Here is a 564,361-nt window from a genome sequence, read left to right as displayed (position 1 = left end):
CGGCTGGCACGTCCCTGCGTCTGCGGCAGGGGGGAGCAGGGGGTCTTCGTGCACTGCCGCTGCCTCGACACCAACTCCCCAGCTCCCATTGGTGGGGGTGCAGGCTCTGGGAGGGGGCGGGGGGGTGGCACTTATCTGGGGCTCCTAGGCAGGGCGGGCCAGGGGGCCTCTGTGCACTGCTAACCCCAGGCACTGCCCCCCACAGCTTCCTATTGGCTCCAGGGGTGCTTGGGGCAGGAGCAGCGTGGGTAGACACAGACCCCCCGCCCCAGGGCCGCAGGGAAGGGCCGGCAGCCACATGGAGCGAGCAGGCAGGAAGCCGCTCAGCTGCACCGCGCTGCTGGTTGTGGGTGGGGGTCCCGGGCCGTTTTAAATCGCCCGGGGGCAGAAGACGGGGCCGAGGGAGAGACCCGGCCTCAAACATTGCGGGAGCCGGGCCCCTCCCAGGAATATTCCTGGTGCCCAGGTACCGCGGGCCCATAGAACGCGCCGCCCATGGCTAGGGGGGCTGCCGGTCCATGGCTAGGGGGGCTGCCGGTCCACCAGCTCGCTCCAACAGCCTGCTCTTCCTGCAAGCCGTGGACAAAGCAAGCGGCTGCCAAACAACCTTATAAGGGAGCATTGTGCAACTTTAAACGAGCATGTTTCCTAATTGATCAGCAACGTAACAATGAAACAACGTTAACTGGGACGCCGTTAAGTGAGGAGTTACTGTATATACAGATCTATAACGTATAGTACAAGGGTGATACAAACATATCAACAAGATGATCATCTATGGCAAATTATCACATTTTTGCAGTTATCTTACATGGCTGTGACCAGCGTCCCAGTGGGGATAGCTATGGTCACTCAGTTAGGGGGAATTGCAAAGAATGGGGCAGACAATCCCCATAAAGCTGGTGGATATTCTGATACTTATAACGTCACATACAAAAATGGTATGTGCATACAGATAGCATAATCATAACCAGCAAAACATAACCTTTTCATAGATGCCTCACTCGACAACCTGTGTACGAGGTTTGCTGCAAATCTATAACAGTGGTTGCAACAATACTCTACATGGTCATACTGTAATCAGATAATGTCACAGAGCTTGCACCCCGCACCCTCTCCTGCCCACGAACCCCCTGTCCCAGGCTCAGCCCGGAGCCCCCTCCCACATTGCGAATTCCTCGGCCCCAACCCAGAGCCCGCACCCCCTCCCGCACCCTAACCCCCTGCCCCAACCTGGTGAAAGTGAGTGAGGGTGGGGGAGAGCGAGCGATGGAGGGAGGGGGGATGGAGTGAACGGGGCGGGACCTCAGAGAAGGGATGGGCCAGGGGCCAGAGCAAGGGTGTTTGGGTTTGTGTGATTAGACAGTTGGCAACCCTAGCTGTCAGGGAGGGGGCTGGATACCAGGCTAGCTGGGCCTGTGGGTTTGAGCCACAGCAATGAAAGGATCCCTAGCTCAGAGATGCAGTGAGTTTTCTGGCCTCAGGGCAGCCAGCCCTGAGAAAGCCAAGGTGCAAAGAGACACCCCCTCTCCTGCCCCCCTCTTTTTCTTTGCAGGCGTTCCCCTGGGCTGACGGGAACCACAGCCTCTTCCACAACCCCCACACCAACCCCCTGCCCACAGGCTACGAAGAAGCAAGGGGTCATCACTGAGCCACCCTCCCTCCCTGACCAAGAGGCCCCGGGCCTAGTGACAATAAACCTGAGTGGATCTGTCTCCCAGTGGATTTATTTACAGTCTGGCCCATTCAACAGCTTGGAAAGGGACACGGAGCGGGAAACCCTGGATCCGGGATCCCCTCTGTGCCCCCAAGGCTGGGACATGCATGTGACTGTACTTTGCCACCCTGATTGCTACCCCTGAGATGGGGGCGCCAGGGGCAGAGGCTGGGAGGGAAAACAGGTTTATCCTCCAGGGGGCGACCCTGATTCCCCCCAGCTGGGCACTAGAGAGTCCCCATGGCGAGCGGGGTCCGGGCGCCCGCTATGAACCAAGAGCCTGGGGTGGGACCGGCCAACAGCCTGGGAACCTGTCTGGCTGCTGTGGGCTTAGGAGGGGACGGATGGCCAAATCCCAGCTCCAGCAATCCCATTCTGTCTCCTGAAATCCCCCACTACGGTTTCAATTGCATGCAGAGCTCCTCTTCACTTGCTGTCCTCAACTCTTTTGCAGTGTTGCTGTTAGACACCAGTTTGCCCTACCCCAGATACGGCTGCATCTCTGTGCCGGGCAAGGAATCCCTGCATAAAGACTCCCCCTGCCCCACCCCAGGGGTGGCTGTATCTAAGTGCCCTTGGAAGTATCCCTGTGTAAACAGCCGGTAGCTCAATTTATTCCCTCAACCAGCTCATGGCCACATCAGGTGGAAAGTGGGGGAGGTTCCGGCTGAGTTAGGGGTACCCTGCTGAGCCCAGCTGCACAGATCCTCCCTCCCATGCTACCCTAGAGCTGGTTAGGAGGTGGGCGGGGGGGTCCCAGGTGTGGTTCTGGCTCTGATCCCGGAAAGGGGCCGAGGGGAGGGGTGGGAACAGGAAACTCCTTGTGCTGTTACAGCTTTTGCTCCCAGCACAGAAGAGCAGGGGGGACTTAATCCTTCATTCCCCTACTAGGAGGAATTATCATCCTGCCGGACTTTCAGATTCACCGCACAGCTCTGAGCACAAAGATCGAATATCCAATAGAAAGGGTTAACCCCCCATTTCTGATCCCCGTGCCGGCGTTCCGGTGATTCTTTTTAAAAAAAAAAAAACCCATTTTAATAAGACTAAAATGAGAGTGAAGAAGCCAGGTACAAACGGAACAGGGCTCAGATCACTTTACAGCAGCGACTGAAAAAAACAGTGTCCAAAGTGGAGCTGTCAAGGCAAGAGGCAGTTAAGATTTGGGGTCTGTGCTGTGTCCCCAGTGAGCTAAGAGAGGTGTCTTGCAGCGAGGGAGGGCTTGTTACTCCACAGACAGAAATGGAGGCACAGAGACTGGAAGAGAGAATGTGGACAAGGTCACGTGACAAGATAATGTCAGGGCTGGGCATGGAGTCCTGACGCCCAGCCCTATCCACCCCCCTGCTCTAACCCACTAGACTCCATTCCCCTCCCAGAGCTGTGCATGGAACCCAGGAGTCCTGACGCCCAGCCCTATCCACCCCCCTGCTCTAACCCACTAGACCCCACTCCCCTCCCAGAGCTGGGCATCCTGATTTTGGATCCTGCTACAGGAGCAGTCATCCCCACGTCCGCCCACCCCTCTGCTGAGCAATTAATTCTGGCCCCAGCCCCCCATAACTTCTGTTTCCTCAGCCCCCCACAGGGCTCCGCTGCACAGACACACAGCCCCCATTGTCGCCTCAGCGCTGGCTTGGGGGCGGCGGAGGGTTTCTCCTATCCCAGATTTGGGTCAGCTCCGATCCCCTCATCGTCTTCTTCCGCAGCGTGGGGCACGGAGCACTTGCAGGTTTAAACGGGTGCAAAAGGGGGATTCTCTGTCACTTGACGATTTGAGGGCTTCGGTGACTCAGCCAGAGGTTCTGGGTCTAGTGCAGGAGCGAGCAAGGTCCTGTGGCCTGCAATGTGCAGGAGGCCAGACTAGATGATCATGATGGTCCCTTCTGGCCTCCAAGCCTGAGGGTTACAAGTCCCTGCGGCCGCTTCCTCTTGGCACCGATTTCCTGTTTCTCTCCCTCCCGGGGGCCGCATCTGGCTGCTTCTCCCCTGTGCCGGGCACCCTGCTCACGGCCGGCCAGTGATCCCCGGGGCTTACAGACATGGGGCCGGGGGACCCAGGTGTGCAGGCCACTGGGACAGGAAAGCCCCTGTGCTGTGACAGCCCCCTTACCAAACCGCTCTGGAAAATAGCCAGGCTCAGAGCTCATTGGTTTTAACCCTCTAATTCTCCAGCGCGTAGGGAAGTTCCAAACAGGGAAAGAACCTCGGAAATCCACAGCCTCCTCCCTCTGCTCTCAGACCCCTGGCCCCTGCCCCATCAAGCCGAACCTCCCTGTCTTGCTGGATCAGACCTAGCGGCCCACCCTGCCTCTGACACTGCCCGCCCTCAGGAAGGCGCGAGAACCCTGCGGTGGACACTTTGGGGATCAGCCACCCCGGGGGTAAATTTCTGCAGAGAATTGTTTTCATCGCTTCGTAGCTGTTCCGGCTGGACAACGGGCTCTAGTCTGACCTGCTGTAGAGAACAGGCTGGAGGATTTCACCCGGCCCCCCTGTATGGATCAAAGCATTTGGCTAAAGCACGCTCCAGTCTGGATTTGAAACCAGTGAGAGACGGAGAATCTATCGCTTCTTTTGGCAATTTGTCCGAAGGGTTAATCACCCTCACTGTGAAAAGGGGGGGCCTTATTTCTGGTAGGCGCTTGCCAGGCTTCAGCTTCCAGCCGTCCGTTCTTGTTCTGCATTTCTCTGCGAGAGTAAAGAGCCCTGTGGTACCTGAACCTGTCTCCCTGGGGAGAGAATAATTGTCACAGACCCACACGACTCGGTGCTCTCACACGGCTCTGGAACAGTCCCTGGGAGGAGCCCCTTAGTGCGTCAGCCTTCGGGTCACGCTCTCTCACTGGGGTGAGCCCGTTGGCTTCCCCGCCTCCGGGGACCAAACTTTGGAGCCTGCAGCAGCCCTGCTTCAAACCGTGAGCTCTCTGGAGCGAGTTGGCCTGAGCTGGACACCGGAGGGAGACTTGTACCCCCAAAGGGAGCAAGGCCTCCCCACCTTCAGCATCCGCAGTGACTTTCAGCCAGCACTGTAAAAGCAGGCGGGTTCTTAGATGTCTGGAAAACAGCATAGAAACCCCGTGGTTAGCACAGAGAGCAGAAAGTTACAGCACGGTCCATCTGGGTCGGTCCAGACTCGCCCTCTGAACCCTCTTTTGTCCCAAGCCAGAAGCGTCTCCTTCTTCCTCCAGCAGCCCACACTTAACAACCTCACCTGGCCCCTCCCTAGCTCTTTGTCCTCCAGCTGGTCACACCCGGCTGGCTTCCTGCGGAGGGTTTGGCCATCCCTGGTCGTTAGTTGCTAGGTATGAAATATTCGGGCAATTGGAGTGACCATTGCCTTCTCAGGCTCCACATGGGCAAGGGGGCCAGGTCACCTATCAGTCACACCTGCAAAGAGTCTCTGCAAAGAGTAAAAACCGTTCCCCCCCACACCTAGTTAACCGTGCGCCACATAGGTGAAACTGAGGCACACACAATAGTCATCCAAAATATTATGAAAAATTCCCGCTTGGTCACAATAATACACGGCAATCACACCTCAATCTTCGTTTAATAAACTGAACACACTGAGCTCCTTAGCATCCATCGCTTTGCAAGAGGGTTCACGTCCCCTATTATTCTGATCTCGCATACCAGAGACCTCTCATCTGCTAGGGATAGAACCTAGGAGTCCTGTCTCCCAGCTTCCCCTGCCCGTTCTCACCACTAGACCCCACTCCCCTCCCAGAGCTGGGGAGAGAATTCATGAGTCCAGACTCCCAGCCCCACATGGTTGTTATAGGGATATGTTCTGAGTGCAAGTAGGTCATCAGAATGCAGATCCAGAGCAGTCCATGGGGGGCGGATGTGCGGGAAGGCAGAAGCAGAGCATTCTGGGGCGGGGCAGGGCGGGGGGGGCTATTATTTGGGGAGGTTGGGGCTGAGGCAGACATTGGCAGAGTTGCTCTGGTCCAGCCTGGCCCCAGCACCATCCCTCGCATCCTCCATCATCTTCTTGTACTGGCGCTTGAAGAAGTTGAGCTGGTAGGAGACAGAGGGGAGAGATAGTGAGAAGCAGACGGACAGACTCACGTTGTGGGTCAGGGGGATGGGGTGTGGGACCCTCTCCCTGCCCCCACCCAGCTGGGAGAGCCACAGGCCCCGACCCCAGGGTGGTGGGGGAGGGGTCCAAGCCCTGCCCCACTCACCTTGTAGAGGGCTGCGGTGATGAGAGCCAGCAGGACCAGGCCCCCCACGCTGCTGCCCATGATGATGGGCAGGTAGTTATAGACCTCGGAGCACTCCACCAACGTCTGCACCTGGAGGAGAGGAGCTGTGAGATGGGGACCCAGGAGTCGGGGCACCATCACCCGCCCCTGCTCTAAATCCCCAGACCCCACTTCCTCCCAGAGCAGGGACAGGACTCAGGAGTCCTGGCTCCCAGCTCTAACCACTACCCAATGCTCTCTCTATCCTGGGCACAGTCACTCTGGTACCTGGCGCTGGACGAATCCCTCCTTCTGGGTGTATTTCTTCTCCTCGTATTCAATCCGGGCCTCGCTCACCAGACTCACTTTCTGCTGCTGAGTCTGGAACAGAGAAATTCACCGTCCCTGACCAGAAATGACACAAACCAGCCCGGAGCATCACCCCAGAGGGACCCAGAGCAATTTACAGGCCATTCACATAGGAGCAATCCCTTGCCCAGCACTGAGATGCAGCCACCTCTGGGGAGGGGCTCAGGGGCTGTTCACATGGGGGGATCTCTTGCCTGGGGCCAGGAGGCAGAGGCAGCTCTCGTACCTGGGAGACCCACTGGAAGCTGACGTTCCCTTTGATCATAAACTCCAGCGGCTGCTGCATTTCCAGGGAGGCGATTCTGCACCGGATCTTCTTACAGGTGGCCACAGAGCAGTCCTGGGTGCAGAAGGATATCGCCGGGTGAGGCAGGGGGCATGCAGGGGCTCAGCATGGCCATGAGGGTCTGGGTCTGTTTATAGCAGGGGTCCCTCCCCCAGCTCAGCCCCCCACTCGCTGTCTGTGTTAGTGCGGAGGGGAAGGGGCTGCTGGGATCCGTGCCAGCCTGTACTCACCAGCAGGGGGCGCTCGCTCATCTGCTTCACAAAGTCCTTCGAACCGGGCGTTTCAGCCTCACTGGTGCACTGAGCCAGCTGGGGCTGGGGAGGGAGAGAGACACGGTGTTAACGGGGGCGGGAAGGGGACCCAGGGCCTTTCCCCTCTATGGGGCACTGGCTCTAATCCGGCCCTAGGACAGGGGACTGGCTGGTTTAGGGGGTGGGGACAGGGTGTGTTTCCCCCGTAAGCAGCCTGTCCCAGCAGGGGGCGCTGTAGGGCCGAGCCGGCGTCACTGGGCCCATCTCACACACACAAGGGCAGGGAGAGGCAGGTACCTTGGAGGGGACGACCTCAGAGGCGTCCCACACCCGGACCCCGCTCAGCTCCACGGGGAACTGGAACGTGACCGAGATGGGGACGCTTCGCTGCCGCAGGTTCTTGACCTGAAAGAAACAGACTCGCTACAGGGCACTGCAGGAAGAGAACCCAGGAGCTCTGATCCCCAGCCCCCGCTCTGACCCTCAGACCCCACTCCCCTGCCAGAGCTGGGGATAGAACCCAGGAGTCCTGGCTCCCTGCCCACCCCCACCCCTCCATGCTCTAACCCACTAGATCCCATTAAATCGCTTCCACTCCCTCCCTCTTGCCCCGTCTCCCCCCTCGCGCTCTGTGCCGCCGGCCTCACCTCGTACCCATGTGTCACTTGCACACTTGTCCCTGCCTCCTCGGCGGAGAAGTTGACGTACTTGGTGGACTCCTCGAGGCTGGGGGAGGAAAAGGACAGAAGGGACGAGGGATAGGAGTGGGTGAGAGTAATGAAGAGTGACAGGGGGGTGTCATGTCCAGAAGGGGGCGCTGTGCTGCAGGGAGCAGGGGGCTCAGTAGGGGGTGCTCTCCAACCTGTCCCCTCTGTCTCCACACGGACCAACCTGGTGAGGATGAGGAAGATGCCGTACTTGACCGGCAGCTCCGCCCGGTGAATCATGCGCTCGGTGATGGGGCCGCCATTGTCACTGGGGGGAGGGGAGGGAAAAGGGGAGAGATGTGAAGAGAAACAGCCAAGTAACTTTGCAGGGAGAATGCACCAGAGTTCACTGCCCTGCACAATACTGCCCTGCACGAACTACCCGTGCCCTGCACCCTAAGTCACTGTATCGCGCCATACATCACAACTCTGGGTTACACACCACTGTCCTGCACTGCAATATATGTCACTGCAGAACGCCATATTCCATTGCACTGCACCAGACACCAGTGGTTCTCAAACCAGGGCCGCCGCTTATCCAGGGAAAGCCCCTGGCGGGCCGGGCCCGTTTGTTTACCCGCCGCGTCCGCAGGTTCAGCCGATCGTGGCTCCCACCGGCAGGGCCGCCCAGAGGATTCAGGGGGGCTGGGGTCTTCGGCGGCGGGGGCCCTTCCGCTCCGGGTCTTCCGGGCACTTCGCCGAAGACATGGAGCGGAAGGACCCCTTGCTGCCGAAGACCCGGAGCGGAAGAAGCGCCGGCGGGTCCTTCACTCCCCGTGTGTTCGGCGGCACCGAAGGACCCGCCGAATTGCCCCACTTGCCCCTCCTTCTGGGCAGCCCTGCCCACTGGCCGCGGTTCACCGCTCCAGGCCAATGGGGGCTGCAGGAAGGGCACCCAGCACATCCCTCGGCCCGTGCCGCTTCCCGCAGCCCCCATTGGCCTGGAGCGGCGAACTGCGGTCACTGGGAGCCGTGATCGGCTGAACCTGCAGACACGGCAAGTAAACAAACCGGCCCGACCCGCCGGGGCTTTCCCTGAACAAGCGGCGGCCCTAGTTTGAGAACCACTGCCATACACCATTGCCCTGACCTCCCGCATACATCACTGCACTGCACCATACTCCACTGGTCTGGGTTATGCATCACTGCACCACAGTGCAGCCTAGGTTGCAGCACTGCGCCATATGCCGCTGCCCTGCACCATACTCTGCTGCAGTGCACCAAATGCCACTGCTCTGGTTTATACCCCACTGCACCACCTTGCAGTCTACGTCAGTGAGCTGCACCATAATCCACTGCGCTGCACTGCACCATATGCCAGTGCTGTGGATTATACAGCACTGCATCACCCTGCAGTTTCCATCACTGTACTGCAACATACTCCACTGCTTTGAGTATAGATCACTGCACCACCCTGAAGTACTGGTAATTGTACTGTGCCACCCAGCCTTTCCCTGAGCGTACAGCATTGCACAATGCCTCTCAGCATGCGTCACTGCCCTGCACCACTGCACCCTGGCTGTCTGCCGTGGGGCAGTGTACTAGCCGGCATCATCAGCCCGCACGGTGCCTCATGCATTGGGCTGCATCACACTGCTCTGCCTGGCTTTATGGCTTCTGCCACTCAGCAGTGCCACGCATCACCGTGCTGCACTGCCTCCTAGGCCATTGAGCGGCTGTGCCCTCCATTCAATGGCACTGTGACTGGCATCACTGCCCTGCACGGCACTGCCCCCCACACCATTGCATTTCACTGCACAGGCATTGTGGAACTGCCGTCGCACCATCCATCACTGCAATGCGCATGTATCACTGTATTGCACTGCAGCACACAGCACTGCCCTATACCTGACTGCATTTCACTGGACCATGCATCACTGCACTAACCTGCAGTCTGCACCAGGCACCACATACCATTGCCCTCCCCTACACATCAATAGACTGAACCAGGCACCACACCCCACTGCACTGCCCTACACACCTAGCCCTCTGCACTGCCTCCCACACTGCCCTCTGTGGCCTGCATGCCCCCCTCACCTGCTGGTTTTGGCTGTGATCTGCAGACTGTCCCCCAGATCGGCTTTGGGGGAGACGTCAAAGGTGGCGATGAAAATGGCCTGGAAAACACATGTGGGGTGAGAGAGAGCCAGGCTCAGGGCCTGGCAAACTGGCAGAGAAAGCAGGGGATGGGCAGTGACAGGCTACTGGGCTGAGGGGGGTGGGCAATCCTACCTTGGCCCCACTCCAGAAGATGGGGTGGTTGATGTGGCAGGTGCTGTTCCTCTGAGTCTGCTCCTCGGAGCCCACGGCCGAGCTGCACTTAATGACCATGGCCCTCCTGTTAGACTGAGCACAGGAAACCATCCAGTGAAAGACAGGGCCCACAGCACCCCCTGCTGAGCCCATGCCCGCCCTCTGCACCATCCCCTGTGTCCTGCCCTCCTTGTCGGCAGTGCTTGGAGGGTTTGGATGGTACCTGGAGCAGCAGGACCCGGCGGTAGGACAGCGCGGCCGGGTAGAAGAACCGCACTGTGGTGCTGTAGGAATTCTCCCCGCGGTTCTGGATGGAGACGGTGGTGCTGAGTTCGGGGGTGACCCCCACCACCAGGGTGCTCAAGCTAAGGGGGAGAGAAAGGGGTGAGCTTCCTCAGGGAGGGCAGTGCCCCAGCATCACTGCAAGCTTCCTCAAGACAGTGCCCAGCAGGGGAAACCAGTGCTGTGAGCGCCCTATAACAGTGCCCAGATGGGAACCCCATGCAGCCCCTAATGCCGCGCTGGGGCAGTGGTGCGAGCTTCTTATAAAAGGGCTGCCAGCTTCCTATATCGGTGCCCAGTGAGATGCCACGAGGAAATATGGGGAGATCCCCCACTGGGTGTTGCAGATCTGAGGCCTGATTGAGCCGGACGGGTCCCACTGTGGAAGTTATCTGGGGGGAGGAGGGGGGAGGCAGGGGGAGGACTTACCCAGAGAAACTGAAGGAAATTTGTAGCTCATCAGTGCAGATGCTGTCAGTGCCACAGTCCTTCTCAAACGGGAGCTAGGGCGAGATCCCAGGGGAGGCGGGGAAGGGAGCAGGGGTCAGGGTGGTTAGGAGGGGACAGGAGCAAAACTCAGCCAGCGTCGTCACCCATCAGATAATCTCAGTCGTCACCACCGCCCGCAATACAGTCTGAAACAGCCTCACGAAGAACGCAACGGCTGCATTTGCCCCCCTACACTGTTACCTGCACCTTCGCATTCCCAACCCACCACCAGCACCCGAACAGTCGGAACAGACAGCGTCACCAGCACCCAAACAGTCGGAACGGACAGCATCACCAGCACCGTCAACAGGTGCCCCACAGTCTCAACTGCAACCGGCATCAGCATCATCACAGTCTGAACTAACGCCACCGCCAGCATTATAGAGGAAACAACCTCTGCCAGCGTACCCCCCACTACAGTCTCCACTGTCACTTCCACCACCACCGCCTGTGATAAAGGAAAGGGGGGGGTGGGGGGCAGCTCCCTTTTATGGACACCCAGCCAGCCAGTGGCGATAAACTCCCTCTTAGTAGCTGTTCTCTAATTGCTCTGCCTGTAAAGGGTTAGAAAGTCTCACTGTTATGCATAGGGAAAAGGAAGTGAGTGGCCACCTGGCCAAAAGAGCCAATGGGAAGGCTCGAACTTTTTAAAATGGAAATGACTCCCCTTTGGTCTGTCTGTTGTTGTTCTCCCAGGGAGAGGCAGACAGGACAGCAGTCAAGCTGTGAATAGCTTAGGCCAGGTATTAAAAACCATCAGTATCATACCTAGAAACTACTCATTTAAAACCCCAGATATGTAAGTGGATCAGGAATGTCTAGGAAGACGCGATCAGATTGATCCCTTTTATTTCTTTATGGCTTGTGGATTCCTCTGTGCTAACCCCAGGTGCTTTTGTTTTGCTGGTAACTTTTAAGCTGAACCTCAAGGAAGCGATTCTTGATGCTTAATTCTTGTAATTGCTCTTGTAAAAACTTGCAGTCACCTGAGTTCCCAGATGTGTTTTCTTTCTTTTTTTTATTAATAAAATTTACCTTTTTTAAGAGCAGAATTGGAATTTTGTATCTTAAGAGGTTAGTGCAGATGTTTAATTAGCCGGTGGCAACAGCTGATTTCCTTTTTTTCTTTCTCAGCGCTTCCCCGGAGATGGGGTGAAAGGGCTTGAGGGTACCCCACAAGGAGGAATTTCCCAAGTGCACCTTCCTGGGCTCTCAAAGGGGTTCTGCACTTGGGTGGGGGCAGCCTCTACCCAGCCAAGGTCAGAGAGAAGCAGTAACCTTGGAGTTTAATACCAGCCTGGAGTGGCCAGTATCCATTTTTAGAATCCTTGCGGGCCCCCACCTTCTGCACTCAAAGTGCCAGAGTGGGGAATCAGCCTTGACACCTCCCATACAGTGTCAACCAACACTGTCACGATGACATAACCACTACAACCTCAGCCAACAGTGTAACCAACACCATTACAATCTCACCAACCACCGCTACCAATAGAGTCTGAAACAACAGTTACCAACACAGCCACTGCAACTACAACTAACCCGGTAACTAATACAATTACAATCTCGACCATAATAGAGAGTCAATAGAGTCTGAAACAACAGTCACCAACCACTCACCCACAGCAACCACAAACTACACTGTCGCCAACACCACTATAACCACCGCCACCCATCAGTATCTTCTGTACCAACACCGTAACTAACAACACAACCATTACGACCTTAGCCAACACTGTCACCGGTACAATCTCAACACAATCTGCACCCCTACAAGCAACAAAGCCACAACAACCTGAACTAATACTGCCACCAAGACCATTACAGTCTGAGCCAACATCACCCATACCATAATGACTACAAACTCAAACCATACTGTCACCGAGATCACTACAATCTGAACCAACCCCTCACAAACACAGCTACTTCAACCTCAGCGAACACTGTCACCGAAACCACTGCAGTCCTAACCAACAACATCACCAATAACACAACCAATGCAACCTCACCCAATGCTGTCACCCACATCACAATTTTACCCATCACCACAGAACATCCATTCAGGCTTCTCCAGCACTGCAACCACACCCAGATCCACTACAACCAACGTTGGCGCTGTCACAAACACCATTGCCCGGCTCTGGCAGCCTTACCACACCTGAAGTCATCACGGTGGAGTCCTCGCTCAGGATGGGTCTGAGGTGATGGACAACGGCAATGGGCTCCCCCGTCAGGGTGTAGTTGAGGCGCAGGGTGATGGGGGTCAGGGTGTCCTCTGGGCAGAGCTGGGGAGACAGAGAGACATGACGGGCCCCTGAAGGGTAATGGGAGGCTGGGTGCTGGGTGGGACCCGGAGAGAGGTTTGTTCTCTGGGTGATTTGGGAGCGAGGGGCAGAGTGGGAGAGGCAGACACAGTAGGAGGGGAAGGGGTTAGGACCCCCCACACTCACAGGTAATGTTATCTGGTATGTCTCACATCTCGTCTCGATGCCGAGCTGCAGCTCCCCGCTCAGGACGGGGCCATTGGAGACGAAGGTGGCTCGGATCTTTGTCCGCCCGGGGTCCAGGGCCAGGCTGTACTGGATGGTGCTGGAGATCCTGTTGCCTACAGGGGAGGGGAAACGACGGACAGAGAGAGACTGAGAGCGGGACCATCAAGGGGAAATGGGACATGGGGGCCTTTCCCTCCGATCCAGCCCCAGGAGACTGGCTGTCTTAGGGGGGAGGGGTTTGGTCAGACCTAGGCTGTCCATGGTGCCCTTAGTGACGGTGAAGCAGATATTTGCCCTGCTGGCCTCCGTGTTGAGCTGCTCCTGCCCCTGGCAGTGGAAGACTGAGGTTGGAATCCTGGGGGGCTGGAAACTGATGGAGACCCCGACTCTGAGCACTGGCCGAGACCTGCCATGGGAGGAATAGAACCGTCACCCAGCTGCTCCCTGCAAAGGGGCCAGGCCCCTTCCCTCCCCTGAGCCTCCCACCCAGCACCCCAGGGAGATGGGATATGGACATGCAGCTCTGCTAGAGGAGATGCTGGGGGGCAGAGAAGGGAGCAGCAGAGCTGTCCTTGTGCCATTCTCCAGCAGGGGGCAGCAGTCACACACACACACACACATGCACTGGTGCTGTCTGTGACTGCCATGTGGAGCAGCGCAACGACACAGAGTAACTCACCTCAGCAGCAGGACCTGCCCTTGTGCCCCCACCGCGATGTCTGGCAGTCCGTCCCCCGTCAGGTCTGTCCCGCCACTGACGGCCTGGCCAAAGTAGTGCAGCCTGCTGGGAAACAGCGACCCCTCGATGCGCTGTGGGGCAGAGAGAGCAGTAAGGGGTAGGAAAGGGGCGGCTGTTCTGTACAATGGGCACTAGGGGGCAGCAGAGGGTGAGGGATGGGAAAGGGGCGGCTGTTCTGTATAATGGGCACTAGGGGGCAGCGGAGGGTGAGGGATGGGAAAGGGGCGGCTGTTCTGTATAATGGGCACTAGGGGGCAGCGGAGGGTGAGGGATGGGAAAGGGGCGGCTGTTCTGTATAATGGGCACTGGGGGGCAGCGGAGGGTGAAAGGTGGGAAAGGGGCGGCTGTACTGTATAATGGGCACTAGGGGGCAGCAGAGGGTGAGGGATGGGGAAGGGGCGGCTGTTCTGTATTTTTTCTATTAATTTTGTATTGATTTTTTAAATATATATATAGAAATACTAACTGAAATATACACAAATTATTCATAATACATAAATGTCTCAATATATTAACCATTTGACGTCTATCATCAGCTATACTTTTAACATATAACTATATATTTTATTACTGGTTAAACTATTAATCAATTTCTTGCAATACATAATTTAGAAACAAACAAATTTGGCTTATAAAATGCAGCTGGTTAAAGAAAAATTGTTAATATAAGATTAAAGAATAATTCAAAACAAGCAAAATTCAGAGGAGGGGGGATGGACATGGAAAGAGATGGAACTGGGGAGGAAGGGGCGGGGGAAGAATGGTTTTAATAGGATCATTCAGAGGAAAGCATCCCATATCTCGGAGAAGTTTTCTTGGATATTGCTATTACATAGATAATTCTTTCCAGGGTGGCCAAGCTTACAAGATCTATGATCCAACTTTTAATTGTTGGTCGCTTTTCGGATTGCCATTTGTGTATGACTAGTCTTTTAGCCACTGTTACTGCTCTGCTCAGACAAAGCAGATCGAGGGACGTGATCGTTCCCCTCTATTCAACATTGGTGAGGCCTCATCTGGAGTACTGTGTCCAGTTTTGGGCCCCACACTACAAGAAGGATGTGGATAAATTGGAAAGAGTCCAGCGAAGGGCAACAAAAATGATTAGGGGACTGGAACACACGACTTATGAGGAGAGGCTGAGGGAACTGGGATTGTTTAGTCTGCAGAAGAGAAGAATGAAGGGGGATTTGATAGCTGCTTTCAACTACCAGAAAGGTGGATCCAAGGAGGATGGATCTAGACTATTCTCAGTGATAGCAGATGACAGGACAAGGAGTAATGGTCTCAAGTTGCAGTGGGGGAGGTTTAGGTTGGATATTAGGAAAAACGTTTTCACTAGGAGGGTGGTGAAGCACTGGAATGCGTTACCTAGGGAGGTGGTGGAATCTCCTTCCTTAGAAGTTTTTAAGGTCAGGCTTGACAAAGCCCTGGCTGGGATGATTTAGTTGGGGATTGGTTCTGCTTTGAGCAGGGGGGTGGACTTGATGATCTCCTGAGGTCCCTTCCAACTCTGATATTCTATGATTCTATGAAAGTTTTTTCAGATTTATTCAACACAACTGGTAATACAATTTAATTTTTTTAGGAAAAATTAACTCTGCAATTCAGTTCTGCCCTAAACTTATGAGCATAGGAACATTCCCACAGCAAGGGCAGCTGTACTGTATAATGGGCGCTAGGGGGCAGCGGAGGGTGAGAGGTGGGAAAGGGGCTAATGGCCACAAGGGGCCCCTGGGGCCCCTGTAACAACCCTTCAGGACTGTGTGTTGACCCCACCTCACAGGGGCTGGGCTCACCTGTCTGTACTGGGGACTGAGGCCTCTCTTTTCCCCATGGAAAATGTACAAGGCCCCGCGATTGTCATTCTCCGTGGGAGCCCCAATGGCCACATCTCTCCATCCGTCCCCGCTGATGTCCCCGATTTCCGACATGCTGGCCCCGAAGCGCCCGAACGCCTGCCCCGTCTGCCCCTGCAGTGTTCTCCTACACCTCAGCGTCACCCCCTGCAGGCGAGATCCAAAGAAGCACATGGAAAATGGATCAGCATTCACTGTGAGGGTCGGTGTCCCCTACTGAGCCTCCCCATGCCTCTCCCAGCAACAGAGCATCCTCTAGTGCTGAACTGGGGACAGCATGCACTGCTAGGTGAGCGCACCCTCTACTGAGCCCCCCACCCTGCTCCCTGGAGCACAGTCTCAGGTATCACGGTGTTTATTTTCAAAATATCCCAGCCCCACAGCAGCCCAGGTAAAACGTGACTCCCAGGCTATCCATCTTTCCCGTGGCCCCGCTTGTCTCTCCTACCTGCTGGCTAAACGAGCAGATATAGACGCGCCCTCCATTCAGAGGTGTATAGTACGTGGGGGCTCCGATCAGAACCAGGTCCGTGTTCCCATCTCTGTTTAGGTCCACAGCACACAGCGTACCCCCGAAATACGAGCCGACCTGGAGGGACAGAGAAGTCACTCCTCCATTTTAGTCACTTCCTCCTTCTTCTCCCACTGGGTCCCTCACTCCCCACCCTGCTGGGAGCAGGATTCAATCCCCATGTTCCTTCCATCCTCACCCTCACCCACCCTTTACACCCAGCAGGTGCTGCTCCCGCCGTCAGTTTTCTTTCTAAGTGGACGCACAGGCCGAGGTCGGCAGCCTCTTTCAAAGCTGCTGAATGCTCGTTGTGATGCATTTCGTTTTCGAGGCCATGCTTGCACAAGTAGCCTTGATTCACTGAGCCACTCTGACTAAGTCACTGTTATAAATTCTGTTCAGCTGGAATGTACCGGCAGTTAGACCTTCGAGAAACGTGTGGCGTTAGTTGAGGGGCAAACAATCCTTTTCAGACACCGTGCATGTGATCAGCCATGTTTTAACCCTGTCTGAGTCTCTTCATAGTAGTCTTATGTGTTCTGTCTAAGGCCTGGTCTACACTAAACATTATAGCTACGTTTCTCGGGGGTGTGAAAATCCACCCCCCTGAACAACGTAATTAAAACTACCTAACCCCCAGTGTAGTCAGTGCTAGACAGAGGTGGGTTACCTATGCCAATGGGAGAAGCACTCCTGTTGGTGTAGGTAGCATCCTCACTGCCTCAGGGTTTTCAGTGGAGACAAACCGTAACTGAATGTAAGAGCAGTGGGATACTGGAGAGATGCTGACTGTCAGCTGTGGTGCAGTTCTCTAAACCAGTCAAATTTATCCCCTGCCTGAGTCTTTCTGATTGAATCGTTCCTGAAGGTGAAGCCAAACACATGGTGTCAAAACCTTACAGGCTTCCTCCAGTCCTGCACGAGTCCCCCACAACCACACCCACACATGGTCCACATTGTCTGTAATGCTCCCCACACCTGCTCCCCCTGCAGCTCCCATCTGGGTGTCCATTCCCCACCATTGGTATCCCGGCTGAACAGGACGACTTTGCCGGCGTGTTGATAGCGAGGGGCCCCGACCATGTAGCTGCTCTGCCCATTGGCTGTGATGATCTGAGACGAATAACCTCAAAGGAAGAGAGGGACGTGGGGAGGTGAGATGGGAAACAGCCCTACAACAGTGCTGCACAGAACTTTCTCAGAACTGAGATGCAGCCACCTCTGGGGTGGGGCGCGGGGGCTGTTTAAATAGGTAAGGGAAGCTCGGTGGGTTTGTTCTTACCGAGGTAAGCATCATTCATGTCAGTGGAGGTTCTGGATACGTTGATGAAGCTCGGCTGCCCGCTGCTCCCGTACAGGAATATCCCGCCGGACCAGTCATAGGCTCCCACCGCTCCCAGCACAGGCCCGTCCTAAACCGACAGGCACGGCAAAGGGGACTGATTACAGGGAACGGACAGGACAGGGAATATTTAGGAGACCTCCTCACCATCTGCAAAACAGTGTGGCTTAGCATGGCACTGGGGACTGCCAGGGGAGACAGCGCCCCCGACTGAGGCCCCGGCTGGCAGGACAGCGCCACTCTCAGGCACCGTGGGAAAAGCACCGCCCACGCTGCTCCTCCAGCTCTCTGGGCTAATAAAGGGCCATCTGCCTTTCAGGGACTAACCCAGCCTGACGCTACTTAGGCTGGAAGATCCATCAGGGCCCCAGGGCATGTCAGCGTGGGACACACCCCGGGGCCAGGCGTCACTCACAGGGGACAGCAAGGAGCTGAATCCTTCCTGGGACATCTCCAGCTGGAAGGAGCTGCCGCTCTGGGACTGGGTGCCTGGGGGTAGAGACAGACAGACAGATATAGGAAAGACCATCATAGATGATAAAGGCCCGATGTCCCATTTCCTGAGCCAGCCCTTCTCCCCACCTCGAGGCTGGATTGGACCCAGCACCCCCTTGAGAAAAGGACCCATGTCCCATTCCTCAACCCCTTGCACCAGCCAGTCTCCTGTCCGGGGGCCCCCGGATGAGAAAGGCATCAGGGGCATTTCTGGAGATAAATCAGTAGATATATGTTGGATGGGAAAAGAGAGGATATTTGGGGCCTATTTGAGCTCTGGATTCCCAGCAGCTCCCTGTCCCATTTCCTGTCCTGAAAACCCACTTCTAGTGCCCCAGACCAGTGCGGCCCCTCCCCCATCTCTGGTACCTTCGATGGCAAAGATCTTCTCCTGCAGCTGATTCTGGATGCCCTGGAGGGCGTCAAAATTGTCCACCCGGAAGACATGCTCGTCAGTGGGCTCAGAGGCGATCTCCTGGAGCTCCCATTGGGCAGCAGCCCTGGAGAAGGCCTCGCCGACCTTCAAGGGATGGAGCAGAGTGCAGGGGAGACCAGGGCATCGGCATCAGTCACAGGCCAAGAGCCTGGGCGAATACCCTCCCGCCCCAAGCCCTGCTGGGGCCTCGAGAGACACGGTCAGCCAGCACCATGTGCCGCTCCGGGGCGTGGGCATGGGGTGCACTGGAGCTGTGCTGTGACAATCCACACTCTAAGGCCAATCATTGGTCCAATACTTCTTCCCCAATGGGATAGTAGATGCCGTGCACTAGCTGACATAAGGGTTGAGTGACAGGTCAGCTTGGGGAGGACCAGAGCCATTGTTTGAGCCCCAAGTGTGTGCAGAAAATGAAATAACAGTATTGAGAACAGGGTGATTTTGTCAAATCCGGGATCTGTGGGAGAATGTGTCCCAGCAACCCTTGGGTCAAGTCACCCCACATGTGGATCACTAACACTACCCTGCATCCCCTGGAAGCACACGAAACTTCAAGACCATTGGAGTGGGCATGTGGATTGGAGGGCAGTGAGAATATCCCACCTTTGACTAGGCAACGTTTCGCAACCTGACCAATAGTGGACACAGGGAACAGCCTTTAACGAGATACAATCGGCTGCCGCTTGGTCTGGCAAGTGAAACTCCAGCTCTGCTATAGCACCATACCCTGGCTCAGTTACAACCTGGCTTCCGTTTGCCTCCCCGGCCTCTGTGCCGGTGCTCTCCCATGCTTGATTGTACTGCCCACTGCCCCTGCCTCCCACACCACCACCATGTCCCTGGACATGGGCTCAGATCCCTACTAGTTCTCCACACAGCCACGGCTCACCCCGATGGCGTAGCGGATGATCCCAGCTCTCTCAGCCTCGGGGATGGCGTCTGAATAAGAAAGCGGGTCTTTGTATTTCTGCCCATCTGTGATCACAATGAGAATCTTGGTGGCCTTATCCCGAGCGCCTCTCCCAGAGGTGAACAGCTCCCGCCTGGAAAAGGGGGGGTGGGGAACGCCTGGGAGGATTATTGATATGTAATAACACGTAGCGCTCGTCCACTGCTTTGGCATTGCAGATCTCAAAGTCCTTCACAAAGGAGGTCAGTGTCATGTCCCCATTTTACTGATGGGGAAACTGAGACACCGGGAGGGGCTGTGACTTGCTTAAAGTCACAACACAACAGAGGCTCAGAGCTGGCAATCGAACCCCGGAGTCCTGGCTCCCAGCATCCCCACCCCACTCTAACCTACTAGTGCCCACTCGCCTCTCACAGCTGGGGTAGAACCCAGGAGTCCTGAGTCCCTATCCCTTAGCTTGCAGGTCCTTGCTGCCCATTCCCTGTGGAGTCAGCACGGGGAGCAGGGCAATACCTACACCACTTTCTGGATGGCAGTGGCAGTGTGCGTTGCTCCCGTGAGCTGTGTGACTGCCCTGACAAGGTCATCGGGGTCGCGACTCCTACTGTACTGGAAGAAGTCGAAGTGCTCTCTAAATCTGTGCGAGTACTGCATGAGGGCGAACTGCAGGAGGAGGCAGGGAAGAAGAGAGAAAAACAACCCCAGGGTGAAGGGTAAGAAAAGCAGGAGTCGGACTCAGTTAACGGCTGGGGCAGGCAGTCGGGATGTCGCTGGTTCTGCCGGAATTTTTTCCTGGTTTTGGATGCAAAATCCATTGCTGCTCCCTGCAGCACAGCGCCCCCTAGCGCCTCACTGGGGCATTGGGGTCAGCACTGACTGCGAGAGGAGTGCGCCCCTTACTGAGCCCCCAGCCCTGCTCCCTGCAGCACAGCGCCCCCTAGTGCCGCACTGGGGCACTGAGGTCAGCCGTGACTGGGAGTTCGCCCTCAGGCAGTACTCAGGGTAAGTAGGGTTCAGCTTCTGCCCGTTACCTGGGTATCGGTGCTGCGGAAACGCTTCATGATCTCAGAGATGAAAGTCTGCATCTTTCTGAAGTTTTCTGGTTTGATGCTGCCCGAGCCGTCGACGAGGAGCGCTATGTCTGTGGCACGCCTGGGGCACTCTGAGAGGGACGGGAAAGAAATACGTCCTAACTCAACTCCACCAACATGGAGAAAACTCAGTGGAAAGAGCTAGACCAGATCAAAGGGCCCATTTTGCCCGGTCCCCCCACTCAATCGGTGGCCCCTTGGGGCTGCCCCTGGGGCTGCCCCATACCTGCCAGGGTGTCCGGGATGCGCTGGAGCTGCTGGAGGCTCTGGTCCAGGAGGAAGCAGTAGCCGTTGATGTACATGTTCTCCCCACAGGCCCGGTGCACCGTGGGGCCGCAAACCTGGGGCACGAGAGAGGGATGGGGTCACTGGGCACTCCCTGAGGAGAGCACTGGGGGTGAGGGGAGTCTGCTTCCCCCATGGATATGCAGGGAAAGTCCCCACCAGGGGAAGGATCCCCATGGGGCAAACAGGACTCCAGGACCCAGCACCTGCCTCCCAGAGAGGGGAAGGGGGACATCACCTAGTTACCACGCTCCCTGCTACGGCCGTGCCCAGTCACTGTCCCCAGAGTGACATCGCCCAGTTACCCCCATCCTTCACAATGTCATCGCACAGCCACTGTCCCCATGGCGATGTCACCCGGTCACCCCCCTCCCTCACAACATGACATCTCAGTCACTATCTTCATGGCGATGGTCTCCTCCTCCCTGCTGTTCCAGTGCACCGTTCTGGGTCCCACCATCCCCCAGACAAACATCACACCCTGGCTGTATTCACCCCGTTGTTATCTTGTTACCATCTTCTGCACAAGGCCATGGCCCACCTATGCTAGTGGTTAGCACCTGCCTACACACGCATTGTCATTCATCCCTCACCATGGTAACAATGCCATGTTCCGGTGACGGTGACGTCATCCGGTGACCACTGTCACATCAGCTCTTGTTGTGGTAAGATCACCCGCTCCTGTGATATCAGCCCATCCCCTCCTGGTGACAGCAGCACACAGGCCCTCAAGTCCTGTGGTAACATGACCCATCTGGAGCGTGGTGGGTGCGCAGTCATCCCGCTCCCATTGCTGGGGGGAGGAGAATCCCGTGGAATTCTGGGGGACAGGGGCAGAGACTGACCCAGCCCCTGGGCACAACCCACAGACCGAGCCGCTTCCCCACCCCAAGGGGCGGTACCCACCAGAAGATTGGAGCCCTGGGCAGCCAGAGACAATCCGAGGGACATGTTCACGGCATCGGGGGGCCCTGAGAGGAGAAACACGCCAACACCAGGGTGAGAAACCTTGTCATTGGATATGTTTAGTCCTGCATATCTCTGAGTCATTTCGTACCCCCTCTCCTTTGTGCATCGCCCCCTACACACACTGGGGGGAAGTGATGGCAAAGTGTTGCATAGAAATTAGAACCCAGGAGTCCTGATTCCCAGCCTCCCCTGCTCTAACCAGCTAGACCCTACTCCCCTCCCTGACCTGGGGACGGAACCCAGGTGTCCTAGCTCCCAGACCCCCTATGCTAGCCCACTGGACCCCACAGCACAGGGTGCCCCTACTCTGGATGGGGATCTCCTGGCAGCGTCTGGAGCCTGGGTCGCACTTGTAGACTTTGCCGATTTCATTCACGTCTCCCATCTGCAGCGGGGCCCCGACAAGCAGGCTGTGGGGGAGAGAGCAGAGGGGGGCTCAGGGGATGCCCCGTCACCCCTGGATGGTGAGGCCCAGGCAGGGCAGCCCAGCCAGATGGACCTCTCGTGGGTGTATATGAGGCATGTTACTGGAGGGCTCTGAGCCTGTGTTCAGCCCTTACCCCCCAGCTCCGGCACTCCCGAACTGCACCACGCTCTGCCCGAACCCCCTGGCTGCCTCCTGGAAGGTGATGGGTCCCGCCACGTCCACGCTGAATCCACAGCTCGGTGCCAGCACTGCAGGGGTTAAACAGCCACATATTAGCTTTCCCCATTGAGAAGGGGCCGCTGGTGGGGGCTGAGGGGCCAGCCCCTCCTGGCTGTGGGACTGATTCCGAGCCCCCCGCTGTAACTCCCCTCCCCTCCCAGAGCTGGGGACAGAACCCAGGAGGCCTGAGAGCCCAGATGCTCCCATGCCCCTTCCCGAAGTTTAGGCAATGAGCTGGTGCACGCAGGGCCCCAGCTTTTCCCCACCACACCGGCTGGCAACTCACCTGTGCCCAGGTAAATGAGCAGCCGCAAGGGGTGCATCCTGGGAAGCTGGAGGTGGGCTGACTGCTGGGAGCAGTGTCTTGGGAGGTTTGAGGGCACTGTTGAGGAAGCAGCTGAGTGCCGAGGAAAGAGAATTGATATCAGTGCCTTGCAAAGGGAGAAAGAGACCCGCCCTGGGGAGGGGACAGGACTCAGCTAAACTGAGTGAGACAGACACGCCACCGGCGACACTGACAGACACGGCCACGTACAAACTGCACTGAGCCAGACAGTCGCAGGGAGAGAAAGACAGACCCACACCTACACCAAGCGCTCGGCTGCAGGAGAAAGTCATTCATGACCAGGAATACATGTACACTGAGCGACAGCTAGAAGGTTACCCCTTTGATGCTGACGTAGGCAAAGTTTTTCCACCCAGCCGGCCCCTCACCTGATCCAGCCGGGCCCCTGGCCCCCCACACGCTGGGTGAGTTGAGTGCAGGGTCTCACCTCACTTGGCCCATATGCCGCTCCTAAACCAAGTGTAATCACTTGTAAACCACTGTTGTCCCCTTATGAAAGCTCGGGGGGGGGGGAGTGGGAGGTTGGTTGGCTAGCTCCCAGTACCAAGAGAAAGGGGAGGGGTGGATGGGAAATCAGGACCCTGAGACTGACAGTCCCCAGGAACAACGGGCAGAGGCCAATGCTCCAGGTCAGCCTTATTGACGGGGGGCCAGGTTAATCAGGGAGTCAGGAGGCTCCCGTCCTCTGTGTGAGCTGGAATTGCCTGGGTCAGACAGAGTGGGGCTGAGCCAAAGCGAGAGCAGGGGCCCAAGTTGATCTGGGGAGCAGAGCTGGGCCAGAGCCGAGGGGCCAGAGACGCAGCCCAGGGAGCTGGAGGCAGAGCAGCAGCATCAGGGCTGAGGCAGAGCGGTGGGGCTGGGGCTGGAGCAGTTCGGAGCCAGGTGCAGGGAGCAGCTGGGGAGAGAGAACCTGGGCAGCCGGTCCAGCGCAGGGAAATGCCCCCCAGGCAAGGTGCCCTGCAGGCCAGACTTGGAGGGGGATCATAACCGCGATGGGGCAGGGGCGACGCTGGGCAGAAGGGTCCTGCCACCTAGAGCCTGAGGGCGTGTGGCCACTGACAGCACAAGTGTCCGACCCACGGCATCCCTGTAGCACAGCCAGGGCCTGGGCAGGAGGCCTGGGACTTGTGAGGAACAGACTGTGAACTTCCCCTACCTTCCAGAGACGCTGGTTGTGGTGTCCCCATGCCCCGGAGCGGGGTGACAGGTTTTCCTTTAACTTTTCCCATTTTCTCCTTATTTTTTTTAATTGGTTGCTGTTTAATTGATTGCTGTTTAATAAACTGTACTTGCTTTGAACTGTATGTAATGATCAGGGGGTCAGGGAAGCACCCAGTGCAGAGAGCATCCCGGAGTGGGGACACCCTTACAGGATACAGGCCCGTAGGCCTCTTGCTCTTGCATATAGTGCATAGATTGTGCCGCAGAATGGGAAGGGGTCAGGTCAACAGTAATTTCCCCCACAAGACTAAGCAAAGTTTGAATCAGACTCTCACCTCACTGAATGTTACAGGCAGCTCTCAGTATTCAGACTGAACTCCCTTCCAGCCTGGGACCAATCTCCCTAGTTCAAAGTCTTTATCTGCCAGACGGTCTTCCAGGTGTTGAGATGTCAGAGGAGCATGATCCCTTAATAAAGTGATTTTTTTTTTTTGTTACACAAATAGAGTTTAAGTCACTTGACAGCCCAGACAATGACATAGAACTTTTTCAATGACAGCATAATTTTGGTCAGTGGGAGTGTGAGGATAACTATAGTAGACATTGTGAGGTGTTCGGACATGATGATCATAGGGCCACGGATGCAACTTTTGTGAGTTTTGCAAAACTATGTCCCCTCTCCGCTCTAGTCATCAATCGCTGGAGCTAGGCTAATGCATGCCTCCACTTGCTCTCGCAACCCTCTGACCTTTCTCTAGCTCAAATGCATTTTGCAGAGCTCTTTGCACATCTGGCTCAGCTGCCCTTTGTGTGAGACGGGGAGCTGCTTATGTTTTCTTTTATCACCACAAACAGCTTTGGTCGGAGAGCACAAAGAGGAGGGAAGTGTCATGACCACAAACGCGATGCTGCGGATGTGCGGCATCCTGGGTTTGGAACTGGCCTCATGCATGCAGCAGATCTGCCTTCCTCAAGGGCAGAGGAAAGAGAAGTTTAAATATAGAGACCAGTTCTTGGTGTTTGTAAGAAACGAGCAAGAGCTGGTGCGAGATAGAGACTGATGGGGAGAGAAAATGAGGCTGCTACAAAAGGGGTACCAGATATAAACTCTGTTTATACTAGATCCAGCATCCGCTCCTGCCATGCCTCACCTCAGAGGTAGCTGCATTTCAGTACCAGGCATGGAATCCCTATGAACAGCTGGAGATCTCAGTTCTGGGTGATACATCCCTGTATGAACAGCCCCCACACCCCACACCAGAGAAGGCTGCATCTCATTGCCAGGCAAGGATCCCTGTATAAACAGTCCTCATGCCGCACCCCAGAGGTGGTAGCAACAGGTGGAAATTTTAAGGCAAAAGGTGGAGTTCAGACAAGGCCAGAGAGAGAGAGAGATGTAGAAATAGGAAAACGCAGAGTTCAGAAATTAGTGAGTCATCCTGGTTTAAAACTTCCCCTATTATAATCTGGAACCCAGCCCGGGGGCCATGCACCCCACTGCCCCCAGAGCCAAGTCAGCACAGCATGGAAGAAAGGGAAGTGGTAAAACCACAGATTGAGTTTTTTTGGAAGAGGATTAGGCTCTGTGGGCCCATCTTTCATATCCTCATGCCTGTCAACCTGCACAAGAACAAAGCACTTTCCAGGCTGTGCATTTATCCAGGGATCCCCCAGCCAGCACTGAAATGCAGCTGCCCCTGGGGTGGGGCACAGGGGCTTTTTATACAGGGATCCCTCGCCCAGTGCTGAGATGCAACTGGCTCAATTCAATAATTCTTTGTTGATACGCTAAGCTATACAATGGCTAGACTTGGCTTAAGCTAAAAGCATTTACGTATGCTAGGCTGTGGCATTTGACCCAGATAATGGGTCAATTTTCTAACTAGAAATTGAACCAAAGGGGCCTCCGGAAAAGTCCCGAGCTGTCCATTATATGAACCCTACCCTGCAAAAGTCCGTAGTCAAAATGCTGCCACAGCAAACTACAGATCTTGATAATAACAAGGTGTGTCAGCACTGTGCTAATTATGAAGCTGTCTTTCAATTATTCCTTATAAGGCTTTATTAATAATGCTTGAGTGGTGAAAAAAAAACTAATAAGGAAAGGCATCGTGTGGCTTGGATTTGGACCTATATAAGACTGGTGTTATAGGGGCAGGGGTGAGAGAGACTAGGGTGGCACCTGCGTGTGACCATCTCTGTCTCCCTCTCCCTGCATGCTTGTATTCAATAAAAGGCCTCAGACTGTTTGAACCAAACAGATGGTGTGACTCATTTTCCACAACAATTTGGGGGGCTCGTCCGGGATCAACCCTATATCATCCATGACTAGAGGACTGCAGGCCGTTTCCCTCCAAACCCAAGGAGCCATGTGAAAGGTAAGGGACCTTTTAAATCTCTATACTGGGTTTTCGTTGGAGAACTGACTGTAGGCTCTGGAATTGGGTAAGTTGCATGCTGGATCTGAACTTTATTGTCAAACAGCTCTGACACCTTCAGGTAGGCCGGAAAAGTCACAAAGGTGGCCGCCTAGGACTTAGTTTCTCTGTGTGTGTGCCAGTGGGAAAGCAAGGGTCACAGAAAGATGCCCAGAGTCCTCTGAGAAGCTGCGGCTCGTGACCAGAGGTGACTCTAAAGCAAGCTCTGTGGCCCCAATGGAGAAGGGTGGTAAAAGCCCTGGCCAAGATGGGCCGTTTCTGCATGGCTTGACCAGCAAGATGGGCCCCGTCTGAGGCAAGGAATGCTTGTCTCTATTTTTACGTCCTTGGACATCCTATGACCCTAATTCTTTTGGCCATTGCCTACATCTCGCCTGACGTAATATGAGGCACTAGCTGATGTTCTTTGCTGAAGGGGGTTGTGAGAGGGTCGTTGACATCCTCTGTGAATCTTCCTTGTATGAGTGTGTTTTCCTCAACTTCTTTCCTCTGTTTCCCCCTTTACCGCCTAAGGGTGGTCTGATGGACCGTTGACTGGTCTGACCTCCTGAAAGAGAGTTGTGAACACCCTGAGCATAAACCTTTCCTGTAAGTCCACCCTGTGTGAAAGACCCGAAAGAGGAAGGAATGGGAGGCGGTGGGTCAAAAACGATCCCCATCCCGCCAAAAGGCATGCCTGCATTTTATATGTACAAGAATTACGGTCCTAGCACTTGCAAGTGTCTGGAGAAATGGAATTGATATATCAGGGATAATCTGGACTTACAATTTCCCTTAGAGGGGAATTTTGACCTTGATAAAGTAGTACATCTTAGGCGCATGCTGTTGACTTATAAGGTGGGCCAAGGTCAATTTAATGCATATTTTAGTTGGTATGGGGAAATGGAAAAACGGCACCGAGAATCTCAGGTAAGGAGTCTTAAGGACTCAATGAGAAACTTAAAAATTCCCAAGAACACCTTAAGACCCAATTGCAAAAGGCAAATGAAAAATTAACAGTATCCCAAACCCTATCCCAGACACCTGCTGGCCAGCAAATCCCTCTCTATATCTCCCTCCCGAGAACCTCCCCATCTGCCCCTACCCTGTCGGGTCCATCGGATGATCTTATCGATCTGTTTCTGGAAACAAGACAACCTCCTGTTGCCCCACTGCCATATATGTCAGGAAATCCTGGTCTGGGGTAACAAAGTAAAGGATCAGTGACACCCTCCTTTAACCCCAACTCCCCTGCAAATAGCTCCCAGCACACGCCAGAGTACTCCTTTGACAGCCCATCCCCAGAGGCTTCCCCTTCATCACTTATTGATTCCCCGAACAACCAACGGTCCCCAGAGACTTTGACGGCCTCCCTCCTAAACACAGTTTGTCAACTAATTACTGAGGTGTCTCACATAGGAGGTGTTCTTGGTGACCTTATTGAACCAGGTGGTCGAAGGATTCTACGTAGCCAAACCCACCCATCTACATCGAATCTTAACATGCCCTTACGCCAACTCCCCGGTATAGGTGAAGAAGGTGGGGCCTTGGTGACTGTGCATGCACCTTGGTCTCCCTCGGATTTGTATACCATCACCAGTAATTTTCCAAAAATTAGGGAAGACCCTATAAATTTTCAGGAAGAGCTAAAAACTATTATAAATTGTTATAACCCCACTTGGGCAGATCTAAATCAACTCCTCCGGGGTGTCCGGCCCAAGGAGACATTAATTCGCTTCACGCGGCGGCCAGCTGGCCTAGCACTGACCCTGGCCACCAAAACCCGGAACAAATGGCCTCCTTGAGAGAACATAGGCTAAAACTGGTGGAGGCAGTCCTCTCGGGCTGCCCCCAAAGGGCGGACTGGACAAAAATTAACATTTGTAAACAAACTAAAGGAGAAGACCCTGCTGACTATTTGCAGCGCCTTCAGCAGGTCTTTGAAAGACATTCCGGCAAAAATAATGTGGACCAAGGCGTTAACCAAGCCATAGTGGCAGCCTTTGTTCAGGGACTCTTTCCCAAATTAGAAGCCCAATTAAAATTAGGCATTATAGGATGGGAAACAAAACCTCTCGATGACATCTTGGTGGCTGCCCACCATTTTTATCGCCAATCAGAAAAGAAAAAGGATGAAACCCAGCATAAATTGTTGACCCTCCAAATTCAGAACTTTCAGGGGCCTCAGAAGAATCGTCCATTCAGCAGAAAAGGGGGAAAGTCTAACCAAGGGCACCACCATTCACCTTCCCGGAGCCCACCCAATGGTGCTTGTTATTATTGCAAGCATAGGGGGCACTGGAAAAGTGAATGTCCCTTCTGCCCTGGTCAACCAGCTTGCCCTCAGGTCCCAATCTAGAGTATCCATCCCCTACCTCCCGTGACTCCCCGGTAATATTAGTATTGCCAGGAGATTAGTGGCATCATTGCTTCGCTCGTCCCCTTGGACCAGTCTGGCCCATATGTGACTTGTATTATCAATGGTATGCCTACTTCTTGGTTGGTAGACACTGGCGCATCGTGATCCACCCTTTGCGCCGGTGATTTTCCCTCTGCCCCATTACTTCTCAAATAGTGAGTGTTGTAAGTATGAGTAATACTCCCTATTCCTCATCCCATAGCTGCACCCCTCACTATCTCCATTGATCCTCTGTCTGATCAACACGCCTTCCTCCTCATCCCGTGTTCACCTGTTAATCTTCTGGGAATGGATTTGCTGTGTAAATTAGGCTGTAAAATCTATTGTACCCCTGATGGAGTATACTTAGACATTCCCAATCCCAACCACAATGAGGTTCTGGCAGTCTTACAAACCAATGTTCCAGAGGAGGTACTTGACCCCGGACCTTCCTTACTGCAGCAGGAACTGCTGGCTAATGTTCCTCCCTCCTTGTGGCCGGATCATGCCAAGGAGGTTGGGTGCATTGCTACTGCCCAACCTGTTAAAATTCATTTAAACCCAGCAAAGCCACTTCCCAGGGTTCAGCAATATCCTCTTTCTAGACAGGCTGAAGTAGGGATCCGACCAGTAATTGCATCCTTGATCCAACAGGGCGTTGTTGTCCATACATTCAGCCAGTGCAATACCCCCATCCTGCGCGTCAAGAAACCTGGCAAACAAACCTGGCATTTTGTCCAGGATCTCCACGCCATTAACGCCACTGTCCTCCCTACCTCCCCTGTCGTGCCAAATCCTGCTACTATCCTATCTCATATTCCCTCGTCTGCCACCTATTTCACTGTGGTCAACTTGTGTTCGGCTTTTTTCTCCATCCCCATCCACATCCACACCGATAGCCAATTTTTGTTTGCTTTTACCTATCAAGGCCTTCAATACACCTGGACTACACTGCCCCAAGGTTACACCGAGTCTCCCACTCTGTTCTCCCAGCTCCTTAAAAAGGACCTGGACAATATCGAATTCCCTATCAGCTCCACCCTGGTCCAGTATGTGGATGACCTGCTTCTGGCATGATCTTCTTTAGATGCTTCCCTGACCGATTCCCTTGTTCTGTTACAGGCTTTAGCCTACAAGGGCCACAAAGCATCTAAATCCAAACTTCAGCTCTATCTACCAAGGGTCCACTATCTAGGACATGGTATTTCAGCTGGAGAATGACATCTATCCTCTCCAAGGATACAGGCCTTTCTCCAGGTCTCCACACTGACTACCAGGAAGCAAATGCATGGCTTCCTGGGCATGGCCAGCTAATGTCGCCAGTGGATCCTTAGGTATGCAGCTATTGTCAAGCCCCTGCAGCAGTTAACCCTTGATAAAGTTCTCAAACCACTTCCATGGTCCCCGGAGGCAACAGAGGCTTTCCCACAGATTAAACAGGCCCTTACCAGGGCCCTGCATTGGGCTTGCCAGACAACCAGAAACCCTTTACACTTTTTGTCATGAGCGGGACGGCATTGCTTTGGGAGTCCTTACCCAGACGCATGGTGATAAGCTGTGGCGCATTGCATACTATAGTTCACCTCTCGACCCCGTGGCAGCTGGACTCCCTCCCTGCCTCCGTGCTGTGGCAGCTGCGGCTTCCCTTGTAGAAACTTCTGTCACTCTCGTCCTGGGATCCCCCTTGTGTGTTGCTGTCCCCCATGCTGTAACTGCATTACTCACAAAAAGCAAAACCCAACAACTTTACAACTCAAGACTAACAAAATATGAAATGCTGCTGTTAAATGCCTCAAATGTAATTCTCACCCGTTGTTCTGTCCTCAACCTGGCTTCTCTTCTCCCTACTTCAACAGATGGCGAACCCCATGATTGCTTCACTGTGACCACCCAACTTACTTGTCCTAGGGTTGACCTAAAGGATACCCTGCTCCAGAATCCAAATCTGCTGTTCTATGTAGACAAGTGCTGCCTCAGGAATCCTTCCGGCCAGCTTGTGGCCAGCTATGCTGTACATTCTCAATATAAAACAGTTGAAACCCACTCCCTCCCCGAAGCATGCTCGGCTCAGGTTGCAGAACCTGTCACCCTTATTCGGGCCTGCACCCTGGCCAAGGGAAAATCTGTTACCGGATACGATTCCCAATATGCTTTTGGAGTGGTCCATGACTATGGACAGCTCTGGAAATATGGGGGGTTCCTCACATCGGGAGGAAACAAAATCAGTAATGGGCCTTTTGTTGATGCTCTTCTCTCTGCCCTCCAACGTCCTTCCGCTGTGGCAATCGTAAAATGTGTTGCGCACCAGAAACCCTACAATGATGTTACCAAAGGAAATGCCTTGGCAGACCCTGCTGCCAAGCAGGCAGCCATTTCCGGGTCTCCAGCTCCCCTTTGACTTTATTTTCCTCAGTGCTCCAGCCCCCCTTGTACCTGACTCCCTCCGGGACTTAGCTCTCGTGCAAAATTCTGCCCCAGACCAGGAGAGGGACGGGCAGGGGTGGGCCGGATGCTCATTGCATCCAGATGCCTTGTGGCACTCCCCAGATGGCTGCTTGGTGGTGCCCAAGGCTCTGCTCCCCTACCTTGCCCGCGTGTCCCATGGCCAGGCACACTGGGCAAAGGGGGGATGACTGGGGGATGACTACAACCTGGGTTTGCCCCCAATTTTTCCAGTACAGCATGGCAATACTGTAATACCTGCCTCATCTGCCTAGCCCACAACAGTGGCAGGCTGATAAAAACAAAACCAGCTGCACACCCTACACCGTGGAGTCCTTTTGTCAATATCCAGATTGATTTCATCCATATGCTGAAATGTTGTTCTTATGAATATGTCCTTGTTTGCGTTTGCATGTATTCCAGATGGATTGAGGCCTAGCCGTGTGCCAAGGCTGATGCCATCACTGTGGCCAAAAGACTGTTAAAAAGACTTTATCCCTCGGTTTGGTTTACCTGTCTTTACTAATAGTGATCGGGGCATTCACTTTACAGGCCAAGTTATGCAAAACATTTGTAAGGCCCTGAACATTACCCAGTGTTTTCATTGTGCCCATCACCCCCAAAGTGCGGGGGCAGTCGAGCACAAAAACGGTGACCTGAAAAACAAAATCTCCAAGATCTATGCTGAAATCAACCTGAAATGGCCCGATGCCTTACCCCTTGCCCTCATGCACATGAGGAGCACACCCATGCGTAAACATGGCCTGTCCCCACATTAAATCCTCATGGCCCGACCCATGAGAATGCCAGTAACCCCTCCCGCATTCTCTCATCAGCTGGACCTGCAGCTAAACGACGATACTGTACTGGCATACTGTAGGAAGCTAATTCATTGTGTCAGGTCTATTCACTCACAGGCACACAGGCCCTACCAGAACCGGCTGACATTCCGTGCCACCCAGGGCCGTCCCTAGCCATTTGGGTGCCCTAGGCAGCCCCCCCACAGGCGGTCTGTTTGGGGCCCCAGGCTTCCCCCACCCCAGGGTCTTGGAGGCAGGAGCTGGGGGGCACTTTTGGGGGCCCCACAGGCCCAGAGTGGCCCAGGGGATTAGCGGGGGGCCGGGAGCAGCCCACTCTGCTTCCCTTGCCCTGGCCCCAGCTATGTCGCTTGGGGGAGGGGGGCTTGGAGGAAGGGATCCCCCCACACACACACACACACCAGCAGCAGCGGGAAGCGGAAGCCTCAGCCAGCTCCACTCTGCCAGCTCCCAGCCACGGCGCTCCGCTTCCTGCCGCTGGTGAGTGCGGCGGGCGTCCATTCCCCAACCTCCCCACACTCACGGGTGGCGGGAAGTGGAGCGCTGCGGCTGGGAGCTGGTGGAGTGGAGCAGGCTGGGGCCAGGTTGCTCCGCTTCCTGCCGCTGTCGGTGAGTGCGGGGTTGCTGGGGGAAGAGGTGGAATGGGTGCGGGCCGGGGTGGAGCAGGGGGAAAGGTAAGAGGTGGGTCGGAGGGAGTTGTGCGGGGCCCCACACCCCTCTAGGGACGGCCCTTCCCCTTGCAGTGAGCGCAGCCTGGGTCGTGGGACTGACCGAGGGATAGGGCTGGTCGCCGGGGCTGGTGCTGCTGCCTATGCAGCACGCAGCTGTCTACGGCACCATGAAATTTGGGGCAATTTGGTGCCCCAAATTTCATGGTGCGCTATGCAGCTGCGTATGCTGAAGGACGGTCCTGGTGCCACCCATTACAGCCTGGAGACTGGGTCCACGTTAAGGTGCACCAAAGAAAAACTTCCCTGGATCCTCACCGGAAGGGTCCCTACCAGGTCCTGCTGACCACCCATACTGCGGTCAAATGCCAGGGACTCACCAGTTGGATCCACACCTCCGACTGCAAGAAAACTTCCCCTCCTTTGGGCCCAGACACTGCAAACCCTCGGCCGGCAACCGAGAGCCCAACCTCAGAACACTGCCCAGAGGAGCCTCGGCATTGCCTATGGAGGAAGAAATAGCACCTCGCTTCCAACAGCAAGGTCCTCGGTTCTCAAACAATTAACCTCTAACCTCCCGTGAACTGCCTTCACAGCCAGTTGAAAATCTGGCCCGCTGGTAAAGGAGCACAGGGAACATAAGGCCATAATAATGCCTTCCAAGCCCAGTGGTCAACTTAGCACCCACTGGCTCCTTTCGACCATGACTGAGCCAGCTGCCAGAATGAAAGAATGGGCCATAGTGCACAAGTGGCTTATGCCTTCTATCTGGTTCATGTGTGTAACCATCTTATTGCTGTGATTGCTAAACTTGCGTGACACCATTATGTTCTTTTGGGCACACGACATCGCTAACACCCCTGCCACCCCTCCCCTAAGACCCCCAGGTAAGAATAGAAGTTGCCCTATCTGTCCGGGGAGGAACAAAAGGTTTACAAGGAGGCTGGGATAAAAACCTCTACCTCAATCTCAGCCAACAAGTGGCTCGGGCTGCCAATCTAACAAATTGCTGGATCTGTTCACATATGCCAGAACACCAGGCACAGGGAATCCCAGTGGTAGGGCTGCCTGCAGATATATCTGAATGGGGAATGACCGAACAAGCTGGTTACATGTCTATACAAGAAAAGGATCAGGGAAAAAGGGCCCCCGGGTCCCTACTATTCATTAAACGCATAAGTTATTGCCCCTGGCTTTTTGCCCCACTCTGCTCTAATTTTATCTATGCAGATACTTCAAAGGGACATTATGTAGAATCATACCCACACTGTCAACATACGCTTACCTATTTCCCTAACAGCAATCACAGCCAACTACTAGGGAACAATGTTACGGCCTCCAACTGCTCTGCACATAATAACAGTAAGTGGAGGCTGGATTATGTTTCCCGGGAAAGTGGACTATGCAAGACTTGGGAGTATTCTTTCCCCAAAATACCCCAGCTTGCACCCCAAACTCCACCCTGGCTTTGACCTCTGCCCCCTCCTATCTTTTATTTTTATCCAAATGGTGTAGGCATAACAAAACAGGTCAGAACATGACCGATTCCTTCCGTTCTAAGTGTAATGAAGGGACCAAGCTCATTCATGGTCTGTTTTGGCTCTGCGGGAAGTGGGCATACAAAACTCTGCCCTGGGACTGGAAAGGGATGTACACCCTCAGGTACCTTTTTCCAGGGTTTGAAAAAGGGACCACCTTTACCACACTCAAACCCACAACCTGGGCCTACACCGGGTAAGGCGCAGTTCCCCTAACCCCTTGATCCTACACCCTACTAAATTCCACCAAGATATCAGGGTGCTAATCCCTTGGCTGGGAGTCAGTGAATTGGAAAAGGCCGTTGTCAACATTTCTGCCACTATGGAACTAATGGGGAATATGACAGTGGATGCTATTACCAATTTGCAGACTGAAATCCGTAGCATTTCCTGAATTTCCCTGCAGAATCCCATGGCCTTAGATCTACTCCTGGCCAGTCAGGGAGGTGTCTGTGTCTTGGTGAACTCCACCTGCTGTACCTACATGGATAAAAGCCAACAGGTAGTAAGTGATATACATACCATCCAACAGAAGGTAAAACTGTTCCATGGCATAGCAGAGGAGAAGACAATTTCAGATTGGGATTTGTGGTCCTGGCTTACAAGACGCTTGGGCTCGCTCGGACATCAAATCCTAAAAGGCCTCCTACTAATCATGACCCTCCTCACTGCTGTCTATATTATCTTTTCTTGCAGCAAGTGCCGTTGCCCCTGTGCAAATTATGAAGCTGTCTTTCCATTATTCCTCCCCCAAACCTGAAGGTGCTCTTCAGGTTTTGACCACATAGCTCCCAAGTGTTGCTAAACATTGTTTCCCACAGGTGCTTTTGCAAAGTTCGGTGTACATTTTAACACTTTGTGGATCTGTCTCGTGATCTAGCAAGCAGGCCTCCTCTGAGTTTCTAGAAAACATCTTTTTGTATCTGTGCACCATGGTTAACCTTTCGGCTTCTCCAATTAATGGGGTTATCTTCAACTACCCCCACCTTCAATTAATTTTCTAAACCCTCCGTTTCTATGTGTAATTTGGCCAAAGGAAAAAGAGAAACCTGAAACCTCCTGCTAATAAAAGCTCTTCCATCCGTCCTGGCAATATGTCACCTTCTTGAATTATACTCTGCTTAACCACAGAAATCGCTGTACCTGTATCTTCCCACACAAGGTATTTCCTGGCCATCAGCATGTTTGGCTACTCTGGTTGTGGGTGTTCCCAACCTCACAATATATTTTAGCAACACATGCGTAGTCAAAACTTCATAACTTTCCATACAATAATAGCACATACAATCCAACAGGATATTAATGTTCAACAGATCAAAACTTTTAAAATGATACCTGACAAGGCATCCTTTGTAGGAAACATATCCTAATTATATGACACTGATGAATGTGCAGGGGGGTGCTGCTATGAGGTACAAAGTGTCACAGGATCTCACTAAACTGTGTGATTGGACAACAAAATGGCAGATGAAATTTAATGTAGATAAGTGCAAAGTAATGCACAATAGAAAACATAATCCCAGCTGTGCATACAAAATGATGAGATCTAAATTAGCTATCACCACCCAAGAAAGATCTTGATGTCATCGTGGAAAATTTTCTGAGAACATCCGCTCAATGTGCAGTGGTAGTCAAAAAGGCTAACAGAATGTTAGGAACCATTCAGAAAGAGAGCGATAATAAGAAAGAAAATATCATAATATCATGATATAAATACATGGTAAACCGGCACCTTGAACATTGCATGCAGTTCTGGTCACCTCATTTCAAAAAAGATACGTTAGAATTGGAAAAGATATAGAGAAGGGCAACAAAAATTATTAGGGGGATGGAACAGCTTCCATCTGAGGAGAGTTTTAAAAGACTGGGACTATTCAGCTTAGAAAAGAAACAATGAAGGGGGGATATGATCAAGGTCTATAAAATCATGAATGGTGTAGAGAAAGTGAATGGGGAAGTGTTATTTACTCCTTCACATAACACAAGAGCCAGGGGTCAGCTGATGAAATGAAAAGGCAGCAGGTTTAAAATAAACATAAGGAAGTATTTCTTCGCAAAACACACAGTCAAACTATGGAACTCCTTGCCAGGGGATGTTGTGAAGCTCAAAAGTATAACTGGATTCAGAAAATAATTAGATAAGTTCATGGACTGGAAAAGGGCAAATGTAGTGCCAATCTATAAAAAAGGGAAATAAGCACAACCCTGGGAATTACAGACCAGTCATCTTAACTTCAGTACCCAGAAAGATAATGGAGCAAATAATTAAAAAATCAATTTGCAGACACCTAGAAGATAATAAGGTGATAAGTAACAGTCAGCATGGATTTGTCAAGAACAGATCATGTCAAACAAACCTGATAGCTTCCTTTGACAGGGTAACAAGCCTTGTGGATAGTGGGGAAGAAGTAGATGTGGTATATCTTGACTTTAGTAAGGCTTTTGATATTGTCTCACATTACCTTCTCATAAACAAACTAGGGATATACAGCCTAGATGGAACAACTATAAGGTGGGTGAAAAACTGGTTGGAAAACAGTTCCCAGAGTGTAGTTATCAGTGGTTCACAGTCATGCTGGAAGGGAATAATGAGTGGGGTCCCGCAGGGATCAGTTCTGGGTCTGGTTCTGTTCAATATCTTCATCAGTGATTTAGATAATGGCATACAGAGTACATTTATAAAGCTTGCGGATGATACCAAGCTGGGAGGGGTTGCAAGTGCTTTGGAGGATAGGATTAAAATTCAAAATTATCTCCACAAATGGAAGAAATGGTCTAAAGTAAATAGGACGAAATTCAGTAAGGACTTATGCAAATTACTCCACTTAAGAAGGAACAATCAGTTGTACGCATACAAATTGGGAAATTACTGCCTTGGAAGGAGTACTACAGAAAGGGATCTGGGGGTCATAGTGGATCACAAGATAAATATAAGTCAATTGCGTAATACTTTTGCAAAAAATATGAACATCATTCTTGGTTATATTAGCAGGAGTGTTGTAAGCAAGACACAAGAAGTAATTCTTCCACTGTACTCTGTGCAGATTGGGCCTCAGATGGAGTATTGTGTTCAGTTCTGGGCACCACATTTCAGAAAAGATGTGGACAAATTGGAGAAAGTCCAGAGAAGAGCAACAAAAATTATTAAAGGTCTAGAGAACATGACCTATCAGGGAAGATTGAAAAAAAATGGGTTTGTTTAGTCTGGAAAAGAGAAGACAGAGGGGACATGATAACAGTTTTCAAGTACATAAACGGTTGTTACAAGGAGGAGGGAGAAAAACTGTTCTTCTTAACCTCTGAGGACAGGACAAGAAGCAATGGGCTTAAATTGCAGCAAGGGCTGTTTTGGTTGGACATTAGGAAAAACTTCCTGTCAGGATAGTTAAGCACTGGAATAAATTGCCTAGGGAGGTTGTGGAATCTCCATCCCTGGGGATTTTTAAGAGCAGGTTGGACAAACACCTGTCAGGGATGGTCTAGGTAATACTTAATCCTGCCTTGAGTGCAGGGGCCTAGACTAGATGAACTCTCGAGGTCCCTTCCAGTCCTATGATTCCATGATGTGTAAGAGTCCATGGCTGTTTCTCCCTGCCAGTCTTGGAGAAAGGCCCCCCTCACTGTCCCGTTGCTAGAAAGGCAGTGTGAAAAAGGAGAAATTAGCTTTCTCTGGCACTCAAGCCCTCTGAGCTGGGCTGGGCAGTAATCAGTCTCTGGGACTCAATCCCTCAGGCAGGGGGAGCCCCAAACAGTCTAGGGCTCTGGCCCTCAAGCAGGACAGAGCAGTCAATAATCTGGGAGCCCAGGCCCCCGGGCAAGGCAGGGCACCAAAATGTCTAAGGTCTCTGGCCCTCAGGCAGGGCAGAGCAGTAATCAGTCTAGGAGTTTTGACGTCTTGACTCTGGCAGGCAGCAGATAAATGCAGGCCTCCTGGCTTAAGGTGGGCAGGCAGCCACCCCAGGGGTAGGATTGCCAGCAGGGGGTTACGGGGACTTGGGCCCACCCTACTCCACCGGGTCCCAGCCCTGGGCCCTGACAGTGGGGGAGTGTTCCACTATGGGGTCAGTAGGGAATCCAGCCACAATACGCTGACCTGGGATCAGGCAGCAACGCAGCTGGACTACAGTCAGCTGTTGCTGGGCTACTTCCTCCCTTCCCCTTGGGGTGTACTTGGATCCCGGGGCCATCCTCCATTTCACTGGGATATCCAGCCAACAGTAGTCCCAGCAGCTCCTTGGTGTCTGGAGTGGCTGGCAGCTCTGGAAGCTCGGGCGAGTCCTCAGTGCAACAGAGATCCTCCTCAGTGACCTCCGACAGCCGCGGGGGAGAAGTATCTGTCTCCCTCAGGAGCTCCAGCCCAAATGAGCTGCAGGGCCTGACTTTTGTACTTCTTGCCCCACCCCCATGCTTCCGGCAGGGCGGGGGTGGCCTTCCTGGCTCTGCTCACTCAGGAGAAGATGGTGGTTCCTCCCTGTCAGTCTTGGAGGGAAGCCATGCCCCCTTGCTACATTATGATTCTATGGAGGATAAGTCCATCCATGGCTATTAGCCAAGATGGTCAAGGATGCAGCCCCATGCTCTGGGTGTCCCTTAGCCTCTGACTGCCCGACGCTGGGACTGGACGACGGGGGATGGATCACTTGATAATTGCCCTGTTCTGTTCATTCCCTCTGAAGAATCTGGCATTGGCCACTGCTGGAAGACAGGACACTGGGCGAGAGGCACCATGGGTCTGACCCAGTCTGGCGGTTCTTCTGTTCTTACGCTGTTTAGTCCATGTCAAAAAATAATAAACATACAGCTGGTTGATTGAAAAGCGCTAACGCCCCCACGCTTTGGAGCAGGGGCTTGGAGAAAGGGAGGTGAGGTGGCCCTTGTGGCTTTTGCCATTCCCGTGAAAATCCACCTAAATTCGGCCCAGTTATAAGCATCGACTGCATTTATGTCTGTTCAGGCTCTGTGCTGCCCATCTGCAGTTCTAATCTGTCTGGGGTCTTTGTCCCAGCCCCTCTAGCCGCATGTGGACCAACGGACTGGGATTCCCAAGACCTGCATTCTATTTCGGGTTCCTGCTGCATGACCTTGGGAAAATCACGCCCACGCTCTGTGCCTCAGTTTCCCCTTTCGCTGTCTTGTGCCCGGCAATGTCTCTCACGCTGTGTGCGTGCAGCACCCAGCACAGGAGGGAAGCCAGACCTTACAGTCAGATGAATGGGGGGAATCTTGGTTGATCAGCACTAAACATTCTCCCAGCTGAGCTGAATTTTCGACAGACCCATGTGGGAGCGAGGCTGAGGACCACCCTCAGACACCCAAGACACACAAGCCTCTCCCAGCTGAGCTAAACTGTGTGCCTACCCGGGGGAACCAGGAGTGGGAGTGTGGGCTTTCACGCAGCCTCCTGCTTGCTGAGCTAACGGAAAAGCTCTTTTCAGCTGCCTTTTAGCCTCTCTCAGGGAACCACAGCCACTAGAGGGCGACACGGTGGAAAACGGATGGATCCGTCCGTCAATATCACTGGTTAAAAAGATGGGGCACAGGCCCCGAGGGGAGTGGCATGGATCCAAGGGAGGCACCCCAGCTCATTCTGGTTAGAGCCACAGTTACTCGGTCAGTGGGCTCGGTGTGGGGAGAGGGGAACACCGGGCTCCAGCCAGCTGGGACCTGTTATGATGCCTCTTCCCAGCCTGGAAATGGCTGCCCCCCACCCCAATCTCTGTAGCTCTCCTTACTCCCCATCCTATGCCCCCCACCCTTATTCACAGGGACCTTCTGCCCCCCGAATCACAGGAAGGGGTCTCACTAAACTGCCTGTGCTCTGCAGAAGGTCTCGCTGGATGGTCTGCATGGCCCCTTCTGGCCTCAGCTGTCGTGAAATGTATTTTATTTGTTTTAGCTGCCTGGGAAAAAAACCTGTCACTGTCCACATCAAAGGGTCTGCTTTTTACAGAAACATAAGGTCGTTCTTGTTAAAAGCTAGGATCTGTACCCCACAAATCACCAGATTTAAACACCGAACATGTGGAGATTTGTTTTCATTGAAAAGAATATCATGAAGGTTGCATGTTTCGCATGTGCCAGTAGGTAGCGCAGGGAATTAATCTCTCTGTGTGTGCCCAGCTCTGGCAACGCCAAGGAGAGCTGCCCCCAGTCACACCCACCCAACCCTTTGCCAATCAGCCCTGCCTCCGTGTCCCCTCAAGGAGATCTGCCTGGCCTACACTTGGCATCCAGCCAATGTGCCCACCCGGCCCTGTGGGGAGAGAGCACAACAGTCTCCAGGGTCTTTTTGTGCTGGGCGCTGGGGCGCAGACTCACTGCAGAAGGAGGGGGCAGCCGGCTCTGGAGACTGAGGGCTAAACAAAGGATTGAGGAGAGACCCGGCGGGGAGTTGTTAAGTGTGGGCTGCCGGAAGCAGGAGGGTCTCCTGAACTGGGACAAAAGAGGGGTCAGAGAGCTCTGTGCTCATCAAGATGGACCGTGCTGTAACTTTCTGCTCCCTGTGCTAACCACGGAGCTTCTATGCTGTGCTCCAGGCATCTAATAAACCCTGCTGCTTTTACAGTGTTGGCTGCAAGTCACTGCAGCTGCTGACGGTGGGGGTCACTGCATTGCTCCATTTGGGGGTTCAAGTCTCTCTCAGCTGTCCAACTCAGGCAGACTTGCTGCAGGGAGCTCACGGTGTGTTGCAGGGGGGCTCACCCTAGTGAGAGAGCGTGACCCGAAGGGGGCTGACACGTGAAGGGCTCCTCCCAGGGACTGTTCCAGAGCCGTGCGAGAGCACCGGGCCCGTGGATCAGTGACACCACAGGTGCCGGCTTCCTCCGGGCCCCAGGGGTGCTCGACCTCCCGCTCCACCCCAGGTCCTGTCCCCACCCCCAGCCGACCCCTTCCCCCCAAGTCCCTGCCCCGCCTCTTCCCACTCCTGCCCTGCCCCATGCCCCGCCCTAGCCCTTCTCCCAAGCCCCCACCTCGCCTCTTCCTACCCAGTTCCGCCCCCTCCCCTGAGCATGCCCCAGCCCCGCTTCTCCCCCTCCCACCTAGCACCTCCTGCACACTGCGAAACAGCTGATCACAGCGGCTGGGAAGCGCTGGGAGGGAGCGGGAGGAGTTGATCGGTGGGGCCACTGGCGGACAGGAGGTGCTGGGGGGAAGGGAGGGAGCTGGCTGCTGGTGGGCACTAAGCACCTGCTAATTTTTTTCCGTGGCGCACCCACGGAGTCGGCGCCTATGCGTCACACCTGTGTTCTGACAAGGCTGTTTGATGTCACTGGTTTCAGACACAGGGCCCAGCCCTTGAAGGCAACAATGGCAGGGCATGATGGATAAACAGGGGAATCGTGAGTTGGAGCAGAGAGGTTATTGTTCCTCTGTATTTGGCCTTGGTGTAACCATCGCTGGAATCCCGTGTGACAGCCTCAAGTTGCTCAATGGATTTAGTTTGTAAGCAGAGTCAGGATGAGCTCTACCCCGACATCTGGTGGCGAGTCATGGTGGGTTGTGGAAAAGAACTTCAGGGGCTGATCTCATTTGCATAGGCACACCCACCCTGCCTAGATGGTCACTCTGGCTGCTGTAGGAGCCCCAGTTTCTCTGTTATTGGGGCAGGAATAAACTGTTATTATCCTGATTATGTGAATCAAGGACAGTGGAACTTTACTTGGCCTTTTGTTATGATGGGGGGACTCGCCATCAACTAAGCAGCACTCACTAGGCAAGGGTCATGGGTTCCAAGTCCCAATGAATAGAGAGGGGTCCTTCTAGTAAGGGCCTTCCTCCTCTTGCCACTGTGGAATATCAGAGCTAATTTAGATTCCATTAGGAATCTAGTTACAGGCTGCTGAGCTGAATTCACTTTAGACCAATGGTGCACCAGCACTGAGGCTCCCCTACTACAGGCTGAAATCACAAAAGAGCTCAACTTACAAAGAACTGAAATTACCGAGTGTTGTGTTAAGTAGTCGTAGAGCCTGAAGATGTATTGTGGAGTAGTTTGTGGGACGGCTGGAGCGGCTCATGGGATGGCTGGCCAAGCAGAGTGGCTGGTGGACCAGAGCAGTTTGTGGGACGCCTAGAGCAGCTCATGGGGGTGGCTGGCAGAGTGAGTGATTCATGGGATGGCTGGTGGAGCAGAGCGGAGCCCCATGGAGAGGTGTGGCAATCAGCTTTGGACCATGTAAGGTGCCCCTTAACCTCCACCCCCCATCTCCACCCAGGTTGGGAGGTAAAACTCTGCAGATAAACTTTCAAACCCTGGGGCTGCCCTGACCAGGGGGCTCTTCAGTCTAGCAGAGAAAGTTCTAACAAGAGCCAGTGGCTGGAAGTTGAAGCTAGACCAATTCAGACTGGAAATAACTGGAGTGCCCCAGGGGTCTGTCCTCGGGCTGGTTTTATTCAACATCTTCATTAATGATCTGGAGGATGGGATGGATTGCACCCTCAGCAAGTTCACGGATGACACTAAACTGGGGGGAGAGGTAGATACGCTGGAGAGTAGGGATAGGGTCCAGAATAACGTAGACAAATTGGGCCAAAAGAAATCTGATGAGGTTCAACAAGGACAAGTGCAGAGTCCTGCACTTAGGATGGAAGAATCCCACACACCGCCACAGGCTGGGGACCAACTGGCTAAGCAGCCGTTCTCCAGAGAAGGACCTGGGGATTACAGTGGACGAGAAGCTAGATATGAGTCAGCAGTGTGCCCTTGTTGCTAAGAATGCTAACGGTATATTGTGCTGCATTAATAGGAGAATTGCAAGCAGATGGAGGGAAGTGATTATTCCCCTCTACTTGGCACTGGTGAGGCCACATCTGGAGTATTTTATCCAGTTTTGGGGCCCCCACTACAGAAAGGATGTGGACAAATTGGAGAGAGTCCAGCGGAGGGCAATGAAAACGATTAAGGGGCTGGGGCACATGACTTATGAAGAGAGGCTGAGGGAACTGGGCTTGTTTAGTCTGCAGAAGAGAAGAGTGAGGGGGGGATTTGATAGCAGCCTTCAACTACCTGCAGGGGGGTTCCAAAGAGGATGGAGCTCGGCTGTTCTCAGTGATGGCAGATGACAGAACAAGGAGCAATGGTCTCAAGTTGCAGTGGGGGAGGTCTAGGTTGGATATTAGGAAAAACTATTTCACTAGGAGGGTGGTGAAGCACTGGAATGGGTTCCCTCAGGAGGTGGTGGAATCTCCATCCTTAGAGGTTTTTAAGGCCCGGCTTGACAAAGTCCTGGCTGGGATGATTTAGTTGGGGTTACTCCTGCTTTGAGCAGGGGGTTGGACTAGATGACCTCCTGAGGTCTCTTCCAACCCTAATCTTCTATGATTCTATGATAAGGTATAACATTCTTAACAGGAAGAAAAGGAGTACTTGTGGCACCTTAGAGACTAACCAATTTATTTGAGCATAAGCTTTCGTGAGCTACAGCTCACTTCATTGGATAATAACTTTTGGAACAATGTACTAAAGGCCACGGTGAATTCTCTGTCACTGGCGATTTGTAACTCAAGATGGGTTGCTCTTTTCTGAGAGATCCACTGCTCTGCTTCAAACCAGGACGAATTCAGGGCAGTCCTATGGCCCGTGTTAGACAGGAGGTCAGACTAGATCAGGGCTTCTCACAACAAATTTTTTGGTGGCCTCAGCGAGTGGCCATCAACTCTTGCTGGTGGTCGCTCTGACAGTTTTTCCTAAAATATGTAATTAACTTTAGGAAAAACAAATAAATATGCTCGTACCCATGTCCAAATCACTGTAATTTATTTACATAGGGTTATTTTTTGCAGACTCAATAATAAAAATAGTGTACAATTGTCTCTATTCTTTAGACCTAAACAGACAAGAAACACAAATAATGTGCTTTGCATGTTTTGCTTTTTCGGTTGATATTTTTTTCAGACTTGCTAGCTAGTAAGTCTGCTACTGTGAAAACTGATAGTTGTATATTTGTTAATATCACTTTTCACAGCAGACTTACTCAGCCCCAGCAAGCTAGGGGACACATTAAGCCCTAGATGGGGAGGTGGAGGGGGCAGGGAGGATGGGGGCTGGGTAGAGGGCTGAAGGAAGCAGCGGGGGACAGAGCAATGGTGGAGGTTGAGCCCAGGGCTGGAGCCTGGGGTCTGGCTGCGCAGCTGGGGGCTGGAGTGGTGTCAGAGGCAACGTGGGGGGTGAGCCCAGGGCCAGAGCTCTTTAGAACATGGGATTTTCTCCTAACACCGCAACCGAGTGACCTCTTGATCTTCCTTTCGATAAGCCGCTTAGACTGATCGCTAGCTGCCATCACTTTGTGCTAGGGCTTGCAGCTCCTATGAAACGACCTCACACAGCTCAGGGTCTATACCAACCTCTCATTCTCCCTAACCACAGCGCTTGGCCTCCTCACGTCATGTGACAGGGAGTTCCTCAGGGTAAATCTGCTGGGGAGGGAATTTACTGTGTCCTTTTCAATCAGGGTGAAGGGACTTACTCCCCACACCGGCCCTGAGCGGGTTGAATTAGGCCAGGCAGGCCCAATTAAGTGGCAAACAGGGGAGAGATTTAGGCTACGGGGAGGCTGCTAATTGGATGCAGGCTCATTTGTGAGGGACCAGGCAGAGTTTACATCAAGCCAAGAGCCTGATACCAAAGAGAGGGCTGCAGAGTGAGGTGTGGCAGGGAAGGGAGAGGAAAGGAGGGGCAGGAATCCATGAGACCTAGGAGAGAGGGGGCTGACTAGGATGAGGGGAAGCAAGGTAGGAAGTGGTCCAGGGGTGAAAACAGTGAGGTTAGGGAAGATGTGCAGACCTTGACTGTTTGGTAAAGGGCCCTGGGGTGGAACCCAGCGAAGAGGGAAGGTCTGGGTTCCCCTGCTGGGGGGCACTGCCAGGGGCAGCCAGCTAGCAGGCTGTCTGGGTCATGGCAGGAGGGACAGGGTCAGGGCAGTGGGTGGGAGGACAGTTGAGTGTGCTTTCTCTGGAGAGATCTGGAAAGTGTCCTACTCCAGCAAAGGAATCCACTTAGTGAGCTGGCCGGAGGGGCAAGTCATGAAGAGGTAGCAGCCAGCAAGAGCAGGGCCACAGACTGAAAGTGCCAGAGAGTGATGGGATGCAACCACTGGAAGGGGCATCGGCCGGGCAGAGTTAATCCCCAGAGTGGCCACGAGGAGGTACCGTCGAGCTGCGAGCAGAGAGCTCCATGACAATACGTGGTGCGAGTGATTTCGTCCCTTTGCGTGGCCTGGAAGCCTGGCCTGGAGCCACACCACATTCCCCTTTCCCGTCCACAAACGCACCCGTTGGATTTGGGGATAGTTTGAAACGACCTGAGATATCAGGCAAGGCAGGCGAATGACTCCGAGAGCTTGGCTTTATTGGACGTTATCCAATAGCACCTCGAGACCCTGAATGAGATGGGGGCCCCGGTGCTGCAAGGAGTCCAGCTGAGATCAAGGCACCCCATTACTCTGGGAGTGCCATCTTCACAGTGAGAATCAAGCCGTGCGCCAAATAGCTCACAGTATAAATAGAAAATGGCAGGATAATTCTCCCCACGTTACAAGTGGGGAAACTGAGGTGCAGAGAGACTCAGCCCCTCCCGCTCTAATGCACTAGACCCCACTCCCCTCCCACTTCTGGGAGAGAACCCAGGAGTCCTGGCTCCAGCCCCCCTGCTCTAACCCACTAGACCCCACTCCCGTCCCACCATTGGGGATAGAACTCAGGAGTCCTGGCTCCCAGCCCCCCATGGATGCTCTGAAGGTTTGTTCCAAGTCCTGCTTGTCAGTTTGGTGTGTGGATCTGGAGCAGCCCATGGGGGGTGATGTGGGTGGAGCTATTGTTTGGGGGCACCGGGGGGAGGGGAGGCACCGCTCTGGGCCGGCTCGGCCCCATCACCCTCCATCCTCTGCTTGTACTGGCGCTTGAAGAAGCCAAACTGGAAGGAGACAGAGGGGAGAGAAGGTGAGAGCCAGCCAGCCGGAAACAGGTGGACTCATGCCTGGTTGGGGGTTGGGGTGTGGGAGCCCCCAAAGTAAATACCCTTTCCCCTTCCCCACCAGCTGGGAGAGTCACAGGCCCCACCCCCAGGGTGATGAGCTGTGCGGGAGGGGTCCAAGCCCTACCCCCCTCACCTTGTAGAGGGCTGCAGTGATGAGAGCCAGCAGGACCAGGCCCCCCACGCTGCTGCCCACGATGATGGGCAGGTAGTTATAGACCTCAGAGTGCTCCACCACCGTCTGCACCTGCGGGAGAGGAGCTGTGAGATGGGGACCCAGGAGTCCTGGCACCATCACCCGCCCCTGCTCTAAACCCCCAGACCCCACTTCAATCCAGAGCAGGGACAGGACCCAGGAGTCCTGGCTCCCAGCTCTAACCACTACCCGATGCTCTCTCTATCCCGGGCACAGTCACTCTGGTACCTGGCGCTGGATGAATCCGTCCTTCTGGGTGTATTTCCTCTCCTCGTATTCAATCTGGGCCTCGCTCACCAGACTCACTTTCTGCTGCTGAGTCTGGAACAGATAAATTCACCGTCCCTGACCAGAAATGGCACAAACCAGGCCGGAGCAACAACCCAGAGGGACCCAGAGCAATTTACAGGCCATTCACACAGGGGCAATCCCTTGCCCGGCACTGAGATGCAGCCACCTCTGGGGAGGGGAAGAGGAGTTGTTTACACAGGGGGTAGGGGGATCCCTCATCTCGTGCCAGGAGGCAGAGGCAGCTCTCGTACCTGGGAGACCCACTGGAAGCTGACGTTCCCTTTGATCATAAACTCCAGCGGCTGCTGCATTTCCAGGGAGGCGATTCTGCACCGGATCTTCTTACAGGTGGCCACAGAGCAGTCCTGGGTGCAGAAGGGTATCGCCGGGTGAGGCAGGGGGCATGCAGGGGCTCAGCATGGCCATGAGGGTCTGGGTCTGTTTATAGCAGGGGTCGCTCCCCCAGCTCAGCCCCCCACTCGCTGTCTGTGTTAGTGCGGAGGGGAAGGGGCTGCTGGGACCCGCGCCAGCCTGTACTCACCAGCAGGGGGCGCTCGCTCATCTGCTTCACAAAGTCCTTCGAACCGGGCGTTTCAGCCTCACTGGTGCACTGAGCCAGCTGGGGCTGGGGAGGGAGAGAGACACGGTGTTAACGGGGGCGGGAAGGGGACCCAGGGCCTTTCCCCTCTATGGGGCACTGGCTCTAATCCGGCCCTAGGACAGGGGACTGGCTGGTTTAGGGGGTGGGGACAGGGTGTGTTTCCCCCGTAAGCAGCCTGTCCCAGCAGGGGGCGCTGTAGGGCCGAGCAGGTGTCACTGGGCCCATCTCACACACACAAGGGCAGGGAGAGGCAGGTACCTTGGAGGGGACGACCTCAGAGGCGTCCCACACCCGGACCCCGCTCAGCTCCACGGGGAACTGGAACGTGACCGAGATGGGGACGCTTCGCTGCCGCAGGTTCTTGACCTGAAAGAAACAGACTCGCTACAGGGCACTGCAGGAAGAGAACCCAGGAGCTCTGATCCCCAGCCCCCGCTCTGACCCTCAGACCCCAATCCCCTGCCAGAGCTGGGGATAGAACCCAGGAGTCCTGGCTCCCTGCCCACCCCCACCCCTCCGTGCTCTAACCTACTAGATCCCATTAAACCACTTCCACTCCCTCCCTCTTGCCCCATCTCCCCCTCGCACTCTGTGCCGCCGGCCTCACCTCGTACCCATGTGTCACTTGCACACTTGTCCCTGCCTCCTCGGCGGAGAAGTTGACGTACTTGGTCGACTCCTCGAGGCTGGGGGAGGAAAAGGACGGAAGGAAGGAGAGAGACGGGAGTGTGCTGGATGGGGCTGGAGAGTGGCGGTGGGGTGTCATGTCCAGAAGGGGGCGCTGTGCTACAGGGAAGGGCTCAATAGGGGGCGCTCTCCCCTTGCAATCAGCACTGGCGCCTATGACCCCGTGCAGCGCTAGGGGGCGCTGTGTTGCAAGGAACAGGGGGCCCAGCAGGGGGCGCTCTCCCCTCTGTCTCCGCACGGACCTACCTGTTGAGGATGACGAAGATGCCGTACTTGACCGGCAGCTCTGCCCGGTGATTCATGCGCTCGGTGATGGGGCCGCCATTGTCACTGGGGGGAGTGGAGGGCAAAGGGGAGAGACGTGAGGAGATGCAGGCAGATAACTGTGCAGGGAGGCTGCATCACGGATTCATAGATTCATAGATATTTAGGTCAGAAGGGACCATTATGATCATCTAGTCTGACCTCCTGCACAATGCAAGCCACAGAATTTCACCCACCCACTCCTGCAAAAAACCTCACACCTATATCTGAGCTACTGAAGTCCTCAAATCGTAGTTTAAAGACTTCAAGGAGCAGAGAATCCTCCAACAAGTGACCCGTGCCCCATGCTACAGAGGAAGGCGAAAAACCTCCAGGGCCTCTTCAAATCTGCCCTGGAGGAAAATTCCTTCCCGACCCCAAATATGGCGATCAGCTAAACCCTGAGCATATGGGCAAGATTCATCAGCCAGATACTACAGAAAATTCTTTCCTGGGTAACTCGAATCCCACCCCATATAATATCCCATCACAGGCCATTGGGCCTATTTACCATGAATATTTAATTACCAAAACCATGTTATCCCATCATACCATCTCCTCCATAAACTTATTGAGTTTAATCTTAAAGCCAGATAGATCTTTGGCCCCACTGCTTCCCTTGGAAGGCTATTCCAAAACTTCACTCCTCTGATGGTTAGAAACCTTCGTCTAATTTCAAGTCTAAACTTCCTAGTGGCCAGTTTATATCCATTTGTTCTTGTATCCACATTGGTACTGAGCTTAAATAATTCCTCTCCCTCTCCAGTACTTATCCCTCTGATATATTTATAGAGAGCAATCATATCTCCCCTCAACCTTCTTTTAGTTAGGCTAAACAAGCCAAGCTCCCTGAGTCTCCTTTCATAAGACAAGTTTTCCATTCCTCGGATCATCCCAGTAGCCCTTCTCTGTACCTGTTCCAGTTTGAATTCATCCTTCTTAAACATGGGAGACCAGAACTGCACACAGTATTCCAGGTGAGGTCTCACCAGTGCCTTGTATAATGGTACTAAAACCTCCTTATCCCTACTGGAAATACCTCTCCTGATGCATCCCAAGACTGCATTAGCTTTTTTAACAGCCTTATGACATTGGCGGCTCATAGTCATCCTATGATCAACCAATACTCCAAGGTCCTTTTCCTCCTCCGTTACTTCTAATTGATGCGTCCCTAGCTTATAACTAAAATTCTTGTTATTAATCCCTAAATGCATGACCTTACACTTCTCACTATTAAATTTCATCCTATTACTATTACTCCAATTTACAAGGTCATCCAGATCCTCCTGTAGGATATCCCAGTCCTTCTCTAAATTGGCAATACCTCCTAGCTTTGTATCATCCGCAAACTTTATTAGCACACTCCCACTTTTTGTGCTGAGGTCAGTAATAAAAAGATTAAATAAGATTGGTCCCAAAACCGATCCTTGAGGAACTCCACTGGTAACCTCCCTCCAGCCTGACAGTTCACCTTTCAGGAGGACCCGTTGTAGTCTCCTCTTTAACCAATTCCTTATCCACCTTTCAATTTTCCTATTGATCCCCATCTTATCCAATTTAACTAATAATTCCCCCTGTGGCATGATATCAAATGCCTTACTGAAATCGAGGTAAATTAGATCCACTGCGTTTCCTTTGTCTAAAAAATTTATTACTTTCTCAAAGAAGGAGATCGGGTTGGTTTGGCACGATCTACCTTTTGTAAAACCATGTTGTATTTTGTCCCATTTACCATTGACTTCAATGTCCTTAACTACCTTCTCCTTCAAAATTTTTTCCAAGACCTTGCCTACTACAGATGTCAAACTAACAGGCCTATAATTACCCGGATCACTTTTTTCCCTTTCTTAAAAATAGGAACTATGTTAGCAATTCTCCAATCATATAGTACAACCCCTGAGTTTACAGATTCATTAAAAATTCTTGCTAATGGGCTTGCAATTTCATGTGCCAATTCCTTTAATATTCTTGGATGAAGATTATCTGGGCCCCCCAATTTAGTCCCAGTAAGCTGTTTGAGTTTCGCTTCTACCTCAGATATGGTAATATCTACCTCCATATCCTCATTCCCATTTGTCATGCTACCATTATCCCTAAGATCCCCTTTAGTCTTATTAAAGACTGAGGCAAAGTATTTGTTTAGATATTGGGCCATGCCTAGATTATCCTTGACCTCCACTCCATTCTCAGTGTTTAGCAGTCCCACTTCTTCTTTCTTTGTTTTTTTCTTATTTATATGGCGACAGAACCTTTTACTATTGGTTTTAATTCCCTTTGCAAGGTCCAACTCTACTTGACTTTTAGCCTGTCTCACTTTATCCCTACATGTTCTGACCTCAATAAGGTAGCTTTCCTTGCTGATCCCTCCCATCTTCTACTTCCTGTATGCTTTCTGCTTTTTCTTAATCACCTCTCTGAGATGCTTGCTCATCCAGCTTGGTCTACAACTCCTGCCGATGAATTTGTTCCCCTTTCTTGGGATGCAGGCTTCCGATAGCTTCTGCAGCTTTGATTTTAAATAATCCCAGGCCTCCTCTACCTTTAGATCCATAAATTCTTCAGTCCAATCCACTTCCCTAACTAATTTCCTTAATTTTTGAAAGTCAGCCCTTTTGAAATCAAAAACCCTAGTTGCAGATTTATTTTTGTTAATCCTTTCGTTCATTTTGACCTGAATTAGCTCATGATCACTTGAACCAAGATTATCCCCTACAACCATTTCTTCTATGAGGTCCTCACTATTCACCAAAACCAAATCTAAAATGGCATCCCCTCTAGTCGGTTCAGCAACTACTTGATGAAGGAATCCATCAGCTATCGCATCTAGGAAAATCTGAGTCCTATTTTTATTACTAGCACTCGTCCTCCAGTCTATATCTAAGAAGTTAAAGTCTCTCATGATCACACAGTTTCCATTAGTATTTACTTCATTAAAAACATTAAAGAGGGCTCTATCCATATCCAAATTAGATCCCGGCGGTCTCTAGCACACCCCAAGCACTATCCCAGGGGAGGATCTAGTAGTTTTCTTCCCAATGTGATTTTTGCCCAGACAGACTCTGTCTTATCCATTTCATCGCTTCTTATTTCTTTACGTTCTACCTCATCATTGATATACAGTGCTACTCCACCACCTTTGCCTTTATTTCGGTCTTTCCTAAACAGCACCTACCCTTCAACACCTGTAGCCCAGTCATGACTCCTATTCCACCCTGTTTCTGTTATCCCTTTATCTGGTTTCACTTCCTGCACCAGTAACTCTAGTTCCTCCATTTTGTTACCTCGGCTCCTCACATTGGTGTACAAACATCTTAATTTTTGCTGTTTGGCCTCGCTCACATTCTGTACCCGATTAGGCCCGGTCATTCTACAGCCAGTATGACCTATTAGACTGGTATCCACACTGCCCTGCCTCCTTATATCCATTCTCCTACCCATGGCTGTATCCTTTCTTACTTTGTTTTCTTCCTTCTCAATGCTAAAATCCGGCCTCTGCCCTGCCCTGTTGCCTGTATGGCCCTCTCCCATTGCCCCCACCCCGCCCCCTGGCCCTGCACGGCCCCCTCACCTGCTGGCATTGGCCGTGATCTGCAGCCTGTCCCCCAGGTCGGCCTCAGAGGAGACATCGAAGGTGGCCACGAAGACGGCCTGGAAAACACACAGGGGTTGAGAGCTGCTGGGCTCAGGGCCTGGGGAACTGCCAGAGACTGCGGGGTGGGGGAGGCACAGGGGATCAGGGGGTCTGTTGTATCAACTTAGATGGTATAAATGGGCCCAGAGAGGCAAAAGTGTCAACATGACCCTGTCCCTGCCAGACAGCATTAACCCGGTTTGGGATCCAGAGACCTCAGCCGGCTCCGTGCCGTGGCCACACCCCATTCACCGTCCTTGTCTCACAGTCGCAGAAGAAATCAGCTAAGGCCTTGGCACTGTAACGTGTTCAGCAAGACTTTTATCCTCCCCCTGCCCGGCGCCTGGAGAGAGTGTTTTATCCTCCCCCCGTCGTCTGAGCGGCTCTGGACGCAATCCCTGGCCGCTGGGGGAGGAGAGGAGGTTAGTGGAGGGGCTGGAGCAGGCCTGGGCGCGGGGGTTAAAGTCCAGCCCCGGTTCCCGGTGGACAACACCGGGCAGAGGCACAAGTGGGGAGAGCAAAGAGCAGCGCAGGGAGAAAATGCCCCTTCTGCGGCCCCTGCTGCCCCTCGCCGGCAGCCTCCCTGCTGGAGAGACCCCGGAGCAGCCGCTCCGAGAGCTGGCAAGCGGGGCCAGCCTCGGGCTGGTGCGGGCGCTGGATTTCGCCGCCGTCCTGAGCCCCGGCTCCCGGCAGCGAGCACCACACACAGGCGTGGCCGGCTCAGCCAGACGCTCCTGAGACGGAGGGGAGCGAGAAGAGAAGAAAGAAGGCGGGGAAGGGAAGGAGCCCATGGGGCAGGGGTGGGGAGACAAAGTCGCCCATCCCAGGTGGTGTCTGGATCTCGCCGGGGGCAGGGGCAAGTGGGTCCCTCTCCCTGGGCCTGGCCCAGTCGGATCAGGACACCTCTCAGGATCAGGATGACGAAAGGCCCAGTGGTGTCACGCTGGGTCCGAGGGGACGGGTTTGGGGGCAGCCATGACAATGATGCTGGCTCCTTCCCTTTCCCTTGTCTTTTACTGAGCCACGGTCGCCTCCCTCCCCCCCCCACCCCGAGTCGCTTCTTTTAAGGACCCCAAATGTGGGAGGGAACAGCCCCTCCCCTCATTATTTTCTCCCCCAGTGAAGCCTGATTTCCAGCCCCCCAAGTCTGGCCCTTGGTTTGCAGCCCCAGCAGGGCCTGACCCCAGCCCCGGAGTGACCTCAGGGCTCTGTTTGCACTGACTCGCGGGCTCTCCAGGGAGCTTTCCCCAGCACATCGCTTGTCACGGGCTGGGCTGACCCCAGGGAACTGCCCCTCTCTGCTCTCAGCTGGGCTCACCCCTGGCCAGGGCCCATCCCTACCTCAGCCCCGCTCCAGAAGATGGGGTGGTTGATGTGGCAGGTGCTGTTTCTCTGAGTCTGCTCCTCAGAGCCCACGGCCGAGCTGCACTTAACGGCCACGGCTCTCCTGTTAGACTGAGCACGGGAGACCAGCCAGTGAGAGATGTGGCCCACAGAGCCCCCTGCCGAGCCCCCACCTGCCCCCTGCAGCACAGCGCCCCCTGCAGAGCCCCCCGCCCACGCCCTGCAGCACAGCACCCCCTGCTGAGCCCCCTGCCTGCCCCCTGCAGCCCAGCGCCCCCTGCTGAGCCCCCTGCCGAGCCCCCTGCCCCCTGCAGCACAGCGCCCCCTGCAGAGCCCCCCGCCCACGCCCTGCAGCACAGCACCCCCTGCTGAGCCCCCTGCCTGCCCCCTGCAGCCCAGCGCCCCCTGCTGAGCCCCCTGCCCCCTGCAGCACAGCGCCCCCTGCAGAGCCCCCCGCCCATGCCCTGCAGCACAGCGCCCCCTGCTGAGCCCCCTGCCTGCCCCCTGCAGCCCAGCGCCCCCTGCTGAGCCCCCTGCCCCCTGCAGCACAGCGCCCCCTGCAGAGCCCCCCGCCCATGCCCTGCAGCACAGCGCCCCCTACTGAGCCCCCTGCCTGCCCCCTGCAGCACAGCACCCCCTGCTGAGCCCCCTGCCTGCCCCCTGCAGCACAGCGCCCCCTGCTGAGCCCCCTGCCCCCTGCAGCACAGCGCCCCCTGCAGAGCCCCCCGCCCATGCCCTGCAGCATAGCGCCCCCTGCTGAGCCCCCTGCCTGCCCCCTGCAGCACAGCGGCCCCTACTGAGCCCCCTGCCCCCTGCAGCACAGCGCCCCCTGCTGAGCCCCCTGCCTGCTCCCTGCAGCACAGCGGCCCCTACTGAGCCCCCTGCCCCCTGCAGCACAGCGCCCCCTGCTGAGCCCCCCGCCCACACCCTGCAGCACAGCGCCCCCTGCTGAGCCCCCTGCCTGCCCCCTGCAGCACAGCGGCCCCTACTGAGCCCCTGCCTGCTTTCTGCACCAGCTGATCTCTCACATCCATCCCCTGTGTCCTGCCCCCCATGCCTGCAGTGTTTGGGAGGATTGGGTGGTACCTGGAGCAGCAGGACCCGGCGGTAGGACAGCGCGGCCGGGTAGAAGAACCGCACCATGGTGCTGTAGGAATTCTCCCCGCGGTTCTGGATGGAGACGGTGATGTTGAGTTCGGGGATGACCCCCACCACCAGGGTGCTCAAGCTAAGGGGGAGAGAAAGGGGTGAGCTTCCTCAGGGCAGTGCCCTAACAGCTCTGTGAGCTTCCTATAATGGTTCCCACTCAGAAGCCATATGGAAATGTGGTATGGTCTGAGGCCTGATGGAGTAGACAGGCCTCACCATGGAGTGTGGGGGAGGAAGCAGAGTGGGTGAAGAAATTCTCTTACCCTGAGAAATTGAAGGAAATTTGTAGTTCATCAGTGCAGACTTTGTCACTGCCACAGTCCTTCTCAAACGGGAGCTAGAGAGAGATCCAGGAAGGGGTTGCGGGGAGAAAGCAGGGAGCAGGGTGGGTGCGAGGGAATTGGAGTGAAACTCAGTCAACATTGTCACTCATCCTCCAATCTCAATTGTCACCACCACTACCAGTGCAGTGTGAACTAACACCGTCACCACGAACACACCCGCAATAACCTCCCGCAACACTGTCCCCACCACCACTGCATTCTCAGCCTCAACAACCGCCAGCCCCAATACTGATTTGACAGTTTCACCAGCATTGCAGCTGCCGCCACCTCTGCCAACACTATGAACCACACGACCAACTCTGCCATCACCACCACAATCAATAAAGTGTTAACCAACACCGTGACCAGCATCATAATCACTACCATCTCAGCCAACACTGTAACCAACACCGTTACAATCTCATCAGCCACCACGAAAAATGTAATCTGAAACAACACCGTTACCAACAATGCAGACACTGCCATCGCAACCAAAACCTCTATAGTCTCAACCACAACCACAATCAGTATCAATACAATCTGAACCAACACTGTCACAACAACTCACCCACTCTACCTAAGACTACACTTCCGCCAACATCACAGTCTAAACTGCAACCACCTACCAGTACAGTCCCAACATGTAACTTACAACACAGCCACAACATCCTCAACCAACATGGTCACCAACACCACTGATCTCCCCACCACCACCAATATATTCTGTACCAATGTCAGCATCTACAACACAGTCACTCCCACCGTGCCTCAGACAGTCACCAAGGTCAGTATAGTCTGAACCAGCAATGTCAACACCAACAAAACCACTATAACCTCACCTCACACTGCCATCAAGACCAGTACGGTCTAATCTAAACCAATGTCACCAACACAATCGCTCCAACCTCAGACGATAACCTCACCAAGCTCACCGCAGTCTGAATCAACAATGTCACCAACGGCACAACCCCTAAACCCTCAAACACTCGCCCGCACGACAATCGCACACATTAACACCAAGCATTGCTACAGTCTGCACCGGTGCTGTAACCAAAAGCACACCCACTAAAACCTCTGCAGACCATCACAAACCCCTTTGCCTGGCCCCGGCAGCCTTACCGAGCCTGCAGACACCCGCGTGGAGTCCTCACTCAGGATGGGTCTGAGGCGGCTGGCGGCAGTGATGGGTTCCCCCGTCAGGGTGTAGTTGAGGCGTAGGGTGATGGGAGTCAGGGTGTCCTCAGGGCAGAGCTGGAGAGACAGACACGTAGGGACCCATGAGGAAAGGTGGGATCCATAGAGAGGTTTGTTCTCTGGGTGATTTGGGAGCAAGGGACAGGGTTGGAGGGGCAGACACAGTGGGAGGGGAAGGAGCTGGGTCCCCTGTGCTCACAGGTAGCTTTATCTTATACGGATCACATTTCGTCTCAATGCCGAGCCGCAGTTCCCTGCTCAGGACGGGGCCGGTGGAGTCGAAGGCGGCTCGGATCTTCGTCCTCCCGGGGTCCAAGGACAGGCTGTACTGGATGGTGCTGGAGATCCCGTTGCCTATCACAGAGGAGAAATAAGGGTCAGAGAGACGTGAGAGCAGGATCGTTAATGGGACACAGAACAGGGGGCCTTGGCACCAGCTCCAATCTGGCCCCAGGGCAGGGACTGGCTGGCTCAGGAGGTGGGAATGGAATATGGGGCTTTTCCCCTCTAGGGGGCACTGGCTCCAATCCAATTCCAGCATGGGGCACTGGCTGGCTCAGGGGGGTGGGGAATGAGACATCGGGCCTTTCCCCCCTAGAGGGCGCTGTTTCCAATCCAACCCCAGGGCAGGAGACTGTCTCTCTTAGCGGGGAGGGGAGCGGGGGGTGGGTTTGGTCTGACCTAGGCTGTCCCTGGTGCCCTTAGTGACGGTGAAGCAGATATTTGCCCTGCTGGCCTCCGTGTCAAGCTGCTCTTGCTCCTGGCAGGCGAAGGCCGAGGTTGGGATCATGGGGGGCTGGAAGCTGATGGAGACCCCGACTCTGAGCACCGGCCGGGACCTGCCATGGGAGGAACAGAATCATCACCCAGCTGCTCCCTGCAATGGGGCCAGGCTGCCTCCCTCCCCTGATCCTCCCACCCAGCCTGGATGTGCTCACAGCACCCCAGGGAGATGGGATATGGACACGCAGCTCTGCTAGAGGAGATGCTGGGGGGCAGAGAAGGGAGCAGCAGAGCTGTCCTTGTGCCATTCTCCAGCAGGGGGCAGCAGTCACACACACACACACATGCACTGGTGCTGTCTGTGACTGCCATGTGGAGCAGCGCAACGACACAGAGTAACTCACCTCAGCAGCAGGACCTGCCCTTGTGCCCCCACCGCGATGTCTGGCAGTCCGTCCCCCGTCAGGTCTGTCCCGCCACTGGCGGCCTGGCCAAAGTAGTGCAGCCTGCTGGGAAACTGTGACCCCTCTATGCGCTGTGGGGCAGAGAGAGAAGTAAGGGGTGGGGAAGGGGCAGCTGTTCTGTATAATGGGCACTAGGGGGCAGTGGAGGGTGAGGGATGGGAAAGGGGCGGCTGTTCTGTACAATGGGCACTAGGGGGCAGTGGAGGGTGAGGGGTGGGAAAGGGGCGGCTGTTCTGTACAATGGGCACTAGGGGGCAGCGGAGAGTGAGGGGTGGGAAAGGGGCGGCTGTTCTGTACAATGGGCACTAGGGGGCAGCGGAGGGTGAGGGATGGGAAAGGGGCGGCTGTTCTGTACAATGGGCACTAGGGGGCAGCGGAGGGTGAGAGGTAGGAAAGGGGCGGCTGTACTGTACAATGGGCACTAGGAGGCAGCAGAGGGTGAGGGATGGGAAAGGGGTGGCTGTACTGTACAATGGGCACTAGGGGGCAGCGGAGAGTGAGGGGTGGGAAAGGGGCGGCTGTTCTGTATAATGGGCACTCGGGGTTAGCGGAGAGTGAGGGGTGGGAAAGGGGCGGCTGTACTGTACAATGGGCACTAGGGGGCAGCGTAGGGTGAGGGGTGGGAAAGGGGCGGCTGTTCTGTATAATGGGCACTCGGGGTTAGCGGAGAGTGAGGGGTAGGAAAGGGGTGGCTGTACTGTACAATGGGCACTAGGGGGCAGCGGAGGGTGAGGGGTGGGAAAGGGGCGGCTGTACTGTACAATGGGCACTAGGGGGCAGTGGAGGGTGAGGGGTGGGCAAGGGGCGGCTGTACTGTACAATGGGCACTAGGGGGCAGTGGAGGGTGAGGGGTGGGAAAGGGGTGGCTGTACTGTACAATGGGCACTAGGGGGCAGTGGAGGGTGAGGGGTGGGCAAGGGGCGGCTGTACTGTACAATGGGCACTAGGGGGCAGTGGAGGGTGAGGGGTGGGCAAGGGGCGGCTGTACTGTACAATGGGCACTTGGGGGCAGTGGAGGGTGAGGGATGGGAAAGCAGCAGCTACAGGCTAATAGGCACTAGGGGGCTATGGGGCCCCATCATGTCTCTTCGGGGCTTTGTGGTGACCCCTCCCCCCAGGAGCTGGGCTCACCTGTCTATACTGGGGATTGAGGCCTCCCTTTTCCCCATGGAAGATGTACAAGGCCCCGCTATTGTCGCTCTCCATGGGGGCCCCGATGGCCACATCCGTCTGTCCGTCCCCGCTGATGTCCCCGATTTCGGACATGCTGGCCCCAAAGCGTCCGAACGCCTGCCCCATCTGCCCCTGCAGTGTCTTGGTGCAGATCAGTGTCATCCCCTGCAGGCCCCATCGAAGGAAACACATGGGGAAAGGATCAGCACTGACTTCCAGCAGAGAGTACCCCTGCCCCTACTGACCATCTTTCCCTTGCTCTGCAGCAAAGCGCTCCTTGGCACCGCTCTGGGGCATCGTGGCCAGAACTGACTGGCAGGGAAAAGCTTCCCTGAATGATTCCCCCCCATCCTACTTCCTGGAGCACCACACCTGTTACTGCCATGCTAATTGTCCCAGCATCACAACCCCATGGCAGTGCAGGCAAAGAAGAACCCCAGGCCAGCCATCTTCCCCCTGGCTCCATCCTCTTTCTTACCGGCCAGTTAATCAGGCAGTTATAGACCCGTCCTCCATTCAGAGGTGTATGGTACATGGGGGCTCCGATTAGAACCAGGTCCGTGTTCCCATCTCTGTCGAGGTCCACAGCGCACAGTGTACCCCCAAAATATGAGCCAATCTGGAGAGGCAGATAAGTCATCCCTTTCATTTAGTCACCTCCTCCTTCTTCTCCCCCTGGGACCCTTCTCACCCTCTGGGGCTGAGGATTCAGTCCCAATCCTCATTCCATCCCCAGTCGCACCCTCTCGCTGCACAGCGGGTGGTGCTGTTGCTGAAAGGGTTCTTGCACAACGAGGCAGCTAGATCTCGGAGAGACGCTGAATGTTAGTTGTGGTGCAGTTCTTTCTAGCGGCTGTTCTAGCCCGAGTAAAGTTTATTCACTGACTGAGTCACTCTTGTAAGTTCTGTTCCGCTGGAACGTATAGGCAGTTAGATCTTGGAGAAATTCACTTCGTTAGTGTAGTGTGATCCTTTTCGAACACTGCTGCTATCACTAGTAATGTAATTTTCCTTGCCTGAGTCTCTCTAGCCCAGATCCACAAAGGTACTTATGTGCCTAACCCCCAGACTTAGGTGCACTGAGATTCACAAAACCTCTGCATGGCTGCTGCTGACCCCTTTAGGTGCCTAACCTGACTTGGTGCCTATGTTTTTGCAGTAGAAGCTCCTTATGTTGCTGCCTCAAGGGCAGGGCATGTGCACTCCTGTCTTACTCTGGGCAGCCAGTTGCCCATTTCCCACCACACCCCAGCAGGATCCACAAACTGGGGGAAGACAAACACTCCTCCACCTGTAGGGCACCATCTGGTACATGTGGTCAGAGGAGAAGGACTTGAACAGGGGTCTGCTATTTCTTAAGTCAGTGCCCTAACCCCGGAGCTGCGGGCTCCCTCGGTCTTGTCTGTTAAAGTTATTCCATTTTAATTGACTAATTAAATATCAGTTGGGCTGCACAACGTGTACAAATCACAACCACCATAAGGCCCAGTGGTCAGGGCACTCCCTGAGAGGTGGCAGAGCCCTGGTTAAATCCTTCTTCCTCATCAGGCAAAGCGGGGACTTGAACCAGTGGTCGCCTGTGACCTGATGAGGACTCTAAGCCCCAGGCTATAAGTAGGGCCCTACCAAATTCACACTCCATTTTTGTACATTTCACGGTCACAGCATTTTAAAAATCTTGACTTTCACAGTTTCAGATATTTAAATCTTAAATTTCACTGTGTATTAACAAAATATGAATATGTATTTAAAAAGGCAAAATATAAACATGCAAAGCCCTTAAGACTCAGCATTTCTCAAACTGGGGGTCCCAACCCAAAAGGGGGGTGCAAGGCTTTTATGGGGGGGCGGTCCACAGTATTGCCACATTTACTTCTGCGCTGCCTTCAGAGCTGGGTGGCCGGAGAGCAGCGGCTGCTAGCCGGGTGCCTGGCTCTGAAGGCAGCGCTGCAGCCAGCAGCAGCAGAGAATTAAGGGTGGCAATACTGTGACCCCCTTTAGGTAGGGAATCCCAGTTTGAGAAATGTTGTTTACATTTGTATACTTTTACCCTATAGTATAGGATACTTTTATAGTATAGGGTAAAAGTACACAAAAGACCAGATTTCAGAGGAGACCAGATTTCACAGTACAAGACGTGTTTTTCACGGCCATGAATTTGCTGTAAGGGAGGCCCTCCCTCATCTCCTCCGGCTGGTTTGTGAAGATCGTGGGGGCTCTGAGCCTGCCAACTGGATGAGGGCTGATATTTGAGCTAGGTGGAAGAGCGCCTATCTTCCCCCCATTCATGGATCACTGGCAGGGGTAGGTGCCTCCCTGCAGCATCACAACGCCTAAGTCCCTTGGAGGGTCTGGGCCTCCATCGATATCCATCTTATGAGTTCTGTCTAGACTGTAAGTGAAGGTAACAGCAGTGGGATATTGGAGAGAGGCTGAATGTCAGCTGCGGTGCAATTCCCTAAACCAGTCAAGGTTATCCCCTGCCTGAGGCTCTCTGACTGAATCGTTCCTGAAAGTGAATCCAAACACAAATATTACACGATGTCAAAATCTTACAGGCTTCCTCCAGCCCTCTCTCTCTCACACCCACACTCCATATTACCAGTAACGCTCCCCATACCTGCTCTCCCAGCACCTCTGATCTGCGTGTCCATTCCCCACCCTTGGTATCTCGGAAGAACACGACGACTTTGCCGGTGTGTTGGTAGCGAGGGGCCCCGACCACGTAGCTGCTCTGCCCATTGGCTGTGATGACCTGAGACGAATAACCTCAAAGGAAGAGAGGGACGTGGGGAGGTGAAATGGGAAACAGCCCTACAACAGTGCTGCACAGAACTTTCCCAGAACTGAGATGCAGCCACCTCTGGGGCGGGGCGCGGGGGCTGTTTAAATAGGTAAGGGAAGCTCGGTGGGTTTGTTCTTACCGAGGTAAGCATCATTCATGTCAGTGGAGGTTCTGGATACGTTGATGAAGCTCGGCTGCCCGCCGCTCCCGTACAGGAATATCCCACCGGACCAGTCATAGGCTCCCACCGCTCCCAGCACAGGCCCGTCCTAAATCGACAGGGACGGCAAAGGGGATCGATTACAGGGAACAGACAGCACGGCGTGTATTTACTAGACACGGCCACCACCTGCAGCACAGCGCCCCCTAGCATCGTGCTGGGACACTGGGGTCAGTGCTGATGGCCAGGGAAGTGAGCACCCCCTACTGGGCCCCCCACACCACTCGCTGCAGCATAGAGCCCCCTAGTGTCTGCCCTGAGTGGGAGGGGGGGTGCCCCCTGCACTGCTCCCGTAGGACTCTGGGCTCCAGGGACACACCCTGGGGCCAGGCATCACTCACAGGGGACAGCAGGGAGCTGAATCCTTCCTGGGACATCTCCAGCTGGAAGGAGCTGCCGCTCTGAGACTGGGTGCCTGGGGGGAGACACAGACAGACAGACACAGGAGAGATCATCATAGACAGTAAAGGCCCCGTGTCCCATTCCCTGAGACAGCCCGTCTTCCCACCCACGAGGCTGGATTGGATCCAGGGCCTCTAGAGAAAAGGCCCCGTATCCCATTCCTCAGCCCCTTGAGCCAGCCAGTCCCCTGCCCGGGGGCCCCCGTATGAGAAAGACATCAGTGGCATTTCTGCAGATAGATCAGTAGATATATGTTGGATGGGGAAAGAGAGAATATTTGGGGCCTATTTGGGCTCTGGATTCCCAGCAGCTCCCCGTCCCATATCCGCCTTGAAAACCCATTTCTAGAGCCCCAGGGCCAGTGCGGCCCCTCCCCCAGCTCTGGTACCTTCGATGGCAAAGATCTTCTCCTGCAGCTGGTTCTGGATGCCCTGGAGGGCGTCGAAATTGTCCACCCGGAAGACGTGCTCATCAGTGGGCTCAGAGGCGATCTCCTCAAGCTCCTGGTGGGCAGCAGTGCTGGAGAAGGCATCACCGACCTTCACGGCATAGAGGGAGGTACAGGGGAGACCAGGGCATCAGCTTCAGTCATAGCCGAGAGCCCTGGGCCAACACCCACCCGCCCCGAGCCCTGCTGGGCCCCAGAGAGGCACGGCTCAGCCAGCGCCATGTGCTGCTCTGGTGAGTAGGGGGTGGCGGGCCGCTGGAGCCTGGAGTTATGGATCCTATCTCATTTCAGCACCGAGTTGTGTCGGTTGTACCAGCAGCAGGGCACAGGGGTCTCCTTGCCATGGGGATTGTCAGCGCTCTGGGGCCCAGCACTACTCAACCTCCAGGGCGTAGTGAGGGGTGACTGCAGGCAATGTCTCCGGAGGCGCCTCGGGGCAAGGGGTGAAGGGCCAGGACCACTGCACTAGTCTGGGTGGGTTGTGTGCAGTCGGTTCAGAGGTGGGGTCAGGCAGCTCCCGGTCGCTGGGCCCGACGTAAACAGCAGACAAAAGTCAGACAAGATCCAGTGGCTGGAAGCAGAGTTTACACCCATTCAGACTGGAAATAAGGTGTCAGGTTTAACCGTGAGGGGAATTAACCCTTGGAGCAGCTCACCACGGGCCATGGTGGATTCTCCATCCCTGGCCATTTTTATCTCAGGACTGGCTGGTTTTCTAAAAGATCTGCTCTGCTTCCAGCAAGGATTATTTGGGGCTGTTCTCTGGCCTGTACTACATGGGAGCTCAGACTAGACGATTGCAGAAGTCCCTTCTGGCCTGGGAATCTATGACTCTAAACCCGAGTTTTGCCTTGGCAAAGGGAAGGTGATGGGCCTGGCCCCGTAGTTCTCATGTGCTCTGCGCCCAGCGCTCTGTAGCATCTGTAAGGGCCAGTGTGTGTTCCTGGTGTGCTGGGCATGGCTCAAAGAGGGCAGAGTTAAGGTTGTGGGGGTGTTTGCCTTAACTGTGCATTTCATGGATTTCAGAGGCCTAAGTGCAGCCACTTTCCATGTTTGGGAAGGGCAGGAAGCAACACTGGGAAACCTTAACTCTGCATTCAGGAAGTTGATGGTATAACCCAGCTTCTATTGTTCACGCTCAGTTCTATTGTTCAGGAGACACAATTACATTTTCCTTTACTGTCTTTCATCAGCCATCTGTTTAATCAATGTTGATTCCCTTGACCATACCTCTTACACAAATTCAAAGCATTCATGTGGGTTTTAGAGCACTTTTAAATATAGCTCTTCAGCTGGAAATTTTGATCTCAGGGCAAAAAAATCCAAAAATCCACTGCAGAATGCAAGGAACGTTAGCTAATAGTAGGGATCAAACCCACAGGGCCAATTCCGGGTCAATGGCAACCTGCTGTCACCTTGAGCCACATGAATACCCTCTTGCTTCAAAAGAGACCTAGATCTTGATGCTCATTTCAATCTCTTTGGCTCAGCAGTTTGGCATGTGCCATTCTAGGCAGCCAGCGTCTAAGATTAATAATCTTTTGAATACTTCTTCCCCAGAGGGGCAGTGGGTGCCATGCACTAGTGGAGATAAACATCAAGTGACTGAGATCAGTTTGGGGAGGTTCAGAGCCACTTTTTGAGTTTCAGGTGTGTACAAAAAAGAACTGGTGATTTTGCTGGTTAACTGGGGGGCTGTATGTCAGGAACCCTTTGTTCAAGTGACCCCAAATTTGGACCACAAAACCTAACCTTTGTCCCCATGAGAAATTCCAAATTTCATGGCAATCTGAGTCAGCACGTGGACCATAGGGCACTCAGAAAACCCAACCTTTAACTAGAAAGCTCTGCTCAACCTGAACAACAGAGGAGCTCCAGCTCTCCTATAATGTCACACGTTGACCCAATTACAACCCAAGATGAGTTCTTTTCCATTATCTGATGGGAACCACACACCCCATCCCATGTCCCTGGACATGGGCTCAGATCCATACTAGTTCTCCGCACAGCTGCAGCTCACCCCGATGGCATAGCGGATGATCCCAGCACTCTCAGCCTCAGGTATGACATCTGAATAAGAAAGCGGGTCTCCAGATTTCTCCCCATCTGTGATCACAATGAGAATCTTGGTGGCCTCATCCCGAGCTCCTTTCCAAGAGGTGAACAGCTGCTGCCTGGAAAAGGGGGGTGGGGAATGCATGGGAGAGTTATTGATATGTAATAACATGTAGCGCTCGTCCACTGCTTTGGCATTGCAGATCTCAAAGTCCTTTACAAAGGAGGTTCGTGTCATGCTCCCATTTTACTGATGGGGAAACTGAGGCATGGGGCGGGGATGTGACTTGCTTAAAGTCACAACACAACAGAGGCTCAGACCTGGCACTAGAACCCCAAAGTCCTGGCTCCCAGCATCCCCACCCCACTTTAACCTACTAGTCCCCAGTCCCCTCCCACAGCTAGGGATAGAACCCAGGAGTCCTGAGTCCCTATCCCTTAGCTTGCAGGTCCTTGCAGCCCATTCCCTGTGGAGTCAGCACGGGGAGCAGGGCAATACCTACACCACTTTCCGGATGGCTGTGGCTGTGTACGTTGCTCCCGTGAGCTGCATGACCGACCTGAGGAGGCGATCGGGGTCGCGACGCTTCCTGTACTGGAAGAAGTCGAAGTGCTCTCTAAATCTGTGCGAGTACTGCATGAGGGCGAACTGCAGGAGGAGGCAGGGAAGAAGAGAAAAAAACAACCCCGGGGTGGAGGGTCAGAAAAGCAGGAATCAGACAAAGTTAATGGCAGGGGCAGGTGGTCGGGATGTCACTGGTTCTGTGGGAATTTTTTCCTGGTTTTGGATGCAAAATCCATTGCTGCTCCCTGGAGCACAGCGCCCCCTAGCACCGCACTGGGGTATTGGGGTCAGCGCTGACTGCGAGAGGCAGGGTACGTAGCCAGGGTTCAGCTTCTGCCCTTTACCTGCGTGTCGGTGCTGCGGAAACGCTTCATGATCTCAGCGAGAAACGTCTTCATCTTTGTAAAGTCATCAGGTACAATGCTGCCCGAGCCGTCCATGAGGAGCACTATGTCTGTGGCACGTCTGGGGCACTCTGAGTGGGACAGGAAAGAAATATGTCCGACTCCTGACTTAACTCCACAAACATGGAGAAAGCCCAGTAGAAAGAGCTAGACCAGACCAGTGGGTCCATCTAACCTGGTATCCTGCCCCCTCCCTGCAACCCCGGATCAGACCAGTGGGCCCCTCTGTCGCAATATCATCCCGTCCCTGCCATGGAGGGGTCCTGAGCGTAGAGCATAACATGCACTGGGATGAAAAAAATACACCCCTCTCCCTCCCAGAGCTGGGACAGAACCCAGGAGTCCTGGATCCTAGCTCCCACTGACATCCTGAATCAAACGAATGGGCCCACCTAGCCTGCTATCCCAACCCATATCAGACCCATGGGCCCATCTAGACCCATCTTGTCTCCTTCCCCCCGCCCCACCCATGACCCCTGAGTGCTGGTTCCTCCCTATGGAGCTGCCCCGTACCTGCCTGGGTGTCCGGGATGCGCTGGACCTGCCGGAGGCTCTGGTCCAGGAGGAAGCAGTAGCCGTTGACGTACATGTTCTCCCCACAGGCCCGGTGCACCGTGGGGCCGCACACCTGGGCCACGAGAGAGGGACGGGATCAGCAGGTGATGAGAACCCTGGGGGTGAAGCAGAGAGCCCAGGGCCTGCTCCCCCACATGGATATGCAAAGAAAGGCTCTGCCAGGGCAGGGGACCCCCTTGGGGCAGACGGGACCCCAGAACCCAGCACTCGGACTCCCAGAGAAGAGACAGGGGAGAGACATGGGGACATCACTTGGTTCCTATGCTCCTTGCTATGGCAGCATTCAATCACTGTTGCCATGTCAACATCACCCAGCGGGTTGCCACTCTCCCTGGTACGTCTGTGCACCATCATTACCTTCCCTGTGATGTCATTCTGCAGTTACTGTCACCATGGTGATGTCACCACCCTCCCTGCCATTTCGTTGCACTGTCTGGTCTCCCGCATTCCTCCAGAACATCATCACAGTCACGGTAGTCATGGTGATGTCACTTGCTTACCGCTGCCCTCACAACACCATCGCAAGTCATTCAAGTGGCACCTGGCTACCACCACCTTACACAGCGTCCTAGGCCATTCGCCCCTTGCCATGGCAACAACGCCCCGATCATCTCCATTCAGAATGCTGCTGTGACCAGGTCACCCCCCTGTTTGCAGCCCTCCCCTGGCTCCCTCTTCTCTATCACATCAAACACGAGCTGCTGGTCTTCCCTTTCTAGGCCCTTATCGGCCTCTCCCCCCGCCCCCCGACCTAGCATCTCTCAGTCTGTGTCGAGCTGTCGAGACGCGTCTCTGATCGGCTCCTTGTGCCGGCCTCCACCGCCCAGCCGTTACATTTTCCAGCTAGCCCCTTTGTGCTGTCTCTCGTGCCACCCCTCACACTTGGGACGAGCTCCCTGGAAACGGCCACAAAACTACCGCCTTGTCTCCTGCACAACCCTCCTTCAAGCTCTCCTTTGCCGTGAGGCCTACAACGAAACTTAACAACGATCAGGCTGCTGGTGCGCTGAGCCCACTGCCGATCATAGCGACCAATATTGTCTCATTGTTCTCCTCCCATGTCCCTGCTTGTATCTAGCTGTTGCCTCGTCTTAAACTTAATTTGTAAGCCTCCTTGTATCGTGTTGTTGTTCTGTGTTTGTACAGGACCAAGGACCTGGGACTCTTGGGCGCTACCCTAATACACCCAGTAAATAATATTTTGAAAATGCACAGTTCCAGTCAGGGTGACCTCCCGCCCTTACCACCCCACACCATGACATCACCACACAGTTGCTCCAGGGATGGTGACATCATCCATTCCTGCAATAGGAACCCATCCCCCCCCGCCAGGTGTCCCCCAGTTATCAACCGCCCTGGGACAGCGCTCAGGTGTTCACGTCCCGCGGTCACACCTTCCCGTGTGATGGTAGCTCCCCAGGTGCTCATGTCTGTGATGTCACCTGGTTATCACCCACCCTGTGACATCACCGTGCTGACACTCTATCTCACAAACATTGTTGCGGGGAGGACAAGTCTGTGGAATTCTAGGCAAGTGACTGAACTTAATTCTGGGTGATACCCTGGTATAAAAAAGCCGCTCCAGACCCACCCCCAGCCCCTCTGGATGTGGTACCCACCAGGAGATTGGAGCCATGGGCAGCCAGAGACAATCCGAGGGACATGTTCACTGCATCCGGGGGCCCTGAGAGGAGAGACACACCAGCACCAGGTTGAGAAATCTTGTGGCTGGATATGTTTAGTCCATCATTTCTCTGAGTCATTCCCCACCCACACATGGCTCTTCTGACTCAATCTCCTTCCCAGATATGTGGGGGAGGAGGGGAAGTCATTGCACATACCCCTGCAATTGAATGGAAATCGAACCCGGGAGTCCTGATTCCCAGCCCCCATTGTTCTAACCCACTAAACCGCACTTCCTTCCTGGCGCTCGACACAGAACAAGCTCTGATCCCGAGCCTCCCCCCACAACACCTCTCTAACCCACTAGACCCCACTCCACTCCCAGAAACTGGAATAGAGCCCAGGAGTCCTGGCTCCAAGTCCCCTCCCCCCCACAGCCTGCCCCACTAGACCCCATAGCAGAGGGTGGCTCTACTCTGGATGGGGATCGCCTGGCAGCTTCTGGAGCCCGGGTCGCACTTGTAGACTTTGCCGGTTTCATTCACTTCTCCTGTCTGCAGCGGGGCCCCGGCGAGCAGCCTGTGTGGGAGAGAGAAGATAGGGGCTCAGGGGCGCCCCATCATCCCTAGGGGGGGCCAAGCTGGGGCAGCCCAGTCAGACATGTGCGGCCCTGAGCCCACGTTCGGCCCTTACCCCCCGGCGCTGACACTCCCGAACTGCACCACGCTCTGCCCAAACCCCGCGGCAGCCTCCTGGAAGGTGATGGGTACCTCCACGTCCACACTGAATCCACGGCTCGGTACCAGCACTGCAGGGGTTAAAGACCCATCCATTAGCGCTTCCCCTATGCAGAATGGGGCCAGTGGCGGGGCCTTAGGCACCAGCTCTTCCCGGCTGTGGGACTGACTCCCAGCCTCGTCTGCTCCAACCCACCAAAGTCCACTCACCTCCCAGACCAGGGGATGGAACCCAGGAGTCCTGACTCCCAGGCCCTCCCCCGCACCCTCTTTGCTCTGTGTTTGTACAGCCCCTAGCAGAGCGGGGTGGTGGTCCATGGCGGAGCCCTACAGGAATACGTAGAAAAGGAGTCTGGGGATCTGCGCGTCTGTATGCAACATGATGCGCTTTGAACGTCACATCTGATCACATCCAAAATTTCAGGGGATGTTTCAGGTCTCAAGGGGGCAAAGCCCTGTGGGTTTGGGGAAAATCAGAAAACTGGAAGGAAGGAAATGGGACACACACACACACCCCCTGGCATCTGGTTAGCAGAGCCTGCAGCTTCAGCCAGCTCGTTCTAGAACACCTGCCACCATCCCTCATCCCGGCATCGCATGGAGGGTAACCTGTGATGCCCTGAACCACTGATCAACAGAGAATGGTGAGAGAGGAGGAGGCATGTGGGAGAGAGAAGGGGACAATGGGGGTTCACACTTGATCCTGGCATGGGGGTGGAGATGGGGAAATGGAGCACCCAGAACCCTTGGCAGGTGGGGGAGATTGGGGTCCTCTTGTGTAAGCAGAGTCAGGATGAGCTCCACCCTGACATCTGGTGGTGAGGTGTGGCAAGTTGTGGAAAAGAACTTCAGGGGCCGATCTCATTTTCATAGGCACACCCACCCCGCCTTGAATGAGGCCATAGCTGCCCAAATGGTCACTTTGGCTGCTGTGGGATCCCCAGTGTCTCTGTTATTGGGGCAGGAAGAATAAATTGTTATTACCCTGATTATGGGAACTGTGCTGGGAACTGTACTTGGCCTTTTGTTATGATGGAGGGACTCACCATCAACTAAGTAGCACTCGCTAGGCAAGGGACATGGTTCCAAAACTCTGTGAATTGAGAGAGGTTTGAGATAGGTATGGGGTGTAGGTCCCAAACACCAATTGCACTGTTTGCTCTTTCTACTGTGGAATGTCAGAGCTAATTTTGGGTCTATTAAGAGTCTTGCTAGCATACTGTGCTGAATTCACTTTGGCCTTATGGTGCACCAGCCCTAAGGCTCCCACTATTATGAGCTGAAATCCCTGAGCACTGTGTCAAGTAGTGGGGAGCCAGAAGATTTAGAGTGTAGTAGTGCTGTTTGTGGATAGGCTGCTGGAGCCCTGTGGAGCAGTCAGCTTCAGGTCACGTAAGGTGCCCCTTTCCTCTTTCCCCCCACACACAGGCACATTTTTAGCCAGACTGGGGAGCAACACTCTGCAGATGAACTTTCAAACTCTGGGGCTGGACTTTTTGGACTTTGGGTGATTTTTGGATTGCTGGACTTAAGAGACGTTTGGGTTCTGGGACTCAAGAACCCGAGGGAAAGGATGTGGCACAGTTTGCTGGGGTGGGTCTTTGCTCATGGTTTGGTTGATGAACACTAGTTGTGGTGTTTCCCCAATTTAATGCTGATGTCATTTACCTCATGTTATTAAAGATTCTCTGCTACACTCAGACTCTGTGCTTGCGAGAGGGGAAGTATTGCCTCTTTGAGGCACCCAGGGGGTGTGTAAGATTTTCCTAGGTCACTGGGTGGGGGCTCGAGCCAGTTTTGCATTTGCTTTGACGAGAGGGAACCCCTGTGTACTGAACCCGGCCCTTGCTGCTATCAACTTGGCCTGGTAGAAGGGTTACACTTGTATGGAGGAAGGGGAGCGGGAAAGAGATTGTGGGGGATTGGTGAGCACAGGGGAGAAAGGAAGTAATGGGGGGCACACAGAGCCCCTGGCAGGGGATGGGGGTGGGCTTCAGGGGGGTCCCCTGAAGCGAGGGGGCTGGGAGAATGTGAGGAGCCCCCAGAATATTCAATGAGCTTGGCCGAAGTGTGAGGCCTTCTTGTAAGTAACCATGACAACCCACGAAACCCCCCTCCCCTCCCAGCGCTATGGGGAGAACCCAGGAGTTCGGCACCCACCCCACCCCCTCTCCCACTCTCCTTCACTAGCCCCCACTGCTTTCCCATTGCTGGAGGTAGAACCCAGGAGTCCGGGGGTGGGGGGAGGGGTTGGTAAGACTTTCCAGAGGAAGGAAGTATATGGTGAGTGTGTGCTTGCAGGGAGTATCCCAAGCTGTTCTGTCTCCAGGCGGGGCCCTCAGCAGGCATATTCCCTCCCCCCCACACACACACACAAGTGCTAAAAAAGCAAATAGGGGGCCCCCTTGAGCTGCTCGGGGCTCTAAGCAATTGTTTGGTCTTCTTCTGCCTAGTGCTGGCTCTGCTAGTAGCAGACTGGCGCCCCCCACGCCTACAAGGCTCTGCAAAGCAATTGGGAAACAACCCGTCCTCTGGTGCAACCCACTTGGGAGTGGCACCAGTCAGGCGCTGCAGAGGCTGGGGAAGGGGAACCAGGGGAGGTGGTGCTGGGCTCTTGGGTTCTACCCCAGCTCTGGGAGGGGAGAGAGGTCTGCTGGTTAGAGTGGGGGTGGCGCTGGGAATCAGGACTCCTGGGTTCTATCCCCAGGCTACTGCAGGGGGTAAGTTACAATTACTTTCCTCCACCCTAGACAGCACAGCTGTGATGCCACCGGTGCTCTGAGGAAGTGAGTGGCCCAAGAGAGTTGCGTGGGGTGTGTTGGGTTGGGATGGGGTGGGGTGGGGAAGTGACTTGGACAAATGCGTCTCTGACCAAAAGTCTGGAGGGGTGGGGGATGGGAGAGCCAGGACCATCGTCTGTATTAGAGAACTCCAATTGGGAAACTTGGAGAGAGACAGTCCTTTCTATAGGGAGTGTGAGGGTCTAGTGGGTTGGAGCCAGTGGGGTTGGGAGTCAGGACTCCTGGGGTTCTCGCCCCAGCCCTGGGAGGGGATAGGGCTGTGGTGGGTTGGAGCAGATGGGGCTGGGAGACAGGAGTTCAGTGTGAGAGAGAAGCAGAAGGACAGGTCTGTTAAAACATGTCAGTGCCAATCCACCCCCCAACTAACCCCGTTACCCTTTTCCCCACCCAAATCCCCCAACCAGCCCCCTTACAGATCTCTGGTGGGTCCCCCTGCATATCCCCTCCAGCCACTCCTGGAAATTGCTGAGTGAGATCAGCAACTCTGCACAGCCCGCACCATAGCAGACGGGGTCTGTCTGGAAGTGCTCTGACCCCACTGCTGGGGGTCCTGGGCAAAGCTACCCACCCAAACCCGCTGCCAGAGGGGCTGAGGCTCAGTGGGGGAGGAACACCGGCTCTGCACTGCACCCTCTGCACAGTCCTAAGGAAAGAACCCAGGAGTCCTGATTCCCAGCCCCTCCTTGCTCTTACCCACCAGACCCCACTCCTCTCCCAGAGCCAGGGTCAGAACCCAGGGGTCCTGACAGTCCAGCTGCTTCCATCCCCCTGCCAGAGATGTACACACTGGGCATCTTGCATGGGGGACTTCAGCTTTTCCCCATCCTGCTGGCTGGCACTCACCTGTGCACAGGTAGATGAGCAGAGGCAGGGGGCCCATCCTGGGCTGGGTGAAGGAGGGGAGCATAGGGTGCGGGGAGCCGTGTGCCAGGAGGTATGAGATTTGAGGGTGCAGCCTGCAGAATAAGCAGCAGAGTGTCAGAGTAAAGAGAAGTGCAATCAGTGTCGTGTGAAGGGAGGGTGAGACCAGCCCTGGGGAGGGGACTGGACTGGACTCAGGGGAGATGCAGGGAGAAGTGAACAAAAGAAGGGAAGAAAACTAAAGTGAATGAGACAGATGGACAGAGAGACACACCAGCAGCTGCACTGACCTAGATGGACATATGGTAGAACCTCAGCGTTACGAACACCAGAGATACAAACTGACAAGACACCCATACCTCTCCTTTGGCACCGGAAGTATGCAATCAGGCAGCAGAGAACAAAAAACAACAACACGACACTCCAGTGTTAAAGGTAAACTACTCAAAAATAAAGGGAAAGTTTAAAAGAAAATTTGACAGGCTCAGGAACCTGTTTCTGTGCTTGTTTCATTTAATTTAAGAGGGTAAAAAGCAGCATTTTTCTTCTGCATAGTAAAGGTTCAAAGCTGTATGAAGACAGTGTTCAGTTAAAAGAAAGGGAGGACTTGTGGCACCTTAGAGACTAACAAATTTATTTGAGCAGAAGTTTTCGTGAGCTACAGCTCACTTCATCGGATGCATGCAGTGGAAAATACAGTGGGGAGATTTCATATACACAGAGAACATGAAACAATGGGTGTTACCATACACACTGTAAGGAGAGTGATCACTTAAGATGAGCTATTACCAGCAGGGGCTGGGGGGGGAACCTTTTGTAGTGATAATCAAGGTGGGCCATTTCCAGCAGTTGACAAGAACATGTGAGGAACAGTGGGGGGTGGAGGGGGGGAATAATCATGGGGAAATAGTTTTACTTTGTGTAATGACCCATCCACTCCCAGTCTCTATTCAAGCCTAAGTTAATTGTATCCAGTTTGCAAATTAATTCCAATTCAGCAGCCTCTCATTGGAGTCTGTTTTTGAAGATGTTGTTGAAGAATTGCCACTTTTAGGTCTGAGATCGAGTGACCAAAGAGATTGAAGTGTTCTCCGACTGGTTTTTGAATGTTATAATTCTTGACGTCTGATTTGTGTCCATTTATTCTTTTACGTAGAGACTGTCCGGTTTGACCAATGGACATGGCAGAGGGGCATTGCTGGCACATGATGGCATAAATCACATTGGTCGATGTGCAGGAGAACGAGCCTCTGATAGTGTGGCTGATGTGATTAGGCCCTGTAATGGGGTCCCCTGAATAGTGTTCAGTTGTAGATGTCTGAAAGAACCACCATCACATTTTGTTCAGAGTTACAACCAACCCGCGTTCCCGAGGTGTTCAGAACTCTGTGGTTCTACCATACAAAGCAGCATTGAGGCAGATACACTGCTACGCTGAGACAGGCAGAGAAGCACAAAACTACACAAAGCATAGGTGCCGACTCCGTGGGTGCTCCGGGGCTGCAGCACCCATGGGGAAAAATTAGTGGGTGCTCTGCACCTACTGGCAGCCTCACCTCCTCCTCCCCCCACCCCCAGCACACCCCGTCCCCGCTCCTCCGTCTACCTCCCAGGGCTTCTCTCCGGCGGCCGCCAAACAGCTGTTTGGCAGCATGCTTGGAGGGAGGGGGAGGATTGGGAACGTGGCGCGCTCAGGGGAGGAGGTGGGGCCAGGGTGGGGATCTGGGGAAGGGGTTGGAATAGAGGCAGGGAGAAGGTGGAGTTGGGGTGGGGACTTTGGGGAAGGGGTTGGAATGGGAGTAGAGTAGGGGTGGGAAGAGGCAGGACGGGGGGGGGCACATGGAAGGGGTGGAGTGGGGGCGGGGCCAGGGGCGGGGGGGTCAAGCACCCGGGGGAAAGCGAACTACACTGACACACAATATGCCTACGTTCAGGCAGAAAGACAAGCACAGCAACACGGAGACAGTCACACACAGATATACTTGGACAGAAACACCTACAGCTACACTGAGCCAGCCACACACACACACACAACTCCATTCAGACAAAAAGCCACACAAAGCCACACTGAGACAGACACAGGCCCCCAGATACACCGAGACATACAGACAACTACACAAACACACAAACTACACTCAGACAGAGAAACACAAAGCTGAGAGACACACACACACACCCCCCCCCGACACTGAAACAGAGACATGAAAACCTACACAGGCAGAGAAAGACAGACCCACAGCTACCCTGAGGCCCGGTCTGCAGTACAGAGTTAGATTGATGTAAGGCAGCTGACATTGATGTAATTATGTCAGTATCCACACGGCAGCCTTGTCCTGCCGATGTAAATGCCATACTACGCTGACATCATAACTCCACCTCCGCGAGAGGCGAAGGGTTTATGTCGGGGTAGTTAGGGCGACACAGTGTCCGTGTAGACACTGCGAGTTACTTACATGGGCCGGTGGCCGTTCTTTCTGTGCTGGAGCTGTGACATGGATAAGAAAGCGGCTCAAAGTTTGGGCTGTCACCCGGGGCGGGTGGAGGGCTCTCGCTAGAACTCGCCTGCACCCCGGGCTCCCTGATCCCATCTGGGCTGCTGCCTGGGCTCCCCACTCCGAGCTGGGCTGCGCCCACCTGGCTACCCGCCAGAAGCCTGGGCGCTGCCCCGGCTCCTGGATCTCTACTGGGAGCCTGGCTGTGTCGAGGATCCCCAGTCCCCTCTGGGAGCCCAACAGCCGCCCAGAACTCCCAGTGGGGAGCCGAGAGCCTGGGTGGCTGCCGTGCTCCTGGTGGGCAGTAGGGAACTGAGAGCCCGCGGGGCAGGAGCAAGGACCTGAGAGCCCAGAGGGGTGGGCAGCTGGGCTCCTGGCCAGGAGAAACACACGTCACCCTAACTACACCGATAATAAGCCCTATGCCTCTCGTGGAGGTGGAGTTATGATGTCAACGTAGTAGGTGGGAGGGGGAGCTTGGGGCTGGGAGCTGGGCAGGGGCAGCCGGGCTCCCGGTGGGGAGCTGTGCACGGAGCCGAAGCCCCGCCACACTGCTCTTCCTACGTCAGTGGAAGTGCTCCTGGTGAGGCCGTGCACCACCGACAGAAGGACGGCAGCGTGGACATGAACCACCGCAGTAAATTACCGCGGTGGCTGTAAACGGCCCTAACATAGGGCGACTTACATTTGCAGTGTAGCCATGCCCTGAGTGCAGAAGAAAGTTATTCATGACCAGGAATACATTTACGCTCAGCTACAGCATGTGGAGCTAGAAGTCCTAATCTCCAGGTGAAAGCTCGATGGAGTAGTGCCCTGAATAGGCACTCAGATTGTCATATCACCACCGCCACCAAAAAATCACCAAATTGAGCGAACTGTATCTCAGTGCCAGGTGAGGGATCCCTGTATAGATAGCCGTGGCACCCTGGACAAGGGAACAGGGGGACTCCCATCACAATGGGGCCCTGATTTTGATTCTGGTAAGAAAACGTGTTGTTTTTTTTAATAAAAGTTGTCAATGTCTTCTGGTTCTCGATGCTTATTTTTATCCAGAGTGTTTCCAAAATCATTTTGATTGTTTATTTCCCTCCAGCCAGTTTTCTGCTGAGGTTTTTGATCAGCGGAGAACTGTCAGAATTGGATTAAAAATAAATGAAGAAAAAAAGAAAAAGAAAACACAGGCCTGTTTCAAACACCCCTTCCTTAAAAGCTACATAGTGAGAAGGTCTCGATCCTGCCACAAGTAGATTTCCTGCATTAAGTCTCTCTCAGCTCCTCATAATTGATTGAAATGGTTGGAGAGACAGCTCTGCATTATGACATCTCACAAAGCTGCAGGAGAAAGATCTTTGGGTTATGACAATTCATGAAGCTGTGGGAGAAAGACCTCTGGGTTATAATGTCCTGTGAAGTTGTGGGGAAAAGATCTCTCTCTTTCCTGCTAAGATGAGATCTTGCCAAACCCTTTACTTTCCCTCTCTGTGTTTATAAAGATCCCTGAAATTAAAATAGACACGCCCTCCCCTTCAAAAAGAAAAGGATAAAAATATTACTTAAAAAGGGGCGTTTTAACAGCAGTCACTTCTCTAAAGCAATCTGGGTTTCCTTTGGTTTTAGAAAAGGTTTCACCACATGAATCAAAGAAACAAATAACTGACTTAAGGACAGGGTGAGGGGTGGATGGAAGACCTGGCTAAGGAGACAGCAGGAATTCTAGCGAGTTACTTTGAAGATTCAGTGGCCACCACTGTCAAAAGCAGCGAGTGAGTAGGGGTGTCTGAGTTTTTATGGGAGTCAAATTGGGGGAGACCCCCTTACAAGGAAAGTGATTCCCCAGAAAGCGCAGAGTGCTCATCCTCTGAAAGTCAGTCTCAGACTGAGCACCCCAAACAGAGCCTCTACCCCACCCTAGAAGTGGCTGCATCTCAGGGCTGGATGAGGGATCCCTGTGTAAACAGCCCCCACGTCCCACTGCAGAGGTGGTTGCACCTCAGCACTGAGTGATGAGCCATTGTACAAATAGCTGTCACACCCCACCCCAGAGGTGGCTGCAGCTCAGTGCTGGGTGATGCATCCCTATGTGAACAGCCCCCTTACCTGACCCCAGCCATGGCTGCGTCTAGGGTGAGCAGACTGCAAGGGTGAAAAATCAGGACAGGCTGTGGGGGGGGAGGGGGATAATAGGAGCCTATATAAGAAAATGACCCAAAACTTGGGACTGTCCCTATAAAATCGGGATATCTGGTCACCCTAGCTGCATCTCAGTGCCAGACAAAGGATCCAGGTATAAACAGTCCCCTCGCCCCACTCCAGGGGCAGCTGCATTTCAGCACTGGTAGAGATTTTAAGGCAAAATGTCCAATATTAACATGGTCAGAGAGCGAGACATATGGAAATAGGATGGGAAATACAGACAGACAAGAAATCAGTGAATCAGCATGACTTATATCTTCCTCTACTGTAATCTGGGACCCAGCTGGGGACCCACACACACCACTTCTCTGATCCAGCACAGAGAAGGGGAAGAGGCGAAGCTACAGATGGAGTCAGGAGACCCTGTTCCTCTTTGAAAATATGCAGTGAGACCATCTTTCATCTCTTCATGCCTGTAAACCTGCATGAGAGCAGAGCAATTTCCAGGCTGTGCCTTTGGACAGGGACCTCTTATCCGTTGCTGACACGCAACCGCATCTGGGGTGGAGCACAGGGGGCTGTTCATACAGGGTTCCCTCGGCCAGCGCTCAAATGGGGCTGCCTCTGGAGTGGTGCATGGGGCTTGATTACACAGGGCTCCCGCACCGAGTGCTGAGATGCAGCCACCATTAGGATAGGGGGTGGGAGCTGTTTATACTGGTTTCCCTCACCCAACCCTGAGATGCAGCTGCTTCTGGGGTGGGACGTGGCAGTTGTTACTGTACCTTGAAATTGGATGTGCAGGGTGGAGTTAGTCTTGTGATCAAGGGGGGCCTGAGATTTTTTGGGGCCTGTCCCAAAAAAACCGCTTGGCAGAGTCTACACCCCTTTTTTTGAACCGTCCTAAGGGTCAAACCTTTGCCCTGACCATGCACCAAACAGTCTCAGCTGCTCAGCGTTTAGCCTGGCACCCACCTCCCCTTTGGGGGGACCCACACTGCAAATGGCCTTTGAAAAAGTTCGGGCTCTCTAGCGAGGCACATACTTAAGACCTGTGAGTCACACCAGTTACCCAGAGCATGTGCAGGCCGAAAGTCCAAGGGATCTCCCAGCCAGCTATGACTCGTCATGGCTGAGGTTTCTCTCACCAGCCTTGTACACAACGGCACACTCCAAACATTTCACATCATGGCCAGATCCCTATCCCATGATAAAGTGTAAGCGGGGGAATAGTCCCGCTATTGTGGGGAACTTTCCTGGCTTCTACACTACCCCAGTGAAGTGGGCTAGCGAAAGGATCTGAGTCCTCGCTCCCACTTCCTTTACCCAGAGGCCTTCCTGGCCTTGAGGGCTCCCCTTCCACTCTCCTGTCTGGCAGAGTCCTCGTAACCCCAACAAGGCTGGGCCCAGGATTCCTGGCGGCTCGACCCCCCAGTCTTGTTGTGGTCACTTAGGGCAGAGGCTAGGGTGTCCTCACTCTGGGGTGCTCTCTGCACTGGACATTTCCCTGGCCCACTGATCATTACATACAGTTCAAAGCAAATGCGATGTATTAAACAGCAACTAATTAAAAAATAAAAGGAAAAAATGGGAAAGGTTAAAGGAAAACCCGTTACCCCGCTCTGGGGCCCGGGGACATCACAACCAGCATCTCTGGAAGGTAGGGGAAGTTCACAGTCTATTCCTCACACCTCCCAGGCCTCCTGCTCAGCCCTGGCTGTGCGGCAGGGATGCCGCGGGTCGGACACTTACTCTGGCGGTGGCCATACGCCTCCAGGCTTTAGGTGGCAGGACCCTTCTTCCCACCGTCGCCCCCGCCCCCCACGTTGGGGTTATGATCCCCCTCCAAGTCTGGCCTGCAAGGCCTCTTGGCTGGGGGCGTCTCCCTGCACTGGGCCCACTGCCCAGGGTCCCCCTCGCTCTCTCCACACCCGGCTCCAGGGTGCTCCAGCCCCTTCTCCACTCTGCCTCCAGCGTAGCTCCTTGGGCTGCTCCTCTGACTCCCATTGGAGTGGCTCCGCTCCCCAGCTCCGCTCGGGCTCCTGCTCTCTCCTTAGCTTGGCCCCACTCTCGCTCAGGCTGCTCCAGCTCACCTTGAGGATGGGTCACACACACGCACACTCCAGCCTCCTGACTCCTCATTGGCCTGCCCTGTCAACCAGGCTAAGCTGGAGCATTGGTCTCTTCCCATTGCGCCTGGGGACTGTCAGTCTCGGGACTTGATTTCCCATCAATCCTTCCCCCTTTCTTCTGGCACTGGGAGATGGCCAACCAAAAAACCCCAAACCCTCTAAGTTTCAGTAAGGGGCCAACAGTCCCCTTATAAAAGTGAATTGGGGAGGGGCACCTGGTCTCACTTGAGGAGGCAGACGGGATCTCCCAAGGGACACATGCACCTCTTTCCTTTGGTCATCCACCCAGAGGTCAGGGAGAGGGGCTCGCACACAACCTCAGAGGGGCAGGGGCCCCCAGATTGCCTCCTCTCACAATCACCGCTCTGCCAAACCGTGCCCTCTAATGCCTCCACCATTCAAGACAGCTGCACTGAGCACAGTGAATGCAGCTGAAGTGCATGCAGATACTTCCCACTGGCTATTACCAGCTCCAGGGGGCAGAGTTAAGGTTACAGGGGCAGGTGCCTTAACTCTTCATTTCTTGGTTTTTGTTAAGTTTGATTAGCTGAACTCAATGCTCTGGAAGGGCAGGAGACCCCACGGGGCAATCATAACTCTGCATTAACAGGGTTTTTTTGTCTGGGAATCCACATGTGGGTAAAGTTACAAGCTATCTGCATAGCAACAGCACACAGGAATTGCTCACCTCGTGCTGAAATGCAGCTGCTCTTGGGGTGGGATACCATAGCTAGGTATTAGCCATGCAGCAATAACACACAAGGAGCCCTGGCTCGGCCCTGAGGTGCAGCTCTCTCTGGGTGGGGTGCAGAGGCTGTTTATTGGAGGATCCCTTGCCTGGTGCTGAAAGGCAGCTGCCTCTTGGCTGGGGCATGGCAGAGTGGCCTCTGTATGAACAGAGTTTATAACCCTTTTGCAACAGTCTGAACTTCTCACTCCATCGGTGTCGATCTGTCTCACCATCTCCTGCGCATTTCTGACACCTCTCTCGGCCTGATCTCTTTCAATCTGAATTTCCCTTTCCTCTACCCTTGAGCACAAGCCTGCCTGAAGCTGTTTCCAAACTCTGGGTGCTGGACAACTGCAGCTTTGCTTGACTGGTCATGGCACTTCTGCCTTCCAAGTTATTTCCCCAACCCCCGCCCCCAGCTCTTTGTGCTAAAAGAATGTAAACAGCCACCCCATTTGCACAAAAGGAAGCTGTGCCCAGCCCACAAAGAGCTCTGCCAAGGGCAGACAGGCGAAATAAGCGAAGGCATGTGCTTCCCAAGTGGCTGATTGCTGGAGCTGCTTAGAAAGTGGGGGAACAATTCTTCAGCACTCCAAGTTGCATCTGCGGCCCCCGCTACCCCTGTGCCATAGAGGCCACTCACAATCCTTAACGTATTTACCCTCACAAATCCATACCCATTTCACAGATGGGAACTGAGATACAGAGAAACTACCTAAGGTCACACAGGAAATGTGTAGCAGCGTAGGGAACTGAATTTATCTCATCTATATGCCAAGCGGATACCCGAAGCACTCGCCCAGCCATTCCTTGTTGTTTTGCAAGTTTTGAAACAAGCCGCATTTTAAAATGTATTTTTAACCAACTTCTTCAAATGGAATGATGTCGGATTGGAGGGAGGTGTCCAGGGGGGTTCCTTAGGGAGCTGGTCTGGGTCCAGTGCTGTTTAACATAGAATCAGAGACTATCAGGGCTGGAAGGGACCTCAGGAGGTCATCTAGTCCAATCCCCTGCTCAAAGCAGAACCAATCCCCAATTTTTGCCCCAAATGGCCCCCTCCTCAATCCTCAAGGATTCAACTCACAACCCTGGGTTTAGCAGGCCAATGCTCAAACCACTGAGCTATCCCTCCCCCCTTTATTAATGATCTGGATGTAGGAAGAGAGTTTACTGGTCAAGTCTGCAGATGCCTCAAAGCAAGAGGGGTTGCCAACACTTTGGAGGATAGAGTTAAAATTCAGAGGGATCTCAATACATTGGAGAACTGGGCTACGGCCAACACAATGAAATTCAACAAAGACCAACGTAAGGTGCTGTACTTAGGGAAGAAAAACCAAACGCACAAATACAGAATGGGGGGAAACTGGCTTGGCAGCAGCACGGCTGAGAAGGATCTGGGAATTGCGGTGGATCACAACCTCAGCATGAGTCAGCAAAGCGATGCTGTTGCAAAAAAAAAATTAAATTAAATTAAATTAAATTAAGTTGCAATAACAGATGCAGAGCATGCACGTCATGGGAGGTGACAGTACCACTCCATTCGGTGCTGGTTAGGCCTCAGCTGGACTACTGTCTCCAATTTTGGTCACCGCTGAGTAGAAAGGATGCAGAGAAACTGGAAAGGATCCAGAAGCGAGAGACAAAGACGATCAAAGAGGTGGAGCGTAAGCCATGGGAGCAAAGGCTGCAGGAACTGGGTATGTTTAAGCTTGGAAAAGAGGAGACTAAGGGGGGACACGACAGCGATCTTCAAATACTTGAAAGGCTGCCATAAAAAAGGTGGAGAAAAGTTGTTCTCTCTTGCCAGAGGGCAGGCCAAGAGGCCATGGGTTCAAACTACAGCACAGCAAAACAGATTTAGATTAAATTTCAGGAAAATCTTCCTAACTGTCAGAACAGTAGGACAACGGAACAGAGCTGCCAAGAGAGGTTGTGGAAGCTCCTTTGCTGGAGGTTTTCAAAAGGAGGCTGGACAGCCATCTGTCGTGGGTGGTTTAGACACAACAAATCCTGCCTCTTGGCAGAGGGTTAGACTAGATGACCCTTGCGGTCCCTTCTAACTGTGTGGTTCTATGATTACTGACACTTTCACGAACCAAAACCCTCAACCGCGAACTGGCTTTTGATACATAAAAAAAAGTAAACGCTTTTGGAAACGACCTTGATAAAAATAAGTCACAGAAGACAGAAAACATTGACAGCTTTTACCAAAGCTTTCCATTTTTCTTTCCGGAATCAAAATCAGGGCCCAATTGTGCTGCAAAGTCCCTTTACCCACATCCATCTATCCACGGTCTGTTTTAAAAGGCAGCAACAATTGTTAAGGTTTCCTGACAATCCCTATTAAAAATCCCAATCCCTGTTTTCAGTGACTTATAACTTTCCCAAACTTTAATCATTTTGGGGTGAAACTGGATGGCCTCTGGATTCACCCTCAAATTAGTGCTGGCTGAAAAATGGAATTTTCATTTTGTGGAAAAGGTTGTGATTTGTGGAGTTTTGTTTTATCCTGACTTGAGACAAAAAGCTATATTTTTAAAATGTTACACTAGACCAAAATACCCAGAAAATTTTGTGTCCACAACATCGAAAGGGTCAGTTTTAATGATTTGACACATTTTGATTTGAAAAAATGTCCAAATGAAATGTTTTGAGTCAAAAATGTCAAACCTAAAATGCTTTGACCTTTGTCATCTTGGAAGATGAAGGCCACTAGTGGTCATTTTGATTTCTAATTCCACTGCTACACTGCAGAAAAAGGAGGGTAGGAATACGCCGGGGGAGGGGGGGGGGAAAATGACATGGTAAAGTTGAAAAGAAACAGGAAACTCGGAATGAAATCCTAATGTCAGAATGAAGTGAAACAGTAAAGTAAAAAAATGAAATAAAAGAGCCATTTAAAAAATTGTTGATATAAATTTGTTGAAAATTTTGTCAGCATTGACAAAAATTAATTACAATTTTTAGTTTTGACAAATTGGTAATTTTTGACAAAAAAATTCATTGGACAATTCCCTACCAGTTCTGTTTCAGATGTCCTTAATAATTCACTTAAGGTAGGAAGACTCTTTTCATCCAATGAAGTGAGCTGTAGCTCACGAAAGCTTATGCTCAAATTAATTGGTTAGTCTCTAAGGTGCCACAAGTCCTCCTGTTCTTTTTGCAGATACAGACTAACACAGGTGCTACTCTGAAATCTTTTCTTTCTTTGACTTACGGGATAATTTTGCCACTCACTAAAGTACTGAGTTGTCAGTCCTTAGCTTCTGCTTCTAAGAAGAACCTTCAACTTCCAGTCTAGGCTTTCAATCTGAACATTTGTTTGTAGCTACCTACTGTGTAGGGATTTACCCCTGTTATTTTTAACTTCAAACTCTCACTCAAATTCTATTCTCCTGCAGTTTCACTTTCTGTCCCTGTCTTCAAGGAATCTTTCCGTCTTCCTCCAGGCCCCATCTCAAATCTGTCTTCTTGAAACTAGATCTTTTCTCTTCTTCTCTGTCCTGCAAAACAGGACGCTATTCAGAGCCACAAAGAATCTTCTCACAAGACAGCTGTTTCTTCTGGGTAAGGTGCGAAAATGGCCTTGTTTTATCTCACAATATTCCACACAGCACACACCTTATTTTTAACACAGGACAAGCTCATACTCCTTGTTAGTGCAAAGGGGTATACTCTAATTCCCTGACCCATCTGAGCCAGCCAGTCTGGAACTTATAGATTCATAGATATTTAGGTCAGAAGGGACCATTATGATCATCTAGTCCGACCTCCTGCACAACGCAGGCCACAGAATTTCACCCACCACTCCTGCAAAAAACCTCACACCTATATCTGTGCTATTGAAATCCTCAAATCGTAGTTTAAAGACTTCAAGGAGCAGAGAATCCTCCAGCACGTGACCTGTGCCCCATGCTACAGAGGAAGGAGACCCCTGGACCTGGAGGAAAATCTGCCCTGGAGGAAAATTTCTTCCTGACCCCATATATGGCGATCAGCTAAACCCTGAGCATATGGGCAAGATTCATCAGCCAGATACTACTAATATCTGCTTTATACCTTATAAATGAACGACCTCATATCCCGTTCCTTGCCCTCCCCGAGTCAGTCATGGCAAGCTTGTCTTGAAGCTGGTGTTCCCTAGAAAGGCAAGGCCCCATATCCCATTCCCTACTCCCTACGCCAGCCAGTCCATATCTCATTCCCCACCCTCTGAGTCCCCGCACATTGGGTCCAGACCAGAGCTGGCACCCCTAGAAAGGAAGGGCCTCATGTCCCATTCCCCATCTCCTTGAGCCAGCCAGCTCCCCTCCTGTTTCAATATATTTACTGCTGTTTTAGTTACAAACCAGAATAATGACAGACACTGAGAGAAGCAGAAATACGGTGTGTTGCCTCTACAAACAGACAAGCTGAACATGGGGTTGGCAGATTGTCCCTCAATTGGGATCAGGTTGGGTGAATTAGCAATTCTCCTCTGCACTGGTCCCAGAAAGGACAAGATATTGGCCAAACAATGAACCAGGTTTATGACCAGAAACAGTATTCCAGGGCATTACTGCATCAGCTCAGAAAATGGACCCATATGACCCAGTATCCTGCCTCCTTGCTGCCCGAGATCAGACCCATGGGCCCATCTAGCCTGATATTTCACCTGCTCCCTGTCACTCTGGATCAGACCAATGGACTATCTCGCCCAGCATCCTGTCTCCAGCAGCGGCCACCATCAGCTGCTTTCAAGGAAGGTGCAAGAAGCCCTGTCCTGGGCCATTATAAAATAAATTACCCACTGTGAAAGTTTCTTCCTCGCTCTGCTACATTAGTGCCTGGCTTATGCCCAGAGCTATGATGGCTTAGATCTCTTATACATTTTTGTCTCATACAGTGGTTTTCAACCTTTTTTCATTTGTAGATATCTAAAAAAATTTCATATGGAGATATGGACTCCTTTGAAAATCTTAGAAGTAGTCTGCAGACCCCCAGGGGTCCGCAGACCACAGACTGAAAACTACCGTTTTATGGTAACAAGCTTTCACTGACCCCTTAGAAATAGTTTGCGGACTGACCACGGGTTGAAAACCACTGGTCTAGTAGAGATGCTCATGTTCCATATAAATCCTTTTCCCTCAATCCTACCGAAGTCTCAGCCTCCATTATATCATGTGGCAGGGAGTTCCAATGGCTGATTAAACATCATGTTTTTCAAAAAGCATTTAAAGTTGACCAATGGGAAACATGCACAAACAAAAATAGAGCAAAACAAACAACACCCCCCCCCCCTCATTCTTAGACACATGAAAGGCAGTTACGCTGGAAATTTAATACAGACAAATATGACCCGTGTTCGCTGCTTGGGACACAGACAGAGATGTGTGGTTTGTGGGTAATTCTACCACAAGCAGGTGAAATGCCAAGACACAAAAGGCGGGTGGATCGCACAATGTGGGTTTATACCACCCTCTTGTGGCTAGAGCTGAGCAAAGACTTATGAGTCTATTTCCTCTAATATACAGCACAAGCAAGCATTTTGTTCTGAACCGGAAGTCCCCAAATTCAGTTGCCCAAAGATAAGTCAGACAAAGGGCCCCAACATTTCAGGCAAGTCGCAGATGGCCCTAGATAACACAGACACTCCATTGAATCACCCAGTCAGAGCCCATAAGGAAAGTGAGATCAGCTTTTGAAATGGGATTGCTTGGACCTCCCTTCTAAAGCTGGATCTGAAGGGGACTGTGCATTAATGATTCTTGCAGAGCAAGGGGTAAAGGGGGAAATTAACCTGACTTGAGGCACTGCACCTCCCCCTACTCCAAGGAGCATTTAGACATCTCTTTATTAGGGCCCTACCAAATTCACGGTCCATTCTTGCAAATTTCACAGCCACAGGATTTTAAAAATCTTGACTGTCACAGTTTCAGATATTGAAATCTTGAATTTCACGGTGCTGTAACGAAACATGAATACGTATTTGAAAATGGCAAAAGAAACACACGAAGCCCTTAAGACTCAGCATTTCTCAAACTGGGGTCCCAGTCCAAGAGGGGGTTGCAAGGCTATTGTAGGGGGGTCACGGTATTGCCACCTTTACTTCTGTGCTGCCTTCAGAGCTGGCCAGCAGAAGCGCAGAAGGGTGGCAATACTGTGACCCCCCCCCCACACACACACACACAACAGACTTGCGACCCCCTTTTTGGATCAGGACCTGCAGTTTGAGAAATTCTGTGTACTTTTACCATATAGGGTACTTTTATAGTACAAGATAAAAGTAAATAAAATACCAGATTTCAGAGGGGAGACCAGATTTCGTGGTCCATGATGTGGCATGGATGTGGTAGGACCCTACTCTTTATATTCCACCAATTGTCCGTGAAACCATAGATCCCTTTAGGGGTTGCCTCGGCTTCTGGTTCCTTCCTCCCTTCCCCCTGCCCCCACCTACATGTTCCCCGAGAAATAAACAGAACACCTCCTACAGAATACCTGCTGCTTCTGTATTTCCTCCCCTTTTCAATCCTCATTGTCGAATTTCCTAACCCACTTACTTATTCTGCAAGGTAAAAATACCCAGTCATCTATGGACAGGTTTGCAAAAGTCCAGAAACAGCCTCAAGCCTTCCAGGAAACCAGAATTGATGCAGGATTCCTCTCTAGTTAATGGTGGTGTAAAGCTGGAGCGACCATCTTCCCCCATGACCATCTCCCCACACTGAAGTTAAGGCAGTTAGGGCTGGATTCTGATCTCAGAGACCTCAGTGTAAATCCAGAGGGACCTACTGATGTTAATGAAATCAAGGCATGGTCTGATCTCAATGGCCCTCGTATGAATCTGGAATGACCCCGCTGTCATCCATGGAAGATGAGTTACAGCTGGATTCTGATCTCAGTGACCCTGGTGTAAATCTGGAGTGACCTCACTGACGTCAGTCGAATTACACTGATGTAAAATGGCCATGTAAGTGAGAGCAGGATCAGGTTCCTGGCTTCAATGCCCCTAGAAAGAAGAGCTAATGATGGAGACATTGGGGTGAATCCTCACCTGCTGTATCTCACTAGAACTCCATTCACTGCAATGGAACCATGCCAATTCACACCATCTGAGGATCTGACCATTGTATCCCGCCCTCAAGGGGAGTATTGGTCACCCTAGAATCAAACTGCCCTGGGAGAAGAGAGTTGACTCTATTTGAGGCAATGTATCAACTCACCCAAAGTCGTTAGGATGGACCTGAGTGGAGACACTGTATGACACTGACCTTAGTCTAGATACCACCTGGGAAAAACTGGCACTCTTGGATACAGTTGTATCAAATCAACCGGGACAGAAGAATTGACAACAGTGGAAACATTGTACCAAGTTCAGTGACTCTATTGGAGACAACGTATCAATGCACCCAAGGAAAGAGACTGGATCTCAGTGCAGACACTGCATCAAGCGGACCCTGGCCTAGGCACCTCCAGGGAAGAATCGACTCTCTTGGAAACATTGAATCAAATTATTTCGGGAAAGGAGAAATGACCCTGCTGGAAACATTGTATCAAATGTGCCAGGTAAGGGGGGGGGGGGGTGACCCCACTGGAAACACGGAATCAGATGGACCCTGCAGGAGACATTGTTTCAAATCCTCCAGGAGAAGAGCATCAAGGACTCTACTCGCAACACTGTTAATCAGGCTGACCCTGGACAACACACTGTATGAAATCCTCCAAGGGACCAGCCGTGACTAGTGGCACCACCAATCCAAGCTGACCCCGAGGGAGATACTGGGTCAAGTTCCCCAGGAGGCCACGTTGGGATTCCTGGTCCGTGACTGGGGAGCTGAAGGCCCCTCCCTCTGCCCCAGGCTCACAGCGTCTCCCTGGTGTGTGTGCGCCAGTGTTTGACCAGGGTGGAGCTGCGCCCGAAGTCCTTGCCGCACTGGGTGCAGTGGAAGGGTTTCTCACGGCGGTGGCTCCGCTGGTGGTCCGTGTAGTGGGCGTTCTGGGAGAAGCTGCGCCCGCAGTCGGGGCAGACGTAGGGCCGCTCGCCCGTGTGGGTGCGCTGGTGGCGGATGAGGTTGGAGCTGCGGCTGAACTTCTTCCCGCACTCGGGGCACTGGTAGGGCTTCTCGCCGCGCTGGGTGCGCTGGTGCTGGAAGAGGTCGGAGCTGCGGCTGAAGCCCTTCCCGCAGTCGGGGCAGATGTAGGGCCGCTCCCCGGTGTGGACGCGCTGGTGCTTGATGAGGTCCGAGCTGCGGCTGAAGCTCTGACCGCAGTCGGGGCACTGGTAGGGGCGCTCCCCGGTGTGGACGCGCTGGTGCTTCACCAGGTCGGAGCGCTGGCTGAAGCCCTTCCCGCACTCGGGGCACGTGTTGGGCCGCTCCCCGGTGTGGGTCCTCCAGTGCTGGATGAGGGTGGAGCTGCGGCTGAAGCTTTTCCCGCACTCGGTGCACTGGTAGGGGCGCTCCCCCGTGTGCACCCGCTGATGCTGGGCCAGCAGGGAGCTCCGGGTGAAGCTCTTCCCGCACTCGCTGCAGATGGTCGGGGGGGCCTCGCGGCAAGGGGGCTTCCTGGGGGCTCGTCTGGGCTGGGTGGGTGCCAATGGGAGAGGCAGCCCTGGGGGCTTTTCCCACTGAGATTCCAGGGCTGAAGGGGTTGGTGAGCCAGGAGAGCGCTCGGAGGTTCGCCGCAGGGCTGGAACCTGGGATAAAGTCTCATCAGACAACGCCCCATCTGGGTCCTCTTCTACGGACTCATTCCGATCAGACATTACCCCATCTGGGTTTTCTTCTATGGACTCGTTCCCACCAGGCAGCGTCCCATGTGGATCTTCTCCCATGGAAACATCCTCATCAGGTGATGCCCCATCTGGATCTGCTCCCACTGGCCCATGCTGCCGGGGACTCTCCTCATCCATCCTGCCACCTGCAGGGAGAGAGAGAATCTAGCCAGGGCTCATTCCCTGGGGTTGCCAGGTGTCCAGCTTTCAACCAAACACCTGGTCGAAAAGGGACCCTCGCTGGTGTGGTGAAAATGAGCACGTGCGTGAGGGTGGAGGGAGCAGGGTGGGATTTCGGAGAAGGGGCAGGGCCTCCGAAAAGGGGCGGGGCAAGGGTGTTCCTGTTTGTTGGGTCAGAAAGTTGGTCTGCTCAGTTGATAAACTCCCCGGGGGTGGCAAAGGGGTTTGTCACTGAGCAGGGGTTTGTCACCTGAGGAGCGGGAAGTCAATTCCCCTAAACACTTTCCCAGTAAGGAGAGGACAGGCTGGTTCTGCCCCAATAGCCCAGCTGAGCCCTCAGAGAAAGGCTGGGGGAGGGGAGGGCTCCTGCCAGGCTGGGAGCCAGGAATGGCACCTGCCATGAGGACAGGACATCTGCTGGGGATGATACTGAGTGTGACGAGACAGAACTGGGGGGCTCCCGGTGGCTTTGCTGGGACCCCAGCTGTTCTCTTCACTCCTGGCCACTCTTGGAACCAGTGTCACTCATTGCTCACCTTTGTGGACACCTTTCAGGCTCTCCTGTTCCTCAAGCACCCCGGAGATCCGGGACACATGGCTCTTCCTCTCCCTGCATCTCGGTGATCACGGCAGGGATGGGGAATCCTGCTGGCAGGGAAGGAAATGGGTGAGTTTGTTACATCTCCCCTGAGGGCTCAGTAGAAAAGGCTGCTGCCTGATTGTAAACCTGGCCCTGTTCTGTGCACACAGGTGGGGGCAGATCCAAGCGGAGGTGACATTTCACAAGGGCACTTTTGGGCTCTTCCATAGAGAAGCAGTGATCAAGCCATAATGACAGAGGAGTCCTGCTGTACCTACCTCCCAACCCTCCCCCTGCTGTAACCCCCCAGACCCTACTCCCCTCCCAGAGCTGGGGAGAGAACCCAGGAGTCCTGGCTCCCAGCCCACCCTCTCCTGTATTCCCCCAAACCCTACTCTCCTCCCAGAGCTGGGGAGAGAACCCAGGAGTCCTGGCTCCCAGCCCTCCCCCTCCTGTATTCCCCCAAACCCTACTCCCCTCCCAGAGCTGGGCAGAGAACCCAGGAGTCCTGGCTCCCAGCCCTCCCCCTCCTGTATTCCCCCAAACCCTACTCCCCTCCCAGAGCTGGGCAGAGAACCCAGGAGTCCTGGCTCCCAGCCCACCCTCTCCTGTAGCCCCCCCAGACCCTACTCCCCTCCCAGAGCTGGGGAGAGAACCCAGGAGTCCTGGCTCCCAGCCCTCCCCCTCCTGTACCCCCCCGACCCTACTCCCCTCCCAGAGCTGGGGAGAGAACCCAGGAGTCCTGGCTCCCAGCCCTCCCCCTCCTGTACCCCCCCCGACCCTACTCCCCTCCCAGAGCTGGGCAGAGAACCCAGGAGTCCTGGCTCCCAGCCCACCCTCTCTTGTAGCCCCCCCAGACCCTACTCCCCTCCCAGAGCTGGGGAGAGAACCCAGGAGTCCTGGCTCCCAGCCCACCCTCTCCTGTAGCCCCCCCAGACCCTACTCCCCTCCCAGAGCTGGGCAGAGAACCCAGGAGTCCTGGCTCCCAGCCCACCCTCTCCTGTAGCCCCCCCAGACCCTACTCCCCTCCCAGAGCTGGGGAGAGAACCCAGGAGTCCTGGCTCCCAGCCCTCCCCCTCCTGTACCCCCCCCCCCAGACCCTACTCCCCTCCCAGAGCTGGGGAGAGAACCCAGGAGTCCTGGCTCCCAGCCCTCCCCCTCCTGTACCCCCCCGACCCCACCCCCTCCCTTTGGCGGTGCTCGGGGTTATTTAAAAGCCACATCCCTGCAGCTCAGCTGCTCTCTACCCCCCATCCGGGGCACAGGGCTCCGCCTGCGGGACTCCCGACGGAGGCGAACCCCTGCCCGGAGGGGCAGAAGCTCCGTCCGCCGGGGTCCGGGCCGAGGAGCCGCTCACCCGGCTGCCAGCCGCAGCTCAGCGGGGACAGGATGCGGTGCGCCGGCAACCCGGTCCCCAGGAAATCTTCCCGGCCCCACCGTTCCTGCTGCCCGGGAACGAGCCCGGACCCCCGGGTTCTCGCCCCAGCTCTGCGAGGGGAGCCCGGACTCCTGGGTTCTCGCCCCAGCTCTGCGAGGGGAGTGGGGGCTGGGAGCCCGGACTCCTGGGTTCTCGCCCCAGCTCTGCGAGGGGAGTGGGGGCTGGGAGCCCGGACCCCCGGGTTCTCGCCCCAGCTCTGCGAGGGGAGCCCGGACTCCTGGGTTCTCGCCCCAGCTCTGCGAGGGGAGTGGGGGCTGGGAGCCCGGACCCCCGGGTTCTCGCCCCAGCTCTGCGAGGGGAGCCCGGACCCCCGGGTTCTCTCCCCAGCTCTGCGAGGGGAGTGGGGGCTGGGAGCCCGGACTCCTGGGTTCTCGCCCCAGCTCTGCGAGGGGAGCCCGGACCCCCGGGTTCTCGCCCCAGCTCTGCGAGGGGAGTGGGGGCTGGGAGCCCGGACCCCCGGGTTCTCGCCCCAGCTCTGCGAGGGGAGTGGGGGCTGGGAGCCCGGACCCCCGGGTTCTCGCCCCAGCTCTGCGAGGGGAGCCCGGACCCCCGGGTTCTCGCCCCAGCTCTGCGAGGGGAGTGGGGGCTGGGAGCCCGGACCCCCGGGTTCTCGCCCCAGCTCTGCGAGGGGAGTGGGGGCTGGGAGCCCGGACCCCCGGGTTCTCGCCCCAGCTCTGCGAGGGGAGTGGGGGCTGGGAGCCCGGACCCCTGGGTTCTCTCCCCAGCTCTGCGAGGGGAGTGGGGGCTGGGAGCCCGGACCCCTGGGTTCTCTCTTGTAAAAAATGACCTGATTTAATAATGTCTGGGGTTATAGGAACAGGGGCAGGGAATTTTTGTTTAATGCCTTTTTAAAAAAAATAAGAAAATGCACCTTTTATAGTTTTCTCTGCCTCTTGTGGCTGGTCCACATGGAAGATAACAGCCTTCTACAGCTGCATGCTAATACTCCTTTATCTCAAGCAGTAGAGGCCCATGCTGTGGACTTTAAGGGCCTAGCTTCCAATCCTGCTGATAAGTGAGCGGGGGAAGCTTTGTTAAACTTGCATTGTTTGCAACCCAGAGATTGCAGCATTATGTCAGAGCCTGGAAGTGAAATGGATTAGAAACAAAAAGGAAATTGACTGGACCCGATTCATTGCCTCACCTGCATGAAATGCAAAAAGGAAAGCATGCAGCCGGCATGAATCCCTCCTGCCCTGTATGTTGTGTTGCGACTTATTCCTGTTGCAAAGCGAATTTAAAATGCCCCCACGGGGGTGAGTGGTGGATTCTGACCTGTTGTGTTTTTGACTCACTTTGCCCAAATGTGGAAAAAGATATGAGGTCGTGGAGAGTCTCTTCTAATTAGGCCAGTTCAGCCATGTCAGATCCCACACTCAGGTATGTTTACTGTGTGTGGAGTAATAATAGATTAATACATTTTAAGGCAAGAAAGGGCCATTAGGATCATCTTAATCTGACCTGCTAACACAGGCCCGAACATTTCTCTTAGTAGCTCCTGCATCCATCTCATAACTGCTGGTGGAGCTAGATCGTTTGAAGAGAAATGTCCAATCTTGATTTTGAGTGATAAAAGAATCCACCACATTCCCAGATAAATTACGGTTAATCCCCTTGAGTGTTAAAAATCAGACCTTTATTTCCTGTTGGAATTCACCTCCTCTCAGCTCCCAGCCTTTCGATCGTGCTATACAGTTGCCTGCTAATATTTAATGATCTCAACGACTGTGTTTATTTAACAGAAATAATTCCACTGAGCTCGGTTGAAAATGGTCGAAGGAAGGCAAAGGCATTCTTATCCAGAGCCACTCCACCCCAAAGGATTACATCATCAGAACAGGCACTCATTGGTGATCGGATCCCAAAGACAGGGGGAGGTTTCTGTAGGTGCTCAGAGAGGGAGCATTTTCTCCCTTCTCTGGGATGAGATGCCCTGTTGCAATGAATATGCACAAGATAGGGAAGTGCCAATATTTCTCCAGAGACCTGCTGGGGATGACACTGAGTGAGGGGAGACAGAAGTGAGGGGCTCCCGCTGGCTTGGCTGGGACCCCAGCTTCCCCCTTCACTCCGAGCCGGTGTCCCTCATTCCTCTTAACTCTGGATTTCCTGGGATTATTAGTTATTAAAATAATCAGTTTTACCAAGACATCAGTGCCTTGCAAATTTTTAACGGTGAGGGGAATTAACCAGTGGAACAATTTACCAACGGCTGTGGTGGATTCTCGATTCCTGGCAATTTTTAAATCCAGATTGGAAGTTTTTCTAAAAGATCTGCTCTAGTTCAAACAGGGATTAATTCACGAAAATTGTATGGCTTGTGTTATACAGGAGATCAGAGGAGATGATCTAATGGTCCCTTACAGTCTATGAATCCTTACAGTTTATTCCAGTAGTGTCTAGTGATCCCAGTTTCACTCAGGGCCCTTCTTGTGCTGAAAAGAGGGGCCCCAGGTCCAGAAAGGGGGGCTCCAGGTCCAACAAGGGGTAAGATTAAACCCCTCATTCAACACTAAAGAGTTGAAAGTGGTCTGGGCTTTCATGTCAAATTACTGCTGACTTAATCCCATAGTAACAATAACCAAATCTCTTTATCCTAGTGTGGAAGTAGAGAAAAGGATAAAGGGAATTTGAACGCAGATATCTTGACTTCTAGGAATAAAGTTACGAGTCAGGCTAACACTAGCTCTAATAACGTGAGATTTCAGGCAGGCCCTGGGCGAGTGGAACAAGAAAACCGGTAAGAGATGCTGTTTTTCGACCTTGTGTTAGATAAGAATGGAATACACACTGCTAAGAAAAGGAAGACGTCAGAAGGAATATGTATAAACAGGATGCGGTTGTTGATCATTATTGTTGGTAACAAAAGGTACAAATGCTTGTCCTAATTGTTTATCTAACGGAGACCTGCTCAGGGAGAGGAATCCCTGCCCATCTGTATTCTCCTATGCAACTGCTCATAATAAAGCTGCCTCTGGCTTGTTGCTTCCAAGTCAGAGTGAGGACATTGTTTTCTTCCACACTCGCATTAAAGATACACAAAAAGAAGGAAAACCAGTGAAGGCTGTGAAAAGTAAAGTCTTAAGTAAGGCTTTTATTTTTTACAGTCCCCCTTATTCCCTTTCCTTTGCGCTGTAAGGTTTCTCTTTAAGCTTGTCTGACAGTCTTTTGGTGGCCAAGAGGTGGTGGCAGCCCCATCTAATTATCATCAACCAATCACAACACATTTTGCTGCCTGCAGCCAGTGACTTTCCCTGGAGCTTTGCAGAAGCCTCCGCGGGACCCCACTGCAGCAGAGGGCCCGGCCCTGGCGCTCCAGCATCACATTGGAGGCAATACCCAACCCGGGAATGGCAGCGTCCCACCCCCAGCGCATGGTGCAGCCCTGATCTCTACGGCCGGGGCGGCCCCCATGGGGGAGCACTGCAGCAGCCTCCTCCTCGGTGTGTCCCTGGTGGTGCCGGGTCAGCCGGTGCTTGCGGCAGAAGCTCCTCCCGCACCGGGCATGGAGGTAGGGCCGCTCCCCCGCATGGAGCGCCGGGGCTGCGCCAGGTTGGAGCGGAGAGGCAGACGCCTTTCCCGCCGTCGAGGCCGCGGACGGGGGTCTCGCCAGTGCGGGCACGCCGGTGCTCGATCCGGTTGGAGCTCTGGCCGAAGGCAGCGCACAGGTAGGGCCGCTGGCTCGTGCGGGTGCGCAGGTGGGTGGCCAAGTGCGGCTTCTGCCGGAAGCTCTTGTCGCACTCGGTGCAGCCGTCGGGCCTCCCGGAGCCCTTGCTGCGCTCAGGGGCCCTCCCGTGGTCCCTGGGCCGAGGCGGCCTCGCCGCGGCCGAGGGCTCGAAGAGGATGCCCAGTAGCCAGCCGAAGCCTCGCTCCTGGCGGCTGGATGTAGCAGATCTGCCAGGCGGGGGTGCCCCGGGCTGGCTCCCCCAAGCCCTGCCCTGGCTGGGGTTCTGCATGGCCCACTTCCGGGCTATCCCTGGGAAGGTCTGCTGGGGCTGCAGCCTCTTGAGGCTTCCCTGGATGGGATTCTCCTGGCTCTGCCTCCAGCGCCTCTCGCCTCCTGGGAAAGGAAGAGAGATTCAGAGATGAAGGTGTAAATGGGCAGAGCCCCATTACCGACTCCAGGGGAGCACTGCTGATTTACACCCTCCGGGGATCTGGCCCCACGGACTCCAGCAGAGCAACACTGATTTACACCCTCCAGGGATCTGGCCCCACTGACTCCAGGCCAGAAGGGGACCATAACATGATCATGGAGTTTGATGTCCTTCAAGGAACACATTGAGAAAATTTCACGGAGTAATTCCTCAAGAGAATACAGCCGGGACTCGTTCCCTGCGCCAGTGAGAGAGGGGTCAGCAAAAGGGTTTGTCACTGAGCAGAAAACCTGATGGGCAGGAAGCAAATCCCCCCAAAACCCTTCCTCGGGGCTGCCCCAACATCCCAGCTAAGCCCTCAGAGAAAGGCTGGGGGAGGGAAGGGCTCTTGCCAGGGGTGGGATCCAGGAGTGACACCTGCCGTGAGGACACAGACCTGCTGGGGATGACACTGAGTGAGGGGAGACAGAAGTGGGGGGCTCCCGCTGGCTTGGCTGGAACCCCAGCTTCCCCCTTCACTCCAAGCCGGTGTCCCTCATTCCTCACCTGTGAGGGTGATCTCCCTTTCCTCAGAGCCCTGGAAAGCCGGGACCCTCGGCTCTTCCCCTCGCTCCATCCAGGAGATCACAGCCAGGTCGGGGACAGGGAATCCTGCTCGGGGGAAGGAAACAGGCGAGACGGGGCTCGCTGAAATCTCCCCCAAGGGCTCGGTGCAGAGAATTCACCCTGATTTTAATCCCAGCCCCGCTCTCTGTGGGGGGACACGGGATCAGAGTGGAGGGGGAAAGTTCACAGGGACCCTTTGGGGGCAGGGAGATGCCTGTGGGCAGGTGGGCTGTGCCCCCTGTGAGGGAGACAGGGCTCTGCATTATGCTCCATGGGGCACGGATTGTCTCTGCTCTGGGTCTGTGCAGCACCGAGCACAGTGGGGGCCTGGGCCCATGACTGGGTTTCTTAGGCATTACTGTAATACACCTAATAAATAATGTACAGTGCCCAGCAAAATGCGGTCCTGGCCCATGACTGGGGTTCCTAGGGATTACCATAATACACTTAATATATAATATACAGCACCCAGCACAGTGCCGTGGCTGAGGCTCAGAGGTGCTAGAGCCATATAAATACAATACATCCCAGTGGTCAGAGGTGGAGGTCTGGGGGCTTCAGGGGCCACTCCCCCAGAAATCTATAGGGCTCGGGAAGAGTCATGAGCTGAAGCCTCCCTGGGTGCATAAGCCCCCCCAAATCCCCAGGGAGCAGGGGCAGTGCCGGCTCACCCAGTGAGATGAGAGCCTGGTAGTTCTCCTGCATGACGTCCCTGTAGAGCTGCCTCTGCCCTTCGTCCAGGAGCCCCCACTCCTCCCGGGAGAAACACACGGCCACCTCCTCGAACCCCACCGGCACCTGGCGAGTGATTCCAGGGCAGACAGTGAAAACAACGCTGTTCACATTCTCCATTGTGTAACTCCCCAAATGCCACTGCAGCGACCATGGATAGTCCCCAACCGGATCTATCCCGTCCCCCCTGCCCTGAGCCAGCCAGTCCCCCTGCCCTGGGGCTGGACCAGAGCCGGCGCCCCCTAGAGGGGAAAGGCCCCCTTCCCCATCCCCCTTGAGCCAGCCAGTCCCCCTGCCCTGGGGCTGGACCAGAGCCGGCGCCCCCTAGAGGGGAAAGACCCCCTTCCCCATCCCCCTTGAGCCAGCCAGTCCCCCTGCCCTGGGGCTGGACCAGAGTCGGCGCCCCCTAGAGGGGAAAGGCCTTGTGCCCCATTTCCCACTGTCCCCCTGCTCCGAATTAGCCGCCCCCCCCCGCCCGAAGATCGGTTCTGATTCCCCAGTAGGGTTAGGGAACATTTCTAACCCCACTACATACTTCTTATTAACCGGGTTTGTTACAGTAGCGCCCAAGGGCAGAGCTCAGGGACTGTTTCCTACCGGGGCTGCCATCCCCCCCCCCCGGCTGTCTGGGTCTCCTGCTGGGGGTGGGGGGGGTCCTTCTCCCCTCTCCTCCTCACTCTCCCTGCCTCCTGCTCTGCCGATCTTCCTCTCCGCTCCCTTCCTCCGCATCTGCTCCCCGGCCGGGACACACCGGGGGCCCAGCCCGCCTCTGTCCCTGGGGGGCAGCCCTAGGAGCCTGGCTCCTACAGCAGGGCAGGCTAGACGAGCACAGCGCTCCCTCCCGTCTGGCCTCTCCCCTGAGGACCCAGGAGTCCGGGCAATCAGCACCGTTATAAACACCATCCCTGGGGAAACATCCCAGCCGCTGCTGGTTCCTGCCGCAGACTAGCTCCGGCTCCAGCGCCGCCCGGGACAGATCGGCTCCGTGCCCCGGGCCCCCCTGCACCCGGAGCCAGCCGCGGCGTGGGGGCAGGGGGCTGGGGGCGCTGCGCTGCTGGGCTAGCCGGGCTGGAGTCTCCGGAGGCGCCCGGGTGCCCAGAGGAAGGATTTCCCGGGGACACCCAGCCCAGAGGCTCCCACTTTGGATCCCATCATCCCGGGGAATCCTTAGCCCAATGCCCTGCGGGCCCCCCCCCCCCCAGTTAGCAGCCTCCGGGCGGGCGGGGAGCGGGAGGGTGCTAGTTTACCTGGGGGGGGGGGAGCAGGGAATCAGGACTCCTGGGTTCTAACCCCAGCTCTGGGTGAGCGGGGTTGAATGGGTGAGATTCAGGACCAGGGGGATCCAGTGGGTTTGAGCAGGGGGAGTCAGCAGGACTCCTGGGTTCTATCGCTGTGTTGGGGGCTGTCGTGGGTTACCGCAGAGGCTGGGAGTCAGGACGCCGGGGTTCTGCTCCGGGTGGGGAGGGGGTGGGGGTGTAAAGGGTGAGAGCCGAGGCTGGGAGTCAGGACTCCTGGCTTTTATTCCCTGTTTCTATTCCCTTTGTTCCCTGCAAGGGGCACTGCCCCTCCCCCCAGAAATCTCACTGCCTCCAGGGGACCCCTTGAACATTTCCCCCTGCTTAGATCCAACATCCCTCCACTACAGAGAACGGGGCTGGGGTTAAAATCAGGGCACGGTCTCTGTACCGAGCCCTCAGGGGAGATTTCACCAAGCGCCCTCTCCCTCGCCTGTTTCCTTCCCCACCAGCCGGATTCCCTGACGGGCCCATAATCTCCCGCATGGAGCCAGGGGAAGAGCCGAGGGTCCCAGATCTCCAGGGCTCCCAGGAAAGGGAGATCCCCAGAGGTGCCCACACCGGCGAGGAATCAGCGGTCCCAGCAAAGCCATGGGGAGCCCCCCCCCCAATTCTGTCACATCTCATTCAGTCTCATCCCCAGCAGGTGCCCTGTCCTCCTGGCAGGTGTCATCCCTGGATCTCCCAGGTCTACGCTGTTGGGTCTGATGGCCTCTACTCATCTATCTTTGAAATTGTGGCTCAGGGACACTTTCATCGACAGAGGGTCGAGGGTTCTGCTCCCACCCCCGGGATGTGGCTGCAGCCTGAACAAAGTTCTGTAAGATATTGAGTTTTCAGGACCACAGTCTTAGCTGGGGTCAATCCACTGTAACACCAGACGTGGATCACGGGTCACTAATTCTAGGACCTTTGGATCTCACAGCCTGAGACACGAATATCTGAGCAAAAACATTTTCGCTCATAAACCTTTTACTTCACCCAGCCACTAGAGGGTGATAAAGGCCTGCACTGTTTAATCATGGTGGATTACACCCACAGCAGCTGCTCTTCTATCCCTTCATTTCATCTTTAGGCTGCAGTGGGAATCATTTAGGCTGAAGGTGAAATCAATGGGCAGAAGCAAGCTTCCCATGACGGTTGGTTGGGAATTTCTTTTTGACAATTCCACCCCCCCCCCCAAAAAAAAAAAACAACCCACCAAATCCTCAAAACTGAAACTATTTGCGGGCAAGGGTGGGTTTTAATGAACTTCCCCACTAGGGAAGAGCGTAGAACATCTTGAAAAAGTCCCCCTTTGACATTGTTTAGGGTAAAAAGGTTTGGGTATTTTGGGTTCCAAATGACTTCACAGAATTTAAAACTTAAAATAAAAAAAGGAAAAATAAGGTCCAAATTGAAACAAAAGGTTTCAAAATGACTTTGAAACCTGAACAAATTTATTTTTCAGTTTGTCGATTTGCAGACAGCTTTGAGATTTCAATTTTTTGTCCCTATTCAGGACAGGAAAGTTTTTCAAAATCTTGAACATTTTGGCTGGACAGAAAAACCATTTTCTACTCAGCCCGACTTCTGATAGCGCACACCCAGAATGCTTTCTGAGGATTTCTCATCGACAGACATGGCTATTGCATGCACCTGGGTCTTTACTTTCTTTTTGTGTCTGTTTTTGCCAGCATGAATCAGTGTTTTTTATTGACATGATTCCTACTAAAATATAACCGTTGCATTTTTTTTTAAAAGGGGAGAGAGGTCTTTTTTTTCCCGCACTGTGATAAATTTTACTAGGGCTCCATTTCAACCAGGGAAGTCATTAAAGGTTATAATAAAACTTAGTGAAAGCTAGATCTGGGTTCTAGAATCTGTCTATCCATTCGTATACACATCCATCCATCCCTGTACACATCTATCTAATCTAATCTATCTATCAATCCATCCCCATACACCCCCTCTATCTATCTATCTCTCTTCTTCTTTAGATCCTCATTTGCTGATCCAGCTAATTTATCCAATCTGTCTAATACTGATAAATCCTGAATGCTAGGATCTATCTTTCTATCCATCCATCTCCCTTTACACACCCACCGATCTACAGATGAAACGTGCTATATAAGAGTTGGGTATTCTCTCTCTCGTACACATCTCTCTCTCTCTCTAAGACTTTCCTCACTGTGGTCTCTGAACACCTCATTACCCCAGTATTTTGATTTTTAAACACCCCACCTCTCCCCGGCACAGGGAATGAGCCCTGGCTGGATTCTCTCGCTCTCTCACAGCAGGTGCTGGGACGGCAGAGGAGAATCCCCAGCAGGAAGGGCTGGCAGGAGTGGAGCCGCACGAGATGTCCCAGAGCGGGAGACCCCCTGGGGGAGAGACCCACTCAGCAGGGATGAGGCTCCTGGGAAGACAAGCCAGGCGAAAAACCCTACACGTGCTCCTGCTGTGGAAGAGCTTCAGCTGGCTCTCCCACCTGGCCATCCACCAGCACCCTCACCAATGCACCAAGTACGGGAAGAGCTTTGGCCAGAGCACTGCACCGATCCAGCACCAGGGCACCTACACGGGCGAGCGGCTCTACGAGTGCGCAGAGTGTGGGGAAAACTTCATCCAGAGCACCGTGCTGATCCAGCACCAAGGCACCCACATATTCCAGGTGCCATTTGGGATTTAACTGGTAGAGGTGGCAATGTCATCCGGGTCCCCCTCTGTGGCCTGGCCAGGACATCTTTCAGGATCAAGACGACGAAGGTCCAGGGTACGAGGAGACGGTGAGGGTGGCATCTATCATGGCGAAGCACCTCCTTCGCCTTCTCTTGTCTTGCTGTCAGCCAGCATCATGGTGGGCAGCTTTTCCCAAAAATCTTTTCTCTTTAAGGACCCCAGAAGGAGAGTGATGGATGGAGCAGCCCATCTTCTCATTGTTTTGCCCACCAGTTAGGCCTAATTTCTGAGATACCAATTTGGTCCATTGATTTCCGGTCCCTCACACCTCTTTCTTACCAGACATGATCATAACACAGTGCTTGAGTTATAGCAACAGGCCTTTCTGTGTTTGGACTAACTCAGCCTTTCCACCTCTCTTTTGTACCTTTCCCCCTCCGCATTTGTCATTGTGCATCTTTCTGACCTTTTATAAACTGTCACTCGCTTTTTACAGATGAGCTCACAATTAGGGTACATTTACAGGCCCAGTTATCACCACAGGAATTAACCACTGGACCAACTTACCAAGGACCGTGGTGGATTCGCCATCGCTAGCAATTTTTAAATCGAGACTGGATAAGTCATTCTAAAAGGTCGGCTCTGGTTCAAACAGGGATTCACTCAGAGACGTTCTCTGGCCTGTGTTACACAGGAGATCAGACCAGATGATCACAGTGGTCCCTCCTGGCCTTGGACTCAATATTAGCACAGGACTAACCTAGGCTGTAACTCGGTTTGTGCCCCATCCACACACACACACCCTGTCACCTGAGTCTAGTGCTGCTTCCAACCCAGGCTGGATGGCCCAGCTGGGGCTATGGCTTGAAGCTCTGGTGAAGCTTTCACTGAGGCTGGTCACCAGCCCACTTTGCAGTGAGGCCACAGGATACACCCACCAAGTGCTGATAATCCTCCAGTGCCTTCCCACAACTCCCTCGTGTGCGCGGAAGCACGGACAAGTTCTCCCACGGTGCACTGGGAAAGAATCCTAGCGTGGCTCAGCTTAGTGCAGCCCAAAGCACCATGGGACGTGCCCCCCAAAAGTCCGAGTCGCACGCATGGAGGAAGGCAGCACAGGAAAGGATGCAGTAACTTGGGCAGGGCTTTGCAATGTGGGGGGAATCCCTGTGCACCCCAGAGGCGGTTGCATCTCAGTGCTGGGTGAGGGACCTTGGTGCGTACAGTGCTGGGTCTTCCATGGAGCTGGAAGGCAGTAGGGAAGGACCCAGGCTTAGCGGTAGTGCTGAGCTGGCCAGGTGGTTTTGTCTTTTGGAGAAGCATCAAGGGAAGGCGCTGAAGGCAGATGGATGAAATGACACTGCTTTTAAAGCAGGAGGTCTCCACCTGGCTGGAAAGAGCCAGCTGTCCCCATTCAAACTGGTTTTCCCCGTCACAGATCCACAGGATCGGTGCTATGGTCCCTGCTTTAGAACAGTCTCTAGGAGGATCCCTTCAGTGAGCCAGACACCCAGTGGTCTCACTCTTCCTCCAGGCTAAGCCATGTGACTTCACCGCCCCCTTAGGCTGGTCCTCTGGGCCTCAGCTCTCCTGCTTCACACCATCAGCCCACTGAGACAGACCCCTGAAGGAGACTTGTACAGGTACAATCTGAGGGAGCAATGCACCTCCGCCAGCATCTGCAGGGACACTCAGCCAGCATTGTCACACGGCAGGGTTTTAGTCAGCTGGAGCATGGCATAGGAAGTCCGTGGTTAGCAGAGAGAAGTGAAAGTTAAAGCATAGGCCATTCTGGGTAGCCAGAACCCAGCCAAGCTGTACTGACCCCCATCGTTCAAATTGTGTCTGTCCCTGCATCTGATCGTCTTTGTTAGACTTCCAGATGTGCCCCCGACTGCTTCCGGCAGCCCACACTTGACTTCCACCTCACCCCCCCAGTCCTCTGTTCCCAAGCTGGGGAGATGCGGCTCAGACCCCTGCTGAGAGGCAGGGAAGTCCATATCTCTCTGGGTCTTTGGTAGCCAGGTTTCAATGTCCCAGGGATTGGATCTGCCATGGTCTTCTCAAGAGCTGCATTCACGTGGGATCTAATGCCTCAGCCAATGAGGCACCATTCACACCCAGGTCGGAGCCTGTCCCAAGAGCAAACAGTCCCTTTTCACCCACTAGGTAACAATGCAGCAGATAGGGGAAACTGAGGCACACATAGGTGTCATAAAAACATTACAAAAATTCCCACTTTTTCACACATCCCTTTGCCAGTGGAAAACCTGGTATCTGAGAGCCCCCCACAGGCCTTGAAGATGCGGAAGGTGAAAAGAGCCTGGGATTTCATTCAAGTAAAGACCCTGTCCTCTGTTCAGATTAAAGTATGTGGGGGCTGGGAGCCAGGACTCCTAGGTTCTATCCCTACCTCTGGGATCTAGTGGATTAGGGCAGGGAGAAGGGACTGGGAGCCAGGACTCCTGGGTTCTGTCCCCAGCTCTGGGAGGGGAGTGGGATCTAGTAGGTTAGAGCAGGGGGTGGCTGGGTCTCCTGGCCCTAGGGAACTAGAGTCTATAAAGTTTGAATCCTCTCCACATGCCGACAAGCTGCACTGTGTGTTCCCGTCACTGGTGAGGCAAGGTGTCCTGAGGTCATTGCCCTGTGAAAAGCAATTGCTGTCTATCAAAAGAGCTAAGTATTAATATTTGCCTTTCCCCTCCCCCCAGGGGGGCAGTGACCTGTACCTCAGAGGGGGAAGCCCTTAAGTAAATGTATGCTGTCTGTAATCATGCTCCTATGCGGGCTGGTGATGAGGGTTCAACTCAGGGCCTCTGTAGCTAAAAGCATGGGCCCTTGCAGCCTGAGCTTCTTTACAGCTGCAGACTGCTAAAGGAGGAAAGACACTCATCCTCTCGGCCTGCGTTACATGTAAACCTGAATGTCCCTCCCTGCAGGAATGGGGACAGGCCCGGTAAGAAGAGGGACGTAAGACGGGCGCTGTTAATGTAATGACTAGGGGAAAGGGCATAAATGCCCCCCCAGAGGAGAGGCAGGGTTCTTTCCTTTGCCATGTCGAAAGGCACTGGGTCTGCCCTCAGGTGAGTCTTGGGTCCAAAGACCATCCCAGACCTAATGGGCGTGCCAGGCACTCCCAAGCAACAGAAGGAGCCATTCAGCTTCTTTGTGGCATGGAGAGAGTGGCAAACAATGGAAGCTACTGCCCAAGGCGCAATTCAACTTTCTGTTAAATATTTGGAAGCACAAACTTTAATGGCCAATACTGTTTTTGAACATAGCACAAAAGGCAATAATGTCAAAATTGAAGCAAAATGTAGTTGAAAGGCAGTGTGATGGGGTGCACTGCCCACACTGGCCCACAGAGGATAAATTAGGTCCCAGGAACCGATAGGCGGCACCTGGAGGAGGAGCCAGAAAGCCGGGAATTGGTTGGAAAGAGTCTCAGCTGGAGGGGTCTGTACAAGTCAGGAAGCTGGCAAGCAAAATGACGGTGGGGACATAGGCTGCAGTCACTCCCTGGGAGAAGGGAGGTATGTTGGGACTATAGAGGGTAGTCCACAGTCCAGAGGGAGTTGGGAGGCTGGCAAACCCAAAGGGGGGAAGCCAGGAAGGTAGTAGACAGCTCAGGGGAAAAGCAGCAAGGAATAGGAGCACAGACCTTAGCTGCTGATTAGAGGGGCCCTGAGCTGGAGCCCGGAGTAGAGGGTGGGCCTGGGTTCCCCTACCAGCCACAGGGGACGTGGCACAGACCAGGCCAGGGAGAGTGGACTGCCTGAGACTATTTGCATGGAAAGATTTTGTTACATCCTCTGGAAGGGGGAACCATGTAGTGGCTTGGCTGACGGGCCGAGTCAAAAAGAGGAAGCTGGGTTTCCTGGAGAGAGGGTTCGGCAGGGTGAGAGGACTACAGGAGAGAGGGTGCAAAGCCTAGCCAGAGCTAATCCCCAGAGTGACCAGGAGGAGGGGCCACCCGCGGTGAGTGCACCCCCATGACATAGAGGTTGATGTAAACACTCTGAGGGTATTAAACTCTTATGACACTTGGTTGTGCTTGGGAGTCAAAGGTAGAAACCTGTTGAAATTGTTTGGTTACCTTTAACTTTTTGCAACACAACCATTTTTAGACATTTTTGCTATAACATTTTTATAACTATATTTTAAGTTAATAAAGGTGCAAAGAAGTTTATTAAAAACCCCAAAATGAAAATTGCATTTTGTTAATACTTTCGCATTAATGTTGAGGTTTTACCCCCCTGTGGTTTTTTCTTCTTTAAATAAAAAGCCTTTAATTAATAACAATTAAACTTATTGTTTGCAACTGTATTATTTACTGAGACAGAAATATATGTACATATATTTATAACTGAGGCCTTTTTGAACTTTGCAAAAAAATTTAATCGGTATTATGGTTATAACCCAACCATAAAATAGTGTGGTACCACTTCTATAAAAATTATTTTTATATAATTAGGAGTATAAAATTGGCTTTTGTTGCAACAAAATAAAAACAAAAATTAGTTACTTGACACAACAACACAGGACAACATACATGACATATAGGATAAACTTATAGTTAAAGACGAATAGTGCCAGAATTGTATTTATAACTATACAAGATAAGCTATTCAAAGCTTAAAGTCATTAAGGCAATGCATTTTGGAAAACAAGTGAACAAAGGAATTAAACACCAAACTAGGCAAGTTATTATCTTTTTATTTAAAACTTTTATTAAGCATTGATAAAAATCCCTATTAAGTTATTTGCCCACTTTGTTGTTTAACTGAAATCAGTTTTCATTACTTTTAAGAATACTACTCTGTAGAAATAAGGAACACACATGTTCATATATTAGTGGCTAGGATTAGAAGCAAAGTGAGCATTTCTGTTGCTTGGCATGTAATAACTGTAACTTTTAAAACCGAGGGCAGAAGCCAGGAGAAAGCAATCTAGGAAGGGAGGGAGACATGAGCCAAGAGAGAGTAATGAACTCTGTGAAGTCATTTTAAAGTACAGACAGCAGCAAGAAGTTTAGCAAACTGAGAAAGGACATCAAGGAAAAATGTTCCCTGTATGTAAGATTATGTTATTAGCCCTGAGCATGGAGTGGGGTTCTGTGAATTAGAGCAGGGAGTTGAGAACCGGTTTCTATCTCTTCCCGCAAAACCTGAATTTGTTCCCCCGGTACTTGTTGCTTTTTGTCGGCATGCCAGATGGATAACAGGAGTGCCCGCCCCTGCTGCAGTTAACTGTCTCTGGGCAACTCCATGCGTATTTTTAAGATTTTTAGCCTGTGTTTGCCACCCTAATTTTTTTCCCCCTCTTGCTGGCTGCATCTCTCCTGACAATCTCCTAGTCTTCCCTTCATTTCTTGTAAACTGAAGGTCTGAGGAGTCTTGCAGTTGCTGATACCTTCCATGTGCTGTTTTTATTTCCTATTTTGATATGTTCTAGTTCTAAGTTCTTTGTCAGCGCGCTTACTTCATTGTTTAATGCTAAACATGTGAGGAAACCCATTGCGATACCATTTTGCTCCTTACCTTTCCCTTTTGTACGTCCCCCCTCCATTTCCAGTTTAAACAGGTTACACACACGACTCCATGGATTAAGAAATCCAAAAGAAATCTGCTGAGGTTCAACAAGGACAAGTGCAGAGTCCTGCACTTAGGACAGAAGAATCCCATGCACCGCTACAGACTAGGGACCGAATGGCTCGGCAGCAGTTCTGCAGAAAAGGACCTAGGGGTTACAGTGGACTGGATAGGAGTCAACAGTGTGCCCTTGTTGCCAAGAAGGCCAATGGCATTTTGGGATGTATAAGTAGGGGCATTGCCAGCAGATCGAGGGACGTGATTGTTCCCCTCCATTTGACATTGGTGAGGCCTCATCTGGAGTACGGTGTCCAGTTTTGGGCTCCACACTATAAGAAGGATGTGGAAAAATTGGAAAACGTCCAGCGGAGGGCAACAAAAATGATTAGGGGACTAGAACACATGATTTATGAAGAGAGGCTGAGGGAACTAGGATTGTTTAGTCTGCAGAAGAGAAGAATGAGGGGGGATCTGATAGCAGCCTTCAACTACCTGAAAGGGGGTTCCAAAGAGGATGGATCTAGACTGTTCTCAGTGGTAGCTGATGACAGAGCAAGGAGCAATGGTCTCAAGTTGCAGTGTGGGAGGTTTAGATTGGATATTAGGAAAAACTTTTTCACTAGGAGGGTGGTGAAGCACTGCAATGGGTTACCTAGGGAGGTGGTGGAATCTCCTTCCTTAGAAGTTTTTAAGGTCAGGCTTGACAAAGCCCTGGCTGGGATGATTTAATTGAGAATTGGTCCTGCTTTGAGCAGGGGGTTGGACTAGATGGCCTCCTGAGGTCCCTTGCAACCCTGATATTCTATGATTCTAAGATTATTCCCACTATCGAACCCAAACGATGGACCAACATGACAATTTGCAAACCATATAACAAAGGATTCTGTCTCTTGCCTCTCACTTTTATTTGCCATGGCTTTAAGTTTGTTATCTGTACACTTAAAGTGTGGCTTTTTGCCCAGGAATTCCTAACGTATTGGTGTTTTGCCTAGAGTGCGTAACAAAGCGCTCGTCTATAAAACTGGTTGCTTTGAAAAAGGTGTTTTGCCACATTAGCGCTTATTATTAAAAGTCCCAGCAGCCCCTCCTGAGCATACTGGAAAAGTCTGAGAGCTTATGGCCCCCTTTGGCTTGGCCAGCTGCACGGTGTACTGGAGATTCACCCACACTAGTGTCCCACCACTATGGTATTGAACAAAAGTCCCCTCCAAGCAGCAGTCAGGTTGCAATCCCACACTGCATGGTTTGACTGACTATTTTTAGCTAGCTGGTTCCTAGCTCGGCTTGCCAATTGGTTGATACATTGTATAGTCAACTGCTTGGCCACACTTTGGTTCATTATTTTGTTTTGAAATATACTCAAGAGAGCAAATAACCAATGTCAAGCGGGTTTATTAATATGGTACGGGGAACAGGTTCTATATGATAAGAATCTGTCTGCTGCATGCCCTGGTGTTCTTCAGCACCAGGGCACGCAGCAACCAGGGCGGCTACTGGATGACCAGCTGCAAGGAAGGGAAAAGCCTCGGCACCTTCTATGAATTCTTCTCCTTCTAGGAATTCGACGTGGACGAGCCGCCAGGGAAGATCAGCGTCTACCTGGACTGTGAAGCCAGGGCGCTTTCTTTCTATGGAGCTGTCGCCTCTCTGGAGGCACTGCCCTGGTTCACCTTGCACACCAAGATCCACCCTTTTCCTATATCCCTTCTACGGCCCTGCTGGCACAACGACGGGACGAATGAGTCGCCCCCTTACCATCTGCTGATCTGCCTGGCATGGAGGATGGTGGGGGAAGGTGTGAATATGGCCACTGGTGACAAGGGTCACCCCACCCCTGGTGCCTCCCCTGCCCTGAAGGCTGGATCCTTTTGGGTAGCCCCAGAGCATGGACAGTGGCGTCCTCAGACAACCACTCCGCTTAACCTAAGAACGGCCATACTAGGTCAGACCAATGGTCCATCTAGCTCAGTGTCCTCTCTTCTGACAGTGGCCAATGCCAGGTGCTTCCGAGAGAATGAACAGAACAGGACAATTATCGAGTGATCCATCCCCTGTCATCCACACCCAGCTTCTGGCAGTGAGATGCTTAGGGATACCCAGAGTATGTGGTTGCATCCCTGACCATCTTGGCTACTAGTTATTGATGGACCTATCCTTCATGAACTTAGCTAATTCTCTGCGCTGTGTGAAGAAATACTTCTTTTGTTTTTTTTAAAACCTGCTGCTTATTAATTTCATTGGGTGACCCCTGGTTCTTGTTATGTGAAGGGGCAAACAATTCCCTATTCACTTTCTCCACACCAGTCATGATTTTATAGCCCTCTGTCATATCCCCCCTTAGTCACCTCTTTTCTAAGATGAGCAGGCCCAGTCTTTAATCTCTCCTCCCAGGGAAGCTGTCCCTAATCATTTTTGTGGCCCTTCTCTGTACCTTTTCCATTTCTAATATATCTTTTTTGAGATGGGGAGACTAGAACTGCACACAATATTCAAGGTGTGGGTGTACCATGGATATATATAGAGAGGCATTATGATATTTACTGTTCCTTTTCTAATAGTTCCTAAGATTCGTTTAGGATTGTTGAGGGCCGCTGCAAATTGAGTGAATGTTTTCAGACCACTATCCACAATGTCTCATTCTGGTGAGTGTATGACGCAGGTACCCCTCTGTGCTGAGCCACAGAGGGTGTGATTAACAGATTACTAGACCAGAAAGGACCATTGCAAACATCTAACCTGAGCTCATGTGCAACACAAGCCATAGAACTCCCCCAAAATCATTCCTTTGGAACAAGAGCAGACCTTTTGGCGGGGGTTGTGGGGGGGGGGAATATCTTGATTTTAAAACAGCCAGTGATGGAGAATCCACCACAGCCCTTGGTAAGTTGTTCCACTGGTTAATTCTCCCCCTCAGGAGGGAAGCTTGTCTTTTTAGCCCATGAAATAGCAGCTTATGCTTTTAGCCCTGGAGGTCCCCAGTTCAGTCCCCAGGGCGCCAGCCAAGATGGCAGTGTTGGGGCTGTGGCAACGCTGTCAGGGCTGCCAAGCTGGTCGTGGCGCTCCGGTGTTTGCTGCACAAGGAGCGCACGCAGGCTGCTGATTCAGCAAACCACAATGTTCCTCATCAGGAAAGGACACAGGCTCGGTTCGGTGGTGAAGGCGCTCGGCCAGGTTTATTGTCGATGAAGCACAGTCCTAGTAGCCCTGGCTCCGTGCTTACAGGTACACGAACACGTCTATCCCTGCCTCAATGATACCAGCTCAGCCAGCACACCAGGATGCTGCCTCCTGGGCTGGAGAAAGATGCCCCTCCTAGGGCTTCCCCCTTTTTACGTGCATACAAACAAGTTACGTAGGATGCTCCTGATGTCGCTAGTTACCCCCCTTCTCCTTGTACCTGCTGATTCGAACAAAACATCCTCATCCATTGTCCTATCATCCAATCCTTATCTTACGAGGGGTCGGTGTGTTCTTGGGCCATCTCTTAAGAGTGTGTTTACATAGTTACTGGAGAACTCTGGGTGGTCTCCTACCATCCTCTCTGGTCAGGCATGTGCTGACTTGGTTAGCAAATACCTAATGTGGCGTTATTTTGCCAAGGTCAGGCCTACTCTGGTTCACAGCCTTTGGTTCACACTGTTAGTTATGCCTAGGGCTCCAGCAAGGCCGACAGTAGTCACACCTCAGCTCTGGGTTGGGAGTAGAGTGTGATTCTACGAAAATCTAAATCTCACAGAAATGTAGGGCTGGACACGACCTTGAGATGTCATCCAGTTCAGCCCCTTGCACTGAGGCAGGACCAAGTAAACGTAGAGCATCCCTGACAGGAGTTTGTCCAACCTGTTCTTAAAGGCCTCCAATGAAAGGGATTCCACAACCTCCTTTGGGAGCCTGTTCCGGAGCTTAACTATCTTTATAAAGTTTTTCCTACTAGCTAACCTAAATCTCCCTTGTTGCAGATTAAGCCCATTGCTTCTGGTCCTACCTTCAGTGGACACGGCGAACAATTGATCCCTGTCCTCTTTATAACAGCCCTGAACATACCTGAAGACCGTTATCAGGTCCCCACCTCAGTCTTTTCTCAAGAAAGTGGCTATGCATGTGAAATCATTGACCTCTGTGGTCCAGACATGGCAAAACACTAATTGGGTGTGTTCGCTAAAAGGAATACTTATCTGTCCATTAATCTAGAGCAGAGGTGCTCAAACTGTGAGTCGGGACCCCAAAGTGGGTCGCAACCCTGTTTTCATGGGGTCAGGGGTGCTGCTGTTAGCTTGCTAGGGCTTGGGGCCGAAGCCCAAGCTCCACCACCCAGGGCTGAAACCCAAGGGCTACAGCTCTGGCCCGCCTGCCCGCCGTGGCAGGGCTCAGGTTTAGGCTTAAGCTCTGCTCCCCTGCCCGGAGCGGGCTCAGGCTTCGCCCCCCTGCCCCGCTTGAGGTCATGTAGTAATTTTTGTTGTTAGAAGGGAGTTGTGATGCAATGAAGTTTGAGAACCCCTGATACAGAGGTATCTGCTGAGTGAAATAAAGCTTTGGTGCATTGTGAAGAAAAGCCAGGGCAGTTATTTAAGCTCTTTTTTTAAAAAAAATTAAGATAATCTTGGATGTCTCTTCGTCATTGTGAGACCTCTCAAGCTCGACTGACAGGTTCCAGTTCATGGAAAATCTGCCTGGGTAGTGGTTCTCTTTGGTTTAGGTACTTATAGGGCCCTGTGACAGGGTGGGACTCACCCCGCTAGCACCTCCTGCTGGTCATCTTGCAGATCGGCTCCACAGGTCAAGTACACTGGCTCTTGGTGGCGTCTCGCCCGCCAGCACTTCGGCTCCTGGAGCTGCGTCGCTCCAAGGACCGAGTGGTCCTCTTCAGGACCCCCCTTCCCGGAGACAGTACAGTCGCTCCCTGACTTACGCAGTCATTCCGGAACACCTTGCATAACTCGAGTTTTGCATAAGTTGGAAATGTATACCCGATCATTACCCCAAAAAAAAAAAATCCCAAACAAAAAAGCCCACACTCCTATTTCTAGCTTATGGAGCTTTTTCCGTAAGTGCGGATTTGCGTAAGTTGGGTCTTGCGTAACCCAGGGAGGGTCTGTACCCCACTCGGCCGGTCCAGCCACTTCCTCAGTGGCGAGTGGGGGTGGGAGGGACCCGGGCCCACCTGCCATTTGGTGTCCTGGCCCAGGGACCCTGTAGAGGGCAGCCACGTGCTGCATCCCCTCTGACTTCTCAGTCTACTTCCCTGAGCCACTTCCCCGCAGCCCCAGCATCATCCCCACCCTTATCTCAGGGCCTCAGCAATCAGCTGGGAGCTCGCGCTCACTCCCCTGACCCTGCCCTGCCTTCTGATTGGCTGTCTGCCTCAGTGCCCCGCCTCCTCCAGGGTCAGAGCAACCAATCAGAGCTCAATCTCCCTTCCCGCCCCTGAGTGGTCCCTGCAGCTGGGGGAAGAGCTCCAGGTGTGCCATGGCCGAGGAAAGATTGGGACTCACAGCCTTAGGGCCACCCATCCAAGCCTTGAGGCTGCTTAGCTTGCGAGACAGAGTCACCCTCCCAGGTGGTAGAGCAGGAGAGCATCCCAGCCGGGACTGTCCCTGGAGCCCAAGCAAATCAGGTTCCAAATCTCTGACGCACTGTTGAAATTGCCAGCCTAAAAGATCAAGGAAAATGCTGATGGCTGAGTTCTCGGTATTAAAACAAATTGCCCCCTTTTATTGACCAAAAATATGGAATGCAATCTCACGGCCACTTGGTACAACTCTGAGAAGGCTCTGGGTTCCCTGGGCCGTCCGTATCAGGTAGAGCAGCGGGGCACGGTCTTCATGCCAGCGTTAGCCATCTCTTTCGCTGTGTGACGTCAGCTGGGAAGGGTTTAGCTCAGCATTTGATGCGACTCCTGGGGACAGGAAAGCGAGACAGAGTCAGCTGCATAAAGGAACGGGGCTCGGGGTTGCTATTTGCTACTTGCTGGGGCAGTTCTCTGGTGTCTTTCACTGCCAGGATCTCAAAGTGGCTCATTTTTGATCTCTCTAAGGGTCCCCATCTAGCTCGGGGTCTCCATCCCTCGATCTAGCAAGAACACTTCGTTGTTCGACAGCGCTTGCCATCAGCAGACATCACAGAGCTTTGATAGAGGTCTGTGTCTTTCCCCATTTTAAAGGTGGGGTGACTGGCACAACGGGCAGACGTGATTTTCCCAAGGTGATCCTTCAGGCCAGTGGCAGACCTGGGACTACAATCCAGGTCTCCTGAGCCCTCGTCCTCTGTGCTATCCGCTGGGCAGCACTATCCTATTGTACTGCCAGTTGCTAGAGACATAGATCTATTTATCTGGTCTATTTATCTCTGCAGTCCAGCCAAATCTTGCTAATAAGTATGGGTTGTGACAAAGTGGGAATTTGGGGTAATTTCATAAAAAAAATGTATGAACCCTATGTGTGCCTCAGTTTCCCCTACATGCTGCATTGTTACCTAGTTGGGAGGGGAATGTCTTTGCTCTTGGGGCAGGCTAGGACACAGGTGTGAATGGTACCTCACTGTCTGGGACCTTAGGTCCTATATCAGTGGAGCTCTTGAGAAGACAATGACGGATCCAAATGCCCAGACATGGACACCTAGCAATCAATGACCCAGAGAGATATGGACTTCCCTGCCTCTTAGCAGCGGGGAGAGCCTATTTTACAAGCTCGGAAACAGAGGACTGTGGAAGTAAAGTGTGGGCTGTGGGAAGCAGTCGGGGGCACCCCTGGGAGTCTGACAAAGGAGATTAGAGTCAGGGACAGACAGAGCTTGAACAATGAGGGTTCACTACAGCTTGGCTGAGTTCTGGCTACCGGGAATGGCCTATGCTTTGATCTTCATTTCGCGATGCTAACCAAGGACTTCCTAGGCTGTGCTCCTGCTGGCTAATAAACCTTGCTGTCTGCCAACGCTGGCTGAGTGTCCCTGCAGACAGGGCCATCCCTGGGGGGGTGCGGGAAGCGGGACAACCCCCTGCCCCAGGCCTCACCTCTTCCCACTTTCGCCCCACCCTCATTCCGCCCCTTCCCCCAAGCTCCCACCCCAGCCCCCATTCTGCCCTTCCCTCAAGCCCCCGCCCCCTCCTCTCCTGCGTGCTGCGGGAGCCGGAGAGGAGCTGCTGCCGGCCTCTGTGCCACCCAGGTCCTGTGTGCCCTGAAGCAGGGCAGAGAGGAGCAGGGCTGGTCATGCTGCTGCCAGCCCCCCCGCCGCCCAGGCCCTGTGTCACTCCTGAAGCGCAGGGCCCCCCAAAGCATGGGGCCTGGGGTGTCTCTGCCTGCAGATGCTGGCAGAGGTGCCTTGCTCCCTAGGATTGTACACATCTCCCTCAGGGGTGGGACTCGCAGCTGACAGGGGTGCTGAAGGCCCAGAGGTCCAGCCTAAGAAGGAGGTGAAGCTGCGTGACTTACCCTGGAGGAAGAGTGAGAGATACCCCGAGGGGGTCTGGCTCACTGAGGCGTTTCCAAAGCGGGGGCCATCACATCATTCTGTGGCTCCGTGACATTCCTGTTATCTTTTAAAGCTTGTAAGCGACGTAACAAATCTGAATCTGTTGAAAGTCAATAGGATTCCTAACTCACTTTGATATTTTCAAAAGAGCCCATCCATCTATGCACCCATCCATCCCCATACATGCATATCCCTCCTTCTGCCCTCACACATGACTATCCATCCACCCGTCTAGCCCCATACACACCTCTCTGTCTAGCTAGCTGTGTTGGAGTGATACGTGCTTTGGGTATTTATATAAACATTTTCACAATATGTTAGATACACCACGAGTATGATTATAATAAAATAAAATGCAAGTTATTCCTATTATTACAAGACACTCCCAGAAAATAGATGCTGATCTCAGTGTCCCCTGTTGTAAATCCGCAGTGACCCCACTGAGGCCAGTGGCGCAGGGCCGGATTCTGATCACAGTTGTAAAGATAAACCCAATGTAACTGGAGCCAGCTCCAACCCGGTTCCCGTCGCTATGTGGACAGTAGTGTAACCATGCTGGGTAGCCCGGCAGCCCTGGGAGCTGGAGCACTAGCTAACGGGGTTAGCGGGAACCATTCGGCCGTCTACACGGCAAAGGCCAGAGTTAACCCAACTTTGGCCTGACAAGCTGAGTAAGCCCATGATGAGTAAGCAGCTTCAAAACAGCCACCACCTGCCATCTGTGGAAGGCTGGGCTGGGTGGCTGCGGGGCCAATGCGCTGACCATGGTAGGAGTGCGTGTCTGGCCCAGGGCCTGACCTGAGTCTTCGTCACTGGACAAGCCTGGCTGGTGTTTCCCGGGCGTGGGGTCAGCTACACCTGCTGGGAGAAAACAGGGAGTTCATTCAGAAACAGACAGGAGCGGCCTCCGTACCCTCTCCCACCCCTGCTGGGTTCCCGCCTGACACTTCTCCCACAGCCAGGATCCCTCCTGTTAGGGGGCTTATTCCTTCACCCACTTACTTCCCTGGTCCTTCTCGCATGAACAGAGAGCAACAATACCCCAAGTCCAAAGGTGCAAACAATTCAATGTTTATTATTATTCAATGTTTCCCCATCCCCATTCCCATTTCCGCCCCCACACACCCCCACTTCCTGATTGACTGCAGACTATATAATAAAACTTGAGTTCTGCTTAGCTATACCTTAACCAAATCATTTTACTGAAATTTAACTAACCAATCCTAGCATATTGTAACATGATTATTTAACCAATTATATCCCACCACCTTAATTAGTTTACACCCAGCAAAATTAATTATACAGCAGACAGGAACAATCACAGAACCAGACAGAGATTATACAGACAAACAATAGCAAAGTGGGAACTATAATGACAAAATTAAGGCGGTGGGATATAATTGGTTACATAATCATGTTACAATATGTTAGGATTGGTTAGTTAAATTTCAGGAAAATGATTGGTTAAGGTATAGCTAAGCAGAACTCAAGTTTTATTATATAGTCTGCAGTCAATCAGGAAGTGGGGGATGTGGGGAGGTGAAATGGGAACAGGGAATAGGGTGAGGAAATTGGAATCATGTTTGGCTAAGGGCAGGAATGGGAACAGGGACACAGGTGTAAGGCTCTGTGGTGTCAGAGCTGGAAAGGGGGACACTAAGGAAGGAAACTGGAATCATGCTTGCTGGAAGCTCACCCCAACAAACATTGAATTGTTTGCACCTTCGGACTTCGGGTATTGTTGCTCTCTGTTCATGCAAGAAGGACCAGGGAAGGAAGCGGGTGAAGGAATAAGCTCCTAACATCTTGGTGCCGGTGATTGACTCGGATACATCGCATTGGATAGGTGAGTGGCAGCCGGTAAGTCCCCCTCCCCAACAGTCCGCACAGCTGCTTGGAGGGGGTATCGCGAACTCTCGTGATGGTAGTTGCGGGTTCTGGCAAGCCAGGGTAAAGGATTTTTTGGATAAATGGATAAGGAAGAACCAGAGCCCATACCAGGTGCAGGGGTCAACCTGGGATGAGATTAACAAGGAACTGGAGGAAGTGTTAGGGGACCCAGAGGGATGGCGGGTGGCTGAGGAGCCCACCCTCCTTGGTATACGGTAGTGGAAGAAGGTCCCTGCCCATGGGGACTGAATGCCTTCCGGGGAAAGGAGGTACTTCAGTACACTTGTGAGAGGTTTGAAGTAAGGGCAGCATTATGGGAAGCTGCCAGGAATCTTTCAAGTTTGGTGCTGCTTCAGCAAGGGCTGCTAAAGGGTTGTAAATTAGTTAGGGGTGGTTAAAGATGATTTGGCACAACAGGGTTTAAAGTCAAAAGCAGAGCTAACAGACGACCTTTAGAGACTGGAGCTGGGACTTGCTCCTGGGGGAGTGGAGAGAAAGAAGGGGAAGAAAAAAAAAGTTTCAAAGTGCAACCTGCCTTTCCACACTCTTGTTTTTCTGAAGTTTTAATGGAGGGTACTTCGGATACTTATGTGAGATGTCAAGAAGGAAGTTTTTGTTTAATGATAAAACCCAGTTATATAAATGTAACTGTTTGTGCAACTCTGTGCAGTCACATTGGATGAAAGCTTGGTAATTAAATTATCCAAGGGGGTCAGGTAGAGTGGCTACTACCACCACTAGGCTTCTGTCCCCAGAAGCCTTTACAGTTATTCTGAGGGAAAATGGGCCCTTTTCCCACAGAAATGATCTGCAGAGACTGCTGCAGGCAGAGAGAGAATCTGATCAAAATTATTTGACTATTGGGTAATGTAATCAAAATCACTAAAGGATGGAAGGGGTTTCTATTGGAACATAACTTGGCTGCCCCTGGTTGTGTCTAGTTGTACAAGATGGAAGTGTAATCGGGGTACAGTTGTGTAAAAGAGTAATCGCAGTGCAAGGGATGTTGGGCAAAAGAGAATTTTGTGTGTGCGCATAGGTAAAAAGAAAAGGAAAAGGGGAGGAATGATGGGAGCACTGAGCCTTGGGGTGGCTCTGGGGGATTAGATTTTTTGTTTGGTGTGTGTGCATGAAAACTCTGTGGGCATGGGAGGCAGTTATACCTTGTGTAAAATTAATATGGCTAATATAATGTTATGCAGGTTAAACTATATGGAAGGAATGTGCATTTTCCCAGGACGTGTGCAGTGTATATTGGAGAAGGGGTAAAAGAAATGCAAACAAAACATGGTACTTAATTAAAATCCTATTAGGGCTCCAAAAGGGGCCACAATAGGTTGTGCTTTCTTTTTCAGATCTCTGTGTGATTTGGAACAGGAGATGAGAGTGGAAAGTAATCAGAACTCTGGAAGTAAAATGTTTCCCTTTTAAGACAGTCTCTGAGCTGCTAACAGCTTTGGATCCAGAAGCAAGCTAGTAAGCCTCTGTGTAAATGCAAATTACCTAGCTGATGGGCTCAAAGGAGCTGCAAATAATGAATACATCTGGTTAGCAAACAAGCTACTAGAAGACTCAGATTATGGCCCTCCAGGAAAGGGAGGTGAAAAAACAAGTCAAGCCTGAAAATAAGGGGGAACAGGTTAACCTTAAGGGGTATGTGTATGTGTGTGTGTGTTTGTGTGTGTATAGTGCTAAAATCTGAAGCTGTGTCTCAGCTATTACCTGAGAATAAACTTAAAGCTTGATACAGCAGAGAAACTATTGTAAACATGGTCTGTTGTACAAGAGGGGAAACTGAGGTACACCACCTCATGAATTTCATAAATGACCAGTGAGTGCGGTAATTCACTAGCCTGACTATAGAACAAAATAAGGACAGCCTGGAGGTAATTCTTGTGTTTTTCCTGCAATTAGCAAGGAAATTTGTAAAAGAAAGTGGATATTATTATTATTATTAAGCAATAATCTGTCCCCACTAGGGGGGAGGAAATTGTTTCTTTTATTTTTCAGACACTCTACAAGCAAGCTGGCGCCAGCAGGAAAAATAACGCACAATACCATGGATCTGTGTTTTGTGTTTGTCTTGTTGCTAGCAATGTTGTGTTTTAATGAACAGAAAACCTCATGACATGGGTGGGGGATGGCTTCAAAAGGCTGACCCTGTGGGGAGATGTGTATGGGAATGCAAAATGCTCAATTAGGAGGCCAGCACCTGTGTAATAGCTACCATGGTACCCAGAAAGGAAATGGTACCGGCAACTAAAGTGGTTCCCACGAGCCGTATGGAATAATGAGAAGGGGAGGAGCTCACCGGGAATCAATGGAGGGGTGTGTAAAATAGTGTCAATCAACAGATGTTTGGATGTGCCCCTCTCCTATGACTATGGAGGAGCAGGATCAATGGTCTATGCAAGGGGTGAACAATTGGGTGTACTGTGTATAAGGTGTTTTGCTGGGAATGTACATGTTACTAGGGGCACAATTACACCAGGCCATAACCAAACTACACCCATCTGGTGTCTGGACTTTGGTAAAGATGTTTAAAATGAAGAAAACACCTTAAGACATTCATGGACATCTGCAAGGTCCCAGTGATGGGGTGCTCCACTCACTGCTAGGATGGCATCTCCTCCTGGTCATTCTGGGAAATAGCTCACTGGATCCACACCCGTTCCTGCAGTTGCTTGCCATCTCTGCACCTTTCTCTCTGGATTTGAAGCGCCTCTGTTGCTCCACGAGCTGCTGCCTCTTTGCAACTCAGCCCTCCAGCCAGATAGCTAGATGCATCTTCCAAAGACTCCTTCAGCGACCCCAAGCGATATTCCTGTTCACTGCCTTATAGTACCAGTCCTGCAGTGGCTGGCAGGGGAACCTCAGCCCACCTGTACTCTGGCTCACTCTAGCCAGCAGTCAAGGTTTGTTCCTTTCTAGACCTTACTGCCTTTCCCTGAGCTCTGTCCTACTTTCCTGGCTTCTCTCCTCCCAGGCTAAATGCACCTCCCTTCTCCCAGGATGTGACTGTAGACTCTCCCAGCAACCCCCTTCTGCTCCCAATTTCCTGCCTTTATAGTCCCAGCCCAGCATCCTCCTTCTGAGCTGGGCTCCCTTAGCCCCCTGATTCCCCTCAGCTGTGGCTTGTTGGGTTAATTAGCTCCCTACTCACTCTACATTAACCCTGCCCCTCAAGACCCCAACCCTCAGGTGGGCAGGTACCTTCTTCCCTGGAGCAGTCACGGCTAGGCCCACAGGTCATCCCGTTCATTCTCCCCGTCTCCTACCATGAGAAGCAACTTGCTGTTTTCCTCCCTGGCATCCCCTGAATTTCTCTCTCAGGAACTCTGCGTCTTCTCACGATACTCGCAAGGCCAAGTTGGCTTTCACTTTCTTCTGTAGCCCTGGCCCTAGCTCTGTGGGCTCTCTCTGCACCCCTTCTCCCAGGGTCTGAGTTCCTGTCTTGCCCCAGTTAGTCTCCGTATTGGTCCCTATATCCTTCAGCTTGGCCTCTGAGGGACTCTTTCGAGTTTCTCCTCTCCAATTACAAGTTTCTCTTCTCCTTTTCGTGCCCTTCGGCCTTCACCACCACCTCAGTGCACCCTCTCTGGGTATCTGGCACTTCCTTCTGGAAAGCTTACACCCAAATAAATTTGTTAGTCTTTAAGGTGCCACAGTGACTTCTCGTTTTTTAAAAAAATTACTGGGGTTTTTACTCGGCAATATGTGTGTTGTGTGTGTTTTAAAATGGTTTAAAAGGGTGGTTTTAATGTTTAAAATGTTGTTTGTGATTTAGGGGCATATGCAGGAGATAGACATGGGTATAGTGAGAAATATTTGTTCTAATGACTTTGAGTTGTGAGAAAGTATGATCCATAGTGTTCTACAAACTCCTGAGGTTTTATTTAATTTAATATTAACTATAGCTCATCATCCCCACCCACCCCTCTTACTGTGGGTGAATGTCCATCTTGACTGGCTCTTTTCATAGAATCATAGAAGATTAGGGTTGGAAGGGACCTCAGGAGGTCACCTAGTCCAACCCCCTGCTCATAACAGGACCAACACCAGCTAAATCATCCCAGCCAGGGCTTCGTCAAGCCGGGCCTTACAAACCTCTGAGGATGGAGATTCCCCCACCTCCCTAGGGAACCCCCAGAACACACAGATTCACAGACAGATTCTTGAGCTGGAGAAGCAGGTTGTTTATTTGCTTCTTCAGTGACTGATCAGTCCACCCAAACAGGGCACAGAATAGGGTTAAATGCAAGCAAGCCCCTGCCTTCAGGTGTGGGCCTTAAATACCTTGTTACAAAGTTATTCATGATATGTTGTACAAACACTTTTCTGCAGAACACTAAGATTAGTTGGCTGACTTAGTTGTTTACCTGATTGTAGTGCTGACCCAGGTGTTCACCTGATCAGGTTGCTGGCTGAGCTTTTCCCCTGGCTGTTCTCCCACCCTGCCAGACAAGCAAGCATCTTTTCACATGTCCCATCACCTAATGTATACATTCTACATATCGCATATCCTACAGCCCATCACACCTATTTACTGATCATTTTTCTAACCCCAACAGGATCAAATATCTAACCCTGATGGAACGTTAAGAAAACATGGGGGTATGGTTTCATCGGGCCTTAATTTTTTCAGTAGGTTATGGTTATACCATGCAGTGCAACAGGGCTGAGTCCGCTCTCTTGTATTCAAACGTGCCTCAAACATTCATATTTTATGCAGCCTATAGGAGCTTTCTTGTTTATTTTAAACACGGTTTTGTTTTATTTCCCCCGGATTTTACTACACTCATTTCAGCTTTTTGCTGTAAATAGGTCTCTGGTCTCAAAGACACAATAGCTGGGTTTTCACTAACTGTTTTTATCTAAGTGTTTTCCTTTTTCAATATTTTCTCATGAACTGGTTCTGGAGGTTAGCACGTAACACCCATAAGCAGTACACGTAAGTTCTCTACTAGTACAATTTCCCCTTGCCTTTAGGATGTTTACAATAACCGATTTTTACTTGTCTTTGATTAAACAGTTTAGCGACGTCATGCATACTTTTCAGAGTAGCAGCCGTGTTAGGCTGCATCCGCAAAAAGAACAGGAGGACTTGTGGCACCTTAGAGACGAACCAATTTATTTGAGCACAAGCTTTCGTGAGCTACAGCTCACTTCATCATGCATACTGTAAGTGGGACACCGTTTCTCAGTAGCCAGGCCCTCACTGCCATGGTTCAGAGATGGTTTCCGCTGTCTGGTGGTGTAAATGGTTAATGTGCTTTTAATATATGTACTTACCATGCAATAGGAACCAAGTTACTTGTAACACAATCTATGCTTTTGTTCTCATTTTCCCCAATTCTTTAGAACAAATCGACCTGCTTTTGCAAAGACATTTATTTTTACTTCCTTATCTTGTGCATTACTAGTTTTCCATAGTAAAAATAACGCTTCACTGCTAAAACAGACGCTCAACAAAATCTTCTGTGGTGTAATGCTCTCACCCACTGAGCACTCGGTGTTAGCCAAACAGTAACAGCCTTTGTATCCAAGCTTTTCAAAGTTAATTGGTTTGTGGTAGCAAATCAACGTTTGTTCAATATTTGAAAGCACACCGTTAATGGCCATTCCTTTTTTTTTTTTTTAACAGAACACAAAAGAAAGGAATGTACAAAATGAAGTTTAAATGCAGTTTGTTGGGGGTGTGCTCCCACCCTGTCCTTGAGGGGGGAAATTAGGCCCCAGGAACCTATAGGCAGCACCTGGAGGAGGAGCAAGGGAGCAGGGATTGATTAATCAGCCATGAGGGTCAGGTGGACAGGACCGGGGAGGGGCCTGTACAAAGCCAGGTAGCTGACAGCAGAAAGAGGCTGCAGGGAGCTGGTCTGCAGACATTCCCTGGGTGTTGGGACTCTAGAGGGTAGCCCACTGTTACTTCCTGGGAGTGAGCTGGGAAGCTGGTAAACGCAGAGAGAGGAAGCCAGAAAGGTAGGAGATGGCTCAGGGGATAAGCAGCAGTGAACAGGAGTGCAGTCCTTCGCTGCTGATTAGAGGGCCCCTGAGCTGGAACCTGGTGGAGAGGGTGGGCCCAGGTTGCCCTGTCAGCCACTGGGGACATGGTAGAGACCAGGCAAGGGACAGTGGACTGCCTGAGACTATTTGCATGAAAAGACTCTGTTACACTCCCCCCGCCCCCAAAGGGGAACCATGTAGTGACCTGGCCATAGGGCGAAGTCACAAAGAGGAGGGTGCGGTTCCTGGAGCGAGAAAGGTCTGCGGAATGAGAGGGCAACAGGAGAGACACCAGAGCAACCAGAAGGAGGTGCCGGCTGTGGCGAGTGCTCCCTGTGACTTGCAGGCTGATGTAAACACTGTGAGGGTATAAAGAATGAGGAGTCCTTGTGGCACCTTAGAGACTAACACATTTACTTGGGCATAAGCTTTCATGGGCTAGAACCCACTTCGTCAGATGCATGGAGTGGAAAATACAGGAGCAGGTATAGATTCATGAAAGGATGGGGGTTGCCTTACCAAGGGTGAGGTCAGTCTAATGAGAGAAATCGATTAACAGCAGGATACCAAGGGAGGAAAAATAACTTTTGAAGTGGTAATGAGAGTGGCCCATTACAGACAGTTGATAAGAAGGTGTGAGTAACAGTACGGAGAAATTAGTATTGTATAGTTCCCATTGACATCCGTGGTACTACTCAGCGTAAAGGTGATGAAATCAGGCCCTGCTATATCTTCTGCGAAGTGCCTGGCTCATTTGGGGGCACTATAAAAAGAGTAAATTCTCCCCCCCAAAAAACTGTATTAAGGTTAAGAAAACAACCTGCTGGCTGATTGTGCTACGTCCCTCTCTAGACGCAGGGTCAAAGAGAGAGTACCAGCCTGCTCCTGCTGCTAGTTAATGAAGTTGCTCCTTTACCTCACGTGGTAGAGCGCTGTGCTGTGGGTTCAGAGGTCTGGAGTTCAAAAGCTGCTGGATGAGCCATGTTAGCAGTTGTTAAAAAGGATAACCACTGCTGAGCCATCCTCCCTGCAGCACAGCACCCCCTAGGGGCGCACTGGGGTCAGCACTGACTGAGAGGGGAGAAAGAGTAACCCCCTACTGAGCCTCCCACAGCACAGCACCCCCTAGGGACCAGAACTGATTGTGTGGGAGAGCATCCCCTACTGAGCCCTCCCGGCAGCACCCCCTTGTGCACCATTAGGCTCGGCTCCCTGTACTTCTAACAGGATCCAAACGTTCCTTAGGGTCACTCATCCAAGCCTTGCAGCCATTTCGCTCATGAGACAGACCCACCATCCTAGGTGCTGTAAGAGGAGAGCACCACAGCTGGGACTTTCACCGGAGCCCAGCCAAATCTCCGACACACCATTGAACCTGCCGGCTGAAAAGATCAAGGAAAACACCCACACAGCTGATGGACGAGTTCTCTGTATGAAAACCAGGCAATTGTTTTATTGACCGAAAACATGGAATGCAATATCCTGGCCAGTTGGTACGACGCTGAAAAGGCTCCAGGTTTCCTTGGCCATTGGGAGCTGGTAATGCTGCAGGGCAGTCTTCATTCCAGCATTAGCCATCTCTTTCACTGCGTCACATCAATTGTGAAGGCTTGAGCTCAGCACCTGATGTTACCGAAGGTCCATCTCGTCTCCTGGAAACAGGGGAGTGAGTCAGAAACAGCTGCATAAAGGAACGGAGTTCAGGTGGCTTTTATGCTACTTGATCTGGAAGTTCTCTGGTGTCTTTCACCCCAAGGATCTCAAAGTGGCTATTCCATCCATCTTTGGGTCTCCATCCCTTGAGCTTGCCATCAACAGATATCACAATGATTAACAAGGAGGTCGGTGTCTTTATCCCCATCTAAAGATGGGGTGATTCTGGCACAGAGGGCACAAGTGATTTTCCCAAGGTGACCCCTCAGGACAGTGGCAAAGTTGGGAATAGAGCCTGCGCCCTCATCCTCTGCATGATCCACTAAGCCACGCTAGCCTATTGTATTGCTAACCCCTAGAGACCAGGATGCCAGTCTATGTACCTCTCTGCTCTTCAGCCAAATCTTGCCGTTAAGTATGGGTTGTGATGAAGTAGGAAGTTTTGGTAATATTTTTTATGAAGCAGATGTGTGCCTCAGTTTCCCCTCTCTGCTGCATTGTTACCTAGTGGGTGAAAAGGGACTGTTTGCTCTCAGGGCAGGCTCAGATCCAGGTGTGAATGGTGCCTCGCTGGCTGGGGCCTTAGGTCCCACATGAATGCAGCTCTTCAGAAGACAATGGCAGATCCAATCCCAGGGACATTGAAACCTGGCTATCAATGACCCAGAGAGATATGGACTTCCTGCATCTCCACGGCGGGGGGGCTGAGCTGTATCTCCCCAGCTTGGGAACAGAGGACTGGGGGGGGGGGCAAGAGCGAGGAGAAAGTTAAATGTGGGCTGCGGGAAGCAGTCGGGGGCACTGCCTGGAGTCTGACAAAGGAGATTAGAGTCAGGGACAGACAGAGCTTGAACAATGAGGGTTCACTACAGCTTGGCTGGGCTCTGGCTACCCAGAAGGGCCTATGCTTCAACCTTCATTTCTCTGTGCTAACCAAGGACTTCCTAGGCTGTGCCCCAGCTGACTAGTAAACCCTACTGTGACAAGGCTGGCTGAGTGTCACTGCAGGTGGTGGGGTGCACTGCTCCCTAATACTGTACAAGTCTCCCTCAGGGGTCCGTCTCAGTGGGACCGGCTGAATGGAGCTCGCGGTGCTGAACGACCAGAGGTCCAGTCTATGGAGGCGGTGAAGCCACATGGTGGCTCGCCCTGGAGATGGATTTAGACTGTTCTCAGTGGTACCAGATGACAGAACAAGGAGTCATGGTCTCAAGTTGCAAGGGGGAGGGGAGGTTAGGTTGGATATTAGGAAAAACTTTTTCACTAGGAGAGCGATGACGCACCGGAATGCGTTACCTAGGGAGGTGGTGGAATCTCCTTCCTTTGAAGTTTTTAAGGTCAGGCTTGACAAAGCCCTGGCTGGGATGATTGAGTTGGGGATTGGTCCTGCTTTGAGCAGGGGGTTGGACGAGATGACCTCCTGAGGTCCCTTCCAACCCTGATATTCTATGATTCTCTGACCTCTGCGGGGTCTGGCTCACTGAACAGGTCCTCCTAGAGACTGTTCCAAAGTGAGGGCCATAGCACCGACCCTGTGGATCCATGACAGGGGTGCCATTTTTTAAAGCATGAAAAAGACTTCTGAGTAAACATTCTGTTGAAAAATCAGTGGGATTCCTAAATCACGCCAGTATTTTCAAAAGCCCCCATCCACCCACCCATCCATCTCCATACACATCCCTCCCTCTATCCTCCTATACAACTATCCATCCACCTGTCTATCCCCATACGCACCCCTCTCTCTGTCTAGCTGTGCTGGGGTGACACGTTCGTTGGGTATTTATGTAGATATACACACAATCTATTACATGCACAACTGTTATTATTATAAGATAAAATGTAAGTTGTTATTATGAGACACTCCCAGAAAATCGATTGTGATCTCGGTGACCCCAGTGTAAATCCGCGGTGACCCCGCCGAGGCCAGTGGCGTCAGGGCTGGATTCTGATCTCAGTTGTAAAGAGAAACGCAATGCAAGCTGGAACCTGCTCCAACCCAGTTCCAGTCGCTATGTGGACAGTAGCGTAACCATGCTGGGAACTGGAGCGCTAGCGAACGGGGTTAGTAGGAACCATTCGGCCGTCTGCACGGCAGAGGCCAGAGTTAACCCAGCTGTGGCGCGACAAGACCGGGGAGCCTACGATGAGTGAGCTGAATAAGCAGCTTCAAAACAGCCGCCACCCGCCGGCTGTGGAAGGCTGGGCTGGGTGGCAGCACCTCCCCTGACATCAGAAGCTGGAGGGCCAAAGCGCTGAGTGTGGTCGGGGGGCCTGTGTCGGGCCTCAGGCCTGACCTGAGTCAAGGGTTACTGTGTGTCAAGTTTTCAAAAAGGGGAACTGAGGGAGGAAGGTGGAGGGGGGACAGGTTGGGGGTACTGGAGGGGGCACCTGCAGTGAGGGTATTCACTGGAGGGGTGGGCAGTGTTGCTCCCTGTCATGGGGGCAGGACGGCTGGCGCAAGTCCAGCGTGCAGCGAAAGCCACCAGATAGCACCTCCCTGCGGGAACCCGCTCCCCGGGGCTGGGAGCCGGGGCCTGGGTGGGCCCCAGAATCGGTGGTTGCACCGATCAGCTGCAGATGCAGGGGTGGGACCAGTCAGGAAGTGGACCAACTGGGGCTCTTGCTGAGCTCCAGCATCTGCTCTGCAAAACACCTGGACATTTCCTGTTATCTGAAAAATCTGCCCGGACAGAGGAAGGAGCCTCAAAGGCAATGTGCAGGAAAACCCGGACGTCTGGTCACCCTACCTGAGTCTCCAGCCCTGGACGAGTCTGGCCTGTGCTCCCTGGGCATGGGGGCAGCTATACCTGCTTGGAGACAACAGGGAGCTCACTCAGAAAGGAATCGGAGCAGCCTCTGCCCCTCCTTCATCCCTGCTGGGATCCCGCCTGACGCTCTCCACGTCACCCGGCTATCTGTTGGATTCCCCCCCACACCCCCAGCCTGCACGCCCCATGCCACCCGCCTCCCCCGCTGCCCAGATCACTCCCCCATCCTCCCATCCCAGCCTGCCCTCCCCACACTGCCCGCCTCCCTCGCTGCCGGGATCCTTCCCTTCCACAGGAGAAACCCCTCAGTCTTTGGCCAGTTCCCCATAGCACAATCTCAGCTTTCTACGGCAGCTGGGAGCTCGTGGACAGCCAGCCTCTCCGTGCAGTGAACCCAGAGGGATTTTAGGGTGCTCCATAAATGACATAATGCACTGGGGTTGGGGGTGGGGTCTTGAACATGACCAAAACCCCCGTGTTACTGTCCCATCCCCGACACAGCTGGACAAATGTCAGCCCACCTGTGACTCTGGTCCGGATGGTGCTGGTCGGAGCTGGGGTCTGCTGGGCACCGCCAGTAGCTGCAGCAGAGAAGGAGGAGAGAGGTTCGTCTCTCAGGGGTGCACCCCGAGCGAGCCGTTCCCCCACAGGGACGGGGATTTGGGAGCCGGCAGGAGAAGGTTTGGGGTGACCCATAGCTGAGTCGGGGAATGTTGCCATGAGGAATCAGTGGCGGGGAAGGGGAACAGAAAAAAAACCTCCCCCATAGAAAGGAGAATGTTTGGTTCCTTGTTGGACTGATGAAGCAAGAAAAATAACCATTTCTTGGACGCAGGACTCCTCCCTCCAGGTGTGAGCAATTCCACATCCATGTATTTATCCCCCATCCCTCCTTCTCTTCCTTTCCAGCACCCCTATCTTTTCCTACCTCCATATGAACAGATCTTCCCCTCTGTGTCTCTCACCCCCCCCTACACAATTCCCCACTGTGGAGCCGTGATCCCCACTGGGTGTTGGGGGGTTCATTTCCCGTTTGGGAAAGGAGAAGGAAGAGATGGGGGCTGGGCTGGTACAAGCGAACCGTCAACTACTGGCCTGGCCCTGTCTGGATCGAGTTGCCTCCGTGATACAGTGGAAGACCCTAACTCCCTTTGTGGACCTAGAACAGGAAGTTAGGTGTCTAAACCAGGGGTGAAAGTAACTGAAAGGTGTTTCTGGTACGAGGGCCTGGCTCCGGAAGGGCAGGGTCTCGGGCAGAAGGGGCGGGACTGGGGGTCAGCCTCCCCCAACCAGCTCTTCAGTGCTGCCTGGCCAGTGCTGCCCGGGGATTTAAAGGGCCCGGGGCCCTGGCTGCTGACATGATAGCAGCGGTGGTGGCCGGGAGCCCTGGGCCCTATTAAATTGCTGGGCCCCAGGGAAGCTGCCCCGTTTGCCCCCTCCCCCCTCCCACATCGCTGCCCCCTCCCTTGGCGGCCTTGGGCTTTAACATCCGCTGTGTACGGGCCTGTACCGGTGACCATTTTTTACCGGTACACCGTACCAGCTCACTTTCCCCTCTGGTCTCAAGCCCTTTGGATCTGTGATACCCGGTGGCAGCCTGGCCTGAGAAGGGGCTGCACAATTCTGCCCCTGGGGGGGGTTGTGCTAAGGAAGCCAGCAGCATTGCTCATTTTTCTGCTTGGCAGGCCGTTAAGCAGGCAGCTCCTGTACTTGGAGACCCATCAAGACAAGATCCCCCTTAGGGAGGGGGCGATCCCCCCTTAAAAGCCCCTCACTCACCCTGCCCTGTGGCCTGGAACAGGTTGTGTGTCAGGTTCTTCTTGTCCATGTCCTCCAGCACCTTCCCGGCCACTTCCACCGCGTAATCCTCCTCGTAGTAGCTGACGAGCAGGCGAGTGATTTCTACAGTGTCTGCTTTTTCAAGCTCTCCCCATCTGATGGGGTTATAACCTTCCTTGGGCTGGAAATTGTTCAGCTTGTCTTTAAATGTCTTCAAGTCCGACTTGCCCAGTTCTCTAATGGTGTCGAACAGGTGGTCTCTCAGGGTCTTTCCCATGCTGGCTCTTTCCCCCGAGACAGCAGTGTCCCAAAAAGGAAAGTGAAACAAATTTCACCACTTCCACCCTTCATCCAGCCCACCCTCTTCTTTTCTGTGACACTGGGCTGTGCTCAGTTGGAAGATTAACAGTTTTGATCTGGCTCCCGATTTTTGTGACCCTTTTGTGCGGTCAGGGGTTTTGCTCCTCTGGGGGGCACCAGGGGGCTCAGCCTCAGATTCACTCCTGTTGTCTTGTGTTATTCAAACACTCCTGGGCACGGAGATTGGGAGGGCAAAGGGCATCTGTGCCCTGGCTGGGAAGGAAAGCGGAGTTGGGGTGAGGGGCGGAAATTTGGCAGGAAGAGTGGCAAGAACAATGCACACACACACCTCCCTCCAGAGAAAGTTGCACACACAGAATAACACACAGACACACCACACCACACTCAGTTACATACAAACACAACACACAGGGACACGTACACAGTTACACCACAGACATACCACACAGAGACACACATGCATCCTGACGCACACACACTGACAGATACACACACTGTACTCACACTTGCCACAGACACTCACACATGCACACAGACTTGCATGCACAATTCTGCACAGACACACCCAAATACCAACACAGATACACACTGACCGATACACCCCCTCCCCCGAATCCCCATTTACAGATCAGAAGAAAGTGGAACATCCCATTCCTCCAGCAACAGGAAATGGGGTGTGCCAATAAAATCTTGAAGCTAGTCTTAGTCACTTATGTAAGGGTAGATGTGGCCTATTCCCAACAGTTGACAAGAAGGGGTGAATACCAACAGAGGGAAAATTACTTTTTGGAGTGCTAACGAGACTAACAAATTTATCTGGGCATAATCGCATCTTCTTGTCAACTGTTAGGAATAGGCCACATCTACCCTGATTGAATTGGCCTCATTAGCACTGACCCCCACCCCACACACACTTGGTAAGGCAACTCCCATCTTTTCATGTGCTGTATATTTATACCTGCCTATTGTATTTTTCACTCCATGCATCTGATGAAGTGGGTTTTAGCCCATGAAAGCTTATGCCCAAATGAATGTGTTCGTCTCTAAGGTGCCACAAGGACTCCTAATCCTTGATGAAACGTACAAAGCCTCAGCTAAGAAAAGGAGCAAAGAAATTTGTTATACACTGGTGCCATCTACTGGATATTGAAGGAATGAGCGATCCAAAATCTGAGAGCCAACAGCCAAGCAGAAAATACCTCCATTGAACCCCGAAACAGGATCTAAAAACCATCAGAAGTTGCTGACTCCAACAAAGAAGCTGCCGTAACGTGGACACACTCCTCCTATCCAGGGTGACCAGCAGTTTGGGGAAACCATGAGATTTCATTTCAGAGATTGTTCTTTCTTTTTATGGCCCAGGCGAGGTCTACACTAAAAAGTTAGGTCGACCCTGCTACATCACTCAGGGGGTTGAAACATCCATATCCCCGAGTGATGTCGTTAAATTGGCCTAACCGCCAGTGTAGAAAGCACTAGGTAGCGACTACCTCTTGGGAATGTGTGTGTGTGGATTAACCCCTCCCATCTGTGTAGTGAGTGTCTACACTGAAGTGGTAACTGCTAGTTCCCTTTTTGCGGCTGCACTCTCTCTAGTGAGGCCTTGAGGAACTGTATTTTGGCTTCTCCTCCTTGGTACACCCAAGTCAATTGAACTAAGACTCTCACAGAAAATGTTTAAGCATCTGCTTTTGATGCTTTAAACAAGTCCCTTTCAAAGCCAACATGAGAAACAGCAAATGCCAGACTCCTCAAGGTGCAGCCTGTGAGACATAACTTTACTCCTTGGAGAATTACTTTAGGTGCAGAAAGTGTGTTAGAAATACTGGAGAACTGATAACTGTTGATTATAGATCTGGGTCATTCATGGTGAATTAATAAACTGGTTGGCTGGTTAAGAATAACCCAGTGTCCTCATTTGAGACATTCTGACCGAGGTCGAAGTAGATCTGAGAAGGACCCAACTTTAAAATCAGAAAGCCAGTACTCCCAGGATGCAGTAAAAAAAGGGTGAGCCAAACTAAATTCCAGCCCTAAACTGGCAATACTGTTTATCCAGTAGGAAAATCTAGTTTGTTAGATTTTCAGATGAAATCTAACTGGCACTTCGGCAAATTCAAAAAATTGACCCCCATGCCCCATTCACACTTACACATCTCCCTGCTATCCTGGCCCAGACCCATGGCCCATCTAGGCCAGTATCCCACCCCTCCCTGCTTGGCTGTGGGTGATGATCCCTAATAATAATTTTCCCTCCGACCCTTTGTTGTTCAGTCTATAAGCTCTTCAGGGCAGGGACCGACTCTCACTGTGACTCTGTGCAACATCTGACCCACTGGGGGCCCTAATTTCGGTTGGGGTCTGTGCAGCACCAGGAACAACGGGGCCCTGATCTTGGTCGGGGTCTGTACAGCGCCAGGCACAACTGATCTTAGGCTGATCTTAGTTGCAACCTCCAACTGCTACCATAACAACCAATAATAATGAGATTCCTGTAATGCACTCACATGGGTGTGTGCCAGAAGAATAAATTCACTAATGCTGGTACAGTGCCCAGTAAATAAGGTGTCCGGGCCCTTATAAAGATGTAGCTGATCCCTCACAGATTGTTTGGGGGCCATATGGCAGATAGAAGCCCAGACACACACGTGCACACAGGAGGCAGAGGGGACACAACCATGTTTTATTGGAGACCGTATCTGGGTGGATGCGAACATGCTCAGATCCCAGCACTGCCTGTACAGATCCCGGAGGCTTGGAACCATGTCGGGTCACTGCCCGTCCCAGGGAGCTTGGAGCTGGGCCACATGGGCTCCGAATGTCTGGAGGAGCAGTGATGGCATGGGGTATGGCTGCGGCACTTCCAGCTACGTGGGCATGGCCAGGGAGTCTGTGGTAATGGACACATGCTTGGGCATGATTGAGATGCTTTTGGTAATGGAAGCATGAACCTCTGGTGATGGGGGGCCATGATAATGGGACTTCTGTTGATGGTAGCATGACAAGACATTGTTACAGAGCTTCTGGAGATGTAGCACGTGGTTAGCTGTGGTTACAGAGCGTCTGACAACATAGTTATAGTGACGTTGGCCATGGTTGAGGCACCTCCTGCTCTGGTGATGTCAGGCATAGCGAGGCGTGGCAGGGCATGGCTTCTCTGGGGTGTGGCCGGCCGTGGTTTCAGCACCGCCGACCAGGTGACATGGTTGGGAGTGCCTGTGGCTCACCTGGCGACATGGGCATGGTTGGGTGTGGCCGTGATGCTGTGGGGTGAGGTTATGGCACAGCTGGTGAAGTAGGGCCGGCTGGGCATGGTCATGGCTCTTCTGGTGATGTGGGGTGGGGTTGGGTGTGGTTGGGGCACCTCCTGCTCTGGCATCTTGGGTCAAGGTTGGGTATGGCTGTGGCACATCTGGAAGCATGGAGCATAGCTGGGCGTGGCTACAGCACCTTTGGCAACATGGTTACGGCACTCCCGGCTCCGTGGGGAGAGGCTAGGCGTGACTACAACACCTCCGGCTCTGCGGGGCGCTGTTAGGAGGCCTCCGGCTCCGGCGCGTAGATGACCAGCGGCTGGCTGTTCTTGCCCTTGTCGTGCCAGCAGACGTCGAAGAAGGGGTAGACGGTGGTGGTGAAGCGCGTGTGGAAGGCGAAGAGCTGCGCCAGGTTGTCCTCGTCGCTGGCGTCGTAGAACCCCAGCATCCCGTCCTCGAAGCTGAGATACAGCCCAATCCGGCTGGGCTTGGTCTCCACCCGCAGCAGCCGCGGCTCCTTGTGCTCCACGTGGGCCTCGTAGTTCTTGCCTTCCTTGCAGCCCACCAGCCAGAAGCCGCTGGAGGGCAGGGCCTGGAGCCGACCCTTTCGCCCCGTGTCAGCCGAGATGATGCCCAGCGCCCAGCGCGGCTTGTCACCCACTGTCACCTCCCAGTAGTGCTCGCCACCAGAGAAGCTCTGGCGGCTCACCACACAGTTGGACTTGTCGAAGCGGCCTGGGTCATCAGAGCTCACTGGCTGCTTGTGTTCCACGCACTCCACCCGCTTGCCGTCCTCCGACACCACCAGGTTGGGGTGGGCCGTGTCTGGGTCAAAGGTCAGGTTCTCCAGAGCTGTTGGGAGGGGAGAGGGAGAAAGGAATGGGGCACCACGTGGGATCCTGGAAAGTTGGCCCAAAATTCCACCCCTTGTCACCTCCCACCATCCCCATTTTTCCTAATTCTTCTTTCCCACACAGCACCCCAAGCATCCCCCTCAAGGGAGGCCAGAATCTCAGGTGGAGTCAGAGGGTGCCCGGCACACTGGGGCCTAGTGAATAGAGCACTGCACTGGGCCCTGGACTCCTGGGTTCTATTCCCGGCTCTGCCACAGGTCTGTTGAGCTGATCATGTCACTCAGGGTCTGTTTAGCACCTGGCACAACTGGTGATTGCTGTGCAGGGTAAATGAGAATCAAATATGTCCTTGGATATATACAGGGATCCCTCACCCGATGCTGAGATGCAGCTACCTCTGGGGTGGGGCACAGGGGTTTGTTTAGCAGCCATACTGCAATCCTGCACTGAAAGTGAAGGTAGAATTTAGAGAACAGAATAGAGTAACCATAGCTGGGATTTTGCCAGGACATTGTGGTTAACTCGCTGACTCTTGGAAAAATGCCAGGGACATTTAAAAACCATGAATGGCCAGAGCATTGGTACGAAGTCTCATTTGAAATGCAGCACAGCTCCCCCATGCACCGTGCTGGGGCCCTGGGGCCAGCCCTGACAGCCAGGGGAGAGCGCTCCCTACTGAGCCACCAACCTGCTCTCTGCAGCACAGCGCCCCCTAGAGCTGCACTGAGGCAGTGGGGCCAGCAATGACAGAGCACCCCCTACTGATCCATCTCGTGCAGATGCCCTACCTGGCATCAGTGAGCGGAACATCTTCCTCCACACCTGGAACTTGAAATCATCTGTGATGATTGGCAGCTGGATGTCCATCCGGGCAACCGGCGGGGACTCTCCCAGAATCTTCTGCAGCCTGCGGGGAAGGAAGAGCCAGTCAGGGGGACATGTGCTCAGGGACGGGAACCAGGAGGGATGAGCGGTCGGTGTATGGAGGTCAGAGTGGGAGGATAAGAAGCAATGGGGAGGTCAAGACTGTGTGACTCAGTTCTTGGATCCATTCATCTGGCAGGGAATGTTGTCTTCCCGAGACCTGGGTGTGTGAGGCTCGTGTGCAAGGGGAGGGGTGGGAGCAGACCTGGTTGGAGCACACAGTAAGAGAGGCACTCTGGATTTGTGCAATAGGAGAGGCAGGCTGGCCTCATGGTTAAGACACTGGCCTGGATCTCAGGACACTTGGGTTCAATTCCTAGTGCTGCCACAAACCCACTCATGCAAGTCACTGAATGGCTCTGGGCCTCAGTTTTCCCATCTGTAAATGGGGCTAATAATCCCTTCTTTGCCTAGCATGTGAGCTCACTGAGTGTCTGAGCAGCACCTGCCATAAGCAGGGCCCCCGATTTTGGTTGGCGGGGGGAGGGGGAAGTCTGTGCAGGACCTGACACAAAGGGGGCCTTGATCTTGGTTGGGGGGTTTGTGTAGCACCTGGCACAACGGCGCCCCCTGATGTTGGTTGGGGGGTCATACAGCTCCTGGCACAGTGGGGGCCTCCATCTCAAGTGAGGTCTGTGCACTGCCCGGCATAATGGGGCCCTGATGTTGGTTGGATTGTGGAAGTGTTACCCTAATGTGAGGCACTGTACGGAGGGGGAACGTGGGGCGGGAAGGAGTGTGCCAGAAATACTGACACTGCAGTATGAGGCAAGGGATGAGCTAGTGTGCAAAGGGAAGGCGGGGAAAAGGGTGAGTGTGCAAGAAGGCCTGAGTATGGCCAGGAGTGCGTGTGCAAGGGGAGAGGGGTGTGTGAGAAGAGTGAGCCAGAGCACAGGCGTGTGAGAGGAAGCCGGTGAGTGAGCAAGGCCTGGGGCAGAGGCTCCCAAGGAGACGGCTGTGGGCAAGTGTGTCTAGAATGCGGTTTCCAGTTCCAGGCATCCTGTTCAAGCACGATGAAGCCAGAGTGGACCAGGTGCAGCGACGGGCAATGGGGGCCTGCAGGGCCGACGGGAGGAGAGGAGACCGGATGCGCTTGGCTGGGTCAGCCTGGCGAAATGCTGGCTGAGGGGGTCTGATCGCTCCCTACTGACGCGTTGCGGGAGGGAGCAGAGCTCTAAGCGATGCTGGTGCCAGAGGATATGGGGACACACTGGGCAGGAAGCAAGGGAAGCTGGACAGGAGAAGAAGGTTTCTGGCCATCGGAGGAGGGAGGGTCTGGATCGGCCTCCCAGCAGCAGCTCAGGAACTGAGCTGGTTTGAGGATGGAGCTTGATCTGTTTCTGGCTGAGCTGACAAGGGGGTTTCAGAGAGGCTGCGAGAGCAGCGACTGGACTTGGTGACCCAGTAGGGCCCTTCCGGTCCAATGTCTCCAGCCCTGTGGGGCGGACTGGGGGGCGGGGTAGGGGGAGGAGCTGAAGGAGAGCAGCAGAGGAGTGGGAGCGCTCACCTGCTGGCCACCAGGCAGTATTTCTGTGGAGAGGAAGACGAGGGTGAAGATTAGCACCTGGCCCACAGTATCTCCCCATTCCCAACCCACGCACCCACCCCACTTCTAACCCAGCCCCCGTGAACCACAGAGGCGACGGCATCACGTTAAAAAGACAGACAGAGTCGGGGGTGGGTCTGACAGACACAGAGAGCTGTGGGTCAGAGAACTGCATGTGTGGGCGGGGGTCACCCCCAGACCCAGAGGAGCATGCGTGTGTTGGGGAGGGGAACAGACACAGGGACCTGGTGCGTATGTAAGGGGGACAGAGGCACAGGGATGTTTGGGGTCACAAAAGACAGACACAGGGATGTTGAGGTTGGGGGGTGGCAGACAGACACAGAGACGTTTGGAGGGGAAACAGACAGACAGACAAAGGGATGTTGCGGGGAGGGCAGGGTCACAGACAGACACAAGGAGTGTGGTGCAGAGCCCTGGACTCTAAGGGCTTGTCTACACTTAAAAGGCTGCGCCACCGTCGTGCTTGAGTGACGATGCTATCTACCCAAAGGGGAGGGCGTCTCCCATCAGCGTAGGCAATCCGCCTCCCCGAGAGGTGTAGCTGTCTCGGTGGGAGAAGCTCTCCCGTCAGCAGAGCGCTGTCTACACCAGGACTTTATGTGGTATAACTGCGTGGCTCAGGGTGTGGATTTTCCACACCGCTGAAGGACACAGTTACATCAGTATAAATTGCTAGTGTGGACCAAGCCTGAATTTTCCCAGGTAACAACAGTCCAGCGCAAAGGGGGATAGAAAATAGTTTAGAAAACACAAAAGACAGATTGCATTCAAATCTGCTGACCACCCCCCCCCCGCCCTGCTGGCCCACCAAGGGCGTGGTTCAGGTCACACCTGGTAATCAAGGGGAGAAAGGAACTGGAAATCAATGAACCAAAATTGGTGGCTTGGAAATTAGGCCTAACTGGAGGCCAGAATAATGAAGGGAGGTGCTGTTTCACCCACCGCTCCCATCTGGTGGGGTGGTGGTGTTGTCAAAACGGGATGGGTGGCCTAGAAGGAAGAACCAAGTTTCCCCATCATGGTTGCCACCTACATCATCTGCTGCAACCCAGGGGTCCACTGTATCACCATCCTGTCCTGATCCTGAGGGAGGTTCTGGCCAGACAGAGGGACCCAGATGACATTGTCACCTCTGCTGGCTAAATTCTGAACACCAGCTGGGATGTGAAACTAAGGTGCCAGGTGTCACCTCCCTTGTGGGGCTTTTTCCTTCTTCCACCTTAGTCAGGTGGTAACAGACAGACAGACACAGGGAGCGGGGTCACAGACAAATTGAGGGAGGGGTGGGATCACAGAGACAGAGACACAGGAGGTGGGGGGTAACAGACAGACACAGGAAGGCAGGGGTGGGGTCCCAGAGACAGGGGTCCCAGACTGACACAGGGGGCAGGGTTACAGACACAGGAGGTGGGGTCCCAGGCAGACAGACAAGCCTGGGGTGGGGGTCAATAGGAGGGTGGTGAAGCACTGGAATGGGTTACCTAGGGAGGTGGTGGAATCTTCTTCCTTTGAAGTTTTTAAGGTCAGGCTTGACAAAGCCCTGGCTGGGATGATTGAGTTGGGGATTGGTCCTGCTTTGAGCAAGGGGTTGGACTAGGTGACCTCCTGAGGTCCCTTCCAACCCTGATATTCTATGATTCTATGAGTCACAGACAGAGGAAGACAGGGGTGGGGTCACAGAGACAGCCAAAGACAGGGGTTAGGGGGTCACAGACTGACAGACACTGCAGATGGAGTCCCAGACAGAGGCAGGGGTTGGGGTCCCAGACAGACAGACGAATAAAGGGGCAGAGTCCCAGACAGACAGAAGCGGGGCGGAGAGGGGGGTCTCTCCTCACCCTCAGGAACTCGGTCTGGCTCTCCTCCTGCACCTCGCCCAGCACGGCCTCCATCTGCTTGAGCTGGTCTAGGTAGTGGCCCATGGTCTTGTGCTCATCCTGCAGCACAGCCGTGGCCTGCTTCTGCACCCGCTCTGCCTCCCGGCCCAGGGAGGCCTCCAGCACCTCTAGGTAGGTGCGTATCACCCCCAGCTGCTCCGACACCTGCTGCTTGAACCGCACCACCGTGTCCTGCAGCCGGGGAGGGATGGATGGTCACTGCCTTGTCACGCCCCCACTATTGCCCCAATTCCCCCTGGGGTCAGAGCCCCCCTGTAACTACCCCCAATAGCACCTCCCCTCCAGGATCTGCTCCCATCCCTGGGGTGGGAGTCCACCAGCAACCTCCTCCCCACATATGTCTTCATGAACATGGAGGATGCACAGATTGCTTTGTTTCTGTAGGGTCTCCTGACATTGCTAGATCTACACATGGTTTGTTGCTGTGAATTTCTCATGGACACTTGGGTTGCACACACTGCTTTGTTATTGTAGGGTCTCTAGTGAGGACTTAACTTTTGGGAGCAGCTTGTCTGAAAGGAGAAGAGAGTGTAACTCCCGGGTGCTGGCAGGTAGGCCAGTGGGATCCCTTTGAACTAACAATGCATTCACCCACTGTTTCAGACACATCACAGATCCCCTTCCACAGCACTCATCCGAATCTCCTGAACGTGTGTACACACACACACACCCCCAAAGGGCCCCTGCTGTCTCACCTCCACCTCTGCTATCTGTCTGTTCAGCAGAGTGATTGTTTTCTCCTTACGCACTTGCGCCTCCTGCAGCTGAATTTGCTGCTGGGGAAGTTGTTTCTGAAAGAGCAAGAGAAAAAGATGAATCGAGTGGTCTGATCCAGGGTGGCAGGGAGGGGGCGGGACACCGGGCTGGATGGGCCCATGAATCTGATCCATGGGGGGAGCAAAGGGGCAGGATACCGGGCTAGATGGGCCCATGGGTCTGATCCAGGGTGGCAGGGAGGGGGCGGGATACTGGGCTGGATGAGCCCATGAATCTGATCCATGGGGGGAGCAAAGGGGCAGGATACCGGGTTAGATGGGCCCACGGGTCTGATCCAGGGTGGCAGGGAGGGGGCGGGATACTGGGCTGGATGGGCCCATGAATCTGATCCATGGGGGGACCAAGGGGGCAGGATACCGGGCTAGATGGGCCCATGGGTCTGATCCATGGGGGGACCAAGGGGGCAGGATACCGGGCTAGATGGCCCATGGGTCTGATCCATGGGGGGAACAAGGGGGCAGGATACCGGGTTAGATGGGCCCATGGGTCTGTTACCTTCATCCTCTGGTGGGCCTCGGCGGCCGTGATGATGTTGTGTCCCTTGTGCTTGCCCAGCGAGGCGCACACCCCGCAGATGACCTGCTGGTCCTGCTCGCAGTAGACGCTCAGGGGGTCCATGTGCTCCTCGCAGTGGTCGTGGGGCACCTGCCGAAAGCACTGCACCAGGTGCTCCATCTGCTGGTTGATGCGCAGCTGCTCCACCTTGGTGGGGGCCTGGCAGGTGGGGCAGGCCGCAGCCCGGGACAGGCACTCCAGGCAGAAGGTGTGGCCGCACTCAGCCGTCACGGGGGCCTTGAACAGCTTCAGGCAGCTGGGGCAGCTCAGGTCCTGGTGCATGCCCTGCATCAGGAGCTGCTTGGAGTTTGACATGGCTGGGCGGTGGGGTGGGCTGGCAGAGAGGGGACAGAAGGTAACTCATGTATCCCATTCCCCTCCCCTGAGCCAGCCAGTCCTGGAGGCAAAGGGGGGAGGGATAGCTCAACGGTTTGAGCATTGGCCTGCTAAACCCAGGGTTGTGAGTTCAATCCTTGAGGGGGCCATTTGGGATCTGGGGCAAAAATTGGGGATTGGCCCTGCTTTGAGCAGGGGGTTGGACTAGATGACCTCCTGAGGTCCCTTCCCACCCTGGTATTTCTATGATTCAAAGCCCCCTAGAGGCACCAAGTCCCATTCCCTGCCCTCCCCCCTGCTTGGGATAAAGTAGTCATTTCCCTTCCCCCTGGGCTGCCTCCTCCTGTGTCTGGCCTATGCAGCCTGACCTACTGGAGGAATGTTAACCCTGCGTGGTATCTGCTGGGCCCATGGCTGCAGGGTGACCAAATACCTATAAATAGCTGGCTTGGAACGGATATCGCAATGGGAGCCGAGCTCTGGGGCCGGCAGATTCTCCAGCTGTGGATCACTGCCTCTCCCTGGGAGCCGTGTCTGATTGTGTTGCACAGCCCTGATTTTTTTGTCTTGATGCCGTTTTGCTACAGTGTATTCCACGGCACCCAGGCATGGCAGTGAATTGCACGGGATTTACGGCTTTGCAGCTGTGTGCTGTGTGGCCGCGAGTGTGCATGGCATTCTGTTCCCTCTGCTGCAGTGTGCCGTGCGTGGCCGGGCATTGCCCTGTCGTCTCATTAAGCACAAACTATTTACCGCAGGGAATTCCACGTGCATTGATTGGCACTGCATTGCATGGTGTTTTGGTGCAGTGAGGTGCATTGTGTTGCAGTCATTGCCCTGTTGTGATGGAGTGCAGGTAGGACAAGAAGTAGTTGGCTTAAGCTGCAGCACGTGTGTGGAGGGGGGTTACATATGGGCAGTTCTCTGGCCTGTGTTATCCAGGGGTTCAGACTCGATGGTCCCGTATGGAGTCTATGAATCTCATGCTTTGCTGTTGCTATGATGGGGAGCAGCCTGCAGGGCTGAGCCCTCCCCAGACCGTGCTGCGTGCCAATGTCAGGACCACATCTGAGGACCAGTACAGGCCATTTCCCGAGTGGGATGAGGGGGTTAGGCCAGCCTGGCTTTCCGCATGTCCTGCCCCACAGGCCCACATTGCGGCTGGGAACAAGGGGCTAGAGAGGCACTGGGAGGGGGTGAAGTAGAAGGGAGGGAATAGACTGATCCCCAATGGGTAGAGATGGGCGAGACCCATTCCGGAGGGGCCTGACACGCAGCAAAGGGGGCCTGGATGGCTTCTCCATGCATTGGACACGGCGGGGGCGGAGGGGAAGGGAGTGAGACAGACGCACAAACAGAAGAGAAGAGATACTAACACACACACAGAGAGAGAGAGACACTGAGGAACATTTTTAGCCTCTGCCCAGAGAGATTTGGGTTAAATAACCAGCCCCCTCCCCAGCCAGCTCCCTTCTCTGGCCTGCCCCCCTCTTTCCCTGCCACATGCTCTTCCCGCATACAAGCTGTCCCTCTGCTACCATCCGGGCTCAATGTCAGCACCATGGGGTTAAAACGACGGGCAGGAGAGAGAAGAAAAAAAGACGAGACAGGGAGACAGACTCAAGGCAGACGGACAGATGGATGCAGACAGAGGTCTCACTCTGAGTATTTCTGATCCCTGCCCAGAGCTAAGTAACTCCAGCTTGCGCCAGCTAAACCCCGGTGCTCTCCTAGAGGGCAGCGGCTGAGCCCACGTCCCCGTCAGATCCTCTGGCCTTGCCCACGCAGCCTGCCCCGTTCTACACCGTTTAGAAAGACAATGCCTCCCTTCAAGTTTTCCCAACCACCCTCTAAGCCTGGACCCTGGCACCCTGGTCGCATTAGGCTGCATCCAGCCCAAGGGGCACTGAAATATACCCACAGCCACCGCTCCGGGTGGGAGAGAAAGAAAGCAGCATCTTACTGAGATCGGAGGAGACGGATTGGGGAGCAGGGTCTGGCTGGAGGGCGATGAGGTGCAGAGATCGGATGGGCACCGAGGAGCAGCTGACTGCTGGGATGGGCTCAGCTGCAACGCGACTGCCCCACAGCCCCTCCCCACCTCTATATATAGATCAATAACCGGCTGCTGTTCTGGGAAGCACAGGACACTGGCCAGTTTTTGTCTGCAGAGCAGGAGGGGGAGGGAAGGGTGACAGGTGACTGGCTCAGGCAGCTGTTGGCATGGCTCTCATTCCCCAGCACAGTCTCTCTGCTAAGGGCGAGCACCCTGCACTGCCCGTCCGGATGCCTGGGTCCCATTCTGCATCCCGGTCTTCCCCTGCACCCCAGGGCCTGGGTGTGCTAAACTGTCATCCAGGATGCCTGGATCCCATTCTCCATTCCATTCCCTTCCCCCTGGGAACCAGGGGCTATGGGGGAGCACCCTGCACTGCTGTTTCAGACACCTGGGGACCCTCATGCCTTCTGGCTCTGGGGGCATGGATCAACTGTGATTTGGGGTGGGGCGGATCTAGCAGTCCAGCTCAGTCCAGCCAGCTGCCACGATCGGATTTCCCAACCAAGATATTGCAGAGAGTCATGGCAGCTGCTGACCGTGCCTGGTGTGTGAGCTTTGGTGGACACCCTGAGATCAGCGCAGGAGTGGTGGGGGTGAATGGAGCTGTCTGTACTTGGGTGTAAGGTTGCTTACTTTCTAATTTCTGAAAGCCGGACACTACAGCAGGAGTGCTGGAACATCCCCCTGCCCCACCTGTTCCCCTGAGGCCCCGCGCCCTGCCTGCCCAGCCTCTCTCCCAGGCCCTGCCCCTTGCTCCACCTCTTCCCCCAAAGGACAGTGCAACTGAGGCCAGGGGGAAGCAGGAGCTTTGAATGCGTCTCCATGACTAAGTGAGGTCTTGGGGAGGAATTGATAGTGCAGCCTGGCGAGGACGGAAGGATCAGAACTGGAGTCCTGAGCTCCCTGTAATGACCCTGGATGCAGCCCCTCTGACAGCCTGCATCTATCTCCCCTAAAACTCTTTCACCTGGTTTTTGTGGCTGTCCTCCAGCGCCTGGTAGAGCCACCCTGCAGTCCCTGTTCCAGCTCAGGACGAGTTCACACAGCTTCCGCATCGTCTCTGGATTTGTACTCCCAGATTTAACGTTTGAGTATTGCTAGTCATCTAGAGTGCCGCCGTATAATTTATTCAGAACACTGCCTGCTGCAGTCACCCGCTGGCTCAGCTGTTCTTAGTGCCTGTGAACAAAATGCATATCTGAGGAGAAGAGAGAGAATGAACTGGGGTTTTTTAACATGTTTGCTAATATAAAATCTTCCCTAATGAGTTTCACCACAGCACCTTGCAGTCTGGATATTGAGAGATTGCTCATCCAGTGTCAAAATGCAGCCACCTCTGGGGTGAGGTATGGCAGCAGTACTGTACAACATGTGGACTAGAGAAGACATTAATAGCGATTTCACCATCTGATTTCTTTGCTTCTGAGAGGAGAAACTGGCCTGTGTGACAGAAGAACTGGATTTAAAAACTGGCGTCTCAGACAGAGCCCCCAGTTTTAAGAGAAAAGGAAGTGTCAAAGCTGCTGAACTGGGAGAATTCACTCCACACTGAGGTGTCCTAAAGATGTTAATGGAGCCTGTTCCCACCCTGTGATCTGCTCCTGAGAAAATCCATGATCAAGAGAGAGCAAGGAAGATCTTATAATGAGGCTCGGAAGGATTAGATTTTCATTCAATAAAAGTGGATTTCATTGCACACATACAAACTGACAAAAACCTGTTTCCATTGATGATAATAGAAATTTACAGGCAGGGAAAGTAAGAAAATGCTGCTTGAGAACGTATTAGGGTCCGAATCCAGTGATTCAGACTTCTGAATGGGCCTGGTCTCAAATGGACTAGCAAATGAACAGTAAAAAACAGGGATGTCAGACTATTTACTTTGTATCTTTTGATGTGTGATATTGACAATTTGTGTTTTAACACTCTGAAAAGCTTTCCCTTTTCAAATCTCAGCGTCTCTTGTCACTAAATAATTGTCCAACCCCTCCCCCGTAATTTCATGCAACTGAAGGACAAGGACAAGGAGTAATGGTCTCAAGTTGCAGTGGGGGAGGTTTAGGTTGGATATTAGGAAAAACTTTTTCACTAGGAGGGTGGTGAAACACTGGAATGCGTTGCCTAGGGAGGTGGTGGAATCTCCTTCCTTACAAGTTTTTAAGGTCAGGCTTGACAAAGCCCTGGCTGGGATGATTTAATTGCTTAATTGTCCTGCTTTTGAGCAGGGGGTTGGACTAGATGACCTCCTGAGGTCCCTTCCAACCCTGATATTCTATGATTCTATGAAAATTTAAGTCAGTAAAAACCTAAAAAAGTTTAAAAGAAAACCGATATCTGTTGAAATGATAAAAGAAATAAAAACTGGATTCTGCCAAGCCTATTCATAACACACTGGGTAATGTGTGTCTGTGCTCTCCTGCCCTCTGCTGGTAGGAATCAGAGCTGCTCAAATGTGTACCATAGACTCTGTACACTTTACAGCTAGTTGGGGGAGGGGGGGCTTTACTCCGGGGGTTCAGGGCCTGGGTTTTGGTAGCAGGAGGATGTGAGCTCTATCCCTGTGGGCATTGTACAGTTTCAAGCAGAAGGCTAGCAGGGATGTTGTGGTTGGCCACAGCTTTATGGCAATAATCTTGAGTTCCAAGCTCTTAGAGGATATTTCCAATCTTGCTCCTCTCCTCTCCCACCTAATTGCCAGACCCCTCACATGGTTCCTGCCTCATGACAGGTGCTGGCTCGGGGCTGCCTGCACAAACATCTCCCTTCGCCGGGCTGAGTCTGCTCTGACATCATCATCATCATCGTGACAAATCCCAAAGGGACGCAGCCTCCCCACGGATCGAGCGCCATCTGGATCAGCCATGCAGGATACCAGAACCACCCTTTTGCAAGGTTTCATTGGTCATTTTCACCTCAGTGGCACAGAAACCCTTACCTGGTCTGATGACAACCTCCCAGATCAGCTTCCCATCGTTTTTCTCCATCAGGCTGAGCTCCAGCTCCTCCTAGACATCCTTGGTGTGGGTTTCTTGGCCGGCCAAGGAGCTTCTGCATGTGTATTCAGACATGGTAGTTCCCACAGGGAAAACAGAGACCATATGAGGAAGGACCCCTCCTGAGCAAGCAGGGCTGGGTAAGGGGGTAAGGCATGTTAGTCAGAGCTAATAGGGGATGTTTGGGTCCCGCAAAGATTCTCCAGCCAGCCCCCATCTATGTGAATATATTGAAATGTTCGTCCTCCATCACTTCCTCCTCCTCCAGTACTAGAAGTATTATTTATTGTTTGCATTACCAACCACCTCCTGGGAAGGCACGGCCAGGGCAACACACAGACCCCTTTGCCCCTCCTCCCCCAGGTCCCCCTTCCCAGAGCGGCGCGGGGGCAGGGCAGGCAGGCAGGCAGGGAGCCTGCCCTGCCCCTGGTGCATGCCGGGACGGAGCCGCTCTAGGTAAATGCTGGGGGGGGGCCTACGGGGAGCTGACGGGCCACAGAAAATAACCCCGCAGGCCGCGTGTTTGAGACCTCTGGGTTAAAGCCTGCTTATTGCTTTGCCCCACCCAGAGGGTCAGAGTCCAGACTGTTGATTGCTGTTTGCCCAAGCCAGGCTGTCTGGACCAATGACTGCTTGCTGTTCTTTCCGATGATTGCAATCAGCTGTGAAGAGACAGCAAGGCCTCCCTCTGAGCCTGAGAGGGAAAGGACCATTACAAGCACCCATTAACCCTTAACCAGGGGGCAGGGCTACTCAGGGAGAACAGGGGTTTAAGAAACCAGCTCTTAAGCGACCAGAGGAGCTAGCAAATACAGAGCTTTGCAAGGGAGTTTAGAGAACCAAATGCATCTGATTAACATTCTCTAAACTTAGGCCAATAAACTCTCCCACCCCCCAAAAACCCACACAAAACAAAAGCAAAAAAAGCGGCAGGAGTAAAAAGCATGCAGGCAGAAGTCTAGCAGCGGAGTGGGGGCTATGCAGTTTATTGTACTGAATGCAGCATATGCCTTGTAGGCAGATGGCATGTGTGTTCAGGGAGCTGATGGCCTTCAGGCTCTTGAGACCAGAGTGGCTGAATTGGAGGAGCTAAGGGCAACAGAGAGGTGCGTAGATGAGACTTTGTGGGACACAATAGAACGGTCCCACCCCCAAGTCTGACAGCTTCTGTGCTGTTGAGGAGGATGAAAGTCTTGGGGAAAGAGAACATCAAACTGGAGCGGAGGGAAATGATCCCACAGTTGAGACCCTCCTTCACATGATGTCAGGGTATCCTCTTGCACTAAGAGGGGAGGGAATCCCAGTTATGAGGAAGAGACAGGTAATAGTAATGGGGGATTGGATTGTAAGCAGTGTCAGGATGAGCTCCACCCTGACATCTGGTGGTGAGGTGTGGCAAGTTGTGGAAAAGAACTTCAGGGGCCGATCTCATTTGCATAGGCACACCCACCACGCCTAGAATGAGACCATAGCTGCCCAAATGGTCACTTTGGCTGCTGTGGGATCCCCAGTGTCTCTGTTATTGGGGCAGGAAGAATAAATTGTTATTACCCTGATTATGGGAACTGTGCTTGGAACTGTACGTGGCCTTTTGTTACGATGGAGGGATTCACCATCATCTAAGTAGCACTCGCTAGGCAAGGGTCATGGGTTCCAAAACTGTGTGAATGGAGAGAGGCTGGGGACAAGTATTAATACTTGGTGGCATGGGCCCCTTGGTGAGGGCCTTACATGCTAATTGCACTTCCTCCTCTCTCCACTGTGGAATATCAGAGCTAATTTTGATTTCATTAGAAGTCTAGTTATAGGCTGCTGAGCTCACTTTGGGCTGACAGTGCACCAGCACTGGGGCTCCCCTATTATAAGCTGAATTCACCTAAGTGCTGAAATCACTGAGTGTTGTGTTAAGTAGTGGGGGAGCCTGAAGATATATTGTGGAGCAGTTTGCGGGATGGCTGGCGAAGCAGTTCGACACGGCGCAGTGTGTGGATGGCAGGAGCTGCTTGTGGGCCGTGGAGCTGAGCGAAGGAGTTCGTGGGGCGGCTGGCGGAGCGGAGCGCAGCTGAGCGAAGGAGTTCGTGGGGCGGCTGGCGGAGCGGAGCGCAGCTGAGCGAAGGAGTTCGTGGGGCGGCTGGTGGAGCGGAGTGCAGCTGCGCGAAGGAGTTTTGTGGGGCGGCTGGCGGAGCGGAGTGCAGCTGCGCGAAGGAGTTTTGTGGGGCGGCTGGCGGAGCGGAGCGCCGCTATGGAGCGGTCAGCTTCAGATCACGTAAGGTGCCTCTTACCCCCGTCCCATTTCCACCCAGGTTGGGAGGTAAAGCTCCGCCGATAAACTTTCAAACTCTGGGGCTGCCCTGACCAGGGACAGAGACTTTTGGGGCATTGGACTTTTGGGGTTGCTGGACTCAAGAACCAAAGGGAAAAGGGCATGCCCCAATTTGCCTGGGGTGGGGTTGTTTTTGCTCATGGGTTGTGTTATGAATCCTGTTGGTGGTGTTTCCCCAACATAATGCCACATTGTTTCTCTCTGTTATTAAAAGACTTTTGCTACACTCAGACTATGTGCTTGCGAGAGGGGAAGTATTGCCTCTTGGAGGCGCCCAGCGGGGGTGGTATATATTTGTCCCAGGTCACTGGGTGGGGGCTCGAGCCGGTTTGCATTGTGTTATTGGAATGGAACCCCTAGATATTGAACCCGGCCCTTGTTGCTGCCAACTCTGACGGGCAGAAGGGTTACAGGATCATTAGAAATATAGATTTCTGGGTTTGTGATGATTGGGACAACTGCATGGTGAATTACCGGTGGGTGTGAAGGTTGCAGCTCTCTTAAGACATCTAGACAGTCTTTTGTGCAGTGCTGGGGAAGAGCTGGTGGTCATGGTACATGTAGGTTCCAGTGGCTTAGGGAATGGTAGGAGAGAAATTCTGGAGGCCAAATTTAGGCTGCTAGTGTTAGGGGCAAATTCCTAAAGCTATGTTTGTAAGGCTATTAGTATTATGATTTATTATGTTTGCATGGAACCCATTTTGTTATCTAAAATGGAGGACTTGGTCATGTGATCAGGAGGGCAGTTGGAGTGTTTTCATAGAATCATAGAATATCAGGGTTGGAAGGGACCCCAGAAGGTCATCTAGTCCAACCCCCTGCTCGAAGCAGGATCAATTCCCAGTTAAATCATCCCAGCCAGGGCTTTGTCAAGCCTGACCTTAAAAACCTCTAAGGAAGGAGATTCTACCACCTCCCTAGGTAACGCATTCCAGTGTTTCACCACCCTCTTAGTGAAAAAGTTTTTCCTAATATCCAATCTAAACCTCCCCTACTGCAACTTGAGACCATTACTCCTCGTTCTGTCATCTGCTACCATTGAGAACAGTCTAGAGCCATCCTCTTTGGAACCCCCTTTCAGGTAGTTGAAAGCAGCTATCAAATCCCCCCTCGTTCTTCTCTTCTGCAGGCTAAACAATCCCAGCTCCCTCAGCCTCTCCTCATAACTCATGTGTTCTAGACCCCTAATCATTTTTGTTGCCCTTCGCTGGACTCTCTCCAATTTATCCACATCCTTCTTGAAGTCCAATGGTCAGTAGTGGCCCAAGCAGTAAACAAGTTCCAGTTTTCACTGGATTTTCCCATGGATTCTGTGGAACACCCTGCTGTCCTCTCGTCAGCCTGCCGCCCTGTCATCTGGAGCCAGTGAGAAGGACAAGTCATCGAGGGGTCTCCTCTGAGTCCCTCTCCTGAGGCTCTGTACGAGCCAAAGGATCGAGGTCCTGAGTGACCATCAGAAGGGTTTCAGAGTAGCAGCCATCAGAAGGGTGACATTGTATGTTTACTTACCTTGTGTGCTCCATGGGGGTCTAGTTTGGGTCTTGGCTTCAGGCCACAGATGTTCTGAGTTACTGTACCTATAGAGAGAATAAGTTTCTGTTATTGTTTTATGCATTTTTCCGGTTCCTATCTAGGTACCTCAGTTTCCCCCAAATAAACCCAATTTCTTTGGTTTCTATACACCTGATTCCACTTGCCTCATCCCAGCAGAGGGAGGGGAAGGGAGGTTACATCAGGAGGACTAGCTTGGCTGCCAACCAGGTGATCGATACTGGAGCTCGCAGTAAAGGACTGTGGACCTATATTTTAGTGGGGGGTTCCCTGCAGCCTTTCTCTATTTTATTCCTTGACCTAACACTAGGTAAGAGATTGAAGTCCAGGACCTCCAAGGTAGCGTTCTCGGAGATGCTCCCAGTCCCACGCGCAGGGCCGGTTAGACGGGCAGAGCCACGTGGTCTCAATGCCAGGATGAGACGATGGTGTAGGGAGGAGGGGTTTAGGTTTAACACCTTCCTTCTTCACTTTTTCCACACCAGTCATGATTTTACAGCCCCCAGGCCAGCCCCTGATTGGACAATCCAGCCTCCCGTTATGCAAATAAGCCCCCCCATCTTCTGAGGCTAACGAGGGCCCAGGTGACCCCGTGGGGCGAGGGACCTCAGAATGTCCCTGAGGTGACAGTTAAACTGACACAACGGACTCACCCCGGGGAGCTGAGCTGGGCGGGGTGGGGGGTTGAGAGGAGCCAGGAAGGGATTTTTTTGGGGGGGGGACCCCCAGGGGAGTGGCAGTTCTAAAGGGTCCAGGAGGAGGGTCAGCTGAGAAGGGCAATGGGGACGGTGGAGGGATTCAAGCACAAGATTGGTGGGGTGGGTTATTTGGTTGGGGGGCACAGGGGGACAGTTCAGGGGGGCTGAGGGGCAGGACTCCAGGGGAGTGAGGGGCTGGAGGGGGCAGTTTGGGAGGTCTGAGAGGCAGTTTGGGGGCAATTTAGAGGCAGCTCAGGGGGGCTGAGGGGCAAGATTCCAGAGGGGAGTGAGGGGCTGGAGGGGGCAATGGGGGGGGGATTGAGGGGCAGGAGGGGAGCAGAGTGTGTTTGAGAGGCTCATGTGGGGGAGTCAGGAGAGGCCAGGAGATGGGAGGGGGCAGAGTTTGAGGATCACTGAGGAGATTTGGGGGGGGGGGTCACAGTTCAGGGGGTTGGTGGGGGAGGGGCAGTTCTGGGTGTCTCTCCCCCCAGGTGGGGCTGTGGGACACAAAGAGGCATCACTAACCAGCAGGGACTTTCCCGGCTGCTGGGAGGCTTCCCAGCCCCAAATCCTGGGGGCGGGAATGGACACAGGGGTTGGACATTTTCCTCTCTCCCCTGAGATGGAGATGGGGCCTTTCCCTGGCCGGGCTGGGCTCCTTGGGGCTCCAGCGGGGCTCCAGCAGGGCCCAGCTCAAGCCTTTCCCAGGCCCCCGGCCCTGGGGGCTGCCACTGCCCCCTGCAGCCTGTCCCATCAGCCCAGCAGGGCCCCTCTGCCTCGGGTGTGTGAGGGGGGACTCTCATAACGGGGCTGTTTACTCTGCAGCCTCAGCCCCTGCTGAGTCCCTGCCCCAGGGGAGCTGCTGCCCCACACCCCTCAGGCCGAGCTGCGGGGGGAGCCCTGAGCAGCCGGCGAGAGGGAGCCGGCTGAGACCGTAGGCGAGATGGAGCTCCCAGGTGAGATGCAGGCGGGGCATGAGTGCGGGAGGGAGGGAGGAATTAATGGATACCTAGGAAGAGACAATCAGCTTGCACAAAAATCGATAGAAGCGGTACTAGGAAAAGGCACTTGTATTCTGGGGAAAGAGTTTCCAGATAGGGAGTTACACAAGTATTGCCAAAGGGGGGTGAATTCACACCTTGCCTTATGCTGGTATAACTTCCCATAAATATATATATATATATAAGCCCTTAGAGAGGTGTGTCTGCCTGGCACAAAATATTGAAACATGGAGGCAGGTATCTTGGCATCTTTCTCAGTGCTGGTCCCCCTAGATCCAGAGAAGGCGCTGGCATTGGGAAGGGCCCCACAGCCCTTTACTTCCTGTGCTTTCACAGGCAGAGCATCAGGGAGGAACAGGCGTTTCCTGGTGGGGGCTGTAGGGGAGCCAGGTGCACATTGCATAGCTGACCTGGGTGGATGCTGGGGCCTTGGGGGTATCTGGTCTCTCAAGCCCTTCTTCTCAGCATGTATCACACACAGGGGGCGCTGTGTGCCGGGGCAGTGCGTGTGGCGGCACTGCGGCCCCTACAGTTGTCATTGTATTTAAAAGCCCCGTGTAGGTCACTATCCGGCACTCTGAGCTGCCCTGTGTATATGGCCAGGGCCTATTGACCTGGGCAAGGGAAGATCAAGCAGTCGGCACAGATTAGGCCCTTATGGGGTAAATGGCCAGTTTATTCCTCCCCCCGCAGGCTAAGAAGCTCTGGGCTGATGGGACAAAGGGGGAAATGAGGAACAAGCAGCCACCAAAGGGCCAGTTCCTTCCCTTGGGGAAATTGCAGCCATGGGGGGAGGGCGGAGAATGGGGAAGTGACATCAGTCCCGTTTCCACCCTGTGTCCCAGTCACACAGAATGCTCAAGGGATAGGTAATAAGACTGAAAATATCATCTTGCCTCTATATAAATCCATGGGACGCCCGTATCTTGAATACTGCGTGCAGATGTGGTCGCCCCATCTCAAAAAATGTATTGGAATTGGAAACGGTTCAGAAAAGGGAAACAAAAATTATTAGGGGTCTGGAATGGCTGCCATATGAGGATAGATTAATAAGACTGGGACTTTTTAGTTTGGAAAAAAGACGACTAAGGGGGGATATGATAGAGGTCTATAAAATCATGACTGCTGTGGAGACAGTAAATAAGGAAGTGTTATTTACTCCTTCTCATAACATAAGAACTGGGCAGCAGGTTTAAAACAAAAAAAGGAAGTATTTTTTCCACACAACGCACAGTCAACCTGTGGAACTCCTTGTGAAAGCCAAGACTATAACAGGGTTCAAAAAAGAACTAGATAAATTCATGGAGGATAGGTCCATCAATGGCTATTAGCCAGGATGGACAGGGATTGTGTCCCTAGCCTCTTTTTGCCAGAAGCTGGGAATGGATGACAGGGGATGGGTCACTTAATGATTACTTGTTCTGTTCATTCCCTCTGGGGCATCTGATATTAGCCACTGTTGGAAGATGGGATACTGGGCTAGATGGACCTTTGGTGTGACCCAGTATGGCTATTCCCAGAGCTGGAATGACTGGGGATTAATAGGGATAACAGCTTTTCTAGTGCCCCCTTCCCCAAAGCTGAGGGAGGGAGGGATTCCAGCTCTGTGAACAACAGATGGGCAGGGGTATTGGAAGTTGAAATCCCTGTTGGAACAGAGTTAAGGATGTAATGTGGTCTGTGCTGTATGGTGTCAGGGTTGGTGGTGAAGTGTGTCTCATGGTACAGGAGTCTGTTAGATGCCATGGCTTTTCATGTCCTTGATTTGGAGGTTTTGTGTTAGGCCTGGTACATCATCAGCTAGCTTAACTGATACGCAACATAGTGCTTTTCTGTATGACTGTGTGTGTGTGTTGTGTCTGTAGATGGGTAACATAAAGAGCACCAATATGCAGTATAGTTCATAAATGTGCAGATTCAAGCAGGTGCACTGCAAAAAGATTCCTGTTTGCAGCTCAACATGCCCTAAAATATCTACCAAAACCTCCAGCTTCCTCCTGACAACTTTTGCAGTGCTGCTGTGTGTGTCAATACCAAACTGGAGGCAGTGGGAGCAGGATATGATTGAATTAAATATTACAATATGTAACCTGAGGGGTGTTGTTCCGACCGGGTTAGTTGTTTTCATATTTATTAACAGTAAAAACCTCTATTTTTGAAATTCCCCTGAGGCTGCTGCAGAATCCCCAGTCCCCTGTACCAGACAGCCTCAGAAACCATGGTGCCTTGCTAGAGAATTTAGGCTGAGCTCGCTGAGGAGAACACGTGGCCGTGATCGGAATCAACACATTGGGAAGAGAGCAGATTGACAAAAGAAGTAACTCTGCCACGTTTGCTCCTGGAGGAAAAGGGCAGTTTTAGGGGATTTTTTAGTGCATTAAATACAAAAACAAAGAATCCAGTCAGTACAGATTTTTCCACTGACCCCTGCCTTATTCAACATACTGGCTGCACAATGGGGTGCTCTGACATAGATCCCAAGGGTCAGATTTTGCCCTTCCAAGGGGCACAGCCCAGAAGTCACAGTCCTTGGGGTGATAGGGCAATGACGGCTTAAACAAATTTTGCACCCTCCCAATTCTGGGCTGCCCAGGGGCTGAAACAGCTTATGGCATAATTTAGGTCCATGGAGCTGCTCTAAGTTATGGCCTCCCCAGCCTTGATTCCAGCATGACCCCTACTCAGCTTTTATGAATTTACTATATTCTCCCCTGGCCAGCTAAGGGGTTTATGGTCCCCAGACACTCGTAGGGTGACCAGATGTCCTGATATTAACAGGACCGCCCTGATATTAGGGGCTTTGTCTTATGCACTCAACTATCTCCCCCCCCTTGCCCCAAAAATCAGGTGTCCCAATTTTTCACACCTGCTATCTGGTCACCCTATACACTGGTGGCAGCATATAGGGGCCCACAGAAACCTTCTCCAGCACTTAAGTCCTTCCTTAATATACAGTCTAGGGCCCAGACTCTCAAAGGTATTTAGGCACCTAACTCTCATTGAAATCAGTAGGAACTAGGCACTTAAATGCCTTTGTGAATCTCCTACCTTACCAAGTGCCATTCGAGAAGATGCCATGTTAAACAGGCCCATGGATTTTAATATTTGGGTGTCTCAGATTAATGGGAATAACGACTCAGATCCCGACATTAAACACAGAGTTCGCAAACACATTCTCGGGCCACATAGAGCAATAACCAGGAAGTGCAGGAGGCAGGATAGGGCAGGGTGAAGGGAGTGTACTGTTACTGTGCACGGAAGCTGGATTCTCAAGCCCTTCCTGCTTCTCTGACGAGCAAGCGCTTCCTGCTCCCTGTCCTATGTGCAGCAGCAGTTTTCTGACTCTGTCTCTGCTGTTCTTGGCAGTTTGATGTGCCTTTGTCTGAGGTGGTAGCATGGCGAGGAAAGCCCTGGAAGAGCTGGAAAAGGCACAGCTGCAGAGTGTCAAGGGCAAATGGAGTGGAATCCAGCGGCAGGCGGGATATTACAAGCCCACCGACCAGAGCAGACGAGAGAAAGCAGATGCCAGCGCCCCCACTGACCTGAAGATCAGCTCCTACGGGAAGGACTATGGAGCAGAGGTGCTGAGAATCGAGGCACAGGGACCCACGTCGGAGATACTCATTCCCACACCGACAGCTGGTACGGAAGGAGCCAGAGAGAGAATAGCTCCCAGCAGGGTCAGAGGTACTGGAACAATTTGTATAGTGGGGGTACTGAGAGCCACTGAACCAAACTGTAAACCCTGGATAGAATGGAAGCCACAAGCCATGGGGTGTAGCAGCACCTCCAGCACCCTTAGTTCCAGCACCTATGAGCAGGGTCCCTGCAGCCTCCCTGCTTTCTGTTACACCCATCCACCTAGCTTGAGAAATAGATTCTTAGATATTAAGGTCAGAAGGGACCATTATGATCATCTAGTCTGACCTCCTGCACAATGCAGGCCACAGAATCTCACCCACCCACTCCTGCGATAAACCTCTCACCTATGTCTGATCTATTGAAGTCCTCAAATCGTGGTTTAAAGACTTCAAGGTGCAGAGAATCCTCCAGCAAGTGACCCGTGCCCCATGCTGCAGAGGAAGGCGAAAAATCTCCAGGGCCTCTTCCAATCTGCCCTGGAGGAAAATTCCTTCCTGACCCCAAATATGGCAATCAGCTGAACCCTGAGCATATGGGCAATATTCACCAGCCAGATACCCAGGAAAGAATTCTCTGTAGCAACTCAGATCCCACCCCATCTAACATCCCATCACAGGCCATTGGGCCTATTTACCGTAAATATTTAAAGATCAATTAATTGCCAAAATCATATTATCCCATCATACCATCTCCTCCATAAATTTATCAAGTTTAATCTTAAAGCCAGATAGATCTTTTGCCCCCACTGCTTCCCTTGGAAGGCTATTCCAAAACTTTACTCCTCTGATGGTTAGAAATCTTCATCTAATTTCAAGTCTAAACTTCCCGATGACCAGTTTATATCCATTTGTTCTTGTGTCCACACTGGTGCTGAGCTTAAATAATTCCTCTCCCTCTCCGGTATTTATCCCTCTGATATATTTATAGAAAGTATCATATCTCCCTCAACCTTCTTTTGGTTAGGCTGAACAAGCCAAGCTTGAGTCTCCTTTCATAAGACAGGTTTTCCACTCCTCAGGTCATCCTAGTAACCCTTCTCTGTACCTGTTCCAGTTTGAATTAATCCTTCTTAAACATGGGAGACCAGAACTGCACACAGTATTCCAGGTGAGGTCTCACCAGTGCCTTGTATAATGGTACTAAAACCTAGAAGTCTATTTCCTTCCCTACTCAGATGAAGTCCATCCTGAGAGAACTGTCCTCTGTCCATGAATGCCCCCCAGTGGCCATACATCCCAAAGCCCTCCTTATAGCACCACTGCCTGAGCCATCTGTTGATAGTCATAATCTTGTCACACCTTTGTTGCCCTTCTCTAGGAACAGGCAGAACCCCACTAAAGATCACCTGAGCCTCGATTTCCTTAAGCGTCTTCCCCAGCCTAGCATAGTCTCCCTTGATATGTTCCAGCGAGAATCTAGCCGTATCATTTGTTCCCACATGAAGGATAATTAGGGGATTCTTTCCTGCTCCCTTTAGGATCCTTTTCAACCTCAGGTCTACATCCCGTATCTTAGCACCTGGCAGACAGCACACCCTTCTATTTTCTGGATCAGCTCTGGTTACAGGCCTGTCTATTCTTCTCAGTAAAGAGTCCCCGATCATGTAGACCTGCCTTTTCCTGGTGACCATGCTATTCTCCAGTCTATCCCCTGTTCCCTCTGGCTGCAAGTTCTTTCTATTCCTATTCTCTCTTGTAATGCTCTTCAACCCATCCTGTATCCTCCTGGGACTCATATTTAGTGTAGCTTCCATTGACTCTTCCCCTTTTCCTATAGGACTAGTTGCTCTTCTCTTCTTCCTCGCCCTGCCACCCTCAGTGATCACCTGCTGAGCCCCTTCTTCATTTTCCAACTCTGCAAACCTATTCTTGAGCTCTTTTTCTCCTTCACTAGCCCGTCTGTTCCTCTGCCTGGTTCTCTTAGTCACATGCTTCCACTGTCCACTTTTCCTCACCCAACAGTCTCCCCTCAGAATTCTTCAGTCCTGCTTCTATCTGCAAGTCTGAGCTTTTCCCTTCAGCTGCCTCATGTCTTTGCTCCATAATCCACTCGAACCCCCTTCTAAACTCAACCAGATTTTCCACCTGCATCTCCAATCCTCGGATCTTTTCCTCCATCAGCTCTATCAGACGGCATTTGATGCAGACAAAACTCTTACCAGGTAGCCCCTCGAGGATCATATACATACCGCAGCTTCCACATCCAGTCATCTTCATTGTGTCTTCCACTACATGGGTCACTCCCTCTGCTGCCTCTGTATCTGTCATAGCCTTCCCACCTAAATCCTGTTAATCTGGGAAACACAAACCACCGCAAAACACCACCACTCACAGCAAAAACAAACCCCACACAAGTACCACAATACGAACTCCCCTTTCAAACTCCCACTGAAACGCCCCTGTTTACAGCTCTGTTTGCTGGCTCCTGTGCCGGTGCAGCTGTCTGAATGAAAGGTTTCAGAGTAACAGCCGTATTAGTCTGTATTTGCAAAAAGAAAAGGAGTACGACCTTTCCCCTCTACTGGGAAGCGTTAGAAGTGCTTGGAGTTGGCAGCAGGGAGCCAGGAGATTACATCTGGGGGAAACCTGATTTCACACATTCTAGTAAATATCACAGAAGATGAGAGATTGGCCCAAATGAGATTCTGTGAGTGAATCTAAATCCTGACATCCCATCTCAGTTATTCCTCAGTCCTTACTTAGGCAAAGCTCACAGTGAGGTCACTAAGTAACAGCTGAATAAACCTCTCTGGCCTGGACCCCATGTGTTTAAAATACTTCCTCATCCACCCACCCCTGCTGAGGAGACAGCTTTCACATTAATTTTCTCTGCTTCCCTCGGATCCTCCCATGGAGCCCAGTTTACCTGCTGCTGATTTGCTCTTGTTTAAGAGCTTGTGACAGCTCCCCTCTGTAGAGCCAGGTTCCCTCTCCCTTCTATAGGGAACTACTGATTTATTTTAATAACATTTTGCAGAGCACGAACAGTGAAGCGACAATGCCAGAGCACAGTGCACTAGGGACTCCCTCCTTGCCACCAATCCACCCTCCCTCAGGTCTGGATTAATCACAGTAAAAACCAAAGGAGGAAAGAGAATGGATTCTGGATCCCAGAGCAAGGGGGAGGGTCCCCCTGGGCAGGTTACCTTGGAATTTGTTTACATGCAAACTTGCAGGAGTTTAACTAAACTGATTTATTTAAACCACTTGGCTGCCCCACTTCCCAGACAGCAGTTCTAAGGCTCTGTCTACACAGTCCATGGCAGTGCTTTAATGTGGGCTGTGTAGTTGGGATCTATCACTGGGAAAGAGCTCTCCCGGTGGTATAAAAATCCCCACCACCGTGAGGATAGCTCTCCCAGCGATCGAGCGCTGTCTATACTGCCACTTTGCAGCACTGAAGCTTTTATCGCTCAGGGGGATATTTTTTCACACCCCTGAGCGACAAACATTTCAGCGCTGAAAGTGGCTGTGAAGACGTACCCTAAGAAACCATAACCCGATGAGCCTGTGTTACGCTGGGTGTTTTGTGTTGATCGGTGCAGATGATGAATGAGGGGTGTGCGCTATGGTGAGGGAGGGGCTGTGTGTTTGGGGTTATTTTGCATGCTGGTTGTGTTGCTGTGTGAGAGGTGGTGTTGTTTTGTGTCTGGGGTTTGTGCTGGGGAATCTGTGCTGCGATTGCTCTGTGGAGTTTATGTTGATCTGAGCATGTGTTGAATGAGAAGGGGTGTGTGTATGGCGCTGGGCTTTGGGTGGGCTACAGTTCTCTTCATTGCCGTTCTCCAGTGCCTTAAAAAATCCCAACTCCCATAGAAAAGCAGCTTGAGACCCAGAATTAAGTCTTTAAGGATTTTCAGCAAGGATTGCACTGGGTTAACTTCCCCACCTTGAAATCCCCAAATATCCCAAAAGGAATGAATTTAAGTACCCCCTTTATAAAATCTTTATGATAAAGAAACATAAATAATAAAACAAATAATAACTTAGTTTTTATAACATAACATGGCTATTTGATAATCCACATACATTATCTTCACAGTTATACATAAACATAAATAAAGAAAACAAATTAAATCGAAACAGGCCAGTGCTCACAGAAACACAGCGAGGAGAAACTCCGAGTTCCCAAAACTTAGGTTGAGTTCACCTGAGCCTTAGGCTAAGTCTACACTGCAGAGTTCAAGGGCTCCCACAGCAGTGCTTTGATGTGTGAGAGTGGTCCCAGGCAAGCACTGGGAGAGAGCTCTCCCAGCGCTCCTGGTAATCCACCTCCACGAGGGGAATAGCTCAGACCACTGGGAGTGCGGCTCCCAGCACTCTGAGCCTGTCCACGCTGGCGCTTTACAGTGCTCAGGGGGGTGATCTTTCACACCTCTGAGCCTGCAAGCTAGAGCCCTATAAAATGTAAGTGCAGACAAGCCCTTAGATCACCAAATGTATACAATCTGCTGAGTCAAAAACATCTTCCCTCCATCTGCTTGTAGCAATCTTCTCCTGGAATCCATGCAGCCTCTTCCTCTTCTGAAATCACTGTTAGCCAGTCAGCAAACTGCAACTTATGTGTGCAGACCAGGCCTAGATACTTACAAAGCACAAGCCACTTGTAAGGTGGTTGAGGGTCTCTCCCCGTCCATCAGGGTGGGCTACAATCCCTCCGGGAGCAACTCAGTTCAGGGGGAAATTAGTAAGCGGTTAATGGCTCTGGCCTGTAGCCAAGCTGAGCAACACAGCAGTTCAGGGGAAATCAGCTCTCTGGTGGGAGCAACAGCCAAACCCGTCTGGAATCCTAGCTCAGGCGGGCGCCAGACAAATGCAGGCCTCCTGGCCTAAAGATGTGGAAGCGGCCAACCCTAGGGGTGGGGTGACCGGGGCAGGGGGACACATGCCCGCCCACTCCACTGTGTCCCAGCACAGGGATCTAACAGTGGCGGAGCTGTCCGCCACTGGGTCAGTGGGGAATTCTGGCCACAACATGCTGGCCAGCCTGTAGACAGTAACAAAGCTGAACCCTATTCGGCTTCCCTGGGCTTCTTCCTACACTCCCAGTCAGGGGGTACCTGGGTTCCAGGGTCATCGTTCATTTCGCTGGGGTTCATCTCATAGATGGCAAGTGGCAGCTCCTCAGGTCCCCAGTGCCTGGCAGTTGCAATGGTCTCTCTAGGTCTCTGGCGCTGTGGCAGTCTCCGTCAGCTCCAAACTCCAGCAGTGGGGAAGAGACGTCCTGCTCTTCTGTTAGCTCTCCTCCAACTGAGCTAGAGGGCCTATCCTTTATAGTTCCAGTTCCTGTCCCGCCCTGCTGGAAGCAGTGTGGTGGCCACAGGTGTCCCAACTCTACCCACCAGGGGGTGGTCACGGGTCTCTCCCCATCTGTCAGGGTGGGAGAACATGCCACCTTGCTACACCCCACCCTCAAGTCCAGCCCCTACTCTCTTGGGCTGGTATGGTCCCCCTCCCCCATCTACCTTTGCATTCTCCTTAACTGCACTATGTTACACGGTAAATGCAAACAGTTGAAGGGCGAGGTACCACCTCATTAGCCTCGCATTAGTGTCTTTCATAGTCTGCAGCCACTTGAGGGGGGCATGATCCATGACCACAACAAAGGAGACCCCCAGGAGGTAATACCGAAAGGCCTCCCCAGCCCATTTAATTGCCAGGGCCTCCTTCTTGATGGTTGAATAGTTGCGTTCCCGGGGAAAGAGCTTCTGACTAATGTAAAAGGACGGGGTGTTCCCTTCCATTGCGGGTCTGAGAGAGGACAGCCTCGTGCCCCACTGCCAAGGCATCGGTCTGAACCACACATCTATGAGAGAAATCATGGCTATAACTCACTGGTTCATGGCAGAGATGGTCCTTTAGCATCTGGAATGCTTTGGCACACTCGGGAAGCAGCTGACACATTGTGCCTGGTTGTTAGGATTTCTGTTGGGGGGTGGGGAGAGAACAATCGAGGTGAAGTTGGGGATGAAGTGGTGGTAACAGCCCACCAGCCCCCAAAATTGCCTCACTTGTTTCTTTTGTGGTCATTGTTCTTGAATGGTCTGGACCTTTCCAACTAGAGGACGAACCTTCCCCCGTCCCAGGACGTATCCCAAATAGATGATCTCCTGGTAGGCAATTTGACATTTCTTGGGGTTAGCCATCTGTCTTGTGGATCAGAGGGTCTGTAGGGGTGCTGGTTTGGGTGCTCTTCCCAGTAACAGTTATAGATCATTACATCATCCAGGTAGGCTGAGGCATATTCAAGGTGTGACTAGAGTGGGCGATCCATCAACCACTGGAAGGCTGCAGGGGCCCCATGGAGTCCGAAAGGCATGCGGGTGAACTGGTAGAGCCTGGTGGGGGCAGCCAATAGGGTCTTTTCCTTCGAGATCAGGTCCAGTGGGATCTGTCTGTATCCCTTTGTCAGGTACAGGGTGGTAATAGAGCGTGCTTCGCCCATATGGTCAAGTTGGTCTATCCGGGGCATTGGGTAGGTTTCAAATTTAGAAATGGCACTAATTCTCTGGAAATCAATGCAAACCTGGTAGGTCCCATCTGGTTTAGGGACCAGAACAATGGGGCTGTGCCACTAGCTTTGTGTCATTTCTGTGATCCCTAGCTCCAGCATTGCCTGCACCGCTTGTTCCATCACATCCTGCCGGTGGCGTGGGACGGGTGGTTTCACAAACTACCTCCCGAAGTGTGTGTGTGCAGGTGATGTGCTGGGCCTGCAGGATCTGCCCTGGTGTTGCCATGAATGTTCAGGAGAAGGCCTCCAGTAGACATCCTGCTTGCTTTTGCTGCTCAGGAGTGAGGGTTTCTCTGAGGAGGGGTTCCCCTTGTTTCATCGGAGTGGGGCCCTGGGGCCCTAACTCTGGGTCAGGGGGATATGGGGTTATTAGCAGACTTTCCTGCTCATGCCAGGCCTTCAAGAGGTTTACGTGATAGACCTGGCATTTCTACCGTTGCTCCGGAGTTTGAGGAGTTCAAACTGTCAGCCTGGTGACAAGGCCATGACGAAGTCATCCGCCAAGTGGGACCCGTTAATTATGGCAACGTTCTTCACGTTTATCTTTCTTAAAACATTCTCACTCTCATTCGCACAAACAAAGTATTACCTAGCTGCAGCATGGCATAAAAATCACTTTTAGTACCAGCTACTTCTAACACTAAAACTTTTTATCTCGTACAAGGTCTTTCATAGCATTCCATTCCTTTTAATTTACCTTTATCCTAACATCAGAAACTACAGCTAACCTTCGTGGCCAGTCTGAGGCCCACACATTAGCATTTTAATCAAAGGACTTACACTTAAACTAAATTAATCTTAAAACTTCATTCTATTACAATATTCATAATTCTTATACTAATCATTAGTATTATTCTTGAGTGGGTCATATCTTACATAATTATTTTAAAGCAATATACTGATAGGCAATTTGATCTTGTGGTTGTAGTTTAACAAACATTTTCTTTATCCAGCAACACATACGACACATTCCCACCAGCCAAATGCAACATAATATTAATACATCAGCAATGGATGAAACATAATAGACAAAATGCCCTTAGAAGTAGGGGACCAGCCTGTAAAGATATCGTACCAGTGATAGGCTGTTATTTTCTTTTTAGGTTTGGCAATTTTTAACATATCTCCATTTGCATGTAATATTTGAACAACGCGTTTCCCTGTGTCTTTTTGTCTTTGCTGTAAAAACCGAGTCACTTCTGTTTCTGCAAATAAGTGGCATGATTTTACTGATCAATCTAGGCCAAGGGTAACAGAAAAATTAATCAAAGCAGCAGTTACTGTGCTTTGTACCTTTTTATCTTTGGTAAATAGTAAGTATGGTTGCTAGTATATAGTCCGCTGGCATTGCATCTACATTCAGCCACTGGGGGTTGGCTAATGCTTCCATCTTCCCAAAACACATTTTCCCAGGATGCAACCTATACACATTGTCCATTTTATAACACACGCGTTACATTTTCAATTCATCCCAAACACATCTTCCTAATGATGTATTTATGCTACATGGTTCTGTAGTGACAAGCAAGAAAAAGCATACCCATTTTTGAGGGCTCCATTCTGTACACCCTCGAGTGTCTCATAATTTCTTCTTCTTCCCAACCCACTGACCTACAACCCGGGGTTACCAAAAAAATCCCATGGTTAATTTTGGAAGTGGGCTTACTTTCCATATTTCTGCCTCTACAGACTGTTGGTGAGCAATTTTAATAATTGCACCCAATAGCAGATTAGATTTTACCATACTAGAAACGTATTGCATCCATTCATATCTATAGATATTGAATGACAATCTTTTGCATTGTTTTAAAAGATGTGCTAGTACGCTAACATTTCCAGATACTACCCAAAACATTTCATGTTCAAGTGTTGCTAAGCTAAGAATTCGCATTTCGGTACACCCTATGGCCAAGGCAGTTTTATTTTCTAGTTCTACTTGTATTATGTCTCGCTTTGCTCAGCCACCTGAGGGCTGATGTGTTTTTATCCATGCTTTCAAAATAGGAAGGGAGTAGGGTATACCTTCATCTTCTATTTCTGACACGTTTAGCCATGTCCAATCCATACCAATTTTTATTTCTACCAACAGGGGGTTTAACAGTACCTTTACTAGATTAATTTGGGTGATAAACAGTTTAGGTTTCTTTATTTTAACTGGGGTGCCCTTTTTAAATGTGTAGTCCCTGGTCCAGGTTTTAGTACATGTGTCCAGGAACCATAAATTTAAATTACCATTGGACAGTAGCCCGCAATTGCCGTTAACCTTGTTCCTGATTTAATGAGCCTGTCCCACTCGTATGGTAATTGTGGGTAGCTGGTGATCCACCTAGTATCCCCCCAAAAAACTTTTATCTCAACCCCTATTTTCCAGTGATTTTGTATTCCTGTAATATTTAGAAGGTGGACCTTAAGTCCCACCTCACCTTTCCAGGTGTACACACTGCTACTTCCTAGTGGTTTTAGAACCTGACTGGTGTTTTTATTATACAATTTTATAAGTATTACCGGATCACTTGGGGACCCATGACTGGTTAATAGAGAGTGAATTATTCCTTGCATATTGGTTCATGAGGAGGGCTGCATCTTCTCTCATGAACACTAGAGCTATCTTGGCACTGAAAATCTTCAAAAGCAGACAGAGCCAGATCTTACACTGCAATCTTATTTTCTGTGGAGTAAAATTGTGGTGGTTAAGCAGTGCCTTGTGTTTTAATTTCAGGGAGTTCTTTTCTGTAAAGAGAGTTCAAATGTGATTTATTATTTATGCAAACAGTTTAATTTGTGCAACACGTACCCATTTTGGCGTTCCGTCCTTCTTAATGTGGTATATCAGTGGGCAGAGGCGATCCACTATGGAATATGGTCCTGTCCATTTTGATTTTAATTAGTGGCCCCTTTTTTCCAGCTTCAGGTTCATTACTTGATTTCCTGTCTCCCACAATGCTGATTCACATGTTTCTGTTCTTGGATTTTATTATTCCTTTGTTTAACAGCCTGATTGACTCTGTACCGTAATGTAGTTTTATTTTCCTGTAGCTGTTTAAGCCATTGGAAGTAGTCATGCTGAGTAGCATTAAGAGGCTCCCCTGGACCCTTGTCTAGGTGACTGGGGTCGATCATTAGGCGTGTAGGTTGCCCAAACAGAATTTGGAATGGGTGTATTTTTGTTCGTAGTCTATTGCTAATGCGTATGGCCCCAAGAATTACTGGCAGTTTATCAGGCCAATCTTTACCTGTGTGGTTTAGTACTTTGCACAGTACCTCTTTAATAGTTTGGTTCATACGTTCCACCTGGCCTGATGACTGGGGTCGGTAAGGTATGTGGAACTTTTGTTTAACTCCTAATGCCTATATCATGGTTGTAAAAACTGCCCCTACGAAGGTTTCCCCATTGTCTGAGTCTCTGACTTCCAGGGTTTCGTATCTGCAAACTACTTCATTTAAAAAAACAAACAAACAAAACTTTTTGGCTACCGTATATGGGCAGATCTTTTCCTCCTCTCTCAGCTGGGTAATTTGCATCAACACAGATGTTGCTTTTTGGATCCAAAGCAATCACTAGCTCAGGGACTGGATTCTGTTTTAAAAGCATTAATTTCCACCAGCAAGTCAGAACTAGAGTTCTGATTATTTTCCACTTTCAACTTCTGCTTCAGGACACCCAGCAATCTGAAAAAGAAAACATAACCTATTGTAAAAAGAAAAGGAGTACTTGTGGCACTACAGAGACTGCTCAAATAAATTGGTTAGTCTCTAAGGTACCACAAGTCCTCCTTTTCTTTTTGCGGATACAGACCAACACGGCTGCTACTCTATAACCTATTGTGGCTCTTTTTGGAGCCCTAATAGGATTTTAATTAAGTAATATGTTTTATTGACATTTCTCTTACCCCTTATACGGTGTATATGGTAAATTTCATGGGCGGGGGGGGAATGCACATTTCTTCCATAGTTAACTTCTATAACATTATATTAGCCATATTAATTTTAAAGTGTAACTGTTTAAAATTTTTATGTATCCTTATTCAAGTGACAGTGTGACTACTTAGAGCCATGTTAAGACTTAGTGTTTTTAACATTGCTTCCTTTGTACATTCCACCCATGCCCTTGCATCAGAGATGCACTGTCTTTTAACTTTTTATTCTTCTCCTGCAGTTCTTAGCTGCTATTTATTATTTAAAAAGGATCCAGAATCTCTCCCCATTCTTCGGGTTCTGGCTGCTTTGCCCACATCTTCTGGTCCTTATTTAAAAAGACTAAACTTTATAATATGTCCCCAAAGGATTAAGTGCAAAATACTAAAGGCAAACCACACTAGTTGCCTGTGTCCAGCAAAAGGGTCTGTCAGTGTAGCAACTTTGAATAAAATATTCAAATGGATTTTTAATGGCATTATTAAATAAAAAAAAACCCAATTCATCTTAAACCTACAAAACAGACTTTTACAAACCAGGGATGTTGGTTTAGGTCCTTAGAACCTTACATAATTACACAATATATTTACTTTTACATGACTGGGTTTTATTATTGAACCCAGAATTTTCTTCTTATAACACTACAACTGTTGTTCTTTCATATTTTTACAATTCCCACCTGTCTATTTTTTTTCCTAACTTCATACTATTAATTTCTGCAAAAGCTATTGTTATCTCTTTACTTTTTCTTTAAATCACTTACTTCTGCATCCAGTTTATTATATCTTAGCTTCATTATATTATTCTCTGCTGCCACAGCTTTTAAAGTTTTACTGGCAACATAGTTTTGTAATTTTATCTCAGGGGCCTGAAGTACCCCTTGTATCTGTACCTACTCCTCCTGCTGCTACAATGCCCCTCTGGGCATCCAGTTTATATTTCAGCTTTTAATCTGTTGCCTGCAAGCAGAATGATTGCTGCTTGCCTGGGCCTGATCCTGTTTTTCCTGCAGGATTGTTCTGACAACTGCCTGAGTGTTTCGCCTACTCCTCCTGCTTCTTGCTTTCTTTTTCTTAAACATTTTGCCAGTAATGCTTCAGAAACCAAGGCTTCTTTATGGTTCCTTTTTCCCTGCCTAGCAGGTGGGATAGAAAACACTAAGCTTCTCTCCCCATCTCAGGAATCTATAGCCGAAGGTATCTCCACCAATATAAATCACACCTGTGAATTACACATCCTAAATGGGTCAGGGGAGGGATCCTAAACCTTTCCTGTTAGCTAGAAGTTAATGGCTCTGACCTGTAGCCAGGCGGAACAGCAGTGAGTCTATCTGCCCAGGGCACTCAATCCGGGCAGGGTTCCTCTGGTAAGCTCTCCAACTGAGCTACAGGGCCTGTCTTTTATAGTTCCGGTTCTTGTTCTGCCCTTCTGCTTCCAGTGGAGCAGCTGTGTGTGTCCCAGTTCTGCCCACCAGAGGGCAGTCAGGGTCTCTCCCTGTTTGTCAGGGCGGGAAACCATGCTCCCTTGCTACCCTCTCTAGGATATCGGTGCTATTTCGGTTTCTCTTTCTCCACACCCACTTATCACTCCTTCATTCCCACTGCCCTTTATTCCCATCTGTCTCAATCTCCCCTCCCCTAACCTCAATCTTTCTCCTCCCCTTCCCCCCAACAGCCATTCCCTTGTAGCTCACCCCTCTGACCACCTACCTAATAGCTTTGCCCTGTTCACTTGGTTTCCCCACAAATTTTCTTCCCCTCTTCAATCAAACATCATGATACACAACCCCCAAAAGGGACAGTGCAGCTGGCATATCCCCCCGGCACAATGGAGAGGGGAATGTGATTTCTGAGGCACAATCTGTCCCAGCCCCTACTCAGGCCTCTGGCTAAACAGCGCCGGGGAACATAGGTGCAATCGCCAAAAAAATGTTGGGTGCGGACAGGAGAGTCATTTTTGGATGGAAAGATTGGGGCGGAGGATTCAACGTGGAACTAGTTCTACAGATGAACTCATTCCCCCTCCTCCTGAAAGTTTCCCCTTAAAAATATCTGTATGTCTGCATGTCCATGCCTGTATTTGTGTGCAGAGCTCTGTTTTCCCAGTGTCCCCCGTCTCTGTCCTATGCGCCTTGTCCCTCAGCTCTTTCTCTGCTGCCTCCCCCCAGGAGAAGGCAGCATCTGGGCTTCCTCCTTTACCTGCATTAACCCAAGGGTCAACATTAACGGGGTGTGTGGGGCCGGGAGAGGGAATCGTCTGGTTCAGGAGAGCATTAATTGACGATTAACAGCAGGAGGAGTAATATTTACTTTTTCCCCTCCAGCCACTGGGCCAGCAGAATTGGGGGGGAGGAGGCTGGGGAAATAAACTGGGGAGGATGTGACCATGCCAGTGGTTGCCCGTGTGGCACAAACATAATATATAATCATGACAATTATTAATTTGGTATTTTTTTAAATGACTTCTCAGGGGAACATTTTGCCAACCAGCAGAAAGGATTTTTTGCCTATGCCGCGAGTAGCGATGTCTTGCCTCAGCTGCCCATTCAGGCACCAGAGAACAAGCCACACCAAATGATCACAGTTGAGAGAACTGACCCAGAGAAGATGCGGAAGCTGTATGAGTTGATTCCAAACTGGGACTCATGGTTCAAGGGCATGTTCTACTGGGCACTGAAATTAACAAACAGAGCCCTCGTCGAAGAGCTGGAGGGTAAGTAAATGACATCTGGGAAATCAGCTCCCTGTGTGACCCAAGAGGGTTCACCCCAACCCCATCCCAATGGGGACACTAGCTTGTCTCGCTGGCTTTTATCCCTTGCCCATCACTGGTATCTGAGCTGGACAGTGGATATTTAAGCAGCTCCCACAATACTGGTGTAGCCCCTCCCCAAGCCTCCTCCCTCCTGTTCGCTAATTGGAGCGGTTTCTCCCTCCACCTCGCATGGGTTGGGTCCTGGGTTCTTTACTTTAGCACCTGGTGCCTCCACCCTAGGTGACTCCTCTCCATGCCTGAGACACAAGGGGTGCTGCTGTCCTTCGGGAAAATAACTCATACTTCTTTTCTATTCCCAAGGAATACAACCCCGTACATGAACAACACATTAATACAAACCCCAACAAATGCAATACCACACTCAAAAAAGAAAAATATAACACAGGGGACTGTATTGGGGAGAAGAAACAAAGGCATTAGAGGAGGAAGGATTAAAGTTAACTGAAATACTAAACATCAACACTATAACAAATTCCCCACCTCCCTGCCTTCCCATTGCACACAACCCTCAGCTCCCTCCCTAGCACCTTTCCAGGCAGACAGCATGCGCAAAATCAGTTCTGCGATGAGTGCTGTAAGTGAGGGCTGGGATGAATAAAAGAAAATGCATCCGATGAAGTGAACTGTATGCTTATGCTCAAATAAATTTGTTAGTCTCTAAGGTGCCACAAGTCCTCCTTTTCTTTTTGCGAATACAGACTAACACGGCTGCTACTCTGAAACCTAAAAGAAAAGGGTTTCCTTATAGTGTTTTCCCCCCTGAGCGGATCAGAGTCCTCTCCTGGCTCCCTGGGCTAGAGTCCTGGGGAGATTTCCACTGGCTCTAGGTAGCCAGTGCCAGGTTGGTTCTGTGCTAGTCCCTGCACGGCTGGCATGCCCAATCACATATTAAATCCCCAAATAATTCAAAGTCCCCTTTGTGTGTGGGAAGTGGGGAGTTGAGTAGAGACTCCAGATGCAGGCTGTGCTGCTCCTCCTCTCCCACCTCCAAACTCAAACAGCCCAAACATGAATCAAAAACAACTCCCTTTGTCTCTGAGTCAGGCTGTCCCTTCCCACTGAGGGATTGAACAGTCCTGGCTTCTCATTGGCCCAGCAGACTATTTACATGAATCACTTGATCTCTTGCTCCCCACTGGCTTTTGAAGGAGTTTTGTCTATTCTGTCCCTGCCCTGGACCCTAAGCAGGGTGAGAAATGGTGCCCAGAGGCTCTGGAGCCATTGTTGCTGTAATCCAGAGGGCAGGACCCCCTAGAGGCTCAGTTTGGTGTTCCAGGAGCTAGCAAACGCCAAAGTGGGTTACTCTGGATGGCGTACAGTGTAGGAGCATTTGCTTCATGCGGGAGATTCTTTCAATATGTGGTGCTGTCAGGTCCGTTCCAGACAGAGCCTTCTCCAGCCGTGCAATCCAGGGCTTGGCTTCACACGAAGGGCCAGGGCTCAGTTCTGCAGGCAGCTCCTCATTCACATCCCTTGGAATTATGCATGGGGTGATTAGGCCCCAGGGGGTTGCTTTGGCCTGTTGTTCAGGTTAGGGATATTTGTAACATTCACTTAGATTTCAAACCTCTCCCTGGTACTTGCTATCCATCTCCTCATGTGGGCTGGGTCCGGGGTTATTTTTCTTGGCTCTTAGATGCCTCCAATCAGGGTGACTCCTTGCTGTGCCGTATACACAGGGGTGCTGCCCATTGAGAAATCAGTGACCATGCTCCGAGCAGCAAGGACCATAAAGCTCAGTACACAAGGGACAACAAGGCAATTGAAACAAACCCAGCAAAGGAATGACACAGCAACAATACCAGTGGCACAGAGCGGGGACTGTACTGGAGACATGAACATAGGATCTGGGCAAGGAAGGGGCTAAGGGTAGCTAATAATTAATAAATAAGCCATTTCTTCACCTCCTAACCACAAACTCCTCTAACCTAACTCCCTCTCTGTACTATCCTGAGGCGGGGGGGGGGATACCTAGGGTTGCCAACTTTCTAATCGCACCAATCTGAACACCCTTGCCCTGCCTCTGCCCCTTCCCCAAGGTCCTGCCCCCTGCACACTACATTCCACCTTCCTCGGTGGCTCACTCTCCCCCACCCTCACTCACTTTCACTAGGCTGGGACAGGGGTTTGAGGTGCAGAAGGGGACTCCAGGCTGGGGCCGAGGGATTCAGAATGTGGGAGGGGGTTGCGGGTTGAAGCAGGGAGTTGGGATGTAGGAGGGGGTAAGGGCTCTGTGGTGGGGCTGGGGGTGAGGGATTTGGAGTGCAGGAGGGGGCTGTAGGCTGGGGGGATGGGGCCGAGGGATTTGGAGTTCAGGAGGGGGCTGTGAGTTGAGGCAGGGAGTTGGGGTGTGGGAGAAGGTGAGGGCTCTGGGTTAGGGTCAGGAATGAGGGCTTTGGGGTGCAGAAGGGGGGTCTAGGTTTGGGGGGCTCAGAGTTGGGGCAGGGGGTTGGGGTGCAGGAGGGGATACAGGGTGTGGGTTCTGGGGTGGGGCCAGGGATGAGGGCTTTGGAGTGAAGGAGGGGGTTTTGGGTTTGGGGGGGCTCAGGGCTGGGGCAGAGGGTTGGGGCGCAGGCTTACCTCTGGTGGGTCCCACTCAGCAGTGCAGCGGGGCTAAGGCAGGATAATCCCTGCCTATCCTGAAACCGCATTGCGCAGGTGCACCCCGGAAGCAGCCAGCAGGTCCGGCGCTAGTAGGTGGGGTGGGAAGGATGAGGCTCCGCTTGCTGCTCTTGCCTGCAGGCCCTGCCCCCCAGCTCCTATTGGCCGGTTCCCAGCCAATAGGAGTGTGGAGCCACTGCTTGGGGTGGGGGCAATGTGCACAGCCTCTTGCCCCCCACACTAGCGCCGGACCTGCTGGTCGTTTCCGGGGCGCAGTGCAGTGCAGTGCCAGGACAGGTAGGAACTAGCCTGCCTTAGTGTTGCAGCACCGCTGACGGGACTTCTAACTTCCTGGTCAGCGATGCCGACCAGAGCAGCCAGGATCCCTTTCTGACCAGGTGTTCCAGTCCCTAAGGATGCCATGTGTCCTGTGATGCAGCGTCGCAGTGCTATGGCACTGGCCAGCTTAAACAAATGGTCCCCTTACTTTTTCTTCACCGTGGGTTGAGGCAGGGTCCTCTCCTGACTCCAACCGGGCTTGCTGCTTCCCTGGGCTGAAATCCTCCTGGAGTCTGGATTGGCTGTTGGTAGCTGGTGCTGGGTGGGATATCCCTCTGGATGCTGGTCATTGCAGATCTGGAGCCGCCTGATCTCTGCAGCCCCAGTCTCAAGCAGCACAAGAACGCCCTTAAGGGGAAGGGGAAATTCAGCAGGGACTCCTGAGCCACACCATCTCTCTCCCAGGATGCAGACTCAAACTGACCTTTCTCTCCTTTGTGTAAAGTCAGGCTGCCCCTCCCTGGCTAGTTTGCTGGGGGCTGTGCTTTGTCATTGTTCCAGGGGTTGCTCCTGAAGACACCTCCCTAACTTGCCCCAGCAGGGATTTCTAGTTTCTTCTGTCCCCACCCCTGACTCCAGGCATGCTGGGAATGGGCTCAGAGGCCTCTGGTAGTCATTGTAGTCCTTTGGGTAGTGGTCCCTCCATGTGTAGGCTGGGGCTCCAGGAGCTGGGAAACTCATGGGAGGCTCCATACCAAAGGGACCGTCTCCATCCCAAAGAGCTCACAGTCTCAATACAGAGCACAACCAGGGCTGTGGGAAGGACCAGAACACACAGGCCGAGTGGTGGGTGACACACACATGTTAGTGCCACAGGCTTTCCTTTTGGGTTAGTTTTTGGGTAGGGGAGGAAAAGGGAGCTGGGGGGGGGGGGGAACAGAGTGAGGGTAGAAAGAGTAAGACTGAAGGGAAATGACTGGGAAGGAGGGGGTAGGAGCAAATTGCCAGTCAGCAAGGGGGAGAGCATGTCCACAGTAAAAACTGGAGGAGGGGGAGTCTGATGACATCACCACTGTATGAAGTTCTGTGTTGTTGAAACTGATGCTGTAGTTTCTCCTGCCATCAGGGGTAGCCCTGACTGAATCAATTTTCCCCTCTCTTACCCAAAGGTGCTGCTGACAATAGTCCTTTTCAAAGAACTCTCCCATGACACAGGTACTGGGAGCTGTCAGATCAAGGGCAAGAGTTAGTGCAGGCCCTGGAAGAGCAGTTACCACTAATAGCCTTAACTCTGCCCCTTCTCTCACACATCCATCCCCATTCACTGAAGGCAAGGGCATGTCTATAGGAGAATCACAGTCAGGAGATTGCCTAATTGCTGTTCTCTGCTGATTCGGTCTGGAATTCCATGAGTTGTCTGCCACACTCCCCGTCCCAGCAGCCAGCATCTGCCCCCTGCATTTCCTGTCCTGAACTCTAGCTTAACACTGTTGTGCAACTGTTAAATGGCTGTTAAACACCACCCCAGAGATGGCTGCATGTCGGTGCTGTGTGAGGGTAGCAGATGGCTGGATTCAGTGGAGAGCAGGTGGCCCTATTCAATGCAGCTGGCATGTCCCCCTGCATGATGGGAAGCTGAGGGAGGGATTGCAGTTCTGAGGCATGATCCATCCTGGGGCAGAGAAGCTTTGTCCCAACCCCTTCTCAGAGCTGTGGCTAAGGGTATGTCTACACAGGGATAAAAATTTCATGGCTGACTTGGCTTTGTGGGGCTCTGGCTCCATGGCTGAGCAATAGTTGTGTAGACATTTGGGCCAGGGTAGAGTGTCCCAGAGCTCAGCCTGGAGCCCAAATATCTACACAGCAATTTTTAGCCTCACAGCCTGAGCCCCATAAGCGTGAGTCAGGTGACCTAGGGCAACCGCATCCGATATCCTGTGTAGACCTACCCTAAGTGGCCCCTGGACCAGCCCTGAATAGTCTGGCCACTAAACCCAGTGATTCAGTAGGGTTTTTCATGTCTTTTTACTCAGGGGGACATTTTGTTGAGTGGCACCAAGAGCAGCTGATCAAACGAGCCTCCTTGGTGGATGAAGTTCTCGCTCTGCTGTATGGAGATGTACTGGACAATGAGCAATACATGGAAATCTGTACTGAGCCGGGGAAGATGCGGAAGCTGTACGAGCTGGTGCCAAACTGGGACACAGAGCGCAAGGACCGGCTCTACCAGGCACTGAAGGAAACAAACCGAGCCCTCATCGACAAACTGGAGGGTAAATAAATGGAATCAAGAAAATAATCGTCCCTGGCACCTCCAGGGCACGACACCCCAAACCCATCCCAGAGGGGACACCAGCTTGTCTCTCTGGGGTTTTATTCCTTGCCCATCACTGTGCTATTGGGACTTGTCCAAGTATCCTGCCTGGGCATGAGTATCAGGTAGTCCCGATAGTGTTAGCCCTTAGTTGAGTGCCTTAGTGACAGTAGGCCCAGATCCTCAAAGGCATTTGGGCTCCTAACTCCCATTGAAATCAGCAGACTTTAGAAGACTAAATACCTTTGTGGATCTGGGCCACGAGTCTGTTTATAGAAAGGAGCATTTCTAAAAACTCCAGCTGTTCCCTGACCCAGCCGCCTCCCAACTGTTTCACTTACCTCTACATCCCTTTGCTGAAATCACCCCAACCTGACTAACCCCTTCCATTGGCTCATCTCATTACAGAGGTGCTGACAGCGACTGTTGCATTAACGAAACAGGATAATGGAGAAAATAATGTTAAAACAAAATTTTTATAGAATGATTGTGATGTTTTGGGATTCACCATATGCCTTGTAACCTGGGTGTCTTGTAGCTGTGTAAAGCTCTGACACCAATAGCCTGCCAGCAGCCCACAAGCCTCACCCTGGCTTTGCCCAAGACGGTTATTCCTTGCAGGCTGATTTTAGTATCCTTTCATTCCCAAATTTTCTCCGAAATTATCCTACTGCAGGAACCAGTCCCTCTCACTGGGCCCTCACAGAGAAAGTGTGAGGGTCACTGCCTCCACAGAGAAAATAGAACACTCCCAGTTGCACACACTGTATTGGACTTACCCAGCACTGATGATTTATAACAAAAGCAAGCCAAGTTTATTAACAAAAGGTCATGGATTAAGTGATACCAAGTAAAAGGGATAAGGTAATCTTGAGGGAATTCTGTGCCAAAAATTAAAAATTCTGCTCACATTTTAAAATTCTGCATATTTTATTAGTCAAAATAACACAATATAATTACACCCTTTTCAATTATTTGCTGACAAGTATTTTGAAATAAATTACCACAATAATTGAAAAGGGTGTGATTATATTGTTGTTGTGTTACTGTGTTCTTTTGACAAATATTCAGAAGTTTGCAGAATTTTAATTTTTTTAATTTTTTGGTGCAGAATTTTCTCAAGAGTAGCAGAGTTCCGTGTGGCACAATCTGGGTGTCGGCAGCTTGGTGTGGGTCCAGGCGGGATCTGGATGTACAGGAGCTTGTTGGGGTGTTCTGGGTGCAGGGGGAGTGGGACTTGGCAGGGGAGTCCAGATGAAGGTGGTTAAGTCTCAATGGGGGGCGTCTAGGTGCCGGGGGAGTGGGGCTTGGTGTAGGGGGGCTCAGGGTGCAGCTGGTGGGGGCTCAGCTGTTGGGAGTCTGGGTGCGGTGAGCTGCTGATGCAGGGGGTGAGGCTTGGAGGAGTGGGGGTTTGGGGAGCTCGCTGTGGGGGTGTTTCTGCGTGCTACTGATGCAGAGGGGGCTTGGTGGGGGGGGTTCCGGGTGCAGGGGTGGGAAGAAGGGTCACTCTATGGAGAGTTGCTCCCCCTGTCCATCCAACTCCCCCCACACCTAAAACCTGCTGCTGAGCCTCACCCCCACACCAGGAACCCCAAACCCACCTCACCTCACCACACCTCTCCTCCTGCACCCAAGCTCCCCGTCCACCTTTCCCAGTACTCTGGAACCTCACACATGCTCTGTGACTTCTCAAAGATAATGGTTTGTAGGTTGCTTCAGCTAGTTCCTTAAGTACCCTAGGATCAATTTCATCAGGCCCTGCCAACTTGACTTTATCTAACTTATCTAAATATTCTTTATTCTCTTCTCTCCCTATTTTGGCTTGTGCTCCTTCCCCCTTGTTGTTAATATTAATTGTGTTGAGTAACTAGTCACCATTAACCTTTTAGTGAAGACTGAAGCAAAATAGGCATTAAACACCTCACCCTTTTTGATGTCATCCGTTATTAGCTCTCCTTCTCTACTAAGTAGAGGAGCTATACTTTCCTTTGTCTTTCTCTTTCTCCTAATACATTTAAAGAACTTCTTCTTATTGCCTTTTATGTCCCTTGCCAGGTGTAACTCATTTTGTGCCTTAGTCTTTCTGATTTTGTCCCTGCACATTTGTGCTATTCTCTTGTACTCCTCCTTAGCAATTTGTCCATGTTTCCTTTTTTTTGTAAAATTCCCTTTTGATTTTCAGGCCATTAAAGAGCTTCTGATGGAGGCATATTGGCCTCCTATTATTCTTTTTATCTTTCCTTCACCTTGGGATAGTTTGCAGTTGTGCCTTTAATATTGTCTGCTGCCACATAGAGACTGCCAGCTCTCCTATACCCCTTTGTCCTCCGTTATATTCATTATTGTCTGGGGAACACATTGGGGAAAAGAGAAATTGAAAAGCCTTGTATTGTTTCCCATATAGAGGACACAAATAAGAGGGGTGTCATATGGAGGCACTACGTGGAGCATCCTCCTGCTACAGGCTACAGCACAAGTGCATCTTCCTCAGTTTCCCTTTTGCAGAGTTCCCAGTAACTCCACACCAGGTTCTCTTGCCTCATTAATACCCCTCCTTTGGGCTAGTTTATTCCAAACACATTGTGCAAATAGTCTGAAATATAAGTCCCAAAATATAGTCAATTTATCACCCCAGTGCAAATAGTCCTTAAAATCCCAAGACATCGCTTCCACTGACATGACACATACCACATTCCAGCATTTTCCCCCACACCCAGGCTCTGTCCATTCTCTTCTGTCCCTCTTCTGGGACACTCACATGGCCCTTCCAGTTGAAGTGCAACACCACTTCCCCCAGTGGAAACCCCCATAGCCTGTCTGCTGGGAGATCATACTCACCAGGGAAGCATCGGTTAATGCCCTGGCCCTCTCACACTTCCCCTGGGTCCAGATCAGAGATGTCAATGGGTAAGCCCCTCTGCCTCTCCCCTGCCTTCAGCCATCTCTGACCTTGGCTCTGGCTCTTCAAATTAGATCCAGCAGGCAACCCCCTCTGCTGCTCTCCTGCCTTCAGCCCTCCATCTCTGGCTCTCTGTCTTGGGAAAGTCACCCAGCAAACCCTCTTGCAGCTCTTGTGACAGATTTCTGTTACCAATCTGCCTGAGGTGTCAGGTGATCAGGCTGAGGCCGCAGAATTGTGGGGAAGGGGATGAAGGAGCACACCAAGTGTCTAAGTTTTAAAGCTTTATTAATGAAAATAATAAAATAACAGCGGAGAGTGCAGGGTGTTCCCCACATCACTCAAAGGAAGGAAGAAGCGTTAGTGTCCCAAGCCCTAACCCACTTTCATACTCACACACGCACTACCTGAGGCTGGCCAAGCCTGGATGTAACGTAAGAAGAAGGGGTGGGGGGAGGGTGGACAACTTGCTTTGGCTCTCAGGAGGGTTTTTAAGTCCTGGGTTCTTTTGGGGGTGGCTCATTCAGGGACCTCTGTTCCACCTCTGTTCCTGGTGCTCTTTGTACCAGTCCAAACAGGCTTTCTGTGGCCTCCTCAGTTTTCCCAAAACACACCGGCCCCAGGGACAAGAAAACAGTTGTTTTCCCCCTGCTGGCCTTCACTGTCTCACTCATTTTGGTTGCCTCTGCAGTCCTGTTCAGCTGAATCCTCCTTTCTCACGGCTGGTCGAGGTGGAATAGGCACCGGTCTTTCTTGGCAGGCAGCCGAGAGTCAGATGTGTGCTGCGGCCTTGAGTTGGAGTCAGCGTGTTATCTTTGAGCCCAGCAGAAGTGTGGAGTTAACCCATTCTCTTCTCTCTTCCTTCTTTCCCCTCCCGCTTCAGCCTCTCGTAACCTGCAAAGGAATCTTCCACTCCACACTCACACCTTTAACCCTTCCCAACATGCCTTGCGATGTTTGCAACAGCATTCACAACATACAATGCTGATCTGCCTCCCCAGGGGACTCCCTGAGGGAGGGGGCCATTGGGTTGTGACACTCTCCTGCCTTCAACCTTCTCCAGGAACCATGAATAATCTCCTGGTTCTGGCACTTTTCCTTTTCCTCACTGACTCACCCCAGATCTCCAGCTTATACAGACTACCCCTCTCTCAGATTCTCCCTGATCCTTTATAGCTTCAGGTTCTGCTCTGCCCTCTTAATTGACCCTACTGGGAGCACCTGATCTGGCATAAGGTAGATGGACCTTCTTTGTTTACATGGGGCAGCCACTCTATGACAGGGGACTTAATAAAGTCTGTAAAATAACTCCTGAGATGGAGGCGGATATTCCTGGCCCTAACAACAGAACAAGGGTTGTTGTAGCCATGTCGGTCCCATATATCCAATAAAAGATATTACCTCACCCACCTTGTCTCTCTAAAAGAACAAGGGGACAGTCAACGAATAAAGGATGGCAAATTGATAACAAATAGAAGGAAATCATTCTTCACACCAGGTGTAATTATACTCTGGAACTCCTTGCCACAAAGAGCCATTGAGGCCAAGAACTTAGCAAGGTTCTCCAAAGGGCTGGACATTTCTATTGATAACAAGAACATTCAGACATATTAATGCTAACATATTTTGGGAGGGATGTCAAACCTCATGCTTAGGACCTAAGACAATCTCTGGCTATAAGTGTATGTCTACACAGAAAGTAGAAACCCCTGGCAGCGAGTCTCAGAGCCTGAGACTACAGACTCATGCTCATGCTACGGCTCTATAAATAGCTGTGTAGATGTTTGGGCTCTGAAGCCAACTGCCTATGCTTCACACTCCAAGTCAGAACGTCTGCAAGCTACGCAAGCCCCATGAGCCCAAATCTGTAGACCCAGGATCTGAGACTCACTGCTGTGGGTTTCTGCTTGCTGCATAGACATAACCTTAGATATCAGGATGAGACTTGGGGTACAGGGCTAATTACCCCACATCTGATACTGCAGGGCTTTCACACCTTGCTCTGAAGCATCTGGTTCTGGCCACTGTCAGGGACAGGACACTGGGCTAGATGGACTAGATCCAGCCTGGTGGTTCCTACATTCCTCCTGGCCTGTCCCATTACACAGGCTGTGGCAGTTGCTGCTGTGTTACCTGAAGAAAGGCATGGCCCAGGAGGTTAAATGAATGACACTGTCAGAACATTAAACAGCCAGTTGTGGCCTGGGGGTCTGTCAGCACAGAGAGTTTAGTTTTTTATGGTGACTTACCTGGAGCAATTGTGTGAAGCACTGTACAGATAGAGGGGAAGAGACAGTCCCTCTTCTGAAGAGATTGCATCAGCACAGACAGGAGGTGGGAGAAGGGAAGGATTATTCTCTCCATTGAACGGGACGAGAACTGAGGCCCTGAGGGGTGGAAAGACTTGCTTGAGGTCACATAAGAAGCTTGTATTAAAACCAGGAACTGACCCCAGGTATCATGTGTCCCAGGGGAGTGCCTTAACCACAAGGCCACCCTTCCAGAGCTGGGTAGATGCTCTCCTCCTGCCGTACTGGTGCTGGTTGGGACAGTTAGCATTAGTCACCTGACATAATACTGGAGAAGGCTGAGATAGAGGGAGGCTGGAGAGGGGTGAAAAGGGGAATGTGAGGTAAGGGGAAAAGAGCAGGAACCTATCACTGCACATCTCGGAGGCTGGCAGATCTGGCCAGTCCGACACCAATGGTCCAATGTCCTCACTGCTTGTGTTGAGGCCTGGATGTCTTTGAGTCCACAAAGCAAAGATCAGTCCTCAGTGCGGTTTGGGGGAGAGAAATGAGAGAGAATTGTTCTTAATGGATGGTAGCATTCTTTGGGGGCGGGGAACACAAACCTCAGGCATGGCCCCCTGCGTGCTGGGGAGTTGCGGGAGGGACGGTGACACCTGAGGCATGATCCATCCTCGAGCTCCCCTGTTCAGGGCTGAGGCTAACTGGCTCCAGGGAACAGCCTGAAATGGCCTGAACAGCTTGAAATTGTTTTTTAGTGCCGCTCTCTCCAGAGGAACATTTTGTGAAGCGGCACCGAGAACAACTAATTCAACGAGTCTCCTCAGTGGACAAAGTCCTGGGCCTGCTACGTGGGGATGTGCTGAACTATAAGCAATACCAGAGCATCTCATCTGAGAGATCTGACCTGGAGAGAATGCGGAAGCTGTTCGAGCTGGTGCCAAGCTGGGACACACTACACAAGGATCGGCTTTACCAGGCACTGACCAGAACAAATCGAGCCCTCATTGAAGAGCTAGAAGGTAAATAAATGGAGTAAGAAAATAACCTCCCTCTCCATCCCCATGGGAACTGCCCCCTGAGCCCAGCCCAGAGGAGCACTAGCTCATCTTTCTGGGTTTTTCTTTGAGTAGATGCAGCCAGGTATTCCACTTAAGTGTGTGCACACCAAGCATGCCGGAGCAGGAGAGTTTTGTCTAGCAGTACTCATAGAGGGGTGGCACTCACACCTCATGGCCATAGTCCCTCTCTAGTTATATGAGGTGACACTGCCCTGACCCACCTCAGTTCCTTCTTACCACCCATAGCGGGAGTCGGCACTCTTTGTGATTTCAAGCCTCACAATCCTCTATTCAGTGACTTTTTTCTAGCTGACTGTAGTTCATTAGTATCCTAGCGTAGTGCTATTTGGACTTAGTGTTAGTTGTACTTTAAGTGTTCCCTGCTGATGCTTTCACCAGGATTTAAACATTGTCCGTCGTGTGTGGGGGTGATCCCCAATAACGATCCCCACACCTGGTGCTTGTTGTGTCTACGTGAAGCCCATGTCAAGGAGCAGCTTTCAATCTGCAGATCGTTCATGAAACAGACTCGTGAGATACCGCTTTTCAAGCATTTTCACTTTCTGCTTGTGTTGGGAGCTGTGGAGGAGGTTCCATGGGGTCACTGAGTTCTGAGTTTCTAGTCTCTGTATTTTCTGGTGCCCAAATCCAAGGGAGGGGTAAGACCTGTTCTCAACCTTCGTGGCCTTAACAAATAGATAGATTATAGGACAGAAAATATCAATTTGCCTCTATATAAATTGATGGTACACCCACATCTTGAATACCATGTGCAGATGTGGTCGCCCCATCTCAAAAAAGATACATTGTGATTGGAAAAGGTTCAGAAAAGGGCAACAAAAATTATTAGGGGTATGGAACAGCTTCCTTATGAGGAAAGATTAATAAGACAGGGACTTTTCAGCTTGGAAAAGAGACAGCTAAGGGGAGATATGATTGAAGTCTATAAAATCATGACGGATGTGGAGAAAGTAGATAAGGAAGTGTTGTTTACTACTTCTCATAACTAGAGATCACCAAATGAAATTAATAGGCAGCAGGTTTAAAACAAATAAAAGGATGTATTTCTTTACACAATGCACAGTCAATCCGTGGAACTCCTTGCCAGAGGATGCTGTGAAGGCCAAGACCATAACAGGGTTCAAAAAAGAACTAGATAAATTCATGGAGGAAAGGTCCATCAATGGCTATTAGCCAGGGTGGGTAGGGATAGTGTCCCTAGCCTCTGTTTGCCAGAACCTGGGAATGAGTGAGAGGGGATGGATCACCTGATGATTACCTGTTCTGTTCATTCCCTCTGGGGCATTTGTCACTGGCCATTGTTGGAAGACAGGATATTGTGCCAATGGACCTTTGGTCTGACCCAGTATGGCCGTTCTTATGTTCTTAGGTAAATATATCAGGTACATGAGGTTCCTAATGGTCACTCTATCAACTGTCCTCCCAACATTGTCTGAGAATGGCTGGTTTTGCTGTCTTGGACCTTCAGGGCACCTACTTTCATGTGGCAATTTTGCGAAACCACAGAAAATTCTTTGAGTCATCTTAGCGGAGCACCATTTCCAGTACACGATGCTTCCCTTTGGCCTCGCTTGTGTTCCTTGGGTTTTTACCAAGTGGATGGCCATTGTTATGGCATGTCTTAGAAAGAAAGGGATCCACATCTTCCTGGATTTGGATGACTGGTTACAGAGGAGCAGATCCAGTGAGGAAGTCTTTTCTCATGTCAACGTCACACTGCACCTATTTGACCATCTGGGTCTCGTCCTAAACACCAAGAAGCCAGCTTCGGTTCTCACTCAGAAAATAGAGTTCATTGGAGCTCTATTAGACTCTATATGAGTTTGAGAGCGTTTCTGCCAAGCAACCGTTTTCAGGAGTTTTGCCACCTCTGTTTCAATCTGCAATCTCAGCTTTTCATGACAGTTCAGATGTGTCTGAGGCTCTTGGGCCATATGTCTGCTTGCACGAAGGTGATCCAGTTCGCAAGGCTGCATCTTCACCCAGTGGTGAGCTGGAGCCGGTTCGCACCGGTTCACGTGAACTGGTTGTTAAATTTTGAAGCAGTTTTGGAACCGATTGTTAAAAATTGTTACGGCTCCCTGAGCTCCCGGCCGGGGAGGCTCCCCCGGCCCCTCCCCCGCCTCCCCCCCTCTCGCAGAGCCTCAGCGTGCCGCTCCACTGCTGCCAGCGCTCTGGAGCGCTCCTGGGCAGCTCGGCAGCTCCTGCCGCTTTCAGCAGCCTGGTAAGGGGGTGGGGCTGCGAGCTCCAGCAGGCGCGCGGCATCCATACACGCTGCCCTGAGCAGCACGGTAAGGGGGCTGGGCCGGGGCTGGGAGGAGGGGTTGGGTAAGCGGAAGGGAGTGGTTGGAGGGGGCGGAGGTTCTGTGGGGACAGTCAGGGGACAGGGAACTGGGAGGGCTGGGTAGGTGTGGGAGTTCTGGGGGTCTGTCGGGGTGGTGGTGGTGGATGGGGTCGGGGCAGTCAGGGGACAGGGAGCGGGGCAAGTTGGGTAGGGGGTGGGGTCCTGGGGGGCAGTTAGGGTGGGGGGGTCTCTGGAGGGGGTGGTCAGGGGACAAGGAGCGGGGGGGGTTGATGGGTTGCAGGTTCTGAGGGGGGCAGTCGGGGGCAGGAAGTGGGTGGGGTTGGATAGGGGGCGGGGACAGGCTGTTTTGGGAGCCACAGTCTTCCTTACCCAGCCCCCGATACAATTTTGCAACCCCGATATGGCCCTCGGGCCAAAAAGTTTGCCCACCCCTGGTCTAGTTTATTATTTTATTAACAGGGGTCGCATTTGCCTCATTCGTTATGTTGATATGCGTTTAATAAAGCAATACTTTGTTTCTATTGCAATAAACATGTACAAATGTTTTTTTTTTTATTGTTAAGTATGACTCCCAATGACTCAATGCATTGCCACTTCTTATGGAGAAAGGTACAAAAAATACATACAGTGGCACGTCCTTTAAATCAGAACTTTTTATAGGGAACTGGTTGTTAAGATTTTGGCAGCTCATCACTGTCTTCACCCCCTCTAAATGTGGCTCAGGGCAGTTTACCATCTGACTCTTCACTTCTTGGACACATTGGTCCATCTTCCTTCACTGGCTCTGGATTCCTTACACTGGAGCTGGTACTTATAGAGAATGTTTGTTTGTCAGGGCATTCCTTTCATCTGGCCCTTACCAATCAGGACTGTTGTCACTGATGCCTTCCTGAGAGGGAGCACATCTGGGGTTGCTGAAAATCCAAGGTCTGTGGTCAGAGCTGAAGTCCTCTCTGCATATCAACATGCTGGAGCTTTGGACCATTTACAATGCATGTCGTATTTTTTAGGTCCCTGTCAGGGGCTCAGTGTTTCACGTATTTACCAGCAATACCACTGTGGCAATGTATTAAGTGAACAAACAAGGAGGAACACACTCCAGGGTGCTCTGCCAAGAGGCAATCCGATTGTGGCAGTTTTTCATCAAGGAGAGTGTCACTCCAATAGGTGACAACTTCCCTGGGGTTCAGAATCATCTTATGGACCATCTCAGCAGGAATTTTTTGCTGAGTCACAAGTGGCCTCTGGATTATCTTTGTAACCTGGGACATTCCAGTGATCAACCTGTTTGCTATAACAGGAAATGTCACTTGTTCTACTCTCAAGGTAGCCTCAGTCTGGGATCCCTGTCCTATGCCTTCCATCTCAGTGGTTGAGTGATGCTCTTCTACACCTTTCCCTCAATTCTGATCATCCCACGGGTCATCCTCAAATTGATGGTGGATCAGGCTAAGCTCATCCTTGTTGTGCCCAGCATATCTGAAGCAGTGCTGGTTCTCTGACCTTCTTGCGCTGTCAGTTCAGCCTCCCATACTGCTTCCTGTCAATCCTGACCTACTCGTTCAGAATCATGGTAGCATCTTGTACCTCGCATCTCATGGCATGGCTGCTGCATGGTTGAATGAGGAAGAAGAGTGATGTTTGGCAGCTGTTCAGCAGATTCCACTCAACAGTAGAAAGCCCTCTATCAGGATGGCCTATTCAGCAAAATGAAAACAATTTTCTATGTGGTCATTAGCCTGCAGAATTCAACTGATGCTGGCTTCCATCCAGGACATCATGGAATACCTGCTGTTCCTTCAGTCATCGGGACACGTGCTGAATTTGTTGAAAATGCAGTGATATTGGCGTTTGATCCCCCTATTCAGGAAAGATCAGTCTTCTCCAATCCCATGGTAGCAAGATTCTTAAAAGGGGCTTCTTTGTCTACATTCTCCAGTCTGAAAGCCGGTTCCTCTGTGGGACCTTAACATGGGCTTTACAGTGCTGATGGGACCTCCATTTGAGCCCCTAGCAACTTGTCCCTTTCCTCTCTTGCGTCAGAAAACTGCATTCCTGATAATGATAACACCCGCAAGGAGAGTGTGTGTGAGTTGCAGGCTCTGATGGCAGGGCCTCCTTACATGCAGTGCTCCACGGGCAAGAGGACTTCATCCCATTTTTTTGCCTAAAGTGGTTTCTAAGTTTCATTTGAATCAGGCTGTGTACTTACCTGTATTCTTTCCTAAGCCATATTCATCTCCAGAGGAGCAGCATCTCCATACATTAGACACCAGGTAATGTCTAGCCTTCTATCGAGACAGGACTTCTTTGTGTCTTGCCTGGCCTGTTTATGTCATATGCAGATCATATGAAGGATCAAGCAGTACATTCACAGACGATTTCTAGATGAATAACACCCTGCATCAAGACTGTATATGAAATAGTTTGGCTATTCCCCCTCAGTGGGTGCAAGCTCATTCAACGAGAGCACGTCAAAAGCTTTCCTCTGTGATGTTTTCATATCGGACATTTGCAGAGTTCCTACATGGTCATCCATACATATATTTACCAACTCTTATGCCATTACCACATCTTCCAGGATGGATGCAAGCTTCAGAAAGGGGGGTCCTGGTAGACTCCAAGCCCCACCTCCTGAGGAGGGTATTGCTTGTGAGTCACCTAAGCAAAATACAGAGCTGCATCTACTCAAAGAGGAAGAAATGGTTACTTACTGTAACTGCTCTTCAAACCATGATGCATACGTGTATTTCACAACCCACCATCCATCCCCTCTGCATCAGGGTCTCATTTCTGAGTGTTCGGTGCGTAGGAAATGATGTGGGTTGGGTCTGCACCGCCTCAGGTAGGCAGAGGAGGGGCGAGAGGCATGATGTGCAAGCACCACCCCCCTACTGACACTGCTAGGCAAAGTTCTCCAGATCTGGCATGCTAGGTGTGCTCACACTTAAGTGCAATACACCTCTGCATCACATCTCAAAGAACTATGGTTACAGTAAGTAACTGTTCCTTTGTACACCTCGGCCCTCACTGGTTTCAGGACTGAGCAAGGATTTTAAAGCAACCCCGTAGGGCCAGGGCAGGAGCTGCAGCTAAATTACAAATCACCCAAGGGGGTTAATCCCTAGTTTAACTGCATTAGTAACCACAAATGTATTTACAGAATGGCACCACTTCTGCAATTTCCAGCTGGCCCCCAAGCTGGCCTCCTCACCTCTCTCTGTAGCCCTTCCCAGAAATCACCCCAGCCTGCCCCGCCTCCAGTATTCCCCCTGGCTCATCCCTTTACACTGTGCTGGGAGCTGCTGGAACAATTAGTGCTGAACCTAGCAATGTGGTTAGCCCAGACAGCCTTAACTCTGCCCCATCTCCCCCCACTCTTCACTGAAGCCAGTGACATTTAAGAATGAACTTCACAGTCTTGTCCTTAGGGGAGAGAGAGATTAAAAAGTCATTGGCTGATTCACTTAGGATTCTGTGAAAGGTCCTGCCCATAACCTTCCTCCCCAATAGCTAAAACTGTTCACTGCTGTTTTAAATTGTGCTGTGTTGTTGTGCGGTTGTTAGAGTTGTCAGGTCCTGTCCCAGAAGTGGCTGCATGTCAGTGCAGGGAAGTGATCCCCATCTGTACTTCCTGTGAAGCACTTTGAGATTCCCCTGGGTAAGAGGAACTGGAAAAATAAAGAAGCTTTGTTACCAAGGACCAGATTGTGTCCTGTCCCTGCAGTGTGTGTGTGTTTGGGGGGAAAAGAGAAACTTTCAGTCATGTGCCCTGCACTGGGAACAGTAAGCCCCTGCGCTTAGTAGAGCAGAGAAACTATTCACACCATGTGCTCCAATGGAGGGACCATGAACCCTGAGCCACCATCTGTCCTGGGGGCAGGGCAGCTTTGCCTCAATCCCTGCTCAGGGCTCTGGTAACTGTCTGAAATAACATGGTGGTTCAATTCAGCAATTCCAGACTGTTTAATTTTGGAATGTCTTTCTCTTCAGGGGAACATTTTGTCAAGCAGCACCGAAAGCAGCTGATACAGCAAGTCTCTCGGGTGGACGAGGTCCTGGCTCTGCTCCACGGAGACGTACTGGATGATGAGCAGTACCGGAGCATCAGAACTGACCCAGGGAGAATGCGGAAGCTGTACAAGCTGGTGCCCAGCTGGGACTCATGGCGCGAGGACCACCTCTACCAGGCACTGAAAGCAACAGACGGAGCCCTCATCGAGGAGCTGGAAGGTAAGGAGCTGTAATGAAGATAACAACCTCCCCCAGCTCTCCCAGAGGGTGGCACTGGTGCATCTCTCTGCATCTTTATCCCTTGCCCATCATTATGGTATCAGGGATGGACAAGGATTCTAAAGTAGTTCCTTAGTGCAGGGCAGGAGCTTTGAGTGAGCTGTTAATGACCCAATCTGATTAACTCTTCATTAACTGTTCTGGGGCCCCAGAGAGAGGGGGAGAGTTCCCCCATGGGTGGGTGACTGTGGGAGCTGGATCGGGGCTTTCATGGGCTGGGGAAGGAGGCCACCAGGATGGGGGTGGTTCCTATGGCTGGGGGAGAATCATGCCCAGTTTCGCATGCCCACTCTGGCTCTGAGATCTCTGTTCCACTAACCCAATCCTCACTCTCTGTACCCCACTTGCTCTCTTTCCTGCAGGCGCTGATGGCTGGGACCAGGAGTTATCTGCACTAAAAACCAGTGCAGGAGCTACCGGTGAGTCAAATCACCTAGCAGGATTAACCCTTGGTTAACTACATGGAGGGGCTGAGCATATTCACCCACAGAGCAACACAGCTTCTATAACCTACCAACAAGAGACCAGGCCTCCTCCCTGCTGCCCTGTCACCCTAAATCCTCCCCACTACATCCACCCAGTCCTGCCAGGGAAACACAAGGAAGGCAGCATGGGCAATTTCAGGGACAATTTCAGGGGCACAGAGGGGCTGTTTCCTCCATGCAACCCTGAGGCACAAGAAACACCAATGTGGTGTTTGGAGGAGGTCAGGCTCTGGCCTTGTCCCCACTGCCCCATGGAGCTGGCTGGGTTCAACAGAGAATCGGATAGCCCCATCCAAAGGGATCATGCAGCTGGCATGTCCCCCTGTGTGCCAGGAAGCTGGGGGAGGGGCTGTGACTCCTGAGGCATGATCTGTCCTGGAGCTCCCCCGGGGCAGGGACAGCCCCCAATAGCTTTGCCATTAAATTGAGTTATTCATAGGTTTTTGTGCCCTTTTCCTAGGGGAACATTTTGTTGAACGGCACCAAAAGCAGCTGATCGAACGAGTCTCCTCGGTGGACAAAGTCCTGGATCTGCTCCGCAGGGATGTACTGGAGCCTGAGATGTACCGGAGCCTCAGAACCAACCCGGAGACCATGCGGAGGCTGTATGAACTGGTGCAGACCAGGGACAGAAGGTTCAAGGACAGGCTGTACCAGACACTGAAGAAAAGAAACAGAGCCCTGGTTGAAGAGCTAGAGGGTAAATATATTGAGTAAATAAAATAATCTGTCCCTGTGCTCCTGGGGACAAAAAAACAAAACACCATAAGCAGCATAGCATACTGGAATAAATAGGATGCACAGACTATATATGACAGGTTTCAGAGTAACAGCCGTGTTAGTCTGTATTCGCAAAAAGAAAAGGAGTACTTGTGGCACCTTAGAGACTAACCAATTTATTTGAGCATGAGCTTTCGTGAGCTACAGCTCACTACATCGGATGCATGCCGTGGAAACTGTAGCAGACTTTATATATACACAGAGAATATGAAAAAATACCTCCTCCCACCCCACTGTCCAGCTGGTAATAGCTTATCTAAAGTGATCACCAGGTGGGCCATTTCCAGCACAAATCCAGGTTTTCTCACCCCCCCCACACAGATTCACTCTCCTGCTGGTGATAGCCCATCCAAAGTGACAACTCTTTACACAATGTGCATGATAATAAAGTTGGGCCATTTCCTGCACAAATCCAGGTTCTCTCACCCCCCTCCCAAAAACCACACACACAAACTCACTATCCTGCTGGTAATAGCTTATCCAAAGTGACCATTCTCCCTACAATGTGCATAATTAAGGTGGGCCATTTCCAGCACAAATCCAGGTTTTCTCACATCCCCCCCACCCCCATACACACACAAACTCACTCTCCTGCTGGTAAAACCCCTTCAAAACTGACCACTCTCCAAGTTTAAATCCAAGTTAAACCAGAACATCTGGGGGGGGGGGGGGTAGGAAAAAACAAGAGGAAATAGGCTACCTTGCATAATGACTTAGCCACTCCCAGTCTCTATTTAAGCCTAAATTAATAGTATCCAATTTGCAAATGAATTCCAATTCAGCAGTTTCTCGCTGGAGTCTGGATTTGAAGTTTTTTTGTTTTAAGATAGCGACCTTCACGTCTGTGATTGCGTGACCAGAGAGATTGAAGTGTTCTCCGACTGGTTTATGAATGTTATAATTCTTGACATCTGATTTGTGTCCATTTATTCTTTTACGTAGAGACTGTCCAGTTTGACCAATGTACATGGCAGAGGGGCATTGCTGGCACATGATGGCATATATCACATTGGTGGATGTGCAGGTATACGAGCCTCTGATAGTGTGGCTGATGTTATTAGGCCCTGTGATGGTGTCCCCCGAATAGATATGTGGGCACAATTGGCAACAGGCTTTGTTGCAAGGATAAGTTCCTGGGTTAGTGGTTCTGTTGTGTGGTATGTGGTTGTTGGTGAGTATTTGCTTCAGGTTGCGGGGCTGTCTGTAGGCAAGGACTGGCCTGTCTCCCAAGATTTGTGAGAGTGTTGGGTCATCCTTTAGGATAGGTTGCAGATCCTTAATAATGCGTTGGAGGGGTTTTAGTTGGGGGCTGAAGGTGACGGCTAGTGGTGTTCTGTTATTTTCTTTGTTAGGCCTGTCCTGTAGTAGGTAACTTCTGGGAACTCTTCTGGCTCTATCAATCTGTTTCTTTACTTCTGCAGGTAGGTATTGTAGTTGTAAGAAAGCTTGACAGAGCTTTCTGACAGAGGCATGCAGGTAGGAATAGCGGTCAGTAGGTTTCCGGTATAGGGTGGTGTTTATGTGACCATTGTTTATTAGCACTGTAGTGTCCAGGAAGTACATCTCTTGTGTGGACTGGACCAGGCTGAGGTTGATGGTGGGATGGAAATTGTTGAAATCATGGTGGAATTCCTCAAGGGCTTCTTTTCCATGGGTCCAGATGATGAAGATGTCATCAATATAGCGCAAGTAGAGTAGGGGCTTTAGGGGACGAGAGCTGAGGAAGCGTTGTTCTAAATCAGCCATAAAAATGTTGGCATACTGTGGGGCCATGCGGGTACCCATAGCAGTGCCGCTGATCTGAAGGTATACATTGTCCCCAAATGTGAAATAGTTATGGGTAAGGACAAAGTCACAAAGTTCAGCCACCAGGTTAGCCGTGACATTATCGGGGATAGTGTTCCTGATGGCTTGTAGTCCATCTTTGTGTGGAATGTTGGTGTAGAGGGCTTCTACATCCATAGTGGCCAGGATGGTGTTATCAGGAAGATCACCTATGGATTGAAGTTTCCTTAGGAAGTCAGTGGTGTCTCGAAGGTATAATGTCACGGCTAACCTGGTGGCTGAACACCTACAAGATCTCTGTCAAGCTTTCTTACAACTACAATACCCACCTGCAGAAGTAAAGAAACAGATTGATAGAGCCAGAAGAGTTCCCAGAAGTTACCTACTACAGGACAGGCCTAACAAAGAAAATAACAGAACACCACTAGCCGTCACCTTCAGCCCCCAACTAAAACCCCTCCAATGCATTATTAAGGATCTACAACCTATCCTAAAGGATGACCCAACACTCTCACAAATCTTGGGAGACAGGCCAGTCCTTGCCTACAGACAGCCCCGCAATCTAAAGCAAATACTCACCAACAACCACATACCACACAACAGAACCACTAACCCAGGAACTTATCCTTGCAACAAAGCCCGTTGCCAATTGTGCCCACATATCTATTCGGGGGACACCATCACAGGGCCTAATAACATCAGCCACACTATCAGAGGCTCGTATACCTGCACATCCACCAATGTGATATATGCCATCATGTGCCAGCAATGCCCCTCTGCCATGTACATTGGTCAAACTGGACAGTCTCTACGTAAAAGAATAAATGGACACAAATCAGATGTCAAGAATTATAACATTCATAAACCAGTCGGAGCACACTTCAATCTCTCTGGTCACGCAATCACAGACATGAAGGTCACTATCTTAAAACAAAAAAACTTCAAATCCAGACTCCAGCGAGAAACTGCTGAATTGGAATTCATTTGCAAATTGGAAACTATTAATTTAGGCTTAAATAGAGACTGGGAGTGGCTAAGTCATTATGCAAGGTAGCCTCTTTCCTCTTGTTTTTTCCTACCCCCCCCCCCCCAGATGTTCTGGTTTAACTTGGATTTAAACTTGGAGAGTGGTCAGTTTTGAAGGGGTTTTACCAGCAGGAGAGTGAGTTTGTGTGTGTATGGGGGTGGGGGGGATGTGAGAAAACCTGGATTTGTGCTGGAAATGGCCCACCTTAATTATGCACATTGTAGGGAGAATGGTCACTTTGGATGAGCTATTACCAGCAGGATAGTGAGTTTGTGTGTGTGGTTTTTGGGAGGGGGGTGAGGGGGTGAGAGAACCTGGATTTGTGCAGGAAATGGCCCAACTTTATTATCATGCACATTGTGTAAAGAGTTGTCACTTTGGATGGGCTATCACCAGCAGGAGAGTGAATCTGTGGGGGGAGGGGTGGAGGGTGAGAAAACCTGGATTTGTGCTGGAAATGGCCCACCTGGTGATCACTTTAGATAAGCTATTACCAGCTGGACAGTGGGGTGGGAGGAGGTATTTTTTCATATTCTCTGTGTATATATAAAGTCTGCTACAGTTTCCACGGCATGCATCCGATGTAGTGAGCTGTAGCTCACGAAAGCTCATGCTCAAATAAATTGGTTAGTCTCTAAGGTGCCACAAGTCCTCCTTTTCTTTTTGCAGACTATATATGGTTACAATAAACTACTTAAGATACACACAGAGACTTCTCATAGGCATGTATACAGCTTTCAGTATGCGGTTACAGTAGAACATTGAATCCGCAATGATAAAATACACAGAACTCTATACATATGTATAAGAAAACGTTACAATATTATATGTAACGAAAAACATCTACTTCTTAATACTGACACTCTGTGAATGTTGGCCAGACAATTACAGAATGGGTGGGGTGGATCGCACTCAATTGCAGTCATCCAGCTTTATTAGCAGACACACCCAAGCAGTCTTATAAAATAGAAAGGAAATTAGACTTACACTCCTTCACCAATCCCTCTGCCTCACCTCAGTTCCTTCTGCTCTGTCTGCCTTTGCTACGATCTTACTCTCTGTCACTGCTGCTTCTGCCCAGTTGCCTTCTCCACTGCTGTTGAGCTTCTCCTGTTGCTTCTTTCCTGGTCTCTTCCGCTCTCACGCACCCAAGGATACCAGTCTGTCAAAGCCTCATTATATTCAGTTTCTGGCCTCCTCTGATTGGTTCACCTTTCAGGCTTGGATTAGCATAGCCTCCTCTGCTCCTCCCTACGTGGGTGGCAACTGTCCAGCCATCACTTCAGCCAGGCAGGCGGTCGAGCTTCATATGCTGGTTCTGAACCCACTTATACAGTTTTTGTTAAGGGCAAAGTATATCTACACCTCATCTGAGGTTTCCCTCTAAAGTGGTATCTGACTTCCATATTTACTTACCTATGTTACACCAGTCTCAAATAGGTAAGAGGAGAGATATGAGAAGGGCCTTGGCATTTTACATTGACAGGTCTAAACAGTTCCATTTGTCAACCCAGCTATTTGTTGCAGTCACAAAGAGAATGAAAGGTCTCCCAGTCTTGTCTCAGAGAACTTTGTCATGAATAGCCTACTGTATTTGCTTATTCTACCCCCTGGCTGAGGTAACCCTGCCAAGCAAAGTAAGCATACATTAAACAAGATTGCTTATACATGTTTCTATCCAGGATATTTGTAGATCAGCAACTTGGTCTTCATTCCACATGTTTGCATCCCATTATACCATCACTGAACTGTCTAGGGAAGATGCTAAATTTGGGCAAGTTATCCTCCAGTCTTAGTCAGATAGATTGCCATCCCTCTCCCTGCTTTTATGGCTTGTGAGTCACCAAGATCAAAATGCATATATGCCATCACTTGAAGAAGAAAAAAATGGTTACAAACTTGTTCCATAATTATTCTTTGAGATGTGTTGCACATGTCCATTCCACAACCTGCCCTTCTACCCCTCTGCATTGGAGTTTTGTGGCAAGAAGGAAATGATGAGGGCAGGTATGGCTCAGCCTTTTATACTGGCATGCAGTGGGTGAGTGATGTCAGAGGATGATTAAGTTGCCCTAACGGATACCACTGCAGGAAAAATTTCTGATGACTGTGGATGGCGGAGGCACCCATCAAGAGTGTAATGGAGATGTGCAACACCTCTCAAAGACCAACAGTTACAGAACAGGTTAGTAAACTTTTTTTCCTTTAACAAGGTATCACCATGCATAAAAACAAAACACAGACAAATTCCAAAGAATGCAGCACAATCCATGGTGTGGAACTATGGGTGAGCATGCTTATAATTCATGTAAAGGAAGCTGACCTGAGCTGGTTTTTCCTATGCTCTCCTGTAGGGGGAGCAGAGTGTCTCATTTTTCTAGGTCTTCTAGCTCTGAGGCTCACAGAGAACCTTTAACTCAGTGACTTCATGTTTTTAACTCTTTCTCTCAGGAGAACATTTTGTTGACCGGCACCGAGAGCAGCTGATCCAGCGAGTCTCCAATATGGACAAAGTCTTGTTGCAGGTCACAACAAAGCCTGGGCAATGCGGGAGCATCAGAACTGAGGACACTGACTCAGAGAAGATGCGAAAGCTGTATGAGCTGGTGCCGAGCTGGAACAGAGAATGCAAGGACCGACTCCACAAGTTGCTGAAGGAAACGAACCGAGCCCTCATCAAAGAACTGGAGGGTAAATGAATGGAATCAAGAAAATTCCCTCCCACTGCACTCCTAGGGACCTGCACCCTGAGTGCATCCCAGTGGGGTATTTAGCTCATCTCTCTAGGTCTTTACACCTCAAGCACCATGGTGGTATTGGGGCTGGCCAAGGATTTTAAAGTATCCCGAGTAGGACAGGAGCTGTAACTGATGTATAAATTGCTATGGGGTGTTAACCCTCACAGAATAGTGCTGCTTTTACAAATCCTAGCTGTTCCTGGAGCCAGCCTCCTCCCAGCTGCCTATCCTCCTTCTGTGCCCCAAACTCAAATCACCCCAACCTGCCTTCCCCTTCCAATATTCCTCCTGGATCATCCCAATATGCAAGTGCTGGAAGCTGCTAGAGCAAAGGCAGAAGTTAGTGCTGCACCTCGATACGCAGCCTTAACTCTGACCATCTCCTCAACTCATCATCGGCCCCAGAGACATATCTGAGATCAATATCACTGTGAGGGACTTATCAATTTCTCTCTACCCTGCTGATGCAGCCAGGAGTCCAGCAAAGGTCCCATCCCCACTTCCCAACAGCCAAAACCTGCTCTCTGTCATTCCCGTCTTAAGTTCTTGTGCTGTGTTGTTGGGTGGTTGTTAAAGAGTTTCTGTGCCCTACCTCAGAGGTAGCTGCATTTCTATAGTGTATAAGTGGTCCCCATCTTTACTACCTTTGTAGCTCTTAGGGAGTCACCTGGATAAGACGGACTAGAGAAATAAAGGAGTTTTGTTACCTGGGCCTGCATGCTGCCCTGTCCATGTAGCGCGCATGGGGAGCCCGAAGGGACCTTCTTTCCTTGTGCAGGTGCCAGGCACAGCACTGAGAGGAGCAAAGGGGGCTGCTCCCTCCATGTGACTCTGGGGAACAATCCACCCCATAGCACTGGCAAGGAACAGGGACTCTGGCTCTGCCCCCCGGCCCATAGAACTGGGTGGGTGTAGTGTGGAAGCAGATGGGGACCAAAGGGATTGTTCAGTTGGGCATGTCCCCCTGTGTGCTGGGGAATGGGGGAGGGGCTGTGACCCTGGAGACTCAATCCATCCTGGAGCTCCTCCTGGGGACAGTGCAGCTTTGCTCCAGACCCTGCTCAAGGCTCTGAGTAAACAACCCCAGAGAACAACCTACCATGGGATCCGTAATTCACAGCACTGTTTTATGTTTTGTTTTTGTTTTTATATGTTCCCTTATTCAGAGGGGCACTTTGTCGACTGGCACCGAGAGCAGCTGATCCAGCGAGTCTCCAATGTGGAAGCTCTGTGCAGGAAAGTGCTGAGCACTGAGCAGTGCCAGAGCATTGTAACTGACCCCCTGAAGATGTGGAAGCTGTACAAGATAGTGCCGAGCTGGGACACATGGCAAAAGGACCGGCTCTACCAGGCACTGAAGGAGACAAACCTAGCTCTTGTTGAGGAATTGGAAGGTAAGTAACTGGTGCAAAATAAATTGAAGTTCCCCAAGCCCATCCCAGTGGGAGGGCTACCTCATAGAATCAGAGAAGATTAGGGTTGGAAAAGACCTCAGGAGGTCATCTAGTCCAACCCCCTGCTCAAAGCAGTACCAATCCCCAACTAAATCATCCCAGCCAGGACTTTTGTCAAGCCTGACCTTAAAAACCTCTAAGGATGGAGAGTCCACCACCTCCCTAGGTAACCCATTCCAGTGCTTCACCACACTCCTAGTGAAATAGTGTTTCCTAATATCCAACCTAGACCTCCCCCACGGCAACTTGAGACCACTGCTCCTTGTTCTGTTATCTGCTGTCACTGAGAACAGCCTAGCTCCATCCTCTTCGGAGCCCCCCTTCAGGTAGTTGAAGGCTGCTATCAAATCCCCCCCTCACTCTTCTCTTCTGCAGACTAAATAAGCCCTGTTCCCTCAGCCTCTCCTCATAAGTCATTTCCCCAGCCCCCTAATCATTTTTGTTGCCATCCACTGGACTCTCTCCAATTTGTCCACATCCTTTCTGTAGTGGGGGGACCAAAACTGGACACCATACTCCAGCTGTCGCCTCACCAGAGCCAAATAGAGGGGAATAATCACTTCCCTCGATCTGCTGGCAATGCTCCTACTAATGCAGCCCAATATGCCGTTAGCCTTCTTGGCAACAAGGGCACACTGCTGACTCATATCCAGCTTCTCATCCACTGTAATCCCCAGATCCTTTTCTTCAGAACTGCTGCTTAGCCACTTGGTCCCCAGCCTGTAGCGGTGCATGGGATTCTTCCGTCCTAAGTGCAGGACTCTGCATTTGTCCTTGTTGAACCTCATCAGATTTCTTTTCGCCCAATTCCCCAATTTGTCTAGATCACTCTAGACTCTATCCCTACCCTCCAGCGTATCTACCTCTCCCCCTAGCTTAGTGTCATCTGCGAACTTGCTGAGGGTGCAATCCATCCCATCATCCAGATCATCAATAAGGATGTTGAACAAAACTGGCCCCAGGACCAATCCCTGGAGCACTCCTCCTGATACCAGCTGCCAACTAGACATCGAGCCGTTTATCACTACCTGTTGAGCCCGACAATCCAGCCAGCTTTCTATCCACCTTATAGTCCATTCATCCAATCCATACATCTTTAATTTGCTGGCAAGAAGACTGTGTAACAAAAGCTTTGCTAAAGTCAAGACACATCATGTCCACCACTTTCCCCATATCCACAGAACCAGTTATCTCATCATAGAAGTCAATCAGGTTGTTCAGGCAGGATTTGTCCTTGGTAAACCCATGCTGACTGTTCCCGATCACTTTCCTCTCCTCCAAGTGCTTCAAAACAGATTCCTTGAGGACCTGCTCCATGATTTTGCTGGCATCTCTCTAGGAGTTTATCCCTTGCCCATCACTGTGGTATCTGGGCTGAACAAGGTTTACAGATTCCCCCTTTGGTACCAGGGAAGGAGCTGTGAATGAGTTATTAATGGCCCAGTAGAATTAACCCTTGGTTAACTGCACTAGTGACCATGGATTTGCAGAATGACACAGCTTCTAAAACCTCCAGCCATTGCTGGACCCACCCTCATCCTAGCAGCCTCTCGCCCTCTAAACCCTCTTTCCTAAAACCACCCCACCTTGCCCTACCCCTTCCAATATTCCTCCTGGATCATCCCATTAGACAGGTGCTGGGAGCTGCTATTGTGTTAGCTGGACAAGGGCTGCGGGCCCAGGAAATGAAATGAGTGGCTCTCTTCACCAGGAAACAGTCATAGCCTGGGGTCTATGAGCTGAGAGCTTAGCTGCCATGGTGAATGCACTGTCAGAGTCACAGGAGGGAAAAGAGCTGGACAGCAAAAGTGGGGAAGGGCTTAGCTGTGTGTTTCTGGAGTTCACAGGAATGAAGGTGGGCAGGTCAGCCACAGACAAGTGCTGCTCTGAGCCCTCAGTTGCTATCCGCCCATCATGGCATCTGACTGGTCTCTGGTCAACCAGTTGTTGCTGTGTAACTGTTCTTCAGCTGCTGCACCTCACCCCACAGGTAGCCATATTTCAGTACAGGATGAGCAATCTCCATCTCTACAGTCCGTAAAGCATTTTGAGATTCCTCTTCATAAAAGGGATGAAAGAAATTAAGGTTCTTCTCTGAGGGGCTCTGTATTATTCTCGCTTGTGGGGTTTGGCTCCTCAGCACTGGTGTGGTGTGGTGTGGCTCCCTTGCATCCCCTCCAAACCCTGCTTCCAGTCATTTATAATGTCCTTTCCCCTAGTTCCTAGCACATGAGGGGCTCTCCGAGTAGAACAAACAGACGAATGAAAGGTCCTCTCCCCTCTCTTCCCCTTATGAGAAAGGGGAATCCGAGTGAAGACAAAGAAAGGCAAATGTCCTTCAGGCAGTCTTTCTGGATTCAGCCCTTTGGGCTTGGTCTAGCCGCAGCTCTATTGTCTTTAGTGGGGTCTACCTCCAGCCTCTCCTCTTGGGCTGTCCTGCTTCACAGTCGGTCTGTGCAGCTTCGAGAGAGGTGAGGCCTGCAATGGTCTCCCTCTCAGCTGACCTGTCTCTGTTCGCAGTCTCTGTGGGGGAGCAGCTCTCCTCCTGTTCATCACCTCTTCCTGTGGCAGGTTTTCCCTTTTTAAGCTCCCCCAGTCAGGCAGAACAAGCCTTACAGTGCACCTTGTTAGTGCCCAACAGGCCCAGATGGCTCTTTTGTCTCTTCTCCACTGGAGCGAGAGCACATCACTTCACAGCTGGGCAGTAGAACTGCCTTCAAAAACCCTGTCCATTGCGGGTCGGGGGACAGGAGGGCTCCTTTGTGGTGCTTATGTCATGTCCTGCTTATAGTGCAGAGAGCCAGTTGGGTGAGACTCAAACCAACTGAGACTGAGGTGATGTGGTCTGATTGGGAGAAGCAACAGGAAGAGATGGTGGGGGTGATTCCTGCCCCTTTGACTGAAGGTGTGCACCCACCTTTGGCTGGTTGGGTTCACCATCTCGGAGTCTAGTTTGAATCCCGGCTGTTACTAGGAGGCCAGGGAGCAGCAGCAGCCAGGTTGGCTTTTTCCATCTAGACGGCTGGGAGGCTTCAGCTCCTCCTTCTGGACACAGACTTTGCCACTGTTATCCCTGCCTCTGTCCCCTCTGCATTAGAGCTACTCAGGGCCTGCATCTGGTGCAGAATCTGACAGCCCACTTGCTAAGCAGGGGCCATTTTGTGAGCAAACCTGCACCCTACAACCTGCACTGGCTGCCTGTGGGTCTCTACATTGATCTTGGTTTTGACCTATAAAGCCCTAAATGCCTTTGGACTACCCTCTACCCACCTCTCTCCCTGTGGCACACTGCTCCTGTTACGGTCAGCAAAGGAGACCTTTGCTACAAGAGAGAGGGTGGCTAGCAGGGCATTCCCTCTCAAGGCCCCATCCCTTTGGGACTCATTGCAGGTGTCTGGAGTAGCCCCAGTGTAATGGCATGGAGGTCAGGTCTGGATGTACAGGATGGGCTAGGGAGTTTTTATTGTAGTGTGTATAAATCAAACTAAATAAATGATAAAATCAGTAACTGACTGTTTTTTTTTTTTTTTTGGTGCTGTCCTTCTCCCCAGGGAAACATTTTGTTGACCGGCACCGAGAACAGCTGATCCAGCGCGTCTCCCATGTCAACACAGTCCTGAATTTTCTCCATGGGAAGGTGCTGAACAGGAAGCAATACCAGAACATCAGAACTAAAACAATGAACCCAGAGATCATGTGGAGGCTGGAGTACCAGGGCTTCCTCTGCCCGACATCGACAGCAGCTAACAGAGACCTCATTGGAAAGTCACAGAGTAAATACATGACACCAAGAAAACATGCTCCCTCTGTGCTATGAAGGGGCGGTACCCAGTGCTCATCCCAAAGAGGCCACTAGCTCATCCCTCACCCATCACTGTGGTATTGGGGCTGGGACATGTGTGTTCAAGCAGCCCCCTCAATACTGTACAATGTGCAGCTGTGTGGAGCGCGGGGAGATTATTTCAATATTTGGTGCTGTTGGGTCCATTCCAGGCAAAACTAGCTCCAGCTGCACAATCCAGAGCTGGGCATCCCTCACCCCGACAGGCCAGGGTTTTGTTATCCCATCAGCTGCAAGCCCCTCCCCGTCATGGCCTGGGGAGTGATGCAGACACAAGTGATGGGGCTCTGATTTGCCCTGTCTCACAGAGGAGCTGTTTGTACCAGTCACATCAGCTCTCAAACCCCTCTCCGCTCTGGGGTGAGGGGCTCTTACATCTGGGTTTTTCTCTGGGCCCAGATCTAACTCCAAAGGGGTGTGGGGTGCGGGGGGGGGGGCGATGTGGAGAAACTACACTAGAGAGCAGCAGTGATTGGTGAGCACAGTAAGTGATGAGGCTGCAGGTACCTCCCGCTCCTCTCACCCCGACCTCCTGCCCTCTCTGCTGGGTGAGCACTGTTTGATAGTGAAAAACTGGGACCCGGGGTTGGGGAGGGGGAGAAAATGGGGAGAGGGCTTCCCTCTGCCTCCCTGGGACCCTCTACAGCAGCGTGTGCAGTGGGAGTGTCGATAGTTGTCCCTCTCTGCCCCCTTCACTATTGTCTCCCAGACCCAGCTTCTCTCTGCCCCCTCCCCCCGACTCTCACAGCTCTCCTTTTATAAGGTCTGGCAGGTGAGGGGAGAGAAGGGACTTGGGGTCCCATGAGGGAGGGGTCTCCCCCACAGGGTGGGAGGGGCAGCTCTTGGGGGTGAGTGAAGCTGGCAGGGTCCATGGCCATTGGGGGTGTCATGTCCCCTTTTAATACCCCTGCTCCAAGGGCTCTTAGGCTCCATGAGACTGATGCTGTCTGTCACTCTTTCTCTGCTTCTAGCCCTCCTTTCCTCCCTCCCTGAAAATCAAGGTCCATCTGCTAACACTGGGTTCAGAGTTGTGGGTAAGTTATTGCATGGCTCCATTAACCCTTTGTTAACCACACACAGGGACAAAGCAGGTTAGTCTGCAGAATAACTGTGTTCCTAAAACCTCCCATTGTCCTGTAACGGGTGGCCTGGTCCCCTCGCTGCTGCCTGATCGTCCCTGAAAGCTTCCCATTGTGACCTACCCCTACTAGAACCCTTGCTGACTCATTCCAGTATGTTGGTGATAGCATCTGTGTGATCAGAAACTAATTTTGTCTCTGGAAATGCCATTACCCCAGACAGCCTTAACTCTGCTCTCTCACCATGTCCCTGAATCTCTCCCATGCTCCTTGCAAGGCAAGAGTGTGTCAATGTAAAGTGTCAGTATCCTATTAGGTAACTTCTCAATCTCTCTATCCCAGCGGTGTCAAATACCCAGCCTGCTTTGTATATTTGAAACCCCTGATGATTACCATGAATACCATTCCATGGCCATTGGTGATTCCCTGTTCTGTTCATTCCCTATGGGGCACCTGGCATTGGCCACTGTCAGAAGACAGAATACTGGGCTAGATGGACCTTTGGTCTGACCCAGTATGGCTTCAGCCCTAGCATTCCAACACATCTAGCATTTGATACTTTGGAATCACCCTCAAAAAGGATTATTCTAGTCCTACAGGGTTTGCAACCAGAAACCAAGAACAACAAAATCAGGTTGAATCCACCCCTGGGCAAGCAATTCTAAGAAAGCTGACAAACTATCAACTTCCCCTTGAGGGATTTTCATACTCGCCCTGCTCCAAACTCATTGGTAGTGGCAGCTGCTGTTCAGAGAACAAACTGAGGTAAATTCCATTCTACCCATTCTGATAGAAAGGGCCAAAAATTAGATACCCTGGGTAGGAAAGTTTTCTCCTCTGCTACATTGAGCATTAGAGTGTCCAACTACCAGGCAGTAATGTCTCGGTATCAATACCACCTAAGGGAGATGATTGGTCTATTTGCAAAGTCTCTGCCAGAAAAGCAGAGGAAACTGGCCAGAACATCCATTTTGGAAGGCCAGCCAGTGGCAAAACATGATTTAAAGGCTTGTTTGACTTCTGAGATGCACCTTCCAGTGTGGCAGTTTCAGCAATTACACTAAGATATAAGTCTTGGCTTCACTCTTCTGGTCTCCCTCCCGAAAACAGAACCAGGGTGGAAGATCTTCAATTTGAGAGGCATGGATTATTCAGTGCTGGAACTGATGAACTTCTAGAAAAGATAAAGGACACTGTGTCTACAGCTGGATTGCCTAAGATCTCTAAGTCATTGAGGAGGAGGTTTGATGTGCCAATGTTCAGGTATCACAGGCAGCAATACCAATTGTCTTTGTCTTATTTAGTGAAAAAGAAACAATATCAGCAGAAACCCCTTGCTCATCTTCAGCAGAGAAGGGAAGAATCATAGAATATCAGGGTTGGAAGGGACCTCAGGAGGTCATCTAGTCCAACCCCCTGCTCAAAGCAGGACCAATCCCCAATTTTTGCCCCAGATCCCTAAATGGCCCCCTTAAGGATTGAACTCACAACCCTGGGTTTAGCAGGCCAAAGCTCAAACCACTGAGCTATCCCTCCCCCCCGAGACTTATAAGCCCCATCCTGAAGGGAAATTAGTTTCATCATCTACTTATGCACCAGGTCTCAGATTTGACGAGATCCTTGAAAACCTCTGAGCAATTTCTACCCAATCACTCATTTGCCTGCCTCCCCCCCCCCACACACCTTCAGAAACCATCTTTCTCACTCCTTCAACACTTGGAGTGCCATCACTATGGACAGATGGATTCTGGAGATTGTCCAAAGGCTTTTCCATTCAGTTCAGTACCCCTCCCACCCCCAACCCTCCCCTTACAGTATGGGCGAGACAATAATGATGTTCAGACCTCCTAAAGATATCATAAGGAGTCTGTGTCTCCTAGCAACCACATATTTATTGACCCGTAAGAGTGATTGGATTTGCCACCCAGACCCACCATAATGGCATATGGCAGCATGGACCACAGGAGTCTGTTCTGCTCAAAAAAAGTTCAAGACACTTTCTCAAACTCCAAGAAACAGCCAACCTGCAGGTGTTATGACCTTAAGTGGAAAAGGTTCTCTTAGCTCTGAGCATAAACCCAATTTCAGCTCCTGTTCAACCTGCATTGGAGTACCCACTTCATTTGAAAAAAGAAAAGGAGTACTTGTGGCACCTTAGAGACTAACCAATTTATTTAGTCTCTAAGGTGCCACAAGTACTCCTTTTCTTTTTGCGAATACAGACTAACACGGCTGCTACTCTGAAACACTTCATTTGAGATGCTTAAGGCTTTTCTTATCCATGAAAGTGGCATCATGTGTTAATTGACAATGAGATTGTATTTAGTCATGACTCTGTAAATAGATTCCTGAAGAGACTAATGAATGTCTACCCTCCAGTCAAGGAACCTACACCAACACGGGACCTCCTTCTCATACTTAGCTCATGAAACTGCCCTTTGAGACTTTGGGAGGTGAGTTAAGACAGTCTTCATTGTGGCCATTCTATCTGCTAGAAGGGAAGAGTTACAAGCTCTTATGGATGACCCACCATTTATAGTCTTCCACAAGATAAAGGGGTTCTTCCCCCTCACCCTAAACTCCTCCTCACAGTGGTAACAGAATTCTATCTCAAATATTCAATTCACTTGCCAGTACATTTCCTAGCCCTCACCCTCAGTCGGGGGAGGTGAAGTTACACGCATTACACACTCCTACGTGGCTCTGTCCCTCTTCCAAGAGACCACCAGAGCAAAGGCGGCTTCCATGGCCTACCTTAGACATGTCCCAACTTTAGAGATCTGCAGAACTGCCACCTGGAGCTCTGTTCACACCTTCATGGAACACCACTGCCCTGATCTGGCATCCAGATTGGAGCCAAATTGGTAAGGCCATATTACTATTACTGTTTAACTAGGACTCCGCATCCCACCATCCAGAGACAGGAGTGCTGCTTATCAAACTGTCCCATGAGAGGGATCGTGCTGAGGCCACTGAAAGAAGAAATTAACGTTATTCACCTGGAGCTGGAGTTCTCAGAGATGGACTCTGCACATTCCTACTCCCTGTCCACCTTCCCCACTTCCTTAGGGTACTAGTTACAACTTTGGACTTGAGGAGGTGGTGGAAGGAACCAAGGTGACTGGAGCGCCAGGCCCCCTTTCCTAGCCAGACCCTCAGCACATACAGGCAGGGCAAGAATAGGGCAGGAGGGTGCTCCAAAGGGCACTGCTGTCCACCCTCAGAACTGTATCGTTGGCGTATTCCATGAGTGGGAATGTGCAGAGTCAACTTCAAAGAACTCCAGTTTGTGCACGTGCATGGAAATCTTTCTATCGTCTTTTAGGTTTACAGGCTGAGAGCTCTTCCTGGGCAGGGGACTCTGCCTTGCCATAGGCCAGTACAGGGTGCTGCAGTGATGGAAAAATAATAGTACAATGAAATTTTCACCTACTGCCGTCCAGTTTCAAACCTCTGTTTTCAAGGAAAGATGTGGGCAAAGTGGGAGGTAGTGTTGCCTAGTGGATAGCACACTGGACTGGAACTCTTGGTTAATCTGTTTGGAATCACTCCAAGTTTAGATCTGTGTAATTGAGATCAGAATCCAGCCCTGACTTCACTGACTCAGTGAGGTTGTTCTGGATTTACACCAGGTTCACTGAGGTCAGAATTTGGCTCAGATTGTTTGGAATTTTGTCAGTTTCCATTTTTCTTTTCAGGATGCATCGATGAAGACAGTGACTCCGACCCCAATTCTGCTGCAAAGACAGAGGCAGCAGAAGGTGGGTGGTGCTGATTGTAGCTCCACCTCTCTCTCTCTCTCTCTCTCTGTCATGCACACTCACCTATCGCAGCCACATGCATTTCTGCTCTCACAGTGCCAGTGGGTCCACTTTATTCCTTGCAGTTACCATTTGGTATAAGCAATTCGGCTTGTGCACAGCCTCCAAGTGCAGTAGGCTCAGGATTCTCTTTCACTTCCTGTCCCAAACTGCTATTTGTGCAGCATCACTGGGTGGCCGTTCGCCAGCTGCTGTGCCCCACCCCAAAAGTGGCTACATTTCAGCACCAAAGTGAGCGATTACTGTGCAACACTGCTGTGCATTTGTTAACCAGCTGCCCCAACCCCAGAAGTAGCTGCATTTCTGTGCTGCCAAACTTCTGCCATACTGCACAGACCCATAGGTCTGATCTGGGTGACAGGGAGGTGGGAGGATATTGGGCTAGATGGGCCTGTTGGTCTGATCAGGGGCAGCAGGAACGGGTCAGGATATAAGGCTAATTGACCCCATAGGTCTGCTGTGCCCCACCCCAGAGGTGGCTACATGTTTATCCCTGGAAAGCAGTTTGGGATGGAAGGCGCCTGGGAAATAGACAATAATGACATTATTATTATTATTATTATTCACTCCCCAGAGATCATCTGGAAACAGACCCTCCTGCCCTCCACTGGGTCTGCGGCTGGTGCTGCAGGTGAGTGAGGTTCAAATTGCCCAGAGTTGCAGGTGGTTTGATGGGCCTCGCTCATGGCTGAGCAGAAAGAAACAAAACGTCCCCTCCACCTGTTGTTCTGACCATCCCCTGATCCGACCCTGCCACCACTGCCCTCATCACCCGCATCAGGTTTAATCTCCGGTGCTTGCAGGATCACTCTGGGCTCTCCCCTCCCTATTCTGCCCCCACCCCACATCCTGCCCACTCTTCTCCCCTTTATGCCTTGATCCTGTCAGGGTTCCCTCCCCACTCTGAACTCTGGGGTACAGATATGGGGACCTGCATGAATGACCCCCTAAGCTTATTTCTACCAGCTTAGGTTAAAAACTTCCTCAAGGCACAAATTCCCTTCCTTGTCCTTGGACAGTATTGCTGCCACCACAAAGTGATTTAGACAAAAATGCAGGAAAAGGGTCACTTGGCGTCCCTGTTTCCCCAAAATATTCCCCCAAACCTCTTCACCCCTTTTTCTGGGGAGGCTTGAGAATAATATACCAACCAATTGGTTACAATGTGAGCAGAGACCAAACCCTTTGGTTTTTAGGACACTGAAAATCAATCAGGTTCTTAAAAGAAGAACTTTATTATAAAGAAAAAAAGTAAAAGAATCACACCTGCAAAATCAGGATGGAAGGTAACTTTACAGGGTAATAAAAAGATTTAAAACACAGAGGACTCCCCTCTGGACTCAGCTTCACAGTTACAAAAAACAGGAATAAAACTACCTCTTAGCATAGGGAAAATTCACAGGCTGAAACAAAAGATGATAACCTAACTCATTTCCTTGCCTCACTTACAATTTCTATAATTCTTAGATGGATTATTCCAGGTATATTTTCAGGAGATGTTGTCCCTGCTTGGCTTCTCTCTCCCTCCGGAGAGGGAACAAACAAAGAAAGCATAAACAAAACCTCCCCCCGCATATTTGAAAGTATCTTCTTTCCTTATTGTTCCTTTTAGTCAGGTGCCAACTGGGTTATTTGTGCTTCTTAACCCCTACAGGTAAAGATTCAGTACAGCTGCTCAGGAGGGATTTTATGCTACCCTTATCTGTATGTTTATGACAGTCCCCCTCACTGAACCCATCTATCCTGTGCCGCCCCACCTTCTCCCTCAACACAGAGCCCTTCCCCCAGGCCTTGCGAGCCCAGTGGCCCCTGCACAGCAGCAGCATCAGAGCTGGGTTAATGCACAGAACAGATCCATCCATGGGGGAGTTTGCCGATGGAAATGCCCAGATCCCATTGCTGTGCACGGGGGATGGGGGCTCATTATCCAATGCTGTGAGAAGGTGAGATGTGAAAGGGCCTTTCCCCCTCTCTGCTGCAGGAGAGACCAGCCGGAGCAAGGATTCCAGCAGGGACCCCTGGGGACAGGACAAATGTGACTTGTGTCCCAGAGAGGAGGTAAAGGATTGTGGGATCACTCAGATCCTTGTCTGTCGGTCCATCTATTGCCTCACCCTTCTCTCTATCTCTTCCCCTCCCTCTCAGCCATACCTCTGAGAATTACACCACTGCCCAGACCGGGGCATCTCTGTCCCCTGGGAAATGCACCAAGGGAATGACTGACTGTGGGGCTGGAATCCAGCTGGTCAGAGTCCCCCCTGCCAGCCACGCTGCCAGGGTCCCAGGCCATGGAAACAGCCCCCAGCTGAACACTTGGCCACAGCTGCTCAGATTCCCTCTGCAAAGAGCTCTGCAGTGGGAAATCCCCAGTGGGGCCAAGTTAATGCCAGTTCCTGTGTTTTAGGATCCTCCAGAAGAAATACACCCTGAGACTGTTCGGGGCCCAGATGGGAACCAGGAGATGTACAGGTAAGAGCTGGGGCTGGGAGTTCGGTGTCACCCCCTCTGCAGCTGTCTGTGTCTGGGAGCGCAGGCCAGCTCCTATCACACTGAGTGCGCAGCATCCCATGGGGTGGGCTCAATGTCCTGCGATGCCACGCAAACAGCCTGGGACACTGTTTTCGCCTTCCTCTGTAGCATGGGGCACGGGTCACTTGCTGGAGGAGTCTCTGCTCCTTGAAGTCTTTAAACTACGATTTGAGGACTTCAATAGCACAGATATAGGTGTGAGGTTTTTTGCAGGAGTGGTGGGTGAAATTCTGTGGCCTGCGTTGTGCAGGAGGTCAGACTAGATGATCATAATTGTCCCTTCTGACCTAAATATCTATGAATCTATGAACCTTCTGTTTGTTAGCACCTCCATAAGTGTTATTTTTATAACCTCCCCCAAAACCACCATCACAGACCTGCACAGCAACGTGGTCTACAGTTTTCTCCAGTCCTCAGCTACTTTCCCCTGGGAGAGGAAGACGAAGAGATTTTGCCACCCTGAGCTCTGACTTCTTCCCAACTCTGCCAGCCCCCCCCCCACCCCGCTCTGCACTTCCTTCCAGTTCTTCTTAACTGTCCTCTCAGCTAATGGGATACTTAGCTATGATTTTGTAATTATAATTAGCAATATTAGAATTGGAAAAGTTGCAGAAAAGGGCAACAAAAATGATGAGGGGGATGGAACAGCTTCCACGTGAGGAGAGTTCAAAAAGACTGGGACCTTTCAGCTTGGAAAAGAGACAGCTAAGGGGGGACACGACAGAGGTCTATAAAATTGTGACGGGTGTGAAGAAAGTGAGTAAGGACATGTTATTGACGCCTTCACATAACGCAAGAACTAGGGGTCACCAAATGAAATTAACAGGCATCAGGTTTAAAACAAACAAAAGGAAGTACTTCTTCACACAATACACAGTCAGCCTGTGGAACTCCTTGCCAGAGGATGTTGTGAAGGCCACAACTATAACTGGGTTCAAAAAAGACCTAGATAAATTCCTGAAGGATAGGTCCATTAATGTCTATTAGCCATGTTGTTCAGCGATGCAATCCTATGCTCTGGGTGTCCCTAGCCTCTGATTGCCAGAAGCTGGGAGTGGACAACAGGGGATGGATCACTTGATAATTGCCCTGTTCTGTTCATTCTCTTTGAAGCATCTGGCACTGAATACTGTCAGAAGACAGTACACTGGGCTAGATGGACCATTGGTCTGACCCAGTATGGCCATTCTTATGTTCTTAGCTTATCAGCCTCCAGTCTGAGTAGGTAATGAAGTACTCCACTCCTCCATCAGGTCTTTCCTGTGGGAACTGATTAATGCTTAAGTGATTGGAGTGCTGGGCCAGCAACTAGCTTTCAGTCTTCCAGTGAGACTGACTCTCCTTAACTCCTAACAGGGATGGAGTCTGAGAAGGTCCAAGTGTTCTCATTATCACCCAGCTTTTGTTGTTGTATATAGAGTAATCCTGATATCAAAGCACAGGGCTGAGCTGGAGCTAGAGTTAAGGAGATAAATGTGAGGGCACCTGGGGTCAGTTGGAAAAGGTAGTGAGATGGTTCCAGCCAGTGCTGTTTAACCCTTTTCTCCCCATGCTCTGCAGGGTTCACCTCCCAAGGGCAGGCTCGTTCCGTTGCTCTGAAACTGAACTGGGGTTTGAGGTGATAGCAGCCGTGACCATCCAATATGGATACGACTCCTGGGATCGGCGAATGAGCACATCTGAAAAGCAGCAATGGATGGTGTCCAGCCCTTTGTTCAACATCAGGGTAGAACCACCTAGGGCCGTGGCAGCCGTTCACCTCCCGCACTTCCTGTGCCTTGCAGGTACGGTAGTAAAATACTGCTACAAACGGCATTCTATAGCTCCTTTCAGCCACACAGGAGATTTCCATAAGCCAGGTTTTTAAAGGTATTTAGATTAATAGATTCCAAGGCCAGAAGGGACCATTGTGATAATCTAGTCTGACTTCCTCCATAGCACAGGCCAGAAAAGTTCCCCAAACGTATTGCCTATCTTTTAGAAAAACATCCAATCTTGATTTTAAAATTGCCAGTAATGGATAATCCACCACAAAGCTTGGTAAATTGTTCCAATGGTTAATTACTGTCACTGTTAGACCTTTCTCTGCTGGACTGAGGAGCCCATTACTACATATTTGTTCCCTATTGGGGTTCTTATAAACTATGATCAAGTCAGTTCTTTGTTAAGCAAAATAGATTGAGCACCTTGAGTCTCACTATAAGGCATGTTTTCTAATTGTTTAATCATACTTGTGGCCCTTCTCTGAACTCTCTCCGACTTATCAACACCCTTCTAAATGTAAGGTGCTACATTTAGGGAAGAAAAACCAAATGCACAAATACAAAATGGGGGATAACTGGCTTGGCAGCAGCACTGCTGAGAAAGATCTGGGAGTGGTGGGGGGTCACAATCTCAACATGAGTCAGCAATGCGATGCTGTTGCAAAAAAAGCAAATGCAATTTTAGGTTCCATTTACAGAAGTATAGTATGCAAATCACGGGAGGCGATAATACCGCTCTACTCAGCACGGATTAGGTCTCAGCTGGAGTACTGTGTCCAATTTTGGTCACCAATGTATAGAAAGAATGTAGGAGCAGAGCCATGACAAAGATTATTCCAGAGCCATGGGTTCAGTAGGAAATTGGGCAAAGGTCATTTGATCTTTTGGGACAGGAAGCAAGAAACACTGGTTTCAAAATGCTGATCTCACACTGGGGAGAGCAAATGAGCAGTGAGCTGTCTACAATGGACATTTCCTCCAGAGCAGGGAACAGAGTCCTGACTCTCAAGCCCTGATCCAGCCATTAGGCAGCTAGGGGAACAAGACAGGTAAAATCTCACGTTCTTTGTTGTCCTTCAACAGCAGCAGAGGTTGACATTTCTCAGCTTCAAGTGGCCCATTTTGTTGACTGGGGGATGATCCTGGAAAGTCCAACACGGGTGAGGCCGTTCCACGCCGTGCTGGAGAACCCCAGCTTCTCTCCAATTGGACTGCTTTGGAAACAGATCTATTCTAAGCTATTTCCTCCAATACACACCCTGGTGCTGCTTTATCGGTCCAGCAGGGCTGCAGATGTAACCCTCCACCTCTACTTGATACCCAGTGATCTCTCACTAGTACAGGTAAAGGAGAATACAATAATAATATACTGTAGATATACATTGTCCAGATCCACAAGCTACACTTGGGCTGAGAAGAAGGAGTGAGTTGCAACATCCTCTAGCATGCACTGTAGTGAAATAACTGCACAAACCAGTGCAGTGATGTGTGCTTCTGAGGGCCGAGTGACTCCAAACTCACTCCCCAGAGTGTAATTCTACCTCGGAAATGTTAGAAAGGATTTCCGTTGAATCTGAGTGAGTTATGTCCAGTCCCATGTGACTGGGATGGGACATGCTGCCTACCTGGGCCACACAGATAAGGAAGACAGCTTAGGCAGAGAGCTCTGGAGTTCTGGGCTGGGTTTATATATGGGAAGGAAGGCAGCCGGGTATGGCTAAACAGCCAGATGGCTAGACAATTAAGCAGCTACACAGAGGAACGAGTGCATCACATGCAGCCCTCCCCTCCCCCAGGGTTACCGCCTGTGCATTGCTCTATGTGTACATAAAGGCTTTCTCACATGCCTCTTTGAAGCCCCGTGTGAGGACCGAAGAGACTGTCTGTCTCAGGCCTTTGGAATCGTTCAGGACTGTCTTGGCCTCTCTTTGCTTCTTGGAGAAAGAAGGCCTGAGATGCTCATTATGTGAAATAAGGCCTGCTGCTGTCCCCACCCCACATCCCTGCTGTTTATGGTACTGCCATCAGGGATATCCTCCAGTCTTAGAGGTTTTTAAGGCCCGTCTTGACAAAGCTCTGGCTAGAATGATTTAGTCGGGGTTGGTCCTGCTTTGGGCAGGGGGTTGGACTAGATGACCTCCTGAGGTCCCTTCCAAGCCTAATCTATGATTCCATATATAGTCTGGTCTCACCTGGCTTTGTTGGAGGCCCTCTGGAAGGTACAAAGCTGGTTGCTGTCAGTTCTTAGTCCCTTAATTTAATATGGATCCAGCCATGAAATGAAGATGGGGAGCAGATTTGACTTTCCTTATTGGGAGCAAAATCACACTAAAAATGCAGGTTCCTCAAGGTTACTCCTCACTTGCAGCTTTTGTAATGCCACTGCCCCTGGGATCACAAAGACTCTTCTCCCCGTTGGCTGCGATGTAGCAGTTAAAAAGGAATCTGGACCCTTTCTCCCCTGGGCCCATCCATCTCTCTTTGGATCTCCAAGGAATAATGGTGCTTGTACTTCACAGGCAATTGAGGACAATGAAATGAAGTACCAGTCAATAAGGGTGCGCAAGCCTTCTAAAAGCAAGCCCCTACGCTTCGGCTCTTGTTCTTTTGTATCCAGTCCCTCAGAAATAGAAGTGACACCTAAGGTATGTAAAATTTAAACTCTCTGCTTCCATTGAGGATTAACAATATTAAGGTCTGCTGTGATAACTGGGTCTGCAAATTTACCATTATTGCGAGCTCAACTGTAAAAAGTGAGTGTAAGTTCATGAAGCGTCAAAATAACCCATAACAATCAGTACTGATGGGAAAAGGTACAGAAGGGAGACAGACTGAATTAGTCCAAACAAAAAGGCCCTCAGGATCTAATGCAAGGACTGTGTTAAGATCATGCCTGGTAAACAAGAAAATGTGGGACTAGAAATCAATGAACTAAACTTGGTGTATCAGATAGATATTCATAGATATTTTATTTAGGCCAGAAGGGACCATTATGATCATCTAGTCTGACCTCTTGCACAATGCAGGCCACAGAATTTCACCCACCACTCCTAAAAAAGACCTCACACCTATATCTGTGCTATTGAAGTCCTCAAATTGTAGTTTGAAGACCTCAAGGAGCAGAGAATCCTCCAGCAAGTGACCCGTGCCCCATGCTACAGAGGAAGGCGAAAAACCTCCAGGGCCTTCCAATCTGCCCTGGAGGAAAATTCCTTCCCAACCCCAAATATGGCGATCAGCTAAACCCTGAGCATATGGGCAAGATTCATCAGCCAGATACTACAGAAAATTCTTTCCCGGGTAACTTGGATCTTACCCCATCTAAAAACCCATCACAGGCCATTGGGCCTATTTACCATGAATATTTAATTACCAAAACCATGTTATCCCATCATACCATCTCCTCCATAAGCTTATCGAGTTTAATCTTAAAGCAAGATAGATCTTTTGCCCCCACTACTTCCCTCGGAAGGCTATTCCAAAACTTCACTCCTCTGATGGTTAGAAACCTTCGTCTAATTTCTAATCTAAATTTCCTAGTGGCCAGTTTATATCCATTTGTTCTTGTGTCCACATTGGTACTGAGTTTAAATAATTCCTCTCCCTCTCTGGTATTTATCACTCTGATATATATAGAGAGAGCAATCATATCTCCCCTCAACCTTCTTTTAGTTAGGCTAAACAAGCCAAGCTCCCTGAGTCTCCTTTCATAAGACAAGTTTTCCATTCCTCGGATCATCCTAGTAGCCCTTCTCTGTACCTGTTCCAGTTTGAATTCGTCCTTCTTAAACATGGGAGACCAGAACTGCACACAGTATTCCAGGTGAGGTCTCACCAGTGCCTTATATAACGGTACTAAAACCTCCTTATCCCTACTGGAAATACCTCTCCTGATGCATCCCAAGACGACATTAGCTTTTTTCACAGCCATATCACATTGGCAGCTCATAGTCATCCTATGATCAACCAATACTCCAAGGTCCTTTTCCTCCTCCGTTACTTCTAGTTGATGCATCCCTAGCTTATAACTAAAATTCTTGTTATTAATCCCTAAATGCATGACCTTACACTTCTCACTATTAAATTTCATCCTATTCCTATTACTCCAGTTTACAAGGTCATCCACATCCTCCTGTAGGGTATCCCTGTCCTTCTCTAAATTAGCAATACCTCCCAGCTTTGTATCATCTGCAAACTTTATTAGCACACTCCCACTTTTTGTGCCCAGGTCAGTAATAAAAAGATTAAATAAGATTGGTCCCAAAACTGATCCTTGAGGAACTCCACTGGTAACCTCCCTCCAACTTGACAGATCACCTTTCAGTAGGACCCGTTGTTGTCTCCCCTTTAACCAATTCCCTATCCACCTTTCAATTTTCCTATTGATGCCCATCTTATCCAATTTAACTAATAATTCCCCATGTGGCACAGTATCAAACGCCTTACTGAAATCTAAGTAAATCAGATCCACTGCGTTTCCTTTATCTAAAAAATCTGTTACTCTCTCAAAGAAGGAGATCAGGTTGGTTTGGCACGATCTACCTTTTGTAAAACCATGTTGTATTTTGTCCCATTTACCATTGACTTCAATGTCCTTAACTACCTTCTCCTTCAAAATTTTTTCCAAGACCTTGCATACTACAGATGTCAAACTAACAGGCCTATAATTACTTGGATCACTTTTTTTCCCTTTCTTAAAAATAGGAACTATGTTAGCAATTCTCCAATCATACGGTACAACCCCTGAGTTTACAGATTCATTAAAAATTCTTGCTAATGGGCTTGCAATTTCTTGTGCCAATTCTTTTAATATTCTTGGATGAAGATTATCTGGGCCCCCCGATTTAGTCCCATTAAGCTGTTTGAGTTTCGCTTCTACCTCAGATATGGTGATGTCTACCTCCATATCCTCATTCCCATTTATCATGCTACCATTATCCCTAAGATCCTCTTTAGTCTTATTAAAGACTGAGGCAAAGTATTTGTTTAGATATTGGGCCATGCCTAGATTATCCTTGACCTCCACTCCATCCTCAGTTTTTAGCGGTCCCACTTCTTCTTTCTTTGTTTTCTTCCTATTTATATGACTATAGAACTTTTTACTATTGGTTTTAATTCCCTTTGCAAGGTCCAACTCTACTTGACTTTTAGCCTGTCTCACTTTATCCCTACATATTCTGACCTCAATAAGGTAGCTTTCCTTACTGATCCCTCCCTTCTTCCACTCCCTATATGCTTTCTGCTTTTTCTTAATTACCTCTCTAAGATGCTTGCTCATCCAGCTTGGTCTACAACTCCTGCCTATGAATTTTTTCCCCTTTCTTGGGATGCAGGCTTCCGATAGCTTCTGCAGCTTTAATTTAAAATAATCCCAGGCCTCCTCTACCTTTAAACCCATAAATTCTTCAGTCCAATCCACTTCCCTAACTAATTTCCTTAATTTTTGAAAGTCAGCCCTTTTGAAATCAAAAACCCTAGTTGCAGATTTTTGTTAATCCTTCCATTCAGTTTGAACTGAATTAGCTCATGATCACTTGAGCCAAGATTATCCCCTACAACCATTTCCTCTATGAGGTCCTCATTACTCACCAAGACCAAATCTAAAATGGCATCCCCTCTAGTCGGTTCAGCAACTACTTGCTGAAGGAATCCATCTGCTATCGCATCTAGGAAAATCTGAGCCCTATTATTATTACTAGCACTCGTCCTCCAGTCTATATCTGGGAAGTTAAAGTCTCCCATGATCACACAGTTTCCATTAGTATTTACTTTATTAAAAACATTAAAAAGGGCTCTATCCATATCCAAATTAGATCCCGGCGGTCTATAGCACACCCCAAGCACTATCCCAGGGGAGGCTCTAATAGTTTTCTTCCCCAATTTAATTGTTGCCCAGACAGACTCAGTCATATCCATTTCATCGCTTCTTATTTCTTTACATTCTATCTCATCATTGATATACAATGCTACTCCACCACCTTTACCTTTATTTCGGTCTTTTCTAAACAGCACATACCCTTCAATACCTGTAGCCCAGTCATGACTACTATTCCACCAGGTCTCTGTTATACCTATATCATCTGGTTTCACTTCCTGCACCAGTAACTCTAGTTCCTCCATTTTGTTACCTAGGCTCCTTGCATTAGTGTACAAACATCTTAATTTTTGCTGTTTGGCCTCACTCACATTCTGTACCCTATTAGGCACGGTTATTTTACTACCAGTATAACCTATTCGACTTGTATCTACACTGCCCTTCCTCCTACCTACAGCTGTATCCACTCTTACTTCATTTTCTTTCCACTCTATGCTAAATTCTGGCGTGGAGATTACCTGGACATCTCCCAATCATCTCCCCCAAATTCCTAGTTTAAAGCTCTCTTAATCAGTTGTGCCAGCCTCCATCCTAGAAGTCTATTTCCTTCCCTACTCAGATGAAGTCCATCCCGAGAGAACTGTCCTCTATCCATGAATGCCTCCCAATGACCATACATCCCAAAGCCCTCCTTATAGCACCACTGCCTAAGCCATCTATTGATAGTCATAATCTTGTCACACCTTTGTTGCCCTTCTCTAGGAACAGGCAGAATCCCACTAAAGATCACCTGAGCCTCAATTTCCTTAAGCGTCCTCCCCAGCCTAGCATAGTCTCCCTTAATACTTTCCAGCGAGAATCTAGCCATATCATTTGTTCCCACATGAAGGATAATTAGGGGATTCTTTCCCGCTCCCTTTAGAATCCTTTTCAACCTCAGGTCTACATCCCGTATCTTAGCACCTGGAAGACAGCACACCCTCCTATTTTCTGGATCAGCTCTGGTTACAGGCCTATCTATTCTTCTCAGTAAAGAGTCCCCAATCACATAGACCTGCCTTTTCCTAGTGACGGTGCTATTCTCCAGTCTATCCCCTGTTCCCTCTGGCTGCAAGTTCTTTCCATTCCCATTCTCCCTTGTAATCCTTTTTAACCCATCCTGTATCCTCCTGGGGCTCATATTTGGTGTAATCTCCATTAACTCTTCCCCTTTTCCTATAGGACTAACCGCTCTTCTCTTCTTCCTTGCCCTGTCACCTTCAGTGACTACCTGCTGAGCCCCTTCTTCATTTTCCAACTCTGCAAACCTATTCTGAAGCTCTATTTCTCCTTCACTAGCCCGTCTTTTCCTCTGCCTAGTTCTTTTAGTCACATGCTTCCACTGACCACTTTCCTCACCCAGTCTCCCCTCAGAATTCCCTAGTCCTGCTTCCATCTGCAAGTCTGAGCTTTTCCCTTCAGATACCTCATGTCTTTGCTCCATAATCTGCTCAAACCCCTTCCTAAACTCTACCAGACTTTCCACCTGCATCTCCAAACCTCTGATCTTTTCCTCCATCAGCTCTATCAGACGGCATTTCATGCAGACAAAACTCTTACCAGGTGCCCCCTCCAGGATCATGTACATACCACAGCTTCCACATCCAGTCATCTTCATTGTGTCATCTGCTACATGGGTCACTCCCACTGCCACCTCTGAATCTGTCATAGCCTTCCCACCTAAATCCTGTTAATCTGGGAAACACAAACCACACCACCACCCACAGCAAAACCAAACCCCACACAAGCACCACAAGACAAACTCCCCTTTCAAACTCCCCTGTTTACAGCTCTGTGCTAGCTCCTGTGCCGCTGCAGCTGTCTGCAGATAGGCCTAATTGAAGGACAAAATTATGAGAGGATGGGCTGTTCCCCTCACTCCTTTTTGGGGTCCTTAAAGAAAGAGATTTGGGGAGAGAAATTTGGCTACAGGAGTGAGCTCCACCTTGATAGCTGCCACTTGCCCCGTCTCCTGGGACCCGGACCTTCTGCATCTCCATCCTGAAAGATGTCCAGACCAGACCAGCCCAGGAAGAGGAACCCAGATGACATCGCCACCTCCACTGGCTTCAGCTGAATCTCGAGTACTACCTGGGATGTGAGACTTTGTCTCTCTTCTCCCCTCCCCCATGTGTTCTTTCCCTTCCCTACTTTATTTCTTTTCTGTCCTAGCTCTCTCCTTTTTCCATCTGTCTAATGAAAGTCTGGCTTGACCAGCCAAGTCTGGAGATTTTGAAACACTGCTGTAAGCCTGTGACCAGAAAGATGCAGCTTCTAGCTATTCCGTAGACAGCCGGACTCTTGTATGAGTTTGCCAGGTCTCGGACAGGCTGATCAGACAATGTGCTGGGCCTATGTTTCTCCAGCAATGAAGTAGCCAGTGAGAGTCAGCATCAGAGACAAAAGCATTTTCTTTCTTTGCTGTTCTTTTCTCTCCCCTTTTCTGTGTGCTTGTCTTGTCTTGTTTTGTCTTACTGGAAACAGGATCAGACTTTAACAACAACAGTAACTATGACAACTCCAGCCCCTCTCAGCTAACTTCACTTTTCCCCAAAGAGCACAGTTATTACCATCTTTGATACCATCTGAGACATCAAGGTGGTTTTTCCTTCTAAAAACTCTCTGTAGCGCACAGGAAAGGGAACAAGGGATGTTGTTACAATCAAATCCTTATTTACTACTTTACATTTCAAAGACTTCAACTGTTTTTCCTTCTGTTCTGTATCTTTAATCAGAGGTTATGGCACAGGATGTAGAGGATGACTCAGTAGGGGGTGCTCTCACCTCACAGTCAATGTTGACCCTACTTCCCTGATACAGTGCAAGGGGGCTCTGTGCTGCAGGGAGCCCTGGATGACAGGAGGCCAGTGGAGCTATTGACAGGGATGGAGAAGGCAGAGACAGGGAAGGGGTTGGAAGGGGAGGTGAGGAGCTGAGCTCAGTATGAACCGGCTGCAAGAGATACCAGAGGAGGCAGGGATCTGGCAGAGTGGGTAGAGAGGCTGACCTGGGAATCGTCAGCACAGAGGTGGGAGCTGAATCTGCCCCTCTTATGCTTTCAGTGGGACAGTTGGAGTGAACCAAGAGGGGCTCAGTCAGTCTGAGGGCAGAGCGAGCCCAGGGGCAGGAAGTGAGTGAGAAAGGGATGAAAGTTATATTGACGGCTACTGTGTTCCTGGTAATGGGAGGTCAAACGCAGAAGGCCCCTCCTCCTCTGAGAACTCAGGGAGGATTATTAAGGATACATAAGGATTTGGGGAGGATTGTTGAGGATCCACATGCATCGCCCACTCCTGCTCTGCCGGCTCAGGTGGGCTCACCACAAGGGGGTGACTTCTCTTTGCTGCAGGAGTTGGAGTTCTCCAATATGGCAGTTCATCCCCTGGATCCAGACATGGAAATCTACACCAGAGACTTGGGGGGCAAATTGGAGCTCAGCCTGGTGGAGAAGAAAACACAGCAACAGATCTGGGAGACAACTGTGAGACCAGGTGGGTTCAGCCAGAGATCCTGGCAGAGGGCAGAGGATTGTGCAGGAAGCCCTCTCCCAGCATCTGCTTGTAGTTGCTAGGGCCAGCCGTGTGCACACAATAAGGCAGGACACATGTGCACAGCCACCTCCTACAGCCCATGGGAATGTGAACTGGGGCTGGGCTGGGGAGGGAGAGCAGAGGAGCAGGTTTGGAAATGCCCATTGAGATCACGTCACTCTAGTCCCCAAACAGAGGCACCCAGCACTGTGCTGCAGTCACTCTGCCTACCATGGCCATGGAGAATCTCACAACAACCGAGGGGGAGAGAATGCTCCAATTCTTGCTCCCAAACTCAGCCCTTGCCTCTACAGCTAGAGCAGCTCCATCAGGGATCGGGTCTGTGACACTTGGCTGGGAAGTTGTGATTCCACCTAGGAGAGGGCAGGGAGCACAGACACACCAGCTAACTCATTGCTCCCTGGCTGGCCTCGCACCCAGGGGTAATGTCCATCCAGCCAGCCTCGCTCCCAACCCAACATCAGACCCAGAGTGTATCCAGCCTATAGGTGGAGACTACACCCAACTAGGACAGTACATTGATTGATGTCCCCTCATCTTTCATTGCTCAGGGTGGTATTATCAGAATCTCCTTCCTTAGAAGTTTTTTAAGGTCAGGCTTGACAAAGCCCTGGCTGGGATGATTTAACTGGGGATTGGTCCTGCTTTGAGGACCTGAGGTCCCTTCCAACCCTGATATTCTATGATTCTATGATTAACTGCATTAGCTCCTGACCTTGCATTCACCAGCATGAAGACCCATATCTCTTTGCACAGGTGCCCTGCGCTCCTGAGAATTATCACTGAGCAGAACTGAATCTCTCAGCATTGTTTTGTGCCTATTGCACCCATAAGTGCATCATCCTTTCCTCTTGTCTCATCTCTCCCTGCTCAGCCCAGAGGAATCAAGGGGCTCAAGTTCTCTCAGCCATATGGCCACCCCAGGTCCTCCATAGTCCTAGCACACGCAAACATTGTTCAACCCTCTCAGCGATATTAAGGTACTCATCAAAAGGACATGACTGCTGTCTAAACCTGTCAATCCCCTGCTCTAACTATCAGCCCACACTCCTTCACATGGCTAAAAGAAGAACCCAGGAGTCTGGTGCCTTCATTCCAAGACCATCTTTCCCTCCCTATTCACAAACTCAGCATGGTGGGTGCTGTAAAATGGCCTGATGCTGGTTGGTGCTGAGCTCCTGAACTCCCATTTGGAGTGGTGAGCACTTAACCCTCCTCAGGATCAGGCCGTAAGAGTGAATTAATAAGCCCCCCTCTTAGCCTCACGGTGAAGAGATCCATGGAAATTACTGCTCAGGGCAGTAGCTACAGAGATACAGAGTTAGTACATGGTAATTAGCTGCACTGCCATGTGAGTGGCTTAGCCAGTCAGATACCAGATATCGAGTGGGATCTCTCATGAGCAGCACGAACCCAGTATCTGATTCCCTCTTTCCTTCTCTCTTCCAGGGGATGTGAAGCTTCCTGGCTCCACCCCAACACGAGCAGGTCAGTACGAATTCATGGAGCTTGTGATCCCGGTGTCTAATCCCAGTTGTTCTCTCAGAGGCCCAGATCCTCCTGCCTGCAGCACAGGGGTTTGCGTGGAGAAGCTCCATTAGGTCCCATCAATTCCCTGTCCACTTAGGGGCCAAGGTAAGGATCCCAGGGCCCTGCCCAGTGGCGAAGAACCATCGGTTCTTCTCCAGATCATCTTTAAATCCCAGAGGATAAACTGTGGGGGGATCATCCTGCCTTGGACCAGTGTGAGGATAGGCTAGATGGGACCTGAGCAACCTTCTCCACCTTCGGTGCCAAGCTAGGATTGTAGGATTCTCCTCTACTGTGTATTTCTCTGGGGTTTGATCAGTTTAAATGTCAATAGAGCTTCCCTCGAGGACACCATTCCCCTGTCCCCTGGATCTCTCCGTTAGGACATGACTCTGGATACTAGAGAACTAGCTGGTCTAACACCACAAGAGAGTTAAAATATTCAAGAAACAGTGGTAAGTTTACTGCCCATCCTCTCTGTAGGATACGTAAAATATCTGTTTTTCAGATGAACACTGAGGGGTTTTTTACTGAAATGTTTGTTAGTCCCAAAAGGTTCTTTGAACTTTAGCATCAGTGACGATTCATTTACAAAAGTCATGCCAGGAAATGTATCACTTCTCCTATTTGAGATGTCAGTTATCCAATCAGTCAAGTGCTCCTTGAAAGAATAATTTAGCTGGCTGCAGCTACTAAAATGTCAAGTAGTTAACATTATTGACATTTATCCCTTTACGGTTCCAGTATTAACATACTATTGAGTTGAACTGGGGCATTTCACACCTCTCTGACCTATTTTTTAAGTTTCTCTGTAGACTTGGACAGATGCCATTGCATCTGTTTATGTGAGGGTTGCATTAAAAGATTTTCTTTACAACTATAAAGGCTAGCTGGGGAGTTGTTTTTTAGTTAAAATAATAATTGATGGGGCCACATAATACATTGTACATGGGGCCTTAGGAAGAGCTTGTCAACCACCATTGTGGAGGACTGATTACTCTACAGGGCAAGAGGAAGGTGGGAGCTGGTATGTCCCTGTCCATCCATCAGTGGCCAGCCTCCAGGAAATCAGTTGACTTCATGTCACCAGTTCTCATTGTCCCACTTAGCTCTCTGTCCTCTGAGCCTCTGATCCTAGGGAGAGGGGGTGAGGAAGAGGAGCTGGGAGAAGGTGGAGAAACAGAGGCTGAGGGATGAGGGATGCACTGGAAAGCATAAAAGTAGAGACATAGTGACAGACAAGGCTCTGTTTTCAGCAAACATCCGAGACAAGATGCCTGAGACCTTGAGAGATGCCTTGCAGGAGACTCTGGATGAGCTGGGGAGTGCAGATATCAAGAGATTCAAGTCCAAATTGAACCATATGAAGCTACCAGAGGGGTACAAGAGGATCCCCAATGGGATGCTGGAGGAGGCCAACTCCCTGACCGTGTGTGACCTGCTGGTACAGTACTACAAGATGGATGGGGCTGCTGAGGTAGCCATTCAAGCCCTAAAGGGAATCAACCAGAATGAGCTGGCAGGAAAGCTTGAGACGGATACCAGGTGAGTGAGGGTTGGGTGGAGCTTCCATTTACTCCCTCTTGGCTTCAATTTCCATCTCTTCGATCTGACTATTTCAGGACATCAGGCTGTGGCCTTTTCCTGGAAGGGTTTTTATCTTTCTCTCCCATGCTCAGCTCTCCAGGGTCTGAGGCCTTTGCAAGAACTAACAGACATTACAGTAAAATGATCAGTCTCTCTCCTCAATAGTTGGCATTTTCAGTAGAGCATTCTCTTTCCGAAAGCACCCCTGTCTTAGACAGATCTGGGGTCCTCTTCCATTGTTACAAATAATTCACACACAAAGCCAAAAGCTTTACAATGTGTGTGCACTGAGCGGTTCCTTCCCCTCCCCATCCCCTGGTAAGACAGGAGTCACATGGGCCCACATCTCAAAAGTATTGGATGTCAAATTCCTGGTGAAATCAATGGGAATTAGGAGCCTAAATACTTTTGTGGATCTGGGCCATAGTGAGCAGCAAGATGTGCTGAGTGCACAGGACAGCTCCATCCAGTGGAGTCCTAAATCTCTATTATGTTCTGCAGGAGAATTCCAGCTGGCACTGATTCCATATGTAGCCGTTTTTCTGCAGTGCAGTTGGGATCGCCCATCTGAAGATGAGCGCACTCCCGACAGAAATGAACTGATCACAGCTGGTCCAGCGAGGTCTCTCCATTTGTCTGAAGAAATGTTAGCGAGATTCAGTGCGAGCCTTTCCATGCAATTACAACAGCACGTCCCTGAAGAAGCAGAAGTCGCATATCACCACAGCACAGCTCCCAGGGCTGACCCCGGAGCAGGAATCTGTTTCCCAGGCAGGAATTCCTCTGGTGCTGATCACAGTATTAGCTGAGTAAGTCACAGACATCAACTGAGGGGGCCCCCTGATGAACTAGGGAACTATTATTCCCATGTCACAGCATGCACTGGTTCTTTGGGGGGCTGGGGCTCAGCTGCAATGTGCTAACCTTAGCCCACCTTCCCAGGTGAACGGAGTGACGCCCAGGACCATATGATGGGAGCTTGTGACTAGAAAGCAGTCTGCGGAGAGCATAAGGGCAGCCTGAGCTCCCTCTGGGAGAGTCTGGGGTAGGGAGCCTGCTGCACTGATGGCACCTGATAACTCTCTGAAGCCTGCAGAAAGACCTGCAAGGAGCCAGAGCTTGTTGAGGCATTAGCCTCAGCTGGCAAGGCTACCAAGAACATTGAGCAGGAGACTGGGCTATAAAAAAGGGGAAACCATTTTAAACTGAAAGGACTAATTGATCCAGGGGAAGAGGGCTGGAAGGCTTGGACTTTTACTTTCTGATAATGAAGAACATTAGGGGAGCAGCATTGTGAAAACAGCCGCTATGGTGGCTTGTTTTAGGTAAGATTAGAAGGTAAACTGAGACAGTGGCAGGCCTGAAGCTAGACAGGGTAAGTCCCTGTCTGGAGTGGCTCATGACCGTGAACCAAATGCCTTAAACTGGTGGTATGTTCTAGAATTAGATTTTACCAAGCCAGTAACAAATGTGAACTCCTGGATCACCATAAGAGTCTTACTATGGAGTCCCAGACAGTCCCCTTAGACTCTCCAGGCAAACTTGACTTAGTGATAAATGATCATTTACACCAAAAAACAGACAATATTCTGGTTGCTTTCAGTCCCAACAGACCTGTCCTTTACTCCAGCTCAATTGGTACCCTAGATCTTACACCAAAAACAACCCCTGCAGCCAATACTGTAATAATAAAACTGTAGATAGTTTAACTAGGAAAGAGAAGTAAGAGAACTAAGCACAGGTTAAAGAAAGCAAACATATACAAACCAATGAGTCACCTCTAAATCCTAAGAGTGACAGAGTTGTAGTGAGCGACTATTCCAAGTGTCTTCCAGGGCAGACCCATGAGGCAGCCACTGGGGATCTCTGGTTTCAGTTTGGTTTCTCTGGCCCTTTGAGAATTCAAACATCAAAGAGATGAAAAATCTTCATGCCACCTGTTTTCATTTCTATCTTATAGCAGATGGGAAGAGGCCTTCTGCACATACTTCTCCATGGGTGGATGGAGCAATTAGCAAAGCTTTTGTCTTATAATGGCCCACCTAAATTTTGATAGCCCTCCTGGATGGGTACAGGGGTAGGGGGGACAATTCCTGGGCCTGGGTTCACAAGTCCAGAGAAAACATTTTCCAAGTTATAAAGCAAAACTTACATATTGTCTTGTAGCATGGAATACAGACTTTACAAGTGAGATTAATGCCTCCAGCCTCCTCTATGCAAATAAGCCCCATCCCCATCCCCTGGGGCTAACGAGGGCTCAGGTGGCCCTGTGGTGGGAGGGGCACTGGAAATGTCCCTGGGGTGACCTGACACAAGGGAGCCGGGGGCTGTGTGTGTGTCTCAGATTGAATGCCCCTTCCTGGCCACCCACTAGGGCAGCTGTGAGGGGGATCCAAGCCTCTGTACTCTCAATCCCCTGGGGTGCATTAAACTTTTGAGACCTGAATGGAGTCCTGCCGCTGCCCCAATCTCGGGCCCCCTAGGCCAGTGGCTCTCAACCTTTCCAGACTATTGCACCCCTTTCAAAAGTCTGATTTGTCTTGTGTACCCCCAAGTTTATACCTCACTTAAACTTACAAAATGAGACATAAACATACGGAAGTATCACAGCACACCATTACTGAAAAATTGCTTTTACTTTTTCATTTTTCAAATAAATTGATTGGAACATAAATATTGTACTTACATTTCAGTGTGTCGTCTATAGAGCAGTGTAAACAAGACATTGTCCATATGAAATTTTAGTTTGTACTGACTGCGCTCGTGCTTTTTATGTAGCCTGTTGTAAAACTAAGCAAATATCTGGATGAGTTGATGTGCCCCCTGGAAGACCTCTGCATACCCTTTATGGTACGTGTACCCCTGGTTGAGAACCATTGCCCTACGCCCCGCCCCCAGGACAGAGACGTGCTACCTGTCACCCCCCTTCTGAGCATCAGAGCCACGGTGCAGCCGCCCAGCCCTGCTTCACACAGCGCTGATCCTTCAGCCTGCCCCCTACTCAAACACCCCCTGTCCCGGAACGGCACCCAGAGATGTGAAGCTTCTGGTCTGCACTTCACTCCCTCGGGCACACAGCCATTGTGAATCAGTCAGTGCGCATGTGTGCATAGACACACACATGCATTTGTGCACACTCACACATACACTCTGTATTCAATCTATCAACTTTATAGGATTAAACAGAAAGCGCGTAAGGCCCAAGAGAGCACAGACCACACAGAACAGTCAGCCATCCCAGACACAATGTCTGGCGCTAGTTCACCCTTCACTTGGGAGCCCTTGGGGAGCATCTATATTCCCTCAGGCAGGCAGGGTCTTTTACCCCACTGCCTACCGCCCTGCAGCAGCCTGCTTCATCTGACTCCAGTACAAGATGGCTCTCATCCCCTGTGCCTCCCTTTATAGATTCTTGCTGGGGTCACCTACCCACCTGCTGCTTTTGGTCTCTTTGGTAACTATTTAAGGTTGCCAGCTTTATAAATGCTGGAAACTGGACCCCCCCCCGAGGCCCCACCCCATGTTTTCCCCCAATTCCCTACCCCTGCTCCGCCTCTTTCCCCAAGGCCCCGCCCTTGTCTGCCTTCCCCCCCCCCCCCCAAGGGCCACCCCCATCACTGGCTCCTCTTCCTCCTCCCCTGTCACTCACTGTATCGGCTCAAGCCTGCCTGCAGGTAGGAGGCAACCCCAGCTGAGCAGGGGCTGGTGTGAGTTAATGGCCCGGCACTTGGCCCCACCCCGCAGTAACCAGACTTGTGGTTCAGGTGCCATTTACAGTTGCCAGGTCCTGAAACCCAGACACCTGTCAACCCTAAATGGCATCCGACACAGAAGCCAAAAATCAGACTGTCTGGGTAAAACCCAGACAGGTGGCAACCCTACCCTATCCCCTTCTCTTCCCCTGCCCTACCCCCTATCTCCTTCTTCTCTCCGCTCCATCCCCTTTCCTCTCCCCATTGTCCCCACCCCATCCCACTCCCCATCCCCTATCCCTTTCTCTTCCCCTGCCCCATCCCCTCCTTCTTCCTCTCCACAACCCATCCCCTTTCCTCTCCACACTGTCCAGTGCCTCATTCCCACTCCCATCTCCTCTTCCCTGCCCCATCCCCCTTCCTTCCCCACTGCCTCTTCCTCCAACCCCATCCCACCCCCTTGCCCTTCTCCCCCCATGAGCACTCACCATTGTATGGAAACAGGACCCAGCACACACAAAAGAGGATGATAATGGGCACTAGGACCCAGGAGGCAGCGTTCTGGAGCTGCCACCCTCAGCTGTGGGGAGGGGTGGAGTGAGCCAGCACAGCATGGGAAGGACAGAGGCCCCTTCCCTCCCAACAGACTGATCAGAGTAAGCCCTGCTTGGCACTTGCAGAAATACACGGTTGGGGGGGGGGGGCAATGCTTCCCTGCAAATTACACCCATGGCTGGCGTGGGTTGATAAACTTGTACCTCCCCCACACCCATGGACTGGTAACTTGACTTTTGGTGTCCGGTCAACAGTGCTGACTGGACACTGCTGGGTTCCCTTTTAGACCAGACTTTCCAGTCCAAAACCAGACATCTGGCAACTCTAACTAACTTTCCAGTACTTCCAACCCTCCTCCCTTCAGACACAGATGTTTAACTTTGGAAAGACCATCACTGGGTGCTGATCACTCACCATTGTCTCGGGCCTGGCAGAGATGTGACACAGCCCTGCTAACTCACCTGGGATCCCCAGGCACATAGGCTTTCCATGACGCAACAATGTCACAATACAATTTCATCAAATCAGCCACTATTCAGAAGTTTTACAGGCAGAGCCCCCAGTTCCTCACAGAGGGCAGGGGAGCTCAGCATGTCCTTGGGTTGCCAGTTAAAACAACACAGTGAAATTACCCCAGGGAGCCTGAGGGAGGGAGGGGAATCAAAGAAGGGTGTAGGGTCAGGGAAATTTAGGGATGGGGCAGTTCGGGGTGGGGAGTTATGGACAGCAGGGGTAGTTCAGTCCAGGGGGCACAAATGGGCTTCATTAACCAGCAAGAACTCACCCATCTCCCCAGTGACTTCCCAACCCCAGACGGTGATGGACATTTTCCCTTCTCCCCTGAGATGGGCCTGAGGCCTTTCCCTGGCTCATCTGGGCTCCTTGGGGCTCCAGCAGGGCCCAGCTCTAGGCCACAGCTCAGGCTTTTCCAGGCCCTTAGCCCTGGCAGCAGCTTCTCTCCCTGCACCCCATCCCATCAGCCCAGCTGGGCCCTTCTCCCTGGGTAGGGGATTGTCATAAATATAGAGAGAAGGGTAGCATAAAATCCCTCCTTGGCAGCTGTACTGAATTGCCTTACCTGTAAGGGTTTAAGTAGTTCAAATAACCTAGCTGGCACCTGACCAGAAGGACCAATGAGGAAAGAAGATACTTTCAAATCTGGGGGGAGAAGGTTTTGTTTGGGCTCTCTCTTTGTTGTTCCCTCTCCAGATGGAGAGAGAAGCCAAGGAGGTACAACATCTCCTGAAAATATACCTGGAATATTCCATCTAAAATTATAGAAACTGTAAGTAGGGTAAGGAAATGCGTTAGGTTATCTTTTGTTTTAGCTTGTGAATTTTCCTGTGCTGCAGAGGTAGTTTTATTCCTGTTTTTGTAACTGTGAAGTTGAGTCCAGAGGGGAGTCCTCTGTGTTTTAAATCTTTTTATTTATCCTGTAAAGTTACCTTCCATCCTGATTTTGCAGGTGTGATTCTTTTATTTTTTTTCCTTATAAATAAAGTTTTTCTTTTAAGAACCTGATTTGTTTCAGGGTCCTGAAGACAAAGGGTCTGGTCTGTGCCTCATTGCTAAGGCAATTGGTTGGTATATTATTCTCAAGCCTTCCCAGGAAAGGGGGTGAAAGGGCTTCGGGGAATATTTTGGGGGGATAGGGATTCCAAGTGACCCTTCCCTGAATTGTTGTGTAAATCACTTGGTGGTGGTAGCAATACCATCCAAGGACAAGGAAAGGAATTTGTGCCTTGGGGAAGTTTCAACCTAAGCTGGTAGAATATAAGCGTAGGGGTCTTTCAAGCGGGTCCCCACATCTGTACCCCAGAGTTCAGAGTGTGGGGGGGAGACCCCTGACATGGTGGCAGAGTGGTGGGATCATTTTGAACCAGAAGCACAGACCTCAGGATTTTAAAAGGACACTTTTCTCCTTTTGGCTGCTTGAAAACCAGGGAGGTTTTTTTTTTTAAAGGGCACTTTTTTTTTTAAACTGAGAGCAGCTGGAGTTTTTTGTTTTTTGCCTGAGGGCAGAGTAGTTAAGCTACAGCAAGGGTATTCACAAGCTGTTTTTTCCCCCTAGCTCTTGGGATAGGCTACAGTAAGGGCAGGAAAGTTAGCAAAAATGACTGACAGTGAGGTCCAGAAAAAACTGGAATTAGCCAGATTGGAGGCTGAAGAAAAACAGAACAAACACGAAAGACAAATGGAATTAAAGCACTTGGAGTTGGAAGTGAGGGAGAATAAAGAGGTGAAGCTCTTGGAGACGAAAATAGAGCCGGAAAGGGCTAAGCTGGGTCCAGCAGGTAACCCTAACAGTCCTTCACCAGGTACTGCTCCCCATTCCAAGAAATTCCCCACATACAAGGTAGGTGATAATACAGAGGCCTTCTTAGAAAATTTTGAAAGAGCCTCCCTTGGGTACAACATCCCTACAGACTAGTATATGGTGGAGTTGAGGCCACAGATCAGTGGACCCTTAGCAGAGGTGGCAGCTGAAATGCCTAAAGAACACTTGAATGAGTACAACCTTTTAAAGAAAAAGGCCAGAATTAGAATGGGGCTAACACCTGAGCATACCTGTCGGCGGTTCAGAGCCCGAAGGTGGAAACCAGAAGTAACATTTTCCTGACACGCCTACCACATTGTCAAAAATTGGGATACCTGGAAATCAGAAGCAAGTGTTAAATCTCTGGAAGATCTGTCTCTCCTAGTGTAAATGGAGCAGTTCTTAGAGGGTATTCTTGAGGAAATAGAAAGGTACCTCCTAGATGGGAAGCCCAAAACTGTAATCGAAGCGGGGGAGATTGGAACCAAATGGGTGGAGGTGGTGGAAAAAAAGAAAGCTAGTAGCAGTTGGAGCAATTATCAGAAGGGACACCCCTAGACCACACCCTACCACTGGGGCCAGCCCAAGGCCCCACCTACTCCCCAAGGAAAACACCAGACACCTAATCGTCCCACCATACCATTCTCCAGCAACCCACCTCATCTCAGTGACCAGTCAGCTGGGCGATGTTTTAAATGTAATGATCTGGGGCATGTAAAGGCCAACTGTCCGAAGAACCCCAACACATTACAGTTCATGGCACTAGGGTCACACCAAAGGTCCTCAGGCCCAGATGCCTCCCAGATACCCTCAGAGGGAAGGGAAACTGTGAGAGTGGGTGGGAAGAAGTTTATTGTGTGGAGGGACACTGGAGCACAGGTGTCAGCTATCCACCAATCCTTAGTGGACCCCAAATTCATCAACCCAGAGGCCCAAGTGACAATTCAACCCTTCAAGTCAAACTCTACATCGCTTCCAGAGGGATCAAGCCCAAGTCCACAATCCAGTGAGGAACTGACGTCTCCAGCATCGAGGGAACAGTTCCAGGCCAAGAAGGAAGGAGGTGAAAGCCTCCAGGGAGATTGGACGGCGGCACAGAGTAACCCACCACCTCTCAGTTCTTCTAATCGATCCCAGTTTGTTGAAGAAAGAGGACTTTTATACAAGGAAACTCTTTCTGGTGGGCACCAGGAAGACTGGCATCCTCAAAGATAGTTGGTAGTTCCAACTAAGTACCGGGTAAAGATCTTGAGCTTATCCCACAATCATCTTAGTGGCCATGCTGTGCTGAACAGGACCAAAGACCATTTGGGGAAGCCATTCCACTGGGAGGGAATGGGCAAGGACATTTCTACTTATGTCCAGTCTTGTGAGGTGTGCCAAAGAGTGGGAAAACCCCAAGACCTGGTCAAAGCCCCTCTCCAGCCACTCCCCATCATTGAAGTTCCATTTCAGCAAGTAGCTGTGGATATTCTGGGTCCTTTTCTGAAAAAGACACCCAGAGGAAAGCAGTGCATACTGACTTTCATGGATTTTGCCACCCGATGGCTGGAAGCAGTAGCTCTAAGCAACACCAGGGCTAAAAGTGTATGCCAGGCATTAACAGACATTTAATGGCCCTCGTAGTTTGGCCCTCCGACATCCTTATGGATTCAGGAACTAATTTCCTGGCAGGAACCATCAAAAGCCTTTGGGAAGCTCATGGGATGAATCACTTTGTTGCCAACCCTTACCATCATCAAACAAATGGCCTGGTGGAGAAATTTAATGGAACTTTGGGGGCGATGATACGTAAATTCATAAATGAGCACTCCAATGATTGGGACCTAGTGTTGCAGTAGTTGCTCTTTGCCTACAGGGCAGTACCACATCCCAGTTTAGGGTTTTCACCATTTGAACTTGTGTATGGCTGCGAGGTTAAGGGGCTATTGCAGTTGGTGAAGCAGCAATGGGAGGGGTTTACGCCTTCTCCAGGAACTAACATTCTGGACTTTGTAACCAACCTACAAAACACTCTCCGAACCTCTTTAGCCTTTGGTAGAGAAAACTTAAAGGTGCTCAGGAAGAGCAAAAGGCCTGGTATGATAACTATGCCAGAGAATGTTCCTTCGAAGTAGGAGACCAGGTCATGGTCTTGAAGGTGCTCCAGACGCATAAGATGGAAGCATCATGGGAAGGGCCAGTTACAGTCCAAGAGCGCCTGGGAGCTGTTAACTATCTCATAGCATCCCCCACCTCAAACCTAAAACCTAAAGTGTACCATGTTAATTCTCTAAAGCCCTGTTATTCCAGAAAATTAAAGGTTTGTCAGTTTACATCCCAGGGAGGAGACAACGCTGAGTGGCCTAAAGGTGTCTACTACGAAGGAAAAAGTGCTGGTGGCGTGGAAGAGGTGAACCTCTCCATGACCCTTGGGCGTATGCAGCGATAGCAGATCAAGGAGCTGTGCACTAGCTACGCGCCGACGTTCTCAGCCACCCCAGGACTGACTGAACGGGCATACCACTCCATTGACACAGGTAATGCTCACCCAATTAGAGCCCGACCTTACCGGGTGTCTCCTCAAGCTAAAACTGCTATAGAATGGAAGATCCAGGATATGCTACAAATGGGTGTAATCTGCCCCTCTGGCAGTGCATGGGCATCTCCAGTGGTTCTAGTTCCCAAACCGGATGGGGAAGTATGTTTTTGCATGGACTACCATAAGCTAAATGCTGTGACTAAAATGCCAGACAACTATCCAGTGCCACGCACAGATGAGCTATTGGAGAAACTGGGATGGGCCCAGTTCATCTCTACCTTGGACTTAACCAAGGAGTACTGACAAGTATCGCTTGATGAACCCACCAAGGAAAGGTCCGCCTCCATCACCTATAAGGGGCTGTATGAATTTAATGTGCTCCCTTTCAGTCTGCGAAATGCACCTGCCTCCTTCCAGAAACTTGTAGATAGTCTCCTAGCAGGATTGGGAGAATCTGCAGTTGCCTAACTTGATGATGTGGCCATCTTTTCTGATTCATGGGCAGAACACCTGGAGCATCTCCAGAAAGTCTTCAGGTGCATAAGGCAGGCCGGACTACCTGTTAAGGGTAAAAAGTGTCAAATAGGACTGAACAGAGTGACTTACCGTGGACACCATGTTGGTCAAGAAACTATCAACCCCCTACAGGCCAAAGTGGATGCTATCCAAAAGTGGCCTGTCCCGAAGTCAAAGAAACAGGTCCAATCCTTCTTAGGCTTGGCTGGATATTACAGGCCATTTGTACTACACTACAGCTAAATCGTCACCCCACTGACAGACCTGACCAAAAAGAAACAGCTAAATGCAGTTCAGTAGACTGAAGAGTGTCAGAAGGCCTTTAACCAGCTTAAAGCGACACTCATGTCTGACCCTGCGCTAAGGGCCCCAGACTTTGACAAACCGTTCCTAGTAACCACAGATGCGTCCGAGCATGGTGTGGGAGCAGTTTTAATGCAGAAAGGACCTGATCAAGAATTCCACCCTGTAGTGTTTCTCAGCAAAAAACTGTCTGAAAGGGAAAGCCACTGGTCAATCACAGAGAAGGAATGTTACGCCATTGTGTATGCTCTGGAAAAGCTACACCCATACATTTGGGGACGGCGTTTCCACCTGCAAACCGACCATGCTGCACTGAAGTGGCTTCATACCATCAAGGAAAATAACAAAAAACTTCTTCGGTGGAGTTTATCTCTCCAAGATTTTGATTTTGAAATACAACACATTTCAGGAGCTTCTAACACTTCTGATGCACTCTCCCGTGAAAGTTTCCCAGAATCAACTGGTTAAAATCATCCTTGAAATGTGGGAAATATTGTTAATTTTTATATTATCAGTAGTATATCTAAAGGTGCATGTGTCTTATTAACTCTGTTTTCTCCCAAAGCTCCAGGAAGAAATCCCAGCCAGTGTGGAATAGGCTGTCCAGCATCATCTGTGATTTGTGGGGTGTGTCATAAATATAAAGGGAAGGTAACAACCTTTATGTATGCAGTAACATAACATCCTTCCTGGCCAGAGGTACAGAATCCCCTTACCTGTAAGGGGTTAATCAGTTCAATTAACCTAGCTGGCACCTGACCAGAGGGACCAATGGGAAAAGAAGATACTTTCAAATCAGGGGGCTGGGGGGGGAGTTTTGTTTGTGCTCTCTTTGTTGTTCCCTATGTTCTCGGTGCCCTCCTGGGCAATCCCTTTGAACTGCTAGTGACCTGCTAATTCCTACACTTATCCAATAAGGTTGCCTTTTTAGTAGCTATCACATCAGCATGAAGGATGGGAGAGTTGGGTGCCCTGATGGCACACCCACCTTATACCTCATTCCTCAAGGACAAAGTCATCCTATGCCCGCACCCTAAATTCATACCCAAGGTCGCCTCCCTCTTCCATCTCAACCAGGCTATTTACATACCTGTATTCTTTCCCAAGCCGCATGCTGATAACAGGGAGGCGTCCCTTCACATGTTAGATGTCCGCCGAGTGCTGGCGTCCTATAGAGAGAGGACAAAAACATTCAGAAAATCACACAGGCTATTCGTATCCACAACAGAACTATTAAGAGGCCATACCATTTGCAAACAGAGACTTTCTAAATGGATCTCTAATTGTATCAACCTATGTTACCAAAATTACAATCTGCAAGCTCCTTCCAGACTTCGCACACACACCACTAGAGCTATGTCCACATTGATAGCCTTTCTCAAACATGTACCCATAATGGATATTTGTAAAGCAGCTACCTGGGCCATACTTTCACCAAACATTATGCCCTGGAACAGCAGTCAGCTGCAGCCGCTCACTTTGGTCTATCGGTGCTCTCCACCGTATATACATCAACTCCAAAGCCCTCCTCTCCACCGAGAGGCACTTCTCTTTAGTCACCTAAAGTGGAACACCCACAGGGACGCTCCTCGAAGAAGAAGAGAAGGTTACTGACTTTGTGCAATAACTGAGGTTCTTCGAGATGGTTGTCCCTGTGGATGCTCCACTACCCACCCTCCTCCCCTCTGTTTCTGAGTTTTGGCTTGATCCTCTGGGGTAGAGAAGGATCTGGGTGGCGGTTGGCTGAGCTCATGGGGTAGCCGCTCGGAGCGGCATGAGACAGCTGCCGCATGCGCGTGGCCAACCTGGGCACTGCTACCACACGTCTCCAACTAGAAGTGCAGGACACCAAGACACCTAACGTGGAGCACCCACAGGGACAACCATCTTGAAGAACTTCAGTTACTGCACAAGGTGAGTAACCTTCTCTTAAAGCATTTGAAGTGGAAACTATGAAATAAGGCTTTCCTTTTAACACCATCCCTTGTTCCCTTTCCTTTGCTCTGGAGAGAGTTTTTGAAGGGAATCTCTCCCCGCATCTGACTGCTTTTTTAGATTTGTTTGCAGTGCTGTTGTAGCCATGTTGGTCCCAGGATATTAGAGAGACAAGGTGGGTGAGCTAATATCTTTCATTGGACCAACTTCTGTTGCTGAGAGAGACACGCTTTCAAGCTCCACAGAGCTCTTCTTCAGGTCTAGGCCAGTTGTTTCTTTTCTTCCATCGCCATGGCATCTGTGAGCCAAAGCTGTTCTTGAAGTTGGCACAGTCTATATTTCTAGAGATCCTTCCTGGTTTCTTTGACACTTCCATTGGTGATTGCACTCATCTCTAGAGGATGCCCTTGGGAATCATGCCGTTGGGTGTGGATAGAGAGTACATCTTGACTGACAGTCTTGGACTTGTTATGCTGCATGAGGACCCAGGCATTGTACAGTTGCAAGCCCAGAGGGTCTGGTCTCTGCACATTTCTGAGCAGTTCCAGAGATGGTGAAACTCAAGCAAGTGTCATAAAATGTCTCTGTCACCTCTAGGTCTCCTTTGGGTGTGACCTCAGGTGGTTCAGGATTGCATTTACATACTAGGACACTGATGACTGTACGGCTCCAGTCAGTGCAAGAGTTTCCTTGCACTTAGTTGTCCGTGTTGGGTAAGGTGTGAAGAAGGTAACACCAGACCATTCCTCCCTTTTGGATGTGCACCATCACTGGGAAGGTGCAGCCACCTGCAGAACCTTTCTTGCCCAGAGGATGCTATTAAACGATCTAAGTGTTGGCTTCCTACCTTATCAGGAGGTCTGCTCTTACACCCGGGGTCACCTTCAGTTCAGATGCAATGTAAACTCAGTGTGTTTATACCTCTCAGGGGCCCCCTTGGGGAGAGGGTGGTGTCCCGTTCCTGTTTCAGAGGCCCCTTTCTGGACCACAGAACTGCTGTGGGGTTGCCTTGGAGACAGGAGCGCAGACCTCTAGTTGTACTACTCCGGATATCTTCCCCCTTACCAGAGCACGGGGTGATGGGGAGGGAGACATTTAAAATAGTCACATACAAAAAAAAAACCCACCTCAGGATGCTTCTGCAGCCCGTGAAAAGCTGAGTCCAAGGCTGGGACCCTCCAATTTACGGAGCCGCCCTTCACCAAGCCTGACCAGCCTCTCAGGTATGCTGGGTTGGGGCTGATTGTGTCCAGAGAAGCTCTTTAACCCCTTCCTCACCAGGATGGGAATCTGCCCCACCACGGTCCCCAGTTTGAAATGCCAGATCACCAATGCCTATGAAACCACTGGCAGTGATGGGGCACTGCCGGCGGTTTCTGTTGGGAATAGCACTGGGCCTTTCTTCTTGAAAGTCCTGAAGAAGATTCCATTCATGAGAATGTCACAGAGGTGAGAACTTATCAGAACCAGCAGATCCTGCACAACAGGGTCCCTATTTTCAGTTGCAGCCCCTATGTGCTAATGTAATTAAATAGCAATGTTAGGGCCAGGGCCAGGGCCAGTTCTGAACGCACTGATCACTTTCTGCTTTCACAGGAAACCCTCCCACCCTGAGCCTGGCCTCAGAAATGCCAAGAGACTTGATAAATTTCTCCTGCAAACCTGTCAAAAGGGCAAACCATCATCAGCTGACAGGACAGCTCATGAGATTCGGTGGCTTGATTTCAGACAACAACATGTCTTACACAGCTGAAGACCAAGGGTAGGTACAAAAGTCCCAAACCAAATAGCCAGTGAATGTTCTCAGGTAGCTGGTGTCTGTGTATTTCACACACCCAGGCAAACTTACCCCAGGAGAACTTTGGGTAAGTCAGGAATGAGATACAGGCCTTTCATCTCTAGGATACTGGATCCAATCCAGCCCCAGGGCTGGGGACTGGTCGACTCAGGGTGGTGGGAAACGGAATACAGGACCTTTCCTAGCTAGGGGGTGCCGGCTCCATCCAGCTTTCCATAATCACCTCACAGGGGGCTCTCGGAAGCAGCTGGTGCTGGCCCCGTTGATGGTTTATGGATCACAGGTGTGATCTAGTCTGGCAATTTCTATGTTCCTACATTTTCTCTTGTCAGAAATATGGCTGGGAAACCATTTAATTCTAACCTGGGGTCTATGCAGTCACACAAGGGATGGACTTGGCTCCTGGTCTCCCACCTGCCCCCACAGACCTGCTGTATATTGCAGCCCCCTAGCACCGGGCTCTCTCTAACCTGGAGAATCTCTGAGCAGAGATCCCTGCAAATCGGGCTCTGCTGCAGCTGCCACCTCTCTCCAGAGAGAATGGCAGGGCCCTGCCTGGGAACAATTAACTAGCCAAAGAGCAGGTAAAGATGCTGAGCCCCCAAAGAAAGAGGGAATCTACTCACCAGCTCGGCTTATACACGAGTGTCTCAAGTTTTGAGACCAGCTCGTTGTGGTTGATTCCTCTGAGGATGTTGATGGCCACCTGAAGAGCCGCCCCCGTGGTGCAGTAATTCACGATCAGGTCACACACCACGAGGCAGTTTGCCTCCTCCAGCTTCCCCTTGGGAATTCTGCTACAGCCCTGGGGCACCTCCGGAAGGTTGTTTAGTTTGGACTTGAATCGCTCAAACTCCTCTTTCCCCAGCTCATCCAGAGCCCTCTGCAGGGCATCTTTCAAGGTCTTAGGCATCGTGTCTTGGCTATTTGCTGAAAGTGGAACTGAGCTCTTCACTGAGTCTCTCTTTTTATCTCATTCTCTTGCCCCTTCCCCTTTGTCCTCTTTCCTGTATTTTTCCACTTCACCCGTCTGTGTCCTTGCCCTCCCCACTCTGGACTTTTCCCCTCTGGTTCCCCCTCCTACCCCTGCCCCACATCCTCCCTGCCTCTCCCCAAGGGCTCAGACTCCTGGGACTCAGAGTTGAGTAGGGCAATGAGAGCTGGTGGCTACAGAAGTCAACCCATTTCCTAGAATCATGGAACTGATTGGGACAGATCAGGCCACTGACAGTCTGTGGATGCATCAACACATTTTAATCACAGAGGGAGAGGAGAGAGACACTTTTAGCAAACTTTCAAATTATTGTAGAAAATCCTCCCTTCTCCTTTAATTTCTTCTCTCTTCCTCTTCTCCCCCACAAGTTCCTGGCACATACATGCACACATTTCCCTCTCCCCCCCTCCAGAAATCCCCAGCATGTACACACACATGCATGCTCACACACTTCTCCATCCAACTTCCTAACTATTTCACTGATTTATTTAGATATAGATGAGCAGAAATAAAAGAGAGGCTCATCCAGCATCCCAGCATCTGCCAATTTTTTTTAAAGATACACGAAAATTCCCAGTTCCCTGACACCAACTCTAATACTGAGTGATAATATAAATGTCTGAAATTAATCAACCACACACACAATCCCCAGAATCCCACACCCAGTCTGGCCCAGTGTCTATCACCTCACAAACTAGGGAGAAAAAGTACTTCTTGAAGCATGCCCCATGTTACGTGCATGGCACACACACACAGCAAAGTTACATAAAAATATACAATACTCTTGCTAGAAGGCTGCAATGTAGCATGACTTTATTTCTTAAAATTCATAATAATAACACACAGAACCAAAACCAGAGAGAGACAAAGCAGGCTGCTCCCTAAGGCAGAGGAGTACAACACACTGCATCTTGATCTAGGCTGGCTTTGTGCAGACTGACTCAGATGGTACCCTCCAGAGCCCCCTGCCTGCAAGCAGGACCAGAAAAACCCTTGAAACTTAGCGCATTTCTTCACTACTGCGGTAAATTGGCACCACTGCCATCAATGTAGTGGCATCGATTTAGTGGGTCTGGTGAAGACGTGCTAAATCGATGGGAGAGCATCTCCTGTTAACGTCTGTAATCCACCTTTACAAGAGGCAGAAGCTGTGAACCCGGGACAGTGTCTCTCGCTGTCATAGCATAGCGTGGACACTGCTGCTGGTCAATCTAAGGTACGTCAACTTACATTACGTTATTTACCTAACTGAAGTAACATACCTTAGATTGGCCTACAGTGGTAGCATAGACCAGGCCTTGGTGTGACAGTTTATAATTTTAATATGGTTTTCAATACACCACATCCTGCAGTCTAACAAACTCGAGCTGTTAACAGACCTTGCTTCCTCCTTAGTCTTTTTCATATTAAAGGTGCCTCCGCTGATAGCAATTGCAATTACTTTTTCTGCGGCAATCCTGTGAACACTGAGCACTTTCAGAGCATGGTAGCAGGGTCCACGTGGCCAGTTAGTTTGTGGCAGGCTACTGCATAATAGATCTACACCCCAGTTTGCCACACACTAATTGTGTGCAAGCCCTGGGAGTATGTAGCACTAATTTAAGGGTAAAAAGGAAATCCCAGGAATCATGGTGTGGCAGGGTGCTGCTGGAGAAGCCCTAAATCTGCTCCTGGCACTCCAGCCCCAATCCATTCTCCCTGATTGGGGCTGGATGAACTGCCCTGTGTGTGCCTGGTAACTGACCACACCTGCCAGCCTCATTAGCAGGAGCTATAAGGCTGGAATAAGGAAGTGAGAGAAAGGGTGGTGGAAACTAAGAGCAGGAGGTCAGGCTCAGAGGGAGTAGGGGACCCCTAATCTGTTGCTGGTGAGGCCTTTGGTAGGCCAAACAGTTGTAAAGCCTCTATATAGTTGGAAACTGGTGATGGGAAACTGATCACGAATAAAGAACACAGGTGTTGCACCAGACTGAAGTGCCCCTGATTCAAGGAGAAGAGGGGCACTGGGGTCGAATCCAGAGGGGTGCAGTGTGCACCCCATTACAAATGGAAAGATCTGTTGAAGGAGTGATCAGAGAAATAGAAGAGGACAGTGTCAGAAAGCCCTGTGAGGGTGAGATATCAAGAAGAGGATGCCAGTTTTTAAAGCCGCAGAGGCTGAGGTGGGATGAGACTGACATAAAGGTCCTAAGATTTGGCTAAGAAGACCTCATTGGAGACCCCAGTGAGCGATTTCAACTGGGAGGAGACATCAGAAGCCAGACTGGAAGAGATTCAAGGTTGGACCCATCTCTCCATCTTTCTAACACTGACAAGAAGCCACTGAGACATCCTTAGTAAAATGCCAGCTTCGCACCAAAATAACCCTTCTCTTTTACCCTCCACGCCAATAGCAACATCTCCCAACTAGCCTCAGCCTGGCTAACGCCAGCTCTTGGATGAAAGGCAGATGAACTGTGGAAAATATGAAGTGATAATGGCAGGAAAAGGCAAATATGTTGAATACCTAGTAACCCCATTGTGATGGAATACACCCTGTATTCACACCCTTCACGCTATTGTAATAAGCTTTACACAAGGTATGCCTTGTAAGGTGTCAGTTGGAAATTCATAATTTGCTGATCAGTATTGTCCTGAAAAAATAAGTGTGGCAACATTGTATTTAAGATTATAATATTCCTCTGTATGTTGTTAAAAATATGTGTTCAGACTCATGTAGCACCAAACTGGTCAAACAGACCAGGATATGTGCTTGCCTTAATTTGCATTTAAGCAGTAAACAGAGTAATCAAGCAGGAAGGGAAAACAAGGCAGTTCAAACAGGTGGAAAAAAACATGCTTCCACATAGACTCTTTGTCTCCTCATTCTCAGCTGGAAATGTTTTTCCAGATGGGGCCGGAACTATAAAAAGGAAGGACAAAACACCCAAAGAGACCCCTCTTTCTCTTTCCATGCCCACTGCATTCTCTGCACCTGAAAAGAGAAAAGGAAACAGCCATTAGATTTTGGGGGAGGGGGTTCCTGCCCTGAAGAGTTTGTTCAGTAACCTTGCTGGAAGAATGTGGTGAGAAATTTTGCCTGAATCTAATATAGTTTGTTGTTAGTCACAAGTAAGCATTTTATATTTATTTTTCTTGTAACCATTTCTGTCTTCTATGCCTCATTACTTGTACTCACTTAAAATCTCTCTCTTTGTAGTTAGTAAACTTGTTTTATTGTTTTATCTAATCCATGTGTTTAAGTTAAGTGTCTGGCTAACTCTCTATTTAAAATAAGAAGCTGGTATGTTATTCCCTTAAAGGAATAATGGACTTGAAATATTTGTACTGTCCAGGAGAGGGCTGGGCAGAACAAGGATGTACATTTCTGGAGGGAAATCTGGGACTGGGGGTGTGTTGGGGTCATCCTGCAGGATAACTCAGGCTGGTGAGAGTCAGAATGTAGCTGGCAGGCTGCAGTTACACACAGACACTCAGGGTGTGGCTTGCACGCTGGAAGACAGTGAGTGGCCCAGGTGGGAGCTACTTCAATGAGGCATTGTAAGGCACCCAAAGTTGCTGGGCAGGGTGACGGCCCCCTACCTCCACTAGTCTGGATTGTACTTCACTATCTCAAACCCATCACTTCACTATTCACTGAAATCACTCAACAGCCTGGCTAGGCTTTTGCACATTCAGGGAGCAACAGCCCCAGACATGTCTGTCTGGCCTCTGGGACTCACCAAAAGTCTGTGCGCCCATCTGACCAGGCACAGACCTGTCCGCAATGTTTGGGTAGCTGAGCCTTACGGCATTAATAGAGACACAACCCTGTCCGTGCTGCCAGGCGTAGAAGGAGCAGGCACTCGGGCAGAGGTTCCTTGGAGTTGTGCGCAGAAGGGTCAAATTTGCCAAGGGGCACTGAACATGAAAGAGAAAGCAGAGAATTACCAGCACAAAGAACGTGAGTGAAATACAATTTAGAGAGAGCGAGAGAGAGAGAGAGATTTAGGTAATGATATCAGGCTGGAGTCCCATGAACTCCAGATCACCACTTGTGACACCGTGTACTAATCTGTAGATACCGCTAACAACAAAGAGAAAGAACGGTCACACTGGTTATTGCTTTCATTTTCTGCTAGTGTATTGCATTGTTATTCCTTTGTTGATTGCTGTGTGCTGGTTCAGCAACGACATTTCCCGTATGAGACCCATTTAGCTTTTATCCTGATCTGATAACCAGTTTCCTTCAACCCAGCAATTTCGTTATTTCAGTGAAACTATCTGTGATTAGCTCAATAGGGTCAGGCATAAAGGCCTCCCTTGGCACTAAGAATCTGCCATGGAGAACTCATCTAATCAAAGGCTAGGTACAGATCCATCCAGTGGGCCCCCTAACACCCTGTGAGATCCAGACTACCCTGGAGATGTGGGAGATGTTGCCCATCACAGCTGTCTCTCTCTCCTCATCTGAGCTAGAGAAATCTGCCAGGCTAAACCGCTATGTGGGCTCCCTACAGGATGTGTAACATGCTGTGTGTCCATGTACAAAAGTGGCCCTAACGGCTCACAGGCATTAAATCCACTCCTTGGATTAAACTTGTTTTGACAAGCCAGTCACTGTGCAGTCCTGCAACATGATGCAGTGCCAGGGCAGAGGGAGGTTCTAGTGTAATAACCATAACATTGCAAACAGCCCTCCCACGACCATTGCAGCATGCACTGAGCATTGCTTAGGTGACCTCTCTGGCTTACTCTTTGCACTCCACTGCACAGGGACATGATGGCCACAAGCCATTTAAATGTGCAAACAGAGCTGCACATGCCACCGAGCTCATCTGTGTGCAATTTTTTACAGCCAATTTCCTCTTCTTCTAGCATTGGGGTGATGGTCTTATTGTATTGGTGGCATGTCTGAGAGGAAGTGTCTGAATCAGCCAGTTTGGCAATTTTAGAGCGGTGTCTACATCGGATTAATTCTGATCAACATTAGGAATTGTATCTTGAAATTGCTATACCACGGAAAGTCTCTGTATGTGCATCCACCATGAGCTAGGAAGGTTGTGTCATGTCTTCCCCAGACCAGGGACAACATGGAATACTTAACAGTATCAATGGTGATTTGAATGGACCACAGGTAAGAATATAAGAGCTTCCATCCTGGGTCAGACCATGGCCCATCTTGCCCAATGTCCTGTCTCCAAAGTGGAGCTTCGGGGGAGTGTACAGAACTGGGCAATTATAGAGTGAGCCACCCCGGTCTTTCACTTCTAGCTTCTGGTAGTCAAAGGCTTAGGGTCACCCTAAGCATGTTGTTGCCTCCCCAAACATCTTGGCTAATAGCCATTGATGGGCCTATCTGATGGGATATCCTCCCCACATTTGCCCAGAAGGTGTCTACTACAAAGGGAAAAGTACTGGTGGTGTGGAAGAGGTGAACCTATCCATGACCCTTGGGCGTATGCAGATCAAGGAACTGTGCACTAGCTACGTGCCGACGTTCTCAGCCACCCTAGGACTGACTGAACGGGCATACCACTCCATTGACACGGGTAATGCTCACCCAATTAAAGTCCAACCTTACCGGGTGTCTCCTCAAGCTAAAACTGCTGTAGAATGGAAGATCCCGGATATGTTACAGATGGCTGTAATCCACCCCTCTGGCAGTGCATGGGCATCTCCAGTGGTTCTAGTTCCCAAACCAGATGGAGAGATATGTTTTTGCGTGGACTAACGTAAGCTAAATGCTTTAACTCGCCCAGACAACTATCCAATGCCACACACAGATGAACTATTGGAGAAACTAGGACGGGCCCAGTTCATCTCTACCTTGGACTTAACCAAGGGGTTCTGCTAGGTACCGCTAGATGAATCCGCCAAGCAAAGGTCAGCCTTCACCACCCATGTCAGGCTGTATGAATTTAATGTACACCCTTTCGGGCTGTGGAATGCACCCGCCACCTTTCAAAGACTTGTAGATGGTCTCCTAGAGGGTTTAGGAGAATATGCAGTCACCTACCTTGACGATGTGGCCATATTTTTGGATTCCTGGGCAGAACACCTGGAACATCTACAAAAAGTCTTCGAGCGCGTAAGGGAGGCAGGACTAACTGTTAAGGCTAAGAAGTGTCAAATAGGCCTAAACAGAGTGACTTACCTTGGACACCAGGTGGGTCAAGGAACTATCAACCCCCTACAGGCCAAAGTGGATGCTATCCAAAAGTGGCCTGTCCCAAAGTCAAAGAAACAGGTTCAATCCTTCTTAGGCTTGGCCGGTTATTACGGACGATCTGTACCGCGATACAGCCAAATCACCACCCCACTGACAGACCTAACCAAAAAGAAACAGCCAAATGCCGTTCAGTGAACCGAAGAGTGTCAGAAGGCCTTTAACTAGCTTAAAGCGACACTCATGTCTGACCCTGTACTAAAGGCCCCAGACTTTGACAAACCGTTCCTAGTAACCACAGATGCGTCCGAGCGTGGTGTGGGAGCAGTTTTAATGCAGGAAGGACCGGATCGAGAATTCCACCCTGTAGTGTTTCTCAGCAAAAAACTGTCTGAGAGGGAAAGCAAGTGGTCAGTCAGTGAAAAAGAATGTTACGCCATTGTCTACACCCTGGAAAAGCTACGCCCATATGTTTGGGGACAGCATTTCCACCTGCAAACCGACCGTGCTGCACTACAGTGGCTTCATACCGCCACAGGAAATAACAAAAAACTTATTCGGTGGAGTTTAGCTCTCCAAGATTTTGATTTCGACATCCAACACATCTCAGGAGCTTCTAACAAAGTGGCTGATGCACTCTCCCGTGAAAGTTTCCCAGAATCAACTGGTTAAAATCGTCCTTGAGATGTGGGAAATATTGTTAGTTTTTATATACTTGGCAATATATTTAGAGGTGCATGTGTCTTATTAACTCTGTTTTTCCTAGAGCTATAGGAAGAAATCCCAGCCAGCGTTTCACCCTATCTGTGATTTGGAGGGCGTGTCATAAATATAAAGGGAAGGGTAAACACCTTTAAAATCCCTCCTGGCCACAGGAAAAATCCTCTCACCTGTAAAGGGTTAAGAAGCTAAAGGTAACCTCGCTGGCACCTGACCAAAATGACCAATGAGGAGACAAGATACTTTTAAAAGCTGGGAGGAGGGAGAAAAACAAAGGGTCTGTGTCTGTCTGTGTGATGCTTTTGCCAGAGACAGAACAGGAATGGAGTCTTAGAATTTAGTAAGTAATCTAGCTAGGTATGTGTTAGATTATGATTTCTTGAAATGGCTGAGAAAATAGCTGTGCTGAATAGAATGAAATATTCCTGTCTGTGTGCCTTTTTTGTAACTTAGATTCTCTATGTTTTGAATCTAATTACCCTGTAAGGTATTTACCATCCTGATTTTACAGAGGTGATTCTTTTTTCTTTCTTCTATTAAAAGTCTTCTTGTAAGGAAACTGAATGTTTTTTTTCATTGTTCTAAGATCCAAGGGTTTTGGTCTGTGGTCACCAATGCAAATTGGTGAGGATTTTTACCAAACCTTCCCCAGGAAGTGGGGTGCAAGGGTTGGGAGGATTTTGAGAGGAAAGATGTCCAAACTATGTTTTTTCAGGAACCCAGATAAAGTTTGGTGGTGGCAGTGGAAATCCAAGGGCAAAGGGTAAAATAATTTGTACCTTGGGGAAGTTTTAACCTAAGCTGGTAAAAGTAAGCTTAGGAGGTTTTCATGCAGGTCCCCAGATCTGTACCCTAGAGTTCAGAGTGGGGAAGGAACCCTGACAGGGTGTGTTTCTAGTGGGGTCCTGCAGGGAGCAGTTCTTGGTCCTATGCTATTTAATATTTTTATCAGTGACTTGGAAGACAACATAAAATCATCTCCGATAAAATCTGCAGGTGACACAAAAAGTGGGGGAGTGGTACATCATGAAGAGGACAGATCATTGATACAGAGCAGTCTGGACTGCTTGGTAAATTGGACTTAAGCAAACTATGTATTTTAATATGGGTTCCTGGTGCAGCACTGTGGCCAAAAGAGATAATACGGAATGCATATCTATGGGAATCTTGAGCAGGGTTAGAAAGGTTATTTTATCTCTATCATTTGCACTGGTGTGAGCTCTGCTGAAATAGTGTCCAGTTCTGGTGCCCATAATTCAAGAAGGATGCTGCTATATTGGAAAGGGCTCAGAGAAGATCCATGAGAATGATTAAGGTATTAGACAACCTGCCTGCTAATGTTCAATCTATTTAGCTTAATAAAGAGAAGGTTAAGAAGTGACTTGATTACAGTCTATAAGTATCTACATTGGGAACAAATATTTAATAATGGGCTGTTCAGCCTAGCAGAGGGAGAGCATTATCTAACATGACCCAATGGCTGGAAGTTGAAGCTAAACAAATTCAGACTGGAAATAAGGCATATATTGGTAACCATTAGAACCACTTACCAATGGCATGATGATTTGCCCACCTTTATTCGAGAAAGCTTGTGTATCCTGTCAATAAAGAAAACACACTAGAAAATCCCTTATTTGGCAACAATTTCTCTTTCAGTGAGAAATTGACAGGAGAGACCCCCCCAAATCTGCGGCTGCTTGCCTAGGAAGCCACAGGGGCTAAGAGTGTGAGGGAATGGCTACTAATTGGTGTTGGGGTCTGAACTATTGCAGTGTGTGGCTGAGGGATAGAATCATAGAATCATAGAATCATAGAATATCAGGGTTGGAAGGGACCCCAGAAGGTCATCTAGTCCAACCCCCTGCTCGAAGCAGGACCAATTCCCAGTTAAATCATCCCAGCCAGGGCTTTGTCAAGCCTGACCTTAAAAACCTCTAAGGAAGGAGATTCTACCACCTCCCTAGGTAACGCATTCCAGTGTTTCACCACCCTCTTAGTGAAAAAGTTTTTCCTAATATCCAATCTAAACCTCCCCCACTGCAACTTGAGACCATTACTCCTCGTTCTGTCATCTGCTACCATTGAGAACAGTCTAGAGCCATCCTCTTTGGAACCCCCTTTCAGGTAGTTGAAAGCAGCTATCAAATCCCCCCTCATTCTTCTCTTCTGCAGGCTAAACAATCCCAGCTCCCTCAGCCTCTCCTCATAACTCATGTGTTCCAGACCCCTAATCATTTTTGTTGCCCTTCGCTGGACTCTCTCCAATTTATCCACATCCTTCTTGAAGTGTGGGGCCCAAAACTGCACACAGTACTCCAGATGAGGCCTCACCAATGTCGAATAGAGGGGAACGATCACGTCCCTCGATCTGCTCGCTATGCCCCTACTTATACATCCCAAAATGCCATTGGCCTTCTTGGCAACAAGGGCACACTGCTGACTCATATCCAGCTTCTCGTCCACTGTCACCCCTAGGTCCTTTTCTGCAGAACTGCTGCCTAGCCATTCGGTCCCTAGTCTGTAGCTGTGCATTGGGTTCTTCCGTCCTAAGTGCAGGACCCTGCACTTATCCTTATTGAACCTCATCAGATTCCTTTTGGCCCAATCTTCCAATTGGTCTAGGTCCTTCTGTATCCTATCCCTCCCCTCCAGCGTATCTACCACTCCTCCCAGTTTAGTATCATCCGCAAATTTGCTGAGAGTGCAATCCACACCATCCTCCAGATCATTTATGAAGATATTGAATAAAACCGGCCCCAGGACCGACCCTTGGGGCACTCCACTTGATACCGGCTGCCAACTAGACATGGAGCCATTGATCACTACCCGTTGAGCCCGACAATTTAGCCAGCTTTCTACCCACCTTATAGTGCATTCATCCAGCCCATACTTCCTTAACTTGCTGACAAGAATACTATGGGAGACCGTGTCAAAAGCTTTGCTAAAGTCAAGAAACAATACATCCACTGCTTTCCCTTCATCCACAGAACCAGTAATCTCATCATAAAAGGCGATTAGATTAGTCAGGCATGACCTTCCCTTGGTGAATCCATGCTGGCTGTTCCTGATCACTTTCCTCTCATGCAAGTGCTTCAGGATTGATTCTTTGAGGACCTGCTCCATGATTTTTCCAGGGACTGAGGTGAGGCTGACTGGCCTGTAGTTCCCAGGATCTTCCTTCTTCCCTTTTTTAAAGATTGGCACTACATTAGCCTTTTTCCAGTCATCCGGGACTTCCCCGGTTCGCCACGAGTTTTCAAAGATAATGGCCAGTGGCTCTGCAATCACAGCCGCCAATTCCTTCAGCACTCTCGGATGCAACTCGTCCGGCCCCATGGACTTGTGCACGTCCAGCTTTTCTAAATAGTCCCTAACCGCCTCTATCTCCACAGAGGGCTGGCCATCTCTTCCGCATTTTGTGATGCCCAGCGCAGCAGTCTGGGAGCTGACCTTGTTAGTGAAAACAGAGGCAAAAAAAGCATTGAGTACATTAGCTTTTTCCACATCCTCTGTCACTAGGTTGCCTCCCTCATTCAGTAAGGGGCCCACACATTCCTTGGCTTTCTTCTTGTTGCCAACATACCTGAAGAAACCCTTCTTGTTACTCTTGACATCTCTGGCTAGCTGCAGCTCCAGGTGCGATTTGGCCCTCCTGATAACATTCCTACATGCCCGAGCAATATTTTTATACTCTTCCCTGGTCATATGTCCAACCTTCCACTTCTTGTAAGCTTCTTTTTTATGTTTAAGATCCGCTAGGATTACATGGGGTGGATAGAAAGCTGGCTAGATCGCCGGTCTTAATGGGTAGTGATCAATGGCTCCATGTCTAGTTTGCAGCCAGTATCAAGCGAAGTGCCCGAAGGGTCAGTCCTGGGGTCGGTTTTGTTCAATATCTTCATTAATGATCTGGAGGATGGCGTGGACTGCACCCTCAGCAAGTTTGCAGATGACAGTAAACTGAGAGGAGTGGTAGATATGCTGGAGGGTAGGCATAGGATACAGAGGGACCTAGACAAATTAGAGGATTGAGCCAAAAGAAATCTGATGAGGTTCAACAAGGACAAGTGCAGAGTCCTGCACTTAGGACGGAAGAATCCCATGCACTGCTACAGACTAGGAACCGAGTGACTAGGCAGCAGTTCTGCAGAAAGGGACCTAGGGGTTACAGTGGACGAGAAGCTGGATATGAGTCAAGAGTGTGCCCTTGTTGCCAAGAAGGCCAATGACATTTTGGGATGTATAAGTAGGGGCATTGCCAGCAGATCAAGGGACGTTATCGTTCCGCTCTATTAGGCATAGGCATCTGGAGTACTGTGTCCAGTTTTGGGCCCCACACTACAAGAAGGATGTGGAAAAATTGGAAAACGTCCAGCGGAGGGCAACAAAAATGATTAGGGGGCTGGAGCACATGACATATGAGGAGAGGCTGAGGGAACTGGGATTGTTTAGTTTGCAGAAGAGAAGAATGAGGGGGGATTTGATAGCTGCTTTCAACTACCTGAGAGGTGGTTCCAGAGAGGATGGTTCTAGACTATTCTCAGTGGTAGAAGAGGACAGGACAAGGAGTAATGGTCTCAAGTTGCAGTGGGGGAGGTTTAGGTCGGATATTAGGAAAAACTTTTTCACTAGGAGGGTGGTGAAGCACTGGATTGCGTTACCTAGGGAGGTGGTGGAATCTCCTTCATCTAGCATTGGGGTGACGGTCTTATTGTATTGTTGGCATGTCTGAGCGGAAGTGTCTGAATCAGCCAGTGTGGCGACTTTAGGACTGGGCCTACATTGCATTAATTCTGATTGACATTAGGATGTTGTATCATGAAACTGCTGTACCATGGAAAGCCTCTGTGTGTGCATCCACCATGAGCTAGGAAGGTTGTGTCATGTCTTCCCCAGACCAGACACAATGGGCAATACTTAACAGTAGCAATGGTGATTTGTATGAAACATAGCTAAACACATGAGAGTGGCCATCCTGGGTCAGACCATCTTCATCTTGCCCAGTATCCTGTCTTCCTCCCTCTGGCCAGGAGGGATTTTAAAGGGGTTTACCCTTCCCTTTATATTTATGACACACCCGCTTGATGATGATTCCCCATTTACAATTACAGCTTGACACCTGTCAGTTAGCCCAACTTTTATCCATGTGCTGTGTGCTGTGTTAATGTTACCCCCTTGGGGTTTAGAGAGCATGGCCTCTTTAAATCCTTGTCCTGAGCCACAGGCAGTGTTGGTTGTTCCAGGGGCATGGAGCGAGGGAGGGCAACAGGGGTCATGTGTCTGGAGCTCCAGACAAGAGGCCCCCACAGCTGAGAATCTGCCTGAAGCTTGGAAGGGACAGAGCAGCTGACTGGGGATGCCCCAGAATGGGAGCCAGGAGCACTGTGCCAGAGGAAATCATCTGAGGACAAACCAGAGTTGGACCCAGTATCACCGCTGCCCAGAGCTCTATGGGGCCATGAGTACTGAGGCTTGTGATTTTGCATTGGGAATAAGGAGGGAGGCTGTAGCTAGCTAAGTGGGGAGGTTGTTGCTCTGTGTGGGTTTGCAGAAAGCGGTAGAAAGGGCACAGGAGGCGTTTGTTGTGGGAAGATTGCTGGCACCGAAGATGACCAGGAGCACCCAAGACTCATTGCCGGACTGGAACGCTGCCCAGGACTTCTGAGCTCTGAGCGCAGATGTATTGCTCAGTGTCTGTCCTTTCAGACTGTGGAACCGCTGGGCCTGGGGGGCCTTGAGTTGAATGCAACCCTATTTTACCATTTCCCCATCTTCCCCCCCTGTTGTTTTTCTCAATTCATCCCTGTCCTATATTCATTGTACTAGGCTGGGTGAATGTGTATGTGAGAGAGAGAGAGAGAGATCACTCCGGATTGGAACAGATGCCCCTGGCGTGGAAGGGACTTTCTCTGCTGCATTCCTGCACGTGCCTTTTCTTGGCTGCCTGCAGAGCAGACTCCATCTTCACCATGTGGGCACTATAGTTACAGTAATTTTATACCATTACATATTCTTTAATCAAAAGGTTGTGCAGTACCAGTCAAATGCCTTACAGAAGTCTATCGCAACAACACTATTACCTTTATGAACCAGACCTGTAATCTCATCAAAACAAAGACATTAAGCTAATTTGACAGTCTTTGGTTTCCATAAACCCATTTTATTTGCATTAATCACGTTACCCTCCTTTAATTCTTTATTAATCGAGTCCTGTATCAGCTGCTCCATTATCTTGCCCAGGATCGAAGTCTGGCTGATCAGCCTATATTTACTTGGTCATCCCATTTACCCTTTTAAAATACTGGCACAACATTCTCTTTCTTCAAGTCTTCTGGAACATCCCAAGAGTTCCTTAGCCAGCTCTTTTAAAATTCTTGGATGCAAGTTATCTGGACCTGCTGATTTAAAAATGTCTGACTTTAATAGTTGCTATTTAATTCTCTGTTCCCCCTTCCCCCAAACTCTTTTCAGCCCCCACTCCCATCTACAACCTGCAGTTTAATCAGTCATTGATTTTATTATCCCTCTCCCTACCTGAATACATTTTATCTCTATTTATCATTCCACTAGTAGCTCTGCAGGGTGTTAAAGTGAAACCTGAGCCTGAAGGGTCAGAAAAATGTGAACTCAGAAAGGAATTGGGTTTGTAGCCAGTTCCCAGGGGCTCCAATTTATGAAGAGAGAGGAATTTATCCTCTGATCCTGGCTGGGATTGTGTTTAGAATGGGGAGAGCAGGAATGTCAGGGTTCCCCCCCACACTCTGAACTCTGGGGTACAGATGTGGGGACCCACATGAAAGACACCCTAAGCTTATATTCTACCAGCTTAGGTTAAAACTTCTCCAAGGCACAAATTCCTTTCCTTGTCCTTGGACAGTATTGCTGCCACCACCAAGTGATTTACATAAAAATTCAGGGAATGGTCACTTGGAATCCCTATCCCCCCAACGCTCCTTCACCCCCTTTCCTGTGGAGGCTTGAGAATAATATACCAACCAATTGCCTTAACAATGTGAGCCCAGACCAGACCCTTTGTCTTCAGGACACTGAAATCAATCAGGTTTTTAAAAGAAGAACTTTATTTATAAAGAAAAAAATAAAAGAATCACACCTGCAAAATCAGGATGGAAGGTAACTTTACAGGGTAATAAAAAAATTTTAAACACAGAGGATTCCCCTCTAGGCTCAGCTTCACAGTTACAAAAACAGGAATAAAACTACCTCTTAGCATAGGAAAATTCACAAGCCAAAATAAAAGATAATCTAATGCATTTCCTTGCCCTACTTACAATTTCTGTGGTTTTAGATGGATTATTACAGGTATATTTTCAAGAGATGTTGTACTTGCTTGGCTTCTCCCTCCGTCCGGAGAGCGAACAACAAAAGAGACCAACAAACAAATCCTTTCCCCCCGGATTTGAAAGTATCTTCTTTCCTCACTGGTCCTTCTTGTCAGGTGCCAACTCGGTTATTTGAACTGTTTAACCCCTTACAGGTAAGGCAATTCAGTATAGCTGACAAGGAGGGATTTTATGCTTGTGCATACATAAAGGTTGCTACCCTTCCCCTATATTTATGACAAGGGAGGATGCAGAGATGGAGACACAGTGGGATCCCCTGTAGAGAGGAGGCTGATCTCCCCCCACTGGCTCATTCCTGACCAGCCCTTGTTGCCTTGTGAAGTCTCTCTGCCAGGTCTCTCTGGTTGATGGCGTTCAGCACCATCATGGTCACCTTCACCCCATAGTGCTCTTTATAGTGACTGATCAGTAGGTCGGTGATCTCCACAGGGTCTGCTTTCTCTAGGTCACATTGATGTATATGGTTGTATCCCTCCTCCAGCTCAATGTCAGTCAGTTTGCTCTTGAACTCCTTCAGCTCTCCCTTTCGGAGGTTTTTCAGGATGTCCAGGAGGTGATCTCTCATTGTCTTCCCTGTGCCACCTCCTAGAACATGGGCCAGCAAAGTATGGTCCAGCCACTCCCCACCCAGGTACCATTCCCCGCTCTCTTTCCTCCCCGGCTCTCTCCCTCCCATCCTGCATCTCCCTCTTCTACCAGTAATCCTTGGTATCTCCCCTCAATCCCAGTGCTTTCTGCTCTGCACTCGGTGTCTCACTGCCACCGGTCAAGTCTGTGTGGCTCCCCTTTGCTCACCCCTCCCCACGCCGCTGCTGTCCCCTCCCACAGATACCTCCCTAACTCAGTTACCTTGACCGTCTTCCCCTCCTCGCTGGAATACCTTCCAATGTCCAAGCCTCTCTTCTTTCCTGTCAGAATCCCCCCTCCCCACAACTGGATATCCACCCACTCCCTGCATCTGCTCTGAATTAGAATCCTGGATCAGAGCAGAACTACTGCCTAGTGGTTACAGTATGGGGGGCGGGTATGTCTTTTTTCTTCTGTAATTTCTGTCCTACTAAAATAAGGTCTCTGTATATCAGGGGAGATGAACTGACCTGTGTGGTGTTCTGTTAATGGTGAACGGTGCTCAATGTCACCTGGAAGGGAGGAGGGAAGAAGAGAGAAACAAACTTTTTATCATAATTTTCTGTTTACTCTGCTCGCCTCACACCACACAGGCCACTTGCAGATCTGATTGGCTAAGCCATGGCAGTGTGATTATCTTTAGAGTTGACAGAATGATATACCAGTTAATGAGTTATTCAGATTCCCCTGAAGGATCTGTTACCGGCCACTGTCAGAGACTGCACCCAGATATCAGACTCAATGGGCGTGGCAATGCCTGTGTTCTTAGACCGCTGCTCTGTGTCCCCCCCCCCCACAGAACATCAAATAGCAGAAATTTACACACTTAACACACACTCTCACACACACTGATCTGGCATCTGGTGAGTGCAAGTTGCCGTGTGCACCCAGTGACATGTCTCTGTACAACAGCACTTATGTCACCACTAACTGTGCCCAAGGTGTCTGCTAGGCTCGGGTTTTAAAAATCTTTTTCCTTACTACTTTTTCAAGAAATCTACGAACAAACCCACTGTAACAACGAATGTATTGTAATTAAAACAGCAATAAGTTATCTCAAGATGACAAGCACACACAGCTATTGCTTCAGGCGTTTAGCGTCTGGTTATTATTATTGATACGTCAAATGCCCAGTCCAGGATGATAAGCTCAGTGCATTGTAAATGTATGTAATACTGTTGCTCCTTTGGCTGAGCAGAAAGCTGTAATTTTGGGCCCTGCAGGGTAGTTTCAGTTTGGTTGAGTGATCAGTGATAGAAGTCCGGTTTATTTTTCCTGTCATCTCTTTATTCCCAGAAACAGACACCGCGTCCTGCTTCCCTGACCAGTAGGAGGAACGTACAATTCATGGGCTTTAGCAGACATCCCCAGCCAGACACTCAGCCTGGTGCCCAATAAGCAGCTGGCTCGTCTGCCTCTGCTTCTGTACAGGGTCACCCAGCAACTGCCTCTCCAATGGCTAACTCACTGCGACCCCTGAACATCCAGCACCAGGTCGGCTTCCAGCTCAGAGGGTCAGCACTTTGGGACAGGGACAACACCTAGCACAGTGCAGTCCTGGTCCCTGAATAGGGCTCCTCGGCACTTCCTTAATACACCTATAAATTAATGTACTGCACCTAGCACAATTGGGTTCTGGACCATGACTGTGGGTCTCAGGCAACACAACGAATAATAATGGGTTTGCCCTGCAAGCTCCTGTCTGCACTACAAAACATTCTCAATTGCTCCTGCTGTTAGGTAAGAAGGCAAATGCTTAGCTGCCCCCAGTGGTCTCTGGTGGTCCTGCACCCCTGATGGCAGCCATTAGCATCACTCAGCACCACAGTATGTTTTAGTAATGATGTGTGAAATCCATTGTACCACAAACATAGTAATGCCTTGCGGGGACACCCAATTTCAGTGTATTTCCCCCATTTTAGTATTTGTATGGTGTTAGCACGTAGGAGTCAGATGGATGAATATCTTCAATACCAAGCAAATTGGTTGAAACTACAGTAAAGAACAGAATTATCAGACACACAGATGAACACGATTTGTTGAGGAACAGTCAACATGGTTTTTGTAAAGAGATATCATGCCTCACCACTCTACTAAAATTCTTTGAGGGGGCAAAAAGCAAGTGGACAAGGGGGATCCAGTGGATATAGTGTACTTAGATTTTCAGAAAGCCTTTGACAAGTTCCCTCACCAAAGGCTCTTAAGCAGAGTAAGCTGTCATGGGATAACATGGATCAGTAAACTGGTTAAAGGATAGGAAACAAAGTGTAGGTATAAATGGTCAGTTTTCAGAATGGAGAGAGGTAAATAGTGGTGTCCCCCTGGGATCTGTACTGGGACCAATGCTATTCAACATATTCATAAATGATCTGGAAAAAGGGGTAAACAGTGAGGTGGCAAAGTTTGCAAATGATCCAAAATTATTCCTGGAGTCCAAAGGTCGCTGCAAAAAATTACAAAGGGATCTCATCAAACTGTGTGGAAGGCAGATGAAAACAACAAAATGGCAGATGAAATTCAGTGTTGATAAAAGCAAAGTAATGCACATTGGAAAACATAATTCCAATTACACAAACAAAGTGATGGGCTCTCAATTACTTCTTTTCACCCAAGAAAGAGATCAGGGATTCCTTGTGGAGAGTTCTCTGAAAACATCTGCTCAATGTGCAGAGGCAGTCAAAAAAGCAAACAGAATGTTAGGAACCATTAGAAGAGGGAGAGAAAAGAAGACAGAAAATATCATAATGCCACTATATAAATCCACATTATGCCAACACCTGGAACACTGCATGCAGTTCTGGTCACCCCATCTCAAAAAAGACATATTAGAATTGGAAAAAGTACAGAGAAGGGCAACAAAAATGATTAGGGGTATGGAACAGCTTCCATCTGAGGGGAGATTAAAAAGACTGGAATTACTCATCTTAGAAAAGAGACGACTAAGGGGGAATATGATAGAGGTCTATAAAATTATAAATATTGTGGAGAAAGTGAATAAGGAAGGTTTTTTTTACCCCTTCACATAACACAAGAACCAGGAGTCACCCAATGAAATTAATAGCAGGTTTAAAACAAACAAAAGGAAGTACTTCTTCATACAACGCACAGTCAACTCGTGGAACTTGTTTCCCTGTGATGTTGTGAAGGCCAAAACTATAACTGGGTTCAAAAAAGAATTTGATAAGTTCATAGAGGATAGGTTTATCAATGGTTATTAGCCAAGATGGTCAAGGATGTGACTGGGTGTCCCTAAGCCTCTGACTGCCAGATGCTGGGACTGGACAACAGGGGATGGATCACCTGATAATTGCTGTTCTGTTTATTCCCTCTGAAACATCTGGCACTAGCCATGGTCTGAAGACAGAATATTGGGCTAGATGGACCATTCTTAAGTTCTTACAAATTGAATTTGAGTCAACAATGTGGTGCAGTTGCAAAAAAGCATGCCGGGGCATATTAACCGGAATGCCATCTGTAAGATACAGGAGGTAATTGTCCCACTCTACTTGGCCTTGTGAGGCCTCCGCTGGAGCCCTGTGTCCAATTCTGGGTGCTGCACTTTAGAAAACATGTGAACAAATTGAAAAGAGTCCAAAGGAGAGCAACAAAAATGAGAAAAGGTTTAGAAAACCTGAGCTGTTAGGAAAGGTTAAAAAAAACTGGGCACGTCTAGTCTTGAGAAAAGGAGGTGAGGGGACTGATAGTCTTGAAATATGTTAGAGGCTGTTATTAAGCGGTCAGGGATCAATTGTTCTCCATGTCCACTGAAGGTAGGACAAGAAGTAATGGGCTTAATCTGCAGTAAGGCAGATTTAGGTTAGATATGAGGAAACAAATTCTAACTCTAAGGGTAGTTAAGCTCTAGGATAGGCTTCCGAGGGAGGTTGTGGAATCCCCGTCATTGGACGTTTTTAAGAACAGGTTGGATGAACCTGTCAGGGATGGTCTAGGATTCCTGGGCCCTGTTTCAGTGCAGGGGGGCTGGACGTTATCACTTCTCAAGGTTCCTTCCAGCCCTGCATTTTTATGATCATCCCCAGAAGCGGCAGTTGTCTTGTCAGTAGCAACGACTGGATGATTTTAAAGCTTTTCCAGAGCTTTTCAACAGGATGCCTGAGCTTCTCAAGATTTCTCTGGAAATGGTCCAGGACAAAATTTATAAACTTTGATATTGTGCAACTGGCTGCTCAAAACAGAGCACCTCTCTCACCTAAACGCTAGCTCCTGTTCCTTTAGGTTTGTAGAAGTCACAGTTTCAGGGCTAGCTGCACCTCTGTCCCCTTTCTGGCTGCTCAGTGCATCCTTCTTAGGGCTCGTGCCTTCACCTTTCTTGGGATGGAATCATGTGATCCTTCCACACTTAGGCCAGGCCCTGGGCTACAGCACCCTATGTCTCCACCATTATTGCCCTGTTGGGCTTCCCTTCAGGAGCCTATGACTCATGGTTTACAGCGACCAGAGAGTCTTCTTAAAACAAGTATTAGAGGGGTAGCTGTGTTCATCTGTATCCACAAAAACAATGCAGAGTCCGGTGGCACCTTAAAGACTAACAGATTTATTTGGGCATAAGCTTTCGTGAGTAAAAAAGTGTTTTTTTACCCACGAAAGCTTATGCCCAAATAAATCTGTTAGTCTTTAAGATGCTACCAGACTCCTTGTTGTTTTCTTAAAACAAAAGTACTGTTTGTTTATTTAGTAGGAACGAAAGCTTCACTGAAAAGGATTTTAAAACTACATGTAGCCTACCGGCATGTCTATTTTACCTCAGAAGCATGTCTCTTTCAACAAGACAAGTTGGTCCAACAGTAGATATTACCTCACCCACATTGTCTCTGTCTTTTACCTAGAGTCCTACTTACCCATAATGGTTACCTAGGCAGGCCTAACTTCTCCAGACAACCCCAGCAGACCCTGGGGTCTCTGTTTACCTCTCACTCTCCGCCTGAGAGAATGTCTCTCTTTGAACCTTCCAGGGTCTGTGTTCTCCTCTCTTTGCAGGGCAAAGGCTATTCTGTGTAATCTGGTCTGATAGGCTCAGCTCTTGACATAGCCAGTATTATCGAAGCTAACAGTTGTGCCTTTGAAGTCGTTAAGTGTTTGCTGAGAAGTAGTTTTCAGGAGCCATCCTCCTCTACCTGAGTGCCTTTCCTGGATAAACTAAGTCAATATATAAAAACAATGAGGAGGAGTCCGGTGGCACCTTAAAGACTAACAGATTTATTCGTGGTTAAAAAACCCACTTCTTCAGAAGCATGTGGGTTTTTAAAATAAATTTGTTAGTCTTAAAGGTGCCACCAGACTCCTCGTTGTTTTTATGGATACAGACTAACACGGCTACCCCTCTGATACTTTAAGTCAATATATGGTTTCAGCAAACACCACAATAACCAAGCCACCATACTGTATCAATACAATATTACAAGGCAGCTCCAAGTCCATCACAATAGGACACGGCTGGGATGCACCTCCCCTCCCCGCCCCCCGCCTTGGTCTGCACCTGAGTTTTGCACTGACCATCATCAGAAAGTGCCAAGAAGGGTTGTCTTATACAAACCTCTCACCCCTGCCAAGATCTTCTGCTGAGCTGAACCTACCTGGTCTCAAAAAGGCATTCCAGATCAGTTGCCTATCACTTTGCTTCACCAAGCTGAGGTCCAGTCTGTCCACAAAGCCCTGGGTGTAAATCTCCATGTATGGATGTTCATCCTGGGGATCTACATAACAGAACTCCAGCTCCTGCAGTGAAGACAAGGTGCTCCATTAGGGGTGACCCTGCCAGAGCCAGCAGAGCTGGGAATCAACAGTGCAAAGGATATCCCAGTTACCAGTAGAACCTAGCTCCAAGCTTCAGTCATCTCTTGCCTTGATTATCGAAACTTCCTCACCTCTCTCCTCCAGCGTGTCCAAATGTTGCTGCAAAATTCCTTGAGCACCATATCCAGCAGCCCTATACAGGGGCACTGGGGCCAGCACGGACTGTGAGGGGAGCGCGCCCCCTACTATACCTCCCACCCTGCTCCCTGCAGCACAGCACCCCCTAGTGCCATGACTAAGGTGCAATGATGACTTTAGGAGGGGGCCCTGATATTTTTAGGCCTTCATTGAAGCACAGAAGATAATTTTCCACTCACCTCAGGTGTTATCTCTACCCTTGATGTGCTGGATACAGTATAATAGGAGCCATAGGTCAATGGCTTGGTTTTAGGAGGTTTGCGCACACGTATTGATTTGTACCTCCTTTCATTATCATCAATTACCTGTAAAGAACAAGCAGGGTCATTTCTGAGATACAGGCAGACAGGGCCACAGAAGACACATTGTGTAGGGACTACCACAGAGGCAGGAGAGTGCAGGGTCCTGATTCCCATTTTCCTCTACACAGCAGTCCTCGGAAAGAGGAGCCTATTGTTATGACGACAAGGGAAAACAGTGCCATGAGAATGGCCACTGAGGAGCAATCTTGGTACAATGTTAATTGTTTATAATTAAGGCTAGAATTTTGGCACAGGTATTTTTATTAAAAGTCTCAGACAGGACGTGGGCAATAAACAATAAATCACGGAAATGGAGCTGATGCCCAATACCAAGGCCCAGCCCTGCTGCCTGGGGTTGAACCAAAGCAGACATCTCTTAAAATCATGACCAATTCATAGCCTTATTTCTAATTAGGCTTGGCAAAATTCATTTTTTAATTTTGACAAATAATATCAATATTTATTTTTAAGCATTTTTTTTCTATTTTTATCTACTTAAAGTTTCACGGTTGTGGGACATTATGGGGACATTGGGCAATGACGGGGCTGGCCAGACAATAATTATTTAATGACAGTAGAGGCTGATTTTCAAAAATGTAAAGCTTTGTAAGTGGTAAAACACAAAGTGTTCACCTCACATGTCCAAATATACGAAGTCAATAGCCTCAAATCAAACTCTGAAAAATTCAGAATCAGTATTTCTCTTACTTTGCCTATCTGTAATTTTTGATTATCCTCAATGGAAGCATTTTTGTCAGTTTGTGTTTATATGGTGAAATCAACGTTTACTGACATATATACTGATAAAAATCTAATCCTCCCAAGCCTAGTTATGTTTGCTCTCCCTGATACAAAGAGATGGATCTGTTCCCATCTGCCCAACTGCTTCTTTGTTCAGTTAATGTCTGCATCCATAGAAAATTTAAATGAGGGCAAACTTTTGACAAGCACCTAGGTGACCGAGGAGTCATTTTCAAGAGTGAGTTGGGCAGTTAGGGCCAAATTTACACAGGTGTTTAGGTGCCTAGACAAAAGTGCCAGGTGGGACTTTCAAAAGGGTCAAAGCAGGTTAGGCTCTTTACTGCTATGGAGTTAATCTTCAGTCTAGCAGACAAAGGTCTGATATGATCCACTGGCTGGAAGTTGAAACTAGACAAATTCAGACTGGAAATAAGGTGTACATTTTTACCAGTGAGAGATATTTAACCACTGGAACAATTTAGCAAGGGTTGTGATAGATTCTCCATCACAGGGCATTTTTCGTTCAAGATTGGGTGTTTGTTTGTTTGTTTGTTTGTTTGTTTTTTTAAAGATGTGCTCTGGTTCAACCAGGAATTATTCTGGGGAAGTTCTCTGGCCTGTGTTGTACTGGTGGTCAGACTAGATTATCACAATGGTACCTTCTGGCCTTGGAATCTATGAAAGTCAATGGGAGTTAGGCACTTTGATAAATCCCACAAGGCACCTAAGTGAGTTAGGCACCTATCTGCATCTTTAGGTGACTTTTGTAAATCTGGCCGTAAGCCTGGTCTTTTTGCAAGTGGGACGCAGGTTCCTGTCACAGGGGGACAAAGCTCCATTAAGGAGAGTCTCAGTTCTCCCATGACTGAACAGGAACGCCCTGGCTAGGCCTGATTAGTGGTTGGTAAGCACCTGGGGTCAGGTGATAGAGCAGGAGGCTTGGGAGCCAGGAAGGAGGGAGGCCGACCAGAAGTAGTGAGCTCTGAGTGGTGGAGACTCAAGCCAGAGGAAGGCCCAGGGTAGCTCCCACTTTTGCCACCATTCTGCATAAGGAGAAGTGACCTGGGAGAGAACCCAGGAGGAATGGGTACTTTCTATAGGCCCAGGGTGGGCAGGCATTGTTTGTGTTAGCCCTTTGTTTGGGCCCTTCAGACTCTAGCATGGGATTCCTGGGGTAAGAGTGAGAGCCCTCCAGTCTGAAGGAAGGTGTAGATTCATAAAGAGCCTGGAGTCGCAGAAGGTGGTAGAGCTGGAACCAATGGCATTGAACTTTATTTTGTGATTTGAGGCATCCATATTAATAAGTTGCCCCGTGCCGTGGGTGTTACTAGCCTCAGAGAATGCTTGAGAAGTATTCTGAGAAGGGGAAACTGAGGTGGGGTGCCTGCAGGACCAACCTATGCCATGAGGGGGTGCTCTGAGATGGGGACCCTACCACAATTCCTAAGCCTCTTGGGTGCTTCTGAAAACTTTACCCCCAGTCCTTACTCCTTTGGGGTTTACATCATCTTAATTTTTTCCCCTTTCCAGCTAAAATTCTGGTTAGAGAATGAACCCGCAAATCTCCAACAGATATGACGTCATCTGATTTTTCCCTAATTATTTTACAGCTGGATGTTACATTAAAGGTGTAAGACAGGTCTCAAGTTCCAGGAAAGAGTTGTCTCTGTCTGTTCTTCAGTTATGAACAGCACAATACCAGCTATAGGCTCCTGTCTTTCAATTTGTTATCCTCAACTTTCATTCCTTTGATTATGCTGTCTGGTCTTAATCTGAGGTGCCCTTAATATGCCCTCCTGAAGTAAGAAGACAGAAAAATTCTAAAGCATATGTGAATGTGTCAGATTGAAACATTACAGCTCTAAACGAGTGAAAAAAATTATTTCAAAATGGGACTGATGTTTAAGAATCAATATGTACAAAACAAGCCATTTTTGAAGTTCTAACTTTAAACATTTTAGTGTTATTGGAATACAAGGTCTGCAGGGATAATTCATTCATTCCATTTTTTTATTCAAGGTGACCTGCAAATGGAGGGGGGGGAAATAGCTCTATTTTTTGCCTTCCCCCCCTCCTTTATGATTGCTAACAAAGGCCTGAAGTGGTTTATTTAAAATTCTATTTGTTTGGGTTTTTTATTCTGTGATGACTGGACAGCAAGTGTAGGTGATGACATCAGCGTGAAAGTTGAGCTGTTGACAAAAAATTTACCCAGATACATTTTAAAAAAAAATAAATAAATAAAAAGGTTTACTTTGAACGACTAATTTTTTGAGTAACCCTGTGTTAACGGTTTCAGAGTAGCAGCCGTGTTAGTCTGTATCCGCAAAAAGAAAAGGAGTACTTGTGGCACCTTAGAGACTAACCAATTTATTTGAGCATAAGCTTTCGTGAGCTACAGCTCACTTCATCGGATGCATCCACTGAATGCATCCGATGAAGTGAGCTGTAGCTCACGAAAGCGTATGCTGAAATAAAATTGGTTAGTCTCTAAGGTGCCACAAGTCCTCCTTTTTTTCCTGTGTTAAAGATTCAACACACTCCTCTTTTCACTTAAGATCGTAGCAGCTAACCACAAGCACAGCTTAAACCTCCCAGTGATCCTCCAGCAAAACCAGTGAAGACCAGACTTGACATTTCTGAAATTTGTAAGTTTTAAAACAAACAGGAAAAAAATTGATAGTAAATGGTCTTATAAGAATTCTTTATATGTCATTAAACACCTCCCCCTGCCCCCCTAAATTTAAAAAAAAATCCCTCACAGGTCACCTTTAACAGTCCACCCATATCACTTCTTAGGTAGAATATCATATTTCAGAGAGTAAAAAGCGAATAGAATCACATGGAATTTAGAAACAACCTTGGCTACCCTTCTCTTTGTGCAGCTATCTCACAACCGTGCATGTTACAGGACGTTCTGAGTTATTCCAGGTTATGTGCTGTATGGTAAATGGTGAATCTGACTCACTCTTGTTGAGTCTCAGTTACCTTTTTCAATGCAAGGATGTCAGGTATCAAGTAGAGGTGGAGAGTTATATTTTCAGCCCTGAGTGCCCGGTAGAGCAGTGTGACACTGTGGATTGGACTAGATAACAGAGATATTCCTTTTTTGAAAATAGCTCCCCACCAGGAGAAGCTGGGGTTCTCCAGCACGGCGTGGGAAGGCATCACTCGCGTTGGCTCCTCCAGTATCATCCTCCCATCAACTAAATGGGCGATTCGCATCTGGGAGACGTCAGCCTCTCCTCCTGCAAATGGATGTCAAATTGAATGAGGTTCTGTTTGACCTGTTACATGACAGCACTGCCCAAGGCTTAGAGCAAGGGACGAAATCCTAGGCTCTCTTCTCAGTTATGTGGGGGAAGGGAGCCGGAGACTAGGAGTCAAGACTCTTGTCTGTTGTATAACTACTCATTGGTGCATAGTTACTACAATCAAACATATTGTAAAGGGCCTCCACTGCCTTTCCAGGAGGGGACTGAGCTGCTGATGGCCGGGTCAGCTGGCTTAAAGGAGTACACCAAGTACAGTACTTCCCCCCTTCTGCCCACCATGGAGCAAGGGGGGAGGAGAGGGACTGAACAGTGACTGAGACCCAGGCTGGTTCCTGATCTTGCCCTGGGGCAGCACAATGACACACTGCCCTTTTATTCAGGGCTGGTAACTCCATGATCTGGCCCTCAATAAGTCCATGCCCTGCATTTTTTTTTTAACAGGGGTAGTGAATAAGAATTGGGTAACATCTCTTTAAACCAGAGGTGGGCAAAGTACGGCCCTTGAGCTCCTGGCCGGGGAGGCTAGCCCCCAGCCCCTCCCCTGCTGTTTCCCCTGCCCTGCAGCCAGGCTGCCACGTGGGCGGCAGGGCTGCGAGCTCCTGCCGCTCTGAGCAGCATGGTAAGGGGGAGGGGGAACAGCAGGGGAGGGGCTGGAGGCTAGCCTCCCCGGCCAGGAGCTCAAGGGCCAGGCAGGATGGTCCCATGGGCCAGATGTGGTCCGTGGGCCATAGTTTGCCCACCTCTGGTTTAAAGAGATGCTACCCAATTCCTATTGGCGCAGCGGTGCAGGGGTTGGGTAGGGAGCCCTCCGGGGGGCAGTCAGGGAACAGGGAGCGGTTGGATAGGGCGGAGGTTCTGGGGCGGGGCGATCAGGAGTTGGGGAACTGGGGCGGTTGGATAGGGCATGGGAGTCCTGGGGGGCCTGTTGGGGGTGCGGGAGTCGATAGGGGCTGGGGGACAGTCAGGGGACAGGGAGAAGAAAGGACTGGATAGGGGATGGGGTCCCATGGGGCGGTTAGGGGTGGGGGTCCCAGGAGGGGGCAATCCGGGGACAAGGAGCAGGGGAGCAGGGTTGGATGGGTCGGGGGTTCTGAGAGGGGCAGTCAGGGGACCAGAAGAGGGAGGGGGCGGATGGGAGTGGGGGCCAGGCTCTTTCGGGGGCACAGATTTCCCTACCCGGCTCTCCATACAGTTTTGCAACCCCGATGTGGCCCTCGGGCCAAAAAGTTTGCCCACCCCTGCTTTAAACCATCCGCGAGCCGCACAGTTTGCCTCCTCTCTTCTTTTGCCGAAGCAACCAGAACCGGACACAGTAACAATGTGTGCAGTGCATACACACAGCTGGGCTTTGTATAGTTATTTATATAAACAGACAGAGCCTAGCTGCATACGCTCACTGGACACTCTGTTGCTGTGTTAGGTTCTGGTGACTTCTGCATTAGAGGAGTGGAGGCCAGGGGGTTGGCTCTCCAACTATTTAAAGGGATAAAACCCAGTTATAGCCAAGCTGTATCCAAACAAACCCAGCTGTGCCCATGTGGTTTCCTTATATTCTTAATGTTGTGTAAAGAGCAAAGACACAAACAGGAAATAAATGCCATTCGGGGATTCTGACTCCCACTTTTAAGAGAGAGATCAATGACTTTGAGAGCAGAAGATACAGCCTTTGGAACCCACGCGTTCACCTCCCTTAATTAACTATCCCCCTCCAACCCCAGCAGTCTAGCCCTCCGCACATCAGTTAGTTGGTTGCCCCCCTTAAATTTAAACATTTCCATTGTGCTCTCTAACTCTCAAGTTCTTAAAAGCAGAGGAGAGAGAACTGCTCCCACCAGACACCCAGCTGGCTACAGTTCTCTGAAGGATAATACAGTGAGGCTCCGCCTCTGCAAAGGTAGCCCCAGGCTTTTACACTGCAGATTGGGGGTGGGGGCGGGTGAAGTCCACAAACATGGGGAGCAGGAAGTAATTTGTGGGGCTTATCTGCATCTCTGCACACGTGCAGGCAGCAGGGCACAGGGTGCAGTGCAGTGTCTGGAAACACCCAGAAGAGGGGTGTGGTGGTTACCGAGCAGCCTCAGGACCTCTTCTTGGGGGTGGTACAGAAAACCACCATTTATGGGGAGGCAGTTATGCATGTCTCACACACCCTCACTCTGAGAGCTGAGCCCATCAGAGTGATGGGGAACATCATCACCTCAGCTCCCCATGGCTGCAGTTCACCAATCCCGGCCAATCGGAGCGCGGGAAGCGGTTCCTGCAGGTGAAGGGGCCGCAGGGACCTGCTGGCTGCTGCTTCCCACAGCTCCCATTGGCCGGGATTGGTGAACCGCAGCCACTGGGAGCTGCGGGGGGTGGGGCCGTGCCTGTGGACGGTCAACGCCAGCAAAATGTCTCGCGGCCCACAATCAGATTACCCTGATGGGCCAAATGCGGCCCGCGGACCGCAGGTTGTCCACCACTGCCCTAGAGGCTCGGAATTGTGGCCATCGAGGGCGACGGTGCTGTGAAGAAAGCGGTATGTCTGATTATGAAGTGAAAATGTGAACCCTGAGTCGCACCCTGTGCACGGCAGCAGTGGGAGGCGAGAGTAGCTCTGGCTGCTCCATTGCCTGCTTCCCTGCCGGGCTGTGGCAGCCTCAGGCAGAGCCAGAGAAGAGCCAGGCTGGCACACTCTAAGCCGAGGGGAATGGCCCTTTGACAGTCTTCAGATAACGGATGCAGCCCTCAGGCTGAGTATGTTGGACACTGTGGTGCGATGTCCACCCCACACAAGGCCCACACAGGTCAAACAGGGCAATTAACCTTACAGGCTGCACCAGAAGGAGAGCCAGGGACTCTGAAGAGGCCTCATGGTTGATGAAGCCAAGCTGGGGAGGAACTGGGAGAGGCCTATGAAGACAGAGGAGGGCTGTAGGGAGGAGCTCTGCAGTCAGTCTGTAGGCAGGAGCGGATCTGGCCAGGTATGAGGAGTTCTCGGGGGAGAGTAGACCTGGGACTACAGACTCTGGCAATAAGCTGAGAGGGGAGACATGGGGAGCAGAGAAAGTTCCAGGGGAACACAGAGGACGGCCAGCACAGAAAGGTAGGAAACAGCCTAGGGAAACAGCAACAGGGTCAGAGCTTGGGCAGACCATGCCTGCTGAGCAATGGGGCAGATGTTGAGAGTTCAAGTCTTCTCAAGCCATGGTTTCTAGCAGCACTTAGTGCAGAGAAGTCTGGAGTAATCTGAAAACTCCCTGCTAGTTGGCATTATCCAGCTTTTTCTTTTTTTCAGTAGTGCTTTCTCACATCCAAGCAGCCACTTACTTACGCAGTATGGTCCATGTGATGTGAGTGGGAATTGCCTTTAATATTTTTATGAATGACATAGTGTGATAATCAAACTATTTGGCGTGGCATTGCTACCCAGTGGGTGCAGAGTGTTAAAACGTTCCTCTTGGGGCAGAGCAGGAGACATGAGGTGTTTGTGTCATGTAGCTGTCTGGGGTGGTATGAATGAGCCATCAGGACTGGCTGGAACAGTCACATATCAGGCAAGGATCTGGAAAGCCAAGGGGAACCACAGTGACTGAACGATTAACACTTAGGTTCAAGCAGGTGGAAGATGTGAACTTGGGGTTTTGTTGCAGCTGAGGACAGTGGACAGAGGAGTCACGTACCTGTGCAAGGAGCAGGGCTCAGGGACCCAGCAGCACTCACCTGGGCTGAGACAAAGGAACATAGACGGGGAAAGGAAGTGAAGATGGTTCCTGCAGCACCACAGCTCAAAGGGCAGCCCTGGCTTTGGCCAGTTTGGACTATGTCTTCACTTTTGCAACTCTGTACCCAAGGACTTCCCCATGCTGTGTTCCACTGGACTATTTCAACCTACTCTGTTGTGAACAGGCTGCCTAGTGTCACTGCAGATACTTGCTGACATGCACTGGTCCCTGAAGAGGGTAAAGGTCCCTGAACAGGTGTCTACCTCAGTGGGACTCGCCAGGCAGAGCTCACAGTGAGGAACAGGAGGGCTGGAGCCCAGAGGCCCAGTTTTGGAGGCACTGGGGCCCCATGGCCTACTCTTTTGGAAAAGTATGAGCCCTGGGGGTCTGGCACACTGACGGGGTTCCTCTAAGGGACAGTTTACAGGCCAAGGCATAGCACAGACCATATTGGTGACAGTCCATATACACTAACTCCTGGTAAATGGGAGCACAGTACAGTCCATAACAACAGAGCTAAATCGAACCACCTCATCCAATTCTTTGTGAAGTGTCAGACACGGCTTTAGTGCATGTGATCATGACTCCATGATCATGTTGGACCCAGCAACTACAGTAGCTTGTTATTTACCAAGAACCAAAGGACTCAGTCCTTCAGCTCTTTGACTCTTGCCCTAGGTTCTTTTTCCCTCAGGTGCTGGAAATCTTGGATTCAGTCTCTGCTGATACTTATGGTGTTTGTGAGCGTTTGCAGCCATGGTTTGTTACAAGATCACAGAGATCGATGGGTTTATAGAGCTTTTATAGTCATCATTTGTCTGCCATACCTGCGAGGCACATGAAGTGGGGGAGGTGCACAGCTGCCACAGCCCCGGCCGGTTCCGCCCGGATGTTGAACAAAGGGCCGGCGATCATCCACTGCTGCATTTCCAGTTCAGTCTGATGACAATGCCAGGATTCATATTTGTATTGGACAGTCACGGCTGCCCTCACCTCGAACCCCAGTTCAGTTTCAGAGCATCTGAAGGAGCCTGCCTGGAGGAAGTGAACCCTGCACATCAAAGGGAGAGGGAAGAAGAGGGTTAAACAACACTAAATGCAAAGTGCCCATCAGTTTTATCATTCCCATGGTGTGATGGGCTGGGAAACAGAGGCACAGAGACTACAGGCCCCGCAGAGTGAGTGGTTGTGAGGGGACAGGATAAAAGGGGCTATTTGCCCTATTTTTTTTTTAAAGAAATATTTATTTTGCTATCCAACTGAGGTGCCCCCAGTATGGGTACAGGGCTTATGCACTGTAATGCTCCACACACACTGAATTTTTATTTGAGAGAAAGGTGACTTACCAAAAAGTCACATTGCTGGGTATAGAACGCAGGAGTCCCAACTCCCAGCCCCCTGCTATAACCACTAGACCCTAAACCCCAGAGCCAGGGACAGAGCATAGGACTCCCCCTCCAGTCCTACCCACTAGACCCTCCTACACTGATTGTCTAAAACTTAACTTAGAAAAGACACTGATTTTAGCGTCTAACAAGTCCAATGGCAGAATCAGATCTAGACAATGTACAGCTAAACATAGTAATGCTTCCATGACCAATTTGACAGTCTTTAGTGTGTTATGGGTTTGAAACATCTCCTAAAGTTTCTATAAATCTAAACAGACCCTCCCCGCAGAGAGCATGTGCTTGTAACTTGGGCCAAATTTAGGTGGGTTTTCAAAGGAACAGCAAAAACCCCTTTCCAAATTTCAAGTCCCTGCTCTAAAGCATGGAGGTGCTAGAGCTTCTCAAGGAAACAGTTGTAAGAATTTTTCAGCATGGGCTAAACAACATTTCCCCCTACTTTTATTTTCAGAAACAACTGAACCATTTAGCTGAAATTTTCCCCCAAAATGTATCCTTCAGTTTAAACTTTGGCAAAATTCTAAGCAACTGAAAACAGGGTCTCATAATGGAGAGTGTCAGGCAACCTTAATTCTAGGTGTCACGATCAGCTCCACTTAAATAATGTCCCCAAGCTCTGACCTGTACGTTTTCTGATTCTCCTCTGGGCCTGGCAAAATCTCTGGTTGTACTTCTGCAAAACCCTAAAACAAAGACATTTGTATTAACTTGACTCCAATAAGGATTTTCAGCTGGATAGTTCTTGTGACAGGAAGAACTTGTTAGCTAGACATGGAGTCCTGTACAAAACCTTCAGCATGCGACCTGCCCATGCTACCAAAACTCTCTTCTAAGCTTGGATCATCTTGCATCTTGATTGCTGTAAGGTCATTCCCTCCAGTCCATTCAAAGTGCTGCTACCAAGTACTGCACCTTCCTGTCTATCAGGGTCAGCATTTGCTATGGAGCACTGGAGGCAGTTGGCCCCCTGACTTTTCATCGGACTATAGGCTTCATTCTTGTTTCCTCCCCTCCTCCCCCTGTTCTCAATGAGAGGCTGCCATAAATATAAAGGGAAGGGTACACACATTTAAAATCCCTCCTGGCCAGAGGAAAAATCCTTTCACCTGTAAAGGGTTAAGAAGCTAAAGGTAACCTCGCTGGCACCTGACCAAAATAACCAATGAGGAGACAAGATACTTTCAAAAGCTGGGAGGAGGGAGAACATCAAAGGGTCTGTGTCTGTCTGGGTGAGGCTTTTGCCAGGGACAGAACAGGAAGGGAGTCTTAGAACTTAGTAAGTAATCTAGCTAGGTATGTGTTAGATTCTGATTTCTTGAAATGGCTAAGATAATAAGTTGTGCTGAATAGAATGAATATTCCTGTCTGTGTGTCTTTTTGTAACCGAAGGTTTTGCCTAGAGGGATTCTCTATGTTTTGAATCTAATTACCCTGTAAGGTATTTACCATCCTGATCTTACAGGGGTGGTCCTGTTCTTTTTACTGTTTCTTCTATTAAAATGTTTCTTTTCAAGAACTGAATGCTTTTTTCATTGTTCTAAGATCCAAGGGTTTGGGTCTGTGGTCACCTATGCAAATTGGTGAGGATTTTTACCAAACCTTCCCCAGAAGTGGGGTGCAAGAGTTGGGAGGATTTTTGGGGGGAAAGATGTTTCCAAACAACATTTTCTCAGGAACCCAGAGAAATGTTTGGTGGTGGTACTGGAAAACCAAGGGCAAGGGGTAAAATAGTTTGTACCTTGGGGAAGTTTTAACCTAAGCTGGTAAAAGTAAGCTTAGGAGGTTTTCATGCAGGTCCCCACATTTGTATCCTAGAGTTCAAAGTGGGGAAGGAACCTTGACAGAGGCTATGGATTGTCCTTGAGCAAAGACACCCTCTTTTAAGATAGCCACCACCTTCCATTGTTCCCAGTGGGAATGGAGACAAGCTGTCCTTATAGAAGATGGTGGCAGCGATCTGCAGTAAGAAAATGTGTCTTTAAAATCAATTAGATTTAATCTAGAAATATAAACTCTGCTTAACTAATCTCAATTGTATTGGTATTGTGTGGCATCACTCCAGGGCACAGTTAAAATTATTTGGGTGCCTTAACTGTGCATTTCCAAATCTTAATATATTTGGCTTTCTTGTAGATATAACCTTAACTCTGAATGCCCTGGGTTTGCAGTGCTTGGCTTTGGAATAGTTACATGTCTGTTTGGGTTTTTTTACCCTTAAATTACTGACACATACTTAACATTAATTCCATCCTAATGCAGTTTTTGTCTGGGGAATTTTCTGTGGGGTTTCACTGATTGGCGATTTAATAACAATTTCATGTCAGTTCTCTTGAGGATAGACTCCTTCTTGCTCTCTTTTCACTGTATTGACTTTACAGGTTAACAAGAGCAAAAACTCGTTGCTACACGAGTCGGCAGTTCTGGTTTTGAGACACATGGGGACCTGCCCTTTCAAGGAAGAAAGGGCCATTTTTACATAGTCTTGAGGAGAAGCGCAGCTAAATCATTTGTAACCTCTCAGATTATTCTTCTATTTCCTCATCCCTTGTCCCCAGCATATAAACACAGGCAACGTAGTTTCCTCTGAGTTAAACAATGTCCCATCTGGGGGCATCCACATAGCATAGACACACTGAGAGTGTGAGATAGTGCCCACCACAATGATGGGGACAGAACACACAGAGAACAAACACAATCCCCTACCTTCTCTCTGCGACAGAAGTCACATTTGTCCTTTCCCCAGCAGTCTGAAGTGGCATCTTCACTCCTGCTTCTCACTCCTGCAGAAGGGAATGTATTAGGTCAAGGCAATACACCCTGAAGGCAAGACTGTCCCTAGCTCTGGAGAGATGTGTGGGGGCAGGCCAGGCACAACAGAATCCTTACACTCTTAGATGCCTAAAAACCGAGGTTAGCACCACAACAATGTTACCCATCACTCCATAGTTACCCCTCCTCTGGTCCTTCCCATTCCACAACTGATCCCTCGCCCTTCTACTTCCCCCTGTCTCCAATGCCAGTTTCTGCTCAGCAAGCTTGTCTCACGCTGTCTGATCCTGGGGAACATACACAGAGCATGGGGGATGCGCCGACATCACCAACTATAATAATGGTCCTGGGTCACTGGAATTGACTTCTGCAATTCAGTTCCCAATCTCCATGTCTGGAAGTCTTATGAGGCCATGAAAAGTATTTAAGAGGTGAGTTAAAGCCCATTTCACCAGCCCAGTCCGTGTAGTAGCATATTATACACACACACACATAGACAGACAGATGGGCAAGGGTGACTAGTGTTAAAATAATGGCTAAATCTGTGATGGCATGAGACACTTGAGACCTTTTTTATTTCAGCTCAGATGGAAGCTAATCCCATATTGATCACAACTATAATATTACTCGTGGAGGAATTCTGTGCCACTGTGCATGCACGGAATTCATGACTGCTGCAGAAGTTTTATCCACAGAAAATACATTCTGCTCAAGAAGTTCTGCCTTTTGCCCACCAGAGGTCGCTGTGCTGCCAGATCAGCTGGCTGCATTCCTTAGAGCAGCCTGCCCCTGCAGCCAGGTTGGGAAGCAAAGTGTGTGTGGGAGGGTGTCACATACTGGGGTTCAGAAGGGTTAGTGGGGGGAACAGACTGGGGCATGGACTCAGGAGCTAGGGGGGTGACAGCACCGAGACAGGGGCTGAATGGCAGGGGGTCTCCAGGCCACATGGGAACAGGAGGTAGAGAATCATAGAATAGAATCATAGAATATCAGGGTTGGAAGGGACCTCAGGAGGTCATCTAGTCCAACCCCCTGCTCAAAGCAGGGCCAATCCCCATTTTTTGCCCCAAATGGCCCTCTCAAGGATTGAACTCACAACCCTGGGTTTAGCAGGCCAATGCTCAAACCACTGAGCTATCCCTCCCCCCGCCAGGGCCCCAAGGGAATGGGGGGTGCAGGGATACAAAGGGACAATGGCAGATGTGCCTGACTGAATGGGAGAGGCTCGGGGTCAGCCAGGGTCTGCATGAGGGAGGCTCCCCAACTCCTTAACAGTCTCCCCCACCCCAAAATGAAACTGTTCCATACTTCTCCCATCCACACCCAACAACCCTCCAGATTCACTCCCAGGCTCCCTCCCTCTCCCTCAGCTCCTCCTTTACCCCTGACTCTCCCAAGCCTTTGCACTGCTTCTGAGGGGTGTGGGAAATATGTTTCTGTATTGTAGTTTAAATGAATTACTCAAAGTTCTGTATTAATATGCCTAGTAAGGAATCTATTTGTCAAAAAAAATTCTGAAAATTTTGATTCAGAACAGGTGAAATGTTTTATTTTGGAATTTTCAACTGAAACTAAACATTTGAATGTTCTCGAATCAAAATGTTTGATATTGTTTTGTTGAATTGACCCAAAACACTTTGTTTGGAGTCAGTTCAATGTCAAACTGCATTTCCCTGGAGTGGTGCACCGCTTCATTAAAGCTAGTTATCTAATGTCCTCATTTTCCCCTTTGGGTTGGGATCCCTAAGCAGGCTACATCTGGAATGATGCAGCAGCCATGTGACTCCCATAATGCAGCAAGCTGCAGGATAAGCAGGAAGATGGTGTGGCATCATGGTAGATGTAGTCTGGCCAGGGAGCCCAAACCATAGTATGAATGGGGGCCCGAGCTACCACTAAGGTAATGTGCTACAACCAGGAAATACAGCTTCATGTTGAACTGACTCAAAACATTTTGGGTCATTTCTACAAACCAAAATATATTGATTCAGGTCCAGCCAAACCAAAATATTTTGTTTCAATTTTCCCAATGGAAAAATCAAAACATATCAGGAAATTCAAAATGTTTCCCATGGAAACTTTTCAACAGAAAATGAAGTTTCTGCAAAATCATAAATAATTCTGATGGAAAATTTCCAGTCGGGTCCCATATATAAAGGTTTCTTACTCTTGTGGATTCTCTCATGTTTTGCAAGATTAGAGCTGTCGCTGAAGCTTTTCCCACATTTGGGGCAATCATAGGGCTTCTCTCCTGTGTGGATTCTTTGATGGCGGTTGAGGTTTGATTTCACACTGAAGCTCTTCCCACACTCAGGACACTTGTAAGGCTTCAGTCCCAGGTGGAATCCCTCATGTCGAGTGAGGTTGGAGCTGTCATTGAAGCTCTTCCCACATTTGGAGCATATATAGGGCTTTTCTCCTGTGTGGATTCTCTGATGGCGAGCAAGGTTGGATCTGTCACTGAAGCTCTTCTCACATTCACCACATTTGTAGGGTTTCTCTCTAGTGTGGATTCTCTGATGGCGAGTGAGGTTGGAGCTGACACTGAAGCTTTTCCCACATTTGGGGCAATTATAGGGCTTTTCTCCCGTGTGGATTCTCTGATGGCGAGCGAGGTTGGAGCTGTCATTGAAACTTTTCCCACATTTGGGGCAATCATAGGGCTTCTCTCCTGTGTGGATTCTTTGATGGCGGTTGAGGTTTGATTTCACACTGAAGCTCTTCCCACACTCAGGACAGTTGTAAGGCTTCAGTCCCAGGTGGAGTCCCTCATGTCGAGCGAGGTTGGAGCTGTCATTGAAGCTCTTCCCACATTCACCACATTTGTAGGGTTTCTCTCCTGTGTGGATTCTCTGATGCCGAATAAGGTTTAATTTCCGATTGAATCCTTTCCCACAGATGGGACATTTGTGAGGTCTCTCCTCGTAGGTAGAATTTTCCACTTTCCGTTCTCTGGAATGCCTTTTGTAGGGAGTGACTTCCCCATGTCTCTCACTCACCGTGTGGGCACCTGCTGGAATAAGAAGACAACAATCTGCAACTCATGCATTTCCTTCTCTCAACTCCCACCATAAAACACACTCTTTCAGTAAAGCTTATGAACTCTAGTCAGCATCTGCCCATTGCCTGTTTAGATGTAAAGTCTTTGGAGCAGGGGGCTTGTGTGTAAAACTTCACACACACCTATGGCAGAATCGAAATAACAGCAGGCCTGATTCTCCACTGCCCTGCATTTTGTGTTGTCATTTACACCTTTGCAATATGGCAGTAATGTACTGCCAAGCCAGAATTCCCCACTCACGGCTATGTTCTATGTCCAAATGATATCAAAGGCATCACAAGCCCCTGTCTTACAGGGAAGGTGTTTTTCTTTTCTTTTTTGGGGTGGGGGTGTTGCTTGGGGAAACACTGTATTTCCAGGGTCAGGATTAACTTCTGCTTTTGATCAGGTGATATCCAGCATCTGGGAAGTGGAGCCTGAAGGGTTAATGTCTAGCTATTCCACCTGGAAGCAGGCGGGGCACACCCTGACTGTTTCCTAGGAGCAATGCACACATTGCTCTATCCAAGGACAAGGGCTAGATATGAACCCTGAGAACTTGATTGTTTGGACAGCAACTGTGGGAGGTTTCTTTAGCCTGGGCTCAAGGCCTGAGAACCAGGATTGTAGTAGATAGAGGATGGTAACTAAGCATATGAATTAACGTCATACATTCCTTTGTGTAGCAGTGTGTAATGCTTAGGGGGAGAAATATAATAAAAGGAGAAGGTGGAAGGCGGGGGGGCAGAACAGCCCATCTCCGCTGACCAGCCTGTTTGCTTGCATAAAGCTGTGTTCTGTCTCATCACTGAACCGCAACAACTGGCGCCCAACGTGGGGCCCTCAGCACTCACCTCACCCGGCAAGGGTTTCAGACGCGTCACTCATCCGCTTCGTGGATCCCGGTGAGTATTTTTCATTGTGGTAAGTATGGGAAGCTCCCTCTCTGCTTTGCAAGTGCAACACCGCAATGAGCTGCAGTATTTGCTGCGTAAGGCTCAGCATGACTGCCCGGCTTGAGAACTCACTCTCCTGCTACAGGAGGTGCGTGCCAAGTGCCCGTGGTATCCTGAAGCTGGAAGCTTTAAGCTAGCGGACTGGGAGCGATTGGGCCAGACATTGCACAAAGAGCCTCGGGCACCCGTGCAGGCTTTACATGCCTGGCACCTCTGCCGCGACGTGGTACAGCGTGTCGCCTCGGACAGACCCTCCCTCGCGAGGCTGGTGCTCTCACCGCCCCCGTCCGCCCCTGCAGCCATCCCCCCTCCTGGCGATGCGACACAGCGTGTCGCCTCGGAAAGGCCCTCTCCAGCCCCAACAGAGGAGCTGCCGATCCTGCCACCCCCGTCCGCTCCTGCAGCCATCCCTCCCCCTGCTTCGCCCCCAGTGCCTCTATTACCACCGCCTCCCTGGCCTTCCCCACCGGAGCCGGTGTGTGATCACCCTCCCCCCATGGGGCCCCCCGGAGAGTCATCTGCATCTGCTCAGAAGCTTTCGCTGGTGCAAGAAATGGTTCACGCAGCGAAAGCTCGATCAGATCTTACAGCAGAGGAGCTGGCTGATCTGGTCTCCGTTTGCCCGGTGACCTGGCAGAATGATGACCAGGGCAACCCCGTGGGCACCTGGACCACTCTGCCATACTCGGTGGTTAGAGAGGTAAAGAAAGCAATTCGTGAATTTGGCCTGACTAGCACCTTTGTGCGTGGTCTCATTGAAGGGATGGGTGCTGGGTACTCCCTAATCCCTGAGGATTGGAAAACGCTGCTGCGCATGATGTTGTCACCCAGTCAGTATGTTATTTGGCTTAGTGAGTATCGGCAGATGGCAGAACGCCAAGCCCAGGTATATAGAGAGCAAGGTATCATTTATGAGCATTTGGCAGGGGAGGGCCAGTTTGCTACTATTGGGATGCAGTCTCAACTCCCTCAGGCCGTCTTCCCCATTATCTCCACCTGTGCCCAGCATGCTTTCAAGAAGGTCCCGGATTCAGGCAAGCCTACCAAAAGCTTTGTCAGTATCCGTCAGGGTGCCTTAGAGTCCTTTTTGGATTTTACCAACAGATTGCAGGAGGCTATCCTCCGACAGGTGGATAACACTGAGGCAGCTCACGAGCTCCTGTTAAAATTGGCAGTTGAAAATGCAAATGAGGATTGCCGCCGTGCTCTCCAGGCAGCACAAGTCTCTGGTATTTTAGAGCTCTCAGACATGCTGCGGGCGTGCCAGAACATTGGCACACAAGCCCACAAGGCTGGAGTTCTGGCTGCCGCCCTCAGAAAAACTGGGAAGGAGGGGAAGCGCTGTTACCGCTGTGGAAAGGAGGGTCATTTTCAGCGGGAGTGCCGCTCATCTAAGGCACCAGCCCGACCCTCAAAGAAGTGCCCCAAGTGTGGGAAAGGTTATCACTGGGCTAATCAGTGTCGTAGCGGGTCGGAAAACCGCGCGACGGGTCCCCCCCGAACCCAGGGCCAAACGGGGGTGTTTCCTACTCAGGCAATCGCTCCTCTGCCTTGGAATCCGTAGACTCTATGAGGGCAGCGACTGCTGGAAGTGCAGGGCTTGATTTGATCATGCAGAAGGACACTGACTTTCAGCTGCCAGGGGAGGTCTGTGCCATACCTACACAGGTGATGGGACCTCTCCCTGCCGGCTTTGTAGGTCTTGTTCTCCCTCGCTCACATGCTGGGAAACAGGGCTTTTTTGTCATTCCAGGGGTCATTGATGCTGATTACACTGGCATTATTAAGGTTCAGGTGTGGACTCATCTTCCACAGTCGCTCCCGCGTGGACGGTCAATTGCACAATTGATTTTAGTCCCCTATCAGGTGCCAGCTGCCGAGGATCGAACTCGGGGCGGAGGAGGCTTTGGATCGACGTTGTCTCACTCGCCGTCTCACAGCGCGTCTTCTCCACTTGTTGCTCTGACAATGTCAGTCCGCCCCTCGTTGGCATTCTCGTTTTACACTGCCTCAGCGTTCTGCACAGCGTTCAGAATTAGCTGCTGTTATTTTGGCCTTTCAACTTTTTGCTGATTGTCCCTTTAATTTAATTGTGGATACCCATTATGTTTATCAGGTAATTGATCATTTACCCCTTGCCCTCATTACCCCTCAGGTTGATGCAGACCTCCTTCGCCTGTTTTTGTCTTTACAGCACCTTCTTGCCACTCGTCATTTCCCTTACTTTGTTGCTCATATTCGCAGTCATACCCCTCTGCCTGGGCCACTCACTGAGGGCAATGCACGCGCCGATTGCGCGTTGCGTGGTCAGGTAAATTCCCTTTTTTCTGACCCCATTGAAAGCCATGCCTTTTTTCATCAGTCTGCCTCTGTTTTGGCCCGGCAGTTTCACATTCCTGCTGATCATGCACGTTCCATTGTTCGTTCCTGCCCCCACTGTGCTGCTGCTGCTGCTCCTACTTTTTTTTATGCCGTTAACCCCCGAGGTACCGCAGCAAATCAGCTGTGGCAAATGGATGTTACTCATGTACCACAATTCCGCCCCTATTCATTTTTACATGTTTCCGTTGATACTTATTCAGGCTTCCTTTGGGCAACCCCACAACGTGGGGAAGCCACTAACAAAGTTATTCACCATTTGCTGGCCTGCTTTTCTGTTATGGGTCGCCCTTGCCAAATTAAAACAGATAATGCCCCAGCCTACTGCTCTGCAGCCCTCTCCACCTTTTGTGCCCGCTGGGACGTCCGTCTTAAACACGGAATCCCTTATAATTCCACGGGACAAGCCATTGTTGAACGTGCCAATCGCACACTCAAAACCTTGCTAGATAAACAATTAAAACAAGGGGAGCTGCGTCTCCGAACCTTAGGAGACATTCAACAACAGATGTATATTCTCTTGTTTACTTTAAATAATTTAACACTGAATGCAGATCAGCAGACCCCTGCGGATCGGCATTTTCACAAATCTGAGGTACTGGAAAGACCGCGTGTCTTTTACCGTCAGCTGCCCGATCCACAGTGGCTGGGCCCAGCACCTCTAATCACTTGGGGTCGGGGATATGCTGCTGTGTCTCTCCCTGCAGGACCGTTGTCGGTTCCAGCCCGGTGCGTGCGACCAGCACTTAAACAACATGGCATGGCACCAGGGGCTGTCGAATCCCATACCAGAGTTTCAGCTGACCTTGGAGGAGACCGCTTTGCCCCCCGAGTCGACAACGGCGGGACGGAAACGGAGGAGGCGTAGCGTCCCAAGCCAGCCCGTGACAGGGGGAGCAGTAAAAGCATTGGTCGCCACGGCTCAACGAAAACTGGCAGCAGATCAGCAGCCAGAAACTCCTAAGACTTTGTTTGTGGCGATTCTCGCCCAAATCACTGCTAAATTCTGTGATGATTGTGTGCCTTTTGTGCCTGCTATTTCCTGTAGGGGTTGGCTCGGAAGCGCCTCCCCCGTTACAAGCCTGAAGGAGAATAAGACACTGTTCTCTGCTTATGCTAATCTTTCCTCCCAGTACTCTAGCATGGCTAATTGGGGCCCGGCCAACTATACTCTGCCTCGCACGGCTATATCCCTCCACACACCGTACCCGGCCGGGGCTCACAATGTCACCTGTGCGCGTGTAGTTAACTGCACTAGTACAAAGGTGCCCTTGGGCTGTCAAAAAATTTCTCAATCCCTTTTAAATTGTTCCCATGCTGTTAATGTTTTATATAATTATGGCCATATCATCCTACCATCAGGATGGGTTTTTACTTGTGGTTCATGCACCTTTAATTATATTCCTGCAAATTTAAGTGATGGCACCCTTTGCTGTCTTAGTAGAATGACACTTATATTGCCTTTTGCTGGTTACAATTGTAGTAAAAGAAGTGTACCCCTTTTAGATGATTATATTGCAGATGTTAAGCTTTGGGTTATTTTGTGTTTGTAATCATTGGGCTTATTTTTTGTTGTTGCTGTGTACAATGTATTCTTTTCTTGTTAAGACTTTGTAAAATTTTGCCCTGGAAAGCTCCCCAGGTTATGTCCTTGTCTGTCTGGGAGTTAAATAGCATGACAAAACAAATTGGCGGCTACCATGAGATGGCCAACTTCAATAAACAAAAAAAGGGGAGATGAAGGGTTAATGTCTAGCTATTCCACCTGGAAGCAGGCGGGGCACACCCTGACTGTTTCCTAGAAGCAATGCACACATTGCTCTATCCAAGGACAAGGGCTAGATATGAACCCTGAGAACTTGATTGTTTGGACAGCAACTGTGGGAGGTTTCTTTAGCCTGGGCTCAAGGCCTGAGAACCAGGATTGTAGTAGATAGAGGATGGTAACTAAGCATATGAATTAACGTCATACATTCCTTTGTGTAGCAGTGTGTAATGCTTAGGGGGAGAAATATAATAAAAGGAGAAGGTGGAAGGCGGGGGGGCAGAACAGCCCATCTCCACTGACCAGCCTGTTTCATAGATTCATAGATTCATAGATATTTAGGTCAGAAGGGACCATTATGATCATCTAGTCTGACCTCCTGCACAATGCAGGCCACAGAACTTCACCCACCACTCCTAAAAAAGACCTCACACCTATATCTGTGCTATTGAAGTCCTCAAATTATAGTTTGAAGACCTCAAGGAGCAGAGAATCCTCCAGCAAGTGACCCATGCCCCATGCTACAGAGGAAGGCGAAAAACCTCCAGGGCCTTCCAATCTGCCCTGGAGGAAAATTCCTTCCCGACCCCAAATATGGCGATCAGCTAAACCCTGAGCATATGGGCAAGATTCATCAGCCAGATACTACAGAAAATTCTTTCCCGGGTAACTTGGATCTTACCCCATCTAAAAACCCATCACAGGCCATTGGGCCTATTTACCATGAATATTTAATTACCAAAACCATGTTATCCCATCATACCATCTCCTCCATAAACTTATCGAGTTTAATCTTAAAGCAAGATAGATCTTTTGCCCCCACTACTTCCCTCGGAAGGCTATTCCAAAACTTCACTCCTCTGATGGTTAGAAACCTTCGTCTAATTTCTAATCTAAATTTCCTAGTGGCCAGTTTATATCCATTTGTTCTTGTGTCCACATTGGTACTGAGTTTAAATAATTCCTCTCCCTCTCTGGTATTTATCCCTCTGATATATTTATAGAGAGCAATCATATCTCCCCTCAACCTTCTTTTAGTTAGGCTAAACAAGCCAAGCTCCCTGAGTCTCCTTTCATAAGACAAGTTTTCCATTCCTCGGATCATCCTAGTAGCCCTTCTCTGTACCTGTTCCAGTTTGAATTCATCCTTCTTAAACATGGGAGACCAGAACTGCACACAGTATTCCAGGTGAGGTCTCACCAGTGCCTTATATAACGGTACTAAAACCTCCTTATCCCTACTGGAAATACCTCTCCTGATGCATCCCAAGACGACATTAGCTTTTTTCACAGCCATATCACATTGGCAGCTCATAGTCAACCTATGATCAACCAATACTCCAAGGTCCTTTTCCTCCTCCGTTACTTCTAGTTGATGCGTCCCTAGCTTATAACTAAAATTCTTGTTATTAATCCCTAAATGCATGACCTTACACTTCTCACTATTAAATTTCATCCTATTCCTATTACTCCAGTTTACAAGGTCATCCAGATCCTCCTGTAGGGTATCCCTGTCCTTCTCTAAATTAGCAATACCTCCCAGCTTTGTATCATCTGCAAACTTTATTAGCACACTCCCACTTATGTTTGCTTGCATAAAGCTGTGTTCTGTCTCATCACTGAACCGCAACAGGAGCCCATTTGATTTTTGGATCAAGAGGGTAGTGACGGGCAGTTTACAGCAGCTGGGAGGCAAGGTGAGTCAGAAAGACAACTGCAAGCAGCAGTAGATCACAGTGGGATGATTGCAGGAAAGGGGTGTAGAGAGATCATGAGGGAAAGGTGAAGAATCAAATTACTTGTTGAAGTACACCAGGAAGCGTGAGATGCTGAGTCCTCTGCAGGCAGGTATGCTTAGGTTTACTTGTACCGTTGACTGTGAGTTAATACCTGTGGGTAACTTATAACTCACAGCAGCTCTTGCCTTAGCAAATGCCTCTAGCTCCTGTTCCCAGCTACTGCCCTCTGTGGCAGAGACCAAGGAGACAGTACATGTGAGAGAGAGAAAGGGGGAACTAGAGGTCAGGGCAGAGCTCATGTCAGGGGTGTTGAAGCAGGTCGGGACTCTGCCTCCTGCATGGAACTCTCTCTGTGTGTTTCTACAGGACGATGTCACCCCCCAGACCCCTGAGGTCCCCACGTTATCTCTCTCTCTGGGTTCCTGAGTCTCTTCTTCCCCTCTTCTGCTCAGGGCCAGCCTTAGGGGTGGGCGACTGCCCAAGGGTGCTGCGCCATAGTCACGGGGCCACCGTGCAACAGCACAGAGTTGCACGCTGCTGATGTCGTGTCAGAAACTGCTCCCAGCTTGAGGGGGGCACCCAGATTTCTCCCTGCTTCTTCCCGGTGGAGGAACATGGGGGGAGCAAGTGGTGACACAGATACCACTTGATTTCCCACCCCCCATGTGCCTCAGCACCCCCCTAGAGGGCTGTGAGGGGGGGAGCAAGGGGTGATGTCAGGGGTCCCTGCATCCAGGTCACTTTCCCCACCTGGGCTGTGCTCTCCTGCCCTCCCCTTACGCAGCACAGATGGGAAAAGTGACCTGGATGCAGGGAGCCCTGATGTCGCTCTTTGCTCCCCCCCAACCCCTAGGAGCCGAGGATCAGCGTTGGGGGGTGGGGAAGTGAACAGCAATGCCAGCTGCTCCATGCATCTAGGTCACTTTCCCCACGTAGGTGCAGGAGGGGGCGGGGGGCAGGAGGAGGTGCAGGGGTCAGGGGCGCAATAGGGGGCAGGGGCAAAGGGGACAGAGTGCAGGGGTTAGGAGTGAAGGGGAGTGGGGAGCCCACAAGGGCCAGGGACAATGGGGTCGTGCCGTGCCCATGGGGGCCAGGGGCGCCAAAATGCAAGTTGGCCCAGAGCACCATTTCCCCTAAGGCTGGGCCTGCTTCTGCTTTGCCACTGGGCTGAATCCTGACTCTGGATAGCTGAGCTGAGCAGAGAGCAGTGGAAGGGGCCGGGGGGTGGTTCCCTGACTGGGGGTTAGGGAGTCGGTCAGTGCTGGGATCCTTGTCCCGCTGCGCTGTGCCCTGGGCTGGTCTCTGCTGGTGAAGGGGACGTTGCACCAAAAACATCGAACAGTCAGTCCGAGCAAACCAGCGCCGCAGGTCGCCGCGGGGTGCGGGTAGCAAAGGAAACCGGCTGCGGACCAGGGGCAGATCGGGCAGAAACGAAAGCGAAAGCGGGACCCGGGGCAATGGCGGAGAAATGTGGTTTAAAACCTCTGGGCCTGATCCCGGAGGAATTTCCCAGCTGTTCCCCACTGACCTCCATGGGAGTTTTGCCTGAGCAAGGACCGAGGAAGAACAGCGGGGGGGGGAGGGGAGGGGGTCAGGATTTAGCCCAATGAGAACACAAAGCTCCCAGCTTGTGGCATTTGTTATCACCATGAGTTGCTTCTCTCCCCCCCCCCCCCCCGCCCCCCTTTTGTAGCCTGGTTCCATCCTGCAAACTCGCAGCACGTCCCATTAGAGGAGGCAAGTTCTTACTCTGGCTGGGATCAGGCACCAGCACTGACTGGGGGAGGGGGGGTGTGCAGGGCAGGGCACCAAATCAGGCCCCCTTGGAGTCTGATCCCTCCCGGGCTTGTTCCTTACCCGCGCTTGGTCCCCTGATGTCTCTCAGCAGCCGCTTGGTCAACTTCTTCCCATAGGGCTTCCCATAGCATCTGACCACCAGGTCACTGAGCTCAATGGAATCCGCAGGTCTTAGCCAGCCCCGGCGGATGGGTTCATAGCCCTCCTTCAGGGGAGTTTCTTCCAGTACATTTTTGAATTTTGTCAACTCCCGCTCCCCCAGGCCGTCCAGCAGACAAACTGGCGTTCCCCACCCCATGCTGCTCCCTCTGACAGCTGCTGGCCAAGACAACCTGGACTGGAGCCGCAGCGGAAGCAGCAGGAAACGATTTCACCTAGAGAGCCAGAAGGGAGAAGATTTACCACACCCTGCCCCTGCCACGTTCCCATTAGGGCTGTGGGTGATCAGGCAGGATGTTTGTTTAAGCTTTGCCTATTTGCATGAGCTGGCCCCTTGAGGTCAGGGTGCACTGACTTTGTAGGCAGGATTTCTCAGCCTTTTTCTCAGAGCATTCACCCTCCAACATGCTATAAAAACTCCCCGGCCACAGCAACTCTTTTTCCACATATTTAAGTCAGGGCTGGCATTAGAGGGCAGCAAGCAGGGCGATTGCCTGGGGCCCCACACCACAGGCGGCCCCATGAAACTAAATTGGTCAGGCTTCGGCTTCCGCCCTGGGTGAGAAGGCTTCAGCTCCCTGCCCTAGGCCCCAGTGACTTTAATGCCAGCCCTGTTTGGCGGACCCCCTGAAACCTGCTCGCAGCCCCCCAGGGGGCTCAGATCCCTGGCTGAGAACTGATGCACTAAGGCAGGGGTCCCAAACTGTGCACCGCAGCCCAAAGATGTGCCACGACACCAGCCAGCGTGGTCTGACAGTGCAACTACATTCTCCAGTCAAGCTCTTAGTAAAGCTTGAACTCCACGAGACTTGTGTAATCTATGTAAAAGTTATGTAAATGTGATGTTTTGAGCTATATATGTTGAACAGAGTGTAGAAAAAAGGTTTATTTTTATGTATTTATTTATATAAACCAAGCTGCAATATGTCATGTTTAATTCTCATGAGTACAATGGTGCATTTTACTGCAACATATACATGGAGTCCACCATTTATAACTGTAGAAAACAGCAAGCAGTATTTCAATCTGACAGTGCTTCCTCAGCTCTCGTCCCCTAATGCCCCTACTCTACTTGCGCTCTATTGATGACATCTTCATCATCTGGACCCATGGAAAAGAAGCCCTGGAGGAATTCCACCATGATTTCAATTATTTCCATCCCACCATCAACCTCAGCCTGGACCAGTCCACACAAGAGATCCACTTCCTGGACACTATGGTACTAATAAGCAATGGTCACATAAACACCACACTATACCGGAAACCTACTGACCGCTATTCCTACCTACATGCCTCCAGCTTTCATCCAGACCACACCACACGATCTATTGTCGACAGCCAAGCTCTACGATACAACCGCATTTGCTCCAACCCCTCAGACAGAGACAAACACCTACAAGATCTCTATCCAGCAGGTGGGTATTGAAGTTGTAAGAACACTTAAGTGAAGAAACAGATTGACAGAGCCAGAAGAGTACCCAGAAATTACCTACTACAGGACAGGCCCAACAAAGAAAATAACAGAACGCCACTAGCCATCACCTTCAGCCCCCAATTAAAACCTCTCCAACGCATCATCAAGGATCTACAACCTATCCTGAAGGACGACCCATCACTCTCACAAATCCTGGGAGACAGGCTAGTCCTTGCTTACAGACAGCCCCCCAACCTGAAGCAAATACTCACCAGCAACCACACACCACACAACGAAAACACTAACCCAGGAATCTATCCTTGCCAACTGTGTCCGCATATCTATTCAGGGGACACCATCACAGGGCCTAATAACATCAGCCACACCATCAGAGGCTTGTTCACCTGCACATCTACCAATGTGATATCTGTCATCATGTGCCAGCAATGCCCCTCTGCCATGTACATTGGCCAAACTGGACAGCCTCTACGTAAAAAAATAAATGGACACAAATCAGACGTCAAGAATTATAACATTCAAAAAACAGTTGGAGAACACTTCAATCTCTCTGGTCACTCGATTACAGACCTAAAAGTGGCAATTGTTCAACAAGAAAACTTCAAAAACAGACTCCAATGAGAGACTGCTGAATTGGAATTCATTTTCAAACTGGACACCATTAGTTTAGGCTTGAATAAAGCCTGGGAGTGGATGTGTCATTACACAAAGTAAAACTATTTCCCCATGTTTATTCCTCCCCCCCCCCCCCCCACTGTTCCTCATATGTTCTTGTCAATTGCTGGAAATGGCCCACCTTGATTATCACTACAAAAGGTTTTTTGTTTTTTGTTTTTTTCCCCCTCTCCTGCTGGTAATAGCTCACCTTACCTGATCACGCTTGTTACAGTGTGTATGGTAACACCCATTGTTTCATGTTCTCTGTGTATATGAAATCTCCCCACTGTATTTTCCACTGCATGCATCCAATGAAGTGAGCTGTAGCTCACGAACGCTTATGCTCAAATAAATTTGTTAGTCTCTAAGGTGTCACAAGTCCTCCATATAAACTTGTATTACTGATGTAAACATACTAAGTGGAAACCATTAAGGGTGCTTCAGAATCAATGAATTGTGAATGGGTTTATTTACCTGCAAGCCTTCCTGTGTACATGTGGGCCAGCCTGTGGGTAAATCTGCAACTTTGTTTTGTGTCCAACACAATTCTCTACTCTTTCACACACCAGGTGAACTGCTATAAAATATATATAAGAATTGGAGGAAATGGCACGCCTTGGATCATGGCGGCCTTCCCAGAACTGTCTCTTTGGAACAGAGGATGGAGCTCTCAGGACACCAGAGACAAAAGACTAATGACATCACAAAGTGGAGTTTCGCATATTTGCAATTTGGAATCTTTCAATAATCCTGAGCCCTGTTTGGCTATGGTGTGGTATTCGTGGACTCCCCACACTTTGTGACTGGACTGAACCCCAACTGACCATCTGGACTTCTGACGGAAGTGGACTGTGGCATAGTATGTTTGGGGTATGAATGTGAAGTGAATGAGGTTCATTTTGTAAGCAATAAAGAGTATTCGGAGTATTATATACCAACTCCGTGTCCGGTATCTGCCTGCTCTCCCATCCCGTAGGGAGGCCCCTGCTGTGGACCTAACAACAAATATCTGTGTATGGGGTATCTCTGTGTCTGTGTGTAGTGTTTCAGAGTAACAGCCGTGTTAGTCTGTATTCGCAAAAAGAAAAGGAGTACTTGTGGCACCTTAGAGACTAACCAATTTATTAGAGCATGAGCTTTCGTGAGCTACAGCTCACTTCCTCAGATGCATTTAGAGCATAAGCTTTCGTGAGCTACAGCTCACTTTTGTTTGTCAGTGTGTGTGCATGGGTCTGGATGTGTGTGTGTATGGTATATCTGTGGTGTAACTGAATGTGTGTGTGTCTCTGTGTTGTTCTGTGTGTGCAACTGTCTCTGTGGGTATATGTCTGTGTGTCCCTGGATCCATGTGTGTGGTGTGTCTTTGTGTAACTGTTTCTGTGTGATGTGCGTAACTGTGTGTGTGCATAACTCTTGCCACCCCTCCTTGCAGCCTCCTCTCCCTCTGCTGCCCCATCTGCTCTCACCTTCCCAGCCAGGGCACAGATGCTCTTTGCCCTTGTTACGAATTACACCTGGTAGGACACGCACACAAATGCTACAAATTACACCTGGTAGGTCACGCACAGTTCGAATCTAGGCTGAGGCACATAAACAAAGTCCACAACTGCAGAGTTCCCAAAAGACACTAAGTTTATTACGCTCGAGCGTGGTGCCCCCCTGCTAGCCAGGAGGGGACCCCAAATACAGATTATACAGAGGTTATATACTTCTTAGCAAAGCATGTTGCCCTCGTGCATTGGAAACCTTAGCCAATAAACAAACCCTTTTCTTATCTACCACCTATCCCTGCTTGGTGCATTCCTCGTGCTAAACCAGTATGTTAATTACACAGCATGGTCCGAAAGCCATGCATCAGTAACTTTTATTATCAGGATGGGAGAACTCACATCAAAGGCCAGGAGATAGGGAGTTAGAGACAGACAAAGAACAGATACTGGGAGTCAAGGCAGGCTGGAGACAAGGAGGAGGATTTTCACAGGGATGCAGTGTCTAAGAAACACTCCTCCTGGTGCATGATGTGCTTGCTTTTAGACAATGGTGGGCCCCAAACCAAAATGGAGTCACATGTGCTAACTTTTCCTTAACACCCTCCCAATCTCCATGCCCATGAGTGTTTGAATAACACAGGGCAACAGGAGTGAATCTAAGCCCCCTGCTGCCCCCCATAGCAGCAAAACCCCTGACCCCACAAAAGGACCACAAGAATCAGGAGCCAGAGCCGGAGCAAAAATGTTTATTTTCTAACTGAGCCCAACCCAGTGTTGCAAAAAGGAAGAGGGCGGGACTCAGCTGTATAACAGGCGCCGGTGGCTAGAGTTTGTTTTATTTTCCCTTTTGACATGCTTTTCCTTCCTCCTCCATTGTCTCAGAGCAAAAAGAGGCAGCGAACAAAGACACAGAGAAATCACTCCATGGCTGATTGAGTACTACACAGAGAAAGAGGCGATGCAAGTGGCCATGAAGGTCCTGAGGGCCAGGGACAAGAAGGACCTGGCAGACAAACTACTCCAGGCGGCAAGGACAGGTAAGTGGGGAGCTCTCAAGAGGCGATTGTCCGCTCCCTAAGGGGGATCTTGTCTTTGGGTCTCCTTGTACAGGAACTGCCTGGTTACCAGCCTGTCGAGCAGAGAAATCATAGTGTGAAGGGCAGAATTATGCAGTTCCTTCCCAAGCAAGACTGTCTCTGGGTGTCATGTATCCACAGGGGTTTAGACACCTAGTTCCCCAGCTGAGCTCCTCAAAGGGAGTTAGGGTCTTCCATTGTACCACCAAGGACCAGTACTTGACAGTTTGCTTCTCCCAGCCCAACCCCCATCTCTTACTTCTTCTTTCTCTTACTTCTCCTTTCCCAAATGGGAAATTAACCCCTTCACACCCAGTGGGGAATCACTGCATCCTGAGTGAGGAAACAGAGTCACGCCTTTTTTTTTTAAATATTACAGCAATTTCCCACATGTGCTACACAGGCAAATTCTGTATCAGAGAGAGGCATGCACCAGAGACAGACCTAACATCTGGGGGGACGGGGCGGAGGAGAGAGACACAGGACAGATCTATTCATACTGAGAAAGAGGGAAAGAGAAAAGGGGTGTTGGAAAGGGAGGATGAGGGAGAGAAGAAGGCCTGTGTGTGGGGCGAGATAGATGTGGGGCTACTCACACTCTGAGGAAGGAGTCCGACATCCAAGGAACGTTATTTCTTGCTCCGCCAATCCAACAAGGAAGCACACATTCTCCCTCTTATGGGAGAGGGTTTGTTTCTGTCTCTCCCCCACTCACCAATTCCTCATTGCAACATCCACTGCCTCAGCTATGGCTCACCCCAAACCTTCTCCTGATACCTCCCAAAGCCTGTCCATGTGGGGGATCCCGTCGATGGGGGAGGCAGGAGGCGTGGGGAGCGCAGGCTGCTGGAGTGGGGGGATTTCAGGAGGTGTCATAAACATACAGCTAAGGGTAGCATAAAATCCCTCCTTTACATGTAAGGGGTTAAGAAGCTCAAATAACCTGGTTGGCATCTGACCAAAAGGACCAATAAGGGAAGAAGATCCTTTAAAATCTGTGGGGGGAGGTTTCTTGTTTGTGTTTTCTTTGTTGTTCTCTCTGAGACAAAGAGAGAGACCAAGCAAATAATCCAGCTCCTACTGAAATGATACCTCTAAAATTACAGAAAGAGTAAGTAATAGCAAGGAAATGTTTTAGAGTATCTTTTGTTTTAGCTTGTGAATTTTCCCTATGCTAAGAGGGAGGTTTATTCCTGTTTTTTTGTAACTTTAAAGTTTCACCTAGAGGGGAATCCTCTGTATTTTAAATCTTATTACTCTGTAAAATTACCTTCCATCCTGATTTTACAGAGGTGCTTCTTTTACTTTTTTCTTTATAATAAAGTTCTGTTTTTAAGAATCTAATTGGGTTTTTAGTGTCCTAAAAACCCAGAGATCTGGTTGTGCTCACCTTGTTTACCTATTTGGTTGGTATATTATTCTCAAGCATCCCCAAGAAAGGGGGTGAAGGGGCTTGGGGGATATTTTGGGGAAACAGGAACTCCAAGTGGTCCTTTTCCTGAATCTTTGTCTAACTCATTTGGTGATGGCAGCGATACCGTCCAAGGACAAGGAAGAATTTGTGCCTTGGGGAAGTTTTTAACCTAAGCTGGTGGAATATAAGCTTAGGTGGTCTTCCATGCGGGTCCCCACATCTCTACCCCAGAGTTCAGAGTGGGGAGGGAACCCTGACAGGAGGGATCCCAGAAGGGGCAGAGACTGCTCCGGTCCCTTTCTGAGTGAGCTCCCTGTTGTCTCCCAGCAGGTGCAGCAGCCCCCATGCCCAGGGAACACAGGGCAGGCTCAGCCAGGGATGAAGGCTCAAGTCAGTCCTGGGACCAGACACTAGGGTTGCCAACTTTCTAATTGCACAAAACCAAACATCCTCGCCCCTTCCCTGAGGCCCCACCCCCACTCACTCCATCCTCCCTCCCTCTGTCACTCACTCTCCCCCACCCTCACTTTCACCGTGGACCCGCCGCTGGACTCATGGGCTGTGGTGGCCTTGCCTCTTCCCCTCCCTGCTCCGCCCCTTCCCTGAGGCCCCCACCATTGCCACATGTACTGTACCAGGACAATACTGACCAGCAAATTATATGTTTGTATAAGGCATACTTTGTACCAAGATTATTACAGTAGTGTGTAGGTTGTGAATACAGGGCTGTATTCTGTCATGTACATCTTGAACATTTCCTTTATAACCATAACAGCTAGAGACTAGCTTTGAAAAAATGGAAGCTATGACTCTGAAAAACAATTTGGAGGTCAGTCTGCACCTTCACCTCCACCTGCCATCCTCAGCAGGACACGCCCCACACTCCGGGAAACACTGGGTTGATAGCACTATGGGAGCAGAGTTAAGGATGAGTGTGGGCTGGTCACCGAGAATGTTTCTGTCCCGCGCTCTTTGCCAGTGCAAGGGATGTTCAGGTTGGTTTCAGATTCTTCAATCACCTTAGCTTGTGGCTTCCATCATTTTCAGTGTTTGTTACTGCTGTGTTCAATGGTAGCACCTTCCTTTGAAATGCACTTGGCAACCTCAACTGTAACGTAACGTTTTTCTCCATTTTCAGAGGAAAAAGCTGGTGCCTCCCAGATGCAAACTGTCCACATTGTTGATGAGGGCATGACCCCGGAGAAGCCAATGCGGGTGAGGCCATTCCAAGCTGTACTGGAGAATCCCAGCTTCTCCCTGACTGGACTTATTTTGATCTCTTCTACATTTACGTTTATTCCAATGTACTCACTGGTGCTGCTGTATTGGGCATTCAGGGCCACAGTCAGACCCCTCCACCTCTACCGGATCCCCAAGAACCGTTCAGTAGAAAAGGTAAATAAGAGGCGATAGCAATATGCAATACAGGGAGTCAGAGTCAGCAGCCCCAGCAGGGCAAGACATAAGGGCTATCTCCATGCCGGGCAGGCAGCTGGTGTGTGATAACTGAGCCTCTTTGTGTAACAAAAACATTTACATGAATTCACGAAACATTTCAGTGTTGCTGCATCGGCATTTTTCACCGAAAAATGGTTCAGTCGAAATTCACCCTGTTCTAACTGGAATTCACAGCATTCCCTAAACCTGCTGAATAGAAGCAAGGAGGAAAGAAATAACGTGTGTGTGTGTGTGTTTTTTTCACTGGATCTCCCATAAGTGACTGTGCTAGACCTTTCACAGACAGTTGAAGAACACGAGATGTGCCAGTCAATTTCTTTGGACAAGCCTCCCCAGACCCATAGGTCCCTGCACTTTGGAACTCGTCCTGGTGTGCCCAGTGTATCGGATGCCGTGGTAAATCCATGGATGTAGTGTGGTCCTTGAGAGAAGCCCCATTAAGTTTAAGTCTATGGGCTGCCTGCACTAGCTGCCAGTTGCAAATGGCCTTCAAGGGTAGCCACAAGTTGAGCACCTGGCAGGAAGCCAGTCTGGGGGTGATTTGGGGGTGAGATCCTGAATGTTAGAGGGAAAGTTGCCAAAAACAAATAAAAAATGCTGCGAGAGCATTGCTGTGAATCTGTTAGGCAGCTGCTGTACGCCGACCCAGAGGTGGCTGCATTTCTGTGGTGAGTGAAGTGATCCCTGCCTTTAACTGGCATTATGCAATAGTTGCAGCTGTGTCAGTCCCAGGATAGTAGAGAGACAAGATGGGTCAGGTAATAGCCACCTCCCCCGAGTGTCTGTTTAATTTGCAAAGCAGTTTTGACTCCTCCTAGGGGGAGAAGCACCATAGACAGTACATGTAAGCCTGGTATGATTAATTCATTACAGCTTGATCAATAAAGCTGCTGCTCTGCTGATGAGTTTGAGCCCCCATCCCGGCATCTCTGTTTCTCCCTCCATCCTGCCCGTCATTCCTTCCACCAGCCCTTCTGCCTGTTCTCCCCATTCCCCCACCTATCACATCCCACTTCTATCTGCACTTTTGCCTTCTTCCCCTTGAACCTCGTGACAGCTTCCCCAACGCTCGCTCTTCACTTCATCCCCTTGCCCCCACCCACCTGTCCCTCATGATCCAGATGCTCCAGCCTGGTCCCTGTACCCACCCTTCCTCCGTGTCTTTCCCTTTCCCCTGCTCTCTCTGGAACATCTGCTCCTTCTCTAAAAATATCACCCCCATCCACAGCCTCTTCATCGCCCACTCCCTTCATCTCCCAGCACTCCTAGAAACCTGGATCCTGCTGACTGACACCAGCTGTGTGGCTGGGCTCTCTTTCTCACACACTGCACCCTGGATCACCCCCAAAGGTCCGTGGCAGGAGTGTTGGACTCCTCCCATCCCCCATCATTCCGGCCCACAAGCTGCGGTTATTTTGGATTCCTCCCTCTCCCTCGCCTCACACACTTGGGCTATTTATAAATCTCACCGCTTCTTCCTCCTCAGTCTTCAGCAATTTTACCTCTAACGCATCATCTCGCCTTTGTATTAGGATCTGAACTTTACCTACATAGGGCCTGAGAACCGGCAGACCTACACCAGGGACATGGAAGAGGGAATGCGGATCAGATTAACAAAGCAAAAATACTTCACAGGTGAAAGAGAAAGTGAACCTCTCTGGACTGCCTTTCTGAGAGCAGGTAAGCTCAATGGGATGCTGCTTTGTTCCATGGTTCAATGCTCCTCAGTGCTCCTGGGTAATAGCCGTGTCCTGTGATGTGTGCACTCAACCAGCAGTCACAGGTTTGCTGTGGACAATAATGTAATGCAGTTGACCATACCCCCTGTGGTGTGGGAGACTCTCTATACATGTATTTCCTGGTTTTCAGAGGTTAAAGTTTAGCCAGTTTCTGGATGGGCAACAGACAGCACTGGACAACCCTAATCCTGCCTTAACATTTGCACTAATCTGGAGTGAGTGTAAAAAAAAAAAAAAAAGTACAAATTTCAGTGTCTTGATATTCTAGAGGGGGGCAGTTTAGCCACCTCTCTGTTCTCAAGAGTGTATAAGGCATTTCTTGCTTGGTCACTCAGATTTTGGCTATGAACAATTGGACCAGCCCCAGTAGCAACAGACACATGTGGTGTGGGAATGGGAGACTGAGGCTTTTCCTTCAATCCATATTAATAACTGTAAGAGATGTCCTGCTTGAGCCAGGCTTTGCTTCAGCAACACTTCCAGGAAGCGAGAATCAGTGGATGGATGTTTTGGTCTTATTAGAGCAAAGAGAACAATGGGGAAAATAATCCACACGTCCGTTTGTATTTGAAATGTGTTATCGATCCAGCCATGTTTGTGGCCCTGTCCTGTTAGCTTTCCATCGACTACTGAGCACAGAGCTTTACTAACAGGAATATTCATGACAAATGAATGTTTAGATGACTCTGAATTGTAGGTTTGATTGCAATGTTTGAAAGTCATGCTATATGTTGGCTAGTTTCATAAGCCATCCAATCAGAGAATAGAAACAAGGCCACGTGGCTTCAGTATCTTTCCATGCTGGCATTCATTTCAGAGTCCAAATATTGAACACTCAGGAGGAACTCTCTGTGAGCTGCTGAGAGAGAGAGAACTTCACAAATAATTTTAATCAATAAATAAACTCAGGAACGATACAGTAGGCTCCAGTCCATCATTGTCCATAACTTTTCACGCCCCCAGCCCCTCTTTCCTCACTTTTATACTTTGTTGGTCACTCCTCTGACTCCACAATCTGCTCCACCTTTGACTCCCATGCCCCACTTTCCCCATTGTAAATTTCATCCCACCAACCCACAGCCCTGGTCTCATGTGGGTGGACATGAGAGAGAGTGCCATGAGCATGCCAACTTCCTCCACTACAGGGTTGATCTCTCCTCCTTTAGATCTGCCATCTCCTTGTTCAAAGAACGACACCTTCCTTCCTCATCTCCTACCAACAATCTCCATCATTTATTTGCAACATTTAACTCCCTCATTAAACTCACCCAGTGACCTCTCTTCCCTCTCTGCACAGGATCTTACCAGCGTCTCCACAGAGAAACAAACTTGGCCAAAATATACCTCTTCTTCTTCCCTCTCCCTGCCCAACCACCACCTCCTTCCCCTATCATTGACCTTGAAGTCTCCCACCTTCTCTCCATGACTAACTCTCCATCACTTGCTCCAATGACCCTGTCCCTTCCCACCTTCTTACCTCAACTGTCCCAATACTAAACCCCCTCCATTTCCCCTTTTCTCAACCTTTCACTGGCCTCTGGCTCCTTCCCCTCACAATACAAGCTTTTCACGGTCTCTCCTATCATCAAACACCAGCCCTCGACCCTACCTGCCTCTCCAACTACTGCCCCATCTCTCTCCTCTCCTCCATCTTTAAACTCACCAAATGGAGCTTGAAAAGAGGAATTCGATCCATTAGTTGTTGACAGTCCATCTTGGACTGTTATTCTCTGGCTCCTAATGTTTCCACTCCACTGAAATAGCTCTCATTAGGATCTTTCATAGCCCCTTTCTCCTCAGATCTTGGGGTCTCTCTGCTCCAGCCTCATCCTTCAACCTCCCTGCTATTCCTGAAATTGTCAATTCTCCTTTCCTCCTTGACAGCTTATCCTCACTGGGCTTTTGAGACAGAGTCCTCTCCTAGGGCAGGATGGATTCAGGGAGCTGAGGTAGCACAAGGCAGTGGAGATATCAGTGAGAGAGGAATGGTCAAAGAGATGGGGAAACGGGAGAAGCCACAAAGAGGAGGGGCAGCTGCAGAGCTATTCCCCAGCTGTCTCTGAAAAGAGCTGAAGCATTTTAATAGCAATCTCAGCCCTTTGTCCACCCAGGAAGGAGACACTGATTGCAGGGCTGGGCTGTCCCTCAACATGTGTAGCTACTTGGATTAGCTGCTTTCCCCAGGAGGTGGGGACTTGGGGAAGAGTAGCCAATCACATGGGGATTTTGGGGATTTTTTCCATAAATGGTTTCAGAGTAACAGCTGTGTCAGTCTGTATTCGCAAAACGAAAAGGAGGACTTGTGGCACCTTAGAGGCTGACCAATTTATCTGAGCATGAGCTTTCATGAGCTACAGCTCACTTCATTGGATGCATACTGTGGAAACTGTTTTTTCCTACCCCCACCCCCCCAGACGTTCTGGTTAAACTTGGATTTATGCTGGAAATGGCCCACCTTGATTTTCATACACATTGTAAGGAGAGTGGTCACTTTGGATAAGCTATTACCAGCAGGAGAGTGAGTTTGTGTGTGTGGTTTTTTGAAAAAAAGGTGTGGGGGGGGGTAAGAAAACCTGGATTTATGCTGGAAATGGCCCAACTTGATTATCATACACATTGTAAGGAGAGTGATCACTTTAGATAAGCTATTACCAGCAGGAGAGTGGGGTGGGAGGAGGTATTGTTTCATGGTCTCTGTGTATATAATGTCTTCTGCAGTTTCCACAGTATGCATCCGATGAAGTGAGCTGTAGCTCACGAAAGCTTATGCTCAAATAAATTGGTTAGTCTCTAAGGTGCCACAAGTACTCCTTTTCTTTTTCCATAAATGGGTGAGGAAAACCTCTAGTCTCTGGGAAGCCCATAGAGATGCATCTCTGGAGATGATTTATTAGAACGTCATGTGTCTGGTTCAGATCTGATTGGCTATGAGTGCCCGTTGTGGTGTGAGAGGAGCAGCATAAGCAGACAATTATTCAGCTAGAGGTTTGATTCACTTATTCTTTTTCCTCTTCCAGGGGATGTGGAATATCCTGCATCAGTGTCTGATCCTCCCACCGGTTAGTCCATCCTTCAGGGTGTGGGAGCACAGAAAGTAGAAGGAAAAGACGCATTACTGAGACAGTGGCAGAGCTAGAAAGGGAACCTAAGAGTCTGTGTCCTCCCTGGGACTAATCCCTAGAACTACCCCCTTTCCCCACTCTGCCCCCAACCTGCTCAGACATTGAAACAAAATCCCAAGCTCCCCAGACTCCCCAGCCCTAGACAGCAGAACCTCCCCGACCATGGGTGGATTCTAATCCAAAACAGACGTGAGGGGAGCGCAGAGGCACAGAAGTTTGTTCTACATAAGGGTGGGGGTGGGGAAGGGAGGGTACCCAGGCTTGGGTGGGGGCATGGCTGGACTGTATGGTTTGTTTCTCTTGTTATAGGCACAAGCACAGGGAAAACAACAAGAGATCTTCTGGTAAACACCTTGGATGACTTGGGAGAGAGTGAGTTGAAGAACTTCAAGAGCAAACTGACCGACATTGATCTGAAGGAGGGATATGACCACATACCTAAAGGGAAACTGGAGAATGCAAAGTCTATAGAGGTCACTGACCTCTTGATTGGACACTACACAATGGATTATGTGATGGAGGTGACCACAATAGTGCTGGAAGCCATCAATCGGAAAGACCTGGCAAGGAGATTAAGAAGTGTAACAAGGACTGGTGAGGAATCAGCCTGGGCCTGGCCATGCCTCCCTGTACTTCAAGGTGTTACCCAAAAATACCCATATTCACCACTGTTATATAATTATGATAAGTTTTGTACAATGCATGCCTTGCGAGATATTTTAAAAGTCTTGATCTCTTGAACATTAATATCCTGTTGGATTGTATATGTTCTCATGGTATGTGAAGTTAGTGAAGTTTTGCCATGTGCCTGTCACTGAAATATATTGTGAGGTTGGGAACACCCCAACCAGCCTTTCAGGTACAACAATGGAGAAGCCAGTCAGTGGATAACGATTCATCAACACCCATCAAGGAAAGAATCCACTACCCCAGAAACTGTAAACAATGGAGACTTCTCAAAGGGATCATGCATACAATGGAGACTGCTTGATGAATGAAGACTGTCTGTTCCCAATGTCATAGCAAAAGATCTTTCCAGCAAGCTGGAAGAAACGATAAAAGAGGGGAAGTGACAAGATCACTTGGCCTTTCCCCCCTTCCTCCCAACTCAACACCTGGAGGAACATCTGGAGGACAAAGACGTTGAACTGGGGACGGGTGGTCTCAGGCCAGAAAAGAGTCCCAGCCTGTGTATTGGGGATCTGTGACCTGTTTGTACCATCCGTCAGGGTGAGACACTGCTTGATTCAAATCCTATTTAGCTTGTAGAACTCAGAGTGCAAATTTATTTTTATTTCTTAAGTAACCAACTTTGATCTCTACACTTGCTACTTATAATCACTTAAAATCTTTTGTAGTCAATAAACCTTTTTTATATTTTACCTAAAGCAGTGTGTTTTGGTTGAAGTGCTTGGGAAATCTCATCTAAGTTTACAAAGGCTAGTGTGTGTCCTCTCCACATTGAGGGACACGCAGAGTGAGTAATGAACTTGCATCGAGCAGGCTTCTGACCAGTGCAAGACAGTACAGTTCTGGGGTGCATGACTAGGGAGCTGGGGGGAATTGGTTGGAGCCTCCCTATTGATGGTTCATGAGAAGCTAGGAGATCATTCATGTAACTCAGCTGGGTGTGTCCCTGCCTGTGGATGTCTGCGTAAGTGCAGTGCCTGTTAGAGGTTTGACACAGCATCACAGAGTGAGAGGGACACTCCAGAGTGGTGGGACAGAGGGCTCAGTTGTCCCACAGTCCAGGTTGCACCTCAGGGACCCATCACAGAGGAGCTCAGCCTTGTTTCTATACAGGAAGCCCACTGCATTGTCTTCTTAGCAGAGCAGACCCAGAGGCCCGTGGAGCTCGGTATCCGGTCTCTGTCAGGGGCCAACACCGGTGCTCATTATCCACATAAATGTCTAATCCCTCTCGAATGCTGCTAGGTTCTGGGCCTCATGTGTACCTTGCGGTCGGGACTTAAAATTAATATTATTATTTTACACAAAGCCCAATTAGCTTTGATCCATTTTTAAATTTGCTGCCTTTCAGTTCAAGTGTCCTGCTGTTCTTGTAGTGAAAAAGTTTTTCCTAATATCTAACCTAAACCTCCCCCACTGCAACTTGAGACCATTACTCCTTGTTCTGTCATCTGCTACCACTGAGAACAGTCTAGATCCATCCTCTTTGGAACCCCCTTTCAGGTAGTTGAAAGCAGCTATCAAATCCCCCCTCATTCTTCTCTTCTGCAGACTAAACATCCCCAGTTCCCTCAGCCTCTCCTCATAACTTATGTGTTCCAGACCCCTAATCATTTTTGTTGCCCTTCGCTGGACTCTTTCCAATTTCTCCACATCCTTCTTGTAGTGTGGAGCCCAAAACTGGACACAGTACTCCAGATGAGGCCTCACCAATGCCGAATAGAGGGGAATAATCATGTCCCTCGATCTGCTGGCAGTGCTCCTACTTATACAGCCCAAAATGCCGTTAGTCTTCTTGGCAACAAGGGCACACTGCTGACTCATATCCAGCTTTTTGTCCACTGTAACCCCTAGATCCTTTTCTGCAGAACTGCTGCCTAGCCACTCAGTCCCTAGTCTGTAGCAGTGCATGGGATTCTTCCGTCCTAAGTGCAGGACTCTGCACTTATCCTTGTTGAACCTCATCAGATTTCTTTTGGCCCAATCCTCTAATTTGTCTAGGTCCCTCTGTATCCTATCCCTACCCTCCAGCGTATCTACCACTCCTCCCAGTTTAGTGTCATCTGCCAACTTGCTGAGGGTGCAATCCACACCATCCTCCAGATCATTAATGAAGATATTGAACAAAACTGGTCCCAGGATCAACTCTTGGGGCACTCCACTTGATACCGGCTGCCAGCTAGACATGGAGCCATTGATCACTACCCATTGAGCCCGACTATTTAGCCAGCTTTCTATCCACCTTATATCCCATTCATCCAGCCCATACTTCTTGAACTTGCTGGCAAGAATACTGTGGGAGACTGTATCAAAAGCTTTGCTAAAGTCAAGGAATAACACGTCCACCGCTTTTCCTCTCATCATAGAAGGCAATTAGGTTAGTCAGACATGACTTGCCCTTGGTGAATCCATGCTGATTGTTCCTAATCACTTTCCTCTCCTCTAAGTGTTTCAAAATTGATTCCTTGGGGACTTGCTCCATGATTTTTCCAGGGACTGTGGTGAGGCTGACTGGCCTGTAGTTCCCAGGATCCTCCTTCTTCCCTTTTTTAAAGATGGGCACTACATTAACCTTTTTCCAGTCACCCGGGACCTCCCCCGATAGCCATGAGCTTTCAAAGATAATAGCCAATGGCTCTGCAATCACATCTGCCAACTCCTTTAGCACTCTCGAATGCAGCGCATCCAGCCCTGTGGACTTGTGCTCGTTCAGCTTTTCTAAATAGTCCTGAACCACTTCTTTCTCCACAGAGGGCTGGTCACCTCCTCCCCATATTGTGCTGCCCAGTGCAGTAGTCTGGGAGTTGACCTTGTTCGTGAAGACAGAGCTGAAAAAAGCATTGAGTATGTTAGCTTTTTCCACATCCTCTGTCACTAGGTTGCCTCCCCCATTCAGTAAGGGGCCCGCACTTTCCTTGACCACCTTCTTGTTGCTCACATACCTGTGGAAATCCTTCTTGTTACTCTTAACATCCCTTGCTAGCGGCAACTACAAGTGTCATTTGGCCTTCCTGATTTCATTCCTGCATGCCTGAGCAATATTTTTATACTCCTCCCTGGTCGTTTGTCCAATTTTCCACTTCTTGTAAGCTGCTTTTTTGTATTTAAGACCAGCAAGGAGTTCACTGTTAAGCCAAGCTGGTCGCCTGCCATATTTACTATTCTTTCGACACATCGGGATGGTTTGTTCCTGCAACCTCAATAAGGATTCTTTAAAATACAGCCAGCTCTCCTGGACTCCTTTCCCCCTCTGATTTCTGATCCACCCCCCAACGCTAAACCACTGATCCCACCCTCCTGCCGGTGATTATCCATCTGTCCATACCACTGACCCAACTTTGGCTGCCTCTTGGCCTGTTGCAGTGCAGGCAAGAGTTGGAGGGATAGCTCAGTGGTTTGCGCATTGGCCTGCTAAACCCAGTGTTGTGAGTTCAATCCTTGAGGGGGCCATTTAGGGATCTGGGGCAAAAATTGGGGATTGGTCCTGCTTTGAGCAGGGGGTTGGACTAGATGACCTCCTGAGGTCCCTTCCAACCCTGATATTCTATGATTCTATGAAGCAAAGAGGCAACCAGGTGGCCAGCAGTGTCCTGGGAGGGTCAGTGTTACACCTAGCTGTCCTGGGCCCTGCAGCGTTAGCCCTCGCACTGCCGGTCAGCACAGCTTCTCTTCCGTAGCCTCAGACACGCAGCCAGCCTGGCCATAGACTGTAGTGGAGAACATGGTGTCACAGTTTTGGAGAAACTGTACCTTTGACTCCTCCCTTCATGGTCTGGTCTAGAAGAGCCCTCTCAGGTTTCTAGACATCACCTCTCTTTGGGCAAAGTCCAGCCTGCATGTGTTGCTTGTTTCCCCAAGGACACTGTTTTGCCAGTGACCAACCGGCTCGCTCAAACCACAGGACATTTATTTAAAGACACAAAGAAACCATATAGAACGACACCAAAAGCTAAACACATATTAAAAGTGCCAGACATCGCCCATCAGCCCTGAGGACCGTGGCAGGCCTCAGTCCTGCCATCCTTTCCACAGGCTTGGGTCCCCCTTGGGTAAAAGATTACGTACCTTTGTTGAATCAAACAGAAGGCCCCTCTCTCAGGGCTTGTCTACACTTGAAACGGTACGGCGGCGTGGCTGCAACACGGCTGTACCCCGTCAGCGTAGCCACTACCTACACTGATGGGAGACTCCCTCCCGCCAACATAGGTAGCCCACCTCGCTGAGAGGCGGGAGCTTGGTCGACAGCACGTCTGGGAAGACACTCTGTGCTGAAGGCGGAGAGCTCTCCCACCGGCATAATAAAACTACCTGTGCCAGCAGCAGAAGCTATGTCAGTGGGAGAAGCTCCCCCGCCGACATGGCGCTGTGCACTCGAGCACGTATGCCGGCGTAACTTACGTCACTCAGGGCGGGTGGTTTATTCCCACCCCTGAACGACGTAAGTTTTGCCGACATAAGATGTAGTGTAGACATGGCCTACACCGGGGTTTAGGTCGGCTTAACGACATCACTCGCGGGGGGTGAATTTTTCACATCCCTGAGTGAGGTTGTTAACTGACCTGTTTTCTCATGTAGACCAGGGTTCAATTCAAGCTGGACTTTTTACACCAAAAGCCCTTCCTTTGTCTCTCTGGTACCTGTTTGAACAAGTCTGAGCAAACCACCCCGGGGCTGGTACTTCCGTGAGGCTGTTTACAATCCCCAGGATTGCAGAGATCACCCCTCACCCACATCAGTCGTTCCTGGTGGAGTTGCAGTAACCCTCCCCAAGGAGCAGACACAAGCCCTAGCCCAGGATGGTAGTTAGAACATTCATTCATTTAATACAAGATAGTCCCCAAAGATACAGCAGGCGGTTGCAATATCGGTCACTCATGGGAGATAACGACTTCTGAGCTTCCTGAGGAGGTGACTCTGGCTCCTACTCAGCTGAATCTTTAATCAACTGTCCGGCTCCCTAATCTGGATTGTTTACTTCTTCTCTTTGACTCCAGAGGTCCTGGCTGCATTGCCACAGCCCAGTCAGCACATCACTGGGGTCAGACGGGGAACTGGGGCAGCAGGGACCGAGGGTGGCTCCTGTCCCTGTGAGGGACCAGCTCTGCCCCTGGGCTGGTTCTGGTCTGTAGCCCATAGGGCTAGCTTGCCTTTATTATATTAATCAGTAATGCAAGGAGCCTACAGACCCGTATCCTGTGAGACATGAGCTTCAGCAACTTAGCATAAGGCTTGAGGCCTATGAACTTTGAACAGATAAACAGCCCAACGGAAACCCCAAGTATTGGGGAACTGAAAATAGAGGGCTTAAGGGGAATTTCTGACCACAGGAACATGAGTCTAACCACAAAAGTGTTATCGCAATGAATTGACATACATAATTGTTATGAATTGACGTAACATCTGCAGATACCTAACCACAAAAAGGCCATGGCAAAGAATTGACGTATATGATGATAAGTTGAGATCGTTAATATACTAACCTATAGGAGAATAATATTCCAACATTAGTAAGGTGAGGAAATAAAAATAAGAAATGGGGAAAACCCCCTACTGACTATGCATCAAACAATAATATGACACGCTGGTGCCACTATGTTTGATGCATTTTCAGTAGGGGTGCAGTTCATCCATCTTTCTGTTCTCAAGAATGTATAAGGCATTTCTCCCTTGATCACTCAGATTTTGGCTATGAATAATTGGACCAGCCCTAGTAGAGACAGACACGCATGGTCTGGGAATGGGAGACTGAGGCTTTTCCTTCAATCCATATTAATAACTGTAAGAGATGTCCTGCTTGAGCCAGGCTTTGCTTCAGCAACACTTCCAGGGAGCGAGAATCAGTGGATGGATGTTTTGGTCTTATTAGAGTAAAGAGGATGGGGAATGGGGAAAATAATCCACACCTCCATTTGTATTTGAAATGTATTATCGATCCAGCCATGTTTGTGGCCCTATCCTTGTAAATTCTATCCCTCTTTCTCAACAGGTCTTGGGAATGAGGAATAAAAGACAGATATCAGTGGATTCCTGAAAGCAAAACTGCTTTCTTTTGGTTGTAGCCATGTAGATATCAAGAGACTTAAGCATCACTCTCAAATCCTTAAGGCTATGGAGCCTACTGTCCATTTTCTCTGAAGAGAGCAAAGGACCTTCAAAAGGGAGGTCTTGAATAGTTTGCTCCAACACTGGATGAAGACTGGAGGCCTGCAGCCAAAAACACCACAGCATGGTGATGGCAAAAGAAATGGCCCGAACTGCAAAGTCAGGCACATCTAGATTGATTGCTGAGCCTTTCTGGCAACTAATTTGCCCTCATCCACCACTGTAGTGAATTTTTGTTTCACCTTGTCAAGTAAAAAGAAAAGGAGTACTTGTGGCACCTTAGAGACTAACCAATTTATTTGAGCATGAGCTTTCGTGAGCTACAACTCACTTCATCGGATGCATAAAAGTGGAAAATGCAGTGAGGATGTATTCACCATGGTCTGTGTGTATAAAAACATCCTCACTGCATTTTCCACTTTTATGCATCCGATAAAGTGAGCTGTAGCTCACGAAAGCTTATGCTCAAATAAATTGGTTAGTCTCTAAGGTGCCACAAGTACTCCTTTTCTTTTTGTGAATACAGACTAACACGGCTGCTACTCTGAAACCTTGTCAAGTAGTCTCTCTTTGAAATATTATCGACCAGGCTAAAATCCTAATGACCCAGCAGAGCCGGCTGGTTCACAATTCTGAGCTGCAAACCTCCTGTGGAATAAAGCTTCCTTCCAAATAGGCCCAGCTTATTTGCCTCTTTTCCTTTTGACATTGACACCTAGTGTCTCTGTCTCTCTCTCTCTCCCTCTCTCTCATTAGCAGCTATGACTATCAAGGAGCCTGGAGGGAGATGGTTATCAAAATGGTCAAAACCATGCAAGGGTATATAGTATCTCCTCTCCACCTTTTTCACTGTATGAGGAAGGGAAGAGGGGGTCTACCAAAGCACGCTAATAGGTAGAGCCTCCTCTGTTTCCAGCTGGGGCAGATCCTGAGAGGGAATTTCCTCTTGTACAATACCAGGCTGGTACTGAGGATGGGCAGAGTGTCCTTAGTGCAGATGCCCCCAAAACCTAGTCAAAGGCACGGTATGAAGGGTGTAGGAATGATCTAGATTGCAGAAGGAAACCCAAAGGGCTCCAGAAAGGCCACTAGGACCCAATTATGCCTGAGCCATTGGTGCTTGTGAATCAGGCAATGTTGAGGCTCCATCCAGGACCATGGTGGGTAGGCAGCCACCGTGGGCTGCTATACATGCCTCAGCTGGACAAAGCCAACCTGAGATGCTGATAAAGGACCAGCTTCCTCTGTCCAAGGAGGGGCAGATCCCGTCTGAGGAGCTACAGTCAGAGCTTTGAGATGGAGGTACAGGTGATATCCTGGTTGGTTTCCCTCTACCGTTCTGAGAGGCACATTAGCTGAAGACTCCGATGGTATTGCATGGCGAGTCGGAGCGGGAGCAATCAACATTGACACCTTACACACAGGAAATGGATGGGAGACCAGGACAGCCGGGGAAAGGGCACTGACAGGTTTAACAACTCCCAAGCTACAACAGGCACCTTGGGAGTTGACTGCACCAGGAAAAAAACTCTTGCTCCTGCAGTACCGGAAGTTGGGCTGATGAGGATGAGGAAAACACTTCAGACGACAGTCTTGACAGGCCCATCTTAGGCTCTGGAGACAATGACACCCCTTCAATCAAGGATTGTCCCAAGGAGTGCCTCTTCTTCAAGCAAAAAACCATGCCCTTGTTTCGGCCGAGGATCTTGACCTCTGGGCCGAGGATCTTGAGCTCTCCGGTACTGAGTCCTTAGTAATCCTTAGTCCCACCCACATGCAACCTGCAGGGACAGGACACAATCTAATTCTTTATAACAAAACATCCCCCTGGTGCCTTTTATCCAGATCAATGCCCAAGTGCTTTACCAGCTGTAGAGATGAGGATCACGTGGCCTGCATCCAGGTAAGGCACAGCTCTTGTATAAGTAGGGGCATAGCGAGCAGATCGAGGGACGTGATCGTTCCCCTCTATTCGACATTGGTGAGGCCTCATCTGGAGTACTGTGTCCAGTTTTGGGCCCCACACTTCAAGAAGGATGTGGATAAATTGGAGAGAGTCCAGCGAAGGGCAACAAAAATGATTAGGGGACTGGAACACATGAGTTATGAGGAGAGGCTGAGGGAGCTGGGATTGTTTAGCCTGCAGAAGAGAAGAATGAGGGGGGATTTTATAGCTGCTTTCAACTACCTGAAAGGGGGTTCCAAAGAGGATGGCTCTAGACTGTTCTCAATGGTAGCAGATGACAGAACGAGGAGTAATGGTCTCAAGTTGCAGTGGGGGAGGTTTAGATTGGATATTAGGAAAAACTTTTTCACTAAGAGGGTGGTGAAACACTGGAATGCGTTACCTAGGGAGGTGGTAGAATCTCCTTCCTTAGAGGTTTTTAAGGTCAGGCTTGACAAAGCCCTGGCTGGGATGATTTAACTGGGAATTGGTCCTGCTTTGAGCAGGGGGTTGGACTAGATGACCTTCTGGGGTCCCTTCCAACCCTGATATTCTATGATTCTATGATTCTCTCAGGGTGGGAGGGGGAATTTGTGCCCTACATGGGGATCCCCAGAGCCCACATGCCTTGTGGGATCAGATGTTCTAGGAGTGAGGCTGCCCATGGGGAAGCATCGTCTGTCCCAGGACCTCCTGCTGGCTCTCCCCAGGCCCACATTGCTGCTGTTGGTTAAACTCAGACAAAGCCTCTGGCATTTCCCAAGGCCTGGCTAGAGACATGGGAGCTCAGCACCATGGGGCCATGATGCTGTTGCCCCCACATAGCTCCCCAATACAGAGGACAATGTGGAGGAAGAGAGAGGAGGGGATAAGACAGTGGCATCTGTGATGTGGTGTCCTGTCCTCCAGTTCGCCCAGTGCCTTGGCTGCCCTTCCTCAGGAATGTAACTTGGGCCTTGGAAGGATGAAACACGGGGTCCTGGTGCTTCATGGGGCCTAGCTAGAGCAAGCGAAAGAGAGCACAACCCTGAGGGCCTAGATCCCCCAATTCTATAGGCCAGTGCGAGTGACTCCTGCTAGGCTCTGTGCGGGACAGTGGGGAACAAGACCTTGCTGTGGAAGGGGGGACACTAGAGGGCACTGTCCCATGGGCCCTACCCTCGGATCCCGACACCTTTGTCATGGATTAACTCAGAGACACTGTTACAAGATACTCTTCCCTGGGGAACTGGGACCAGAACTGGGTAAGACCAACTAGCCTGGGATACCACCCGCTGCCTGCCACCCCAGATTGGACTCATGGGCCCAACTAGCCCAGTATCTGCTCTCCCCACACAACAACCCAGACCAGAACAATCGGCCACTGGTCAATCAGCGAAAAGGAATGCTATGCCATTGTGTACGCTCTGGAAAAGCTACGCCCATATGTTTGGGGACAACGTTTCCACCTGCAAACCGACCATGCTGCGCTGAGGTGGCTTCATGCCATCAAGGACAATAACAAAAAACTTCTTCAGTGGAGTTTAGCTCTCCAAGATTTTGATTTTGAAATACAACACATTTCAGGAGCTTCTAACAAAGTGGCTGATGCACTCTCCCGTGAAAGTTTCCCAGAATCAACTGGTTAAAATCGTCCTTGAAATGTGGAAAATATTGTTAGTCTTTATACGGTTAGTAGTATATTTAGAGGTGCATGTGTCCTATTAACTCTGTTTTCTCCTAGAGCTCCAGGATGAAATCACAGCCAGTGTGGAGCAGGCTGTCCAGCGCCGTCTGTGATTTGGGGGGGCGTGTCATAAACATACAGCTAAGGGTAGCATAAAATCCCTCCTTTACGTGTAACGGGTTAAGAAGCTCAAATAATCTGGTTGGCACCTGATCAAAAGGACCAATAAGGAAAGAAGATAGTTTCAACTCTGTGGGGGAAGGTTTTTGTTTGTGCTCTCTTTGTTGTTCTCTCCGGGACTGTCAAGCTTCCTTCCCCACTCTGAACTCTAGGGTACAGATGTGGGGACCTGCACCGAAACCTCCTAAGCTTTACTTTACTTTTTAGGTTAAAACTTCCCCAAGGTACAAATTAATTTTATCCTTTGTCCTTGGAATATCCACTGCCACCACCAAACTCTAACTGGGTTTACTGGGAAACGTAGTTTGGACACATCCTTCCCCCCAAAATCCTCCCAACCCTTGCACCCCACTTCCTGGGAAAGGTTTGGTAAAAATCCTCACCAATTTGCATAGGTGACCACAGACCCAAACCCTTGGATCTGAGAACAATGAAAAAGCATTCAGTTTTCTTACAAGAAGACTTTTAATAGAAGTAAAAAGGAATCACCTCTGTAAAATCAGGATGGTAGATACTTTACAGTGTAATTAGATTCAAACATAGAGAATCCCTCTAGGCAAAACCTTAAGTTACAAAAAAGACACACAGACAGGAATAGTCATTCTATTCAGCACAGCTATTTTCTCAGCCGTTTAAAGAAATCATAATCTAACACATACCTAGCTAGATTACTTACTAAATTCTAAGACTCCATTCCTGCCTGTTCTGTCTCCGGCAAAAGCATCACGCAGACCCTTTGTTTTTCTCCCTCCTCCCAGCTTTTGAAAGTATCTTGTCTCCTCATTGGTCATTTTGGTCAGGTGCCAGCGAGGTTACCTTTAGCTTCTTAACCCTTTACAGGTGAGAGGATTTTTCCTCTGGCTAGGAGGGATTTTAAAGGGGTTTACCCTTCCCTTTATATTTATGACAGGGACAGAGAGGGACCAGGGCAGGAAAAATACATCTCCTAAAGCCATATCTGAAATAAGCAGCTAAGATTACAAATTGTAAGTAATAGCAAGGAAATGCGTTGTTATCTTTTATTTTAGCTTGTGAGTTTTCCCTATGCTAAGAGGGAGGTTTATTCCTGTTTTTTGTAACTTTAAAGTTTTGCCGAGAGGGGAATCCTCTGTGTTTTAAATCTTATTAGCCTGTAAAATTACCTTCCATCCTGATTTTACAGAGGAGCTGCTTATACTTTTTCTTTATAATAAAGTTCTGTTTTTAAGAACCTGACTGGTTTTTAGTGTCCTACAAACCCCAAGGTCTGGTCTGTGCTCACCTTGTTTACCTATTTGGTTGGTATATTATTCTCAAGCCTCCCCAGGAAAGGGGGTGAAGGGGCTTGGGGGGATATTTTGGGGAAACAGGAACTCCAAGGGGTCCTTTTCCTGAATCTTTGTCTAACTCACTTGGTTGTGGCAGCGATACCGTCCAAGGACAAGGAAGAATTTGTGCCTTGGGGAAGTTTTTAACCTAAGCTGGTAGAAATAAGCTCAGGGAGTCTTTCATGTGGGACCCCACATCTGTACCCTAGAGTTCAGAGTGGGGAGGGAACCCTGACACATGCACTTGCTTTAAACCTAGTGCTGAAATGCAGCCACTTCTGGGATGGGACGTGGCAGCTGGCAAACAGCCTCACCGAGACACTGCAGAACAAGGAATTGGGGACAGAGAGTGAAAGCCAATCATGAAGTGACTGGACTTTCAGGCCGAGCTCAACCCTCATTAATTCTGTGGAACTGCGGTTTCGAATAAAGAGCAAATACAGTGGCCCCATCGGTATAGTGAGGACAGAAGCTGCTGAACAGAGTTCCCTGCTGTCCCTGGACCTTGAGCGCAGCCCCATCTGCTTGCCCTGCGCAGGCTCTTTCCAGCAGAGGACAGGGCTCTGTGCCCTGGAGCTGTGGTGAAGGGCTTGATGGAGTCTCGGGCTCTTTTCAGAGTCACTATGGCCAGTGAAGAGTTAAAGCTACTGGGCGATTTATAGCCCACCTGCAGCTACCCAGCTGCTTTAAAAGCTGTGTGCAGGCCCCTGTACCGCAGTGATGGCTGAGGTATAAAAACCCAGAGAGCAGACCTAGTGATCCTGTCGGGAGGGGCTTGGGGTGCAGCCCCCTGGAAGTGCAGGAGGACGTTATGGCCCGTATTTGATTTTACCCTCTAACTCTTCGCTGAGGCTTTTGTTTGCTGCCTTCAGCACCGGGTAGGGTCGGTTCTGGTGCCACGTACCACAGCTCCTCATCAGCTCACCTTGCTTCTGCATTTCATGTTGCAGCTTGACCCCCTGAAGCACGTCTAGGACTGCGTCAACGGAGGAGGCGCGTTGAATCAGCTGCTCCCGGTGCCGATCCACAAAACGTTCCCCTGAGCAGAGGGACATAAAAACACCCCACTGAAACCCGGGGTTTGGGTGCCAGGCTCTTTCAGCTTGTTCCCAGTGTTGTTGAGACAGAGCCCTGAGCTGGGGTTGGGGCAAAGCTGCCCTGCCCCAGGGGGAGCTCCTGGACAGTCTGTGCCTCGAGGTGGAGGGGGGGCTGAATTCCTGCTCAGCCGGGGGCCAGGCTGCACTTCCCCAGTCCAACCTCTGCAGGGAAATAAATGGGGGGTGGGGCGGAAGGGAGGGATCATGGAATATCAGGCTACGTGACTGTCTAGCATTCATAGAATCATAGAATATCAGGGTTGGAAGGGACCCCAGAAGGTCATCTAGTCCAACCCCCTGCTCGAAGCAGGACCAATTCCCAGTTAAATCACCCCCTACCCATCCCTTCCCACACTACACGCCCCCTGCACCACCCACCTACACACACATGCAGAATACCCCTGCACAACCCCCTCACACAGACTGTACCTTCCCAATTTTCCCCTGCCTTAAGGGTGAGCAATGAGGGGAGGAGAGAGCAGACAGGAGCAAGCAGGGGCACAGCTTGGGGGAAGAGGCAGAGGAGGGGCAGGAAGAGGCAAAGTGGGAGCAGGGCCTTGCAGCAGAGCAAGGGCCAGGGTCAGGAGGGGAGCAGACAGCTGCCCCCACTGAGTACTGACCCCTTGTGGAACAGAGTTCCCTTCTGTCCCCGGCCCTTGAGCGCAGCCCCATCTGCTTGCCCTGCGCAGGCTCTTTCCAGCAGAGGACAGGGCTCTGTGCTCTGGATCTCCAGTGAAGGGCCGGGGTCGGCAAGGGGCTCTGGTGGTAGGACAGTGGTGGTCTGCTGAGGTGAGTCAATGTGGGGCTGGCATCAGCCACCTGGTGTGGCCACTCACCCCCTGAATGTTCCTTCACGCCCTCCCAAGGCGGGGGGGGGAATGTGCCCTACAGTTTGAAAACTCTGCCCTGAGGAAAGAGATTATAGTTATCTACCTTCAAGCTCAGCAACAAGAGCTCTGTTTGTTATCCACAGCACCAGGTGGAGCTGGTCCTTGTGCTCCCTCCCCCAGCTCGGCACCAGCTCGTACAGCTTCTGCATTTTCTCCACATTGGATCTCCCGGTGCTGATGCTCTGGTATTGCTCAGGGGTTAGCGCGTGCCCCCGAAGTAGCTTCAGGACTGTGTCTACTTCTGGGACTCGCTGGATCAGCTGCTCTCGGTGCCAGTCAATAAAGTGTCCCCCTGGAGAGAGATATTTTGTTAAAATAAATGACAATTGCTGATTTTAGTGCTCCACAGAGAAGTGGGGGGCATGCAGGGCCATGGCTCCACCTCCTCCCTGCCCCTGAAAACCTCTCCCAGGGTAAATTGTCCCCCAGAGTCACACAGAGAGTGATTCTGTGATTCCCTATCCCTGGGCATCAGGGTTCATGATGGGGAGCATGGGAAGCGGATTTCCCTGGTGTCATTTATTTACCTTCCAGCTGTTCAACCAGGTCTCTGTTTGTTTCCTTCAGTGCCTGGTAGAGCTTGTCCTTCTGCCATTTGCGCCAACTCGGCACCAGCTCGTACAGCTTCTGCATCTTCTCCTGGCTGGTTTTCTCAGCTCTGATTGTCTGGTATTGCTGATCATACATGAAACCTTTTCTCACGTAAAGACGGTCCTTCAGCCACTTTTGGTGCCCCTCGAAAAAATGTTTCTCTGAGGAGTCATTAAAAATAAATCCTGAATTAATGATTTTAGGGAACATGTGTTACATGGCAGAGGGCAATGCGTGGGGTAGTCACATCCTCCCAACTTATCACCCCTTCCCCCCAACTCTGCCTCCTCTGTGGCTGGGGAGGAAACAATTAAAAGAATTTTTCCTCTAAAGCATCCTCCTCCTGTTGTGAATCCCACTTAATGCTCACCTGGACCAAACCATTGTCTGTTTCTTTCCCCCCACTGCATGTGCTGGCTCTTGGGATGCGGCAGGCATCAGATCCTGCAGGGGAGGAGGAAGACCAGAGGCTGCAGCCCTGCCTCCTCCTGGTGGGTAGGCACAAGGCAGAGAGGAGACACATATACACACACACAGAATTAGGCAGACATGCCCACTTTTAAGGGGGTCTTTCAGGAGTGAGGGAAGTCCCCTGTGGATCCTTGTTTCTCTTTGTGCCCCAATCTAGCTTCCAGTGCAAACATGACTCCTCTGGTTCCCGACCATCCCCACCCTCTCCGTTTTTTGGTTGATTTTGCTGCTGTTTAGCTAGAGACCTGAGCAGAGTTTGGGGATGGCTCATGCATTGAGGAGTCACCGTAACTCCCCCAGCTCCTGAGCACATAGAGGGACATGCTGGGAACACTGTGTTGAGGGTGAGATATGTGTGGCATTTGGTTGAGGAGGGCGGTAGGAATGTGGGGGGATTGAGGAAGTGGTGTGTAGGTATTTGGTAGGGTGAATAGATGGGGATAGACGGGTGAGTGGAGAGAGAGGGAAAGATCAAGGTTGGATGGGAACAAAGGGCTGGGAATGAGGGATTCATTACTGGGGATGGGGAGAGAGAATCTGATAGTGCCAAGATACTAAGTGATTTGTGCTCTGCCAACACCTAAAAGAGACAGAAAAGATGGGGCAGGAGGGAGAGAACATAGCACAGGGAAAGAGAATAAGGAGAATGAAGGGAGAGAGGCAGAAAGATGGAAGGTTACTAACCTTCTCATAACTGTTGTTCTTGGAGGTGTGTTGCACACGTCCATTCCACTGTAGGTTTATGTGCACCCAGCTGCCAAAGATTCTTTCCCTCAGCGGTACCTGTCAGGATAGCACGAGCACCCTCTGCGGCCTCACACCACTATGTGCAGGTACAAAGGGTGGAGCCACCCCTGACTCCCTCAGTTACTTCTTCCCAGAGAGATGAGTGTAGAGAGAGGAAGGAGAGCAGGTTGTGGAATGGCCATGGGCAACACACCTCAAAGAGCAACAGGTATGAGTAGGTTAGAAACCATTTCTTCTTCTTCTGCTCATGCCCATTCCACTACATGTGACTCACAAGCAGTTCAAACTGGAGGTGGGCTCGGACTCTACTTGAACAGGGATTGGAGAACCACACAACTAATTCTGGCATCGTCCCTGGACTGCTGAGAGATGGTATAATGAGAGAGAATGTATGGACGAATGACCAAGCTGCCACCTTACAGATGTCCAAGCATGAGCGAGAAAGACTGCAGAAGATGCATGAGTCCTGGTTGCCTGAGCTAATACCCTACTCAGGGGAGTCACATTAGCCACGTGATAGCATGAACAAATGCAAGCTGAAATCGAAAAAGAGATTCTTTGCGAGGACACTGGACTGCCCTTCATTTTATCTGCAACCACAGTGTACAGTTGCAAGGTAGATCTTAATGCCTTAGTTAGATCAAGATAAAACGAAAAAGCTCTTCCAATATCCAAATGTGGAAGTTTTCCTCATTTTTATGTTTATGAGCTTTAGAAAGGAAGTAGGTAAGTAAATTGCTTGATGAAAATTGGAACCACCTTAGTAAGGAATTTTGGGTGAGGGTGAAGGTAAACTTTGTCTTTATGGAAAACCATGTAGACAGCACTCTGTGTAGGTCTTTTCAGGAGACAATCGTTGAAAAGTTTCCCTGACCAAACTCCCTCCTCTTCTAACTCTCTCCAGGCAGAACTCCACCAGCCACAATCAAAACTTACTTTACGAGGGATCTGTCAATACTTTAATTCAACCTGTTAAGATTGCAAATGTTCACAAAAAGGAGAAATTTGCATTTGGCACTTCACCCACCAGTTTTTGAGAGGGTGGTAGGTAAACCAGGAAGGTTTGGGAGCCGTTACTCTAGCTCAGTGGTGCACAAACTTTTCCAGTCACACTCCCCCCCTTAACATTCACAGAATTTGCCATACCCCCACCCCGCATTACTTGTAAACTGAAATAATCCCTTATTCTGTGTCGCTGCTGGCAGCCCCACCTAGGTCTGAAGGCAGTTCCCAGACAGCAGCAGCTGCTGGTTGGGGCGTCCATCTCGTTTGCAGCCCTATTGGGATATTCTTTTAGTCCCGCCCCACAATACCCACTCCAGTTTTATCCCACTCCCGCTATTATGGCAGTAGGTCCTGTGGGACCCATGGGATCCCAGTTTCTTTGTGCCCTCCCTCCCACAGAACCTCCTTTGCTGAGAGGGCATCCCCCCCACACTCACAGTTTGTGCACCATTGCTCTAGCTAATGAGAGAGACAAGGTGGGTGAGTTAATATCTTTTATTGGACCAAATTCTGCTGCCAACTAAGTGAGACAAGCTTTCAAGCTCCGCAGAGCTGTGGGCTGAAGAAGAGCTCCAGGTAGCTCAAAAGCTGGTCTCTGTCATCAAAAGAAGTTGGTCCAGTAAAAGATATTACCTCACCCCCACCCTTGTGTCTCTAATACCCTGGCACCAACAGCGTGATAATAGCACTGCAAACCGCTCTAGCTAATATCCCACCTGTGACAGGGAGGCTGCAGGGAAAGAGACAGATGGGGGGGCCAGTCTCCCTGGCTCATTCCTTACCATGTCTCATTTCATCAATGAGTCTCTCGATTCTCTTTGCTAGGGTGTTAGGATATAGATATTCAGGCCTGTCGGTAAAGGCCTGTACTCTAAGAATTTAGGTGTATTCTTATCACTTGGCTAGTGATAGAGGTATAAAAGAAAGAATCAAAACCACTGTCTGCCAGTGTAAGGGCCTTCTCTTACTGCGACAGTCTGAGGCCCTGTTCTTAGGCTCAGGCCTTTGGCTAAGCAGCAGAGGCAGCCATAAGCTGGGAAGCGAACGGTCACATCCTCACATTCCAAACTAGTCACATTGAAATAAGGTGCTATTGGGCTGTTAGGCACTATCAGGACAGGATTGTATTCCTATCACCTCCAGAGAAAGGGAAGTGCCTAGAAAATGTAAAAGGAAACTTAGTTTGATAGCATCCTGTCTGGCAAGAACTCACTTATCAATAGCTGGGATGTGAAATCCTCACTTCTGTATTGTTTTGTCATTATAGTTCCCACTTTGCTGTTGTTTGTCTGTATAATCTCTGTCTGGTTCTGTGATTGTTCCTGTCTGCTGTATAATTAATTTTGCTGGGTGTAAACTAATTGAGGTGGTGGGATATAATTGGTTACATAATCATGTTACAATATGTTAGGATTGGTTAGTTAAATTTCAGGAGAATGATTGGTTAAGGTATAGCTAAGCAGAACTCAAGTTTTACTATATAATCTGTAGTCAATGAGGAAGTGACGGGGTGTGGGTGTGGGTGTGGGTGGGCATGGGCATGGGCATGTGGGTGTGTGAGATGGGAACAGGGAATGGGGGTAAGAAAATTGGAATCATGTTTTGCTAAAGGGGGAGATGGGAACAGGAAATGGGGGTAAGAAAATTGGAATCATGTTTTGCTAAAGGGGGAAATGGGAACAGGGAATGGGAGTAAGGAAGTTGGAATCATGTTTGGCTAAGGGTAGGAATGGGAACAGGGACACAGGTGTAAGGCTTTGTGGTGTCAGAGCTGGGAAGGAGGATACTAAGGAAGAAAACTGGAATCATGCTTGCTGGAAGTTCACCCCAATAAACATCGAATTGTTTGCACCTTTGGACTTCGGGTATTGTTGCTCTCTGTTCATGCGAGAAGGACCAGGGAAGTAAGTGGGTGAAGGAATAAGCCCCCTAACATAGGGCTCCTTGGTCAATGGCTCTCACCGCCTCTGCAGCCACCTCCGCCCCATAGTCCGTCCCATAGAAGAGGAGGAGCAGGTCCGTGAGGGCTGGGGGATCCGCATTTCGTAGGCTCCCAGAGGAGAGATGTTGGTATCCCTCCTTTGGCTGGATTTCACTCAGTTTGTCCTTGAATCTCTGCAGCTCCCCCTCTCCCAGCTTTTCCAGGGTCTCCAGCAGTCCTCTCCCGGCACTCTCCATGCTGCCAGCGCCACTTGAGGTGGCTCATCAAAGAGACAGGAACTGCAGAGACAGAGAAGGGCTGTTTTCAGAGTAACAGCCGTGTTAGTCTGTATTCGCAAAAAGAAAAGGAGGACTCGTGGCACCTTAGAGACTAACCAATTTATTTGAGCAGAAGCTTTCGTGAGCTACAGCTCACTTCATCTGATGCATACTGTGTGTAAGCAGTGTCAGGATGAGCTCCACCCTGACATCTGGTGGTGAGGTGTGGCAAGTTGTGGAAAAGAACTTCAGGGGCCGATCTCATTTGCATAGGCACACCCACCACGCCTAGAATGAGACCATAGCTGCCCAAATGGTCACTTTGGCTGCTGTGGGATCCCCAGTGTCTCTGTCATTGGGGCGGGAAGAATAAATTGTTATTACCCTGATTATGGGAACTGTGCTTGGAACTGTACGTGGCCTTTTGTTATGATGGAGGGACTCACCATCAACTAAGTGGCACTCGCTAGGCAAGGGTCATGGGTTCCAAAACTGTGTGAATGGAGAGAGGCTGGGGACAAGTAGTAGTACTTGGTGGCATGGGCCCCTTGGTGAGGGCCTTACATGCTGATTGCACTTCCTCCTCTCTCCACTGTGGAATATCAGAGCTAATTTTGATTTCATTAGAAGTCTAGTTATAGGCTGCTGAGCTCACTTTGGGCTGACAGTGCACCAGCACTGGGGCTCCCCTACTATAAGCTGAATTCACCTAAGAGCTGAAATCACTGAGTGTTGTGTTAAGTAGTGGGGGAGCCTGAAGATATATTGTGGAGCAGTTTGCGGGACGGCTGGGGAAGCAGTTCGACGCGGAGCAGTGTGTGGATGGCAGGAGCTGCTTGTGGGCCGTGGAGCTGAGTGAAGGAGTTCGTGGGGCAGCTGGCGGAGCGGAGCGCAGCTGAGTGAAGGAGTTCGTGGGGCAGCTGGCGGAGCGGAGCTGAGCGAAGGAGTTTGTGGGGCGGCTGGCGGAGCGGAACGCCGCTATGGAGCTATGGGGCGGTCAGCTTCAGATCACGTAAGGTGCCTCTTACCCCCGTCCCATTTCCACCCAGGTTGGGAGGTAAAGCTCCGCCGATAAACTTTCGAACTCTGGGGCTGCCCTGACCAGGGACAGAGACTTTTGGGGCATTGGACTTTTGGGACTTTGGGTGATTTGGGGTTGCTGGACTCAAGAACCAAAGGGAAAAGGGCATGCCCCAATTTGCCTGGGGTGGGGTTGTTTTTGCTCATGGGTTGTGTTATGAATCCTGTTGGTGGTGTTTCCCCAACATAATGCCACATTGTTTCTCTCTGTTATTAAAAGACTTTTGCTACACTCAGACTATGTGCTTGCGAGAGGGGAAGTATTGCCTCTGGGAGGCGCCCAGCGGGGGTGGTATATATTGGTCCCAGGTCACTGGGTGGGGGCTCGAGCCGGTTTGCATTGTGTTATTGGAATGGATCCCCTAGATATTGAACCCGGCCCTTGTTGCTGCCAACTCTGACGGGCAGAAGGGTTACATTTTTGGGGGCTCGTCCGGGATGCCTGGGTCAGTACCCCTCGCAAGCACCTGTTGAGTGATCCACTATATTGGGAAACAATTTATATTTTTTTTTGTTTGTGCTTATATTTTGAGGAAATTACTGTTTGTATAATGGCTAATATGTCAGGTTTGTTGGGCCCTGGGTCAGCAGCTTCTAGCTCGGAGGCTGCAGCCTCGGCTGATGATTGGACAAAAGCTCTGGGGCAAATATTGGAAAAGGTTGTGCTGCCCCATGCTGAGTCAGACTCTTGTCGTAAGTTAAGATTATTTGCTGGGGAGGAGGAGTTTGAACCCTGGTTAGAGCATACCACTGAAATGCTGCAAGAGTGGGCCGTACCAGATGCAGAAAAGCGAAGATGCCTTATAGAGAGCCTTGGCGGCCCAGCATTAGATGTGATTCGCACCCTGAAGCTCATTGACCCTGGGGTCAGTGTGAAGGACTGCCTAGAGGCCCTTGAACACAACTTTGGGAGCGTAGAGGGCCCTGAAGACAGCTACTGTAGGTTCCTTAATTCCCGACAACAAAAGGGCGAGAAGGCTTCAGCCTACATACAGAGACTGGAGAGACTGCTTCAGAGAGCTGTCATGAGGGGAGCAGTGACTGCTGAGCAGATGGATCAGACCAGACTGGCTCAAATTGTAAGAGGAACTCGGTATCAGAACCCGATTCTACTTCATCTCCGGCTAAGAGAACGACGGGAACATCCCCCAAGTTACTCCCAGCTGATAAAAGAGGTCCGAGAGGAGGAAGAAAGGCAGGCTGCCAGTGAGTTTTGGGAAGCCCAAACATCGGAGCCAGCCAGCACAACACCACTGCAAATGGCCAGTGTACTGATGGTGAGCACCAGAGAGGAACTTGCCCAACAAATGCAGGTCCTGACGGAACGGATAGCTGAGCTGCAAAGTACCGTTGACCGAGTTAAGACTTCTAGGAATAAGAAGCCTCAAACTGTGGCGATTGAGAAGCCCGCACTTAGAGCCACCATCCCCCCCAGGCGAAGGGGGAAAGGTCAATTCTTCTGCTACCGATGTGGTCAGGATGGACACAGTGCTGCCAAGTGCCGTAATGAAGAAAACCCCTCCTTAGTGTATGGAAAGCTGAGGATCAGTTGGGAGAGATCCGGTAGCTGCCAGAGGGTCTGGGGACGGGGACCCCCCAGGTCTGCAGGATTTGAAGATTCCCCCAGAAAAGACTGTCCAGCTGGGATCCCTGCAGGACTGATAGGGCCTCGAGCAGAGGTCATGGTGAGGATCGAAGGGGTGGAGTGTAAAGCAGTGCTTGACACTGGATCTCAAGTGACTATTATATTTCAGTCATTCTACCAACAGATGCTTAGGCACCTGCCTATACAGCCACTGACTGGCCTTGGCCTATGTGGCCTCAGCATGGATGAATACCCCTATCAAGGGTATGTCATAGTGCACCTGGAATTCCCAGAGGAGGTTGCTGGGGTAAGAGAAGAGGTAGACACAGCTGCCTTAATATGCCCTGACCCTAAAGGGACTTCTGATGTGTCTGTGCTGATAGGGACCAACTCCAGTCTCTTCAAGGTACTCGCGGATTACTGCAGAAGGCGGGCTGGGGACCAGTACCTGAATACCCTGATGATCCATACGCTTTGTGCTGAAGCCTATAGGAAAATTGAGAGCGCTAAAAGGGACACATCTGAGCTACCGCTTGGGGCACTGAAGTACGTGGGCACAACCCCCTTAGTAGTGCCTGCAAGGACGGAGCAAGAAGTGCTTGTCATGAGTACCTGTCTGAAAGGCAGTAAAGGGACGTTAGCAATGATAGAGCAGCCGATGGGAGGAGAGCTCCCTGAAGGAGTGCTGGTCCCCAGTGGAGTCATAACCCTACCTGCTGAAGCCCAGGAAAGGGTGACTATACTGATTGCTAATGAAACGAGTCGTGATATTTTTGTGAAGCAAGGACAAAAGATAGCAGACCTCTTTGAGCCTGAGTCGATTGTAAAACCCCAGTATGAAACTCCAGTTCCGGCAATAGACCCAGCAAAGTTTGACTTTGGAGATTCACCAGTGTCCGAGGACTGGAAAGATCGCCTGAGGAAGAAACTTTGTGAAAGATCCAAGGTGTTCTCACTGCATGAGTGGGATGTGGGATGTGCAAAAGGAGTAGAGCACAATATCAGACTACATGACTCTCGACCTTTCAGGGAGAGATCTAGGAAGATTGCTCTCTCTGAGATGGAAGATGTGCGACATCATCTTCAGGAGCTGGCTGCGAATGGCACCATTACAGAGTCCCGCAGCCCATACGCCTCACCCATTGTGGTAGTCCGCAAAAAGAATGGGAAAATCCGGATGTGTATTGACTACCGCACCCTAAACAGCCGTACTGTGGTCGACCAGTACACTATGCCTCGAGTGCAAGACGCCTTAGACTGTTTGCTGGGAAGCCAGTGGTTCTCTGTGTTGGATCTTCGAAGTGGATACTACCAGATCCCTCTGGGAGAAGAAGATAAGGAGAAGACAGCCTTCATCTGCCCATTAGGGTTTTATCAGTTCGAACGCATGCCCCAAGGGATTTCTGGAGCACCTGCCACCTTTCAATGTCTCATGGAGAAAGTTGTGGGAGACATGAATTTACTGCAAGTGTTAGTTTATTTGGATGACCTGATTGTGTTTGGAAGAACCTTAGAGGAGCATGAAGAAAGACTTCTTAAAGTGCTTGATAGGTTGGAGGATTATGGTCTGAAGCTTTCAATTGACAAATGCCAGTTCTGCAGAACCTCAGTGAAGTATGTGGGTCACATTGTGTCCCAAGAAGGTGTGAGTACTGATCCTGATAAAATAGAAGCACTCACTACATGGCCACGTCCAAGTAACTACAGAGAACTCAAGACCTTCCTTGGATTTAGTGGCTACTACCGCAGATTTGTGAAAAACTATGCTACGATTGTAAAGCCTCTGAATGATCTTACCAGGGGACATCAGTCCAGCAAGAACAAATCTAAGTCCAAGAATAAGGGGAGGTCCCCAAAGCCTCCTGTGCAGAGACACAATGGCCCCTTTGCACCATTTGGGCCACGGTGGGATGAGAGATGTGAAAGGGCTTTTCGAGAAATCATTACTTGCCTAACTCATGCTCCAGTCCTAGTTTTTGCTGACCCAAGCAAACCATTTATCCTGCATACTGATGCCAGTTTGGAGGGTCTGGGAGCAGTCCTGTACCAGGAAGTGGAAGGCAAATGTAAACCGGTAGCCTTTGCCAGCCGAGGATTGTCTGATAGTGAAACTCGCTATCCCACCCACAAGCTGGAGTTTTTGGCCTTGAAATGGGCCATCACTGAGAAATTTCGAGACTACTTGTATGGTGCTCAGTTCCAGGTGTGGACAGACAACAATCCACTGACTTATGTGTTAACAAGTGCTAAGCTGGATGCTACAGGGCAGAGATGGGTGGCCGCCTTGGCTAGCTATGAGTTCAGCATTCAGTACCGATCAGGGAGAAGCAATGTAGATGCAGATGCATTGTCCAGGCGTCCGCAGGCTCCAGAAGTTGCTGTGATACCCACAGATGGAGTGAGAGCTATTTGCAGTGTGAGTCGCCGAGAGCCAGAGGCCCGTGAAGACTTTCAGGGATGTGTTGCAGAAGCTTTGGGCCTGCCCCCTGAATGCATGCCTTCTGCTTCGGTGAACTATATTGCATTAGACCAATCTCCTTTGCCCATGCTCAATGCGGCTGACTGGCAAGAAGCCCAGCGGCAAGATATTGACATTCGTGATACACTACTTGCCAAAAGGGAGGGGCGAAGCCCAGCTGCGGTTGTCCCACCTAACCCGGAGGGTAAACTACTATTGAGAGAATGGACCAAACTAAAACTGATTCAGGGAGTGCTACACCGAATGACCACTGACCCTTTACAAAAACAACGAGCACAACTAGTACTGCCAAAAAAGTACAGAGCCCTGGCCATGAGGGCCCTGCATGATGACTTTGGGCATTTAGGGATGGAGAGGACCCTGGAACTTATTCGTAGTAGGTTCTATTGGCCCCGAATGGCTGAAGATGTTCGCAGGAAATGTGAGACTTGCGCTCGATGTGTTCAAAGGAAAACTCTGCCCACGAGGGCTGCATATCTCAAGAACATCACCAGCAACAAACCTTTGGAGTTGGTATGCATTGATTTCTTGTCTTGTAGACAAGAGGAATGTTGGAAACATTCTAGTAGTGACTGACCATTTTACACGGTATGCACAAGCATATCCCACACGTGATCAGAGGGCCACCACCGTTGCTCGAGTATTGTGGGACAAATATTTCTCAGTCTATGGATTCCCGGCTCGGATACACTCTGATCAGGGGCGGGATTTTGAGAGTCACCTTCTGAAGGAGGTGCTGAAGATAGCAGGAATTAAAAAGTCTAGGACAACGCCTTATCACCCCCAAGGTGATCCTCAGCCCGAGAGGTTCAATCGAACCCTATTAGATATGTTGGGAACTTTGCGACCAGAGCAGAAGGCAACCTGGAGCCAGCATGTCGCATTTCTGGTGCATGCCTACAATGCCACAAAGAACGATGCTACGGGAGTCACCCCATATCTCTTGATGTTTGGGCGAGAACCAAGATTACCCATAGACTTGTGCTTTGGTGTATCAGAGGGTGGAGATAGCTATGAAACTCATCAGCAGTATGTATCCCGACTAAGAGAAAAGCTGCGGGATGCTTATCGCTTAGCTACCGCTGCGGCTCGGAAGAACGCAGACCGCAACAAACATCGATATGATGCTAGAGTGCGTTCGCAGGAGCTCCAGCCAGGGGACAGAGTCCTGCTGCGAAATTTGGGTATTGCTGGCAAACACAAGATAGCTGACAGATGGAAGGCAATACCTTACCTGGTGATGGAAAAGCTGGGAGATCTGCCGGTCTACAAGATCAAACCTGAAGACGGTCCAGGGCAAATAAAGACGGTGCATAGAAACCTTTTGCTCCCTGTGGGGGAATTGGTAAGCACCCCTTGTGAGATGGGCCACGGCAGGGCCGCCGGGCAGAACAGAGGTGCTAGACCAAAGCCGCCATCCAACACAGACAGTGGGCCCCCTGCAGCTAACTTACCCCTATTCTGCACATCTGAGAGTGAGTCTGATGAGGAAGACACAACCCTGGTGTATCCTGGGATGGAGACAAGATTTCAGTCTCGATCAGCTGAACCAAACGAGAGTTTTCCCTCTTCCGCCCTAAACCCAATGGCGGAACTATTTAGGCCCCTTTCTGATACCCCGGTGCTGCTGATGAGACCCCCCTGTGATGACAAACACAGGTTATTGGACAATGGGGAAAGACAGGTAGAGGATGTCCTGGGCACCTTGGACCCTCCAGCGTTAGAACTAGGAGTGCAGGGGCCTACACCAGTAGCCAAGGGACCCTCCAGGGAAGCCTCTCCATCCGTCACTCAAGAGGATGTTCCCCTTACTTCGGCAACAGAGATTCTCAATAGACGAGACAGGGTGATAAGACCAGTGAAACGGTTAACTTATGATGCACCTGGGGTGACTAGTGAGGAGCCAATACATTTAGCACACAGGCTTGTGGAAGCTAAAGTGGGCTTCCTGAGGCCCTTTGGAGGAAACCAATGAGTTGGTATAAAGGGAGTGTGATTTGTCGGGACGACAAAGTCTCGGCTGGGGGGAGGATGTAAGCAGTGTCAGGATGAGCTCCACCCTGACATCTGGTGGTGAGGTGTGGCAAGTTGTGGAAAAGAACTTCAGGGGCCGATCTCATTTGCATAGGCACACCCACCACGCCTAGAATGAGACCATAGCTGCCCAAATGGTCACTTTGGCTGCTGTGGGATCCCCAGTGTCTCTGTTATTGGGGCAGGAAGAATAAATTGTTTTTACCCTGATTATGGGAACTGTGCTTGGAACTGTACGTGGCCTTTTGTTATGATGGAGGGATTCATCATCAACTAAGTAGCACTCGCTAGGCAAGGGTCATGGGTTCCAAAACTGCGTGAATGGAGAGAGGCTGGGGACAAGTAGTAGTACTTGGTGGCATGGGCCCCTTGGTGAGGGCCTTACATGCTGATTGCACTTCCTCCTCTCTCCACTGTGGAATATCAGAGCTAATTTTGATTTCATTAGAAGTCTAGTTATAGGCTGCTGAGCTCACTTTGGGCTGACAGTGCACCAGCACTGGGGCTCCCCTACTATAAGCTGAATTCACCTAAGAGCTGAAATCACTGAGTGTTGTGTTAAGTAGTGGGGGAGCCTGAAGATATATTGTGGAGCAGTTTGCGGGACGGCTGGGGAAGCAGTTCGACGCGGAGCAGTGTGTGGATGGCAGGAGCTGCTTGTGGGCCGTGGAGCTGAGTGAAGGAGTTCGTGGGGCAGCTGGCGGAGCGGAGCGCAGCTGAGTGAAGGAGTTCGTGGGGCAGCTGGCGGAGCGGAGCTGAGCGAAGGAGTTTGTGGGGCGGCTGGCGGAGCGGAACGCCGCTATGGAGCTATGGGGCGGTCAGCTTCAGATCACGTAAGGTGCCTCTTACCCCCGTCCCATTTCCACCCAGGTTGGGAGGTAAAGCTCCGCCGATAAACTTTCGAACTCTGGGGCTGCCCTGACCAGGGACAGAGACTTTTGGGGCATTGGACTTTTGGGACTTTGGGTGATTTGGGGTTGCTGGACTCAAGAACCAAAGGGAAAAGGGCATGCCCCAATTTGCCTGGGGTGGGGTTGTTTTTGCTCATGGGTTGTGTTATGAATCCTGTTGGTGGTGTTTCCCCAACATAATGCCACATTGTTTCTCTCTGACAGGTTTCAGAGTAACAGCCGTGTTAGTCTGTATTCGCAAAAAGAAAAGGAGGACTTGTGGCACCTTAGAGACTGCTATTTAACTTTATGCTCTAATAAATTGGTTAGTCTCTAAGGTGCCACAAGTCCTCCTTTTCTTTTTGTTTCTCTCTGTTATTAAAAGACTTTTGCTACACTCAGACTATGTGCTTGCAAGAGGGGAAGTATTGCCTCTTGGAGGCGCCCAGCGGGGGTGGTATATATTTGTCCCAGGTCACTGGGTGGGGGCTCGAGCCGGTTTGCATTGTGTTATTGGAATGGATCCCCTAGATATTGAACCCGGCCCTTGTTGCTGCCAACTCTGACGGGCAGAAGGGTTACATTTGCAATATGTAAATATCCTGTTTCCTTGAACAGAAGAGCAAGCAGGTAACGACCTTTTGCAGATTGCCTTAACGAGGCCCCTCAGCTCTGTCCCAAAACCAAGCCCTCTGCCTTCTGGGCACATCTATGCTGCAAAGTGAACTCAGGTGACTGGCACCTGGGTCTGAACACCGGGTTAACCTAGCCCGGATGTGAGCAGCCACACTGCAATGCCCTGCCCAGCTCCGACTCCTGGCTTCTGACTCTGGCTCTGACCTTGGTCTATGATTTTTGGCCACCAACTCCTGCTCTGACCACTCAGCCTGACTCCTGCCCCAACCACTGGGCATGGCCACCCTCTGGCACCAAGTCATTGTGTCCTCTCTTGTGCTCACCTGTGTGTGGGTCTCAGAGAGCTGGTGGCATATCCCATGAACGGGCACTGGCTTCCTCCTTTCCCTGGGTTGCTCAACCTCCACTCAGCCCCAGGCCCTGCCTCCATTCCACCAGTACCCCCAGACCCCATCCCCACCCCCACCCCGCCTCTTCCCACCTCTGCTCTGCCCCAGCCTCCTTTTGGAAGTGCGGCTGCTAGATCTGGACACAGTCTCCAGGAATGGTCTCACTGACGCCGTATACTGAAACAATATCACCTCCCAACGCCCACTGGACGCGCCCTGCTCAGATCTCCAAGGGTCACGTTTGCCCTGTCGGCTACATCGTCGCACTGGGAACTCACATTCAACCGGTGAGCCCTATGGGTCGGTCTAGGCAGCAGTCACAGGGTGTGATCGCAGTGTGAGCAGGCCTACCCCACGCTAGCTTTCATCCGGCTCGCTTGCAGTCCAGAGCAGCGAAGCTGCAGCAGGTGGACAAGCCCTGCGAGTAACTACCCAGGGTTCAGGGCAGGTTTCTGCAGCCTGTCCTGAGCCGCATGCTGCTGCATCTTCACTGCTCCAGCCCCTGGGCTGGCTGGATTAAAGCTAGCTCGGGTGTGTCTGCACAAGCTGCAATCACGCCCCATGACTGCAGTGTAGACATAGCCAGAGGGCTTTTCAGTGCGGTTCAGACACGGCTGCATTACAGGCAGCCTCTCTCCTCTGAGCTGTTGTCCTGGAAAGGGCGCCCATGTGGGATGTAGCAGGCAGAGCTCTGCAGGAACCAGAATTTCCCTGTAGTTGGAAATGCTGCGATTTTGAAATGTGCTGAATCGGCAAGAAATGTTGACATTCAGATTTTCCCATGCAATGAAATGTTTAGAAAAAATTCATTCCAGGTCAGTTGAAAAGCTTCATTTTGGTTTTGACTTTTTAAACTATATTTTAATGTAATCTAGTTTAATATTACATCATTTGATTTAATTTCATTCATGATAATTAGTGGAGAAAGCAAAGTCTGGGTGGACTATATTTTGGTAAGTGAACATACGAAAATGGTGAAAGACATAAAGATTATACCGAGCACATATGTGGCAGAACAACATGAGGTATTAAGAGCTAAAATCCAACTGCACCCTGAGGAAACAGGAGAGAAGATGAAATTGAGGGAGAAATTAAGTTGGTGGTTATGTAAGGGGGCGAAGAAAGGAAGAGTTCTGCCAAAAAGTAAAGGAAGTTTTCATGCTTTGCCAGTGACAATAAAGAAGAATGGAGGAAGTTTAATAAATTACTCCTGGGGGAATTCTGCACCACTACGAGTGTGCAGAATTCATGTCCCCCACAGATTTCATTGCTTCTCTGCAAAAAAAAAAGACTTTTTGGCTAGGAAACAAAGGGAAGCCACAAGACCGGTCACGTGCCCCCTCTCTAGCAGTGTGGGCATGTCATTTCAGGTGCCCAGAGCAGCCGGCGGAGGTGGGGCGGGGCTGAGGATGCCCCAACTGGTAGTTCCACCCTGTGCTGGGCTCAACTGGTAGCTTCTTCTTCCCCTGTAAGGAATGGCTGGGGCTGGGGCTGGGTCAGATGCATCCCCAGAAACCTCCCCCGGCTACGGGAAGCTACACACTCACTCTTCCTGCCCCCATTGCTCCTCAGCGACAGGGGGAGGGGTCGGATGGGGAGCTACTCCTCCATCCATCCAACCCCCGTGCATCTGGACCCCTCATACTCAGACCCTCACGCCAAGCCTCCCTCTCATGCCCAGAACCTCCCCCCACCGAAACTCCTGTACCCAAACCCCGACCCCACTGAGTCCCAACCCCCCTGCAACCAGACTTGCACCAAGACCACCCTCTACTGAGCCTGCTGTACTCCAACCCCACCCCAACAACACCCCCATGCACCTGGACACCCCAACAAGCCTGTTGCACCCAGACCCCCATCCCAGTGAGCCCCAACCAGCTGCACCTGGACCCCCAACCCATGAAGCCCCACTCCCCCAGCACCTGGAGCCACCCACTGAGCCCCAACCACCTTCTCCTGGACCTCCCTGCAGAGTCCCATTCCTCCTGAACCCCCAGGCAAGCCCCTGTGCATCCAGATCTCCCACTGAGCCTGCACCTAGATTGCCCCTCACAGAACCCTCTCACCCCACACCTGGATCCCCCCACACTAAGCCCCTCCACACTTGGATCCTGCTGGGCTGAGTCTGCTTGCCCCATATCTGGATTGGGGCCAGGCCTGGGCATCCATGACTGTTCCTCTCACTTGCTATCTTGGTGCCCCTGGTGTGGAGTGGCAGGGCCCTGGGATTTTTCTGGGGCAGGCCCAGCCCTTGTGCTGTGTCAGGGTTGGGTGCAGCCTCACCGCTTAATCTGTATCCGGGGGGGGGGGGGCAGAGGGAACTGCATGGTGATCTCCCACCTCTGTACAGTCAGTGGCCTGTGCTCCCCACTGCCAAGCTAGAGACTCCACATTTAATTATTGACAAATGAAATATGCAGAATTTTAAAATATTATGTGCAGAATTTTTATTTTTTTGGTGCAGGAGTTTTTCAATTTTTGGTGCAGAATTCCCTCACGACTAACAAATGTTTCATTCAGGTGGTAGAGGTAACAAAGCAGAACGAGTGGTTGAATGGGGTGTTTTTGGAGAACAAGCCAGTGGTGGAAATCTGATGTACAAGGGAAGTTAAAAAGAAATAATTGTTCCAAGAGTTTGAGGAAGCAGCTTGTGATAATGAGACAATCAAAACTGCAAACTCAAAAAAAGGAGGCTAAAAGGGCAGTTGCTAAATCAAGAATGGATGCTGAAGAAAAATTTTACAGAAAACTGGAGGAAGATGATGCCAGGAAATTGGGTTTGGGCTTGGTAAAAAAAGAGGAACAATGTAACACAAGATGTGAAGAAATCTTTCTGTGTGAAGGATGGGATCTGTGAGGTGATGACCCCTAAAGAAGTACTAGGGATATTTCCAAAGGCTGTTAAATGAGAAGAGGTTGCTGGGAGGGCAAGCACTGCCGGCAGCTATGGACAAGCCTCAGAGGGTATCAATCTCTGTAGAGGAGGTAGAAGCAGCACTGGATAAGATGGACAATGGTAAAGCAGCTGGTGAAGAGGAGAAACTGTTGATATGATCAAGGTAGCTGGAGGTACTGGAATAAAGTGGCTTCTGTGATTGCTGGGAACAAGCTAGGATACCAGATGACTAGAGAATGGGATTGATTGTGCCTCTGTGTAATGATCCAAGGGTGCGGGTCTAAAACCCAAGTGCTGCACAGACTCCCTGCTGCTGCCATGTTGAAACCAGCTCTTGTCTGTCTTCTACAATCAGCATACAGCCCTCTTCCTGACTCTTGCTCCGATCCTGCCTCACCCCTACCCTTGCTCCTAGCTACCATCTTGTTCCTGCTCCATAGAATCATAGAAGATCAGGGTTGGAACTCAGGAGGTCATCTCGTCCAACCTCCTGCTCAAAGCAGGACCAATACCAACTAAATCTTCCCAGCCAGGGCTTTGTCAAGCCTGGCCTTAAAGACAAATAAGGATGGCGATTCCACCACCTCCCTAGGTAACCCATTCCAGTGTTTCACCACCCTCCTAGTGAAATAGCGTTTCCTAATATCCAACCTAGACCTCCCCCACTGCAACTTGAGACCATTGCTTCTTGTTCCAGGCCTGACCCTTGCCTCTCCTTTGGTTCCTGCCCTTACACCTCGCTCCTGGCCATGACCTACCATTCCTGGCTCTGATCCCCAGTTCTGACTTCTGACTCCGACCCTAGATTGACCCTTGGCTCTGACCCCCACTTCTGTTCCCTCCTCTGGATGCCTCATCCGGCCACTAAACCTGACTTCTGTGCTGACCAGTAGGCCAGACTGCTGGTCCCAATTCCCAACACTTCGGAAGGGTAAGGGTGATATAAATAATCCAAAATCTACTAGAGCATCACCCTGCTAAGTCAACTTCTCAAAGTCCTTGAGAGAGATTTGGAGGCAAGATTGAAGTGGAAGGTGGAGGAAAATATAGAAGAGGAGCCGCGTGGCTTTAGAAGGGGAAGGAGATGCAATGTTTGCAATGAGACAGAAGTCTGAAAGAACAGTAACTAGAGGTCATAATTGCTATGTAAAATGGATTGGTCTTGACAAGCATGATGTAGTTCCATGGGAGATGACGTTTGGAGTATTGAGCTGGATGGGAGAGGGACCTCAAAAAGCAGAGATGTGAGAGGAGCTGTAGTGAAGGTCAGGAGCCAAGGTGGTAACTCTGAAGTTTTGATGTGAGATTGAGACAAGGCAGGGCGCTTGGTCCACTTCTCTCCATCCTAGTTGTGGAGTTAATCAGTAGGAGAACCAAGCTTGTGTAGCCACAGAGAAAACAAATGTACGCTGACAACCTGGTCCTTCTGGCTGAAATCGGAATTGGTAAATATGGTATCAGGGTGGGCATTGGTGTTTGAAGACCTTAGTTTGAAGTTAAACGCAAAGAAAACTGAAATTATGCGGGGAAAGTGGAAGCAAGAGCTGGTGATTGAAGTTTCAGGAGAGAAGCTGAATCAGAAGAGTTTGTGTAGATGGGAAGTACACTTAGTGCCATCAGAGAGAGATCTCAAGAATTGAAAAACAGAAGCCAGCGTGCATGGGCAGCAGTGAAGAAAGTGGCAGGAACTCTGTGGGACCAGCAGAGATGTAACAAACGCAGAGGAAAAGTGTATTCTGTGTGTGTTTGTCCCTACCTGCTCTATGGTTTGGAAACGGTGGGTCTTATGGAGATGGAGGAAGAGAAGATAGAGGTAGGAGAAAATAATACACTGAGGACGATGGGAGACAAGTGGAGGGTAGACAGGGTGTGCATGTAAGAAATAAGGAGGAACATGAATTTGGGACTCTCAGTGATAGGCTGCAGAGTGCACGTTTCAGGTAGGTTGGAAATGTGATAAGAATGGGAGAAGAACAACTAGCAAAGAAAGCATGTTAGGAAGAGGACAGCAAGAAAGGACAAGGGAGGCTGAGGATAGGCTGGAAAAACTCTGTCTAGAGACATCTGAAGAGAAAAAGGAGTGGAACTCCATGACCTGCAGGCCCATGCCATGCAAGGAGTGCTGAAGAATTTCCCTGTGTAAACGGGAAAAGAAGTCAGGAAGGGAAGGGAAGTGTTAATTTACTATAAAAATATAATATAAATTGTTAAATGAAAAACATTTCAAAATGAAAAATCAAAATCAAATGTTCTGACCTTATAGAAAAGAATCATTTCAATGACATGTCATTGATATGGACATATTCCCAATTTTGTCCAGCCAGCATCCGCCGACGGAAAACTCAACCAGAACATTTTCAACCAGCTGTAGTAAGGAGGGATCTGGGGTGAGATCTAACAACATACTCTTGTTAAGTCTATTAATCCTGCAGCCGGTGGTTTTCATTCTTTAGACTTATAGCTAAATGTCACTCACCTCGAGGGTTACCTCTAAGTCCAACGAACTGGACACAGTGTAACAAGAGCCGAAGTAGAGGGGCTTCGTCTGAGGGGGCTTGAGCACCTGTATGGACTGGTGCTTTTTCTCCTCTTCATCCGCCGCCTATAAGAGTTCAAACACAGGTGTTTCCAGGAGATACTGGCCAACAGAAAAAATATAGGGAAAGGCCTAATTCTTTCCTCCATGCTCCCACTGGACTGGGAAGTCCTGGATCGCCTCACACAGCAGAAAGGTGCTTGTCACCAAGCCAGGGAAGATGGTATCCAGATGCCAGCACTCAAGGTCCCTGCATATGCTGGGCAAGGATTGTGGTTCTTTAGAGCAGGATTTCACGAACACAAAGGGATCTAACAGGACCCATGAGGCAACCAAGTCACAGACTCTCCTTCACCCTCAAAGATGGAAGGGTGAGAGAGAATCTCGTGATGGAATTGCAGCGGGTCCTGGAAATGGCTGTAGAGAACATCGAGCAAATTAGGAGTTGGGTATTGTTCACCCTCAAAGATCAGAGGGATCCTGGAGGACTGAATACAGGAAGGGGTTTTCCTGAGCTCCTAAGGGATTTAAGAGGCTACATCATATGGGAGTGAGACGCCTAACAGAGAAAGGCTAAAATGTTGGGGGATCCGTTTGCGAAAAGTTTCGGTATTTCGGAATTTGGTTTCATTCCAAATCAGATCAAAACCAAATTCACTGAAAAGCTTTGTGAAGGGACAACCCCCCCCCCCGAAACATTTCACCCGACTGAACTGGTATCTTCTGACAAAACTAAGCTGTGCTGGAAAATTTCCAACCAGTTCTAGTGCCTAATCCACTTACGCCGTTCTGAAAATCCCAGGTGCTGTTGAAAGTCAATGACGTGTGCTCCTAAGTCACTTGGGCACCTTGAAATCCCCACCCACAATGTTCAGGCTCACAGAGTCTCAGGAATTCTCACAGGCTCACAGAGTCTCAGCCTGCAGCAGATCCGGTCTGCAGGCAACCTAAGGAGCCCAGCTGGCCTGAGCAGGCTGCTGGATTGGCGACGCTCCCTGATTGGTGGGAAGAGTCCCCAAACCGGCACTTAAGCCCAGCAGCTGCAGCAGGTCAATGGCTGCTCAAAGCATTTGCTGAAGGCTGCCGTAGCTCCTGAGCCTGCTTGTTCCCAGCCCTGCTCTGGCAATGCCTCCAGCTTTACCTTATTCCAGGTAACTCAGTCCTGACCTTCAGCTGCGATTTCTGAATTCAGCTCTGGCCCAGGCTCTGGCATTGGCCTCTGGCTCCAGTTCGGACCTGGGCTCCGACTCCTGGTTTCTGACCCTTGGTTCTGATTCCTGGCTACCACTAACCACTAGGCCTGACTCCTGCTCTAACCACTAGGCATGACCGCTCACAACCCAGTCACTGACACGGTGAACAGCTAACAGGCAGGAAAAACATGTTCAGGAAGCTGGACTCCCTCTGGGTTTGAATCGCGGAGAGCTCCAGGTGTCGGTTTAGCTGTCCCACAAGAGCAGCCTGCCCCGCTGGGAGTTCTCGCTCCCTCTGTGCCCTGCCGTGGCTGGTGGCTCTGGCTCACCCCTGCCGTGTGGTCGGTTCCCAGTTACCTGTATGAGCGAGCGGTCGTTGGGGATCAGGTAGAGGTGGCTGCTGGCTATTTCCGGGGCACAGCGCGGTGTCGGAACACGTAGGGACTAGCCTGCCTCAGCCAGGCAGCACCGCTGACGGGATTTTTAATGGCCCGGTCAGCAGTGCTGACCAGAGCCGCCACGACCCAACGAGTTACCTTCCGCGACCCACTGCTGGGTCGCGACCTGCAGTTTGGAAACCACTGGTCTAGTGGGCTAGAGCAGGGAGGGCTGGGAGTCAGGACTCCTGGGTTCCACCCCTGGCTCTGGGAGGGTTATAACTGAACGTATTTAGATATACAAAGAGATCACAGTGTCCTGTGTCTGCACTGAGCTCTGTCCTCAGCCCCTTCGAGTCTGTGTCTGCCATGGGGATCACAGCCGTCAGTCAAAGCTTAGACCCCACTTATTGCTCTTGTCCGCTGTACCTCTGAGGCACAGGAAGTGAGGGAAAGTGAACGGCTGCCACGGCCCCAGCCGGTTCCACCCGGATGTTGAACAAAGGGCCGGACACCATCCATTGCTGCTTCTCAGATGCGCTCAGATGCCCATCCCAGGAGTTGTATCCGTACTGGATGGTCACGGCTGCCCTCACCTCAAACCCCAGTTCGGTTTCAGAGCAACAGAAGGAGCCTGCCCCGGGAGGTGAACCCTGCACGGCACAGGGAGAAAGGGAGAGGGGGAATTAATCAGTGCGAGATGGAACTAGCCAACCTCCTGCTCCCACTGACACCAGCTGGAGTCAGGTCTGTTAATCCCCATTGTTTGTGTGGGCATTACTGTAGTGCATATAGGCTCAGATCAGAACTGGGTCCCCATTGTGCCGGGCACCGCACAGACCCCAGCCGAGATCAGGGGCCCCTTGTGCCAGGCGCTGCACAGACCCCAGCGGAGATCAGGGGCCCCTTGTGCCAGGCGCTGTACAGACCCCAACCAAGATCTGGGCCCACCTTGTGCCGGGCACCACACAGACCCTGGCTGAGATCAGGACCCCCTTGTGCTGGGCACCACACAGACTCCGGCTGAGATCAGGGCTCCCTTGTGCCGGGCAGTCCTTGCCCCAGAGAGCAAATAGTTCTCCTCATTTTACAGATGGGGACCCGAGGCCCAGGGTGGATTAAATCAGTGGTTCTCAACCTGGGGCCCCCTGGGGGGCTGTGATCAGGTTCAGGAGCTCCGCCAAAATAAAGCAGAGAACAGGGCTGGCGTTAGACTCGCCGGGAACTGGGGCTGAAGCTGAAGTCTGAGCAACTTAGCTCTGCGGGCCGCCCTGTGGTGTGAGACCCCGGGGCGATTGCCCTGCTGGCTACCCCCTAACACCGGCCCTCGCTTTCAACGACTGGATATGCAGAAAAACAACTGTTGTGGTCCAGGGGGACCATGGAGTTTTTAAAGCACATTGTGGGGGGGCCTCAGAAAGAAAAAGGTGGAGAACCCCTGGATTCAATGATTGGCCTGAGGGGTCAGGGAATTGGTAACAGGGGCAAGAATTAAACTCCAGTCTCCTACATCCCAGTCTAGTGTCTTACCGAGAAGACACCAGGTTCACCCCTTCAGGCTCTCTCACGTGTAGGATCTGGGCTTCTCCTCGGACTCTAGCACGAGCTCTGGCTTCACTTCTGAGAGGTCCTAAGACACAGGAACAGGCGTTAAGGTGGCGCCATTGGGAGCAGAGCTCTTGGAGGAGGGAACCCGGGCGGCTGTGGGTAAGTGTTCAGCTGGGAGCTGTTTCCATGGCCTGAGACCCTGGCAGAGCAGACTCCTGACCAGCTGGATTCCAGCCCCACAATCAGTCATTGCCCTGGGGGGTGGGGCGGGGGGGTTCCCAGGTAACAGACACACACACACACCCCCGCCCGCCCTGGTCTCGGAGCCAGGAGCTTGTGGGGAGAGTTTTGCAAACCATTGCTCCTGTTCAGTTGGCTGAAGAAGCTACTTAATTTCAGCTGGGAATAGAACCCAGGAGTCCTGACTCCCAGATCCCACCCTCATTCCCTACACCCCACTCCCCTCCCAGAGCCAGAGTCCTGACTCCCAGTCCCCTGATCCCACTGATTGGTCTTGTTTCCTTTTCCAGACTGCACCGCACCAACCCAGCAGGGTAACTTCCTCTGAATGGCCAGCTGGAGGTGCTAGAATACCCCAGCAGGGAGTGTGAGGTCCCCATCCCTACCACCTCTGTCACACACCACATGCATTTCTCCTGCTTCCCGGAGGGTTCCATGGTGAGGTCCTCCCCGCTGGATCCATCCCCTGCAGAGAGGAAACACCATTCCAGCTCGGCATAGCCCCGGGCCCAGCTCAGTGGGATCATCGTCCGGGCTGCCGTGGGGCTGCTCTGCAAGCTGACGCCATAGGAAAGGATCAGCTATGGTACAGCTTGACGCACAGTGCCTCCATGGGGCAGGGTTTCCAGTTTATACAATGGGACAGGCTGGGACTGGAGTAGCCAGGAGCACAGCACTCCTGCCCTGGTCCCTACAGTGCCCCCTGCTGGCAGAGGCCGGACTTGGAGCCAACATAGCCAGGAGCTTCCCCCAAACCAGAGTGCTCCCTTAGCCAGAGCGCCTGTCCTGGTCCCTATAGTGCCCCCTGCTGGCAGAGGCCAGGGCTGGATTGGCCAGGAGCTATCCTCAGCCAGTGCTCCTGCCCTACTCCCGACTGTGCCCCTGCTGGGAGAGCCAGGAGTTAAAAACACAGGCAATCTCTCAGGGCCTGATCCAAAGTCAATGGCACAAATCCCCCATTAATCTGATTTCTAGCCAATTCGCCGTCTCCGTGACTGGGATTCTTCTGTGCTGCACAGGAAAGCCCCAGCAAACGACCATCTGCCTGGCAACAGAGACTTTGCAGGAAATATAAAAAGGGGAAGCAGACAGCAGTGAATCTGGCTCCGGACTACGGGGGAATTTCCACTTTCGGAGGGGAAGCAACAGCAAAATCTGCATCTCATGGGTCAGAAAAGCCAAGCGCAGGGAAAGGGGTTAAAGCAAAACAGGGTGGGATTGGCACCAGCCTCTCAGCTGCAAACAGATGGCATCTCCATCACTCCCAGTTAGCGAGGGGGAAAAGGACTTTCCAGAGCTGGGATGTGGGGGCAGATCTCCCTTACTGATCCTGGTGGCCTCAGCCAGTCGCTCGGCCAAAGGTCCCTGGCTCATGGCTCTGAGCATCTCCTGGGTCATCCACACAGTATGGCCTTCTCCGTAGGTGCTCACCAGCTCCTCAATCATCTCCATGACCTGTGCTCTCTCCTGCCCTCCCCAGGGTTCAGCCGTAGGGCCCCTGATGATGGGTCTTGGCCGCTCTCTCCCAGATCCTCCTGAGACCCTCCTCGCCCAAGCTGCCCAAGGTTCATGCCTGTGTCTCTCGCACTCTGCAGAGAGCCAGTCTCTGCTCACTGCATCGCTCTTCATAAGTCTCCAGTGCCTCGTAAAGTCCCCCTGCCAGCTCCCTCCCATCTGATGGCCCTGAGCACTTCCCCAGCAGTCTCCAAGCCACAGTCCACCCTGTAGTGGTTGATCAGCTCGGCGGTGACCTCTGCAGGCTTCGCTCTCCCCAGCCGGCACCAGGGGATGGGGTTGTAGCCCCCTTTCTGCCCCATGTCAGCCAGCTTGACCTTGAACCTCCAAAGCTCATCCTCCCCCAGCTCATTCAAGGTGCAGAGCAGGTGGCCCCTAGCTCTGGAGGTGGCTGATCGTTGCTCCCGGCGCTGCTCCTCATAAGCATCCAGCAACGCAGCCAATTCCTCAGCCAGATCTCCCCGGTTCACAGCTCTCAGCCCCTCCACAGTCACCTCCAGCTCGACATCCACCATCAGCCATAGAGAGGGGTGGAAGGGCTTTGCTCCCCTCAGCAGCCCCGAGCCCTCCAGCCCCCTCTTCAGCCAGACCTGACTGATCTTGGCCCTTAACTCCTTCAGGGCTCCCAGCAGGTGCTGCCTGCCTGTCTTCTCCATTGGATCTGGGACAGCAGAGAGACAAGAGCAGGAAGCTGAGTCACTGGTGCTCAGAAAGCAAGGGGAGGAGCTACAAGGCCAAACCCCCTCAACATGGTCCCTTAGCCCCGCCCTCTCTTGAAGAAAAAATAAAGTTGCTCTCATCTGTCAGTGGTGGCTTCCTGCCCTCCAAGCGGCACAGGGATGAGTCCCTGGGGCTGTTGTATTTATTCGTGAATGGGCAACGTGTACCAAATTCGCGGCCGTGAAAAACGCATCGTGGACCGTGAAATCTGGTCTCGCCACGAAAACTGGTCTCGTGTCTACTTTTACCCTCTACCATATCCAGCTTTCACAGGGGAGACCAGCATTTTCAAACGGGGGGGGGTCACGACGCAATAAAGGGTCGCGGGAGGGGGGGTCACAAGGTTATTGCAGGGCAGTTGCAGTGTTGCCGTCTTTACTTCTGCGCTGCCTTCAGAGCTGGGCGGCCGGAGAGCGGCGACGGCTGGCGGGGCGCCCGGCTCCGAAGGCAGCAGCGCAGACGGAAGGGGGGCAAGACCAGACCGTGCCACGCTCACCTCGCCGCGGCTGCTGGCCGCGGTGCTGCCTTCGGAGCCGGGATCCCGGCCGGCAGCCGCCGCCGTCCCGCCGCCCAGCTCTGAAGGCAGCGCCGCCGCCAGCAGCCGCGCAGAAGTAAGGGTGGCGATACCATGACCCCCATTACAATAACCTTGCAACCCCCCCACCCCCCGACCACAACCTCCTCTTGGGTCAGGACCCCTGCAATTACAACACCGAGAAACCTCAGATTTAAAGAGCTGAAATAATGAATTTTACTATTTTTAAAATCCTATGAGTGTGAAACTGACCAAAATGGACCGGGAATTTGGTAGGGCCCTAATGATGTGAAATTGTCAGTGAAGACCGCAGGAGTTCGTTCCCTGCGCACTCGGGCTGTAGGGCAGGGAGGGGGAGAGGGGAGGTGCTAGCAATTCGTTCCAGGGGCAGTGAGTTCCACAGTCTGGGGCCTGAGAAGGCCCCTCCCCGGGCACAGACGATCTTCACCCTTGCAGTAGCTAAATCCAAGGATGGTGGAAATCCCAGAACTGGGGGTCATCTTGGTATCCCAGAACCAGCCCACTTAGCACCTGGGAATTTCCAGATGCCTCAGTTTCCCCATCTGTACACTGGAGACGATAATCCTTTGTCTATTGCTGTCCAGGGTAAGAATTTGTCCTTCTTCTGTAACTGTGCAGCCTCCAATGTAAATCTGGAGTGACCCCACTGATGTCAATGGAGTCACAGCAGGATTCGGAGCTTATTGAACCCGGCGTAACTGAATCCTGTCCGAAATCTGCTTTCCCTTTAGGCTCGGTTCCTCGTGCTGGTTCAAGCTGCTATCGCCGCTGGCAGGCAGCGTGGGCAAGGGAGAGCCCTAATTTCTGGACAGACCACATCAGGCGTGCGCACAGGGGGCTGCGGCCTCCCTCCCCGGCTGGCGGGAGCGGAGCGGAGCCGCCAGGCTGCGCTGTGGGGAAGCAGAGAGCGGAACAGGCCGGAGGAGGGAGGCGTGTGGCAACGGGGTTGGTTAAGGTGGAGCAATCACTTCCAGCCCTGCCTGATGCAGCTTCCTGATTCTTTCTCTGCTCGGGTCCGCTGCCCTCCGAGGGAGCATGGAGGGGACGGGGAGACAGCACCTGCTGCAGACCCTGGCAGGGCTGGGGAAGGACGAGCTCCGGAGATGGAAAGAGAAGCTGAGCAAAGTACCACTGAAGGAGGGATACCAGCGCATCCCCCAGGCCCTCCTGGAGGGAGCCGATCCGGGGGCCCTGGCCGAGCTGCTGATCAGCTACTATGGGGAGGAGTATGGGCTGCAGCTGGCTTTGCTTGCCCAGACTTTATGCAGTGCAGAACAAGCTGCAATGGAAGTCTCAAGGGCAGCTGGTGAGTTACCAGGCAGGAGGAGACCGGGCCCAGTGGATCCCCCAGTGCCTCTTGCGTCTTCCCCCAGCTATCCGCGCTAGCGACTGGGAACAGAGTCACGGGACAATCCCATCCCTGATCCAGTCCCCGCTCCCTGCCCGGCCTTCCCATTGCATCACCCCAAACTGGCACATCCTGCTGCCCAACTACCGTGCCCCGCCCTCCCCAATCCACTGTCCCAAGGATAGCTGGCAGCAGAGGCTAGGGCTGCCCCTGGAAATGAACCGCTGTCCCCAACAACCTTGTCTCTGTCCCATCCCCCATGCCATTGTCCTGGACCACGCCCCTCTCTGCCCCATACCTCCCATCACCACAGAGAATCACAGAAGTTTCAGGGTGGAAGGGACTATGAGAGGTCATCATGTCCAGCTCCCTGCACCGAGGTGGGACCAAGTAAACCTGGACCATCCCTGACAGGTGTTTGTCCAACCTGTTCTTAAAACCCTTCAGTGATGGGGACTCCACAACCCCCCTTGGAAGCCTGGTCCAAAGCTTAGCTACCTTGAGAGTTAGACAGATTTTCCTAATATCTAACCTACATCTCACTGGCAGCAGATTAAGCCAGTTACTTCTTGTCCTGCCTTTGGTGGACATGGAGAACCATTGATCCCTGTCCTCTTTATAAAAGCCCTGAACATCTTTTGAAGACTGTAATCTGGTCCCCCCCTCTGCCTTCTTTTCTCAAGACTAAACATGCCTGGTTTTCTAAACTTTCTTTGTAGGTCAAGTTTCCTAAACCTTTGATCATTTTTGTTGCTCTCTCATGCACTCTCTCCAAATTATCTTAATCTTTCCTAAAGTATGGCATCCAGAATTGAACACAGTGCTCCAGCTGAGACCCCATCAGGGCTGAGTAGAGCAGGACAATTATCTTCCATGTTTTATATACAACACTCCAGTTAATACACCCCAGAATATTCGCCTTTTTCACAGCTGCATCACAGTGTTGACTCATATTCAATTTGTGACCCACTATAACTTGCCCGATCCTTTTCAGCAGTACGACACCTCAGCCAGTTATTCCCCATTTTGAAGTTGTGCATTTGGCTTTTCCCTCCAAAGTGTACTTCTTTGCACTTGTCTTCATTGAGTTTCATCTTATTGCTTTCAGACCAATTTGTCAAGACCCTTCTTAATTCTAATCCTGTGCTCCAAAGTGCTTGCAACCCCTCACAGCTTGAGGTCATCTGCAAATTTTATAAGCATCTCCCCACTCCATCATCCAAGTCATTAATGAAAATTGTGAACAGGACCCAGGACAGACCCCAGCAGGACCCCGCTAGATACATTCTCCCAGTTTGACAGTGAACCACTCATAGCTACTCTTTGAGTACGGGCTTTCAACCAGTTGTGCATTCACTTTATATTTGTTTCCTCTAGCCCTAGTTCGTTTATGAGGATGTCATGTGGACCTTATCAAAGGATGTACTAAAAACAAGATATATCATGGCTGCCTGTTTCCCCCACAGCCATTAGGCCAGTAATATTGTCAAAGAAGGAAGTTTGGCTGGTTTGGCATGATTTGTTTTTGAAAAATCCCTGCTGGCTAGTCCTTATAACCCTGTTGTCCTCCAGGGCTTATAAACCAACTGTTTAATCATTTGTTCCCGTCTCTTTCTAGGTAGCAGAGTTCTATAATTTCCCAGGTCCCCTTTGCTCCTCTTTTTAAAGGCAGGTATTACGTTTGGCCTTTTTCGGTCCTCTGGAACCTTACCTGTCATCTGCGTATCTCAAAGATAATTGCTGATGGTCCCAAGATTGCTTCAGCTGGTTCCTTAAGCACCCTAGGATGAATTTCATCAGGCCTTGCTGACTTGAAAACCTCTAACTTATCTAGCTATTCTTTAAGTGCTTCCTTCCCTATTTGGGCTTGTGGTCATTTCCCCTTGCTGTTAATATTAATTGCGTTAAGTATCTGGTCACCATTAACCTCTTTTAGTGAAAACTGAAGCAAAAGAGACATTAAACATCTCACTCTTTTTTATGCCATCCATTATTAGCTCTCCTTCCCCACTGATGGGAGGACCTACACTTTCCTTCGTCTTTCTTAAGAACCTCTTCTTTCTGCCTTTTATGTCCCTTGCCAGGTGTGACTTATTTTGTGCCTTAGCCTTTCTGATTGTTTCCCTGCATGCTTGTGCTCCTCTGTAGCAATTCGTCCACATGTCTCCTTTCTGTGGGATTCCTTTTTGATTTTCAGGTCATTCAAGTCCTCCTGCTGAAGCCATAATGGTCTGTTATTATTCTTCATCTCTCTTCTTTTCATTGTGATAGTTGTACCTTTAATACGTTCTCCTTGGGAAGCTGCCAGCTCTTCTGAACTCCTTTTTCTCTTAGATTCTCTTCCCAGGGGACCTCAACTACCAGTTCTCTGAGTTTGTTGGTCAGCTTTTTTGAAGTCCATTGCCCTCATTCTGCTGCTCTCGCTCCTTCCTTTCCTTAGGATCGTGACATCTATCCTTTCACGACTGCTTTTACCCAAATTGCCTTCCACCTTCAGATTCGCAACCAATTCCTCCTGGTTGGACAGAATCAAGTCTCAAACGGTTGTCCCCTTGGTTTCTTCCTCTACTTTCTGAATCAGAAAGTTTCCCCAATACATGCCAAGAATTTATTGGACAGCTTGTGTTTTGCCGCATTACTTTTCCAACAGCTGGCCGGGGAGTTCAAAGTCTCCCATTACTACCAGGTCCTGTATTTTGGGTATTTCTGTTATTTGTTCTGGAAATGCCTCATCCGCAAATTTGGGGGTCTATAGAAGACCCCCTACATCACCCCTACTCTATACCCCTTTTATCTTGACCAGAGACTTTCAGCTGCTCTGCCTCTCATTTCCTTCGGGACTTCAGAACAAGTGTATACACTCTTGATATACAATGGAACCCTGTCTTCCTGTTTTCTCTGCCTGGCCTTCCTGAACAAGCTAGACCCCACTATTACAGTATTCCAGTCATGACACGTATCCCACCAGAGCTGTGTAATGCCGTACAATGTCCACTCTGCCCCGCACCACCCATCACCCCATGTGACCTGCACTCTGCCCACCACAACCCACCCCATGTGACCTGCACTCTGCCCACCACAACCCACCCACCTGCCCAATGCAACCTCGTCCCTATCCCCACCATCACCCCCTGCAACCTCCACTCGGCACATTTACACAGTGGTGACTGAGATCAGAATCCAGGCCAGTCTTGTCTCCATTGGCATCAGGAGGCTCACTCCAGATTCACACCGGGGGTCACTGAGATCAGAAGTTGGCTCACATTTTTCAGAATGTCAGTCCCATTTTGTTTTTCTTTCCAGGATTAACCAGTGGAGAAGCTGAATCCACCCCTAGTTCTGCTGCACACACAGCGGCCGCAGGGGAGTGCTGCTTCTCTCTGTCTAACATACGCACTGGCCCACTGCAGCAAAAATGTGTCCCCCTTCCCAGTGCTATTCCTGGCCACCACAATCTGTACAAGTAACTAGGCCTGTGTACAGCCTGAAATCTACTTGATTGAAGATTCTCACTCACATCCTCTCCCAAACTCCAATCTGTGCATTGTCACCGTGCGGCTGTTAGCCAGCTGTTGTGCCCCACCCCAGAGGTGGCTGCATTTCAACAGCAGACGAGTGATTCATGTGCACCGTCGCTGTGTGGCTGTTAACCAGCAGCCTCGCCTCAGCGATAGCTAATTTCTAATGCTGTTTAGCATCACTGTGTGTCTTCTAAGCAGCTGTCATATCCCACCAAAGCAAGACAGCAGGAAGTATGTGGGGGAGGGAGGGACGGGGTTGGATACTACACTAGATGGGCCTGTAGCTCTGACCTGGAGCAGCAGGGAGGGAGCAGAAACCCAGGCTAGATGGGCCCATTAGTTAAGGGGCCAGTAAGGCCTCAGGGTGCATAGGGGGACAAGTACTGGGCCTAGGGTGACCAGACAGCAAGTGTGAAAAATCAGGACGGGGGCGGGGGGTAATAGGAGCCTATATAAGGAAAAGACCCAAAAACCGGGACTGTCCCGATAAAAGCGGGACATCTGGTCACCCGAACTGGGCCCTGTGTATGACACGCATCCTCTTGGACTCTTTGTAGGCTCTGTGTCACACCTCTCCGAGGTCACGGATGAGCAGCTGGGGAGCAGTCTTTCAGTGCTTCAGAGGAAAAAACAAAAATCCTTGCCCAGCCGGCCTCTGCCTCGGGAGTGGCTCAGCAAGCTGACGGGCAAGAAGGGGAAGCAGCATCAAGCCTCCCCAGGCGGTGAGTGCAGCTGGCCAGTGCACGGTTTTCCCACCCCGTGGAAATTTTCAAGCCTTCAAGTAAGCTTTCCCATCCCTGATCGGGATGAGACAGCAAAATCTCAAATATTTCGGCAAAGTGAAAAACTAAACACTTTTCAGTTCAGGTCCCTCAGGACATTTCAGGTTGGTTTCGACTTCTCTTGCTGTTCGGGTGGGTGGTTCCCACCTCCTTTTTTCGAAAGTCTAATTAGCTAAGATTTGGAAATGGAACAATGGTTTGAACCGGAAAACCTGGCAGTTCTCATAACAAACAAGGCTTTATTGTCACTGGGAAAAAAGGGTCTCATGGAAAAATTCCTGACCAGCTGTAAAGTGATGTCTGTAGGCAACCGCATCAGCGCCTAGACGACCGAGCCGATGGTGCCAATCAGTTAGCTGCGGGGAACCAGGTGGAGGCGCTGGTGGGGGGGCGGGTGCGCCCCCATGGGCCAGGGAGAGAGACACAGACTGCCCTGCAGTAGCGACTGGGAAAGGGGGTGAGGACCCGGCAATGCCCACCTAGCCCTGCCTGCTTGGGACCAGATCCTTCCAGAGTTACCCGAGGCCATCAAGATCAGAATCTAACCCTGACTCAATTGCTGAAAGTGGAGTCACTCCAGATTCACATCAGGGTCACTGCTATCACAATTTGGCTCACATTTTTCAGTAGATGTTCAGTTACGTTTGGTTTTTCTTCTCAGGATCCTTTAGTGAAGAGACTCAATCCACCTCTGGGTCTAGTACAGGGACAGAGGCGGCAGGAGGTGGGTAGCACTGACAACAGCTCAGCTTCTGTCTGCCTAACATACACACTGACCCAAAAAGTGTGTTTGCCTTCAGGTACTATTGGGGCCACCTTACTCCTGGCAACCACAACTCTATACAAGTAACCAGGCCTATGTATGGCCTGAAATCTCCTTGATGCAGGATTCTCGTTCACATCCTGTCCCAAACTCCAAGCTGTGCCCTGTCACTGTGCAGCAGTTTGCCAGCTGCTGCGCCCCACCCCAGAGGTGGCTGCATTTCAGCAGCAGGTGAGCGATCCCTGCGCACCATGGCTGTGCGGCTGTTAACCAGCTGCCCCACCTTGGAGGCAGCTGCTTTTCAATGCTGGGTGGCTTTGCTGCGTGTCTTCTCAACAGCCATCACACCCCGCCGAATCGAGACAGCGGGGGGGGGGGAGGAGATATGAGGCTAGATGGGCCAAGGGGTCTGATCCGGGGCAGCAGGGAGGGGGTGGGAACCCAGGCTAGGTGGGCCATTAGTCAGGGGTGGGGGGCAGGTATTGGGCTGTGTGTGTGACGCGCTCCCTCTATGTCTCCCTCCAGGCCCCATGAGGGAACAGGGCCCTGTCTCACAGCCCTCTGAGGACGTCAACGTGCTGCGGGATATGGGGTTGATGCCGCCTGAGGGGAGCAGGTTTTCAGGGAGAACAGTGATGATGAAGGTCGTCTTCCCTGGCCTGAGTTTACCTAAACCTTCGCGGTGGATAAGGAAGTTGCAGGGCAAGAAGGCGAAGCCGCATCAGGCCTTCACAGGCAGTGAGTGCAGCTGGCCAGGACACTGTTTTCCTGGCTCAGGATTCTCATTCACTTCCTGTCCCAAACTCCTATCGGTGCCCTGTCACTGGGCGGCTGTTAGCCAGCTGCTGTGCCGCACCCCAGAGAAGGCCGCTTTTCAGTACTGTGTGGCATCGCTGTGTGCCTTCTCAGCAGCCGTCATGCGCCCGCCCCCCCCCCCAAGCCAGGACAGCAGGAAGTTTGCGGGGGCAGGAGATGGCATACTGAGCTAGATGGGCCCGCTGGTCTAATCCAGGAGGGCAGGGGGAGGGATAGCAGTCTAGAAGGGGTTATTTGCTTGAGGCTCTCATTCTCTCTCAGCCCAGCTACAGACCTGGACCCCTTGTACAACCAGAGAGGTGGGTCCAGTCCCCAGGCGGAGGAGAATGGGGAGCTGGGGGAGGAGACTGAGAGGGAGAATGAGGGGGAGGAGGGAATGACCCATTATAAAAGCTCATGGGGATGTCCCCGCCGGCTGCGGCTGGTGGCCTGGAAATCGACACGCAGGGCTGGACATCGTGGAAAGAGCTCTAGGGCTGGTTGGAGGCTGTGCTGGAAAAGCAGCATCTGGGCAGCGAGCATCCCAGGGTGGGACTCGCTGGATCTTGGCAGGGGCAACCAGGAGACATGGGCCCATTGCTCTGATGCAGAGGGCTGGATGGGCCCATGGGTCTGACCCAGGGCAGCAGGGAGGAGTCGGGATGCTGGGCTAGATGGGCCCATTCTTTGATGCTTTTCTAACTCTGAGAGGAAAGTGATCAGGAACAGTCAGCATGGATTCACCAAGGGAAGGTCATGCCTGACTAATCTAATCGCCTTCTATGATGAGATTACTGGTTCTGTGGATGAAGGGAAAGCAGTGGATGTATTGTATCTTGACTTTAGCAAAGTTTTTGACACGGTCTCCCACAGTATTCTTGTCAGCAAGTTAAAGAAGTATGGGCTGGATGAATGCACTATAAGGTGGGTAGAAAGTTGGCTAGATTGTCGGGCTCAACGGGTAGTGATCAATGGCTCCATGTCTAGTTGGCAGCCGGTGTCAGGTGGAGTGCCCCAGGGGTTGGTCCTGGGGCCGGTTTTGTTCAATATCTTCATAAATGATCTGGAGGATGGTGTGGATTGCACTCTCAGCAAATTTGCGGATGATACTAAACTGGGAGGAGTGGTAGACATGCTGGAGGGCACGGATAGAATACAGAGGGACCTAGACAAATTGGAGGATTGGGCCAAAAGAAATCTGATGAGGTTCAATAAGGATAAGTGCAGGGTCCTGCACTTAGGACAGAAGAACCCAATGCACAGCTACAGACTAGGGACCGAATGGCTAGGCAGCAGTTCTGCGGAAAAGGACCTAGGGGTGACAGTGGACGAGAAGCTGGATATGAGTCAGCAGTGTGCCCTTGTTGCCAAGAAGGCCAATGGCATTTTGGGATGTATAAGTAGGGGCATAGCGAGCAGATCGAGGGACATGATCGTCCCCCTCTATTCGACACTGGTGAGGCCTCATCTGGAGTACTGGGTCCAGTTTTGGGCCCCACACTACAAGAAGGATGTGGATAAATTGGAAAGAGTCCAGCGAAGGGCAACAAAAATGATTAGGGGTCTGGAACACATGATTTATGAGGAGAGGCTGAGGGAACTGGGATTGTTTAGTCTGCAGAAGAGAAGAATGAGGGGGGATTTGATAGCTGCTTTCAAGTACCTGAAAGGGGGTTCCAAAGAGGATGGATCTAGACTGTTCTCAGTGGTAGCTGATGACAGAACAAGGAGTAATGGTCTCAAGTTGCAGTGGGGGAGGGTTAGGTTGGTTATTAGGAAAAACTTTTTCACTAGGAGGGTGGTGAAACACTGGAATGCGTTACCTAGGGAGGTGGTGGAATCTCCTTCCTTAGAAGTTTTTAAGGTCAGGCTTGACAAAGCCCTGGCTGGGATGATTTAATTGGGGATGGGTCCTGCTTTTGAGCAGCGGGTTGGACTAGATGACCTCCTGAGGTCCCTTCCAACTCTGTTATTCTATGATTCTATGATTCTATGATTCTCTCTCTTTCTCTGCCTGGACCCTGCTATGGAAGCAGCCTTCCCACAACGCTCCCAGAGCACTGTGCATCATCCCCAGGAGGAGTCTGTTTATGGCAGTGTCCCTCAGGAACCTCCTGCCCTGCCGGCTGGGGCCATGGGAGAAGTCACACTGATGTCGGGGAAGAAAAAGACCGGGGGTCCCGTTCCCCCTGTGCTGGAGGCACTCGGTGGGGGGCCAGGTGTGTTGGGAAAGAAGTTACTGGGAGGGAGCTCCCCGGGGTGGGATACCAGACTAGCTGGGCCCCTGGGTCTGCTCCATTCTAGTCCCAGCTCCCTAGGGGCATGCGCTGGGTGTCTTGTGACTGCATCTGCAGGTGAAGCGGTGACAAAGGGGGTGGGATCCCCGAGGGCTGGACACCACCTCACAGACAGCTAAGCCAACTCCTCTTCTCCCTCTGCCTCCAGAGTGACCCAGCTGGGCACAGGGCCTCCAGATCAGTGAACTCCCCATCTCTCCAGCCACCACCCCATGACAAGCAGCGGGGATTTCCTCTGGTCCAGCTGATCAGCAGCGGACAGGAGGCGCTGGGAGGGAGAGGAAGAGCTGATTGGTGGGATAGTGGGCGCATTTTTTTCCATGGGGGCGCCAACCCCGGAGCACCCACGGAGTCAGCGCGTATGTCTGGGGCACAAGGTCCCTCCAGCCAAATGGGCTTTGGAGGGCTCCCCTTTAAAGGCATAGATTCCCCCTCCCATCCTGGGAGCAGATGAAGGGGCCGGGCTCAGCTCTGAAGACAGAAATGGCCCCCGGTAAACAGATGTGCTCTAGTGGGACATTACTGAGAGTATCCAATTCAGGACGAACTGCCAAGAAACAGGGCAGTCACAGCCCAAGCCTGGTGGTCCTCCACTTATAAGATACACCAGACCAGCCCACAAAAAGAACTTCTGTCTCACCACACTGGCTATCAAGAAGTTAGAGGAGCAATTCCCTCAGATACTCCAGTTCCCTGCGTCACCACCAGCCGCACTCCTTATAGGGATAAGTGTTCTTAAAACCAGTGTCCCCAGTTCGTACTTCAATCAGATAACATCATATCCCCTCACATGTAGCCACCGTTACTCCCAAGCCTGGTCACCACCAGTCCTGTTGTCAGTGGAATCTGACTGATACATGTTCGACCCTGGCTGGATTCCCCCAATTGATGTATTTTATAATCATATCGTAAAAATGAGAAAGTCCGTAATTTTTCAGTAACAGTGGCTGACACCTTTGTATTGTTATGTCTGATTTTGTAAGGAAGTCGTTTTTAAGTGAGGTGAGACTTGGGGGTACCCAAGACAAATCAGACGCCTGAAAGGGGTACCGTCGTCTGGAAACGTTGAGAGCCACTGCTTTAATCACCCAGCTAAAGCTTGATCGGAATTTTTCAGATTTCAGATTTAAAAATTGAGTTGGCATTTTGGCCAGAAAAATTTTTTTTAAGCCATCATGAGAACCGGCTGAAAATTTGGAATTTCCATTTTGTGAACTTCTGCATGAGGCTGACCCTTGACTTTCGTTCCAAATTGAAACCAAATCCAAAATCTTGTGCCAAACCTCCCTTGATGGAAATTTTGCTTGAAACTCAGACCTCAGCCTCTTCCTCTTCCTCCACGTCCTCCTTCTAAAAAGATGCCAAAATCTGCACAATTTCAGTTCCAATGAAAGGGCATCGCTCGACAGAAAAACGTTGCATCAGAAAAGCTCTTCTCATTATAGCTTTTTTCTGGTTTTCAACCAAACTGGGGTCAGGATCATCGTGAGTGCTAGAAGCCCTGCTGGATAAAACGTGTCAAAGTTCATAAGATGAACATAAGAACGGCCAGACTGGGTCAGACCAAAGGTCCATTTAGCCCAGTATCCTGTCTGCCGACATTGGCCAATGCCAGGTGCCCCAGAGGGAATGAACAGAACAGGGAATCATCAAGTGATCCATGCCGTCACCCATTCCCGGCCTCTGGCTAACAGGCTAGGGCCACGCTCCCTGCCCAATAGCCATTGATGGAGCTATTCTCCATGAACTTATCTAGTTCTTTTTTGAACCCTGTTATGGTCTTTAGAGTAACAGCCGTGTTAGTCTGTATTCGCAAAAAGAAAAGGAGGACTTGTGGCACCTTAGAGACTAACCAATTTATTAGAGCATAAGCTTTCGTGAGCTACAGCTCACTTCTTCAGATGCAGCATCTTCAGATGCAAGATGATGGTCTTGGCCTTCACACCATCCTCTGGCAAGGAGTTCCACAGGTTGACTGTGCACTGTGTGAAAAAATACTTCCCTTTCTTTGTTTTAAACCTGCTGCCTATTAATTTCATGAAGAAAAGTGTGTGGGGCGGGGAATTGATCTATTTCTGTCATTCCCCCTCCCGAGCTCTACCGATGTTGTTTGTTATTGGTATTATCGTGGCTCCTTGGAGCCGTACTCCTGGCTCAGGATCCCATTGTGTATGGACACAGAACAAAAAGACAAGTCCCACACCCAGAGTGCTGGCAATCTAAGCAGTGAAATCATTGAGCTCTGCTGATGAACAGCTGGTACTAATCCTGGTCTCTCTCACCCATAGGACGTGCAAGTCACACGCCAGCTCTTCATGATTTAATTTCCTTTGGTGAAAACCCAGCAGTGGCATCAGCAGGTGAGCCCGGAATTGCCCAGAGGGATGGAATGGGCCCGATGGGAACTCGCTGCAGGGTGGACAGTGACAGCGCCGGGGCTGTGTCTCACTGCAGTCCTGCTGGATTTTTCCCTAAGGGAAGCTGGGGTCAGCGAGATCAGAATCTGGCCCAGACTCCATTGACACCAGTGGGGTCACTCCAGATTTACACCACGGTCACTGAGGTCAGAATGTGGCTTAATTTTTTCAGCGTTTTGGCCCTTTCCCTCTGTTTTGCCCTGCAGGATCTTTGGATAGCGAGACTGAGCCCAGCCCTAGTTCGGAGGCAGGGACAGCTGAGGTTGAAGGTGGGTGGCACCGATCACAGCTCTGCTCCTCCGCTTCTACCATACACACTGGCCCATCACTTCCAGAGGTTCTTCGGCCCTCCCAGTGCCAATGGGGCCACCTTATTCCTGGCAACCATAATTCTGTACAAGCAAGTAGGCCCTGTGCACAGCCTCCGAGTCCAGTAGGTTCAGGATTCTCCTTCACCACCTGTCCCTAACTCCCAGTGTCACTGTGTGGCTGCTAGCAAGCTGTTGCGCCCCACCCCAGAAGCAGCTGCATTTCACTGCTCAGTGAACGATCCCTGTGTGACGATGCTGTGCATCTCTCACCCAGCTGTCCCACCCCAGAGGTGGCTGTGTTTCAGCATTGGATATGCTATCGCTGTGCAGTGTTGCTGTGAGGCAGTTACACAGCTGCTGTGTCCCACCCCAGAGGTGGCTGCACTTGTATCCTGGAAAGCAGTTTGGGATGGAAGAGGCCTGGGAAATAGATGCTAATGACGTTATTGACATTATTAACAATTCATCCCTCCCCAGAGATCATCTGCCAACAGACTCTGCTTCTCTCCGCTGGGGCTGGGGCTGCCGGTGAGTGAGGTTGAAATGGACCCAGTGGCGGGTGGTCTGATGGGCCTCGCTCATGACTGAGCAGAGAGAAACCAAATGTCCACTTTTGGCTCTGACCGTCCCCTGATCAGACCTTGTCTCTGCCCCCAGCACCTGCATCAGGTTTAATCTCCACTGTCTGCAGGATCCCTCTGGGGTCTCCTCTCCCTCCATTCCACCCGCTCCACATCCTTCCCGGTCCTCTCCCCTTTACACCCTGATCCCCCTCCCTGACCCCGCCTTTCCCACCCCACCCTCTGACCCAGCATAGAGCCCTTCCCACAGGCCTTGCCAGCCCAGCACACTACACAGCGGCAGCGGCAGGGCTGGGCAGACACAAAGAACAGACCCATCTGCAGGGAAGTTTGCTGATGGAAATGCCCAGGTCCCATTGCTCTGCACAGGGGAAGGGGGCTCCTTATTCAACGTTGTGAGAATGTGAGATGTGAAAGGGTCTTTCCCCCTCGCAGCCACAGGAGAGACCAGCCTGAGTGAGGATCCCAGCAGGGACCCCTGGGGACAGGACAAATGTGACTTGTGTCCCAGAGAGGAGGTAAAGAATTGTGGGATCACTCGGATCCTTTTCTGTCTGTCCATCTATCACCACTTCCCTTCTCTCTTTCTCTCCCTCGCCTCAGCCATACCTCTGAGAATTTCACCAATGCTCAGGGCTGGGGCATTTTGGGCACTTGGGAAACACCCCTGGGGAATGACTGACTGTGGGGCTGGAATCCAGCTGATCACAGAGTCCCCCCCTGCCAGCCACTTTGCCAGGGTCCCAGGCCACAGAAACAGCCCCCAGCTGACCACTTGGCCACAGCTGTCCAGGTTCCCTCTGCAAAGAGCTCTGCAGTGGGAAATCCCAAATGGGGCTGAGTTAACGCCTGTTCCTGTGTTCTAGGATCCTCCAGAAGAAATACACCCTGAGACTGTTCGGGGCCCAGATAGGAAGCAGGAGACGTACAGGTGAGAGCTGGTCCTGGGAGTTCGGTGTCTGGGAGCGCAGGCCAGCTCCTATCACACTGAGTGTGCAGCATCCCATGGGGTGGGCTCCATGTAAAGAGACGCTTGCGTGGGTGGGTAGAGCAGAGCAGGGGGTGAATGAACCAGGAGTCTTGAGAGCTCTAGGAAGGGAGTGGGGTTTAGTGGGTCAGAGCAGCGGAGCTGGGACTGAGGACATCTGGGTTCTACTCTCAACTTTGCCACTTCCTCACTGAGTGACCTAGGACGAGTTATTTCTCCTCCCATGGCTCAGTTTCTCCAAATGGGGAGACAGTGTTCCCATATGTGATGCGGAGGAACATAATGAATCCACTCATTTAGCCTGACTCTCCTTTGCTCCTCGGAGGAGGACAGGTCTGAGAAGGGCCAACTGTTCTCATTGTCACCCAACTTCAGTTGTTGGTTACAGAGTAACCCTGATAGCGAAGCACAGGGCTGAGCTGAAGGCAGAGTTAAGGGGATAAATGTGAGGGCACCCGGGGTCAGTTGGAAAAGGACGTGAGATGGTTCCAGCCAGTGCTGTTTAACCCTTTTCTCCCCATGCTGTGCAGGGTTCACATCCCAGAGGCAGGCTCCTTCCGTTGCTCTGAAACCGAACTGGGGTTCGAGGTAAGAGCAGCCGTGACCATCCAGTACGGATACGACTCCTGGAATCAGCATCTGAGTGCATCTGAGAAGCAGCAATGGATGGTGTCCGGCCCTTTGTTCAACATCCAGGTGGAACCAGCTAGGGCCGTGGCAGCCGTTCACCTCCCGCACTTCCTGTGCCTTGCGGGTACGGCCGGAAATAATCAAAGTAGCAATAACTGTACATGGTAATGCCAAGCCCAGTCGCCAGTGTGCTTGCAATCACCATGGGAATGGTCACTCTAGAAACCCAGCCATGAGACCCAGACTCATATTGAGCCATAACCACCATCTCCTGAGTCAGACCCACGGTGACACTGTGAGTTGTAATCCTTAGACCAATCAGGGTTTTAGCTACATCACAGCCTGAAACAGAGCCCTAATCATAGAGCTTCTCCTCATCTTCATAATCCTGGCCTCCAGCCCCTGCTCTCACCCACCAGCCTGTGCTCCTCTCCCAGGGACAGAACCCAGGAGTCCTGGCTCCTAGCCCTCCCTTCTCTAACCCATCAGAGACCCCACTCCCCTCCCCTCCCCAGAGCCAGGGTAGAAACCAGGAGTCCTGGCTCCCACCTGGCCACTCTACTCACCTACCCACGCTTCCCCTTTGTTTGCTTTATAATCCACCCCCAGGGGGAGAGGTCGATGCCTCCCGGATGCGAATTGCCCATTTCGTTGACGGGCGGATGACCCTGGAAGAGCCAACAGGGGTGAGGCCGTTCCATGCCGTGCTGGAGAACCCCAGTTTCTCCCCTCTGGGCGTGCTCTGGAGGAAGATACAGTCTAAATGCCAGGCAAAAGTCCACACCCTGGCACTGCTCTACCGGGCACTCAGGTCTGCGAACACAACCCTGCACCTCTACCTGATCCCCAATGACCACTCCCTGAGACAGGTAACCGGGAACCGACCGCACACACCGGGGCCACCAGTCAGCCTAGAGTGTGGGATAGCAGATAGCAGGGCATGCGGGCACTGCCCACCGAGCGGCAGAGGAGATCCATTGTGCTGGACGCTGCCCAGAGCCCGGCTGAGATCGGGGCCTCCCTCGGGCCGGGCACTGCCCTGACACATCAAGTGAGACAGTTGCTGCCCCAAGCAGTTAAGAATCTAAATAGACCAATGGAGGATTATTCTTCCCATTTCACAGATGGGAAACTAAGGCCCAGGGAGATTCAGTGGCTAGCCCAAGGCCATACAGGGAGTCTGTGGAAGAGCCAAGGGCTGAACCTGGCTCCCCTGGGTCCCAGCCCAGGGCCTTAACACAAGCCAACCTTTCCCTCTCGTTGTGGGTGGCTGTGCGGGAAGGCCAGGGGGAAGCAGGACCCTGACAGCAGGAACCTGGGCATGGGGCTCTGTATTCCCCAGCCATGGCTCTGCTTGTGCCCTACAGGCTGTTAATGACCATGAGTCCAAATGCCCCTCGGTGCGTGTGCACAAGCCTTCCAGGACCAAGCCCTTGAAATTTGGCTCCTGTTGTGTGGTATCCAGCTCATCCCAGCTTGAGGTGATACCAGAGGTGAGTGACAGGCTTAAAATCACCAGCCCCTCAAGTCCTTACTCTGTTCTGTCCCAATGTGGCATTAGGGGGCGCTGTGCTGCAGGGAGCGGGGCAGGGACTCAGTAGGGGGCACTGTCCCCTCACAGCCATTTTTGACCCCAGTGCCTCGCAGTGGCACTAGGGGGCGCTGTGCTGCAGGGAGCAGGGCAGGGGATCAGTAGGAGGCGCTCTCCCCTCACAGCCAATGCTGACCCGGTGCCCCAGCATGGCGTGCCCCCGCTGCGCCGCAGGAAATGAAGTGGAGGGGGGAGCTCAGGAGGGTCTGCTGGCTCAGGCAGGGTCATTCCTAATGGACTGTCTTCCCTTCCCATCAGGAGCTGGAGTTCTGTTATCTGGACCCCAAGATGGAGCAGGCGTACCTGGAGATCTACATCCGGGACATGCAGGAGGGGCTGCAGCTCAGCCTGTTGGAAAAGATAGAAGGGGAACCGATCTGGAAGGCTTTGGTGAGACCAGGTAGGCTCAGCCCAGCCGAAGGCGGGGACAGAAGTGTGTGCATGGCGATGGGTGGAGAGATGGAATGGTGCATATATAGATGGAGGGATGAATGGGCGTGTCTGGGGATGGATGGGTAAGTGTATGTGGGTGGATGGATGGATGGGTGCATGCATGGAATGGTGTATATAGACATGGAGGGATGGAAAGTTGTGGATGGAGGGTATATGGGGATGGATAGACAGATGAATAGATAGACCAGCAGTCAATGAAATAGGATTAGCTAGATTAGCCAGATCAGCGTTTGAGGATCCAGGGATGTAGCTAGCTAAATAAACCAGCACTTTAGGGTCTAGTGATGGATGGATGTTTCTCTGCAACCTGGTGGCAATAAATACATAAATTACAATGTGACTAATTTAGCCAATCAGATTGAACAGTCCCCGCTAGGACATGACCAAAAGCAGCCACATTAATCAAAACCCTTTGGATCCAACCTCCTGACTCTCCTTCCCTTCTCTCTTCCAGAAGACGTGATGGTCTGTGTTTCATCTGCCCAAATGCAGACAGGTTAGTAGGGATTCACTGAGCCGCAAAACCTGTTCTCTGATCCCAGCACTTCTGGACACAAAATGTTTGTGAAAGCCCCTGCGATCCTTTGTGATCATTTGGTGTCCAGCATTGTTTATCCTCCCAGAGTGTCGACTCTTCTTGAAATCTCTGGAGCCTGGGGACTCTCCACATTGGAAAGTTGAAAGATTGTTTTGGATCATGAATAGAGCAGGGCAAATAATGGATTTGCTTGTTTGCTTTGGCAGCTCCAAAAACCTGGGCGGGTGGGGGTGGAATTCATATCGGGTCAAATTAAATGTTTCATTTGACCTGAAATTGAAATGGTTTGATTTCAGCTCTTTTTAATAAAAGCAAAGGAAATGCAGGGCTAGATTCAAAAACTAGGGGTGGGGGTGCTCCTCTTATACCTAGTGGTTAGAGCACTCACCTGGGAGGGGGAGACCTTGGTTCAAATCCATACTCTGGAGGAAGAATTTGAACCTGGATCTCCAACATCCCAGCAGAGTACCCTAACCACCAAGCTCTAGTCTATTTTGAGGAAGCCCTTAGTCTCTCCTGTTGGAGCTGTACCACTGGGTATAATTGAATAGTCATTGAGCCAAAGAGAGATCATGAGAAAAACTGTTTGGGGCACTTATCTGCGAGATCGATTCTAGTCCCTGTTCTCTGTCCTTCCCCGCTCCAGAGGCAGCTGCAATTCAGCATTTCACGAGTGATCCCTGTGCCCTACTGTTACTAAACAGCTGCCATGTCCTACCCCAGAGGCAGGTGCATTTCACAGCTCAGTGAGCAATCCCTTCGGAGCACTGCTGTTTTGCTCCACCCCAGAGGTGGCTGCATTTCAGTGCTGGGGGAGCAATCCGTGGCAATGAGTAATGTGATGCTTGCAGCGGATGCTTGTAAATCTTGTACAAACTTCGAATCCATTAGGAGCAAGGCCCTAGAGAAACAGAAGGTCTGACTGTTCCATGGCATGATGAGAAACAGCAATTCTCTTCTCTTTGTCTCTCCCCTCAGAAGAACATTTCATCGACCAGCACCGAGAACAGCTGATCCAACGGGTGCGCCAGGTGGACGGCGTGCTGGATAAACTGTACAACACCGTGCTGGACAATGAGCAGTACCAGAGCATCCGAGCCGAGAGAACGGACCCGGAGAAAATGAGGAAGCTCTTCGACCTGCTCCCGAGTTGGAACCAGGACTGCAAGGACCAGCTCTACCAGGTGCTGGAGGCCAAGCAGAAATTCCTCATCCGAGAGCTTAAGGGGACATAAGACTGGCTGCCCTGGATCAGACCAGGGGCCCATCTAGCTCAGTATCCTGTTTGTGACAGGGGCCAGTACCAGCTTCTTAAGGGGAAGGTGCAAGACCCTCCTCCTTGACAAATCTGGACTAATCTGCCCATGTTGGGTTAAACCCAGTGTCCCCAACTGGGTAATCCATTCTGCTTCCTTAAAATCTTTCCTGGCTGCAACACTCTGTACCTCAAAGCAGCACCCTGGAACCCCTGTATTCACCACGGTCATGTAATTATTATAAGTTTTGTACAAAGGATGTCTTTGTGAGGGATCATTTTAAAAGTCTTGATCTGTTGAACATTAACAGCCTGTTGGACTGTGTGTGCTAACACTGTGTGTGAAGTTATGAAGCGCTGTTGTATGTGTTAGTGTAATATGTGGTGAGGTTGGGCACACCCACAACCAGCCTTTCACTGAAAACAAAGGAGCAGCCATCCATAGCCAGAGGGACGATTATGGCTCGTCAACATCCAACCCACTATCCCACAGACTTCTCTGAGAAGGCAGGTACGGAATGGAAACTGCTTGACCCATGGGGACTGCCTGACCCCCACGTCACAGCACAGATCTTTCCATCAAGCTGGAAGAAAGTCTAAAAGTGGAGAAGTGACACCATCACTGGGACTCTCCCCACTCCCCATCTCAACACCTGGAAGCACATCTGGAAGACAATGACTTTGAACTGAGGGAAGTTTGGTCCCAGGGTGGAAGGTGTTAGAGGGCTTTCCCTCAACACTCCCACTCCACTGGTTCTTGTCACGCAGACAGCAAGCAGCAAACGATCAGAAGTCTGAGGTGTAGACAACGCGATGTTTAGTGGGGTTAGTTCCCAACAAGCATATCCAGAGCTCTACACACCAGCAAAATCTGCATCTGTTTCCTAGTGTTCAGTTCCCAGCTCTGATACCACGGAGCATTTACCCCGTGTCCCCCTTCCCAGCTCAAAACATAGAGAATCCCTCTAGGCAAAACCTTAAGTTACAAAAAAGACACACAGACAGGAATAGTCATTCTATTCAGCACAGCTATTTTCTCAGCCCTTTAAAGAAATCATAATCTAACACATACCTAGCTAGATTACTTACTAAATTCTAAGACTCCATTCCTGTTCTGTCCCCAGCAAAAGCAGCATACAGACAGACCCAGACCCTTTGTTTTTCTCCCTCCTCCCAGCTTTTGAAAGTATCTTGTCTCCTCATTGGTCATTTTTGTCAGGTGCCAGTGAGGTTACCTTTAGCTTCGTAACCCTTTACAGGTGAGAGGATTTTTCCTCTGGCCAGGAGGGATTTTAAAGGTGATTACCCTTCCCTTTATATTTATGACACACCCCCTTTGTACCCCATGGGAGAGGTAAGGTGGGAGGTTGTGTTGCGGTCAGGGCTGGGCATTTTTTGGTCTTTTAGTGTTTTATACCTCTCCACCCTCAAGCTCCTTTGCCCCTCCCAACTGGTTGCTTGAATTTGCCTTGAGATTGGGGTTGAGGCAGTCTTCCAGTGTGCTCTCAACTCTTTAACTGCTCTTATCTGTTCCCATTGTACTAACAAATCCAGCTGACTCAGTAGAATCAACATCACAAAGTCTTTGTCCCTTGTTTACACATTTTAGTATGTGAATATCAAAAAGTCAAACCCAAATTCTATCCCAGGCTAACAAACAGACCGATAAACTAACCCTCCGCCCCTTTGTTTTATTTTCTTCTGGGACCCTCCTGCTCAGGTACCCTGGGAAAAGCATAGGACATATGGTGGCACATTTCCCGATAGGGCCAGGTATCAAGATGGAATGTGCCGGTGCTCCATTTGCCCCACTGCTCCCTATGCAGTATGTTGCCCTGCACTTCCCTCGTACAGACATACTGCACGTATATTCCAATGAGTGTGTCAGACTCCCCATAGTAATGGGCTCGAGAAGGTTGGGTCCAGGTTATCTGTTACACTTTGGTGGAGGGCAATTTACATTACTTATATGTGACAATTAGTGGCTGTATCTTGTGAGTCTGTGCCCCCCTTAACCATGGCACTATACATTGCAAAATTAGCATACTTAACAATAGGCCAATAGCCACAATAATCCACAGTAATATTGTCAGCCCTGACCATCGTGACATAGGCAGAGTCTGAATGAGCTCTCCCCTGACATCTAGTGGTGAGCTGTGGAAAAAGACTTCAGAAGCTGATCTCATTTGCATGGACATGCCCACCCTGCATAGGTGCTCCGCATGATGGGATTGCTTGCCCAAATGAACACTTGTAGCTGGTGTTGGATCCCCAGTCTCCTTGTTATTGGGGCAGGAGTAATAAAGAGTTGTTATCCTTGTTGTGTGAACTGAGGGCAGCAGAACTGTACCTGGAATACCCCAATGGAGGGACTCACCCTCAACTGAATGGCACTTGCTAGGCAGGGGACATGGATTCCAAAGCCCAATGAAAGGGGGGAGTGGGAGCATTTTTATGTGGTTGTGTAGGCCCTGCTTAAGGATCCCAGACACCATTTACTGCTTCCTTTCCCCATGGTATAATAAAAGAGCTAATTTAGATTCAATTGGGAGTTTTGTTACGTGCTGAAATCACTGATACCTAGGTCTAAGTATTAAATCTACTTTGTGATAGTGTCTCTATTGCAAGAGATTGCCCAGTGTGTACCAGCAGTAAGGCTCCCCACACTAACAGCTGAAATCATTGAGAGCAGTGTTGGGGGGGACCTGAAGACATCGTGGCCAACAAAGCAGCTGGTGGAGAGGGCCAGAGCAGAGCTCTGCAGAGGCATGGCAATCGGCTGTTGGGGTGACAATCGAGTGCCTGAGCAGTGGAGCATGTAAGATGCCTCCTTATTGCGCCCCCTGCCTTCCACACAGGAACTCTGTGACTGAACCTCTGAACTCTGGGGCTGCACTGGCCAAGGACAGCAACTGTGAGTGGGATACAGAGAAGGGATGGGCACATTAAAGGGACTTTGGAGTTGCTGGACTTAAGACCATGAGGGGAAAAGGATGCTGCCCAACTTACTTGGGGGTGGGTCTTTTGCTCACGGTTTGTGTTTATGAACCCTAGTCGTGGTGTTTTCCCAAATTAATGCTGAGTTACTTCCCTCCTTTTATTAAAAGGCTTTTGCTACACTCGGACTCTGTGCTTGCAAGAGGGGAAATATTGCCTCTTAGAGGTGTCCAGGGTGGTGTGTAATTGTCCCAGGTCACTGGGTGGGGGCTCAAGCTGGTTTTGTGTAGTACGGTTGAAAAGGAGCCCCTAGATACTGAACCCGGCCCCTGTTGCTCCTGGTCCACCTGACAGAAGGGTTACACTAATGTCCAACCTAAACCTCCCTTTAAACAAATTGCTCCTTGTCCTAACCTCAGAGGTTAAGAACAACAATTTTCTCACTCCTCCTTGTAACAACCTTTTATGTACTTGAAAATTGTTATCATACCCCCTCTCAGTCTTCTCTTCTCCAGACTAAACAAACCCAATTTTTTCAATCTTCCCTCATAGGTCATGTTTTCTAGACCTTTTAATCATTTTTGTTGCTCTTCTCTGGACTTTCTCCAATTTGTCCACATCTTTCCTGAAATATGGCACCCAGAACTGGACACAATACTCCAGCTGAGACCTAATCAGCGCAGAGCAGAGTGGAAGAATTACTTCTCATGTCTTGCTTACAACACTCCTGCTAATACATCCCAGAATGATGTTTGCTTTTTTTGCAACAGTGTTACACTGTTGACTCTTATTTAGCTTGTGGTCTACTATGACCCCCAGACCCCTTTCCACAATTCTCCTTCCTAGGCAGTCATTTCCCATTTTGTATGTGTATAACTGATTGTTCCATCCTAAATGGAGTACTTTCCATTTGTCCTTATTGAATTTCATCCTATTTACTTCAGACCATTTCTCCAGTTTGTCCAGATCATTTTGAATTTTAATCCTATCGTCCAAAGCACTTGCAACCCCTCCCAGTTTGGTATCATGCACAAAATTTATAAGTGTCCTCTCTATGCCATTATCTAAGGCCTTGTCTACACTTACCGGGGGTTTGACGTGAGGCAATCGATGCATCAGCGGTCACTTTAGCGGGTCTAGTGAAGACCTGCTAAATCAACTGCAGATCACTCTCCCGTCCACTCCTGTACTCCACCTGAATGAGAAGAGCCAGGAGAGTCAAAGGGAGGGCATCTCCAGTCGATATCACGGAGTGTGGACCCCGTGGTAAGTAAATCTAAGCACGTCGACTTCAGCTACAATATTCAGGTAATGAAGTAAATATCTGAAAACATGAAATTGACTAATCTAAAAATCCTACGGCCATGAAATTGACCGTGAATTTGGTAGGGCCTAAATATAGGCATCTAAACCTTGATGGCAGGGAGGACACACCACTCTAAAACAAGGACATGGGCTTGGCTGAAGACCACCTGGGAGGGTTTGGCCCCATAAGGAAATGGCCTTACCTGTAGGGCAATCCCTCAGGCCCGGACATGCCTGACCTCTTGTCTCACACCCTCTCTGGTTGCCACATTCTTGATCGTGATGACCAGTTCCAGCTGGTGTCTTCCCCGCAATGCCCTCACTGGGGTCTTCTGTGGCTCAGCCCTCCGGTCAAGTCATGTATCGTTTCAGTTCACTGCCAAGGTAACAAAATCCCGATTGGTATAAACAAAAAGATCTCTTGCCCCTCTTGGGTTTGACTTCAGTTCCTCCCTCTTGTCAGGGTGTTGCCCCCCTCCCCCGGTTTTCCTCTGCTGGGAGTCCAAGTACCACTAAAACTTGCCTTCCACCCCATCACGGCCCTCTGTCTGATTCCCTGATCCTCACAGCCTCTAGTTCTGGACTCCCCTCCACTCTAGAGCCCCACCACAGACTCCTAACCTTACTTCTGTAACTCTACTCTCCGGCCACAGCCAACCCCAAGTTACTAGCCCATCCTCCAGGGAGAGAGAACTCACTTTAGCTCCGCTCTCCTGGGTCTCTCCTCCGCAATGGACTTCCCCCAGCCCCTCACAAAGCCTAGTTGTGCCTTCTCCAGCCAGGAGGCAATTCATTAATCACCTTCCAGGTGTGGAGCATGCCTAATTGGGGTTCTTCCCCTTGCCTTGCAGGTGATGGGGGTCACTCCACCACAGGGCCAATGAGTAAACAGGGTGTGGGGTTGGAAAGCTGGAGCAGCAGCAAACTACAACAACTAGAAGCTGCTGTTTACAACCAGCAAGATGAACCAGCCACAGAGCGACCCACCACAACCCAGGACCTTTTCCCCCCAACCCTCTACATGCATGCTGCACCCCAGCTACAGCCTTGGATGGAGAGGAGGGGTTTCCACTGCCTACAGCAGCTGGTTGGGCAGGTAGGTTGATCATGTCTATCCAGACATGGTGTCATAAACATACAGCTAAGGGTAGCCTAGGATTCCTCCTTACCTGTAGGGGGTTAAGAAGCTCAAATAGCCTGGTTGGCACCTGAAAGAAGATACTTTCAAATCTTGGGATGGGGGAAGGTTTTGTTTGTGCTCTTGTTTTTGTGTGGTTGTTCTCTCTTGAGACTGAGATGGGCCAGACAGAAATCCATCTTCTCCAACCCCTCCCAATCCAAGTGTCCAATATTGCAACCAGTATAGGTGAGCCAGGCAAGGCGGATTAGTTTATCTTTTGTTTTTCTTGTGAATTTTTCCTGTGCTAAGAGAGAGGTTTATTCCTCTTTTCTGTACCTTTAACGTTTTTCCCACAGGGGAATCCTCTGTGTTTTGAATCTGAATACCCTGTAAAGTATTTTCCATCCTGATTTTACAGAGATGATTTTTACCTTTTTTTTTTTAATAAAATCCTTCTTTTAAGAACCTGACTGATTTTTCCATTGTTCAAAGACCCAGGGGTTTGGGTCTTTGATCATTTTGTAACCAATTGAATAGGATATTATTCTCAAGCCGCCCCAGGAAAGGGGGTGTAAGGGCTTGGGGTGATTGCTGGGGGAAGAGGAACTCCAAGTAGTCCTTTCCCCTGGTTCTTTGTTAAATCACTTGGTGGTGGCAGCGTTACTTAAACCCAAGGTACAAGGGAGAATTTGTGCCTGGGGAGTTTTTAACCTAAGCTGGTAGAAATAAGCTTGGGGGTCTTTCATGCGGGTCCCCATGTCTGTACCCTAAAGTTCAGAGTTGGGAGGGAACCCTAACATGGTGGCAGAGCAGTGGGATAATTTTGAACCAGAAGCACAGAGGGTTTAAACTAAACTTTTCTCTCTCTCTCAGTCTCCTTTTGGCTGCTTGGAAGCAGGGAGAGGTTTTGAGCTGAGAGCAGCTGGAGTTCTTCTCTGCCTAAAGGCAGGGTAGTTAACCTCCTGCAGGGAAATTCACAAGTTATTTTTCCCCCTAACTCTCAGGTATAGCTAGAGTTAAGCACAAGAAAGCAGAAAAATGATTACCAGTAAAGAAGCTAATAAACCAGAGCTGGCTAGACTGGAAGCATAAGAGAAAGAAAATGAACATGAGAGACTAATGGAATTAAAACAACTAGAAATAAATGCACAGGAGGCTGCCCTCAAGAGAGCTATGGAGGACCAGAAACATGAACAGGCTGTTATGGAGTTGAAGAGACAAAATCCTTCAGCTGCTGGCTCCACTTCCCCAAAAATCCACAAATGGGAGTGACTATGTCCACAGTATGATGAATCCAATGAAATTGCTGAATATTTTCTCACCTTTGAGAGATTCTGCACACTCCATGCAATTCCTGATGAGCACAAGATGACCACATTGGTAGCAAAATTGACTGGCAGAGCTCTGGACATATTCAATAAGATGCCCATTGATGATGCTTCAAACTATGATAAATTTAAGGACTTGGTTTTGAAACAGTTTCAGGTTACACCTGAAACCTACAGAGTAAAATTTAGAGCCCTTAAGAGAGGGGCTGGACTAAGTAATGTGTCTTATGTAAGCCAGATGAAGGATCTGTTCGATAAATGGGTCAAAGGAAGGGGTATAACTAGCTTTGAAGGAATGGGTGATTTGATGATACAGGAGCAGTTCCTGACTATGACTGATGTAAAACAGTGTTTATGGGATAAGAAAATGGACTCAGCAGAAAGTCTTGCTTCTTATGCTGATCAATACGAGCAGTCCCAGACCACCAGAGAGGCGAGGAAAATTGGAACCGAATGGGTGGAGGTAACAGAGAGGAACAACCCTGGTCTCAGTTTGGGGGGATACCAGAAGTGACACCCTCAGACCACAACCTACCACCGAGGGCAGCCCAAGGCCCCAACTACACTCCAAGGAAAACCCCAGACCCCTTATCATTCCACCACACCATTCTCCAGCAACCCACCTTGCCCCAGTGACCAGTCATCTGGGCGATGTTTTAAATGTAAGGTTTTTTTTCTCCTGCTGATAATAGCTCATTTTAATTAATTAGCCTCTTACAGTTGGTATGGCTACTTCCACCTTTTCATGTTCTCTATATATGTGTGTGTGTATATATATAGATCTTCTTACTATATGTTCCATTCTATGCATTCGATGAAGTGAGCTGTAACTCGTGAAAGCTTATGCTCAAATAAATTTGTTAGTTTCTAAGGTGCCACAGGTACTCTATTCTTTTTGCAGATACAGACTAACATGGCTGCTACTCTGAAACCTGTCATTATGCAAGGCACTAAAATCTTGATGGTTCCCATTAACTAGGAAAACTGGTTACAAATGGTTTATTTACCTAAAAGCCTTCCTGTGTACTGTGGGCCAACCCAGGAAGAAAGGAGACTAGGGGTCTTAGAGTGACATGTGACCATGTCACATGATACTGGAATCCATCTTAAATCTGGTACTTTTCCATTTAGAAGGAGGGGTGGGAACCCAGAGAGACAAAAGATTCCCGCCTTGTGCCAAAGCTATAAAAGGGGGTGGAGCAGGACAAAGGCGGCTGCCAGTCATGAGAAGACCCCTACTTACCACCTAAGATGTCTGCTGGAACCAACAAGGACTGTACCAGGGGAAAGGATTGGGCCCAGACTAGGAAGGAGCCTAGTCTGTGAAAGAAACTTATTGGAACATCTCTGAGGGTGAGATATTACCTGTAATCAGTTTCTTAATGTATTATGCTTAGACTTGCATGTTTTTGCTTTATTTTGATTGGTGACTTACTTTGTTCTGTCTGTTATTACTTGAAACCACTTAAATCCTACTTTTTATCCTTAATAAAATCACTTTTGTTTATTATTAAACCCAGACTAGGTGATTAATACCTGGGGGAGCAAACAGCTGTGCATATCTCTCTATCAGTGATATAGAGGGCAAACAATTTATGAATTTACCCTGTATAAAATGGATTTATTTGGGGTTTGGATCCAATTGGGAGCTGAGTGTCTGGGTGCTGGAGACGGGTAACCTGCTAAATTGTTTTAGTTAAAATCTGCAGCTTTGGGGGTATGGCCCAGACCCTGAGTCTGTGTTGCAGCAAGCTAGCGTGTCTGGCTCAACAAGGCAGGGTTCTGGAGGCCCAGGCTGGCAGGGAAAACGGGCTCAGAGGTAATTTCAGAACATCAGGTGAAAGTCCCAAGGGGATCTCTGTGACCGAACCCATCACAATGGTCATGGCTGTAAAATGGCTTAAACAACATGCCACACTACTGGCCAGGCAAGTAATGGGAAAAAACAGGGAAATAGAAGAGGTAACCCAGGCTTTGGAAGAAGCATCCCAGTCTATTGAGCACTGGAAAGCTCAAGGTCTTTTAGCAGGGCAGCAGGCAGTCCATGATATGCTCGAACAGATAAAACAGGAGAATAAAAAATTGGAAATAGCTGTAAAAAACCTGCAAAAAAAGATAAAAGGGTGGTTTCCCCTGTTACCCAACACCAGACTTCAAGTGCTTTTATAGTGCCTGAAGAATGGGGACAAAAATAAAAACAGGTGGCCCACACCAAATTAAAAGATGGAACTTGGAATGGATGCGGCATTGGGAACACATAAGATAACCCAGGTCGGCCACCATCCAATGGCCCATAGGCAGGGGCTACTGCTTTGCAACCACCACCTTATAATAAGAACCAGGTTTTGAAAAAACCTTCACCAAAACCTAAATCAATTCCTGTTAAAGCGGGAACACCGGGTAAAGGAGAGGGGGGAAGCCCAACACTGAAAATGAAGCACGGCACCTCACCAATACCTCAATTCACCCTTGATGTCACTCCACAAATAACTCAAAGTGGATTAAAACTATTAAAAAACACCTTAAAAGGGCCATAGCTCTGTAGTAATCTTGAAAAAAGGGAAACTATTGTGCCTTAAACCACTAGCTTGAGGTGGGTAACAGCCAGACTCAGTGCCTTAAAAATCAATAAATTAACTGCCCTAGTAAAAGCGGTCAGTCAACCTCCTGCCCCACCCCATCTGAAAATTTTAATAAGTGTTTGGCATGGTTACACAAATGTTCACAATTGTTAAACGCAGTGGCAATTAACATTGTACAAAAGCCAATGCTAGTGCAAACTTTGCTAGGACCATTAAATAGTCACACTATTGGCTTTAATAATAATGTGACTCGAATGGTTAAACGTGTGGCTCAAAAGCATTTCAAGCTATCTTGTGCGTTAGCCACGTTAAAAAAAACCCCACAAAAATGCCAAAAAAAAGCTCCTGGCGAACAAAATTCAAACATATATTATGTTAACAGCAGGAAAAATGGATCTTAAGAAGCTAAAGCAAATAGTGTTACAAGCACGGCCTCCGAATTTGCAAAATACAAAAATGCCTGGTATAAAAATAAAGGTAGAAATATGCCTTGATATAACTGAATTAAAAAAATAAATACTGCTCTCAAACAACAGAAAGGGCCCCCCGTAAATAAGTTGCAAACACAGTTAAGGAAGTAAAAAAACAAAGGAACTAAAATACTCTCCCCGTGGCCAAGGCCCAGGTTGGAGAGGTTGTAAAATAAAACCAAAAAAACAAACAAAAGAAGAAAATGGGTGTTGCCTAAAGTGCTCAAGCAAAAAAATCAAAATCTTTTTTAAAAAGTTATGAGCGCAGGTGCAGGAATGCATAATTAGCAAAAAATCAAAATACATACAAGGCTATAACAAAGGTTACTAAAGTAACTGTTTTGGCTTCTGAATTAAATAATCCTGTGGTTAGCAATCAGGTGGCATAGAACAGCCCGCCCCGAGACTCAGAATGCATTTTTCAGCAACCCATGACAATAGATGTCTGCCCCCCCACCCCCACTTAAGCATCCGAGTCGGGGACGGGCTTGTAACTTTTCCATGAAACACGGGAGCAAAAATCCACATAGTAAAAAACATATTGAGTGCATACCCAATTACAAAGACAAAGAATATCACAAAACAAGCAAACATATAACGTAAAAACACCACCTCTCCAGTTTAGTGCACATGCCATTCACAAAAAGTGTGCTATCTCACACACACACCCCAAAATTAAAACTAAAACAATAAACAACTGAAAATAATCATAAATTTCCCAAACACACACATGCAGCCAAACAGCTAACAACAGTGGGAAAGGGAGACTATCATGTCTGTGATATTACTCTACACATAAGACTATTTCTCCACTGAGTGATGTTGAATGCACCATGGGGGCACAGAACAACTAATAAAATCAGCCTTATAATGGGAACCCTGATTGTCACCTTGATTATGGAGAGGAAGCGGTGCTGGACAGACACTCCATGCCTGGGGACCTGGCACAAAGCAGCTGGCTGTTTTGTTCTCTCCCAAAATGGCCACCGGGGTGTCTTCACAGTCCCAGGGTAGGGCCCTAATGAAATTGATGCTAGCATCCATCTCAGCAGGGGGTCACTAAAAGGGGCTGATTCTCTCCCCAGGCTCTGCTATTCAACCAGCTATGGGGCAAGTTACATTTCAAACCTCTTGTGGGATGTAGAAAGTTGGTTAATTTAGGAGCCCTGGGCTCAATTCCCAGCTCTCCCATAGATTTGAGGAAAATCTCCTCACCTCGCTGTGTCTGTAAAAGGGAGAGGACGATCCTTCACTCCACAAAGGTCTGTGTGGCCTGTTTACACTGTAAACTCTTCAGGGCAGGAACTGGTCTACACTTAAAAATTAGATCAACCTAACTTATGTCACTCAGGGCTATGAAAAATGCCATGTCCTGAGTATCAGAGTTAGGAAAACCTAACCCCAGTGGAGTCGCAGCTAGGTCAATGGGACAATTCTTCCCTCAAACTAGCTACCGCCTCTCAGAGATGGAGTAACCATAGCGACGGGAAAACCCCTTCTGTCCATGCAGTTAGTAGCTACACTACAGTGTAGCCATGGCCTTACTCTGTGTACGGCCAGTGCCTAACACAGTGGAGCCCGCCCGCTTGCTGCGGTCTCTAGGCAATGAGCCCTATGTGTACAATAGCCCCTAGGGAAGCAGCGTCCATGGGGCTCTGGTGTCTGCATTTGCCTAGGATATAGACACTGCCTAGGTTCCCTTGTGCGGGCGGTGCAATATCACTCGCTTACTAATTCCAGCATCTTGGACTTTGGTGACTGGTTTCGATGCCTCTTTTTCTTGCCGAACTCTACTAACACGATTTCTAGCACGTGTCCTCTTTGGTCAGCATTTACACTCCAGTAACACCGCGAGACCTCACTAAGATCAGTGCAGCGCCAGGCCCTTGGGGCCCAGACATCTAGGCAGGGCCCTACAAAACTCATGGTCCCTTCCGGTCAGTTTCACAGTCATGGGATTTTCTAAATAGTCAATTTCACGGTTTTGGGGATTTACACTTGAAATTTCACAGTGTTGTAACCATGGGGATCGCCACCCTTACTTCTGAGCTCCTGCTGGCGGGGGCGCCGCCTTCAGCAGTGGGAGGCCGGAGAGCAGAGGCTGCTGGCCGAGAGCCCAGCTCTGAAGGCATTGCAGAAGTGAGGGTGGCATACCCTTATTTCTGTACTACCTTCAGATCTGGGTTCTGAAGGCAGCGCAGCCCGGGCGCTTCCTGCAGCCAAGGCAGATTCCCACAGGTGGGTCTGACCCAGCCCCACAAGCAGCCCATGCAAAAGAGGATGTCCCCATCCCTTCTCACCCTGGCCAGGTCTAGCAGCCGGAGCCCAGCACACAGTAGGAGCCCCCACACACACGCAATAGCCAGATTTTATGCAGGAGATAAGATTTCATGACGCGTTTTCCACGGCCGTGAATTTGGTAGGGCCCTACACATAAGCTATGTATTCACTGCAAAGTCAAGGCAGGATTGTAGCATGGGTAGGCATACCCGCCTAGCTAGCATGGGTTACCACAGCAGTGAAGATGCGTCAGCATGGGCTCGCCACCAATTCTGGACTCCAATACCATCTGGGATCTTGGGCCACAGGCACCCTGAGCCAGGCCTCAGTTTCTCCAATTTTGGTGCCCCAAAAAAGCATAAATTTCCCAAATAAATCATGAGATCTTAGGCACAGGTGCCCTGAGCTGTTCCTCAGTACTCAGAGTGCCATTTCACACTGAAATCCTTGCCACCATATCTTCATGACTAGAGTTACCCATGACAGCAAGATGAAAGCTAGCCTGGGTATGCTACCTACACTTAAGATGTACCTGTAGTGAGAAAGAACCCCTCTCCCGCATTTACAGGCTGACTAGACAAGACCAACACAGGGTGGGAAGCGGACACAAAGAAACAGAAGTAACTTGCCCAAGGTCACCCAGTAAGTCAGTGGCAGAGCTGAGATTTGACCAGAGGTTTCCTGAGTTCCAGGCCTGGGGCCTTAGCCATTGAATCATACTGACACCAGGAAACACATGACCATTTTATTGTGTAACCCTACTGTGACTTTTCAGCACCAGGTCAGGAATGGAGCTGGAAGATGAAGGAACCACTCATGTTTAAGGCACTGGTGTGCCAGCTCTTCCAGGCTTCCCTGGGGGGCACTTGGGCATTGTGACAGAGATTGCAATGTCCTGCCCCATCCTGAACAAACCTTACTGAATTAAGTGCAAGCCACTTTGGAGTCTCTTGTAATAAATGCAAAGTTTATGCGTCATTGTGGGATTTTATGGAACATCTCTAAGAGGGAGACAGGCCCAGCGTAAACTCTGGGAAGTGTTATGATTGTCAGAAGACTCTTTTACACAATGGGCCAGACAATAATAATTTTTTTAGTTGAGTGAGTTGTCTAGGAGATGCTTGGGAGGAAGGGAATGCAAATGCCCACCTCTGGATCCATCCTTCTGAAGCTGTGCCCTGAGGGGAAACCCATTGCCTGCTGATTACCTGTTCCCAGAGCCCCAGGATCTGAGGCCCAAACTGCATAAGGGAGTGACTCTCACATTCATGTGGGTGCTTGTTTTAAGCAAAAAGGGTTATGAACTTGTAAAGAGAGAAAATCCCCTCATGGGGGGGGTAGGGGGGGGCTGAAGGACTGACTCCTACCAGAGCTCTTGTTGGAGCCAGGGGATGGTCTTTGGGAAGTTTCCCCCCCCATAATGTGTTCACCTTGAAAATAAATGGACTTGCTTAGAAAGAGCTGTGTGGTAACTTAACTGTGGGCAGTCACGCTGCTCAAGGCCTCTGAGGAGAAAGCAAAGCAGGCCTGCTTAGGCAGCCGGGCTTACTGGGGAACTCACAATGTAGGCAGGGAGGTGGGCAGCCTGGAAATACCTTGGCTGGAGGGAAAGAGAGATGTGTTTCTCCTTCCAAGAGAGGTGATGGCTGGGGAATTGGAAGCCTGGGAGCTGGCATCCTTGGAGGACCTTGGCGGGGGAGTACAAGTGCAATTGCCATGAATTGTGACAGGCACATCACTTGATCTCAGGTTGAGATTTTCCATGTGCCTAGGACATTTAAACCGTGTTAAAAGGGGCGGGAACTGGCTGCCTTTATCCCTGAGGTGGCTTTAAAAATCCCAGCTTCAGTGCCTCGTTTTCGCATCTGGGATAATCCTCTTTCCTTTGCCTGCCTGGTCCATTTACTCTGTGAGCTCGTCAGGGCAGGAACGGTCTTATTATATGCCCCTGTGCAATGGCCAGCACCGTGGGACTGTGATCTCAGCCAGCCGCAGAGAAGCATGGATTTGCAGTCTCAGTCTCCTTCTCACTATTAGACAAAAGTCCTGGACCACTGAAAACTCCCTGCTCTTTGGATATGTGTTATAAGCCTGGGAAATAATCATGTACACTTTCCCCCCGAATGTTTAGACAGAGAGACATATTGATGGGAAAAGACAGACAGACAGACATCGACCTCGACAGCAAATTCCTGGAATTTCTAATGCTTCTGATCAGGACGGTCCCATCTCTAGTTCATTCCCAGCACAGCAAAATGAAAGAGAAACAACAGAGGCACTGGGATTCCCTTGAGATCTAATCTCCCCTCCCCAGCTCATTCCTTACCAGCTCTCGGCGGGACAATGAGTCTCTCTGCCAGGTCTCCCTGGCTGACAGCTCTCAGAGCCCCTGCAGCCACCTCCATGCCATAGTCCTCCCCGTAGGAGCTGAGCAGCAGGTCGGCAGGGGCTGGGGGATCCACATGTGTCAGTCTCGCTAAGGGGATGCGTCCATATCCTTCCTTCAGTTCGATTTCACCCAGTTTGTCCTCGAATCTCTGGAGCGTCTCCTCCTCCAGCTGCTCCAGCGTCTCCAGCAGGAGATCTCTCCTCAACCTCTCCATGCTGGCTCCTCGGACAATAGCTGATCACACGGCCCTGGGTATCAGAGGCAGGAATCTGCACCTGTGGCTGAAGCGAGTAGCAAGAATTGTGCCCAGAGGAATCAGGAAGTTCTGGGATGGGAAACCTCTGACAAATAGCCTGACAAACGAGATTCCTTCTGCAGAACGGCCAAAGTCCATATCTGATCATGGGTTGTTGGCCAGGATATAGATTAGGACTGCACACAGCTCTCTGCTCACAGCAGAGCTCCTCCTGGAGTCAGGTGCAGGTGTGCACAGAGACCACAAGGAGACTCTGGCCTGCATGTAGCCTCTAATGTTTTGGTGAGTATCACTGATTGTTTTCAAGGTGACTTATCACATTCAGTGTCGCTCAGTGGGGAAATCGACTCTGCCTCTTGTTTCTCTTCCTTCCCCATCCTCCTCTCTCTGTTTTCTCCATCTTCACTTGTTCTGAATCTCTGTCTCTGTCTCACCGGCAGCCACTCCTGAGTCCCATCAGCCAAGGGCTCTGCTCCTGGCCTCTTTGAAGGGTCATCAGTAAACGTCCAAACCCGCACTCCAATGAGGCACAGGGATAAATGTTCTGCTCTACTTGGGGCTGGTGAGGCCTCAGCTGGAGTATTGTGTCCAGTTCTGGGTGCCGCACTTCAAGAAAGATGTGGACAGATTGGAGAGATAGTCCAGAGGAGAGCAACTGAAATAAGAGTTTCAGGCCATGTCTACTGTATTGGCATAGCTATGCAAGCATAACTCCCTAGTGTAGATGCAGCCAACAGCGATGGAAGGCATTTTTCCCTGGGTGTAGGAACACCCTCTCCCTGATCAATGGTAGCTAAGTTGACGGATACATTTTTCTGTACACCTAGTTGCGACCACACCTAGGGGTTAAGTTGGCATAGATACAGAGCTCAGGGGTATAGATTTTTCACACCCTGAGTGCCGTGGCTACATCAACCTAAATTTGAAATGTAGACCAGGCCCTAGAAAACCTGATCTGTGGGGAAAGGTTGAAAGAATTGGGCCCGTTTAGTCTAGAGAAGAGAAGGCAGGGGGCATGATAACAGTTTTTAAAAGGTTGTTAAAGAGGACGATGATCAGTCGTTCTCCAGGTCAGCTGAGTGTAGGACAAGAAGTAATTGACTTAATCTGCAGCAAGAGAGACTTAGGTTAGATGTTAGGAAAAACTTTCTTACACTAAAAGAAAAGGAGGACTTGTGGCACCTTAGAGACTAACCAATTTATTTGAGCATAAGCTTTCGTGAGCTACAGCTCACTGCATCAGATGCATCCGATGAAGTGAGCTGTAGCTCATGAAAGCTTATGCTCATATAAATTGGTTAGTCTCTAAGGTGCCACAAGTCCTCCTTTTCTTTTTGCGAATACAGACTAACACGGCTGCTCCTCTGAAACCTTTCTTACACGGAGGATAGGTAAGCACTGGCCCAGGTTACATCGGGAGGTTGTGGAATCCCCATCACTGGAGCTTTTTAAGAACAGGTTGGACAAACACCTGTCAGGGATGTGCTAGGTTTACTTGGTCCTGCTGCAGTACAGGAGGCTGGACTGGACTAGAAGACCTCTCAGGGTCCTTTCCAGCCCTGCATTTCTATGATTGATGGGGGCAAAGCAGCTGACACATCTCAGTCACTGTTCCACTCAGTCTGCAAACATAAAATGCAAGTTTTTAGGGTCCATACAGAAGTAACTGGCTGAAATGATCTGCCCTGTGTTATACAGGAAATCAGACTGCATGATTTAATAGTCCCTTCTGGCCCTAAACATCTATGACTCAGGTAGCCATCAGTGTATCAGCCACACTCGAGTCAGACTGGGAGGAGTTGCTTCATGATCAGGAAGGCTGGACATGTATTTTTTTATTAAAGGAAATCTTTGATTGTGTACAGTCAGTAAAATTATACCAGGAGCAGCTTACACACATACAAGTGGACTGGATCTGGTTGACTGGGTGGATGTTTAACAAACTGGATGAGTGGTGTTAAAACCCTTTCAGTCATTCCTACCCCCATCCTTATTTTGAAAAGGAAATACTTAAAAAGAGAAGGGGGAGCTTAAAATCAAAATGAAAGATTTTGTTTTGAATTAAATGTTTCATTCAACCCCCAAAAATGTTTTAACTTTTTGATTTGCCAAAATTTTCAAAAAATAGTGTTTTTAGATCAACCCAGAATGAGTCTCCAGGAACTTTTCTACTCGAGTAGGAGCAGAGAGGTTACTTTACCTCTGTATTTGGCACTGATGTGACTGCCACTGGAATCCTGTGTCCACTTCTGGTGTTCACAGTTCAAAAAGAATATTGAAAAATTGGGGGGATCAGAGAAGAGCCACAAGAATGATTAACAAATTAGAAAACCTGTCTTATACTGTGACACTCAAGCAGCTCAATCTATTTAGCTTAACAAACAGAAGGTTAAGGCTGACTTGATTACCGTCTATAAGTACTTACTGTGATGTTGAATTCCATATGTTTTATGGAAATATGCTAATGAGCGTGAATATAATGTAACTGGAATATGCTTCATGCAAAAGGTGTCTTGTAAGGTATCATTACAAAGCTTATAATCTACTGAGTGTGTTTATCCTATTTGTATGTATGTATCATTCTTTTATCTAAAGCTAGAAATATGAAGTATTACTCTGAAGTCCTATGAAATTATGCAAAGTTTAGATCATTAATGGTGGTTTAGAATCTTGATGGCTCCCATTGACTAGGACAATTGGTTGTAGATGATTTATTTACCTGCAAGCCTTCTTGTGGACCTCGGGGCCAGCCTGTGGGTAATGAAAAATGAGGTCTTACAGTGACATGTGACCATGTCACCTGATACTGAAATCCATCTTAAACCTGGTGCTTTTCCATTTAGGAGGAGGGGTGGAAACCCAGAGAGACAAAGGATTCCCGCCTTTGGTCAAAGCTATAAAAGGGGTGGAGCAGAACGGGGAGGGGGGGCTGCCAGTCATGAGAAACCCCTAGTTACCACCTGAGCTGGAACTGACAAGAACTGTACCAAGGGAAAGGACTGGGCCCAGACTAAGAAGGAGTCTAGTCTGTGAAAGAAGCTTATTGGAACAACTCTGAGGGTGAGATTTACCTGTATTCAGTTTCTTAAATGTATTAGGCTTAGACTTGCGTGTTTTGTTTTATTTTGTTTGGTAACTTACTTTGTTCCGTCTGTTATTACTTGGAACCACTTAAATCCTACTTTTTATGCTTAATAAAATCACTTTTGTTTATTAATTAACCCAGAGTAAGTGATTAATCCCTGAGGGAGCAAACAGCTGTGCATCTCTCTCTATCAGTGTTATAGAGGGCAGACAATTTATGAGCTTACCCTGTATAAGCTTTATACAGAGTAAAACAGATTTATTTGGGGTTTGGATCCCATTGGGAGCTGGGTGTCTGAGTGCTGGAGACAGGAGTACCTGCTGAGTGGTTTTCAGTAAAAGCCTGAAGCTTTGGAGATGTGGTTCAGACCCTGGGTCTGTGTTGCAGCAGGCTTGCATGTCTGGCTCCACAAGACAGGGTCCTGGAGTCCCAAGCTGACAGGGAAAATGGACTCAGAGGTAGTTTCAGCACATCAGCTGACAGTCCCAAGGGGGTCTCTGTGACCGAACCCGTCACACCCACATGGGTAACAAATATTTAATAACGGGCTCTTCAATCTAGCAGAGAAAAGTCTAACATGATCCAGTGGCTGGAAGCTGAAACTAGACGAATTCAGAAGGAAATAAGGTGTACATTTTAAACATTGAGAGTAATTAGCCATTGGAACAATTTACCAACTATCATAGTGGATTCTCCACTCTTAAAACAAGATTGGATGTTTGTTCTAAAAAAATCTGACTATATGATCCCATGGTCTCTTCTGACCTAGCTTAAACTACTGGGGGACTTGGGGGGTCAGCACTGCTCTGGGGGCCTAGAGTATCTGGGCCCACCATCCCAAGAAAAGGGGGACTAGACAGGGAGTCAACATTCTGGGAGTACGTCTGAGAAGCCAGACTGAGAGGCAAAGTGTGGACATTCGGATCATAATTTACTGTTTGTATCACCACACTGTCTGATAGCCCCAGTCATGGCCCATTGCTGTACAAACAGAACAGAAAGATAGTCCCTGCCCCCAAAGAGCTTGTGATCTAAAGTACAAGACAAGAGACAACAGGTGGATACCGACAGACAGATGGGGAAGTACAAGGAAACAATCCTGGAGAAATACTGGAAAGTGTTATGGGGAGCGACTTGAGCACAGCAGCCTAGCTGCTGTCAAGTTTTATGTAAGCATCATGACAAAGGAGAGTTTTAAGGAGGGTTTTGAAGGAGGATAATGAGGTAAGTTTGTGAGTGTCTATGGGGAGCTCCTCCCGTGCACAAGGGAGACAACATGAAGGGAAAGGAATATTCCTCATGAAACGGTGGAGCTGTCCCTGTAGGAGAACGTGGAGCCTGAATGGAGTGAGTTCTTCGCAATGCTGGCAGAGAAGAAGGTATTCGGGTCAGTACCGATGGGAGCACTTTAGTAGAAGTGAATAGAGGGGGCCTCCAGCACTGAAGAGAGAGATCCCAGTGGCAAGGTCCTCTCCTGGAGCATTAACAAGATTGGCCCTGTTGTTTATCAGTATGGGATTGGGTGGTACCAAGATCGCGGGCACCATGATGATCTGCACCAGTGCCATCTGTACTGTGGAAGCCAGAATCACTGAGATGGTACCAAGTGGTACCTGAGATAATCCTAAATCCCCTGTTACAGTTCAGGGCACCTGCACCTCTGCTACCCCCTCATGGTCCACCAAGGGCATCCACTCTAGGCCCCCACCATCATCTCTTTTGGGCAGAGACCCATGTCTCCCTCCCCCCGCCCACCATCACCCCACCCTGGTCAGGGTGTTCAGGCTATTCCCAGCAAGCACACTGCTTAAAAGGCCAGTGTCCACGCTTTGCTATCTCTCCAGAGGCTACGCCCATGCATTGCCCGCAGTTATGTTATCACACCGCTCTTTCTGAGCGAGCACATTTATTCTTAAGGTGAAAACATTACAGAGAAAACATATCAAAACAATACAAGAACCTACACGCACACTAAAAGCTTACCAGAGGCCACTCATCTGTTTTATGGGGCCCTAGCAGATCAAGCCCTTCCAACCCTTCTGCAAGGACTGGAGTCTGGCTTGGACAGAAGGTCCTGTCTGTTTGCTGGATCAGGAAGAAGGCCCTGAGTCTGTTTAAACTCAGGCTATTTATCCAAAAGCCCTTTCTTTGTCTGTTGGTCTCCGGAGAACCTATTTGAACCAGTACTTGTGAGCCTCCCCTGCGAGGTGGAACCTTGTGGGTGGGGTTACAACCTGGCTGGCTTGCCTTAATCAACAACCACTGATTTTAGTTCCTGGAGGAGCTGGGATAGCACTTTTCCCTGGAGTAGAACACAATCATACATAAGCCATTCATTGAAAACAATGGACCTTATACTTCTTGTCACCAGAGGCAAACCACCAGCCTGTGAACACAAAAGTCAGACTACATGATCACAATGGTCTCTCCTGGCCTTAACATTGATGATCCATGAAATTCCCATCTCATTCACTACATGCCATCCAGCCCAGGCATCGATTTCACCAGACAAATATATACTGCTAAGGATGGTGTTGAGATTGTTGATGCTCCAGGGTGCCCAACTTTTGCCTTCCAAGAATGTGGAAGTTGGAAAAAACGAGCGGTTGATGTCAGTGTGATTGCTCAGGTGAGAAAGATTATTGGCCATGTGAAGAAAAGCCCTATACCCCCATCAAATTCGATGAATAGTTTCGGTTGGAAAAAAAATTGATTAGACTTTTTGAATCAGAAACAGGTGTTCTGATTTCAAATTTGACCAATTCAAAACCAACATGGAAAACACCTGAAATAGCCGAATACACTAAAACAAACAAAAATGGTTTCACATTGACTCATAATGTTTCGGCCGCTTCTAAAATAATTATTTTCGATTCAACAACAGAAGGAAAGAAACTGTTTTCTGTTCAAATCGAACAGGTTTTTTTTTGTTTGGATTTTTTGGTTCAGCCCCCAAGCCAGAAAATCCATCATTCGCTCTACTCTATTTGCAGTACCATGAGGCCTCCAGTCCCCCAGTGCTAATGTGACACCTTTGAGAGAGAGGCTTGTTGTCTGGAAAGTTTGTTCAATCAGTTCAGACCCCCTTGGCACTTACATAGATTGGGTTTTCCACTCTCTGGATACAAAACTGCAAAAGCACAGGGAGTCCTTTGGACTCCAGGTGTTCAGTCAGTGCAAAGTACTGATATTCCAGCTGGGAGGGTCGATGCAAAGTACTAGTCATTCTAGTTGACAGCAGCAAAGGTGGCATCAGAAATGGCTCACTCACATTTCCTTAGCTACAGACCACTGGAAATAACTGGGGACCTTAGAGGACTTTAATCTCCCCAAACTGGGGGTCTGATTCTCAGCACACCCACCCCACAGGAGAGATTTAATATCATTTCTGTACATTACCCTGCGATCAGTGAATGCACTTGAGCTCTTTGGTAGTTGGATCTGTTCGGGTGGATACTTTTGCCTACGCAGACCCCCATGGAAGTCTCAAAGGTGACTCTGAAGCACAGCAGACCAGACAGCTGAAGAAGTGGAGACTAAATAAGTGAGTAGCCAGGGGAGCATTTTCCATGAGGGAACCTTGACTTTGGAATTCACTCCCCCGAGTTCGGCTCAGGAAATAGAACCCAGGCAACCTGACTCCCAGCCCTGCCCCCTCACCAAACATTAAACCCCACTCACCTTCCAGAGCCAGGAACACTATCCAGGAATCCCAACTCCCACACCCTAGCTGTTCTCATCATGAGACAAATATTCACCTTAGCACAATAAGCTGGGTGTGTTAAGAAGCAGAGGACCTCAACCCGTAACAGAGTCAGCCGGGTGATGGACTCTGGCTGTTGGGCTTGTCATTTGGAATTGGGAGGAGATCTTCAACCACATCCTGTCCCCGCACTAGAAGGTTGCTGCCCCCAAGGGACAATCTATATCCCCTCAAGCTCTTCCACTAGAGGTCTGTGCTTCTCCTTCAGTGCCTGGTAGAGCCGGTCCTTGCAGTCCTTGTCCCATTTAGGCACTAGCTCGTACAGCTTCCTCATCTTCTCCACGCTAGATCTCTCTGCTCTGATGCTCTGGATTTGCTCCAGGTCCAGAACGGGGCCATACAACGAATCCAGGATGCTATCCACTGCCATCACTCGCTGGATCAACTGTTCTCGGTGCTGGTTGACAAAATGCTCATCTAGGAAGGGGAGAGAGAGAAGGAACTGAGGTTTATCATGCTGTCTTTTAATAATCTTACATTTCCCAAATGAATGTCACCTTATTTAGTCTTGCAGCTAGATATAGAGGGACCTCTCACCCAGTGCTAACATGCAGCCATTTCTAGAGTGGGGTGCAACAGTTGGTAGCCACATAGCAGCACTGAGCAGAGATGCCTCTTCCAGCGCTGAAGTGTAGCCACCTCTCTTGTGGATCTTGACAGCTGTTTAACAGCTGCACATTTATGCCACACAACCCACGGACTAGATGGGGTTTAACGCTCCGTTTTCTGGTCTTCTCACTGGAGGGCTCTGTCTGAGGGAAGAAATGGCCGTAGGTATAGAATCATAGAATATCAGGGTTGGAAGGGAGCTCAGGAGGTCATCTAGTCCAAACCCCTGCTCAAAAGCAGGACCCATACCCAATTAAATCATCCCAGCCAGGGCTTTGTCAAGCCTGACCTTAAAAACTTCTAAGGAAGGAGATTCCACCACCTCCCTAGGCAACGCATTCCAGCGTTTCACCACCCTCCTAGTGAAAAAGTTTTTCCTAATATCCAACCTAAACCTCCCCCACTGCAACTTGAGACCATTACTCCTTGTTCTGTCATCTGCTACCACTGAGAACAGTCTAGATCCATCCTCTTTGGAACCCCCTTTCAGGTAGTTGAAGGCTGCTATCAGATCCCCCCTCATTCTTCTCTTCTGCAGACTAAACAATCCCAGTTCACTCAGCCTCTCCTCATAACTCATGTGTTCCAGACCCCTAATCATTTTTGTTGCCCTTCGCTGGACTCTCTCCAGGTACTGGAGCTGGAGTACATTTCTACTGACCTGTTTGAGTTTGGGCAGATGACACAGAAAGCGTCACATCCTCTGGAAGAGAGAGAGAAAAATGGGAAGTCAGACAGGAGATGGATCCAAAGAATCATAGACTTTAAGTTCAGAAGGGACCATTATGATCATCTAGTCTAGGGGTCTCAAACTCAAAGGACCATGAGGGCTACATGAGGACGAGTACATTGGCCCGAGGGCCGCACCACTGACCACCCCCACCCGCCCGCTGCCCTGGCCCCGCCCCCACTCCACCCCTTCCGTGAGGCCCCGCCCCTGCCCCACCTCTTCCCACCTCTTCCCTGCCCCCATTCCAACCCCTTCCCTGAAATCCCCACCCCAACTCCGTCCCCTCCCTGACCCCAGGGGGTGCAGGAGGGGTGCAGGGTGCGGCAGGGGGCTCAGGGCAGGGGGTCGGGGTGCCAGAGGGGTGTGGGGTGCAACAGGGGGCTCAGGGCAGGGGGTTCGGCTGCAGGACGGGTTCAGGGGGCGGGTCTGGCCTGGCGTGCACCAGGGGCAGGGCAGGCTCCCGCCTGCCTGCCCTGCCCCACGCTGCTCTGGGAAGTGGCCGGGACCTGAGGGAGGGGCGGGGGCACAGGGATCTCCGTGTTGCCCTGGCCACTCCTCCAGGCACCTCCCCTGAAGCTCCCATTGGCCAGGAACGGGGAACCTGAGGCAGGGGGCTGGGGGGGCGGAGGTGCCACGGGGAGCTGGCGGGCCTCAGAAAATAACTCCACGGACCGCGTGTTTAAGACCCCTGGTCTAGTCTGACCTCCTGCACAACGCAGGCCACAGAATCTCACCCACCCACTCCTGTAACAAACCCCTAACCTATGTCTGAGCTATTGAAGTCCTCAAATCGTGGTTTAAAGACTTCAAAGTGCAGAGACTCCTCCAGCAAGTGACCTGTGCCCCATGCTACAGAGGAAGGTGAAAAACTAAGATCCTATTCCAAGGTTTTGAACTAGCTATCAGCAGAAGTAGATTGGGGCACCAGGCACAAACCTCTCCCCTTGCCGTGATCTCCTGCTGAGCTGAGCCTACCTGGTCTCACATGTGCCTCCCAGATGGGCCCCTTGTTGATTTTCTCTACCAAGCTGAACTCCAGTCCCCCCTGAATGTCCTTGGTGTAGATTTCCATAAACGACTGCAGACACTCTGCTTGGATGTTACAAAACTCCAGCTCCTGATTGAAAACAAATGAATTGCATTCAGGGCAACCCCCTCTTGAGCCAGCAAGGCTCAGAAAGGGGATAAGGTATGTTTGTTAGAGCAGGTCAAAGAAGATTTTTAAATTGCAAAAACATTCTCCAGCCAGTCCTGTGTTTGGGGAAACTGAGGCACAAAGTCCACACAGCAGACAATGGCAGCGCTGGGAATAGAACCCAGAGGTCCTGAGTCCAAATCTCCTTCTCTAACCCACTAGACCCCACTCCTCTTCCACAGCTGACAATAGAACCCACAAGTCTGGGCTCCCAGGGCCCCTGCTGTAACCCCATAGACCCTACTCCCCCCTGGGCTGGGGAAAGAAGCCAGGAGTCCTGACTCCCAGGCTCCCCTGCTCTAAACAGTAGGCCTCACTCCTCTTCCAGAGCGGTGTTGACTAATATATGCTGGCTAGCATAAAAAAAAATCATAATAATATGTATTATCCATACCATATATATTAGTATGCATTACACACCAATAACATTAGCAAAAATATTGCAACAGTGATGTAGCCTAAACTGGTCTATACCATAATCGTGTTCACTTATGCTACGTGTCCCATAACACCTTGCAGTAGCTGAAGTAAGCATTTGGCACAAACAGATAGGAAACTTGTCAGGATCAAGATACCCTTGTTTCTTGTCTTAATATAAGCTAGGGAAGGACCTTTACCGACCAGTACCTGGAACGCTATCCAAAACCAAGAAAAGAAAGGAACAAAAGAAGTTAGGGGACTGGAACAAACTGATGGGTTGGACTTTAGTGAGCTCTAAAGAGATGTGTAGCCTGTCAGATCACATAAACAATACCAGCTGAAATGTGTAACTTTGAGGAGCACATCTTCTGTGTCAGGTGAACGTAACATCGCTGCGCAGACCGGCTCCTCGAAGACTGGGGTCGTACAGAGCCTTTTCCCTGTACCATACTAATAAGCCTGATTGACGTGGTTTATTTAGTCTCTTGAGTATATTTCATAGCGAAATAATGAACCAAGCCTGGTCAAGCAATTGACTAGTCAAATTATCATCAACAGCTGGGACTAGATGGGAGTCCTGACTCACAGCGCGCCCTATTCTGACTCGTTATAACATAATCCCCTATTAGGTGCAGGAACAAAATCCAAGAGTTTTAACTCCCAGTCCTCCGCTCTAACCACTCCCCATCAGGACAGAGAACCAGGATGTTTTTCCGGCCTCTATGGAAGAAAAGAGGATCATCTCACTTACCTTGGGTGTCACCTCTATGTTTGATTGACTGGACACAACATAATGAGAATCAAAGGTCAGGGGCTTATGGGTCTGAAGAGATGTCGACACCAGCCTTGATGGGCACTTCTTTTCATAATCATCAACGGCCTGTAACATACAAGCACCATCCTTTATTGGAGCTACACAGAGAAAACACAACAGCGGCTGCCAAGTTCCCTTTTCCCTCCCACACAGCTGCCCTCCGAAAGAAGGGTCTTTGTTACTAACACCGAGAAAAGCTGTATCTTGCATTAAGAGGGCAGACTCCTCTCGGGTAAAGGTTAGTTTTATAATGAACTGGGGGAATAGTTTGCATCCATTAATTTCATATATTGTTAGGATTAATTATTTGTATTATTGTAGCACCCAGGAACCCCAATCATGGGCCAGGACCCCATTGTGCCAGGTGCTGTACAAAGACAATCCCTGTCCCAAGGAGCTCATTTCCCCTTGTGAACAGGGACACCACCCCCAGAACATGCCTTCATGGCACGGGGTGGCCCTGTAGGCACCCCACCTTCAGTTCCCTCTCTTCAAGAACTCCACTGCTTCTTCCTCATGGCCACTAACACCCCTGCTTGGAGCTGGTTTATTGCACAGATTCATAGCTTCCAAGGCCACAAGGGATCACTTTGATCATCTAGTCTGACCTCCTGTGGCCTGCAATACACAGAACTGCCCTAAAATCATTCCTGTTTGAACTAGAGCAGACAAGGTGGGTGAGGTAATATCTTTTTCTGGACAAAAGATATGACCTCACCCACCAGGTCTCTCTAGTATCCTGGGACCAACATGGCTACAACTACACTGCTTGACCGAGAGCAGATCTTTGAGATAAACATCACCCTCTCCATCCAGTGAGAAAGAATCCACTACAGCCCTTGGTAAGTTGTCCCAGGGGTTAGATACCCTCACGCTTAAACATTTACACATTACAGTCCCAACTCTGCTCTTCATGGCGCAGCCACTTCCAGCCCTTTTTAGCTAGAGTCTTTGCTGCCCCCAGGAAAAGATCCAAAACGCTCCCTGGGCTGGTCTTCTCTGTGGCTTGGAGACACCAGCAGACAAACCTCCGGTTCATTCCCATGCCACTACCTTACCTACACCAGAGGCCTACTTGAGTCACATGACCCACATCATGAGTATCTTCATTTTCCCCATTTGGGGAGAGGCGCTGAGATGGGGCTGAGATCCATCTCCTCTTAAAAGGCCAGCCACCCCAGGGCACACCTCTTTTTCTGATCAGAAATTTCCCACTGCAGATCATCATTTTCTCAGCAAACCATATGCAGAGGAACAAGAGCTTACTGGTGTGTCATAGTCTCTCCGATGGACAAAACTTCCTAACGGAGAGACTGGCTGCTCTCCTCCAGTATGTGCTTGCCAAACAGGTGCTCTTCCATGCCATTCTGGAACACTCCCAAGTGTGACCTGGGAACCTCTTGGTGCCAACTGGCAGAAGACACAGCAGGTGCATAGAGTTTTCCAGGAATCCTTTGGGTCAGATGTATGCCTATTTAGTTTACCAAGAGCCAGAAGCCCATTGGTCATCATAATCATCAGGCAATGTATGCATGGACAATGCTTCAGGAATTAAGCATCTGTACTGAAAGTTCTCTTCTTAAGATATGCGAGTTAAGGCAGGTCACCAGAAGGTAATAAACATACTCATGTCAGGTTTCTCTCTCTCTCTGTCTAGTCGGCTTCACAGTGGAGGCCTATGTGCATTACTGAGCCTGATGTTAATCAGAAATTGCAAATGCAGCAAGAGAGGAAAGCTGAGGGGAAAAACAAAAAACAGCTGGGGGGGTAGACTGTTTACGAGTAAAGACAACAGATTTTGGGAGTATAAAGAGGGGTACAGAGGTACAGCATGGATACTTCACTGAGGAAGGGAATGGTGAGGGTGTTTGGTCGTATAAAAGCAGGGTCACAGACAAACTGGCAGGAGAATGCTGCGAAGACTTTGGGTGAGCTAAACTTCAACGAACAGCAAAGTATCTTATTAATTAAGTCTAGGCTCTAGAAGGCAGGCGATGATTTTGCTTCACATGTAACCATCTGTCTCCAATTCTTTTACTTGATACTTCTCAAATCTCTCTACTTTGCTAAATAAACTTGTACTCGTTTTCACTATGGACATATCTCAGCGCCGTGCATTAAGTGGAGCGGTGATCTGAGGTGGAACTGGTAAGCTGGTGCGTACTGCTTCTTTGGGAGCAGCAAATCTGAATACTGCAAGTGTTTCATTGGAACAGGGGCCGGACATTCCAGGAGAATGCTTGGAGGGCTCGAAGGGTGGAGTGTGCTTATAGCTAACCTGCAGAGAGAGCGTGTGGCCCATATAGGCCTGAAAGGCAGTGCTTGTGTTGCTCGTGGAATTGGGGAGCTGACCCTGGCAGGCACAGACAAGACTTCCTCATGCTAAGGGCACATTGTAGTGAGATGCCTCACAAATCAGGGTACTCCCAGGAAGCCTGACAACAGGTTGATGCCTCACAAATCAGGGTACTCCCTGACGCCTGATAATCTTCACTTGCTCATCCGGGTATTCAGACACTGAGGAGTAGCAGGACATGTTCCCAGACTTCTCCAGCTGCAGCGAACCATGAAGGGCCTCCACTCTCTTCCCCCACTCACCCTGCTCTGGCTTCTTGATGGCTTGCAGCACAATTGGTTGTTCTGGCATTTCAGGAACTTTTCTGCATGCTCCCCCTGCTCATGGGACTGCTTCTTCAAGAACTGAGCTGTGGGCCTCTAGGCCATTTCATGACTATCAAAGTAGTAGGACATGGAAAGGTAGACATAGCCAACATACAGCTCCAGATTCTCCATGAGGATACCAGCAGCCTCACAGTCCACGCAGAAGTTCCACCACGCCTGGGACTCCGTTTCTGAACCTATAAGATTATACTACAAAGGATCAGCAAGAACTTCTGGATAACCCAGGCTGCTGAAACAAGAACACCAACCCAGAAGTCCACGTTTATTAATTTTTCATCATCATTTGCCATTAGACAGTTATCATTTTTAAAGCTCCTGAACTGGTTTATTTCAAAATCGGCTTGATGCTTCGGTCTCAGTGAGATCTACAGAACAAGCCAAGTTTGAAGTGTCTAGTTTAAGGTTATCTGAACACAATAAATCTGGGACCAAAACAGAAGGTGCATAAGCAACTTATATTTTTTCACTGATAATCTATTAGGTCATTTTCTGGGTGACGTAACAAAATATTATTAAAAATAATACCTAACTCTTATATAATGGTTTTCATCAGTAGATCTCAAAGTGCATTACACAGGGAAGTCTACATCATGATCCCCATTTTAAAAATACGGGGAAATTGAGGCACAGAGTGGGGAAGTGACATGCCCAAGGTCAGCCAGCACACTAGTGTTAGAGCAGGGAATTGTTGGAGTGAAATGCACAGTGGCAGAAATTGGTCTTTAGAAACATGTTTCAGTGCACAGCTATCACACCAGTTGCATGCCTTGTGAATTATTCCATGCTCTCTGCTACAGGGTGGCTCACACCGCTTGTAGGTTGTAGCTGATTCTCAGTTACCTTGAACCGGGAGTGGTCGTTAGGGATGATGTAGAGGTGAAGAGTCGTCTTTGCCATCTTGAGTGCCCAGTAGAGCAGTACAATGGAGTGGATCAGAATTGGTGGTTTGGAGCGATTCCCCCAGACCACTCCATACAGGGAGAAGCTGGGGTTCTCCAGCACAGCATGGAACGGCCTCACTTGCATTGGCTTCTCCAGGGTCATCCCCTCCTCGATGAAATGGGCGATTTGCATCCGGGAGGTGTCAGCCCCTGTCAATAGGACACAAAGCAAATGATGCTCCATTAGCTTGTTGTGATTTCTTGCTGTCAGAGAGGCCACGTATCCACCTGAATTCTGCAAACACCTATTCCTGCCCCCTCTACGGAAGCAGCTCTGGGGGCTGCTTGGATTCTGATGCTGGCGCCAAATGTCCCCCCTTCCCTCTGCTCGGTCTCACCCCGCTCCCTGGGAGCTCCCAGCCTGCTCCCTTAGCTCCTGCTAGCCTGGGTTTGTATTTACTCCTGGACAGCCAAGCAGCTGCTGTCAAGTGTAGCACGGTCCGTATGTACAGATCCCTGAAATGGAAGAAGAGCCCTGTAGAATCTACACTCCAAGGGCTAAATCAAAACTCACAGTCCAGTCTTTCTACTCCAATCTGCCTTGGTAAATGACTCAAAGATCTATGGATGAAAAGCCCCGTATTAATAGTGCTCAGTACCACATTCATGATCATGATCACAACCATGGTACTAGTCAAATTTGTTGCCATCAGTGTAAATATGTTACAATAAAAATTAAAATTGTAACAATCAATATAATCCTGATTCAGACAGCAATTGTGACAGTGATCAGGACTGAAATTTCAATTAAGATTGTGGCAATGACTGTAATTGTAATTATAGCTGTCATTTCCGTTCAGATTGCAATAATTACTAAAATTCTGATTACAGCTGTTGTTTCAGTTAAGATTATAATTATGGGTGTGATTATTATTTGATTATAATTGTGATTGATTAGGACTGCAACTATGGTTGTAAATATGATTAACATAGCCATTGGGATTGCAGTAATATTTCTGATAGTGTCTGATAGGGTCACAACTGTGACCCTCGTCATGATAGCGATTATGCATTGTGATTAAAGGTGGGCGAAAAACATATATTTTAGTTTGTTGAAATTTTGAAAGTAAAAAAAAAATTGTTTCGGATGGAATGAAACATTTTGTTTCAGTTTCGACCATTTTTAAAGGATTTTGAACTTTTAAAAATAAAATGAAAGGAAATTTAGAAACAAACAAAAAAAAACACATGAAAAACCAAAAAAAATTATTTTCAAAAATGTTAAAATAAATCATTTCAATTTTTTTCATAATTTTTTGTTTTGGGCTCCCCCCAGCACAAAAAAAAAATAATTCAGGGGGGAGGGATAAAGATTAGTGAAACTTTTTGGTGTTGCCAAATCTACAAAGGTTAATGCACAGAATTTTGCCCCGCTCTAGCTGTGAGGAATGGCCAATTAATATTAATACACCTATATTTGCGATAGGTATGATTGGGATTACAATTATTACTTTCCTACCTTGCCTCTGAAACACATGAAAAGAGGGAGGCGAACAGTTCTGTCTGGGGCACATGGTTTGGGCTCCACCTCCCAGTTCTCGTTAAGGTGTCAAGTTCAGTTATTGCCCTTGGCTACCGTACCTCTGAGACACAGGAAGTGCGGGAGGTGAATGGCTGCCACGGCCCCGGCCGGTTCTGCCTGGATGCTGAACAGAGGGCCAGCGATCATCCATTTAGGAGTGCTCCACACACTCAGATGCTGATCCCAGAAGCCGTATCTGTATTGGACAGTAACGGCTGCCCTCGCCTCAAACCCCAGTTCGGTTTCAGAGCAACGGAATGAGCCTGCCCCGGGGAGGTGAACCCTGCACAGTGCGGGGAGGGAAAAAATAAAAGAAAAGATGGAACCAGCCCACATTTCCTGGACTAACTCGGTTGCTCTCATAAGAACTGTAGCGAGGCAGAGTGGCCTCCCTCCAAGGCTGACAGGGGGAAACACTCCCCATCCTCTGGTGGGCAGAGCCAGGCCGGGCCGCCCCCTCATGCCAGAAACAGAGGGGCAGAACAGGAAGCATAAGAACCGGGGCCTCCAGCTCAGTTGGCCGGAGCCAGGGAAGGAGTCGGACTTGCTGCTGGGCCCGGGACCAGGGACCAAGCTGTGCCAACCCCTGTCCTTGGAGCAGGACACTGAGGGAGGGAAAACTGCGGTGGCTGCCGTTGGCTGAATACCCTGAGGAGTCGCCAGGATTGCCACTGGAGGAATAACCCCAGGAGCCGCCGGAACTGCCGGCTGCCGAGTACCCCAAGGAGATTGAGGATCTGCAAGCAATTGAGCCCTACGAACAGGTAGGGGTAGGAAGTAGCCCAGGGAAACCAGACATTAGTCTGCAAAAAGAAAAGGAGGACTTGTGGCACCTTAGAGACTAAGAAATTTATTAGAGCATAAGCTTTCATGAGCTACAGCTCACTTCATTGGAAAGCTTAAGATCAAATAAATTTGTTAGTCTCTAAGGTGCCACAAGTCCTCCTTTTCTTTTTGCGGATACAGACTAACACGGCTGCTACTCTGAAACCAGACATAAGTCTGGCTGTGTTGCATGCCGACAGTCAGCATGTTTCAGTAGAACCCCTGCTGACCCACTGGAGGGACCACTCGCCACTGGTAGGGTGCTGGACTGGGACCCAGTGCAGTAGAGTGGGCCCGGGTCCCCCTACTGCCAACCCCACCCCGGGGTGGCAGCCTACTCAATTTAGGCCGGATGGCTTGTCTGTGTTTACTGTAGATTGCTACTGCTCTGCTCCACCCAGAGGGCTTGAGCCTGATTGTTTGCTGTCTGCCCCAGCCAGGGAGCTGGGCTAAAAGACTGCCCGCTCTGCTGCCCTGCCAAAGGAGCCAGGCCCTAGACTCTTTTCTGACCCTTATCACACTAATCCCTTGTCAGTTGGCTATCGGCCGCTAGGTGGCATAGCAAGGCGGAGTGGCCTCCCTCCAAGGTTGACAAGGAGGAACCACTACAAGAACATAAGAACGGACATACTGGGCCAGACCAACGGTCCATCTAGCCTAGCGTCCTGTCTTCTGATAGTGACCTGTACCAGAGGCAATGAACAGAACAGGGGCAATTGCAAATGATCCATCCCATCACCCAGTCCCCGCTTTGGGCAGTTGGAGGTTTAGGGACATTCAGAGCAGGGCTGTGTCCCTGACTCTCTTGGCTAATAGCCATTGACAGACCTATCCTCCACAAAATTATCTGATTTTTTTTTACCCCAGTTATACTTTTGGGCTTCACAACATCCCCTGGCAACAAGTTCCACAGGTTGACTGTGCGTTGTGTGAAGAAGTTTCCTTTTGTTTGTTTGAAGCCTGCTGCCTATCACTTTCATTGAGTGACGCTTGGTTCTTGCGTTATGTAAAGGGGTAAATAACACTTTCACCACACCATTCAGGATTTTACAGACATCTATTATATCCCCACTTAGTCATCTCTTTTCTAAGGTGAACAAGCCCAGTCTTCTTAATCTCTCCTCATATGGAAACTGTTCCAAACTCCTCATCATTTTCGTAGCCCTTTTCCATACCTTTTTGAATTCTAATATATCTTTTTTGACATGATGCAACAAGAACTGCATGCAATATTCAAGGTGTGGGCCTACCATGGATTTATATAGTGGCATTGTGATATTTTCTGTTTTATTATCTATTCCTTTCCCAGTGGTTACTACCATTCAGTTAGCTTTTTTGACTGCCATAGCACACTGAGCAGATGTTTTCAGGGAACTACACACACTGACTTCAAGATCTCTTTCTTGAGTGGTAACAGCTGATTTAGACCCCTTCATTTTGTATGTATTGCTGGGATTATGTTTTCCAATGTGCATTGCTTTGCACTTATCAACATTGAATTTCATCTCTCATTTTGTCATCCAGTCAAGTGAGATCCCTTTGTAACTTCGCAGTCACCTTTGGACTTATCTTAAGTAATTTTGTATCATCTGCAAATTTTGCCACCTCACTGTTCACCCCCCCTTTTCCAGATCATTTATGAATATACTGAACAGTACAGGACCCAGTACAGATCCTTGTGGAACCCCACCATTTATCTCTCCATTGCGAAAACTGATCATTTATTCCTACTCTTTGTTTCCCGTCTTTTAACCAGTTACTGATCCATGAGAGCTCTTTCCCTGTTATCCCATGACTTCTTAATTTGCTCAAGAGCTTTTGGTGAGAGACCTTGTCTAAGGTTTTCTGAAAGTCCAAGAACACTATATTGACTGGATCATCCTTGTCCACGTGCTTGTTGACACCCTCAAAGAATTCTAACTGATTGGTGAGGCGTGATTCCCCATGTTGACTCTTCCCCAACATATCATGTTCATCTATGTATCTGATAATTCTGCTCTTTACTATAGTTTCAATCAATTTGCCTAGTACTGAAGTTAGGCTTACCAGCCTGTAATTGCCAGGATCACCTCTGGAGCCTTTTTTAGAAGTAGGTGTTACATTAGCTATCCTCTGGTAGAGGCAGATTTTGGCGATAGATTACATATCACAGTTAGTAGTTCTGCAGTTTCATATTTGAGTTCCTTCAGAACTCTTGCATGAATACAGCCTGGTCCCAGTGACTTAATACTGCTTAGATTTCAGCTTGTTCTAAACCCTCTTCTATTGACACATCAATTTGGGACGGTATTTCAGATTTGTCACCCAAAAAGAACAGCTGTGAGGTGAGTGCCTCCCCCACATCCTCTGTAGTAAAAACCAATGCAAAGAATTCATTTAGCTTCTCTGCAACAGACTTGTCTTCCTTGAGTGCTCTTTTAGCACCTCGGTCATCCAGGGATCCCACTGACGGTTTGGCAGGCTTCCTGCTTCTGATGTACTTAAAAACAATTTTGCTGTTAGAATTTGAAGAGCAACTAGCTAAGGACACAAAAACTTTCTTGGCCTGCTTTATTATACTTTTACACTTGACTTGCCAGACTTTTTAGTTTCCTCAGAAGGATTTAACTTCCAGTTTTTAAAGGATGCCATTTTGCCTCTAACCATCACTTTTACTCTGCTGTTTACAAATGGTGGCATTTTTGGTCCTCTGGGTTTTGTTTGTTTCTTTGTTTGGGGTTTTTTTACTTTTATTATTTGGGGGTATACATTTAGTTTGAGCCTCTATTATTGTGTTTTTAACATAATCTCCATGCAACTTGTAGGCATTTTACCCTTATTCCTTTTAATTTAACAAGCTTCCTCATTTTTGTGTAGTTCCCCTTTTTGAAGTTAACTGCTAGTGTGGTGGGTTTCTCTGGCATTTCTCCCCCTACAAGGATGTTAAATTTAATTACATAATTATATTATGGTTGCTATTACCGAGCAGTTCAGCTATATTAGCCTCTTGGACCACATCCTGTGCGCCGCTTAGGACTTAATCAAGAATTGCCTCTCCCCCGGTCGGTCCCACGAAGCAGTCATTTACGGGGTCTAGAAATTTTATCTCAGCCTCCTGTGCTGAGGTGACGTACCCAGTCAGTAAGGGGGTAGTTGAAATCCCCCATTATTATTGCGTTTTCTGCCTTTGTAGCTTCTCTAATCTGCCTGAGCCTTTCACAATCACGGTCACGATTCCTGTGGTTATTGCCATGTATCCCTCGATAATTTCACTGCTTATTTAATTGACACACCGAAAGCCAGAAGAACCTTGTCTAGGTCACCGTTCCCACGGGGGCAAATAAATGGGGTTTAGCACCAGTGAGAATTTTATTGTGAAATTCTCTAGTGTGGAGAAGGTCTCAGGTGCGATAGGAGCTGGCCTGTGCACACAGACAGAGACGCCTGCAGAGGGGGTGACTTCAACCTCCCAGCCCCAGTCCTCACCTGTACGTCTCCTGGTTCCCATCTGTGCCCCGAACAGTCTCAGGGTGTATTTCTTCTGGAGGATCCTAAAACACAGGAACTGGCATTAACTCAGCATCACTGGGGATTTCCCACTTCAGAGCTCTTCCCTCTGAGGAGGGAATCTTGTCTACTGTAGCCTAGTATTCAGCTGGGAGCTGTTGCTGTGGCCTGGGACCCTTGCAGTGCATTTGGCAGAGAGGACTCAGTGATCAGCTGAATTCCAGCTCCACGGTCGGATGCTTCCCAGGTGACCAAGATGCCCCAGGTCACAACTACGATGCCTGGTTATCTTTAGCTAGTTGAGGTGGGATCCTCTCTGACAACTGTCAGGTGTGATCACACTCTGGATTGCAGGAAGAGAGGTTCTGTAGAGTCATGAATCGTCTCTCTAAGCTACCGGCTGCACTGAGGTGGGTGAGATAAACACCTCTGCCAGGAGAGATGGGACTACTCCGGATCGATTCAGTCATTCAATCCAGGGCTCAGCTATTCCCTTAGTTACATGAATACCTCCCACTGAAGCTAAGAAGAGCTGCATGTAAACAACTGATTTGGCCTCTGACCTGCATTTGGCCAGACTCCTGATGTAAAAACAGGCTCTGTTACAAATAGCACAGCAGACACCAAAAGATGAAGGGAAATGGTGTGTGCACTGCCCATTCTGATGATGCATTATGAGAGAGATCTGAAACCCAGCATTTAATAAATGCAACTGACATGATCCCTTTAGACGTGCTTGAAGGGGACAGCGGGTTTCCAACCCCGCTCTCCCCAGTCTACATTCTGATCATCTAGCAGACAAAGGCACAATGAGATCCAGTGGCTGGAACCTGAAGCTGGACAAATTCAGACTATACATAAGGCCACTGGAATAACTACTGACCTAGGGGGTGTGGTGAATTCTCCATCAACTGCAATCTTTCCCTCAAGACTGGATGTCTTCTAAAAGCTACACTCTAGTGCAAACAGAAGTTATGGGCTTGATGCAGGAATTACTGGGTTAGGGTCTCTGGCCTGGGTTATGCAGGAGGTCAGACTAGATGATCAGAATGGTCCTCTCTGGCCTTAAAAAAAATCTGTGAATCTATGATATTACAGGCTCAGGCTAAGTCTACACAGCAGCGGGGGCCTAAAGTAACACTGTGGCAACACAGGCTAGCCCGAATACAATCTCGCCCAAGATCCGCGGCCACATGACCATTTTGGGGCATGAGCTGAAGCAGAGCCAGTATGCGTCCGTCCACCGAGCTGAAAATCACACCGCCCAGCTGCTGTGTAGACGTACCCCAACAGACAGACACTGACAAAGGCACACGGGGAACACGTCTTCCTTGCAAAGACAAGGTGTTGTATTAACTTGGGTTAGCCGACAGGTAAAAACAGCGGCAAACACACAGTACCTCGGCTTTTAAATCAGGTTAGTAGCTCGCGTTGAAGCCTACAGGGCAGCCAGGGTTGAACGTGAGCTGCTGATCTGAATCTAAAGCTGAGTGGCCATATCTACGCTGCTATTTTAACCCGAGTTGAACGCTCTTTGTTCTGTGGTCCATGGCTGGAGCTCTACCGTAATACACCTAATAAATAACATACAGAGTCCAGCACAATGGGGTCCTGGTTCATAACCCCGGCTCCTACAGGCTACCGTAATACACCTAATAAATAACAGTAATTAAGAATTTCTGCCGTGAAGACATATCCTTAAATAGTTTCCGATTCCTCCATTTGCCATCACCTGACTGGCCCACCAGGCACAATCCCGCCTAAATAAACTTTCTCTGATCTAAACAGTGGAGGTGTTAGAATACCCCTGGCTCAGCTCCGAGGGTGAAATCACAGCCAGAAACCACAGAGAAGGGAAAAAGACTGACGGACAATGAGCAAGGGGAAAAAATTACACCTAATCCCTTACCTCCTCCCTGGGACACAGTTTGCATTTGTCCGTTCCCCAGCTGTCCCCAGTGGGATCCTCCTTCCTGCTTTGTTTTCCTGCAGCAGACAGGGAGATATTATTTCAAGTAACACATTCTGCAGGGGATTAGTTTTTCAGTGCCATTGGGGTTTTTTGGGGTTGGTGAAAAGCAAATGAGACCAGAGCAGAGGCAGATTCTGCAGCCTGGAGGATATTAAAAATTAAAAAAAAAAAATGTAGGTAGAGATTAGCTAAACAAAGAGACAAAGGGAAAGGTAACAGGGGAGCGGGTGATGGAGGAGGGTGTGAGGAGCAGAGGTAAAAGCAAGCTGGTCCGGTCCGGTCCGGCATACCGGTCAAGAGCCAGTACGCCGTGACGGGACCTGACCGGCTTCCCCAAGCTGGCGCTTTAAAGGGCCCGGGGCTTCCTGCAGCCGCCGGAACCCCTGGCCCTTTAAAGCGCTTCCAGAGCTGCTGGGGTAGCGGCGGCAGGGCTCCGGCGGTGATTTAAAGGGCCCGGAGATCCGCTGCGGTAGCAGTGGCCACAGCTCGGGGCCCTTTAAATCGCCCCTGAGCTCCCAGCCGCCTCTGCAGCTGGTAGCTCTGGGGTGATTTAAAGGCCCCAGGGCTCCCAGGCACAGCCGGAGCCCTGAGGCCTTTAAATCTTGATTTAAAGGGCCCGGCCCCGCCTCTTCCGGTTGAGGCCACGCGCCCCTGCTCAGGACTCCGGAGTACCGGTAAGTCCTTTAAGTTACTTTCACCCCTGGTGAGGAGCAGATGTGGAGGGGAAGAGAGCGTGAGGGAGAGATTGGAACCAACAGCCAATCAGTGCAGGGAAGAAAGGCAGCCTGATGACGGTGCCAGCAATCAACAGATTAAATCCAGCGCGGCTAAAGGGGGACGTTGTGCGGATGGTCCACGCAGCAGGCCAAGGCAGCATCTGGATTCTATGCACTCAGGCCCCTCAAATTACCCCACTTCGCCCGGTCAATTTCAGCCTCACTCACCTGCAGCTTCAGCCTTGGAGCCAGTGAAGGAAAGATGCCTCTTCATGAAGGCAATCGCTGGGGAGTGTGGAATTACAGTATGAATAAATCAATATGAATATCTAACGCAGGTCCCTAGCACCTTTTGGCCCAGAGTGCTTCTCACAGGTAAGAACACAGGATTCATCTAGCCTAGTGTCCTCTGGCAGTGGCCAGCATCAGGTGCACCTCCAGAGGCAGGGGTAGGAACCCTGTAGTCGCAGATGTTGGATAATCTGTCTCCCACATAGTCTCATCCTGGGCTCTAATAGAGACTGGCTTAAACCCTGAAGCAGGAGGCTCAATATCCCCTACAAAATATATATCATTAGGAATTATGCTAACTCGGGATATTCTTGTGATCCATATGAAGAGATCTTAAATCCCTTCTTGAATCTTGTTAAATTCTTGGCCTCAGTGACTTCCTGTGGCAGTAAGTTCCACCAGCTAATTACACCTTATATGGAAAGGATTTCATTTCATCGGTTTTGAATTGGCCATCTTCCAATGTCATCGAATGGCCCCTTGTTCTTGTGTTAGGAGGAGAGGAGAACTGAAGCTCCTGATCTCTCTTCTCCATGCCCTTTGTTATTTTACATATTTTTATCATGTCCCCTCTTATTCAATTCCTTTCTAATGTAACAATCCCAGTCTTTTCAATCTCTCTCCATAGGAGAGTTTTCCCAGCTCCCTGATCATTGTTATCACCTGCCTGTGACCCCCCCTCTACTCCTGCAATATCCCTTTGGAGATGGGGTGTCCAGGACTGCACAAAGTATCCCCAGTGAGGCCACACCATTGATTTATATAAAGGCATTATGAATCTGGCTAAATCTGGAGCCACCCCACTGAAGTCAATTGGGTTAGGGAGAGATTCTGATCTCAGCAACCCTGGTGTAAATCCAGAGGGACTCGGCTGAAATTAATGAGGTTAGGGGCAGCTTCTGATCTCACTTATCCTGGTGTAAATCCAGAATAACTATCTTGATCTCACTGGAGCCAAAGCCAGATTTACACTGGGGTAACGGAGATCAGAAGCTGACCTGAAGTGTTTATTTCTTGTGAGGGTCTCTCACCAACCTGTTACAGTAAGAAAAAAGAAAGTGAACATGCAGTAAAACCGTATTCCAGATGAGGCCAGTCTATATGTATATGTGAAGGAACTATGATTCTTGTGCATGCAGAAAATATTATTCACCCATACACTGAAACGTAGCCACCTCTGGGGTGGGGCATATCAGCTGGATAGCAGCCATTCCACACAGAGATCATCCACCCAACACTGAAATGCTCTTTAAGTTGCATGTTTTGGAAGGAAAAGGGGAATGAAATTTAGCACCTACTCCAGGAAGCCAACCCCAGGTTTTGCTTTCCTCTATCAACCCTGTAGCCTATAAGGCTACCTTGCTTGCCTGTATCTCCTTTCTTATAGTTTTGATTGTTTGTTTTATAATAATAAGTTTATAGATGTATATTAAAGTAGTTTGGCTGTAACACAAGAGACCTACAGGCCACACCCTATATGTTATGCGAAGGCAAAGTTAGGTCCCAGACATATGTATGCTTTCACCTAGATAGATAGTGATAAGTTAAAGCATAAGGTCCATATATGGTAGCGACCTTTAACTTAGATAGATAAAGGATGCGTTGAAGCAGGGGGGCATAGGGGCTTTCCGAAGTTCATGCCCTCTGTAAACAGGTACACCACAAGGAAAGAACCGAAATAACCAGGAGAACAAAAATAACAAAGGTGTGAATGATCTAATGTCATTAATATGTACGTAAATGTCATCAATACGTACACACATATCAGCCCATGGAGTAAGTGTACCCCAACATTTTGGTGGGTGAGGAAACTAAGTTTGGACATAGGAGGGCTCAAGCACCCATGTCCTATAAAAGGGATGACACACCATGCTACAATACACCATTATCTAATATAATCTAAGTGTCTACGAATCTAAGCTTCAGGCATCTTTCTTAGTTTATTAGTCTGTTAGTTAAGTGAAATTCTAAGTCAGCTTCAATAGCTCTTAAAAGAAGGTGGAGCTAAGATCTGCACCTCCCACTCAAAAGAATTGAAGAACCCGAGGCGAGGCTGGTCCTTGGTCTCTTATAACCAGGTCATCCAGGAACGGTGTGAGTATATTAATCAAAAACTTTATAGTATATAATATCATATGTATATTTAAAATAATAGTATCACATTTGTAACTCTGGTTATTTTACCATTTGATTACTATTTGATTATAATTCCTTTTTATCTCAGTAAAAGTCTTTAAGACTATATTGGTCTCGGTGTGAGCGTCTTGTCATGCCCCCGAGGGTCCTGTGCATATTCTGTGTAGCCAGATTCTGGGACAAGAACCTTGTTATCTTCTGATCAGATTGATTAGCGAGCCTATAACCCATACTATCCAAATTAATAATATTAACCTCCTAAAATCAGACAACAACCCCCATGTGGCCCCTCCCTGAGGGGAAAAACAAACAGGCCCAAACCCCCGCAATGACTTAGGTCCGACATACAGCCCTGAGGCTGTCATGGTCCATCACAGCAGTGAATTTCCCCCAGGGCCCCTGTCATCACCCTGAGCGATTCTCAACTCACCAGATGCTAGCGTCCCTCCTTCACCAGGGGGAATCTCATCGCCTGAATGCATGAAGTGGCTCTTTGGTCCTAAAGATAAGAGAGAGAAGAGGAGTTCTCCATGGAGAGGTACTAGAGAGTTGGCTTCCCAGATCAGGGAGAGCGCACTAACCCTGGAGTAAGAAAAGGAGTACTTGTGGCACCTTAGAGACGAACAAATTTATTAGAGCATGAGCTTTCGTGAGCTACAGCTCACTTCATCGTATGCATACAGTAAATAAATTTGTTCGTCTCTAAGGTGCCACAAGTACTCCTTTTCTTTTTGCGGATACAGACTAACACGGCTGCTACTCTGAAACCCTGGAGTGACGCTCTTCTAGCCCCCCGACACCCAGACAGACAGAGAGGGAGACAGCCAAAGATTAGCATTACATGACAGACACACAGCTCTGTAAGATACTCCGGTACCTCCACCGTGAGCTTGGGATAAAGAGATACAACAGACCACAGGGCCAGATTTTCGTGTGCTCAGCACAACTCACCTGAATCTCCTGCTTTAGTGCAAGAGGATGGCTTCTGCGCTTCTTGTGGGTGGCTGGAAGCTGTGGGAGAGACTTAGGAGAGAGTGAACTTGAAAGGTAAAAACAGGCCAGGACTAGAGATGGATAAAAAATTTTCATATGACTTTTTGTCGGCCCCCCCAAAAATATATATATATTCAGCTTCAGGCCACACCAAAATGTTCTGTGAATTGGTATCAGTTTGGCTGACTTGTTCATTTAGAAAAAAAACCTTTAAAAAGAAACTCCAAAGAAATCTGAAATATTTCACGTTGACATATTGGAAACATTTTGATTTTTCACTTCAAAACAAAACTTTTTGTTTCCAGCGTCCTTTAATTTTTTTTTTTAAGCAATCAAAAAACGCTTTAAAACAGCCAAAAGTGAAACAAAGTTTCAAGTCAAAACAAACCTAAAATGAACATTTTTACATTTTTGGGGTTGCCATTAATGTATTAAATTTTCAGTTTGATGCAAAAGGAATCCCCCAGCCCCGATTTTTCAGAATTTTTCAGCAACCTCCCCCCCACCCAAAAAAAACTATTTTTCCACACAGGACCAGAATAACCTGAGATCTTTAGGAACAACACTAGATCAAGTCTGCCCCTAGTAGTTGGTTTATATCAGTTATGTTTCCAAGGCTCTGCAAGGAGAAAGAAGGGAAACTTCCTTGCTGCCTGGTGCTGTCAAATCAGTTCTCCATTCACATGGATAATAGCTGTTTACACTGCTGATGATGATACAGCAGATAGTTTATCAAAAAGAAAAGGAGGACTTGTGGCACCTTAGAAAGTAACAAATTTATTTGAGCATGAGCTTTCCTGAGCTACAGCTCACTTCATCTGTCACCTGAGCAGAGGTGTCAATTACAACACAAAGCAAGACAGGGCACTTCAAGCTTTAAGAGCAGAAGGAAACAAAAGCTTAAGATAAGGAGGAATGAGCTAAAGGAAGGAATCTTTAAAACATTTGCAAAAAGAAAAGGAGTACTTGTGGCACCTAACAAATTAATTTGAGCATAAGATTTTGTGAGCTACAGCTCACTGTGGTCATATAATTTTGGCAGGCTATACTCTAGTTCCATTGACCCTCAGCCCCCACAATCCACTAGACCAGTAGCTTCCCTTTACTAAGTTCCACTCGGATTCGTCTGAATCAGGACTGAGCAAAATGAGAGTTAGAGTGTCAGCCACTGAGAACTGAAATCTCACTTGTATAACATTTGCTACAAAAGAGGAAATACTCCTATACATGCAGGCAGGGTGGATAAAAATCAATGATTTTAAAAAAATAAAATTTAAAAAAATCGGATGTTTTTGATAAAATGCTTTCTGAAGAAAAAACCTATCTAAAGATATTTCAATTAAAACTATCTTTGAGCTATAATGTATTTTATCATGGAATAGGGATGATAAATTTTTATTTTATAGTATGAGACAATATATTCATATAATGTTTTAGAAAAGTTTTGTAAATGAGTTCCAATGGTTCATGGATTAGGGAACCAATCTTATGGGGTTCCAGGGGCTTCTGTAGAGATTATTTAGGTTACTCTTTCTATCTACCCACTGAGACTCAGGGCTCAGTCTGGAAGATACCGTTAGAGATGCTTAGTTTTGCAGTTCTCAAACTGTGGATTTGTATCTCCAGGGGTAACATGCTTGTTAATGGCAAAAATGTTTTTAAATAAATAAATATATAGAGGTGAGAAATAACAGACCTCAACTTTATTGTCCCTCTGCAAATTTGTGTACACACAGTCAATCCCTTACCTCTCTCTAAAAGTGCAAAGTTTCAAGAAGTTCAATGAATAGAAGATTGTTGGGGGCAGAATAGATCTGGACAAGGAGAAGAAGTCTGGAGAGAAATGTGAGAAGCGAGGGACATATGCTTGTTTTGTTAAAATATTATATGTCTGATGTTGAAGAAAAAAATCCAGAATACTTAACTTTGTTGTTTTAGTTAAATAAAACAATTTAAATGTCTGTCTGATGGTGTTCTCCTCCTAATACAGCATGGCAAAAAAATCCTCCAAATATTGATTAACCTGTTGAATTGGAGATAGTTCACCTCCCAATGACTTCATAAATATCTGCTTCAATTACCTTTGGTAAATGAAATAACCAAACAATCATTCATTTTCTCATATGGCTGTAAAACTCATCTGAAAAGTTTTCAAAATAAATCACTTAAAAAATGTACAGTGTGTACCTTCTAAAAATGAAACCTACACCTATCTCTGAGTTGTGAAGAATATGTATTAAGGTTATAACAACCAACCAGAATGCACTTTTGTGTAGAAAGCCATGATTAAATGGAATCTTCCTGACTAGTGATTTAAATCAAATCCACCCTGCATGCAGGGCCCCTATCCTGATAGGACAGCAGGCTGGTTTTGTGGTTAAGGAACTAGCAAAGGGCCCTCGAAATCTGGGTTACATTTGCAGTTTGGCCACAGACCCATGTGAAATTTGGGGAAAGTCACTGACTGTCTGGGCCTCTGATCCCCATTATTAACCTCCCATTCTCTGCCCTGTCTGTTTAGATAGGAAATTCTCTGGGGCAGGGACTGTCTCTCAGCGTGTCTGTCCAGGGCCCAGCACAACTGCCCCGCCCCCAATCTCCATCAGGGTTTGGGCAGCACCCCTGCTCTCAAGTGAATAACCCATACTCACAAGCATCATGGGAAAGTGGAATTCTGGAATAGGCAGAAGAAGGCTGGATCATGGGAGCTGTTACTCATTTGACCTTTCCATCCACAGCTCTCCCACTCTCTGCCTTTACACAGACAAGTTCTCCCATAAGGCCATGCAAAAAAAAAGTCAGCCAGGCCCAGGGCACTCTGGAATCACAGGTGCCAACTTTTACGCGGTAAATAAGCACCCCGACTTTCACAATAAGCCAAAAATCAAGCTAATCCCATTTCAAAACAAGGCCAAAACAAGCCAATCCCTAAGAACCCCAACACTCTATGTGACTAGATCCCCCCAGGGTGCAGTCTGAGACTGGGGTGGGCCCACTGTGCACCCCGACTCTCTCCCCCCCTTGCTCCTGCTTGCTGGGAGCCAATCAAAAAAGAAGAAGCCACAAGCAACAAGTTACAAGCCAAAAACCAGCTAACAAGCAACTCACCAGCCAATTAAGCCAAAAACAAGCCAAATTTCTGCATTTGTTTTGTGTGGGTTTGGCATGTCTGTCTGGGATGTTTGCCCATAAACCACTGCACCTGGGCCACGGGGGCCTATCAGCTAACCCTGTAGAAGATGTATGTGCATGTGTTGTAACTCAAGTGAAGAGCAATCGAGACAGCTCTCGATTTACCTTTCCGGAGTCTGGCTTCCACATCTTCCAGGACTTTCAGAACCACTTTTGAGTCCCCTCTGCAGTGTCTGAGCAGCAGGTCGGTTAGGGCTGCTGGGTCAGCTGGTGTTACGGGGATGGGCTCAGATCCCCTCTCCAGCAGGACTTCACTCAGCTTATCCTTGAACCCCTCCAACTCCTCCTTGCCCAGGGCTTTCAGCTTCCTCAGCAGGTCCCTTCTCCCAGGGGCCTCCATGCAGCTTCCTGGTCAGCAGAGAGAGTCAGGAAACTGCAGTTCAGTGCTGAGTGCCACGGGAAGCAAAGAGATTGTTGCCCCCTGAGAAGTGGGAAGGACTCAGGCTGCAGGAGACCGCCCCATTACACCACACACCCTCCAACACTTCCTGATTCCTGCTCTTTTAGTGAGATCACTCTGTCCAATCAGGGTGCTGGTTAGGTGGCAATTTCGCCTCTGTATTGCCTGTCACTGTACTCACATCTGACATCCCCTGTCCAGAGATCAGTGTAGTGTTTCTCTCTCTCTCTCTCCCAAATATGCCTGGTTTGGATCACGGCTGTTTAACTGACTGTGCCGTTATAGATACGGGGATTTAATCAGCAGACTGTGGGACACATTCTAACCTCAGCGGAGGATTCACTCTGGATTTACACCAGGATCACTGAGATCAGAATCCAGCCCTGACTGTACTGACTGCATTAGAGTCACTCTGGATTCGCAGCTGGGTAACTGAAACCATAATCAGGTCATGACTATTACCTTTAGTGGAGTCACTCCAGATTTACACTGGAGTAACTGAGATCAGAATCGGGCCCTGCTTCCATTGACTTCAGCGGGGTCGCTCTGGATTTACACCAGGGTCACTGAGATCAGATTCGTGACAACTGCATATTTTTTAAACACTCTGCATAAGTTACCGAGTTAATTGGCCCACACTACACCCCTTTGAGGTAGATCAATATCATTAACCTCATTTTGCAAATGGGGAAACTGAGGTAGAGAGCGAGGGGAAGTGACCGAGGTCACACTGCACGTCAGTAACAGAGCTGGTCTTCGAACCCAAGAAGTCCTGCTTCCTAGCACCACATTTGTCTCTGTTTTGGAGAACTTTTAAAAACGATGGGCCACCCCACCAGCTCTGTTGCTGTCTCTGTCGCTGAGCACTAAGCTACACTCAGGGAGACACTGGAGAGAATTAGCTAGTGTGTGGATTCACAGGGTGCAATGGTGGGGGGGGGGGGTTGTAAGGCACTGAAAGAGTTAACTATACTAACTCAGTACCAGGCTGCCTGTAATAAAGCTCTGATCTCTGTGCCCCTTGTTCCTGCCTGCGTCACAACACGACCGGCGGTTGGAACTGAATGGACCCCATCTCTCCCGACAGAGAGAGGCAATGGAAAAGGAATAAAGGAGGAGAGATGAAGTGAGAGTCCTCTGCAGTGTGAGGGTTTGTGGTCCTCACCTTTGAGCACCCAAGCAGCCCCCAGAAAAGGCTGAGCAGGAAGAAGACAGAGGAAGGCCCAGATCCGCAAAGGTTTGAGGCACCTAATTCCCACTGATTTGCGTGGGAGTTTAGCACCTTTGAGAATCTGGGATGAAATCCCCCTCCAGCTTGTATAGGGAGACAAAATAAGTCCCTTGGGACATGCCTCTGCAGTGAAACAGGGCTGCAAACCCAAAGCCAGAAACAGCCGCATTTTGGAGATTGGGGAAAGGGCTGTGCGGGGCGAGAGAAGCCACCGCTGCCTGAAAGGAAGACCTAGCAGTGGGAGGGGAATTAAAGCAGAGAGCTTGTAACTGGAGAGTTGTAGGGCAGTGGTTAGTCAGTGTTTCCCGTAACATCTCTAGAAAGTCGGGTATTTTTGAACAGTTTCTTGTTGCATCAGGAATGCCTAACAAGAGAGGAATTGCAAGCTATCTGTAGGGGCACCATTTGGGGTACAGGCAGGTGACTTTCATACAGGAGGTATGAGCCGAGTCAGAGCTCCTAACTGCAGCATGGGCGTTAACGTGAATTCTGCAGAGGACAGGTGCTCCAGGGGCAGGGAGTCAGTATTTTGTTTCCAAACAGAGGCAGGGTGATTTAAGATCAGAAAGGGCTGGTAATTGCCTGTAAAACAGGAATCCCTCTGCAAGGGGTGGGGATGTTGGAGAGAGAATGCAGGGGACTCAGAAGAGCCAAGGTTATATTCTGAAAAGAGGAAGATTTGAGGGGGATAAGTGAAAAGAAGGGGCCAAAACCCAGGGAAGGGCCAGCAGTGGTACAGAGAGGTTCCCACTCTACCTGGGATACTTATGTGGTCCCATCACCCTAGCATCTGAGTGCCTCACAATATCTCACCGATTTGTCCTGGAGAAGATGGCTCAGATATTTAAGTATGAAGTGTATAGTTATTGAGTACATGTTAATATCTGTGAGTGGAGGCGCTGATGGCAACAGAAGTTTTACTTGATTAAGAACTAGAAGATTCAACCCTCCAACTTTCTTTCACGACAAAGAGCGGCCCAGATCTCCTGTGCCTGTTTATTTTCCTTTCCTGCATACTGTGGCCCTGAACTACCCGCAGAAGTCTCCATTTTTCCCTCAACTTTAAAATGTGGACTTTTCTTGGTGCTTGGTTTTAAATATTCTCCTGTGAGAACCGCAACTCAATCACTGGCGTGTTGTGTTTAAGAGCCTGCCGGAAAGTAACTAGCCTTTAAACAGAAGTCAAAGCGGTGTTGGCAACTCTCGTGATTTTGTCATGAGTCTCATGACACTGATTGTTTTCCTTCAAGCCCCAGCTCCTGGAGTCAGGTGGATGTGTGAGCTCAGCCTTCGGTCGTAAAGAAAAACAAAGTTTCTAGCCCTCGTGGCTGTGGAGAAAGCTTCAAAATGAGACCCCCAAGCTCAAAGAGCAGAAGGCAAATAAAAAGAACGGCAAAGCTATTAACTGCAAAGCTTATTTTTACATAATCTCATGATTTCAAAGCAAATCTCATGAATTTTGATGGGCCTGATTCATGGTTTTGAACATTTGGGGTTGGCAATACTGTAAAGGTGACTCGAAAGTGTCGGTTTCTCTCCTTTATAAGGTCAGTTTCTCGTCTATTATTCGCAGTGGGGTAACACCCCGAGAGCCTGAGGCAGGTGCAGTATAAACTCACAGGGCCTTGCCCTAGTAGGTTGATTCCAAAGTTCAGTGATCTGTTCCACGCTTGGTGAACTGCAAAAAAGGGATAGAAAGTCATCTAGATTTTTCTACAGTTGTTTCAATTGTTGTCTTCAAGCGTTAGTAACAAAGTCAGAGTACACATTAAAATTTTAAACCTAACCAGTGTCCCTTAAGTGAGTTGACACAAGATGTGAGAACTCCTGTTAGAGCTGAGTGGGTCTAATATTTATTTCATTCTCTTTTTGAAAAATATAGAAATTAGACACCTTGCTCCTGTCAGCTAATTTCTAAGTGGTCCCTGGAATCATGGTTAAAGTTGCCCCTGCCCCTACCAAAATCTGAAATGGCACTCCAGCTGGAGATGAGACAGCTGATGTCCTGAGGCCATGAGGGCAAACTCTAGCTCAGCAGAAACTGCCTGATGCTTTGATTCAGCAGGACAAAAAAAGCGATCCCTGCAGGCCATCAAAGGCGAAGGAGAGGGTGAGTCATAACATGGAGGCTCCAGGAAAGAAGCTGGCAAAGCAATGCAAGAGAGCAGAACACCTGAGCAACCCCGACTGAAGATTTTGCCAATAGAGAGCACCTGTGTTTCAAGGAAATATCGGGCAGCGGTATGAAAAACCCTGAGCAAAGCACAACCCAGGACACAACTGGACAGTCTGAGAAGCAGCAGGCCCAGTAAACTGGAGCGGGGGAATGAATTAACTCCGCCCATGTGTGACCAGAAAGGTAGCTCATTGGTCAAACTTCATGACATCTGAGCAGCTCCCACTAGGTAGGTCTGGGAACCCTGTCAGTGGCAGCCTGCTGCCTGTGTGCCGCAGTAGCGGCTTGGCTGAGAGCCCCTAAGAAAGGCGGAAAAACTTTAGGACTCCTCAACTGTCTTTCTGGGCTTCAATTCCTGCTCCCAGTCCAGCCTGGGACTTGGAAAACCTGGGTTCAGTTCCCTGCTTTGACACCGACTCCCTGTCTGACCTTGGGCATGTCACTTAGTCTCTCTGGGCCCCAGTTCCCATTTGTAAAATGGGGAAAGCTGTGCTTCCCTACCTGAGGATGAACGGATTAGGAAGTGCTCAGACACTATGGAAACTGGGGTATTGTAAATCCTTAAGATTGATAGGCAGCAAGTCCCTTAGATCAAAAGGCAAAAATATTAATACACTAGTAGCCAGCAGTGCAGTCTAAATGCATTACATTGAGCTGGTGATCTTCATTTTTCCCAGCGGGAGGCCTCATTTCCACCATGTCCTCCTCACGGCAGATGAATATAATGTCTGTTATTAAAACCCTGTGTGAACTGGCCACCGTTGTGACGGGTAGAGGTGTTAAAGAGACCGAGCTGCCAGCAGAGCAATCTCTGAGGGGAACCTATGACTTTGGAATTCACTCCTGCTCAGCTTGGTTTGAAGGAATCCATTTATATTCAGCTCACACTGCAAAGTCCATCTCTGAACATTTGAGGAAGTCTTGGGTGTGGGGTTTCAGTAGGGAGGTGTGAGAACTGGGGGTAGGGGGGTATGTTGATTTGGCAATTTCTATTTTCTAGCTGGCTGCTGTAACCACTAAACACCCTTCCTCTCCCCAGAGCAGGAAATAGAACCCAGGAGTCCTGACTCCCCCTGCCCCCCCCCCCAGCTCTAACCGTACTCCTCTCCCAGTCAGAGCTGCAGGAGTCCTGCTGCCACCCACTGTCACTACACAAACATTCACCAGGACAGGTTACCCAGGAGTGTCAAGGGGCAGAAGATTTTAACAGTCCTTGATGTCAGGTGATGGACTCAGGCCAGGTCTGCACGAAGAAGTTAAGTCGACCCAACGATGTCACTCAGGAATATGAAAAATCCACTTCTCTGAGCAATACCGTTACGCTGACCTAAGCCCCGGTGTCGGCAGCGCTAGGCAGATGGAAGAATTCTTTCATCAGCGTAACGACCGCCTCTCAGGGAAGTGGATTAACTACAGCCAAAGGAGACCCTCTGCCGTCGCTGTCGTGTGTGTCCACACTGATGTCTAGAGCAGTGCCGTTGCGGTGTTTGTAGAGAAATCATACCCTCACGCAGCCAGGTGACTCATCTGGAATTAGGACGTGACGTGGTTCTTGTCTCTGCGAGGGGAGTGGGGCCTACTGGGCTGAAGGAGCTGGAAAAGTCACACTGGATTGCGGGTTCTACCTCCGTTCAGGGAGAGGACGGGGTGGAGTTATGAAACTCCATTCCCAGCTCTGGGAAGGAGCCGATCTAGTGAGTTAGACCAGACTGGGAACTGGGAACCAGGACTCCATTCCTGATGCTTCAGCGTGCAGTGCAGCGGAATAGGGTTAGACCAGGTGATTGCGTCGACAAGGGGAAGGGTTGGGCCTTGACTCAGCACAAAAGAGCCCAGGAAAAAGACCCTGAATAGGGGCAAACTGAAGTTAAGGAGACACCCTGTTTATGGAAAGAGACAAAAGGTCAGGAATGGTATAATAGGAGAAAGAAAGGCACAAGACAGCACCCACGAGGGAGGCAGCGCATTGCCAGCATGAGCGTCTCCCAGCTCTCTCGACTGGACAAGCACGGTGCACGAGAAAGGAACTTGCCAGGTTGCATTTTATATTTTTCTTTGATCTGTAACCATATGTTTGTACGCCTTATACTTGCGTCTATTTGAATCTTTATCAAATAAACGATTTGGTTTTACTAGAGACACCTGAGCGCTGTCGGCTAAGGAGAGCGCTGAACTGAGGTGAAGCTAGTGAACCGGGGGGCACTGCTTCCAGGGAGGCAGCGAATCCGTGTGCATGGCGGGTGTCTGAAAGTTGAGGGACTGGGCCCTTGAGTGTAATGAAGAGGCACAGACAGGTGGGAGGGAGCTGGGGCCTGAGCAGGACTCCGGGGGGCTAACTGCAGAGATTTAGCCAGAGGTTCTCTCTGTGCCCCGCCGGTGTTGCCAGCTTAGCAGGCTCCTTCGCCCCATCTGCCATGCCAAAGGTGCCACAGGATTTGACGGGCTGGATTTCAAAATAATGGTTTCCCTTTGTAGAGGGAAGTAAATTAACCGCGTGTCTTGCCGTTATGCAAACAAAGCATTATTTTCATTCAATTTCAGTGCCTGCTAAGCTGAGGGAGAGTTCCTCATCGTTAAAGCCCTGGAGGGGGGCTCAGGATTCCTGGGTTCTATTTCTGGCTCTGCTACTGAATGGCTGGTTTGTGGGTCCATAGATAGTGTCTCACATGATGTGAACTTTTTTTTTTATTATTGTCTTCTGTTCCATATATCCCTTACACCAACACTAAATGAAAACGGGTTTGAGACTCCAGAGTTACACGGGGGTCACTGCAATCAGAATCCAGCTTGGATGCCACTGAATTCAGTGCAGTCACTCTGGATTTACACTTACTTACTAAGAACAAAATAACCTTCAGATTTTGCCCTGTATCATAGTGCAGGCTCACAAAGGGACAGAGTCAAAGTTATTCTTTAACTTTGCTTTATTCTGACTCTTATTTATATGAATTACCTTAATTTCACTTTTGCAATCTTAATGTCCCGGTCAGTATGTGTGTATGCACACTCATTCTCTTTCTCTGATCCCCTCTGGTTATTATTAATTATTATTGTCATAAATATAAAGGAAAGGGTAAACCCCTTTAAAATCCCTCCTGGCCAGAGGAAAAATCCTCTCACCTGTAAAGGGTGAAGAAGCTAAAGGCAACCTCGCTGGCACCTGACCAAAATGACCAATGAGGAGACAAGATACTTTCAAAAGCTGGGAGGAGGGAGAGAAACAAAGGGTCTATGTCTGTCTGTATGCTGCTTTTGCCAGGGACAGACCAGGAATGGAGTCTTAGAACTTTAGTAAGTAATCTAGCTAGGTATGTGTTAGATTATGATTTCTTTAAATGGCTGAGAAAAGAACTGTGCTGAATAGAATGACTATTCCTGTCTGTGTGTCTTTTTTGTAACGTAAGGTTTTGCCTAGAGGGATTCTCTATGCTTTGAATCTAATTACCCTGTAAGGTATCTACCATCCTGATTTTACAGAGGTGATTCTTTTTTACTCTTATTAAAAGTCTTCTTGTAAGAAAACTGAATGCTTTTTCATTGTTCTCAGATCCAAGGGTATGGGTCTGTGGTCACCTATGCAAATTGGTGAGGATTTTTACCAAACCTTTCCCAGGAAGTGGGGTGCAAGGGTTGGGAGGATTTTGGGGGGGAAAGACATGTCCAAACTACGTTTCCCAGTAAACCCACTTAGAGTTTGGTGGTGGCAGTGGAAGTCCAAGGGCAAAGGGTAAAATAGTTTGTACCTTGGGGAAGTTTTAACCTAAGCTGGTGAAAGTAAGCTTAGGAGGTTTTCATGCAGGTCCCCACATCTGTACCCTAGAGTTCAGAGTGGGGGAGGAACCTTGACAATTATTATTATTATTGTGAATGGGCAGTGAGGACTCCTAAGTTCTATTCCCATCTTTAGAAGGTGAGTGGGGTTGAGGAGTCAGAACTCCCGGGTTCTATCCCAAGCTCTGGGAGGGGAGTGGGGTCTACTGGGTTAGAGCAGGGGGGCTGGGAGTCAGGACTCCTGGGTGTCTCTTCCTAGCCCTATTGGTAACTCTGTGTGTGTGTGTGACCTTGGGAAAGTCCCTTCCCTGTCCTCAGTTTACTCATCTGTAAAATGAAATAAGTAATGTTACTCTTAATCAATACATATCAATTGTACTTTACAGAGGTAAAGTGCTATATAAGAGCAACAAATCAATATTATTTGTTCAGATCTGGCCCTCTAAAAGTCTCAAGGGTAAAAATAGCCCCTGCCCAGACCTCTGACAATCCAGAAGACAGATACTGAGGCAACTGGATGCATTGGGAGACTCCAGTTTGCATCCTGCAAAGGGATCAATATGGACAGACCTCTGCATCCACACACAGGGTACGCCTATGTTTTGAGCTGGAGATGTAATTCCCAGGTTGAGGAGACAAACCCCATGTGAGCTTTCATTGAGCTAATGCACTAAGAATACAGTGTCGTCATAGCACGGCAAGTAAGCGGCATGCATAATGTCTCAGACAGGCACATACTGAGTGGCCAGTCCCACTGCCACTCAGACTGATGTGGCTACACTTGAATCAGAGCTATTGCAAGGACCTAGGGACTAGAAGCAGGATCTGCAAAGCTGGGGGGAGGAGAGGGAGACGGGGGCTGATATTCCCACAGTGCTATTGGGAGACCTTGCAGATTTGCAGCCAGGGAGCACTTTTAAACGCCACAGGAAGTACTGTGCAAGAGTACCAGAGTGACCCTCTGCGCAAGAGACCCCCCCTGTGGCCCTCTGATTGGCCAAGTGCTCCTACTTAACTCCAGGAAGTTGACTAGGCAATCACACAGACTTTAGCTTGCTGCAATGCCAGACTCCACCTCATCTCCTGATCTCTGGTCTCTGACACCAGCCTAATTCTGACCCTGCCTCTTGTTCACAGGACCTGGCCTTGTGATTCCTCCAACTACTGCCCGGTGACTCCCGTCCCCGGTGGGCAGACCTCAGCCCAGCTGTGACAGCTAGGCCAGACCACCTATGGCCCCATCCCTTACGGTTTTCCCAGCCCCATATCCCTGGTAAGGGGCTCCCAGAAGTGGAAGGGCTGGGTCTACCACCACCGACCGGCCCCCATAGGGTACTGGACCCCCAGGAGCAGGTTGTGTAACTCCAAACTGAGAACCGTCTGCTGCAGTCCCAAGAGGCATGGCTCCTTGCAGAAAGTCAGACACGGCACAAACAGCTGGCACGGTCCTGGGAGGAAAATGCCATGCTCTGGGCCCACGTTGGGCCCCTGCTCGCTGAACTGAGCCCCGCAGTATCACTACCCAAACGTTTTGATGGGAACTGCCAGAAGTTGCGGGGTTTCCTCAGCCAATGTGGTCTCCTTTTCCTGCTCCACCCTCGAGCATATCCCACCAAGCCGGCGGAGGTGGGACGAGTGATCAGTTTGCTTACTGGAGAAGCACTGGACTGGGCCTCCCCACTGCTGGAACGAGGCCGCCTGGTGTTAACGGACTGGAACTTTGCCTTTCTGCGAACGCTTTCTGCAATCCGACAGCCCGCATCACACTCGCTCAGGGGAAGCGCTCGACAAAGGCTCCAGGGCCAGCAGCCTGGCATGCTGCCCAGTTTTGGCGACCCACCAATGATGTTGAGTGGAACAAGGAAGCCCAACGGCATCATTTTTTGGCACGGGCTTAGTGAGGAAGTAAAGACGAGTTAGCCCCACACTGAGACCCTCCAACCTGCTTGGATGCATTTATCACTCTTCTCTCTCCTCACCGACAACCAGCTGTGAGCGAAAGGAGGAGAGTAGGGGCACCCTGCTATCTTTCAGCCACACCTCACATCAAAGACCAAGGCTAACCACAAACCAATGCAGGTTGACCGGGGCCACGGACACCTGACCCAAGAAGAAAAGGAACAGCAATGGAGCAATAATCTAGGTTTTTGTAGTGGAGCATCAGGACACTCCCTTGCCATGTGCCCATTGCGAACCTTGGCCCATGAGGAATTGGGAAATGAGCAAGCCCAGGGCATGCAGGGGGAACCAGCCTGGACACCATGCTCTGGAACTACCCCCCCAGCCCTCAAAAGAAACCCCATCCAGGACATGTGGGTCCTCCCCACACTTCCAAGTATAAACAGAGTTACGCACGATAAATGGGGCCAAGCCCAGTGGGCCCTGATCAATTCTAGGGCTACTGATCACTTCATAGATGCTAAAGCCGCTCGAGCACTATGAACCCCCTCCACTTAAATCCCACTTCAGTTCTCATAGAAATGATAGATGGGTGCCTCCTGTCCCCGGGGCCAGTGTCTCAGGAAACAGTACCCCTTGAGGCTGTAATCTGGAGCCGTCGGGAGGTTCAGCGTAATCCATTCCCCACATTTCCCCCAAATTCTTGGGGCCACGTGGCTGGAGAAGCACGTCCCTTGCATCTGTTGGAGAGAAAAGAGGATCAACTTTCCCTTTGAATACTGCCAAAGGGTCTGCCTAGTGTGCAGCTGGCCTCAACCTTTTGGTCCCAGGCTCCTGTGGCCTATCAGAAACAACTGCACTGTTGAGGGGCCTCCACTGACAACAGCTAGTCAGAAGCAATCACTCCCAAGCCTGAATCCCCATCTCCCTGAAAAGTATTGGGATTACACGGATGTTTTTGAAAGGAAGAACGCAGATGCACTACCTTCACACTGAGACTGACTGCCCCCTAGATCTGAACCCAGGGTGAAGGTCCCTTACCTATGTGATGTCTCAGCCTGGACTGGCAGCTCTTCATGAATGCATCCAGGAGAACCTGGCCAAAGAACCAGATCCAAAGAACCTTTAATACCTGCGGAAGGCATGAGCCTTGAACCAAAGATAGCTCTGGGGGGGCATTATTCTTCTCTCGATTTGACTTTATCACTTATCACCCAGGAACCAGGAATGGGAAAGGCAAGGAGCCTAGCCAAGAACTACCCTATCTACTAAAACCTCACAACTTCCTCAGTACCACAACACACCAGACCTAATCTGATCTAATCTGGTCTGCTTCACAAGGCAATCCATTAGCCCAGGAGGTGACGGAACAGCCTGAGCAAATGACCGCCAGAACCAAGATGCAATGCACCACACGGGATGGAATCGCCTTCCTCAATGGATGCATATACGTGCCACCAGGGTGCCCCCTGCTAGAAGCGCTTTATCTCCGCCATGACACTCAGCTGACAGGCCACTTGGGACTCCTCAAGACCTTCCACACGGCTTCCTATTTCTTCTCGCAGCCGATGTCCAGGGTTACATTAACTCCTGTGACCTGTGTGCATACACCAAGATGCCATGTGCTAAGCCTCTCAGTCCCCTAGGTCCCCTGGAGACCCCGTCCAGACCCTGGACTTCATAATAGAACTTCCTGACTCGATGGCCACACAACGGTCTTGACTGGTTTAGACCAACTAACCAAAATGGCACACTTTGTCTCCTGTAACAGACTGCCCTCTGCTGAAACAACAGCTGGGCTCCTAGTGATTCATGTGGTCTGCCTACAGCATGGGCTTCCAGACCATATCACCTCAGACCGTAGCCCACACTTTGTCTCACACTTCTGGCAAGAAACACTCCAGCTAATGGACATTAATGCTTTTACCCCACCTCTGCATACCACCCCCCGACAGGTGGGCAGACGGAGAGGGTGAACCAAGTAATAGGGCAATACCTGAGGTGCTTTGTCAACTACCATCAAGTCAACTGGTTCTCCCTCTTTTTGTATGCCGAGTTCTCTAATAAAAATGCCGACCACACCTGCACAGGGCAGAGTTCCTTCTTTGCCAGTTACGGTTTCCACCCTCACTTCCACCCAGCTTTGCCAGCAGCCTCCCCAAACCCAACAACCGCTGACTGGGTCCAATAAATTCACCATATTCAGGAAGAACTTAAAGACCACCTCAAAGATATGAAAAGGCCCAGGCGCCGACTCCGTGGGTGCTCCGGGGCTGGAGCACCCACGGGGAAAAATTAGCGGGTGCTCCACACCCATCGGCAGCCAAGCTCCTCCTGCCCCGCCTCCTCCCCCCTCCAAGCTCTTCCCCCCCCCACACACACCACCTAACAGCTGTTTGGCAGCACTTAGGACTTTCCCAGCATAGCCAGGCGGAGAAAACAGGGGGAGCGGAGATAATAAGGGCGCCACCCATTTATACTCACCCAGCGGCGCTCCGGGCGTTCAGTGCCAGGTCAGGCGGCGCTCCGGGTCTTCAGAGGCACTTCGCCTGAACCGCCGCCGAACACCCGGGGCGCCGCCAAACTGAGTAAAGATTAAAAAGGCACCACAAATTAAAAAGGCACCACTTGTGCTGGGTGGGGGAGCAGCTCCTGCCCCGCTCCCCCCCACCTACGCTACTGGGAAGGGGGTGGAATGGGGGCGGGGTGAGGGCAGTGCAGGGGCGGGAAGAGGCAGTGCAGGGGCGGGGCCAGGGGTGGGGTGGCGGTCGAGCACCCACCAGGCAGAAGGGAAGTTGGCAACTATGTGAAAAGGGACTATAAGCGACAAGCAGACTGTCAACACCAGGAAGGTCCAGCTTTCGCAATAGGCCATACAGTTTGGCTTGCCGCAAAGCACCTCCGTATGAACAGGCCATCCCGTAAGCCAGGCCACCAGTTTCTCGGACCCTGCCGGATCTGTCAGCAAATCAACCAGGTCACCTTCAAACTGCAGCTCCCTCAATCTCTTAAGGTACAGCCTGTTTTCCACGTATCCCTCCTGAAGCCTTATACAGAGGACCCCTTTCCCGCCTCTGCCAATCCAGATCCAAGGACATGAGAAATCTATTGTCCACGCAATCCTCGACACTAAACGGCGGAAGGGGAGACTGTACTGCCTAGTCAACTGGCAGGGCTATAGTCTTAAAGAACACTCCTGGAAACCTGCTACGAATCTCCACGCCCCAGACCTGGTAGAAAAGTTTCAACAAGAATCACCCAACTAAAGCCAGCCTGGCACCCCCCAGAGGAGGGATGCCCCTGAAGGGGCATGTAGGGGGGAAGATAGGGGGTAAATATAAGTATTCAGGGACTAGAACCCAGGTCTGCAGAGGCACAGCTGGGGAGCACTGTGGGAAGTAGGCACTGCAGGAAGTACCGACCAAGAAACCCAGAGTGGCAGTACCCTGAGGACCTCTGATGGGCCAAGTGCTCCTACTTAATCCCAGGGGTTGCCCTAGGAAGTTGTCTGGGCAACGACACAGACTTCAGCCTGCTAGGCCAGACCGCTAACACCCTGGTGACTTCAGAAAGTCTCCTCGAGCTGGGAATCACACCCCCAGCTCAAAATGTAGACATATCCAGAGTACACAGGCATAAAGCTCCAGCCATGGGGGCCTCTTCACAGGAGTGAGTATTTGTTTGTTTTGCTTTTGGGGAGTTTTATTTTGTGACTTTATGATTTATTCATTCTTTTTCCTCTTTATTTTCTTGGTTCTGTATTTTATTTGCCTTTGTTTTTCCATCCATAATATTTGATTATGTCAGGACCTGGGCCAATAATGGATTTGTCAATTCACGGGCAATTCTGAAAAAATTGGGAGGGAAAAATTCCGGTGAAAGCAAAAGTGAAACTCCTGGGAAACCGAAACGTTGGGGAAAAAAATCCATATTGGGTCAAGGGAAACATTGTGTTTTGACAACATTGAAATGTTTCATTTCAGCTTCAACCATTTTTAAAAATCAAAAACAATTTAAAAAAAAAAACACCTAAAGTTGTTTTGAACCAAAAAACCCAAACATTTTTTAAGTGAAATCATAGTAATGAAGGACTGGAAGGGACCTCAAGAGCTCCTAGAGTTGTCCCCCCATGACCCCCGTGCAGAGGCAGGACCAAGTAACCCTCGAGTCTGGACCACCCCTGTTTGTCTTAAAAACCTCCTGGGGATGGGGATTCTACAACTTCCCCAGGTAACCTCTTCCAGTCAGGGCCGGCTCGAGGGTTTTTGCCGCCCCAAGCTCAGGTGGGGCTGGGGCTCGCAGGCGGCGCTGGAAGTGGAGGGCGTGATGTTATCTTCTCCCAGCGCCTGCAGGGGCTTTCCCCCCCTCCCTGCGCAGAGAAGCCCGGATATATGGGGTGGCACAAGCAGGGCCGGTGCAAGGATGTTTCGCGCCCAAGGCGAAACTTCCACCTTACGCCCGCCTCCCCCCCCAGCCCTGCGGCAGCTCCCTGCCCCACCCTCCGCCCTGAGGCCCCCCCGCAGGTGCTCCCCACCACCCCCTCTCTCCCCCTTGGCCCCGGGAGCCGTGCAGCAGCTCCCCGCCCCAGCTCACCTCTGCTCCACCCCCTCCCTGAGCACACCACTTCTCCCGCCTCCCAGGCTTGCGGCGCCAATCAGTTGATTGGTGCCGCAAGCCTGGGAGGGAAAGAAGCAGAGCGGGGTGGCGTGCTCAGGGGAGGAGGCGGCGCGGAGGTGAGCTGGGGCGGGGAGCGGTTCCCCTGCGTGCCACACCCCCCCCCCCCATTACTTGCTGCAGGCGGCCCTCCCCACGCCCCCTTGCTCCAGCTCACCTCCGCTCCACCGCCGCCCCAGAGCGCGCTTTTGGCCGCCCGCAACCACTTGGCACCCTAGGCGACCGCCTAGTGATTGCACCAGCCCTGGGCACAAGGCAGCGCAGCCCCGGCTCCCCGGCAGGACTCGACCTCTCCTCCCCAGGGGGCGGCGGGGCCCTGGGAGCTCAGCATCCCGGGGCTGGGGCTTCCCCTTCCTGCTGCGGCCGGGGGCGCGGCGCCCTCGCCCCATCGAAGTGGCGCAGCTCCGAGAGCACTACTGCCCCGAAAAAAAAGGGTGGCCGGAACGCCGCCCCTGGAAATGTGCCACCCCAGGCACCTGCTGGCTTGGCTGGTGCCTAGAGCCGGCCCTGCTTCCAGAGCTTAACTATCCAGAGAATTGATGTAAGCAGTGTCAGGATGAGCTCCACCCTGACATCTGGTGGTGAGGTGTGGCAAGTTGTGGAAAAGAACTTCAGGGGCCGATCTCATTTGCATAGGCACGCCCACCCCGCCTAGAATGAGGCCATAGCTGCCCAAATGGTCACTTTGGCTGCTGTGGGATCCCCAGTGTCTCTGTCATTGGGGCGGGAAGAATAAATTGTTATTATGGGAACTGTGCTTGGAACTGTACTTGGCCTTTTGTTATGATGGAGGGACTCACCATCAACTAAGTGGCACTCGCTAGGCAAGGGTCATGGGTTCCAAAACTCTGTGACTGGAGAGAGGCTGGGGACAAGTATTAATACTTGGTGGCATGGGCCTCTTGGTGAGGGCCTTGCATGCTAATTGCACTTCCTCCTCTCTCCACTGTGGAATATCAGAGCTAATTTTGATTCCATTAGGAGTCTAGTTACAGGCTGCTGAGCTCACTTTGGGCTAATGGTGCACCAGCACTGAGGCTTCCCTGCTACAAGCTGAATTCACCAAAGAGTTGAACTGACTAAGAGCTGAAATCACTGAGTGTTGTGTTAAGTAGTGGGGGAGCCTGAAGATATATTGTGGAGCAGTTTGCGGGACGGCTGGAGTGCCTTGTGGACAGGCTGGTGGAGCAGTTCATAGGACAGCGGGAGCTGCTGGTGGGATGTGGAGCAGTTCATGGGACGGCAGGAGCTGCATGTGGGCCGCAGAGCTGAGCGAAGCAGTTCGTGGGGCGGCTGGCGGAGCAGAGCTGAGCGAAGGCCTATGGAGCTGTGGGGCGGTCAGCTTCAGATCATGTACGGTGCCTCTTACCTCCACCCCCATCTCCACCCAGGTTGGGAGGTAAAGCTCTGTAGATAAACTTTTGAACTCTGGGGCTGCCCTGACCAGGGACAGAGACTTTTCGGTCATTGGACTTTTGGGACTTTGCGTGATTTGGGGTTGCTGGACTCAAGAACCAAAGGGAAAGGACATTCCCCAATTTGCTTGGGGTGGGTTTTTTTGCTCATGGGTTGTGTTATGAATCCTGTTGGTGGTGTTTCCCCAACATAATGCCACATTGTTTCTCTTTGTTATTAAAAGGCTTTTTGCTACACTCAGACTATGTGCTTGCAAGAGGGGAAGTATTGCCTCTTGGAGGCGCCCAGCAGGGGTGGTATCTATTTGTCCCAGGTCACTGGGTGGGGGCTCGAGCCGGTTTGCATTGTGTTATTGGAATGGATCCCCTAGATATTGAACCCAGCCCTTGTTGCTGCCAACTCTGAGGGGTAGAAGGGTTACATTAAAAAAACAGTGTTTCCTAACATCGAACCTGAAACTCCCTTGCTGGAAACTAAGCCACTTTCTTGTCCTATTTTCAGTGGACATGGAGAACAGATGATCACCGGCCTCTTTATAACAACCCTTACGTATTTGAAGATTATGTTCCCCCTCAGTCCTCCTCTTCTCTGGGCTAAACATGCCTCGTTCTTTCAACTTTTCCTCCCTCTGTCAAAGGGCAGCACAAGCAGGGGCTCTCCTGAAGGGAGCAGATAACATGCTTTACAAATGCACCACCCTCTTCTCATGCTGGCTGGGGATCTAAGGTGCACCGGAGTTTCGATTCTGCATGTATCTGTTACAGCCAAGAAGCGAGTGTGTTTTGTTGTTACTTGCATCCAATGAAGTGAGCTGTAGCTCACGAAAGCTTATGCTCAAATAAATATGTTAGTCTCTAAGGTGCCACAAGGACTCCTGTTCTTTTTGCGGATACAGACTAACACGGCTGCTACTCTGAAACCTTGGTTTAGATCGGCACCCTGGGACAAAAATCATTCCCAGGAAATGAGGACAAAGCAGAGAAAGAGCCAGGACCATTTTTAGCAAGCAGATCCGGCTGCCTGCGGCCCGCCCCATTTCTGAGCACCAATCGCTTCTCAAGGCAAAGAACTGCTCCCTCAGCCCTGTTCCTGCCCCCCTGGCAGTTTTGCTCAGCTGCTGAGGAGACAGGATGGGGAAGACGGTGCGGGATCACCTCGTGGACACCCTGGAGGAGCTGGGGCAGGACGCATTTAAGAGGTTCAAGGCCAAGCTGAATGTGTTCCCAGTGAAGGAGGGCTACAGCAACATCCCACGGGGCTGGCTGGAGAAAGCTGATGTCCTGGATGTGTGCGACAAGCTGATCAGCTACTATCGGGAGGAGTATGCGGTGGAGGTGACTGTGAAGCTCCTGACAGACATCAATGAGCGGGACCTGGCAGACAGATTCCGCAAGGCAACAGGGACTGGTAAGGATCGGGGCAGGGAGAGAGCATTAACGGGGATAATGATACTGAACTCCTTTGTAAAGTGCTTTGAGATCTATGGATGATAAGTTGTATAGAAGAGCGCAGTATTATTATTAGGGAAGCCCCACTGAGCCTGCCCCTGAGCTCTCCCTCCTACTCACGTGTAGGAGGCTAGCTAGGAAATGGAGCTTTACCCCAGCTAAGAGAAAATGACAGAAACACCAAGTTTGCAGGATGATCTCTACTCTCTATCTTCTGCCCCTGACTGCATCGCTCTCTCTTTGTAAGTCCTGCCTCTATTCTCTGTTTCTCCCCTCCCTGCAGCACTTGTGCACAGAACAACACAAATACAGTCCCATCCAACCCTTTCCACAGGAGAGACAAATAGGCATGCTCACCAGAGACCAGATTTCTGTTTTGAAAGTCTGTTGTCCAACCCTAGCTGGCCATCTCCGTTCTCTCTACAACTTATCACACAGAGTTAAGGCGGGGGGGGGGGGGCATCTTCTTTGTTTTTTTTAGAAATCTTCCATTTTCTTTCTCCTTGTTTAAAATGTTTCTTCTGAGCCCTTGAAATTTGCTTTCACTTTCAAGTGTAGTCACTTCCACGTCCTTGCCTGAACTTGCTGGAAGGGTTTGCAGTTTGCTAGCTTTGCATCTGATTTCTCCTTATTGCTACACGCCCTGCGGAAGGAGGGCAAACTTCACTGGAGCGGCACCAATTTACCCCAGCGGAGAAACTGGCCCATGAGGCCTCTCGTTTCAAAATCTAGGGCCAGATTCTCAGCTGGGGTCATTCAGCATCGCTCCATGGAGCTACACCACTTTATACCGACTGAGGATCTGGCCCCGCTTTGCTTATTAATTGGTCTGTGCACAATGTTGCATGGTGGAATACAAAGGATTCAGTCCAAATGCCCCCCGACTCAGACTGAAAAAGAGAACACGCCTTTATATGACTGCCATTAAAAGCAGATGGGTAGGGGGGGAAATGGCAGGAGGCAGAGAGGAGTGCTGTGAAATATTGAAGCAACAGGAAATGAGGAATTTAAAGTTTAAATCTGATCCCAGATCCCAACGAAAGAGCTGAACGTGTGAATCTGTCTTATCCTCAGTTTCCCTGGATCCTTCTGGGGGGGCTTTTTGGGCTCTGTGTGTCTGTCGCTCACTCTCCCCTCCATATCTCGCTGGGTGTCTGTGGGAACAGCTGCACTGCAATCAGGGGAAGTGTAACTGCAGCATGTGTAGACGTCCCCGAGGTAGTTTTAATCGAGCTCGCTCAAGGAGCAATAGCAGGGAAGCCCCAGTAGCACAGACTCCAACACAGCCGTTAGACTCGAGCTCTCTCCTACTTACGAACAGGAAGCTAGCTAGAAAGAGGAGCTTCACCCGGTCTAAGCAGAAGTGTCTCCATGTCTAACTGGATCCCTCTCTGCTTCTCGGTCACTCTCATTCGGTGTGGGCCTCTGTGTGTCCGTCCTAGTCTGTGTGTCTGTCTCTTGGGGAAGGAGGGCTCAGTGGGGGGCACTCTCCCCTACCAGGCAGTGCCGACCCCAGTGAGGTGCTAGGGAACAACGTGGGTGACTCAGACACTCAATGACTATCCCTCTCAATCCTGCAGGTTTCAGTGGCGAGGGGCAGCAGCCAGTGCCATCCGTTGGGGCCACAGGAAAGGAAGGTGAGCCCGTAAACACTCACGGGCTCTTTTTCACTCCCCAGGCAGTCTGAGGGGTGTGGTCTCATTGCAGAGTGACCTGACCCTCCTGCAATCGGCCTCCCCAACCAGAGCTACCTCCCAGCTCCTGGGACAAACCTTCTACCCTGCCTGCCAACTGCCAAGCCATCCAGAGCCCAGCTCTGCCCCCGCCAGCCCCCCTAGTGTGGCACTAGGGGGTGCTCTGCTGGAGGGAGTGGGTCAGGGGGCTCAGAAGGGGATGCTCTCTCCTCTGCTAGAGCTGTGCTAGGGTGCTTTGCTACAGAGAGGCGGTGGAGGGCTCAGTACGGGGCGCTCTCCCTTCGGAGTTAATGGTGACTCCAACATCCCAGCACGGCACTAGGGGGCGCTGTGCTGCAGGGAGCAATGTGGGTGATTCAGCGGGGACAACTGTCCCCCTTGTGTCCATGCTAGGAGGCACCAAACCAAAGCTTTGCTTACCTGTGGTCTTTAACCCCACCCCGCCTCCCAGGCTCTTTCTATAAATTGGGGTGTAAATTTGGGGGTCCTGGCAAAATCCTAACCCAGGTGACGACAGTCTACTTTTCCTAAGTGCCCCCTGCCATTTAAACAGCGGATGGACCCCAGCCCAGAAGCTGCTGCAGTTCAGCACGGGGCGAGTGATTCTTGTGCATCACGACTGTGTAGCTCTCAGGCAGTCGATGTGCCTCACCCCAGATGCAGCTGCAACTGTAATCCACTTAGTGTGGTGCTCTCTTCCCCTCTAATGGTGTCTGGGCCACAGATGGAGGCTAATGAGCCTGATATAACCTTGACTAAGAGGTGGGTTTTTCAGCTCAGGTAGCCAATGCTTTAAGATCAAGAAGTCCCAGATTCAGTCCCCCTGCTACTGCCAACTCACCCAGGGGCATGGCATTACAAGAGCAGTACTGCTGTGTTGCGTAGCTGTTAACGATCTGCCACGCCGGCCCTCACCGTCTGCTGTATTTCGGTACTGGTTGGAATGATGGAACAGTATGTTTGCAAATATCTATTCATACCTTGTGTGTGTAGTCTCTCCAGAGGGGCATTTTGTCGATCGATACCGAGTGCAGCTGATTGAACGTACCGCCCATGTGGAGCCCATTCTGGACATGCTTCATGGGAATGTTCTGGACGACGAGCAGTACCAGACCATTAGAGCCGGGATCACCAGCCAGGAGAAAATGCGCAAGCTGTATCAGCTAATGCCAAGCTGGAATAAAGCGTGCAAGGACCGGTTCTATGACGCACTGAAAGCCAAGAATAGGTTCCTCATTGAAGACCTTGAGGGAAATTAAGACAACCAAGAAGTTACGTTCCTTGTAAACATGCGTCCATTCCAGGTGCACAGGACCCTAGCTCTAGATTCCACATGGCTTTCTGGGTAGGGTGGTGCTTTCACCCCTTTGCTAGCATTGTTTCAGGGTAAAAAAAACTCTTTCCAGTGCTCCCTTTGGTGGAATGGGGGAGACTGTGATGTGATGCAGCCGTGAGGTGGTCGCTAAGGACTGTCCATACTGCAACGGCTGACCCGTATCAGCTGACTCAGGCTCACGAGGCTCAGGCTAAGGAGCTGTTTAATTGCAGCGTAGATGTGCGGACTTGGGCTGGAGCCTGGGTTCTGGGACCCTCCCTCCTCCTGGGGTCCCAGAACTCAGGCTCCAACCTAAGCCCAAACATCTACAAACACAATTAAAGAGCCTGAACCTCGTGAGCCTGAGTCAGCTGACAGGGGCCAACCACGAGTTTTTAATTGCAGTGTAGACATCCGTTATTGGCTTTAGGGTAAGTACATGATGGATGGGATACCAGTAAGAGAATGGAGCAGAGCTCTAAGGTGCTTAAAGGCTGCACAGGGATTGCTTGCCAAGCTCTGAAATGGGGGTACTACTCAGCAGCTCTGCACAGGGATCACTCACCCAGTGCTGAAATGCAGCCACCTCTGGGGTGCAGCATGGCAGCGGATTAACAGATGCACGGCAATGCCGCACAGGGATCAATCATCTATACCTGAAATGCAGCTGCCTCTGGGGTGGGTTATATGTGCTGGATTTTATGAAAACTGGACACCACAGTGACACCACCGTCTTACAGCAAATGGTGTGTGGCTACATGGACAATGGGGGAGTTGTACTCTAGCACAGTGATGCACAAACTGGGGGAAATTCCCCCCTAGGGGGGCACGGAGGAACATGCAGGGAGGTGAGTGTCGACGCCAGGTGGCTCATGTCCACCCCCTGACTCATCTCAGCAGGCCGCCCAGCCTGTGGGTCAGCGTGCTGTGCCAATTTCCAGCCCCAGCAGCCTCTGCACCCAGCACTGGATCTTCCCCCAGAGCCTGTCGCAGGCACCTTCCCCAACCCTGAAATCTTGAGCGGAGAGGGGCAGGTATTGGCCCTGCCCTGGCAGTGCAGCCTGGTTGCAAGGTAGAAGCAGCCCGCGACGGAGGAAGCCTTGGCCGTGCAGTAACGGGGGCGGTGGGGGGGTGGGGGAAGAGAAGACACGATTCCATTTATGGTAAGGGGTAGGGGACGCAACCGGAAAAAACTTCGCACCCCACTGCTCTAGTATATACCACTGCTGGAACTCCAGCCAGCGTCCCATCCATCATGCACCCCCACCCGTTCCTTTAGCGCCCACCCCTGTGTCTCACCACAGACACTTCGGCTGTGGCTACACTACAGAGCTTGCAGCTGTGCCACTGTAACCCGGCTAGTGTAGATGCTGTAAGTGGACAGGAGTTAGCGGCAGTAGCTTCTCCTGCCGACATAGCCCTGTCCACACCGGCACTTAGGGCCGTGCAACTTACATCGCTCGGGGAGGTGGTTTATTCACGCCCCTGAGAGACATAACTCATACCGACGTACGCTGCGGTGTGTATAGAACATCGGTCTTTTTCCACAAGAAGATCTCATTCAAGTATCTACCGAAAGGATCGCTGTGCTGGACCAAATTCAACTTCAGAATTCCTGCCAAGGCTCTGACTTCATCTTACCACCTTCCTCACCAGCTGCCATGAACTCAGGGGCCTGTTTTCTTGGCAAGGTGGTTTTGTTTGGGGGGACTGGAAGGGACCTCGAGAGGTCATCTACTGCACTCATGGCAGGACTAAGTATTATCTAGACCTTCCCTGGCAGCTGTTTGTCTAACCTGCTCTTAAAAGTCCATTATGGAGATTCCACAACCTCTCTAGGCAATTTATTCCAGTGCTTAACTGCCCTAATAGTTAGGTATTTTTTCCTAATGTCCAACCTAAACCTCCCTTGCTGCAATTTAAGCCCATTGCTTCTTGTCATATCCTCAAAAGGTTAAGGAGAACAATTTTTCACCCTCCTCCTTGTAACATGGTTAAAGGGGATTTTGCCCAAACTATATTTTTAAATATATATATATGTTTATATTTTGTTCTACAATGGAAAACCAGAAACTATGTCCACAAATAAAGCTAGAAGTGCCTCCCAGTCTGAGAAGGATGATGTAACTGTCTGCTCTGTTTTTCATTCAAAATGTCTGTAGGCGAGAGGATAGTGGGGATGCATGAATAGGAGCATGGATTAAAAGGATGGTGGAGGAGGACAGATGGCATGAGCGGGTGGTGGGGTTGGTGGATGGTCTGGTTGGGCGGCCTGGATGAGTGGCCTGGTTCAGAGAGTGCATGGATGAACAGCACGTGCCATGGATGAATGAGTGACATGCTGGGGGAGGGAGATCAGGGGTTAAAGCAGTGGGTAGCCTGGAGCCCCTCAGCTCCCCTTTCTCTGCACAAAGCGCAAGGAGAGCTCCCCCTTCACGCTTGAAATGAAAACTCACCAGACAGGAAAATGAAATGGGAGCAGCAGGTGGAAGTGGTTTCTGGGAGGACTTGTTTCTGTGGCTCCTAACCTCTCCCCTCTGTAGGTGGAGCAGCAAGAGCCATACCTAATAGGGGAAGATGCCCTAGCCAGGATTCCCCAACCTGTGTCCCTTTCTCAGAGGGAGAGCCCGATAATAGTGTAAAAAGAAAAGGAGAACTTGTGGCACCTTAGAGACTAACCAATTTATTTGAGCATGAGCTTTCGTGAGCTACAGCTCACTTCATCGGATGCATACCGGGGAAACTGCAGCAGACTTTATATACACACAGAGATCATGAAACAATACCTCCTCCCACCCCACTGTCCTGCTGGTAATAGCTTATCTAAAGTGATCATCAGGTTGGGCCATTTCCAGCACAAATCCAGGTTTTCTCACCCTCCACCCCCCCACACAAATTCACTCTCCTGCTGGTGATAGCCCATCCAAAGTGACAACTCTTTACACAATGTGCATGATAATCAAGTTGGGCCATTTCCTGCATAAATCCAGGTTCTCTCACCCCCCTCCCAAAAACCACACACACAAACTCACTATCCTGCTGGTAATAGCTCATCCAAAGTGACCACTCTCCCTACAATGTGCATGATAATCAAGGTGGGCCATTTCCAGCACAAATCCAGGTTTTCTCACCCTGTCCTGTAGTAGGTAACTTCTGGGAACTCTTCTGGCCAGAAGAGTTACCTACTACAGGACAGGCCTAACAAAGAAAATAACAGAACGCCACTAGCCGTCACCTTCAGCCCCCAACTAAAACCCCTCCAACGCATTATTAAGGATCTACAACCTATCCTAAAGGATGACCCAACACTCTCACAAATCTTGGGAGACAGGCCAGTCCTTGCCTACAGACAGCCCCGCAACCTGAAGCAAATACTCACCAACAACCACATACCACACAACAGAACCACTAACCCAGGAACTTATCCTTGCAACAAAGCCCGTTGCCAATTGTGCCCACATATCTATTCGGGGGACACCATCACAGGGCCTAATCACATCAGCCACACTATCAGAGGCTCGTTCACCTGCACATCCACCAATGTGATATATGCCATCATGTGCCAGCAATGCCCCTCTGCCATTTACATTGGTCAAACTGGACAGTCTCTACGTAAAAGAATAAATGGACACAAATCAGATGTCAAGAATTATAACATTCATAAACCAGTCGGAGAACACTTCAATCTCTCTGGTCACGCAATCACAGACATGAAGGTCGCTATCTTAAAACAACAAAACTTCAAATCCAGACTCCAGCGAGAAACTGCTGAATTGGAATTCATTTGCAAATTGGATACTATTAATTTAGGCTTAAATAGAGACTGGGAGTGGCTAAGTCATTATGCAAGGTAGCCTATTTCCCCTTGTTTTTTCCTAACCCCCCCCCACCCCCCCCAGATGTTCTGGTTTAACTTGGATTTTAACTTGGAGAGTGGTCAGTTTGGATGAGCTATTACCAGCAGGAGAGTGAGTTTGTGTGTGTATGGGGGTGTGGGGGGGGTGAGAAAACCTGGATTTGTGCTGGAAATGGCCCACCTTGATTATCATACACATTGTAGGGAGAGTGGTCACTTTGGATGAGCTATTACCAGCAGGATAGTGAGTTTGTGTGTGTGGTTTTTGGGAGGGGGGTGAGGGGGTGAGAGAACCTGGATTTGTGCAGGAAATGGCCCAACTTGATTATCATGCATATTGTGTAAAGAGTTGTCACTTTGGATGGGCTATCACCAGCAGGAGAGTGAATTTGTGTGGGGGGGTGGAGGGTGAGAAAACCTGGATTTGTGTGGGAAATGGCCCACCTGATGATCACTTTATATAAGCTATTACCAGCAGGACAGTGGGGTGGGAGGAGGTATTGTTTCATATTCTCTGTGTGTATATAAAGTCTGCTGCAGTTTCCACGGTATACATCCGATGAAGTGAGCTGTAGCTCATGAAAGCTTATGCTCAAATAAATTGGTTAGTCTCTAAGGTGCCACAAGTACTCCTTTTCTTTTTGCGAATACAGACTAACACGGCTGCTACTCTGAAACCGATAATAGTGTGTAGTACATATGTGCTGCATAAAATCCCTCTCCTGAAATATCTTAAAATCTTTGCCAGGGCAGGAAACTGTACTGAGTGGTTATTTCCCAGGGAAGAACCCCTGAGCCCCCGAGTCTCCATCCAGGTCTGAGCCACATTGTGTCATTTATAGCAACGGGGAGGGAATGATACACAGCTTCACACACGTGGCCTTTGGCGAGGCTCACTGTGGCCCAACGGCTTGCAGATAGGATGTCTTTCAGACAGTCATTTGCCTCGGCACTCAATGGCGACGTCGACCCCCCTGAGCTAGGGGGGGTGATTCCCAGCTGGTGCACACACTCTCGCACTAGTGCTCATCCAGCGAGCGGGAGTACAAATAGTAGTGTAGCCAGGGCAGCTTAGGCATCGCTCAGCTGTTCCGAGTAAAACCCGCCTGAACCCAACGGGTACCCGGGTGCTCAGCACGGCTAAGCCCTGCCTCTGCGGCTGCTGCCGTCCATGCTGCACTGGGATCTCTTCTCACCCTAGCTTGAAGAGAGCTAGTGAGTGTCAGTGTGAGCTGGGAATCACACCCCCCGCTTGTAGTGGAGACTCCGGCCAGGTCTACACCACACACATACTTCGGTATATCTACATCGCTGAGGGTTGAGAAAAATCCACATACCTTAGCCTCCCCTTGTAGGCAGTCGCGGAGGTGGAGTAACTCCGCCGACAGGAAAGCTCTCTCCCGTAGGCTTAGAGCATCATCTTCAAAGCACCTCAGCAGAGTTTGCAGTGTAGACCTGCCCACAGTCTTCACCAACTCAGCCAGAGGTTAGGGGTCTATTACAGGAGCGAGTGGGTGAGGTTCTGTGGCCTGGAGCAGGCAGGAGGTCAGACTAGAAAGATGATCACAATGGTCCCTTCTGACTTTAGTAAGAGTATCTGAGTAAGAATAGACATTACAATTTTAAATCTAACCAGTGTCTCTTAAGTGGCTTGCCACAAGATGTCAGAACATGTTAGTATTAGAGCTGAGTGGGTCTCATATTTATTTAAATCTTTCTTGATATAAGAATTAAATACAGTGCTCCTGTCAGATAATACCTGAGAAATTATCTGCAAAGAAAACACACAACCCTAGAGTTTTCAGTTGCCTAAGTAGCCCCTGGAATCATAGTTAAAGTTGCCTCCCCCCCCAAAAGAAACAACAACATCTGAAAAGGTGCCCCAGTGGGCATGCATGGAATCTGGCCCTCATGAATTGCCAGCCAGTCAACCCCCCCCCCCGCCCCCCCCCCACACACACAGAGAAGTCAAACTACACCTATAGCTGCAAGCCACAGCTCCTGTCTCTGCTCAGGCAGCAAAAGCTTCCAGATAAACCAAATGATGGAATAACATAGCGCAAAGGAGTCATGGTGGGCGGGTCTGGTTCCACTGCGTATAGGCTGGCTAAAGTGGGATTGGGAGGGGAAAGAGACCAGGGCACAGAGACATAGTGAGAGAAATAGAGAAAGAACGAGAGAGAGAGAGAGAGAGGGATCAGAACAAGAGAGCACAGAGAAAAAGAGGTAGAGAAAAGAAAACAGGGAGAGAGAAATTTAGAAACTGCCCCTCTACACTTCTAACTCGAGAACAAGTTCTAACCCACTGTTCTAAATTTATAAACCATCTTTCTACTATCGGACACTGCCACTTTAATAGCGGAACTTGATGTTCTACATTTAAGAATCCACATCTTTCGATGGGTAAAAATAGCCCAGGCTGTTTCTCACATCCCAAAAAATTATCGTGACCCAGTTCTTAATGCTACCCCCTCCAGAGTCTGATCCCACTACCTCTCTGTAATCTCTCCTTGAGCCTCCCTTTGCTGTATCTATTGTCTCATAGATTCCCGTGCCAGAAGGAACCATTGTGATCGTCTAGTCTGAACTCATGTATAACACAAGCCATACAACCTCTTTGACCCAGAGCAGATCTTTTAGAGAAACGTCCCATTCTGATTTTAAAATTACCAGCAATGGAGAATCCACCATGACCCTTGGCAAATTGTTTCAATGGTTAATCACCCTCACAGTTAAAAATGGAGACTTTATTTCCTGTCTGAATTTGTCTAGCTTCAATTTTCAGCCATATTTTACCTTTGTCCACCAGAGTGAAGAGCCCATTTGTCCCCCATCTAGTAACTTACAGACTGTGATCAAGTCACCCTTTAACCCCCTCTTTGTTAAGATAACTAGATGGGGCTCCGTGGCAAGGTGCTCTACTCACCACAGGAGAATGCCTCTTCCTGGTCGCTCTGGGGATTAGCTCTGCAAGGCCTACGTTCCTTCCTGCAGTTGCATGCTATTGCTCTCTCTCAGTCTGCAGCCCCTCTCTTGCTGTAGGAGCTACTGCTGCCTCTTTATGACTCTGCCCTGAGGGTGCTCAGCGTTCCCCCCTTCCAGGGTAGTGTCCTTCAAAGTTTCTTCTGTTCCAGTGGCATCCGGAAGTCCTCTCACACTGTCATTCCCACAATGGCCCAGGCAGTCTTCCAATTCACTATCCTGCTGGTGCCACGCCCCGTGGCAGGGACGGTAACCCAGGCCCATCCTCTACTCTGGGTTCCAGCCCAGGGACCCTACAACACACAGCCAAGGTTCAGTCACCAACCTTGCTGCTTTCCCCCCAAAGCTGCTTCCCACAATGTGCTCTTCTCCACCCTACTGTCTTCAGGATTCCCTTCCCGCCAGGCCCCCAGGGACCTACTCTTTCCCTGGGTTCCCTCCTTCCCTCTCTACTACCCAGAAGGCAACCACAAACTTCCTCGCAACAGCCTTTACTGTGGCCAGCTTCCGGAGTTTATTCTAGCCCTGCATATCTCTGCTCAGGTGAGCTTCCTCCTAATTAGGACTTTCCTCTCACCCTTAATTCCCTCATCTTGCTACCTAATTGGCTGATAGGGCCTGCCTGGCCCACCTCAGCCCTCTCAGAACCAGTGTGGGGGAGTGTATCCTATCACAGGCTCCTTGAGTCTTCACCATAAGGCATGTTTTCTAGGCCTGTAATCATTCTTGTGGCATAGTGGATGGGTTAGTTAGCCCTGGTCTACACTGCAGGGGGGGGATCGACCTAAGATACGCAACTTCAGCTACAAGAATAGTGTAGCTGAAGTTGACGTATCTTAGGTCGACTTACCTCGTGTCCTCACGGCGCGGGGTCGACTGCCGCCGCACCCTGTCGACTCCGCTTCCACCTCGCGCCGCGGTGGAGTACAGGAGTCGACGGCAGAGCGATCAGGGATCAATTTTTATCACGTCTACACTAGATGCGATAAATCGATCCCTGATAGATTGATCACTACCCGCCGATCCGGTGGGTAGCGTAGACATACCCTTATTAGTGTGTTCCCATATATTCCTTCCCCAGGGCTTTGCTGGCAAAAGTGCTTTGGACACCGGTATCTCTATGGAAAGTTAATCACTGCCAAGGGTCCTATACTTCCTCTCTCTGAAAACCCTCAAACTCGCAGTGTCAGTAAAAAAGCTGCTAAATGATCTGGGAGATGGGAGAAGAATGTAATTGAATTATCTACTGTAGAGCAGTAGTTGGTTTAGGGCCTGATTCTGAAGGGTGTAACTGAAATCACTGACTTCAGTAGTGTCACTCCAGTTTTGCCCTGGTATAACCTAGATCAGTTGACTTAAATGGAGTCACTCCAGATTCACACCAAAGTAATGGATAGCAGTTCAGATCAATATGTTGCCGGCACCCAGTGCCGAGAGGCTGAACAACAGCTTGAGTGGTTCGTTACCCGGTGTGCTACACCCAATAATCACAACGGGGTGGAGAAGCAGAAAAGTTTATTTGCAGCTGCAAAAAGGTACAGGGAGAATAAAATCTCAAATCCTGCACAACAGAGCAGGAAGTTACACAGGCTTTTATACATCCTTTTTCCCAGCATACTTATCCAATAGCAAGCTGCTCCAAGTATCCATATAGCCAGCCAATCCAGTTCCCAGCTAGTTCCCTGATTCTCTGTATCATTTGTTAAACTATACATAAAGCTGCTTTATTCAGCATTGTTCTTCCATATCTCCCCTGTTTGGCCTTGCTTAGTTTCAGGCAGTCTGACTCTGCAACATACTGTTGCAGATTCTCAGCATAACTGCTGTGTGTGCCTCCAGGCGGGGGGGTGCCAAGGACACTTGGGCCTAGCACGCAGAGCTGCTGCGAGTGCCTCCAGGCAGGAGGGGGGGGGGCAAGGACACAGGGGCCTAGTGCGAGGGGGCTTCATCGACACTTGTGGTCTTCCATCCCCTCGAGTTACCTAGTGGCCATGCCCCAGTGTTCCCAACAAATACACACAGAGAAGTTCTAGTGAGGGCTCCTCTCCGATGCTAATTATGTATATTTCCTTTCTTCTTTCTCCTAAACCTTCCTTATGCTTTTCTGCTCTGCAACGATCAAAGCCAGTGTAGTGAGCCTAGTACCTAGGGAAAATTGGGGAAGATAAGGCTGTTCTGAAGGGCTGTGGAATTTACAAGTTACGCAGAGTTGAGAGTGGCCAGTACATGAATGGGACAGCAGCAGTTTTCAGCAACAGCTGTGACAGACCACAGCTAGCACAGGTCACTGGGCCATTCCTCATTCACCTTCCCGAGCCCCAGGATCCCCAAAGAATTCTCTCTCTCTGATTCGAATACAAAACCATTAAAATTTTCAAATTGTTTCCCCTTGTTGTTCTCTTTTTCCCGCAAGTTTTACCACCAGATTGGTGGACCCTGGAAACTGAGGCTATGTCTACACAGCACTTTTGTGGGTATAACTTTTGTCGGTCGGGTGTGAAAAAAAACACACATACAACCGACAAAAGTTTCACTGACAAAGTGCTGGTGCGGACAGCACTATGTTGGCGGGAGATGCTTTCCCGTTGATGTAGCTATCGTCGCCCTGGGGGTGGTTTAATTACGCTGGCGGGAGAGCTCTCTCCTGCCGGCACAGAGCAGCTACACGGGAGACCTTGCAGCGGGACAGCTGTGCCGCAGTAAGGTCCATAGTGTGGACATAGCCTGAGGCTTGGTCTACTCAAAGATTTTGAGGGGGGCTAGCTGTTTCAGTTAGGAGGGTGATTTTTTACCAAAATAGTTATCCTGGTACAACCTCTAGAGTGAATGCAGTTATACATTCCCCTTCCCATACAGGAATAAACAATACCACTGCAATCGCCTTTACACTGATAAAACATTCCCAACACTAGTGAGGTTTAAGTATACCAGTATAGTTTAAAAGGTACAGCTCTTGTGTGTGAACAAGTCCCCCAGTGTGTCCCCACTAGTGTGACCAGATGTCCTGATTTTTTAGGGACAGTCCTGATATTTGGGGCTTTTTCTTATATATGCGCCTATTATCCCCCCACTTCTGTCCCAATTTTTCACACATGCTATCTGGTCACCCAGAGTGGGTGCAGTCCTGGCAGCAGAGGGGAGGACTCCACACCCTCCCCTGCCCATGTACTTCAACCTGCTCTGGATACCTGACACTCCTGTGTATCCTGCAGAATGGGTGCATGCAGACAGACACACACACACACGCTCTCTCTCTCTCTCTCAGTGTGCCCATCAGATGGATAGTCAATCTCTGTGGCCCACTCAGCCCGGGGAAGACGTTTTACCCAGGGAGCTGCTTTTCAAACGTTCAGCTTGTGCCTGTACATTTTGCTCCCCTGGGTAAAAAACAAACAAACAAAAAATTAGCATCAAACCCTAAATTATCACATTTCCCTAGGAAATCAGTCTGGGTAGCGGATAGCTTTAAAAGAGTTCAGATAGATCACAGAGTCTGCCAAGGCTAACTAGTCAGAAAGAGAGAGGGCAAAGGAGGAAGGCAGTTTCAAACCCCACCCCACCCCAGCTCCCTAAGGGGCTGATGAGTCTCTGATAAGGCACATGGTGCAATTTCCACAGGGATTTGGAGCGCATTACAGAAAGCCAACATGCCCTGGATTCCAGGAAATCATTTGCTTTTCAGAGCATTGGTTCTCAGTGCTGCCCTGCCTTGTGGCTAGGGGAGGAGACAGGGGAGGAGACACAGGAGGAGGAAAAAGGAGAGTTTCGAAGCTGTGTTGGCTGCCACTGCAATACGAATGAGCGCACGGGACCGGCTGGAGAATGTCCTGGAGGAGCTGGAAGAGATGGACTTCAAGAAGTTCAAGGTGAAGCTGAACCAGGCCCAGCCGCCCTCGGGCTGCAGCAACATCCCACGGGGTCGGCTGGAGCGGGCAGACTATCTAGATGTATGCAGCCTGATGATCAGCTACTACCTGGAGACGGGAGCCATACAGATGGCCAAGCAGGTGCTGGAGGACATCAACCAGAGGCACTTGGCTGCCAGGCTGGAGGGGGTATAAGAGGTGAGGGGATCTGACTCCGGATTGGGCCCACAACCAGCGTAATTTCTGCCCACCTCTGTCTGGCTCATCAAAGGCTTTGTTGCTTTCACTTTCGATTTCTGGGAGGGAGGAAGAAGGCCTCAAGAGGGCGATGCTGTCAAGCTGATCCCTGCTCCAGGGAACATCTCTGCTAAAAGCAGGGTAACTGGCTGGGTTCTCAAAAAGAAAAGGAGGACTTGTGGCACCTTAGAGACTAACAAATTTATCTGAGCATGAGCTTTCGTGAGCTACAGCTCACTTCATTGGATGCATCCGATGAAGTGAGCTGTAGCTCACGAAAGCTTATGCTCAAATAAATTGGTTAGTCTCTAAGGTGCCACAAGTCCTCCTTTTCTTTTTGCGAATACAGACTAACACGGCTGCTACTCTGAAACCTGGCTGGGTTCTGAGAAACTTTTCCCTATAGAGGGTGCCGGCTCCTATCCAATCTCAGATCAGGGGTATTGGCTGGCTTAGCAGGGAATGGGATATGGGGTCTTTGCCCTTAGGGGTTGCCAGTTCCTATCTAGCCCCTGATCGGGGGACTGGCTGGTTATGGGGGTTGGGGAATGAGATACGGGGCTTTTTCCCTTTAGGGGGTGTCAATTCCAATCCTGCCCCTGGGCAGGGGGAATATGTGGCTATGGGTGTTGGGGAATAGGATACCGGGTCATTTCCCCTCAAGGTGGTACCAGTTCCAAGCTGGCCCGTTGTTAGTTCTGAAAGTTATTCGCATGTGAAGTTTTGGAAACGGTGAGAAAATACTTAGGTTGTCTTAGTTCAAGCTTCTAGTGCCAGGGTAGTCAATAGGTGGACCATGGGCCAAATCTGGACTGCCAAATGCTTTTGAATGGACCCCAAAAAAGTTTATTTACTTACCCACTCTTGAGGACCATACTCCTTTAGTGTTAAAGGCTGGTTGCTTCTGCAGGTGTTTGTGTGATGAGATTTAAAATCAAGGCTTTGATCACCCGTGCCAGACAAAAATCCTGTGACACTTTTTTGAAAGCCCAGGCTCCCAGTCACATGCCAGCTCAGGAATTTTCATTTTGACTTCTTAATCTCTTCCTGTAGTTTCCCCGAAATATAGGCTTCTCCTTCACTTCTTTCCTATAGCATGGCCATGTGGCTGTTAAACAGTTTCACTCCAGAAATGGCCGTATTTCAGCACTGCATGAGCAATCCCTGTGTAGTGTTGCTGTGTACTTGGTTTTTAGCTGCATGTCCCACCCCAGAGGTGGCTGCACTTCAGTACAGTTCCCTAATTTTTGGCTCCTAAAAAGCTCGTGCTTCAGGGTTTCAGACGGTCTCCTGCAGGAGTCATGAAGGGACATTCCCCCACACCCCATCCCAATGTATTCTGGAGTTGTTGTTTTTTTTATCTCCTTCCTCTGAAGCATCAGGGATGGCCAAAGCTGGAGATGGAAAACGGAATGGGGAGGGCCCAGGCTCTGAGGCGAAATCAAACATTCTCTCTCTCAGGTGCTTGGCTGGCTGGTTCTTGCTCACATTCTCAGAGTCTAACTGATCACCATAGAGAAAGTCAGGAAGGAATTTTCCCCCAGGACAGACTGGCAGGGACCTTGGGGGAAGTTTCACCTTCCTCTGCAGTGTGTGAGTACAAGTGACTTGCCAGGATTATCATAGAATCGTAGGACTGGAAGGGAACTCGAGACGTCATCTAGCCCAGACCCCTGCACTCAAGGCCTTGTCCTAACCTCAGAAGTTAATGAGAACAATTTTTCTCCCTCCTCCTTGTGACAACATTTTATGTACTTGAAAACAGTTATTGTGTCCCCCCCTCAGTCTTCTCTTCTCCAGACTAAACAAACCAATTTTTTCAATTTTCCCTAATAGCTCTTGTTTTAGACCTTTAATCATTTTTGTCGCTCTTCTCTAGACTTTCTCCAATTTGTCCGCATCTCTCCTGAAATGTGGCACCCAGAACTGGACACAACACTCCAGTTGAGGCCTAATCAGCACGGAGTAGAGCGGAAGAATTACTTCTCGTGTCTTGCTTACAACTCTCCTGCTAATACATCCTAGAATTATGGTTTTTATTGTTGTTTTTTCCAACAATGTTACATTGTTGACTTGTTTGCTTGTGATCCACTATGACCCCCAGGTCTCTTTCTGCAGTATTTCTTTCCAGGCAGTCATTTCCCATTTTGTATGCGTGCATCTGATTGTTCTGGATATACCTGATTATTTGGGTACATCTCACTTAAATAATTTCCCTGTCATTGCAGGGGCCTCGGGCACTGGAGCATCTCAATCCCTTCTATTCTCTGCCTCTGGCATATAATAGTCTAGTCTCCTGAGGGCTGCAATACTTTGGTCTAATGACAGTTGTTGGGTGCTGGCTGGTGTTGGTGGCCTGTGATAAGCAGGAGGTCAGACTAGATGATCCAGTGGCCCCTTCTGGCCTTAAACTCTATGACTTTATGATTCCAAAGTGCTTCGTGGTTTGCACAATGAAAAATGCTTTGCTAATCACTTCCTATCAAATTCTCCCTGCAGGGGAATCTAATGAAAAAGAAAACATCCCAGAGAACAAAATGCACTTTCCCTCTAAAGAGCTCCAAATCCTGCCACACAGAGACAGAAAGAAAACTCATGATCCTGCCACCCACCGGGGTCTCTCTGCACATGCCCATGGCCAACAATGAAGATCACAGAAGCATCGCAGACACCTTTCTCTGCCACTCCTGCCATGCTCCAATTCCTGTCTCGGCATCTTACGGCTTTTGCCTTTCCCTGCTCGGGATGACCACAGATTTCCACCATTCCTATTTTTGAACAAATAAAGAGATATTTTTACAGTTGTTACTTACCATTGTTATTTTTATGGTCCATTTAGCGCTGGGGAAAGGCAGACCCTGGAGAGTGAATCCTGTGTGTACGCCCAGAGACAGTACAGCCTGGCAGCAGCAGGGAAAATTTCTGCTCCACCACGCCTCAGGCCAGGCCTGCCCTTGAGGGACATCAATCATGGGAAAGGGGAGTTCAGCGCTCGTGGCCTGTTCAGTGCCTCAGCCTGATTGCAAGTAGGGGGGAAATAGAGATGTGGACTCCTGTTTTGCTAGGAAGTAGGCCCCCTGTACTCATTTCACAACAAATGACTTCCCAGTGGGAACAGCTTTCAGTCCCCAACTGCTGTATGGGAGATTTGAAACACTGGAATAAGGGCCCTTGTGGTAAAGGGCCCTTTATCTCATTCCCTACTCCAGCCAGCTAACCAGTCTCCCAGCTTAGAGTTACATTAGAGGCTGGTGATGTACAGGCGAATGGGTCGTATCCCATTTGCTGCTCCCTCAGCCAGCCCTTCCAACCTGTAGGTAGATTGGTACGCAGTAGGGGAAAAGCCCCATATCCCATTCCCCCTCCCCCCAAGCATACCAGTCCCCCCAACCTGGGGCTGGGTTAAAACTAGTGCCCTAGAGTTCAAGAGCCCCATCTCCCAATCCCCATATCTCCTAGATGTTGCAGGGACTGGCGGGGTCAGGCCGGCTTTCAGAGGCAGGAATGGAACCCAGAGTTTTTATATTACACTCACCTACGCAGCTGAGCTCTGAACACAATCCAAGTGTGTATATTTTTTTCCCGTGCATCTTACATATTTTACGTTTCTTCCCCTCAGATTTTGTTGTGGTGGTTCATTTGGTTGCTAAATCAAGCCACCGAGTTGCATTTTGTTTTGCATACAGTGAGGTTCATGGTCAGGGTGTGAGTGTCACAGTCATGGGATGGCTGGGGAGAAAGCTCTGTCCAACAAAGCCACAAGTCTCATCTTTGAGGCTGAGTCGTGACTCCCTCTAACCACTGGACCCCATTCCCCTGACACAGCCAGGGGTAGAACCCAGGAGTCCTGATTCCCAACTCCCTCCCTTCCCAGCCCCCTGCTGTAACTACTGCATCCTGCTCCCCTCCAGACCCTATGCTTTACACTGTTGTGTGAGTCTAGTGCTTCTTGCATACAGATATCCCCCTCAGAGACACCCCAAAATATCTCTCTCAGAAACACCCCAATATACAACCTTGGGAGACCTCATGATAGGAACCTTGAGTGGCCCCCGATATCTCCGCTCAGAGACTCCAATGCCTCCATCAAAGACCACCCCAATACCCACATGAGGGCTTCCTGAAAGCTCTCCTGAGGGACCTCCTAGCCCTACTAAGGACCCCCAACAATCCTCCATGGATCCCTAATATCTGCTTCAGAGACCCCCCCTCAAAAGCTCCCTGAGTGCCCAACCCCTCAAAGATGCCCCCAATATCCCCAGTGAGGGGCACCCAATATTCCCCCATGGACCCTAACCCCCTCAAACAACCCCCAAATCCCATCTGAAGGGGTCCCCAATGTCCTCCTCAGAGACCCTCCAATAGCCCCCCCTGGGGGGGCCACAATATTCCCTCAGGGGCCTTCCCCCCTCCCCCAAGGTCCCTCCCTTGCCAGTTAAAACCATAAAACTGCCCCTCCCCTGCCCTGTGGAACTCCTTCCTGCAGTGCAAGGCAGAGGGGGGAGGGGCAGTAATGGCCCCAACTGTCACTGGGGTCAAGAGGGGGCTGACTGGGGGGGACACATTGGGGTAGCCTCTCAGGGGTCCATGAGTGGGAATATTGGGGCTCTCAGAGGGATCTGTTTTGTGGGTTCATGAGCGGATGATATTGGGACACTAAGGGAGTTATTTAGCAGCTCTGAAGGGTCTATGTTGGGGAGTAAATGAGGAGAAGGTATTGGGGGCCCTAAGGGAGCTATTTAGGCTGTCCCTGAAGGGTTTATTTTGGGGGTGTAGGAGGAGAGACATGGGGGGGCCTATGGAGGGTATGTTTGAGGTCTCAGAGTGGTGAGTATAAGGGGATCCATGAAGGAGGATAGTGAAGGAGTCTTTGAGAAGGGAATTTTGGGGGAAGCCCTGAGTGGGATTTGTGGGGAAGAGCTTAAAGAAGTGTCTCAGAGGGGTCAGTATTGGGGGAGTCCATGCGGGGAGGTATTGGGGTATCTCTGAGAGGTTAATATGTGGGGATCTATGAGGGCAGATATTGGTGGAATCCATCCAGGGAAAATATTGGGAGTGTCTCTGGGAAGTCAATATTGGGGAATTCTTGAGAGGGATATTGGGGGGACCCTAAGAAGGGTATATTTAGGGGTGTCAGAGGGTTCAGTATCGGGAATCCATAAAGGAGGGTAATGGAGGGGCTTTCGAGGAGGAATATTGGGGGAGTCCCTGAGCAGGATATATCGGGGTGGGATAGTGGGGATGAGGAGGTTCCTGGGTGGGATGACAGATGCAAAACCGGGGGGGGGGGGGCAGAACAAGAGGAAAAGGAAAGAGGCCAAAACAAGAGGAGCCGAGAGGGCTCTGTCTACATTTTTAAAAAAGGAGATTGGGGGAGAGTTTGAATTCTTCCAGAAATAGAAAAGAGAGAACTCTAGAGAGAAAAACAAAATGCAGAGAAAATGAATTAGTGAGAAATGGAGACAGATGGAGGTGAAGCAGACCACACAGGGAGGGGGAAAGAAACAATATATCAGAGTGAACGGATCTAACTGATTCCTCAATTTAACTGCACGTACAATTCAAATACACATAATGAAAGCATGTATCTGTCTCCATTCCTAGACCTTAAGGCTTTGTCTACATTCAAAGGCTTTGTCTACAGGGAAAAGGTTATAACGATATAGTTACACAGTTGTAGTTATACCGGTATTACCCCCTGTGTGGACACTAAGGCTATGTCTACACTGCGCACCTTACAACAGACTCAGCTGCGCCACTGCAGCCACGCCATTGTATGGTGCACTATGTGGCCATTCTTTATCTCTCTCCTGGCTACAAAATAAAACCACCCCCAACGAGGGGCGGTGGCTTCATTGACGAGAGCGCGGCTCCTGCCGACAAAGTAGGGTCCACACCGGCTCTTTTCATCGCTAAAACGTTTGTTGTTCGGGTGGGGGGGGTGTTTTTTCACACCCCTGAGCGACAAAAGTTTTAGTGACGAAAGTGTCGGTATAGGCAAAGCCTTGGGCCTTGTCTACACGAGAAAGGGTTTGCAGAACAAGAGTTCTTTTGCTGGTACAGTTTATATACCAGTTCCCCAAAATGAAATAAAGCTATAACAGCAAAACTTTTAAGTGTACACCAAGCCCTATTCTAGGATAAGAGTGACTTTTTTGGGGGGTTCAGTTTACACTCCTTCCCAAGCAGCATAAGCTAAACTGAAAAAAGTACTCTTGTTCTGGAATAAAAGGCCTGGTCTACACTAAATAGATATGTTGGCATAGCTATATCAGCTAGGAGAGTGGAAAAATCACACTCGCAGCCAACATAATCCCCCAGCAAATCCCCCAGTGTAGACACAACTATGTTGACAGAAAGAAGTTTCTATCAGCTTAGCTAATGTTGTTCAGGGAGATAGTGGTTATGTCTACACTACAACAGCACAACCACGGCAGTATAGCTGTGCTTCTGTAGTGCCGTACTAATGTAGGCGCTTCTTACAAGACAGAAGGGGGGTTTTCACCAATGTAGTTTAATCCACTTCTCCGTGAGACATTCGCTAGGTCAATGGAAGACATAGGCAGAGCGTCCACATGGTCTGTTATACTGCTATAACCATTCTGGTTGAAATTCACACCTTAGTTTATATCAAAAGAAAGTTCCCATATAGACAAGGCCGAAGTTGCACCTGTTTAAATCAGTTGAAATTTAATTAAAATTTTAAATTTAAACCAGTTTAAAAACTGGTTTAGCATTTGTCTACACAGTTTTTATAGCACTTTAACTATATCAGTTTGAAATCAGACTAGTTAAAGTAGTACACCTTCCTAAAGTGGGTACAGTTATTCCAGAATAAATGTTTTATACCAGTATAGTTTATTCTTGTAAATTCAAGGGAATAAGATATACTGATACAAGATGCAGTTATACTTGTATAAATGTATCCACACTAGGGTTCATACTATTTCATTGAATGAAAAAATGTTACCCCTAACCAAAATAGTTAAATCAGTACAAAAACGGTGTGTAAACCAGGCCTCATACCAATGCGAAACAGTGTGGACCCTCTTAATCTGATCTAAACCTGGTGTGTATATATATATATATATATTTAGTTTAAATTAATTCCTTACTGAATTAAGATAAACTGATATGAAGCCAGGTTTAAATAGAATGAAGAGTATCCACACTGTGATTTGTATCAGTTTTACTAAATTGGTTTAAAAACAGACATAAAAACCAGCACAACTTCGAAAGCCTAGGAAGCTGCTCGCTTTCCCTCCATACATATCCCTACAGCATTTATCTATCTATCTACATTTCCACATTCTAGTGTATTTCTTTCTAATCCATCTCTCTCTGGTATTTCAGGGAGCAGTGACCGCAGCATCCAGTTGTCAACCTCTCACGGCTTTTCTACACACAAACTGGAATTGAAATTGCTTGCTTTTTGTTATTTCAGTGTAAATCTCTGTGTGTGGTCACTCTTAATTCAGATTAAGAACATCCTATTTTGATTTAACCTCCCCTCAAATGAGGGATAGAAATATAGGCCTGGTCGATGCAAGGCAGCTTACGTTGACCTGACTATGGAAGTGTCTACACTTAAATTTCGCTCCTGCCAATGTAACTGCCCCGCTACGCCAACTTAGTTCTGGTCTATGCTACAGATTTAGGTCAATGTAAGGCAGCTTATGTTGACCTAAGTCTGGAAGCATCTACACTAAAATGTAGGTCCCACCTATGTAACTCGCCCACTACACCAATTTAATAACTCCACCTCCACGAGTGGCATAGCACTTACGTCCATGTAGTTAGGTCGACGAAGTGTCACTGTAGACGCAGCATTGCTTACATCAGCTGTTGCTGCCTCTCAGAAACTGCCCAAAATGCACCACACTGACAATATAATAGAGACAAGTGCTCCTGGTGAGGGCGCGCACCACTGACACACGGAGCATAGTGTGGCCACGCAAAAGTGATTTAATTACTGCAGTGGCTGTATGTTGACGTAACTTAGGTCAACATAATTTTGTGCTGTAGACACACCCTTAATAACTCCACCTCCATGAGAGACATAGAGTCAATGTCAATGTAATTAGGTTGACACGGTGTCAGTGTAGACACTGCATTGCTTACACCAACTGTTGCTGCCTTTCAGAAGCCATCCCACAATGCCCCACGCTGACAGTATATTCAATACAAAAGCTCCTAGTGAGGACGTGTACTGCCAACACAAGAAGCAAAAAGTAAATACACACAAATGATGTAATTACTGCGGAATGTTAGGCAGAGATTCAAAAAAGACCTAGATAGATTCATGGAGGATAGGTCCATCAATGGCTATTAGCCAGCATGGGCAAGAATGGTGTCCCTAGCCTCTGTTTGCCAGAAGCTGGGAATGAGCGACAGGAGATGGATCACTTGATGATTCTCTGTTCTGTTTATTCCCTCTGGGGCACCTGGCCCTGGCCACTGTCGGAAGACAGGATACTGGCTAGATGGACTTTTGGTCTGACCCCGTAGGGCCGTTCTTATGTTCTTATCATAGAATCATAGAAGATTAGGGTTGGAAGAGACCTCAGGAGGTCATCTAGTCCAACCCCCTGCTCAAAGCAGGACCAACACCCACTAAATCATCCCAGCCAAGGCTTTGTCAAGCCCGGCCTTAAAAACCTCTAAGGATGGAGATTCTACCACCTCCCTAGGTAACCCATTCCAGTGCTTCCCCACCCTCACAGTGAATATTCTCCTGTTCATGTCTACACTACCACCTGTTAGCAAAACGTACGTCACTCAGGAGTGTGAAAAAACCCACACCCCCCGAGCGACACACATTTCGCCGGCATAAGAGGTAGTGAGCACAATGCAATACCGATGGGAGAGCTTCTCCCGCAGACATAGCTAATGCGGATCGTAGGGGTGGTTTAATTATGTGGCTAAGAGCACTCTCTCCCGCCGGCTACAGGGCAGATCTTACAGCAGTGTCGACGCAGCCTTAAATTAAGCTGACTTAATTTTATAGTATAGGTAGGGTGACCAGACAGCAAAGTTGAAAAATCGGGACAGGGCTTGGGGGGGGGGTAATAGCCACCTAGATAAGACAAAAAGAACGAGGAGTACTTGTGGCACCTCAGAGACTAACAAATTTATTTGGGCATAAGCTTTCGTGGGCTAAACCCACTTCATTAGATGTACGCAGTGGAAGATACAGTAGGAAGATTGTGTGTGTGTATATATATATATATATACACAGAGAGAGAGAGAGAGAGAGAGAGAGAACATGAAAAGATGGGGGTTGACATACCAATTTTAAGAGACTAAATCAATTAAGGTGGGCTATTATCAGCAGGAGGAAAAAAAAAACTTTTGTAGTCATAATCAGGATGGCCCATTTCAAACAGCTGACAAGAAGGTGTGAGTAACAGTAGGGGACAAGTTTCAGAGTAACAGCCGTTAGTCTGTAGTCGCAAAAAGAAAAGGAGGACTTGTGGCACCTTAGAGACTAACCAATTTATTAGAGCATGAGCTTTCGTGAGCTACAGCTCACTTCCTCAGATGCATATCGTGGAAACTGCAGCAGGCTTTATATATACACAGAGAATATGAAACAATACCTCCTCCCACCCCACTGTCCTGCTGGAAATAGCTTATCTAAAGTGATTTCCAGCACAAATCCAGGTTTTCTCACCCTCCACCCCCCCACACAAATTCACTCTCCTGCTGGTGATAGCCCATCGAAAGTGACAACTCTTTACACAATGTGCATGACAATCAAGTAGGGGACAACTCAGCATGGGGAAATAGCTTTCACTTTGGGTAATGACCCAGCCACTCCCAGTCTTTATTCAAGCCGCATTTAATGGTGTCCAGTCTTGCCCATTAATTCCAGTTCTGCCGCTTCCCCCTGGAGTCTGGCTTTGAAGGTTTCCTTGTTGAAGAGTTGCCTGGTGTCGGTCTCTTTCCGAGCCACCAGCGAGGTCGACGTGTCCTCCCCCCGGTTTCTGCTTCCCGATGTCAGATCGGTGTCCGCCGCTGCCTTGGCGCGGAGACTGTCCGCTTCGGCCAAGGTAGGCGGCAGAGGGGCCTTGCTGGCCCAGCTCCGGGCGGCGGATGGGCAGGCGAAGGAGCCCCCCGGCCCGGGCGGCTGGGTCCCCGGGCGGCGCCCCTTGACGAGATCAGCGGGCAGAGCGGGGCCCCGCCGCAAGGCTCGGCTCCCGGGGTCGCGACGAAGCCGCACACGTCGGGGCGGCCGCGCTGCAAGCGGGGCGAGGCCCGGGGCCGCCCGGGCAGGGCCCGCCCCGTCTGGCCCGCGGGGAGGCCGCCCCTGGGCCCGCGGGGCGAGGCCTGGGTCGGGCCGGGGCCGCCGGCCGCTCCCGCCCCGCCAGAGCCCAGAGCGCCGCGCCGGCCGCCGGGCCTGCCCGGCCGGGAACCATCGGGCCGGGGAATGTTGCCGGGGAGGCCCCTTCCTGGGGCACCGGCGGAGCCGATTCCTGTCCCCGGGGCGGGGCCGAGCGGCGGCTGCGGGCGCCCGGGTGAGAGACGCCTGGGCCCCGGGGGGGGGGCGGGGAAGGGCTCGGCGCGCGCGCGTCTCCCCAGCCGCCCCCCCCAGCCCGCCCCGCGCCCCTCAGAGCGGCGGGTGAAGGGGCAGCGGCGGCGCGAGGCTTTTCACTCGCCCGGGGGGGGGGGGGCTGTGCGGGAAGGGGGCTCCCCGGGGGGGGGGGGCTGTGCGGGAAGGGGGCTCCCCGGGGGGGGGGGGCTGTGCGGGAAGGGGGCTCCCCGGGAGGGGGGGGGCTGTGCGGGAAGGGGGCTCCCCGGGAGGGGGGGGGCTGTGCGGGAAGGGGGCTCCCCGGGAGGGGGGGGGCTGTGCGGGAAGGGGGCTCCCCGGGGGGGGGGGGGGCTGTGCGGGAAGGGGGCTCCCCGGGGGGGGGCTGTGCGGGAAGGGGGCAGGGTAGGTTGCTGCTGGGGTGCGTGGGGCAGAGTTTATGCCGGGCTGTCTGTGATGGGGGAGACTTCTCCGTGCCTGCCCGTCCGCCCATCCCTCCCTCTGTCCCTAGGTCCCAGTGCTTCTGTCTCGCACCGCACCCCCCTCCCCCGCATCCCTCCATCCCCCTACACACCCCGCAGACCCCGTCTCTCTCTCGCCCACCCCATACGCCCCCCTCTCTCGCGCCATACAGCCCCCCATCTTCATACACCCCCCTCTCTCTGTGTGTGTATATATATATAGCTCTGTACAGCTCACGCTCTGCCCCCCACAAACCCCTTCTCCCACACACCCCTCTCTCTCTATATATATATATGGCTCTGTACATCTCACACTTTGCTCCCCACAAACCACTTCTCCCACACACCCCCCTCTCTCTCTATATATATATATAGCTCTGTACAGCTCACGCTCTGCCCCCCACAAACCCCTTCTCCCACACACACCCCTCTCTCTATATATATATGGCTCTGTACATCTCACACTTTGCTCCCCACAAACCCCTTCTCCCACACACCCCTCTCTCTCTCTATATATATATATAGCTCTGTACATATATATAGAAGTACATATAAGGCTCTGCCCCCCACTAACCCCTTCTCCCATACATCCCGCCCTCTATATAGCTCCATACATCTCATGCTTTCCCCCCCATAAACCCCTTCTCCCATACACCCCGCCATATATATATATAGCTCCATACATCTCACTCTCTGCCCCCCACAAACCCCTTCTCCAATACACATCTCTCTCTTTCTACCTCTCTCCATATCTCCATCCCCAGATCTTATTATGCTGGGCTATCTCTATATCCTATCCCAACGCCAGAGTCTAGCTCCTGTGACTTGAAAAACGCGGTCCATTTGACCCAGAATCAGTAAGTACATGAAATTGAAATGAATTTGGCAATTCCTGTGGTGGCGAACAGGAAAATTGGTTGGATATTTAAGGGCTAGTCACAATGAAAAACAAAGAGTGGGCAATCATTTTTTTCCACTAATTGATGGGGGATAAATTAGCCAGCTAGTTTTTTTTAGTGAATATTATCCAGTCGGCTCTAATTATTATTATTATCATCACTATTATTTGCATTACAGTAACACCTAGAAGCCTCAACTGAGAACGTGGCACCATGGTACAGGACACTGTACATGCATATAGTAAAAGAACTTGCTGTCTAAAGCCTAGCCTACATACAGATTTTGTACTGATGTAACTATTGTGGTTTGTAGTGTGATTTTTTTTTTCACTGAAATAATTATATCCGTATACCCTCTAGGATAAATGAAGTTATACCAGTATTAAAGTCCTTATTCTGGTGGAGCTTGTTTCCTTTCTTGTACAGCTTTCGATGGATGTTGATTTCACCTATTTTCTTCCCCACAAGCAGGATTTCCAATCCTCGAACATCCTGTGATCTCCTGGATGGAGCAAGAGGAAGAGCCGTGCATCCTGGATCTCCAGGGCTCCGAAGAAAGGGAGACCCAGAGAGAGACACACACAGGTGAGGAATGAGTAACATTGGCTCAGAGACTGTCCGGGAGTGAAGAGGAAAGCTGGGATCCCTGCAAAGCCACTGGGTGCCTCCCTGGTTCTGTTTTTTTCTCATCTCATCTCACTAAGTATCACCCAAGCAGGTGTCCTAGCCTCCTGGCACTTACAGCATAGGCCCCTTTATATTACTTTGCCATGGCGTCCATGCATTGACACAAAATCATGCTTCAGGTTCCAATTTTTTTTTGTCACTCGTACAATTGCAAAGAAATTCTTAAAAACAAACCCCGTTGTACTGATGCGGTGATGTCTACCTGACCCTGTCGACAACGTGAAACAACTGTGTGTTTGTGAATTGCCCCATTCATTACAAAGGGGCATTGACTCTGAAACCTAACAATGGCAATTTAACTATTCAGACTGTTCACCATTTCACTGCTGATCATTTTAACAGAAACATCCAGCTAGTGTTCTTATTCCACTGACTCTCCAAAAGCTGCAGCTGCCTTTACCCATCTACCGTAGCCTGCAATCTTACTTCCCACACTGAAAAAAGTGGAATTAAACAAACAACTCAGGGGGATTAGATTATTTCTTTTCATAGCTAATACATTTTTTTTAAAGTCCTTTTACAATTAATTAAATTAAGAAAATAAATAATGAATTTTGCATGCACTGGACCGCATGGAGAAGCCTGAGCAGGGCTGAGCTGAGTGGTCCCTGGGATTGGTGGTAAACGCAGTGGCCAGGGGTTTGTTTGGCTAGCTCTGTGAGAGAGAGGTGGAAAGCCAGCTGACAGGGAGAGTAGAAGTTATATGCATGACACTGAACGGACTAGAGGAGCAGACTTGGAAGTAGTGAGCAAGGAAAGTGCCTACTGTTGTTTGTTTTCAGGGAAACAAGACTTCATGTGTATTCTTTGTAAACAAAGTGGATTAAACTAAAGAATATACCTGACTCATATGATCAATTTCTTCTCCTAATGGAAACAACTTGGCAAAACTTTGAATATTGTCTATCTGGTCAGGCCAAAGGGGCCACACAGGTGTGAATGGATGAATTTTCCAGGAGAGAAATTGTGAGTTGTATTCCTGTTAAAACAAGATGGAACAGATAATGGAGGTGCTTGCAGAAATCAAAAATGTCTAGAAGGAATTAAAACAAGACCTAAAACAGGAGCTGGAGACTTCTCAGAAGAAATTGAAGCAATATCTAGAGGTTTCCCAGAAAGGACTGAGAAATGACCTGCATTCGAAGATAGTATCTTTGTTGGTACAGCAGTTACAACACGTTTGTGCAGATTTCAAAGCCCAGCAACCAAACATCCACTCCGGACTGGCAAGACAGATCAGTGAGGTGATCAGCAAACTGACTATCATAAACCAAAAGGTTTTTCAGGAAATAGAGGAGACCAAGGAAGTTACGGCCAGCTTGGAACATGCTAACAGAGATGAACTACAGCAAGGACTTGAGTGGTCCAGCTCTGATGGTGCGGCAGAACTTACCCCAGAGAAGAGCCTGAGTTATCCAGATTTGGTACAAGCCCTTGGTATGCGGTTTGGGGCTAGCCATCAATCTGAGCCGGCCAGGGCATAGCTAAGGGCTAGAAGAAGAGGGAAAGAAGAAACTCCACCTGAACTGACAGAGGACTTGCAGAGATTTGTGTTCCTGGCTTACCCAGATACCAGTGAGGCCTTTCAGGATACATTAGCGATGGACTTGGACTTGCAGATCACGATCAGCAAAAGCAGGCCAAGGATGCTCAGAGAGGCTGTGGAATTTGCCACAGAACTTGAATCTTTCCTTGCAGCAGACCAGGAAGCAGCCACTAGAGCGGAAGATGGAAGATGCTTCCATGAGCTTTGTAAGTACAGCTCTGTGTCTAATGAGCCTGCTGGAACAGAGGATTCTAATCTGGTTCATGACATTTTTGAGTGATTGGAAAAGTTGTTCAATCCAGTTTGTACACCAATGGAAATTGGTAATACTGCAAAAATGAAGGGTAGCAGTTCATTTAAATGCTTGAACTTGTGGAAAAAAATTACCCACAAAAAGAAGTGTTATAAATTTAAGGCAAGACGGAACTGAGCGTCCCAAGCACTTAGTGAAAGTCCATCATCCAAATTGGGAAACTGGAAGCACCAAGATGAAGGGGCAATGCTTGGAACTACAAGGATCAGCTCCAGAGTGTGTGCTAAGATTTGGGCAGTTAAACAACAATAATGGGAGTATGAACGTGTGATATAATCCTATTACATATTCGTATGAATATGTAATAAGACCTGTGAAATGCATAAGAATAATGGATATTGGCTCAAAGATAACAGTTGTTAGACCAGACGTGTTAACCATGTTACGTGGTTATAGGATCCAAAACTGAATATAGGATCCAAAACTGAACCAGCTACGTGGTCCAAAATGGAGACAGAGACTGGGGAACATGCACCAGTCCAAAAGTAGGGAAAACTGGGTTTGAAAACTGGACCTTGGGAATTTGAGCAAGAAGTGAATAGCCAATAGAGTGGATAATCTGACAGTTGGTTTGGATTTCATTATGGCTAATTACTATAATAAATACCAGGAAAGCTGTCTTACAAATTCATTCTGTAGAAATTCCCTTGAAAGATGTGGCCCAGGTGAAACAAATTGTTTGTAAGCAACTGGTTTGCTGTGAGCAAATTGTCTTACCTTGAGGGGCTAAAAATCATAATAAGAGCTACATGTGGTGGTTGCTTTCCAGCAAGGGGAAGATAGGGAGTAGTGAGACCTGCTTTGAGACCCAAGGGGAATTCTAGCTGCTATAGTTCTTGTGGAACTGAAGCAGGAATGGATCTCTGTTAATTTGCTGAATGAATGTTTCAGACAAACAGCAAATAGTACAAAAAGGGACCCATGGTGGCAAAATGAGAACATGTAGATCGAGTAAATGCTGGTATAGGAAGAAAGGGGTGAAGGTGAGCTCCCAGAGGCTATGTCTACACTACCGTGGTAAGTCTACCTACACTACGCAACTCCAGCTACGTCCCTTAGGTCAAGTTACCACAGGGTCTACACTGCGGGGGGTCGACAGGAGAAAATCTCCCATCGGATGTTGCCAGGGTAGAGTACAGGAATCGACTGGAGAGCGATCTGTAATTGATTTGGTGGGTCTTTACTAGACCTGCTAAATCGACAGCCGGTGGATCGATCTCGTTGATCCTGGCTCAAGTGTAGACCTTCCCAGAGTTTCTGTTGACCTTGTTCCAATGCAGTGCTGTACATTTTAATGACTAGCAGCAGAATGGTCTAAGAGACTTTCTGGTTAGGAATCAAATTGTTCTGATTCTACAAAGATATAGATTGTACTGCCTTGGTCCACCACAAGATTGACATTTAACAGCTACCTAACCACTTACCAGAAACAAAAAGGGAAGAGGTTTTAAAAGCCACTGAAGAAATGTATCAGGAAGACATAACTGAGCCTTCAACCAGTTCTTGGGCCTCACCCATAATGCTGGTTAAGAAATAAACATGGCAGCATCAGATTCTGTGTGAACTATAGAAAACCACTTCAAAGGATTCATTAAATAGATGATACCTTGGATGCTGTAGCAGGTTCACTCTGGTTTTCCACAATGATTCTTAAAAGTGGCTGTTGGCAAGTGGAAGTAGGAATGGAATTCACAGCAGGCCAAGGCCTAGGGCAATTTAAAGTGACAGCTTTCAGTGCCCATCTAGATTGATCCCAGGTAGGAGCCTGTCCCATCCTTTCCTTGAGTGACATTGGAGCAGAATCCACAGTCTGCAGGGATGGATTTGAGTCCTGGTTTCCACGCTTACCTACTGTGGTTTAATTCTCTTCTTCTCTCAGCAGGTGACAGGGTGGCAAGTGAGGATGAGGAGACTCCTCAGCAGGAAGTGGAGCCATGTGGGACAGTCCCGGGGCTTGTTCCAGCCTGCCAGAGCCAGGGTGGACCAGGGAGGCTGCGTGTGAACCCTCCGAAGATGAGGCGTCGCCGGTCTGCGCACCGTGAGAGGGGCTTCATCAACCTGCTGGGCATTCTGGAGCCCCGGCGCCCAGCAGACAAGCCCTACCGGTGCACGGAGTGCGAGAAGAGCTTCAGCCAGAGCTCGAATCTCATCGAGCACCAGCGGATCCACACGGGCGAGCGCCCCTTCACCTGCAGCGAGTGCGAGAAGAGCTTCAGCCGCAGCTCCACCCTCATTGAGCACCAGCGCACCCACACGGGCGAGAAGCCCTACACCTGCCCGGAGTGTCAGCGGAGCTTCAGCCGCAGCTCCACCCTGACCGAGCACCAGCGCACCCACACCGGGGAGACCCCTTTCCACTGCCCCGAGTGCGGCAAGCGCTTCAGCCGCACCTCCAACCTGGTGAAGCACCTGCGCACCCACACGGGCGAGAAACCCTACGGCTGCCGGGAGTGCGGCAAGCGCTTCAGCCTCAGCTCCAACCTCATCAAGCACGAGCGCACCCACACCGGGGAGAAGCCCTTCGCTTGCGGGGAGTGCGGCAAGCACTTCAAGAAGAAGACCCACCTGGTGTCCCACCACCGCACCCACACGGGGGAGCGGCCCTACGAGTGCACAGAGTGCGGCAAGCGCTTCAGCCAGAGCTCCACCCTCATCGAGCACCAGCGGATCCACACCGGCGAGAAGCCTTTCCGCTGCCCCGACTGCGGGAAGTGCTTCTGCGTCAGCTCCAACCTCATCAAGCATCAGCGCATCCACACTGGGGAGAAGCCCTATGGCTGCAGCGCCTGTGGGAAGAGCTTCCGCTACAAGCCCCAGTTCACCCGCCACCAGAAGCTGCACCAGGGGGAGGGAGAGGAGCCAGTGGCTGTCCTGACCCTGGGGCCGTGGGCTGCGGCAGCCCCACTCATACAGATCACGGAGACTGTTTAAAGCAGGCAAGCGCCCACCCCAGGGATGAGGGAGATCAGGGACTAGAGCCAGCGTGTGGTTGAGCTCTGTTGGGTTGAGCGCTGAGCTGAATTGACGTGTGTTTCTCTAAGCTGTTCAGCCCAGCTCTGATTCACTTGCAGCTGGAGTTTCTCTGATTCCTGTTTTAAGAATATGGGAATTCCTGATGGGCGCGTCTAGCTCAGCATTCTACCCCCAACACTCCCTGCCACTCCAGTGCAGACCAATGTGGTATTCTTCCTCCTGCTTTCCTACATCTAATCCTGTATCCCCACTCCTTGCTATTCCACATCAGACTAATGGGCCCATCTAACCTGATATGCCCCCTTCCCTGCTTCTGCAGATCAGATCAATAGGTCTGTCTAGCCCAGTATCCTCCCCCTTTCCTGGTGGATCAAAATAACTGAAAGTTTCCCATTCAGCTCCCTGCTCCCCCAGGTCAGCCCAATGGGACTGTCTAGCCCAATATCCCCCCTACTCCCTGCCGTGTTGGGTCAGACTAACGGACGCATCTAGCCCAATATTTCCCATACCCATCACTGTGGCACCAGTTCAGACTAATGGTCCATCTGGTCCAGTATCCTACCTCCAAGAGTGGCCAATGCTAGATGCTGCAAAGGAAATGTTGAACGCACTTCACTGTGCTGTGTACCACTGAGGGAGAAAGCAGTTCCTTCCGGACTGCAACTGGCTCTCGGTTTCCATGGTGGATCATGAGGGTAAAATGTCCTTGACATTTCAGTGTTTATCCTGTCCAGTGTCACTGCAGGTGCTATTCTTATTCCTACAAACATTAAATCCTTTTTTTTTTTTTTTTTTTTTTTTTTATGATTTAGTGAGATACTTTCCTCCATAATATCCTGCTGCAGGGAATTCCACAGGTTAACAATGTCACTTTCTATTGCCATTCCCTGGCAATACAGTGGAGGAAATCCCACAAAGCAGGCTAAGACCATTGGAAGGCTGTTGTTCCTTAGGTCTTGACTACAATTAGCTTGCGGCAAGCGGGGTGTCAGTCTACTCTGTGCTAGCCAGCCACAGACTAGCTGTCCCTGTGGACCCTACTGACACATATTAACAGTTCATTAATGCACTTTGATCTAGTCCAATTTCAAAGAAGACTTTCTGCCAACATTTAGTCTGCAGCAGGCTAGTGTGGAGTCGATTCACAACTCAGCTTGCCACAAACTAAATGTTCGTGTAGACAAACCCTAAACCCTTAGACTGTGAACAGCAAGTCCTAAAGCTGGCAGCCCCAGCTCTTGCAGGATCTGGACTGGCATTTGAGGCCTCATGCCACTGCAAAAGGAGCAAATGTCTGGAAGATCAGAGATTGGGTGGGGAAAAAATCCTGTGAAATGGACATTCTAGTTATTGCAAGAGGTGGGGACCTTGCGTAGGTAGCGTGGCCTGAAGCCATCACCATTTGATGGTGTCAGAGTCCCTTACATGGAACCAGTCGATTGGGTCTCAGTCTTGTTCTTAGCAGGGTGGGTGTGTGTGCCACAAAATCACCATTACATTGGCACTTAACAGCTCCCTTGTTGGCAGTAAGGTTAAAGACTGAAAAGGGGCCGAACTCACCTTTGCCCCTTACAGAGGCGGTATCGCAATATGAGGCGCAAGGGAATTGTGTGTTCCTGTGCTACCCATTCGGGGGGATATGCCAAGAGCTTCGGTCCGGTGCCCTCCATTTCGTCTTGTTTCATCCAAACATGGGGCTGGAGCAGGATGTGGCCAAGGCTCACAAAGCTGCGGGGAGCGAGGCAGAGGGCAGAAGGAGCATTTCAGATTCAAGCTTGGACTGGGATCCCCAGGAGCTCAGGAGAGGCCAGGAGACTCACTGCTTCTCCTGGGAAATTAGATGGAGTGATATGTTAAGACAAGTGTCCTCTTGTCTTCTAGACATCGGCCACTGGGGGAAATAAACCATCTTCCTGTCTCAGATGGTTAGACTAGATGACCCTTGTGGTCTTTTCCAACCCTGTGGTTCTATGATTTTATTTTATTTTATTTTATTTTATTTTGGACAAACCCACAGGCACCTGCCAAGATGGAGCAAGTATAAAGGTTTTTGCCTGTACACTGCACTAGTTCTGTGTCCCACCAGGCTAAGAACGTGGTGCATGACTAGGCAGAGGATGCTGATGCCGTGTGAGAGCCAAGGGAGCCTGTGAATTACGGGGAGATGGATTTGATCTGGACAGATGTCTCTCTATTTTCCTTTTTTTTTTTTTTTTCCCTGTAAAGCTTGGAAATTAATCTCTATTTGAATGGGGGGAAGGGTTGTAGTGGGGAGTGCCTGAATGTTGAGGTCATCTATTGGCTCTCTTAGCTGCCTTCCTAAACCTTCAGCCTGTAGGTCACTAATGCAAATCAGCCTAGGACAGTTGCAGTTAGCATGCCAGTGACCCCTGTATGAAACAAGTTTGTTGAGCCTCAGTCTGCTTCCCAGCGGGTGAGCATCCACATCCCTTAATCATCAGCACTAATCCTTAGCCCCAGCAGAAAGGCTGAGGACTGAATGGACCACGGGGACTAAGCTCCTTTCTCTTTCTCCCCTCTTCCCCCCTCAAGACATCCCTTCAGGCAGGGTTGAACCCGTTCTGGGAGTACACAGAGGATCCAGTCTCCAGGGCAGGGTGAGGCACAGCGGGAGGGGCACAGGGTGTGTGTGTTGGGCAAGCTCCATCTCCCACTTCCCAGGCTCCTATGAACATGCCTAGAGAATCCAGTCTCCCAGGGCACCTTTACCTGGGATTAAATTCACACCCAAATATAAACTCAATATTATTTTTAATAAAGCAAAATGTAAACTAGGGATAATTCAAAGAGGTTGCTTCCGACAAGAGTTAGCCCTGTGATTCTGGAGTGATGATCACAGAGGTAGGTAGGTAGATAGACAGGAGGTGACTCTTAGTGTAGGCTTTACTGTATATGGTTTCAAACCCCTGTATTAAGAGGGATTACTATATTAGACTCTTCATGGTTATAAAGACAACGTTCTTAGGCGCTTGATTGTGGTGTTACATTGCCATATAGACTAGTTCTCATGTGTTTTAACAGCCCTACTTTGAGATAATGTTAGAGCTGAGATTTTAATTCTCGCACAGAAGCCAGGTTGACATTCAAAAGCAAAGCTTTTGATCCTGAATATTAACTCTACTCATTATGAATAGACACTTAAATAGGGTCCTTCCGTTAACATGTTGAAAAGAGAGGTGGTCTGAGCAGAGGACTGGATATCATGATTCCTGGGTTCTGATCGCAGCTCGATGAGAGGTGTGGGATCTAGTGGTTACAGTGGTGGGAGGAGGGAGAATTGGAAATCAGGATCCCTGGATTCAATTCCCGGCTTTCGGAGGGGAGTGGTGACTAGAATTGGAAGGGTGAGGGGAAGATGGGAATTCAGGCCCCGCAGATTCTATTTCCAGCTCTGGGAAGGGAATAGAGTCTGGTGGTTAGAGCTAGGCGGTAGCAGGATAAAGATTCCTATGTTGTATTTCCAGTTTTGTTATTTACCTGCAGTGTGACTTCAGAGGACTTATCTCAACTAAGTTATTCCTGATTTACACTCGTGTAAGTGAGAGCAGAATCAGACGCGGAGACCTTGAGATTTGATCCATGCAATGCACAGTTCTTTATATTTCATTCTCAAATCACAGGAACATCCAGTTCCTCACTAAATATTCTGGGTAGTACAGTCCAACACGCATTTCCTAAACTAAAGAGTACTGTAAATAGACCTACGATTAGAGGACATTCCAAACACTACATGGACAAATTACTACATTACTTAGGGTCTATAGGCAGTGACGCAAACGGCAACCTGATATTAAATGGCATCGCATATCCATTGTGGTAGTGATTTAGCACATAGTATCATTTAGCAGAATGCCATGGGAAATGACCCAGTGTTGAATGATTATGTAATAAAGGATCACATTGTTTAATTTGATAATAGGGAGCTCTTACCTGACCACATAAATCTGGGTCATTCTGTCCAATTCTGTTTTGTAAATTTAAATGTAACAGATTTTCTTTTTGTGAATTTTAATGTAAACTATGCTGACTTCTTGTTGGCTAGCCAGATTGCACATGCAGTACTGCCAACCCTATGTGTTCAAAGTCCATGAATCAGTGTCCTCCCTCCCCCCATCCCCCAAAAGATGGGCTTTAAAAATCATGACTTTTTTAAAACATGAAAAAATTGTGGTTCATTTTCTTTGCTTTCTTTGAGCCTTTAGAGGCCGCCTTTTCACACTTTTCTCTGTAACCACAAGGGCTAGAAACTTATTTTTTGGAATGAAACCTGAGATTTTTCACATAGTCAGATGGGTTCAGGAGTTGAGATGCTAAGGAAAAACAACAAGTATTGTGAGACTTGCAATAAAATCACAAGAGATGACAACACTACATACATGAAACATCCACTATATGAATCTAAAACCAATCTAACTCCAGAACCACTTCAGATGCTTATGATAACAACGCAGGAGATTTAGCTTTAACTGTCAATACTACTAGGGCTAATCTCTCTGTGCCTTGGCCACTGTAGGACTTCTGTGTCAGAGATGCTCTTGATTCATTAAATCAAATGTTACTGTGTCGTTTTGTTTTGGCAGACATAACTCAGGTTCTCTGCTCTTGTGTCTGGTTGTTTTGTACTGACTGTATTCCTGCTTAACTCCTACTGTTTTCTTTCTTTGTTGTAAAACATCAGTAGACTGTCACCGAAAATAAATGTGAAAGTCCCTGAAATGTCAGCTTTGTCTTGCAGTGTGTTGTGAAAGTGGCGCACTCTGGGAGGGGAGTGGTTCCTAGTGATTAGAGCTGGGGTGGGCCTGGGAGTCTGGAGTCCTGGGTTCTGTTCTCAGCTCTGGGAGGGGAGCGGGCTCTCTTGGGTTAGAGCAGGGGGGCGGGCTGGGAGCCAGGACTCTTGGGTTCTATTCCAGCTCTGGGAGGGGAGTGAGGTCTGGGGGGTTAAAGCAGTGGGGGCTGGGAGCCAGGACTCCTGGGTTCTCTCCCAGCTCTGGGAGGGGAGCGGGCTCTGGTGGGTTACAGCAGGGCGGGGCTGGGAGCCAGGAGTCCTGCCTAGGTTCTTGTCCCAGCTCTGGGAGGGGAGTGGGAACTCACAACTAAAGAAAAGGGGGGGCTTGGATACATGACTTCCCCTGCCAGCTTTGGGAGGTGGTGATAAGGGGCAAATCATGCTGCCAAGGGTAACAGGGAGGAGGGGACCCTGGGGGGGGGGGGGGGGAGAATGGTGCATGCTGGGATACCAGCTGACAATGGGGCAACAGCTCATCTTTATTAAGAACAGTGTATCCTGCAGGAACCAAAACACAGGGGCCCTCCAGGCCTGTCTCCTAGCAACAGCTGCTCTCCCCCCCCCCGCCCGGTTTCCGCTTCGTCACGTGACCCCGGGGCTGTGACATCATCAGTGGGCTCCCCCTGGAACGCTGGGCTGAGCCGATGGACGGGTCGCTGCGGGGAGCCCCGGCTGCAGCCTTGGCTCGCCCGCTGAGCGGGATTCCCGGAGCCTGCCCCGGTCGCCCCCATGGAGCGCGGGGCTGAGCCGCGCGGCCCGGCTCTGCGGGGCTCTGCGGGAAGGGAGAGCCCAGGTGATGCATCAGAGACACCGGCTCACGGGGTCCGGGGGAGAAGGGAAAAGCTGCGGCCCCCCGCAAGGCTGGCCCCCCGCAAGGCTTCCCCCACCCCCTTTTTGTCTGGCTCAGGACCTTAGGGTAGGCTCCTGCCTGTCCTGAGGACCCCCGCCGCCCCCCCAAACTCAGAGGGGATATTGGGGCAGAACCAGACTCTCCTCTGGGGAAAGGTCTATCAAGGATTTGGTCCCTGTTGATCAGGGTCTTATACCCCTTTGCCATCCCCTTTCTTCCCGGTGCAGGGTAGGAATGCCTTTCCCCAGCTGTTGAGCAGGTTGTGTAGATCATCCTTGAATCAAGGGATCACCGATGATGGTGATGATTTATTAGGTGTATTACGATAGCCCCTATGAGCCCAGTCGTGGATCAGGGTCCCCCCCCCCGGGGCTAGGTGCAGTACATTGTGTATTACAGTGGTGCTTAGGAACCATTGTGCTGGATGCTGTAAAGACACAGAGCAGAGTACCTGCCCCAAAGAGCTGACAATCCAAGCGCTTTGCTGGCTGTCGGAAGACATAATCACAGTGATCCCTTCTATCCTGATAATCTGTTAATCCTTCTTCTGGCAGGTGTTGGGACAGCAAGTTCAGCAGAGCCACGTGGGACGTCCCCCAAGGTCTGTGTCCCGGGGCACCAGCCGAGAGACCCTCCCAGGAGGAGACGGATTAAACACGCTTGCGCCGAGCCGGGCTTCATCAACCTTTTGGGCATCCTGGAACCTCCCCACTCTGCCGCCCGGCGGCCAGCAGACAAGCCCTACCGGTGCACGGAGTGCGAGAAGAGCTTCGGCCAGAGCTCGGTGCTGATCGAGCACATGCGGATCCACACGGGCGAGCGCCCCTTCGTCTGCGGCCAGTGTGGCAAGCGCTTCAGCCAGAGCTCCACGCTGCTGGGCCACCAGCGCACCCACACGGGCGAGAAGCCCTTCACCTGCCCGGAGTGTCAGCGGAGCTTCAGCCGCAGCTCCGCCCTGACCGAGCACCAGCGCACCCACACCGGGGAGACCCCTTTCCACTGCCCCGAGTGCGGCAAGCGCTTCAGCCGCACCTCCAACCTGGTGAAGCACCTGCGCACCCACACGGGCGAGAAACCCTACGGCTGCCGGGAGTGCGGCAAGCGCTTCAGCCTCAGCTCCAACCTCATCAAGCACGAGCGCACCCACACCGGGGAGAAGCCCTTCGCCTGCGGGGAGTGCGGCAAGCACTTCAAGAAGAAGACCCACCTGGTGTCCCACCACCGCACCCACACCGGGGAGCGGCCCTACGAGTGCACGGAGTGCGGCAAGCGCTTCAGCCAGAGCTCCACCCTCATCGAGCACCAGCGGATCCACACCGGCGAGAAGCCTTTCCGCTGCCCCGACTGCGGGCGCGGCTTCTACGTCAACTCCAAGCTGGTCAAACACCGGCGCATCCACACTGGGGAGAAGCCCTATGGCTGCAGCGCCTGTGGGAAGAGCTTCCGCTACAAGCAGCAGTTCACCCGCCACCAGCAGCTGCACCAGGGGGAGGAGCCTGTGGCTGTCCTGACCCTGGGTGGGGTCAACGTCCTCCTGACTTAGGGTACGGGAATTCCTCGGGCCTCGTGTCTTGGAGCACGGGAATTCCTCCTCTTGATTTCCTGCAGCTCCGGGAGTGGGATCTGGGGCAGGGAGGCTGAGAGTCAGGACTGCCGGGTTCAATCCATGGCTCTGGAAGGGGAGTGGAATTTAGTGGTTAGAACAGGTGGGGGCAGGACTCCTGGGTTCTCTTCCTGGATCTGGGAGGGGATTTAGTTCTGGGGGTAGGGCAGGTGGGCTGGTATTCAGGACTCGGATTCTACCCAGAGCTCTTGGGGGGGGTCTGGTGGGTTAGCACAGGGGGGCCAAGAGTCAGCACTAATGAGTTCCGTTCCCAGCTGTGGTTGTGTATTTGGGAATTTGTTGGGAAGGAGGGTGCGAGTAGCTAAAAACTGATGTTATGGTGAGCCTTGGTTTAAGCTACCAGGACATCACCAGAGCTAACCTCCAGGTTAGTGGTTCCAATCTAGCTGAGGCAAGGTGCTCCCAGCCTAAGAGATACTAATTCAGTGTGTTGGAATCTTTCCCACAGCAAGACTGCCCTGGGATTCCCCTCCCATCTAGGGCATGGTGGTCACACACCTGTTCATGACTCCCCTGGTTGGGTCAGAGCTCCCAGGCTGGGAGTCTACACACTAGTTAATGTCACACTAGATGAAAGATCTTTAGAGTAGGCTTCACTTTATACAATTGAGAACCCTTCCATTATAGCGACTAACAGACTGTAGACTCTAAACAGTTCCAAAGGCAGTGTTCTCGGTCTCTTGGCTGTGTTATATTGGTTTGTATGCACTAGTTGTGTGTTTGTGTGTATTGGTAAAATACCAACCCTGCACTGATAGGGTGCTAAGGTTGAGACGTATAAATAGTTGCAGGGGGGAGGGGGGGGATTATAGTCTAAACTTCCCTCCTCAGTATTAACCTCATTGCACCAAGTCATTGTAACAGGGTCCATCCATTGCAGCAGACGAGAGGAGGAGCGTATCTCCATTGGCAAATTGACCGCAGTAGCTCCCTGTGTGGGTTCTCTGTTCTGAGAGAAGAGGGATTTGATTCTAGAGAAAGTGGTCCACTTCAGAAGCTCACTAATTATTCCAGAATAGAGTGGCCATGTGGGGATCTTATTCCACATAGATTCTGGTCAGTTTCCCCATATAGACAAGCCTTAAAAGGAGGATTGGGAGCCAGTATTCCTGGTGTCTCTTCTCCTCTAAGGGTGGAGTGTGTGGTCTAGTTAGAGCAGAGAGGACTGGGAGTCAGGACACCTGGGTTCTATTGCTATCTCTCCTGCTGACCATTAGGGGACAGGTAATTTCCTCGCTCTCAGTTTCCCCACTCTTAAATAGGGTGATAACACTACTGACCTGAGTTTTTATTAGTTAATATTTATAAGCACGATAGAAGTATTAGTACTGTAAATAGACCTACCACTAGAGGGCATTCAGTACACTATATGGATGAATTATGATGTTATTTAGGGTCAATAGACAGTGACTCAAATTACTACCTCCTTGCATCTGAGGCTATGATGGAAAAAAGATGCACATCGCTAGTGTTACGTACAGTCCGGTGTTGTCTGGCCGAGTGCTATGCTCAAGTGGGCCATTGTCGAGTGGTCACATAGTAAAGGATCATATTGTTTATTCTAGGAATACTGGGCTATAGCCTTGGATCATCCTAATTCTGTTTTGTGAATTTCAGCCTTGTGGGTTTTAGTTTTGTGAATTTAAATGTAATCCAAACAGATGTTCTCGTCATTGGCCAAACTATACCCATAGCTGTTGGCAACACAAATCAAAGGCCTAAAGACTATGCTTACGGTAATATAAAAGATTCACTGTAGCTAGTTCTGATATACTGTTTGCTGGTCCATGGATAGAAGCCAACAATTTTATACACGTACTTGAGTCATTATGTTGGAATAAAGTTTTATTGTGTCCTGTCCTAGATTCTCTCCTCCCTATCTGTGATTGTCTTGTGTTGACTGTACTCCTGATTAACTGATAACGTTTTCATTGACGTAAAACCTCAATAAATCATATATATTTCAAATCCTTATCGGATTGGGAGTGTGTTTTATAGGCACTTTGGAACGGGAAGAGGGTTGCAGCACAGGAGGCTGGGAATCAGGACTTCTCGGTTCTCTATCCCAGCTCTGGGAGAGGAGTGGGGTCGAGTGGGTTAGAGCAGGGTGGGAGGAGAGCTAGGACTCCTGGGTTCTATGCAGGGGGATGGGGTGACAGGGAGGGGCACAGGCTGGGCATGCTGGGACACGGAGGGGCACTGGGACAAGGAGCAATTCATGCTGAGATACTAGGGTGATCAGGTGTCCAGTTTTCGACTGGGACACCCAGTCGAAAAGGGACCCTGGCGGCTCTGGTCAGCACGGAGGTGCTCTGGAGCTAAGGCAGGCGAGTCCCTACCTGTCCCGAGCAGCGTGCTGCACCCAGGAAGCAGCCCTGGCGCCTAGGCTGGGGGAGGCGGCTGCGGGGGCTCTGCGCGCTGCCCCCGCCCCGAGCACCGGCTCCACGCTCCTGTTGGCCGGGAACCACGGCCAGTGGGATCTGGGGGGTGCCTGCGGGCGAGAGCTGCGTGGCACAAAGCCGCCTGCCGCGCCTCCCCCTAAGAGCCGAACCTGCTGGCTGCTTCCGGGGCGCAGCCCGGTCCCGGACACGCGGGAAGCCTGCCTTAGCCCCTCCTTGCACTGCTGACAGGAGTGGCCGCAGGTAGGCCTGTGCCCCCACCCTGTGCCCCCTCAGCCCCCACTTCCGGCCCCACCCCGGAGCCCGCCCCCCCCCCAACCCCCTGCCCCAGCCCCAGCCCCGGGAAGGGGAGGGAGAGCGAGCCACCGGGGGGGGGGGGGGATGCAGTGAGTGGGGGCGGGGCCGCGGGGGGTTCAATGTTGTGGGATTAGAAAGTTGGCAACCCCTGGGGGATGCGGGGGGCGGGGGGGCGGTGAACACTGGAAACTGGGGCGCACGGAGATGGGGCGAGGAGGAACGGTGCATGCTGGGATACTGGGGGACGTAGGGATATTGGGGGGGGTGGGGCGCGGTGCACGCAGGGACACGGGGTGAGGGATGGGGCGCGGTGCATGCTGGGAAACGGGGGGCCGCAGGGATACGGCGGCGGGGACGCGGGGCATGATGGGATACTAGGGCGCCTCCCAGGCCCTTCGCTCTCCCCTCGGCGGCCGCGGTCACGTGATGCGGGGCCGAAACGTCACCTCCGGGGGCCCGCCACGCGCAGGCTGCGGGGGGGGAGGGGGCGGTTTGTTGTCCCAAGTCACTTCCGGTGACGCAGTTCCGGCCTGTCATGGCGGCGGAGCAGGGCGGGGCAGGTGGCGGGAGCCCCCCCCGGGCTGGACCCGCTGCGCGGGGCGGGCGGCGAGGAGGAGCGGGAGGCCGACGGGCGCGGAGCGGCCCGGCCCCGGCCCCGGCCCCCGAGCCCGGGGCCGCTCCGCGAGGCCGAGGTCACCGTGGAGATCGGGGAGACCTACCTGTGCCGGCGGGCGGACGGGACCTGGCGTGAGAGACCCGCCCCGCGGCCCCCCCCCGACCCCCCGCTCGCGATTCCCCCCCCCGCGCGGGCCGCGACCCCCCCCCGACCCCCGCCCCTCGCAGTCCCCCCCCCCAAACCCTGCCCCTCGCAATCCCCCCCCGACCCCGCCCCTCGCGATTCCCCCCCCCCGCAGCCCCCCCCCCGACCCCCGCCCCTCGCAGTCCCCCCCCCCCCGCGGCGCGACCCCCCCCGACCCCGCCCTCTCGCAGTCCCCCCCCCCCGACCCCGCCCCCTCGCGATTCCCCCCCCCGCGGCGCGACCCCCCCCCCGACCCCGCCCCTCGCAGTCCCCCCCCCCCGCGGCGCGACCCCCCCGACCCCGCCCCTCGCAGTCCCCCCCCCCAAACCCTGCCCCTCGCAATCCCCCCCGCCCCCGCCCCTCGCGATTCCCCCCCCCGCGGCGCGACCCCCCCCCCGACCCCGCCCCTCGCAGTCCCCCCCCCCCGCGGCGCGACCCCCCCGACCCCGCCCCTCGCAGTCCCCCCCCCCAAACCCTGCCCCTCGCAATCCCCCCCGACCCCCGCCCCTCGCAGTCGTCCCCCCCCAAACCCTGCCCCTCGCAATCCCCCCCCGACCCCGACCCCGCGGCCCCCCGACCCCCCGCTCGCGATTCTCCCCCCCCCCCCCCGCGGCGCGACCCCCCCCAGACCCCGTCCCTCGCAGTCCCCCTTCCCAAACCCTGCCCCTCACAGTCCCCCCTGACCCCCCGCTCGCGATTCCCCACCGCGATTCCCCCCCTGGCCCCCCCCCCGACCCCGCCCCTCGCAGTCCCGTCCCCCCCCCAAACCCTGCCCCTCACAGTCCCCCCCGACCCCCGCTCGCGATTCCCCCACCGCGATTCCCCCCCTCGGCCCCCCCCGACCCCGCCCCCTCGCGATTCCCCCCCCCCAAACCCTGCCCCTCACAGTCCCCCCCGCCCCTCGCAATTCCCCACCGCGATTCCCCCCCCCAAACCCTGCCCCTGTACCCAGCCATGTGCCCACAGGACCTGGCATAAGGCCTTCCCCTCGCAATATGTCCCAGGCCCACCCCTGTTTCACTACACCAGTATAGACGGATATTAAGCGTCCCCTGTTTCAAGGAGTCGTGAGATTTAGGACATGCCTGCACAGAGATTTCATGGGGAAGCTATTGCAAAATAAGCCAGAGTGTAAATTTTAAAGCGCAGCAATTATTCCCTACTAGCTCCATGGGTGGACGCTCTTGTTCCGCACTAAGAATGCTCTTCCCCCCGCCAGGGGGGCATGCCCTGAGTAGAGTGCTTGGTTACCCTTCAGCGGAACGGGGTTATCATTTTCAAGGACATACATCATTGCGCCTAACCGGTTCCTGCTCTCCACAAGCACCTAGGCTGGCGCTAACCTGGTGATTGCCTTGCAGACTCAGCCGAGGTCATCCAGTCACGACTCAACGAGCAGGAGGCTCGGGAGGAATACTACGTGCACTATGTCGGATGTGAGTGCAGCCCTGAGTTTTCTGTTCCTGGGGGGAGGGCTTAATGTAGGTGGCTATTTATTAGGCGCACTACGGTAGTGCCTAGGATTGTGGCGGTGTTAATTCCTTTCCCACCGTAGTTTATGTTCAGTAACTGCCTCATTTTCACCTTTAAAATGAGTCTCTCACCCATACCCCCCAAATTGATGGAGAATTAGCCTGCAGAACTCCCCGTTGCAGGATTTTCTTCTGTAGCATCTGAGATCTAAGGGTATGTCTACGCTGCTTGGCTTTGGGAGGGGTGTGGTTTCCAGAAGGCTAAAACACCTGGGGGTCAGGACTGCTTGGTTCCAGTGACCAGCTGTTGAGTGTTTGGGGACGTGGTGAAAAAGTCACTCTGCACCGTGAGGCTGGATAGACTTGTTCAAGGTTCCATCCTGTCCCCTTGCCCAACCCTAACCACAGTCAACCGGCGTCTGGATGAGTGGGTAGATAAGAACCGGCTGGCCCTCACCAAGACAGTCAAAGATGCGGTGCAGAAAAACACAGACCAGTACATGAACGAGCTGTCAGAGCAACCCGAGCGTAAGATCACCCGCAACCAGAAGCGCAAACATGACGAGATCAACCATGTTCAGAAGGTAAGTACATCAGGGGGTGCTGTGTGGCAGGGATTGGGGTTGTGGGGGCTCAGTAAGGGGTGCTCTCCTCTTGCAGTCAGTCCTGGACCCTGTGCAGTGCTAGGGGTGGAAGATTCAGTGAGGATTCAACTAAAGTCTGTGCTACAGCATAGAAGTTACCTGATATTCTGCTGTTTTCCCACAGACGTATGCAGAGATGGATCCTACCACAGCTGCCCTGGAGAAGGAGCATGAGGCGGTGAGTGCCCCTGGGGCAATGGCATGGCCTGGCATCTAAATGGACAGGACCCTGGCTCCTTGCTCTGATCACTAACCTGGAGTGTCCTCCCTCCCTCTCCCCAATCCCAGATCACCAAGGTGAAATACGTAGATAAGATCCACATCGGCCACTATGAGATCGACGCCTGGTATTTCTCACCCTTCCCGGAGGATTATGGGAAGCAGCCCAAACTGTGGATCTGCGAGTACTGCCTGAAATACATGAAGTTCGAGAAGAGCTACAGGTACCACCTAGTAAGTAAGGACCAAGTCGCAGTATTGTCGGAGGGGGGGAGCCCAGGGCTGTGGGCTGGAGTTGAGGGGCAATGGTGTATCTGTTCGGGGAGAGGGGCAGCCGAGAGCTGGGGAGAGTGGGGGCAGGGTTTGGGTGGGGGAACTAACCCAGGGCTGGCATAGCAGGGGGCTGTGTGTGGGGATTGAGGGGCACCGGCAGCACTGTGTTGGCTTGGCCAGCGTCTGAGAGTTTCTCCGTCTCAGGGCCAGTGCCAGTGGAGGCAGCCCCCGGGGAAGGAGATCTACAGGAAGAACAACATCTCTGTCTATGAAGTGGATGGCAAAGATCACAAGGTGAGGCAGTGCTGCTGGCCATCCCATGTGTGGCCACTGGGGAATTCCCTGCCGCCACGGGACCTTTGTCCTTCTCCGAGGAGCCCAGTACGTCTCTGTCCAAACAAAGGCTGCAGGGCTATAGATCAGAACTCCCCATCTGGGCCTGTCTAGCCTGTCCCCACCCGGGGCAGGAGCACCCCTGACATTCGGTTCCCCAGCAGAGATGCAGTCTCTCCGGCAGGGCCCACCTGAACCCATCCCACCCAGGACAGGATCATCCCCAGCGGTCTGCTCCCCAGGGCTCCCCCGTTCTGGGCTCCCACTCCTTCCCTGTGGCTCACTGTTTGTCCTTGGTGCCCCAAGCTGGGCAAGTCCTGTGCTGTCTGATGATTGCTTTTCTCGTCCGTGCTCAGATTTACTGCCAGAACCTGTGTCTCCTGGCCAAGCTCTTCCTAGACCACAAGACCCTTTACTTTGATGTTGAGCCCTTTGTCTTCTACATCCTCACCGAGGTCGACAGGCAGGGCGCCCACATCGTCGGCTATTTCTCCAAGGTAACAGCCTGGAGCCCATGCTGAGAGGCCAGCATAGAGCATGGGAGCTGGGTTCTTCCTGTTTTCTTTCCCCAGCTCTGGGAGGGAAGTGGGGTCTAGTGGGTTAGAGCAGGGGGGCTGGGAGCCAGGACTCCTGGGTTCTATCCCCAGTCCTGGGATGGGAGTCAAGCGGATTGGGAATCGGAACAACCTTTTGTCAGTTTGCACCAATCCTCCCCCATTCTGCAGCGATTTTGGACAGATCTGAGTCATCTCTGAGCCCAGATGTGGAAAACTGTTTTCCCCCTCCTGTGCCAGTCTGTGCCCAGCCCCTCTCCACCTCGGTACGCTGCCCTGTCCTCCCCCACTCCTAGGAGCTCCGTTGTGGCTCTGCGGTAACCCTGTGTCTGTGCATTCTTTGTGCTCAGGAGAAGGAGTCTCCAGACGGGAACAACGTGGCCTGTATCCTCACCTTGCCCCCCTACCAAAGACGGGGCTATGGCAAGTTTCTCATCGCTTTCAGTGAGTAGCCCTGGTGTCTGCCTTTGTTGTGCTGTCGGCCATGTGTGCAATGAGTTGGTACGTTCTCGAATGGGAGTAACTGGCTTCCCTCTTGGGCAGCCAGGAAGTGAACTCCCTGCTGCCCCCTATAGGAGATCCCAGCAGCACAGGGTGAGGATGATTTCTGTCCTGAGACGCCCCTCTCCCCCCAACCTCATTGCACTCACACAGTTCCTGGAGGGGAATGGGGTAGGGTCCCTGCATGCCAAGGCTGGGGGCTCTGATCTCTCCCCACCCCCTTCTCCATGCCCATAGGCTACGAGCTGTCTAAGCTGGAAAGCACGGTGGGCTCCCCAGAGAAGCCCCTCTCGGACCTGGGCAAGCTGAGCTACCGGAGCTACTGGTCCTGGGTGCTGCTGGAGATCCTGAGGGACTTCCGAGGGACCCTGTCCATCAAAGACCTCAGGTGAGCGAGGGAGCGGGGCAGGGGGGCAGACCGCACCAGGGACTCGGATTGGAGAGCACGCCCCGTGGAGCCCTTTAGTGCTGCATTGGGGCCAGCCCTGACTGAGCGGGGAGAGCACCCCCTGCTGAACCCCACCCCACTCTCTGCAGCGCAGTACAGCGCCCCCTAGCGCTGCACTGGGGCCCGCTCTGCCTGCAAGGGGCTCGTACCCCTGACTGAGCCCCACACCCGCAGTTGTGTTCTCCCATCCAAGCCTTGAACCAGCCCTCCCTGTTAGCACTCAGCCCCCCCCCCTGGTACCACAGCTGCTGCCGACGCCTCTGCCCCCCCTTTCTTGTGCAGCCAGATGACCAGCATCACTCAGAACGACATCATCAGCACGCTGCAGTCCCTCAACATGGTGAAGTATTGGAAGGGGCAACACGTCATCTGCGTCACGCCCAGGCTGGTGGAAGAGCATCTGAAGAGCGCCCAGTACAAGAAGCCCCCCATCACAGGTACTGGGTGGGGGGTGGGACATGGGGCCTCTCCCCTCTGGGGGGCGCTGGCTCTGATCCCACCCGAGGGTGGGTGACTGGCTGGGGAGTGGGACAAGGAGCTTTCCCCCAGTAGGGGGCACCAGCTCTGATGCGGCCCTAAGCTTGGGGGGGACTGGCTGGCTCTTGGGGGTGGGGAATGGGACATAGGGCTTTTTCCCCTGGAGGGAACATGGCCCCCCTTTGGAAAGGCTGTTGAGGTCCCTGGCATGTTTCTACTCTGCGTGCGGTGGCCCAGAGAGCAGCAAAGCAGCATTAAACCCAGGGTTGTGAGTTCAATCCTTGAGGGGGCAACTTAGGGATCTGGGGCAAAAATTGGGATTGGTCCTGCTTTGAGCAGGGGGTTGGATGACCTCCTAAGGTTCCTTCCAACACTGAGATTCTATGATTCTAAAGAATCTCATAAGTTCATACTCCACACAAACCAGTCCTTAAGCCCAAACACAATGCAGCCCTGTTAGAGGCCAGGGTATACACACCCCACTGAACATTCCTTGGCTGCGTTCAGGTTCGGGCTTCTCTTGAAGCAGGACATTGTTTTCCCAAGGGCAGGTGACAGGCACATCGGGTTATGTAACCAGAGGCTGGGAAAACTGCACTCTCAGCAAGCCAGCTCTCCACTTCCCTCTCTCCCAGGGAAAGCTCCAAGCTCTTCGCCGGCTGCAAATGCAGGGATCGCACACCCTTCACTGAAGTGCAACCACTCTGGGGTGGGACTTGCTGGCTAACAGCAACGCTGCACAGCTCACCCAGCTACCTCTGGGCTTGAAATGACAAAGTGGGATTGAAGGAGGAAGAAGAGGATGAATTTTGCTTGGAAACTGGACAAGAGACACTGATTATCCTGGAATCCCCTAATGCCATTGAAGAGTTGTGGAGCGGCTGTTAAACAGCTGCCACACCAGAGATGGCTGCATTTCAGTGCCGGGTGAACCATGCCCCTGCAGGGTTGCTGTTACCAGCTGCCTCACCCCAGAGCTCAGATCTGGGTGCGTGCTTCCACTGTGTTCCAACACCGACTGCTTTCCCACGGGTGCAGTTTGCTTCCCTATGGTAACTGGCTGAGGGTTTGTATAGAGAGTATTTTTTGGGGTTCTTTATAAAATCACTGGCATAAACCTCTACTTGAAGTGCATTTATACAGCAGCCTTAATGAGAGTCCACCACTTCCCTGTAGCAGCCTTTAAAGAGCCTAAAAAGAATGGAGGGCTGGAGAAAGTGAGAGGCGTAAGGAGCGTGATCTCTTTAGCTTATCGAAAGAAGACCAAGCGGTGATTTGATCCTGGTGTAAAAGTACCTCCCTGGGGGGAAAATGCCGGGTGCTTACAGGCTCGTTAATCTAGTGGAGAAAGGCAGAACAAGAACCAAGGGCTGCAAGTTAAAACCAGACACATTCCAATTTGAAATAAGGAACCAGTTTTTAACAGTGCAGATATGAACTTTTGGAACCAACTTACACTGAGAATGGACCATCCTGATCTAGTCTGACCTGCAAATCGCAGACCACAGGACCTCGCCCAATAGCTCCCTAACCTCTGGTTGAGTTACGGAAGTCTTCAAATCGGGATTTAAAGATTTCAAGTGACAGAGAATCCACCATTGACACTAGTTTAAACCAGCAAGTGACCTGTGCCCCAAGCTGCAGAGGAAGGCGAAAAAATCCCAGGTCTCTGCCAATCTGACCTGGGGGGAAATTCCTTCCCGACCCCAAATATGATGATCCCTTAGATCCTGAGCATGTGAGTGAGACCCACCAGGCAGAAAGAATTATCTGTAGTAACTCAGAGACCTCCCCATGTAGTGTCCTGTCACTGGCCATTGGGGATATTTGCTGGTAGCAGTTGCGGATCGGCTACATGCAGGCAGTGTCATGCCATCCCCTCCATAAACTCCCCAGGGCAATGGTGAAATGTCTGTTCCTTAATGGCTTCCAGTCCACACTAGGGGCTTTTCTTGAGGGTGCTTTAGTTGCTGGTTTGACACAGGAGTGTGTAACAGGCTGAGAGTTGCTGGCTGGTGCTTGAGTGGAGATCGGACGGGCCCTTCTGGCCTGAAAGCAATGGAGGGTGGGATGTTCATAGATTCTGGCAAACTCACCCCCTCCCCTTTTTCCTCCTCAGTGGATTCCATCTGTCTCAAGTGGGCACCCCCCAAACACAAGCAGGCCAAGATCTCCAAGAAGTGAAGGAACGGTGGGACACAGGAGTCCAAATGACCCCTCAGTCACATGAGGATCTGGTCTGCACCCCGCCTGACCACAGAGCACCGGAGCAAACACCAGCTGGAAGGGCTGGACGTTGTTCATTAGGCCAGCGGCGATTGAGCAGGGCTGGTGTCCTGTCCTGTCGCATCTCATTTCCCTTGAGCGTTGCATGGCAGAATAGGCCCACGGCTGAGCTTTGCCCTCCCGAACAGCACTAGTAAAGGGGGTTCCTCGCACCACTGCCAGTGTCTGCTGCCCCGCTAGTCAGTGCGTGCTGCACTCTGGTCAATATCCCCTTGGTGGACTGGCTAATTTGTCCCTGGTGCCGGCTGCTGGGCAGCCAGCAGTTGAGTCTGGGGGCAGGAGGAGGTACTCAGCTGGCAGGGGGAGGGGGAAGAGATGCCCAGGGTTGCTAATGGCAGGATGGCACTGCGTGTTCTCTGCTGGGCAAACATTCCCTGTCCAGTTGATCCCCTGGGCTTGCAAGATAGGGGAAGCGGCACTGGGGGAAGGTACTGGGACAGCTGCACCAGGAGGCTGGAACAGGGCAGGGGCACTGTGAAAGTCCCTTCTAACGTACATTTAGCTCTGCCACCGTGCCCCTCCTGCCCTGAGCCGGGGTCTCGGGGAGGGGGGGAGCAGAATGCCATAGCCCTGACTTACCAGCCCACACACATATGCCACCGATGTGCCCCAGCTGCTGCAGGCAAAGCCCACTCTGGCCATGACGATGCCCCTTCTGCTAGGCCTCCTTGATGTGGGCATCTCCCCACTAGGATCTCAGCTGGGTCCCTTCCGGAACCTTTCACGCCCCAGCTGCCACCCTGCTGCTGGGGTTCTTCCCCCCGACCTGCCCCTTTGGCCTGCACTCCTTAGGCCAGGATTCCCTTCACCATCCAGTGCACCTCCTGCTACTGGCATCTCTGTCCCAGTTCTCTTGTCCCCCCTCCTCCACTGCTGGGATCCCTCCCTGATCTCCCATTCCAGAGATCCTGGGATCCCCACAAGGGACTGGAGGAATGTCTGCTGAGTTTGGCTGGTCTCAAGTCAGTTCTTGAACCCCCACCCCCACAAAGCCAAGCTTTGCATGGGGCAGATGTGTATGGGATTCTCCCAGGGCCGGGACACCCCAGTCTAAGGATACACAGAGGATACTGTCTCGGGCCTCTTCCCTCAGCACCAATCTCGCACTCCTCCAATTCCGAGGCTGGCGCCACCAGCTGGAGGTGCAAGTAAGCGTTGCTGCCGGGGGGCTGGAGCGTGGGGGAACGGTTGGCGCCGACAGCCCCCCAAGCCCAGTCCCCACAGCTTCCCTGCCCTCTTACTCGCTGCCTACAGGTGTATTTTTTTCTGTTTTAAGAAGTGTATTTTTCATAAATAAAAAGGAAAAGTGTGAACAACCCATGTCTGTCAGGAAGTCTGCCTGGGAATGGTCACACACAGGGTATGGTGCACAGTTTAGCAGGATTGCCCCGGGGTGGGGAATCCTGGCAGGTGCACAGTGTGGGGAGAACAAGCTTTGAGGGGGATCAGGGAGGGATCCTAGCACTGGGGCACACAGGCTGGGCTAGGGATCCAGGCAGGTGGGAAGCACAGGCTTGGAGGGATCCTGGCAGTGAGGGAGGCCAAACAGAATTCATTCCGGGCTGTATTCAGCCTCCCCATCTCTGTCCCAGCCACTCCCCTAAGAGTTAAAACCTCCCCACACCCAGCCTGCTCAGCGCAGGTGCCTCCCCACTGAGGCGCCTCTCCCTGACCCTGCCAGCAGGTTCCTTGGAGCGCGTCCAACCCGGATTCACCGAGTGTATTAGCACTGCCCAGCCCTGGATTAACTGTTCCCAACACCCAACCTCTTGGCCAGCAAACAAGCTTTAGCCAGATTTGGCCCATCCTTTGCTTTGTGGGGCAGGGCTCCTATAACTGAGTTCTGGGTGTCTGGACACCTGGGTTCCAGCCCCAGCTCTGGGTGGGAAGCGGGGCTGGGAGCTTGGATTCATGGGTTCTAGGCCCAGCTCTGGGAGAACATAAGAGCAGCCAGACTGGGTCAGACCAAAGGTCCATCTAGCCCAGTGTCCTGTCTTCTGAGAGTGGCCAGTGCCAGGTGCCCCGGGGGAATGAACAGAACAGGGAATCATCAAGTGATCCATCCCCTGTCACCCATTCCCAGCTTCTGGCAAACAGAGGCTAGAGACTCCATCCTGGCTAATAGCCATTGATGGACCTATCCTCCATGAATTTATCTCATTCTTTTTGGAACCCTGTTATGGTCTTGGCCTTCACAACATCCTCTGGCAAGGAGTTCCACAGGTTGACTGTGAGTTGTGTGAAGAAATACTTCCTTTTATTTGTTTTAAAACCAGCTGCCTATTCATTTCATTTGGTGATCCCTAGTTCTTGTGTTATGAGAAGTAGTAACAAGCACTTCCTCATCTACTTTCTCTATACCAGTCATGATTTTATAGACCTCAATCATATCTCTCCTTAGCTGCCTCTTTTCCAAGCTGAAAAGTCCCAGTCTTATTAATCTCTCCTCAAAGGAAGCTGTTCCATACCCCTCATCATTTTTGTTGCCCTTTTCTGAACCTTTTCCAATTCCAGTATATCTTTTTTGAGATGGGGCGACCACATCTGCACACAGTATCAAGATGTGGGCCTACCATGGATTTATATAGAGGCAACATGATATTTTCTGTCCTATTATCTGTCCCTTTCTTAATTATTCCAGCATTCTGTTCACTTTGGATGCCAGGGTTCTAGGCCCGGCTCTGGGAGGAGAGCAGGGTTTAGTGGTTAGAACAGCACAAAACCCTTTTTTTAAAAAAACAACAGAGCCTTTCCCATAATACAGGGCTAATACCCTCTTTATTAAACACTTCATCTGGAGTCAAACAGCCCTTCCATACCCCACCCGATTTAGAACAAGCAGGAGGTCTGGCCTTATGCCCCAGATAAAAGACAGGCAGACACAGTCCCATGTGCTAACAGTCCCTTGCTCACGCGTGTGATGAACTCCGATCCCTTTAGAACCTGCCCTCACTCAGTGACTCTCCAGAGGTGGAAAAACCAGCTCTGCTGGTGCCACCTGGCCCAGCCCTGGGGGTTCGGCTGACGTTAAGGAGCCGAGAGTGTCCTGCCAGACGTGTCACATTAGAGCCCAGCGGGCTTGACTCACGCCAGGACTGAAACCCGGCTGTTTCTGCGTGACACAGGTGTAAGGACGAGGAGAACGTTTCCCAGAGCACCCCTCTTCTGGGGCCAATCTGCCTCCTCCCAGAATCCTTTGGGGACAACCACAGGCAAAGGGCTGCCAGGGCAGGTACATTGAAAATAGCTTTGTGGGGAGGGGAAGTAGGGGCAAAATCCAGTTCTACTGGGGTATCTGCCACCAAGTCACTATGACAACAGTGGCGGATCCCGTGCCCCCAAGTTCCCCTCCCCCCCTTGCATCTCTACACTTGGGAGTTGGCGAGGGTGGGGTTACCCAGCCTGGACCAGGCTCAGAAAGGCCCAGCAGAGCAGCCAGGGGGCCAGGAGATGAGCAGCTGCCCTGGAGCACAGCCCTTCCTCAGAGACTGGCTCCAGATCCACCCTCACGTCGCTCAGCTCCACTTCTGGGATGGTCTCCTTGATCCAGGCAGCATGGGCTGAGGCGCGGGTATAGACGCCGGGCCGGTTGGCAGCCCCACATGCATCCCCCCAGCTCACCACTCCGGCTAGCAGCCAGACACTACCCACTTTGCAGGAGAGGGGTCCCCCGGAGTCGCCCTGGAAAAATCAGGGTGGGAAGAGGGAGATTGGGAGCTTGTTAGGCTGCCCTAGGCAGTGTCGTGGTGACAGAACCAGGCCTGGGAACAGGGGTCGGGGAGCTGCCTACTGCTAGGGCCCTGATTCTCCCAGAGTGGGGCCCTGGGGGGGGGTCAGAGCGAGGCTGGAGGCGTTGCGTGACCCCGGATGCCAGAGCGAGGCTCAGGGGCTGGCGTGAGCCTCGATCCCAGAGCGAGGCTTGGGAGAGGTTTGCAGGACCCTGTTGGCCAAAACTTAAGGGGTCTGCAGGACCGGAGGCAGAAATGACGTTGCCGTGAACAGGGCTGCTGCCAGCTCGGTGCCCTGGTCGTGACAGAGCAGCACAACACAGGACACAAACGGGGACAATAAGGGGATGGGGCGGGAAACCAAGTCTTTGAAATCTTGGGACCATCCTGCTCAGTTTGGGAGGGGGGCAGGATGCCCCTGGACTGCCATCAGGGGTGGAGTCTCATGCTGAGCTGACCTTGAGAGTAGGGGCGCTATAGGGCAGGGAGTACATGAAGTAGCAGACAGAAGAACAGCAGGCTGGAAGCGAGGACGTGGGAGGTAGCGTGGTCCAGTGGCTTGTTGGGGGAGATTGGCCGGGGCCAGTCAGGATGGGGCTGGATGCCATCATAGGGGCCAGGCCGACTGGTGGTGTTGGGGCACAGCCCCTCTTCCGAGACTGGCTCCTGATTCACGCGCACGTCGCTCATCTCCACCGCCGGGATGATCTGTTTAATCCAGGCTGTGTGGGCCGAGGTGCGGGTGTAGATGCCAGGCCGGTTGGGGGACCCGCACGCGTCCCCCCAGCTCACCACCCCAGCTAACAGCCAGGCACTGCCCACACGGCAGGACAGGGGTCCCCCGGAGTCACCCTGGAAGAACAGGGTGGGGAGAGGGAAATGGCATTAGGAGGGGGATTGGTGGGTGAAGTGGGATACAACTGGCTGGTTACGACAAAGCTTAGCCATGGTGGGTGGAGCCTGGCAGAGTGGGGGTGGGGGCCTTGAGGTTAAAGGTCAAGGAGTGGCACCTAAGCCCAGAAGAGATAGGAAATCTACGGCCCAGTCATTGGGCCAGTGCTCATAGTACCCAGCGCTGACTCCCAGTAGCCCCACCCTTAGTGCCATGGACAGATGGACCCCCAGCACCCCGCTCACCTGGCAGGCGTCCTTCTTGCCCTCGGCGTAGCCCGCACACATCATGTCGTCCTGGATCACGTGGGGATCCGCTGGGTTGGCGTTGATCTTGTAGAGGCAGCGGCAGGTCTCCAGCCCAATCAGGGGCACCTCCAGCTGCTGCAGGGTTTTGGGACTGGGCAGGCTGACTGCATGGGGGGAAAGAAATCAGCCAAGTCCGGGTGGGCAGCTGACTCCTCACTCAGGTGGGGGGAAAGGGAGCCACCAGGGGGCGCTGTGATGTGGGGAATGGGCCAAGAGACTCACTCCACAGCAGTCCAGGCTCTAAGCCAGGCTTAGTGGGGAGCGGGGAGTGATGTGAGTCCAGATCCCAGAGCGAGGTTCAGGGAGCTGGTCGGGCCCTAGAATCCTCCCTGCAGTGTCAACTGAACACACAATTCACCTGCACTTCCTCTCCAAAATTGTTGGCCGCTGTTATCCAGCTGCCCCACCCCAGACACAGCTGCATCCCCAGGTGCGACATCATTACCCAGCTGCCTCGCCCCAGAGGTGGCTGTGTTAACCCTTCACTCACCAGAAGTAAGCACATTCCCCCAGCCAGTCACAGTGCAGGTCATGCCGCTAGGGAAGCTGACGGAAGCGGACGGCAGGCAGATGGGGCGAATGCTACGCGTGTAGGATACGGGCGTTTTCAATTTCACCAGCGCAAGGTCCCCGCCGGAGCCCTCATCTGTGTAGTCGGGGTTCTTGATGGCCTGCTCCACCCCAACCACCACGATGTCAGCCAGGAGGTTGGACAGCTGGAAGGCTCCGAGCGTCACCTCATAGTTGGCGATGGGGTTTTCCCTGCAAGGTAGGGGAGAGAGACATAGGTCTTCAGCAAGGAGAGAAGCCAGCACCTCAGGCTGCAGAAAGCTTCAACTAATGGGGAATCTCCCTTAGATAGCAGCAGTGTAGGGGCAAGGAAACATGCCATGCGGGGGCAGATTCTATGTTGTGGAGGGTAGAGGTACACACACACATTGGGAGTGGGGTCGAGTGGGACGGATATGGGAATCAGGACTCCTGGGTTCTGATTCTATCCTCGTTCTGGGAGGGGAGTCTAGGTGCTTAGAGATGCGGGGGTTGGGAGTCAGGACTCCTGGATTCTAACTCTGGTTCTGGTAGGAGAGTGGGGGCAGCTGGGAGTCTGTCCATAGAAACCCAGTCAAACAGATGTAGGGTCAGAAATGGATGGAAGATACAGGCTCCTCCTTACTAGCCCCCCTGACCCCGGTAACACTCAGAGCCTGGCCCAGCCCAGATGACCCCCTCCGTGCCCTGTACTTACGGTGGGAAGCAGTGTGCTGCGGTGATCACCCACTGGGGGGAAATGAGGGAGCCGCCACACACATGAACACTCTGAAAATTCAGGCTGACCTGCCAAGGCCACTGCCCGGCCTGCGCATCTGTGCCCCCCACAATCCGGCCCATGGAAACAGATCCACATGTTCCTGCAGGGGAGCAGAGCAGCAGTGAATGAACCAGAAACAGCCCCTTAGTCTAACCACTAGGTCCCACTCCTCTCTAAAAACTGGGGCTAGAACTCAGGAGTCCTGACTCCCTGCTCCATCCCACTAGACCCCACTCCCAGCTGGGAACAGAACCTGCGAAGCCCACGTTTCAGCCCCAAACATATTTTTGTTTGTTTTGGGGTTTTGGTTGCTCAGCTTGTCCACAAACACCTCTACATTTTCTGTCGAGAACAGACTTTTTTGAAGAAAAAAAAAAAAGTTTTGTTGAAAACTCAATTTTTGCCATCAAAAAAGTTTGGAGACCCTCTTCACCACAACTTCCCAACACAGATGTAACCCAGACGAAGGGCTTGTCTACACTTGAAAGGCTACAGTGGTGTAGACGCTACCTAGACCAATGGGAGAGTCTCTCCCATCGCTGTACTTAATCCACCTCCCCAAAAGGCAGCAGCTAGGTCAATGAAAGAATCCTTCTGTCGACGCAGTGCTGTCTATACCAGGGGTTGGGTCAGTTTAACTATGTCGCTCGGGGTGTGGATTTTTCACGTCCCTGGTGGAGGTAGCTGGGTGGACCTCACTTTTTAATGTAGACCTGACCCCTAAGGGAGGATAGATGTTCATTCCCTTTCCCCTCTGGGGGGCACCATCATTCCCGCTAGCGGCTGGCTCACATATGAGGTTAATGAGCCTACAATAGCTGCAAGTCAAGGGAGCTGCTCCCTTAGCTTCACTGGTAGCAGCTCATGCCTTAAACGCAGGAGATGGTGGGCTCAGATCCTCCTCCCATCACTATGGGGGCTGGTTATACTGAACACAAATATCCCCTAGAGATGCTGACACATGGCCACACAAATAACCACCGAGGAAAATGACACTGGCTGAAGACATGACTGAAGGGCGGGTTGTGGGAAAACGATCTGGAGGAGAAAAGCGACCAGCTGTCCGTACGGGACGCGTTCCCAGCCAGATCTTTACCTGATTGTCCGGAGGTCTCCTGTACACCTGTTCAGAGGAGGAAAAAAAGAGGCACCATCAGGAATGCATCCCAGGACAACATGCATCAGCCCCAGGGCCACTGAAACGAAGCATCTCAGGGATAATTGGGAAAGGGGCATCTCCATTTCTGATGGGGGAATAGATGGTCAGATTTCCGGGATAGGGCCCACACAGTAGGCAATAATAAAGATATATAGCAATCAAGTCATAGCTAAGCTCTTCCTGCTAAATTTCACTCCCCTCCCAGAGCCGAGGGTAGAACCTAGGAGTCCGGACTCCAAGCCCACCCTGCTCTAACCCACTAGATACCTCTCCCTTCCCAGAACCAGGGCTAGAATGCTGGAGTCCTAGCAGACGGAGGGAAGAGCGCCATCTTCTGAGCCGGGAAAACCAAGGCCCCTGGGTTTCTCCGAGCTGTCCACGTGATACAGCCGCGTCACTGCAGCCTGGCAGGGTTATTCCCTTTGGCCTTGTCTCTGTCTCCCAGCCCGTGCCACCTCCTTTCCCAGGAACTGCTCCCTGTTCAGAGGAAGGGCCCTGGTCTGCCAGCGTCATTCCAGATTCTTCCGCGAGTAGGCAAGTTGTCAGTTTCACTTCTCAAGGCTCTGCCTGACTCAGGGGAACGGGACACAGGGACTTTTCCCTCTACGGGGCGCTGGCTCCTATCCAGCCCCAGGGCAGAGCAACTGACTGCCTCAAGGCAGTGGGGAATGGGACACGGGGCCTTTACCCTGCTTGGACCAGTATTGCCCTAAAACCACCCAACCCGATGTCCCATTCGGTGAAGCGAATTTGACAGGTCTCAGCCCAGTTCCCAGCAGGCCACAAGAGCCAGCCTCAGCCAGGGGCTCGATGGGCCACATACACCCTCTTCTTCGCTCCCCACAGAGAGGGTGCTTCGGATTTAATATCACCTCAAGTGACCTGCATTAGCCTGGGACCCAGTCATGGACCAATAGGTATTTGTGGCTGTCTGTCCGCCCAACATTCCTCCAGCCTGTGCAGAGAGGCTAAATATAGAGCCAGACCTGCAGGACAGGTTACTTCTTCTGCTAGAGGAACCTGAGCCAGCTTCAGAGACACTGGCAGGGGCAGTGGGAGCCTGGCTCAGCCCTGGGACAACATTAGACATGACCCAACCCAACCCACAGGCTGTACCTCCACTAGGTTCTGTGCCGTTACCCCAGGGAGCCACAGCCTTGCACTGGGCATGGGGGCAAATCAGAAGGCTGGATTCTCTGTGTAACCCTAGGACGGGGGCCAGGCTCACACAGACCTTTGCTCACATACCTCAGCCATGGGAACATCTCCCATTCCCTGCTCCCTGTCCCGAGCCAGCCAGTTCCCCCTCCCTGGGGCCAGATCTGAGCCAGCACCCCCTAGAGAAGAAAGGCCTCCTGTCCCATCCCCTGCCCCCAAGACTCAGCCAGCCACAGTATGCACCCGATGAAGTTAGCTGTAGCTCACGAAGCTTATGCTCAAATAAATTGGTAGTCTCTAAGGTGCCACAAGTCCTCCTTTTCTTTTTGCCCCCACCTGTGGCTGGATCAGAGTCACTGCCCCCTAGCGGGGCAAGGCCCGGTGGCCCATTCCCTGTTCCTGGCCACCCAGAGCCCTATTGCTTGCTGCATTCAGAACTAGGAGTAGACATAGCCTGCTGGGGGGTTGGAGGGGGAGGTCAGATGTTCATGTTTGTAGTTTACAGCCCAGGTGCCACCCAAGCTGACCACAGACACTCACACAATGCAGGGGCTGATGGGCCATTTGCTGGTGTGCCTTGGGTTTCAGGGCCTTTCACACAGTGTCTGATTACAGGGAGTTTCAGGTGAACCTTAGGGAGTTTCACAGTCTCCCAAATACTGTTTGTACAAGGAGACAAAGGGGACTGGCAGGCTCAGGAGGTCTGGCAATGGGGCCTTTCATCCATATCCCTCTGCTCCAACCCACTAGGCCCCACTCCCCTCCCCGTGCTGGGAATAGAACCCAGGAGTCCTGACTGCTAGTCCCTCCTGCTCTAACCGTTAGAGTTCACTTCCTCCAAAAGAGCTGGGAACAGACCCCAGGAGCCCTGCTGGCTTCTGATTTCATGCAAACCTTTCCAGCCCGACAAAACCGTTTCCTAAATCAGGATTAACCATTCCCCCCCCACACATACACATAAAAACCTGGATAACTCAGACCAGGGAAACCTGCCCTGCAGGAATGTACAAATCCTCAAACCAATCAACTGGCAGGTGCTTTTCACTCGCATCACACCCACCCACCACACAAGGCCCACACATCCTGCAGAAATGCGCATACCCACTGCGTGACCCACCCACCCACCCCTGTAACAGTACACAAATGTCACCGGACACACACACACAGCGCATACCACACCTGTAACACAACCCAGGCATCACACATTGGAACACACCACGCGGGCATCACACAGACACCCACAACAACACCCACCCCACATACAGGATCACACAGACCCACTCACCCATAACCCCCCCCCGCCCCACACACAGGTGATTTTCAGCCCCATGTTGCGCTCCTCCCCAGAACAATTTGCATAGTGGGGGTGCTGAGCGCCATTGAACTCTGTATATAATGGGAACCACTTGAAGCCAGGGGGTGCGGCAGCACAACCAGCACCCCTAGTTCCAGCATCTATGGCCCTGGGGCACCAAAGGGCGCCCTGAGACCCAGTCCCGCCCAGGTCCCAGCCCCGCAGCGCCGTGCAGGGCGGAGGACCTGGGACCTTGAGCTGGGCGACCGGGACAGAGGGACTCGGAGAAGGAAGGAGCAAAGGAAAGAGGGGAGGGGGGAGAAAGAGATTTGGAGAGAGGCAGAAGAGGGGGTTTGGGGAACCAGAGAAGAGGGGGTTTGGGGAGAGGCAGAAGGGCGGGGGGGTTGGGGAACCAGAGAAGGGGGGGTTTGGGGAGAGGCAGAAGGGGGGGTTTGGGGAGAGGCAGAAGGGGGGGGGGTTTGGGGAACCAGAGAAGAGGGGTTTGGGGAGAGGCAGAAGGGGGGGGGGGGTTGGGGAACCAGAGAAGAGGGGTTTGGGGAGAGGCAGAAGGGGGGGGGGGTTGGGGAACCAGAGAAGAGGGGTTTGGGGAGAGGCAGAAGGGGGGGTTTGGGGAGAGGCAGAAGGGGGGGGGGTTGGGGAACCAGAGAAGAGGGGTTTGGGGAGAGGCAGAAGGGGGGGTTTGGGGAACCAGAGAAGAGGGGTTTGGGGAGAGGCAGAAGGGGGGGTTTGGGGAGAGGCAGAAGGGGGGGGTTTGGGGAACCAGAGAAGGGGGGGGTTTGGGGAACCAGAGAAGGGGGGGGGGTTTGGGGAACCAGAGAAGGGGGGTTTGGGGAGAGGCAGAAGGGGGGGGGTTTGGGGAACCAGAGAAGGGGGGTTTGGGGAGAGGCAGAAGGGGGGGGGGTTGGGGAACCAGAGAAGAGGGGTTTGGGGAGAGGCAGAAGGGGGGGGTTTGGGGAACCAGAGAAGAGGGGGAACCAGAGAAGAGGGGTTTGGGGAGAGGCAGAAGGGGGGGGGTTGGGGAACCAGAGAAGAGGGGTTTGGGGAACCAGAGAAGAGGGGTTTGGGGAGAGGCAGAAGGGGGGGGGTTTGGGGAGAGGCAGAAGGGGGGGGGTTTGGGGAACCAGAGAAGGGGGGGGGGTTGGGGAACCAGAGAAGGGGGGTTTGGGGAGAGGCAGAAGGTGGGGGGGGGGTTGGGGAACCAGAGAAGGGGGGTTTGGGGAGAGGCAGAAGGTGGGGGGGGGTTGGGGAACCAGAGAAGGGGGGTTTGGGGAGAGGCAGAAGGTGGGGGGGGGTTGGGGAACCAGAGAAGGGGGGTTTGGGGAGAGGCAGAAGGTGGGGGGGGGTTGGGGAACCAGAGAAGAGGGGTTTGGGGAGAGGCAGAAGGGGGGGGTTTGGGGAACCAGAGAAGAGGGGTTTGGGGAGAGGCAGAAGGGGGGGGTTTGGGGAACCAGAGAAGAGGGGGAACCAGAGAAGAGGGGTTTGGGGAGAGGCAGAAGGGGGGGGTTGGGGAACCAGAGAAGGGGGGGTTGGGGAGAGGCAGAAGGGGGGGGTTGGGGAACCAGAGAAGGGGGGTTTGGGGAGAGGCAGAAGGGGGGGGGTTTGGGGAACCAGAGAAGAGGGGTTTGGGGAGAGGCAGAAGGGGGGGGGTTTGGGGAACCAGAGAAGAGGGGTTTGGGGAGAGGCAGAAGGGGGGGGGTTTGGGGAACCAGAGAAGGGGGGTTTGGGGAGAGGCAGAAGGGGGGGGTTGGGGAACCAGAGAAGGGGGGGTTGGGGAGAGGCAGAAGGGGGGGGGAGGACAGGGGTCGAGCGGCCCCGCCCGCACTCACCCAGGCTGAGGAGGAGGCAGAGCAGCGCCCCCAGGGGCGCCCCCATCTCCCGGGCGGGCGGCGAGGGGTCCCGCTGGCGGAGCTGAGCGGCGGGCAGGTGCGCGGTCTCCACCCGGGCGGGGACACTGGGACGCGGCGCTCGCTCCCTCCCCTTTTCACGGCGCCCGGTGCCAGGGAAGCGGCCCAACCTGCCGCTCAGGGATCCACCTCCCGCCCGGGCCCGCCCCCGGCCCCGCCGGCCCCGCTCGGTCACCGCCCCCTCCCGCTGTTATTGTAGGGTCTCCTCTTACACTGCACACATGGCTCCGTTGTAGGGTTTCTCTTTCCATTGCACTGCACATGCTTGTTATTGTAGGGTCTCTCCTTGCCCTGCTCTGTTAGGGAGAGCTCAGCGGTTTGAGCATTGGGCTGCTAAACCCAGGGTTGTGAGTTCGATCCCCGAGGGGGCCATTTAGGGATCTGGGGCAAAAATCGGGGATGGGTCCTGCTTTGAGCAGGGGGTTGGACTAGGTGACCTCCTGAGGTCCCTTCCCACCCTGAGATTCTATGATTGTAGGGTCTTCTCTTACACTGCACATATTGCTCGCTTGTTGTAGGGTCTCATCCCATTGCACACCCCCACCCCACCCCCCTGTTATTGTAGGGTCTCCCCTTGCAGGGCACACACTGCCTTGATATTTGTAGGGCCTCTCAGTACCTTGCACACATTGCTCAGTAGTTGTAGGGTCTCTCCTTCCATTGCACATGCCACCTTGTTATTGTGGGGACTCCCATCAGACGCCTCTGTTATGGTAGGGTCTCTCGGTGAGTCCCGGGACATTCCTGGCTCTGTTTTCACGATCCATTAATGTGAGGCTGACTCACTCTCCTGGGCCGGAAGGGAAAAATTGTTTCCTGCCTTGATGCACGTGAGCCATGTCCCGCTCACCTCATCAGCACCCCAGGGCTGGGGCCCCGCTGCACGGGCAGGGTCACTACTGACAGGCCAGCCAGGCCCTCCATCCCCCTTCCACAGCCCTGCCAGGCTGCCTGGGGCGCTGGGTCCTTCGCACTGTGCTGGGGAGGGAGTGGGGGAAGCTGGGTGGGCGGGCGAATCGGGTGTGGAATGTAGCATGTATGTATGAACGGGATGCGTGTGTGACTGAGGGGTGTATGGATGAATGGGGGTGTGGATGAATGGGGGGGGTGAATGCACTGTGTATGCATGAATGGTGTGTGTGTTTGTGAATGCAGTGTGTATGTATGAATGGAGGCTGAATGAAGTATGTATGAATGGGATATCTGTGTGTGTGTGTGTGTGTATGAATTGGATGTGTGTGTGTTTGAATGCAATGTGTATATATGAGTGGGTATGTGTCAATGCAGTGTGTGTGTATGAACTGGATTTGTGTGTGTCTGAATGCAGTGTGTGTGTATGAATGGTGTGAGTGAATGGGATATGTGTGAATGCAGTGTGTGTCTGAATGCAGTGCGTGTGTATGAATGGGATGTATGTGTGTTTGTGTATGAATGCAGTGTGTGCGTGTGAAATTGGATGTGTGTGTGTGTGAATGAGGTGTGTGTGAATGCAGTGTGTGTGTGTATGAATTGGACGTGTGCGTGTGAATGCAGTGTGTGATATGAATGCAGTGTGTGTATGAATTGGACGTGTGTGTGAATGCAGTGTGTACGTATGAATGGGAGTGTGTGAATGGGATGTGTGTGTGTGTGTGAATGCTGTGGGGGGACGGGGGAGGAGCTGCTGGTGTCGGTGTGTATGCGATGTGTGCACTTCCTTTCCCAGGGCCCCTGGGCTGGGCGCAGGGAGGGAAGGTGCTAATTGGGCTCAACAGGGGGTGGGTTGGCTCTTTTCACACCTGCCCTCGGGATGAAAGCCCTGATCCATGGGGAGGGGGATCCTTCAGACCCTCCCCCACACCCCACTTCCTTTGGGCTGGAGCGTGTGAATGACCTTAACACTGGGACAGGGAGTGAATGAAGCTATGAGGTCAGGGCTGGCCCCACAGCTCCCAGGTGGCGCTTGGGGGCGCTGTGCTGCGGGCAGCAGGCTGGGGGCCTCCGCCTGGCTCCCCCTAGAGTTTGACAGTATCTATTGCACCTACTCCTTTTGGCAACTGCAACTTTGCTGGCGACCGCAACCATTAGGGGCAACCCCATTGCGGTGACATTTCTCCTCTAGACCAAAACAGTCTGCTAGTGTGATGAGCTGGGTGGGTTTATCCTAGGTCAGCAAGGGTGTGGTGAGTGTGTTTGTGGTTTTCCAGGGCATCCAGCCAATTTGAAAGCCCACAAGGCAAAAGCACAGATCGGTAAGGGGAAAGCCAAGCAAATGTGTCGTTAAATGAGCTGTTAAAATCGCCTTCGCCTGAGAGGAACACCATTCAACTCAACTAACTGGACTCAGGGGTATGTGGGAACTAGATATGAGCTTTTCACTTTTAGGAAAGCTGGGGGGATATGTGACAAGGCCCCGTATCCTTTCCCTACCCCCAACAACCAACCCTGGCAGGGTTGCCAACCCTTCAGGATTGTCCTGGTGTCTCCAGGAATCCAAGATTAATCTTTCATGAAAGATTCTGTCATGTGATGAAACCTCCAGGAATAAATTAACAATCCTACCTCTGGCCCAGCCAAGCCCTCCACACTGGGGCTGGATCAGAGCCCATTCTCCCTAGAGGGAAAAAGCCACATCTCCCATTCCCTGTCTCCCTAAGCCAGCCAGTCCCACCAGCCTAGGACTGGATTGGAGCCAGGGCCCCCTGGAGGGGAAAGGCCCTATGTCCCGTTCCCCACCCTGCAAAGCCAGCTGCTAATGTCTTCCCCCACTCTGGGGCCTTATTGGACCGCTGTCCCTAGGTTGAAGTCTCTGTTCTTATCTGCCTCCAAGCATAAAGTCTGGAACAGGTGAATAGGTAACTAGTTAGCGTCATTGGAGCCGGTTTAGCTGCCCTTGATAAGTGAGGCAGGAATGCACTCCAGTGGCTTTTATCAAGCAGTGATCTGTGAAGAATGTGACATTATCTAAGGGGGATGGGGGTATGAATAGTTGCCAGGGAATGAATGCACACAGGTTCCTGCAGCGCTTCTCACGGACAGGTGACACACAATGGCTGGGCACACGCACACAGGGCCCCAGATCCCGGCCTCTCTGAGTTTCGGTGGCTGGAGTTTATGGGCTGGAAAAACTGATCACGGATTTGGGGTTGGGGGCTGAAGAGGGCACCCCTGGACAAGCTCGCACGGCCAGCGCAGAGTGGAGTCAGGATGCCTGGGTTCTGTCCCCAGCCTTAGGCCTCGGAGGGGAGTGAGGTCTAGTGGGGTGGATCAGGGTGGGGCTGGGAGTCAGGATTCCTGGGTGTTATCCCCAGCTCAGGGAGGGGGGTGGGATCTAGTGGGTTAGAGGAGCAGGGCTGGGGTTTCTGGAAGGGGAGCGAGGTAGTGCAGGGGGAGCTAAAGGTACAGGATTCCTGGGTTCTAGCCCTGGCCCTAGCAGGGGAGTGGGATCTAGTGGATTAAAGCAGGGGAGGCTGGGAACCAGGATTCCTGGGTTCTAGCCCTGGCCCTAGAAGGGGAGTGGGATCTAGTGGATTAAAGCAGGGGAGGCTGGGAACCGGGATTCCTGGGTTCTAGCCCTGGCCCTAGCAGGGGAGTGGGATCTAGTGGATTAAAGCAGGGGAGGCTGGGAACCAGGATTCCTGGGTTCTAGCCCTGGCCCTAGAAGGGGAGTGGGATCTAGTGGATTAAAGCAGGGGAGGCTGGGAACCGGGATTCCTGGGTTCTAGCCCTGGCCCTAGCAGGGGAGTGGGATCTAGTGGATTAAAGCAGGGGAGGCTGGGAACCAGGATTCCTGGGTTCTAGCCCTGGCCCTAGCAGGGGAGTGGGATCTAGTGGATTAAAGCAGGGGAGGCTGGGAACCAGGATTCCTGGGTTCTAGCCCTGGTCCTAGCAGGGGAGTGGGATCTAGTGGATTAAAGCAGGGGAGGCTGGGAACCAGGATTCCTGGGTTCTGGCCCTGGCCCTAGCAGGGGAGTGGGATCTAGTGGATTAAAGCAGGGGAGGCTGGGAACCAGGATTCCTGGGTTCTACTTCCAGTTCTGTACATTTTCTAATCTTCCTGCTACCTCTTATCATTGGTATCGGAGGCAAGGCCCTGCCTTTTCGAAGAATTTCCTTTTTAATTCATCTTTATAGCTTGATTCATTTATTGGCCTCAGAGCAAATAGCCCTTTCGGGAAAGCCAGAGAAGAGAAAGAACACACACAGCACTGGCATGGCATGGACATTGCAGTCGGGTAGGGGGCAGTAGTGAATATAAACACAAATATGCCCAGCCAGTGCAGTAGGGGGCAGTGGACCCTCCTCCCCGCACAGCCACTAGAGGGAAGCAGGGACAGATATACACCCCCCACCCACCCCAAAAGGAGCAGCTGCCCTATCTCAGCCCTGCTGGGAACTGACACCCACCCCAGCAGGGTAGCAATGCCCCAGTGACACTCTCCCCATGACCCATGGCACCCACCCCCTCCCATGGTGTAACTGCTCACCATCACCGGCAGGAGGGGGTGGCAGCACCAGGACTGGCTCCCCCAGACGCACACACCAAGCCAATGTATTCATTCCCGCCTCCACCCCAGGGGCAGCCTATGTACAGGGAACTGGCCCTTTGCTACCAGAGTGTTGCAGCGAAGACTGCCATACAGGGATGGGTCACCCTACGCAGAGATGCAGCTGCCTCTGGGGAGGGACAACTGGATAACGGCTGCCCTGCAACACCACACCGGGATGGCTCACCAGGCACTCAGATGCAGCTGCCTGTGGGGCTGGGCAACTCCTGTGCTGGGCAAGCCGACAGCTCTCTGACCTGGTCCCCAGTCCTCCTGTCCCATTCATACCCGGCCTCCAGTCACCTGCACTGCATCACATTCCCGTGACTTGGCCCTTAGTCACCAGGGGACAGCTGAGGAATGAGCTGGTGTCCCAGCTGCCAGGGTTGACGTGCAGGTAGCTAACTAGTATCTGCCCACATCATGTGGCTACATAAACAGCCAGGCTATATCCGGGTGAGTCCTTGGTCAGTTGCTGGGCGTGGATTCCCCAACAGCAGGAAGCTTGTGATTACCCCAGGGCAGAGCATCCTCCCTGCCAATAATTGAAGGGTTAACGAGGCTGGTGGCTTAGAGGACCAGACATGCAGTTGCCTCTGGGGTGAGACATCTGGGGAACAGCTGCGCCGCATGGGGACAGCTCACCGGGCGCTGAGCACATTTCAGACAGAAGCACGTTGAAAATATGGAGTCACCTTAGATTTAGCGGCTTAGACGGGCAAGGCCCCGTGGGGCCTTGGATCTGGATTGAAGCTGGTGCCCCCTAGAGGAGAAAGGCCCAGGTCCCTGTTGAGGACGAGGAGTTAAAAACAGACATAACACAAGAACAGGGAGTGGAAAACAGTGCCTCCATATCTCAACATCCCATTTCCTTGAGCCATCCAGACACGCAGCCAAAAAAATTATCCCCCCCCCAGGTCAGATGGCCAGAGACTCTGGGGGTTTTCGCCTTCCACTGCAGTTTTAAACTCGTGCAAATGGTGAATTCTTTGTAATTTGAAGTCTTTAAACCATGATTTGAGGACTTCAGAGCTTAGGAGCGGGACTGAGCAGGGGTGGGGGGTAAGGTTCTGTGGCCTGCAGTGTGCAGGAGAACAGACTAGATCATGATGGTCGCTTCTGGCCTGTGAGTATGAGACAGCCTAGAAGCACACAGCACCCTCCCATCCATCTTTTCTGTCATGCTGCCCCCTGCTGGCCCTTGAGTATATTGGTCACTTAAAGCATGTCGCTGGCCTTCTTCATTTGTCCTACAAGCAGGTCCCTCTGTGTACGTGGGTAAGTCACAGCCCTGCGGAATTGTGCTCCAGAATCTCAGCTTTCCTTTGTTACAAAATTATGTCTCCCGCCCTCCAAATGGAAAACGTAACCATTGTAGCAGTGGCTGCCTGAGTCTGCAGAGAGCCTGAGCCAATTATCTACCAGGTGTGAACCACCCCAGCTCATCTGAATAGCATTGTTAACTTTGAAAACTAATGATGAGCTTTAAAGTTTCAAGCTGAATAACACTTTACTCCTTGTAAGTAAGGGCAGAGACTAAGGCACCAGGTGGTGCTTCCTAAAATAAAATCCAACTCCAAGGCCTCTGCTCGCAACTGACACAGCCTGAAACCAACCAGGACTACAACTCAGAGGCAGGTGGGTTCAGGGACAGGGTAGGCGGGCAGTGTGTGTGTGGAGAGGGGTGAAGAGGAGTGTTCCAGGTGTATTAGTGCAGCCTGAGCAGAAATGTGAAGCCATGAGTGAGAGGCAGCAAATTGTCCCATTTAGACAAATTATGTTAACTCTGAAACCTAATGGTGGTTATTTAAAAGTCAGCATTGCTGTAAGGGATAAGGGGAGGTTAAGGCAGGGAAGAACGGTGGCAGCAGGGGGAAGGAGTGATCAACGGGCACTCAGAGATGGGTGACACCCCTCCAGGCAGTTCAGCAGAGGGATGTGAGGTTTCCCCCTGCTCCACTGCCTTAGCTCCCATTTATGAAGTGCACCCAACTTCCTGAGCCGCTCCTCCGGCTGGCTAGAAGCAGCTGGAGCTATTGATGCCCACCTGGAGCCAGGCTCCTCCACCCTGGCAGGCCAAAGCCTCCCATCGGCAGGGAAGGGGAGGGGAGAAAAAACAAGGTCCCGGTGGGGGAGTGTGTGGGAGAGAGAGAGAGAGATAGTAGCTCAGGAGTAAATGTCAAAAACTGACGTGGGAGGGGGCTGTCAGTCAGGACTCCTGGGTTCTATCTCCAGCCCAGTGGAGTACAGTGGGGTGGAACAGGGGCTTAGCAAGCAACAACCTACTATCCCAGCCCTCAGCTACCCCCTTCCCCTGCAAAATCTGCCAGTGCTCCTCAATCCCAGCGCCCCCATGCTACCCAGTCCTGGGCTCCCCGCTCCCAACTCACACAGCCTTTGCCACTACTCAAGCTCCTCCCTCTCCAATCCCTCCATGCACCCTCCTCATTCCATGGAACAGCCTATTTGCAACCATCATCCATAAGAATGGCCACACTGGGTCAGACCAATGATCCATCTAGCCCAGTATCTTGTCTTCTGACAGTGGCCAGTGCCAGATGCTTCAGAGGGAATAAACAGAACAGGGCAATGTAGAGTGATCCATCCCCTGTCGTCCAGTCCCAGCTTCTGGCACTCGGAAATTTAGGCCACGTCTCCACTAAAAACTTATGTCGACTCAGGTACGTCGGCACACTGTCCCCGCACCTGGCTCCTGGTGTCGGTGGTGCGCGTACTCACCAGGAGTGCTTGTCCACCAACTCTGACAGAAACCTGGAGCTCGGCACTATTCTCACGGGTGTTGCAAGCACAGGGTGCATGATCCTGGTGTATCTGCGGAGCCACAGGAAGAACTGAACTAGTGGGGAACATGACGATTCCTTGGAAGACGGTTTGCTGTGGGACGTAGGGACAACCAATTTAAGGTGGTTGGTGGCATTCCCAGAGCGGCTGCAGATGGTGGAGCACTGGTTCTGGGCCTGAGAAACAAACACTGGGTGGTGGGATTGCATCACAGTGTGGGCTTGGGATGACTGGCAGTGGCTGCAGAAATTTCAGATGTGCAAGGCCACATTCCTGGATCCGTGTGCATAGCTGCCCTCCAGAGCAGCGACCCCACAATGAGACCTGTACTGACAGAGGAGAAGTGTGTGGCGATTGAATGGTGGAAACTTGCAGTGCTGGATTGCTACTGGCTGGTCAGGAATCAATCTGGAGTCAGGAAATCCACTGCAGGGGCCGTTGTAGGGCAAGTGTGCCGGGCCATTAATCGCCTCCTTTGGTGGATCCCCAGGGATGCTTCAGTGACATCAGTGTGGGCTGGTCAGAAAAGGTGCAGGACGCTCACATCTTTAAACTCACAGGATTATTCTGAAAGCGGCAGGTAGGGACTTTCATTCCCAATCAGTAGATTACCATTGAGAATGTGGACAGGCCAATCGTGACCCTGGGGGACACAGCCAACCCCTTGATTCCCTGGCCATACAGGGACCACGTCAACAGCAGCAAGGAATGATTCAACTACCGGTTCAGTAGGTACAGAATGACAGTTGAATATGCTTTTGGTTGTTTGAAGGGTCGCTGGCATTGTTTACGCACAAGATTGGACCTCAGTAAGAAAAATATCCTAGTGGTTATAGCTGTCTGCTATGTCCCACATAACGTACGTGAAGGAAAGAGGGAAACATTTCCACTGGGTCGGAGGTGGAGCAGCCGTCTGCTGAATTTGAACAGCCAGATACAAGGGCTATTGGAATAGCTCAATACAGAGCTATACTGCTCAGGGAGGCTTTGAAAAACCATTTTAAACAGTGAGCCAGGGCAGTATGGTGTTTGTTGTAACATGCTCTACCTGGCCCTGCTCTTCTGTGGCCTGGTAGGAGTCACATGGTGATTGCTGTATGTGCAGAGATATAACACTGTCATTACAACTATCAGTCTTGTTCGTGTGAGTTGTGTGACATCCACTTATAGGTAATTGGTCGCCTTCAGAATGGCTGAGCACTCAGTAGCATATGTGTTGCACTAATGAAGATGTTCCAAGTAACAGAATTTTATTTTAACAAAATTAGTGCAAAAAAACCCCAAAACACCCCAACCACCACCAAACATGCAATTTTAAAACAAATACATTAAAAACTTAATAAAACACATTTTTATACACCTTTGTCATTCACATCCTTCAGTAACATCAGGTTGTAGCATCATACCACTTGCTACCCTAGTTAGCGTCCCAGTATATAACCACACTTAACAAGAGGACAGAACTTATGCTGGGAAAGAACATTCAGGTCCATTTCAGCTATCCATTCAACCACCGTGGCTTTCACAGGCCCATGTATGTGAAGCTGTGACTGTCTTTAATAGTCCCTGGGGTCGACTGATTAGGAATAGGGAGGTCCTGATCTTGAGGTCTCAGTGGGCTGCAGAGGGAGGCAAGCCCAGGATTGTTGAATCGGCAGGTCCACCAGAGTCTGCAGCATCTGTGTTTGCTGCCAGAGAGGCCCTATTATGTCCTGGTGCATCTCCCTCTCCTTTTCCTGCTGGGACTCCTGGGCCTTTCTCCTGTCCACACGGTTCATCCTCCAGGCTGCTCATGGTCTGATGCCGCACTGGTTTGCTGGATCTCCTGGAACACATCACCCCAAGTCCCCTTCTTTCTCCTCCTCATCTGGCGTGGAGGGGGAGACCCAGAAGGCTGCAACGTCACACCCAGGTAGCACGGTCAGCGCACGCGCTACAGAAAGTGAAACTTAAGATGCTGAACTCACTCCCCTTGTTCCCCTGTCCGCACTACATTCTCATTCCTGTGTGGGATTATTTGTGCATGGCGCCGGTCACTGCACCAGCCATGGCAGCAGGGGAAATGAGGCAGGAATTGCTCATGTGCATGGTTCTAGTAGCGTAGGGCACTGGCATCGAACACTGGCACCGTTTTCGACAGGCGACGGTGACTTGAGCTGATCTCTCGCTCCTGAGGGTAACAGAGGCAGAGAGCGTACAGCTGATTCTGCCCAGGCCTGTATGCTGCTAGTCCGTGTGGTGCAATGGTGCCTGCTGAAGTTATCGCGGCCTGGCGTTGGAAAGTCTCCTACCATGGAGGAAGAAATAAGGCAGCCTTCCGCGGAAACGTGGGGCCGAGGGTTGCAGAGTACCTCCATGGAAGATCCAGTGCGATCTCTCAGGACGGTTCCAGGGTCATCCCTGTGTACGTAAGCAAACTGCTCCGCACGCCCTCACGCCTAACTCTGGAGACGAAGGAAAAGCAGACAGCAGCCCTGGACCACAACCTTGTCTAGCACAAGTAAAATGAATGAAAAGTCAAAAGATTGTGTCCTGTTCCTTTACCGGGGGAAGGGGCATCCCAATAATGGAAAATTAATCTACACACTTACCCCAAGTTCCGTTCCCTGCGTGAGGCTCGCCTGTGCTCCACTGGCTGGATTGCAGAGGTGTCAAAACCAGGTGCTGGGGCTGGCTGCACAGCTGGATCCCCAGTTGCCCATCCCCCATACTCCATTTCTTATCCACCACCTCCTCCTCGCCGTTCACAGCAGGGGCTTGTGACTCGGTTCTGCAGAGGTATCTGCCGTGCTGTTAGGGGCAGTGGTGGGGTCTCTACCGAGGATGGCGTGCAGCTCTTTGGGAAAGTGGCAGGTCACCGGCTCGGCACGCAGATCACTCAATGGCTTCCCCGGCCTTCTGGTCTGCCTGCCACAGCTCCTTGGCTTCATGCAGCACTGCTGCTGGTCCCTGTCGTACCCCTTCTCCTGCATCCCCTGAGCAATCTGCTCATAGATGTCAACATTTCTACAGCTGGTTTGGAGCTGGGCCTGCGTAGCCACTTCTCCCCACAGGCCTGGGAGATCCAATACCTCCTGTCTGCTCTGGGCAGGACCACGCTGGCTACACGGGCTCCAGACATGGTCAGCTGGGCGGTTGCACTAAACAACAGAGAGCTGCTGGTGTGCTCACCAAGCCAGGTAACCTGGAAAAGGAATTTTAAAACTTCCCAGGGCTTTAAAGGGGAAGGAGGGGCTTTCAGCCAGTGGAGTTCACAGTGGTGACCAGAGCGGTCAGCGTGGGGCCTTGTGGGAGAGCTGCTGGAGGACAGTTTGAGTCAACATAACTTATGCAGTGTCTACACTAGCAATGTGTCAAACTACATCGACCGTGGCTCTATGCAATGTCGGGGAGGCGGTGTCGCTTTGTCTGCGTAATGGGCACTTGCAGCAGTAAGAAACCAATTGCTGGACCTCCACCGGGAGACTGTACCTGTGATCTCCTAGGTACGGCCCCTGAGGAGGCCATGGACCTGGTAGCCGAGTCCGCCACATCCAGGGCTGCCAGCAAGGAGGTCCTGGCTATGGCCTTCCCCTCCTCCACCAGTGAGGAGAACACCTGCCTGGACTCTTGGGGAAGCCAATCTCTGAACTTCCACATGGAGTCCCACATGTTGAAGTCGTATCTGCCCAGCAACCCCTGCTGGTTGGTGAGCCTGAGCTGTAGTCCCCCAGTCGAATAAACCTTTCTACTGAAAAGGCCCAGTTTCTTGGGGTCTTTTGCTATGAGAGTCGCTCTCATAGGCCCTGCCCCTCCCTTTCATTGGCCGCAGAGACCACCAGGGACCTGGAGAGTGGGGCGGGCTGAGAGTACTCATAATCTTGGGCAGGCACCAGGTGCTTCCTCTTGGCTCTTTTTGATGTTGGGGGGAAGGGAGGCGGAAGTTTGCCATAGGGCTTTCACAGAGTCCATAATGGCCTCATTGAGAGATAGAGCCATTTTAGATGGGCCCACTGCGGCCAGGATGTTGACCAGGCCGTGAGAGGATTCTTTCACTACCTCTTTGACTGCAAGCCTAAGTTTGAGGTCACCGTCTTCAGTAGCTCCTGTTGGACCTTATCGTTGTGTTGAAGCGACATGTGCGGCCCGGTCACTGCCTTGTCCAGGGAGGAGGAGGTGGCCTGCACCACCCTCCTCTCATTCTGCACCAGTGGGATTCCACAGATGCGGGTCCTGAAGCTCAGAACTGGGCTCTGTTCCAGAGTCCAGGTCAGGCGCTGCCCGGTGGGACAGAGGTGCCCTTCTCTCAGGGGCCACTGAGTAAAAGCATCTCAGATGGGGCCCTGGCATCAGGGGAAAACCCCCATGGGTTCCAAAAGGGCCATTGCATTAGCATAAGCCATTGACTGCTAGGCCCAGCACTCGGGGCACATGGCGGGGTAAGGATGACGGGAGGGATAACGAGGGTGACTCCTTGAACAAGAGAAGTATGACCCATCCTCTGAATCAGATGAGCTTTTCTCCAGGGACCATGGGGGTGTGGTTCCTACCGGTGCCAGAGAGCAGAGCCGGGAGGCTTGCACCACACCAGGTCCTCTAGATGGTAGCGGGGGGCCAGAACTGGATGGCAACTGGGGATATGTTCCCTCCTGTTCACTGGCACCGCTGACTTGTACTGCCAGCAACGGTGCCACAAGAAGTGCCAGCAGGTCTCTGGCTGCAGGAAACATCTCTGGAGTGGACGACCCTGGTGCTCCGCTGTCCCTCCAGGGCAGATGGCTCATTTGGGACCAGACTCAACAGTGCCTGAGAATGGGCTGTAGTCAAGGTGTGCCAGCCTGCAATGCTGAAGCAGAAGAGTGGCCTAATAGTGGTTGCACTCAGCTCTACTGCCCGTCTAACCTTCTTCAAAGTTGGACAGCATCCCTCCCTGGCCATTAGCATCTTTCTCGGCATCAGCCATGGCACACAATGCCAGGACTCCCATACAGCGGGAGGAGTGCTCTGCCCTGACGGTGAGGTATTTGGTGCCAAGTCCGACCATCTCAGCTCAGAGAAGGTCTGAGCGCTACCTCCGTCAATAGGCACTTTAACCTGGCCTCCCTGTCCTTTGTAGGTTTCAACTCATGGCCGATCTGACAGGGATTGTCCATGTGAGCCTTACCCAAGCAGTTTAGGCAACTCCAGTGCAGGTTGCCCAAAGGCAGAGCCTTGTTGCAGGAGACACAGGGCCTTGAAGCCCTGTGAGTGAGGCATGCCTCAGCAAAGGCAGCGGACAGAACTCCGTTGATGGAGAAGCGCCAACTAAACTATACACAATATGAAGAAATGAAAAACGAAGACCAGCTTGGCCGAGCAAGGAGAGCAGTCACTGCCATAAATTTGGTAGTCGGGGGCAGTAAGAAGGAACTGAGGAGCCATGGCACCAGCTGGGCTCTTTATAATGGTGCTCTGCTCACACAGCACCCAGGGGTGCCACACCCAACCCCACTAGTACCACCGAGGGACATTTCCAGCAACTGAGCCTGGGGCACACAGTGGAAGGGACATGTGCAAGCATTCAAACAAAAACATTGTATTGGCTATCCTCCAGTTTGCTGGTAGCGCGTTACATACCCCAGTTAGCGGTGCTGCAATTCCATATTTGAGTGCCTTCAAAACTCCTGGATGAAGGCCAGCTGGTCTTGATGAATTATTACTGTTTACACATAGTTGGATTTTTGAAACAAATTTATAAACCTCGATCAGGACACTTCCACAGATTTGTCACCTAAAAATTATTTAGGGTTCAAAAGGTTAGAGGCAAACATCCCCCTCCAAAAAGAGAAGTTGTTCGTATGACAGTAAATGGTCTACGTAGAACCTTATATGCATTCCCCATCACAGACGCATCTAGCCACTACTGCTGAGCTCCCCCCATCAATCACACCATGGCATCAGTCTAGAAAGAGACCACTCTCGATCCTCTATCACAAGTGGTTTAGGGCCAGTAACACAGCCACAACTGGTGTATTGCAATACTCTCAGCTCACATGCACTCTAATTTCAACAAGAGCAACTCCGTTCCACAATGACTTTTGTTGCTACCTGGGACTCTGGCCTACACTTCAACTCAGATTGCACCTGCAAATATTTTTCAAGTTGGATTCCACTGCAAATCAGATGATGCTTTCACCCTGGAACGATATTCCTGCCAGCAGCACCGACTGGGCTATGTAAAGCTTTTGCAATAGGACCAGACTCCCAAAACAATCCATCCTGTTCCTGTGAGAACAGCCGCAGTGGTTCCATACAGGCAGATGTTAGTATAATGAAGTTTGGAAAGAGACCTCCTGCCTCAAGTTTCATGGTCTCCTTACTTCCTACAACCCCTAAAGTTCATTGAAATTTTTTTACATGTTCATGAAGTAAAGCTCTTCCTTTACACCATCCCTTTGCAGTTATTTCACAGCCCAGAGCTGTGATTTTAAAAATCATGCAACATCTCCCTACATCCGACACGTTTCATTTTGCGGTTTCTTACAGCTGAGCACAAGGAACTATTGCCTTGCTTAAAAAGCCATGCAGCTCCTAACTGAAATCAAGAAACATATGAACAGTGATACACATTTATAACCTGTGGTTGTTTTTTATTCAGCATGTTTAAGTTAAAGTTTATTACATTCATACACACTGCAGCTCCAACCATAAGAAATATTGACCTAGAAAATTTGCTCCCTTGAAGTTTTCTACAACAGCACTTCCCCGGGAGAAGTTTACCAGTCCCAGACACAGATGTGTGTCCACCTTTTTACCCATGCTCCCATTTTTGTGCAGGTGGACAACAATGCTGTCTGTGATTGTATGAGCAACACCCTGGATAAGCTTTAACTACTGCTGGTCACATCCTTGCTTGGGTGGGTTTAGCTTACAAACTCCGATTCTAGAAAAACAGGGATGCTTTTTGTTCACCTAGTTGTGTGGCTCATCACCACAGACTAGCTCCAAATTCACCCTAACAAGGAAAAAAAAAAAATTCTCTTGTCCCTTAGGCCAAGGAATAACATTTTGCAAACTAACAACTTTGGTCAGTTTCACCTGTGCAACTCTCTAGTCTGCAATAGGATTGCATAGATGTGTACATAATTTGAGTATCTATTGGAATTTAATAGTTCTACTAATTATGCATGAACAAAATAGACATTTGGTGCATGAGGTGGTACTTTTACATATCTGTGTCTAACACATTCAAGGTTGTGCGTCAATGGATATCCCTGTAGTTTGCATGAAGATGTATATACACATCTTATTTGTATCAGATCTTTAGAGAATATAGCTCTCTAATTCTGCAGCTACCACACTTTCCATGGGGTAGCACAAAAACCCAGAAACAAGTTGTTTACCATCCATTCCCTGCGCCCCCCCAAAAACCTCAGCAAGCAAACTTTCCATGTAGACACTGATCAGAGGGCTCACACATTGACAATGTCCCTACTAAGCTGAACACTCCTATGCTGGAGGATGGTGCTTCAGGTAAAGATGAAAACTCAAATGTTAATGCACAAGGGTAAATCAAGAATTTGGCATTTAAACCACAGCTCATGATGCCTCTCTCTGCATACGTCTGCTCAATTACATGGTAATACTGTTCATAGCATAATGTATTTATGTATATTAAAACACCCATGGCTAGCATTGGGGCATTCCAGTACAGTGACCCCAGCTTTCTGGTATAAACTGAAGTTGCCTTTATTGAAGCCCTGGCCCCAAGAAAGCTACACACGGCAACTAAAACAATGGGTTTTTTTTTTAATGTAGGGGATTCTTCCAGATACAGGGGGAAGAAAAAAAAAAGGTAAAATTGAGAGGGCAATACAAAGTTTTACACAAATGGAACGAGCTTTACAGTCTGCAGCACAAAGTCTGACATACAAAATAAAAAAGTGTAAGTCACATGGTCTGGGAATTTGTACACAGTCTTAATAGGGTCTCTCACGGCGGTCTTGTCTGTGGTCACCCCTGTGGAGAGAAAGGGGAAGGATTAGGACTGACTGGCGTGGGCCAGAATAAAGGAAGTATTTTAAGCTTCACCCACAAGCAGCTGAGTGATGCTTATAAACAGAAACAAGTCAATAACTGTTTTAGATGTTGTGGCATTATCCACATTTTACAAGAGGAGAAGTGACTTGATCCCTTCTGACCTTAACATAAGATGAATTGGGCATTATGATCCTCTCATCTGACCATCCAGTACAACACAGGCCAGAATCTCACCCAGCGATGCTGGCATCCAGCCCATGATGTGTGGCAGAGCTACAGATGACATTTGAGAGGCACCAGGCTTGATTTAAAGACCCAAGTGACAGAGAATCCATCAGAACCACCCTTGTAAGTTGAGCCAATGGTTAGTTACTTTCACAATTTAAACAAATAACCCCGGGTCTGAACTTGTCTGGCTTCAGCTGCCAACCACAGAATTGTGTGCCTGTAGACTGATCAAGCCACGCCCCCAACTATCTTTTGGATTAGCTGACTGGGTTGAGATCGTCACCAGTAGGCAGGTTTTTGCAGACCGTGAGTCACACTTGCAGCTGTACAGAACCAGGAGTAAAACCCATGACAGATGATCACATCATGCCCTTTCTGTGCCAATCTGCTTACCTGTTATCCATCTTTCCTGGCCCAAATCCACCGCCCCGATCTCCGCCTCTGCCTCCTCGGAAGCCACCCCGATCACCACCTCGGCCTCCTCGGAAGCCGCCACGGTCATAACCACCTCTGCCTCCGCGGCGCTCTTCCCCAAATCCTCCTCCTGCAGAGGGAAAAACACGCACAGGAGTGAGACTGGTGCCAAGAATACCGCCGAGGCAATATCATTCGGAGCATACACAATCGCACCCACCCATGGAGGCCTGCCCCCTGCTGGTGGGCAGGAGAAAGAATGGTGTAAGTTACCCATGTGTGGTCCTCCGGGCCCATCGGGCTTTGGTGCCTTGCACTGGTTGCACTCATTACGCCATGAGAAATTCATGTTCTCACAGGTCCTGGAAGATGCAGTATTTGAGGAGAGGCATTAGTGTCAGGTAAACCCAAGAGTTTTAACCCTTGGTTCCCCCACTTGCCAGAGCCTCTACTTACGGGTTAGGGCACTTCCAGTCCCCTGCGCGCTGCTGGCCACCGCCTCCACTGGGGAAGCCACCTCTGTTACCTCCACTGGAGCCACTGTTACCACTGCCTCCTCCACCTCCGCCACCAAATCCACCACGACCCATGGGCCCTACATAAGGAGGGGGAAAGAGAGAGGTATCAAAGGGGTCCGCCTCACTGAAAGGGACATGTTTATCTGCATCCACAACCCGCAGAGCGCTGATCCTTTGTGCGGGCCACTCCCCAAGCTCAACCACAACAGCACCTGAGAGTTGGATTCAGCAGTCGTCTCTTGCTAGCAGCCTCTGGTTAACTTCCTATAACCAGATCACGACTTATTTCACTCTCAGCCACACACCTTAACTGTGCTTCCCTTGCTGCAGAGCTGCCTGGACAGTGGGTATCCCAGAATGCACTGCCACAAATGTTTTGTTACATCTGGTCACTCACATGCTGAGGCAGATTTTCCCAGCGTGCACTGACACAGATAAGATTATGCCACAGATGAAAAATGGATACAAAAATCATGGCTGACCCATAGGTGTATTGTGTACCTATAACCCACAGACAAGCTCATGTGATAGGGAAGGAGGCTCTTAACACAAGTCTATATGGCTAGGCCTTAGCTCAGTCTCTATAATGGCTGTTAGACTTGGTTGGTAGTATCCAGATCCTGAAAAACAGATCACTCTCCTGTTGGGGTGGAGCACCCATCCCCATCAGGAGCAAACATTTCTAAATACCTCCACGGCCTCTGCCACCCCGTCCATTTCCACCGCCACGGTTGAAGTCCGCCCTCCGGGTAGCGAAGGAGACTTTGATGGGGTTGCCAGAAAATTCCTTTCCTAATTGGAGGAAAGAAACCAGACATGTCAATTTCACCTCATACAGAGCTTTATGATTGGCTTTGGAGGAATGTTCCCACCCCACTTTAACCCACAGCTGGTTGAATTTTTTTTTTTTTTTTTTTTGAAGTAATTCCTATCCTGGGATGGAAATTTGGATTTGATTTGTCCCATTTTGGGATGAAAACTTAGGATCAATTTTTTAAGTTTGGGAAGTTCTGATTCAAATAACCAGTCAAATAACCAGTTTGATGTTGCTAGATAGGAATATGAAGTTTCTGCTTGGCTTGACTATCTGTCCCAGCAGGCACGCTTTAGGGAGCTGCAGTTCAGATGCCTCGTGGAAATAAGGTGTACATTTAACAGTGAGAGTAATTAACGGTTGGAACACTTTACCCAGAGTTGCGGTGGATTTTCCATAACTGACCATTTTTAAATCAAGATTGGATGTTTTTCCTACATGCTCCAGGAATTATTTTGGGGGAAGCTCTCTAGCCTGGTGTCAGACTAGATCACAGTGGTCCCTCTTCTGGGCTTAGAATTGCTAAAGATACATCTCCAATGCACAACTCTTGTGGCTGTGTTTTGTTAGTTTGAGACCACAGTGCATTGTGGGAGATGTCGTCCAGCCAGGAAGCCTAGCCCAAGAATGGGCTGAGGAGGACCTGAACTGCAACTCCCAGGACTGTGATTGCCATATTGATGCAGGTGAATGTCCTCCCAACTAAAAATGGATTTTCCCCAATGGAAAACGAAATTCCAGCAGAACTGAAATCTTCCCACAGGAAAAAAAAACAAAACCTCATTTCAAGGCAACTTGTTTTCCCACTAGAGAAACAAACCAGCAGGATTCCTGACCAGCAGCGCTTTAACCCCTGTGTCTCTGAATCAAAGCAGGGCACTACAGCCAAGGGCTTTTCCACACATGGAGCTATTCCAGAACCACTACTGCATTTAAAATTCACTTCCCACTTTTAAATTTGAATTAATTTCCAAATGTAGACAAGCCTTAAGACATGGCATGAAGAATGAATCCTACTCATGCTGAAGTTAACTGAAGCCCTGCCCTTGACTCAAATGACTGCAGCATCAGATGCTACAGTAGCCAAGTATTATGCAAGACATAAGTATCATCCCCATTTCACAAAGAGAAAAATCTAAGGTTCAGAAGGGAAGTGACTGAGCAACAGATCACTACTAAAATTAGAACTCCTCCTTCCCTGTTCTAATCCAGTAGAGTAGATCTCACTCTCATCCCAGAACCAGGGACAGAACCCAGGAGTCCTGGCTCCCAGCTCCACCATTTATGCTGCTTCTTCAGGAGCTCCTTGGCCCAGCTGGATGGAAGCAACTTACCATCAAACCAATCGATAGCTGCCTTGGCAGATGGGGGATCATCAAAAGACACTGTGGCTTCCCCCTTTAGCTTCCCGGTCTCACGGTCTGTGTACAGGTTAATCATGGGCTGCCCAGTTTTCTTGTTTGTCTGAAACACAAACAAGGGGTACATCTCATGATCTTAGCTTCTGGAGTAACCTACAGCTGAAGGCCACCCTGTTCACCTCCCTTATTGGGTGGACTGAAAAATGGAAGGAAATATTCTATTGCTTTAGACTAGGGACTATTTGAGAAATTGGCATATAAAGGATCTCTGAAAACCATCAACAATAAGTCATGAGTAAGGCTAAAATTGTGTCATGGTTATTTTTAGTAAAAAAGTCATGGATAGGTCACAAGCAATAAACAATTTCCGAAGAGAAAACAGGACACCCGCTCGCCCTAGGCATCCCTGTTCCCCTCCCTCCACATGAGGCAGTTGCCCTCGCTAGAACCCTGAGGAGGGTCCCCTCAGGAGGCTGTGACCTGTCACTGGACCTTGTAGGGAGCCACATGAGGCTGTTGCTGGAACCCTCCTAAGGCCCCGCTGGCTGCCAGCTCCAGTCCCTCGGCCCCTGGGGCTGCAGTAGAGAATGGAATAGGGAGGTCTCGGGAAGTCACGGATTCCTGACTTCCATGACAAACATAGCCTTAGTCACAAGGATTGCAAGATGGTCACAGCAGGGACTGCCTTTTTATCAGTCAGATCCACACTGGCACAGCACAAGTCTAGGGTACTAGTAATATCTGTATACTGCTTATTGAGTACCTTCCATCGTTCAAAGCTTTTTAACAAACTAAACCTTGCTCATTAGAAGCATATATCCCAGTTCTATAGTGATAAAACCGGGAGTCTAATGCAGGAGTGCTGAGCCCTCATCTCACCTGCCCTATCCCACAATATCCCCCTTCCCTGAACCAGAAATACAGGAGTCCTGACTCATTCTCAGCTAGTAGACCAAACTCCCTCCACAGTAAGAGTGCTTGGATTGTACGTTAAGGGCAAGACGCAGAGGGACAAGAGAAGTGCTGTTTTGCCATGCTGTTCTTGCTAACCCAGACTATTGAGTTCCCTGTGCTGGTACCTTAATGATTCCTATTTGCTTGAAGTAGTCAGCGACCGACTCGATGGTGACATTTTCACCGAGTCCCTGGACGAAAATGGTGTTGTTGTCAGAGTTATCCTGTTCAGAAGCTGCAAAGTAAGCGAGTGTCACTCAGTTTCATACCCAAGGATCAAAGATTGAGAAAAAATTATCCTGCTGTAGATGCTACAGCAATAGCTGTGTAACAGCTTCTTTAACAAGACCACACCTTAGTAGGTACTCCGGCTACACGAGAATTTCATGCATACTTTCAGTTTAAGCTGCTCTAAATTAGCTTTTCTTTTTGTGAAATGGGTATGATGCTTATGTCTTAGGGAGATGATCTGAAGTTGATCTAATTTAACACAAAATACTCCCACAACACAAGAGGTAATTGATACTGTGAACCCACACTTATTTGGGAACAGTCACCTACCAGGATCATGGCGCGGTCCTTGGTCCCGGGGCCCTTTTGCACATGAAAATAAGGAGAGATCTAGTTAGTTGGTGGAAACAGACTCCTCTCCCACACATACTAAACATATTAAAGACAGCAGGCCAGTGTTGGTACATGTGCTCTGAATGTTGAGCCTACATTTACTTTAGCCAAAGGCAAAAATTCTGTGAAGTCAGAGAACTTAAGGTACTTCGAAGACAGTGCTGCAAAACCAGTGACAACTCCTTTTTCAGATGTCATACTGCACACAGAAAACGCCTCTTTCCAACTCTACGTGGAAGGTCAACTACAAAAGCCCTCCTAACACATGTTTAATTCTGCTTAGCATCACCTTCTGAGGTCTGTTTAAATTGAGACCTTTGCGTATACAATTTAAGGAGCTGCTACCCAAGGAGATCTTTGTCCACATGTTTTTATACACCTTTGTCATTCACATCCTTCCGTAACATCAGGTTGTAGCATCATACCACTTGCTACCCTGGTTAGCGTCACAGTATATAACCACACACTTAAAAGCTTTAAGATTTATGCAGCGATATAGTGGCTTTAGCCCATGCCACACATTTACAGTGAACTAACCTTGCATAAATATAGCTTTGTTTCACTTAAACCATTATTTACCTATACAAACCATTTATATATTAGTATTTTTGCTATATTTAGACATTTCACCCATTATACCTTTAATCACACCCAGATCAGATCAATAATTATCTTAATGAACCTAAAAGCATATGCCCAACACTGGTCTCTTAAAACTAAATTGACCTGGTCAAGAGATCATTCATGCCAAACCCTTTTCAGCAAACCCATGGGAACTCTCCTGGAAGTGTTCAGATACATTTTGTTTGGTATGTTTGAGTGCAAAAATACCTTTTTTCTTCTTAAGATATAAGCTTAAATATAAACCATCTTTCTTAAGGTATAAGCTTACAAAACCATGTGATGTAGTCAAAGGGAAGTTTACACAAGACCAAAAATTCATTCCAGTTTTTGGGGACGTCCCCCATTTTCTTTACCAGTAACCATAAAAAGGTACGTAAACTCTTTGCATCATTATCCTCAGGATTGCATGCAATTCCATCACCACATTTTAACTCCAAAAAAATCACCAGCACTTAAAGCTTCTTGTGTGTTTTGTTTTTTTAAAAAAGGAACCACACACAGACCAGACACTTCTAGGAAGTAGCACTTTTGTTTTCATTCCCCAAAGCACACTTTTTTGTGTGTGTCTTGTTGCAAAACATTCAACCAAGATGTATTGGCACCAAGAACTTTGGTCAAAGCAGAAGCCCAGTGGATGTAGAAATAAGTGACACCATATGTATCTCAAGAACTCATTTGGTATAGAGGGCTGCAGAGGGTGCTCCCATAGGTTATATCTGATAAATGGTGGCTTTTCCTAACGCATAAAGGTTCTGCATATGAAAGACAAGTCTCTGGAAAATATATATATACTTTTTTTGGTTCAAGTTTTGAACTCTTTGGACTTACCACCAAACTTATTGAAGCCACCACGCTCACCACCGCTGAGGAGATAAGTTAGAAGATAATGAAGCTTTTTCCATGGCTAAAAGGTTCACTAAAACTACCAGATCTTAAAATCCTGACCAACACTTGTTTTTTCCAGTTCTTCCTGAAAGCCTAAAGAATGCTCCTTTCAACCTTGTTCTGTCCCTCAGCATATTTAGGCTTTTTATTTATTTATTTATTTAAATACACCCTTTTTGTCTTGTAAAATTGGAATGGACAAATCTAACACAAGTGCAACTTTGGCTTCCAACCTTCTCCTATTACTTCAGCCGTCGTGATGTACACTCGAGACAATGCTGACTCCTCGATGCAGTCCTAGCGTGCGTACGAATCCACGAACCGCATGTTACAACTTATTTGTACAGTGTATTCCCCCCGCCCTGGTGTTGATACCACCTAAACATTGATACGTAGAATATTTGCTTTGAAAGCTAACCCAAGTTCCCTAGCATAGCATAATAAACTGATTGACCACTAAGCCTGGACCTAACATAAGCTCTCTCCCTTCCTCACCCTTAGCTAACATGTGGAAGGTGGAGAATTGATAAAGTTCATTGACTTTCATACCTGTAGCACATAAAACGCAGAGTTTGTTAACAGATAACATGTAGTGTTAACAGCAGATAACAAGTAACATCAATACTTTGATTTCCCCCCCAACCTAATACTCACCTTTCTAAAAAACACAATTTAAACTTCAGATCAACAGAGTTCACAATCAGTATTATTTAACAACTGTTTCTCAACCTGTCGTTTCTTTTTAATAGACCACTGAGCAACCCTCTGCTGAGGGAGGATTGTTACACCAGGGCAGTTTAAGACACTGCTTTTCTGTGTTTATATAGTGAGATAAACCAAAAGCAAGTCATATATAAATGTGATCACAGCTGCTGAAGCTGCTAATTGGGTGCCCAAATACATCCTTTAACCCATGGAAAATCTCCAGTGTGTGGATGGACCACAGAGTTAACCAAGTTTGCAACACAGGTTGTAAGCAACCAGGTTGGGAAGAAGACACAACTTCTCCTCTGACTGAGGAGACTTACATCCCTTGTTTCTTACCAAGATGACCCAGGTGCTTTGGTGAACAGATTATAGCACCAGATAAATTGCAAATAAACCCTTGATGTAGAGAGATTTATACGCCCTTTGAATAGCGATATTTATAAACCTTCAGTATATACCTAGACAGGGTAGCATATGAATTCCAAGTGCTTGCTGAACTTTCATTGTGCATTTCATATGTTAAGACACATGTTTGATGTCAGACACACAACTCTGATAGTAACCACCAGTGGGGTATTTTACCCCCATGCATAAATTGTCTACTGTAGATATGAACCTACACTGGTTCTTAAGGTAGACAGTAGTGGGACTCTGCCCCATACATACAAGAAAAGCTTTTATAGCCATTCAATCTCCACCCCCCATAAAACATTGCAACTCCCTTAACACATGCAGTATGAGGACATGGCATTCCACCCATGCATCCAGGAAGAACTTCTACATAAGGCAACACACCCTCCCCAACATGTTAATTTCAGACAGTGCTAGAGACAGTAACATTTCAACCCACTCCCTCTCCCACCACAAGCATCTAGACACCTACCCCATGCCTCCACGACCGCCACGGCTGCCTCTTCCACCACGGTCAAAGCCACCCCGACCATATCCTCCTCTGCCCCTGCCACCACGGTCTTGCTGGCCACCTCCGTAGCTGCTCTGATCCTGGCTACCGTAGCCACCACTGCCGCCGCCGCCACCACCACCACTCATGGATGACTGGTCCTGGCCATAGCTGCTGGCTGGGGAGAAGAAGAACATGGGCTCAAAGTTACACAAGGAGGACAATTTCAGTGGTCAGAGCAGGGGCACTGGAATCAGGACTCCTGGGTTTATCCACAGCTCTGGAAGGGAAGTAGGGTCTAATGGGTTAGAGCAGCATTGGGAGTTCATATTCCTAGGTTGCATCTCCAGAGCTGCCACCAACTTGCTGCATAACCTTGCAACAGTCTCTCAATATCCAAGCCTGCAGGCTGGGGAGGAGAGGAAATAAACTCATGGGGTTAAAAGTAAGATGCCTGCATGAATAGCCCTTTAAAAAGGGTAACGTATCAGCTTTAAGACAGACACATGTAATCCTCCTTTGAGGACTGTAGTGACTACTGCTCACTATCAGGCTGCACAAATTTGGATTCCCCTTACACCAAGTTTCCCCAGCTTTCAACCCTGACACACAGAGCACAATTAAGATCAACTCACATCCACTGCTGCCCCCGCCACCGCCTCCTCCGCTGCTGCTACTGCTGCTGTACTGGCTCTGCTGACCGTAGCTTTGTGGAGGGTTGTAAGAAGGCTGCTGCCCATAGGAGCTCTGCGGTTGGCTGCTGTAGCTGGATTGCTGGCTGTAGCCTCCACTTGGGGGCTGGCCATAGCTTGTGCTTTGGGAGCTGCTTCCATAACTACGGATTAGAAAAGATCACTGCCCTTTACGTACACATCAAGCCTCTTTTCAACCCACCAGGTATTTGGCTTGATCAGGGAGATAGCCAGGTCCAACATATAGAGCACCAGACTGAGTCTTGGGTTCTCTCCCCAGCTCTGGGAGGGGAGTCTCATAGGTTACAGCAGGGGGGTGGGGTCTAGTGGGTTAGAGCAGGGGGAAGGGGGAGCTGAGACTCCTGGGTGTTCTGCCACTGACTGCGACTCTGCCCAAGTCCCCTCCCCCACAATCTGTAAAATGAGATTAAAACTTCACAGTAGGTGTTGTGATGTTAAATGTAGAAGCATCTGCAAAGTGCTTTAAGATCCAGACACAGGGTGCTAGAAAGGGGAGAAGGGACACATGTAGGGAGATCTATGGGAAGACTAAGACTCTTTAGCCGTACCTTCCCGTTGTTGAGCTGGCTGCCGGTGGCTGGGAGTAGCTAGGATAGGATGAGGGTTGCCCATAAGATGTCTGAGAGGTCTGGCTGCTGCCATATCCTGTTGTTCCGTAAGCTGGGGGTGTTGACTGAGTGCTGTAGCCAGCTAGTAAAAAAGTTAAGAGCTCCTTAAAACATGGTGAAGCTGGGTCCCTTTTATACCTGAGCTGCACTGAAACAACTGAGAGGCACCAACATATCAACACTTCATGTCTCCACAGCTGCTTTGGGAAGGCAGTGTTGCTTAGTGCATCAAGTACTGGATCATGACTGAGGAGAGAAGTTCTATTCCCAGCTCTGCCACCAGCCTGCTGGGTGCCCTTGGGCAGCCTCTTTGCTGCCCTGTGCCTCAGTTTCCCCATTTGTAAGACCAGGACAATGACACAAGATTTACTGATCTAAAGCACTAGGTAAGAAATAAGCATTAACACCCTAAACCACTATGTATGGGGAATCCCTCCATCAGCCCTGAAATGCAGGTACCTCTGGGGATGCGATACAGCAGCTGGTTAACAGATGCACAATTCACAGCTTAGGGGAGGAAGCCAAGTAGTGCAGCAAATTTTAGGCAATTCCTAACCTGTACATACACCAGGTGATGCAGAGACTCACTGTCTCCCCCATGCTGGATGGAAGGTGATACAGAAGAGCCAGATTTTGTACTATGCAGCTGGGGTGAAAAGTGTTACAAAGGCGCTACTATGACCTGTTCAGGAAGCTGGCAACAGAGTAACTACCCTGGATATCCGGGGCTAAAGAGCGTACACATCCTCGAGGCAATTACCAGAGAAAGGTTATACTGGGTTTATAACAGTTGCTGGGGTAGGGACTGAACCAGCAATATAGCTGCATTAACAAACTGATTACTTGATGGACTGGCCATCTGGAGAGCAGACTGAAGGGCAAATACTTGGTTTTGTGTCACACGATAAATAATGCTTAGCACTCAAAGTGATTGGACTTGCTGGCAGTGAAAACCTGCTTCACTTTAGTCTGAGTTGAGAAAATCTCCCAGAATGCACCATGCAGCTGGATCAAGAGACTCTGGCACTTACAGCTTTGGCTCTGGCCATAGGAAGAACTGTAACTGTTTTGTCCATATGCTGAGGTGTCTGCAGACTGGCCATAACCGCTGTAGCTTTGCTGGCTGTAGGGCTGGCTGGTTTGCTGAGAGTATCCCTGTCCCGGTGGTGCTGGGTAGGCCCCATAGCTGAGGGAGAATGATCAGACACACCCTTCAGATTAAATATTCCAGATAAGAGGGAGCAAGGCTCCACAGTTAAGGCTGCAACAGTTTAGAGAGTTTTTCAAAGGTCCCATATACCTAGGGAAATTGCCATGACACATCATGGCACCGTATGTGGTGCAATTTGGGAGCAATCACAACAAGTCAGGAGCCCTGAATGCCCTGAGCAGCCACAAATCAATGAATTTAACAGCAGGGACTGATGGGGTTTGTCAATTGACCTACAGGGCAACAGGTAGAGAAGAGCTTTTTGCCATGTTTGAAATATTAAGTGATTAACCCTCAAAATCCAAAATGACAGGTTAGGGCCTAAAGCATGTGACTGAACTGGACATTCCTAAGGACAATAAAAATATCCAGAGTTTAAGAGTACCCTGCAGGGATATAAAAGCTTCAAGTCCTAATGGGGCAACTAGCAGTCTCAGTCATGACCCTTTGCAATATTGTGCTAGATACAGAGTCCCCGCCCCAAAGAGCTTATAAATCAAGGGGGTCTAGGGAAGCTCCCTTTATGGTCAGGTTATTACTTAACTCCGCTGTAGTGGGGCGTTATTGGGGGGACTTCTCTAAACCAGCTAATGCCAGCCACCGTTGAAAAACAGGAACTGGGGTCGATAGGTGTACTGATCCGATCCAGGCCACAGGGAACGAGAATGGATACCAGGCTAGATAGGCCCCTGGGTCTAATCCGGGGCATAAGGGAGGGGTTGGGTTATTGGGCTATGCAGGCCCATGGCTCTGATCCAGGGCTTGATGGTACCACTGATGTAAGACACCAATGAAAGCGGGATGAAGGGAAAAGATTCCTGGGATGAATCCTCCCAGTGTTCCAGTGATATGAGCCAGCATTATCCCCCTTTTGCAGAGCCCAGACTGACAGCTGGGCAGGGGTATCTAACTCTCCCGTCCTTCGCACCAGATACTAACACCAATCTATACTGCCCCACTTTAATAGAAAAGCGGGGACGTTTACCTTTGGGTGGCCGGCTGGCTGTAATCTGCAAGAGGAAAAGGAACAAATTAGACACCAAAGCCCTGATCCCAAACCAACGCCCAGCTCCCGTGAGGACATAAGGGGGGGGGAGGAGGGGAGAGTGGGAGATTGACATGGATGGGAAGGGGGGGCTGCTACAGCCCCCAGTCCTTGCGTGTGTGCAGGACTGCCCCGACCCAACCCCCCCAAGTGCAGTGGGAATGGATCACCAGGATTCACCCTGATGTGGGTAGCACAGCACTGAGGCAGAAATGACGGGGGTGGTGTATTTACACCCCAGCCAGCTGTGGGTGGCGGGGGGGGGCCTTTACCCCGTAGGGGAGCTATCAGGGAGCATTTACCCCGGGGGGGGGGCACTGGGGGTTAGTTGGGGCTCACACACTGCGCTGGGCGGCCCCTTTAAAGGCCAAGGAGGGGGAAGAGATGGTTGATTGGGCAGTTAAGGTCCAATGAACCCGCGCCGCGCGCCAAACGCGATCAAGAGAGGCGGAGCGAGAAAGTCCCCGGATGAAAGACTGCGGCAAAAAAAAAAGAGGGAGCACGCATGCGCCAACTCGGGCACGCGTGCCCAGGGCGACACCCTCCCCCTCTGCCGCGCATGCGCACCCTCACTTTCCTAGAGACGCGCGCAGACACCGGATCGTCACAACCGAGCATGCGTTACTCCGCGCGACGCCCTTCCTCTTCTCCGCCACCACGCGCGCCCTGACCGGCCACCCGACGCGCGCGCCTCCTCCCGCCTCCGGCGCGCAGGCGCCGTGGCCTCACGCGCGCAGAAGGGAAGCGGTTACCCCCCCCCCCCGCACAAAATGGCGGCCAAGGGCTTTGGTGGCGCAGTTTAAAAAAAAAACTGGGGGGGGGGGGGGGGGGAGAACCGGCGGCGCTGGCAGGGCCCCCAAAGCGTCGAGGACGGAGAAGGTACGAAACGGCAGCCACAAGGAGAGGAGCTGGGGACCCACCCCTTTCCCATAATGCACTGGGCCTCCCACCGCGCCAGCATCGGGGGGAGGGGTTGCTCTCATGGCGAGAGCGACCCACGCCCCTTCCCAGCCCCTCGGCAGGGGACGGACGGACGGACACGCGGCGTTCGCCCCGCCCGGGAGCCGTTACCGCGGGGTAATTTACCCCGCCCCCCGGGGGGGGCGACTGCGCTGCACCCTCAGCCCCTTTTGCCCCCCGGCCGCCGCCGCCGCACGGGGGGGGGGGGTGGCTCCCGCCCCGAGCCCCCCAAGGTGCACGTGGGGCGGGGGGGGGGGGGGTCTGGCGCGGCCCTTGCCCAGCCTATAACCCGCCGCCCCCCGCTCCGCGGAGCCTTCCGCGCCTCACCGTTGGACGCCATCGCTGCTGCTGCTGCTGCTGCTGCCGCTGCCCCGAGTCCCCTCCACGCGCTGCCGCCGCCGCCGCCGCCGGACTGAGCGTCCCGCCCCCACCCGGCGCCTCATATACTCTCCCCTCCCCCACCCCCTGCCGCCGGCCTGAACCAACTCCCCGGCAGCCGGGGGAGGATGGCGCGGCCCCAGCGCGGGGCTGCGGCTGCGGGATCTCCCCCCCCCCCTCCGGGGCCGCCCCGCAGCCGGGCGCGTTGTTGTCCATGGGGGGAGGGGGGGGGCTTTTCGCTGTGCACAAAAAGCCCCTGTTCTGCATTCCCCCCCCCTCGGGAGGGAATGGCACAGGCCACCCGGGGGAGGAGGAATGAGGTCATGGGGCAGGGTGGAAGGAACCAAAGTGGCGGGTGGGGGGGGGGGAAGCAGTTTTCGTGTGTGTGTGTTTTCTGGGCGTGGGGGATGGGCTTTTGGGGGGTCTCTTTGTGTGTGGCGGGACGCGTGCGAGGGAGAGGTCTGTGTGCAGGGTCTGTGCTTGGGGCAGTGTGGGCCTGTGGGGTGAGATGGGGGTCTGTGTGAGAGAGAGGGGGAGAGAGCTCTTTGTGCGGCGTGGGGGGGAGAGAGCATTGTGGGTCTGTGTGCAGGGGGGTGTGTGTGTGACAGAGAGAGAGAGGTTTGTGGGTCTGTGTGCAGGCAACACTTGTTATACCAATAAGAGCTCATTGAGTCGGTTGAAGACGGTGGATTTGTCCAGTTGTGTTGCTTTTAGGGCAGTGTGGAGTAGTGGCTAAAGCACTGGACCAATACTCAGGACTCCTGGGTTCTAGGCCACTGGACTGCTGCGTGATCTTGGGCAAGTCACTGCCCCTTGGCGTGCCTCAGTTTCCCTAATTAAACCAGGAATTAACTTCTCTGTAAAGCGCTTATAGATCGACAGACAAAAAGCACTAGATAAGAGCTACGGTATGTGTGTGTATATGCAGGACTGAGTACATGGGTTTATATAGATGGATAGGTACATGTTTGTGTCTAAATCTATGTGTGGATCTGTGTTTGTTTCTCCAGGATCTGAATCATCCTGTGCATTTTTGTTTATGGTATTTCCAAAAGCTGTTTTAATCTGGATTAATCATGTGTTGGCATACAGTGCGTTCACATTTCCAGTCTTGCTCTTGATTTCAGATGGCAAGCCAGTTCAATTGCTTAATAAAGCTTAGTGGGAACCCAGGCTGACCTTTATTCCCTGGCTTGCAAAGTTCCACATATCTAAATATTTATAACAACAGTTCAGTTGTTTACTACACCTTCTTCTCAAATCCTAGAAGTACTTCCATGCTATGATGTTCTGTGGGGACGTTTATTAATGAGCCACCCTCCGATAACAAACCAGGAAAGAATTAATGCTAATAAAAGTAAGAGTTGATTTTAATGGTGGAATCAGGCCAGAGCAATTCCAAAGACAGGGAGATTTTAACCACTTCAGATTGCTCAATATAGAGATTGCCCAGAATTTAGAACAGCTGGATTTCAGCACTGATTGGGGGGAGGGGTGTTTAAAAGGATTAAAAAGATCTCTGAAGAGTGCGTCATAAATTAGATTGCAAGCTCTTTGGAGCAGGAACTGTCTTTGTTCTGGGCTTGTCTGGTGCCTAATATAAGAACATAAGAGCTTCCATACTGGATCAGACCATGGTCCGTCTTGCCCAGTATCCTGTCTCCCGACAATGGCCTGTACCCAGAGCTTCAGAGGAAGTGTACAAAACAGGTTAATTTTAGAGTGATTCACCTCTTTCTTCCACTCCCAGCCTCTGGCAGTCAGAGTTCTAGGGTCGCCCTGAGCATGGAGTTGTGTCCCTGACCATCTTGGCTAATAGCTATTTGGACCTATCCTCCATTTATCCAGCACTTTTTTGAAAAAGTACTTCCTCATCTTTGAATGACGTCTGCTGCCTGTTAAGTTCTTTGGGTGACCCCTGGTTTTTGTATTGTGTGAAAGGGTAAATAGCACTTTTCTAGTCACTTTTTTCTAGTACAATGAGCTTAAGTGCTACTGCAATAGAAAGGATAATATACAGAAGTTTCTTCTCTGCATCTGACTCCCTGATCCCTTTTCAAGACCCATGACTTGCCCTTGTTCCCTCTTCTCCCCTGGTGTAACAATCGCCTGACCTTCCACATCACCGATGCATCCGATGAAGTGAGCTATAGCTCACGAAAGCTTATGCTCAAATAAATTGGTTAGTCTCTAAGGTGCCACAAGTACTCCTTTTCTTTTTGTCCAGAAAGGCATCTAGTCTTGATCTGAAGCCATGAAAAGATGGAGAATCCAACGCTTCCCTTGTGGAGTTTGTTCCAGTGATTAATTACCCTCATTGTTAAAAGTTAGCACCTTGTTATTTCTCATTGGAATTTGTCTGGCTTCAGTTCCACCCACTTGGTTCTTGTTATGCTTTTCTCCGCCAAAGTGCAGCCATCTCTGGGGTGGAGCCTGGTGGTCAAGCCACATACACCACCACCACTGTTGGCCTGCTGAGCTAAGGGCAAACCCCTGCTCTTCTGAAAAAAGCATCATGGGACCTTTGCTGGAGGAGACAAGATCTTGGTAAAATAAAGAGCTGTTTGCAGGATTTCTGGGTATTTCAAATCTGATAGCTCTTCCACTAAGCCATCCCTGGGAGAGGGGCAGGTCCTGAACTCTCATAAGCAATTCTTGTCCCAAGGAGAATCTGAGAGCATAAGGTTACCCGCAGCTATGAGTCTTAAGAAGTCACCCAAGACTTTGCACATTATTGCCCATGTGATTTAGGTCCAGTTAACTCCAATGTCCTACAGGGCAACAGATTGGGTGGCTTGCAGGGTGGCAGAATCCTCCTTTTTTAGGATCATCCCAGTTTAGTGCGGCCTTAGAATGTAATTCCATTTGCTGCAGGAAGGACATCAGTCCTTGGGTGGGGGAGAACGGAGTCAGATTTTTCCCTATTTTAAGAGAACCATAACATAACACATCCTAAAAAACAGCCTTTCCTCTCCTGTTCTGATCTGGCCCCAGAGCACGTTGTTGAAGGAAGATGAAGAGTCTTTCCCTCTTAGGACCCTGGTTCCCCATCTGGCTGGCTCAGCAGGGATTGGTATATAGGAACGAAAGCTGTTAGGAGTCATCTCTTCTGTGTTTGTACAACCCTTAGCGTGACTGAGTCCTCGGCCAGGACTGGGGTCTAACACTTGAGATTAGCTTTTCTCCAGGGGCTACAACAGTATGTGATGGTCATCAACCAGACTCCCAAGGCAACACACCTTTATTCTTAGGGTATTCTTAGGTATTTACAGCCTAAATAACTCACCTGCATCACATCCCACTGTTCCTGAAGGAGCTGTGTCCTACTGGAGTCACATACAGTCCCTGACCCACAGTGAGACATAAACCATGAACTTAATACAACATGGCCCCCAAAGACACTGCATGTGGTTGCAATATCTGTCACCCCCATTTGCACAGATTGGGTGGCAGTGGGGACTTTGGCCCAGAACTCAGCAGGAATTAGGTACCTAAATACCCTGAGGGCCTGACCTAGAGGAGCTAGTACCAGACCCTTTACTGGTTCAAAGCAGTTATTTAGACAATTAACTCATTCTCCCAGACCTGAAGAAGAACTTTGTTAGGATCAGGAGCTTGTCTCTCTCACCAACAGAAGTTGGTCCTCACTCACCTTGTCTCTCTAATTAATTAATCGGTTACTAGGCTAATTAATCAGCATGATCAATCATTTGCACAGTGTGGTGAGACATCAGTCATTGGGTTTAAAGAAGCTCATGAACGCCATGATAGCTCAAAAAGCCCCTTTCTGTATGCAAAGCCTCCGGATCCTTGGGGAAACAAGAATTTGGACAAGCCAAGGCTGGACAGAGATGTGCTTTTCTGCATTGATGTGAAGGCAGTTTTTAAAGCATGTCCTTCTTTTAATGCAGTGCAAGACATTTACCTGTTCTGTTCATTCCCTTTGAAGCAGCTGGCACCATCCACCGTCAGAAGACAGAACACTGGGCTAGATGGACCATTGGGCTGACCCAGTCTGTCCGTTCTTATATTCTTACAGTCTCTGAACAAACCTCTCTCTCATTCAAATCGTCTTTTCAGTAACAATAAAATGTCGGGTTTTAAAAACACAGAACTGGAACTGAGTAGGAGCTTAATCAGAGTAAAGGCCTAATTCTGAGCCCATTTATGTCAGTGTAAATCAGGAGCAACACCCCTGGTGTTGCACCAGGATAAAACTGGTGTGAGCAGGGGAATCTAGCCCAGTCTGACTGTCAACCATCTAAACTAGATTTTCGCTCCATTCTATTTTAAACAGGACTACGCTGCTGGAGTGCTGACCACAACTGTTTCATTGTTTCTTTGTACTCCTTCTTCTACCTAGATCCATTTGTTGTCTCTCATCTTATACTTAGATTGTAAATGTTTTGGGGTAGGGACCACCGTTTAAAACAAACAAAAGGAAGTATTTTTTCACACAGTGCACAGTGAACCTGTGGAACTCCTTGTCAGAGGATGTTGTGAAAGCCAAGACTATAACAGGGTTCAAAAAAGAACTAGATAAGTTCATGGAGGATAGGTTCATCAATGGCTATTAGCCAGGATGGACAGAGATGGTATCCCTAGCCTCTGTTTGCCAGAAGCTGGGAATGAGCGACAGGGGATGGATCATTTGATGATTCCTTGTTCTGTTCATTCCCTCTGGGGCAGCTAGCATTGGCCACTGTCAGAAGACAGGATACTGGGCTAGCTGAACCTTTGGTCTGATCCAGTATGGCCATTCTTATGTTTTGTTCTGTGTTTATACAGCGCCTGGCCATGCCAAGGACCTTAGGCCCAATACAGTTCATGACTATGGCCCAGGGCTGGATTTAGGGGCAGGCATCCCAGGCAACCGCCTGAGGTGCCGGGTTTGGGGAGTGCCAGGCTCGGGGTGCTGTTTTTGTTGTTAGTGACAAAAGGGAAGGTAGAATGTTTGAAGTAACAGGTTTCAGGTGGTCCGTACGTGGATTCATTTTCCACAGACCTCCTAGAATGTTCTGGACCTTTGTAGAACCTCGTGGAACCTTCCAGACTTTCTGAGAACTACATTTTCCTTAAACCTCCTAGAGTGCTGTCAGCCATGCCCTCACGGGTATATACGGGGCAGGGCGTCACCAGGCAGTCAGTGAGATAGAAGAACGAATTAAAGTGAGAGCCCGGCTGCTATATTGTGAACCTTGTTTATATGCATCTGATGAAGTGAGCTGTAGCTCACGAAAGCTTATGCTCTAATAAATTGGTTAGTCTCTAAGGTGCCACAAGTACTCCTTTTCTTTTTGTTTTATTGTGTAAGTGTGTTTTAAGACTTGAAGAGTAAATAGCAACTAATAGAGGACATATTTAAAAAGATGCCAGAGATATCTATTGAACCCTTATCTATGCACTAATATAAAAGAAGTACTGTTACGTCTTTTGCCATGCTTAACACATCATGTTTGATGACCGTTCAATTTCTGGATGTTAGTACATTTCAGTTATTCTTAAAATTAAAAAGTTTCTATAAGCTTAGAGGGAACACTTTTCTTTATTTGCTTATATATGGCATGAATAAACACAGATCCTATAGCGTGCAAATGTATCATCTTATATGACAGGGATAAATCATGCGTGCAAATTGTGCATCGAAGTCGTGAAATGGGCTACATATGAAATAAAAAATAAGATATTAAAAAGTTTCACAGATGGGGAAGGGGGGCAGAGACACTCCTTGCCTGGGGCAACATTTGGGTGTAGAGCCCCTAGATGCTGTGATAACACAAATAATACTCCTTTTCTTTTTGCGAATACAGACTAACACGGCTGTTACTCTGAAACAAATAATAATAATTCTGTTGTACCCATCACCAGAGTATCTGATTCACAACTGTTACTGTAGGTTTTTGTTTTTTTTAAAGCAGCCTTTCTTTTAAAACCCCTCAGGATCACAGGCCATTCAGTGGCATGGAATTATTGCCAGGTGCAGAGTTTCTCCTCCTCAGGACAAAACATGAATGCAAGTCGACTGATTAAAAAAAGGAGCGTGGGGAGGTGAGCTGAATTTGCAAATGAAAAAAAGCCCATTAACAAAATGTAGGGCTGGATTCTGTGTCTTGGATGGTCTGTGTCAGAGGGTCAGATACTGCAGTGATGAGCGGGGTATAAGAACCTATATAGAATAGGAAAGGTTTGGTCGGTGTCTTGGATCAGGATTCAGGAAGAAACTTGATTCTCCTCTCTGCCATCCCCCTCGTCTCTGCAGAATGGTTTCTTCCCGAATACAAGGCTTTCCTGTCTGTGTCACTGAAACCGGTTCAATCCGGCTCAGAGGCCCATACCCCATTTATGAATGGCCTTGCTGGGCGTTGGCAAGGCAACCGTGGAAAGTAGGTCACTGGCTCAGTGCAGGACGGGTTCACACGGATCCCTACCACAGAGTGCAGGCGTGCGCAGAGCTCTAAAGGTCCACACCAGTGTTCCCTCTAATTTTTGACAGGCCGTGTGCGCAAAAAAATTTCTTCTGTGCAAATTGTCGTGCTTCTGTGCAAATTTTTGTGCGTGCGGTGTTTCGCCAGGTGCGCGGGGTTTAGGATCTGTGTGCACATGCACACGTGCACAGCTTAGAGGGAACAGTGATCCACACACAGAGAGATCTGCACAGACCCACATATGCGTCATCAGAAACATCCAGCCCCGCACAAATACACACAGACCCACATCCAATCCCACACAAATTCACACAGGCCCACACACAAGAGCTTCTGTAGAGCTTCTCATCAGTTGATTCATAGATATTTAGGTCAGAAGGGACCATTATGATCATCTAGTCTGACCTCCTGCACAACGCAGGCCACAGAATTTCACCCACCACTCCTGAAAAAAACCTCACACCTATATCTGTGCTATTGAAGTCCTCAAATCGTAGTTTAAAGACTTCAAGGTGCAGAGAATCCTCCAGCAAGTGACCCGTGCCCCATGCTACAGAGGAAGGCGAAAAACCTCCAGGGCCTCTTCCAATATGCCCTGGAGGAAAATTCCTTCCTGACCCCAAATATGGCGATGAGCTAAACCTTGAGCATATGGGCAAGATTCATCACCAGATACTACAGAAAATTCTTTCCTGGGTAACTCAGATCCCACCCCATCTAATATCCCATCACAGGCCATTGGCCCTATTAACCATGAATATTTAATTACCAAAACCATGTTATCCCATCATACCATCTCCTCCATAAACGTATCAAGTTTAATCTTAAAGCCAGATAGATCTTTTGCCCCCACTGCTTCCCTTGGAAGGCTGTTCCAAAACTTCACTCCTTTGATAGTTAGAAACCTTTGTCTAATTTCTAGTCTAAATTTCCTGGTGGCCAGTTTATATCCATTTGTCCCAAAAGAGCTTTGCAAAGGAGATAAGTAGCATTGTACAGATGGGGAAACTGAGGCACGGGGAGGGGAAATGACTTACCTGGGGCACCCAGCAGCTGAGATAGAAACAGAACCCAGGAGTCCTGAGTCTCACTCCAGTGCCCTGTCTATTAGCCCAGCAAAAACGGCCAACCCTAAATATTCCCCCTCACCCATGGTCGTATAGATACACCCACATCACATGCATACACACATATAATGAAAAACCTCCAGCCCAAAGACAGATCACCAAGCCAACACACAGAGCCAGATACGGATCACCTGTACACACCCATAGAATGGGAAATTGAAAACCTTGTTGTTTTCCTCTGAGCTGTCACCTAGGGCAATCTTGGTTTTAGTGCTACCTTTTTTTATTACAGGAATCAATTGCATTTCACTCTCTATTTTTTTAAAGGGACAGCCTCACTTTTATATTTCATCAATGAAAAGCCGTTTCAGATCCAAACACTGCATACATCTCTCTCAGTGTATGGTTTCCGAGTAGCAGCCGTGTTAGTCTGTATTTGCAAAAAGAAAAGGAGGACTTGTGGCACCTTAGAGACTAACCAATTTATTTGAGCAGAAGCTTTCGTGCATCCGATGAAGTGAGCTGTAGCTCACAAAAGCTTATGCTCAAATAAATTGGTTAGTCTCTACGGTGACACAAGTCCTCCTTTTCTTTTTTCAGTATATGGTGTTTCTCTTTAAGCCCCAGTTGCCCAAAGTTTAAGCCTAGAAGAGTCCATTAGATCAGCTAATATGTATTTCACAGGCCATTCAATTACACCCAAATAAATACCCCTATATTGAGCCCAACAACTTTAGTGAGACTTAGGGTATGTCTTCGCTACCAACGTTAAAGCATTGCTGTGGCAGCATGTTAACGTGGCTGTGTGGTCAGGGCTGTAAAAAACCCACTCCCCCGAGGGGTGTAGCTACCAGCGCTGGTGCCCTATTTACATGGCCACTTTAGAGCGCTGAAACTTGCATCGCCGTGGGGGTGTGTGTGTTTTTTCACACTCCTGAGCGAGAAAGTTTCAGCAGTGTAAAGTGGCCATGTAGACAAGGCCTAGCATTCCAATCATCAGACGATTAACTGTTGTGTGCCCCAGGCAGAAAACGGGATGCCAGCATCCACTAGGGCCACACTACCAAGTATATGATTTAAATGGCAACACAAGGTCAGGGCCGGATTAACCTTTTGTGGGCCCCCATGCAGGCAGTGGACCATGGCGTAGGAAAGTCAGTCCCCAGAGCAAGGGGCCAGCCAGGGGCAATGGGGCATGGCATAGCAGGGGCGGCCCCGCTCCGCCCAGCCCAGTGCGAGGGCACTATTTACAAGCCGGCAGTTGCCAGCCACACAGTGGTCTGCTGGGCCCTGTACTGACAGCGTGACCCTTCCCCTCGGGGGGTGGGCCCATGCCGTGCCACACAGCCCCCTCACCCAAGACCCTCCTAACTCCCTATGGCCAGAGCCACCCTGGACCCACTATGCCCAGCGTCCCCCCAGCCCCTTTCACACAAATACACAGCACCCTGCACAACACCACTCCTGCCCAGTGCCCCCCGGCCCACAGCCCCACCACAACTGCCCAGCACCCCCCACAGAACCCCCCCCCACTCCCTAGTGCCCCCTCACAGCCCAGCACCCCCCACCCCAGATCCCCAAGAGACCCACTCCCCTACACCCTGCCTCCCAGCTGCACTCACTGGCCCTGCTGAGAGGAGACTGTATGTTAGGGTTACCATACGTCCATAGGTTTTAGAGTAACAGCCGTGTTAGTCTGTATTCGCAAAAAGAAAAGGAGGACTTGTGGCACCTTAGAGACTAACCAATTTATTTGAGCATGAGCTTTCGTGAGCTACAGCTCACTTCATCAGATGCAAAGCTCATGCTCAAATAAATTGGTTAGTCTCTAAGGTGCCACAAGTACTCCTTTTCTTCATACATCCATATTTTCCCAGACATGTCTGGCTTTTTGGTTCTTAAATTGCCATCCAGGAGGAATTTTTAAATATCTAAAAATGTCCGGGATTTTGCCATTTATTATTTTTCCCCAAAGAAGAGTTGATCATTCAAGAAAGAGAGTGAATGTTGATCACTCGAGAGTGCCCGCTTTTCCCCCTAGCTGTTTCGCATGGCTGGGACAGAGGGGGGTGGGGAGGAATGCAGCGTGCTCAGGGGAGGAGGCGGGGCCAGGGCGGGGATTTGGGGAAAGGGTCCAATGGGGCAGGGAGGGGGCGTGTGACGAAGTGGGACTCTTCTTAATGTTTCCTCTGAATAGTGTGGGGGTGCCTCAGTTTCCCCTAGGCAGTTCTTAAGTATCTAGGTGGTGGGGTAAGGGTGTATGATCATTGCAGAGCCCTAGAGGGCCAGTGTGTGCAGGAGTCTGGACACAGAGAGCGGCCAACACCCTGTTTCCTGGCAACTGATGGCCTGGGCCCTTCCCCCCTGCAAGGTGAGAGCTAAAGGGTTGGAGAACAAAGGAATCAGGTGACCACCTGGCCCGGGAAAGGAACAAAGCCCAGAGGAGGAGGGGCTGGAGGGAGTTTCAGTTTGGGGCTGGCTGGGACATGGAGTGAAGTGCAGACGTGGTTGTCTGGCTCACTGCCCCCCAGAATGGACCCAGCTGAGGGGTCCCGTTCTCTGCACCTGCAAGCTCTGTTTTAGACCATGTTCCTGTCGTCTAATAAACCTTCTGTTTTACTGGCTGGCTGAGAGTCCCGTCTGACTGCGAAGTTGGGGTGCAGGACCCTCTGGCTTCCCCAGGAGCCCCACCTGAGTGGACTCACTGGGGGGAAGCGCACGGAGGGGCAGAGGATGCTGAATGCTCCGAGGTCAGACCCAGGAAGGTGGAAGCTGTGTGAGCTGTGTGTCCTGAAGACAGGCTGCTCACAGAAAGGCGACTACCCCAGAGTCCTGACTGGCTTCATGGGGAGCAGTTCCAGAGCATCGCCCAGGGACTCCGTGACAGGGCGGAGTTGGGGTGGGGACTTTGGGGAAGGGGTTGGAATGAGGGTGGGGGAAGGGGTGGAGTTGGGGCAGGGCTGGGGGGGGGTGCGAGCAAATGCCCCTCCATGGAGTGTCCTCTTTTCTGAATGTTCAGATATGGTAATCCTACTGTATCTGCCAGGCTGAGCCAGCAGCGCAGCCAGGGCTGGTCCCGGGGCCAGGAATCGCTCCGGTCCCTTGGGAGTGGTGTGATCAGCCAGGTCAGGGCCTGCCCCGGCCGGGCTCCCTCAAGACGCACTTGCCTGGACAGGCCCAGCCAAGCTCCCCGCGCTGTCCTCTTCTTCCCCCACACCTGGCTGAAACCGGCCAGGCTTCTGCACCAGTCACAGGCAGCTCAGCTCCAGGGAGACGGGGGGCCCCACAGGTGGTGGGAAGCAAAGACTGCCCAGAGCTGGAAGTGCACTGGGATCTGGCTAGGGGGCAGAGAGGAGCAAGTGGTGGGCAGGGGGAGCCAGCCGAGTCTCGGGGCACAGTGCAAGCAGAGCAGCCTGGGGCACTTCTGAGCATGGGCCTGGCTCCATGGAGCCACTGGAGCCATTGTAAACCCGGGACTGCACAAGGTGCAAGGCGGCAGAGAATCAGGGCCGGGGTAACTTGGTTATCACAGAGTGGACAGACTGTCCGCCGGCGTTAATCATTGTCGTGCCACTGAAGGCAAGGGAGTTCTGCTGATATCCACCAGCTGGGAATCTGTAGAGGGGCCATTTAACCTCTCTGCACCACATTGGTGACACAGATGCTGGGTCCAGTTCTGGCGCACACATTTTTATGAAGGAGGTTGAGAAACTGGAGACTGTGCAGAGAAGAGATAAAAAAAAAAAAGATTGGCAGGCTGGAGAAAATGTCTGAGAGTGAGAGACTCGGTTTGTTTAGTTGATCAAAAAGTTCGAGAGGTGACTTGAGGCTGGTGTACAAGGACCTTTGTGGGGCAAATATCCCAAGTATCCACGGCCCTTTTAAACTAGTGGAGAAAGGTGGAAGGAGAACCAAGGGCTGGAAGTTAGAGCCAGACGAAGTTCCAGTCAGAAAGAAGGCACCAATTTTTAACAGTGAAGGTGATTAACCCCAGGAACAAACTCCCCAGGTCAGCAGTGGATTCTCCATCTTTAGAAATTTTCAAAATCAGCCTGGATGTCTTTTTGAAAGATGCTTTGGTCTAACACAAGTTATTGGGCTCAAGACAGGAGTGCCTTGTGTGTGAAACCGTATTACACTGGAATATGATCTAATCTACTGGTCCCTTCTGGCAAGAAACTCTATGAATTTGGCCCTGTGTTTCTATCCTGGTTACTTAAGAGCCAGGTTTCTGAATGCCGCAGCACCAGGTCAGCTGGTCCTTTCCTAGCCTCCTTTCTTTAATGAAAGGATTTCGAGCAAGACTTTGTATTTGAAGATGCATAAAACACACCCCCAGGCAAATTCACAAGCAGGGCCCTGTCTCCTTAAAGTAGACTCTAAGAAGGCCCTTGAACAGCAAAGCCAGACTTAAAGATCTCACACCTCGAGCCTGTTTAGCATGGGAGCCAGGACTCCTGGGTTTTATTACCAGCACTGGGAGGGGAGTGATGGTTAGAGCAGGGGCTGGGCCTCAGGACTTCTGGGTTCTATCCCTGCCTCTGGAAGGGCAGTGGAGTCTAGTGATTAGGGGTGGGGGCTGCTGAGAGTCAGGACTCCTGGGTTCTATTCCAAACACAGAGATGATGCTGACAGTGTGGCACATAGCAGAGGTGGATTAGGAGTTTGTGGGGCATTGGGCCAGAGCAAGTGCCCCCAGCCCCCTCGCCAGCACTTCTGCAGGGGGAAATGGAGTCAGGGTGCAGGGACTTGCCCTATCCTGCCCCCATGCACAGCACTCCTGGGGAGCTGGTGTGGGGGCTTCCCCTGCCTGCTCGGCGCTCCTGCTGGGAAGTGGGGTTGGGGCATGGGGGTGCCCATTTTTCCAGGGGTTCCCCAAATTAGCCAGGGCTCCTGGGCACAAGCCCCGTTGGCCCAGTGGTTAATCCACCACTGCACACACAGAAAGAGATGGCATGGGCCACGAGGAGGGGTATGGGGACATGCTAAGAATGCAAATGTCCTTAGCAATGAAAATGCTGGCAGTATAATGAGACGTACAGAGCAGCATTGTGGTCCTGTAGCTAAAGGAAGAGGAGGCTGGAAGCCAAGACTCCTGGCCTCCATTCCCAGCTCTAGCAGGGGAGCAGGGTCTAGCTGATTACAGCAGGGGGCTGGGAGCCAGGACTTCTAGATTTTATCCCCAAAGAACTGAGATGCCCCACACCAGAGGTGGCTGCATCTCAGCCCGGCGCAAGCCATCCCTGTGCCGTGTTTTTGTGAGGCTTTTATCTACCGACGTTCCCCACTCCGCTGTCAGCTGTGCCTCAGCCCCAAATGAGTGAGCCATTAGTAGGCCGCCTGTGAAGATGAACCTGAAGGAGTCCAAGAATACCTTGTAGGGAGAAGGGAGGTGGTGTTAATCTGAAAACCATCTGTTTTTACCTAGGATTTGTCCAACAGCAGATTGTGAGCATAAACAGAACTAGAATGAGATTAAACTAAGACCATTCATATTTTATTAATTTCACACTTGATAGCAAAAAATAAATCACGTGTACTCAGATCACTTATTGTCACCCATAGGCTAAGCTTTGCAGTCCACTCATTGTCCATTATTTGTCTTATGTAAGACACAGAGACTAACTGAGAGGGGAAGGTCAGGTTTTTAGGTTGATCAGCTGATATTCACCCTGACCTTCAAGGATATTCACCCAGACCCAGATTGCTTACTGGATGGGGCGTGTCTCGGTACCTTTTTATGAATTTTATTAAAGCCACTTCAAACCGCACCCCCGCCCGACCAAAGTTAAATTATTATTACTGAATTTTGTTGCCAATCCAGATGAGCAGTTGCAGCTTTCATGGAAAGGAAATTTCAAAAGAAAATTTTTGATTCAGAAGCCTGCCCACCACCTGATCAGAATGTTTTGATAACTCAGTGATAAATGATCAAGTTAGCACAACAATTAATCTTTCACAATATAAGTTGATTCAAAACAAGCAAGTCAAAACAAAATACTCCATTTTGATTCAGAATTGTGTTGAGATTTTTTTCTGTCAAAAGCTTAGCTGATAACAAAACCTTTCAATTTGGATCCATACACCATTGATGGAAAAGTCTTCAGTCAAGATTTTTTTTTGGGGGGGGCGGGGAACCAGCATTAATGACAATTGCCAAATCAAAGTCAGATCAACAAATTAATCTCAACACCTGATCATCAAAAAGAATTCTGGAGTTGTTGGAAGATCTGAGGATAGAACCCAGGCATCCTGACTCCCAGCCCACCAGTGCACTAACCCACTAGACCCCACTCCCCTCCCAGACCTATGGATAGAGCCTAGGAATCTGGACTCCCAGATTACCTAACCAGACTACACATCCCATGATGCACCATGGCCCAGAATTCCCATGATGCAGTCAAGAAGAGGGGAGGACTGTGGTCTCTCATGGGAGATGTAGTCCAGCCAGGAAGTGTGACCCATATAGGAGAACGGGAGCATGAGGTACCCAAACCACAACTCCCATGAGGCAGCATTTCGAAATTAAAATTGTGTGGATTCAGGTTTTTGCCAAAAAAAATTGGCATTTGTGATGGGAGGAAATAGCTCCCATTTTCCAGCCAGTTGTAAAGATGGGCCATGGTGGGTGAGGAGGAGGGAAGGAGCAGTAGGTGGGAATGGGAAGGGAAGAAGAGGTGAAAATGGGACAGAGAGGGCAGGGTTATACAATGGAAGAACCCTCACCGCTGCCCCACAGAAAAGCCCTGGGGCTTGGCTGAGCCTGGGAATGGTCCGTGACAGAAAGTCCATCACCTTGGAAGAGACTGGTAGAGATGCAGGGGCCTGCAGGGGTGGCTGCAGCAGGCTGGGTGGATCCTGCCAGGCTCAGAGGCAGGGTCCTCAGAGCTCCATGCAGAAGGTCAGATTGGTCCCAGTCATCTTCTCCTCATAGTCCTCATCAAAGCGCTCATTCTGCGCCACGGTGAAGTGGTTCTTCCAGTCCCCGACAGACCCTGCAGACAACAGAGATGCAGAGACAGGAGTCGCCGTGTGAGGGGAAGGGCTTGGACTTTAGACACAGCCAGCATCTGCCCCAGGCCTAACACAGCTGCCAAGGCACTGTTCTGGGGAAGCTCACAGCTCTCAAGGCCTTGCTGAGCACGGCTGTGAGCCAAGCAGGGCAAGGCCCCAAACCTCTATCGACATTTCAATGCCCTTCTGAAGTGAGTTGGTGGAAGAGCTGAGGCGAGAACCCAGGAGTCCTGACTAGACCTAGGGCTAGAACTTTGGACGCTGGACTCCCAGGCTACCTAACCAGACTACATATCCCATGATGCACCATGGCCCAGAGTCCCAGGATGCATTCAAGAGGAGGGGCAGACTGTGGTGTCTCATGGGAGTTGTTGTCCAGCCAGGAAGTGTGACTCATATAGGAGAATGGGAGCATGAGGTACCCAAACCACAAATCCCCTTTTTAAATGCCCTTCTGAAGCTTAACAGCCAACCCAGGTCCAGGCAAGAACAGGGTGTGTACCGCCTGTCTCGGAAGTGTGTTACTTTCGGGGGAGGGGGTGTCACACATCCATCACCAGCAGGGGGTGCCCTGGAACCCATCCCAGGGGCAGGTCTAAGGACCGGGTTACCTTTACGCATGAACGGGGAGATGGACTGGTCCATGATGGACAGAGGGACGCCAGAGCGGTTAGCCATGGGATTGTCCTTCATGACGTCAAATGACGTGTGATAGACGATCTTCTCCAGAAGCGCCTGGTCCAGGTTCTTCCCCAGAAACCGGGCCACCTTCTGGATCTCACGCTTTGGGTCCTGTGGGGAAGGCATTGCTCTGAGGAAGCTCACAGCACTAGGGTCCCTGCTAGGCACTGACAGGACACTGCTGCGAGGAAGCTCACAGCACTAGAGGCCCTGCCAGTCGATGGCACTACTGTCTGGAAGTTAATTGAGCTTGAATCAGGACACAGCTGTGGGGAAGCTCACAGCCCTAGAATTTAGAGCAGGGCACTGCTGCAGAGAAGTTCATAGCACTGGAATCCCATCTGCTGTTCCCCTGAAAGACACAAGCTGGGAAGGGTTCATTTCTCCTCCCTTCCCATGCAGAGTCCCCGATGCTGCAGTTTCAAAGCTCCTATGGGGCTTGCAGCTCAGCCCCCCCGAAGCCTCCCCACAGAGCCGCTCACCTTCTTCATGTCCTCGTAGAAGAGGAAGAGCACATGGTGCTTGTCCTTCGCCTTCCACCAGCCCTTCACGTGCTCATGCCACGGACCCCAGCCCACTGCAGTGGAGAGAGCAGGGAGATGGCCCTGTGAGCACAGGTGGGGCTGTGGAGCAATGCGGGGGGCTCCCCAGCAGGGGCTGCTCTCCGAGACCACAGGGGCACTAGGGGGATCCCAGAGATGAGAGCGTAGAGATGGGGTCTCCCCAGCAGGGGACAATCTCCCCAGGATTGGAGTCACTGGGAGGGGACCCCAGGGTTGGGACCGTGTGGGTGGGGTGTCTCCCCAGCAGGAGGTGCTTTGCCCAGGCTGGGAGCTTAAGTGGGGACCCCATAGCTAAGGGTACATGGGCTCTCGCCAGCAGGGAGTGCTCTCCCCAGGGTGGGATACTCTAGGGGGGACCCCAGGGCTGAGGGGGTGGGGTGACTCCCAGCAGGGGCGCTCCCCCCAGGATGGACAACAGGAAGAGGAAGTTCTGGATGTCAAGCCAAGGAGCTGGGCTGAACTCACCTTTGCCCGCCATGAACCTCTCAAAATACTCGTGCCAGGGGCCTGGGTCAGGCACCACCTTGCTCATTCTCTGGAAATGGTAGTAGGAGACCATGCAGTCCTTGGCATTACGAGCCACATACAGGAACTGGGTAGACGGGGCAAGAACGACAGAGGGAGAGGGGTTTGCTATGGGTCATTGCTGCAGGGCAAGGGGGGTCTCTAAGCTCAAGCTTGGGAGGCGGGGGTTACCTTACACCTCTGTTCCCAGCTGTGAAATACCCACACAGCAGCCCTGCACAGGGATCACTCACCTAGCACTGAAGTGCAGCCACCTCTGGGGTGGGGCGCAGTGGCTGCCATGGCACTTAGAGGAAGGATTACCTTACACTGCTGTTCCCAGAAAGATGGAGGCAAGAGTTTGGTGGGGAGGTGGGTTTTCAGGGTCCGTGGCTGGGGCATGGCTTCGGCTTGTTCCACACCTGCAAGTGGGAGTGAGGTTCAGATGTTGTGCGTGAAGAACCAACCCCACCCACCCCAGCAGCACCTACCTGAGGGTTGGGGCGGACGAGCCCACTCGATGAAGGGGTGCCGGCTGTGGACAGGGGCGCGCTTGCACTTCTCCAAGTCCCCGTCCTGCTGGATCATGTCTACTATCTCCTGGATCCAGGTTGTGCCTAGAAAGGAGGTGAGTGGAGTGTTTTTTCCAGCCAAACCCGCTGTGCCCATATTGTTATGGAGATTGGGGTTACTGGCTGCCTTGAGACACCAAGGCCTAGTGGATAAAACACCAGAGTTGGGAGACCTGGGTTCTAGTCCCGGCTCTCGCCAGCTGGGGGAGCTTGGAGAAGTCACGTTCCCACTCCGTGCCTCAGTTTCCCCCTCTTTAAATTAGGATACTGATGCCAACCTCCTGTGCAAAGTGCTTTGAGATGTGATGACAGAAAATGCTATATAAGAACTAGGGATATTCCATTCAGCCTGTATGAGGGAGCAACTAAATGCTCTTTTGCTAAGTGATAGCCGAAACAAAGGAAAAAGCCACCCAGGGGACGGATAATGAAAGCCACTGCTCAAAGACTGGATTGAATGGAAATCCAGGAGGCTGGGGAGCGACTCACTTGGTTGCAGCTGTGTGTCTAAGAGAAGCCAGCAGCAATCAAGCCCCAGAGACAGCCAAAAAAGCCCTGGTAACATGACCCTGAAACAAAGCTAAGCAAGCGAGAGCTTTTGGGTGGAGGGTTGGCTGGAAAAGAGTCTTGGAACTGTAAGCGAAGAACCAGTCCCCTGTGGTTTGATCCCTGCTGTGTTCAGGTCAGAGGACTCTCTATATTCCTTGTAAATAAACAGAATTGCATCAAAGAAATACCAATTCCAATCTCAGTTTCTCTTTCTAACCAAAAGAACCCTCAGGACCCTAAATATTCCCTGTTCCCTCAGGTCCAAAAGGGGTAAGGATGTATTATTCTCCGTGTATCTTCTCCAAGACATCATCTCCCACAGCCCAGCGCCCCCAGGTGCCATGTTGGTCAGGTTGTTTTCGTACTGATTTAAAGACCAGAGTACCCCAGCCATCCCGCTTCCTGCAGCCCAGCGCCCCCTAATGCCACGCTGGGGCCAGCGTGAGGGGAGAGCGTCCCCTACTGAGCCCCCCATCCCCTGCCACATGGTGCCCCCTAGTGCCACACTAGGGTATTAGGTTGCTACTGAGTCACCAATGCTATTTCCTGCAGCACCCGGGGATTTTCCCTGCATCTCCCATCTAAGAGGTAGCCCACCCGGAAACTCCTCTGCATGATACCTGACCAGCCGTCTACCACCTCCAAGGCTCTTCTTTGAGCAGCCTGTTGAATCTTCCCCACCACAGCGGAAGAAGCCCTTTAACGATGCTCCCGGCCACAGGAATGGGCGTACATTGCCGTCTCAGGGCTCCTAACTTTCTCTATAGCCTTCCCCTCAGCAAACACCCACCTGCTTTGGGGTAGGTGCAGATGAGCAGATCATCGGGCCTGGCTTGGAAACCCTGGATCCGCTGCCATTCATTACAGGTGGCCTGGGAGAGCAGAATCCCCTCCACTTGGCCCAGTTCTGGACGTCCCTCTTTTTCCGGTGTGAGCGCTTTAGTCTGTTCTTTGGACATAGTGTATCGCAGACTGGATGATCACCCAGCACTGAAATGCAGCCACCTCTGGGGTGAGGCACAGCAACTGTTAAACACCCACCAGTGTCCCGGCTGAGATGCTGAAAAAGTAACAAGAGAGTATTTGTCTTCCATTTAATCTGTGCCTAGATACCAACCCTGTAAAGCGAGCCGGGGATCAGAGAGATAAGAAGGGGTCTCCCCTTCTCCCATCAGCAGTAACAGGCCTTCAGTCTGAACTGAGTTAAGAAAAAAGAACAACCTGTGTGCGATGCAGGCGTCGGATTCGAGTCTGGCTCAGATCTTGACTCCACCAAGCTAACTGAGTAAAACCGCTGTTAAAGCATCAAGACAGGACACTGATACGCACAATCAGAGAGCAAAACAATTGAGCCGAAAGCTGGCGTTTGAAAATAAACAGTTATTTCATTTGTACATTTCAAGGAAGTGTTGAGGACAGGTGGATCTGTGGGTAGGGCAGCAGCCTTTGCCTCAGCAGACCTTGTTCAACTGCCAGATTTCCTGTGTCACCTTGGGCAAATCACTTAGTCTGTCTGGGTATGCCTACCCAGCAGAAAAACACACAGAGCAGGGAGTCTCAGAGCATGGGCCTACAGACTTGGGCCTGTGCTACGGGGCTAAAAAGAGCCATGTAGACATTCCCACCAGGGTTCTGGAGCCTAGCAAAGGGGGTGCAACTGAGAGCCAGAGAAGGAATGCGTGTATGGCTGTTTTTAGCCCTGTAGCTTGAGCCTGTGTATATAGATCCAGACTTGGAGACTTGCTCCTGTGGGTTTATTTTGCAGTGTAGCTGTACCCTTGGTGCCTCAGTTTCCCATCCGTAAAATGGGTATAATAGCCCTGCCCTGCCCCACAGAGGTGTTTGAGTGTGAATACATTAAAGATTGTGAGGTGCTCAGCTACTAGGATAATCGGAGCATATAAACAGCATAGATACGGTGTATAATTTCATTAATAAGCCTCTGTTTTGCAGATGTGGGCGTAAAGGCCCAGAGACGTCCAACTCCATTCGATCCAGCCCAGCCAGGGGAGAAATTCACAAAGAGAATTTGCCCAGCAAGTCAGTGGCAAAGAGAGACCCCAGGTGTCCTGACTTCAACAGACTCACTCATTTCTCAGGTTACACTCATGCCTTAAACTGTCTTTTATTTTGCTCATTTGATTGATCCCAGCTGAACTGTAGTAACCAGAGAATCCCAATCTGTACGCAATTATCACCAAACTCTGGGAGCGATCAGTTCATCTCTTGCAATAACACCTTTAAAACTAAGGCCCCTGTTATGCCATAAAAGTTAGAACCTTAAGTATGGATTTTGCTGTTGGCTTTTTAGTGGCTCTGAGACAAGATTCCCTCCTACACCTCCCCAGCTTTTTACCTTCCGCCTGTTGTCTTGACAAGCTGATCCAGCCTCCTTCACACCCCCGATGGGTGACCGAAATGGTCACACGGGGTCTATAAAGCTGCTTAATCTGAACACTGAACTTTCTCCTGCTGGGGAGCAAAGTTTCCTTCTAGATCAGCTAGGCAAAGCCAGGGCGCGGCTCTTAGCAGGAAGCATTTTTAATCCAAGTTGGTCAGTTTCCCATGACTCAGCAGTTTCTGTTCCTCACCCCATTTGCTGCAGTGTCCTGCCGCTGTTCTTTGAAACCCTGGTGTGGTCCCTCCACCCGCAGGAAGCGCTAGTGTGAATGGAATGGGCCTTCTCGAAGCCGGGAAGAGTCAAAGAGCCCAGATCAGACGTACAGAGGCAGGGTGGTTTATTTAGCTAAAGCAGGGGAGAGGGGTCTAGTGGATCAGAGTGGGGTTTGGAAATCAAGACTCCTGTGGTCTGTTCTCAACTCTGGGAGGAACTGTGACTCCAATTCCTCTGTGAGCTAGGACTAGTCTCCAGATATTCTGAATGCCCAGCCTCCCCACGCAGCTTTAACCCACTAGACCCCACTCCCCTCCAAGAGCTGGGGATAGAACCCAGGAGTCCTGGCTCCCATTCCCCCAGCGCTAACCCACTAAACCCTGCTCCCTTCCCAGAGCTGGGGATAGAACCCAGGAGTCCTGGCTAACCCCCACCCTCCAGCTCTAACCCACTAGACCCCATTCCCCTCCCAGAGCTGGGGATAGAACCCAGGAGTCCTGGTTGTTCCCAGCCCCCCTGCTCTGAACCCTAGATGGCATTTCCTAAAGGAATTCAGGAAGTTCCTGATGGGACACAGGACACCAGTGCTTGTTTTATGGTGACACCGAAACCAAAGAGAAATGAGTGAGATGAAAGAGCCAGGGCCAGCTTTTCTCCTGGCTAGCTAGAGAAGCTAGGCTTCTGCTAGAGCAAGGTTAGGGGGTAGTTTCCCCTTCCTACATCTTTGCCAGATGCTTCTTCGTTCCAACTTAGCCCAGCTATTGCTATCAGCCCTTTCTCGCACAATAAGCAAATGCTTACTGAAGTAAGGGTGGGAGGATCCTGATGGAAGCAAGAGGTGGCGCTGCTTGCAGCCCAATTCTCCTGGGATTTCCAACACTGCTCTTTGCTTCAGGAGCTCTTTTCTCTCTCTGCCGGCTTGCCCCTGGAGGTATTTATAGAGAGCAAACAGATCCCCTCTTGGCCTTCATTTACCTGGGCTAAACAAGCCAAGCTCCTCCAGCCTTCATCTCCATTCTCCTGACCATCCTAGTAGCCAGGGCCGGTGCAAGGATGTTTCGCACTCTAGGTGAAACTTCCAGCTTGCGCCCGCCCTCCTCGGACCTGGGAGCCGTGCAGCAGCTTCCTGGCCCTCCCTCTCTCCCCTCGGCCTGGGGAGCTGTGCGGCAGCTCCTCGCTCCCCCTCCCTCGGCCTGGGGAGCCATGCGGCAGCTCCCCACCCCAGCTCACCTCTGCGCCGCCTCCTCCCCGAGCACGCCGCCGCAGTTCCGCTTCTCCCGCCTCCCGCCTCCTGATTGGCACCGCAAGCTGGGAGGGAGAGAAGCAGAATGGGCGATGCTCAGGGGAGGAGGCAGAGCAGAGGTGAGCTGGGGCGGGGAGCGGTTCCCCTGCGCGCCATCCCCAGCCTATTACTTGCTGCAGGCGGCCCTCCCCGGGCCCTCCTGCCCCAGCTCACCTCCGCTCCACCGCCTCCCCGGAGCGCGCTTTTGGCCGCCCCCAACCACTTGGTGGCCCAGGCGGCCGCCTCGTTTGCCTAGTGGATGCGCCCTGCTAGTAGCCCTTCTCCGCACCTGTCCATCTATTCTGATCTTCTGTGTGGCACAGGCCAGAGAATGTAATCCAGTTCCCTCTGGAGTGAGCCCAATAACTTGTGTTTGACTAGAACTTCTTCCAGAAAGGCAACTGCTCTGGAACTGAAGAATCCACCACTTCCTTTGGAAGTTTGTTCCAGTGGTTAGTAACATCTTTGTGCTGTGCTGGAGGAAGACCCCGTGGCCTTGCCGGTAGCCATGGAGGGAGCTCTAAAACAGGCAAGGCTCACAGCAGCCGTTCTAGAGGACGGGACAGGGAAAGCGCTGAGGATTGCTAGCGCCGGGTCTAGTTTGCAGGGAAAAGCTGGTGTAGATACATCCTCTGAGTGCTACCGTCTGATGAAAACCTGACATGTAGGTGTCCCTGTGATATTTATAAGGTGCCTGACGTCTTGGTAGCCCCGTGGTAACAGCACACAGGAGGCTGAGCTAGTTGGGTGAGCTAGTGGTTAGAAGACAGGGGAATGGACATTAGACTCCTGGTTCTAGCCCTGGCTCTGGGAGGAGAGCGGCGTCTAGGGGGTTACATCGGGGGGGATGAGAGTCAAGACTTGTGGGTTCTATCCCTGGCTCTGGGAGGGTAGTGGGGCCCATTGGGTTGGGGCTGGGAGCTAGGACTCCTGGTTCTATCCCTGGCTCTGGGAGGGAGGTGGAGTCTAGTGGGTTAGAGAGGGGGCGGGGGGGAGGGCTAGAATACAGGACTCCTGGGTTCTATTCCAAGCTCTCGGGGGGACTGTGGTTTAATGGTTACAGTGGAAGATTGCGATCCAGGGGTCCTGGATCTTCTTTCCACTTTGGCTGAGAAGAAAGCTCCTGTGTCCCATTCCCTGCCCCGTGAGCCAGCCAGTCCCCCTGCCCTGGGACTGGATCAGAGCTGTTGTTCTGAGAAAGCAAAGGCCCGCATCCCATTCCCTGATCCCCTAAACCAGCCAGTCCCCTGTCCTGGGGCTGGATCAGAGCCAGCACCCCCTTGAGGGGAAAAGGTCCCGAGCCTATTCTCTGAGCCAGCCAGTCATGGAGCATTTAGGATTATAACTAAAGCACAGTGTCCCCTGAATTCCACAATGCACGACTTGCCAGTCGGTTTGCGGAAGACATCGATGTACAGTTCAGGGGGCCCAGAGGAATGCAGAGCCAGCCACCGTTGCCCCTGATAAGGGCCGGACGGCCAGAGAACGCAGGAGAAAAGGCCGAGGCACAGTTACTTACCTAGACTCCGCGCAGCAGGTCAGTCAAGCTGTGCCATGCGAGCCAGCAGGGAGTGGCCATATCGAGGGCTCCTTCTTGTTCAAATACCCTGCTGCTGGCATGATTGATGGTCCCCAAGTCCAACCATCTACTGTCCACCCCGCACCCACTTTGTGACCCAGAGCACATGTGTTTGAATCGTCTAATCAGGGCGGCGGTAGCACGCCCCACGCAAGGAACCGTGGGACGCATTGGCTAGGCTGAGCCCGCCAACGGGGCTCTCTCAGAACCATTCTCCTGAGCCAAACGGGGTTGGGTTGGCCAGGGGCAGGCGGGAAAGGGGGCTGGTAGCGCAGTTGCTTGGAGCCAGCTGCTAGGGGGCGCTGTGCTGCAGGGTGCAGCCACTTCCCCTTCACACTCAGTACAGTCCCCAATGCCCACGAGATGATAAGGGGCGCTCTCCTGCGGCAGACCGTGCTCACTCCAGTGTGGCACCAGGGGGCGCTGTGCTGCAGGGTGCCAGCTGGGGGGCTCAGTAGGGGGTGCTCTCCCCTGGCAGTCAGTGCTGACCTCAATGCTGCGCTAGGGGGCGCTATGAGCTATTCAGAGTCTATCCCCCGTGCTCTTCCAGTACAGAATTGTTCCCTACAATCAGCTTTCCAAGGCTTTGCTCAATCTTAATCTTAATGTCAATTTTAAATGGCTCCAGATCCCAGCCCTGGTCTTGGGAGGCGATTCCCGACTCCGATGCATCCCACAAGGGGTTTTCCTGATATTCTGTCCAAATCCCTGCACCCGGAATTCGATGCGGATTGCGACCTGTGCTGGGGTGCTCCTGGGCCTTTGTTGCCCCCTGCTGGAGAACCCCTGGTCTTCCTACACCCTGCCCCACACAAGCAGCGTCAGAGGAAGGCCCTCTAGGTCTGCCAAGGGAGGCTGCACAGGGATGCAGCCAATGTGAGCCTAGCAGGCTCAGATAAAAGGTGCTTAGCAGGTCCTGTCTTGGCCCAGCCTGGCCCTGCCTTAGGGCTGGCGAGGGGGAGGGCAGACAGACCGTTTTGTTGGACTCTGTGCTACCCTGGAAGGGGTTCATTTTGACTGCTGAGAGTGACCCAGTCAGAGGGCTGCCTCACTGAAGACCTGCCAGGTGATGTCAGCAGCCCATCCTGGGGGTCCCAGGAATGGGAAAGGGCCTGCGGTACCGCACGTGGCAGCAGGAGCTGCTCCAGAGGCAAGTGCCCCTGTTACCCTACCCTAAAGAACTCCTCCCATGTCTGGATTTCACTACCCTTGAGAGCTGTAGATGGTTCTGTTTCCCCTCTCACTATTTCTACTGTCTAGGGGTTTAATAGGTAAGCAAGCCCCGAGCTTGAAGCTCAGAGAGAGGAGACACGCTAAACAAGAGTCCTGACTGGCTCCCTTCGGAGCAGTTCCAGAGCATCGGTCCTGTGACTCCATGACAGACCCCCATGGCTGTCCCGGGGCAGCTGACTTGGGCTCACAGCACTCAGGCTGAGGTGCTATAACATTGCAATGTAGATGTGCAAAAAGAAAAGGAGGACTTGTGGCACCTTAGAGACTAACCAATTTATTTGAGCATAAGCTCTGTAGCTCACGAAAGCTCATGCTCAAATAAATTGGTTAGTCTCTAAGGTGCCACAAGTCCTCCTTTTCTTTTTGCAAATACAGACTAACACGGCTGTTACTCTGAAACCAGTCATAATGTAGATGTGCTGGCTCGGGCTGGAGCTCGGGCCCCCTGGCACCTCACAGGCCCAGGCTGGAGCCCAAGCCCAGATGTCTACACTGCAATTTTATAGCCCTGCTGCCTGAGCCCAAGTCAGCTGACCCCGGCCAGCTGTGGGGGTTTTATTTCAGCGAAGACATACCCACCGAGTCCACAAGCCCCACAGACCAGGCTTACAATGCAGTGTAGACATATCCTTGTAGTGCACTGGCTCCCAGAGAGGATAAGACCCTTCTGCTGCTACCAGCTGACGGAGCTACTCCTGAAGATCAAACAGCTGGCAGAACTGAAAGTGCCATGAACTTCCAAATTGTGCCAGGTAGGAATAGAGGGGACATGTCAGCCAGTTGTGATATATCATGATGGCAGCTCTGGAAAGTGGCCAGTCTCTCCTGGCTTGGGATTCAGAGGGAGGGCCAGGGCTCCCCTCCCCCAAGATGGACTTTACTGCCTGTTCCTGCTTTCGGTGCTAAGAAGTTCTGTTCTAGATAGTGTTCCTGTCGACTAATAAACCCTCCTGTTTTATATGCAGGTCAGTCAAGCTGTGCCGTGCGAGCCAGCAGGGAGTGGCCTTATCGAGGGCTCCTTCTTGTTCAAATACCCTGCTGCTGGTGTGATTGATGGCCCCCGAGTCCATCCCTCACCCACTTCGTGACCCAGAGCACATGTGTTTGAATCGTCTAATCAGGGCGGCGGTAGCACGCCCCACGCAAGGAACCGTGGGACGCATTGGCTAGGCTGAGCCCGCCAACGGGGCTCTCTCAGAACCATTCTCCTGAGCCAAACGGGTTTGGGTTGGCCAGGGGCAGGCGGGAAAGGGGGCTGGTAGCGCAGTTCCTTGGAGCCAGCTGCTGGGGGCGCTGTGCTGCAGGGTGCAGCCACTTCCCCTTCACACTCAGTACAGTCCCCAATGCCCACGAGATGATAAGGGGCGCTCTCCTGCGGCAGACCGTGCTCACTCCAGTGTGGCACGAGGGGGACCCCCTACTGAGCCCCCCATCTGGCACCCTGCAGCACAGCGCCCCTGTCATAAATATAAAGGGAAGGGTAAACCCCTTTAAAATCCCTCCTGGCCAGAGGAAAAATCCTCTCACCTGTAAAGGGTTAAGAAGCTAAAGGTAACCTCGCTGGCACCTGACCAAAACGACCAATTTTTTTTTTTTGAAGCAGAAAAGAATTTTATTTGTGTAACACTTACAAAAAATCACCAGAGGATAAAGCAAAACTATGCAACAAACCAGAGCAAACAGAAGGTATAACACAGCAGCCTTCAGGAGGGAGAAGTGTTCAGGCTAGCCTGGGCCCAGAGCGGGGGGGCTTCCTCGACACTCGTGGTCTTCCACCCCCTCGAGTTACCTAGTGCCACGCCCAGTGTCACCGATTATTCCTCTCCTGAGAGTGCCCGACAAGATGAGCACGGCTGCGGGGTTGGTGGTTTGGGGTGGGGGGCATTACACCCACGTGTTTTAGGACCCCTCCTAGGTGACAATGATGATGGTATCCACAGCGGCAACGGCTGGGGCTGGGGCCTCTTGCTCTTCCCCTCAATCAAAGGGTCAGGCGGAGGGAACCGGACGGGGTCACCGAGCAGAGAACCTCGGACAGCGCCCACCGCTCCTTGAAGGTGTCAAGGGAGTCGATGGACGCCGCCCAGAGGAACTCTGCCCGGATACGTGAATGTACTGAGGATCGGAAAACGGCCCTACAATCGCAGGACGCTTCATTAGCCAACCTCCCCTCTCTGGTTTTATAAATGGCTGTTTTAGCTAAGGCTAGGAGGAGGTTAAGCAGGAGATCTCGCGATTTTGTGGGGCCACGGATGGGGAGTGTGTAAATAAAAAGGTGAGGGGAAAAGTGTAGCCAAAAGCATAATAAAAATATTCGTGAGGAGCCGGAAAAGGGTCTGCAATCTGGCACACTCTAAATATATGTGCGCCAGGGTTTCCCTCACATTGCAAAAAGGGCAAGTATCCAGGATGGGGGTGAACCGTGTCAAAAACACGCCCGTGCTCACAGCTCCGTGAAGAAGCCGCCAACTAATGTCCCTGACGGGCCTCGGGACCAAGGTGGAATACAGGGTGGCCCACCGAGGTTGCTCACCCTCCAAAGGTGGCAGGAGGTCCCGCCACTTTGTATTGGGGTGGGACACCAGAGTGTGGGTGTGAAGGGTGTGAAGCGTGAGTGTGTATAAATATTTCCCTGGCGCGATTTGGAAGCTGACCGGCTGTATTTCATGCAGCCGTCTCGCAGTGAAAGGGTGAGGGGTTTGTTGGGATCTACGGGGTAGGGGCTCAATTGAAAGGTCCGGCGGGCCTGGGGTAGAGGGTGGGCAGGGTGCGCCCTCGCGCAGTGCTCGATTAAGATAAGCCCGAGCAGCGGGCGTCAAGGCGGCCTTCACCTCCTGAAGTACACGCCAGGGGGTATGAGGTCTGGAGAGCCCCATGCGCCGGGCGAGCGTCAGGGGATCCAGGCAGTCTCCCCGGTCGTAGTCCAGGAGGTCTCCGACTCTCGTGACTTCCGCCAGGACCAAACTCTGGCGCGCCGAGCGGGACTCCGCCACCTGCACACGGAGCTGGGGGTTGTGTAGCAGGGGCTCCGCGAGGAGATCTGCTCCCACGGTGGCCGCCACGGACCTGGTCGTTGAGAACAGTTTCCAGGTCTGGAGGAGGTCCTGGTAGAAGACCGGCAGCCCGGAGAGGTCTCGCGGAAAACCTCTCGGACAGAGATAAAAGAGCTGCCGGTCATATCGGAGCCCTTGGAAGCGGCGCAGGAAGGCGTGTGCCAGTCTGCTCCACGTCGAACTACCTGCACTATAAAGGAGCCTCTGCAGGGCCTGGAGCCGGAAGACACGGACCTGAGTGTGCAGACACTTCAGGCCCTGCCCTCCTTCCTTCAGGGGTAGATGAAGAACCCCAATAGGGGCCCAGTGCATTCCTGACCAAAAGAACTCTAGAATCGATGTCCGGAGGTTGGTCAGGAAACCCGGGGCCGGGACCAGGGTGTTGAGCCGGTACCAGAGCGTGGACAGGACTAGTTGGTTAAGCACCAGTGCTCTCCCTCGGAGGGAGAGACATCGGAGTAGCCTCGTCCATTTCCGGAGCCGCTCCATCACCCCACCCTCTAAATTCTGCCAGTTCTCCGGTGGGGAAGGGTGCGTGGCAGAAAGGTAAATGCCTAGGTAGAGCAGTGGACCTGCACTCCACTGGATGGTCTGAAGCGCGGGTAGGAGGGAGCTCACCTGCTGCCAGTCCCCCACCGCCAAGCCAGAGCTCTTGACCTAGTTGACTCGGGCGGAGGAGGCTGCCGAATAGATGGCCTGGCAAGCCTCCACCTGCGCCAAGTCGCCCGGGTCCTGGACCACGAGGAGCAGGTCATCGGCGTACGCCAACAGGACCAGCCGCAGCTCCGGCTCCCACAGCACCAACCCTGTCAGCCTCCTGCGGAGGAGACAGAGGAAAGGCTCGATCGCCAGAGCGTACAGCTGGCCCGAGAGGGGGCACCCCTGCCGCACTCCTCGCCCGAAGCTGACCGGTTCAGTCAGGGTCCAGTTGAGCCTAACCAAACACTCCGCGGAGGCGTACAGCACCCAGAGAAAACTCACAAACTGAGGTCCGAATCCAAACTCCTGCAGAGTGCTCAGGAGGTACTCATGGTCTACTCTATCGAATGCCTTCTCCTGATCGAGAGACAGGAGGGCAAACGACAGACCGTCTCTACGCCTGAGTTCCAAAAGGTCTCGGACTAGAAATAGGTTGTCAAAAATGCTGCGACCCGGGACAGTATAGGTCTGGTCTGGGTGGATCACGTCCGCCATCACGGACCCTAGCCGCAGCGAGATTGCTTGCACTACAATTTTGTAGTCCGTGCTAAGGAGTGAGACGGGACGCCAATTTCGTAAATCGCGGAGGTCCCCCTTCTTCGGCAACAAGGCGAGCACAGCTCGCCTGCACGAAAGAGGGAGGACCCTGCCCTGCAAAGACTCAGCCCACACAGTGGCTAGGTCTGGGCCAAGGATGTCCCAGAACGCGCGGTAGAACTCCACGGTCAGCCCGTCCATGCCCCGAGGTTTATTGGTGGGCATGCGATGGAGGGCTTCCGAGAACTCAGCCAGGGTGAGAGGCAACTCTAGCCGGTCTCGGTCGCCCACGCTGACTGTGGGGAGTTCCTCCCAGACCAAAATGACCAATGAGGAGACAAGATACTTTCAAAAGCTGGGAGGAGGAAGAAAAACAAAGGGTCTGTGTCTGTCTGTGTGATGCTTTTGCTGGGGACAGAACAGGAATGAAGTCTTAGAACTTAGTAAGTAATCTAGCTAGGTATGTGTTAGATTATGATTTTTTGAAATGGCTGAGAAAATAGCTGTGCTGAATGAATATTCCTGTCTGTGTGTCTTTTTTGTAACTTAAGGTTTTGTCTAGAGGGATTCTCTATGTTTTGAATCTAATTACCCTGTAAGGTATTTACCATCCTGATTTTACAGAGATGATTCCTTTTTTACTTTTTTTAAAAGTCTTCTTGTAAGAAAACTGAATGCTTTTTCATTGTTCTAAGATCCAGGGGTTTGGGTTTGTGGTCACCTATGCAAATTGGTGAGGATTTTTACCAAACCTTCCCCAGGAAGTGGGGTGCAAGGGTTGGGAGGATTTTGGCGGGAAAGACGTGTCCAAACTACGTTTTTTCAGGAAAGTTCGGTGGTGGCAGTGGAAATCCAAGGGTAAAATAATTTGTACCTTGGGGAAGTTTTAACCTAAGCTGGTAAAAGTAAGGTTAGCAGGTTTTGATGCTGGTCCTCACATCTGTACCCTAGAGTTCAGAGTGGGGAAGGAATCTTGACAGCCTCACATAGCAGAGAATGAAGGTGTGGGGTTTCTGGCCTACCACTCCCGGGAAGCTCTGCGGCACCGGAGTCAGAGGTGGTTGAATGTCGAACTGGCTCAAAGCGGAACAGTTTGCCATTTCAGAATGGAAATTTTTTCAGAATTTTTCATTCTGTGACAAAAATGCAGAATTTTGACTTTAGTCCCGAATCAGTATGAAAAAACGAATGTCGAAATTATCAGAATCTCTCATGGCATAGAATATCTTATTTTCCACCATAACTTATGAGCACTCAACTCTGTTTTTTAAATATAACTAAAAATATTAACATCGTAGCTTTACATCCAACACAAACTCAGCTAACATCTTGATGCTAACAACTCACGGATCTAGCTCTCTACTCCAGACCAGTCTCCTTCTGTACCAGCTGAAGTCTTGGCCTATCTCTGTGACATCCCCTTGGGGATGTTTCTTCATCAGCTTAAGCACAGCATGGTTAAAGGAGAGCTCTTAATCTTTCTCTCCCAGGCCCTCCCCACTGGTGCCTCCCTCTTTTCTCAGCCACGGTGGACAACACCACCATCCTACTGGACTCAGCCTGGATGTGAGGGCCTAGCATAGGCGCGGAGTCCGTGGGTGCTCTGCGGCTGGAGCACCCACAGGGGAAAAATGGTGGCTGCTAAGCACCCACTGGCAACCCCCCATCAGTAGCTCCCCCTCCCCCCAGTGCCTCCTGCCCACTGGCAGACCCCGCCTATCAGCGCCTCCCACTCCCTCCCCACACCTCCTGCTCGTCGCTGTTTCACGGCATGCAGGCGGCTCTGGGGAGGAGCGAGGATATGGTGCGCTCGGGAGAGAAGGCAGAATGGGGCAGGAAGAGGCGGGACGGGGGTGGAGAGGGAGGTGGGAAGAGGTGGGGCGGGACGAGGTGGGGCGGGACGCTGGGGGGAAGGGGTGGAGTGGGGGCAGGGCCTGGGGCAGAGCCGGGGGTCGAGCACCCCCCAGCACATTGGAAAGTCGGTGCCTGCGGGAACTAGAGAGAGGGCCATGTCTAAATCTTGACAATTTGTTCTGCAGAACGTCTCTAAGATATGGCCTTTCCCATCCAACGACACAGCTAAAACCGGTGTCATCTCTGCTCTCAATTACTGAAGCATCCTTCTCTCTGACCTTGACTAAGGCAATGTTGTCTTGCACGTAGCCGTTCCGAACATGGCCCATCCCTTTGGCCACATCACCTCTCTCTGCATCCCTCCACTAGCTTTCCCTTCTCCATCATGTCACATGTCAGCTGCTTGTCGTCCCTTTCAAGGCCCTTCATGGCTAATCCCCACCCGACCTATCATCTTCCTTTCACTATAAAGGTCAACTCCTGCCTTCAGCTGGCCCATGATGGCAGCTTCCAGCACCCATCTGATACACTTCCAAACAGGCACCTTTGGGCTTTCACCCACACAGTCCCTCACGCCTCGTGGGAGTGCCCTGTAAACACCCTGAAAAAGTGACTCATTATCCTGGGTGCAGTGGACTGACTTTTATTTTCAAAAATGTTTAAAAATGTTCAAAATTGAAAAATTTCATTTTGGGTCATGAGCCATGTTGTTAGACAAGAATTCATTTTGGGTCTGACTTTCTGAGCCATCAGATGGTTTTTATTTTTTAATTGTTTTCGGTTCCACACAAAATGAATATTTTAAAATAAAAATTAAATAGCCAGTGATCTGAAAACTCCATCCTATGCACAGCTCTAGTAGGATCTCAAATTTTAGCCGGAGAATTTCAAAGCTGCCTAAGGGGTTGAGGAGCTAGATTCCCATTTAACATCAGTGATTAATTCAGTCCACAGCCCCTTCCCTGACTTGCTCTTGCCATGATTCCAAACCCACTGTGCCTTTAGATGTACAGGTTCTTTTCCTCCACATCTGCGCAAGCATCAAGAAGAATTGAAGCCCAGCTAGGTGAGGGATGGAACCTGAAACCTAACCCCTTCCCCTGGAAATTAGGCACCTAAGTACCTTTTGAGGATCTGGTCTTAAGGGCTTTGCTGAATCAGGACCAATTTGCACACAAAATAAATCGTCCCTGTGGGTCTTTCTGCAGTTTATTTCTTTAGATGCAAAATTATTCTTGTTTCACACAGGATTAAAAAAAAATCAGTATTTTTTTATTTTGTTTTAAGGAAGTATATACAGTTTCTTTAAAGGAATATAGACAGTATGGGGTTTACAGTCTAAAACCCTGTTCCCATAATCAAAATAGAAACATAGATCACATGTGGTTCTTGATTTGGCTGGACAAAGCATCGCTGAATCTGCACCATATTCCGGGCTGGATTGTGTGTTACAGGCCTGCTCCAAAGTCCAGCGATGTTCAAATGTCCATGCCTTTTCATAGAATAGAATAATAGAATATCAGGGTTGGAAGGGACCTCAGGAGGTCATCTAGTCCAACCCCCTGCTCAAAGCAGGACCAATCCCCAATTTTTGCCCCAGATCCCTAAATGGCCCCCTCAAGGATCGAACTCACAACCCTGGGTTTAGCAGGCCAATGCTCAGACCACTTTTGGTTCAGGCCCTATAAACACAACCCCGTAGTACAGAGCCAGTCCACCACAGGCAAAGTATCTTGAGATATTCTGCCACAGAAAACCACAGTGCTCGGTGGGATTCGCTGTTATGTCCCTTGAGAGGGTGCTACATACTTTCCCCGGCTCCGCTGATCAGCTTTGGCCAGCCATAGCCCCATCTTGCCGTTGAGTTGCTGCAGCAGGGAGTCATTCTTAACTCTGCACCCGCAATTGCGGAAAAGCGGAGCACCCTGTGTTTTGTTGCATCATCGATTGACAAGTCCCCTTTATTGCAGTATCTGAGCCCCTCACAATTCTCCATGCATTTGTTTCCACATCCCCCCACAGTGAGGCAGAGCAGAGCTATTCTCTCCATTGTACAGATGGGGAAACTGAGGCACAGGTCGGCTAAGTGACTGTCCCAAGGTCACACGACAAGTCTGTGGTAGAGCAGGGAATTGAACCCGAGTCTTTCAAGTTAGCACCCTAACAACTGGGTCACCCTTTTTTATAACAGCTTTTAACTCTAACGCCCAGTTGAAGAGAGATTTTTCTCAATGTGTGAATTAAATTTTTCAAGTTTTGTGGCACAGGACCTGCCCTTTTATTTTGTTTGTACAGTGCCTGGTACATCAGGGTTCTGGTCCATGATTAGGGCTTCTAGGCGCTACAGCAATCCATTTAAATAAATAATAATAATTAAATATTTCGGTATTTAAAAAATAAAACTGGGAAATCCAATTCTGTCACATGCAACCATAAAACTCCTCCCTATAGGTAATAAATGGGGTTTGACCCACAGATGTCCAATTTCCCAGCATGCACTTCTACCACTTGAGCTACAGGAATAATTACTATTCTATTTCCATTAGAATTTTATTTAATATGTTTCATGGAAACACCTTAGGTTTCTTTTGTACAACCTGGAGCCAGTTTTGACCTGGCACTGAGATTGCCCCTTTAAAAGCTTCCTCTAAACTTTTCAGTGCCTGCTCTTGGGTTATATTACCCCAGTCCCTGGGCAGATCGGCTGGTTTAGTACCATACTCTCTAGCAAACTGTTGGTTGAACTCCTTGAAAACAAACTTCCAATAGTTGGAAGTTTTGTAGCTGGAATCTGCTGGGGAACAACAGCGCAAGGCATTGTTATCTTCACAAAAACAATGGCGGTAACCTATGTGGACGTGGGAATCCCTGATAAGCCATTCAAAATAGCACGGAGAATAGTCAAGTTTTGGGCCATGTGCCAAACAGGGTAAGAAGACTCTCCTGGGTTTCATTAACCCTTGGGGCCGGTGGACTGATGCAAAATGAATTTTGTGATCGGTGCCTTCCGCTTCACAGGGGACTTTACAGAACGGACAGCACTTCCCACAGCCAAACACGTGCTTAAAGATCTCCTCCTGGGGCTTCAGAGGCAGGATGGAGAGCTTAGACTCAACATCCAAGTCTTTAAACTGGGATAAGATTGCTTGCTCAAGTGCAGGCAGAAAGCCTTGAACAGCAGTGGGAAACTGGTTTGTATTTATTGTGTTAATAAGCTGGATTCTGCCTAAGCTGTCCCTGGATATTACAAGATCCCTTTGCAAATATTTGAAAAAGCTGCCTAAAAAGTCAGTCTGAGTCTTGGATTTCTCCAGAGCTTCTCTGCTTTTCTTTATTACTGTGGACAGAAGCTCTGTCTCCAAATCTTCCACGCCCCTAGTCTCTTTGTAGTGATCTAACAGGTGTGTCCATATCCAAGTTTTGGCAAACTCTTCGTAGTTATTAATATATTTCACATAGCCATCAAAGTTCATCTCCTCCAAGAGTCTGCTCAGCAACCAAAACTGGAAGAAGCTCCGATTGGCATATCCAATCCCCTGTGCACTTCTGCGAAAATTGTCCACTATTTTTATACCAAGCATCCTATTAACGTAATCCACCAGCGCAGGCCTCAGACACTCCTCACAGAATATCCTGATCCCCTTTTGAAAGGTGTCCCTTTCCGAGAAAAGGTTTCTTTTCCTGCAGTGTCCCAACAGACCGTCCTCTTTCCCTTTCATTGTTTTCATGTTCATGGCTTGGATCTGATGGCTCAATCTCTCTGGGCTGCTTTGGCTGTCAAGTGCTTCTTCACACTTTCTGAACCAGTACCTTCTGAGTTCTTTCCTCAGGCCATTGGTGCTCCTGATGAAATCTTCCTTGTACTTCCCTGTCAGAAGCACATTTGCAGCTCCACTTTCAATGTATTCTTGCAAACAAGCCAAGAGCCTCCGTTCTTCTTGCTGCAGTTTCTGCTGAATTTCATGTTTTAACCTCCTTAAAGCCACATGATCTATTTCAGCTTGAGGCTGATTCTGGATTAAAGTTTCTTGCTCAGACGCCCAGAGATGCATCTCCTTGCGGAAATCCCATTCCCATTCAGAATACTTTGTGCACAGCTGGTTATAAGTGTGAGCCACAAAGCTATTTCTCAAGCTGAAGGTAGAATTTGAATGTTTTATAGCATTCCACAAGCTCCTTACCCATTCACTAAACTGGGGGATGTCCTTAATGGGTTTATTAGATGAGTATCTTCTTATGTATTCAAACAGGTATTTCTTTAGCTCAAACACACTCTTGCTGTATCCCAGGTTCACTGGAGCCATGGGATGGACACCATGCCACAAGTCAGGGATGTACCAATTGTGTTTCTCTGCATCATTAAATATAATACCAGGAAATTTCATTTTCCTGATTCCTTTTTCTGTACAAGCTGCAGCTGTGGTTATTTCATCTAGCAGCTCCCGGAGCGGATACCTGTCTCCCGTGGTTTGTTCATGTGCGGACACATCACTGACTTTCTGATGCACAAATTGGCAGTTTGGATGTTGCCTGATTTTCTTGATTTTCAGAAGTGTATCTAGCGTAATTTGCAGAACTCTCTGCATGTTGCTGGCATTCTCCATGGCCATGTTAACTATGGTTATGTCACTCAGTCCAATCACCAGGGTGGCCAGTTCGTTGTCACGTTGATAACTGTCCTCCAACTTGGCCAGTTCAGGGGCTTTCAAGCCTTCTGTGTCTATCACCAGGATGAAATCACAGCCCAGCTCCTGCCGAAAGTTCTCTGCCACTTTAATGACTGACATGAAGGCTCCTCGTGTACGTTGGCCACTGCTCACTGCAAACTGCAGGCCGAACATGGTGTTGAGGAGGGTGGATTTCCCAGTGCTCTGCCCTCCCAGCACCGTTAGAACCAGCATTCTGGACCTTCCCCGCAGCTTGGCATGGAGCTGGATCAGAACATCTGTCACCCACTGCAGTGGGATGTTGGATACGTCTCCATCGATCAGTTCTAGAGGAAACCCTTCCAGCATCAGGTCAGCAGCTATGCCTGGGAGATGAATGAGTTGTCTTTGGGTTTTTAGCTTTTTTCCTTCCTTCATCATTGCACACTCAGCTTCATAAAACTGCCCCAACCCACGCATGAAATGCTCCACCCCTAAGGGACTGGAGGAAATTGGTTCATGCAGAACTGCATCCCCTCTAGTATGACATTTCTTCTTATAGTCTGCCTGCAGGCTGGAGAGATTGCCCTGAGCAATATGACCCAGATGGTATTTCATCCACTTTAGAAAGTAATGTGTTTCCACTTGAGAGAGTTTTCCTAGCCCAGCAATAAACTTGACCATCCCATCAGTAAGCTCATATTTATACTGCTGGGTATATAAGTCCAACCATTCCTCTCTTTGCTGAGACGTCTGGAGCCCAATGGCGGCGTCCCCTTGCCGTTGCATTTGGCACAGCTCTTTCTCCGCCTTGGCCAACTTTGTGCACCGATCCCCCGGGAGCCTCAACATTTCCCTCTTGTACTTTGCCACGTCCTTTATTTCCGCTGTGATTCCTGCCACCCGTTTGCTCGCACTTTGGCATTCCTCACAGTCCTCATCCACCCGGATACCTAATTCTCGTGCTGTCACAGCCGTGTCTGCGATGGAGGTTCTCTTGAGAGAGGACTCCATTGGGCTTGCAATGGTGAACTGCAGCTTCTCCACAAACTGAGCATGATTGAGGGTGTTCTCTCTCATCAGCACACTTGGTTTGTCTAGTTTCAGCACAGACTCTAATTTATAAAGGAATCCCAGGGTCTCCTCGGGTTTCTCAATCTTGCAGTTAAAGATGAAGTAGTATTTAGTGGCTGATCCCTGCAGAGATGATAACAGTGCATATTGTCTCTCGTTGATACTTTCAGTAACAATGAACACTGCGGAGGAGACCGCTGTTAAAAAGCTGAACTGCAGCCAGTGCGACTCAATGTCTCCGCGCAGATTTGTAACTGCAACGGGTTCTGGGAAAAGATCTGAGCTCGCCTTCCCAGAAGGGAAATACCAGGAAATCTCGACCAGCCCATTTGCAATTTCCCGAGGGATGTTCCCAGATTCCATGTCGCGATGGATGAAGAAATCGTGGGGCTGCTGGGAGAGGCTCAGAATGTCATTGAGGAGTTTGGACTTGGAGAAGCTGCAGCTCCCCAGCCGTACAAAGGAAATGGTTGGCATTGACGTGAACACAAGGCTCTCCTCTCTGAACCCTCTGCTCTCTGCCAGGGAGTGCGGCCTCCACTTCCTCACAATGTCCCTCATGGCCCACAGCAGTAGGGTGCACTTGGGGGTGTCGAGGGCAGGTAGCAGCAGAGGGAGGGCAAACTGGCACATGGACATTTTGGACAGGATCTCCTGCTGTAGGAAACTGTCTGAGCAAAGCAGAACAGCACACAGAACATCGAGGGGGTGCAGAGAATTTCTACTGTCCATGTTACTCAGAGAAAGATTATTGTAATCAATATGTACTTCCTGCTCCTCACTGGTCTCTTGATCATCAGTTGCCTCATGCACAAGCCTTGTGTTTCTGGCCGTCCCATTCAGAGCCATGAGTTTCCTCAGGAAATGCCATGGTAAATCCCCTAATGTCATAGGAGCCCAGGTCTCTCTGCTCTCTGGGCTGATCTCCTGGAGATCCCTCAGTCTGAGCTGCCTGCTTCTATATTGCTCCAAGTTCAACTTCTCCAGAACTCCCTGTGTGGCTCGTCTTCTCTCTGCAGGAAAAAAATAAGAACATGACATTTACTCATGTTCAGCCTCCTCCAACTTTAACTGTGCCCATTTCCAGATGTTCACCCCTGCAAGTTTAACTCTAACCCCTTACACCTTCACACCACCCATCCCCAACCTTAACTCTGCCCCTTTACCCATACACACCCTCCTCTAACCTTAACTCTGCCCCATTAAGCCATTCCACCATCCTCCATCTTTAACTCTGCCCCTTTATCCATGTCCACCCACCTCTAACCTTAACTCTGCCCTGTTACTCTTGCGATCATCCCCCAATATTAAGTGTTCCCCCTTTCACCATGCCCCATCTTGCTCTCAACTACAAGTCACAGACTCTTCTTCCCTGCTACACTTGACATAATGGCCTGAACATTGCAGTCACCCCGTACTCTCTGGCTGACTGCCAGAAGCTGGTATTGGACAACAGGGGATGGATCACCCCGATAATTGCCCCGTTCTGTTCATTCCCTCTGAAGCATCTGGTATTGGCCAGTGTTGGAAAACAGGATACTGGGCTAGATGGACCATTGGTCTGACCCAGTCTGGTCCTTCTTATGGTATAAACTGGAGCCCAGACTGCCCCCTTCACTCCCATGTTAGGACCAGAGGCCATACCCATTAGCTCGTACTTCTGCATATAAGGATATGCGTCTCTCCCACCCCCTCCTGATCACCATTGTATTATTGGCTGGATAGCCCACTCTACCTCAATTTACCCTCCCACAACTGGTCAGTCCCCACCTCCATGCACAAACCAGACAGATGCTCTTCCCATCTCCTTCATGATTTGCAGGCACTGAGTTTCTCTCACTACCAGCCCTATACACCCCCATGCACCCTGGATCCCCCAGCACCTGCCATATGCAGGGGGAGTGAGTGCAGGTTACTTCATTGTACAGCTAAATCTCAGGCTATTGCAATTTCTGTGTACATCAGAGGAGTCTTGAATGTCCTTCATGTGGCGGCTAATGGGGCTCTCCCCTGGCAGTGGAATACGGAGGACAAAGTTACATTTCTTTCCTGGACTGTATCCCTTGCAGAGACAAGCTTGTAAGTGCAAATACCTTGGGAAATGTCCCTCTCCTCTGGTTCTGGGTGACCCCGAGTCTCTGATTCCTGCTCTGGATTAAAATCAACTTCTTCCCCCAGCTCTGGGGCTTTTGGAGTGTCTGAGTTCTGCTTCTGTCTTAAAAGATCTAGCAAGGAAAACAAGAGGAAGCACAAATGAATGGCATTCAGTCACTGATCTGCTCCAGCCCTTTTCCCAAAGGGCTCAGGCATCTCTGCCTCCTGCCTCAGTGTGCAGACAGGAACGATCTGCAAACAAGGAAAGACTGGTTTAAAGTGCTCAGTCTGGGGCAGCTGGAAATGAGCTGATTGTGGGTCTCTCTATATAAACCCTTGGGGTGTGTTTCTTAGCATAAACGGGGCATTTGTGGGGCTTTTTTTACAAAGAAGAAGAAAGCACACAGTGTGATTTCTGCTTTGACCTTACCCAGAATCTCCGTTTCTATCTCCGTGTGTGTGGTTAGTGTGTGTGTGTGGAGTCAGTGTGTATGAATGCAGTCGGTGTGGGGGTGTAAAGTCAGAGGCTGTCCGTGTGTGTAGGCAGGCAATGTGTGTACACGCAATTGTGTACGTGTTCAATCAGCCTGTGTGCGTGTGTGCAGTCAATGTGCGAGGGCAATCACTATACCGGCAGTGAGTGTGCAGGATAGTGTGGGTGTGCACACTCCGTGTGGGTGTACATAGTCCATGTAACTACGCACGCACGGTTGTGTGTGTGCAGACTATGTGAAAACCATTAAAAAGGAAGCCACCACCTGTGAAATCTCGTGTAGTTCAGAAAATGAGTGAGAAAGGGTTTCAGACTCCGTCCCACCATTGTGCTGGGCGCTGTTCAGACACCCTCCCTTCCCCCCCCTGGCCTGAGACCGAGATCCGCTCTCTCCCTCCCCACTTGCTGCCCCCCCATGAGTACAGATCCCCTCCCTCTCTCCCCTCACCTGCTGGCCCTTTACTGGCAGTTTGCACTAATTTTCACACATTTTACATTTTTTTAAATAAACGGATAAATTCCCAGGAAACCTCAAACAAAAATAAAACAAGAAAATGAAGAGCCTTGGCAATATTATATCAGCTGGTTCTGGGGGGGCCTGCAAATGAACTATATATGCAGAATATAGCAGTGGGACGGCTAACTGCCTGATCTGTGGGTGCAGTATTTTTGATCTTGCTGAAATACGCCAAGGCTAAGGCCGAACTGACAATTTTGACTTGGAGAGACCAGGTGGGTGAGGTAACATCTTTTAGTGGACCAATTTCTGCGGGCGAGAGAGACGAGCTTTTGAGCCGCACAGAGCTCTTCTTCAGGTCTGACCTCACCCGCCTGGTCTGTCTAATATCCTGGGACCACCACGGCTACAACTACGCTGCACGCAGTTTAGGCCAGCACATTTCACATTCTGGACTCTGGACTGATGCCACCAGTTGGTCGATCCCAGCAGAAGTGTCTTTCGGTGCCTCATCACAAGGAGGGTTCCAGAGAGGATGGCTCTAGACTGTTCTCAGTGGTAGCAGATGACAGAACAAGGAGTAATGGTCTCAAGTTGCAGTGGGGGAGGTCTAGGTTGGATATTAAGAAACATTATTTCACTAGGAGGGTGGTGAAGCACTGGAATGGGTTACCTAGGGATGTGGTGGAATCTCCATCCTTAGAGGTTTTCAAAGCCTGGCTTGACAAAGGCCTGGCTGGGATTATTTAGTTGGGGTTGGTCCTGCTTTGAGCAGGGGGTTGGGCTAGATGACCTCCTGAGATCCCTCCCAACCCTAATCTTCTATGATTCTACAGTAGCCTTACGTGACACATTCGGGTTCCCATCTGTCTGCAGAGCTCAGTTGTTGCTGGGAGCTAAGACCAAAGATCTCAAGGCATCAGTGAAACTGGCCTTTCAAGTGCTTCCAGCTAGGGACAGTTTCTAGCTGGGCTCAGGCACCTAGGTAATGGGGAGCAGCTGCTGATCATGGAATGGAAGAGTCACTAGAGAGGGAACAGATGTATTATTCCACTGAGTCTCTCCCCACCATAACCACCTGCAGGAGGGGCAGGTTGGATCTGCTCTCTCTGGCTTATACCTTACCAGCTGAAATAGCCTCGGTGAGTCTCTCTGCCAGCTGTCTCTGGCTGATGTCTCTCAGCACCTGCACAGTCACCTTCACCCCGTAGCGCTCCCCATAGTGGCTGATCAGCAGGTCAGTAACAGCCATGCGATCCCCTTTCTCCAGCTGGCCCCAGGGGATGGCTCGATATCCCTTCTCCGGCCGGATCCATTTCAACTTGTACTTGAATCTCTTGAGATCATCCTCCCCCAGCGCATCCAGGGTCTCCAGCAGGAAGGAGTTGCTGCTGCCAGTCTTCTCCATATCACCCCTCAGACAGGGCCCTAAGCAAACTGCTGGGCCATCACGGAGAAAGAGAGAACCAGGAAGCAGCTTCTGCTTCTGCAGACTAAAATTGAAACTAAAACCCTGCTGAGTTCAGCAGAGCCCTCCCATTGCACTTCCTGAACCCGAAGCCATTATACAGGGCTAAGCACACTGCAAATCCTCCAGGCAACCACTGTCTGTCGGATTTTAAGGAAGGAAATGCAGGCTCTTTCATCAAACACACCCCAAAGGTGACTATTCCTAAGCAAAGCCTTAGAGGGGAGCTTAGGAGTTCTAGTCTATATCTGAGACTTGGGAGACCTGGTTCAATGCCCTGTGTGACCTTGGCCAAGTCACTTACTTAGGCCCATGGGAGCTAGGCACCAGCATTCCTGCTCATAGATTCCAAGGCCAGAAGGGACCATTCTGAGCATGACCTCCTGCGACCTGACCTCTGTGTCACACAGGCCAGGGAATTTCCCCAAATAGCTCCAAGATCTTTTAGAAAAACATCCCATCTTGATTTGGAAATTGTCAGTGATGGAGCATCCACCACCACCCTTGGCAAATTCTTCCAGTGGTTAACTGCCCCCACTATTAAAAATGTTCAACTTATTTCCAGTCTGAATTGGTCTAGCTTCAACTTCCAGCCACTGAATCATGTCAGACCCTTGTCTGCCAGACTGAAGAGCCCATTACTCAATATTTCTTCTACATGAAGATACTTATAAGCTGTAATCAAGTCACCCCTTCATTTCTTTATTAAACTAAAGCTGTGTCTACACTATGGACCTAACGGTGGCACAGCTGTACCGCTGCTGGAAAGTCTCCCGTGTAGCCGCTCTTTGCCAACAGGAGAGAGCTCACCGGCTGGCCTAATTAAACCACTCCGAATGAGCAGCGGTAGCTATGTCGGCAGGAGAGCATCTCCCACCGACAGCGCTGTCCACGCCAGCGCATTTGTCGGTGAAAATTTTGTTGGTCGGGGGCGTCGTTTTTTCACACCGCTGACCGACAGAAGTTTTGCTGAAAAAAGTGCTCATGCAGACGAAGCCTTAATAGATTGAACTCTTTGAATCTGTCACTATAAGGCAGGTTTTCCAATCCTTTAATCATTCTCATGGCTCTTCTCTGAACCCTCTCCACATTATCAACATCCTTCTTGAATTGTGGGCATCAGAACTGGACACGGGATTCCAGCAGCGGTATCTCCAGTGCCAAACACAGAGGTAAAATAACCTTTCTGCTCATCCTGGAGATTCCCATTTATCCATCCCAAGATCACATTAGCTCTTTTGGCCACGGCATCAAGCTGGGAGCTCATGTTCAGATGATTATGCACTATGACCCCCAAATCTTTTCCAGAGCCACTTCTTCCCAGGAGAGAGTACCCCATCCTGGAAGTATGCCCTACATTCTTTGTTCCTAGATATATACATTTACAGTTAGCTTGCACCCAGTTTACCAAGTGATCCACGTCGCTATGCATCAGTGTCCTGTCCTCTTCATTATTTTCCACTCCCCACATTTTTGAGTCATTTGCAAACTTAATCAGTGATGACTTTATGTTTCCTTCCAGATCATTGATAAAAATGGCAAATAGCCTAGGGCCAGGAACTGATCCCAGTGGGACCACTCTAGAAACACACCCACTTGGATAAGCTAGGGCGCAGGGCTTGCCTCTATAGGGAAACTACTGTGAAATAAGCTAGGAGATGCATTTAAAGCACAATGTCGCTGTGTCAGTAAGAGAGAAAATGTTTTAATCCTCCTCCTCCTCGCTGTAACTGTCATCACTGTCACTGATTCCTCGGTCATCCAGAATCTCGCACAGAAATTTTCCGAGTGACAACTTTCATAAAATACGGAGGCAGATCTTCTAAGGACTCTGGGACAACCTTCTCTGTAGTTTGTGGGGTGACTCCTCGCACATCACTTGTCATCAGATTCCTGCTTCCTTGCTGCTCCTGGGCTCTCTCTAAAGCTCTCATCATCTCTGCAGAAAGATATCGAAATATGAAGTCAAAGCCCAGAGTTGGAGTCATCTTAAATAGACATTTTAGTTATTATTATCTCTATACACATATACTCAGTTCTAGTAGTTGAAACAGGGCCGGCTTTAGGGAGAATGGTGCTCTGGGCAAACTTGTATTTTGGCTCCCCTGACCCCCGCTGCCTCCCTTGGCGCCACACACACTTCCCCATCATCCCTGGCCCCCGCTGTCTCCCCCAGTCCTCCTCCCCATTCCCCCCATTGTCCCTGGCCCCTGCTGCCTCCCTGCTCCCCCGTCTCCCCTGGCTCCTGCGGCCTTCCCTGGAATGTCATATGTAAGACGTGGGAGGTAATTGTCCTGCTCTACTCAGCACTGGTGAGGCCTCAGCTGGAGTGCTGTGTCCTATTCTGGACACCACACTTTAGGAAAGATGTAGACAAATTGGAGAGAGTCCCGAGGAGAGCAACAAAAATGATAAAAGGTTTAACAAACCTGATCTATGAGGAAAGGTTAAAAAACCCCGGGCATGTTCAGTCCTGAGAAAAATAGACTGAGGGGGGACCTGATAACAATCTCTCCAAGGGGAGCACTTTGGTGCATCATGGGAGATGTAGTCAGACTTATTTATAGAGAATGGGAGCATGAGGCACCATGATGTGATTTCTAAATTGGAATATTTTGATTTTTTGGCCAAAATATTTCAGATTTTGATATTTTTGCTAAACATTTTTCACACAAAAGAAAACCTGCTTTTCCAACCAGCTCTTGTTCACATTATACACAACAGGAGGAGACCGTGTTTTCTTTCATGTGGCAGCTCATGCAACTCTCCTTTGGGGAGATGAAGACCACATAAGAGGAGGTTGATTTGGAAGGAAATGCCTTGGGTAAGTACAATCTCTGTTGGCTGTGGGGTTTGCTGGCACCTGATTCCTGCTCTGGATTTAAATCACCTTTCTTCCCTGGCTCTGGGTCTTGCTGCATCTCTGGCTGCAGCCTTGGCTGGTATTCAGTTTTTTGACCCAGTTCTGAGTCTTTGATTCCAGCTTTGGATTTAAACCAACTTTGTGCCTCTGCTTTGGGGGTCGCTGAGTCTCAGATTCACACTCCCGACTTAAAGAATCTAGGAAGAAAGCCAAGAGGAGATGCAAATTAATGATACTTAATCCCTGATCGTCTCCCTCCCCTCTCCCAAATGACCCTGGGTTGATCCAAAGCTCTGCCCACAGTGGTAGACCTCGGTACTTGTAAACGGGACTCCACTGGGAACAGAACAATCCTGACAGCTTTAGAATATCCCACTCTTAACTCCTTCCCCACTTGTGCGAATAGAGCACAACCTGCAAACCAAGAAAGATTAGTTCTTAAAGTGATGGCCTGTAACAACCAGCAAGGATGGCCTGTAACAGAGGAACCTCAGGACACGTCTACATTACAGAGCTTATGTCAGCATAGCCTCTAGCCTAGCCGCAGCATATGCTGATAGAAGGACACCACCTCCCCAAATGACATTAGTTAAGCTGACAAAAGTCACCATAGATGCATCTACACTGGGAGTTCTGCCAGCGTAGTTGTGTTGCCTAGGGGCTGTGAATTTTTCACACTCCTAACCAACATGTCTATGCTGGCAAATCTTTATAGTGTAGACCCAGGCCTCACCTGTTTACAGAAAATTGTGCTATAAATTAGTGAACTGTGTTTCTCAGCACACATGGACCAAACAATGTTTCCAACTCCCGTAACTAGAGCTGGGCAAAACTTTTCATTCAAAACTTTTTTTTGGCAAAAAAAATGTCGATTTGGTGGCACCAAAACATTTTGTGTCATTTTTGCCAAATTGTTTCCATTGGGGGAAAAAAGAAAACCCTCAAGCACAATTCTGAAAAAAAATCAAAACCTTGTGTTTTGACATTTTAAAAAAGCAACATTTCCATTTTTTGATTCAAAGTGACTTTTTGTTTCAAAGCTTCCTTTAATTTTATTGTTAATTAAAAAACATTTTGGAAAATGGTTGAAATTGAAATGAAACATTTTGTTTCAGGTTGAACAAAATGTTTGTTTGGCCCAGAATTATTCTTATTTTACTTTTCAATTTGCCAAAAGTTTTGAAAATTTTCAGTTTGACCCTTTCCTTGGTATTGCGAGTGAACTGAAAAATCTGTTCTTCTCATAAGTCTCATGAGAATGTACTGTTTGTTTGCTTTAAAATCCCTAGCTCTTGGGGTCATTGATTGTGAGAATCTCAGCTTTAATTTAAAGAGAAAGTTTCCAGCCTTCATCATTTCAGAGAAAAGTCTGCAAATATGACCCAAAATGTGACCCTAATCTGCAGAAAGCATCAGGCAAAGAAAAGGAACCCCAAATCTATTATTTTAAAAAAAATCTCTTTTAAGCCACTCTCATGATTTCTGGGGGCATGACTCACGACTGTTTAATGCTTAGGGTTAGTAATAGCAGACAGGACATTTCTGCAGACAGGACACCTCTTTTTAGAAAACATTTGACCTAATGTTTGAAGCGGTCCTTAAATGTTTAGGTGATGTCTTGCAGCTTGAGCAGACATACTGAAGCTGGCTTTGATCTCGTTAGCTGAGATAAAAGCAACAGGCTTCAGTGTGGGCTAGCCATGTGGGCAATTACCCAGGGTCCCATACAGGCTTGTACGGCCCATGCTGAAGTCCATCTCGCTCTGTCTTCACTGCTGTTGGCAGGTGAACTAGCTAGATTAAAGTTCGCTAAGATAGGTATACATGAGCTGCAATCCCACCTCCTGACTGCAGTGTAGACATACCCTTTGATCCACATTCAGACTGTGTGTGAATAAACATTAAAGGGAAACCGTCCATTTTAAATCCATTCAGTTTCAAAAAATGAGCAAGGAATGGTCTCAGATGCTGCGTCTAGGTCAACGCCTGCCATTTTATTACCAGATTTTCTCCATTTTTCAAAACTGTTTTTCACTTCTCCCTTGCTGCATGAAAAATCCCGACAGACAAGAGGGCAGATCGACTACAGTGAAACAATGAAACAGATGCAGTGCAAAATATTGGCAAAAGCACACAGGAAATCAATTGGGGAAAAAATGGCGCACAAAGACCATTTCCTCTCCAGTCGCTCTGAGTTACTGGGTGAATGAGCTCAGCTTGTTTCTTTCAAGAAGGGCAGGTACAATATATCCAGCCAGGATGTAATTTGAAAGATGAAAGTGTCCCTTTCCAGGGCTGCATCTCCAAAAGTCCAGCACCCTGCAGTGAGATCCCCCTGTTCTCTCCCTGGCTCTTTCCTCACCAGCTCTGCTGAGCCTCTCTGCCAGGTCTCTCTGGTTGATGTCTCCTAGCACCTGCACCGTCAACTCCACCCTGTAGCGCTCCCCATCGTGACTAATCAGCAGGTTGCTAACGGGGTCCCCCTTCTCCAGATGGCCCCAGGAGATGGCTTTGTACCCCTCCTCCAGCCAGGCTGCTCGCAACTTGTTCTTGAAACTCTCTTGAAATTGCCCTCCCCAAGATCATCTAGGGCCTCCAGCAGAGGTCGCTCCCTGGCTTCTCCATACCAGCTCCTCAGAGGGGGCCCTGAGCAAACTGCAAGGCCACCCAAAAGTGAAAGAGGGGAAGTGATTTCTGCATCTGCATGGTTAGATGTGTGTGTGTATGTGTGTGTGTGGGGGGGATAGAGGGGGGAAAGTAGTAAAGTTGAGTGAATGCAGCTCACTGGAAATCCTTCCCTGCTGCAGATCCATGCATTGAACCTAAACTTTCCCCGCTGGAAACCATGGCCTTAATTCCCTCCACCACGACCTGCTGTCACTGTTGCCAACTTTTGCGATGTGAAGTGTTTTTCTTAAAGCTCCTAGATTGATGTGAATCCTCACTTTCGTTTTAAATACGCATGATTTCCAGCCCTCCTGGCTGCAGAGAATGGCTTGAAAACATGAGCTGAAGGCAAAGTAAAAGACCCCCACTTTTTTTTAATGTCATGATTTTTAAAGACACTCTCGTGATTGGTGGGGACCCGGCCCATGGCTTTTGAACAGTTGGGATTGCAGCGCTGTAGTGCCGAGGTAGAATTCGCGTCCCACCCTTCGGAGTAATGGGATCTGTCTGTGCTCCCTTCCATTACTTCACAATTAGCTCAGCAGAGGAGCTAGGGCTGAAGGCGGAGATGGGGGCAGAGGCGAAGCGGGGCCTTGGGGCAGAGAGGAAATGACAGCAGCCCTGGGCTGGGGGCAGATCACGGGGCAGAGTGGAGCTGCAGCTGGGAGCAGAGCAGACCTGGGTGGAGCTCCATTCCCACTGCCTCCCTGCCCCATGTAGGGGCTGACCCAGGCCCCGTTGCATGCCCCACTGAATATTCCTCTGCACCTCCTAGGGGGGTGCGCCCCCCCCCCCGTTTGGGGACCACTGCATTCATGGGTTAATTCCCTATATTTTGATGTTTTCATAACAATTATTTTTTAAAAATTAGCATTCTGGAAATGGCACATGAGGTTAGTAATTAAATATCTTTTGTGGGGACTTGTCTGTAACTACTAGACCTCATTATTATCTCCATGTCCATTATACAGATTGGGAAAACTGAGGCATCAAAAGGGGAAGTGTTTCTCCTGAGGCCAGGTGGTGAGTTGGGAGCAGACTCCCAGCCCCCACTCCCCTGCTCTAACTCACGAGACCACGCTTTTCTCCCAGAGCCGGGCTAGAACCCAGGGGTCCTGACTCCCAGCCTCCTCTGCTCTAACAGACTAGAGCCGCTGCCTTGTCAGAAGAAGGAACAGAACCCAGGAGTCCTGAGCTCCAGCTTTTGACGACTAATAGCTGGAGATCACCAATAGCAGTGTCATGTTGCCATCTAGTGGCTGGTCCATACCATGGCGACCATCTCCACCTTTAGTTCTGGTGGTGGATGCCCATCGTGGGCAGCTGATGATTGAGGATTCAAGTCCTGGTTCTGACCCATGCAGAGAGGTGCCCATGATGGAATTCATTTCTTCAATTTTCTTTTTTAAAACATTAATTTATTTAGTTTCCCCTGTCACAGGTGCTGAATTTTTCCCCCCAGTGGGTGCCTCGCTTCGCCTCTTCCCCAGGCCCTGCCCTCACTCTGCCTCTTCCCCCAGGCCCCGTCCCCTCTCCACCTCCCCCCCCCCAGTTCCTGCCCTTGCTCTGCCTCTTCCCCCCCCAAGGCCCCACCTTCCCCACCTTTGCCTCTTTCCGCTCTCCCCCTTCCCACGAGACTCCCCCATATGTGTGCCTGCCGCTTCCTCCCCCAAGCGCCTCCCACCAGCTGCTCACTGCTCCGCTGGCCACCCCTGGGGCCAGAATCACTGTGGCTGGTGGATGCTAAGTAATCCCTATTTTTTTCTGTGGGTGCCTGAGTCCTGGAGCATCCACGGAGTCGGTGCCTATGCCCCTTGTGAGAAAACATCCTTAACAGATTTTAAATTAAAAACACGCTAATTTTTCCATTGTGGTACAACACACAACAATACCCAAGTGTTTCTATATTTCAGTCCTTTGTCACACATTTTGGTGGGTTGTGTCGCGCACCGGCAGGCTCGAAGGTTGAGAGGTCTGATCACAGCACGTCGTCTCTCTCACTGATGCTGCCAGTAACTATGGACATTGATGAGGAGACCACTGTTAAAAAATCTGAACTGCAACCAGTTGGATTCAAGGTCTCTGTGCAGGTTTGTAACCACAACAGACTCTGAGAGAAAATCTGAATTCTCCCTTCCCCCAGGGAAATACATGGAAATCCCAACCAGCCCACCTGCAATTTCCCAGGGGACGTTCCCAGACTCCATGTCCAGACTGAAACTCCCCATCCGCACAAAGGAAATGGTTGGCATTGACATGAGCACCAGGCTTTCCTCTCTGAACCCTCTGCTCTGTGCCAGGGAGTGCGGCCTCCACTTCCTCACAATGTCCCTCATGGCCCTCAGCATTAGGGTGCCCTTGGGGGTGTTGAGGGTGGGTAGCAGCAGAGGGAGGGCAAACTGGCACATGGACATTTTGGACAGGATCTCCTGTTGTAGGGAATTGTCTGAGCAAAGCAGAAAGGCACAGAGAACAAAGAGGGGGCGCAGAGAAACTCTGGTTTCTTTGTCTCTATGCCAAGATATCCTGTGTTAGTCACTAATTCCTGTATCATCTGAAGCCCAGTGCAAATGGCCCATGCTTCTGGCCACCCCATTTAAAGCCATGGCTTTTCTCAGGAATTGCCAAGGAAGAGTGCCAAATGTCTGAACTGTCCAGTCCTTTGCACTTTCTGGGTGAATTTCCAGGATGTCACTCTGCCTGAGTATTTTGCTTCCATGAAACTTTTAGCTCCGAAAGGACTTTCTCAAATACTCTTCTCACCTCTGTAGAAAGATATGAAAACATGGGCACAAGTTTTGAGAGCTGAAGAAATTCTGTTTGAGGCACAAAAATTGATTTTATTTTTCTTTGATGGCAAACATGTATGTTGATGTTGGGTCACTAATGTGAAGGAGTGGAACACATTACACGTGATGTTTTCCCAAAAATGCCTAACGTTCCAATCCTGGAATGAGCTCTGTGCAGACAGGGGGCGCCATTGTACTGGCTGCTGTACATACTTTTAGTAATGGCCTTGTGTCTATGGGGGGAGATAATTTGCGCTGGTTCTTTGCACATTAACTACTGTAGTGTGTATTAGACAGTCTGCAGTAAGTGTGTACATTTTGTTAATTTGTATCCTTTTTGCCAAATTGTAAAAAAATTAACCAGCCAAATTAAACCAAAAGACCCCCAACGTTTTCTGACATTTGCAAAATGAAACATTTAATTTTAATTTTATTTCAAACAATTCAAATAGAGATAAACATTCAAGCTGTTTTCTTTGATCCCAAACCATTGTTTTCCGACTTTTTGATTTGCCAAAACTTTTCGAAAGTTTTGTTTCCTATCTGATCCCAAACTATTTTTTCCTCTGAGCTTTTCAAAATTGCCCACAAACTGAAAAATTCCATGATTTGCTGACCTCTAATGAGAGTGTTCACACAACCTTAATGCCGCCCCTTGTATGTAGTCAGTAAAACTACTTCTAACACCTGCTACTCAGGTGTGGCAGGTTTGTATAATTTTTGGTGGTGCCCAGAATGAGCCTGCCTAAGGCTCTGGGAGGGAGTTTGGGTGCGGGAGGGGTGCAGGCTCTGGGAGGGAGTTTGGGTGCTGGGTGCAGGCTTTGGGCTGGGGCAGGGGGTTGGGGTTCAGGAGGGGGTGCGGGCTCTGGGAGGGAGTTTGGGTGCAGGAGAGGTGAGGGGTCGGGCTCTGGGAGGGAGTTTGGGTGCGGGGTGCAGGCTCTGGGCAGGCGGTTGGGGAGCAGGAGCGGGTGTGGGGTGCTGGCTCTGGGAGGGAATTTGGGGCCAGGGGGTTGGGGCGCGGGAGGGGATAAGGGGGTGCAGTGCTTGCCTCAGGTGGCTCCTGAAAGTGACCCCCATACCCCTCTGGTAGCGGCTCCTAGGCGGGGACGGCCGAGGGTCTCCATGCACCACTGCTGGAAGGCCCCATCCCTGCAGCTCCCATTGGCCACAGTTCCAATGGCAGAGTCAGCACTGGGGGGGAGGGGAGGCACACCACGCGGAGCGAGGGCGGGCAGGAAACTGCTTTTGCCCCACTGTGCTGCCGGTGGTGGCGGCGAGGGCCCCTGGGCCATTTTAAATCACCCAGGGGCGGCAGGCAGAGCCGGGAGATGCTCCGGGGGAGGCCTGCAGGGGCAGCAAGCAGAGCCGGGGGAGAGACCCAGCCCCGAACATTGGTGGAGCCGGGCCCCCATGCTCTGAATATTCCTGGGGCACGAGCACCATGGGCCCATACAACCCACCGCCCTTTCTGCTGCTATCAGTGGTAAATCTCAAAGCACTTTACAGAAGAGGTCAGTATAGTTATCACCATTTATAGGTGGGGAAACTGAGGCACAACAAGGGGAAGCGACTTATCCAACGTCACACAGCTCCCCTGAGTCCTAGGCTAGTGTTGTATCCACTGGGCCATGCTACCACTCTTTGTCTCTGCTGCCTTGCACCTTGTGTAGTCATTTACATCACCATAATGGGAGGGTGATGTGCCACCCCATCAGAAAGGCTGTATTTGCACCCAGCACCAATTTTTACACACGTGAGGGGAAGTATAAAAGGGAAAATAAAATACCTTCAGAAAGGTTTCTCTCCAACTCCTTTGGGACTGGCTGCGGCTCCAATTCCTGCTTCTGAGTGAAATCATATTTATTCCTTGGCTTTGGGGATGATTGGTTCCCTAGTGTCTGCTGCTGATATACCCCGTCTCCATCCCCTGACTCAGGGGCTGGCTGAATCTTTGATTTCTCTTTCCCCAGGTTTACATCATCTTCCCCTTCTGCCTTTGGGTGAGGCTGTGTTTCTGACCCATACTCTCGATGTAAACCATCTTTCCACCAGGGCTCTGGTGTTGGCTGAGTGCTGACTTGCAGCTTCTGGTCTGAGCTACCTAACAAGAAAGCCAGAGGGAAAAGTAATTAATGCTCATAAGTCATTATTCCCTTTCATTTCTTACTTTGTCCACTCAAGAATTTTCATTCCTAATTGAAAGAATATCACAGATTTGGGAATGAATAAGGATAGTTTCCTCATTTCTTTAAAACCATATCTGACAAGATCAATCTCTAATCAGAAGATTCTGTGTCTTTGTTGAGGATTTTGCCTTATGATTAGGCTGGGAAGGAGTCTATTTTGATCAGTAAATGTCTGAGAAAACATCAATTTCACCAGAAACAAACAGATTAAAAAATATTTCCATCAACAATAACTGAAATTTACTGATATGCAAAGTAAGAAACTGATGCTTGAGAACTTATTAGAGTTTGATTTAAGGATATTTACTTTGTATATTTTGCATATGATGTTGACAGTTTGTGTTTTAACAGTTATAAAGCTTTAACTTGTTGAATCTTTTGTCATTAAATAATTATTGTCTGATGCCTGCTGGTGTCTGAACCACCCCACAACTTCCAGCAACTGTGAAAATTTAAATCAATAAAAATAAAAAGATTAAAAGTAAATATCAGTATTACCTGTCAAAATTATAAAAAATGAAAAATCGAATTCTGACAAGGCTATTTATGATTCTTGGGTCATTTCTTACAACACACACACAATCTTTGCCTGGCTGAGTTCTGGGCAGCACAGAACCAGCGTGTCTACCTCATGGCAAGAAACATGCAGTTTCTAGATCAAGCCCTTCTGAAGTTCTAACAAGCCAATCAAAGTTGTGAAACTGTCCCAGAAGTGAAACTTACCCCAGTTTTTCACCTCTCTCTGACTCCCCTTGTACAATTTGCCTCAAAGATTCCCCAATAATTCTACCCAAGATCAGTGAGTTAAGATCTGGCAAAGTAAGAGGGTGTGTGTGTGAATGGATTGGATGTCTGGGTCAACGTTAATGATGGAGAGAAATTCAGCTGTACTTATATGGAGGGATTGTGTGAGGGCCACTGAAGGCATTATCTGAAGGTGCTCCTGCTGAACTCATGTTAATGGTAACAATGCCTGTGATGGACAGTAACCCAGCTTGACTTTCAGTTCCCAGGGTAAGTCTGCAGTTAAAACAAATTGTGTTTTCCTCTATACTGAAATCATTATGAGACAATAAACTTAGCATTCATGATGTCATTCCTGCTGGCATTTTTCAGAGCAGAACTGCACCTTAATCAGGTAGTTTACACAGTTAAAACTCAAGCTTAAAAACCCTTTAAAAAAGATTCTTGATGCCTTTCTTCACAAATATTCAGGCAAATTGCTCCATGTTGTTGCAGAGTGAAAATGGGGACTGTTACCTTCATGATTCCAAGCAGACTGAGCTGCAAAACATGTCTGGGGAATTTGCAGACAGATTGTACTGGTATCTGGAACCTGAGGTGTTTCTAGCTGAACCATGGTAACCTGGCATGCTGGAAGAGTTTCTGAAAAAGAAAGATCTTTGAAAACTCAACTCCATTCAAACTCCAGTGCACTGAGTGCTTCTCGCCTGTAGATCTCAAAGCACTTCCCAGAAGAGGGTCAGGATCATTTGGTCCCTTCTGGCCTTAAACCTCTATGAATCATTATTCTTTAGGAAAAACTGAGAGACAGAGAAGAGATGGGACTGGCCAGAGATCACATCGCAGGTCAGCAGCAGAACTGAGAATAGAATCCACGTCTTCTGTTACCCATTTCAATGGAAGATGCTGTCTCCATCGTGACTACTTTGCTATAGTGTTGTAAGACACCATCAAGGGACCTGCTTGTCAGAGATGCTGAATTCTACTTACTGGAGTTGTGGATACTCAGCCCCTCTGGAAGTCAGGCCCTAGGAAGATAATCAACAGTGGCCTCATCTTGAGGGCTTCAATTTTCCGCTGCCTGTTCTTGAGACACCTTGGTTCTCTGTTGTGCTGGCCACCCACAATGCCAATTGAACTCAGTGGGAGCTATGGAGAACTCAGCGCTGTTGGGAACCAGTGCTCAGGTATCTCAAATTGGCCTTTTAAAAATGGAGGCATCCAAACTTAGATGCTACTCTCAACACTTCGGGCCTAAGTGGCTTGACCAAGGGAGTTGGTGTCAGAGATAGGATTAGAACATGGGAGTTGCTTGGTATTGGATCTGTAGCAAGGCCACTAGACCACACTGCCCTTTGGACTGTGAGAGAGCCATTTCTTCTCAGGCCAGAAGTCACGCTGGTGGCTTGATAGGAGGCAGGTTTGGTGGCTGTCAGTAGCAGCCTGGGTAGCACTGTCCCGCAGTAGCCATGAACTGTCCTTGAAAAAACCTGAGGGAACCATGACCATAGTTTTCATGGACCCCCAAGGTCAACTCCAGGGCCTGAAGTGGCGAGGCTGGGTAACCTGTGAAGGAAACGTCAAGGACAAGCTTTGAACCCTAATGCCACTCCACCCCCCCAAAAACATTGGGAAAAATCCAACTTACCTGTGGGTTCGTGCTTCATCATGCATTTTTTACACCAGCAGTACACGCACCAACACCAGCAACATGGCAAGCATCTGCTTGTCTCTGGTTTCCTACCACTGGAATTTAGTCCCTCCTGGCCTGGCAAAGAATATCAATATAAAAAGAAAGAGATAGGTACCTCTGTCAGAGCTGTGGCCAGGACTTGGAAACAGCCAATATGTCCTCCCTATGCTGGATCAGCACTTCTCTGAAGCTGCTACATTATTCTCTAGAATCTCAGCTTACCTTGAAAGAGAAAGAATGAATGTTTCTAGCTGCTCTGGTTGTGAGGAAAAGCACCTAAAAAATGATGTGAGTGTGCAGAGAGTCTGGAGCAATAACTCTCAGAGGTGTGAACCATCCTACTTGTAGCTCAGAGAGGTGTGAACTCTCCAGTTCATCTCTGTGAGTGTTTAACTCAGATGCTCAGTGATCATCATTTAAATGCCAACTTTGGTAGCTATTTTATCTCTAATGGGAGGAAAGGAGCTGGGGGGGGGGAGGGAAGGGGAATCACAGCTCTGCACAATTTACTATGAGCGACATTCTGGTGACTTAAGTGGGTGCTGTTGGGGAGTCTCCACCACTTTTTTTTTCTCTCAGTCACTAAGGAGCCAAGATTATGGAGACTGGAAGAGCCCATGAGCACACCCAAGCCCCACAGAGGGGCAGCCAGGCTCAGGGAACCCAGAGGAGCCAGGTGGCATGTGCAAACCTATTTTTAACACCTGCACAATCTACTATGTGTGGTGTCTCATTTTGGCAACTCGTATGGGTGGAGCTTATATTGTGGGTGGAGCTTGAAAGAGTCCCACCCCTTGTTTCCCATCCTGCCCCCCAGCTGTGGTAAAGTGTGCATTGTTGCAGGGTTATAGCCCAGCTTTCCCCATTGAAGGAGCCTTTTATTTTTGGGATGCAGGGAAATCTGCTTCCCTCCCCTTTCCCCTTTATAGCTGGTCCATGGACTTCTGAATTTTAAAATCCCTGGCTGAGCAAGAATTTCACGTTAATAAAAGTAAGCCACATTATATTTTTCAATCCAGATCCCATTTTATTGATAGAAGCTGAATTTCTGTAGCTGGGAGCCATGAAGGTCTGTCCTACCTGGCCATCTGTGCGTCCCTGAACTTCAGGGATATCCTCTGGCCTTGCTTATTTTACAAATATACAATGACTTGATCTGGTTTTTCAACCCCCCCCCCTGCAGTCTGGCCACCAGAGGGAGCTGTTGACCAGTAGAACTTGAGCAACTGATGGCAGGCTGGCTGAGCGCATAAAGGACAGCCACTCTTCAGTTATAGTTACCATGTGCTTTCGTGGAGTTTCCATGCAGAGTTTAGCTTATATACAAGCCTATTGCATCATTACTAACCTAAGTTGATGTTTGAGCTTTGGATGTTTTCAGCTGGAGCTATGGAGAGATAAAAGGGGGAGGAGTCAGTGATTGAAGATATGCAAATTCTCAAATGCTATTGGTTGCCTCCTGTGAGGACTACAAAGAATGACCAAGCGAGACATTCTGTTTCCTTCTTAAAGCAGCCAGTCTGTCACAGAAAAGGGGTGTAGGAATTACACTAATTTACATCCCCGTCTTCACTGGGGTTCTTCAATTTGGGGAGATAAATGCTTTGGTTTAATGTGCGCAATTGCTTGGGAGCATTCTTTCCATCTTATTTACCTTTTTCCCATTACCTGACATTAATTGTTCAGGTGTCCAAACTGAGACACCAACGGCCTGAATTTCATAGATTTTGAGCACCTGTAATGGACGTCAGCTGGAGTTAGTGATGCTCAAAACATCTGGGAAATCAATCTGTAGGTACTTCACTCATGAACTGAGGGGGCTGCTTTTGAAAAATTTGGCCCTGAGGGCTATTAAAACAAAGGCTGATCCTTAGTCTCTTTGACCACTGGGTATCTCATTTCCATTAGGTGGCTCGTGTGGGAATAATGGACAACTCTGTGTGTGGTCTCAGTCCTTCTTATCTACACAGTACAGATGTCTCTCTCTGACTGGAGAGTCGTGATTTGTGAGTCTGATTGCTCCTGGTGTACACCTGGTAGAATGCTGGCTCTACACCTCCAGCTAAACTGTAACCTGTGTGGTACTAGTATACCATGGCTCTACCATGCCGTGACATAGAATGGAGATGCTCTAAGCTGTTAAGGAACAACAACCAGTGAGAATTTTGCATCCATCCTCCAATATCCTGGTATATTAAAGCTTTTTCTTTGTAGCTAAGATCCCACCTATAAACAAATGCTGAGATGGTATAGATTTCATAGATGTATAGATTATAAAACCAGAATCAGCTGTGATCATCTCGCCTATATAACAGTAGTATAGCATCTAGCCAGTATAACATAGGTCACAGGACTTCCCTAAACTGATCCCTCTTTGTACTAGAGTTGATCTTTTAAAGAAATATCCAATCTTCATTTAAAAATCTGTAGTGGTGGAGAAACCACCAACATCTTTGGTAAATTTCTCCAATGGTCGATACAATTTGCATTGTATTTCCAGTCCTGAATTTCTCTAGTTTCCACTTCCACTCACTGGATCTTGTTAGACCTTTGCCTGTTAGTTCGAAGAGCCCATTATTATATTTGTTCCCCATGTAGGTACTTATAGATAAGGCTGTGTGCCTGTCACGGAGGTCATGGAAGTCATGGATTCCACGACTTTCTGTGACATCCGTGACTTCTTCAGCAGCCGGTGCGGCTGGCTCCAGAGCTGCCCGAGCAGATCAGGCAGCCCCTGGGCCAACTACACTGGCCGCTGCTGGGGCAGTTTGGGTGTGGAATGAGGCTCAGCTGGGGGTTGGGGTGTGGGGCGGTGCTTGCCTTGGGGGGGGGGTGGGCTCCCTGGAAGTGGCCGGCATGTCCCTGCAGCTCCTTGGAGGACGGGCTGGTGGGGCAGAGAGGCTCTGCATGCTTTCCCTGCTTGGAGGCACTACCCCTGCAGCTCCCATTGGCTGCAATTCCCGGCCAATGGGAGCTGCAGAGCTGGAGCTTGTGGAGGGGGCTGTGTGCGGAGCCTCCTGGCCTTCCCTCCCCCTAGGAGCTGCAGGGACATGCCAGCTGCTTCCGGAGAACTGTGCGGAGCCAGATAGGGATCGGAGCCTGCCAGCCCCGCTACCCCTGCCCCCCCAGCACCAGTACAGGTCCCAGGCTGTGTGCCTCAGCCCAGCCCCTCTCCAGCACCAGCGGTGGTCCCAGGTCGCACACCGCCCTCTGTCCCCCACACCAACAGTGGTCCTGGGCCACCCCCCCAGCACCCACGGCACCCCTGGACCTCATCCCCAGAGCACCCACCACCCCCAGGCCTACGTTTTAGTTAGGGGTATATAGTACAAGTCATGGACAGATCACGGGCAGTGAATTTTTGTTTATTACCCATGACTTGTCTGTGGCTTTTACTAAAAATACCCATGACTAAAACATAGCCTTACTTATAGATGTGATCAAGTCATCCCTTAGCATTCTCTTCCTTAAACTAAACAGCTTGAGCTCCTTGAAGCTATCTCTCTAAGGCAGGTTTTCTAATAATTTAATTGTTCTTGTCTCTCCTCTCTGACCCCTCTCCAATTTATCAACGTACTTCTTGAATTGTGGGCACCAGCACTGGACCCAGGATTCCAGCAGCAGCAACCCCAGTGCCAAATACAGAGGTGAGATAGCCTCTCAACTCTTACTCAGGATTCCCCAGTTTACACATCTAAGGATTGCATTAGCCCTTTTGGCCACAGCGTCGCACTGGGAGCTCATGTTCAGCTGATTATCCACAATGACCCCCAAGTTTTTTTCAGAGTCTCTGCTTCCCGGGATAGAGTTCCCCATCCTGTAAGTATGGCCTGCATTCTTTGTTCCTAGATGTATACATTTACATTCGGCCATAGTAAAACACATATTGATTGCTTGTGCCCAGCTTACCAAGCGATTAGATCGCTGTGTATCCGTGACCCGTCCTCTTCATTATTTACCACTCCCCCAATCTTTGGGTTATTACTTTATCAATGATGATTTTATGTGAGATCTTTCTGTAGGCACGTGGGAGATCTCCTCCCATTAGAGAACTCCTTACCAGCTTTCCGTGTATTGGTAAGTCTCTGTTCCAAGTCTCTCTTGTTTATTGTTTTCAGCACCTCCACAGTCACATCCACTGCATAGTCCTCTTGGTAGTAGCTGACAAGCAGGTTAGTGAGGTCGATGCGATCTGTGTTCTCCAGCGTGCCCCAGGGGATGTTCTCATATGGCTTCTTCACTGGCATTGTCTTCAGGTGGAACTTGAAGGTCTTGAGCTCTCTGTCTGTCAGGTCATTGAGTGTCCACAGCAAGCTGTCTTTCACCGTCTTCTTCATGGTGACTCCTCCCACCGGGTCTGAGCAAACTGAAGCACGAAAGGAGCCAGGGATCTGCTTGTGGGTGTGCCACAAGAACTAGGGAAGGGCAAGAGAGTGAAACCTGAATTAAAACTCTCTCATACACTCTGCTCACAGAATCTGTATTCTTATGTTGCACCTGAGGCCCCAACCAAGATTAGGGCCCTCATTGTGGTGGGTGCTGCGCAGACCCCAACAGAGATCAGCTGGTTGCTGAACAAACACATGGCAAGGCAGTCCCTACTCTGAAAAGCTTGAGCATCTAAATAAACAAGCCAAGGATGGGAGAAAGGGATACAACATACGAACAAGTGATGGGAAACCGAGGCACAAAGGAACGTGGGACAAATTTTCCAAAGAGCTCTGATCCCGATGTTCTGAGCCCTTCTGAAAATTTTGTCCTAGGGGACTCATCCAAGACCACCCAGGGAGTCTGTGGCAAAGATTGAATCCAGGTGCCCTAACCACAGAACCACCCATCCTCTCCTGTCTCGTGCTAGAGGTTTGTGTCTATCAGCCTCTGTCTATCCTTCCGTCAGCGCTATCTCTCCATTTATTTATGTCCTGCACCCTCCCTCTTGCCTCTCCTCCAGCTCCAGACACTGACCTACTCCGATTTCCAGTGCCAGACATTCATCCCCTTCCTCCTTAAGGCAGATGAGCCTGTGTTCTCCCAGCACCCACCTGCTGTGGTATAACCAGCGCTTCACGTTCCTGCAGGTGGAGAGAGACCCTGGATCTAGAGGTCCCATAGATGAGTCCTTTGGAATCAAACCTGCCAGAGAAGAAGAAAGGGGCAGGTGGAGAAGACGGAGAGTCTGGAAGGAGTTCAGTAAAGGAGGGCACTGCGTGATGGGTGGACCCGAGACTCACCCATTCCGGACTCTGAACCCTTCCCGGAGTTCTGTCCTGCTTATCTCATGGCTGCTGTCTGACAGCAAGTACTGAATGTGAGATAAAGGCAGAAGGGACAGAAGTCTGTGGGTGTTAGAATCCCTCAGGCAAAGAGAAAGGGCGGCCTTGAGGTTAATGCACAGTACTGGTATACAGGCAACTGGGATTCACTTCTCAGCTCTGTTACAGACTCCTGGGTGACCTAGGAACATAGGAATTGCCGACTGGATCAGAGCTGTGATCCATCTAGTCCCACATCCTCTCTCTGACTGTGACCAGCACTGGTATAAGAACCTTGCAGTAGCAGATGTGGGATAATCCACCACCTGCTTACGTCTCTTTCTAATCTCTAATAGTTAGAGATCAGTTCAAGCCCTAAAGAATGAGGTTTAACATACATAACCATTGGTGCGATTAATTATGCTAACTCTGAATATTCTTGTTATCCACAGAAATGTCCAATCTTTTTGTGAATCTTGTTACATCCTTGGCCTCAGCAGCTTCCTGTGGCAGTGAGTTCCATAGTCTAATGATAGACTCATAGATTCCAAGGCCAGAAGAGACCATTGTGATCATCTAGCCTGACCTCTTGTATAGCACAGATCAGAGAACTGCGCCAAAATCATTCCTAGAGCAGATCATCTTTAGCAGAAACATCCAATTTTGATTTTAAAATGGCCAGTGATTGAGAATTCACCATGACCCTTGGTAAATTATTCCAATGGTTAATTACCCTCATTGTCAAAAATTTACCCTTATTTCCAATCTGAATTTGTCTAGCTTCAACTTCCAGCTACTGGATTGTGTTATACCTTTCTCTGCTAGATTGAAGAGCCCATTATTATATATTTGTTCCCTGTGTAGACAGTAATCAAGTCACCTCTGAACCTTCTCTTTGTTAAGCTATATAGACTCTTTGAGCTCTTTGAGTCTATCTGTGATGGGGTGTTCACCTCACACCGTCCTGGAAGAGATTAATGAGGCTGAGAAGGGGCCAATGGATCAGGTAGTCCACAGTTGATGGGAATCTGGTGACCTAAGTAATCCCCTGAATGGTGACGGCGCCAAGTTGAGAAGGAAGAAGCAAGGTTAGTATAAAGCCAGGAAGCTGGCAACAGAAAGGGGCTGCAGGGATGTGGTCTGCAGTCACTCCTTGGGAGGTGGGAGTTTGGGTTGGTACCTTCAAAGAGTGGGGAGCCAGAAGCTGTAATAAGGGGTCCAGAGAAAGAGGAACAGGGTCTGAGAGAAAGTTGACCACAGTTGCCAGGTATAGGGTCCCTGGACTGGAACATGGAGTAGTGGGCGGGCCTGGGTTCCCCTATTAGCCACTGGGGAAGTGGCAACCTTAAGGTGGTGCATGAGAAGACTGCAAGAGACTGTTGATATGGCAAGACTTAGATACCCTGGAAGGAGAAGACTATAGTGACCTGACTGGAGGGCCAAGCCCTGAAGACAAAGCACTTGGAGTCACAGGGAGTGAGAGAGAGACAGCAGCGTGGGCGGGCAGCAAGAATCAGAAGGGAGCGTCTGAGCTGGGTGAAACCAATCCCAGAGGTGACCACAAAGAGGCATCCCTAGCAGTGAGTAGAGTGCCCCAGGACACTATCACTATAATGTATATTTACTAATTCTTTAATCATTCTCATGGCACTTCTCTGAATCCTCTCCAATTTATCAGCATCCATCTTGAACTGTGGGCTACAGGACTGGACACCATATTCCAGTAGTGTTTGTCCCTGTGTCAAATACAGAGGTAAAATAACCTCTTTATTCCTACTGGAGATTCCCCTGTTTATGCATCTCAGGATCACTTTAGTTCTTTTGCCCACAGCATCAAAGTGGGAGCTCATGTTCAGCTAATTACCCCTAAATCTTTTTCAGAGTCACTACTTCCCAGGAAAGAGTCCCCCATTCTATCAGTATCACCTACATTCTTTGTTTCTATATGTAAACATTTACATTTAGCTGTATTAAAAACGTATATTATTTGTTTGCACCCAAGTCAAATGCCTAAATAAGTTTAGCTATATTACATCAACACTATCACCTTTATCAACCAAACTTGTAATGTCATAAAAAAAATCAAGTTAATTACACCCACTGTGAAAAAAAAATCCTTTTTATCAGTTATGAATTTGCCACTTTTAAATTTCCATGAAAGTCCCCTTGTCCTTGTGTTAGGTGACAAGGAGAACAGAAATTCCTGATCTACCTTCTCCATCCCTTTCATGTTTTTCATACTTGACCACAACTCCCTGTATTCATCTCCTCTTTAAAATAATGATCCATGTCTTTTCAATCACTCTTCATAGGAGAGTTTACCCCAGGTGGTTGATCATTCTCATTGCCATACTCTGGATCCCCTCTGACCTTGGCCAGGTAATTACATCTCTTTCTGCCTCAGTTCCCCATCTGTCAAATGGGGAGAGCAAATATTCCTTTGATTCAAGAAAGGGCTTGAAAGGGATATTTTGTTAGTGTCTGTAAAGTACTTTGGGATCCTTGGATAAGAGGGAAAATGATTATAAAATCAGTCTTTAGAGCTGGCCATCATAAAGAAACACAGGGCCTGCACAACAGAATCATACTGGCTCTAACCACAGAGCAAACATGCTGCCACTTTCAGAACAAGCTCCTAGTGCAACACAGAGTTAGCCTATGGAACTCACTGCCACATGATATTGATGAGACCAGTAATTTAATAGGATTCCTGAACAGGTTAGATATTTATATGGATAATGGGAATATCCACATTTGCATTAGATAGGATACAAATTGAGGGGTTATAAAGTCTATAGCTTCATGGTTTAAGACAAACACTAACTGATGGAGATTAGTAAACTTTCCCAGGGGAGGTGTGACAAAGTGGGAATTTTCTGTAATATTTTATGACCCTTGTGTGTGCCTCAGTTTCCCCTATATTGTGCATAGCTATTGAGGGAGTGAAAAAGGACTGTTTGCTCTCAGAAAATCTGAAGATTATGGCAAATCCAGTCACCAGGACATTGACACCTAGCAACCAATGTCCCGGAGGGAGATTCATTTCCCAGGCTCTCAATATGAAAGCTGAGCAACATTTCCCAAATTGAGAACAAAGGACTGGAGATGAGAGAGGTGGGGGCATAAGAGATGGCTGCTGGAGAGAGTCTGAGACTTTCACCTGTGAACTGACCAAGGTCAGATGGAGAGAGAGCTTGAGCCATCAAGTTCACTACCTCTTGGCTGGGCTCTGGGCTAACCAGGCTATGCTTTATTTTCATTTCTCTCTGCTAACCTGAGGACCTCTTCTGCTGTGTTGCCTTTGACTAATAAACCCTGCTGTTTAGAAAATGATGTTTGAGTGTCACTGCAAATCCTCATGAGATGCATTAATCCCTGAAAAGTCTCTACCAGGAGTCTTTCAGTTGGAGCTGGTGAATAGAGCTCACGGTGTGAAGCAGGAGTGCTGGAACCCCAGAGAGTCAGTCTAAAGAGGTGGTGAGGCCGTATGGAAGGCTGAGGGAAGAGTGGAGACCCCTTGGGGGTCTGGCACACTGAAGGGATTCCTCCTAGAGACTGTTCCAAAGCTGGGGCATAGTACCCCTCCTGTGAATCTGGGACAAGGACGTTATTCCAGAATTATCTACTAGGAGGGTTCTGGCATTTTTTTCTGAGGTACTGGCTACTGACAGAGAGGTGATACAGGTCTAGATGAAGCACTGGTCTGCTGCAGTCTGGCAGTTCTTACGTTCCTATCATAGAGAAAACCTGCTGGAATCCAGGAGGGAATTAGAACAATCAAGCCTTGGATTATCTTTACAGAGAAACAAGCCAAAGTGAGAGCTGAGGCAGATTATATGTTCAGCAGAACATGGCAATGTTAGACCCTGAATGTCCACTATATATAATGATATGCTGGAAGGTGTTAATGGCAGTTGTCAATCACAGACCTACTAAAAGTTGCACTCGTTATTTAGGCTAAATGAGGGGGGCAATTAAATGTCCTGTTTGGTGAGAGCTGAAATAATAGAAGCCACTGCCCAAAGCACAGGCCAAGAGAGCAACGGTTGAGAAAAAACTAAGCTATGTGGCCCAGAGAGTTTCCCTGGAGACCGAATGCAGGTGTTGGGGCATTGATTGGTTGGAGCTGTATATATAAGGAACCTGAAAGCCACCAGACAACAAGAGAAGCATAGCTGTGAGAGGGAGCAGAGACAGAGCTTCCTGGGATACAGGACTGGCTGGAGAAACAGGGTTGGAAATAGTGAGTAAGGAAACTGACTCCTTGCCTTGTATGTTTCTATTGTGTCCAGAGAAACAGGACTTTGTGTTCATTCTACACAAATAAACAGGATTGCAGCAAAGGATATACCTGACTTGCACCATCAATTTTCCCTCCTAATGGAAACAGCCTGGCAAGAACCCAAATACTGGCTAACAGCTGGGGTAGAAGCTGCTGATGGCACATAGGACCTGATTTTGCAGACAAAACACCCAGGGAAGGGCTGCAGTGCTGGGCCCATAAAGCATCTGGGAACCAGGTTAAAGTCCTGGTCCCTACCCTTGGCAGGAGGGGAAATCCCTGCTGGCTGATATTGCCAATGACAAGATTCAAGCTCTGCTTCCTCTTGTGACATCAGCTCTGCCCTTGAGAGGAAATTCCAAGAACTGGAGTGACCCCTCTTTGATGGGAAGTGGGCAAAGAGTTTAGACAGGAAATGCATGGCTCCCAGGAGCTGTCCTCATAAGAGAAAGGGGAGGTGCGGGGCAGGACCTTCGCTGTCACATCACAAACTCCATATGTCTCCTCTCTTCCTAAATGACTAATAACTCTTGCAACACCACTGCCATTGGTTATGCCCTGAGTCTCACTTCCCTCGCGTCTCGCTCCCTCGGCTGGGCCCCGCATCTCACTGCTCCACTCTCTCTGGCTCTGTCTTGCTGCCCAGTCCCAACGACAGCTTCTTTCCTTCCCTGAAACTAAGGGCAAGAGCAGTCCCTGAACTCAAGGTGACACAGGGACTGCATCCTCTGTCAGCCCCAGGAAAGCAAACACCTCCTAGCTCCCAACTCCTTTCCCCCAGCTTAAGGGATGGTGCAATACGCAGACATCCTGGGGAGGTGGGGAGCCATGCAGTCTCGCCTAATGCAGGGCACAGTCTGGCCTCAAATTCCTTTCTCCCTCCTCATCGCCATGTTTTGACAAATAGGGCAATCTCCTGGATGAGCCTTTGTGAGTTGAGTTAAACCTTCCTGAAGTATGCTTAATATCTTTTGAGTCCATTTTATTAAATGAATGGCTTATGTATCCCTGTGGGCCGTGGATTGTATGCAGTTCCATGGGAAGGGTAAATAGAGCTCCTCCAGGAACTGACAACAGTGGAGGGGTGGTTAGTCAAAGTCATTCAGTTGTAGCATCTCTAGAGATCATCCTAGCCCTAACCCTGCACCACCCCTGGAGAGGTGCTCACAAACTGGATTCTCAAGGGGCCAACCGGCAAAGAAAGGATTTTTGGATAAATAGCCGAGTGGTAAACTGACTCAGGGACCTTCTTCTTGATTCAGCAAATGGACAGGAGGGTCCACAGGGGGCCCCAATCCTTAGAGAAGGGTTGGAAGGACTTTAGCCCACAGAGACCCTATCAGACTGAGTGCTTGTTCTGAGCAAAGGGGGTTGTGAATTTGAAACTACAGGAGAACCCCTGGGTGGGGTCTGAAAGACTGCTCACCTGCCAGAACCCATGATGGAGTTGGGATGATCTCTGGTGAGCTTATTAGCAGGCATACAGGTTATTGTATTGTTTTGAATGTTTTCTCTGGCTTGCTTTGATCTTAAGAATAAAATGTGCTTGCTAGGAGGAGCTGTGTGGTAGATTAACTGTGGTACAGAAAAGGCAAAAATAAGCCTGCTTAGGCAGTCTGTCTTTTGCTGGGGACATCACAGTGTAGGCAGAGAACTGTTTAGACTGGAAATACCCTGGTCAGGAGGGAGAGAGATGAATGTCTCCACTGAAGAGAGGTGACAGTGAGGGAGCTGGAAGTCTAGAGTGGGTGCCCTTGATGGATCACAAAGGGGGAATATAGATGCAGTTGTCCTCAACTGTGACCAATGTATCCTAGAATTAAAAAAATCTGGTTCATAGAATATCAGGTTTGGAAGGGACCCCAGGAGGTCATCTAGTCCAACCCTGTGCTCAAATCAGGACCAATCCCCAATTTTTGCCCTGACTCCTAAATGGCCCACCTCAAGGATTGAACTCACAACCCTGGGTTTAGCAGGCCAATGCTCAAACCACTGAGCTATCCCTCCCCCCATCTAGTAATACTAGATGATCTACTGTCTCTCTTGGTTTACCTGGTAGCTGGTGGTTTTATGATTTAATAGTTGGGCTGAACCTATCAGGGATAAAGTGCAGAGGCAGGAACGTGAATCATTATCTGATCTAATCTGTCTTTGTACACTGCAAATCGCTGACGTAGCTCAGCACCTCATAGAATGGCTGAAGGCCTGATCCAAAGCCCATTGGAAACAATGGAAAGACAACACAAGAAGGGATCGGCAGGGGGGCTCCTGTCCCAGCGAGCCCAGCTCTGCCCCTGGGCTCCCAGGTTCCATCCCCAGAGCCCCCAGCTCCTGCCCTCCCCATGTGGCCAGCTCCTGAACCACCAGCATCTGCCTGGGGCAGCCTTTCCCTGCCACTGCCCGGGGCCCTGCTTGCTTTGGGGCTGGGCACAGACCCCTCCCCTGAGCCTGCAGCCTAGCCTCCAAGCACAGGCACAGCCCTGCCCAGGGGTCTGCATCCACTGGGCCCTGGGGAGCCCTTCATAGTCCCCCCCAGCAACCAGGCCAGCCCCTGATCGGCTGCTCCAGCCTCCTCTATGCAAATACGCCCCCATCTCCTAAGGCTAAAGAGGGCCCAGGTGGATCTGTGGGAGGGGGGGAGCATGGCATTTTCCTGAGGTGACAGTTAAACAGACACACTGACCCCCCAGGGGAGCAGGGGGGAGGGTTGAGCTCAGGGGGCCCCTCAGGGGCTAGAGAGGGGGGAATTCAGGGTGGAGCCAGGAGCAAAGGGTGAGGGGAGGGAGAAACTTGGGAGGAGGGGTCGATTGGAGAGGGGAGAATTTTGGGGGGTCAACTGGCTGAGGGGAGCTTGGGAGGGGTGTCAATTGGGAAGAGGGTGTTTTGGGGGTCATTTGGGTGAGGGTAGGGGAATTTGGGGGGGTCAGTCAGGAGAGGGGAGGAGATTCAGTTATTGGAGGGGTTAATTTGAAAGGGGGAACAGTTGGAAAGAGAGGGGCCAGTCAGGAGAGCGTGGGTCAATTGGGGAGGGGAAGGGGGACAGCTGGGCAGGAGGAGTTGGGGAGGGGGTCAGTTAGGGAGGGAAGGGGGACTTTGGGGGGAGGATTTTGGGAGGGGGTCAGTGAAGAATCAGTTTGTGACCCCCCCGCCCCCATGGGCCCTGTCTGCAATGTGTTGCTGTGTTTGTACTGCACTGGGCCATGGAGCCGGTGCTGGGGGGTCTGCGGGTTGGGCGGGGGAAGCCCCGGGGAGGGACATGCCTTGTGGATCTGCCTCTATGTAAATCGCGAAAACATGGCACAGGGGCTGCTTAGCCCCGAGGCTGAGTGCCCCCGCCTGGTCAGGGGCGCAGAGTCAGGTCTGACTCATTAGTGAGGGAGCAGCATCCTCAGCCCAGCCCTCTGCTCCATGCTGCTGCTGCTGAGCTGCCAGGGTTTGAAGGGAGCAGCCTCCCAAATGCCCCCATGGGATAGCAGCTCCGTCCACCACAGATCCAGGAAGCAGGTACCAAGCCATCGTCCTTTGCTGCAGGAAGACACCACAAGGTAAGGCTGAAGGAGTGGGTGAGGGCAGATAACTGCATGGACCTGAAGGGTTACCCCATAGCTCTGGATAGTTCAGATAAACTGTCCATGCTTTGAATTGTATGAGGTTTCCTCGTCACTAGAGTCACATGGAGTTTGGCAATTGTGAGGGTGATTTATTATGGCATGCCATTAAATGGAGCGTGTGACTATGGCCGTGTTTCCCAAAGTGTATGGCACAACTCCCCGATGAAGGCACGGGGGTAAAGGACGAGTCCTGGGGGCACATACACACATCTCAACTGTTCCCTAGCGTTAGCTTTCATTTTTTAAAAAAGTAAGTCTAGCTGTTACAGTTGCAGAGAAACTCATCAAAATGTGACTTGAGGGTAATTGATGACTCAGTGTTGTCTGTCTGTCTGAGTCTGCAGAGACCCTGAAATAAGAGGCTGGAGAGGTGTGACGTGCCCCTTTCCTTTCAGTGGGGACTGACTCAAATGCCAGTGATGCTGTTTTAAAAGTCAGCACTGGGAACTATTTTGCTGCTCAAAGCATGTAAGAAAGAAGAGGAAGTACATTATGAAGATCTAAAATATGGCTAGGCCTTTAACACTAGATGGCAGTATTAGTCGGGGAGGGGGTGGGGGAGGTAGTGTTTGACTTCATTTTACTGAAGTGGGGGGCTCAGTTTTCGGAAGTTTAGGAAAGACTGGCACATGGTGAATCTTGTATGGCATTTTGCAGTGATAAGGCTGATTTAATATAGGGTGTTATATGGAGTCTGACAATTATTAATGAATTTGCATGTTTTTTTTTTAAATATTCTTTTGTAGTCATATGGGTTTGATTTTCAAACAGAGCCTCCAGTTCCACAGCTGAAATTTTGCATCCACAATAAATTGTGGCCCACAATTTTTCCCCACAAAATTGTCAGTACAATTAACTGAGGAAGCAAATTTGCACCTGCTAAACTGGAGGGTCAGTTGGAAAATCAGGTTAATAGTTACAGTTTATAAGAATCAGAAATACTTTTGGCCTTCTGGTGGGAAACAGACTGGCTTATCAGCCTCACACTGCATAGTGCATGTACACCAGTTCCCCTGCCTCTTGGAATCTCCTCATTTATAGCCTGTTCTTGTCTTCTGTACTTGTGAAGTTGGGGGTAGGGTAAACAGAAGCTGAAGATGAAGTTCTCATGTTTGACAGCATTTCACAGACTCTTCACCCATTCAGTAAACTGTGGAATGTCCTTGGGGGTTCTTTTAAGTGAACAGTTCCTTATGAATTCAAACAGATACCTCTTTAACTCATAGACTTTTCCACTGTATCCCATATTTACCGGAGCCATGGGAGG

General features: G+C 50.4%; 19 protein-coding genes and 2 long non-coding RNA genes across 54 annotated transcripts in view; 9 read left to right on the top strand and 12 right to left on the bottom strand.

Annotated features, from left to right (window-relative positions):
* The window catches only part of LOC140913757 (cytochrome c oxidase subunit 6A, mitochondrial-like), a 4,702-nt gene extending 2,987 nt beyond the window's left edge, over positions 1-1,715 (top strand). The window contains exon 3 of the mRNA XM_073350557.1: positions 1,556-1,715. Within this exon, the coding sequence (XP_073206658.1) occupies positions 1,556-1,651 (96 nt within the window). The 3' untranslated portion in view covers positions 1,652-1,715. The remainder of the gene's footprint in view (positions 1-1,555) is intronic.
* Positions 1,716-5,251: 3,536 nt separating this feature from the next.
* On the bottom strand, positions 5,252-38,391 carry LOC140912355 (integrin alpha-D-like). 3 transcript variants are annotated; one of them, XM_073346614.1, is made up of 31 exons: positions 38,198-38,390; positions 34,465-34,584; positions 22,603-22,713; positions 22,231-22,345; positions 21,608-21,672; positions 20,643-20,757; positions 20,357-20,487; positions 19,843-19,988; positions 19,305-19,458; positions 18,349-18,499; positions 17,900-17,973; positions 17,425-17,554; positions 17,121-17,269; positions 16,080-16,220; positions 15,572-15,778; positions 13,713-13,843; positions 13,282-13,439; positions 12,992-13,146; positions 12,695-12,826; positions 10,485-10,558; positions 9,997-10,138; positions 9,753-9,866; positions 9,558-9,637; positions 7,705-7,788; positions 7,461-7,539; positions 7,111-7,218; positions 6,793-6,876; positions 6,503-6,616; positions 6,196-6,288; positions 5,908-6,018; positions 5,252-5,740 (listed from the first exon to the last, which is right to left on the bottom strand). In XM_073346614.1, exons 2-31 carry the CDS (start codon positions 34,516-34,518, stop codon positions 5,621-5,623), a joined length of 3,522 nt encoding a protein of 1,173 aa, XP_073202715.1. In that variant the 5' UTR covers positions 34,519-34,584; positions 38,198-38,390; the 3' UTR covers positions 5,252-5,620. The 3 variants fall into 3 exon arrangements, with proteins under 3 accessions (XP_073202715.1, XP_073202716.1, XP_073202717.1); XM_073346615.1 differs by lacking the exon at positions 10,485-10,558 and having other exon boundaries at positions 12,700-12,826; positions 13,018-13,146; positions 38,198-38,391; XM_073346616.1 differs by lacking the exons at positions 34,465-34,584; positions 38,198-38,390 and adding an exon at positions 21,977-22,080 and having other exon boundaries at positions 22,603-22,755.
* LOC140912360 (uncharacterized) lies at positions 21,439-31,549 on the top strand. The gene is made up of 3 exons (XR_012159276.1): positions 21,439-21,700; positions 26,060-26,201; positions 30,495-31,549. It is a non-coding gene; the product is annotated as an uncharacterized lncRNA (long non-coding RNA).
* Positions 38,392-43,563: 5,172 nt separating the features above from the next.
* Positions 43,564-71,832, bottom strand: LOC140912356 (integrin alpha-D-like). The gene is made up of 30 exons (XM_073346617.1): positions 71,614-71,832; positions 67,926-68,040; positions 67,708-67,811; positions 67,229-67,293; positions 65,547-65,661; positions 64,974-65,104; positions 64,568-64,713; positions 64,030-64,183; positions 61,950-62,100; positions 61,501-61,574; positions 61,079-61,208; positions 60,775-60,923; positions 58,633-58,773; positions 58,113-58,319; positions 56,922-57,052; positions 56,476-56,633; positions 55,994-56,148; positions 55,720-55,851; positions 54,541-54,614; positions 54,215-54,356; positions 53,126-53,239; positions 51,722-51,801; positions 48,097-48,180; positions 47,771-47,849; positions 47,422-47,529; positions 47,104-47,187; positions 46,814-46,927; positions 46,500-46,592; positions 46,212-46,322; positions 43,564-46,015 (listed from the first exon to the last, which is right to left on the bottom strand). Exons 1-30 carry the CDS (start codon positions 71,675-71,677, stop codon positions 45,914-45,916), a joined length of 3,507 nt encoding a protein of 1,168 aa, XP_073202718.1. The 5' UTR covers positions 71,678-71,832; the 3' UTR covers positions 43,564-45,913.
* Positions 71,833-86,463: 14,631 nt separating this feature from the next.
* LOC140912709 (uncharacterized) lies at positions 86,464-96,382 on the bottom strand. Its single transcript, XM_073347624.1, has 6 exons — positions 96,104-96,382; positions 95,446-95,572; positions 94,715-94,819; positions 93,466-94,131; positions 88,590-88,676; positions 86,464-88,019 (listed from the first exon to the last, which is right to left on the bottom strand). Exons 1-6 carry the CDS (start codon positions 96,233-96,235, stop codon positions 86,962-86,964), a joined length of 2,175 nt encoding a protein of 724 aa, XP_073203725.1. The 5' UTR covers positions 96,236-96,382; the 3' UTR covers positions 86,464-86,961.
* A 14,363-nt stretch (positions 96,383-110,745) lies between these two features.
* LOC140912359 (uncharacterized) lies at positions 110,746-113,521 on the bottom strand. The gene is made up of 3 exons (XR_012159275.1): positions 113,319-113,521; positions 112,481-112,620; positions 110,746-110,949 (listed from the first exon to the last, which is right to left on the bottom strand). It is a non-coding gene; the product is annotated as an uncharacterized lncRNA (long non-coding RNA).
* Positions 113,522-121,834: 8,313 nt separating this feature from the next.
* Positions 121,835-127,068, bottom strand: LOC140912358 (pyrin domain-containing protein 1-like). 2 transcript variants are annotated; one of them, XM_073346623.1, is made up of 4 exons: positions 126,617-127,068; positions 125,359-125,418; positions 124,817-124,876; positions 121,835-122,068 (listed from the first exon to the last, which is right to left on the bottom strand). In XM_073346623.1, the coding sequence occupies exons 1-4, from the start codon at positions 126,891-126,893 to the stop codon at positions 122,046-122,048; spliced, it is 420 nt and encodes a 139-aa protein (XP_073202724.1). In that variant the 5' UTR covers positions 126,894-127,068; the 3' UTR covers positions 121,835-122,045. The 2 variants fall into 2 exon arrangements, with proteins under 2 accessions (XP_073202724.1, XP_073202725.1); XM_073346624.1 differs by lacking the exon at positions 124,817-124,876 and having other exon boundaries at positions 126,617-127,063.
* Positions 127,069-129,599: 2,531 nt separating this feature from the next.
* Positions 129,600-154,688, bottom strand: TRIM72 (tripartite motif containing 72). Of its 4 annotated transcripts, XM_073346620.1 has the most exons (10): positions 153,558-154,688; positions 145,987-146,054; positions 142,097-142,290; positions 140,129-140,340; positions 136,707-137,100; positions 136,130-136,225; positions 135,375-135,605; positions 133,477-133,499; positions 131,834-131,952; positions 129,600-131,043 (listed from the first exon to the last, which is right to left on the bottom strand). In XM_073346620.1, exons 5-10 carry the CDS (start codon positions 137,079-137,081, stop codon positions 130,472-130,474), a joined length of 1,416 nt encoding a protein of 471 aa, XP_073202721.1. In that variant the 5' UTR covers positions 137,082-137,100; positions 140,129-140,340; positions 142,097-142,290; positions 145,987-146,054; positions 153,558-154,688; the 3' UTR covers positions 129,600-130,471. The 4 variants fall into 4 exon arrangements, with proteins under 4 accessions (XP_073202721.1, XP_073202720.1, XP_073202719.1 ...); XM_073346619.1 differs by lacking the exon at positions 153,558-154,688 and having other exon boundaries at positions 140,129-140,359; positions 145,987-146,525; XM_073346618.1 differs by lacking the exon at positions 153,558-154,688 and having other exon boundaries at positions 145,987-146,525.
* LOC140912354 (uncharacterized) lies at positions 145,950-267,906 on the top strand. Of its 7 annotated transcripts, none has more exons than XM_073346609.1 (23): positions 145,950-145,972; positions 151,094-151,414; positions 164,267-164,509; positions 169,486-169,725; positions 175,673-175,936; positions 182,295-182,534; positions 182,957-183,013; positions 183,540-183,779; positions 189,123-189,362; positions 190,576-190,803; positions 194,415-194,636; positions 195,676-195,738; positions 199,482-199,544; positions 200,179-200,235; positions 201,586-201,662; positions 202,009-202,073; positions 203,694-203,917; positions 204,980-205,239; positions 206,416-206,541; positions 213,100-213,241; positions 214,751-214,789; positions 216,088-216,376; positions 216,920-221,317. In XM_073346609.1, the coding sequence occupies exons 2-23, from the start codon at positions 151,123-151,125 to the stop codon at positions 216,987-216,989; spliced, it is 3,741 nt and encodes a 1,246-aa protein (XP_073202710.1). In that variant the 5' UTR covers positions 145,950-145,972; positions 151,094-151,122; the 3' UTR covers positions 216,990-221,317. The 7 variants fall into 7 exon arrangements, 5 of the variants coding, with proteins under 5 accessions (XP_073202710.1, XP_073202712.1, XP_073202711.1 ...); XR_012159274.1 differs by lacking the exon at positions 145,950-145,972 and adding an exon at positions 267,885-267,906 and having other exon boundaries at positions 151,006-151,414; positions 216,920-217,227; XR_012159273.1 differs by lacking the exon at positions 145,950-145,972 and having other exon boundaries at positions 151,006-151,414; positions 216,920-217,227; positions 217,361-221,317.
* LOC140912694 (uncharacterized) lies at positions 245,448-276,028 on the bottom strand. The gene is made up of 10 exons (XM_073347562.1): positions 275,791-276,028; positions 266,222-267,064; positions 263,989-264,065; positions 261,907-261,968; positions 260,707-260,930; positions 255,889-256,148; positions 252,037-252,162; positions 251,500-251,641; positions 246,376-246,417; positions 245,448-245,863 (listed from the first exon to the last, which is right to left on the bottom strand). Exons 1-10 carry the CDS (start codon positions 276,026-276,028, stop codon positions 245,568-245,570), a joined length of 2,310 nt encoding a protein of 769 aa, XP_073203663.1. The 3' UTR covers positions 245,448-245,567.
* A 4,247-nt stretch (positions 276,029-280,275) lies between these two features.
* Positions 280,276-390,574, bottom strand: LOC140912346 (NACHT, LRR and PYD domains-containing protein 1b allele 2-like). Of its 13 annotated transcripts, none has more exons than XM_073346583.1 (22): positions 390,256-390,574; positions 386,917-386,988; positions 386,396-386,464; positions 383,767-383,823; positions 382,760-382,836; positions 380,830-380,894; positions 376,599-376,822; positions 374,917-375,167; positions 371,332-371,460; positions 369,941-370,082; positions 368,897-368,938; positions 367,622-368,043; positions 350,557-350,729; positions 350,135-350,243; positions 324,793-324,892; positions 323,692-323,915; positions 321,633-321,758; positions 306,931-307,207; positions 302,682-302,906; positions 302,198-302,446; positions 301,093-301,206; positions 280,276-280,597 (listed from the first exon to the last, which is right to left on the bottom strand). In XM_073346583.1, exons 1-12 carry the CDS (start codon positions 390,488-390,490, stop codon positions 367,787-367,789), a joined length of 1,620 nt encoding a protein of 539 aa, XP_073202684.1. In that variant the 5' UTR covers positions 390,491-390,574; the 3' UTR covers positions 280,276-280,597; positions 301,093-301,206; positions 302,198-302,446; positions 302,682-302,906; positions 306,931-307,207; positions 321,633-321,758; positions 323,692-323,915; positions 324,793-324,892; positions 350,135-350,243; positions 350,557-350,729; positions 367,622-367,786. The 13 variants fall into 13 exon arrangements, with proteins under 13 accessions (XP_073202684.1, XP_073202685.1, XP_073202682.1 ...); XM_073346584.1 differs by lacking the exon at positions 280,276-280,597 and adding an exon at positions 287,979-288,225; XM_073346581.1 differs by lacking the exon at positions 280,276-280,597 and adding an exon at positions 296,361-296,850.
* On the top strand, positions 280,292-289,639 carry LOC140912349 (uncharacterized). Of its 2 annotated transcripts, XM_073346600.1 has the most exons (5): positions 280,292-280,505; positions 283,097-283,353; positions 284,949-285,096; positions 288,173-288,214; positions 288,587-289,639. In XM_073346600.1, exons 1-5 carry the CDS (start codon positions 280,427-280,429, stop codon positions 289,015-289,017), a joined length of 957 nt encoding a protein of 318 aa, XP_073202701.1. In that variant the 5' UTR covers positions 280,292-280,426; the 3' UTR covers positions 289,018-289,639. The 2 variants fall into 2 exon arrangements, with proteins under 2 accessions (XP_073202701.1, XP_073202702.1); XM_073346601.1 differs by lacking the exon at positions 288,173-288,214.
* LOC140912670 (uncharacterized) lies at positions 328,877-346,466 on the top strand. Its single transcript, XM_073347474.1, has 16 exons — positions 328,877-329,147; positions 333,268-333,432; positions 334,154-334,216; positions 334,781-334,993; positions 337,087-337,269; positions 339,636-339,707; positions 339,971-340,033; positions 340,553-340,603; positions 341,092-341,174; positions 341,523-341,587; positions 342,175-342,398; positions 342,884-343,143; positions 343,642-343,767; positions 344,124-344,265; positions 344,773-344,814; positions 345,835-346,466. Exons 1-16 carry the CDS (start codon positions 328,877-328,879, stop codon positions 346,089-346,091), a joined length of 2,280 nt encoding a protein of 759 aa, XP_073203575.1. The 3' UTR covers positions 346,092-346,466.
* A 16,229-nt stretch (positions 390,575-406,803) lies between the features above and the next one.
* Positions 406,804-412,296, top strand: LOC140912351 (apoptosis-associated speck-like protein containing a CARD). Of its 2 annotated transcripts, XM_073346603.1 has the most exons (3): positions 406,805-407,124; positions 408,746-408,802; positions 409,853-412,296. In XM_073346603.1, exons 1-3 carry the CDS (start codon positions 406,848-406,850, stop codon positions 410,116-410,118), a joined length of 600 nt encoding a protein of 199 aa, XP_073202704.1. In that variant the 5' UTR covers positions 406,805-406,847; the 3' UTR covers positions 410,119-412,296. The 2 variants fall into 2 exon arrangements, with proteins under 2 accessions (XP_073202706.1, XP_073202704.1); XM_073346605.1 differs by lacking the exon at positions 408,746-408,802 and having other exon boundaries at positions 406,804-407,124.
* An 8,389-nt stretch (positions 412,297-420,685) lies between these two features.
* Positions 420,686-423,902, top strand: LOC140912352 (apoptosis-associated speck-like protein containing a CARD). The gene is made up of 2 exons (XM_073346606.1): positions 420,686-421,076; positions 423,615-423,902. The coding sequence occupies exon 1, from the start codon at positions 420,810-420,812 to the stop codon at positions 421,071-421,073; it is 264 nt and encodes an 87-aa protein (XP_073202707.1). The 5' UTR covers positions 420,686-420,809; the 3' UTR covers positions 421,074-421,076; positions 423,615-423,902.
* A 6,956-nt stretch (positions 423,903-430,858) lies between these two features.
* Positions 430,859-447,771, top strand: LOC140912353 (uncharacterized). The gene is made up of 4 exons (XM_073346607.1): positions 430,859-431,632; positions 433,475-433,588; positions 437,429-438,411; positions 444,919-447,771. Exons 1-4 carry the CDS (start codon positions 431,545-431,547, stop codon positions 445,720-445,722), a joined length of 1,989 nt encoding a protein of 662 aa, XP_073202708.1. The 5' UTR covers positions 430,859-431,544; the 3' UTR covers positions 445,723-447,771.
* A 1,263-nt stretch (positions 447,772-449,034) lies between these two features.
* KAT8 (lysine acetyltransferase 8) lies at positions 449,035-456,499 on the top strand. The gene is given in 12 exon segments (XM_073346593.1): positions 449,035-449,070; positions 449,072-449,246; positions 450,660-450,734; positions 451,179-451,354; positions 451,539-451,592; positions 451,703-451,867; positions 452,111-452,200; positions 452,596-452,736; positions 453,144-453,237; positions 453,532-453,682; positions 454,025-454,179; positions 456,339-456,499. Coding segments are annotated over 12 exon segments (1,377 nt in total). The 3' UTR covers positions 456,404-456,499.
* A 2,755-nt stretch (positions 456,500-459,254) lies between these two features.
* Positions 459,255-469,030, bottom strand: LOC140912348 (prostasin-like). 5 transcript variants are annotated; one of them, XM_073346596.1, is made up of 7 exons: positions 468,898-469,030; positions 463,839-463,865; positions 462,680-462,842; positions 461,924-462,195; positions 461,371-461,537; positions 460,692-461,085; positions 460,098-460,186 (listed from the first exon to the last, which is right to left on the bottom strand). In XM_073346596.1, exons 1-6 carry the CDS (start codon positions 468,944-468,946, stop codon positions 460,708-460,710), a joined length of 1,056 nt encoding a protein of 351 aa, XP_073202697.1. In that variant the 5' UTR covers positions 468,947-469,030; the 3' UTR covers positions 460,098-460,186; positions 460,692-460,707. The 5 variants fall into 5 exon arrangements, with proteins under 5 accessions (XP_073202699.1, XP_073202695.1, XP_073202698.1 ...); XM_073346598.1 differs by lacking the exon at positions 460,692-461,085 and having other exon boundaries at positions 459,255-460,186; positions 468,898-469,027; XM_073346594.1 differs by having other exon boundaries at positions 460,093-461,085; positions 468,898-469,029.
* Positions 469,031-482,189: 13,159 nt separating this feature from the next.
* On the bottom strand, positions 482,190-496,598 carry FUS (FUS RNA binding protein). Of its 4 annotated transcripts, none has more exons than XM_073346573.1 (15): positions 496,499-496,597; positions 495,152-495,176; positions 493,988-494,142; positions 492,897-493,038; positions 492,271-492,470; positions 491,618-491,813; positions 489,970-490,004; positions 488,455-488,487; positions 488,019-488,128; positions 486,913-487,042; positions 485,455-485,556; positions 484,703-484,841; positions 484,467-484,608; positions 484,226-484,376; positions 482,190-483,583 (listed from the first exon to the last, which is right to left on the bottom strand). In XM_073346573.1, the coding sequence occupies exons 1-15, from the start codon at positions 496,509-496,511 to the stop codon at positions 483,447-483,449; spliced, it is 1,710 nt and encodes a 569-aa protein (XP_073202674.1). In that variant the 5' UTR covers positions 496,512-496,597; the 3' UTR covers positions 482,190-483,446. The 4 variants fall into 4 exon arrangements, with proteins under 4 accessions (XP_073202674.1, XP_073202677.1, XP_073202675.1 ...); XM_073346574.1 differs by having other exon boundaries at positions 483,354-483,583; positions 484,520-484,608; positions 496,499-496,596; XM_073346576.1 differs by lacking the exons at positions 486,913-487,042; positions 488,019-488,128 and having other exon boundaries at positions 496,499-496,598.
* A 12,918-nt stretch (positions 496,599-509,516) lies between these two features.
* On the bottom strand, positions 509,517-516,508 carry LOC140912350 (sulfotransferase 1C2-like). The gene is made up of 8 exons (XM_073346602.1): positions 516,281-516,508; positions 514,715-514,984; positions 513,295-513,420; positions 513,128-513,225; positions 512,765-512,891; positions 512,219-512,313; positions 511,667-511,847; positions 509,517-511,036 (listed from the first exon to the last, which is right to left on the bottom strand). Exons 2-8 carry the CDS (start codon positions 514,881-514,883, stop codon positions 510,924-510,926), a joined length of 909 nt encoding a protein of 302 aa, XP_073202703.1. The 5' UTR covers positions 514,884-514,984; positions 516,281-516,508; the 3' UTR covers positions 509,517-510,923.
* Positions 516,509-563,641: 47,133 nt separating this feature from the next.
* LOC140912345 (up-regulator of cell proliferation-like) overlaps positions 563,642-564,361 on the bottom strand; it is a 6,137-nt gene continuing 5,417 nt past the window's right edge. Inside the window, exon 4 of the mRNA XM_073346578.1 lies at positions 563,642-564,361. This exon is cut by the window's right edge and continues 2,096 nt beyond it. The gene's annotated coding sequence lies outside the window, so the exon portion shown is untranslated.

Source organism: Lepidochelys kempii, chromosome 6, assembly GCF_965140265.1.
Source record: "Lepidochelys kempii isolate rLepKem1 chromosome 6, rLepKem1.hap2, whole genome shotgun sequence".
NCBI lineage: Eukaryota > Metazoa > Chordata > Testudines > Cheloniidae > Lepidochelys > Lepidochelys kempii.
This window is presented reverse-complemented; position numbering and strand designations above follow the sequence as displayed.

What these genes read in the sequence shown, in the direction of transcription:
- LOC140912354 (XM_073346609.1), top strand. Translation starts at nt 151,123, where the DNA reads ATGGCGAGGAAAGCCCTGGAAGAGCTGGAAAAGGCACAGCTGCAGAGT. An exon ending in CCTCATTGAAGAGCTAGAAG is followed by an intron (nt 175,937 to 182,294) that starts GTAAATAAATGG and finishes CTTTCTCTTCAG; the next exon opens with GGGAACATTTTGTCAAGCAG. An exon ending in GCACTTCCTGTGCCTTGCAG is followed by an intron (nt 203,918 to 204,979) that starts GTACGGTAGTAA and finishes GTCCTTCAACAG; the next exon opens with CAGCAGAGGTTGACATTTCT.
- LOC140912709 (XM_073347624.1), bottom strand. Translation starts at nt 96,235, where the DNA reads ATGCGGAGGAAGGGAGCGGAGAGGAAGATCGGCAGAGCAGGAGGCAGG. An exon ending in CCAGGCTCTCATCTCACTGG is followed by an intron (nt 94,820 to 95,445) that starts GTGAGCCGGCAC and finishes TCCCCCGAGCAG; the next exon opens with GATTCCCTGTCCCCGACCTG. An exon ending in CCTGAAAGGTGTCCACAAAG is followed by an intron (nt 88,020 to 88,589) that starts GTGAGCAATGAG and finishes CTCTCCCTGCAG; the next exon opens with GTGGCAGGATGGATGAGGAG.
- LOC140912355 (XM_073346614.1), bottom strand. Translation starts at nt 34,518, where the DNA reads ATGGGATTCTGCAGGGAAATTCAGGAAATGCTACGGATTTCAGTCTGC. An exon ending in GCTCATTTACCTGGGCACAG is followed by an intron (nt 22,346 to 22,602) that starts GTGAGTTGCCAG and finishes TAACCCCTGCAG; the next exon opens with TGCTGGCACCGAGCTGTGGA. An exon ending in GCTTCCAGTGGGTCTCCCAG is followed by an intron (nt 6,289 to 6,502) that starts GTACGAGAGCTG and finishes TCTCTGTTCCAG; the next exon opens with ACTCAGCAGCAGAAAGTGAG.
- LOC140912351 (XM_073346603.1), top strand. Translation starts at nt 406,848, where the DNA reads ATGGGGAAGACGGTGCGGGATCACCTCGTGGACACCCTGGAGGAGCTG. An exon ending in CCGCAAGGCAACAGGGACTG is followed by an intron (nt 407,125 to 408,745) that starts GTAAGGATCGGG and finishes TCAATCCTGCAG; the next exon opens with GTTTCAGTGGCGAGGGGCAG. An exon ending in TGGGGCCACAGGAAAGGAAG is followed by an intron (nt 408,803 to 409,852) that starts GTGAGCCCGTAA and finishes TTGTGTGTGTAG; the next exon opens with TCTCTCCAGAGGGGCATTTT.
- LOC140912356 (XM_073346617.1), bottom strand. Translation starts at nt 71,677, where the DNA reads ATGCTCCCCTCCTTCACCCAGCCCAGGATGGGCCCCCTGCCTCTGCTC. An exon ending in CATCCCGGACACCCAGGCAG is followed by an intron (nt 65,105 to 65,546) that starts GTACGGGGCAGC and finishes TGTCCCACTCAG; the next exon opens with AGTGCCCCAGACGTGCCACA. An exon ending in ACTGCCTGATTAACTGGCCG is followed by an intron (nt 58,320 to 58,632) that starts GTAAGAAAGAGG and finishes TGGGGCCTGCAG; the next exon opens with GGGATGACACTGATCTGCAC.
- LOC140912350 (XM_073346602.1), bottom strand. Translation starts at nt 514,883, where the DNA reads ATGTCCAAAGAACAGACTAAAGCGCTCACACCGGAAAAAGAGGGACGT. An exon ending in TCGTCCGCCCCAACCCTCAG is followed by an intron (nt 513,226 to 513,294) that starts GTAGGTGCTGCT and finishes TCCCACTTGCAG; the next exon opens with GTGTGGAACAAGCCGAAGCC. An exon ending in TCTGGGAACAGCAGTGTAAG is followed by an intron (nt 512,892 to 513,127) that starts GTAATCCTTCCT and finishes CCGTCTACCCAG; the next exon opens with TTCCTGTATGTGGCTCGTAA.
- LOC140912353 (XM_073346607.1), top strand. Translation starts at nt 431,545, where the DNA reads ATGTTGCCGGGGAGGCCCCTTCCTGGGGCACCGGCGGAGCCGATTCCT. An exon ending in CCAGAGAGAGACACACACAG is followed by an intron (nt 433,589 to 437,428) that starts GTGAGGAATGAG and finishes TTCTTCTCTCAG; the next exon opens with CAGGTGACAGGGTGGCAAGT. An exon ending in AGGGGGAGGGAGAGGAGCCA is followed by an intron (nt 438,412 to 444,918) that starts GTGGCTGTCCTG and finishes CCAGCAGACAAG; the next exon opens with CCCTACCGGTGCACGGAGTG.
- LOC140912694 (XM_073347562.1), bottom strand. Translation starts at nt 276,028, where the DNA reads ATGGGGTGGGGAACGCCAGTTTGTCTGCTGGACGGCCTGGGGGAGCGG. An exon ending in ACTTCTGTCGCAGAGAGAAG is followed by an intron (nt 261,969 to 263,988) that starts GTAGGGGATTGT and finishes TCTTTGTTTTAG; the next exon opens with GGTTTTGCAGAAGTACAACC. An exon ending in ATTAACAGAACACCACACAG is followed by an intron (nt 245,864 to 246,375) that starts GTCAGTTCATCT and finishes CCCATGTTCTAG; the next exon opens with GAGGTGGCACAGGGAAGACA.
- LOC140912346 (XM_073346583.1), bottom strand. Translation starts at nt 390,490, where the DNA reads ATGGAGGCCCCTGGGAGAAGGGACCTGCTGAGGAAGCTGAAAGCCCTG. An exon ending in ACATAGAGGTGACACCCAAG is followed by an intron (nt 370,083 to 371,331) that starts GTAAGTGAGATG and finishes GTTTTCAATCAG; the next exon opens with GAGCTGGAGTTTTGTAACAT. An exon ending in ATCTGCCCAAACTCAAACAG is followed by an intron (nt 368,044 to 368,896) that starts GTCAGTAGAAAT and finishes TCCCCTTCCTAG; the next exon opens with ATGAGCATTTTGTCAACCAG.
- LOC140912358 (XM_073346623.1), bottom strand. Translation starts at nt 126,893, where the DNA reads ATGGGAAAGACCCTGAGAGACCACCTGTTCGACACCATTAGAGAACTG. An exon ending in GTTCCAGGCCACAGGGCAGG is followed by an intron (nt 125,419 to 126,616) that starts GTGAGTGAGGGG and finishes TCTCTGCTGCAG; the next exon opens with CTACTGGCGGTGCCCAGCAG. An exon ending in GTCCAGGGCTGGAGACTCAG is followed by an intron (nt 122,069 to 124,816) that starts GTAGGGTGACCA and finishes CCCTGTTTCCAG; the next exon opens with GAGACGAGATGGACCTTCGG.
- LOC140912349 (XM_073346600.1), top strand. Translation starts at nt 280,427, where the DNA reads ATGCAAGTGGCCATGAAGGTCCTGAGGGCCAGGGACAAGAAGGACCTG. An exon ending in AGAACCGTTCAGTAGAAAAG is followed by an intron (nt 283,354 to 284,948) that starts GTAAATAAGAGG and finishes CCTTTGTATTAG; the next exon opens with GATCTGAACTTTACCTACAT. An exon ending in GACTGCCTTTCTGAGAGCAG is followed by an intron (nt 285,097 to 288,172) that starts GTAAGCTCAATG and finishes TTCCTCTTCCAG; the next exon opens with GGGATGTGGAATATCCTGCA.
- TRIM72 (XM_073346620.1), bottom strand. Translation starts at nt 137,081, where the DNA reads ATGTCAAACTCCAAGCAGCTCCTGATGCAGGGCATGCACCAGGACCTG. An exon ending in TACTGCCTGGTGGCCAGCAG is followed by an intron (nt 131,953 to 133,476) that starts GTGAGCGCTCCC and finishes CCTTCCCCGCAG; the next exon opens with GCTGCAGAAGATTCTGGGAG. An exon ending in GTTCCGCTCACTGATGCCAG is followed by an intron (nt 131,044 to 131,833) that starts GTAGGGCATCTG and finishes CCCTCCCAACAG; the next exon opens with CTCTGGAGAACCTGACCTTT.
- LOC140912670 (XM_073347474.1), top strand. Translation starts at nt 328,877, where the DNA reads ATGGAGGGGACGGGGAGACAGCACCTGCTGCAGACCCTGGCAGGGCTG. An exon ending in AGGAAGCAGGAGACGTACAG is followed by an intron (nt 341,588 to 342,174) that starts GTGAGAGCTGGT and finishes CATGCTGTGCAG; the next exon opens with GGTTCACATCCCAGAGGCAG. An exon ending in ATGACCACTCCCTGAGACAG is followed by an intron (nt 343,144 to 343,641) that starts GTAACCGGGAAC and finishes TGTGCCCTACAG; the next exon opens with GCTGTTAATGACCATGAGTC.
- LOC140912352 (XM_073346606.1), top strand. Translation starts at nt 420,810, where the DNA reads ATGAGCGCACGGGACCGGCTGGAGAATGTCCTGGAGGAGCTGGAAGAG.
- FUS (XM_073346573.1), bottom strand. An exon ending in TGGCGGGGGCAGCAGTGGAT is followed by an intron (nt 491,814 to 492,270) that starts GTGAGTTGATCT and finishes TCTTCTCCCCAG; the next exon opens with CCAGCAGCTATGGCCAGGAC. An exon ending in TGGCTTCAATAAGTTTGGTG is followed by an intron (nt 488,488 to 489,969) that starts GTAAGTCCAAAG and finishes CATGTGCAAAAG; the next exon opens with GGCCCCGGGACCAAGGACCG.
- LOC140912348 (XM_073346596.1), bottom strand. Translation starts at nt 468,946, where the DNA reads ATGTGCAATGGAAGGAGAGACCCTACAACTACTGAGCAATGTGTGCAA. An exon ending in TACTGAGCAATGTGTGCAAG is followed by an intron (nt 463,866 to 468,897) that starts GTACTGAGAGGC and finishes TCCTCTGAACAG; the next exon opens with GTGTACAGGAGACCTCCGGA. An exon ending in GCAGCACACTGCTTCCCACC is followed by an intron (nt 462,196 to 462,679) that starts GTAAGTACAGGG and finishes CCTACCTTGCAG; the next exon opens with GGAAAACCCCATCGCCAACT.